The sequence below is a fragment of the Podarcis liolepis genome (genome assembly GCF_965112155.1).
Source record: "Podarcis liolepis genome assembly, chromosome: 1".
NCBI lineage: Eukaryota > Metazoa > Chordata > Lepidosauria > Squamata > Lacertidae > Podarcis > Podarcis liolepis.
The window spans coordinates 42,049,450-42,603,887 of NC_139554.1; the positions used below are offsets into that span (position 1 = coordinate 42,049,450).

General features: G+C 44.4%; 10 protein-coding genes and 2 long non-coding RNA genes across 36 annotated transcripts; 7 read left to right on the forward strand and 5 right to left on the reverse strand.

Annotated features, from left to right (window-relative positions):
* Positions 1-47,882: 47,882 nt before the first annotated feature.
* BMF (Bcl2 modifying factor) lies at positions 47,883-142,358 on the reverse strand. 5 transcript variants are annotated; one of them, XM_083509967.1, is made up of 6 exons: positions 141,994-142,358; positions 135,586-135,823; positions 123,455-123,571; positions 90,078-90,398; positions 86,532-86,695; positions 72,327-73,933 (listed from the first exon to the last, which is right to left on the reverse strand). In XM_083509967.1, exons 4-6 carry the CDS (start codon positions 90,391-90,393, stop codon positions 73,832-73,834), a joined length of 582 nt encoding a protein of 193 aa, XP_083366093.1. In that variant the 5' UTR covers positions 90,394-90,398; positions 123,455-123,571; positions 135,586-135,823; positions 141,994-142,358; the 3' UTR covers positions 72,327-73,831. The 5 variants fall into 5 exon arrangements, with proteins under 5 accessions (XP_083366089.1, XP_083366093.1, XP_083366092.1 ...); XM_083509963.1 differs by lacking the exons at positions 72,327-73,933; positions 123,455-123,571; positions 135,586-135,823; positions 141,994-142,358 and adding exons at positions 47,883-48,204; positions 52,317-52,475; positions 99,655-99,916; XM_083509966.1 differs by lacking the exons at positions 123,455-123,571; positions 135,586-135,823; positions 141,994-142,358 and adding an exon at positions 99,655-99,927.
* Positions 142,359-142,457: 99 nt separating this feature from the next.
* On the forward strand, positions 142,458-169,706 carry BUB1B (BUB1 mitotic checkpoint serine/threonine kinase B). Its single transcript, XM_083513495.1, has 23 exons — positions 142,458-142,612; positions 143,275-143,479; positions 145,960-146,019; positions 146,221-146,365; positions 148,400-148,596; positions 148,714-148,889; positions 149,295-149,491; positions 150,576-150,670; positions 152,402-152,628; positions 153,353-153,447; positions 153,549-153,712; positions 153,890-153,939; positions 155,263-155,344; positions 155,771-155,873; positions 157,438-157,724; positions 158,809-158,975; positions 159,712-159,855; positions 161,338-161,450; positions 162,719-162,880; positions 164,157-164,290; positions 165,114-165,285; positions 166,121-166,227; positions 169,158-169,706. The coding sequence occupies exons 2-23, from the start codon at positions 143,340-143,342 to the stop codon at positions 169,315-169,317; spliced, it is 3,177 nt and encodes a 1,058-aa protein (XP_083369621.1). The 5' UTR covers positions 142,458-142,612; positions 143,275-143,339; the 3' UTR covers positions 169,318-169,706.
* Positions 169,707-184,573: 14,867 nt separating this feature from the next.
* LOC310710328 lies at positions 184,574-205,890 on the reverse strand. Of its 2 annotated transcripts, XR_014527936.1 has the most exons (4): positions 205,436-205,890; positions 205,273-205,348; positions 193,484-193,630; positions 184,574-185,918 (listed from the first exon to the last, which is right to left on the reverse strand). It is a non-coding gene; the product is annotated as an uncharacterized lncRNA (long non-coding RNA). The 2 variants fall into 2 exon arrangements; XR_014527937.1 differs by lacking the exon at positions 184,574-185,918 and having other exon boundaries at positions 193,147-193,630.
* On the forward strand, positions 186,182-234,748 carry LOC310708806 (serine/threonine-protein kinase PAK 6-like). Of its 13 annotated transcripts, none has more exons than XM_083507644.1 (10): positions 186,182-186,923; positions 201,089-201,150; positions 212,531-212,739; positions 216,480-217,112; positions 225,047-225,532; positions 226,769-226,902; positions 229,241-229,367; positions 231,038-231,163; positions 231,997-232,131; positions 232,946-234,748. In XM_083507644.1, exons 3-10 carry the CDS (start codon positions 212,536-212,538, stop codon positions 233,111-233,113), a joined length of 2,013 nt encoding a protein of 670 aa, XP_083363770.1. In that variant the 5' UTR covers positions 186,182-186,923; positions 201,089-201,150; positions 212,531-212,535; the 3' UTR covers positions 233,114-234,748. The 13 variants fall into 13 exon arrangements, with proteins under 13 accessions (XP_083363770.1, XP_083363769.1, XP_083363766.1 ...); XM_083507640.1 differs by lacking the exon at positions 186,182-186,923 and adding an exon at positions 199,811-200,211; XM_083507650.1 differs by lacking the exon at positions 186,182-186,923 and adding an exon at positions 200,311-200,516.
* A 1,533-nt stretch (positions 234,749-236,281) lies between these two features.
* Positions 236,282-241,120, reverse strand: ANKRD63 (ankyrin repeat domain 63). The gene has a single exon (XM_083510015.1). The coding sequence runs from the start codon at positions 239,821-239,823 to the stop codon at positions 239,005-239,007; it is 819 nt and encodes a 272-aa protein (XP_083366141.1). The 5' UTR covers positions 239,824-241,120; the 3' UTR covers positions 236,282-239,004.
* A 4,659-nt stretch (positions 241,121-245,779) lies between these two features.
* On the reverse strand, positions 245,780-307,027 carry PLCB2 (phospholipase C beta 2). Of its 5 annotated transcripts, XR_014526934.1 has the most exons (33): positions 306,433-307,009; positions 301,747-301,824; positions 289,598-289,666; positions 286,364-286,504; positions 285,524-285,603; positions 284,644-284,697; positions 283,048-283,123; positions 282,013-282,113; positions 280,924-281,090; positions 280,104-280,250; positions 276,208-276,365; positions 271,288-271,370; positions 270,838-270,922; positions 270,497-270,668; positions 269,707-269,801; positions 269,108-269,204; positions 267,251-267,335; positions 266,329-266,453; positions 263,414-263,568; positions 262,632-262,796; positions 260,875-260,974; positions 259,540-259,644; positions 257,654-257,739; positions 255,878-255,980; positions 255,585-255,656; positions 253,637-253,850; positions 251,921-252,098; positions 250,583-250,659; positions 250,023-250,118; positions 248,592-248,649; positions 247,744-247,830; positions 246,145-246,598; positions 245,780-246,007 (listed from the first exon to the last, which is right to left on the reverse strand). XR_014526934.1 is itself a non-coding variant. In XM_083506330.1 (32 exons), the coding sequence occupies exons 1-32, from the start codon at positions 306,514-306,516 to the stop codon at positions 246,338-246,340; spliced, it is 3,654 nt and encodes a 1,217-aa protein (XP_083362456.1). In that variant the 5' UTR covers positions 306,517-307,027; the 3' UTR covers positions 245,780-246,337. The 5 variants fall into 5 exon arrangements, 4 of the variants coding, with proteins under 4 accessions (XP_083362456.1, XP_083362458.1, XP_083362457.1 ...); XM_083506330.1 differs by having other exon boundaries at positions 245,780-246,598; positions 306,433-307,027; XM_083506332.1 differs by lacking the exons at positions 301,747-301,824; positions 306,433-307,009 and adding an exon at positions 290,197-290,299 and having other exon boundaries at positions 245,780-246,598.
* A 21,806-nt stretch (positions 307,028-328,833) lies between these two features.
* INAFM2 (InaF motif containing 2) lies at positions 328,834-332,585 on the forward strand. The gene has a single exon (XM_083499703.1). The coding sequence runs from the start codon at positions 329,484-329,486 to the stop codon at positions 329,823-329,825; it is 342 nt and encodes a 113-aa protein (XP_083355829.1). The 5' UTR covers positions 328,834-329,483; the 3' UTR covers positions 329,826-332,585.
* A 12,597-nt stretch (positions 332,586-345,182) lies between these two features.
* CCDC9B (coiled-coil domain containing 9B) lies at positions 345,183-412,824 on the reverse strand. 2 transcript variants are annotated; one of them, XM_083507999.1, is made up of 13 exons: positions 412,663-412,824; positions 406,240-406,353; positions 404,505-404,609; positions 403,684-403,848; positions 401,006-401,158; positions 384,644-384,718; positions 377,932-378,116; positions 376,661-376,716; positions 364,995-365,048; positions 363,576-363,681; positions 357,668-357,725; positions 354,885-355,643; positions 345,183-349,894 (listed from the first exon to the last, which is right to left on the reverse strand). In XM_083507999.1, the coding sequence occupies exons 1-12, from the start codon at positions 412,681-412,683 to the stop codon at positions 354,918-354,920; spliced, it is 1,818 nt and encodes a 605-aa protein (XP_083364125.1). In that variant the 5' UTR covers positions 412,684-412,824; the 3' UTR covers positions 345,183-349,894; positions 354,885-354,917. The 2 variants fall into 2 exon arrangements, with proteins under 2 accessions (XP_083364125.1, XP_083364124.1); XM_083507998.1 differs by having other exon boundaries at positions 412,645-412,824.
* A 22,667-nt stretch (positions 412,825-435,491) lies between these two features.
* Positions 435,492-467,128, forward strand: DISP2 (dispatched RND transporter family member 2). Of its 3 annotated transcripts, XM_083506150.1 has the most exons (8): positions 435,502-435,787; positions 447,427-447,879; positions 454,118-454,147; positions 457,412-457,535; positions 458,714-458,826; positions 460,870-460,988; positions 461,898-461,995; positions 462,491-467,128. In XM_083506150.1, the coding sequence occupies exons 1-8, from the start codon at positions 435,690-435,692 to the stop codon at positions 465,899-465,901; spliced, it is 4,446 nt and encodes a 1,481-aa protein (XP_083362276.1). In that variant the 5' UTR covers positions 435,502-435,689; the 3' UTR covers positions 465,902-467,128. The 3 variants fall into 3 exon arrangements, with proteins under 3 accessions (XP_083362275.1, XP_083362276.1, XP_083362277.1); XM_083506149.1 differs by lacking the exon at positions 454,118-454,147 and having other exon boundaries at positions 435,492-435,787; XM_083506151.1 differs by lacking the exons at positions 435,502-435,787; positions 447,427-447,879 and adding an exon at positions 451,468-451,793 and having other exon boundaries at positions 453,467-454,147.
* Positions 467,129-468,897: 1,769 nt separating this feature from the next.
* On the forward strand, positions 468,898-478,120 carry KNSTRN (kinetochore localized astrin (SPAG5) binding protein). Its single transcript, XM_083510150.1, has 9 exons — positions 468,898-469,195; positions 471,156-471,234; positions 471,767-471,884; positions 473,283-473,342; positions 474,439-474,538; positions 475,120-475,234; positions 476,188-476,249; positions 477,276-477,350; positions 477,780-478,120. The coding sequence occupies exons 2-9, from the start codon at positions 471,165-471,167 to the stop codon at positions 477,909-477,911; spliced, it is 732 nt and encodes a 243-aa protein (XP_083366276.1). The 5' UTR covers positions 468,898-469,195; positions 471,156-471,164; the 3' UTR covers positions 477,912-478,120.
* Positions 478,121-479,510: 1,390 nt separating this feature from the next.
* Positions 479,511-500,516, forward strand: IVD (isovaleryl-CoA dehydrogenase). The gene is made up of 12 exons (XM_083509282.1): positions 479,511-479,681; positions 482,787-482,876; positions 486,106-486,157; positions 486,738-486,907; positions 489,216-489,309; positions 490,464-490,600; positions 491,288-491,384; positions 493,982-494,075; positions 495,178-495,259; positions 496,667-496,771; positions 497,386-497,458; positions 497,788-500,516. Exons 1-12 carry the CDS (start codon positions 479,538-479,540, stop codon positions 497,919-497,921), a joined length of 1,272 nt encoding a protein of 423 aa, XP_083365408.1. The 5' UTR covers positions 479,511-479,537; the 3' UTR covers positions 497,922-500,516.
* Positions 500,517-523,143: 22,627 nt separating this feature from the next.
* On the forward strand, positions 523,144-524,059 carry LOC310710872. The gene is made up of 3 exons (XR_014528289.1): positions 523,144-523,334; positions 523,445-523,532; positions 523,650-524,059. It is a non-coding gene; the product is annotated as an uncharacterized lncRNA (long non-coding RNA).
* Positions 524,060-554,438: the final 30,379 nt, after the last annotated feature.

Sequence of the window (554,438 nt, forward strand, 5' to 3'; positions counted from 1 at the left end):
GTTGCAAAATGTAGCAATGTAGTTTACTGTTGTTATATTAAGACTGTTACCCATGGTACACCATGCTTCAAGACAAAATTTCATTTATTTGTAATTAGAAATAAATATTTCACAATATATAATTACATATTGTTTTTGCGATTAATCACTATGCTTTAATTATGTTCAATTTGTAACAATGAAAATACAGCCTGCATATTAGATATTTACATTACGATTCATAACATTAGCAAAATTACAGTTATGAAGTAGCAACAAAAATAATTTTATGGTTGGGGGTCATCACAACATGAGGAACTGTATTAAAGGGTCGCGGCATTAGGAAGGTTGAGAACCACTGCCTTACCAGCTACTGCTGAGCATATATCTTCAAATATTTACAAAACAGGCACCCAAAAATGTCCGCAGGCTCTTCTTCATCACCTGACCCACAGAGAGAGTGAATCACTTTTACTTAACAGAATTAGGTAACCTACAATTAAGTCATTGGAATCTAAAGAAGTGGAACAAAAGGCTGTAAATGTCATTTCATTTTTTTAAAAAAGAAGCAGCAGCTTAAAGAACCCCAACATCATCACAAACAGCCCTGCTGGCTCTTGGCTCCCTTTCAGAAAGCATTATTGTGTTTTATGGAACACCCATCAGAAACTGAGACGGTGTTGCATCATTATGGAATGAGAACATTCAGCTGGGAGGGTGCAGAGAAAATCAAATGTTCCTGGTGCTCTCCGAACTGATTAGGGATCAGGTTAAAGTGACATGAGAAGGGAAGGAGAAGGCCAGGCTGAGGGCAGCGTGACTCACATGCAAGGTTGCTGGCTTTAACTCCATGGCCTTGCCCAGGAATGCACAAGAACACTTTCTAAGCTCTGTAAACATGAATACGTTCATGTAAACATGAACATTGCAACCTGCTCACTTCTGTTTGCTTACTTTAACTTTCTGTGCAATAAGACAGGAAGTTAATGCATATTTGGGCCCTGTCCTGAACCAGAGTTTCATCTTGAATTTCAATGGCTGCCTACCACTGCGGACCCCCTGATTGGTTGCTGTCTGCAGGCATTTTAGGCTTGAGCCCAACAGGAGGCGCCATCAATTATCCCTATTTGCCCTGTTCATCATGGCTCCCTGTGATCCAGATCTCCATATGGTGCCTCCTTGATATCGTACCTACATTTCAAAAACAATGAAAGCGTCCTGTAGCACTTTAAAAGACTTGCAAATTCAGTATGCTACAGACCTGTCGTCTACAGGCCACTTCATCCAATGCATCTGGCTCAGTCTTCTCAAAAACATTTGTTCTTTTCGTTCTTGATTACAGTTGCCTCTGAATGGCCGCTGTTTTGTGGAAGGGATTTAAGCCAGGCCAGAACTTTAGATTTGCACAAGTAAAGTGGATTTGTGCAGGCTGTTGCCCTAGTTGCTATTAATTCTATTAATTTACCCACCCTAGAAATCAAGGTTTGGTGGTTTGCAATTTCTTGGATCCTCCTGACATTTTTTTTTCTTAATGATTACTAACCTCTTCACTCTTCTCCAGCTCTTGTGAACTTCACCTGTGTTGCCTGAGGTCTCAAAGGTGCCTCTTAAATGATCTCCGTTCACCATGCCGCCACAAATTGAATCATAGATATTGTTTCCCTGTATATTTGATGGGTGCTTCCCCTGTTGGAAATGCCTTACTGTTTTGTTATTAGTGTCAAATGTACGGAACAGCTGGTTGTAATTTTGAAATGATCTGGAGGAAAGAAGGCGCCAAACACTTTCATGCTCTCCCCCCCCCCGCCCCATCAGTTATTAACCTGCTTTTCATGTTGCCTAATGGGCCTGCACATTCCTTTAACTTCTTGTGGCTCGCAGCATATTTATAGGAGAATACAAAGTCTGGCCGGAAGAGCCATTGTGGCTGAGGCAGTCAAAGAACCTGCCCTAAGGCAGGACATCACTGCTCCCTCCCAGCAGCTCCTTGCACACAAGGGAGGATCTGACTCACTCGCACAGCAAAAACTTCCACATTCACTTCAGTGAGATCACATGCAAATCCTCACTGGACACATGGCGCATACCCTCAGACATTTCTCCCATGAAAATAGGGACATTTCTCATTTCCTGCCAGACTGGTCCTCCTCAACCCCCCATCTGCCCCTCGCAAAGCAGAAGAAGGGCAAATGCCAGCACAACTACACCAATGGGACACAGCACACACTCTCTCCAGTGCCCTGAGAAAACCCCTTAATCTAGATTGGATTGGATTGGATTAGATTGGATTGGATTGGATTGTAAAGTCATACCTTGGTTGCCGAACACCTTGCAACTTGAACGTTTTGGCTCCCGAACGCCGCAAACCCAGAAGCGCGAATGGTTTCTTTGGAACCCGAACATCCGACGCAGCTTCTGACTGAGTGCAGGAAGCTCCTGCAGCCAATCAGAAGCCACGCCTTGGTTTTCAAACGTTTTCAGAACAGATTCCATTGAGAACCAAGGTACAGCTGTATTGTATTCTTTGGTACGTTTACAAAAAGAAAAGCACACACAAATAAATTTTAGAAAGGGGCAAGATTAGACATGGACGCACAAAGCATTTGTAAAAGAAAAGAAATCAAGACTTGTACTCTGCTCCCCCTTTCTTCCCACCCAGGGCAGCCCTGCCCAATGCCTGCCCCTCAGAGCCACATGGGCTGCTCTCCAGCAGCCGCTATGAGCTGCCCAAGGGAGGAGGCTGACAGCAGTGGCCATTGAGAGGCAACGGGATGCTCTCACACTCAGAACAAGTGCCGGCTCCTCCTCCTCCTCCCTGAGCTTGGCGGCAGCAGCACTGGAGAGGAAAATAGGGAGATTCTGGGATCAAATCAGAAGCCAGAGTGGCTTTCATAATTCTGGGGCTATCCTTGGAAAATCAGGACATTTGGAGGGTCTTCCTCTTCTTCTGCGATCTCTCGTAGCCGAGTAAGATTGTCTTCAAGAAGCACAGTTTTAACAATGAGTCCGTAAGTGACTGTGGAGGCCAATTCTGGATCCACACGTCCTTCCACAGTGGGGGCATTGGTTTCCGGACGGGAGTTGATGACAGTGTGGATTTGCCAAGTGTGCCTTCCTCCTAGCATGTTTCTCCCTTGTGTCCTGAGTTCAAGTGTCTTCAAATCCCATTACACCTTTGGTAAAGGCTGTTCTCCAATTGGAGCACTCGCAGGCAAGTGTTTCCCAATTGTTGGTGTTTATACTGCATTATTTTAGATTTGCCTTGTGACAGTCTTTAAACCTCTTTTGTTGACCACCAGCATTACGTTTTCCATTTTTAAGTTCAGAGTAGAGGAGTTGCTTTGGAAGACAATAATCAGGCATCTGGACAACATGGCCAGTCCAACAAAGTTGATGTTGAAGAATCATTGCTTCAACACTGGTGATCTTTGCTTCTTCCAGTACACTGGTATTAGTTCACCTGTCTTCCCAAGTGATGTGTAAAATTTGGAGGGCATGCTGGTGCTGCCCCCACAGTGGAGTAAATAGGAAGCCCAGCCTTGCCTGAAAGCTCCAGGTGTCAGCAAGGCAATCTCACAGAGCGCCATCATTTTGGAACACTTGACTTCTTGAACAGGCTATATGAATGCATGGGAGGAAAGCTATAGCTCAGCGGTAGAACAACTGCTTTGCATATAGAAGGTGCCAGCAGTCAATCCCTGGCAACTCCAGACAGGTTTAGAAAAGACTCCTGAGCTAGATGGACCAATGGTTTTTGACTCAGTTTAAGAAAGCTTCCTATGTCCCTAATTGAAATTAGCTTTTTTAAAAAGAAAACTTTGCTGTCCAATGCCAGAACTGGAGCATTTGTCCAGGCCCATTTATACTCCCCTACCTTTGAGTATTGTAAATGAGTCAAGTATATATTTAATGTTTACTTTACAATGCAGCTGCTTATTACTGCAGGGGGGTGGGGACCGTATCCTTTGGGAGATCTGCTTGGTCTCTTTCCCACTGCTTCTATTGTCATATTGGAAGTAGCACCCAGGCACCTTTGGGTAAAAGTATTTGGCCTCTGTTTTTCTTTATCTGAAGAGACAGCAAAAACAGCTTCCATTATTATTATTATTATTACTACTATTACTATTATTACTATTATTAAGCTTGTCAGAATAGATATTTTCATACAAACTCAGGCAGCCAACATTTAAGTATAGCTGAGTGCCTTATTATCAGGATTGTAAAGTTATCTTTTTGGCAGAGAAGTCCTGGCAGCGCAGAGCCTCTTAAATCTGAAGGAGATTAGCAGATCTAATGCCTGGCCTCTGCCTAAGTGACAAATGATTCCTGCAGCACAGTCTGTGGCTGGAAGCTGCCTGGGACAAGACCCCAACCCCTTACAAAGGTCAAGTGGTTTTCCATTTTCAGTGCACAATTTCATGCTTTCCAAATATTGGCCAGCTGAAGGGACGGGATATTTAGCAGAAATTTAAATCAACTCGCTGTGATGAAAGATGTCAGGACTGACCTTGGCCTCTGAAGCAGACAGATTTGGAAACACTGTGGATAAAGTTTCTGCTTCCTGGAAGGTGGGAAGCTTATGGAACCCCACGAGGGAAGACCCGTTGCCTGTAGGATTGTGTCTGTGGAATCGCATTTGTGGTTGAAAGGACAGCGAAAGCGAACCTTCCCCAAATTCCTCCTGCTTTTGCTGCTGCTGTGGGAATGTCACCCAGGAACATCATCTATGAACATTTCCCCCTGCTAGACTTCAATAATCTATTCCTGGCTCCTAAATCTCTCCACCTCTTATGGTGCAAATTTTGTATTGAATTTGCCAGAGCTCACCATCGCCATCTAGTGTCACATTTGCATAATGCACTTTACAACACACACACAACGTTTTATTTGCAGCTGTATAGCTGACTCCTTGCAACAAATGTCTGTAGATGAAAAAGAAAATATTTTCAGTTCTTCCTTTCACTTTGGCATCCTACCTTTTTGTGCTGCTGCTTTGAAGAAATGACCGCTATTGGGTTTCTATGGCATTGCTGTGGAATACTTGACACAGAGAGGTCCTCTGCCATTGCAGGAAACATGCCTTGTGTTGCTGCTATTGAAAGAGGAGGCATAACTGAGTATTGGGACTTTGGGAGATTTTAAGTCAAATAATGCAGTTGTACTCCTATGTTGGGCTCCCTGTTTCTTAACCTGTTTTCTAGCTTTGGGATGCTTCCTGCTCCCCCCCCCCGCCCCTTTTAATATTTGATTTCCTCCTTCTTTCATTTCTGACTGTCTCTCACTTCTTTTCCATTTCTGTTTTCATGCAACCCTTCATGACTCGTCCAGCCCAAGTTGTGCAACTGATCAAGTGAAGTGGGTGATGGAATAGCATAGGAAGAGCGTCAGGAGAAAATATATTGGGGACACGTAAGAGGCAAAGTGCATTGGCGGGAGGAAAAGCTTTGCCCCCACGTTAGAATTCTGAAAGGGAAATAACTGTAGCACAACAATTTTACTGTATTCTTTTATTGCTGCTTTATTTGAGGTCACATCCATGCCATACGTTTAAAACTCGCTTAGGCCATTTAAGCAGTTATGGCTCTCACCCCCCCAAAAAAAATCCTGGGCATTCTAGTTTGTTAAGGGTTCCGGGAATTGTAGTTCTGTGAGGGGGTCTCGTAACGACTCCTAGCAGCCTTAACAAACTACGGTCCCCAAGATTCTTTGGGAGAAGCCGTAACTGTTAAAAGTGGCACAATAATGCTTAAATGTATGGTATATATTCCAGTTTATGCTTCAGCAATAATAATAACTGCTTGTTGGGGAAGGGTGCCGCTCGCCTTCTTCCTGTCTTCTGGTGCTCATTATGGAACAGGATGGAATCAGCGGCATAAATGAAATATATATTCTATTCGTATTCTCTTAATGTCACAATGGAACTCGGCACGCAGTGTTGTAATGGGATGTGATGGAAAAATGGGAATATAAATCCCCTGACTTATTTGTGTGTGCAGCGGAACAACAAATATATTGAATGCGGCAGTCAGAATGATGGCCAGCTATTTCCCCCTGCCCCTAAATTTGCCCATAGCAATTAACACGCCTGAAAAACTAAGCACCACTGAATGGATTGGGAATGGGAGAAACACTTCCTCAGTGTTTCCTAACTCTCTGCTGATCACCGAATAGGAAATAAGGCTTGCATTTCACAACAGTTCAGACTACAGTTGATCTTACTGAAGAGACTCAGACCTTGGCTGATTCGTTTTCTGTAAAAATAAACAGTTGTGGGAAAGTGAGGCACGCAAGGTGCTGAAAAAGGAGTGGGAGTCTCTTCAAGGGGATTGTACATTTGGGGGGCACGTATGAGTCACGTAGAACAATAATATTTTCCCTCCTTGCTTATCACTTATCTTCAAGCTAGAGCTTTCCTGTTAAGTCTCCATATAGGAATTCAGAACTGACAACCACCAGGGCCTGATTTCAGAGTCAGCCTGGCCCCACACGTCCCTTTCGCAAAGGTTAGGCGTCTGGCAGTAGGCAGGGGGTGGCAGGCCAAGTCGACCTGGTTGGTTTTTTGAGGAGGTGTCGCATGTGTTATGTCATGCATGTGCAATGCCCTGCCCCCAACGGTGTTATGTACTGAAGTTCTCACCCTGGGCCAGCAGGGGGATACGGTAGATAGTTCAGGTCCACATATGCAAATAAGGGATCAAAAGTGACGTTCAGTGATTGGATAGTTACAGAAAATGGTTACTGTTGCGTTCTAGTGGAGCTCTATATAAGCAGGCTGGCTGAACCCTTCAGTTCAGTTCTGTTCTGGCCTGTGAATAAACAAGAGCTGTTTGAAGAATCGCTGTGCCGTCTGATATGTTCACCCACAACTTAACAAACTCGGCACCGCTGGCTAGTAGGAACTCTTGTGCTGGCTTCTTCTAGCATGCTGGGTCAAAGTGGACATCACACAAATGTTTATATGCATCTCTTAAAACTTGTTTACCCAGGCCCAAACCTCTTTAAATAGATGCTTAAAAGTGTGTTTGTGTGTGTGTGTATCTGTGGCGTGTCTGCCCTTCATTTGTATGGAGCTAAATCAGTCTTTTAGCCAAGCAGTCAGAGTGTGTAGATCTGCCATTATTAGCTATAACAATTTCCTTTGGAGTCAAAGCTATGCCAGCCCAACATGCAGAGCAATAATGGTGTGCCACTCCACTCCACCCTAGTAATGAAGCTGGGATATGATCTACAGCAGGGTGGTCCAGCTTTTCATACCAAGTGTACTTTGACACAGAACCCATGGGCAACACACGGCCTTGTCATGCAAGGTGGCAAGAGGAGCCAAGTCAACATTTGATGCCCCTCTTAGCCCTCCCACCTCCTTCCCAAAGCCCAGTGGCTCACTTACCCAGCTTTGGGAAGGCAGCATGAGGGCTGGGGCTGTCAAATGTTGCAGAGGGCTGCCTCAAAAAGGCCGTGAGGGCCACATGCAAGGCAGCCCTTTCCCCCACTCCTGCCTTTAGTAGGGCTCCTGTGACTTTAACAGCTCTGTGCCAAGCAAACATATTTGCAGGCAATGCTCTTCCTGCCAGGAGAAGCTTGCTGATGCTGTGAAAGTGTCACTTGCTAAATTTCTGCTTGTTGTTCAGCTGCTGAAAGCAAAGAAGCCCTGCCAGAACAAAAGTTGGCAGCCCTACGTTCAAGAGCACATCTCCTCTGCTAGTCAAGCCCACTCACCTTTTCAATAAAGCTTTTGATTAAGTGTTTCAAATTTACTGGAAGCATTTGAAACTTTTTTGCTGGATATGTTTTGATTATTGTTTTAACTTCTGCTTTTTATTTCTTATGGTAAAGTTTTTAATGTGTGGTTATTATCTATCTTGAAGTATTTTTGAGAAAAGGCAGGATATTTTTTAAATATATGGTTATTATCTATCTTGAGGTATTTTTGAGAAAAGGCAGGATATTTTTAAAAAATAAATAAATAAAACGAAACTTCATGCCGAAAGCATCTCTTCTAGTTCTTTTCAGAGGTTTATACCACTTCAAAATTGGTTATAGGTTTGCCACGGGTGAGAGTTGGTTCTGTGATTTCATGTTGTCTAGATCAGTGTTTCCCAACCTTTTTTGGGCAAAGGCACACTTGTTTCATGAAAAAAATCTCGAGGCACACCACCATTACAGCCCCGTGACGTCAGCGCGCAGCGTCACGCCGGGAGGGACATGAATTGCTAGCAAATTACATAATCACCTCCTTGAGGGCTGGCTCATCTTCTCCGAAGGCAGAACCCCATTAATTAACAGCACAGACTCACACCATAGCCAAGACGAGGGGGGAAAACCTCAGTCATGCACAGTCATGCACATGTGGGGGCTAAATGAGGACGAAGACCGGGCAGAGAGCAGGGTTCAAATCACCCCACCTGGCCAGGACAATCCCTGGGTGCTCCCTTGGGCCACTCGCCTGACCCACCTCGCAGGGCTGTTGTTGCGAGGATAACACGGGGAGAACCACGCGCGCCCCCGGGAGCTCCTTGGAGGAGAAAGCGGGCGATGAATGCAATGCACGAAATATATGAGAGGCGACCAGGTTTTGCAGGTGAGGGGCCCCCGCCAGCCTCCGCTTCCAACACCCGGTGCAACGACGCCGAAGTTTCCCCCCGGGCTCGGCTCGGGGAGCAGCGCTGCTCCCCCCCGGCTCCCCTTCACCCTCCCGGCTCTCTCTGCCGCCCACTGGGGACCCCCCTCACCTGCCAAGTCCGGAGCGCTGGTGGAAGTTGCATGCATGCATGCAGGGCGCCGCGTTGCCATTGCATTGCACTGCACTCCATGCAACGCCTGCACGCATGCATTGCCTTGCACGCCCGCCAAGGGGTCTCCCCGCGGTCCGATGCGTCCCCTCCAGCGCGGATGCAGCATTGCAAAAATAAAACCCCCCCGATGCAGCCCTACCTGGGGGGCAGCCTCCACCTCCGCCACTCCGCCTCCGCGGGGATCCCCGGGCTCCATCCTGCCGCCCGATCTCCGCGGGGGCGCAGGCAGGCTGCGCGGGGTCTGCGCGGAAGAGCCCCTGCCCGCCCGGCCGCCGCCGCTGCGCTCATTCCATGGCCGGGAGAAGAGCGCTTCAAACAAAACGCCCGGCCCGCCAGGCCACGCTGGGAAACGTAGTTTGCGCACCCCGCGCGGGCGCGGAGCCCAAGGGCGAGGGGACTACGGATCCCGGTAGCCCCCGCGCCGGGGACGGAGGGGGAGAGGCCGGGTGCAGGGATGGAGGGACGGGTGGGCGAGCGAGTGAGTGAGTGGCAGCCGCCAAGCCTTGGCCGAGAGCCAGGAAGGGCCTCCCCGGAGGAGGAGGAGGAGGGAGGCGCAGAGCGGGAGGGAGGGAGGGAACCCCAGGGGTCATCTAGTGACGGTGCCCCAATCGAAAATTTGACTTTAAAAAAAAAAATCTTTCGAATTTTTTAATTTTTCCCGCGGCACACCAGGCAACATCTCGCGGCACACTAGTGTGCCGCGGAACAGTGGTTGGGAAACACTGGTCTAGATGATCCGTCTCTTCACGTCTCCTTGTTTTCACACATGTGGGTTGCTTCACACATGCATGTTTATAATGCCAACATCAGGTGACAACTTCCATGTTTGAATGGGACAGAAGATTGGAAGGAAGGGAATGCTAGGATAAAGGAAAGGTGGAATCCCAAAGGTGCAGAAAAAGAGGGCCTATTGGCCTAGCATGCTTCAAAGCTTTCCTCACCATTGGGGTGTGTAATGTTCTGTCATTGGTGCTATGTAAGAAGGAACAAACACACACTCTGAGGTTGCTGAATAACACATTTGGTATGTCTTATACCATAATTTCCCAAACTTGGGTCTCCAGCTCTTTTTTTAGACTACAAATCCCATCATCCCTAGCTAGCAGAGCCAGTTGTCAGGGATGATGGTAACTATAGTCCCCAAAGAGCTGGATAGCTCTGTTATCACTAGCGCCAGTAGTGACACTTACTGTAACTGCACTTACTTTACAACTACACTAGTGGCCAAAATTGTGGAAACCTTTTGGAAAAAGTGTATTTCTGAGGTTTGATGACTCATAACCCTACTTTTTTGGAGTAATACCATAAAATTATATGTCAATGGAAAGATAAATTAATGAAGAATGTGATGCAACAAAGTTTGTTCAATTATCTATATTCTATCAAAAGTTATAGCCAAATAACCAGAAAAAGGAAGCACAACTTGCTTAGGCTGATATACTGTAGCTTTCCTTCATTTGAATGTGGCCAATGAGCATGAGTGTTTAGAGAGCCAATCAGGTGTTATGAGCCCTCAAACCTCAGAAATACACTTTCTCCAAAAGGTTTCCACCATTTTGGCCACGAGTGTACCAGATCCCATATGTTACAACAGGCTCTCCTTTGTAACAGGGTTCTAAGCAAAGACTGGAGACCTACATATTGGGGATGCTGTGGATCTCCTGCACTGAAATGAGGCTGGGCTAGAGGACCTGTGAAATCCCTTCCAACTCTATGATGCCTCAGGGGCAGTTGCTTGCACAGCACAATGTCTTCAACCATGCCATCTTGCCAAAAGGCAATGATGGGTATAATGCCCACACTGAAAGGACTGTCGGTGAGGTAACTCAAAAGTTCTTTTTGTGGCACAGACTCCATTGAGAAGCATTGCCATCTGTGGAACACACAGAATGTTTGCATTTCCTCACAAGCAATGCTTTTGGGTACAGGCAGTCCACACTGTCAACTGCCATATATCAAATATACAGTGAGGGGCAGCCTTATAGCAACATAACAAGCTGCCTTATACTGAGTCAGACCACTGGGCCATCAACCCGGGGTGGGGAGCCATTTTGGCCAAAGGGGACGGATAATAATAATAATAATAATCTGTCCCCACTACTCCATTACAAGTTTGTCAGGTGGATGGGACCTTTGGCAGTTGGGTTGTCCCATCAAAGTCCCCTGCACAGCAGTTGCCAAGTGTCCAACAGCTTATTGGATGCTGGGTGCCTGGGAACTGCAGCACAATGGGCTTTGTGGGCCCTATGCCCAACAAAGTGCCAAGCGTTGGGCTGGCAAAGCTGCTTTCTACAGGGATTGGCTGTGTGATCACACAAGTTCCCCACAGGTCTGCAACTGATCCAGCTGCTTTTATACCTGCCCCACACCTGACATCAGAAATGAGTGGGTGGGGTTTGGCCCCGTAGACCAAATTGGGACCTGTGGCGGGCCAAGTTTGACTGGCAGGGGATCTCCCATCCCTACCTGGAGAGTGAACCTGAGATCTTCTGCATGCAAAGCAGATGCTCTACCACTGAGAAATGAACTTTCTCTGTAACTGAGCTATGGCTCTTCCACGTGTATCCCACCCCCTTGCCCAGTGTCCATACCTGTCCTATCCATATATGAAGCGGGAGCTAGGAGCACACAGGTGACAGGGCATTCTTCAGCCTTGGGTCCCCAGATGGCGTTGGACTACAACACCTGTAATCTCTGAACGTTTTCTAAGCGGGCTGGGAATGATGGGTGTTGTAGTCCAACAACATCTGGGGACCCAAGATGGAAGTGTACTAATCTAGCTCTGGACTGGCAGTGGCTCTTTGCCGTTTTAGATGGGGGCCTACACAGTCCTACCCGGAGATTTTTGAGAGTTGACCCTGTGACCTTTTGCATGGAAAGAGTCTGCTTTGCCACTGAGCTCCCCTTTCTCATGTGATCAGTGCCTTAGTCATGACCTACTTATACGTAAAGGGAAAGAACCTCTGGACAGCTAAGTCCAGTCAAAAGTGACTATGGGGGTGCAATGCTCATCTCGCTTTTCAGGTCGAGGGAGTTGGCATTTGTCCACAGACAGCTTTCCGGGTCATGTGGCCAACATGACTAAACCGCATCTGGTGCAACAGAACACCGTGACTGAAGCCAGAATGCACAGAAACACCGTTTACCTTCCTACCACAACAGTACCTATTTGTCCACTTGCACTGGTATGCTTTTAACTGCTAGGTTGGCAGAAGCTGGGACAGAGCAACGGGAGCTCACCCCGTCACACAGATTCGAACTGCCGACCTTCTGATCGGCAAGGCCAAGAGGCTCAGTGGTTTAGACCACAGCGCCACCTGCATCCCTTTTACCTTTACCTTACTTATATAACTAGTTAACAAGAGGTGCAAAGAGATGCCTCCGGAAGGAAAACTGCCTCGTGAACTGATGGTGCATGACCAGTCATCTCTCAGCGCCGAACTGAAGAGTCTTTGGCGCTTCGGTCAATGTGGTACACACATTTACAGCTATGCTTGAGGTGCAAGCCCTGATTTATGGGAGGCGAGCTCAGTGTATAAATCCTTTTATGAAGTGCCGTTTGGAGGGCTGCGCAGAATCCTTGCTGCTTGTGTCTGTTCTTTGTATCTCGCAATCTGCACTTGTCTCTCACGGGTGGGGGCGAAGAGCACTGTCAGAGATTGTGTGAATCACGGAACAAGCTGGAGCTGGATTTAGTTTTGCTTTATGGTGATTTACTCCTGCCAAGACAAGTGTGCTGGCAGAACATCGCTGCTCGGAGGAGGAGGAGTAGACAGGACAGAGAGGGACTAATAGAACATAGCTCATTACTGTGTATCCCACTGAACTTAATTGATGGCCTGTGAAGTTTAAGAGGGGTGCATGTCCATCTACAGAGGTTTATGTGTGCATGCCACAGGCAAACCGTTCTGGACTGCCTGGCGGTGCAGAACTTCAGGGCAGTTTGCATTTCTGGGAGATAACTGCGGTGATGGATGTGCCAGTGTATCTCAGGTTGTTAACTGTGTGTGTGTGTGTTTGAGTTTCTTACCAATTTTGATTAACGGATGCCAAGCTGCCTGCAGACCTGCTCACCCAGCCCAACGTACTAAAATAGCTCAAGAAAGCTGTTAAAATAGCTCCAGAAATACAAATCTCTTGATTTGTGTTTTGAAATAATAATACTTAGCATTTAGTCCATACAACAGCCCTGTAAAGTTGGCTAGTGTCATTTTCTCTCTGGGGGCTCAGGCTGAAGGAGTAGTGACTTATCTAAGGCAAACTAGTGAGTTGATGGGTTTGGTAAAGTTTGTACAGAGGATTCACAGGCAGCTTGAACTTGCAGGTGGACCTACACGCTACCTTGGCAGGTGCATGTTCCAAAATCCATGTTTCCTCAGGTAACATGGGGGCAAGATTTTTAGGGAGAAATGGAGGGGGCAGAAGGTGGTATTTAAACAATTCCGTGCCCACTGATTCGCCCTGCCGATTTATTCTCCCCCTTCCCCAAAGCCACTTTCCCCCTAGCTAGGATGACTGGTTTGCTAAAAGTGGCTTGGTGGCATTTGCAGGAGATAATTGGCAGACTGGGGCAGGGGGCAGGGGGGCCAAGACCAGGAATATCTCCTGCCTGCTGATTCTTCCTGAAAGCGCACTTCCTCCCCCCTCATTAGCTTTGCAAGACAACCTGGGGTTGGACTCATTTTTGCTTCAAAACATGTGGTCCTCACCCTTGGCTATTCAAGCCCTCCACAGCCTAACTCAACAACAGGCAAAATGTTGAGTTCTGGCACAGCAGAAGTGTTTCAAGCTAGTCACAAAATTAAGGTATCTGGGAGGTCATGTAACTCAATTACCAATTTCCATTATCCTCTCCTTTAAGGGAGCAAGAGGGATGCGGGTGGTGCTGTGGGTTAAACCACTGAGCCTAGGACTTGCCAATCAGAATGTCGGCGCTTCGAATCCCCGCGCCGGGGTGAGCTCCCGTTGCTCGGTCCCTGCTCCTGCCAACCTAGCAGTTCGAAAGCACGTCAAAGTGCAAGTAGATAAATAGGTACCACTCCAGCGGGAAGGTAAACGGTGTTTCCGTGCACTGCTCTGGTTCGCCAGAAGCAGCTTAGTCATACTGGCCACATGACCCGGAAGCTGTACACCGGCTCCCTTGGCCAATAAAGCGAGATGAGCGCGCAACCCCAGAGTCGGCCACGACTGGACCTAATGGTCAGGGGTCCCTTTACCTTTACCTCCCTTAAGGGAGCAAGGAGGGTGCTGTAATGGGAAATTGGCCCTCTACTTTGCAGCTACTTTTCAACGCAAAGGCCACATCGGCTTCAATGCAACCTTCTGGGGGGGGGGGAGCACATGCATTTAGTGGGCAGGGCCAAAGTGAGCAGGGCATTGAATGTATATTTACCCTTGTGTGCTCACCTAGTTTCTACATACACTTACACCTCCCTCTCCATCTTCCGACCAGGCAAACATGCATTGCTAGAGGTCTAAGACACATTCCAGCCAGGCAAAAACACTCAAGGAGGATGCAGAGCAGGGCCAATGAGAGATGTGGCTTGTGAGGGTGCAAGGCCCGAGGAGAGTCCTGAGGGCCAGATAGGAAGACTTGGAGGACAGCCTCTGGCACCAGGGGCCTGAGGTTCTCCATCTCTGCTCTATTTCGTTATTTCATGATAGGTTTATAACACAACACTTCTTCCCAGAGCTATTACATGCAATTCTGAAGAGTGTTTCCCATCGAAAGATATTCCCTTCCCCTCCCAAGGTTTTGTTCCATGTGGCCTCCTGGAGAAATGAACAATCCAGGAGCCTTGTTTAAACACCCCATTTACTAGGGGTTATAAAACCCAGACTGTACAACAAAACAAAAGACATTAACATGTGAGCATATCTGAACAATAATAGGAATAAGGCCATTTCAGAGACAAGATGTGCTTTCCAAGGTTCCAATAAAGACACGAAGAAAATAATTATACCAACAACTTAAAACAACGGTAAAACGATTTAGGAGGGGGAAAATCAGATTAAGCAGAGATTGGGTTTGGCTGAGAAGCCAGTCAGGTGTTCTCCCAATTGGCTGTCCTGGGAGAAAACCCACAGACACCATCCCACTGAAAATTAGTTCCTTTGTACAATATCCTCTTTAAAGTCTTGAACTGAAGAATGAGCTCATGAGCTACGACCTTGTAGAATTTCCCCGCGGTCCTACTATTTGTACATTTATTTAGCAAAAGCAGTTGTGGAGCTGGCACCAAATCTATGGGGAGGATGTGGGTTAGGCAGCGCTTGATAAGATCAGTTTAACTTTTGTGCTTCCAGTACTTCTGGGCCTGTGGAAATTTACTGAAACCAAGCTACAAGAACAAAGCTACACATCGTTTATAACATGTGTATAGATTGTAACCAGTGGCAACCACACTATCACAGTTTCTGCAATCCTTGGATGCCAGTAAGTATATCTTGAGCCTTCCTTGATCATGGTCAACTTACACATATTTTCAATAAAACTGCACATCCTGTAGTATCTTCAGTGCTAATGATAGTATACCTGGGGTGCAATTTAGTGTTGTGCTATGGAAAATGTCAGCTTGCCAGACAGAACAATTCCCCTCTTCTTCCCCCCACAGGCTCCTCTGGGGGTTCTCCCAACCTTCCCAGAGCCAATTCTGTGGGCATGGTGGGTCTGCAGGAGGAAGAGAGGGTGGAAAGAGGCACTGAGCAAGTCGAAGTCCTTGCACAGGGTTTCCACTGATGGGGTTCGCTAGGTGAACCCTGCCCATAGGGCAGTATTCAGGGCTACTCTGATTCAGAGCAGACCCACTGAAGTTAGTGGACATGATTAGATCCATTAATCTCAATGGGTCTACTCTGAGTAGGGCTTAGTTGAATATCACCCATAGTTATGGCACTATGCTTGACTAGATCCCCAAGGATGTGCTCTGTGAGGAGCTGGCTTCAGGCACCAGGTCTCTTAGCAGACCAACTCTGTGTTATATTGATGTCTGCAAATGAGACATGAAGGCTAGCAACATCAAACCCACCGTGTGGGAATCTCTTACAGACAACTGCAGTGCCTGGAGTTAGTCCAGTTGTGTATCTGCAGCCATGACCAGAGAAGGAATGACCCCTGGGAGAACCACAGTGAGAAGACACGCCATGGTACACCTGCATCAGCACAACCGGATGCCTTCATCTGCCCCAGCTGCAACAAAACATGTCTCTCCCCTATCGGTCTCTACAGCCACTGCAGACTCTGTAACTCTCCAAAGGTTTGACTTCACCCCCAAAGGTGTACAACTCCATTGTTTTCCAAGACAGAGGGTGCCAACAATGCTTGGGTGGAAGAGGGGTGAAAAAATAAGGTCAACTATGCAAGGAGGGGAGGGAATTTCTGAACCCAGTTGATCAGAATAAGAAAAAAACAAACAATAGAAGTCTTCATGAGCTTTTCCAGCTCTGATTAGAACCCAGTGAGATTCTTTGGTGGCTCCAGGGGATTCTCTTAAAATTGCTTCATCGTTATCACCACGATCTGCAAATTAAAGCAGTATTTCACAAGCGACTTGAAGCAGGTCATGGAACCACAGCAAACTCTTTGCGAGGGAGGCAGGTCTTCCCTAATCTGGTGGGAGTTCAGTTTTGTGGTTAATGGAAGCAGCAATTACTAAATCAAAAGGCATAATGGGACTTGCCTTCAGACAGCAGCACTAGGCTTTAGATTTCCTACAGGCACTGGGTGAGCACGTGCCTTCAGGCATGTCATGGCTTCAGCTCCCCCCCCCTCCCACTTTTCTATTAGTGAGGGTTTGTCCCCTACCTCCACCTCCCTCCCAAATGAGCTGTGGTGGAGCTGAGAAGCTGTGGGTACTCACTGCTGATTAAATTCTGCTGACTGAGGAAGATGTCAAGCTCTACCCAAAGCAGAGAGCCGCCAAGGAAAAGCTGCTTTTCTTTGCTTTTGACAGCTGGAGCCATGAATTTAAGTAGAGGTCTCACCTTCAGGCAAGTCAACAGCTGGGCAAAGAGTGCAGCCCCTCTTAAGGAGCGAGCGCAGTAAAGTTTTCAGGAGTTTAGTGTTACAAAAAGGTGAAAGAGCAGACAGAACAGGAGAGCACACAGCTGAGAGTCCAAGGTGCAACTTGGGCTGCCTTTCTTTTTTTTTAATAAATGGCTTTATTTGATATAAACAATCTTATTTCGTCTTCTTTCATTGTTTTCAAGATGAACAAATAACAAAGAAGAAACTAAAAGAACAAAACAAATTCCTGCTGACGCTATGTTGGGTTATTCTCTGACAGAAGTATTCCCTGGCTAGATCAGGGCAAGAGACCATTAAGTCTTGCGCTCTGTCTCCCATGGCAGCTGGCCAGGTGCCTCTGGAAACTCTTAAGGCCTCACCTCAGGGCCAGACCAAGAGAATTTGCTGCCTGAGGCAGAGCAGCACATTCCACCCTTCCCAAAGTGAGGTGCGTAGTACCCAAGATTGGTCAAATTCTATTTCCCTTTTCCTGTCAGTAAAAACAATGACAAATTAAGTCACTAACAATTTGTTGCCATTTCCTGACACTCGAAATCAAATGCCTGAGGCAGCCACTTCACCTTGTCTAATGGTAGGGCTGGCATGCCAAAGTTGGTGTTTGTCCCCAGCACCTGATATTCAGGGGCATACCCTCCAACACTGATGAAAATCAGGACGTCCTACTCAATAATAATAATAATAAATATTAAATAATAATAATAATAATAATAATAATAATAATAATAATAATAATATCCCACCTATCTGACTGGGCTACCCCAGCCATTCTGGGCGGCTTCCAACATACATAAAAGCATAATAAAAGATTAAACATTAAAAAACACTTCTCTATAGAGGGCTGCCTTCAGATGTCTTCTAAAGGTTGTATAGTTACGTATCTCCTTGGCTCAGGGGCCGCATAACTCCATACCCTCCGACATTTCTCTGATTAAAATAGGGCTGTCCTACCATACCCTCCAACATTTCTCCAATGAAAATAGGGACATTCTAAGGAAAAGCCGGGATCAAATCAGAAATCGGGACAGCGTCTGTAAATCTGGGGCTGTCCCTGGAAAATAGGGACACTTGGGGGATATGATGCTGGTGTCAGCAGCTGAAGCCCTCAAAAATATGGGGACATCAAGAAAGTTACTTCAGGGTGCAAGATCAGAAGCTGGAAAAGACAAAGGAGTTCTGGCAGCATTCTCGGAAAATCAGGGGGGGGGGCTTGAACATTTGTATTGGGATGTCTGCCCCCAATTCCTGGACAAATATTTTCTAGATCAGTCACCCTGAGTGTCCATTGTCTAATCTAGTTCAAAATGTGCCTAGATTGAACCCATTAGACTGAGTCAACCAAGACATTGTGCATGGCAATGCTATCATGTCTCATGATGATGCAAATGAAACTGATGTGAATATTGCATAACTAATTTTTTTTGGGGGGGGGAGCAACCAGCTGGTAAGGACCTGCCCAGACAACCCTTTTGGAAAGGGAGGCTCATTTATTTTGATATCAGGCAAAGATATTTTAAAATGGCATCTGAACTGATTTCATACTCCTCCTGTGATGTTCTTACACCTCTTCTGCTTCTGCTGTTTGGGGTTTGTTTTTTTAAAAAAGAAGACGTTTGATCTGAGGTGTTTGTTTAAAGGTTGTTTCATGGTTTTAATTGTTTGTGCTTTTCTAAGAGTTCCCAGCCAATATGGTCGGATGTTTTTGTGATCTTCATCACCCTGCAAAGACTTAAAGCCAGTCCCAGCATAGTCATGGAATGGCTGTGGGAATAATACCCAAGAAGGCATACATTTTCGTCGGCTTGTATGTATCCTCCACACAACTTGCCAAGCCTGTGAGCCAAAACCAGAATCCTGGATAGTTTCAGTTAACAGAATAGTTTGTCAGCAAAGTCTAAACACAACCAATTTTCATTGAAAGTGCTTTCATCTATTATTTACCCACACATCATTTTGTGGTGGCAAGTAATGACTTCAGAGTTTGTCAAATGTTGGGATTGCAAACTTTTTCCCCTGGTGTGCTCCTGTGCCATTAGAGTTGCCTAACAGACAGAGCATTTAGCAGGTGAAACTTTTAGCACCGTTTTGCCTAGTTACCAAGAAAAACTTCAACTGCTAAATTTCTGCCTCTCATACACTCCCTTAAACAAGCTTCTAATTCCGGCAAGATATTGCAATACAGTATATAAACACCTCTAAAGATCAATGAGGTTAGTATACAGCTGTCAAACCTCTGAGAAAGCCTCTCAGTAAGAACCAGCAAATGGTCTATCCAGACATTGAGATGGTTCTCTTTCTGATTTTAGTAGCTAGGGCTCTCTTCCTCCATCACTTTTTGTGGTGTTCTCTTGGTGGATAGAAAGAAATGGAGCAAAGGACAATGAAGGAAGAGATACAGAGATAGAACTACCCACTACTCCGTAACTCATTGGCACTCCTTCCTTCCTTCCTTCCTTCCTTCCTTCCTTCCTTCCTTCCTTCCTTCCTTCCTTCCTTTCTTTCTCAACTAGCCTCTCTTGTCCACAGCAGAGGCAGATTTAGGGGAGGGCAGTTGCAGGGGAAACCACAAGCATGATGCAGAATGGAAGGCAAGAGGCAAGGGGGCACATAATTTTGGCATCGCACAGGATGCCACCGAAATTTGAGACCCCATCATTGTCCATAGTTTCATTCATCAGCGAGGAGAGAAAAGGCATGCAGAAAATAGTTCATCCAAAATCCAGTGCAGACTGATCCTTAGGTCAAATGGGGACCTGCCCCACCAACCCAGTTCATTCTAAGCCAGGCCCCACCTGCTTGCCTTCTTACTTACAACCTATCAGGGGTGGTTCTGCCTGTCATTGGCTCTGGCTCCACGTACTGACGGTCTACCTGCCTTTCGCCCTACCAGACCCAATCTCTCTGTGCCAATTTTTTGTGTGATAAGCCTGTGTGCTCCATAGATGTGAAGCTCCTACTGCTAGCTATCTCCAAGATTATTACTTGTGAGGGGGTCAGCTTGTGCATTGTCCAGGCTCTCTGTCTGTCTGGAGGCTTTTGATAAAGGGCCTTTGAGAATGCAGTAGTTGGCCATCCCTGCTATAGACAACAGTCTCCCGTACGTTCAAACTACAATAGTGCATTGCAGTGCAGCCCCTCAACCTTGTTGTGATTGTTCTGCTCTTATACTGGAGTGTCGTGTCTGTGTTCCGTTTAACAGGAAATAGTTAATATTCTTCCCCACAAGGCCTGGGCGCACCTGCAGATCTGTGGTGTGTGGTTTCTCCTGCCAGCTGCATCTGTGATTCTGCAGCAGAGATGGAGGCAGTAAAACTGTAAATGGAGAGTTTGCGGCATGACACTGCAGCGCGAAGACCGCCTAGGGGCCTATTGCTGTGGTAACAAAACCACTGTCATCAGAGAGAAGAGGTTTTGTGGGTTAAGCAGTTTCAATAAAGTGCACTTCTCAGCTCTTATCAAAATATTGTCCACATTTACAGCATTCCCATCTAAAAAGCCGATTGTGTTTTCCCCTTCAGCCCCATTGCAGAGCCTCTCGGCCCAAAAGGCGGCCCCACAATATTTTGCTAAGATGATTCACCTTCTTAGTCATTTGTCTTTGTTCAGGACTCAGCTGTTGGGCTAACCCTTTGACCTTGAGGTCTACCATCCATTATCCCTTTACACTAACTATATTGTCTTCAGAACCAAATGCCTATGTCCCTGTACAGCAGCAGCAAATGTGTTTGGCACTTGAAAGCTGCTGGACATTTCTGTGCACACCCTGGGTGTCAGTTATAACTTGTAATCATTGTACACTGCAGCTCGGCCTTTGAGTGTATCTCAGGGTTGTTTGCACAGATATTTTAGGGTTAACATGCCCTTTGCTTGCTTTAGGCTGAAATCCTAGACACTTTTACAAAGGAGTAAGCTCCAGGACTTATTTCTAATGGCAGAGGAGCGTGTCATCAGGCTGCAATCTGTACACATTTACCTGGAGTAACTCTCATTGAATACAGTAGAGCTTACCTCTGTGTAAACATGAAAAAGATTGTGCTGTTAATCTCTGATTTCTTTTATAAATGCTTTTAAGGAATTAATCAGAAGATATAGCACGTAAGTGCCGCTAACTGAGAGTAATGTGTAGTTAAATCACAGGGCCTGAATGCAATAATTCTGCAAACAAAAAGAGATAGCATATTGCTGGCATATCATAGCCCCTCATTTATTTGGCCTTGAAATGACTCATAACTGGAGTGTACAGGGCTTCTATTTGCATACATCTGTGTAATGGAGATGCTGCTTGTACTGGTGGGTTATGCTGAGCTCCTTGTTTGACTCAGTGGGAGTTCAGAGCCTTTGTGGGCATCTAACATAGTATAACCAAGTATACCAAGTACAAAGTGTACAAAGTATAGTACCAAGTATAGTATAATCAAGTATAGGTGCTTCTTAAGGAGACACAGTGAATTCATTGGTGGTAGTGTTCAGTTTTTTTTTGGGGGGGGGATATCCCAATTTCTTTAACCATGGAACCCAAGGCAGTGTGTAGGTGGTTCCCATGCAAGCACTGAACACACCCAGAACTTCAGCAGGGTGGTAGACTCATATGTCATCAGACTGTTCTTGAATAAAACACATTTTGGGGATTATGGCATGACTAACCTTCCATGTTTTCACCAATCTGAATCAAAGAACTGAGTTTCGGTATAAATATTTGTTATTAACAGAGGCATCTTGTTGGCATCCATCTTGGGAGACAATGAAAGAGTGAGCCTTCAGGGGGCAGTCAAGCTGTTGGAGAGTTACAGTGCCTGCTGTGGCTGTAGAGACCAATACAGGAGAGGCATGTTTAGTGTAGCCCAGGAAGATGAAAGCATCTGGTTTTGGTGCTATAGGTGCGCTTCTTTGTGTTCCTCACAGCGGTCATTTCTCCTCTGATCACTGCTAAGGATACCCAAGGGACTCCCACATGGCGGGGTTAATGTTGCCAGCCTTCATTTCACGTTTACAGACATCTTTGTTACACAGAGTTGGTCTGCCAACTGGCCTAGTTTGAAGCCAGCTCCCTGTAAATCACATCCTTGGGGATCTTCCATTCTGTGTATGTGACCAAGGCAGCATAGACGTTGCTGAGACAGAAGTGCAAACAATTCATATATTTATGGGTTTTCTCTCTCTGGTAGGGTTGCCACACATCCAGAATTTCCCGGACATGGCTGGGATTCGGCCATCTGAAACAATGTCCAGGTGACAATAGCTGAAAGCTCAATTTTGCCACAAGTTCTTTTCACTTTTTGAAATATGGCGACTCTGCTCTATAGCAACTTACAGTATTGGGGCAGAATTCAACATAGTTCTATAGCATGGGTAGGCAAACTAAGGCCCAGGGGCTGGATCCGGCAAAATCGCCTTCTAAATCTAGCCCACAGACAGCCCAGGAATCAGTATGTTTTTACATGAGTAGAATGCGTACTTTTATTTAAAATGCATCTCTGGGTTATTTATGGGGCCTGCCTGGTGTTTTTTACATGAGTAGAATGTGTGCTTTTATTTAAAATGCATCTCTGGGTTATTTGTGGGGCATAGGAATTCATTCTTTTCCCCCCTGCAAAATATAGTCTGGCCCTGCACAAGGTCTGAGGGACAGTGGACCGGCCTGCTGCTGAAAAAGTTTGCTGACCCCTGTTCTGGGGGTTTCCCTAGCCCCCCCCCGAGCCATGGGGGGGGGCAAGGGGGGAAGCCCTGTAGTGCTAGCAGAAGTCCTTGCAAGGGCTTCTATTAGCAGGGCTTGTCAGTTGAATCCGGACCCAGGAATAAAAACAGTAAGACAGAAATAAAATTGTCAACAAGGCAATATTGCATAATATAAAAGAATATGTACATTAAACTGGATCTCAATTACGTAATTCAGGAGCCTTCTACTTTTATTAGAGATGATGTCAAATTTCATGGGTCCTTTTGGTTGGAGTCAAATTGGTGGTTTCACTCCCCCATCAATCATTTCAGCAATCTAGACAGGGCAGCATATTAACACTGATTCTTTCTTGCAAATACCAAAGGGAGAGATTGTAGCTTTCCTATCTGTTAGTGGCTTTGCTATGCTGGCACCATTTATTTTAGCTAATCATGATGAGACCAACCACAACAAAGGCAATGGGGAAAAACATTTGTTTTGGACCATTCTCTCCCCTTCCCCTCTCATTTATTTTGGGCCAAATTAATCCCGAGAAACTCGATCTGTGTCCAGAGCCATGATCTGCCCTAGACACCAGCCTGGTTACTAGCGGCCTCCACTTTATGGCCCCTCATAATTGGGAAGGGTGAAAGGTCAAGTTGTGGAGCCATTGTACCAGCCTTACAATTCCTTTAAAACTTGTATGAAAGACAAAGCTCCTTAGAGACCCTGATGGAACACTGCCCCAGGCAAGGAGGGAGGGAAGGAGGGAGGGAGAAAGAGAGAGAGAGAAGTCTGCCCTGGCCTAGGAGATAAAAGCCACATCAAAAGAAGCAGTGGTCAGCTGTCCATCTGGAGTTGCAGCTTGTTTTGAGAAGCATGAGGGGAAAACTCTCACAGGACAGTCTCTAAGAATTTTGCATGTGAAGTTTTTTTGTGTCTTGTTTTGTTTTTTTAAGCCACAAGAAGGAGGGGAGAAAGCTCCGCTGCAAACAGAAGGAGTTGCTGTTTGGCTAGATTCCCAGACTGAATCACTTAAATCATGTTTAGTGCCTCCAATGTGAGTCGTCGCCTGTTTATATCAGTCACCGCGAGAGACCCAACGTGGATGCATTTCCCAAATCAACATCTGAATGCAAGTATGGATCAAAAACTAACATCATAAACTATCAAAAGCCTTTAATACTGGGAAACTTCTTGAACCTTGTGGCTGGGTCCTTTTAAAAGGATGTTTCCTGACTTTACAAAAAGAAACCTACAAAACAAACAAGGCCTGAGCACAAACAGCTTGCTGAGCTTGTAATACCTGTTTAATTATAGCAATTATTCTGGTTCACAATACAGTAATAATAAGGGTTGGAATCTAGAGATCCTTGCATGCACACACATAGATCCTTCAGGGCTTTTGAAATATTTCACCACAGACTGCAGTCCCTCATACCATACTGGTTGCCTCTGGAGAATTCCCCAACTTGGACTATTGTGGGAACAGAACTGGTGAATATGCAGAAAACAAAATGTGGCCTTTTTATATGGAATAGTTTTCATGAAGGCAGCCTTCTAAAGACATCAAACATATTTAAAATTATATTAAGCCCTGCAAGGTCACCTTTAGCAGGAATAATATTTCTTTATTTTTTATTATTAGATCTTAGTCCCTTGGTTAGCACTGGATGAAAGCTTTGCTCTATGTTACGAACTGGTAAAGTTCATAACAGTAAAGTTCTTTAACTGTCTTCAAGGGCAGCCCAAGGGGAAATTTATTATAGTAATCAGGTTGAGAAGACACTGGGATATGCAAGCCAGGCAGGATTGTTGTTTTCCAGAAAGGGATGCAGGCAGAATATCAGGGCACATGATAAAAGCAGTCATGTTGCTGAAGCTGAGCAGGTCTGGATTTGGTCCGCGCTTTGATGAGAGTTTGCCTGAGAATCCCATGAATGCTAACCTCAAGTTCCGTGATGAAAGAAAGGCAGGACCTTGGTGTACGCAGGGGCAGCCATTATGGTGCCCTTCAGATGTTGCTGGACTCCCAACCCCACCAGCATGGCCAATAGACAGGGATTAGAAGTGATGTAATTCAGTAGCATCTGGAGGGTACCATCCTGGCTACCCCTATATTAAAGGATAATATCAGCTGAAAGAAGGTACATGTCAAACCACAATAGGTCACCTGGAGAAGGAAAAGCACAGGTCCAGGAGATTTTGCCTTTCCAACCTGTTATTCAGCTCTAAATCAGAATAAGCATCATTCCACAGAAAACCCACTTGACTTTGATCTGGTCCAGAGGTAAAAAGTGTGTTCACCCCTGGGGAAAGTGGTGGATCAAGCGGATGAGCCCTAAGTCAACCCTAAGTCATAAAGAGACTGATTCATTGCTCACTCGGCCATTTTAGCCAAAACTGTTGGATTTGAAACTGGTCCGTTATTTCCAAAATCACCAAGTTGAGAGTAGGCTTCTTCAGTAAAGGTGTAAATACTGCCCCTCTCAGAACAGATTTATTGCAATGTCCTTCTTGCAGAGAAGCACTGACCACAACCAAGATAGAAATCAAAATAATTTGTCTTGCAAGAGAACACTATAATCGAAAATTTTTGGAGTTGCTTTGCTAGAGGTAAAAGGTAAAGCTAAAAGGGACTCCTGACCGTTAGATCCAGTCGTGGCCGACTCTGGGGTTGCGGTGCTCATCTCGCTTTAGTGGCCGAGGGAGCTGGCGTACAGCTTCCGGGTCATGTGGTCAGCATGACTAAGCCGCCTCTGGCAAACCAGAGTAGCGCACAGAAACGCCGTTTACCTTCCCGCCAGAGCAGTACCTATTTATCTACTTGCACTTTGACGTGCTTTTGAACTGCTAGGTTGGCAGGAGCAGGAACTGAGCAACAGGAGCTCACCCCGTCGCGGGGAGTCGAACCACCAACCTTCCGATCGGCAAGCTCTAGGCTCTGTGGTTTAACCCACAGCGCCACCCGTGTCCCTTAGTTTGCTAGAGGTACTGATCCTGATTTTGGAGGCTGAACTTGCTTGGGGACTAGTAGCGCCTGGCTGGCTTTATTTCGTATGTGTGCATCCACCTTCTGCTTATTATGTTCATAACGGCTAACAACATAAATAGCTACCGTACTTGCCTCTTACCTGCTCTGCCTGCCTGTTTTAAAATACTGTTTCTGTGGGTAGAGTTATCAGTATGGGCTGCCCTGAGGCAATACTTGGCCAGAGCCTTGAACTTGACAAAAGAGAGTTAATAGCCCAGCAATGTGTTTCCATGGGAACTAATTATAAGGCCATTTTCCTTAAGACTTCTGAAATGCCTGAAAGCATATTAGACATCCCCACTTTATGGATGATGTAATCTAGGTGTCTGTGTACCAGGAGAACAATAGACTGCAGTGTTTGAAACCAAGAAAGAGAAAAGTCTGGTACAAACTGTGTGTGATGCTAAATGTACCCCCAGCAACTATCTCAGTTTCCCCCAAAATTTAATAGCAGGCAGAGGCGCCGAGTTCCACCTGACATATGGGGAGGGGCTCATTGTGTGCGTGTGTGACAGCACATGCGTCAGGAGGAGGCCATGAGGTTGCACGAGGCTCACTGCTGCCATGCCCACCGCCACCATGGGGAGGCCTGGCAAGCCCCAGCCCCACATACTGAATGCCTGGAAGTCTGACCACAGAAGTGGAGTGAGTGTCACAATACAGTCATACCTTGGAACCCAAATGCCTTGGTACTCGGATGTTTTGGCTCTCGAACGCCGCAAACCCAGCAATACTTCAAGGCCTTCATCAGATGGTAGAACAGCTTCCTCCAGAGTCTTATTCCTGCAGATCATCCCTCACCCTGCCTGCCATCCTTTCTTGTTTTGCATCGGCCGGCCTTGTAATGAAGGGGTTACTGTCTCGATGCAGTGTAATAGTCAGTGAGGGCTGACTTGGCTGGAACAGACGTCAACTTCCACAGTAAATCTGGCAGGAGCTGGTAATTATGGAAAAAGCAGCCAGGGGTCATGCCCAGCCAAAGCTTGGGAGTAACAGAGCAGAAAATCAAAACAGGGGGGGAAGGGAAGTTACGCTCATCATCGCCTTCGGCCTTCCCTGCTCTCCTCTGAACTATCAGGGGCCTGTCATCGGTTTGTTATGCTTAGAAGCAGCCCCTGGAAGATGAGGTAATAATCATGTTAAACATTAACTGCCTTAGCACTCGCTGCACTGTAAACTCACCTTCATCTCTGCAGTTTGACCATGGAAAAGCTCTCTGCGGTGGCAGACGGAGTGTTTGTTCCTCTGGTTTTGTTCCGAGACCTGCTGTACCTTTGCACAGCCAATATGTTGCCCCTCAGGGTCTCATTCTGCAAATGATTAGCATTAGCACTCACTAACCAAACAATAAAATGGCAGTGAATCAGCAAGCAGGCCTGCAGAAATCTGGAGTAACTGTCCACCGTTTGATTGTGTACTTTCTGTTTGATGGGTAAATATGTTCAGCATATAAATGTAACGTGTGTTTGGGGAGGGAGGGTGAACTCCAACTGCACTTGATCCACATAACCCTTTCCCCCCTTCCTCACAGGGTAAACTGATCATCACCAAACATAGGAAGCTGCTTTATACCAAGTCAGACCATTGAATCATAGAATTGTAGAGTTGGAAGGGACACCAAGCTTCATCTAGTACAACTCCCTGCAATGCAGGAATTGGTCCATCTAGCTTAATATTGTCTCCGTTGACCATCAGTGGCTCTCCAGGGTCAGTCCTACCTGGAGACGCCAGGGATTGAACCTGCAACCTTATGTGTGAAGAGCCTGTGCTCTTCCACTGAGCCATGGCCCTTCCCAACAGGCTGTGGTTGAGGCACATAAACAGTCACAATGTATAGGCTGAGGCAGCAGTAATGATCTAACTGGTATCCTTTATTGCAGATATTAATATTGGGCAGCATGAAGCAATTGGATGCATAAAAACGGAATCCATTTGGAATATAAATTGTCCAGACCCAATTTCAAGCTTTTTTGCAGGAATCTGGTTGGCCACTGTGAGAACAGGATGGTGGACTAGATACAGCAGGCTTACAGTATTTGATGTATATTATAAGCTAATGGAGATTTTGTGATCCAGCAGGCTGTTCTTATATTCTCATGTTCACATGCATAAGAACTCCTTGCGACGACATTCTCATTCAGAGATGCACCACAGTCTCCTCTGAGCTGGAGACAAGCACAGGAGCCTTTTCGGCCGCCCAGCAGAGTCCCGTTTCAGGCTGAGTGGCCATGGATAAAGCTGACGGGGGAAAGGGAGAAAGAGTGTTTACTCATTAAACCTTTAACAAGCTGCCCACCCTCTGCCTTGTCTAGTGCACTATAGGTTGTTTAATGAAGCAGATATACACTAAAACAGAAACTCCCTTATTAAAAAGCTCAGGGCCATGAACTAACTCAAAGGAAAGGGCTCAGCAGTGGGAAGGTCAAAGGCCACCCATAGGTTATGCCGAATGCTTTTGTCCAAGATTTGCAAGCTGCAATGCCGTTTGCTGGCTCAGTTTACTTTGTACAAAATGTTGGTTTTGCAGATAAAGTGTCACACACCTTGAGTTTCCATTGGCACATTCATGAGTGCAGTTGCTTTTCACGGCCTCTTCGAAGGGTAATTGGGCTTGTTGAATGTTCTCAGAGCCCCGTGCCAATGAAAGGGGGGCCCCTCCATATTGTGTATTCATTTTCCATATGTAGTTTTGTTCAATCAAAACATTGTTTGGAAGGCTTCCTAGATAAATGTCCAAACACATCCATTAAGTGCTTATTCTAGTCAATTGGTTGCGGGGGAGGCTATGCCTCTTCCACTGGATCAGAGCCAACTTTTAGCCTACATTTGCATCATAGATTGTCTACAGGTTGTAGCTTGTCAGATACTGAAATCACACATAGAATCACAGAGCTGGAAGGGACTCTGAGGATCATCTAGTCCAATCCCCTGCAATGCAGGAATATGCAGCTGTCCCATACGGGGCTTGAACTTGCAACCTTGGTATTATCAGCACCACGATCTGATCCAACTGAGCTATCCAGGCATACATTTTTTTTAAAGTGTTTATGACCACTTGGGGCATTCCCCTTCTTCAGTCCACACAAACTAAGGCAGAGCAAGACTCCACGTGATGCTTTCGCATTGAAATGTCACACACACCCTCTAGCTAGGGTAGGAGAAGACATCTCTCTGCTGCCCTATCCTAGGTGGTGGCCCACATTGCTTTTGACTAGAGGAAAACACTATCCCATCATGTCATGGATGCTTTAGGTGAGATTCCTGCAGTGCAGGGAATTGGGATTCGATGGCCCTTGGGGTCCCTTTCAACTCTACAATTCGATGATTCTTTGATCATTCTGTGGTTGGTGCTATGCTGCTAGTGTGATAATTTGTCATAGAGATGTTGTTCTCAAGGCCGGCCCAATATTGTTTGCCATATTTGCCCTGCCCTGATTTTCAGATGTTGCTACTTGCTAGGTTTAGATCAGAATAGATGAGACTAGAATGTGTGTGTGTGTGTGTATTAGGCAAGCCTTAAAAAGGATTGTTTAGTTTTGGATAGAGAAAGGCAGCTGCTATAGATATAAGATTTGCAGCCTGCCACAGTTCAAATATAAGAGAGAAATCCAGAAAAGGAAAAGTAGATTGTTCTGATAATAGGAAACAGACCTTCCTCAATAGATCATCAGGTCTGATTACAGCAAATCTGGCCCTGATCTAATGAAATATCACTGTGACAGCTGTTTACAGTTTTCACAGTATAGCCACCAATATCTGGACATGCCAAGGTACATGAAATTGCCTATGGCCATGGGACACCTGGGACATGGTGTATGTTGTGTGTTTGAGTATGTGTGTTGATTGTGTGCATAAAGCATGCCAGATACATAGTGGCATGAGTCGTAAAGTAGGCTGGATAAGTAAAAGGATTTCATTATGGAAACTTTGCATAAATAAATCTGTATGTGAATTGAGCGGTGGCTGTGGTCTCATCTCAGCTTGGAATTAATTACTTCAAAAATGTGGGGAAATGGTTATAGTTGCATCTATCATTCATATTAATTTCCCGGCCAATTAGGGATCAGCAGCAACAGCAGCCCAGCTATATGATAACAGTGTTCCTTTGAGGATGGCAGTGATGGAAGCATGTTCTTGAGCACCTCAGCAGTATGTTAACTGGTTTCATGAATCAGATCACAGGATTCCTGAAACAAAAGAACATTCTCCATACAGCCCCTAAGTGTGGCAATCTTGAAAAGAAAAATCCAGTAAGAAGTTTGTTGCTAGTTTCATAAGTTTTGATGTTTCATATTCACTATTGCCTCTTCATTTCTAGTTTTTCCTTGGCAGAGAAAAACACTCATACAGTATTTATTCTCTCTCTCTCTCTCTCTCTCTCTCTCTCTCTGTGTGTGTGTGTGTGTGAGAGAGAGAGAGAGAGAGAGAGAGTTATATGAGAAATCCCTACTCCCAGAGTAGTTATTTCTTAAAGATTATGCTAGAAGAAAGGACTCTGTTTCTACAGCTTGCTCTTTTTGAATTCACAAAGAAATCTGTCCCCTTGATTTTTAACAGAATTTGCTCCCAAATTCTGCTCTGCTGCAGGGTGCCACTGCCAATTATTCTTAACAATACATGAAGAGCAGTGGCTGGGTGTGGGGCCCCCAGGACTCCTGTCCTAGACTGATAGCACCACTGATGAAGAGCCCTAGTGGATCGGTCCAAAGTGCCATCCCACTTCCAATGGTGGTCAGAAAGATGTTTCTGGGAAGTTCACAACCAGGGCAAGGAATCATTAGCCACCTCCCTCCCAACCCAATCCCCCACATCTCCATCCACTCCAGTATTCAGAGGCGTTTAGGGACATAACTAATAGTGCATGGTCCAGTTTAGCATTCACTTAGCCTGAAAGACCACCTGACCCTGTGAAGACCTGTAAGATCACTTAGATCATCTGGGGGAAATTTACTCATGGCACTGCAACCAAAAAAAATCACAGATTGGTGACCCAAAAACGGGAGTTCTTTGCCATTGCCCCTGACCCTTGGAATGCCATTCTCTCTGCAATACTTTTTTTTTTTTTAATGGCTCGTACGGGGAACAAACCCACCCCTGCCATACTTGAAGCAAAATCTGTCAGTTTCAGGTGTCCAGTAAAGACATTATCTTTTTGCTCAGGCTTTCCCTGGTCCCCCAAAATCAGACCCTGTTCTTACTCAATTCCTGTTTTTATGTTGTGTTTTGTATGCTGCATGGAGATTTTAAAATATCAAGCAGCTTAGAAATGCTTTTAAATCAATCAATCAATCAATCATGGCTAATAGCTGTTGATAGATGTATCTGCCCCAACCACTTGCCCTGAAGTTGTTAAATCCCCTCTTTAGAAGCTAAGCCAGTGATCACGAGTCAAATTTAAGAGTCACTTGTGTGCTGCATGAAAAGAAAAACATTATTTTATATTTCCTGAATCGAATGGCAATCAATTTGAGTTGTGTAACTCAAATTGGGTCTACTAGACCCCCCCAAAAAATTAAGCAATGTGGACTAAAGTTCCTTCTGGAGCCCCTCCGGGATTAGAGGCCCTGAAATATAAGATTCATTAGTTTCATAGTAGATCTGCCCCTCTCCAGGATGGCTTAATATGTTACATTTTCCCTTATATAACTATACCCAAAATTCTGTGTACTGTCATTTGTTGGGAAGCATCAGCGCACATAAGTGCCAGAGTAAACAGCTGTGTGGTTTTCACGCATGGTGACTGATGTATACAGGCGTGCGTGTCTCCCAACCACCCACATCCATGTGGGTAAATTCAAAGCTTATTCGGTGCACATGACTTCCACCAAAAAATCCTGGGATCTGTATTTTGGTAAGAGTGCTGATAATTACAGTGTAGCTCTATGAGGCAGAAGCTACAGTTCCCAAGATTCTTTGAGAGAAGTCATGCGCTTTAAATAGGTGTTAAATAAACTATGGTGTGGATTTGCCCCCCCCCCTGTATCTGCAGCCTGCAGTTTGGCCTATAAAGGCTTCCCAGCGGCATCAACTAACAGTTTTAGCTTATTTAGGGTTGCCATATTTCAAAAAGTGAAAATCCGGACACAAAAGTTGTTCGACTTTTTATTTTTATTTTTTGGCCAAAGCTTGGGCTGCATTTGCCAGATGCTCCTCTTGTGCTGTAAGCCTTAATGAGCACCACAGTGCCATAGAACAGACTGGGCGTCCCTTATTTCAGATACCCCAAATGACCCTTTTGTGAACTTCTAATCTGGCAAATCTAGATGTCAGTAGTATGGGGCGGGGATCTTGTTATTATGTGGGAAAGACCAATTTAAAGCTATAAATACCTCGTCTCCAGCCACAGAGTTATCATGATTCATCATTTTTTCCCCTTTTGTAAATAATTTACAATACGATAGAAGAGAGATTTTTGTTTTGTTTTGTTTTGTGGGATGAAATTGAAGCTAGTTGTTGCAACATGAGGGCAACTGTTAGGTAAATTCTGATGAAACAGGTCAGCTTAATCCCACCACTGAGGAAAAACAGTCTTCCATTAAGAAGAAAGAGAGGGAGAGGGAGGACGTGGGGTTGAGTCACTGTTTAATAAACTGAACATTACTCACTGGGGCTCAGATAATAAAAATAATGCCTAATACGTTTATACTGAGACTAGAGGAAGAGCCACAGAATCGTGTTTCTCCTGAGAAACTCTTTGCCACAGAGGAGCCATAAAAATGAACATTAACAAAAGACTCTAGATGAGTTGTTTATGTAACCTTCCTAACCTTCCCTTCTACTCCCGCACCAGCACCTAAGGCCTGCTAATATGCCGATTACCAATCATGGGACAGATTCCCAGGGTTGCTGATTTTACATGCCCAGTTTAGCCAGTCCTTTCCTTGTATTTGTATTACTGGTCTTGAAGAACAGATGACAGAAACCATATCATTGCATTCCTGAAATGCCCTGTCTCCAAAAGGTCCACAGTTCAATTCCTGTCTGAAATCCTGGAGCAGTCAGGGGCAACAATACTGATCAACAGTCTGACTTGGTTCTCACTACAGCCAACCAAAGACAACTAGCCACACCCTAGGCCACCCCAACCACTCTCACCACCAAGGAAATATTACAAGTGAATAGTAAAAGAACCCACACAAGTGATGCTGACACAAAACCCCACATATACACTAAGCACAAGAACAGAAGCATAACCACCCCACCCCGCTCACCATTTCCATCCTAACCTAATACTGCATGCAACACTAATGTCTCACAACTGATCTGTAGAAAACACAACTTGAAAAAAGAGACAATGCACGTATTTTTGTAAACTAAGAAATCTTTAATAATATTTAATCTTTAATTTTTTTAACAGTCTAACTTGGTATAGGGCAACTTGCTAGGTTCCCATGAAAAGACCACCGCTCTTCCAATGTTACTATTGCATTCTGCACCTTTCCTTCAAGGATACCAAAGTGGCCGAATAAATAAAATTGACTTCCGCACTTGGCATTTACTCCAGAATGGTTGTGCTTTTGTTCACTTGCTTTTTATGAGGCAACTATATGATGGGGTCATTCAATCATTCCCCGCCCCGCTCTGTGGTTCTCCTGTCTTTTCTTATGGCTGTTCCAGATGACCTGTTAATTCATCATCCTGATTTGCTTGCACAAAACTTGCCCTGGACTTAGGTCCTCTCTTCGTTGAGCATTTGTTCTGATCTGTTTACAGGGTGGTTACGGTATATGACAATGACCGTTCACCCTGGTTGGCTTGCAGGGTCTTTGCACACCTTCCTATTCATCATTCATTCAACCCATACTTTTCACTGCATTTCCCCATCACAGTACTTTCCCAATCATAAAAAGTCACCACACAATTTATTTGGTGCATTTTCATTATATTACGCTTCCCAGTGGTATCATTTTATCAGGGTCATGGTGTGCTGGCGTGAAATCACGTGCAATTGAAACACCCCATTTCACCCCCATCCGCCTTTTAGTGCCATCTTTTATGATGTTTCCAGGCCATTTCCGGTTTTGGCGCCATGTGCACGATTATGCACATGTTGGTAACGCCTAAAATGGGGATTGCTTGGGTATTCAGTTGCAGTTCCATGTAGCTTACAGAGAGCAATGGGATAGCATTAACAGCCAACAGCCTGGAAGCACCAAAAGCCACCAGGAACCCTCTTGGGTACAGATAAGAAGCAGCTTCCCACCCTTTCCAGCAGAAATACAGTCCAAAGATTTGTTCCAGAAAACGTTACAGACTCCAGAGCAAACTCAAGCCTCAAAGCTCTTGATTTCTTTAGCAGCTGGGAATGTTACACCAGAGCTGCTGCAGTCCGCACTGTGGGAACTGATGCTGCTAAATGGTCCAAAAAGCATCCCCCCCCGCCCTTCGTGCTAAAGCATGGCTCCTTCCAACATGTGGTTACATTTTCATAAATAGATTTTCTGCTATATCATCATATGTAGCATTTGCTACCTGGCACTGGAATCAGATTTAATTCAGGTGGCTTTCTTCCAAAAAGGAAAGAAATTCTGTCCCTTTAAGAGCTTTGAAGCAGAGCAGCATCAGCCAAGGTGGGGATTTCCTGCCACTGCCACACTGTGATGGGAGAAGCTGCGCCTGTGGAACCTCCACCTGGCTTGGTGCCCTTAAAAGGCCAGTCGTCTTTGGAATATGCACAGCTCTGACTTTGTGTGCCAGGTCAATGGGCATTTCCAGTGTTCTTATCAATAGATATGTAGTGTGATTTGTGATGCAAAACTGTCTGGCAGAGTCTGAAAATACATTTCCCCCCTTTAAGACCACACACCCAATACTCCTTATCTTTTTATCTGGCAAGCTTGAATGGCCCTCAGTGGACATTTTCATCACCCTTCTCTAGTTATTATGCTCTTTCTGGTACTCACATGAATAAGTCATTTAGTAATAATCTGTTCTCTTGACTCCTTGACCTTTGACCTGTTGCAGCCAAAAGTGGCCAATGATGAATGAAAGCCAGTATTTGCTTCAGGCATTTTCACAAGTGACCCTAAATTGTGTGTTTGAAACACATGGGTTTGGGTTCTTTTTTCGTGTGGGAGCATGTATATGCACTGCTAACGTGGGGAGAGGAAGAAGAATTCAGAAGGGTAACTGAACGCAGTATAGTTTCACATTTGCAATAAGAGTTTAACACAAAGCCCTTACGTGTGAAAATGCCCTTAGTCTTTCTCCTTCCCTTCTACAACCCGCACCTTGTAGCCATTGAAATGTTGCTCTTGGCAGGAACTAGGCCATGAGGGAGGTTACATTCATTGTTTTCTGAAATGTTTTTCTTAATGTCTCGGGAGTGGGGGTGGGGGGAGAGTGTGAGAAGTCAGGCTGAAAGGTCATTTGACCCCTTTGTTTGTTTTGGAATGCCAGATCCAAACGCCTCAGAAACGGCACATTTCCATATATCCCACTTTAGATTTTCTCTGCCGTGTTGAGCAGCACATAGCCCAGCAGAATATCAAAAGAAGACATAAGGAAAAAAGCTGAAGGCATCTATGTTGAAAATAATAAAAGCATTTGTATGCCTAACTCACAAATGAGTGGAGAATTCAATGCTACAAACCTAAGTGTTGATACTTGGAAGTATATCCTGAAACATCAAAGAAAAGTGTGGGTGCATAGAGGGTATGTTGTAGGCACCCTGTAACATAAAACAGCCCATTCTTCTTCAGATGGTTAGATTCCAGGGAAGAATTAAAACTGGTAGCAGGCACATTGCAGTGTATGGTACAGTGGCAGCTAGGCAGAAGTGTCTGGCATGGTGAGGCAGAGTAGTTTACCTGACCTCCCAGCAGGTGTGTCTCTGCTGCTTACTGGAAGGGGCAAGGTCAGTGCAGTGCAAGTGCTCCAGCCAAGCCACATTGACACGCTTGCATTTCCTTGCCCTCCTCATCACCTCATCCCCCCTGCCCATGAGCAGCAGTGGCTCACCTGCTGGGAGGTCAGGTAAGCGCCTTCATGCCATCAAGCGATCTGCTGGTGTAGCAAGGCCATATTGCCCCACACACTATGCAGGAGAGAGACCCCTGTGGAGATCTTCGCCTATATGACAGGAAAGGTTGATGGAAGAGAAGAAAAGAAAAGAGAGAAGATTAAGGGAAATCACGAGGAGGGTTAAAGTGGGGGAAAATAAAAGTAACAGTCTGGGGGTAGGGAATGGGAAACCGATGAGGAGTGTGGATTGTTTAATTAGAGAAAAGCTGAGCAAATGATGACTAGATTCAGAAATCTAAAGTGGGATATATGGAAATGTGTTTGGGTTCACAGATGTCCTGCATTTAAGGATTGGTTCAATGCCATGAATATCTTGGAAGTGGTGAAATCTCATGGAATCAGAGGGGTTTATAATATTTCCCTTCACTGATCTGATAGTAGAACCAAAGCTGGAAAATAACCTGTTTCTCCTTTTAAAATATCTACTTTGGACAAACAATATATTGGGTGTTACAGACAACATATAAGACTTGGGCTGCAGTCCTCCATATATTATGATACTACAACTTCCTCCAGCCAGCATGGCCAGTGGTCAGCAATGGTGGGAACTGTGGCCCAGCAACATCTGGAGGGTTCATAGTCATACTCAGAGTAGACTCCTTGAAATGAATGAACATGACTAACTGAGATTCATGACTTTCAGTGGTTCTGCTCTGAGTAGAACTTATCATGCAAACCTTATGTTGATTGTTTGACCAGAACTGATATTGATATTGCTATTAAAGGGTACAAAAACATAACCACAAAAAATGTTTAGGATTAGCACACCCCTATGCATCTATGCGGGGTGCGGGTGGCGCTGTGGGTTATACCACAGAGCCTAGGGCTTGCCGATCAGAAGGTTGGCGGTTCAAATCCCCATGACGGGGTGGGCTCCCGTTGCTCGGTCCCTGCTCCTGACAACCTAGCAGTTCAAAAGCATGTCAAAGTGCAAGTAGATAAATAGGTACCGCTCCAGTGGGAAGGTAAACGCCGTTTCTGTGCGCTGCTCTGGTTCGCCAGAAGCGGCTTAGTCATGCTGGCCACATGACCCGGAAACTGTACGCCGGCTCCCTCGGCCAATAAAGCGAGATGAGCGCTGCAACCCCAGTCGTCCACGACTGGACCTAATAGTCAGAGGTCCCTTTATGCACTATGCTTAGAAGGAAGTTTCACTGAGCTCAACAGGTCTTATTCATTGGTTATGTGTGTATAGGACAGCAGCCATTGTCATGTAGCTGAATGTGTGATGTTGTCTTCGGTTGTGGATTTTACTCTAGTTAGGTGCTAGACATTTTGGTGGAAAGGCAGGAGATACAACAGTGACAAAGACAAATGACTTCATGATAAAGATGCAGCTGGAAGGACGTGGAAAAGAGCCGCAGGGCAACAGTTTCTGTCTTGCTCAGGTAATGTATGGCTTGCCTCTTTATCATGCTACTAATTTGGGCCTATCCATACTTTAAAAAATAAAAACAAGAGTTCAGAGAGGCTTCTTAGAATTGCAGGTAGGCAGAGTGCTGTTACGCTCATGCTCAGCTTTCAGGCTTTCCACAGGCAGAGGCCTACCTAGAGCAGTGGGGGAGCTTCATGCTCCAGCACTGGGGGGCAGAGAGCAGGTGAGGGCGGGGCTGGCGCGCAGCCCACAGGGGCATGGCGCACGTCCTGCGGGGCAGCCATGATGGCACCCCCCGCATTCCTCTTCCTCCACCAGTGACATAGAGGTTGGCAAAACCGGCCACTGCTAGGGGTGAAGGCAAAGGGATGGCGCAAAAATCACCTATCAGACTCGGGAGCGTACAGTGGAACCTCGGGTTGTGAACGTGATCTGTGCGGGAGGCACGTTCGCAACCCGCAGCTTTTGCAGCCCACAGTGTTGCGTCTGTGCACATGCGTGATGCGATTTGGCGCCTCTGAGCATGCGCAAAGAGCGATTTAGCGCTTCTGTGCATGTGCAAGCGCCAAAACCTGGAAGTAACCTGTTCTGGTACTTCCGGGTTTGGCGCGCCCATAACCCGAAAACGCGCAACCTGCAGCGTCCGCAACCCAAGGTATGACTGTATGATGTTTACGTGTGGGGTTCCATGCCTCTGCTGTCACAGCAAGATCAAACACAGGAGGAACTTCCTGTCCTCCTTATGCTGTGGCACAAGGGTGTATGAATCTTTTTGCCCTTCCTCCTCGCCTTTCCCTCACGTAAAATGTAGTAATTTCTAATGCGGCTATTGCGGTAAAGTGGTTTCTTTTGGGGGGGGGGTGTGCACAGATACAACTCCTTGCCAAAGGAGCGAGAGATCCTATGTATGCCTCTGCCCACAGGCATCTGATTGGCCACTGTGGGAACAGATTACTCGCCTAGATGGGCCATTGGTCTGATCCAGAAAGCTCTTCTCGTGTTTTTATGTTGAATTCACTCAGAAGAAGGTACTGTATTTTTTGCTCTATAAGACTCACTTTTTCCCTCCTAAAAAGTAAGGGGAAATGTGTGTGCGTCTTATGGAGCGAATGCAGGCTGCGCAGCTTTCCCAGAAGCCAGAACAGCAAGAGGGATTGCTGCTTTCGCTGCGCAGCGATCCCTCTTGTTGTTCTTGCTTCTGAGATTTAGAATATTTTTTTCCTTGTTTTCCTCCTCCAAAAACTAGGTGCGTCTTATGGTCTGGTGCGTCTTATAGGGTGAAAAATACGGTACTCCTACTTCCTTTCGTTATTGATTTTTCATGCAATTTTGTTTAGAAACAAGCATCTATTTTGTACTGCTACCGGCATTTTATGGGGAATATACTGGGGAAATAATTTGGCCACAAACAGGTTCCTAAATTAAGTTGCATTTTCAAATACGTGTGCCAGTTTCCTTTCTCCTCTCTCTCTGTGCTATGCATGTGTTCTGTTATGGCTCCTAATCTAGCCTCACTTTCTCCATATTTACGACTCCTCTTTGAAAGGGCCATGCCTTCTGGTGATCATTTTTCAGCGGTGGCAGGCAGGAAGTGCTCCTTTTTAAGGAGTCAGTGGACCACTGCAAATCAACAGAGTATCTTTCCTTTCCCAAGAGTTTAGGCCAGGTGCCGAGATTCCAACAATTCATGTCCCAGCCAGGGCCCAACAGAGGGAAAGGCTGTTCCCCATGTAACCTTTCATTATAAATACGGAACTTCATCACTTTTGTTTCACCGCAAAAAAAAAGAAGAATCTAATGTTCCTCCAGCACAGCTGAGGGGTTATAGATTCTTTCTCTCCCAATATTCAACAGATAAAAATAGAATATTTTACAAGCTCGTGGAATACAATCCACAGCCATGAAAACCAACGGATCTTTTGCCATGGATCTCAATTAGATGCAGATGATGGCCTCACACCTGCCAACTTTCCCACTTGGGCTAGATGACTATCAATTTTTATGACAATATCTTTATCCTCACACTTTGTATTTTAATCTTCTAGACTCACCACCTGTCTTTTTGCTAGGAGGCCTTTCCAGCTCTCTAACTGCTCTTGTTTTTAAACAGCACATTTATTTAATATTTTTTATCCCGCTTTTCAAGGAAAATCGCCTCACGAAACAGCAAATATGAATGTACAAACTAAATAACATGTACAGAATACCACAGTGTTTCCTTACATGTGGTGGCTATGCTGCTGAGACTGAAAAATTGGTGGGCAGTGTTAGGGAATAGGAGGACGGACTGTTTATTTTTACTTATACACTTATTTTTCCTCCAAGGGGTTCAGTGCAGCATACATGGCTCTCTTTCCCCTCACAACAACCCTGTGAGGTACGTCCAGAGGCTTAAGGATGGTGGCTGCCCCAAGGTCTCCTGGTGAGCTTCATGGCTCGATAGGGATTTGAAACTTGGTCACCAAAGGCCCTAGTTCAATACTCCAACCATTATACCACACTGGCTCTATTTATATTAAGCTCTTAAGGACCATAACCATTAGGCCAGGGACAGTAGTGCAGAGGGCAGTGCACTGGAAATTTTCAAATGGAAGAAACATAAGCCCCTGCTTTTATATTCTTTTGATGAGTTGGCACGTATTGTAGCAAAGTTAACAGAATGGATGAATTTCTCCATGGTGTTCTGCCACTGTTTGCTCCTCTAAATATTGTGGATCTGTTCATTTCCATTGCCTTGCCCACCTGGTGTCCTGCAGATGTTTCAAACTACAAATTCGGTCAGGTTGGCAAAAGATGTGTTGCACTCTTGCAGCCCAGAGGGCCCTGCACACCTGATTTCCCTTTCTCCAAGTGAAAAGCTTCTCCAGCAATGTCCCCAAATTCCTTCTTTGCATGCGGCTCCCTCCAGAGTTTAAAGAAGCATGGGGCTTAACATGGCAAGAGACAAAGGAGGTCAGGGTTCTATTTTGCTTGAATTCCTTCAAGATCTGTTTTATTAACTGCTTTGTTATTATTGTGCCTTATCTTGGTGTAAGTAGTTTAAACTTTCTCATGCAAGATTCTCATTCCCACCATAGGAAAAAAGGACTACGTCCAGGGTCAGACAAGCAGCATGCCTCCGAATGCCAGTCGCTGGGAAGCACACAAGAGAGGAGAGTGTTGTTGCACTCTGGTCCTGCCGTTGAATATAACATAACAAACAACACAAGCAAAACGAAGACCAGTATACTAGATAGCACTAGTTACAGATAGGTAGCCGTGTTGGTCTGCCATAGTCAAAATAAAAAAATTCCTTCCAGTAGCACCTTAAAGACCAACTAAGTTAGTTCTTGGTATGAGCTTTCGTGTGCATGCACACTTCTTCAGATACAGATACAGTGTTTCAGTGTATCTGAAGAAGTGTGCATGCACACGAAAGCTCATACCAAGAACTAACTTAGTTGGTCTTTAAGGTGCTACTGGAAGGAATTTTTTTATTTTGACTAGATAGCACTGTAATTATCATTGCACAATATACATGATCTAGTGCAACAAAAACAAAATGTGTACACTTGTAAATTCTCTAATATATTTTAAAACAAATGAACACACCTCTGTCAATCTTTGAAAGTCTGTAGAAGTATAATAAGTCTATGGTTGAAACAAAGTAATAGATGCTATCCTGTGGGCTAAGCGGTAAAACTTTTTAGGAGTTCATGGTGCCGAAGTAGTACGTGAATAACAACGTAGGACAGTGATCCCGGATAATCTGACTGTTTCGCTGGAATCTTCTTCAGCACAACTACAAAAGAATTCAAATATGCAACAATGACCTGTGTACATGGAAGCTATATAAACTTCACATATTACAACCCTATACTACAACTACAATAAGAAGGACAAAGGTACATACCCCATAGATTAGAAAAATGCACAAGGAGCAGTGGTCATGAGGATTTGTAACCACTGCTACCAGCTGCATGAAACCTGAAGCATAAGTAACCATTCCCAGGTGGCGCTCATTACAGGGAGACTGTTGTTCTGTATTGAATATAACATAGGCATCTGGTTAGACACTGTGGAGGTGGACTGGATGGGCCATTGGTTAAACCACAATCTTCAGTGTGGTTTAAAAACACCGGTGACTGTGTAGGTTTGGAAAGATGCTGCTCAAACTCCCTCACGAAGGCAGTTGCATGTCCCGATGGCTGCTTGTCTGCTGCAAATCATCCTTGAAAGAAGGCTTTTTGCCATGGAGAAATGGCAAGTTGCATGCTTAACCCTTTCCCAGTGTGGGCAAGATTCAGCTAAATTGTTGCTTGTGCAACAAGACTCCCCTGCCCTCTGCCAGAGAGGGTGTTTTTGGTGTGCGTGTTTTTTGCAGGGGAACCCAGAACAAGTTCGTGAGGACAGTGGGGAAGGAAAAGTCTGTTGCACAAGTGGACCTTGTTTCCTTCCTGCACACCTCACTGAGCGCTACACTAAATTCCACACCCTGCTTGTGTGTGCCATGCACTCCCTCAACTAGGGTTGTTGAGCTTATTTTGGGGGAAACAAATGGGAAAATCTGGGTGTATGGCAACCCTATCTAAACTAGCCCACTGCCCTCAGGTGCATGGAAAGATGTTGCCCCGTTGCCAGCCCTGAAGTGAGTTTCAACCGCCATCCCAGCCAGCGTCTGTACATGGAATGGGGAATGCTGTCTTGTCCTTGGCCAGCCCTGGAGGGTGCACTGAAAATTACACTTAAAAAATAAATAAAGGTAATGTCCACATTGTTTGTTTAATATTGATTCTCCCTGGGAAACTCGGGAGTGCCAGAGTTAACATACCTGCACTTGAAACCAAACTGCATCACCTGAGAACTGCAAAGCGTACCTTGGCAAGCCTTTCCAAGGTTACTTAGTAAACCAGAGATAAATTGCTGGTGTAAGCACCCTGTGGTGTTTGGAAGAACAGATCCCTTTCCTTTTGAAAAAAGAAAATCACTGCTTGTTACAGGCTGTACTGTTGCACGTTACGAAGGTAATGTGTGCGTGCGGCTGTGAGCTTCAGAAACAGAATTTTGACCCTCTCTTCAGGCACAATGGCCAACACCCTGGCAGCTCACTGAGCGCTCCGACTCTGTTACCTAATCTCCAGCTGTGGGCCCTGTTTCGTGCCAAGTCTCCTTTGGCTCTGTCTAGTAATAATAGTTTCTGGAGTCCGGCCAGGGACTCCTGCCAGTTCCAGTCACACTCTGCTAATGCAAGAGGCAGAGTTTATTAATTCACCGCCAAGGCCCATTGTCTGGGACACTGCCTGGCTGTTTATTTACTCCAATATGGGCCGCATTTATGCAGAAACAGCAAGCGAGGGGACACTGTGTTGAAGACCGTGGACCCTTTTTCTGGAAGAGACGTGGGACCTTCTGCAGAGCTATAGAAAACATTCAGAAAAGAGGTCCGCTTTGCAAGAGCCTGTTTTTAGTGAACCATAGGGGGAAAGAGTAATAATCTTCCATCATATCCTCATCCCAAAGTGCCTTTGTTTTCTTTCAAAAGCAACACACACACACACACAAATAATAATGATCAGCATCAGTAGAAAGCAGAGATGCTAGAGTGTCTGAGAATAAAAGAAGGAAAAGCTGAAGACCAGGGTTGTTCGGGAAATCTTTAACTGGCTCCAGAAATATCAGGTCACATTAACATCAAGTGCCATGATACCACTTTAAACAGGCATGGCTTTCCCCAAAGAATTCTGGGACCTGTAGTTTGTTAAGGGTTCTGGGAATTGTTAAGAGACCCCTATTCCTCTCTTAAAGCTACAATTTCCAGTGTTGCCTATGAAGAGGGATTAATTGTTAAAGCACTCTGAAAACTGTAGCTCCACGCTGTACTCAATGCTTTTTTCTGGGGGTACCCAAGGGTACACAGTACAGTACTGACACTCCCCCCAACCCAATGTGAAAAGTGTGGCATTTACTGTAAGAACTTCAAATGCCACACCTGTTCAACAGAGTGCATTCTAGTGTTCTGGTAATTTAATCAGATTTAAAAATAAATAAATAAATTCACCCTTAATTGACTTACATTATTCATGTAAACAAACTGTCATGGGGTGGGGGGTGGGATGCGGTTTGCAGAACCTGTGTCAACTCTGTTTGCCGTTGTTTGGGTCAGTTTGAGTCTGATTCTTTTCTTGCTATTGTAACCTAGTTTTGTGTTTAATTTCCTGTGTTCGTAATTCCAGACACAGACCTCTAGTATTGCGTGTGAGCTGGTTGGTCTTTTGTTTTTTTGGAAATGAGCTTTCTGTGGCTCGAAGCTACGAGGATTTAAAAATAGCTCTTATCACTAGGCTCTTCCTGCTCACAAAGAGACTGCGAGGAAGAGCCGCAGGATATGCACCTTGCACAATAAGGAGCAGGAAGTGGGTTGTGATGGCGGCAGGAGGTCCAGGTAGCTCAAAGTATCTTTCCTTATCTCTGTCCCTTCCTGAGAGCATGGCTAGCCGTATGGGTATTAAGGGTGCCACCAGACTGCACGCGGCAGCAGATAGACTGGGAAATGAAATTGCAGAAACTGGAGCACACACAACTCCATTGTAAATGCAGGAGGCTCTTCTAGAAAGCGTAACTGAAGTTGCACTAACAGAACAGGAGTTGGGAAGACACACTATGCAGTGGGGACATGGCAAGCGGGTGGGGAGCTCACCAGTAGAAAGGGTGGCTGTGTCTCTTACTTTACAGAGGACAGTCCTCTATTTGCAGGGTTGTCTGGTCAAAGTCCAGTTGCATCTACTACGACATTGAAAAGGATCCTGTCTTAAGAACATAAGAAGAGTTCTGCTGGAACAGACCAAAGATCTAGCCAGTCCAGCATGTGAGTGAACCCCATTGAATTCACTGGGACTTTCTTTTAATTAGACATGTACAGAATTGTGCAGTTAGTGTGATTGCTGACCAGAAAAAAATCTTTCTGAAATATGATGGATATTTAATGTCACCTGCCACTTTCTACTTTCCAAGAGATACTGTATTGTTCTGAAACTTTTATTTGGTGTTTTAGCATTTCGTTTCATCAGCACATCTTGACATTTCTTTGCTCACGCCCTTTTCAGAGCCTTTGACAAACTATGTCAAAACAAAAAGTGCACGTTCCTTCCTATAAATATTATGGGGCATTGCAAGCATTCTGACCAAATGCAGTGAAAGAATTGAGTGCACCAGAGAAGGCTGGTGGAATGAACAGTTGATATGGGACTTCTTAGACTAAGCTCAGGCCAAGCATCTCGCTGGGTTCCTTTAAACGACCAGAAGAGGTGTGAAATGTCTTCTGCTTTCTTGTTTGGTGTGCAGAAGCCAGTAGTTAACTGGAAGTAAAACCTGGATTTTGTTGGTGTCCTTCTGGTGCAAAGATTGGAAACATGCCTTGCCCTTGTGTCCCTTCAATGCAAAAAGAATTGAAGTATCTTAGAGTCATATGGCTATGTGGTATAAAAGATGGTGCTCTGAGGATAAAGATTCCATTCTGAAAGGGGGATATGGACAGTCGCAACCCCCTGTTTACATGCTCAGAGACGTTGATCACTTCCAGATGACCTGTTTATTGAGCATGCATCCTGTTTGCAGGGAGATTAGACAACACCAGCTATTTCTCTAACATTAATCCTGATTTGCTTGCAGGGAAGTTAGATGGCATTGCATTGAGGAAACGTTATCTCACATTTTCCAGTACATTTTGTCATCACTTTCCTTATTGCAAAGAGTCGTCTTCTTTTTTTAGGAGGAGGGAGGGTATTCTGTCCCATTTTAGCAGCCCCAAAAACAGTAACCAGGATGTAGACAGATGAAATCTGGATTCTCAGTGGTTGGAAAGAACAAGAGTAAGGAGAGGCTTATCCTTCACCCATAGTTAGAACCTAGGGCCATCAGAACACAAGAACCTTCTGCATCAGACCAGTGATCTATCCTGTTCTCACAGTGGCCACCCAGATGCCTTAAGCAGGCCCCAAGCACAAGAGCGCTCTCCTCTTCTGTGATTTCCAGCAACTGGGGTTCAGAACCATTACTGCCTCTTACTGGAGGCAGAACATATCGATCATCAATAGGAGCCTTATCCTCCATGAATTTATAGGATCCTCTTCTAAAGACATCCAAGTTGGTGGTGATCACTGCCTCCTGTGGGAACAAGCGCCATAATTCAACTAGGCACTGCATGAAGTAGTGTCTCTGAGAGTATGGGTGTTATTCAGGCCTGTGGAGAAAAGTAAAGATAGCAATCTTTTTGGAAATACTACTGCAAGGAAGGTAGTCACCCACCCTGACAGTGGGTAACTCAGCCCTCACTGGCAGGAATCCCTTTGCACGGCACAAGCCTTCTTTCCGCTCAAACGCCAGTCATAATAATGGTGGCTGTTTTGCTCATACTTAACATTTTGGAGTGCCTCTTATCTTCACTGCCTTTCATAAGGGAGAACGAGAATGTTGGATTGGGAGAATGGAAAGATTCAATAACAAGCTTTCCATTCTCCAAATCCAACTTTCTAGTCCTTGAAGGATTGCAAACTTCACTGATGTGACTGGGAATTGTAGCAGGATTCCCTCCTCGATCTTTTAAACTGGCACAGACTCTCTTGCTATTTAACATAGGTAAATGCTGGCTCGGACAGAATAAATTATAATATCTGGGGTTGATTTCAGGGAAGCTCTTCTGTCTTCCTGTGGTTGACAGATCAAACCTTTAGAAATGAAAAATAGTCAGCAGCTGTAGATTTACCAAAGAAACTGGAAGAAATACAACCTAATGACACAATATATTAATCATGTTTGGGACTTTTAAAAATTAATGCAGAGTGTGTGTGTGTGTGTGTGTGTGAGAGAGAGAGAGAGAGAGAGAGAGAGAGAGAGAGAGAGAGAGAGAGTTAGAGTTTTGGGAGTTGTCTTCAGGAGCACAACATTCAGCAGTATTGGTAGGGTTTGCCCTACGTTCCTAGTATTGGTAAAAATAAATTATTTCTCTGGTGTTAATTACAACACAGGGGAATGACTCTTATCAATAATATGGACGAGGACAACTGCTATTGCCCATGCCTCATATTTAATTTTTTTCAACCCATGATGTGATCACTAATCACATCATTAACATGTAGCTAGGTCCATAGAGGACTTGTTTCCCTCCACTGGAATATTTTGATGTCCGTTTCCAGACTATATATATTTTTAAAAGCCTGTTTGGCCAGACAAAATCTAGTGCAGCATCCTTAACCGACCCAGTGGCTAGCTCCATGCCTTGATAGGGAGCCCACCTGGGGGACATGAGCACAACAGCCCTCTCCCCCTATTTCCCCCCCAGTGACTGGCATTTGTGTTTCAAATGCTGGGGGTGGTATAGGGCAGGGGCAAAACTAGACTTTATTTCACTCGGGTCAAAGACCCAGTTTGGCACTCCTCCCCATGTGCATTTGTACACACACACACACAGAGAGAGAGAGAGAGAGAGAGAGAGAGAGAGAGAGAGAGTCCAGGAGCCTCAATGGCACCCCTCTGGAGCCAGTAAAAAACCTGGCTAGCCCCACCTCCCACCCCACCGTAGCTATGGCTTTGGTATATGGCCATCATGAGCCATAGTCACTGACAGCCTTATCCCCCATTAATGCAAGCCCCCTTTTCAACAGTGTAAATAATTGGTCAGGCATTTGCTTGAGCACACAGCGTTTAAAAATAGGGGCAGGCCCTGCCTCCACCATGTGCATTGTCTCCTCCTGGTCAGCCCATGACCTTCCAGTGCTGAGGGCGGAAGGTCTGCTAAGGGCTTTTTCTCCTATTTGCTTGCATGTGAGTAGATCCCTCAGCTTGATCGGAGTGGGGGGGGCAGGCTGACAGAATATGCTCCCCAATAACCCAGACGTTTCGTGTGCCTTTTGTGCTCAACACCTGAAGCTCAGACCAAGGAATGTGGTGATGGACATGCTCAGGGGCACTGGAATTGTCCCAGCTAGCTCCGTGATCATTCTGCTTGCCCTTTTCTGCTGTAGCAGGCAGTCTCTTAGGATATTGACAATGATCTTATCCTAAAGAAGGAAATTGGGCTGTACCAAATTCCCTGCTAACAAGTGCAGGTGAATCCAAGAAGCATAACCACCTTGCTCTAAAGGCAGTCCTGTTCTTGAGCTCCAGCTGACTGGGGAAAGGGGGGTACAATGGCAGGAGGGGATATTATCCAGCCATTCCTCTGGGTCATACATTGATCTGATCAAAAAGGTTGCTCGTTTCTTTTGTTAGGCAGATTATTCTTAAGAACCCAGAATGACTGGTTGATGGGAGCTAATGGCTACTTGTGAAACTTTCTGCATATGAATGAGAAACCCATCAGAGCTTGAGGTAAGGTATTGTGTTTGTGTGTGTTTGTGTGTAGTGCAGTTTGCAAGAAGCAGAAAGAGAGGGAGAGCAGGTGGATGAAGGGGTACAGTTCCAGCATGTGATTTATGCTCTGCTTGTATATTTTTTTAGAAAGCAAATGTTGCCTAAATGGCTTAAGCATTCTATCTAGTCTTCTCCCATCCAACTCAACCTGTTAGCTCCAAGAACTCACTGCTAGAGAGAATAGCGAGTGTGTATCCATCAACACAATTCCAATTTTAATGAAGGAAAAGCATGACCTGCAGGTAAAAAAAATTCTACAGAAAGTTAGATAATATTGCCCATTAGAAAATTGATTTTTTAATATATATATCCATATGACAAGCATTTCCATATTAATGCAGCATATTGTTTGATTTTTAACACAATATGGGATATCTTAAAATTTCACCAAAAAGAAGGTCTTATGCTCTTGTCTTTTCTCCAGCTAATATCTGGTCCTGCTTTCTGTTTTTCCTTTCATTCAAGCAGTGGTTCCCAAATTTAAAGCACGGCATTTCAGGACCCTGCCAGATTGTCTAAGTTTTCTTAAATTCTCATTTCCTCTGGGCACTTGCTTCTTGCTTATAGTTACACTAACCGGCGGGGGGGGGGGAGGGGGGAGGGAGGGAGAAGATTTCCAGATTGAAATTTCCACTCTGTAATCTTCATTTTTAATATTGTTTTATTCTCATGTTTCTGCGAGCTGCACATGTACCTGCTTGGGCTTGAAAATGTCAATTCACTTCAAAGCCTGATCCGTATTGGTCTCGTCTTCTGAAAATTTCCCTCGCTGTGCAGAGGCTTACATTTCTCTTTGTTGGTTTTTGCTGTTTATTTTGGTATTACGTGTTCCATGGGCTTCCTAGGGCGCACCTCCTGCTCCGAAACTCCTCCATCTGTTGTTTGCAACATTCTCTTTCTCCACAGAGTTCCTTCACTTCCCGTAGTGGGGTTTGCCTGTTGTCAAGAATGGGATGAATCCAGACTGTTAGTTGCACTTAGTTCCCATAGACATCAGCGAGGTCAACTTCCTGAGAAATGTGTCCAATTGAGTAGCAGTTACAACAAACACTAGTTTTCTTCTTCTAATAATAAATTTTTATTTATACCCCGCCCTTCCCGGTTCAGGAAACCGGGCTCAGGCCGGCTAACAACAGATTTAAAACACTTAATTGATACTACAAAAATACAGCATAAAATACGGTATAAAGCATAAATAAAATAAAATAAAATAAAAAATCAATTTATGGGGAAAATCCATCCAATAAACATTTGATGATCACCTGGCCTAGCTGGCTAAATTAGTCCCACTTGGGCCAGCAAGGAGACCAGGGGAGAACCAGCTGTGGGATCCCAGAGCAGGCAATCTTCACAAAAAGGGGAGGGGGAGGGAAGGAAGGGGAACAAAAGATCAGGCCAGGTTCAAATTGAAAGCCAGGCAGAATAGGTCTGTCTTACAGGCCCTGTGGAAGGTAGTTAAATCCTTCAGGGCCCTGGTCTCATGGGACAGAGCATTCCACCAGGTCGGAGCCATCACTGAGAAGGCCCTGGTCCTGGTGGAGGATAATCTAACTTCCTTAGGGGCCAGGACCTCTAAGCTATGATTATTCATGGACCTTAAGGTCCTCTGCGGGGCAAATGGTTCCCCATTTTTAAATACAATATACTCCCACAGAGACTCCTTACACCGTGTTTAAAACCAAAATCGCATTTGGGTAGAAACTGTTTCTCAGGCGGCTAGTCCTAGTCTTTATAACCCTGTACTTTCTTCCAGTACTCCTGTACCTTCTTCTTCTAGGGACGCGGGTGGCGCTGTGGGTAAAACCTCAGTGCCTAGGACTTGCTGATCGAATCCCCGCAGCAGGGTGAGCTCCCATCGTTCGGTCCCAGCTCCTGCCCACCTAGCAGTTTGAAAGCACCCCTAAGTGCAAGTAGATAAATAGGTACCACTTTATAGCGGGAAGGTAAACAGCGTTTCCGTGTGCGGCACTGGTGCTGGCTCACCAGTGCAGCTTTGTCACGTTGGCCACATGACCTGGAAGTGTCTTCGGACGGCACCGGCTCCCGGCCTCTTAAGTGAGATGAGCGCACAACCCTAGAGTCGGTCACGACTGGCCCGTACCTTTACCTTTACCTTTACCTTCTTCCAGAAGGCAGAAGCTGAAAGAGATCATTTCTGGGGTGTGCACTATCTTGTGCTATCTCTGCAGCTTTCTTATGGCACCTGGAAGCATAGATTTGATCCAAGGTAGGAAGAGTGCACCCAATTATTCTCTCCACAGTCTTTACAACCCTGGACAGCATTGTTTTTCCCCTGACCGTGCAGCTCCCAAACCACACACACAGACCATAAGTTAATACACTCTTCACAGTACAATTGTAAAATGCCATCAACAGGTCCTTTGAGAGATTGTTTTTCCGGACGATTCTCAGAAAATATAACCTCTGCTGTGCTCTCTTCCTCAGGTCTTTGCTGTTTTCTCCCCAGGTTAGGTCATCTCTCAACTCCATTCCCAGAAAACGAAACACCGAGACCTGTTCCACGCACTTCCCCTCAATAATAAGTGGCTGAATATTCAATTTACATTTCCTAAAGTCCACAATAATCTCTTTTGTTTTCTTTAAGTTAAGGAGTACGGTAAGTTGTTTTTCCTGCACCACTCCACAAACTGCTCAACTTCCTTCCTATAGGCCGCCTCCCCCTCTCCAGCCGTGATTAAACCAACCACCGTTGTATCATCTGCAAACTTAATGATCTTATTACTGGGGTATTTGGGAGCACAGTCAGCTGTATAGAGCATATATAAAAGCAGGCTCAACACGCATCCCTGCGGCGTCCCTGTATTCATGATGAGATCCGCAGAGACATGGGAACCCATCCTGACCTGTTGGGAACGGTTTGATAGAAAATCTAATATCCACCTGCACAAACACAGTGGAAGTCCCAGGTCTAATAGTTTGGGCACCAATCTATGTGGAAGAATAGTATTAAATGCAGAACTAAAGTCTACAAATAACAGTCTCGCATAGTTCCCTTGTTACAGATAGGTAGCCGTGTTGGTCTGCCATAGTCAAAATAAAAAAGTTCCTTCCAGTAGCACCTTAAAGACCAACTAAGTTAGTTCTTGGTATGAGCTTTCGTGTGCATGCACACTTCTTCAGATACACTGAAACAGAAGTTGCCAGATCCTTCTATATAGTGAGAAGGTGGGGAGGGGTATTACTCAGAAGGGTGGTGGGAATGGGTGATTGGCAGTTAGCTGAGATGAGCCTGTTGATGACTCTTAATGACTGCAATAGGTCTTGCAGGAAAAGGCAAGGGGTGAGAAGGTGAAAAATGGCTTAGTCATGTATAATGAGATAAGAATCCAATGTCTTTGTTCAGACCAGGTCTCTCCATGGTTTTAAGTTTGGTAATGAGGTGCAATTCAGCAGCTTCTCTTTCCAGTCTATTTCTGAAATTCCTTTGTAGTAAAACAGCTACTTTGAGATCTTGTATAGAATGTCCTGGGAGATTGAAGTGTTCTCCTACTGGTTTCTCTGTTTTGTGATTCTTGATGTCAGATTTATGTCCGTTTATTCTTTGGCGTAAGGTTTGGCCTGTTTGTCCAATATAGAGAGCTGAAGGACACTGTTGGCATTTGATGGCATACACAATGTTAGACGATGAGCAATTAAATAGTCCCGAGATGGTATGTGTGATGTTGTTGGGGCCAGTAATGGTGTTGTCCGGGTGTATGTGGCAGCAAAGTTGGCATCTGGGTTTATTGCAGGCTCTGGTGCCAGTGTCCGTGTTAAGTCGGGTTGTAGTATTATTGTGGGTTAGGAGTTGTTTAAGATTGGGTGGCTGTCTGTAGGCAATGAAAGGTCTTCCTCCCAGAGCTTGAGAAAGAGAACTGTCATTGTCTAGGAGAGGTTGTAGATCTCTGATGATGCGTTGTACTGTTTTAACTTGGGTTCCCTTGCTTCTCCAAATGAGGCAGAACAGCCTGTAAAGCCATTGTCACAGCATCCTCCGTGGATCTCTTTGCCTTGTATGCAAATTGGTAAGGGTCAAGTCCCACTGGCAGACAAGACATGATGCGGTTCCTCACCAGTTTTTTGAAACATTTCATTATAATGAGTGTTAACGCCACAGGGCAAAAATTATTCAGACTGTCTATCTTTGATTTTTTTGGCAGGGGTATAATGGTAGCAGATTTCAGACAGGGTGGAACGATGGCTTGGGCCAGAGAGTGGTTAAAAATCTTCATAAAGATTCCTGCCAGTCCCTTTGCCAGACCACCAGTGTCCACTGTCTTGCTGGTATTGTTTCCCTCAACTCTCTGAAGCCTCAAACTCCCCTCCCATTATTGCCATTGCCCTAATTCTTGCTATCAGATTCAAGATTCTGCAGGACCTCAAGTCTAGCAAGCAGAACAGATGCATCCAGTATTTGGCTGTATTGTGCTCATTCTGAAAAAGAATCAAACCCCACTCCCAAATCATCCTGAATAGAGAGTTGATTTTCTTTTCCTCCCACATGCAGTTCTATCCCAGCTTCATAGTGCACTTGAAAAAGCTGATCCCAAGAGAACCTATGAGAGTCCATTGAGAAGGGGAGTCTTCACAGGCTGTTGACAGGAGTGAAAGGCTTCTTGGTAACAACGCTGAAGAGGAGCCCTCTTAATCTCCTCGCTCTTAATAGAGATAGACAGTTTCCATGAGGCTCAAGGTTTTTGAGGGGGAGAAGAAGAGGCTTCTTATGCAGTTCATGGGAGCTTGGCCTCAGTAAGGTTTCCTCATACTCTCCGGACAGAGTCTTGGCAGATTTTCAGGGAATGGAAAACACACGGAAGGTTCAGCGAAAGCAGAACATAGGAAAATGGATTGCGGTGCAGCGAGTACATTAAAATAAAGCAATAGTAATAAATTTTGCAATGTTTGCTTCTTCCTGTTATGGGCCCACAATTTCAGCATGTTACTTGCCACCATTCCATGCCTGCTTGGCAACCCTATGGATATATATATTGGGTGATGTAAGGCTGCAAGCCTAAACACACTTCCTGTCAGTTGCATCCCACCCTTACCTGAGTGTATGTCCCCTCTCTCTGAGGATCCAGAGCTTTTCCAAACCTCACCACCCCTTTTTTCTTACCAACAGCTGAACAAGTGCTGAGGATATGGGGAGGAAAACGGACCTTAATCTTCACAGACAGCAGTGGAAAATGCAGATCCTTCATGCAAATCTGAAACGCATCCAAAATAAACATATATGATCTGGAATAATTATGGCTGTACATCTCAAAGTTTATATGTGAACCAGTGCCAAAAGCTGATCCTTTACAACTGTGAAATACATACCCTGATGAACCGATAAGTGAGGTGTAAGGGCATCTGCTGGTACACTAGGCAAGAAGACTCCAGCAGAAATAAAGGGGCTATAAGCACAAAGGTCTCCATGCCTGACGAATATTCACATTTACTGTGGCACTATTTGGCTGTGGTTGTACCAAAACCTCTCTTCTATTGTAGCTGCAACATTCTTTTTCTTGTTCTCACTCCAACTGCATATTCAGGATTATATATACCCTGTGCTGAAATAATGTAAACTTCTGAGTCAAGGAAAGCTTCTCTAATATTAATTTTTCCAAACTGAAATGCACTTATTTGGTGGGTGGGCTCATATTGTTTTTTTCATAGTATAAGGAATAAAGTTATTTACCACAAGAAAATGCAATTCTGATTTCACTAGCCATTTGATCATAAGTATCTGGTGGACAAGTGTCTCTGCTACTGCTATCTTCCAAGGCTTCCTGTATCAACAACTGATGGAGAACTCTTCTAGGATCAGCGTTATAATTTGCAGTTATTGGTGTCTGCAGTAAGGGACTGGAAATGGGTTTTCTGTTGTCTTTGAAAAGTAAAAAAGTATAATGAGGTTATTTTGCGACTGAACTGCTTGCCATCAATAGTTCTGTATTGTAAACATTCTTAATTTTTGTAAAAACAAAAACAAAACAAAAAAACCCACAACACGACAGAGGGTGATTCCAGATGGGCGTTTTTGTCAGACTAGTTCTTCTTGTGTATACAAGATTTTTGGAGTGCCTGTGCATCATCGTTATCCAAATGCCAGATCACCCCCCCCCCCTTATATAATCTGAATTTACCCTTTCTGGGCAAAAATGGTTAAGTTAAAAAAAGTGTTGCCAAACAACAGCACTTTTCCACACTAGGGGTTGTAGCTCATATTAGTCATGTCCGTTCATGAGTTACTAAGAGTTACTAACTTGGGTCCATCAATTTCAATGGCTTACTGTGTGTTAAACCTAATTGGATACAAACCTAGGTGTTTAGAATGGAATTGCCACACATAGTCTACATATTAATTTTTTACAGGGCATCAGTACACCACCCTCATCCAATCATTCCAGTCTTGTATTTTCCCTGTGATCCTTCTGTCCCCCCCCTGTCAAACCACAGAAAAGCTGACATTTCTCAGAAGAAAAAAAGACTAATAGTCTTCACAGACTGCATATTCCTTTAGCGCTGATCTTCTGTCTTTTTAAAGGGGAGGGGTTTCAAAGCGGACTGTAATGTACCAGGCAAGCACAGCACAACGTCAGTGGGAACCAAGCAGAATGTCAGCAGACTGATTTTCTCCTACTCTCTTAACATTAAAACTTGGGGACACCCAATGAAGCTGAATGTTGGAAGATTCTGGAGAGAGAAAAGAAAGTACCGTATTTTCCGCTCTATAACACGCACCCGACCATAACACGCACGTAGTTTTTAGAGGAGGAAAATCCGTAGGCATGCCACCCGTAGGCATTTCCTCCATAACACGCACACTTTCTAGGAGGGAAAAAGTGAGTGTTATGGTGCAAAAAATACGGTACTTCTCCACACAGGGAATAAACTGTGGAATTTGCTCCTACAGGATAGGGTTGCCATACGTCCGGAATTTCCCAGACACAACCAGGATTCGGTTATCAGAAACAGTGACCAGGCAGCAATCACCATAATGTCTGGGAAAATCCAGACGAATGTAGTTTTTTTGTGTAGATTTTGGCAAATTTCCTTAAAAATTTTTTTTTGCAAAACAACTTTTGTGTCTGGATTTTCACTTTTTGAAATATGGCAACCCTACTACAAGATGCCTTTGAAAGAGGCTTGGATGCCTTTGAAAGAGGATTACAAAAATTCAAGGAGGACAAGGCTGTCAATGGCTACTAGCCCAGATGTCTATGTCCAAGCTCCACTGTTTGAGACAGTGTGCTTCTGAATACCAGTTGCTGGAAACTGCAAGAGAGGAGAGTGTGCTGTTGCACCCAGGTTCTACTCGCAGGCTTCCTATAGGCATCTGATTGACCCTTGTGAGAACAAAATGTTGGAGAAGATGGGCCACTGGTCTGATTCAGTAGGCTCTTTTAATATTTTTGTGCCAAAAGGGCACGGGGAAAGAGCTTGTGGGATGCAACGTTCCATAAGCAACACATTTTCTTGAACATTGTGAGTTTAATCAAAGTCCTACAAGAGCAATTCTGAGAGGACAAAGCGGGTGGTTCATCTACTGTTGTCTCTGGGATTGTGAAACAGCGAAGAGAAACTAGATTTCTGCAAAGGAAGGGGAAACTGATGCATAAAATACACAGTTTAAATTAATAATCAAGCTACATAAATGCATGTGCCCCTCCATGATCTCTGGTAGGCGTACAGGAAAATGCTGAACCTGCAATATAGCTGCTTAATCAGTACCTGGCAAGGTGAAGAAGGGCTGCGCGGTGCCAGGGAATTAAACGGCTGCCAGCACAGGAAACAAGGCCCTTGAAATCAAGCCCACATCTCAGAACTTGTGTTATGATTAGCAAAGGACGCTTCATGTATTACACATGCAGCGTCACAGGCACTACCAAAACACGGGATTCACGTACAGATGTTTGGGCGAGAGCCTGCTTAATACATGTTACATGGCCTCCTCCCATTCAGGTTCTTCCTCACTTTACATGTTTTGCTATCAATTTGGGATTCTTTTGCCTGAAACTCACTAGTACATGTACCCTCTCACTTGGCAAAATATAATAATAATATTCATGTCAATAATGCTCATGGGGCTAATTCTGTTAGACACTTTTCCTTTGTCAGCTCACCAGACAAAGAAAAACCTTAAGCCTGCCTGTGCGCAGTGTACCAAAATAAGCTGGGGAAGCTTTTTATCACCCAGAGGTGAGTATGATTGCCTGCTAATTGAGAGCCAGTGTGGTGTAGTGGTTAAGAGCAGTAGTCTCCTAATCTGGGGAACCGGGTTCGCGTCTCCGCTCCTCCACATGCAGCTGCTGGGTGACCTTGGGCCAGTCACACTTCTTTGAAGTCTCTCAGCCCCACTCACCTCACAGAGTGTTTGTTGTGGGGGAGGAAGGGAAAGGAGAATGTTAGCCGCTTTGAGACTCCTTAAAGGGAGTGAAAGGCGGGATATCAAGTCCAAACTCCTCTTCTTCTTCTTCTAATGCAGACAGAGCACACTGTAGCAAAAGGCACAGCTAGATGTGCTGGAAGAAAGGTTGACAACTGAGCTGATGGTTGCTGCCACTCTGTGCATGCATCCTCACATGGACCTGCACCTTGCAGTCCAGTTTCCTCAGTGACACCACGAGTCCCCAGCATATTGGAGAATTCCATCCAGCCATTCATGTTTCAGAAGGCCTCATTCTCTGAACTCAGAGAACTAGTATCCAGTGATATTTTTCTAGAAAAAGGTGCCGGAACTCACCATGAAGGCCTCCCTCATTCTCTTAGAGTGGCAGTGTTGCCCATCTGACAGATGCCAGAACTGAGTTCTGGTGAGTTCTGGCTGAAAAAAGCCCTGTGTGTATCGCAAGCCAGCTTCTCCTGAGTAAGCACAGTAAAACATAGGAGACCTAAAGTGTACAGTGGAGCCTCGGTTGTCAAACGTAATCTGTTCTGGAAGACCATTTGACTTCCAAAACATTTGACACCTGAGGCGCAATGGGCATTTGGAGAATTCAATTGAAAAAACTGAGAAATGTGCTTTGGCCTTACTAGAAAAATTAACCAATATACTGAAACTGACATAGGGACAAATACAGTGGTGCCTCGCAAGACGAAAAGAATCCGTTCTGTGATTCTCTTCATCTAGCGGTTTTTTCGTCTTGCGAAGCAAGCCCATTGACGGATTAGCGGATTAGCGCTATTAGCGGCTTTTAGCGGCTTATCTGCTGATCGGATCAGCTGATAAGCGGCTTAGCGGCTTAGAAAAAGGGGGGGGAACCCCGCAGGAACTCGCAAGGCATTGTCTTGCGAAGCAAGCCCATAGGAAATTTGTTTTGCGAAGCACCTCCAAAACGGAAAACCCTTTCGTCTAGCGGGTTTTCCGTCTTGCGAGGCATTCGTCTTGCGGGGCACCACTGTAGAAGAAGACGCCTTCACCCCGGTATGGCTCCCCTTTATCACATACACAGCCCAAGAAAACAACGACAAGAATCCACCAACAGCATACGAATCAATGTGGCTAACCTGATCCAAAACACCCACCCACTCCACTCACACATGAAAACAAAGTTCACCACAGCCGATCACAAACAAACAACCACACCCTAGGCCATGGGTAGGGAAACTAAGGCCCGGGGGCTGGATCTGGCCCAATCACCTTCTAAATCTGGCCCGCGGACGGTCTGGGAATCAGTGTGTTTTTACATGAGTAGAATGTGTCCTTTTATTTAAAATGCATCTCTGGGTTATTTGTGGGGCATAGGAATACATTCATTTCCCCCAAAAAAATATAATCCGGCCCCGCACAAGGTCTGAGGGACAGTGGACCAGCCCCTTGCTGAAAAAGTTTGCTGACCCCTGCCCTAGGCCAACTCCAACCTCTCTCACCACCAAAGGAACACAAGCGAATAGCAAAGACAACCTGCACAAGCGACGCTGACACAAAATTCCACACATACATTAAGTAAAATAGAAACATCGCTACCCAACCCCAACCCCACTCACCATTCCCCCCTCCACCTCTTTCCCCCTTTTCTTCCTAATGTAACATTAATGTCTCAACAAATGAAACTGATCTGTAGAAAATGTAACTTGAAAGGGACATTGCACATACGTTTGTAAACCAAGAAATCTTTAATAAAAATACATTGAAAAAGAAATGCACCTTGGAAACCATTCAACTTCCAAGGCGTGTTTGAAAACGGAAACAATTACTTCCAGGTTTTCAGCTTTTGAAAACTGAAACGTTCAGCTTCCGAGATGCTCCAAAACCAAGGTTCCACTCTATTTCTGTAGGAACATATGGACAGATTTGATCCTGCTTGATTGTTCTGGAGCACAAGATGAAGCATTGTTTGGTTTCATTCCAGATCTCTGCTCCTGTTCATTTGTGAACCAAGAAATTATTTATTTCATGCTGTCATAATTCATATCACTAAATGTCATATTATTACAAATAGCACAGGTATGAGAAACCGTCCGGTGAGAAATTCGCTGCTTATGTGTTTGGGTGGCGGCGGCAGTGTGGCTAGGGATAAAGGTAGAGATTTAACTAGCACACTATTATTACCTCAATGACATGTTGCAGAATACACCTGCAGACACCCCCACCAGCCTGGAGGGGCCCTTTCACTATCAAAAAATCGTAAAATGCAAAAATAGGAAGAGCAATTTAACAGGGGCAGACGCAAAAGAAATAAAAATAGATACAATTGGAGTGTGTGACTCTTGAGTCAATGGTTCCTTCTTGTTTCTCACACAATTTCCCCCACACCAACCTTTAAAAGCCATTAAGCTGTGCAGAAATAAAATTGGTTGCCTGTGTACTGAAACACTCAAGAAAAGAGAGGAAAGGAAACCCCCCTCTTTTTTGTGTTTCTTGGTGGGTGCGGTCTTCAGTTTCTACTTGACCTATTTACTGAAAGCCAATTATATCTGCTCGATGTGGGTTTGTTGTGTTCTCTCTCTCTCTCTCTCTCTCTCTCACACACACACACACAAACAAACACACACACACAGGGTTTGAGTGTCAGCTGCAAATGAGGTCTCTCCAGCAACAGAAGGATGGGATTCTTTTGGATTCTCTTAAGGTTAGAGTGAAAGCATGTGACAGCGAGGGGCAGCAGACACAGAAGCTTTTGTATACCTCAAGAATCCCGAGGCAAAATTGGGCGAGGCAGAAAATACAGACAGATCTCTGTTGGTAGACAAGGGGGCGATAAGATTGAAAAATTGAAGATAAAATCAGAATTTTACAGTCCCTTCACAAGGGAAACCTACATTAGCCTTGGCTATATTTTAATGAAGAAGATATTTAAATTAAAACACAGAAGGCCCATTCTCCCGTCCATTTTGTAGGCAGTAATTTGTCAAGGAGAGAGGTCACTGGAGGGAAAGCTGAAAAATCATGTTGCATGTTTCCCTTGCTGCTTCATTCCAAGTGGATAAAAAATTCAGGGAAGAATGCCTGGCAGCTTTCAAAGGACATATTGGTTTCTGGATAGCCATGGCTACAACGACCACCTGCAAATCATTTGAGCCGTGTGGGTGCCCAAACAGTAACAGTAGGATTGCCTCCAGTGTGATTCATTCCCTCCATCATTTGGTACTTCAAGAACAATCCTATGTTGGGCTCCCAATGCTCACCCGTCCCAGCCAGCATAGCCAGTTGTCAGGGATGATGGGAGTTGGGAGTCCAACAGCATTTGAAGGACCACAGTTTCCTCACTGTTATGTACTGAGTTGAATAGGATCCAAACTGAAGCAGTCTGATTGGTCCTAGAACAATAGGATCCAAATTGCAGCAGTCTGATTGGTCCTAGAACAATAGGATTCAGAATGCAGCAGTCTGATTGGTCCTAGAACAATGCAGCAGTATGATTGGTTGGCAGGAACCACCCAATCATGCTCCAGATATAAGTGAATCCACAACCTGATTGGCTTACAGTAGAATTCCAGAATTAGCCAATCATGTGCAGCCCATTGTGTAAATAATGTATATAAAGCAGATACTTTGAGGGGACATTCATTCATTCCTCCTCACCACTATGAGCTGAATAAAGAGCATGAAATCACTTTGCGACTCGGAGTATATTTCACTGGCGACGAGGATGGGATCCCGCTGAGCTGACTGCCACACGCAGCACCGCAGCACCGCCACCTCACCTTTCCTATACATGCATTGAACTGCATCAAGTTACCATACTCTTTTGTAACAAACACCAACAGATGGATTCAACTAAGTAGGTGCACTAGCAGGAGCAATGGGACTTTCTAGGGGCCCACCACTCAGCTCAGGGGGGCAGGGAATCCCCAGCAGAGTGCATGGGGGGAGGAGAGAGGCGACAGTTGTGTCACACGTGCTGGAAAAGCATGTTGTGGCTTTCCTCCCTAGGCATCTAGTGGGTTCTTAGTGTGGCTTGAATTTATGTCAGATACAGTCTGCTCTGGAAACTGGTGTGCATCACATATACAGTGGTACCTTGCTTCGCGAACTTAATCCGTTCCAGGAGTCCGCTCAACTCCTGAAACCGTTCAAAAACCAAGGTGTGGCTTCTGATTGGCCACAGGAGTTTCCTGCACTCAAGTGGAAGCCACGTAAGACGTTCGGGTTCCGAAAAACATTCGCAAACTGGAACACTTAATTCTGGGTTTGTGGCGTCCAGGAGCTGATTTGTTTGACAACTACGTAAGCTGTTTGAGAACCAAGGTACCACTGTATTACTAAAACTTAGGGTAAACATTTATTATTATTTTTTACACAGGGTGGTGAGTACTATTTTTACATAACACAAAGTCCTACTAGCTTCATGTCCTAGATAAAATAAAAGCACAAGATTGAAGCAGCCCTATAAAGCAGCAACAGTTCTGCCATCACAGGAGGCAAGTGGCCGTTTTTCTAACCTAAATTATAGCAGAAGGGAGAACAGCAACCGACAGTTTGACTGCACTGAATTTTGACATGCATTCAGGTTTATATTTCGTTAGTATGTGGAGAGGGGGACTGGAGCAACCTCTGCTTGAATTTATCCTCTGTTGATTTAAAGAGATCCTTTCAAAATAAAAGACTGCATCATTGACATTTTGCCCAGCGATAGCACTGGAGAGCATTAGGAGAGTCCAGGTTTTGCTTATCTGATCATCTCAGGTTCTACGGAGTAATACTTCTCTTTTCAAACCACTTTTCAGTATTCATACGAGCACAACCTGCGATAGCATCTTTATTCTTACAATTGAGTAAAGATGGGCTTGGCCCTTTCATGGCAGAATTGTTTATTATTACAATGCTTGCTCAATGTGCCAGAGTCCTGTTCTGTCTCCAGGGGAAGGACTTGTCATCAATTTTCATTGTATTTTTCTATACCAACACCTGCACACTCAGCTCTTTAAAAACAAAAAAACGCTTCATCAACTACAACCCATGCTAAGATTTTTATTTTTTTTTAATTTACAGGAGAGTTTGAAAACAATTCAGATTGAATTTCTTGCTGTCTGAATCAATTCCACCTCTTTCTCCTCCTGCAAGCAGGATTACAGTCAGAGCTTTCATTAAGAGCTGAGACAAGGCAGGGGGTTCTGAGCTGAAGCAACCCCTCTCAGAAAATTCAATGAGAGATTTCCCCTCCTTCCATAATTTATTTATTTTTAATGAGTCAGAAGCCAGCTAAAATTAAGCCCCATTCAATCACACTGATTTGAATGTGAGAAATTTAAGCACATGCCTAACCCTCTCATGGAAACAGATGGCACTTCAAATGGTGCTTCCGTTTACCTGGATTGTGCCCTGCTCTCTTTTAGAGTGTTGGCTGCAATTTGTGCATAAGAAATCAAGCTGCTATGGGGTCGATTCATGTTGCCATTGTGGCACGGGATCCGGATTTCATGTGGATTTGTTCCTGGTGCACTGATAACGACACTTACAAAAGTCACATGAGATGAGTGGATCATGCGCTTCCTTCCAGCATCAGGACTGCAGTACAGTTTTGCCTTGGATCCTGAACACCTTGAGAGTCAAACGTTTTGGCTCCCAAACACCACAAACCTGGAAGTGAGTGTTCCCGTTTGTGAATATTCTTTGGAACGTGAACATCCAACACGGCTTCCAATTGGCTGCAGGAACTTCCTGCAGCCAATTGGAAGCCTCGCCTTGGTTCCTGAACGTTTTGGAAGTCGAATGTACTTCTGGAATGGATTCCGTTTGACTTCCGAGGTACCACTGTAGTTTCTGAAAGGCCAAATGAAATAACCCATCAACTCCTTTAAAAGTAATGACACTTTTATCTATTCTAGTTGTATAGTTGAACCAGGAGAGATTGTTTGTGTATTTGAAGTATGGGATGCTGCTGAAACCTACTTGTATTTGCAATTTCCATCAGAGCCAGAAGCAGTACTTCTGTTGTTGAACAAATAAGTGGATACAGTTATGGGCTGGTTGGGTCCAGGAAGTAGTAGTCACTTCTGTGAGGGAGTAGTCCTAGCCTCTTTAACAGGGACAGTGATTAGACTGCTCCTGAAGAAACCTAACATAAGAACAGCCCTGCTGGATCAGGTCCATTTGGTCCACCATCCTGTTCTCACAGTGGCCAACCAGCGGTCCATGAGAAGCCCGCAAACTGGCTTCTGATTGTCTTGTCCTCCATGAATTTGTCCAGTCCTCTTTTGAAGGCATCATAGCCTCTTGTGGGAGCAAACTCCAAAGTTTATGCACAGTGTTCTCTCTCCCGAATCTTCCAACATTCAGCTTCATTGGAAGTCCACAAGTTCTAGTGCAGGAGAGGATAACACTCTTCTCTGTCCTCTTTCTCCATGCCGTATTCATAAGTTTACACACTTGCATCATGCTGCCTCTCACTCACCTTTTCTCTAAAGTAAACCCTCTCCCCCAAGATGCTATAACTTTACCTCATGGGGATATTCTGCATTCCCTTGATCATTTTGGTTGCCCTTTTCTGAAACTTCACCAGCTTTACAATACCTTTTCTGAGTTGAGGTCACCAGAACTATTTGGTGTATTCCAAATGCGGTCACACCATAGATTTATATAATGGCATTATAATATCTGCAGTTTTATTTTCAATTTGTTTCCTAATTATCCCTAGCATGAAATTTGTCTTTTCCACAGTTGCTACTGTCCTGATCTGGTCACTCACTGGCAGTTTGGACCCCATGGAAAATATATGTGAAATAAACGTGGCCACCTCACTAACTCTAGATAAGTCTATGAACAAGTTAAAAAGCACAGGTCCCCGAAAGCAGTCCTTGGGAGGGGGGACTCCACCTTCTAAACTCTTCCATTCATTCCTTCTCTCTGCTTCCTGCCACTTAACCAGTTCCTAATCCACAAAAGGACCTCTCCTCTTACTCCTTGACTGTAAGCTTGCTCAGGAATCTTTGGAGGCATACCTTGTTAAAAACGTTTTAAAAGTCCAAGAACACTATGCCAACTGGATTGCCTCTACTTTACTGTATATGTGTGTTACTTCTAGTAAGTTAGGGAGACAGAACTTACCCTTGCAGAAGCCATGCTGCTGCTACTGTTGCTTCAGCAAGCCTTGTTCTTCTATAGGCTTGGTTATTTGGTTTAACAATACTATCCACCAGCCTTCCCAAACAGACTTTACACTAACCGGCTTGTAATTTCCAGACCACCAACCTACCAACCCAGATCACTTAATTGGTGTTACGTTGGCTATCTTTTCCAGATCTTAGGGACAAGTTACCTATTTTTGTTAGCATATTAACAATTTCGCATTTGAGTTCCTTGACAATTCTTGAGTGGATGCCATCTAGTCCCAACAATTTCTTCACATTTATTTCGTCTATTAGGCCTTGAACTTCTTGCAAATGTTCAGGAACAAGGACCCACCCTATTTATTAATTATTATTACTATTATTATAAAGAGAGATACAAAGAATTCAGTCAGCTTCTCTTCTCCTTGTCCTCCTTCAGCACACCTTACAGCCTACAGCCACACCACCCTGAATGCACCCGATCCCGTCCGATCTCGGAAGTTAAGCAGGGTCAGGCCTGGTTAGTACTTGGATGGGAGAAACCTTTCACTCCCTTGTTATCCAAGGGTCCAAAGCCTCCCAAAATGGTCTCCTGCTACTAATGTATTTAAAATATTTTGTTGATGGCGGTCTTTATGTTTTTAACAATGTGCTCCTCAAATTCTCTTTTAGCATCCCTTATTGTCAGCTTGCGTATTTATTTATTTATTTTGGCCAGAGTTCACGTTCCTTTTACTCCCTCCTCATTTGGACAAGACTTACCTCTAAGAGCTTCTTTGATTCTGCACGTCAAACACACTGGCATCTTCTTGGTCCTGGTGGTAACCTAAACTGGACTTAGAAGATGTAAACAACTGTAGGCCAGTCGCTAACATTCCCTTTCCTGGGCAAGGGGCTTGAGCTGGATGTCAGGTACTTGCGAACCCCATGCAAGGGATTTTGACCGGCATAATGATCTCATATGATTGACAGGCTATCCACCTGTCACAGATTTGGTCCGTGAGGCTAATACAGATAAGAATCTGGTCCATGGAGCCGAAAAAGGTGCCCCACCCATGTCTTAACACAAATATTTGACCTCAGAGTTCATTTTGGCTAATCTCTCAAGTTGATTACTGCAGGACGCTCTCTATTGAGCTGCATTTCCAAAACATTCAGAAGCCTGTAGTGCTGAATGCCCAATTGAAAGTGCCAGTGATGACCTTCAACGCCCTTCAAAGACTTGCAGGCAGAACTATGTAACCTAAGGGGCACTTCCTCCCATATGCACCCCTCCATGTCCCCTCCAATCCATAGGAAAGGTGCTGCTTGCATCTCCCATCTTTTACCGAGGTGAAAACTAGAAGAACTCAAGAGCAGCTATTATTAACACACAGAACGAGAGGGTTTGATTTAAACATTTTATTAAAAACTGTACCAGTTATGGGGAAAAAATCCAAGACGAATTTCAAATATATTTAAAAGCACCAAAACAGAGAAAAGCCAGAGCTAAATATATTGCAAAGGTACCAAAAAGTAAAAGGGGGGGGCAGGATCTCCTCTAAAGTTGCCACAGGTCAAGGCAGAAGAGTCCTGAAGGCACACAACCAGGATAGACAAAATGCTACATTCTCGCTGGGTCTCTGACTATGGAAAAGGAGGTTTGTGTGCTTCAGGACTAGGTTTGCCAAGGATCTGGCTGGAGAGCCATCTTGCAAGCTGGGAGGATCGGAGGGGAGACAGCATGAGTGAATTATATGCTAAAACTAATTTTAATTTTAGAAAGGTTACCTGCTTTCCCAGTGCAATTGGCTATTGTCAAGTTAACTTCTTTCTATAAAAAGTACAAGAGTCCAGTGCGGGAGCAACACACACTTCTCTTTCTATACCACTCCTGAAAGAATCGTGGCGCATATCTAAATCCCTTTTTAAAAAAATCTGCAATTGGGAAGGGAGAGGATTGCAAAAGAAAAAAGAAAAAGGCACGATAACCAAATTTAAACTTCACCTGGAGGTTAAACCATTATAGTAACAGGATTTTCTAAAACCCCGAAAGAAGGCTGATGCTTCAGTTAGGAACCCAACTTTTCAAAACATTTGACTTATATTTGGTCTTCTTCACATCACTTGACCAGACTATCTGTCTGAAGAGGGTAGAGAAATAGTATAGCCTTCTTTAATGGATATTACATCAATGTGATGAATATGGTGTCAAGGAGTTGGAAAGGGGAGGCACAGTGGCCATGTAGCCTTCTTTACAAGGGACAGTCCTTCATTCTTTATTTGTTCTTCATCCCTGTATGACAAACTAGACCTGCCTATTTTTTCTTTGGCCAAGACGTTCTGGACAGCTTGGCTTTAAGTGGCTCTTGTGAAGGTGAACAAGATCGTAAGAGTAAGAATAAAAAGCACCTTGCACTTTGAAAAGTGATCTAAAGGATGTTATGTAACAGTTGCCTTCCGGGTTGTGTATGCCTATATCTGACTCCTTGAAGCTCTTCAGAAGAAAAAACCATACAGAAGAAATCATTAGGGGTTTTTTATAGAAAAAGCATTGTACACGCAATAATTTTCATAACACCATTTTAAACCGTCTAAACAATTCAATCCCCTTAGCACCCTTAAGTTGCCTCCCCCATCCCATACCCCGCTTTACTCAAAGGCTTCAAATAGACAAAAGCCCTTCTCATAAACACAGGAAATGGCTTCCATAATCTCCAGTGTCCCCTCCTGAGACACAGGCCCCACCCAGAGATAGTTAGTTGTACTTGAGACCCATCGAAATCAATGGGAAAAGTTAGGCCTGAGTTACTGATGTTCACTTGCTTTCAGCAGAGCTTCATTTAAGCACAACCAACCTTCACTCAGATTTTAATTTGGAAGATGCCAAGTTCCAAAATTAATTTCAAAGGGAAAGTGTTTCTTATACAAGTGTGTGTTTGTGTCTGTGCAGGCAGAGGGGAGGGTTGCCAATATTTGAACTGGTCTCTGTAGCTGCGCCTTTCAACAGCGGCTTGGTTGGAATGAAATAACTGGGTACAGCTTTTTACAACATGGAAATGAACATCAACCCCCCTTCTAAGCCCAGCAAGTCAAGCTGCTGATAGAGGTCCAGGGCAGCAAGGCACTTGAAACAGGAGCAACCGTATCTCAAGCAGAGGGATAGAAGAGACTACATTTTATTTATACACATAAACAATTATATTCCAGAACATTTCGTGTTTGGGATATTTCCCAAAAGAGGCTTTAATTTGCAAATGGGTTGTTGAGATATTGCAAGTGGCTTGTTGGCAACGGGGTTTTGTTTTCATTTATTGGATTTTTCTCCAGAGAGAGGGCAGGGGAGACAAGCTGGCATTTACATGCTGACAACATAGTGTGGCTGCTGCATAAAACTTGCATGCATGAGGAGCACCAAATCCACAATAAACACTCATCTGGAGACACCCTTGGCCTGTTTTCTCCCGATACTTACAGCTAAGAACTAGAACTTTGTACCAGTTCTGAGCCCATGTACAAATGAAACGGAATGATCCCAAGCACTCTTTCCGTCAGAGGTGGGGAAACTGTGACCTACTAGATGTTGCAGGATTACAACTCCCACAATCCCTGCCCACTGCACATGCTGTCTGATGGACACTGCAGTCTAGCAATATCCAGAGGGCCACAGGTTCCCAGTCTGTGCTTTATATGCTGAAAGAGTTCTTGGACAGCTCACTAAGAAATTCTTTTTGATGCATTTCCCCCCTGCTAGCTAAAGAATCAGAAGCAATCTTTTATTATTTTTAATGGCCGTATTAAGTAGTTTTGGATTATAATCACTGGAATGACAACCAGGGTTGCCAACTGATGGGGTGGGGAGCATTCATACTTTAACATTTCAGAGCAGCTAGATGTTGCAGAAACCAGCAAATATACCTTTTTATGACATGGGCTGTCGGCAGCTAAATCCTGCAAATCAAGCAGCTTTTAGTTGCACACCAACAAGCTGAGAAGCTGGCATCCCTATCAACCCCCCCCCCCCGCCCAAGCTATGAAATAGATGAGCTGTAGCTAAGGCACGTGAGCCCTCAACTGCGAAGGATGTCTCAAAAGGAGAGCGGCTCGCAAACGTCGCATGAGACATTTGAGAACATATCTAGGTTTTCAAAGGTAAATTTCTGAGGATTTGCTGAAGTGCTCTGAAGGAGCTGCAGAGATACTGCCGTGACATGGGGCACAATCCCCTACCGACTTACTAAGTAAGTCCTACAAAGCTCAGTAGGATTTACTCAGTCAGGTGTGCAACGGGACCGCCCCTTCAGCTCACTTCGGATTTTAGCAGCTACTTTGAGAACACACTTTCATCTGCAACTAATACAAAGGAATTCAGATGCAACAAGCTTGCCAATAAAGGAAAGCCCTCCATCCCATTCGAATAAATTGCTGGCGGAATCTGCCAGCAATTGGTATCTTCCACCAGAACAATCCTCAGCCCTGCTTTTCGTATTTCTAGCTCCACTACTGAGTTTATCACCCACAGTGGAAGCAGCCACTGTCAGCAGGGTGGAGGCACGGAGCTGACCTCCCATTCCCAGTGGTGCAGTGGGCACATTGCCAGTGCACTGGCGTGAGTGTCGGATTGGCGTTTGCACAGTGCTGACCTTGTTGCTGCATATTGCCCCCCGTTCCGTTCTGGTAAACTGCAGCGACATTCTTAACGGGAGGTCAGGTAAACTCTAACCACTGCTAATATGCAGAACTCAAATCATTTAAAAATATGACGTAATAGGAGAATGAGCAAGAATGCCTGCTTTCAGAACACAAAACTGGGCGGGTTAGGAGATAATAAAACAACACCCAGGATGGCTATCCCCACATGTCATCATTAACATACTTGCTCTGCAAAGGGTATTAAAATCCATGCCAGAAGAAGAAGAAGAAGAAGAAGAAGAAGAAGAAGAAGAAGAGGAGTTTGGATTTGATATCCCGCCTTTCACTCCCCTTCAGGAGTCTCAAAGCGGCTAACATTCTCCTTTCCCTTCCTCCCCCACAACAAACACTCTGTGAGGTGAGTGGGGCTGAGAGACTTCACAGAAGTGTGACTGGCCCAAGGTCACCCAGCAGCTGCATGTGGAGGAGCGGAGACGCGAACCTGGTTTCCCAGATTATGTGACTACCGCTCTTAACCACTACACCACACTGGCCAGAAAAAGCGGTGTGTTTGGATCGCCAGGTTACCACCCAGAAACCTACGGTACCCAATACCTTTAAATCACCTGATGCACCCGGTGATAAGGCAGCAGCCCAATCCCAAGGCATTTTTTAACTCCAGGCCTGCACAGCTGCTCCTTGCTCACCAGCACTTGCTGGTCAAGCTGGCTGCCCCATTTCCCCAAATGGGCTGGCCCTGCAGTGATTTCTTCCTTCCACCCCAATCCCTGCTCCCTGGACGTTGGGTGTGTGATGCAGGTGCGTGGTGGAAGAGTAGCTGGCAGCACACAGAGGCACGTTCAGGTGGGCAAAGTCTCTACAGATGCATTTGGATTTTTTAAAAAGGGGCATAGGGAGGCACGTGGTCACAGGAACAATCCCTCGTATTTCCAGGTAGGGCTGGGAAACCTCAGAGAACCAATCAGTGTAGACAAAGCTAAGCTGAAAGGGCCAATGGGCTGTGTCAGCAGAAGACACTTTCCCATGTTCCAGAATGCAATTTGGCAATCTGTGACTACAATGTGGAGTAGCAAATATATATACTGGTTTCATTTGTGGTGCTTATAGCATTTTCTCCATTGAGTATACACTTACTCTGCTTATGGCTAGTGGGCAATTTTTATTAAGCCCCGCCATAAGTCTTTGTTCAGTGGCATTGATACTTCCAACTTTATGCTCAAGGTTCTCCCAACCATTGTGCATGCCAAATTCCATGAAGCACATTCGACCTGTTTTGCCAGGTTCAGAATGTGCGATTAATGCCATCCCCGGCCCACTTCCACAGGGCAGCATTGTCCAAGTGGGCTTGAAGCCAGCTATTGCTGTGAATCGGGGGCTATGTATGTGCTTATTTGTGCAAAGTACTTATTAATGTGAATCAATACCGGCTCGCAGTTCCTTTTGAACAGCATCTTGGTGCTTTATCTAACTCAGGCTTTATCGCCATGCCAAAACAGCCCTTATTCATACTCCACATGGAGCAAAACAAGACCAGTAGCCAATCTGAGGAAAAAGCAAAGCTACAGGCATGGCCTCCTATGCAGGCACTGGATTACCCTTCCTGCTCCCTTATTCTAGCAGCTGATATGGACAAAGCTCGCGAGCGGCAGAGAGGCTGGAAGAGCAGGAAAGCCTTGCTTCAGGGCCAGCATGCAAAACGAGAGAGTTCCATCCTTCAGGAACACAGACAAGAACTTGCTGCCAACAGGCTGCTTAGGTTGGCAGGGGAAGACAGGCAGGCCTGGTACAATGGGAAAAATTAAAAGGCCATGGAACACAGAGAAACCTCAGAAACAGACATAAAAACGGTAGCGGTGCATCTGTAGCCACAGAAGTTGTGCAGCAGAGCACTGCTAGCACCGAGACCATCAGCACTTTGTGAAAAGCCGGTCTTCCCAAGGGCTGCTCTTTTTATCTGAAGACCATTTCCCCTCCTCTCTCCCCACCTTGCCCTAATTCTTGGCAGCTGGAAACTACCTTAGGCAGTGCAGTTTGTTATGATTTCTGTCTCAGTTTCCAAGAATTGCAGCAAAAGCACTATTACTGGCTTTAAAACATCCAAGGAAAGTTTAAAAAGGACTGACAAAGAAAGAACAGAAAATGAGAAAGAGATAGAAAAGGAAAAGATGCCCAGAATTATTATTATTATTTAAATCCTCTTTTCTGAGGATGCTTCCAGATGGGGACTTAATTTGCAAGTAGGCCCTGGAGATACCACAAATGGGTAGTCAACAATAGGGTTCTTTCTCCTTACTGGATTCCCCCCCCCCCGAAATGGTAAATCCGGATTATATTTTGGCAGCTGGGGGCAGGGGGCAGTGAGGGAATATGAGCTGGTGTTTCGTTGCCAATGACATTGTGTGGATGCTGCCTACAAAGTTGGATGAATGACAGTACCAAATCCACAATAAACCCCTGCCTGGAAGCACTTTTAGTCAAGGACAAATATGCTGATGAAGGGTGTGCAGAATGCAACTTAAAATAGTAATAATAATAATTCACCTTAAAACTTGTGCTTGAAAAAGTGGGCACATGTATGAAATAAATCAATGGCTTTATGGAAACATGCATAAAGATACTTTAAAAGGTACAAATTTCACTATCTTCCAAACAGTCCAATGGTGATAGCTACCACTCCAAAACTCTGACATTCGCAAATGTCTAACTATAATGTCTAACACTCAGTGCTACCACCACATTCATCGCAAACAACTGCACCAGTTCTGTTCTGTCACATGTTATGGCAGTGGGGCAGGGCTGGCTTGGGAACCAGTGGATCCTAGGCCATCTTAGCCCTGTTCCCTCTCCTGGGGGTTTCCTGGGGGCTGCCACCAGCAGGCATATCACCTGCAGAAGAGAAGCTCTGTGCTAGAGAGCGATGCTGGCAACACTCTGCAAGTGGAGGCCCCATGCCCAGTCTGCCTCTTCCTCCCAGCCCAGGGCAATGGAGGTTGGAAATGCAGCCTTACAGCCTGAAATATTGACTTGAGAGAAAACAGAGGGGTCCTCAAATGCACAACAGAGTACAAACATATGCCCTCCTGCATTTCACAGATAGCAATAGTACTCTTTGCACTGAAGACCACTGGGAAAATCCTTCTCCAGTGCTGTACAAATGCAGGGGCAGTGTGAGCAATGAATGGTTATACATTTACACACTTGAACACTCACTCCTCCCAAAGATTACACTTCTAGACACTTAGAGAAGACAGCTGACTCCCGGAGAGGGCAACCCCAGCATGTCACAATAACAAAATGTTAATACGGCATCACAAGGCGGTTAAAATATGTACACTATCCAGAAACAGAGACCAGAAAAAACAGACCAGCTAAAGTATACAAACGAAACACGATGGAGCTGCAGAACTCATAGGGAATACCCATAACAAGCCAAGTCTTTCTAGCCTGTGCAGTTGAGTTTAATATTTTAAAAGAGCCTAAGGACAGTGGAGGCAGCAAATGTGGAACTCCTCATTTTCTATTACCATCTCTTAAGTAGCAGCTTTTACTGTTCTCCAGGAAATGAGAAGCTGAAATTCCTTGTAGGCTCCCCAGATCGTCGCTCAGGAATGACGTTTGCGTCCTTCTATATTCAAGATAGGATGGAGCCCCTGTCTGCTTTCATCCTACAAAGCAGCCCAAGCTGCAGGCCTTGTTTCTCGGTCACACTTTTTAATATGTATGTATTGATTATTATAATTGTTCAGTGTTAACCAACAGCCAATACTGACAATAATAATAGTAATTAACACATGAAGGGTTCTATCCAATGAAGTCATCCTTTGAATAGGAGTTCCTGTCCCTCTCCACCTCCTATGGTTGGGCGTTCCAGGTAGTTAGAGGAACCCCAGAACAAATTTGGGGGAGAGAGCATGAGGAGAAGAGGAGCTGTTGAGCATGTGGAAGCCCTCGCACTATCAGGACAATTTGTTGGATGCAATCAAATATTATTTATTACTCAACGATAATAATTCTATATCAATATTAACTAAAGATGCCCATCCTTTGTTCTACATAATCCGTTGTTCCATATTGCTCAAATACTGTGTATTATTCAGATTCAAAGCCAATAAGAACTCTCATGACATTTATTTTTTGCTAGCCAATATTCACTCATGGCAACCTCCAATACTGCTGGCAAATGGGGATATATCAAATGGACTTTAGGCATTAGCTCTGTAACACATGGGAAAGGAATTAGTTTTATTGATCAGGAAAAGCTGCGAAAGGGGTTGCCAAAAATGAAACTAGACGAGTCCTTAAAAAAGAAGATATAATCCAGCGACACCATCACTAACTCCATAGGCCATTATAGGTTGCGCAATCTCATTCAGCAACTGATTTTGCCCAGGAGTTACTCTGAGAAGCATAACTCCCTGAGTATGCATATATTTATATGGCCGAAAGCCCAAACTTGACCTCCCAAAGGAGTCTGCCAACAAAGTCTCATCGTCACAACCACACCTCCTAAATGATCCATTTTCACATCGTGATGAACTATTAGAGACTCTCCAGGGTCTGGAATGGGTCCAGGGAGACCACTTTCCAACAGGCTGAAGACAGTCCTTTGAGCAGTAAACTACCACGTCATCCTGGAAAACGTTGAGAAATAATCTAACAAGAAATAGTTGCACTGATTTGTGCAAATGTTGCAAGGTCAGCTTCATGAGAGCATGAGGCAGCAAAGGCAGAGGGGAATATGAAGTAGAATTAAGGCCTGCAAGAGGCGGGGGAGGGGGGAGAGGAAACTGTCTCTCCCCATGCCCTGCTTTCTCCCCCAAAGGAAAAGTTGAAAAATTAGAAATTTGGGATGACAGCGAATCAAAAACCCTTGTGAAATAAATTTTCTTTCACAACAAGTGATCTGCTTTTAAAAGCAGCCTTTAAAAATCATACTGACACAGTCAATTAATTCAGTTTTTATTTTCTTAGATCTGATATATTAGAAGTAAGTAGAGTTAGCAAGGATATAATGGCTATTAATCTGGGCTGGATCACCAAATGAGGAACACTCTTAGATGTTAGCAAAGAGACCTCTAAATGTTGCAGAATGCAGAACATCTTCGGCGATTTGGTGCAGGAGTTCTGCCAAATATCTGATATGTTGTTTCTGCAGTATTGTGGAAAGGTGGTTTTTTTTTTTTTTGGTTTTTTTTTTTGGAAAGGAGACCCTCTGACTTTTTACTTGCATAAGATTGAAAATGTCACAAGTCCCAAACTTGCCCTGGAGTACCAAACTAGTTTCATAGCTGTGTATCAAGGTCCTATCTAAGTCCTGGTAATATCCCCCACCCCAAGTTCACTGTGATGTTTCTGGTTTCTGTAGTCCATCAATAATATATTTGTTAAAATGGGTAGGATTCAACTAAGTAGGTGCGCTAGTGGGAGCTAGTGGAGGGAGGGGGAAGTCCCACTGCACCCCCAGGACCCTCTCAAACTGGCTCTGGAGGGGGGGATGCCAGGAGAACTCCAGAACAGTTTGCGCAGCGACGAGAAGGAATATCATTCCATTGGGCAAGCTGAAATTGCTTGTGCTGATGGAACGACTGGAAGATTGTGACGGCGAACTTCTCCCATCATTTTTACTCCTATTTTTCCCAACTCACAAAAATAAAGATAGGTATCTTAGAGGCAGTAGCTTGCAGCTCCACCTCTAACACTGGATATATTTGAATAAGATTAAGGCAATGATGCTTAAAATTTTCATAAATATACGATACAGCACAATTTTATCTGCTGGGTTAAACACAATACACTTTTGTGTTCTCAAAGTAGTGCAGTTAGTACTTTAAATGAGAAGGTGTTGCTTATTGTTCAATTCCCCCCCCCCAAATAAAAGATGGGAGGGGGACCCAGCTTCATGGCTTCGTGAATTCCAGAGAAGGTATATTTCCAGTCAAGCTTTGCTCCTTTTTTTAAACCAGTGTATTCCAGCATTAAAATGTAAGGATTCAATATTCCCCAGCTGTACACGTATGCCATTTCATAGTTATTCCTGAACAGATTTTTTTTTTTTACAAAAACGGTTTCCCGAAACAAGTGTGCCTCATTTGTAAAATACCCCAATTCGTTGTGACTCATCGTCCCTAAATTCTAACCGGCAAGCAATGTTGCAAAATGCTGCATGCGTCCATCACTGGCTAAAACCAAAGCTTTCCTATACCAGCCCCTTCCTTGCTTCTTGAGTGAAAGCCACACACATTTGATTGGAGGATTGTTCTTCAACAGTGTTGGACCAAAGCTTCCGACCTCAGAGGGCAGGAAGCCGCGGAGAGAGAAAGCAAGTCCTTTGTACAAGTGTCCTCAGTTTCACAGGAGCGTCACATCTGTCTAGTGGCATACACATGACTGCCCTGGCTTTGTTCAGTGCTCCCAGAAGACTGGATGGGACCCGGAAGAAGCAGGGTAGCTCTCACCTCCGACCCGCGTGGTGTCTGTTGGCCTCCATGTTCAACGCCACGTTATGGAGGAAAAGGAGGATCTGCCACCAGACCTGGTTTCGGTTCTGCTGGTGCTGTAAAAAGGGGAAAGGGTCTAAACAACGATTACTCATATTAAACTCGCCGCCCTAGTTTCCAGTGAAAACTCCAGTTATGCTTTCAAGGGCAGGCCCAAAATGTGAAAGAGGGAGAAGAAGAAAGAGAGAAAGAGAGAGAGAGAGAGGTGTAGATCCTCCAGGAATCACTGTAGCTCCAACATTGTAAAAAAGAAAAGAGCAGACCCTTTATGTATTGTGCACAAAAGGATTAAGGTTTTTTCTTCTTCTCCTCCTTTCTGCAGGATTCTGCAGAGTTTAGCCAAGTGCTGTTTTTAATCAGATTGGCTTCTGAGCCACTCAAAGCCCCAGCTGCAAGAACAAACAACTTCTTTCCCCTCCTTTTTTTTTAAAAAAAAGGAGGGTGCCCCCCTCCCCACCCCCAAAACATAGGAGAAAGAGAAGGGGGGAAAGAGGGTAGGGAGAGAGGGAGAAGTGTAGCTGGTGATCCATCTGTAAGTGATTTGACACCGTGAAGGTCAAAGGGTTAATCTTCAATTTAAACCACACTGCTGAGACAGCAAAACTGATTTTATCCAGTACAAGAAAACACACTCCTATGCGCGCTCTCTCCCCACCCCCCCATGCTTTGCTTCCCAGCATCTCCAAGATAATACTGCCCCTTTTTATAGCTCCTTTTGACAGTAAGCCATAAATAATCAGTCTTGGAGCCCTTTCCTACTGACTGGAGCCAATTAAACCTTAAGCAAGAACACACTTGAAAACAAAAACAGGGGGGGAAACCTAGGGGTTATTTCAGGTCCCATTATCAAGCAGCAAATGTAGAAAATTGGTTTGGGGTGGTGGTGGGGAGGGAGAACCTGAAACCTTATGCTGCTAGCTTTGGACAAGAGCACCCAGCCACTCATCCCCTGTCAAATGGCGTAATCAGGCTTTGTAAATTAGGCACCATTGGATGCCAGATCCCAGTTTCAAAAATCGGAGACGTGTGCAGACACAGGGTTGGATCGAGAGATCCAGTGAGTAGAGTTGTGCTCACAGCATGCTGCTGCTGAAGGAAGGGGGAGGAGATTTATTGGAGTTCCCCCTTCCTTTGCAGCCCCCCAAAATCTGCTCCGGAGTGTCAGAAGGCCATTCAGAACAGAATGGGAAGCAGTGCAGGAAACAGCAGGGGCAATTGCTGGATTGTACCTCCTTCTGAGGGTGGAAGGAGCTCTTCCATTTGTGGAAGACCGACTCTGGATTCAAGCCATTGTCATTGTTCTACACAGCTGCACGTTTATGACGTGTGCTGCCTCCCTTATATCCCATAAGGCTGTGATGTAGATTGAAGGGGAAGCCCCCTTAAAACAAAGGACCCCTGGCAACTCCAGGACTGTTTCTCTTTCTGGTTCCCTTCAGTTATCAGCATGAAGTCTGCTTATTCTCATTCATAATGCCTCGTTTGTTAACAATGGCCTTTTATTTCCTTCCAAAGCGGCAGAGAATGGAAGCCTGGTTTAAGCTGACCAGGGTTGACCCAAGACATTAAGAAAGCCCAAGCAGCTGTGCCACATGACCGAAAAAGCTCACATCTCAGCTGTGCAGGCTGAGAGCAGCACTCCAGTATCTTCTGTGACACTGAAAGGGTTCTGAAAACATACCAGTTGGTTCCCTTGCAGCATCACCAACTCCCCCAATTGACTGCTTGGGTAAATTCAGGAGTCAGGGCTGCTCTAATGATGGATATAACTCTGAACTCCCAATAATTACCTTTTTGGAGAATATATACATATATATTCACTCTACAACAGGGGTCAGCAACCTAAGGCCCATGGGACGGAAGCAGCCCACAGAGATAGTTTGACATGCCCACGAGCTGCCCCTGAACCGAACCTCCCGCTCGCGCACTGCGCTAAACCGGCGCAGTACGGCATGGGGTCTTGCTTCCATGGTGCCGAAAATTGCATCTGCGCACGAGCAGACACCAAAAATCGAGGGGAAAAGCGCAATCCGGCCCACGAAGGGATCTCTGTGGAACCGATCTGGCCCAGGCAAGATAAACCTGGCTGCCCCGTTCTGTGCAAGACCCAGGAAGTGACAACCTTTTTACCCAGTTAAGAAGAGTGGGATTATGTGTGCAGAACAGCAGTTCTGGGGAGAGGCAGAGAGTTTAAAAGAAGGCAAGAAACACCTTGAGGTGTAGGATATCCCTCTGTCAGGGGATGAGCTGTGAGGTAGTATACTGGATGCACAACAGGAGTGCAATACTGCTTGTTTCTCCATTTATGTTCTCCTTGTGGGAGCATTGCTGCAGTTACAGAAAGCACTGGGAAACTGAGGCCCAGGGACCCAATGTGGCCCTCCATGCCTCTCTTCCTGGCCCTCAAGATTCTCCCCAGACCACACCCCTCTCCAGCCTTGCTCCATGCCCTCCTTGGTGAAAATGTGTCCTGGCACTGTGATCATGCCTGTTGCTTGCCTAGATGGCGAGATGCATTTGTAGAAACCTCAGTGTTCTGTTGATATAGCTAAGAGTCTGATGCACTTTTGCCCCTGCCCACCCCGCTCCCAAATTGCGCCCCTGAAAGGTTGCCCACAGAAAATGTGGCCCTGGGGCTGAAGGTTCCCACTCCTGTCCTACGGAAACTTCTCACTGCTGAGGAAATGGGCAGCATAGAACAGTACAGTGGTGCCTCGCAAGACGAAAAGAATTCATTCCGCGAGTCTTTTCGTCTTGCGATGTTTTTCGTCTTGCGAAGCACAGTCCGTCGCAACTGCACCTCTTCAAGCGGCTTTTAAAAAAAAGCGCAAGACGTTTTCGTCTTGCAAAGCAAGCCCATAGGGAAATTCGTCTAGCGAAGCAACGCAAAAACGGAAAACTCTTTCGTCTAGCGAGTTTTTCGTTTAGCGAGTTTTTCGTCTAGCGAGTTTTTCGCCTTGCGGGGCACCACTGTATGCATAAAATAAAAAGAACCTGCTTCCAGAACTTAAAAGTGCTTAAGTGTCACAGGTCCAGCTTCTCCCATGACCACTGCAGACACCTCACCCCACCTCTCTCTCTCAAAAAAAAGTGCCCTTCAACCTTGTCCTGCATGATATAAATTATATTCCTTTGTGGGATACGGTCAATCCAGCAGCTGTTGTAAATACCAAGGAATCTATTATATGTTATTCCAGCCAGTGTCGAATTCAAAAAACTTCCTAAGACATTTACAGGTGTGCAAGTGTGTGTTTTGAGGATAATGAGAAAGAATTCAGAAGAAAGGAATAATGTTGGATGAAATACTCACAGAGTGTAATCTACAAGTAATTTTTCAAAATATCTGAGATCTTATTTCCATCACAGTGTTGCTAATTGGGACATCTGGTGCAATGAAATAGATTTTTTTCAAGCAGCTGAGCACTTTACACAAGAGAGCAAACTTTTATTAATGGTGTGGATGTAAAAAAAAAAATTCATTTTGGCCCAATCTTTAAAAAAGACCAAGGTGTGGCCACTTCCAAACCTTCAGCCAAGCTTTTATCGGACTAGACGGAGTCAGCATTAACTCTGAAGTTGCCATTCCAGCAACATAAAATGGAACGCTGAAGACTGGAGCAGAAAATCAAGGGGACTCCAACACCCAAAACACAAACCGATGAGTATGATCTGCAAAACAAAGTATGCAGCGCACAGAAGCCAGAAGCTGAGTCACTTGAAAAGTTGTTTTGCCTGCCAGGGGCCTGGAGGCAAACTGTGCTGCCACAGGACAGATTACACATTAGGTAAAACAAGGAAATCACTCAAGTTCCCCAAGGCAACAGAGGTCAGGAACATGTTGGAGAAGGAAGTTGGCGGGCAGCGGGCAGAGTGAGGGGAAGCAGAAGTAGTCACAGAACAACAAGCACAAGCGTAGACACCTCTCTTCTTACTATCAAAAAGAAGGTAGTGAACTAGGAAGAAAACTGTCCAGCTGTGCTAATGGTTCTCCAATATTTAATTTTCAACCCAAACTCAGAAGGGAAGATGAGAGAGATCCTTCAGGTACCATGCGCCTGTCACATAAAATGCAAGCTTATGAAAAGGGTGTGTGTGGAAATGCATCAAACACACAATAGTCTTCCCATTAGACTTGAAACAAAAAAACCACCAAACTATTTTAAGAAGGATGCCACTGAGCATTTCAGAACAGTGCAGTATATTTCAGGAAAAAGTGACTTGGTAAGCAAGGGGAGGGGTAAAAGTTATGTCCTGGCCACATAAGCAATAAGAAGGGCCAACACAGACTCTGTAGGGGGAAAGACACTGCCCAAGGATTTTGCAGTCTGTGTGTGTGTGTGTGTGTGTGTGTGTGTGTGTGTGTGTGCGTGCGTGCAGTGGCAGACCTCTCAAATGTCAGAGGCACCCTGTCCAATGCCAAAATTTGGCATCCCCACCTCTTGCCTTTCATTCTACATCATAGCTGCTGCAGCCCTCCTTCTCCCGAGGACCGAACTGGTCGTGCTCCCCTAAATCCACCTCTGATGTGTGACCCAATCTATTTGCTGTAAGATTGTATAAGTGGACTATTCCTCAGTATGCGTACAATTAAAAATGACCATTCTCTTCCATCTCTGTCTTTCAGGACTGAGGCTGCAGGAAGTGGTAGCAAGAGCCAGTTGACTTCCAAGCCAGAGAAGATAACCGCAGGCCACCATTTTCCCAGGCCCACAAGACGTGGCCCTTCTTGTCTTGCTTAACTCTGATGGTTTGTTTAGTTTCTTGCTCCGTATGCAACAAAAAGGAAGGAAGGGTGCTCTATACCCAACACAGGCTCTCAACTCTGTTGGTTTTGGAATTGGCAATCCCCGAGACTCTGTTCAAGGGTTTTGAAAAAAGGGTTCCAAGTCAAGCAATACAAGCATACAAGCATCACAAACTGTTGTTGTAACAATTTATTGCCTGCCCTTCACCTGAAGATCCCAGGGCCAGTTATAACAATTAAAACACAGCCTTAATATTAAATGACATAAAGGCAATTATACTCATGCTTATCCTAAAAAAATAAATAAAAAAGCAATCAGAGCAAAAAAAGAGGGAAATGTGGCTTCATTTCATTGGCCCAAGGTATGCTTTCAGATGACAAAGCAAAAAGCTTTAAGAAAATGGTTGTGATTTTTTATGTGTATAGGCCACCAGATGGCTTCCCCATTGATCCTACGCATTAAGAATCAACAGCAGAGTTTGCCCAACTGAAACATATACTAGGAGGGAATTAAAGTGCAGCTCAACATCCTCTGGCAACTTCCTCTGCCTTCCTCAAGCCATCTCTCCTCTCAACCTACAGCACAATTGCACAAGTATGGTCCTGTGCATGTATGGTCATAGGATACGTGCTCCAGACTACAATTCATTTTCCAACTGCCTTAAAAAAAGGTCTTTCCTTCTTCAGCTCATCCTCTCCCTCATCTGTGCTTCTAGAATGGATGTCAGATGCTGGCCCTTGGTAGTTCCAATGTCTTCACTAAAAGAAGATCCACACTTTATACTCCACTACTGTACAGGCATGAATAATCTGTCTCAGTGATGGAGGCCAAGTATGAAGGATAAATGTGCATTCAGAATGCTCACACCAGGAAGAAGCACCTGCACTTCCTTGCTATGTACCTTTCCAAAGCATTTGGGGATGTCCTCTTTACACATATTCTCAGCAGCTAATACTGGTCAACTACTACTACGGTGTTTTCGTGAGTTGCTCTGGTTTGCCAGAAGTGGCTTAGTCATGCTGTACGCCGGCTCCCTCAGCCAGTAAAGTGAGATGAGCGCCGCAACCCCAGAGTTGTCCGCAACTGGACCTAACGGTCAGGGGTCCCTTTACCTTTACTGCTGCATAAAGGGACGCGGGTGGCTCTTTGGTCTAAACCACAGAGCCTAGGGCTTGCCAATCGGAAGGTCAGCGGTTTGGATCCCCATGGCGGGGTGAGCTCCCGTTGCTCGGTCCCTGCTCCTCCCAACCTAGCAGTTCGAAAGCAGGTCAAAGTGCAAGTAGATAAATAGGTACCGCTCTGGCAGGAAGGTAAATGGTGTTTCTGTGCGCTGCTCTGGTTCGCCAGAAGCGGCTTAGTCATGCTGGCCACATGACCCGGAAGCTGTACGCCAGCTCCCTTGGCCAGTAAAATGAGATGAGCGTCGCAACCCAGAGTTGTCTGCGACTGGACCCTTTACCTTTACCTTACTGCTGCATAAAGAGTGAAAAATGGCAGTTTTCCAAAGTAGCTATCTGAAGGCAGCAAGGCCCCTGGTTGGAGACCAGATAGTCCTAGGAGTGCAAACTTCCTTCAGTTCTACTAACTTGCAGTGATGCTTCCTGCAACAATCCAGTTCTGAGAATCGATTCCTAACTTGCTCTTAAAATTTAGTATAAGCAAGTCAATGGAAGCAGGTTGCCAGAAAAATTCTCGGTAGTGGCACCCTCCCTGTGGAACACCCTCCCACCAGATGTCAAAGAGAACAACAACTACCAGACTTTTAGAAGACATCTGAAGGCAGCCCTGTTTAGGGAAGCTTTTAATGTTTGATATATTACAGTATTTTAATATTTCTTGGAAGACGCCCAGAGTGGCTGGGGAGGCCCAGCCAGATGGGTGGGGTATAAATAAAATAATAATAATAATAATAATAATAATAATAATAATAATAATAATAATAATTAGCACACGGCTTTATTTTGCAACACACACACAAAATCCTTCTTCTCCTAAGAAGCCAATGGACAAGGATCCTTTCACTTAAGCCATCTTTTAGCTGATGCCCCAAGGAGAATGAGGAAGAGGGAGTGGCCTGTGTTTACACTACACAGAACTGGAGGTAGAAGTGGAACTTTCAGATCTGCCAGAGGAAGCGACTCAGAAAATCTTGAGACAGAGCTACACTCCTTCTCTGTTGGAGACACACAAAGGCCAGCAGTCAGGTGCAGCACCAAAGTCTCAGCTAATTCAGCCTCTTGTCAGCAGTTGTGATGACTCAGAGGCTAAATATAGAGAGCGATTTAAACAGTGCTGGCCGCAGTGCAAATACTACAGTACCCAGCTTCTCCATCTCTCACGCACAGCCATACACATGAATACGCCCTGGACGTTTTTTCTTCTTCCTATGTCTAACTTCAAAAAACAAACACCCCCCTCCAAAAAAAGCCCCACAAGCAGCCTAAAGAGGTACATTTCTTGGCTCTGGTGTCTTTTCGTTGTCATCGCCTGGGGCTCCATTGCCTCATACTAATCAGGGTTAATAAAAGCAACATTGGAAAAAAAGGGGGGAGATTGTGTGCAATGCAGAGTTTCGTTCTGCATGAAACTGCAGCAAAGGGTAAAGGAAATGATCCCCTTTGGGGGGGAGCCCTTGGTAATCAAAGCTCCGCCAGATGATCCCATTGAGAGCCACTGACAAGAGCACCTTTGAAAGGCTGTGACAGGTTTGCCTCCCCTGATGTGTCTTCTGCAGAAGCAGGGAGGAATTTAGCAGTTTGTGTTTCTCCCCTTCTTGCCTCACTGCCATAAACTTTTATTGGTCAATATATACAGCTCTCAATTACAACTCATTTTCAACATAAATGTCCCCGAAGCCCCGAAGCATTATCTCAGCAAGATCTGGAGGCCAGAGCAGGGGGACTGGAGTCAGGTCTCCTGGATTTTATTGACAGTTATGCAGCCCTCAGTGCCGCGAGAATAAATTGCCTCCCATTTCTTATAGACTCCCTGTCTATTACAGGAGACTCTAGCCAAAATACAGTCAAGTGAAAACTGATTGCTTTTGTTGCTGTTCTAAAAGGCTGCACACTGTTGAGTTAACATTGGCAAGAGGTCTTACCCATTGCTATAATCCCATGCATCCTTATTTGGGACTGATAGAGCAATCTAATATCAAGGTGTGTAAATTTAGGATAGGGAGATCTTGGGCTGTCTTTGCTGAACCAGAGCTACACAAGCATATTTCCCTCATCGCAGCTCGGCCAGCAACATGCCGGCATGCGTCCCTTAACATGGCTGTTCTGGCTTAGCCTGTGTATCTTGAATCAACTTAAGTCCGAATAGGGAGGGTTGCAGAAGTGGGGCAGGACAAGGATAGACCTGCACCTATTCGAAATCTCTTTGAGCCTAATCACATGACCTGGCAACCCGGTGGAACATATGCAAGCAAAGAGGGTTGTTGTGTAAGTCAAACTCTATTTTAAAGGCCAGATCAGCCAGCAGTAGCCTTGCTGCTGAATGGAGCTTGGAATAATGGTAACTTAAAGGTAAAGGGACCCCTGACCATTACATCAAGTCGTGGCCGACTCTGGGGTTGTGGCGCTCATCTCGCTTCACTGGCCGAGGGAGCCGGCGTACAGCTTCCGGGTCATGTGGCCAGCATGACTAAGCCGCTTCTGGCGAACCAGAGCAGCACACGGAAACGCCGTTTACCTTCCTGCCGGAGCGGCACCTATTTATCTACTTGCACTTGACGTGCTTTCGAACTGCTAGGTTGGCAGGAGCAGGGACCGAGCAACGGGAGCTCACCCTGTTGCGGGGATTCGAACCGCCGACCTTCTGATCTTCAAGTCCTAGGCTCTGTGGTTTAACCCACAGCGCCACGCCTGTCCCAATGGTAACTTAACACCAACTTAATTTAATCCGTCATAAATTGCACCAGCTTCCTATACTTAGGATTGCGCCATGAGCCTCAGTGAACTCGGCAGGTCTTACTTGTGAGCAAACACTATAGGTCCATGTTTTGCACACAAAGGATCCAACACCTGTTCATTAGACGGGTTGGCATCCCACAATCAAGTCTGAGGCCCTGCAAATAAAGAACCTCAAAATGGTTCATTTTTTTTAATGTTTAAAAAAGATGGATGTAATGGGTATGAGTTACTCATGCGTAAACTGTTGCCTTTCTCGGTTAATTTGCCTTGTTAAACCTTTCTGACTGCACAGCCCCTTCTCATCGTGGCTGCCTCAGTCACTGGCAGAATCCGTCAAACCCCAATGAAACTACTCCCATGGAGAATATGCACATGGAATTATGTACATTTTAAATGCTGGAAGCCTGGTTTTGGATAGTCTTCTACCTCAAAGAGCAGCTCCATAGCTTGTCGTCTTTGATAAATTTACAGAGAATCTTGGTCTCCAATATTGACAAGGAAAAGGTCTCTGCTTTAGGTGTTCATCTTTTACTGTTTTTAGGCCTATTTTCAGTTGTTTTTAAAAGCTGTTTTAGCTGTTTTGTGGTATATTTGCAAATCTCCTTGAGACCTATCTATGGTGGCTGCTATAACATCAGGCCAGGTCTATGAGCATGTAGGGGAATATCCTGTGGATAGAAGGCTGCCTTGTCTCACTCCTAGATTGCTCTACTTTCAGATGCTGCCACTGGTGGGACGCCACCAGAAGTACATCTACTCTAGTTCAGCTTTCAGTTGGCACCCTGGAGGCTCCCCCAGCGGTTTACGTGCTGTCCTGTCAGCGAAGCAGAACAGAAGCTGCTTGCCACAGCCTTTGGCCAACTTTTGGGTTGCTCCAAAAGTGCCATTTGGAGCCATTGAACCAGACGGAGGCAACTGCACGGGCAAGACAAAGTCTCCCTGGCCTCCGACGTCCTTCCCAACCGAAAGAAAAGCGACTGGACAGCGCTCCGTTATCTTTGCCAAAAACGAGAGGAGAAAGTTGGCAAAGAGCGAGGCGGGAAGGAAAAGACGGTATTAGCATAAGCGTAGCGATAAATAAAACCTTCAATGGTCTCAAACATCGCTCCGTACAAACACAAAAAGCCTCCCTGCCAGTAGAGTGCCAGTTATCAGTCCAAAGACTGAGCGGTGAAGACCCGGCGCTTAAGTTCTTCCCCACCTGTGTCCAGGGCTTCTCTCTCTCTTTAAAAACAAAACAAATGTTCAGCTAGGACTCTCCCTCTCCTTTACAACACTCTATTATTTCAGCTGAAAGGGAAAGAGCCCCTCCTCTCTTGGCTGCATGAGGTCGTAGTAAAGAGGGATGCTTTTGTTTACTAACTCTTCCACATGCTTGGCTGACACGCGATTCTCCGGCCTCCACAGAAAGTCTCTCTCTCACCCTCCTTTTGCTCTGCAGTCAGTTCCTCAGGGACCCGGGTGCCACGGCAACACACACACTCCTTGCCCGAAGATGAAGAAAAGGGAGGGGACCGGCCAATTTTCTTTTTTTGGTTACAGGTTTTATTTTCCCCCCCCTCCTCCTGGGGCATTCTTGGACACATTTCCCAGACAAAGACATCGGATAGCTACACTCCCCAGATGGAAAGGGTCGAGTTACAACCAGTTCTGTGGCTTCCCTTCAGGACTCTTTTGACAGAGGAAGGAGGGGAAAAAGGCACCCAGTTAACCTTTACTACTCTGGGCAAAGTTAGCTACGCCACAGATGAGTTCCAGGACGGATATTGAAGAAATACTATCTAAGGGCAGGAGTGAGGGATGGGGGAGATAATGATGTCCATAGTGGTGGTAGGGGAGATTTTTTTATTTTAAAAAATCCCTCCCCATGTGAACGTTCCACGTGCACACAAAGCAACAAAATAGGATGTCACCAGACAGTATGAACAGTTGGTTTTAAATGTTCCAGTTAACCTTTTTTCACATCTGCTTTCTTAGATCAAATAACTTTGGAGACTGCACTCTTTTGCCTTGAACACACCCACCCACCCACCCACACACCTGCCAAAGAAAAGCCCTAGCTCAAGTGCAACCATACCCCAACCAACAATGTAGAAAGAAGTCCTGGGAAGGAAGGGAATAAATAAGATGGTAGCACAAGACTCTGAGATAAACAATGGGCAGCTGGAATGTGAACGTCTGGCCCCATGTGGGACATGAGCCCAAAAAAAGTGCATGCAGATCCTTCTCCCTGGGTTGATACCAAATCTGCATAGACAGCTGTCCCAGAATGCCTAAAGGAAACATCTATGGATGCAGAATGTCAGACTCTCGCCTTCCACAGCCACTGCCCACATCCATTCCACACATGACCCAAACCCACAAGAACTTCCTGAATCTTTGCTCCCACTTCCATCCAGTTGGAAACAGCCACAGCAAGACAATGCGCCTCAATTTACATCCCTTAAAACGGCTCAGATGAACATCTTATCTTACAAAGAGACATCCACATTATTAAAAAGTGCAGGTTTCCTATTTAGAAAGCTTGGTATGTTCGGTTACAGAACTCTCTGGCCCCAGACCAAGGCTTTGGCCCTGTGACACAACTTGCACTCATCCTTGGAAGAGAAGCAGAACCCACAGCAATGATAAGCTCTGGCATGCAAGTCTTCACAGCTGAAGTGGAAATCTGCCCAGGCCCAGATAGCATCATTCTAGGTATGTTAAAACAAACTGGTTTTAACGGTCTTGGCTCTCCCCCAAAGAATTCTGGGAATTTTTATTTTTGTTTCAGCACTGAGATTTCTGTTTAAGAATGTTCCACATGGGCTGAGGAGAGACCAGACACAGCAACAGTGTGGGTAGTTTACACAGAAGTAATTGGGGGTCTGGGGGAGATGTAGAGCAGAGGGGCCACCCTATGCCCAGAGGTGACCTTAGCTCCTCTCAGACTGCAAAGAAGAGAGATCTGAAGTTCAAGACCTTAACTTTCTTCCTTTGGTTTGAAATATTTAAAAAATCAGAAAAGCCCAAGGTGAAACTTCTGACACCTTGTGGTTATACAGGTGCCTTTCCTTGCAAAGAAATTAAAACACAAAGCAATACTTCTAAATAGTGGGTTGGAGCCAGGATCCTTTAATGTGGCTATCAATACTGTACACTGCAGTCCAGCCCAAGGGCACATTTACACCAAGCATTTAAAGCACTACAATACCACTTTAAACAGTCATGGCTTCCTCCCAAAGAATTCTGGGGGCTGTAGTTTGTTAAGGGTGCTGAGAGTTGTTAGGGATACCCATTCGCATCTTGGCTTGTAGATCCTGCAGTGAGCAGGGGATAGGACTAAATCATTTCCAGCTCTACGATTCTACAAGGGGAATTTGAATGAGCAGAAGACTTTGGGATAGTTGAAGTGAAAAAGCTAGAGGAGCAGGAGAAGGGGGAGAATGCATGTGGGAAACCAAAGGTATGCACGTATGGAGGCATATATCTGGGGTGGGGGCTAAACTTGCTCTCTGGCATGAGCCAACCCACTGTTTATTGAGAAGAGCAGATAGACCCTTTCCTCAACCATTTTGCTGACTTCTCACTCGGTCCTACAGGATTTGGTGAGGGCCATTAAGCCTGCTCCTAACTTCATAACTCCTCATGAGGCCTATTCGTTGGTCGTGCTGCAAGAGAAATTGGCTTTATGTAAAGAAATAATATTGTTCTGCAGTCTGATGCTTTGTGTGAAGGAGGGCAGAAAAATCCCCGAGAAATAAAGCAGAATGATTATTTTTAAAAAGACTATTGAACAAAGAGGAAATGTGGTTCAAAAAACAATTTCCCAAATGTATATTATTAAAACAGTAATGTGTGTGTTTGTGTGTGTGTGTGTGTGTATAGGCTATCTAACGGAAAAAGAAGAGAGAACACATTTGGCCAAACCAAATAAAGCATCCTCGACAGTGAATAAAGTCCCCCCCTCACTCCACCACCAACACTCCACTTTCCTTGCCCAAAAGACAACCTACCCTCTGTAGGTGCAGCCTGTGAAACTGGTCCGCAATGCACTGTAACTTCCGTGCAATCTGAACTTCAGTTCGCAGTTCCTGTGGGCTTTCCCGAGGTTCCTCCCGGAGGTGTGGACTCAATGAGAAACCAATGGGGTTGACATGTAAACGGAACCCGGCGTTCCCTGCCAAACATCAGAGAAGAGTCAGGCGCTTATAGCCTCTCACGTATGTGAACAATCCTTCTGCCATGAACAGCACACCAGAAGAGAATACAGCAAAATCAAGAAAATAAAATGTCTCATTTGAATTAAGCAAAGCACTTATAGCTAAACTTCAACCACCTTTTAGAAAGCTAAGGGATCCATGACTGGCAATACCTGCTCAGGACTCTCCACATTGGGCAACTGGGTCTATAAGACTCCATTTTAAATTCCCACAATGCTCTAGGATGACACTACACTGGGACCTCTGGGTTTTTGTAGGAAACTGAAATGACACTCACAGCCACCCTAGAGTACTGCTGCTTCTGCTGGGTAAACCTAAGGATGCTCACAGGTAAAAGAGGAAGCCCTCCATGGGGCAGTTTCCCCAGTGGCTCCTCTGAGGGAAGTGCAGAGGTTGGCAGTGCAAAAATGGGCCACTCTGTTTGTGGAATGCTCCCACCAGGGAAACACACGTGGGACTATCACTGTCAGCTTTTCAACACCAGAAGGCTTTCCTGGTTCTCCAAGCTTTTGGTTATTAATTGGTGTCATGCTTCAGCACAATTTCTGGCCTGTTTGTGGTGTTCATCTTATCATAGGGTGGGGTGGGATTTATCCTTCTTATAGTATTGTTGGATGAACGTTTGGTATTTTTCCAATGAATTTGTTCACAAACCTTTGTGTGTTTTATGGACTTGGACGTGTCACATTATAGGTCACTTTTAGTCTCTAAGCCAACGATAGGAAATCAGTGGACCTCCAGATTTTGCTTGATTTTCGAGCTCTCATCACACCCAACCACTGGTCTCACTGGCAGAGGTTGATGGGTGTTGGAAGCCTAGCAAACATCTGGAGGACCACGGATTCCCTGCTTTATGCAACAGCAGTTCATAGAACTTCATGAGAAGTATCACGGGGCCAGCTGGGCACCTTTTTGGAGCAGATAAAAAGATTCAAACGTCCCCTTAAACTGGGGATGGGGAACTTATGGCCCTCCAAGTGCCCTTGGACTCCAATTCCCATCAGCCCCAGCCCCATTGGTCAAGGGTTATTGGTGTTGTAATCCAACAACATCAGGAGGGCTAAAGGTTCACCACCTCTGATTTAAATCCACAGAGGTACGTGCAAACACTGTAAATGCTACATTATTTTTCTGTAAAAAAACAACCCCAAACAGAATCATGGACCCTGAATTGCCCCAGTTATGTGATTGATTTGATTTCAAATAGGCCCAACATCTGGGGGTTGTTGGATGCTGTGGGCCTCCCTCTCTGCCAGGCACAGGCAAACTCAGCCCTACAGATGTTTTAGGACTACAACTCCCATCATCCCTGGCAACTGGTCCTGTTAGCTAGGGATGATGGGAGTTGTAGTCCCAAAATATCTGGAGGGCCGAGTTTGCCTATGCCTGGTCTCTGCCATCAGATTTGGAAGGTCTGCATGTCTGAGAATGCTGTGGATCTTGTTTCTTAGACTCCCTTCCATAGTTCTAAAGTACGTCAGCCCTGGAGCTGGCACAGTTAATTCTCTACCAAGTGGGAAAGGAAAAACTGTATCCCACTGCCCCCTCACCCACCAGTAGATTTTTGTATTTGGTGCCAGATCCACCTCTGAGTTGTCCTTCCCATTAGGATTGCCATGTTAAATGATGGCATCTGCATATGGATAGAACAATGGTGCTCATGAAAAATGTATTCTCTGTTTTTAGTTGGTACCTGAATGTGTCCCAGCAGGCAATCTCTTTGCAGAGGCATTCCCTCCTTCATGAGGCAGAAGAGTATTTACTCCAAGTCCCCACACTTCCTAAGCACTGCTGCTTTAAAAATAATTAACACCTTTTCAAAAGATCTCCTGCCCAGTTCACCAGGTTCCCCTTTCCAACAAAAATTTTTCAATCAATTAGACTGCAGTCCTGTACATACTTACTTGGGAGTAATTTAATGGGACTTCCTTCTGAGCTCCGTGTGAGAGGAGAGGGGATCGCAAATAAGGAGTGAGGCAGAAATTTGTTTCACTATGAAGAAGCTTTTAAATTGCAAAATTGCATGAGCTTGCATAGGCGAAAAGCTCTTCAGATGCTAAATTGAAACCAGGGAAAGCCAGGTAATTTAGTCTGTTAAAAGCTGATCAAAAGAAAACATTGTATGCAGTTCTTAAAGGGATAGCAACTCAGTAAGACCACAACTTTGGGGCGGAGCGGGGAGTACATTTCATGGATCTTGCTTAAAATTGTGTATAGTCAAAACACATTGGGTTCAATGGTGGGTGGGTTTGCCAAAGTCTTTTTTCCCAGATGCCCATCCCCTTCTTAATTTTTTTAAAAAAACTTGCCAAGTGCATGAAGCTGAATGGGCACAAGTTAAATGTGTATAAGGTGCAGGCTTAGTGCTAATATTGTGCAAAGAAACCACAATCTCTATGAAGGTCCAGGCTAATTCTCTCACATTTCTGAATGAATCCTGGTTTTACTATCTCATGCACCATTTATCCCCATGATTTGATGTTCCTAAGAACAGTAACTCTGAGATCTACAGCACTGTGTCTAGGAAAACTAACATGGTAAGCCACTGATATCTTACTGTTCTTGCTCTTTATATCTGACATTATAGGTCCGTGTGCCTAATATAAAGTGCTGATGGGTGGATATTTGATGCATGAACTTAATTGCATCCTATTGGTAGACATACAGGTATAAGTGCCATATATGTGATGGACAGTACCACTGAACCAACACATTTTTTTATGTTGACAAGAAAGCATTCAGGTATGCTGCAAGGTTTTGTTCCTTGTTGTGGAGTTGGTGAGATGTAGTGGATTATATGGGACAGGCCTCTCCCACCTTGAAATATCCACACTTCAATTTGATACTGTAAGCCAGGGTTTCCTGGACTTGGGTCTCAGGCTGTTTTTGGAATACAATTCCCATTATCCCTGACCACTACTCCTGCTAGCTAGAGATGATGGGAATCGTAGTCCAACAACAGATGGAGACCCAAATTTAGGAAACCCTGCTCTAAGCAGTTTGTTGCCCTTAGAAGAAATATAAAGGAGCTATTTTGACAATAGTCTAAGTTCCATGAGGAACGGAACTTGCTTCTTTAAAACAACATATATATTTTGAGGTTTTCAGAACTCAGATGAATTGTGGTAATGAACTGTGTTTTTCCCAAATCCAATTTCATGCATCATGGTGCAGTACTGACCATACAGATTTTAAGATCCTCCAACTTCAGTCCTTTGTCCCACACAAAGAGAGAACTATATTTCTTTAGAAGAATAAGAAGTAACATAAGAATGCCATGAATACTAACACATGACAATTCATTGAGTGCAAAAGTATATAAACACCCATCATTCTTACCATAGAAGAGTCTCTGGGGCTCTTCAGTGACTCCACAAGGTAACATGACATCCTGGCTAGAAGAGGATGGGTTGAGGGTTTGAGTTGCCTTATCTTGCTGCTTGGCATGCCTGGTGCCTGGGCCGCAACAGTGTGTAAGTGGGAAAAGCTGGAATCTCCCCAGAAGGCAGTTGTAAGATTTACTCTGTGTGAAAATGCCAGGAAATGTCATCTCATTGGGTTGACTGGCAAGTCCACAGTCTTCAGAGTGGAAGACATCATCCTCCAGCCCATCTAGATTGGAGAAATCCTCCTCCAGGTAGTCAGGGGAATCCATTTCACCTGCAATTTTTTTTTAAAAAAAAAGAAAATAGATAAAACGCTACTCAATATCCTAGATAGGATGCATGGTTTTCTTTGCACCTTCTTCACAAAACAGCCTATGAATTAGGCTTGAGATAAGAGATAAATGATGGAGGCCAACTGGACAATCTTCCCTCCTTTGCACCCAAAGGTTCAGACTTTTTATGAACTAAGTAGCCACAAGGAGAAAGTCCAAGAAAAGCCTTCCATGATTAATGTTTTAGAATCCAAATACCATGCTAGCTCATCACAACCACATATACATGCATAAAGGCCTTCTATACCCAGTGCTTAGATTTCAAAGTCCTCAATAAGTCCAGAGAATTCTACAATCACACAAAAATGTTTCAAGGTATTAGTTGGGACTGATGGATGTACCTGAAGAATAGAATTGGGACACCAGGTGCTGGAACCTAATCACAACTAGCAGGATCTACAAAATGCTGGGATTTCGTTGCAATACACTGCTGAAACTCTTGAGGATCAAGTAGGACTGGATGGTGACTGTTTGGTAACCAAGCCAAGAAATCCAAAGCGTGCCCCACGCTGATAAAATATTCCAAGCCGAGATCAAAATGGATCTAGATAACCCTTATAATCCTATAAACTCCTGGAGCAGATTGGTCACTGGCAACTCAAACCACCTTAGCCAAAAAGACAAGACAGAAGATGAACTTTTTATTGCCAGTGTAAGGGGATCAGATCGATAGAAGTTCTCAACAAGAGGCTTATAACTGCTTCTTGGTGGGAGACAGCATTACTTCCTTCTTGAGTAACAAGTTGGGAATTGCTGGTGACTGCTCATAACTGCAGCCTCTCCTCCAGGTTTAATGGCATAGCAAGTCCAAGAAAAGGCCACATTTCAACCACAGTGTTGTATCCTTCATGAATTGCTATAAACTATCAAACACTGAACCCCAGAGAAAAACCCCATTGAACCCCCACAGAAAACTTGTAACATACAGACATCACAAAACTACATAGCAGAGGTCCTCAGTCTTCCATATCAGCAAGCAATCCCGTAGAACATGATGAATTGTTTTCTCCATCCTACAAACCTCACAACATCCAGAGTACAAGCCACCCCAGAGAGCACAATGCCCCATGAAAATTCTTGAGCCAACTAACTTGTGTGTCATTGTAAAAATACAAGAATCCTCCAATACTGGAGAAAAGGAGAATAACCTCCAACCTATACAACCCACCTTCCACTGCTTGTGCTGTTCACCTGTGTCCATTTATGTCCAAGAGCAATGTCCCTCTATCCCAAAGCCTTCCTAGCCATCTGATCAGCCACCTGATTTCCAAAAACACCCACACAAGATGGAACGCAACGAAGTGAAGGATGTTGGGTGCTGTTGCCAGTCTGAATGATGTAGTCAACAGGGGAAAAGACAGGATGAATGAGGGCCTTGGGGAGGAAGAGACTTGTTGGGATGTTACCCAACAGAATTGGCCTTTCAATAATCGGGGAAGAAGTAAGACCAAGCCCCCCTCTCAAAACTTCTGATGAATTCCCAAATCCAAATATCTCTCCCTTCTCTGTTAAAACTGAACTGCTCAAAAGAAGAAGTTTTTTTTTAATATCTAGAGGGCTGGCACCCAAAACAAGAAAGGTGGAAATCTGCCCAAAAACCTGCTCCGACCATAATGCCTTAAAAATGGAATTGAGACTTATCCCAACCGGATCCTTTAGATGGAGGATGAATGACACCTTGCTAAGAGATCAAGAGATCGTCAAGAAGGCCCAAAAAACTTTAAAGGACTATTTTGAAATAAATTTGAACACTACGGTCGAGAAGAGAACAGTCTGGGACGCAAGTAAAGCTGTAATGAGAGGGTTTCTGATACAACAGAACACAATAAAAAGAAAATTTTGGAATGGAAAAAAGGAAAAAATCTTAGAGAAAATAAGTGAAGGAGAGAAAAAGCTGAGGACCAAACCAAAATCAAAAGAGGTATTAAGAGAAATCAAATTCCACCAAGCACAATATTCGAAATTGATTAATCAAGAAATTGAATGGAAAATTAAACAATTGAAACAGAGATCGTTTGAATCAGCAAATAAATGTGGAAAATTGTTAGCTTGGCAGTTGAAAAAAAGACAAAAGTTAAATACAGTTACAAATTTAGAGATTCAAGGAAAAATAGTGCAGAAACCAGAAGAAATAAGGAAGTGCTTCCACAGATACTTTAAAGATCTTTATGCACAGGGGCCTCAACAAGAATTGGAAATAGACCAATTTTTGAGAACAAATGGTCTAACTAAAATAAGCCAAGACCAAAGAGTAATTCTCAACAGTAAAATAACCCAACAGGAAATTGAAGGTGCCATTCGAAATATGCAACTCGGCAAATCTCCAGGCCCGGACGGGCTCACCTCCAAATATTATAAGACTTTGAAGGACTTTTTGATACAACCATTATTGGAGGTTTGCAACCAGATTATGGAGGGGAAGAGGGCACCGGAAACGTGGAAAGAAGCATTCATCACATTGATTCCAAAGTCGGAGATGGAAAAGACCCAGCTTAAGAACTATCGTCCCATCTCACTCCTGAATGTGGATTACAAAATATTTGCAGACATTTTAGCAAATAGATTTAAAAAAGTATTAAATGAAGTAATTCATAAGGACCAAGCAGGTTTTCTCCCTGGCAGACATATGTCGGACAATACCAGGAACATTATTGACATATTGGAGCTTTTGAGAATTAGGAACACAAGGGCCGCTTTAATTTTTATTGATGCGGAGAAAGCATTTGACAACATTTCTTGGAGGTTTATGAAGAAAAACCTGAAAGGGATGGGAGTGGGAAGGGGGTTTGAAAATGGAGTAGAAGCAATCTATTCAGAACAAAAAGCCAAACTGATAGTGAATAATGTGGTGTCGGAGGAACTCAAAATTGAAAAAGGGACACGACAGGGGTGCCCCCTATCTCCTCTGTTATTTATTTCTGTCCTGGAGGTATTGCTGAATATGATCAGAGAGGACCGGTTGGTGCAGGGTATAGTGGTCGGAGCGAAACAATACAAATTGAAAGCTTTCGCAGATGACCTAGTCTTGACATTACAGGAGCCAGAATCTAGCACAAAAAAAGTTCTTGAACTTATCTCGGAGTTTGGTCGGGTGGCGGGATTCAAGCTTAATAAACAAAAAACCAAGGTTTTGGTTAAAAATCTGACACCTACAGAGACAGAGGGGTACCAGAAAGAAACAGAGTTAAGTGTGGTGAAAAAAGTGAAGTACCTGGGGGTATTTTTGTCCACCAAAAATTTAAATTTATTTAAAGATAATTATGAAAAATGCTGGTTGGAAATCAAAAAGGATTTGGATATATGGGCAAGATTGAAACTTACCTTGTCAGGCCGAATCGCAGCTATAAAGATGTGTGTTTTGCCAAAAATGTTATTTTTATTTCAAACCCTACAGGTCGTGGACAGAATGGAATGTTTTGGAAAGTGGCAGAAGGATATATCTAAGTTTGTCTGGCAGGGCAAAAAGCCCCGAATAAAATTTAAAATACTAACTGACTCAAAAGAAAGAGGGGGGTTTGCCCTGCCGGATTTAAGGTTGTACTATGAAGCTGCAGCCTTCTGCTGGTTGAAGGATTGGTTCTTGTTGGAAAACACTGATGTCCTAGACCTGGAAGGGTTTGACAATGTTTATGGTTGGCATGCATACTTGTGGTATGACAAGGCAAAGGTTCATAAATTGTTCAAAAACCATATTGTCAGAAAATCAATATTTGCTGTATGGATGAAGTACAAGGATTTACTAGAAAGTAAAACCCCGAGGTGGTTATCACCAGTGGAAGCCAAAGTTTCTAAAAAAAGGCCCAATATGGAGGCCTACTGGCCAAAATATTGGGAATTAATTGAAAGAGTTGGAGACAACTGGAAGCTCCAAAGCCAAGACAAATTAAAAAATAAGGTGCGAGACTGGCTACATTATGCTCAAATGCAAGAGGTTTTCAAAATGGATAAAAAAGTTGGTTTCCAGGTGGAGAAATCGAAACTAGAGACGGAGTTATTAGAACCCAAAACTAAGGTACTTTCGAGAATGTATAACTTGCTGCTTAAATGGAATACACAGGATGAGACAGTTAAATCGGCTATGATAAAATGGGCACAGGATGTAGGACATAACATTATGTCTGAGGACTGGGAAAGGTTATGGAACACCGGTATGAAATTCACGGCATGTAGTGCCTTGAAAGAGAACATTATGAAAATGGTATACCGGTGGTACATGACCCCAGTCAAGTTGGCTAAAATATACCACCTGTCTGATAATAAGTGTTGGAAATGTAAGGAGCAAGAAGGGACATTCTTTCACCTCTGGTGGACCTGCCCGAAAGTAAAGGCCTTCTGGGAAATGATATACAATGAGTTGAAAAAGGTATTTAAATATACCTTTCTCAAGAAACCAGAGGCCTTTCTGCTGGGCATGGTGGACCGGAAGGTGCTAAAGAAGGACAGAACTCTGTTTATGTATGCGACAACAGCAGCAAGGATTCTTATCGCAAAGTACTGGAAGACACCAGATTTACCCACACTGGAGGACTGGCAGACACAGTTGTTGGACTACATGGAGTTGGCAGAAATGACTGGCAGAATTCGAGATCTGACCGAAGAAACAATAGAGGAGGACTGGAAAAAATTCAAGGACTATTTGCAAAAATATTATAAGTTGTTTGAATGTTAAGATTGTGCATGATTAGGAAACGTCACGCTTCCGCAACCTATTTAAGCAAAGGATAAAATAAGCCTAGATAAAAAAGAAAAGGAAACAAATTTGAAACAATATATTATGTTTATTGTGAAGGTACCAAAAGTAAACTACAAACTTTCGAAATTGGTAACATAATAAAGTTAAAGATACAATAAGTTATGAAACAAGGTAACAAATTGCTGATCAGGTTAGAACAATGAATGCAATGTTGGGAAGATGTGGGGAGGTCCAAAAGAAAGTAAATTTATGAAACATGATGTGTAACATATTTAATTTTCTTTTTTTATTTTTTTTTATTTTTCTTTATATATAAAAAAAAATGTTTCTTGCATGTTGCTATGTAAACTAATTTGTGAACCTATGAAAAGGAACGCAATAAAAAATTTAAAAAAAAAAAAAAAAAAGAAGAAGTTTTTGGTGACCACCTCTGAAGAAAAGCTGTGGCGAAAAAGAAAAAGCTTCAGTTCCTTTTAGCAGTTCCATAAAATGCTTGAACATATAAAACCAGAGATGTCCAGGGGCATGTCCTTGGGTCTGAGATTACAAGAGCAGGCAATGTAGGGTTTTTAAAGCTCCTTACAACCAGCAATTAAGTCCCTTGTTATTCCTTTTAAAACTAGCATAATCTAAACGCGTGCACACACACACACACACACACACACACACACACACACACAAATAAATGCCTCCAGACCCTGAACAAGGAAGTGAAATTCAATCTTTGGGTCATTTGTTTTGCGGTGGTTTGTGCAATATAACCTACAAGACTTTTATCAAGAGCCTTGGCACAGAGGAGTGTTGCATGCTTCTCCTTGGGAAGAAGTCTTACAGAAATCAGAAGACTTCCAACTGAACCTGCATAGGATTCAGCGGCAAATACAGTCCAATTCCAGATAAGTTTCACTCTGCTGTGAAGTTGTCTTATGTCTAAATGACTCAACCTATGTGATATATCCTCACTAAACAGAATACTGCTTCTGAATACCAGTTCCTGGAAACCACAGGATGGGAGACTGCTGTTGAGCTCAGCTCCTGCTTGTGAAAACAGGAAGCTGGACCGGTTAAGATGCTGGCCTGGTCTTCTAATGTTCATATGATTTGGTTTTCATGTCAGCTACGGCCCCCTATTCAGATCCATGCAACAGGCATAGAGTTGTAGTTTAACTAGCAGTAAGAAGAACTTTAAGACAGATCAGTAGGCAGCAACATAAACAACATTGTTTCTGAATTCACTGAAAGAGAAGTAATGTAAATCCAGAGCCTAAGCATAGGTTGTCAGTACTGGAGATCATTTGACAATCCCTGTTCCAAGGTCTCTGGGGAAAGAAAAAGGGAGAGACACCCCGAACTTCTGCTTTAAAATTGCAATTGGGAGAAGCTTCCGATTGAACTCAGCGGAGCTTACTTCAGAGTCAAGATGTGCAAGTTGATACTAGATGGCTTCAGTCATAAACACCCATACCTGGAAATAAGTCCATTGCCACTGAGGTTAATGTGACTTCTATATAGGAATTCATAACACTGGGCTGTTAAGCTCAAAGTTCCAGAACATGCACACACCATATCTAAAGTACAAGAGGAAAGATGAAGATTACAGATTACAAGTAAAAGGAATAGGAGTAAACATTTCCTGAAACAGTAAGAGTAATATCTTGTTGGTCCAGGCTGAGGGGCGGGGGGAGAGTATCACATGCTCTGCTTTTCCTTCTACTGTAGTTGCATTGGAAGCTTGCAATACACATTGCAGAAGAGAATCTTCTCAGCTTTTCCTTCCACTTCTTGGGAGGTGCCTTCGGTTACATGAATTCAGACAACCTTCCAAGTGAAAAGTCAGCAAGGGGCAAATGGAAAAGGACAAGTCTTGAAACTGCAAATGGAAGGACAAGTGGCTGTAAAAGTAAAAAAAAGAGGAGAACAGATCTGGCCATGTTTTGAACAATGGGGCCTGGGGGCAGGAAGGATATTGCTGGCCCTTGCTATCACTCGCGGTACTTCAGATCGGCCCTGCACCCGAGCTCATGACTGAAGCATGGTTATCTAGTAGGGTAGGCCCCAAATCCCCATAAATGTCTCGAGACACCGGCTGCCACTGTAGTCAGGGCCTTATACTATATATTTCACTATAAAAAATGTGCTTGCAGAGATCTATAAAAGTGGTGGAGAACCCGAGGCCCTCCAGAGCTTGTTGCACTACAGCTCCCTTCATCCCTGATGACTGGCCATGCTGGTGGGGGCTGATGGGAATTGCAGCCCAGCACCACCCACCTATGGACAGCTGTGGGCAGCATTATTGCACTGCAGGGGTTGGGCTAGATGACCTGTGGGGGCCCTTCCAACTCTACAATTCTGTGATCCTATGAAAACTTCTGGAGAGGCACAGGTTCCCTAGCACTTGTCGAAACATTCAGTAAGATTCTATGCACAGCAGATCTCAAAGCCAAAGTGTTCCCTTACAATGCAATCTGATGCACGGTTACCAAGAAGCAAGTTCAGCTGTGTTCCGTGGGGCTCAGTCCAAGAGAAGAGACCATAGGGCTGCCTGTGGGGGGGGGTTTTGTGCAGTGACCGGGACACTGGGCTTCGCTGAGCATGAAGCTTGGGAGAAACTCTGCACTCTCCTTCGGGCTATCCACCTCACCAGACTGGGAGGCGGACAAGAGAGTCTCCGATCCTTGGACGTAGGATAGGATGCAAAGAAATAAGCTTGGAGAAGGAACAGGTTTTTAAAGGGAGGAAAATATTTACAGTGGTTATTTAAGGATAAGGAATACAGAGCACAGGCATGGCCTACCTTAGAAATCACTTAGGAGGGCAAGTTGAGGGCACTTGATGCTGTTATATTTATAACATTATAGAAAATTCCAGCCTGGTCAGCAGCTGGGAGCCCCACATAAGCTGCTCTACATTTCCTGAAAGAGCTGTCAAAGCATAATAAATAATAATCACATCCCTTTGAAAGAAGGAAGTCAGTTCAACAAGCAACTTCTAAAAAAAAAAAATCATGTAAAATTAGAATAGTGCTGCAGTTCTCCCAGCTTGGAAACACCTGTTGGGAACTATACAATGCATACATTCTTCCATCTCCCTCCAGCAGTCCCTCACAAAAAAGAAGCCTCGAACAAAACATTGCAGCCACTTGCCTGCTCTCAAGAGCGAAGCAAAGAGGAAGGCTATAGGACACACATGCACTGCCAGTTAACCAAAACAAAGCAAGCTGGACTTCACAATTCCCTTTTTAACTCTTCCCTGCACCTTCTGTTCCTCAGAGATTTAAGACTGAAATGCATCAATTCAATTCAGGATGAGGCCAAAAGACATCTTTACCACACACACACACACACACACACACACACACGAAAGAATCTCCAAAGTTATTAAGACCATTTGACAAACGCAGTACTTTGCAGAGCACATCTGGTATATAAAGTCATTTGATCCTTTAGTTAAGTATTTGTCTCGCAGCACATTAGTGGCCAAACCACCTAAAGGAAATGACTCCTTTTTTATTAGTAACACAAAGCAAATAAGCAGTTTTTAAAAAATCACTCCTTTTGGCACCTGCCTGATCTGTTGCTTTATGTAAAGAGTTCAAGATCTGTTTACTACGGATGTCTCTCAAGGGAAGGGGCTCAAGTATTTCTATTTCGAGATAGTGAAAGATGAATTGAACTATATTATTTACAGCATGCCAAGAAGGCACAGTGAAGGAAGCGATTAGGAACCACTGAGATGGTTGAACTGTTGGTATCCGACTAGTTCACTTAATCTGTCTGAGATAGGAGTTGTCCCAGAAGAAAAGTGGCAGTCCTAACAGCTAGCTGACAGGTACAAATCCAACACATTTAAGTTTTCCCTTTGAGCTTCTGACTGCAGAGTAGTTGTTTTAGAGGCACAGAAGCCTTGCCAGAAAAAAAGTGGCAGCCTTCATCAGAAACTCAGTGATCACTGATACTTTTCATTCTGCTCATCTGTTCAGAGGAATGATGTTATCCCCTGGAAAGTTAGGTGAAAAAGTGGAAGGGGTAAGGCTGCATGAACTCATGAGATCCCAGTTTTCTGGTGCATGTAAAGAAAAGGTGAAGCACATATACATTTGACAACAAACGTTTTTCTTAACTGTAGACGCTGAAATTGTAAAAGTAAGATACCCCCCCCCTACTTATCAGCTCACAGTGCATTGAGATCGCAGAACATTAAGATCCGTATACCTCTAACGAAGCCCTTCAGAGAATTCATTCATTCATTTAATCTTACAGCCCACCTAATCGTGAAGGCTGAAGCCGAGTAACAGTAGGTACTTGGGAAATGCAACAATCCCGTTAAAAGTTGAAATGAAGATCTGATCCAAGGCGACCCATGAGAGCGATGCTTAGTCAGGAGTTAACTCGCCCTTCCCGTCTGTAGGCAACGCCTGTCAAATAATATTGCACACCCACAAACATCTATATATCAATGTCTATATACACGCGCGCGACTAATACTAGCACACACACACAACTGACCTGCTGCCCTACTTGCGACTCCGCCTGGGCGGGACTGTAGTTGGGGCTTCGCGGCCAGCGAGCGTCTCCTTTAGGCAAGAGGCTCGGGAGCCGCTGCAAGGCGGGATCAGCGAACCCTGAGAAGCGGAACCCTCGCCTGATCTGATCTGTTCTGCTGCTGCTGCAACAGCAGCAGCGCCAGCGAGCGCGGCCAGCGGAAAGAGCGGGAGCCGGAAAGTCCCCGGGCTGCAACCTCAGGCGCCGCCGCCGCCAGCCGCACACGGCATTGTTTCCAAAATACACTTGCTTCCTGGCATTACCCAAACAGCTGATGGGAGCCCCGCCCCCGCCGTGACGCGCCCGACGGAGCCGGCCAATGGGGATCCCCGGAGGCGTCCCGGGCTCCCGCGAGCGGCGCTGGGGGCGACACAACGTGGCTGCTTCGCCCAGTGGCGCTCGGCATCTCCACTCACAGCGAGGCGGGACGGGAGAGCGGAGCGGCTTCCAAGCGAACGCCAGCTGCCCCGGGGCTCTCCCCTCTTCGTTCCTGGAAGGCCCCCTTCACACGACCGGACTTTCCCCCCTGGAGATGAGTGAATTGATGTTGTGGGAAACCTGCGCTCCCGGCCCACCCCTGTGCATAGAAGTTGCTTGGACTCTCATTCACGAGGCCCCATCATCTCACTTAGAAGGCAAAGTTTGTTCCCGAGTCCGCGATCTGGGACTCGGGCATACTGCTGCTGAACAGGGAATGTTCCATTTAGTTGTTACACATCACGTGGCTATGTAGATCAGTCCTCCCTAGATTGGGCTCATATTTTTTATGAGCCAAGAGGGCACAATTCCCAGCGGAGATCCTTTGGAGACTCCATTGCTTACTTCCCTCCATTGTAAAACCTCTGTCCGTTCTTGTCTTTGCTTCCTGTTTTGAAACTGCTGGTAGCTCCACGAGTGGACTTGGCATGTCCTATGACTCTTGGCACCTCACTCCTGTAACTATACATGTATTCCCCAAGACAAATAAAAAGCAAGGGAAGTCATCCTGGTCCATAATGTGGGACAGGAGACAGAATCTTGCTTTCTATTTTCAATGCAAGTGAGAATTTCTTTATTATTCTCTATATTTTCCATAGATTTTGATGTTTGGGGTTTTAAAAGTTTTTACGGCCTGTTTTGATTTAATCTTGTTGGTCTGCTGCGCTGTGTTTTATACTGTATATTGTTTTCTTGAAAGATGTTCATTGTTTTAACAATTTTTATATATGCCGCCTTCAGAAATTGAGTTACGGAGCAGCATAGTAATGCTGCTAATTATGAATAACAAGTCAATTAGCTCTTGTTTCCCTTTCCATCTGTGTGTGTCGCTTAAGGGTTGGAGAAAGCTCCAGATAACTGCTGGGTTTTATAAATTCATAAATGGGGATCAGCCATCATTTGCTTCTTTGTCCCGGCAGTCCTTAGGTGCAACTTGAAACCTGCACAGCACCTAGCAGACATCATTAGGCTCTATTATATCTCACACATGCCGTCTTGGACTAAATGCAGACGTTGTGGCTTCAACATACAGTCAGCTCCCCACCCCCATCTGCTTAATATTCAGGCCGATGAAGAATTCTGGAGAACTCAAAAGCTTGCTCACTAACTTTGTGACACCTTGGTTGCTTGTAACAAAGGTACAGTCCATGACCTGACTGGAAGTATACGTTTATTATTATTATTATTATTATTATTATTATTATTATTTATTATTTATACCCCACCCATCTGGCTGAGTTTCCCCAGCCACTCTGGACGGCTTCTAATCAAGTATTAAAAACAATACAGCGTTAAATATTAAAAACTTCCCTGAACAGGCCTGCCTTCAGATGTCTTTTAAAGATAGGATAGCTACTTATTTCCTTCACATCTGAAGGGAGGGTGTTCCACAGGGCGGGCGCCACTACCGAGAAGGCCCTCTGTCTGGTTCCCTGTAACCTTACTTCTTGCAATGAGGGAACCGCCAGAAGGCCCTCAGCGCTGGATCTCAGTGTCCGGGCTGAACGATGGGGGTGGAGACGCTCCTTCAGGTATACTGGACCGAGGCCGTTTAGGGCTTTAAAGGTCAGCACCAACACTTTGAATTGTGCTCGGAAACGTACTGTATATGTAACTGCACTCATTCCTTGCATTATTGCTACCCTTTTCCTAAGTCTCCCTTCTCCACATTTCGTCTCCCCATTGTCAACATTAGCTGGTGAGCTCCATAGGATATCCAACTTTGCTCATGAAACGCTGTGAAGCACAATGCCCATTGATGTAACACCATAATAGCAGTGTTTATTCAGGAGTAAATCTGACGGGGCTCAGCAAAGAGCTAGTCTTAACTAAGCATCCTTAAGAGGCTTTGGTCAAGGTCTCTGTCCACTTCAATGGGACTTACACCCTTGTAAATGTGATGGGATTTCAGCCAAAGCATATAATCGTCTGCAAGACTACACTTTTCTAAGGCTGGAAACAGATTACAGCTTTTCCATAGAGCTGGAGGTGGTTTGAGAGAGAGACAGGATTACTGCTTGAGATATGCACACTCCTTATCATGTTTGCTTCTGTAAAACAAGCTGTTCAGGTTTCCTGTATCTGTCTTGCCTGCTGATGAGCAGCTGCTGAGATGCATCAGTCCCTGGAAAGTTTGGGCGGGGGGGGGGGGGCTGCTCTGCACTGTGCACAGCAACACTTCATCCCCTTCCTACTGTTAACCCTTTAACTCGAGAAGATTGGGGAAGCAAGGGATACAAAGAGCACCTACCACTGCTCCTGATCATTCGCCTTCTTCTCCCTTTGGGATTCTCTACCTGCTTGCTCACCCTGCCTCTGTGCGAAGTCAGGAGTGGGCTCAGAAGGAAGTAAAGGTAAAGGGACCCTTGACCATTAGGTCCAGTCGTGGCCGACTCTGGGGTTGCGCGCTCATCTCGCTTTATTGGCCGAGGGAGCCGGCGTACAGCTTCTGGGTCATGTGGCCAGCATGACCAAGCCGCTTTTGGCAAACCAGAGCAGCGCACGGAAACGCCATTTACCACCGGAGCAGTACCTATTTATCTACTTGCACTTTGACGTGCTTTCGAACTGCTAGGTTGGCAGGAGCTGGGACCGAACAACGGGAACTCACCCTGTCAGGGGCGCCGACTTATAAAAAATATTGGGGGGGCCCATACCGGGGTCCTGCCGCTGGTTCGCTCGGGTAGCCGGGAGAACGCAGTTCGAGGTGGCGGTGTTGGGGAGAGACCCTCGCTCAGGGCGCCACTAGACTTGGCGGCCGGCGGCCTATCTGGGGGGTTTTGGAGCGTATTTCGGCGGAGCGATTGGGGAGGAGGGGGCTTGTTGCCGGATTCTTCAGCTGAGCCGGAGATCCGCTGCTGGGGGTCCCTGGGCCGAGTTGTGAGCACGGCCTGCTGAAGGGAGATCCAGCCGATTGCGCGACGGGGACGGCCGGGGCTCTCCGGCTAGGGCGCGCGGCTGGCTGGCTGGCGAGGGAGCAGGTGGGGAGGAGGCGGGGGTCCTCACTCTCTTAGGAAACGCACCCGCGCGCCCGATTGCCACGAAGTCCGAAGGGTGCGTGTGTGGAATTAAAAAGCAAAAACGAGATACGGGCAGGGCAGGCAAAGAGTTTTCTGCAAGAGGATGGAGGGCAGGTTGAAGAGAAAATCACTCAGGATGAGACAGTCAAATCAGCCATGATAAAATGGGCTCAGGATATTGGGTATAACATCATGTTTGAGGACTGGGAAAGGTTATGGACCACCGGAATGAAATTCACGGCATGTAATGCCTTGAAGGAAAATATTATGAAAATGATTTATAGGTGGTACATGACCCCAGTCAAGCTTGCAAAAATATATCACCTGTCTGATAATAAATGTTGGAAATGTAAGGAGGCTGAAGGGACATTCTTTCACCTCTGGTGGACTTGTCCAAAAGTGAAGGCCTTCTGGGAAATGATCTATAATGAGTTAAAAAAGGTATTTAAGTATACCTTTCCCAAGAAACCAGAGGCCTTCCTCTTGGGCATTGTTGGCCAGAAAGTGTTAAAGAAGGATAGAACTTTCTTTATGTATGCAACTACAGCAGCAAGAATACTTATCGCAAAATATTGGAAGACACAAGATTTGCCCACACTGGAAGAGTGGCAGACGCAATTGATGGACTACATGGAACTGGCTGAAATGACTGGCAGAATCCGAGATTTGGGAGAAGAAACAACGGAAGAGGACTGGAAAAAATTTAAGGACTATTTACAAAAACAATATAAGTTGTATGAATGTTAAAAATTTACACGATTCAGAAACTATAGCTTCAGCAATTAGATTTGGGAAACAGGAAATTATATTTTAAGTAAGAAAAGGTCAAAATCTAAGGTAATACTATGTTTAATTTAAGATATAAGTAACTGATGAAAAGTATGTTAAATTTAGAGGTATAGTATTTGAAAAGTACAAAATAAGGTACGAAACAAGGTAATAATTTGCTGATATCTTTATTATAAAGAATGCAGGGTAAGGGAGATGCGAGGAAGTCCAGTTAGTTATATAAAAAATGTGTTGAATGGTTGGTTTTCTTTTCTTCTTTTTCTTTTTTTCTTTTTCTTGTTCTTTTACTTTTTTCTTCAGTGTATGTTTCTAACTTTGTATTTGAAAACTTAATAAAATATTTATAAAAAAAGAAGAAGAGAAAATCCTTTCGCTTTTCTGGGGCTCAGGGAAGTCTCAGAGCCGGAGGTTGGGGAAGGGACCCCCTTTGCTCTGCCCTCTTCTCCCGTCTTAGATTTGCATGGGGGTCCCCGCCCGAGCTTGCCTGGCCACCGGGCCACACAAGGGCCGCGCTCTACGCGGCGCACCTTGCTAGCCGCGCAGCTGTCCTCCGCGGCTGCGGAGCGGCCCTGCGCCGGTGCCCAGCCCCTCTGGGCGCCCGCTGCGCTGCCAATGACAAGCGGGCGACGTCGCGGGCGGGGAAGGCGTCGCTTTCTTTCCCGATCCTGCATCCTCCCAGTCTTCCAGCCCTTTTTTGGGTTGGAAGCTCGTCTCGTTCGCCCTTCTCCTTTCTTCACCCTGCGCGCAATTTTCCTCCCTCGTCTCCCTCCCCATTTCTCCTTCCTTCCTGACTGACTGACTGACTGACTGACGGGCTTGGGCTTGGGCTCGGGCTCGGGCTCCGGGTCGGGCTCAGGCTCGGGCAGCCACAGCGTCGGCGGTGTTGGCGATCGGCGGCGCGGGGGGATGGCCCTCCCGGGGGAGCCGGCGCTGCTCAATGGGGTTGCCAAGGAGACAGGCCGGCCTCCCCCGGCCCGGCGCCCCCCGCCGCGCCGGTGCCCGTTATTGAGCTGGTGCGCGCCGGGCGCCCTATAAAAGCCGCGGACACGCCCACCGCCGCCCGAGATTATTGGGGGGGCTGAGCCCCCCCAAACGAATTTTTGAGGGGGCTCGGGCCCCCTCAAGCCCCATGGAGCCGGCGCCTATGCACCCTGTCGCGGGGATTCGAACCGCCGACCTTCTGATCAGCACGTCCTAGGCTCTGTGGTTTAACCCACAGCGCCACCTGCGTCCTTTCAGAAGGAAGTACCCCAGAACAAATGCAATGGCAAGCCTCTGCTTGCTCACCCTTTCTTTCCCTCTGCGTAGTAATGTAGCGAGGACATTTGCCTAGGGTGCCAATCCTCCATGCAGCAAGGGCAGAAGTTAAGTGAGCAGAAGGAACAGCTTAAGTGTTTTTGTTTTGTTTTGCGAAGGCAGCACCACAGAGTCCAACTGTCTCTGCCATTCTGCCCTAAGAGTGTCTTCTTGCTCTGTCACCTCTACCCCAGCTGCTTGCCTTCTCTTAAAGGTTGGGTAGGGCCAGCTCAAGACATTTTGGCACCTGAGGCAAGTCACAAAATGGCAAGGGGAATGATCTACATCCGGAACAAGAGGGAATAAAGATTGACAGTGGGAATGGGATGGGAGGAGACCAGTACAGTGGTACCCCTGGTTGCGAACGGGATCCATTCCGGAGGCCCGTTCGCAACATGAAAAGAGCACAACCCACAGCGGCGCATCTGCTCATGTGCGGGTTGCGACTCGCTGCTTCTGCGCATGACATCATTTTGCGCTTCTGCGCGAGCGGCGAAATCCAGAAGTAACCCTTTCCGATACTTCTGGATCGCCGCGGGATGTAACCTAAAAGAACATAACATGAAACGGACGTAACATGAGGTATGACTGTAGTGCCTCTTATTCACCGAGGGCACTGAGGAGGCAGCATGGGTCAGATCTTCTGCCCCTGTGTATCCTGCCACCTGAGGCAGTCACCTCACCTTGCCTCATGGGCAGGTCAGCCCTGGGTAGGTCAGGTTGCGATAACTAGAGGGGGCACCCAACAGTATGTTTCCCAAGGTCCCCTGTAACTTGCCCCTTTGAATATTGTCGTCTGTCTCCAGCAGCCTGCATAGTTTGTTGAGACTTTCAAGCTATAACCTCAAATATGGAAATCATTGAAGTGATTTCCACCAATGGAAATGAGTAAATAGGCATAGAATTGTGCCGCCACACAGACTTTTAAAAGGATGAAGAGGCGAGACTTTGTTTGCAGATGCTGTTCTGTGGTTAAAAACTTCAACAATTCTAGCCTTGAGAATCCAAGTCATCAATACCCAGAGGAGAAATTCAACTCATATCCCAGTATAATGGTTCCTTTTTATGAAAAATGGTATGAGGTACAAACATACAGCATTTTTAGGGTTCCTGATTTGACAGGCAAGGCCATCTTCTCCCAGTCATGCCCTCCTGTCACTCACCTGACATCACATGATACCAGGTGTGGGGCAGGTAAAGCCACAGCTGCAAACGAACCATCAGGAGCCTTAAGGGTGTGCTCTCAATTGTTCCTTTGCAAATGTGGTTTGCATTTAAATTCGGTACCAAAGGCAAGCTGCACAGCTAGGGCCAGATCCACTCAGCGGCTCCTGATATTAGCCCCCCAGTAGATCCAATGTCTGCTGGATGCAACACGACTTGTTTTCAGTGCCAAATTTAAACAGCGCCAAAGGCAAGCCTTTGCTCCCAATTTTTCTTTGCAAACCTGGGTTGCATTCTGTGCTGTTTAAATCTGGCACTGGATGCAAGCTGTGCTGCTTTTGGCCTAGGTTGGATCCACAAGGAAGCTTCACTCAGAGTAGATCCAACTTGGCAGCTTGGCTTAATAATAATAATAATAATAAATTTTTATTTATATCCCGCCCTCCCCAGCCAAAGCCGGGCTCAGGGCGGCTAACAACAAACAAATAAACAATCAAATAATAACACATTCTAAAAATATTTCATTATAAAATTAGTTAAAATCAAATTAATGGCAACCGATTAAACAAAATTCTGTGCAGGTTGCCAGAGGAGGGAGTCAGGCTGCGCCCTGACCAAAAGCCTGGCGGAACAACTCTGTCTTGCAGGCCCTGCGGAAAGATGTCAGGTCCCGCAGGGCCCTAGTCTCTTGTGACAGAGCATTCCACCAGTTTGGAGCCGCAGCCGAGAAGGCCCTGGCTCTAGTTGAGGCCAGCCTAACCTCTCTGAGGCCTGGGACCTTGAGGATGTTATTATTTGCGGACCGTAGGTTTCTCTGTGGGGCATACCAGGAGAGGCGGTCCCGTAGGTACGAGGGTCCTAGGCCGTATAGGGCTTTAAAGGTTAAAACCAGCACCTTAAACCTGATCCTGTACTCCACCGGGAGCCAGTGCAGCTGGTATAATACCGGATGAATGTGCTCTCGCAGCGAAGACCCCATAAGGAGTCTCGCCGCGGCATTCTGCACCCGCTGGAGTTTCTGGGTCAGTCTCAAGGGCAGCCCCACGTAGAGTGAGTTACAATAATCCAGTCTGGAGGTGACCGTCGCATGGATCACAGTGGCTAGGTCAGGACGAGAGAGATAAGGGGCCAACTGCTTAGCTTGGCGGAGATGAAAAAATGCCGCCTTTGTTATAGCTGTAATCTGCGACTCCATAGAGAGGGAGGTATCGAAGATTACACCCAAACTCTTAACGGACGGTGCTGGCACTAATTGCACCCCCGCAAGAGATGGGAGTTGCCCCCTCGATCCCATATCGTCCCGCCCCAGCCAGAGGACCTCTGTCTTCGAAGGATTTAACTTCAACCGGCTCCCACGTAACCATCCAGCCACCGCTTCCAGACATCTGGTCAGCGTGTCTGGGGCCGAGTCAGGATGGCCATCCATCAACAGATAGAGTTGGGTGTCATCAGCATACTGATGGCAACCCAGCCCAAAACTCCGGACAAGCTGGGCGAGGGGGCGCATAAAGATGTTAAAAAGCATCGGGGAGAGAATTGCACCCTGAGGCACTCCACACACCAAGGAGTGGCGTGATGACAATTCCCCCCCAAGCGCCACCCTCTGTCCCCGACCAGAGAGAAACGAGCGCAGCCATTGAAGGACTGTGCCCTGGATCCCCACGTCGGCAAGGCGGTGGTCCAGGAGTTCGTGATCGACCATGTCAAAGGCTGCTGACAGATCTAGAAGAATCAGCAGCCCTGACCCGCCTCGATCCAGCTGCCTGCGGAGATCATCTGTTAGGGCGACCAGAGCCGTCTCGGTCCCATGACCAGCGCGGAAGCCGGACTGGAATGGGTCTAGAGCAGATGTTTCATCCAGAAACCTACCAAGCTGTTCAGCAACTGCTCTCTCAATCACCTTACCCAGGAATGGAAGATTCGAGACCGGGCGGTAATTGGATAGATCTGAGGGATCTAATGATGTTTTCTTTAAGAGCGGACGCACCACCGCCTCCTTCAGTTCCCCTGGGAATATCCCGGTGCCAAGGGACAGGCTTGTATTTGGTGCTAATTTAAACTGGGCTAAATGCAAGCCACAGTTTGCAAGCTTTGCAAACCATGCTGCTTTCGGACTGTGTCAGATTCACATGGGAGCTCCCAGTCAGGAGCTCCCAGTGGATCCGACCTGGTAGAGTGGCTGGCATTCAGCATCCCATTTAAACAGTGGTGCGTGCAAGCCACGCTTTTAAAGGAACAACCGGGAGCAATTTTATGACTCTATTTCATTTTTAAAACATACAGCCCACCTTTTTAAAATGCAGCTTACAACAGCAAGACAAAGCTTACATACGCATCAATGGATAGAAAATAAGAAGCATGGAGCAGCGATTACAAAAGGGAACAGGATTGAGTCGTGACTTAAATAGCAATAATCACAGAACATTAATCATAAAAGGGACAGCATTAATATAACATAACATGCTAAAAAGTACTACTCAGCAAAACACCGCCTTGGCAAAATATCTAAAGGACTATAGTACACCAGGGCCTAACAGATCTCACTTGAAAAGGCACTCCACAAAGTGGGTGCAACCACTGAGAAGGCCCTGCTTCTGGTAATTTTAGAACCAACTCCAAAACTGGGAAGGGAAAGGAGGTGTACAGAGCCTTCAGAGAATGGAATAAAAATAATGGTACGCTAGTGTAGTACTGGTAAGCCAAAGAGATAACCTTGCTGACACTTAGAATTTGGTAACAATGTGGGAAGGCAGCCTCACTCGTGTTTGCCAGTCGGCATTGCTGAGAATAGGCTAAGATATTGTTACAGTGGTACCTTCATTCTCAAATGCCTTGGTACTCAAACAACTTGGAACCCAAACACTGCAAACCCGGAAGTAAGTGTTCCGGGTTGTGAACTTTTTTTGGAAGCTGAACATCCTCCGTTTTGAGTGTTACGCTTCTGATTTGAGTGTCGCACTTCTGTTTTGAGTGTTACACTGTGGTCTGTCTGTTTTTGCTATTTATTTTGAGTTTTTTGTTTTTGAGGCTTTTTTGGTTTGTTTTTGTGACTGTGTGGAACCCAGTTCAGCTACTGATTGATTGATTGTGTGACTGCAGTACATTGATTATTGCTTTCATTTCATAGATCAATGGTCTTGTTAGATAGTAAAAGTCATGTTAAATTGCTGTTTTAGGGGTTGTTTTTAAAAGTCTGGAACGGATTGATCCATTTTGCATTACTTTCTATGGGAAAGCGCGCCTTGGTTTTGGAACGCTTTGGCTTTGGAACAGACTTCCAGAACGGATTAAATTTGAGAACCAAGGTAACACTGTACTGATGTCTGACATGCTGTAAAAAAGAGCTAGATATATCACACTCCTGCATCAGAGTGTAATATAACAGTGGAGTGCCCCTCTTCTAAGGTATAAAGTCACAAAGGCACATTTTAAACAAAAGTCACTGTGTGAGTGGGAGTGGCGGGGCGGGGGACAGTTGCTGTTATCCTTGTGTGGCATTGCAAGCAATTCTGGGCTACAGCTCTCAGGTTAATAACTGCTTCATGGGCACTCTGAGAATATTGCTGTTGCGCGTGACCATTTATGTTGCAGTGTGTAAAACAGTTGTTGTGATACTCATGCTATTACTTTCCACAAAGCAAGAATCCCGTCTCCCTGGGAGAAGAATTGCATTTTCCCCAAAGGCAAAATGTAATGCAGCCATAGTGAGGGAAAATGTGATAGCCATGTGGCTGATATCCCTACAATCTAGAGAGCAGATGTCTGGACTGCGTGCGACAGAGCAGTAGTGGCTGCACATTTACTACAGAAAAACTAAAACTATAGTTGGGAAATGCCCTCTGAAATACACTATTTTTCTCTGAAACTACCAGTAGAGGGCAACATCACCAACACAAAACAAATGTACAATGGCTGGGAAAATGCACTATATGCGCTTGAGCATTTAAATAAGATAGTTTTAGACACACAAAGTTCATTTACAGTACAATTATATTAGCTTATGAGGCAGATTAGAGATCCTGCCTCTCGAAATCAGGACTGATGTGCAAAGGATGTTGTTTGTGCTTCCAGGATCACCACCGCATTTCCAGCTAATTGAGCCAGCATTTAAAATCCATTCTAGTTCCCCTTTTTATAATGTGTTTTAATGGCATTGGCCACAAAAGCAGAATTTCTGCTTCGTAAGCATATTTTCAGTTTGGATTGCTGCCTAAAACCACTGTTCCATTTCTAAAGAAACAGGCGGTTCTTCAGTCCTGTGATGATATTATTTTGCAGGTGATTTCAGGTAGCTTTGCCATTAAAGCAATTCCATTTTCTGAAGAATCCCAAGGTGCATGAAGTGGGTGGGCATGGCTGACACCCTCATTTCATCTTAATGAGAGAAACAGTCATCCTTAAATCAGAGTACCTGGATCTCCACTAGCCTTGTACACATAATAAAAGTTTTTGCGTTCAAGGTCTAGGCCAAGGATGGTAGAAAGCCTCTTGGCAAAAAAGAGCAATGGGCAGCAGTGTGTGGGCAGGTAGAGGCCACACACCAAGGCAAAACCAGGCAGCAGGTAGAACCAGGGACAGCATCCACACAGACATAGACCCTTCCTTCCCCCACTCATGCATATGCACCAGTGGCATAGCATGGGGGGTGCAGGGGGGGCCAGCCACACCTGGCGCAACATCTGGATGGGGCGCGCTCGCACTCGCAGCTCTCTGCCCCTACCTGGCTCACTCTCTCTCTCTCATTGCAGTGCTGGCTGTGCGAATCCGATCCGAGCCGCCGGGTCACCGCCCACTGTGGAGGGGTGGGGTGCCAGGCGTGCGGTGCGGAGAGAGACCGAGGGACTATCTGGGGGAGGGACAGTGCAGCGGCCGCCCAGCACAGCACTGAGCGCGGGAGAGAACCACACCAGACCAGACCAGGCAGCAGAAAGAAGAAGCTGGCAGCGGCGGCAGGTTAGGGGTTAGGGTGTTCAAATTACTTGCCTTGCCCCGGGTGCTGACAACCCACACTAAGCTGCTGATATGCACCCAGACACAGGCATACAACCTCCCCAATCTCTCACAAACGCCTCCCTTCCCCAGAGGCATCAGGACTGCAGGTTCCAACCTATTCTAGTTCCCAGCAATCCCAATGCAGCTAAAATTGTTGTTCCTATGCAGCTAGCTATCGGCAGTCTGGGGCCAGAGATCGTGGCTGCGTCAGGAGTGCTGGAGTGTGGAGTGGGGCAAGTTAAAATCTACGGTACTTTCCCCGGCACTGATCCTCTGCTGGTTAGCTGCAAAGGAGCAGAGCAGTCTTTTTCCTGCCACACAGCTGATGGATGATCAGAGGGGCAAGGGGGGGGGGCAAGGGACTGGAAGACTGCCTAGGAAGCTGCTTGTTCTCCTGGCTCCCACTTGCAGGCACATTCCTTGGACTCTCGGCTCGATTATTACCCAACCAAAAATCACTACAGGGCCTAAACTTAGATCAGGTTACAGGTGGCGCGGCTCAGTGGTTCAAAGCAGAACCCTAAGATGCATGGCTAGGCACGATGTGAGATGTTGTCCCAACACCTGACATGCCCCCTTTGCCCTCCTTTGGAAGAGCAGAGCAAGCAAAATCATCTGTGTGCTCTGCATCCCAAACAACAGGACTGGGCAATCAGGGCATCTTTGGAGGCAGAGGGTGGGGTCTACCCAACTAGTTCATTATCTGACCCAGGTGCCTACCCAGTTGCTGGGAAGATTACACTAGCAGGAGGCAGGGTGGGCACTGCTTAAGATGTCTCTCCTGCCTCTGCTGGGATGTCTGGAACTGCTGGGGCAGGGACATCATCTGCTAGATTACTCGGCTGCTCCCTGGCATCCAGCTCAACACTTTCCAATCCTGCCAATAAGTCTCCACTGGGCTTGTGATGCATGTGATCTGTGAGCCACAAACTGCCCAAGTGTAGTCTAGCTCACCCCTGTGCAAAAAGGCTACTGCTACCACAATGTCTAGGGCTGCAGGGACGCAGGTTCAAACCCTCACTCAGCTGTGGAGCTCACTGGGTGACTAGGGGCTGTTCTCCTGCCCTTAGACTAACCATGGGGAGCATGGGATATGCAATGGCCACAGATGAGAGATGGGGGAGGCAATCTAGGTGTAAGGTGGTTTGCCAAATCATTTTGTTGGGTTTTTGGAAGCTATCATTACTGGCCTGACTATTGTTGACGGTGCTTTTGCATGCTCTTATTTCAATATCTATGCAGAACATTGCCCTGATTTTTCTTAAGTTACATTTTCCCATAAATTGTTGCTGAAATGTCAGTATGATGAAAAGAATTCCAAAATCCATGGTAGGGCTATGCTGTTAGTGGGCCAACAAAATGTTTTCTTATGGGCCAACATGACTATCTTTGTTAGTTGATGCTGATAGGACCATTTAATCACACAAATCTAAATTTCCTGGGAGACCCTTAAATCCCTCTCACACAAAACACTGACAGTTTGGAGGGGATCATAATTGCCGAGGTGATTTGAAAGGAGTTTGCGTGCTGCCGGATTCCAAGAATGGAAAATGCACAGAATTGAGAAACTGTCTTTGATACGGAAATAACTAGTTACATTGTTGCTCTTGAGACAAAAGCAAGTCCTGAACTCAGTAGGAGAGGAAACATTTTAGTGCAGCTACATACTTAATATGGATATTAGTTTCAGGTCTGCTTTACTTACCATATATGAAAGACCATCTGCTGAAGAAAACCAGGTCACAGCGACATCGTAGTCAGGAAGTTCCCCTTTTCAGTTTGCTGCTCTTATGCACTATGAAGTACTTCTGGGATAGAGGCATGTCCAGACTTGCCATGCACCCTCTGATGCTCTGAACTACACTGGAAGCCTTAAATGCTATGTGCTCTCAAGGCTGCAAACCTAGAATCCCTTTGCTAGTGAGCAGGGCTTTTTTTCAGTTGGAACTCGCCAGAATTCAGTTCCAGCACCTCTGAAGTGGAAGCCATTGCCATCCCAAGAGAACAAGGGAGGTGTTCATGGTGAGTCCTAGCACAGTTGGACTTACTTCTGATTCAACATGCACCAAACCAAGCTCACTATACAGTTTTGCTACTTTCAGTAATTTTTGTTCAGAATTACAGCTTGGGGAGCCTGAATCATAATGTTTGGGCAAGGGCCCAAAAGGTGAAATAATTATTTATGTTTTCATGATGAATTCTACCTCTCTGCATAATAAAAGTTGCAGTGGTGGTTTTCCTGCAATGTTAGTAAAGAAATAGAATCAATAAAAAAAACCTTTCAGTTGAACATGGTGTATTAAGGACTTTGAATGTTCACTCAAGCTCCAAAAAAGCAGGAAATTGCAGCTGTTAACGGACCCTTAAGAGACACATTATTTAGGCCATACTGATATGGAATGATATAACTGGTCCCAGCTCCAGCACTTCCTTAGAGCTGGGAGGCTGTCAGTGGCAGGGTGGTGGGTCTAAGTCTAAGGGCTAATCCATACCTCTACGAAACCCAGTTTACTGCTGAATCAGAGCAAACATCAATCAAGTTTTATCCGGATTGATGTTTGCTCTGATTTAGCAGTAAAGAGCAGGTTTTCCAGGGGACAGTGGCAGGGCAAAGGCAAAACAGCTCAGGCACAGGACAAGTGGAATTGTGGGCATAGTCCCAGATTTGTCTATTCACTGGAATAGGCATGTGTAACCTTTGCAGCTGAATCAACTATTCCACAAGTACTGAACTGAAAACTAGTATCATCAACATTAGAGTAGGAAACACGTTTCTTCCCTGTTGTTGTGTATTCTGGCTCCAATACTGATCCCATTAAAAATGTTTGAACAACAGGAGCTGATTCTGACAGTTGTGCACTGCAAGGCAAGAATATCCTTAATCACTTGTGAACTGGAAAGAAACGAATGCTGAATATTGTTTTGTAAGGGGCAAAAGAAAAACACCAGCCCATGCTGTAAATCTCAGCGAAGGTATGAAAGTGAAGACTCACATCTGACAATTCTACCTTTCTTAAAGGCAAGCTTTCAGGCACAATAATCAAAATTGTATCACCTTTTTAAGGTGGTATTTTTTCCCCAGTAGCCAGTGGCGTAGAATGGATTGTCAGCACCCGGGGCAAGGCAAGTAATTTGCGCCCCCTAACCCGTGGATTTGCGCCCCCTAACCCTAACCCCCAGATGTTGCGCCCGGTGCGGCCGGCACCCCCTGCACCCCCCACGCTACGCCACTGCCAGTAGCCAGGCTCTACACAAAATCCAGCTGCAGATCTACACCAGGAATTTCAAATGATTTCAAGCATGTATTCTAAACAAGGAACTCTGGGGTTATTTATTAAGTGGCTAGAGACTAAGAACAGAGAATCACAAAGCTACACTTCCCAGAGTTATGGCAATGTGGAACCAGTTTAAAACTATGGGTTTTAGGACAACACCTAAAAATGGAAGTTGTCCTGCTCTTCTAGAAGCATACTCATCACCCTGATGTCAAATATTCTTTCTCTTTTCTAGAACTTATTTCTAGTGAGATCTTTCAGGGTGAGCTAGAAGCAGAAGCTGACTGTGTTGTCTAGCAGCTGGCTCTGACATATTTATCCCACCCGCACTATCTCCCTTAAGTTTTGCCTTTTTTAAAGAGAAAGAAAGGTGGGGGTTTTCTAAGAGACATCATACAATCTTTTAATTGCATAAACAAATTTAATTAATTAATTTATAATCCAAGGCTGGGGAACCTGTGGCCCTGCAGCAGATGTTGGACTCCAACTCACGTCAGCTCCAGCCAGCGTGACCAATGGCCAGGAAAGATGGAAGATGCAACCCAACAGCACCTAGGCAGCCACAGGTTCCCACTCCTGATATAAATGATAACATGCCAATTAATGGAATCTTTTGAGAGTGTTTTCACCCACCCACTCTCCCACTGACTTTGAATTTTATGAAAAATTGCTGGTCTGACACTAGCTTGTTTAGATTTGTCCTTTTCCATTCCTAATTGTTGTGATCCTAATGAATTGAAAAGAATGCATGACTAACAAGAATGGAATGCAAATTACAACATAATGGATATGCAGCAAAACAAAATTGCATTTGAGCTTGCTAGTCAGATATCACTGGGCTTAAAGCCTTGGAATATTCTCCACTTTTGACAGCCTTGGTTCCAGTTCTGAAAGCAGTGCCATCATAGCAGATGCTCTGGAAGCTCTTGGCTGGGCCTGCAACTGATTTCAGACTTCTGCTACAACAGCCAGTCATTTTCAAATCAAACTATTGTTTGTTTGGGCTTTTGAGGCTCCCAGAGGCTTTTGAAGTCTGAGCAGTGCATTACTAGACTAAAGGAAACAATGGAGCACATTAAAATGTGTGTTTATGTGCTTTTATGCCGATGTGCCTAATATGAGGGGGGAAATTAATGATCCGTAGGAACAAAAGAGGTTAGTAAGGGGGCAAAGATTTCTCGGGAGACTCCTTTGTGAAAAGCCCTATCAAGCAACACCAAAAAATGAAGAAACAAAAGAGAACAGATGTTGCACACAAAAGACCTTCTTAAATAGGGTTGGCTCAAGACATTTTACTGCCTGAGGCAAAGATGGCATCTCTCCCCATTTCGGACACAGAAGCTGATCAGAGTGGCAACTAAATCTTACTTGAACACTGCTGAAGGAACAGCTATATGCCCCTGAGGGCAGCAGGCTGGCTTAGGGGTTTTGTGGCACCCACAGCTCTGCCCATTCCTGCCCCTCAGCACCAGCCACCTGATATATGCACATAAGAAGGGAGAGCAGGGGTCTTGAAGTTGCCCATCAACAGTTAGTACCTGGATAGAAGACTGAACAGGGACACAGGTCAGTCTTCTCCACAGTGATGAGATGTATTGTTTCTAGGTTTACACACACACACATTAGTGTATGCATATTTTGTTCAAATTTATGTCTTGTTTTTGTGATGTATTCCTTTTTATTTTTGCAACGCATGTGTCCAGCCATATAGAGTGGCCTCGCAGGTGCTAATTAAATCTGCTGTTTCTGATGCTTGCCTAGAACTGCACAAACAGGGAGAGGGCAAGGGATATATCTTGGCAGCTCATAACGCAATACAATGGAACCTCGGGTTACATATGCTTCAGGTTACATACGCTTCAGGTTACAGACGCCACTAACCCAGAAATAGTACCTCAGGTTAAGAACTTTGCTTCAGGATGAGAACAGAAATCGTGCTCTGGCGGCGCAGCGGCAGCAGGAGGCCCCATTAGCTAAAGTGGTGCTTCAGGTTAAGAACAGTTTCAGGTTAAGAACAGACCTCTGGGACAAATTAAGTACGTAACCAGAGGTACCACTGTAATTTCTGCTGCTAAGCATGCAGTTAGACAAAACTTAAATAGCAATTCTGTAAACATCAGCACTTCATAATAAGTTCAAGTAATATAATAATAATAATAATTTATTATTTGTACCCCGCCCATCTGGCTGGGTTTCCGCAGCCACTCTGGGCGGCTTCCACAGAAACCAAAAAACACTAAAATATCATACATTAAAAACTTCCCTGAATAGGGCCGCCTTAAGATGTCTTCTGAATGTCAGGTAGTTGTCCATCACCTTGACATCCGATGGGAGGGCATTCCACAGGGCGGGCGCCACCACCGAAAAGGCCCTCTGCCTGGTTCCTTGTAGCTTCGCTTCTCGCAATGAGGGAACCGCCAGAAGGCCCTCGGCGCTGGACCTCAGTGTCCGGGCAGAATGATGGGGGTGGAGACGCTCCTTCAGGTATACTGGGCCGAAGCCGTTTAGGGCTTTAAAGGTCAACACCAGCACTTTGAATTGTGCTCGGAAACGTACTGGGAGCCAATGTAGGTCTTTCAAGACCGGTGTTATGTGGTCTCGGCGGCCGCCCCCAGTCACCAGTCTAGCTGCCGCATTCTGGATTAGCTGTAGTTTCCGAGTCACCTTCAAAGGTAGCCCCACGTAGAGCGCATTGCAGTAGTCCAAGCGGGAGATAACTAGAGCATGCACCACTCTGGCCAGACAGTCCGCGGGCAGGTAGGGTCTCAGCCTGCGTACCAGGTGGAGTTGGTAGACAGCTGCCCTGGATACAGAATTGACCTGTGCCTCCATGGACAGCTGTGAGTCCAAAATGACTCCCAGGCTACACACCTGGTCCTTCAGGGGCACAGTTACCCTATTCAGGACCAGGGAGTCCTCCACACCAGCCTGCCCCCTGTCCCCCAAAAACAGTACTTCTGTCTTGTCAGGATTCAACTTCAATCCATTAGCCGCCATCCATCCTCCAACCGCCTCCAGGCACTCACACAGGACCTTCACCGCCTTCACTGGTTCTGATTTGAAAGAAAGGTAGAGTAATGAAGAACTAAGTGCAAATTCTAAGAGAAGGACACTGCCAGACATAAGCAACGTTGCTCATGAAATACTTTTACCTAGGCTAGCAAGCGTGTCCTACATTTCTCTGAGTGGAACAGTACAGCACATTCATCTGGGTCTGAAGGGGGGATGAACGGCCAGTCCAAAACTTAAGAGATGAAGAAGTGCAGGAAGCGGAGCGAAAGAAATAACTCAGCCTTGAGTCTTCTGCTTAGTCACCTGTACATCGTCTCATAGCCAGTGGACATTTAGCCCAGCAGTGTATGCCGCAAAGACAGGGTTATTAAGAGTTTCCTCAGACTCCCTCTCATTTACAGAGCCAAGGTGATGAAGCTGCTTCATCAAGCCTTGGACTCCACTGGCATGGGGTGAAGACACATGATGCACCCACTTTGCTGAAGCTAAAGGTAGGGCTAGGTGTTCTTGGTGCCAGGAGGAGAGTCCAGGTGGGAATTCAACCTTTCAACCTGTACTACCTTAAATCCATCAAGGAAGAAAGGTGGCATCTAACTTATATAATACAGGGACATGGGCATAGCCAGGATTTATTGGGGGGGGGGAGAACCTCAGTTAGTTAAGTACAGTGGTACCTCAGGTTAAGAACTTAATTTGATCTGGAGGTCCGTTCTTAACCTGAGGTACTATTTCTGGGTTAGCGGAGTCTGTAGCCTGAAGGGTCTGTAACCTGAGGTACCACTGTGTTTTTATTGATTTACCTGATTTAGGGGGGGTAGTTGCCTCCCTGCCCCCATGTACAGGGATCACTAACCTTTTTAAGCCTGATTGGGCACATTTGGATTTTTTTTGAGCAGGTGCTGTGGACACCACCCTCTGGCACTTCACTCCCACCTCCCTGAATCGGGCCACTCACCAGAACATCCCTTCCCCTGCTGAAAGTGCACGCATGGGCACATGTGCCACTTTTTCAAGCAATCTGGTAGTTTGATCCAGTAGAATTAATCTGAGGGTAGAAAATCGCAGGGAGCTAAAAGAGGAAATGGAAAAGAGTGCCATTCTCCAACTTCCTTCTTCAGCTCTATGTAATGGGGAGGGGGGGGGAGTCACCACCTTTACCTCCTCATGATCAAGGGGACTCAGTTTTTGTGGGCATAAGGGGAATACCTGAAGGGTATTGTTACATCCACAGGCACCAAGTTGGCGACCCCAGGTATAATAAGTAAGCAGAATGTAAAGAATAGGTTGTGGTCGCTGATTTTGGTGAGACTGCGCAAAGGAAAAGATTCGAAGCCTGCACCTTAAGATGAGAAGTAAAAGTTGCATGTCTGACAGCCTAATGCAGTAATAGAGGTCTGGAAGGATATTTTGCCTTGCAATGATTTACAGAGAGATATGGCAGGATTTCATGAAAGGATGGACTCGGAGGAATTCCTTGAGGAAATTAGTCATTGTTAAGCATTGGCTCTGAGTAAATAGACCCAAACCAAGACCGAGACAGTGTGTCTGACAGAGAAAACAGGGAACTGAAGCAAGTTGTGCAGCGGTGGTTTTGCTCAAGGTCGATAACGAAGCTGCCACAATAGCAGAGGGGAGACAAAAGGAAACAATCAGCTGAGAAGTTTTCCTGCACGCGCAAGGCCCATTCAGGATGAATGGAAACAGCACAAGCATAGCGCTCTTGCGCGGTTGCTTTTCATTGCGCTGGAGCTTCCACAATGAACAAATGCAGCCCTGTTTGTTGGCACCTTGCTAGCGGTAACTGATCCTAGAAGCCAGAATTGTCCACACACACACACACTCAGAATACTGTATTGGAGAAAGAATATCCAAGTCTGATCCACTTCCAATGGTAATAATATCAAAACCAGGCAAACACATTAGTTCAGAACTGGCTGCGGGGGGGGGAGGGGGAGAGCTGTGTGTGTTTGTTTGTGGGTTGCTGAAGTTGATTGTAGCAGTAGGATGGAGGAAGGGGTTGATTAATTGCTTTATCATCCCTAAGGGGAAAATAAGGCAGTTGCTGCCTGTGGTATAAACCCTTAAATGGGCATAGTGACTGTTTCATCTGTGTGACAACATTGCTGTTCTTATTATGATCTATTAATAAATAATCACAAATCATCTTACAATACACAGCTTGCCTTTTTACCATTTTCAAACTTGAATTTATCCAAGCAGGAGCATGTGGATTGCTGTGAATCTTATTATTATTTTTCAGCCCCTCCATCTGAAATACCACGTTTGATCTTACATTGGATGTAGTACAAGTGGCGACCATTGTAGGTAGGCGCGTCCAGTTGATGCGCAATCGCTGGCACCATGTGAGTCATTTTGGAACCAGAAGACAACAAAATGAGGGTGGGGGCTGTGAACAGAACCCCCATGCAAAATGGCTGTTGCCTGGTGTTATGTACTGAAGTTCTCACCCTGGGCCAGCCGGGGGATACTGTAGATAGTTATGCAAATGAAGGATCAAAAGTGACATTCAGTGATTGGATAGTTTGTATGCAAATGAAGGATCAAAAGTGACATTCAGTGATTGGATAGTTTTAGAAAGTTGCTACAGTTACGTTGTCCTGGAGCTCTATATAAGCAGGCTGACTGAGCTCTTCAGTTCAGTTCTATTCTGGCCTCTGAATAAACAAGAGCTGTTTGAAAAATTGCTGTGTCGTCTGATATGTTCACCCACAACTTAACACCTGTATTGCTGGCCTAAGATCAATTGGTGAAAGACCTACAGTAATAACTGGTTCACAACTCAAGGCACCTGAGTTATTTGCATGGTTTAAGGCTGACATGGAGTAGGGGAACAGGGCCTTTGTCCCTTTAACAGCTGGGTGGCAAGTAGAAATTAAACAGGGAAATCGTTTTCAGGTGTGGAAATACAACCAAGGGGAAGTTTCAACTGTTGGCATCATATCTGTCAGACATACTATTTCCTTGGGCCTGCCACCCCCACCTACAAAAGAGGGTACACATTTGCAAGAGTAGGCAAATTTCTATCCTCTTTTTGAGTGCCACAGAGGGCCCATATTTGGTCCAATTCTGGACACAGAAAATCCTGTTGGCAGCCCCGGTTCTACTGTGTGCAAGCCGTTCTTCTGCCAGCACAAAGTAACCATTGGATAAGATCCAGAAAAGTGTGCATATTGTTTAAACAGCATTTCCTCTGTGGCCCTGTTCCTTACAAGCTCATCTGTTCTCACAGAATTACGGAACTGGTAGTAATCTTCGAGGTCATCGAGTCCAGACTTCCATTCCATGCAGGGTCTACAATGGAACGATGTTGTGGGATGGGACTACAGCATCCCTGATACATGGCTACCCAGTCTCTGCTTAAAGATCTCCAGCAAGTTTTAGATTTCTGCCTCCTGATTTTCTGTCCTTTGCTTTCCTGATTTTGCAGGCCAGATTTCTTGATCGTTGGTAATGTTTTATGCTTTTGGAAACAGATTTTGCAATCTGGATCAAATTTGGGCTTTTTTCACATGGTTAAGAATTGGCTTCTTGTGTTTCTCGTGGCAGCAGTTAAAATGTTATACCTGCACTGGCCAGAGAATGCAATTTCTTTTTCGTTTTCTCTCCCAAGTTCACAGGATTGGTAGATGCTTTTGCAGTCTTCTGTATGAACCAAGCCCTAGGGCTCCTGCACACGCCCACTTGTCCCGCTGCTTTCCCCCAGGGAAAACCCACTCTTTACTGCTTAACTGAAGCAATTGGACCCATGCTTTCTACTCACAAGACAAGGGGAAGTGTGGACGAGCCCTTACTCAGTACAGTGGTACCTTGGTTCTCAAACACCTTGGTACTCAAACGACTTGGAACCCAAACACTGCAAACCCGGAAGTATTCTGGTTTGTGAACTTTTTTCGGAAGCCGAACGTGCTCTGTTTTGAGTGCCACACCTCCGTTTTGAGTGTTACGCTGAGGTATGTCTGTTTTTGCTATTTATTTTGAGTTTTTTGTTTTTTTGTTTTGTTTTTGTGACTGTGTGGAACCCAGTTCAGCTACAGATTGATTGATTGACTGATTGTGTGCTTTCATTTTATGGATCATTGGTCTCATTAGATAGTAAAATTCATGTTAAATTGCTGTTTTAGGGGTTGCTTTTAAAAGTCTGGAATGGATTGATCCATTTTGCATTACTTTCTATTGGAAAGCACACCTTGGTTTTGGAATAGACTTCCAGAACAGATTAAGTTTGAGAACCAAGGTACCACTGTATAGTGGTGACTAAGGATGACAAATAAGCATTCAAATATCAGAAATAGAAGGAATCAATCTAAGATTATAACCCGGCAATCAGTTAGGCTACAGTATTTTGGTTTAAGGCCATTACAACACAATTGTAAAGCATATTTACTCCATTACATTGAATGTGATTTATACCCTAATAAATGTATGTAGGTTTGGCACCAGTGGGAGAATTCCTCCCAAAGCAGATATTATCATCAGAGGAGGGATTTTACTCAGGAACATAGAACGGAAGGAAAGAGCTAAATTCTCCCTCCATGCATGCTCTGAAACAATTAATTCTCAGCCCCACGCCAAGTTGATGCAATTTGCATTTTTAAAAACCTTCAGGTTAAATTGAAAGACATAGTTAGCAACACATTTAGCAATGCATGGAAACGAGTGAAGGAGAGGGTCTGTTTTGACCTAAGTGTATTGCATATTTATTTTTTAAACCCCCTTAAGTTTTAATGTAGGATTACAATAAATTTGTAAAATGCTCTCACCATTTTCCCATTCAAAAGTGTTAAGCATATACAAATGCCTGCTTTTTTGACTGTCTGTTGTGCACTAATGTTTCCCCTTTCCTAAAATTATTGTAAATTAATATCATTTCATCTCGTTATGCTTTACTCAAGGTGCTAACATAAATTAAAGACCTAATCTTTGTAGCAGTGAAGTGTGGCTACGGAAAAGTTCCTCTGTTTTCACTGGGCATCCACAGCACCCTTTTCTGCAAGGTGTTCCACCCTAATCCTAAATGTAAAAACCAAAAGGAAGCTGAAAACAAATATGAAAATCTATGTCCTTGACAAAGTATATACACTTTACTGGGGACTGGGAGTAAGTCTCAGTGAACTCTAAGGGACTTACCTCTGATCAGACATACATGGGGTGACTTTGTTAGCTAGTGTGTGGTTTTTTTGAAGCCACTACTAATGGCCTTTGATTTAGCTTTCACTCCCATAAATACTAAAAGCTTCTTTGGCCGAAGGGTGCTTCCAAGCAGTCATTTTGGGAAGAGATTCAGTCACAATCTGGCAGATTTAAGCACTGCAAATAAAGAAGATTTGGAGGTCTTGTGAAACAAACCTGCTTTCTCCAAAGATCTATCGCCAATGCAGAAATTGACAGGGAAATGGATTGAACAGTGTCGGTTAACACTTGCTGGGCCCATGGTTTTATCATCTCCCCACAAACAAATCAGGCTGAATGCTCTTTAAACAAGTCATCTGGAAGTGACTCTAGAAATAATAGGAGGAAGCTTATTTTCCAGACAATGGCACCAAGCAGTTTTCTGAAATTATAGTTTGTGCTATGGAGTAGGCAGTAATACTCAGTGGGACTTACTTCTGAGTAAGCATGCATAGAATTGGCTGGCACAGCTGCTGGGATGCATCCTTTACACTGTGCGTGAAAATGGAGATATACCATGTGTAAAAGAAACGAATGAGAACAACTCACCCTTTTCCTTTGTCCTGCCTGTTCTTAGGGTTGTTAGTCACAGATCCCCGTGTCAGGAAGACTCCTCTGTCCGTTCGCTCCTTTTCCTTCTCTGCTCCTTTTAAGCATTTGTTGTTTCTACAAAATTGGTTGCAAGGCAGAAACAGATTTTCATTTTTAATAACAACTGAGCTTCAGGTTCCCAAGGGAAGAAATGTCCTCCATTGGATACAAGGAGGTCTTGTGTCACCCAAATTCTTTATTTATTAAAGAGACAGAACAGATCCTCTTACTACCCCCTCTCCATCCCACCCCTTGTAAAGACACCTCTCTAAATCAGATAAGATGTTTACAGGGCCTTCATCTCCTCCACCCATCCCCAAGATCTTAGAAGATGCCCTTGTGAAGAACAAGATATTTTGCCCTCATTTTGTTGCATCCCCTTAGCTTGCCTTGATAGTGCTAAGAGAGGTAGCTTGCTAGCAATCCATCAGTTAAGCATAGCAGAATGTTCCCCCGAATAGTTTGTACTTTTTGCATACAGATGGAATTCTTCCCTCCTCTTTTTTGATCCAGTAGACCTGTACTCCAAAAACGGCTATGAGTGTTAAACAGCAAAAATCCACAGCTATTTGCTTTTCTGATGCCTCTTCCGCAGATGCTAAAGTTTTGGCAAGAGTAGTGGCACCTTCTGATGGGCAGTGCACATCATAGCACACACATATGTTTTTGCCTTTCCATTTAAAACAATTATACATGCACACTATTGAAATAAATATATATTGTGCTTTATCAGTAGTGCACTTTCACACCAGCTAAATGAATTACAGTGGTGCCCCGCAAGACGAATGCCTCGCAAGACGAAAAACTCGCTAGACGAAAGGCTTTTGCGGTTTTTGAGCTGCTTCGCAAGACGAATTTCCCTATGGGCTTGCTTCGCAAGACGAAAATGTCTTGCAAGTTTGTTTCCTTTTTCTTAACACCGTTAATACAGTTGCGACTTGACTTTGAGGAGCAACTCATAGAACGCGGTGTGGTAGCCTTTTTTTGAGGTTTTTGGTGATTTTTGAAGCTTTTCCAAAACTTTTCCGACACCGTGCTTCGCAAGACGAAAAATTCGCTAGATGAAAAATCTCGCGGAACGAATTAATTTCGTCTTGCGAGGCACCACTGTATTAGACTGCACTTTAATGGTGCTCAGCATGCACAGTCCATCACTAACTAAAACAAACAGCAGGCCTGCCAGACCAGGCATGGATCACTGTCTGCATTGGCTCAGGGTTGGAACCCATGCCCAGTGCAGGCTTACAAGCGAGATTTGTTTTTTAGCTGCCCCTACAGATTACTGTATGTCAGGCCACTGCACTGATGCCAATGATCTGTGCTCTGGAGGAAGGAAGGAATGGGTAGGCTGCTTCAGTGATGTGAATAACAGCTTCTTGTGTCTATCCTGGGGGTCGTTCCTATGTCTACAGTTTTGGATTATGGAAATGGTCAGCAGCACATTTCATCATCAGGTTGCAGCTGTTTCAGATACTAATCTGGTGACTATCATGCATCCTAACTTTCTAGACAGTTATACACTTGTCCGTATATGTGCTAGGATTTTCCTACAGCATTTGCACATTTATGCATGCATGTCAGTATAATCTCTACGCCAGGCATAGGCAAACTCGGCCCTCCAGATGTTTTGGGACTACAACTCCCATCATCCCTCACCACTACTCCTGTTAGCTAGGGGTGATGGAGTTGTAGTCCCAAAACATCTGGAGGGCCGAGTTTGCCTATGCCTGCTCTACGCTGTGTGCTTCTGTGTATTGTAAATAAAAGTATTCATGAATGTACTGGGGTGGGGAATGGGGTGATCTTGGCTCTCATCTATTATGCTTGGCCTTCTTGGAACACCATTAAATTTGCATGGTGTTTTCCTCAAATGTCTCCTTACTCTTTTGTTCAGCTCAGGCCACTGCTGACCAAAGTAACTCCAAGGCTAGACAGAGGGATGGGTTGTAGTTGGGTTCCACCAGTCTTGCTGTATCTAAGGAGCTGTCAGTCAAAGACCAGTTTCAGGCTGTAACCTGCTACTGCCAAGAGGGGCCAGCACCAGGGATTCATTCTAACCTGAGGCGATACCTTAAAGCAAAGTATGAATTAAAACACCATCAATATGCACACAAAGTCAGTGATACGACTGAAAAAATGCATCATTAAAGTATTATTAGGGCTCATCTTCCTTTTACGTTTTTCAACTTGCTTTTTATGCACTAATAGTTCATTGAATTTTTAATGTTAGAAATGTTTGCCTCTCACTGGATAGTGACAGAACAAATAAATCCCTCTTGATCCGGTAAGGCTGAAATCTTAGGCACTTTATTAAGGAGCAAAGTCCCATTGAACGTAGAGGAATTTAAGCTCAGTAGCCCTCAATGGTTTTTGACATAATGAAGCAATGGGTTTTGTTTGTCCAGCTTCCTGACATAATTGGTATTCAGAGATAATAGGCTTGCAATGATTCTCTTCAGTTTTGTCTGAGAATCTAAAGGAAGTAATTCTGAGTTCTTGTTTTGGATACATCTGGAATATAGCGTAAGGCAGCATTCACATCAGTTTTCCCAACGTTTCCTTAATTTAATTTCCACATTATTAACCGCTCTATTCTGCCTTGGTGAGACCACACCTGGAATACTTTATCTGGTCTGGACACCACAGTTTAAGGAGGATGTTGACAATCTGGAATGTGTGCAGAAGAGGGCAACCAAGATGATCAAGGGTCTGGAAACCAAGCCTTATGAGGAGTGGTTGAGGGAGCTGGGTATGTTTAGCCTGGGAAAGAGGAGACGGAGAGGAGATATGAAAGCCATTTTCAAATATCTCAAGGGCTGTCACATGGAAGGGGGAATAAGCTTGTTTTGTCCTGCGCAGGAGGGTAGGACTTGAACCAATGGCTTTAAGTTGCAAGAAAGAAGATTCCAACTAAACTTCAGGAAAATCTTTCTGAAAATAAGAGCTGTTTGACAGCAGAATGGTTTCCCTTGGGAGGTTATGGACTCTCCTTCCTTGAAGGTTTTAAATCAGAGGTTGGATGGCCATCTGCCATGGATGCTTTAAGCTGAGATTTCTGCAGACTAGGTTGGACTAGATGACGCTTGTGGTCCCTTCCAATTCTATGATTCTATGATTGTATTTTTGAGCTTTCATATTACATAAAAGCCACTTCCAGAAATATAGTGTAATATAGCACAGGTTTACTGCTCATTTCCATGTTATTCAAAAATGGAATTTTGTTTAAAGCAAATAACATTTGCAAATAACATGGAAATGAGTGCTAAATCTGCAATATATTCCACTATATTTTTGGAAGTGGCTTTTACTTCACGTGAAAGCTCAAATATAAAGTGAAAATTAACAGCTAGGGAAACGTGGGGGGAAATGGAATAAACTGATGTGTAAATGCAGCCTTTGTGTAAATATGTTAAGGATTGCAGCCTCAATTTGTTAACTAACTCCAGCCCACAATCTTTGCTGCCCCAATTTTTAGCTGTAGCCATCTTTGAGCAAGTGGAGGAGGGGAAGGACATAAAAACTTAGGAAAGACATATTTGATCTGTATCTCTAGACAATATTGTTTTTCAGACAGTTTATGGAATGTATCTCAGACTGATTTATTCTTTTAAAAAAGAGGTAGAAACTAAAGCTGAGGGATAAATACTGATGACTCTTCTCTATGTTTGAGCGTGGGGCATGTCTTATTTAAAAAGAGAAGCAAGAAAGAAAAGTGAGATAGAGACTATCTGAGCGAAAGATACTGAAGTACAATCCCGGTGTGAATAATTGAAGTGGAATCTGGAATGCACACCACATTATCAGGGACTTCTTGAGACTGCATCTGATCGGAAGAGCTGACTGTTACCTGAGAGGTAATGGAGAAGTTGTTGGCCTCAAGCTTTGTAGTCTCAGCCTGTTGTGGAACAGTGACACCAGGGATTGAGCAGCAGGCGGAGGGAGGAAATCCTTCAGGGGGCACCTTAACTCACTGCACAAAGTGCGTCGGATTTGAAAACCAGGCACCAGTCCAAAGTCTAAACACAGCCTCACAAAGCAATTGTTCAGCGATGCCAGGGGCAGCCAAGAGCTGGCCTCTGAGGAAAGAGTGCCAGGATTTCGACGGCAGAGATGCCAGAGGAGATGACAGACTCAAGTAATCACTTCTCACTCACTTTTGCTACTGAACACCCTTCCAGCAGAAGCTGCTGAGAGGCTGTTTGCACACCTCCTGCCTGCTTTTTGAAAGATAATGTTCTTATAACTGAACCTACACAATACGTTCTCGACCACAGAACCGTCACATATCTCTTAGGTCCAGTTTGCATGTGGGCCTAACACACAGTTTTCACATACGCTGAAGTATGGGAGTGAACTTTGAGCTCACAACGAATAGAACCGGCAGTATGAACTGAGGCCTGTACACACAACTGACAGCAAATGAGCTCTGTTCATACAATTCATCCAGCCTTTCTTATTTATTTTGCAGTGGACAGCAAACTGCAGTCAATTCACGCAGGTATCTATCTGCACAGGAAGGTCCCAGTTCATATTAAAGGGGTTTTTTTGTACATATATGGAGGACATAGAGGTCCAAACACTTCCAAAGCTTTTATTTTTAGTACATGAAAGATGGTGCTTATGGACACATGCAGATGATTACTCACTAACTCTTCAAAAAGAAAGAGCAAGGCACTTGAAGCTGCCTTAAGTTATACTGAGGTAGTTCATGGGCACACCTAGCTCAGTGCTGTAAACTCTGACTGATAAATGCTTGCCAATGATTTATGCATTTATTTATTAAATATATAAACCCCCCGTTATCCAAGGATCAAAAGGCAGTTTACAATACTAAAACAAATCAAATATCTTTAATACGGTCAGTGACCAGAAAGCAATTTATAAAATATGACATTAAAAGTAGTATTGTACTACAAGTAACAGTAAACCTATGGTCAATTCACAGAATTGGTGCTTATATTTATGGCCAGATTTCGACTTTTAAGTTTTTAAAAATTCTATTCAGGAGTCGCTACTGTTTAATACTAAAACATAAAAAATAATATTTGGCAATTACTCGTAGATGGTCTACCATAAACATGGTTTTAAAAGTGAGTCCATGATTGTGGAGGCCAATTCTGGATCCACGCATCCTTCCACAGTAGGGACATACCGTAGGTTTCTGGACGGGAGTTGATCATGGTGAGGATCTGCCAGACGTGCCTTCCTCTTAGCTCGTTTCTCCCTTTCGTCCTAACTTTGAGCTTCTTCAAAGTCCATGATGCCTTTGGTAGAGGCCAGTATTTCCCAATTATCAGTGCTTATACTTTAAACCCCTTTTGTTGTCCACTGGTATTTCGCTTTCCATTCTTAAGTTGGGAATAGAGTAGTTGCTTTGGAAGATGATAATCATGACCAGTCCAACAAAGTTGAGTGGGAAGTTTTAATCTACGTAGCTTTTTAAAAACAGAATTGCCTTTAAGATATTTTCTTTTAAAATTCTGGTTTTAATGTATTATGTGTTTGTTTAAAATATTCTAAGTCGCTGTGGCAAAAAAGCAACCAATAAATTTAATGAACGAATGACGTGGAAGTGCTTTCACAAAACAAATCCTCACAGATACATTCTGAAGGTGTGTGGTTGTGCAGTGGCGTGTAAGCTTCAATGTCTGAGACTGAATGCAAGGGAAAGTATGCATGTTTATGTTCTCATAAATGGTTAATGTTTGGTTTCCTTGGAGGACAACTAAGGAAGGAAAAATAAATGTACTTCTGTGACAATGTAGATCCATTTACTTTCCCAAGATGTTTAAAGACGATGAGCGTGAATAGTGGGCAGTCACCAGATCTTACGAGACAGGGATCAGTGTAGCTAGAAATGTCAATCAAAAGATGATAGCTGATATTTCAGCATCTGTACTACACTGTTGTGTAAGGAGTAGATGGTTTATTCAGTGGCTTCTCAATGACAAATGTCAGTTGTAAACCTTTCTACGGTGCATATCATAGTCGTATCTGAGCTCTATCTCAGCTGTCTGGAAGTCAGTAACAGAAAACGGCCATTTGATCCTGGCATTTTTAAAACTCTAATCTCATCTATCTATCACATGCTCTGCTGAGTGGTACCTGACCACCTTAACAGAAATTACACAAAGTCAGCAACCTTCCTGGAAGAAGCATTGTGTGTTAAAGTATTATTTACCCCAGTAAATAATGTCACCCTAATTATAATTAGAATAGCGTCTGCTGCATTGAAAGAAATTGAGACCCAGGTGGATATCTTTTGGTCATCCATATGCAACCCTAGTCACGCAGAATCTAGTGCACAATGTAACAAGGGTGTGTTTATCGGATCTATAGTGTGCCCATACCACTAGTAATATGTAACTGTGAAAACATACTGGTGTGGTTATAACTGATAGTATTCAGTTGCTGAGGCAGCAGGTGTTAATTACATTGATGATATGCCGGCAATGTAAATAACTCCCTGCTGCTCACAGATATGCATCTCAACTTCATGTTGAATAGAGATCAATTGAGGTGGGGGGTGGGGTGGTTTCCTCCCAGCCTCTAATGAATACTGAATGCTAGCCAAAATAGCCAATATGCTCCTTTTATATTAGTTTATTTTATTTTAAAAATTATAAACCACCCACCTTCAAAAAGACTGCTATGGCATACAAAAAATAAAATAAAATAAAAACAAAGTACAAAGTTAAAGGGGGGTGGGAACCCCACATTAAATCTATTTGTAAAACCAGCAGGAACAATATCCAGTTATGCTGCCCTGGAAAAGCCTGGTTGAATAAAAAAAGTATTTAGTAGATGCCTAAAAATGAATTGTTGGCACCATCCTAATTTCCAGGGTAGCTGTTCCAGAGTATTCATTCTGTGCACAGAACATGTAGAAAGGAAATCTCCAGTGAAGGAGGAGTTAACATTAGCCCCACTGCTTAGGGGGTCTGTGTCTCAAACTGTGGTTGTCTATAATGGACCATCTCCATGTTCAACATGGAAAATAAAATTTTTATGCTACTGGGGTTTTATTATTGTAGCCATCTTGAAGCTATGATAAAGCAAGATATAAATCAATGAACAAAGAACATTACCACTTCCTTCATTGAGGAACTCCAGGCTTCCATGGAATACAGTTTGAACAAAAAATATATACAGTGGTACCTTGGGTTAAGTACTTAATTTGTTCCAGAGGTCTGCTCTTAACCTGAAGCTGTGCTTAACCTGAAGCACCACTTTAGCTAATGGGGCCTCCTGCTGCTGCCACACCACCAGAGCACGATTTCTGTTCTCATCCTGAAGCAAAGTTCTTAACCTGAAGCACTATTTCTGGGTTAGCAGAGTCTGTAACCTGAAGCGTATGTAACCTGAAGCGTATGTAACCTGAGGTACCACTGTATACGGTGCAGAGATAACTGTATGTGGCTGCTCCCTAGTCCTTCCTTTGAAAACACAGCAAGTCAGAGCATTTTCCAGATGTTGAGGTCATTTCCCTAGCATTTGGTGATTAAAGTTTAGGACAGACTGGTTTACAAATGTAATCCTATACTTCAGGTGTAGCCAAAGTGATGTCTTCCATATGCTGTTGGACTATAACTCCCATCAGCCCAAGCCAGCATGGCCAGCGATCAAGGATGATGGGAGTTGTAGTCCAACATCTGGAGGGAAGCACACTGGCTATCCCTGCTATACAGGTATACTCAAATGTAACTCCCAATGCATTCAGTAGGGCTTACTAGCAGGTAAATAAGTACAACCAAATCCTAACTATGTTTATTTGGGATTTAGAGTGCAATCCTTAAGTGTTTATCCTTGCAGATTTCATTGAAGCTGGCAGGGCAATCCTATTCATGAGTAGTCAGAAATAAGTCCCACTGAGTTCAATTGGACTTACTCCAAGGTAAGCAGGGTTGGGGCCTTAAATTCAGATAAGTATGTTGAAGATTGCAGTGCTGCAAAGAAAGAAAGGGAACCAGGCAGAGGGCCTTCTTGGTAGTAGTGTCTGCCCTGCCATAAGATGCCAAGGAGATAAACAGCTATATGACATTCAGAAGACACCTGAAGGCAGTCCTGTACAGTGGTGCCTCACAAGACGAAATTAATTCGTTCCACGAGTTTTTTCGTCTAGCGAATTTTTCGTCTTGCGAAGCACGAAATCCCATAGGAATGCATTGAAATTCAATTAATGCGTTCCTATGGTCAAAAAAAGTCCAAACAAAGCCAAATTTGGTACAACAAGAGTTTATTAAGTGCTCTTTAAAGTCACACATACTGTAAAGAGCATTTCAAAAATTGAAGGAACAATAAATTAAGTTTCTGAACATGACAGAAAAGCATTTAAAAATCAACAAAGTGTACAGTACATTTTCTAAGACTCTGGGGGACAACTCGAAGAAGGTTCCTCTTCCACTCTTTGCTTCTTGCTGAAGAACCCCCTCCTCAACTGTTCCCCCAGCCACCCACCACACAGAAATTCAAATCCTGATTTTTTTTAAAAAAACAGCAGAGTGGCCCAATGGTCACAGAAAATCATAAAAATGCAGGGGGGAAAAACCACACGAGCTTCCAGATTCTTGCAACCCCCTCCTCAACTGTTCCCCCAGCCACCCACCACACAGAAATTCAAATCCAGATTTTTTTTAAAAAAAACAGCAGAGTGGTCCAATGGTCACAGAAAATCATAAAAATGCAGGGGGGGGGGGAAAACAAGCTTCCAGATTCTTGCAAACCCCTCCCCAACACCAAGTCCTTGAATTCCAAACACCCCAACCCAAAATCCAACCCCCCCCCAAAAGTTTTAAAAGTTTAACTTACCAAATGGCTGCAAAAGAAGTTTTGGAAAAGCTTCAAAAATCACCAAAGTCTTCAAAAACCTCAAAAAAGGCTACCACACCGCGTTCTATGAGTTGCTCCTCGAAGTCAAGTCGCAACTATATTAACGGTGTTAAGAAAAAGGAAACAAACTTGCAAGACGTTTTCGTTTTTCGTCTTGTGAAGCAAGCCCATAGGGAAATTCGTCTTGCGAAGCAGCTCAAAAAACGCAAAACCCTTTAGCGAGTTTTTCGTCTTGCGAGGCATTCGTCTTGCGGGGCACCACTGTATAAGGAAGTTTTTAATGTTTGATGTTTTACTGCGTTTTTATATTCTGTAGGAAACAACCCAGAGTAGCTAGGGCAACCCAGTCAGATGGGTGGGGAATGATAATAATAATACAGTGGCTATAACTTTCAATGAAGAAATAAATACTTAAAAATACCTTAACAACTCATGCAACCCTCTGAAAGATATAGAGGCCCTCATATACAACGGGAACAGGATGCTCTGCACTACCATCTTTGAGCAGGCTTGTTAAAATATTCCCATTCCTGAATAAGAACATGATATTTGAATCCTAGCTGCTTGAAGCATTTTTCTCCCTTGTAGCACCCATTTCCTCTGCCTCCGGTGCAGGGATCCACATCCAGAAGCCTGTTGCCATTGATAGATCACCCTTGCTGGCATGGAGTGGAAGTCTTAGTCTTGATGGCCAATGCCAGACTAGTGAACAACCACTTGCTTGATCATCTGATTTGTACTTGTGAGTTAGAATTGCCTTCAAGCGATCAGGGAATATTATTAACATCGTCCTGTGCTTGGATGTGGGTTCTTTGGGTATGCTAAGCTTTCTCTATGAACAGACACTCTGTTCTTATGCCTTTTGACACCTTGTCCTTATACAGTGGTGCCTCGCAAGACAAAAAGAATCCGTTCCGCGAGTCTCTTCGTCTTGCGGTTTTTTTGTCTTGCGAAGCAAGCCCATTAGCGGTTTAGCGGCTTAGCGCTATTAGCGGCTTAGCGGATCAGCTGATAAGCGGCTTAGCGGATCAGCTGTTATGCGGCTTAGCGGATCAGCTGATAAGCGGCTTAGCGGATCAGCTGTTAAGCGGCTTAGGATCAGCTGATAAGCGGCTTAGCGGCTTGGGAAAAAGGGGGGGGAGGAAAAAAACCCCGCAGGAACTCACAAGACATATTCGTCTTGCGAAGCAAGCCCATAGGAAATTCGTTTTGCGAAGCACCTCCAAAACGGAAAACCCTTTCGTCTAGCGGGTTTTCCGTCTTGCGAGGCATTCGTCTTGCGGGGCACCACTGTATTGATTTCTGCAATTTCTGAACTCGCCTGTAGGTTAGTTTCAACCTGTCTGCCTCCAATGCCAAATGAAGAATAAACATTTTTAGAACTCGCATGCCCATTTTGTGGGAGAACGCCTGCCACTTTTGGATCTTGATGATATAGGCTTGAGTTAATATACCAGCGTACGGCCAGCTAAGAGGCCTGGAGCCAACACTACATTATCTCAAGTCACACTAAGCTAACAGTGCCTGCAATTAACAGGGGATCATGTGCCTAAGTCATATAAATAAATGAAAGGGACAGAGTCATCCTTCAGAGGCTTGTCACCTTTTAGGCACTCATGCATACCTTAAACACACCAGGCCAACACAACAGCCTGAGAACAAAATGAGCAATTAATTAAACAAATGCACAGTAACAGAGTAACTATCTGAAGAGTGGGAAAGCTTCCCAGAGCTGTATTGCCTAACTAGGGCCACGGTTCAAAAGAGAAAATAGGGATAGATAATAGCGACTCCCAGGGAATTTAGGAAAAGCCAGTGTGAATGTGTGCCCATCATAAACAAGGTGAATTCTATTTATTTGGATTCTATTTATGTTTGTTTCTGTGGGTGGTACCGGGTAAGGTGTGTGTGCATGCATACAGGTTGTTATCATCATACTTCATTATTTCTGCAACATGTAATGTGCAGGTTGTTACAATTTTATGATATCACAAGCACCATTCTGTAACAATATTAGCTCCTAATTGCGGCTTTTGGTGATGATGTACTGCTTATGATAAGCTCTGTGGCTTGTATTATGTGGATAGTCAATTGGATGAGATGTTAAGCACTTAATGAAACAGGCAGTTAATACAACAAGCCCTCTAATCTGTGAATTTTATGTCATTGTTGCTGCTTTGAGTTGCAGCCATGTGAAATCCAAACTGGGCTCAATGATTTCAGATAAGGCATAAGAATGTTGCAAACCCAATGATGCTTGGTACTCTTTTAAAATTTCCAGTTCCTGTACAGTACTTTCTAATTAAAGGTTTGAGGTGAGGCTGTTCCTAGTTATCATTACCAAACTGCAGAATATTTGTTACAAGTGAAAACAATGAAATAATGAAAACCCTGGTCATTTTGAATGGCTTCCTAAAGAACAACTATCAGCTCTACACCATTCCCTTGTAATACATCCTTCACTGACAATTTCTTGTTAGCAGCTTAAGGAAAAGACTTACAACACCTTAATCCAGACTTTGCCAACTTGGAGACCTCCTGATGTTTTGGACTACAATGCCTATTAGCCTCTACCTGCTGAAGTACTTTTTGAATTTCAGCAGTATTCCACAATTAGTAAACGTAAAGGTACCCCTGCCCGTACAGGCCAGTTGTGTCCGACTCTAGGGTTGTGTGCCCATCCCACTTAAGAGGCCGGGGGTCAGCGCTGTCCGTAGACACTTCCGAGTAACGTGGCCAGCGTGACGAAGCTGCTCTGGCGAGCCAGCACCAGCGCAGCACACGGAAACGCCATTTACCTTCCCGTTATAAAGCGGTACCTATTTATCTACTTGCACTTAAGAGTGCTTTCGAACTACTAGGTGGGCAGGAGCTGGGACCGAAAGATGGGAGCTCACCCCGCCGCGGGGATTCGAACCGCCGACCATGCGATCGGCAAGCCCTAGGCGCCACCCGCGTCCCACATTCCACAATTACTTCAGCGTTAAAGGGTAGAAGAGAAAATAAACTTTAAAAACCTGGAAAAACAACAACACAGTGATAAAAATAGTAGTGAGCAGAAAAAACAGAATGGCAATTTTCCCTTTTAAAACAACAATGCAGTTTCTAAAATTTATGCAACCATCCTATTTTATTTAAACACTATTGTACAAATATTTTAATAATAAGAAATGTATCAGTAATAACATTAAAAGATTAACTAAAATATGCAGCTGATATGGTGCTGACTAGAAAGGTAACAGTGAAGGTGATAGACTCACTTGCCCAGTATGTCACTACACACATCTTGAAAAAGCAAAAAAAACAATAAAAAGGGTCATCCACACCTATGAAGGTTGTGCTACTGCCATTCTTTTAAAAGAAAATAAGATTTTTAACAGTCTGTAAAAGATGGAAGCAGCGGGACGGGGGCGAGGAACACAGGAATGCAGCAACTGGATGATGTCGTGTAGATGTCTTGTATCATGGAAACACAGATTTGTAGAGTTGGAGGGGATCCTGAGGATGAAGAAGAAGAGAAGAGTTTGGACTTGATATCCCGCCTTTCACTCCCCTTCAGGGGCGCCGACTTATAAAAAATATTGGGGGGGCCCATACCGGGGTCCTGCCGCTGGTTCGCTCGGGTAGCCGGGAGAACGCAGTTCGAGGTGGCGGTGTTGGGGAGAGACCCTCGCTCAGGGCGCCACTAGACTTGGCGGCCGGCGGCCTATCTGAGGGGTTTTGGAGCGTATTTCGGCGGAGCGATTGGGGAGGAGGGGGCTTGTTGCCGGATTCTTCAGCTGAGCCGGAGATCCGCTGCTGGGGGTCCCTGGGCCGAGTTGTGAGCACGGCCTGCTGAAGGGAGATCCAGCCGATTGCGCGACGGGGACGGCCGGGGCTCTCCAGCTAGGGCGCGCGGCTGGCTGGCTGGCGAGGGAGCAGGTGGGGAGGAGGCGGGGGTCCTCGCTCTCTTAGGAAACGCACCCGCGCGCCCGATTGCCACAAAGTCCGAAGGGTGCGTGTGTGGAATTAAAAAGCAAAAACGAGATACGGGCAGGGCAGGCAAAGAGTTTTCTGCAAGAGGATGGAGGGCAGGTTGAAGAGAAAATCACTCAGGATGAGACAGTCAAATCAGCCATGATAAAATGGGCTCAGGATATTGGGTATAACATCATGTTTGAGGACTGGGAAAGGTTATGGACCACCGGAATGAAATTCACGGCATGTAATGCCTTGAAGGAAAATATTATGAAAATGATTTATAGGTGGTACATGACCCCAGTCAAGCTTGCAAAAATATATCACCTGTCTGATAATAAATGTTGGAAATGTAAGGAGGCTGAAGGGACATTCTTTCACCTCTGGTGGACTTGTCCAAAAGTGAAGGCCTTCTGGGAAATGATCTATAATGAGTTAAAAAAGGTATTTAAGTATACCTTTCCCAAGAAACCAGAGGCCTTCCTCTTGGGCATTGTTGGCCAGAAAGTGTTAAAGAAGGATAGAACTTTCTTTATGTATGCAACTACAGCAGCAAGAATACTTATCGCAAAATATTGGAAGACACAAGATTTGCCCACACTGGAAGAGTGGCAGACGCAATTGATGGCCTACATGGAACTGGCTGAAATGACTGGCAGAATCCGAGATTTGGGAGAAGAAACAACGGAAGAGGACTGGAAAAAATTTAAGGACTATTTACAAAAACAATATAAGTTGTATGAATGTTAAAAATTTACACGATTCGGAAACTATAGCTTCAGCAATTAGATTTGGGAAACAGGAAATTATATTTTAAGTAAGAAAAGGTCAAAATCTAAGGTAATACTATGTTTAATTTAAGATATAAGTAACTGATGAAAAGTATATTAAATTTAGAGGTATAGTATTTGAAAAGTACAAAATAAGGTACGAAACAAGGTAATAATTTGCTGATATCTTTATTATAAAGAATGCAGGGTAAGGGAGATGCGAGGAAGTCCAGTTAGTTATATAAAAAATGTGTTGAATGGTTGGTTTTCTTTTCTTCTTTTTCTTTTTTTCTTTTTCTTGTTCTTTTACTTTTTTCTTCAGTGTATGTTTCTAACTTTGTATTTGAAAACTTAATAAAATATTTATAAAAAAAGAAGAGAAAATCCTTTCGCTTTTCTGGGGCGCAGGGAAGTCTCAGAGCCGGAGGTTGGGGAAGGGACCCCCTTTGCTCTGCCCTCTTCTCCCGTCTTAGATTTGCATGGGGGTCCCCGCCCGAGCTTGCCTGGCCACCGGGCCACACAAGGGCCGTGCTCTACGCGGCGCACCTTGCTAGCCGCGCAGCTGTCCTCCGCGGCTGCGGAGCGGCCCTGCGCCGGTGCCCAGCCCCTCTGGGCGCCCGCTGCGCTGCCAATGACAAGCGGGCGACGTCGCGGGCGGGGAAGGCGTCGCTTTCTTTCCCGATCCTTCATCCTCCCAGTCTTCCAGCCCTTTTTTGGGTTGGAAGCTCGTCTCGTTCGCCCTTCTCCTTTCTTCACCCTGCGCGCAATTTTCCTCCCTCGTCTCCCTCCCCATTTCTCCTTCCTTCCTTCCTTCCTTCCTTCCTTCCTGACGGGCTCGGGCTTCGGGTAGGGCTCGGGCTCAGGCTCGGGCTCGGGCAGCCACAGCGTCGGCGGTGTTGGCGATCGGCGGCGCGGGGGGATGGCCCTCCCGGGGGAGCCGGCGCTGCTCAATGGGGTTGCCAAGGAGACAGGCCGGCCGCCCCCCTCCCCCGGCCCGGCGCCCCCCGCCGCGCCGGTGCCCGTTATGGAGCTGGTGCGCGCCGGGCGCCCTATAAAAGCCGCGGACGCGCCCACCGCCGCCCGAGATTATTGGGGGGGCTGAGCCCCCCCAAACGAATTTTTGAGGGGGCTCGGGCCCCCTCAAGCCCCATGGAGTCGGCGCCTATGCTCCCCTTAAGGAGTCTCAAACTGATTAACAATCTCCTTTCCCTTCCTCCCCCACAACAAACACACTGTGAGGTGAGTGGGGCTGAGAGACTTCATAGAAGTGTGACTAGCCCAAGGTCACCCAGCAGCTGCATGTGGAGGAGCGGGGAAGCGAACCCGGTTCACCAGATTATGAGTCCACCGCTCTTAACCACTATACCACTACACCATGCTGGATCATCTAGTCCAAATCTCTGTGATGCAGGAATCCCTGGGTGGGCTCAAACCACCAATCTTTTTGTTAACAGCTAGACAAACTGACCCACTGCAGTGAATGAATGAAGTGTGACTATTCGACAATACGTGCCTCGTGTAGAAACACAACACCACTTAGTTCAAGATGATAATGAGGTTCAAGGGAGCCATGCCAGGCTTTCAGGAGGATGTGCAAGACAGTTCATCTGATGGGGCTGAGGCACAGCACTAGCCTCCCAGCAGCAGTGTTGCTGCTGTTTATCAGGCGGAGGAGGAGGCAGTGTGGTTGAGGCTGAGCAAGTACTAGCCTACCTGCATGACCTCAACTTCACCACTACTTCAACCTTACCCTCCCAGTAAACAGCAGTAATACTGCTGTTGGGACACTGCTGCTGCTGCTTCTGCACCCCACTGGATGAGCCACTCCAGTGTGGCTATTGCACAACCAGCTGCAGAGCTGCTTCAGGGCAGAATGATGATGAGATTGGGGGCTATGTAAACTCGCCGGCAGAGCCAATCTGGCACTACTGCCAATGTGCCCACATTGACAGCCAATCTGGTGCTATTGCTGGTGTGCCTGCACAACTCTGTTCTTACTGCTGTCATAACCCCACCTCCACAGCATCCAGGTAAGCTGCAGCAATGCCAGTTTTGGGATGGCAGCTCTGCAGCGCCGTACCATCAGTTCCTGGCTTACTGCGTGTCCTTTAGCAGTCATTCTCACTTAACCTAGCCCACCTTGCAAGATAAAATGTGTGGGGGGGGGGGAGAACCTTGTTTGAATTCCTTGGAGGCAGGGTGGGATATAAATGAAATTCATAAATACAATTAAAACAAAAAACAAAAATAAGTACATGTGCAATGTAACGTGGAATGTGGGGCAATTGTTCCCTGCCTAAATAGTGCCTCTGATATGTTTCTACACACTGCTTTTACTTTTGATCAAGAGTGCAGGACAAGTTTATTAGGTCAAACAATTTGCTTCAAGTCACGATACATAGTACCAATGGTTGTGGATAGTGAATTGAGGAAGTCTTTCTCCTATTTGAAGTAAGTTTTGAAGACATCTAGCCTAGTAGAATAAATACGCAGGTTTTAATTTCAAAAATATGAATCCTGTATCTGATTTCATCTTCCTCTGCTAGAAGGGATACCAACCCGCACTAGTGTAACGCCATTTCACATGGTGTCAGGTGAAGAGGTATCTGTTGCTTTATGAAACTCACCAAGTGCTCCTGGGTTAATAATTATTTCCTACCAATAGCCATATGGACAGGCCCCTTATTCTGGACTGGCCCTGTTTATATTCACAAGAGTTATTCCATAGGGTGAACATTGTACAGTTCTGAACGCTTGTCTTAGAAAAGAGGAAATGTTTGCAGCTGGATTGTGACAAGAAATGTTTAGTTGGTGTGTGTGTGTGTGTGTGTATCCTATCCTAATAGCAGCACCTAGCGGCCAGAAATGCAAAGAAACAAACTACAGTGAAAATGTCTTGCTCCACATACTATACTTTCAAAGCACATTTGAAGTACATTCCTTGCTCAAACTGCCCAGAATTCGTTAAGAGGAAAATGTGCTTCCAATGATATAGATAGATAGATAGATAGAAAGAAAGGCTAGGCATCATCATTCAAGGGGAGATATATCATGAGATTGACTTCCTGCTTCCAATATACTGCAACCTCGGGTTGCAAACGTGATCCGTGCAGGAGGCACGTTCGCAACCTGCAGTGTTCGCAACCTGCAGCGCTGTGACTGCGCATGCGAGGGTCGCGATTCGGCGTTTCTGTGTATGCGCAAAGCATGATTTAGCATTTCTGCGCGTGCGCTGAAACCCAGAAGTAACCTGTTCCGGTACTTCCAGGTTCAGCGCGGTGCACAACCCGAAATCACATAACCTGAAGAGTCTGTAACCCGAGGTACCACTGTAATCAGCTCTTACTTCTGTATGCTCCCCTCCTCTGCACCACCCAATGTGATTATCTTCCCAAATGACATTCCTTAAGAAAAGGTTTAAAGGGTCAGGTAGTTAGTTACAGGCTGGAAAAGTTAATGGGAAATGCTCAACAACTTTGCTCCCACTTTTTTGAAATATGGCAACCCTAATCATAGCTGGCAGTCCAGTATATTTGTATTTTAACAACTGATATGGTCAAAACACCTTAACCCAGAGGTTAGCAAGGTTTACCTTGCCTGGGCCAGTTCACTCCAGCAGAGAGTCCTCCGTGGGCCAGATTGTGCGCGCACGTGAATGAGCGCACCTGAGATTTCCAGCGTCTGCATCTGCGCAAAGGCGATTTCTGGTGTCTGCGCAGACGCAATTTCTGGTGCCGCGGAAGCGGGTCACCACGCTGCATTGCACTGGTTTAAGCGCAGTGCGCGGGGACTCGCCGAGCAGGTGGCTTGGTTCGGGGGTGGCTCAGGGGTCGGTTAAAGGACCCCCGTGGGCCGTTTGTGGCCCACGGGCCTTAGGTTGCCTACTCCTGCCTTAACCCATGCCTCTGTTTCCTATATTATTTCCCTTTTTATTTATTTTTTTGCATGTTGCTTAAATTGTATTGTTCAAAAACAGTAACAAAAACCTTTTAAAATAAAACAAAACAAAGAACTAAAGTTACAGCTGAGCCAAGCAAAGGTTGCATTCTTCCCCACCCCATCAATTGCAGTATTCACTGCAATTTACTCCCAATATATACTGCTAAAACGTGACTCCTTTTCTTCGGGATTGAATTAGACCATATGCGTGAGCAGTAGGAAATGAAGTGTGGAGCCAGGAAATCGTTCTGCTGCACCCAGAAATGCTTTTGTCATTCGAAATTCTGCCCAAAGAACTACTCTTCTGTTTGGCACAGCTCCCTAGCTCCTGCCTTAGCTTAATTCACTGAAAGAATCACATATTGCAGGTGTGTGGGGCGAGGGGAGTGGTCCTTTGATCCTTCAGGCGTTGCTGAAGGCCACTCCCATCAGTCCCAGCAAGGATAGCCAATGGCAAAGGCCAGGGATGATGCGAGTTGAGCAACACCTGGAAAGCCACTGTCTCTCCCCACCCGACATATTTCACCCCTGGCAACACTAGGAGCAAAAAGCAAGATCGCATGTGTGCATACATATGTGCAAATCTGGCGCTCCAGTGTCCCCATGCATGAACACGAGGCACAGTGCCAGATTTCTGTATAAGCTAAACAAGCTGTAGCTTAGGACCCCACTCTCTTGGGGGCCCCCAAAAAATTTAAAAGGAAAAAACACCTGGATGTACATTTCCAAAATATAAGATAAGAAACAAATAAAATAAAACCTATGTACAGCAACAGTATTTTGTGTTGTATAGGCTCCTATGATGTAAGTAATGGGCCCGCCTGCTAGCATGCTCCCTAAAATATGCTCATTTCTATATATAGGGTGCCTACATTCTCTATGTGCACATGGCTTTAGATACCTATTAGGTCCATAAATTACCATATAGCATATATTCAACACAAAAATGGTGACAATTTGATGTTGACAAGGACAGCTGGACATATAAAGGGCCCCATTAACTTCAGTAGCTTAGGGCCTCATCAAACCCAAATCCGGCCCTGACGAGGCATGTTCTTGACTTGCGTGTTCGCCCGCCCCTGCCCGCTGCAACACACTATTTCCCCTTCTCTTCCTCTGTACTGTACTTTAAGATGGTAAGATCCTCGGGGCAGGGACCTGCTCTTTTGTACTCCGTAAAGCACCACGCACGCTGCTCGGTCACCGCCCCCGACCCTGCGCCTGCTTACTCGGAAGCCCCACTGTGCATATTCCGGGCGTGCTGCTGAGAGCGAAAGTCCTGCAGAAGGCTGCACTGCGAAGCGAGCTCCGTTTCGCCCGCTCTTCTCGCTTTCAAGCGACACCCAGAGGGAACTACCGTTCCCATCATGCACCGGCGGACCCGTCATGCTTTGCATTCCCTACCATCCAATGGCAGGCGGCAGTATTCGGAGGCAGCCAATAAGGCGGAGCGGGGTCTCGTGAGGGGTGTGCGTGTGTGCGGCGGTTAATATTTGAACGTGGACGGAGGAGAGACTTGCTGAGGAACCTCGAGAGTTCGGAGCTGGAGCCCGGAGAAGCAGCTTCCCTCGGAAGGCGCCTCCCCGCCCCCCCCCGGGCCCAGGCCGTGCGAGAGGCTGAGGTGAGCGGTTGTCGCTTTGCTTTTCCTTTAGCTGAGCCGGTTCTTCTGCGGGGCAGGGAAGCCGAAGGGTGGCGAGTCTCTGCTTTCTCCCTGTTCGTTTTTTTTTGGCGTGGAGAGCCAGTTCTTAAGCGCGCTTAAGCCGGTGGACAAATACGGCGCTAGGGAGGGGCGAGGCTCTTGCTAACCCGTTTGCTCCCGCGAAGGGAATGGCAAGAGCATAAGAACCTACACGCTTCTTTCTCCTCCCACGTTTTTGTTTGCTTGCAGTTGTGACACGCAAGTAGACAGTGGAGAGTTGTGTGTGAGAAAGAGTGAGCTAGATGCAGGTAGCAGGCGGAAGCCTGCCCGATTACTGCTGGAATCCAAGGCTGTGGCTATGGGAGAAGCAATATCCTCTGGGGTGTTAATGCTGTGAACCCCTCCATCGTAAGCTCAGGTTGTATATACGTGTGTAAATAAGCCATATATCCTAAAGACTGTCTCTGCTGTCCCCCATTCTGAGGAAACATGAACCCAGGGCAAGCACCTGGAACCCCTGGAATCTTGCACCACTCAGATTGGGGTGGCCTGCAACCGTATACTGTCAGGTTGCTAGGAAATATACCAACAAGCCATCATTCTACACAAATATCCTCATTGTTTTCATTTCTCTTTATCACTAGGGTTTGTAATCCTGGAGTCGTGCGCCTAGGCGCTGTTGCCTTGTGTGCATAAAATACAGTCTACCATGTCTTCCGATGGGAGCGAGTGGGAGCTGAGCAAGGAGAATGTGCAACCTCTTAGGCAAGGACGAGTGATGGCTACCCTACAGGAAGCTCTGGCTCAGCTGGATGTTTCCAGCCATACAGCCATCCAGCAGCAAAAGCGGTAAGCATAGTATGGTTTGTCTTTCTATCCATTAAGACAGAGGTTTTCAACCTTCTTGAGTCCACTGCTCCCTTGACCAACTACATTCTTTCTGTGACACCCCTGTGGGGCTCAGGAGCCCAGTTATGTCAGCAGTTCCCTCAGCCTCCCACCCTCTCCTCTCCCTTCTCCTTGGGAGTCTTCTGGGCTGCTGACCCTGGTCTCTGAGCTGCCCCCCCCGCCCCAAAGAGAAATGCCGCCTCACGCCACCCCACAGGGGCCTGCGAAGAGGATGTTCTCAGCCTTAGTGGCTCAACGGAGACTGGCCAAAGGAGAATGTGAGGCCAGCACCTTACATCGATTGGCAGCAGCGGGTACTACTGGGCCTGCATGGCAGAAAGGCTCTCCTTCAGCACCGGGCACTCAGCTCCTAGACCAGTGTTTCCCAACCACTGTTCTGTGGCACACTAGTGTGCCGCGAGATGTTGCCTGGTGTGCCGTGGGAAAAATTAAAAAAATCGAAAGATAGCTTCATATCCGGAGAGGCGGCCTTCAGGCGAGTTTTAATTTTAATTTTCCTTCTCCCACTTAATGCCCCACGCTCGCCCGAGCAGCTTGCAGTCCTCGGTAACCACGGCAACCCGAGGGAGGGGAGGGAACAGGGAAGTCGAGGGCGGCGGTGAGCCGCGATGACGTCAGTGGGCCGCGCCGTCTCGCCCTGGCACGGTGTGAGAGCCCCGGCTAGTGGCGCGAGCTTCGGAATAAGTGGGATCCGCGTGCGCGAGACCGAGATCGCGGGTAAGGAGCTCAGCCCTGGGCAGGAGGAAGCGGGGCCGCGCGTGCGGGCCACATCCCCACAGAGAGCGAGCCTCCCCCGGCCCACCACTCCGGGCAGGTCCACTCGCATGAGGGGGCGGCGATGGCGACGGCCGGCAGCTTGCCTGCAATGCCATCCCTCGAGCAGGCGAGGAGCCCGGAGGCTACCAGATGCGAGTCCTCTTTCCCACCCTGCTCGGGAGTCCAGAGCACTTGGTCGCATTCAGGATCTAGAGTGGGGAAGCGGGGCTTGTGTCTGGGCTGGACACATTGGGCTGCCTGTGCCGCTCGACCTGCGGGGAGAAATCAGGGTGGGAGTCACGACTGTGAGGCAGGGCTGCCAAGTGTGGCAGAAGAGGACACGGCCGTCGCACCTGTCCTTAGGTAGGAGCTTCTTCCGTGTCGACCTGCTGCCCTAAAGTCTTGGCTTTTTTCTTGGCTTTTTGGCGGTTGGCACAGAAGGCAAGGGGGAGGGGAAAAAATTGAAACTTACATTTTCGTGCGTCCCTCCCGGCGTGACGCTGCGCGCTGACGTCACGGGGCTGTAATGGTGGTGTGCCTCGAGATTTTTTTCATGAAACAAGTGTGCCTTTGCCCAAAAAAGGTTGGGAAACACTGTCCTAGACAGGCATTGCGCAATTAAGCACAAGAAAGTCCAGTGCAGCGCCTGCCTGCCTGGCCTCCCATTTATCTGTCCATTCCCAACAGCAAAGGCTGGCGGACTGGCTGGCTGGGCTTCCTCACGCACTTGCTTGCTTACTCAGAGGCTACCTCAGCACCTGGCAACCAACACCCCCTGGCCAGCCCCAGAAGCACCATTCACCTGAGGTGCTTGTAGCCAGGGCTTCTGCAACAAACAGCCATGCAAGCCTTTGGGAGGCAGAGACATGAAAGTGTATCAGAGGAGCGAGGGAAGGAAAGAGGAATGGAGGCCAGTGTTGCCCACGGCACCCCTAACCATCATTCAAGGCACCCCAGGGTGCCACACCTTTTGGAAACCACTGCCTTAAGGTCTTTGTTTTTAAGTGGCCTTAGATTCAAATAGAAATCAAACATGGCCACCTCTCTGCCTTTGCAGCCTGCAGCTTTTCTTCCAGCTTTGGGCTTACATGATTCCTAACTCTGGCATTTTTTCTTTCTAACAGTTAAAGGAGGCCCACCCATTTGCCCTCTGGCACAGTCACTCCCTTTGTTCTCTTAAGGATCCATAGGGCCATTACCAGGCTGACCTGGCTATTCCAGCAATTGAATCTGCACTGGATCCAGGAACCTCATATTTACATAGGCTACTATAAGCCAGCTATAAGAAGCTATCTTGTATTCATTCAGACCATTGGTCAATCTAGTTCAGTATTGTCTCCTTCAACTTTCAGTGACTTTTGATCTGAATTTTCCTAGCCCTGCTACCTGAGATCCAAATGGCACAAGTTAGTCAAGTAAAACATTGTCTGTTCTCCTCAAAATAGTATTTCAAACAAGCTAGTCACTATTATAAACCTGGAATCTTTACTACCTTTGAAAAAGAATTTTCCAAAATGTGGTATCTTGATAATCAAATACTTTGTATATAGTGAGGAAAAGTAGACTTAATTGAGGAAAAACCTCTGATGCTAATTTTTAAATTATGCTAAGAAATGGTAAATATATATTTCTAGCTACTTAAGTATTGATTACTTTAATTCCAGGGAATTTGAATCTGAAATTCGCTTTTATAACGGAGATGATCCACTGGATGTCTGGGACAGGTAAGCTTTTGTGAAGGGGGGGCATTATTGGTTTGTTGTGGGGGGGGTTATTTGTTCTTGTTTTTATTTATTTTGTATTTATATCCTGAGGTCTTCAGATGATCGATGGATAAAATAATAATAATAATAAAATGAGAACATGGGCAATTCTCAAATAGAGGTGTCATTTCCTTGTGCTCATAATTGTTCTGATATCTCTAGGTATATTAAATGGACAGAACAAACCTTTCCTCAAGGTGGTAAAGAGAGCAACCTTTCTGCTGTTTTGGAGAGAGCTGTTAAAGCACTGAATGAGCAGCAGAGATATTACCAAGACCCCCGCTATCTCAGTCTCTGGCTTAAATTTGTGAGTGATAGATATATTATTTGAATTTTCTCATGTGTATTCTGTTCCAGCTTGCTGAGCTCTAAGCCTTGTCAGACTGCAGTAGGTTACTTTATGCACTGAACATCAGTAAGTTTCATTGACTTTCTTATTCCATCACAGAAGTTATTGTACTTCATGAGTTTTCTTGAGGCAGTTCACTCCACATGAACTGTCTCCATTTATGGGAGGATGTGTGCATTCATTTGCACTGGCTAATTCTTGCCCATGATGAAATCACACACGCGCCACAGCAAAAAAGTTAGATTTCATGGGTGGGGAAGGAGGAGAATCTAACCTTTACCTAGTTGATCCTCTCCTCTGAATCATCCAACCGTATCATGTTTGGACTTAGTTTTCCAAAAGAGTTTAATACTAATAGGACATGTCTCTTGTACTGCATCTATTACAATATCAAAACCGTACGTCTCAAAACTGATGACAATGCCATGAGACAGGCTAGGTGCTAAGCAACTATTTGCATATCACTTTCACAAAATATGGCAAGTGCAAAAATACTGTTTTACATATGCTGCAGTATTCTTCAAGAGGTAATGTAACCCTTAACAATAAATACAGAAATACTTGGAACAGCACTTAGTGTGGATTCAAACGCTTTTATCCCGAGTCCCAGATTGGGAAGAAGGCAGGAAAATATATTATTATTATATTTGTAATACAGTGGTGCCCCGCAAGACGAATGCCTCGCAAGACGAAAAACCCGCTAGACGAAAGGGTTTTCCGTTTTTCGATGCGCTTCGCAAGACGAATTTCCCTATGGGCTTGCTTCGCAAGACGAAAACGTCTTGCAAGTCTTGCGATTTTTTTCGCTCCCCCCCCTTTTTCTAAGCCGCTAATAGCCTTTTAGCCGCTAAGCCCTTAATAGCCGCTAAACCGCTAATAGCGCTAAGCCGCTAATAGGGTTGCTTCGCAAGACGAAAAGACTCTAGACCGCTAGACGAAGAGACTCGCGGAACGGATTAATTTCGTCTTGCGAGGCACCACTGTATTTATAATTTATAACAACATAACATGTAATAATAAACTGAGAAGGAGCCCTGATTAAGCAGGTGGTTTATATATATTATACATTTGTTGTTGATTGTTAATCACCTTTGAAATATGTCTCAAGACAATGCACACAATATAATACAAATGGCTTAAGAACAGTACAAAAAATAACAGCAGATGAATTAGAAAATAAGGAGATGCCCATGGTAGGGACTTCTTGAATCAACTGGGGAAGCTTGTCAGAATAAAAATGCCTTCAATTGTTTCTTGAAAGTGTAGTAGATAGTGATCACCTGCCATATCTCAATAGGAATGCTGCTCCACAGAACAGGGGCAACAGGGGCAGATACACTGAAAGCCCTGCTCCTAATTACTGTGAAGCAGGCTTCTGATCTCTTTGGGACCTTTAGGAGAAACTCTCACACTATATAAGGGATATGGTGATCTCTTAAAAATCTGTAGGTGCCAAGTAGATTCTTAAGAAGCATTCTTCCTCTCTCTCCATCCAGGAAGGGATGCTTGCTATGTCATGTGTGAGTTATCTAAAAACTAAGCATGTTTTTTGCTTTAGAAACATTGTTTTAACCATATGTAAACATAACCGTATTAATTTCTACTTGATTACAATAAAACCTCTAAGCAGCTTACAAAAAATAAAAATAAGCCAAAAAAAGAAAAGACTAAGGGCTAATGATTTGAATTTAAAATTGCTTCTCATGTTTTGATGAGGGCCAGTTTGAATGTTGAACACAGGTCAGACTGAGCACTGTTTAGTATCCTGGTGATCATTCTTATCACAGAATGAGAGTGAACAGCTTAAAGAACACTTCATTCTCCCATAGTCCAATGTCTCTGAGATCCCAAGGACTAGAAGTGTGCTTTGTTTTGTTCCATATTGCTGCAGAGCATTGCAAGTTGATGAAGTCTAGAATTGCTCTGAAAAAGAACATTTGTACCTCCCCCTTTTGATACAACAAAGCCTTACTTTTCTATTGCATTTTGCAGGGTAGCTGTTGTAGTGAACCGCTGGACCTATATAGCTATATGTACAGCCAAGGGATAGGCAAATCCCTGGCACAACTCTACATCACTTGGGCCGAGGAACTTGAGGCAAGAGGGAATTACCAGAAAGCTGACTTGATATTCCAGGATGGGTTGCAGTTCAAAGCTGAGCCTTTAGATAAACTAGAGTCCCATCACAGGTAACCTATCACAAGAGAGACTGGGCCTGTGGGAATACGGAAAGCAACCCCCCCCCCCAAAAAAAACCCCTAGTAATGTCGTTGACACTGCAAAGAACTTGCTACTTCTGTGTCTAGGCAGTTCCAGGCCCGTGTGTCTCGACAGGCCTTGCAAGATCTAGAAGATGCTGATGGGGAAGAGGAGTTGGGTGCTCTTGCTTCTGAACCCCAAAGAGCTACACTGGCAGAACTGAAGGGAAGAGGAAAGAAAATGGTGAAAGCGCCAATCAGCCGTGTAGGAAATGCTTTGAAGCGTAAGTGGAGCTTGGCTATGTTAGAAACAATTTTTTTAAAAATAAGATATTTATTAAGATTTTCAAAATATTACAAACTAAAGAAGAAGAAGAAGAAAATACAAAATAAAAATGGTTAAAAACAACTCAATCTTTCCATTACTTATTTTTCATTAGCTTGCTTCCCGGACCTCCTCACGCCTCCCTTTTTTGTATTCCAGTTCGGTTTGTTGGTTCAGCAAATCCTTACCCTCTTTGTTTATCCTAGTCTTTACTCTTAAAATATTGTAACGTTAAATTTTTTCCTATTAATAATCCATTTTTCATATTCCCTTATAGTATTACAGCTGAAAACCTATTTTAGAAACAATTAGTCTCACATGTGAACAATGAACACTTACCTTTAACCTCAGTGTCATCTTCTAGTTCCAAGCCAAGAACAGAGACTCCATAATTCATCTCAGCAAGCATCACATCGCCCAGGCTTTGCCATATTTGATGAGAACAGAGCTGTAGCTCCTAGAGCTGAGGTTCCTGCACTTGTACCACAGCCATGGGTTGTACCACCAGCAGTAAAGGCTAAGGAGAATGAACTGCAGGCAGGACCTTGGAACACAGGCAGGGTAAGGAAAAAGGGTGAATCTTCCCACTACAGTTGGAACATAATGGGTGCCTATGTAGGAATATCTTTCAAAAGTAAATGCTTATTTTGAGTGTGGGGAATTCACCTTCGCTTTCTTAATGTTAATCTTGGGCTCAGTCTAAAACTAAAGCTCTTCTCTCTCTGACTATTTCAGACCATTCAAAGTTTTTGGTCTGAGTATTTCCTGTCGTAATGTCCTGGTAGTTAAATCTATCTTGCAGTCCATTTTCATGCATCGCTGGTTAGCATGCATAAACCAGGTAGCATCTGATGTTTTAACCTTGGGTGTGGGATACCTCCTGGGCTTCTGGAGAATCTGCAGCTCCTGGTTATTCACTCTCTAGGCCTTAGATGGAATATATAAACACTTTCCAAAATGCTTTGCCATTCATCCTTGGACGAGAAATGTGTTCTGTGCATTGTTTTGCATAAGAAGAAATGTGGGGAAAAGAAATTTGTTCTGTAGGAGGCAAAACCCAAGGTATACTTTGCGGCTTGGATCAGAAGATTGAAGTCACGGCTTTAACTTCAAAGTAGTGGGTTTTACACAGGGACAGTAAAGGCTCTTGACTTGTATTTAGCTTTGATTTATCTTGCTATAATGAACCAATGAAGAAGAAATTTCAGTCTCTAGTGATGTTGCTTCCCAGGTTTTATATTTAGGTACTCTTGAGGAATGCTCGCAGGGCTGATATGGTGCACTTTTTTTTGTAAAGGGCTATCTGATGGAAGCTCCTGCCAACCTAGCAGTTCGAAAGCACATCAAAGTGCAAGTAGATAAATAGGTACCACTCCGGCGGGAAGGTAAACAGCGTTTCTGTGCGCTGCTCTGGTTCACCAGAAGCAGCTTAGTCATGCTGGCCACATGACCCGGAAGCTGTCTGTGGACAAACGCCGGTTCCCTCGGCCGGTAAAGCGAGATGAGCGCCACAACCCCTGAATCGTTCATGACTGGACTTAACGGTCAGGGTTCCCTTTATCTGATGGAAGTATCTAAAAGGCCACTATGACAGACTGGTGTGGTCATATGTGAACATACTGATACTGGTTTTCTTTCCCTTTAGCGTCCTCGGAACAATTTGGATTCTGCTACTGTCTCCCCTGCTGTAGTCCCCAGCTTTACTCCATATGTTGAAGAGTCTGCACAACAACAAACAATGTAGGTTTTATGCCTTTGTATAATAAAAACAAACTCAGTATTAACTAATGTTCAATCTTATGGGTTAGGAAAGGCCAGGACAAAAGTATGTCTTTACAAGATGTCAAAAGCAACTGATGATGCTTCATGCATGGTAAAGGGATGCAAGACAAATAGCAGGGAAATGCTTGAACCTGGGTAACACACCCACTCAGTGATATTCTGTAGAGTGCAGTGCTACGATTAAATGATCGTATGGGGAAATAAATGAGTTTATAGGTTTATAAAGGCACAGGCAGTATCACAGGTAATCTGACCCCAAGTTGTTGAGGGGTCTCTTGTGATAGTAACAAGACTTTGAACATGGCCCAGTAGGCAGTTGACTTCCAGTGCAATTCCTTCTGGTATAATCTCAACTTGACCACAGCATTCTGCATCAGCTACAGCTACAGCTCCTGGATCAGTTACCCAACTGTGATGTTATCAATGCTTGAATCACAATGGCAAGTTGTTGTCAGTGTTTGTAAAAAGCAAAAAAAAAAGAAGGAAAGGGTTCTGACCTCCCTTTGTCCTCGGACCCTTGTCGGCACAAAAGAGTCCACGAGAATATCCTTGCAGAGTTTTATTCTTAAAAGTCTTTGTGCAAAACACGACTGAATAACTATACACACCAGCACTAACAACCAACCAACCAAAACACCAGCCTCAGCAACAAACTAACGTTTCTCACTTATATATACAACTTGGTGCAGACCGCTGAGTCATGCTGACCCAGCTTTATTCGCATTAAAGAAACAGCGGCCATTTTAGCCGTGACAGTTATCCCTGTCCAGAAAAGGACATGGTTGATGTAGCAACTTATATTGATTGATGTTCCTTTCCCTAAAAGTTACGTTGGCTTTCATTGACAAGGATAGTTCTAGAACACCACTACCACCCCGCAAACACCCCCCTGTTATTTCTGAGGGAGTGCCTGGAACTGGGAACCACTTGCCCACAGAGTCTTCCTCTTAAGAGAATTCTGTTTCAACTTGCTGGTCTGCATCTTGCTCATCACTGCATCCAGGACCAGTTCAAAACAGTCACACCCTCTCCTGATTCAAATGTTGCAGAGAAAGAGCTGGATGTCATCAGTTTATACTCCTAATGAGTGTTCCTAGCTGCTTCAAATAGGTATTAAATTGCATTGGGGACATAATAGCACCCTGTAGCATCCCACATAACAACTGCAAGGGCATGGGTGCATAATCCCCATTAACTGAAGTAGAACACTGAAACGCAAACAAAGTGCCACCAACCCTCTGCTCACAGGGACAGTTCAGGAGGATACTGTGACCAACAGTATCAGTAGCTGCTGAGAGATCAAGCAAGAGCAAGTGTTGCACTTGTCCTGTCCCTCTCACAAAGAAGGGCATTTATCAGGATGACCAAGACAGATTTCGCCCTTAAATTGCTCCTGAACACATAGTAAAATTTTAGTTTATAATTTGATTCGTACGAAGTTGAGTATGTTGCTATACCATATCACCATTTCCTCCTTTTGGTTTCAAACATTTGCTTGTTGAACATGACAGTAACTTCCCAGGGATATTTGTGTTAACATAGTTGGCAGTTTTAAATACCAAAATTACAACCCCGTTTACTTGTTCCATTGCATAATCCCATACCCATTAGATAGAGGGCTCGTCCTAATAGTTTGCACTTAAGTACCTGGTCCGATCCTCACTCTTGCTTCATACTTGCCCTCCTTAGGACTCCTTGTAAAATAGAGTCCAGCATAAACTGTGTACTAAGCACTTGGAAGCCTGGGAAGGAGGAGGATCCCCTACATCGTGTGCAAAGCCATCAACAGGATGGCCAGGAGAAGAAAGAAAAGCCAATGTATTGTAAAGAGAAAGTGTATGCTGGAGTGGAGGAGTTTTCCTTGGAGGAGATCAGAGCTGAAATCTACCGACAGAAAGCAAAAAAGAGAAGAGACGGTATCTATTAGAAATGGGCAAATACAGGAAAATCTTCCAGTGTTGCTTAATGTTAGTCAGAAAATGTATAGATTTCCAGAGCCTGTGCTAGTTTCTTAGAAAGAAATTGGTTGAAAAGCACTTTTGGATCATGTTACAAGTCAAGGAAATGCTTTCATCATCAAATACTCTATTTCTTCAAAGAATTCTCGTCCTGTAGATTATTTTTCTAAGCTGGGCAGAGTGTACTGTAGTGTCCTGTCTTGTCTGCTAGTAAGCTCTTCTGTGTAAGTCTATGCCTTGGGGCAATCCTCTTTCTAAACAAAAAAACAGAGATGGAAGCTGAGTTAGTCAAGGAAGAACAAAGTATGTTCCCCCTTTCTCTTTACTCTAGAATACTCAATGTGTAAATGCCTTACGGTATTTATTTGTTCAGCAACCTGGTTTGTATAGGATCATTGCAGGCTTCAGTTCAGTTTCCCTCTCCTCTGAGAAATGTATTTCAACTTAGTCAACAACAGAGTTCCACTGCATGTTGCAGGTGGTAGGAAATAAACTTGACATGGGACTAGCGTCCATTTTCTTTTCTTTTGGTGGGAGCCTTGTGCTTCAGATGTGCAGTCCCTTTCCCACCCCAAGTCTACAACAGGGCAACCTGGGAAAAGGGTTGGGACTATACGTGGTCTTTCTAGCTGTGCTTCTATTGTGGAGAATATGTGGTGATTTATTACCTTCTTTCATACAGAGGAACTACAGGCCTTAGCACAGAAAAAAGCTGAGTTACAAAGGAAGATTGAGGAGTTGGAGAAGATGGGGAGAGAGCAGCAAGGAAATGATAAGGTAATATCCCACCTTAATTTCTGGTAGGCTATTTGTTTGCAGTGGCCTTTCTAGAGCATATGGGACGTAATTTGGAGTATGGTTTGTGAGCAGATTGTTCTCTTCAACTATTTCAGCAAGTAGTGGAGCAGGAGCCTGCAGGTGTGCCTTCTGACAAGGCAGAGGCTGAGATTCTGAAGCATCCTTTAAAGGAAAGACAGCTCTCTCTGGCGGATGATGAAGCATTTGTTGAAGAATGCCCTTCAGATGTTTTTTCATTGAAAAGGTAAAGTGGGAGTTGGCTCTGGAGGAAAGAAAATTCTGTTTTTAAATTGTCAGATATTTAAATGATATGCCAGTTCAAAATATGTTTCAGAGTGGTGTGGGGTGGCTTACCATATTGTCTATATTGTGATCTGAACGGTGCCCTGTATTTTTTTTTAATCCAATGCTTTCTTTATAGCAATCTTGATCTGGTTGGAAATGTTCCACACGAGAAATCAAGTTCTAGTGGTAAGTTTTGTTCATAGGCTCCTGCTTGAAGGAAGTCTCTTGACTTTCCTCCTATGTGTTCAATAAAACCACTTAGAGGTTTTAGTTACAATTAAGCAGTATGCACACTCTGTTAAATGACTGAGGCTAATTTTAATCATTTGAGGAGCAGCAGGAGGGGGCAATGGGCAGTGTGTGTCTGCCTACTTGTTTTTGAGGTTTTTCTTTACCCTGATGGAATAGAATCTGAGACTGCCTCTAATCTTTCTTTCTCATTTCCCCCTACTTCTCAGTCCCCCCCTGTCACTTGATCCCTATGTCTACTTATGCTTAATCTCTTTTGGGTGACCAATATTTGACTAATTACTGATACTTAATAATTGTTGAAGCCTTGCTTGCTCTTTGACTCTGGGCCTACCGCTTTGGGGTGCGACTCTGGAAGGCTTCCCATAAGGCCCTGGACTCACAGAAGTCAGCAACCCATCTTTTCTTTCCAGTATTGTTCCTTCCTGCTTTACTTTGCTTTGATTCATCCTCACCCTCACAAAAACAAAGCAGCAAGCAAAAATGAAAACTTGAAAGTTGCTGGTCACAGTAGAATAGCTTGTTTTCCTCAGATGAAAATGAGTGCAAATACATGAAATGATAAAATTGGTTCCTCATTTGACAAGAGGGAGTCTCCCTTAGCTCAAATGCATTTTGTAGATTAACTGTAGGAGCTAGCATGTTTATCTAAATTATTTAACAGAAGTGTAGAATTTACAGTTTTAAAAACAAAACCCATTTTGTTTCTTTTAAAATCTATTCCTAGCAACTGTGAGATCCGTAAAAGTGTAAGCATGTGACGTATGTTAGGCCAAGAGAACATCTAGTCTGAGTTCATCATGTTACTCTGTCTAAGTCTTGCAACCTTTTCATCAATCAGGACAGTAGATTCTATGTGTGTTCATTTTCCCCTAACTACCTTTCCTTATTCTCCCCCTTTTAGTTGCTAGACTTGCCATTTTCCTTTTGTGCGTCAGTGTCATAGGAAGAACTTCTTCCTGCACAGAAAGCTCTAAACCTTTTACAACAAACAGAATTTAAAATGGCTGAAACAGTTGCATTCCTTCACACACGTGTTGCTTTGAGAACTTCTTTAGTGGATACCATGTGCCTCCTGCTAAAGGTTTTCATCCTCACTGTTATAGTGAAACTTGCTGGTGAGCTAGATGGTCAGCTGATGTGAAGATGGGCTACTGGAACTGGCTGATTGCACTGCACCTTTGCAATGTGTTCAGTAAAAAGTATATTCTCAAATAACTCCAAACAGCTTTTAAAGTCTATTGGCTCTCCTCTCCACAGATTTTGAGATTCCTTCTGCAGTGAATCCTTTGACATTTTCTATATTTGTTGAGGAATCTGCATCAGAAAATGCGAGTACCAGGTAACTGTGTGTAACTAATTTCTCAGCAGGAGACAGAGTGATCTCAATTTGTGTTAAAAGCATTCTATGTTGGGATCAATTTCATGATCAAGAAAATTCATTGATCTTTCTTTATGCTTTAATAATAATAATATTTTATTTATACCTCACCCTCCCTGGCCAGAGCGAGGCTCAGGGCGGCTAGCACCAATGAAATTACAATAAAACCTAAGGGGGGGGGGACAAACAAATAAACAAAAACCAGTTTATTAAAATACGGGTTATACCACCTATAAGTTTTTTTAAAATCTACGTGTAGAGCTGTATTTGTACAGTATGTTTGTAATCCTGTAACCCAGAAGAAAATGAATGCAAGTGGTGAAATTCTTGAATGGAATGAATTGACTTTCGAAGTCAACCTGTTCATATATTTGTTTTTTCCTTTAGTCTTTCTACTGGCCCTCCAGTGGTACGTTCCAGACGAGTTCTTGCTGTTCGCAAACCTTCAGAAAGTATAACTGCCAAGGAAAATATATCCCCTGAAAAATTTGTAAGTTTTTCATAGCTTAGAGTCATTGAGATCTATGTAGAATATCCTGTTACTTCTTAAATGAAGGCATACACATGAACACTTGTGGCATCTTGTCACTAAGGACCACTTCACACATTGACCAAAGTCTACATATGTATGCACTGCTTACCTTTAAATATATGCCACCCATCATGTGTGAAGGATCTGTTGTGTTAAATCAGTTTCACACCAGTGTAGACTTGCAGGGGGTGGGGTGGGACAACTCTGAGCTGGGTCAGAACACTAAACCAATTTTGTCTGGCCTCCAGCAACCCTATGAGAGTATAAGTGTGAGAGATAAATTTCAACGGCCTCGGTCCTGTATACCTGAAGGAGCATCTCCACCCCCATCGTTTAGCCCGGACACTGAGATCTAGCACCGAGGGCCTTCTGGCGGTTCCCTCATTGCGAGAACTGAGGCTACAGGGAACCAGACAGAGGGCCTTCTCGGTAGTGGCGCCCGCCCTGTGGAATGCCCTCCCTTCAGATGTCAAAGAGATAAATAATTACCTGACATTCAGAAGACATCTTAAGGCAGCCCTGTTCAGGGAAGTTTTTAATATGTAACGCCGTACTGTTTTTAACACTGATTGGGAGCCGCCCAGAGTGGCTGGGGAAACTCAGCCAGATGGGCGGGGTATAAATAATAAATTATTATTATTATTCAACAGTTTTAAAGATAATTCTGTTTCCACACTTTAATAATAATGTTCTGATTTCAGTAGCCTAGGCATTCCCAAGGTAAAGCTCTTATTTCTTGAAGCTGCTGCTGTTGACTTTGTGAAGGGGCTGGTTTGTCTAGTGCAGGGGTCAGCAAACCTTTTCAGCAGGAGGCCGGTCCACTGTTCCTCAAACCTTATGGGGGGGCCAGACTATATTTTTTTGAGGGGGGGAATGAACAAATTCCTATGCCCCACAAATTAAATAAAAGCACACAATCTACTCATGTAAAAACACACTGATTCCTGGACCGTCCGCGGGCCGGATTTAGAAGGCCATTGGGCCAAATCTGGCTTCCGGGTCTTAGTTTGCCTACCCACAGTCTAGCGTAATTCCTTCTGGCTTTCAGGACTAGTATCTGAGAAGAGCATGTCCCCTGAGAAATCCAAAATTGATACTCCCTGACTTAAGACATATGGGTGACCTAATTCAGACTCCATCCTAAGGATGTTTGTTTTAAGAATGTTCAAATGTTTAGCTGTTTGTGTGTTGCCTATAAAACCCTTGTTCTGATGCCCCTTGTGGCAGACTTTCGTAACTGGTGATTCAGCTAGAATAACCATGTTAAGTTGAGGTCTGCCCTATTGCATAGCTGCTATAAATTTGGGTCCCTTCTGGATGCTGGACTTGAATTAATTTCCCTGGTTTCATGTTTCATTTAGAAGGTGGTCTCTTACCTGGGTAATGAGCAAAGTGGTGCAGAAGTAAATTCTTACCATAGATGTACCTGCATGCTGTTCAGCAGGTAGTTGTTGTTTTTTGGACAAAATTTCTGAAAACAAAAAATACCTTTTGGTGGTGGCTATTATGTGTTTCTCTCTAGGCTGAACTCAATGGAATCGAACCGTTGAATGAAGATGCAATTCTCACAAGCTCGTATAAAAACAAAACCCTTTGCCCTAATCCTGAAGACACCTGTGACTTTGTTAGAGCTGCCCACCTGGCATCAACCCCTTTCCATGGGACAACAGAACAGAGAAATCAGCTTGATGACAAGCTTGAAGACAAACCAAAGGAAGAACATCCAGAATCTAAGCCTATATCTCTGAGCCAGCAGACAATTCTTAATGAAAATCAATATGCTGAGGCCCTCTCTACGAAGAAGCTGAGGTACCCGAAGAGGATTCAGCGGGCTTCATATGGTTTTATCGAGGGTGGGACACATGTCTGCCTTGCCATCATATACTAGGAACTGCATGATTCAGTGTTCCATGGTGGCTCAAATTTTTCAGTGGCCCTCTTTGCCTACTGGCAACCATGCAAGCTGCAGCATGGAGTCATTCTTCCTATATACTAAGATATTGCTTACTATTTCGCTCTCATTACACATCTATATTTTTTTTGCCTGTAATGCCTTTTTCTCTCTCTGATTCTTTTCCAAAAACAACTTCATTTTCTGTGTGTCCTGTGAGAATTTTGAAAGCTTTAACGGATTCATGATACTGAAAACTCAATCTGCTTTGATGCTATTTCACCTCCAGGTTTGTATCAAAAATGTGGTAAGGAGCATGGGTGATGAGAGCACAATCTTGAGGCCCACTCCCAAAATAATCCTGTGCAGAATCCTGGGGTGAAATAGCTTCTGAACAGGTTTCAAGTTGGACAATTTGGTATGAATATTGAAGCACCTGTTAATATTTTCTTTAAAAATTGAACTAGTTCATTTCTATTTATGCTTTATATCAGGGGTGACCAACTCCCGAGGTACTGCGGTCTACTTTAAGAATTAAAATCTGACAGTGATCTACCCCTGTTTTTGGGGGGTTCCGGTAAAAGTTGTTGACTTTTTTAATGCCCATTTAGTTGGGGTTCTGTTTGGGGGGGGGAGACTTTTAAGGGGGAACGGGATTAGTTGCTTACCAAAACAGCACTGTTGAAAGCGTTTTGCCTCGCAGCAAAAACTCCATATTTCGTTACAGATATCAGGAGAAAATCCAGGCAGGGGAGAGGGGCCCGGGGCCAGGTGCTCTTAGGCAAAAGCAAAGGAAAATGAGTCCGCGATCGATTGCAACCTCCTGGGGATCGACCAGTCAATCCCGATCGACCTGTTGGACATCTCTGCTTTATATTATGCTTTTGAAACTTCTTTTCATTAAAGGGATAGGATCTTAAACTGTTGCATTATGAATTGTCAAGGGAGTATGAATAAATCTGTCAGATGCAAATCTTAATATCTTTCCCCAATTATGTATAGCCCAATTATGGAGGCAAGTCAGGAAGATACCATTTCTTCAGCATCTTCAGTGTCTACATGTTCCCCTACACATATATCCACCATTAAATTTCAACAAATCCCAGAGAAGCTGGAGTTGGGTCATACCTCAACTGATGAACTTGTCAGTGATGTTGAAAATGGCTCTAGTGAGTATGCTGCTGATGACTTGCTTTCTTCCTCCAGGTTCTTTATAAATGACCATAGGGAGTGGGTGGTGCTGTGGTCTAAGCCACTGAGCCTCTTGGGGTTGTCGATCGGAAGGTCGGCAGTTCAAATCCACCCAGCGGGGTGAGCTCCCGTTGCTCTGTCCCAGCTTTCTGCCATCCTAGCAGTTCAAAAGCATACCAGTGCAAGTAGATAAATAGGTACCATTGTGGTAGGAAGGTAAATGGTGTTTCCGTGCTATCTGGCTTCCATCACGGTGTTCTGTTGCGGCAGAAGTGGTTTAGTCATGCTGGCCACATGACCTGGAAAGCTGTCTGTGGACAAATGCCGGCTCCCTTGGCTTGAAAATTGAGATGAGCAGCGCACCCATAGTCACCTTTGGCTGGACTTAACCGTCAGGGGTCCTTTACTTTTTTTACCTTTACCTTTATAAATGACCGATGGCACAATAAGTATTTTTATCAAATGACAGTGAAAAATCAGCTAAAGCTAGTAGTGTAAGCAGAGGTTAAAAGAGAAGTGATCTTAAGTGTTAAGGCAGAAAAAGCAGAACTGATTCTAGAACAAAAATGTTTAAATTGCTTGAATGATTGAATTTTGAGAATGTATTAGGAAATAAAAGAAATATTAATATCTTCAATGGGGAGAGATGCCCATGCAGTCCTTATCAGTAGTTGTAACTTGTAACTGATAGTTTTGCTTGTTTGCCTGTTTTAGGTTACTCTCCTGACAGGCTGTGGAATGCCGAGCAGCGCAAACAACTGTTGCAACCCCTTCCAGACTTGTTGACAAAGTCTCCTGACTTTAAATTGGAGGCTCAGCCTATGCCTTGGATGGAGCTAGGAAAAGAAATTTGTATTGGTAAAGATAATTAGATTTTTTGTTATGCTAGAATTCTTCTGAGCAGCCTAAAACCTGTAGCCTAGTTTGCACATGCTGTTTCTGATTTCTTTTTATTTGAAATATAAAAAATGTGCACACACAAGCTCTCAAACCAGTATGCTTTATTTTCCCACCTAGTTCACCTTGCTTGGTCTCATAATGCTGCTGTGTGGAAGAATAGTTGTCAGTAAACTTTGTAGTATTATGAATACTTTATTTTTCGCTCCATAAGACACACTTAGTTTTTAGAGGAGGAAAGGGGGAAAGCCCCATTTTTGGGGGGATCGGCTCACAGTTGTGCAGCTTCTTTTGCAAAGGGGAAAATCCCCTATTTTTGAGGATCAGCTCAAAGTTGTTGAGCTTACTTTGCAAAGGGAAAAAAATCCTGTTTTTATGGGGTTCAACTCACAGTTCTGTAGCTTCTTTAGGAAAGAAAAGGGAGCCGTTTCTACAGTTTCCAGACAGATAATCTAATCAGCCAGTCACATGTCGCTGGGGAAACAAACAGCCTCCATCTGCAGAACATTCAACAATGGAGGCCTGGGCAAGGGGGCAGGGCCAGAAAGGGAGCCAGCGATTGACCACACATTTGCTCCATAAGACATTTTTCCTGACCTTTTAGGAGGAAAAAAGTGTGTCTTATGGAGTGAAAAATATGGTATTTCTTAAGCCTAGCTTGTGGTATCTTGAATGGATTACTTATTTGCTTGAACTAGTATTTTGTTATGTAACACTAGCAGCCTTGTACTTGGCATTGCTCAGAAATTCTAAGAAATACCAAAACTAGTACAGTTTTAAAAGGTGAAGCCTCCAGCTTGACGCAAAATTGTCTAATTGTATCCAAGCAGACAAAAGCCTACACTTTGAGCTTAGGAACCAAAATGCAAAGTTTGGTTACAATATCTTAAGAGGTATCCAAAGGCATAGAGAACCCTTGGGCCATTTTCCAAAATACATAGTAGATAAGCAAAGCAAGCTGTAGCTGTCCGAATTAATTAAAAAATATGTGACAGCACCTGTCAATTCTGGGCAGGAATTTGATGTCATGGTAAGACAATTTATGTCAGGGAAAGCATTTTGGCTTGCCAGATGTAACGCCCCCCCCATCTCCACATGCAGTTCTGTAGGTTCCTTCCCCTCCCCAAAGCCTTTTTTTTGGGTGGGGGGGGGGAGCCACATTGTGCAAGTGGAAGTCCTTGCACAGTGCTTCTGCTGGTGGGACTCATTAGTTGACTCCTGCCCATTGTGAGGCAGTGATTGAAAAACATGTTATTTGCAAATTTGTAGAAAGGGGTGGATGATCTTATCCATGATTCACACTTCAGGTTTGAAAACATTAAAGGCAACAGAAGTCAGCTTTCTTAAATTTTTATTATCTATATTGTAGAATGTTCTCTCCAGAGATTGTTTTCAGCATGTGGTGGTCATGATTACTTCAGTCTTAAAATGCTGTTTCAACAGGGGGTGTAAAATACTCTATCACTCAGGAGCATCTGATCAGTGAAGGTGACAAGCTGTTTTCTGCTGTAGCAACCAGCTGTGCAGATGAAGACTCAAATACAGTTTTAATAAAGGTATATAAGTGTTCTCCTTATAGTTCACCCAACACAGTATCTTCACTACTCCTTTATCAAACCCCTTCATATTTTTGCTTGACTTGCGTTGGGGCCCTCTTATTTCTGTTCTGAAGAGCTAGATACCACATATTTCAATTTGTTGAAATCTCCAAGGTAGCTCCCAAATTAGGAACAAAAATACACAATAAAATGTTGCTGTGTTGATATTATAAAGTATCTTAAATTTACAACAGCATAAAAGCAGAAAGGCACCATAAAACCAACTTTGAAATGTAAGGGCATAGCCTATCCAAAGAGCAGCAGTTATAAAAAATCATAAGTTCAGTTCAGCTAATAGCATGTGAGAATAAAACTGTATTAACCTGGTGTCCATAACTGAGACTTCATACCAGTTGAAGTTTTCTTGGGAAGGGACTTCAACAACGCAGGTTTTATAGTAGAGAAGGTCTTATCCTTGATCACCTATGGTTAATGTGTTTGGTTCCTTTTCTTTTTTTTCTTGACTTCTTGGGGTTTTATAATGTTTAAATGATATACTATTTCTGCCATGTGCTGTTTTTACTAGTATTATCTTATATTTAATATTCTGAATGGGCTCTATCATGCTGTTGAAGGCTTGCTTGTTCCAGACATTATTGGTAGTGGGGTGTGTGGAAAACAGCTTTTAGCAGTTCAATTTAAATAAGCAGTATAACATAACTTTACTTTTCATTCAGCTGGGTGAGAGTCTTGATGAAGATTGCAAGTTTTAATGAGGAGTCCTCATGTTTTGATTTCTCTTTTTGTTTACCGTATTCTTGCATCTTCATGAAGGGGAACATTCTAATTCAGAACAAAATAAAAAAAATCCTTCCAGTAGCACCTTAGAGACCAACTAAGTTTGTTATTGGTATGAGCTTTTGTGTCCAAGCACACTTCTTCAGGTCCTTTATAACTTCCCTGTAAGATGTTTAGGTTGGGACGGGCCACTTTGCATTCACATCTCTTCCAAACTGCTTTGGTGGAGCTGTGCTGTGTTATCCAATATAAGTTGTATTGGCAGTAATTCTAGAGCACATTGTAAGCATGGATGTCGTTGGGTGAGATGACAGTATAAAAATGGGCTTCCTAGTTATGCTGTGAGGCCTGTCATGTCAGCTCAGGATTATAATATGCTGCATAGAGGCTGCCATCCAGCACAGAAGTCATCTGGATTCCGTGTGAACAATCATTTAGGTCAACTGTGCAGTTTCAACTATAGGTATTTTTATTTTCCTTCTGTTTAGGTGTATTCAGAACCTCTGCCATGGGACTTCTATATCACGCTGCAACTCCAAGAGCGTCTAGGCACTGAGTTTGATCAGAGCTTTAATGCAAACTGCTCTTGTTTCTTATTCCACAATGGCTGTGTGACTCTGCACAAGGGGATAAATGATTTTACTGTCCAGGTCAGTGTGGATAACCCTAGTATGATGGGCAGAGTTGAGGTGCATATTGAAAATGAGTCTGAAAATGTTGGTTCCACTTATCCTTCTCCATGTGGCCATGTGAGCATAGACACAACCGAGTGAAGAAACGTTTACTATGAACTAGGCAGTGCATAGACAGAGCTAGAAGCCATCTTCTCTAGTTTTCCCCACCAAGTGATTATAGGAGTCCCCCATATCCCTACCATAACTAAGCTGGAGGAACTGCAGTAACAGCATACATTAGTCTTCTGTTTATCCCTGCCTCCAATTCCTTCCCCGTCTCCTGTCACCTCCCATTTGCCTTTGTTTAAAGTGTAAGTCTGCTGTGGTTGGGCAGAAAGTCACCTCATTATTTGCATCGAGTATGAAGTGCAACTTGAATGGTGCCACATAAATAAATCCCTGAGTTTACAGTTTGCATCTTCAAGCAATACAGTGCAGGAAAAAGCCAAGCAGGACTTGCATGTGAGAATCAATCCTAAGGTGCAGGTGATATATGCATCTTCTTGGCCTTGTTTTCTGGCACTCTGAGATTTTCCATGCTTGTTATCTAGAGCAGGGGTCAGCAACCTTTTTCAGCCGTGGGCCGGTCCACCGTCCGTCAGACCATGTGGTGGGCTGGACTATATATTTTTTTGGGGGGGGGGGAATGAACAAATTCCTATGCCCCACAAATAACACAGAGATGCATTTTAAATAAAAGGACACATTCTACTCATGTAAAAACATGCTGATTCCCGGACTGTCCGTGGGCTGGATTGAGAAGGCAATTGGGCCGCATCCTGCCCAAGGGCCTTAGGTTGCCTACCCCTGATCTAGAGTATGACCGTAACCCCAATTGTACCAAAGCACATTGCTACAGTGTTGAGTGGTGCCCGAGTCATATAGTTAATAATGCAGATCCCTCTGCCCCCACCTAGTAGAATGCTGATGCTTATGCATGAACTCAAACGCTTCCAGTATAACTTGTGCTAAATGGTTTAAAGTACATGTTTCTGTTTAAATGATCCATCCAGAGTCTTGGTCATATAAATGCGGAAAAGTACAAGCGACTTGTTTTATCAGTGTGATCACTTGGTTGAGTAAGGGGAAGCCAATTCTGAGTCCTTATAATACACATTATGCTTGCTATTTTCTACGTTTTGACAAAATCACCCTCTTCAAGCCCAATAGGTTCCCACCTAGGATCAAATGTACCTGCTTGGACCATGATGGCATAGTACTGTAATAGATTATGTTGCTCTTTCCTTCTCAGGATATGATTCATACCCTGCCCCAAGAAGCAGTAATGTGGATTGTCAACAATCTTCTAGAAGTGGTGGAGAAATTACACAGAGTGGAGATAGTCCATGGAAATTTGCATCCAAGGACACTATTCTTGGGAGACAGGTTGGCTGCTCCTTTCCAGTGACCCCATACCCCACGCCTTGGGCTTTGTGCTTTCTAAAGTTAATCCTGAATTGATACAAGTCATTTGGATCAGGGTGGGAGGAGAAGGTGTTCAGATGGCTGGAATTTTAAATGTCGGATGTTTGTTTTTTACTAGTGCTGTGAGTTAATAGAATATGCAGAGTATTTATTAATATTATTATTAATATACTGTATCATTACAGTATCATAATTTAGAAAGTTGTTGCTAGTAAATTAAAGCTTTGTTGATTCTATTTTTGTCCTACCTTTCTTTGAGGCTTCTAAGCTGCTTGTTGACCTGGCTGAATCTTTCAGTAGCCTTTGATGGTCTTGATCATAAATATGTAGCTATACTATGCGCTTACTTCTACAAGTACCCTGGGGATGTTGGCTTTCAAATGTAGGAATTGTAGCAGAAATGGTCCTATACTGGTTGATGCCAACAGAGGGTGAGATTCTGATTATTCTACAGTCTGTAATGATGTGTTCTTATAGGGAAAAAGCTAATGTTGGTTAAGTGTACTTGCACTAATGCAATGGGACTTCTTCCTTCAACTCCTTCTCCCAAACCTCTGGAGAAGATTTTGCGGGGCAAATAAGGGGACAGAAGGAGAAGGAGCAGAAACGTTTTTTTCATCCATAGTAATTCTATACTGAGAACTATAATAGAATAATTTGCTGTTAGTGTAAACTCTTTTTAGTACCAGTTCTTAATACAAACACTAGAGGGAGTTAGCAGCATAGTGAAGTGGCAAGTGCAATGGCGCATTCAACAAACTTGTGTCCACACATCTTTCCTCAGAATTTGCAATCCGAATGCTGTTGCAGAGACCACCAGCGCTCTGAAAATAGTGGATTTCTCCCACAGCTTAGACCTTCAGCTGCAGCCAGCAGTGAATTCACTAAAAAGTTTTCCAATAGCTCAGACCCAGAACGGGAAACAGATTCTTGATGAAAAATCACTTCCTCACCAGGTGAATGCATGTAGCTGTAGAAAAATATTACTGATAGCCCTTGGCCATTATGAAAAATCAGATGTGCTGACCTTTTATGTAGATGGCATGTAGTCTGGATTTGTGGAGCTGTTCACACAAACCATGCAAGACTTTCTGATATGGGAACACCCCTTTCATCTCAGTCTTCATTTCTTCTATTGGCTGAAAGAAGGTGGCAGCCTACTTCTCCTGTTGTTTTATTCCCATGTGCATCTAATTGCCACTATTTGCTTTTTTATATTTAATTTGAAAGAATAGTTTTCTAAAAAAAAATTCTTGCATCACTTACTGGAAGACCCCATGATGACATATCATAGAAGCTGATAATGGTATTTCTGGAGTAGTTTTCTAATAATAATAATAATAATAATAATAATAATAATAATAATAATAATTTATTATTTATACCCCGCCCATCTGGCTGGGTTTCCCCAGCCACTCTGTGCGGCTTCCAAAAGAATATTAAAATACTGTGATACATCAAACATTAAAAGCTTCCCTAAACAGGGCTGCCTTCAGATGTCTTCTAAAAGTCTGGTAGTTGTTGTTCTCTTTGACATCTGGTGGGAGGGCGTTCCACAGGGAGGGCGCCACTACCGAGAAGGCCCTCTGCCTGGTTCCCTGTAACTTGGCTTCTCGCAGTGAGGGAACTGCCAGAAGGCCCTTGGTGCTGGACCTCAGTGTCCGGGTAGAACGATGGGGGTGGAAACGCTCCTTCAGGTATATTGTTTTACTGTGCAACTTAAATGATGTTGGGCGTTAAAACTGCAGGTGAGGACAATACCAAGTCTGACTAATGATGTTGTGATTTTAGGTGGACTTGCTTGGCATTGCAGACACAATACATCTAATATTGTTTGGGGAGCCCATGAAAGTTTATCAGGAGAAAGGCCACTGGAAAACTATGAGAGACTTATCTCAGTAAGTATTAGACTATTAGTTCTCTCTCCTATATTAGACTATTAGTTCTATCTACTCTATTGACTGGTTCTGATTCATAGTTGTAGAAGTGATAACGTCTGCCAGCTAATGGTATGTGCATGTTTGAGTTAGGACTACATGTATTGATCAGTTGATGAACAGAGCAAATTGCAGGCTCCATCTGCACTGTATAGTTAAAGTAATATCATACCACTTTAAACAGCAATGGCTTCCCCAAAGAACACTGGGAAGTGTGCTTAAGGGTGCTGAGAGTTGTTAGGAGATCCCTATTCCCCAACTATTTATATTGTAAAGTGGTGAGGGATGCAACTGAATTTCAAGCCAGTTTAATGTTTGATTTTCTGGAGCAAATTTATAACCACACCATTCTGGGTCAGGAAAGGCCAACATCTTTAGCTTGGAAGCCAAGGTGTCAGGGGCCAGACATCATCAGCTGTGATACCATTGCTTCTCTGTTTCCCAATGCCCTATACCCAGGGATGAGGAACCTGTGGCCCTCCAGATGATATATTCTGACTCCTTTAGCCTCAGCCAATATGGCCAATGGTCAGGGATGATGTGATGGAGATCTTAGGTGAGATACCCCCGAGGTGGAAGTTGTCCCCAGTTCTAGTCACCACAAAGAGATAGCTTAAGGTCCAAAACTGTTAACCAGTACAGAAGATCAAGCTTCAGTTCGTAGGCTTTGCAGATACATCTATATGCAAGTAGGAAATATTTATTTGCTCCAGCAATTCAAGACATAACACAGACTCCGACTCATAGACAGCACTCACTGGCTCGCCTTACTTATAAAGATGGCACTGGGCCATTGCCATAGTAAACTGACTTGGCTGACCTTGCACCTGCTGACTTATCTCAGACATGGAATGATATTTGTTTTAGATCTATAGTACACCAATCTTTTCTCTGAAGGAGGAATGTTAACATTTTAGACTGGGCTGGCTGACTCTGATGGGAATTGCAGTGCAGAACATCCATAGGGCATCCGAATGGTGAAGGCTGCCCAAGAGAGTGGTCTGCTGTGCAATGTTTACCAATCAACTTATCCTCTTTATTATATTTTGCTGTTTATTATATTTTGCTGTTACTCTTTATTATACTTTGCTGTTAATCCCCTACATAAGTAGAATCAAGGGGGTATATAGATGGTTGTGTGATGCAAATTGCCGCCTTTCCTTTTTGCTGTCAACTGGCAATCCTGGCAATTCCTGTTTAAGTCTGTTCCAATGCAGAAGAAAATCTGTTGCACTTTATGTGTTCTAAAGAGTTGGAACAAAGCTGCCTTTTTATAGCCATCTGCTTTTATAGATGGGCTTAATATAGATAGTTTTACATCAGCAGCCGTTCTTCATGGAGCTGGCTCATGGTGTGGGTGTGATGGGTTTGCAAGGAGCAGTATATTCGGCGCTTTCTTACATTGATTGGAAGGTTCAGAATATTGTAGAAAAAGAGATGCCTTTGCCAAAAGTGTTTGTGTATGTATGCAGGAACTCCTTGTTCCTGTTCTTAAATTGAATCTTAAATTACGTAGATAGAAGATTTACAGATAGGCAAAACTGACTAAGGTGTTTCAGTTAACACTTAACACTCTGTCTAGGCAAGCCTGGTTCTCTAAAATACAGATACTAAACACATTTGCACTACATGGGGTTTGCAGCTGCTGGTGTTGTTACGCTTTTTGTTTCAACTTGTTTCATTCCTGGTTCTTGGATGAGATTTTTCTTGAGAGCTGGTAGGAGGAATGCTTTAGGTCAGGGGTGAGGAAGCTGTAACCTTCCAGATGCTGTTGGACATCAACCGCAGCCAGGATGACCAATGATCAGGGATGATGAGGGTTGTAGCCCAACACTCCTGGAGCACTCATAGGTTTCCCATTCCTACTTGAAGTGTCACAGAACTCTCCCATGCAGAATTTGATTCCTTGTGCAAAGGTTTATGCTGAATGTTACCATGTCCTCAAAGATTTCCAGTGCTGCTGTTTAAGCAGAAAGCTGTAGGCTGACAAAATTGAGTGATCAAATATCAACTAATATTTGCCAAATTGCATTCCGTGCAAAAGAGTTTAGATTGTTGAATTAAGCACAACTATATTTTCCATTTTAAAGGGGGATGGTCAATACTTGGCATATACTATCTATGAAATTAGAAAGGAGATCTCTGCATGCCTGTAGCATTAAAGCAAGAACTAACTTTCTAAAGAGCTGTGTATATATATATAGACTATTGCTTTTGAAACGTGGCCGAATATTAGCAACCAGACTTAAAGTTCAAATTCTATGATACAATGTGCATATCTTATAAGCAAGTCTGAATTCTGTTGCACTACTCTGAGTACATATCTTGAATTAATGAAGCATGTGAATGCAAATGTGGTGTTGCCTTTTTTAGCCAGCGAAAATTATTACAGTATGGTTCTTGTACAACCAGTACACTTTTTTTAAAAAAGTTGGTTAACAGGTAAAAGGTGCATTGCAAGAGGCAAGAGCTGCAGTGAATATATACCTCCTTGGAGTTATTTGTCTTCAACTGGGCCTGCCCTTTGGGTAAACAAACTGAATGAAGCAATATGGCATAATGAAGCAAACAGTAAAGAGTGCGCAAGTTTTTCAGTTTGTAGCTCTGTATTAGTTACTGGCAACTAGCTGGTTTTTAGTCCTAGGTGATCTGCAGTAAATTTCAAATCTTGCCACATCCAGTCAGTGCACAGTTTACAGTATTACTGTAAATTATATTCTAAAATTTGTGTTAAAAGTTGTAGGCTAGAAACTTAATAATTTTATCTACTCTTAACTATGGACTCAAAATACCCTTTTCAGTGAAAATTGAGAGATTGACATATAAGCAAGAATCGTCAAGCATCCATGTGTGTGACATTCTGAATGAAAATTGCTTTCCTTTGGTTTTAGGTCTGCTGGCAGTGACTTGTGGAGTAAATTCTTTGAAAGAATTCTAAACGCAAAAGGCGAGTCTACAGTGCCTCTGCTGAGAGAGCTAAGACAAGAACTGACTGCCGCATTTCACAGTTCTTCCTCAGTGATCCCTCGGCAAAGCTGGAACCTCTTCTGACTTAGAGGAAATACCCTTCTAAGACCACCCAGTTTTTCTACGCCCCTCCTTGCTTCACCCTCCCCCACCCCAAGCACAAGTGAGAGTTCTTGCTTGATCTTCTTTTACTTTAAGCTGTATAAACAGTTGAAATACTGCTTGCATTTATTTCTTCATGTAAAAGAGCATTTGTAAAAGATGCCTTACTTACATGTACAGTTCGTCTATTCTTTGGAGGTACCTCTCTGTGCCACATTAAAAGCTTCCTTGTGTACAGCTGCTAAAATGTCTGTTAAATATCATTTCATGGCAGCTTGAATTCTTTATCCTTGCATTCTTATAAATACGTGGCCTGTTCTGTCCACTCCTTGTAAACACGTTTCAATAAAACTACGTTGTGCTCACCTGTATTCAGCCACTTGGATTTCAGAATTTGTCACCTGGTTGCTGAGCTTTTATTTTTTGGGGGGTGACTTACAATGGGATGAAATGTTATGCTGCTGGTGGCTCTTGCAACAATTTGCTTTGCCAGTTTATTTTGAGTAGGCAAAGCAACTAAAAGTGTGTTTGAGCTGTAACAAAATTCAAGAACTGAAATATCAGTACTTAAGTTAAAACTATATATAATAATTGTTTACATAATTAATGGTGAGGTTGGGTTTTTATTTAAGTAAATAGCAACTGGGGGGGTGTAACCTCTGCTCCTGTAGTTACTGTTTACAGTGGGAAGAAAACCCATATTGGTGCTAAATGGGAACTCTCCCCTAAAGCAAATAGCACTGGGGGTGGGCTGGGCTACAGCAGGAGCAGTGGGCTCCCTATGACTGCTATTCTGCATAGGTAAAAATGATTTTCAGTCTGCAGAGAGCATTAATTCCAGTCCCCATTATATATGCTTTTGCTTCAGTGGCCTGATTAACACAACACTAAGTCAATGGTCTTGTATTTTTATGTTGTGAACTGCCCAAGAGCTACAGCTGAAGGACAGTATACAAATTTAATAAATTACATTCCACAGACAACAAGTTAACCAGCCCAGGACCTCCACACACTGCCCAGGCTTGCACTCAAAGGAAGATCACATCAGTGCTGCTAACACAGTGGTTTGACTTCACCACTAGAAACGCAATTCATTGCATCTTGAGACAGACATATGCTGATGCCAGCTACAATTAACTTTAAAAATTGGTTTCTTTGTTTGCTTTTTTCACTCTTTCCTCACTGTCCTTCCCCCCCTTATGCATTATATCTTTTAGTTTACAAGCCTGTAAGCAAGGACTGTCTTCTTTTAATTGCTGCGACTGAGAGTTGTTTTTCAAGTAACATTTTTGGAAAATCTAGTAAAAATAACAGAAATCTCAATATAAGAGTAAAGGAAGTAGAATACATAATGTAAAATAGCAAGAAAGGAGATCCAGTACATATCAAATAAGGACAGAAGGTGATGCCAGGATTTTCACAGTATCGCCTTGTCCATGCATACAAGGCGACAGGTGTAATTTGTCCATTTGTAATTTGCTGTAATTGTTCTGCACTGACATAGGAAACAAAATTCCATCAAGGTATTTGGAAGGTGTCCAGTTTTGCTATTACATTTATAGCTCTAATATGCCAAGTTCTTTTCTAGAAATGCGGTGTTCCAAGCGTTACGTAACCAAGAAGAAACATGAAGATTGGACAGCATTTTCCATTTTTGTGCATCTACCAAATAAAAGGTCAACAAGTCCTTAGATTTAATGCCATCATTTGTATCCTCAAATAAAGGAATACTACTCATGGAGGAAACTGAAAAGGTTCCTTAAGAATATCTGATATTCCTTTAAACACTTTAGTCTAAAAAGAGCTTGCTACTGGACACTTTCCTGGGTGTCTCTGGCTGTAGAGCTTTTTACATATTTATTATAAGCAAATAAAGGAAGAAATTACATACCACTTAGCAATCCACAATCAATTTATACCCATTAGGTGACTAATTAAGTGAAATAAGGTTAGAAACAAAGGTTGCCAGCTTTTTCCCTAACTAGACTCCTGTGCCCTTAATGGGCTGGCAAACTTTTGTGGGCTGCTGCTTTACTGCTTATAACAGCCAGTTCATTGGGTAACATGAGCAGGTGCTCATGTTGGTTCCCATGCCCTATAATCACCCCAGCCACTGCACATTGTGCGGTCATTAAAGGCACAGGAGGAGAAGGCCAAGCAGGTCAAATGGCAAGACTAGCCTTAAAAGTTGCAGGAGAAAGGAAATTCAGCAACTAACTAGCTTATTATTAAACAACTATCTGACTTTAATAAGACATCTGAAGGCACCCCTGTTTAGGGAAGTTTTTAAGGATTGATGGTTTTATTATGTTTTTTAGATACATTGTAAGCCACCCAGAGTAGCTGGGGAAACTCAGCCAGATGGGCAGGGTTTTAAATAATAAAATTATTATTAAACACAGGCGCCCTCTAAGGCTGCAATTAACTGGAAGGATGCCTCATTGAATTCAATAGGACTAACTTCTGAGTAGATATGGCTAAGAGTGTGCTGTAAGACTCTCCTCACCCCACCGTGAATATTCTCATGCACCTTCATATGTTGTTTAAACAAATCCAGCTGCTGTTCACCTCACAGAGGGATATTCTCTGTGTACCCCTTAAACTATTAATTTTATTTGTCTGTGGTTTCTTCTTGTCTCCTTTCACTCGGTGGACTGTCTTGGTTTACCTAAATTGTAGAAATTTCAAGGCTGACACCTGATCTGTCTGAATAACACTGGCCACAAAAATGCTTTAAAAATAAAAATTACAGCCATGTTACACAAGTTGTGGCTAACAGCACATGCTAGACATCTCCCTAGCTCAACTCCATCAGCTTGTTCAGAATAAGTCATTTCTTATCTGTTCTACCCAAAATTCAGCATGAATGATCCTCATACTTAGCTCGGCTATAGAGCAAAGTACAGTAGTACTTCTGGTTACAAACTTAATTCATTCCAGAGGTCTGTTCTTAAGCTGAAACCATTCCTATCCTGAGGCATGCTTTTGCTAATGGGGCCTCCCGCTGCGCATGCGCCTCTGGTGCAGGATTTCCGTTTGCATCTTGGGGCAAAGTTCGCAACCAGAAGCAGCTGCTTCCAGGCTAGCAAAGCTTGTAACCAGAAGCATTCGTAACCAGAAGCGTTCGTAACCAGAGATACCACTGTATCACATAAGTCCACTGAACCATTTTCTAACTATAAGCCATAAAACTGATTTCCACTGTGAACCCATTTTCTCATTATAATGGCAGAATGCAACTCAGCTGACTCTTCCTTAACAGGGAGCCATCTGATGGTAGAGCTTTGAAAAGAGAAGAGAAGAGAAGAGAAGAGAAGAGAAGAGAAGAGAAGAGAAGAGAAGAGAAGAGAAGAGAAGAGAAAGAAGCAGTTGAACATTCAGTCTCCCACATGCAGTATGGTTTGGTCCAGCAAATGCAGCTTGCTGGACTTTTATTTATCTGCCTACTTTGAGACTTCTGTTTAACTCAAAACTAAAGTGATTTACGGAAAAAAGCAACAGTAAACATAAAACCAGTAAAAGAGGTATCACTGCAGCAAAATGTCACTACACCCCCAAAGGAAGTCACACCTGGCAGCAATGACTGGGAAACACCTGGGCAAAGAACGCTTTCTAATAGATGCCAGAAACAAACAGTCATTGGCACCTGCTGTATTGCAGAGCGGAGTGTGTTACATAAGGTGCAGATAAGGTCTGTCTCTGTGTTGGTATCACCTGTGACAAACTCTTGCATGTATGGAGGTGTATCTTCAGTTTTGCTGGAATCATGAGCTACAGTTGAGGTCCCGGAGGCCAGCCTGCTCTGTTGCTTTTGCTCTGTCTGGGTTCCTAGGCCCTCCACACCCCTGTGTGAGTTCACCCAGTGAAATGACAGCAACCACAACTAGCTTTCCTTTTGTGTTCATACTGTAGGCAACACCCACAAGATTATAACAGTACATACTTTGATGTGAAAGGAATGAATTGGTGAATAAACGCTCAGATTAAAAGATGATAAAAGTAACAACTGAAGGTGGGAAACCTTAAGAACCTGTCTGAGTGTGATCTGTAAGATTATTGTTACAGATAGGTAGCCGTGTTGGTCTGCCATAGTCAAAATAAAAAAATGCCTTCCAGTAGCACCTTAAAGACCAACTGTGTATCTGAAGAAGTGTGCATGCACACAAAAGCTCATACCAAGAACTAACTTAGTTGGTCTTTAAGGTGCTACTGGAAGGCATTTTTTTATTTTGACTGTAAGATTATGATTCTCAGTATAGTGAAATGATCTATATCTGATCCAGTGGTGTAGGAAGAGGGGTGTGGTGGGTGTGGGTTGCCCCGGGTGTTATCACTGAGGGGGGGACACAAAATGGCAAAATTATGTGTTTTTAAAATAAATAAATAAAAATTGGGCTCACGACACTTTTTTTTAAAAAAAATAACTCCCGCACCCACCGCACCTCCCTTCACCACTGGCATCTAGGTGAGGTGGGGGACACTGGGTGCCACACCACAGGGTCTACAGCATACCTGAGCCATGTGTCTCTCCTGAGGGGGAGGTGGTGGGCAGACTGCCTGCAAGCTCGGCACTGCTTTTTCAAGCAGCACGGGGCTTGTGTCTGCCCACCGCCTCAGCTGCCCTACAGCTGAGGGGGCGGCTGTGGAGAGGCTCCATGCAGCGCGCCCTGCCTTGGCTTGCCATGCCCCCCCCATGGGCAGCACGACCCGCCCCCAGCTGCCGGACACGTGAGCCACACCGGGCACCCAAGCAGCTAGGTATGCCTCTGATCTGATCTATAAAAGACTGTAAAGTAACACCTCTATGCAGACTACATCAATATCAGACTAGCATTTGTTAATAGTACTGAAGGGTGTAGGTTTTTTCTTTTTGTTATTAGACAGTTGTGAGATTAAGAAAAGCAATGTCAGGCTCAGACTAGACATGGTTTTAATTGCCTGATCAGCAGTTGGCTGCTTGCTTTTTCTGTACGATTTCTTATTATTAATTAAATTTGTATACCACCAAAGAGCCTAGGGCAGTTCACGGCATAAAAATACAAGATACATAATAGAAGACAAGTACAAGGACAAAACAATAACCCCCCTCAACGTATTTAAAAGGATACAGAATGTTAATCAGCTGAAGGCAACCACAAGAGGGAGATGTACCTGTTGGGGGAGGGCGAGAAGGGTTTTTAACCCTTTGTCCCTCCTGACAGTCTTGAGCTGCTAGTGGCTGCTCTTTGTCCCAAGAGGAAACCTGCTATTGATGCTAAACAAAGACCAGTTATTCATTCTGTTTGCAAACCATGGTTTAGCCCTAGCAGGAGCATGCTGGCCCCCTAGGTGAAGATCGCAGCTACTTCGCTCCTTCCCTGACTTTTTAGTTCAGTGCAGTGTGTCAGGTAAACCAAGTTTGGCTTAGTGTGTCGTCCAGACCTGGGATCACGATGAAGGTCTCTCATTAACCATGATCTGTGACCAAGGTTTGTTTACAGATTGCGATCAAGGAGATTACTCATGTTCCTGGACTGGGATAAATACACTAAGCCAAACTTTAGTTGAGCTGCCACACCACCCTAACCTATAAATCCCAGGGAGGAGCAAACATGCTGCAGTCTCTTCCTTAGGAAGCATTCCAAGCAGTCTTGGGTGGCTGGCTTCAACAGCCCTGCTACTTCCCCGTTAGGCCAGAAGCATTGTGCAAAATTAAAAGGGTGGCTACATCCAGCTGCCTTGCGCTTGTGGAATGTTGGGCCAGGGGGGAAAAAAGTCAAGATGAGGCCAAGTAAGGCATCAACAATGGGCCCTGCCAGAATATTGAGGCCCTAGCAGCTGCCCAAAGATGCCATACACTGCTCATTTGCATATTATGCAAATCATGGGAAATAACCCCTTCCCGACCCACTGCGTGGTTTGCATGATGTCAGGGACTGGCTAGATGATGAGGAGTGGTGGGAGGCTCCAGCTGGAGAACACATTAGGGAAGCCTCAGAGGAGGAAGGATCAGAGCCAAGGCAGTGGTGGTGGGACATTGAAGACAGGTCAGAGGATGAAGCAGGCAGGAGCAGAATGCTTGGATGCTGATCAAGCAACAGGATTCAGAGAGAGAAAGGAACCAGAGGCAGAAAGCAGGGCAGACGCAGGACAGGCAGCTGAGGAGGAAGAGGGGGCAGAGGCTGCAGCAACTTCACAGCAGCCTGCTGTTCCTAATGTATTAAACTCCTCTCCTCCCTTGACTCCTGGGGCACAGAGAGCCTTGCATGTAGCAGAACAAAGAGCACAGGGAGCTCCTCCCCAATGGAGTTTAAGGCTGCCTGGAAAACATCCGGCTGAGGAAGAGGAGGAATAGAGGGAAGTGGGAGGCATAGATTGTCAGTTATGGAAACTGCTGTAGCTTTCCCTGTTTGTATTCTGTTTCCTTGAATAAAGAATTAACTTTATTAATGCTCATCTCTGAGACTCTGGGCTGACCTGCAGCTGAACCAGTCCTTACACCTAATGAGCAAACATGCAAATTAGGCTGATCAGATTTTGGGAATTAGATTCCTTACTACAGAAGGTAGCTAAAGAAAACAGGTTTATTAATGGGCCTGCAGGCTTTCCAAGTTCTGCCTATCCATCAAAGGTGTTAGTGTGACAGCCTGAGGTGTCACTTCAGTAAGAGGTGCTCTTCTGACTGGTGGTTCATGAACAAAATTCTGAATGTGGAATGGTGTGTGTGTGTGTGTGTGTGTGTGTGTGTGACTGCTACAACACAAACAACAAAATGGTATCCTTACCTGCATCTCTTGCATAGTACTGCAGCCAGTCTTGCACAAAAGCTTTGTGTTTGGCTCACTCAGCTGACACACATAATGGGTCTCTCTCTTACACACAATGCTGCCAATCTCAGTTTGCCGGTAAGCATAACTAGGGTACCTACATTTCCAAACATTGGCTTGTCACAGTCACCCTGGAGAAGAGAAATACTGGCTAGGCACCCGGAGGAAGCTATTCAGCTGTATACAGTGTCAATTCATGGAACTGTAGCAAGACAGCCATATGACATAATTGCTGGACTGTAATCCTTAGCTGCAGTCCTATGGCATGTACATAAGTCTGGGGCGGGGAACCTGTAGTTCTCCAGATGTGATTGGACTCTTGTTCCCATCATGCCCTGACAGCATGGCCAATGGTCAGGAACAATGGTAGTTAGGGTCCAACAACATCTGGAGGGCCAGAAGCCCTGCCCCCAATAATAAGTACTACTGATTCAAACACAGTGTTCAGATATACAACTGCCAAAGGCTTGTAACTTTTTCACTAACAATATTAATTTTAATAAATATCATTTAACTTTTGTCAACTTGTTAATTTATACAGGTTACAGACTCCGCTAACCCAGAAATAGTACCTCGGGTTAAGAACTTTGCTTCAGGATGAGAACAGAAATCGCGCGTCGGCAGCGGGAGGCCCCATTAGCTAAAGTGGTACCTCAGGTTAAGAACCGTTTCAGGTTAAGAACGGACCTTCAGAATAAATTAAGTTCTTAACCTGAGGTACCACTGTATCTGCACAACTTTCCTCAAAGGAAGATTGGCCCATTTGAGACTGTGTGGCTCCCATGCAGCAACTATTGGCTCTTTTTTTAAGTGGAGATGAGTCATACATTTTAGAGTAAACAAGTCCTGGATTATACTGCCTGGAAGCAGACATTTCACCACTATCTGTTTATAGTTATTTTACAGTTTAAGTAGCCTTAAACATTAATAAGCATAATTAAAACAATTAAATTTATGCTCACCAGTATGTGTGGAAATTCTCAAAATTCTTTATTAATGGCCGAACTCTCACAAATTATAAATCTTTTCTTAAAAAAAACAGCTCCCGACAAGGTTTCTCTGTCCTTGCTTGTGTAAAAAAGCCTGACATTTCTATATCTGTCTCTAGTCTTGTATCTGATTTCCCTAATAATAAATATTCCAGAATAGCCTTTGGCGAAATTCTCATGTTTGATGTGCAGTGCTGCATGCTGCCGTGGTGGGGAAATTCCCCAATGGTGCCTGCACGGACTAACGCTTTCAGTAGGTTCAGCGCTGTTGTTTTTTCAGCCAGTTACCTAACCTAGGTTGTTCATTATTGAAAGTTAGGCTATCATTTAGCCCTAGGCAGTGAGTACTGAGGAGAGTGGAACAGTGCAGGGTACAGAACACAGTCTCACAGCAGGCTGCACTGACAACAGTGGCTAGAAAATGCTGCTCTGTGGAAGGACTCCTGCCTATCCGCCTTCCCTCTCGCCCTTGAGCATCCTTTGCCAAGTGCTGAATGCCTTGTGCCAAGATTGGACTGGAGGAGGCTGGCCACTTCTGCATCACCAAAAAAAAAAAAAAAAAAGGAAAAGAGGAAGTGTGTCACATCCCTGCAAAGGACAAAAGAGCTGTGTTAATTTATAGGTGCCTATGCAAAAGGCACAATTTATAATTTATAAGTTATAAGTTAATTTATAGGTGCCTATGCATAAGGGACGCAGGTGGCGCTGTGGGTTAAACCACAGAGCCTAGGACTTGCCGATCAGAAGGTCGGTGGTTCGAATCCCCGCGACGGGATGAGCTCCCGTTGCTCAGTCCCTGCTCCTGCCAACCTAGCAGTTCGAAAGCACGTCAAAAGTGCAAGTAGATAAATAGGTACCGCTCTGGCGGGAAGCGTTTCCATGCGCTGCTCTGGTTCGCCAGAAGTGGCTTAGTCATGCTGGCCACATGACCCGGAAGCTGTATGCTGGCTGCCTTGGCCAATAAAGCGAGATGAGCGCCGCAACCCCAGAGTCGGTCACGATTGGACCTAATGGTCAGGGGTCCCTTTATCTTTACCTACACAAACTTATAAATAAATAGAGTAACTGAACCAGATGTATATTGTGCACCTCACCTTTGTGGGCATCATGTGACCGGTCTACCTCCTCAGTCTGATGTCTAGGTGCTGACTATTAGTAGGCCATTTCAAAGGCCCTGCTCTCATTTCACCTTTCAGTTCAGCTTCTAAAACTTTCTTAAAATGAATTATTTCTTAATTCCCCAAGCACTTGGGGAGCATCTGGGGTGTCGGGAAGATTTTCCCTTATTACCCAGTGAGAGTCTCTGTGGTGCAGTAGATTGTTGGTAAAGGTTAGGTCAAGTCGCGGACGACTCTGAGGTTGTGGCGCTCATCTCGCTTTACTGGCTGAGGAAGCTGGCGTACAGCTTCTAGGTCATGTGGCCAGAATGACTAAGCCGCTTCTGGCGAACCAGAGCAGTGCATGGAAACGCTGTTTACCTTCCCCTATTTACCTACTTGCATTTTGACGTGCTTTCAAACTGCAGGACCTCAAAGACCAGGATTCAAATCCTCACTCGGCCATGAAGCTCACTGGGCGACCTTGGGCCAGTCGCTGCCTAACCTACCTCACAGGGTTCTTGTGGGGATTAAATGAGGGAGAGAACCACCTACGCCACCTTGAGCTCTTTGGAGAAAAAGGTGGGATATAAATGCAAAACAAACAAACAGATAAACTGGAGTCACCCTTGGGCCTCTCAGAAGCAGGAAGAGTTAAATCAGAAGTGAGGAAAATACTCTGAATGCCTAAGGTATGTACATTAGTGCTGTCACTTTCATGGCTCTGTGGATTTTCTTTTTGTAGGCTTGTAAATGCTATGAGACGGGACCTGAAGCAATAAATCAGGTTCATGAACTAAATGGATCCGTCCTGTAGCAGGTGGAGTCACTGAGGTGAGATTCAGAAGGTCAGAGAGGAAGTCATCTTTTTCTGCTTGGGCAGTTGCAGGCTGAAGAATATTTCTGGGTGCTTATCACTTTGAATATGTTAAATTGAAATTATGCATATAGATGGTTAATCAGCAAGGGGACTGGGGAACTAATTTATCTACATCTGGTATTATTTGCTATCATTCCATTGTGAGTGCAGGGCAAATTATCAGTTTGGCTTTTTCTGTGGTTGTGCTGTGGCACTAAAACTGCAAGTGTATGAGTGACCTATCACCTTGGTGGGTTATAAGAAAGTTCATACTGGCTGAAATACAAAGTCCACAAGCAAGAATTGTCTACATTTTCTCTTTGGACTCAGCATTACATTTTTCACACATTAAACTAATTTTCTATGCACTTACCTGTTTGTGGGCAAGTGCTCTATTGTTCTGTATATGCGCCCACAAGGAAAGCGCATGGGTGCACTGCCGCAGTGTAATCTCATCCTAAGAAGAGCCTGACACATCAGGCCAGCGGCCCATCTAGTCCACCATCTTGTTCTCACAGTATCCAACCAGATGCCTGTGAAAAACCCACAAGGAGGATGTGAGCCAAGGGCACTCTCCCCTCCTGTGGTTTCTAGCAACTGGTGTTCAGAAACATTGGCGCCTCCAGAGAGCCAGTGTGGTGTAGTGGTTAAGAGCGGTAGACTCGTAATCTGGTGAACCGGGTTCGCTTCCCCACTCCTCCACATGCAGCTGCTGGGTGACCTTGGGCTAGTCACACTTCTTGAAGTCTCTCAGCCCCACTCACCTCACAGAGTGTTTTTGTTGTGGGGGAGGAAGGAAAAGGAGATTGTTAATCGCTTTGAGACTCCTTAGGGTAGTGATAAAGCGGGATATCAAATCCAAACTCTTCTTTTATTTCTTCTTCCAGCTGTGGAGGCACAGCATAGCAAAGTTCTAAATCTTTGTTAGGATAGTCCCCTTCAAACTCCTAACTCTTACCAACTAGCTAGCACCAGAATATTCCCTGATGCAGAAGGCATGTGAATCTTTGGAGGTTTTTGGAGTTGGGAGGAAAGATATTTCAGACCCCCTCCCTATCTTCCTGCAAGGATAGGGGGCTGTGTTGAGGTAAGAGAATGGTGTCTAGGGACAGGGTCTTTTTGGACATGTCCGCCCCATCTTAAATTATCTCCCCAGGTTAGGTTGCCTAGCATTAAGTCTTAAAAGTCTTTACGGCATCAGGCAAAGACCTTTTCATTTGTCCAAACTTATGGAATTTGCTTTTAATGTGATTTTGTTACTTCACTGTTTCAGTTTTATTGCATTGCCTTTGCTGCTTTTGTATTTGATTTCATTTGTTTTCTTGTCGAGTCCCCCCGGAGTTCTTAAGAACTGAAGGCCAGGTTATGAAATTTGCTAAATAAATGCAAGTACAGCAAGGACTAGGCTATATGAGGATAGCTTAAAACAGATTAACATTGGACACCCAGCAAAATGTCACAAGCCATTTTTCAAGTACATCTTGTGCAATAAGCCGTAACGTGTTTCTAATATATTTACAGAGGATTTTCCTGTGAAATAGGCAGATAACGTTTGAACAATGTTTTCAGTCATTGAAAGCAAGTGTCAGCAAAACACCTTAAACCAGGAAGATTATGAAAGTGAGTGATTTGTTCCTGTTCTTGCAGCTAATATCTCTGGCCATAACTGGCGTGGTGGATTTTAAAGAGGCATGACAATAGAAGGTACACCTTCTCCGAGAGTTGAAAATCAAGATTTAAGATGCTTATACAGAGTTCTGCCAACAGTTCACACAGCCTTTTTAACATTTTGGGGTCTCTTGTTTATAACTTCCGGGGAGGTGCCTCCGGTAATGGCGGAATTCCTCTGATCGGGAGGAATTTGCTCCGTGGGAATCTGGGTCTGGCCGCCACGGCGAAGGCGGAGACTCGCAAAAAATCACAGGCGGGAGAAGCCTGTGAACGTGGGATTCGGCGGGCACCTTTTGCGCCTCCCCTACTCGCGGGGAAACCCGGTTTCGGGGGTCCGGAGCGACGTGGGGTGAGCGGCGCGGTGCTTCGAATCGTCTGCTTCTTCCACGGAGCGAAGCCGCATAGCTGTTGCCGGAGAGCGCTGACCTTTTCCTGTGGACAATTTGACTTTAAAGTAATTACCCGTCAGTAGAGCTGAAGCGGAAGAATTGGATTTTTAAACGTTTAATTTGGCATAGTAATGGGGAGGTTCAAATACAGGAAGTCCGCCTTCCCCTTTTGTAAATAGACTGAGGCAATGAGGCTGCAAGCTGGAGTCTTGGAAAGCCTTTTGTAAAAGACTAAATTTCCATCGGCAAAGAACATTAAACCCCCCCTTGGAGGCAGGAGAAGGGGGGGGAGTTGCGGACTGAGTATGCCTGTGGGAGAGAGTGAAGAGAGCTAAAATACCGCTGCTCTGACCCTGGAAACGGGCTGCTAGCAGGACTGACATCTTGTGGAATGTTCATTGACAGCGTTTAGAACGTTCATTGACAGCTAGCTAAATAAGAGAAATACATTGTTTCTACTGTCTCCGGCTGCTTTTAAAAAGGAGTAGAAGTAACTGAAAATTGAAACTAACTTTGGAGTGTTTGAATTGTGTTCAAAAAAGGACATTATTGACTACTATAAATAGAAACTGTTTTCCCCTAGTGGAAGCCTTTGAAACTGGTTGCTTTACAAGAGCTGGGCTAGGGGAATTTCCAGCTGCAAGATAAAAAACTGTGAGACTCTGGGACTGACCTTGAATATTTTAAGTGCTATGGCAAATGGAAAGGGAAAAACAGACCAGTCAACTGCTGACAAAACATTAAGGTCTGGGAGGGCTTGGCAACAACCCAGGAGAGATTCAACATCAGGCCCCCCTGCTTCTTCTACTGCTGCCTTTGCTCCAGTACACTCAAAACCAAGAGGAATGTCGACAGAAGAGGCCTTAGTGGCCTTAGTTTATGATGATCAGACCAGACCTTTTGCGGTCGGTTCTCCTTTTTGGATTTTTCCTGGTCCTCTTATATATTGCTATCCTTTCCTTTAAGAATAGATGTCTTGATCTGTGGATAAAAAGGTAAAGGGTAAAGGGACCCCTGATCATTAGGTCCAGTTGTGGCCGACTCTGGGGTTGTGGCGCTCATCTCGCTTTATTGGCCGAGGGAGCCGGTGTACAGCTTCTGGGTCATGTGGCCAGCATGACTAAGCCGCTTCTGGAAAACCAGAGCAGCGCACGGAAACGCTGTTTACCTTCCCGCCGGAGCGGTACCTATTTATCTACTTGCACTTCGTGCTTTTGAACTGCTAGGTTGGCAGGAGCAGGGACCGAGCAATGGGAGCTCACCCCATTGCGGAGATTCGAATTGCCAACCTTCTGATCGGCAAGTCCTAGGCTCTGTGGTTTAACCCACAGCGCCACCCGTGTCCCTTTGATCTGTGGATAAGTTTGGCCAAATTTTGATCTTGAAAGGTGATCATTGCTCGTACCGAGTAACCATCATAATGTAAGTACTCTATAGAAACAATATTGTTTGGCTTTACTACTCCTGGCAACATATCATTCAGGATGTTCAGGAAATGCATTATGCGATCTATCCATGAGAGGAAGCCCTTTATTGTAAACAGTAATCAGCAACTAGGAGAAGCTCTTGTTTGTCTCAGTCGGAATTTTTCCTGGCCACTTCACCTGGAGTTGAATTGTATAGTCAGGCATGTATTGTCTGACATGTTCCATTGCCCATCCCTTTCCTTATCAAAACCCCCTGAAGTTTTAGGGAAGTGCCTTGGTTGTACTTGTTGTTTAGTCGTGTCCGACTCTTCGTGACCCCATGGACCAGAGCACGCCAGGCACTCCTGTCTTCCACTGCCTCCCGCAGTTTGGTCAAACTCATGCTGGTAGCTTCAAGAACACTATCCATCCATCTCGTCCTCTGTCGTCCCCTTCTCCCTGTGCCCTCCATCTTTCCCAACATCAGGGTCTTTTCCAGGAGTCTTCTCTTCTTATGGGGTGGCCAAAGTATTGGAGCCTCAGCTTCACAATCTGTCCTTCCAGTGAGCACTCAGGGCTGATTTCCTTCAGAATGGATAGGTTTGATCTTGGTAGTACAGGACCTCCAAATCAGCTTTAACCGGGCAACATAAATTTGCCCAAATGTGATTGAATCCCATCTGAAAACAGCAACGGTCTTGAAGCACCCAAGGTCTCTGGACTTCACCTTGAGAATACCACTCCCAAGGAGCACAGATTTAACTGGTGGCAAATAAATAAGTAATTCTGAATGCTCTGCTGGTGTCTGTATGCCAAGTTACCACCTGACCTCTATTTAGGGATTCGCTGGAAATCACCTCTGAGCGGAAGAGCTAAAAAGCCAGCTGTATGCAATGAATTATGCCTGAAACCTGACAGCGTTTCAGGGACTTGGAGCATTTCTTGACAGGTTAGCAAAGTTCATTTCTGAGACATGGCTGTCAAGAACCTCTGCCTGCCCGTTCCCCCCTGACACCCGCACTGAAAGAGGTGCAGGGATTCAGGGCGGGGAGGGGGGGGGAATGGAGAAGTAGGCTCTTTTATAAATAGCTCTGTTCCTGTTGTATGTGTAAATTCTGTGCTTTTCCTGCGAATGACATCATCCTCTTCCCCATGGCAACTTCCTACGAGGTCAAAATTACCAGGCAACATTTAGGAAATGCAATGCTCTCAAGCGAACGAGTTGATTCATGATTTAATTGAGAAATAAAACTGTGGGGGCTTGGGGTGTGGGAGGAGCCCTGGCAAAATGGGCTGCTGTCAGCTCTGGAAAGGTTGCTTCTATTATTGCAGCTTTTTAAAATTCATCTTTCTCCGATCTCTCAAACCCTCTTCGTTTCTCCCCCCACTCTTTTTAATAACTAACCTTGTCAAAACGAAGAAGTGGGTGGGCATTGGCAGGGCACCTGCGCTGACTCTGGTGAGCTGGAGAGAAGATGTACAGGTGACTAAGCAGAAGACTCAAGGATGAGTCACTCAGGAGTTTTTTCTTTCGCTCCACTTCCTGCACTTCTTCATCTCTTAAGTTTTGGACCGGCCGTTCATCCCCCCTTCAGACCTGGATGAGTGTGCTGTACTGTTCTACTCAGAGAAATGTAGGACATGCTTGCTAGCCCAGGTAAAAGTATTTCATGAGCAACGTTGCTTATGTCTGGCAGTGTCCTTCTCTTAGAATTTGCACTTAGTTCTTCATTACTTGAACTTATTATGAAGTGCTGATGTTTACAGAATTGTTATCTAAGTTTTGTCTAACTGCATGCTTAGCAGCAGACATTACAGTGGTACCTATGGTTACGTACTTAATTCGTCCCAGAGGTCTGTTCTTAACCTGAAACTGTTCTTAACCTGAAGCACCACTTTAGCTAATGGGGCTTCCTGCTGCTGCCGCGCCACCACTGCGTGATTTCTGTTCTCATCCTGAAGCAAAGTTCTTAACCCGAGGTACTATTTCTGGGTTAGCGGAGTCTGTAACCTGAAGCGTATGTAACCTGAAGTGCATGTAACCCAAGGTACCACTGTACAATGTGCATAGGGCCTTATTTATAGTTTCTTACTGCTCATGAGAATATGTACTTGCGGGAACACAGGTGAGGATATCAAATGGAAAACCCAGTTTTCCCTTCTGAATTTCTTCCAGAAAAGTACAAGGTGTCTGACAGATTGCTAAACTGTCTTTGTTGTAAATATACCTGGGGAGGAGGCCAGAAAAAGAGGAAATACTTCTTTGGCAGTTCTATTGGTTTTAACTTGAATGGGAGAGGAAATTATTCTGATGCAAGGCTTTTATTTTATTTTTTAGTTTCCTGTTTTACCTGGGGCCTTGCTGAGAACTTGGATCTTGTCAGAAGGCAATACTATGACAGAAATAGTCTTAACTGAAATGTATCGCAGCATCAGCTGTGACTGTGTGAGATGTGGCTGGGCTTCTCAGACTCCAAATAAGAAGTGCTATCTTTTGAAACTCTTCTTTCTCCTTTAGATTTGTTATCTGAATTTGAATTAGCTGTGTAAACACTATACATTTAAAGCACAATAGAAGCACATCCCCCAAAAACAATTTTGCTAAGAGTTGCTGAGGATTGTAACTCTGTGAAGGGTGAAGTACAGTACCCGGAATTCCTTGAGGGAAAGAATGTGCTTCAAATATACCTTAAAGGTACACAGCCTCAGAGGTGCAGACTCCTCCTCGAGGTCATCTGCCAATCTAAGAATTGCAGGGCAGGCTTTGCCATGAAACAAGTTGAAGGAGTTGCTTCAGGCAGGAGATTCCAAAGAGGGGTGTGATTTTTTTCCTGTCTCTAATCTCAGAATCTGCGTATACCAGTCAAAGGAGCAGGGGAGGATTGCCACCAGACACTTTCCTTCAGATATGGAAATGCTGAAGACAGCCTTGCTGAGGAGAACTGGTGTGAAAGAGCTACGTGACAGTTGACTGTTATCATCATCACCCTATTTATTTAGTGACAATACAGATGTGACACGGGTCCCTGCCCAGGAGGATTTTGTCCCTTGCTAGATGGAAAAGTGCACAGGAGCATTTCGGTGTGATAAGCCTTCCTCTTATCTTGGGTCACAAGCCACACGGGTTGTTTGCTCATGGCAGCAATCCCTTTGCAATGTTGTTGACGTTTGAAATTTGTTTGGCAGATGACCCTCTTGTTTCCAGTTTTGGAGACCTGGAGGAATTGTACTTATTGTTTCAACTCAGGGTGGTCTGCAAACTACCAACTTTGCCCTGTCGAGATTCAGTTGTAAAAGTAGTAGTGGCTGCACAACACGAACTGTCCCTTTCGTCTTATTTCCAGAATACATGTTCAGGGTGAGAGGCTGGGAGGAGAAAGCAAAGATCCCAGGTGAGAAATGGGAGGGATTACTACCTTCTGTGGGTGGTAAGGGTTAAGAACTACCTTTAAGAGAGGACTCTGTATTCTAGTTGAACTTTCTGAAGCTTAAGAATTTTGCTTCAGCATGAGAACAGAAATCGTGCTCCAGCGGCACGGCGGCAGCGGGAGGCCCCATTAGCTAAAGTGATGCTTCAGGTTACGAACAGTTTCAGGTTAAGAACGGACCTCCGGAACGAATTAAGTACGTAACCAGAGGTACCACTGTATCTTATTGTTTCAAGAAAAGCTTTAATAAAAATCTTAACCTGGAATACAAGTTCTCTTTCAGGATCTAATCCAATCTTCTCTCTGCTGAGATTACAGGATTGGCTCAAAACTGGAACTGGGAGCGTGGACTTGCCTTCATTGGAGGTTTTTAAACAGAGGTTGGGTGTCAATCTGTCAGGGATTCTTCAGTTGTGATCCTGCACAGCGGAGGCTTGGACTAGATGACCCTTTGGGTCCCTTCCAACTCTACAATTCTCTGATTTGCCGCAATATCATGCCTAAGTAAGATTTTAAAAAATTGCTTGTGAGGTGTGTTGGGTATGAGCCGGTCATCGTAGCAAAAACCGAAGTATAACTCTGGCCTGATTCTTTCCAAAGCGTATAAGGAAGAGGCTTCCTTGTGAGTCCCGCTTTTTCAACACCTGCCTGGGCAAGGGGAGAGGGGGCGTTTGGCATTTTCATATCTGCTCCTTCACAGCAGCTGGCAAGCTGGCACAAGGAGAGTGTCGGTGAGGAAGCAGCTGCGAGGAGGATGTATTTCTGTGCATGTGTAATGCGCAACCAGAATCTTTCTGAAGCTCAAGAGATGGAATTGTGGGGAATTTTTGCCTGAAGCGAGGGATGTTTCCCTCCTCCTGAGACAAGCAGCAGCCTGCAGTCAGAGATGGGCAGGAACTAAGCTGAAGAGCAGAAGCACACAGGGCAGGAGCCGATCTTCAAGGTAAGACCCCAGTTCCACTTCTAGTAAAGAAGGGTCCGGGTGAAGCTCCCCTTCATGTAACAAGAGTATTTATGTAGAAGTGTGGGGGGGGGGGGTTGGTGGTGGTGGGGGGTGTGCCTGGGAAAAGTGGAAGCTGTCATGTTCCAGACCTGTCTGCGCTATGAGCTGCCGCTCCCTTCTCAGACTTAACAATTTAAATCAGCCAATGGGAGCCATCTTTTCAAACCTAAAACCACCAACAAGTGGAGGGAAGACTTTTAACCCTAGAAAGGCTGCCTTTAGCTTTAGCCAAACCACAGCAGACAGGATCTGGTTGGTTTACATCCCTTATCCAAAGGGTCAGGGACTTTATTGAAGAATACTAAAAGCAGATAAGAATGGCTGAGCCTGAAATTCTGTAAGCTGAACACACCCCCATAGGAGATCGAGGTGTTTGTGGGTGTTGGGGGAGGGAGTGGAGCTCTGCTTTTCTTTCTTTCTTTTTTAAAAAATCTAATAATTTTAAGATGCTAATGGGTTCCTTTTATGTACTTAAGATGTGGGGTTAAGATGATTGTCCTTGAGAACTGGATAGCTCCTGTTCTTTTGCAGTTTGATCCCATATAATAGGAACAAGAGATTAAGAACCTCCAACAGCGCCAAACCAGTAGCCTAAACAAGCAGCTCTCTCTAGATTATTCAAGGTTACTGACAGCCATTATTTTGAGTTTAAGGGGTATAAACAATGTTGGTTTTTAATAATGGATTTTTTGAATGCTCTGCATATACTTGTCTGAGCAGAGGGGAGGGGAGGTGTTTTTTCTTTCTAAAAAGAAATTAATCAGAACATCTTCAAATGATTTTTTTAAGAGAGTAAAATACTGGGAATGGTTTCCAGAGCAATAGCCATGGTAGATGGTTGCAGCGAAGATAACAACGAACCCTGTGGCACCTTAAAGGCTAACAAATGTTATTAGTGTAAGCTTTTGTGGACAAACTCTAGTCCATGAAGGCTTATGCTGTAATAACATTTGTTAATCTTTGGGATGCCACAAGACTCTTGATTTTTTTTAAAGAACTGAGAATATGTTCTAGATTAATTCTTATTTCTGTATCGTTCTTCCATTAAACTTCTATTTCTGCTAATATATTCACTGGCTGTTAGAACAGACATGCTCACTGGTCTGGGCAGAACAGATTATAGATATGTTCCATGCTGTTTCCCTCCCTCACTTTCATTTGCTTGATCCCTGCACATACTTTTGAGACGCCGGTGCTTAGAAATGTTTTCCATTTCTCTCTCTGACTAGTCTGTAAACTGTGTGTGCTCTCGTAAGTGAAATCTACTTAGATGTAGGGAAACTGGTCTGCTCAGTGCAGGTGCAGAGACACACAGTGGAAGTGTCCCGAATAATTTATATCCTGCCAGAGAGAGATCCTTCACCCATCAATTTAGGTTCTGTTCTCCGTGAATCTTTGGCTATGGTGACAGGCCACTGTACATACTTGGTGGGCACAATACTTACCTCTCTGTTTTGGGATTGGGATTGCCCTGCTTTGTAGGTTCATATGCAAGATCTGAAAAGTCTGACAGTTTTAGTATTGCGAAGCCTTCCTCAATCTGGGGCCTTTCTATTGTGCATTCATGAGGATGTAGGGTCAGGTCATGCACCTTTTTCCCTGCAAAGGTTTCAGGATGGACTGTGTGGTGTAGTGGTTAAGAGAGGTGGACTTGTAATCTGGGGAACCGGGTTCGTGTCTCCGCTCCTCCACATGCAGCTGCTGGGTGACCTTGGTTGTCTTTGGTTTTTATTTTATTTTATTGATTGAATTTATATACCGCCCAGTGCCGGATTTACGTATAAGCTAAAAAATTTAAAGAAAAAACAACAACCTGGATGTACATTTCCAAAATATAAGTTAAAAAAAATAAAATAAATAAAAGCTACATACAGCAACAGTGGCAATTGGCTTTAGATACCTATTAGGTCCATAAATTACCATATAGAATATGTTCAAGATAAAAAACAGTGACAATTTGTTGTTGACAAAGGACAGCTGGACATATAAAGGGCCCCATTACCTTCTGGAGCTTAGGGCCTCATCAGACCTAAATCTGGCCCTGATACCCCCTGTACCTGCTGGCCTCAGGCCAGTTCACAGAAAAGATCACAATATATAAAATCAAAATAAGTAACCCAATAACACCCTCTCCCCCAAAAGCCACATTTTAAAAGGGCATAGGATGTCATTCAGGTCAACCAAAGGCCTGGTTAAAAAGGAACATTTTTGCCTGGCGCCTAAAGGTGTATAATGAAGGTGCCAGGTGAACTTCCCTGGGGAGAGCATTCCACAGACAGGGAGCCACTGCAGAGAAGGCCCGTTCTCATGTTGCCACCCTCTGGACCTCTTGAGGAGGGGGCACATGAAGGAGGGCTTCAGAATATGATATCAGGGTCCGGGTAGGTTCATATGGAAAGAGGCAGTCCTTGAGGTATTGTGGTCCTGATCCGTAAGTATTTTGTATTGTGATTTTATGTTGTGAACTGCCCTGTGATCTATGGGTATAGGGCAGTAAACAAATTTAAGAAAGGAAAGGGAAAGGGAAAGGAAAGGAAGATGTGGGGAACCTCTGGGCCTTCAGATGCTGTTGGATTCCAGTTCCCAACAGCTTGAACAGTGTGGTCAATGGTCAGAGTGATGGGACTTCAGAGTGTGAACAGCGCAATGGAGAACAGGGCTGTGTAGAAGAGGGAATGTTGAAAGCTGGAGCTTTTCATACATGGAAGAAAAATTAGCATCTGTTGAAATTTCTATTTTGGTTATAAACATTTGAGGTAGAGGAGCCCTCTGCGTCCTTCTTTGCAACTTGGCTGCCTCACTAAAAAGGTCACAATTCTTTATTCTAGCCATTTCCATGCTTTCTCCTTTGGTTCACTTTGTGGACCTAGATTTCTGCTATCTAGGGAGAGCGGGATAATTAAGAGGAACAGCGTTAATGTTCCTTTGGGATGCAACAGCTTGACAGGCCAGAACCACGTGCTCTTAATTAATATTGATTGCTGCTCTCTGCTAAAGATACTGGTGAAATCTAGGGAATTAGAGAGCAGGTTATTAAAGGCCATTTGTATCTGTGAGTAATTGTTAGCAACACCTCTTGAACCAGCCACGAATAAGACCTCTCAAGGGGATGTGTGAGAGACGGTTGCATAGATGTCGCAAACAGCGTGAGAGGTGGATAGGGGGTGTGTGTGGATTACTTGGTGGAAGAATCAGAGAGTGAACTCTCATGGCGCTAAGTTCAAATACAGTTCAAAGTGGAAGTGGCTGAATTTTGCGAAGACATTTCAGCTGGTCTCTGCTGATCTCCTTTCATTTTCTACTGAACCATTCAGTTTGTAGGCAGGGCTGTCACTGATGCTGCAGTGCTGTCATTATCAAACTGAAGAATCAGGATAATAACCAGGTGTCCAGGTAGATATTAAAATAATTCCAAAGGTCTTTCTAGGACAATCTGCTGATTCCCAGTGTTGTGTTCTATCTCGGTTGGATTGGAAAGCCTGAGAATGGAGATGGGTTTAGGGCATGCTCCCTAACTCTGACTCTCTTGCTAGGATAGCACTAATTTTAATGCAGTAACGAAGAAATGGTGGTCCTTCTGATGTTGCTGAGCTACATCCTGCAACATTCCTTTTTTTTTTTTATAAAATTTTTATTGGTTTTACAAAGTTTTTTAAGAAAAACAAACAAACACTTAAAAAAACAAACAAACAAACAAACATACACGTATAGTTTCAAGCATATTTTCATAAACCTCTTTTCTTTGACTTCCCCATACCCCCCCTCTCTGCATCCCTATGTCCATAATTCTACAAACAACTCCCAAATATTACTTTCCAATCTCTGTCATCTTAGTCCTTTTTTGTATTCTAACCTTATGTCCCTGTACCCCTTTGTTTCTGAAAACCACAACATTTTAACATTCATTAAGTTTATAGTAGTCCTTAAGATAACTTTTAAATTTTCTCCATTCTTCTTCCACCGTCTCTTTTCGTTGGTCACGGATTCTGCCTGTCATCTCGGCCAATGTCATATAGTCCATCACTTTCATCTGCCATTCTTCCAGAGTGGGTAAATCTTGTGTCTTCCAATACTTTGCGATGAGTATTCTTGCTGCTGTTGTAGCATACATGAAAAAAGTTCTATCCTTCTTTGTCACCAATTGGCCGACAATGCCCAAGAGGAAAGCCTCTGGTTTTTTAGGAAAGGTACATTTAAGTACCTTTTTCATTTCATTATAGATCGTTTCCCAGAAGGCCTTAATCTTCGGGCATGTCCACCAAAGGTGGTAGAAGGTACCTTCAGTCTCTTTACACTTCCAACATTTGTTATCGGGCAAATGATAAATTTTTGCCAGCTTGACTGGGGTCATGTACCACCTATAAACCATTTTCATAATGTTTTCCTTTAAGGCATTACATGCCGTAAACTTAATGCCGGTGTTCCATAACCATTCCCAGTCAGCTGACATAATGTTGTGTCCAACATCCTGTGCCCACTTAATCATAGCCGATTTAACTGTTTCATCCTGTGTATTCCATTTCAGCAACAAGTTATACATTCTAGATAAATTCTTAGTATTGGGTTCTAACAGTTCGGTTTCTAATTTTGATTTTTCCACCTGGAAACCAATTTTCCTGTCCTGTTTGAAAAATTCCACTATTTGACGATATTGAAACCAATTTTGTACTTTATGTTTCAATTTCTCATGACTTTGTAGTTTGAACTTATCTCCATCCTGTTCTAAAATTTCCCAATACTTCGGCCATCCGACCTCCATATTGAGTTTCTTCACTGCTTTAGCCTCCACTGGTGACACCCATCTAGGGGTTTTATTTTCCAATAGATCTTTATATCTTATCCAAACATTAAACAATGCTTTTCTGACAATGTGATTTTTAAAGGCACTGTTAACTTTGTCATACCAAAGATATGCATGCCAACCAAAAGCATTATTGAAACCTTCCAGATCCAAAATGTCCGTGTTCTCGAGGAGCATCCATTCTTTCAGCCAGCAAAAAGCTGCTGCCTCATAGTACAATTTTAAGTCCGGCAGGGCAAAACCCCCTCTTTCTTTAGCATCTGTCAATACTTTAAATTTAATTCTGGGCTTTTTGCCCTGCCAGACAAATTTCGAGATATCCTTCTGCCACCTCTTAAAACATTCCATCTTATCAAGAATCTGCAAGGTCTGAAACAGAAATAACATTCTAGGCAATACATTCATTTTGATCACTGCGATTCGGCCTAACATTGACAATTTCAAATTTGACCATATTTCTAGATCTTTTTTAATTTCTGACCAGCATTTTTCATAGTTGTCCTTATACAAATTCACATTTTTAGATGTTAAGTAAACCCCTAGGTATTTCACCTTCTTGACCACTGTCAAACCTGTCTCCTCTTGAAATTTCTCCTTTTCCATATCTGTTAAGTTTTTCCCTAAAACTTTAGTTTTTTGTTTATTCAACTTAAATCCAGCTACCTGGCCAAACTGTTGTATTATTTCTAAAACCTTTTTCGTACTAGTGTTTGGCTCTTGCAAAGTCAATACTATATCATCTGCAAACGCTCTTAACTTATAATGTTTAGCTCCGACCTGCACACCTTTAACCTGCTGGTCATTTCTTATCATGTTCAGCAGCACCTCCAGAACTGAAATAAAAAGTAATGGGGAAATTGGGCACCCCTGTCATGTTCCTTTTTCTATCTTAAGTTCCTCAGTCACAACATTGTTTACAATAAGTTTAGCTTTTTGTTCAGAATATATTGCAGCCATACCATTCTCAAAACCCTGGCCTATCCCCATCCCATGAAGATTCTTCCTCATAAAACTCCAAGAAATATTATCAATATTATCCAAGAAATATTATCATCCTGCAACATTCCTCCTGGCTCTTGGCAATGCTGGCTGGGGCTGATGTGAATTGGAGAGGTCCAACAACATTTGGAGGGTTCCCTGTCTCTATTTTAAACAATATTCAGTCATGCAGTAAGACCAAGTAGGATTTCTTGTTGAAGTTGCTCCCTGAGAATAGTGCCAATCTCCTCCCTCTGCCACTAAATGCTACACTTAAATGTAGCAGTCTTGATTTTGATATTATTATTATTATTATTATTATTATTATTATTATTATTATTATTATTATTATTATTATTATACTGCCCTTCATTTGAAGACCACAGGGCAGTTTACAACATAAAAATACAAAAGGAAACACAAAATACATAACATAATTTTAAAAACCACCAATAAAACCCCACAATTATATGTTTGGTTCATTATACAGCTTTTTATCCCTTGGTCTATTTCAGTATAATCAAAACCACCAAGAGAGGATGTTAATACTGTACTTCCTCCCCTGTTCCTCTGCCAGCCTCTTTGCTTACATTCCCCTTGTAGTAATGAGCAGGATTCTAGGTTGCTGTTGTTGTTTACACATGGCAGATGTGAGAGGAAAGTAGGTGGGGCAGAATAATCTCCGTAGTCTACCTGGAGGACATGCTCTGGGATGTCTCACCTGTAGCCTTCCAGATGCTGTTGGACTCTTAACTTCCATCATTCCTCACCACTGGCTATGTTGGCTGGAGCTGATGGGCACTGGAGTCCAGAGTATTTAGAGGTTCACAGGTCCGCCACCCCTGGTTTAAAATGCCAGGGATAATCTCTGTGGATGAAGATTTGGCAACCTTACATCAAAGCAGGCAGCTTCTAAGGATGTAGATCTAGAACAAAGCATCCTAAAAGAAAGTCTTGCTTTGCTGAGAAGCAGTTCAGACATTAGGTAAATTGGGAAAGTGGGTGTCTTGTAGTTTTGCGGCAATTTGTGGAGAGATCATGATTTCTCCCTTGGTGAGATCTGTGAGCTCTGGAGCTCTGCTTTGTTGCTTTTCTTATATCTAAACTTGCTATTAAGAAGGTGGTTGTTTTTCAGCACAGAATGCCAATAGCATGGCACAACTGATGGCAGCAGGCTTGGTTTAGCTGCCTGTTTCCTTCCTTGTGCCACCCAAGTGCCCACCGACTGTTAATAAACTTGATGGCGTTTGCTAAGGGGCAGCCAACAACCAGAGGATTCCATTGATTTCATGGGACTAAGAAGGTACAGAGCTTGAAACTGTCCCTTTAGCATAGTTTGGAAGATTACTTGCAGATTCCTAGTTCCACTTCTTATATCTGCTAGAAGCTAGTAGTTGTACCACCTGCCCGCTCCCTGCACATCTCACATTTACATACCCTCCAAAATTTCTCTGATGAAAATAGGGACATTAATAATAATAATAATATAATAATAATAATGATAATATTTAATAATAATGATAATATTTTAATAATGATAATATTTTTACTATTTATACCCTGCCCATCTGACTAGTTAGCCCCAGCCACGTTAATCAACATTTGATGAGCGCCGGAACCGCAGAGTCAGTCATGACTGGACCTAATGGTCAGGGGTCCCTTTACCTTTTTAATTTCCATTTAAGTATCAGTTTTTGAATTGACATGAAGGGATGATAAAATTGTCCGCAGTGAATCGTTCTTCCAGATGTCAACCAGTGCTGGAAATGCATGTCCCAAGTCTTAAGCTTTGTTTGGGACCCTGGGAGACTCTGTTCATTAAGACTGGCTTTTGAAGCCTGAGAGTCTGAACCAACATGTTGGGGAGAGAAGAGCTCGCGTTTTCTGAGATTTTAAATTTGTGGCTTAATTGCAATTTTAATGGGATAGTTTTATGTTTGTTTTTTAATTCCATTTTATTTTTACTCACCCCGAGCCTTTGGGAATTAGTGATCTATATTATCAACTAAATATTTTGAGCAATTTTATTCCTCGAGGCTGCTATGGTGATTTTATTAAGGTTGAATTAGAGGCAGAGGCCTCTGTGTTTTTATAAGTTAATAATGGCAGCTTGATTACTGTAGGCTCAGTAAGATTCCCCCAGAGATTCTGCCTCATTAAGTAGCATCTGTGTTGTCTTATTGACAGTCTTCTAGTATTCATTATGTCCCATGAATGCTTTAAAAGAGACAGGTTCTTGCTTTGATTGCTCTCTTTTCAATTCAGAAAGTACAAATTCCATGTAATTTTATCTGTGCCCCACACTAAATTACAGCCTATAGTGTTATGAATTAAGGTTGCTATTCAGCAATAGTCATACTTAGGGCAGGCTTAAGTGCATTGATTTCAGTAGGTCTGCTCTAAATATGGCTTAGGTACATAGTACCTTAACAGATTCAATATTACTGCAATCTCTATTCACAGGCTTCCTTAACAATTCTAGACACATAGGGGAGAAAGCTCAAATGGGGAAATATGCCCTTTTGTAGCAGATGTAATATTCTAAGGCAAAACGAAGTAAGTTCTTCACCCATGATGTGCACACAGTTTTCTAAGTTTTTATTTCCAGAGAGTGGTAGGGGACATTTTATCCCATGTTGATGGCCTTTCAGCTGATTCCCTGGTGGCCTGCTGGAATGCGGAGTTAACCAGGGCTATTGACTGTCTGGCTCCGAAGTGCCCTCTTTGATTGCATGGAGCCTGGACAGTCCCGTGGTTTTCCCCAGAGCTGAGGGCAATAAAACAATTGCTGAGACGGCTAGAGCGCAGGTGGAGGAAAGCTCATTCTGAATCGGACCGGAACCAGGTGAGAGCTCAACATCGAGCCTACCAAGAGGTGACAGCGATGGTGAAGAGGACCTCCTTTGCCGCCTCTATTGCATCTGCGGAAAGCAGCAGCAGGAGACTCTTTCAGATTGTTCGCAATTTAACGGAACCACCTGCACCACCGGGGTCTGGTAAGGACCCCAAGATCTCCTGCAATGATTTTACAAGATGGGCAGGGTATAAATAATAAATTATTATTACTATATTATTATTATTATTATTAATGGCATTTTTGGTCCTATTTTCCTTAAAATAAATCTTAGACAGGGGAAGAACACCAAAGCACAAATACATCATCATCATCATGCAGTCTTAAAACAAACAAAAACAATAAATATAAATCAAGTCACAATCCAGTTCAGTGAAGGTGAAATCGCTTCCCAATAAATCATCCAAATGCCTGAGTAAATAGAAATGTCTTCAAAAGAAGCATAAAACCTATTACGGTCAGCAGCGGCTGCATCTGTGAGGGTTGGCATTGCATAACTGGGATACCCTATGGAGAATGCCCTCACACAAATAGCACACTGGTGCAGTTAAAAGGTTGTTGCCACCTGATCTTAATGTATATAGGCTCCTATATCTGGAGCAGGCAAGCTAGTAAGTATCAAGGTATTAAGCTGCGTAGGACTTTATATGTCAATACAAGCACTTTGAACTTTATAACTTGTAATGAGACATCACCACGTGAAATACTAGATCAGGGAGCTCTTTTCTATGCCAAGGATGCATGTTCGCTCTCAAACCTGCTTCACCATTCCTGAATAAGTTGCCTGCATTTTAAAGTTCAACACACATCCCAATTCATGGGATTTTGTATGAAATTAAATGCTGAAACCCACTCCTAAACATGTTGCTTGGAAATTTAGAGCACTGAGATCAATAGGACTTGCTTTCACATCGTGTGCTGTGAAGATTAGGGTAGTCTAAAATGCACCCAGATATGTTCTGCAGGCACCCCTGACATTGTTGACTTTCAAAGTGAAATCTCAAGCCAATAATAACTGGAAGGAGATTGTTGATACCGGATTCAGTGGGAAATGGGATTACACAAATTGGAACGCTTCTGCGATGGGAGTTGCTGTCTGCTTATTCAACAACCTGCATGGCTTATTTATTTTAGCAACATGTTGAAAGAGAGTATAGAATTGGCCTTTGACCAAACTTGGACAATATTATCTACAGAAAACATTGCTCAAATGTTTGGATAGTTACTACTGTAAATCATGGGATAGCTTCTGTTTCAATGCCTTGCCAAAAACAGGACACTAAATGCTTTATGTGCAGTCATTTTCTTGCAAGGTTTTCTAGTGTGGTTAGGTCCTTAAGCAATTTTGTCTTAAGTATTTTGCTCTTCTGTATGTTGTCACATTCCTTCAGTGACAATCCTGAACGCTAACATCTCTCACTGGCACCCACGTAAATGAAAGTCAGGTTTCCCCATGTCCGAGATGTGGAATGAGGATGCCTTTTGCTACCCCCCCCAACCCCACAGCCAAGCTTTTAGAGTGATGACAGAACACGTAGCCATTATTTTGATAGTGATCTCTGTGACTATTGCAGTACAGACAATAGATAATAATATGGAAGGCTGCTCTGTAAAGACAATAATACCAAAGATGGCACAGCCATTCTCTCTACTGTAAATTGACTTCTTGCGGCAATTTTGTGCTTACGTGTGCTCCTGGAAGCCTAATTTTTGAGGGTTACTTTAACTTACAGTGGCCTAACAAATCCAGGCCAGCTGGTTGAGTCCTTTCCATGGCCCAGTTTTATGTGCATAACTACTGCAAAGTACCAATTAAAAATTATACTTGCAGAACTGAATTAGTATTGGAAATCTGTATTTATAATAAATGCATAAATAAAATGCAGTGCAACTTGAGCCTCATCTAGATAACCTGTTTATTTAAGCATTCATCATGATTGGCTTGCAGAAAGCTTACATGGAGGTTAGATTAACACTGGTCTTTTTAAAGCATCAATATCACCAGTATCATCAGCATCTTCCCAGCTCCATATGGCTCATGCTTCATGTTAGTGTACTAAGGGCCTGAATATTTGTGCACTGAATAGTTTGTACAGAGGCAGATGGGCTCAAGTGACTTTCCCAAGGACACTGGGTAAAGAGCAGCGTCTGGAAAGAAGCCAAGTTGTCCTGTACTTTCCTAAAAACGAGGCCGAAAAGCATGACTCTCTATTTTCTTAAAAAGCTGGATGGAGTTAACTGAGCAGAGTGAATGTGCTGTTCTTGTGAGACCTTAGATCAATAGACAAGATACTATGTGTACCTTGAGGCGTTCTATCTGAGGTCTTTGGACCTAAGTGCTTTTGTGTGCTGTGTCCATTGTTTGCATTAGATCCTTGCAAATAAACCAAGCCTCTCTTATTTGCCGATGGCTTTGGATGACGTGAACTCTGAACTTTTATCTCACTTCAGGCACATTTCCAGTATCTTCCGTGTACTTGGCTTGCTGGGGCTGGGGGGCTGGGTGCATTTCTAGGAGCCTACAGACTCTCAGCGCATTTAAACCAGATCATGTGTTGTGTGGATTTGCAAGGCATTAATTATTATTCCTCCTCCTAATATATATTTATATCAACAAGCAAGACTGCTTCTGCTAGGCAATAGCTAGGAAATTCAGGGCTGGTCTCGAAATTTGCAAGCTGGGTGACATGGTAAAGAAATGTCAAGATTCATTAGGGATAGCGAAGGCTCGAAGGCCCTGAGGCTCTGGGGATTGGGAGAGAGAAGAGCTAATGATCTCAGCAAAGTTTTAGTAGGTCAGTCAGCTAAGAAGGTCTGTGCACAGCAGTGCAGGGATTTTGGATCCTGAACTTACCTGCCATGCAGCGGGCGAGGGGTGGGGAAAGAGTCTCTCTTTAGACGGCAATGTGAATGGCTTCAAAGTACAATAAGCCAGCCCTGTGGCCCTAGGGACCCCTCCTGCTTATTCTGCTGTGTAGCGGGTTCCCAGACATCTGCCCCCCCCAGCTCTCCCCAATGGCACCACTAGGTGTGCAACCACATCGGAGGACCCACTCACAAATCTAAGACACTCCAAGTGTTGCTTTTTTCCAGGGACAGTCCTGGATTTACAGAAACCTTCCTGGTTTCTGATTTGATCCCAGAATGTCCCACTTTTCCTTAGGACATCCCTATTTTCGTCAGAGAAATGTTGGAGGCATTATCCAACCCCAGGGCCATTTGAAGGCAGTCCTGTATAGGGAAGGTTTTTTTTAAAAAATGCTTAATGTTTTATTATGTTTTTATATATGTTGGAAGCCGCCCAGGGTGGTTGGGGCAACCTAGTCAGATGGGCAGGGTATAAATAGTAATTATTATTACAGTGGTAACTCAGGTTACAGATGCTTCAGGTTACAGACTCCACTAACCCAAATATAGTCCCTCGGGTTAAGAACTTTGCTTCAGTATGAGAACAGAAATCGCGCGGCGGCGGCAGGAAGCCCCATTAGCTGAAGTGGTGCTTCAGGTTAAGAACAGTTTCAGGTTAAGAACAGATCTCCAGAACAAATTAAGTTCTTAATCCGAGTTACCACTGTATTATTATTATTATTATTATTATTATTATTATTATTATTATTACAGTGGTACCTTGGGTTACATACGTTTCAGGTGACATATGTTTCAGGTTACAGACTCCGCTAACCCAGAAATAGTACCTCAGGTTAAGAACTTTGCTTCAGGAAGAGAACAGAAATCGTGCTCTGGTGGCATGGCGGCAGCAGGAGGCCTCATTAGCTAAAGTGGTGCTTCAGGTTAAGAACAGTTTCAGGTTAAGAACGGACCTCCGGAAGGAATTAAGTACTTAACCCGAGGTACCACTGTATTATTATTATTATTATTATTATTATTATTATTATTATTATTATTATTATTATTGAATAGGCTGTCCCTATTTTCATCAGAGTAATGTTGGAGGGTATGAAATCTCAGCACCTTAGCCGGGGATTCTCAACCTGTCACTTTGGCTGCAAACCCTGATGTGGACACTGGAGTGGAAAACTCATGCCCTGCAAATCCCAATGTCAGCATTATCCGGTTCGTTAAAATTCAAATCCGTGCCTTTGCAACGCGCTCCTGTGTGCTTGCAGGGCCACGCCCCGAAGTCAAACTCCTCGCTAGGTGAACGGGAGCCCTGCACAAACACGCCACGCAGGCCTCCGCCCCCTTTTCCTCCACCGTTCTGCTCCCCTTCTGTCATTCTCTCCTAAGTTTTCTTTTGGAGCGTCAGCAAGGAACTCTGCATGAACTTGAGTTCCTACTTTGCTCTCAGGTGGCAGCGGCAGCCCTGGAGTAAAGGAGCCTTCCTCCTCTTGGGGAGCAGCAGACCAGGTTTGCTTATTTATGAGACTGACTTCTGATTGCTGCTCTCACATCCTATTTGCTGGCTGCTTACGGAGGACTGGATTTGTCAGTTTCAACTAACATCTTCGCTTTCCAGTTGCTTTGCTGCTGAGGATTAACTCTTCGTACGCAGAGCTGCGTTTTAAAAAAAGAGATAAAAGAAAAAACAACAGAGTGCCAAGGAGGAATATGCTGAGCGTTGATGTGCTTGTACGGTGAGGGCGGGGAGCAGTTTGCACGGCTTCTGCAGCTTCTCCCCCTTCAGGGATTATTCTTGGGTGGGTGGGGGGAAGAAAACTGAAAGCTGAACTCCTTTGGGAAGGCCTTTACTCCATCTTCACTCCTGTAACCCGGCAACAACCATCCACCAATCAGCTTTGCTCAATGGCAGAAGTAGAGTTTGCTAGCAGTCTTTTATTCCTTCTCCCTTGGAACAGTCCTCACCAGCATCATTCCTGATGCACCCTGATCTCCTTTCGCACCCTGTCATTTCCAAGACCTGTGGGAGGTGGACCTGCAAGTATATCTGTTAACGCCGTTTACGGGGGTGGGGTGGGGATGTGGTGTCTGTCTGGTGGGTGGGGTAGGATTGGGGGTGGGGGCCGACTCTGTAAACTGTCAGAATACGTGGAAGGAAAATTGCATGGGTGAAACTGACAAGGAGAGGGGAAGGGGTTAAAAGATGCCCCAACTGATGCTTCTGAAATCAGTCAGCATGCAAGAAACGTGTCTGCCTGCTGCCTCTATGTATGCAAGACATAATCATCTGTCTTCCGAGGACCTTCTGCCTGGGGGGGGGGGGAAACCCCCACACCCACCTATTTCAAATTTACTAAGAAAGCCCCTGCCTATATGCCTGGCATACACTTGCCGTATCTCCTGGAATCGTGCGCAATCCAGATTTAATTTTAAACTATCAAGGAAAATTGACAAAACGTGGTTGAAACTCTTTTGTATGATTGTAGAGGAGATGCCAACCCACATCTCCCGTGATCCACCACATGTTGTGGTGTCTGTGTGTATATAATTACTTGTCCCACATGAGAATTGTTTGGTAACATTTGCTGACTGCTGTGTATTCTTCTTTGCCAGGGTATTAAGGATTTAGCCTGATTTGAGGCCGAACAGAGAAGAGACAGCGGACTGTTCACCTGGTGAGTGAAAACTTCTAAATGTCATGGAGCTGGGAGAGTTGAGCAGGATAAGGAGACAGGCGTTTAAAATGTAGGACCTATTTTGTGTGTGCTGTGTACCTCTCGCTGCCATACACATAAGATAAGGTCTGATGCAAAGGGTCAGAGAGGTGCAATTGTTGTGTATGTGTTTTGGGGGGAAAGGTCGTCCATAGGAGTTGGCCCAAGACATTTTGCTGAATACCAATTGCTGGAATTCACATGTAGGCAGAGCACTGTTACGCTCATGCCCGGTTTGCAGGTCTCACACAGGCATGTGAGAACAGGATGCTGGCCTAGATGGGCCATTGGCCTGATCCAGCAGCTTCTCCTTATGTTCTTATGATAGCATCCTCCATTGCACATTGCAGGCTAGCATGAGTGGTGAGATCTTTCCTTCAGCACCTTGCTGCCGCTCTCCACCTCCTAATGGAAAGGCCAGCGCTGTGTAAAGCTGGCAAAACAAAAGCTCCACTGTTCTGCAAACACATCAACAGCTTCACCCATCCTGGACCTCGGAGGGCAGTTGAACTACCAAGAGGGCTGATCTTAACACCTAAGAGGGTCTGTTGGGAAGGAAGCAGTCTTTCAGATATTTGGGGCCTAAGTCATTTAGGGCTTCATACATCGATGTGAACACTTTGAATTGGGCCCGGAAATGAACTGCTGACCAGCGCAGCTGTGTTAACACAGGGGTTATACACATTCAAAATGGAACCCCCAACCAGTAATCTGGCTGCTGCATTTTGGACCAGCTGAAGTTTCTGAGCTGTCTTCCAGGGCAGCCCCGTGTATAGCACATTGCAATAATCCAGTCTGGAAGCTATCCAAGCATGGAGTACAGTGGCCAAGTCATCTCTATTCAAAAGGAGGCCATAGTTGGCAAACCAGGTATAGCTGGAGATAGGCACTCCAAGCCCACCAGAGTCTCCTGTGACAATGTTGGACCCAGGGGTAAACCCCACCCCCAAGCATTTAGTGAGAGGCATGTACATAATGGCCTCCGTTAAAAGATATTGTGTTTCAGGTGATTTGCGATGACATGAAAGCTCGCTCTGTGTGTACTGTTTCATTGATGATAGCCGTTTCAGCCATGGAAATTATCACTTGCAGTGATGAAATTTTATGTGCAAATGCTGAATTGGTACATTGTATGTGCAGGAGATTGGCAATCATTAGCAATGGCTGGTTGTAAAATATAGTGTAAGACATATTGGCAAACAGTTTGCTGGATTACAACATCTGTACCAGTTCAAGGCTTCTCTGCATTCTGCTTCTGTGTGTCGCCCATTCTAACTACACGCAACATGTGTAATTTGTTCTGCCAATATTTAAGAGCAGCCATGGGCCTCTCCAAAACTGATAGGAGCAGTTATACTTGCCATCAGCCCTGTGGAACTGAGGGAAACTGTGGGGCTAAAGCTTTGGGGGGAAGAGCCATGGCTCAGGGGTACAGCACATGGTCTTGTATGCAAAAAGTCACAGGTTCAAACCCAGGAATGTCCCCTGCCTAGGGGTCTTAGTTGACCACAGGTTTAGCATGATTAACAGTGTGATGCAGCAAAAAGAAAGCTAATGCTATTTTAGGCTGCATAAACATAAGTATTGTGTCCAGATCAATGGAAGTAGTAGTACCACTCTATTCTGCCTTGGTCAGACCACACCTGGAGTACCGAGTCCAGTTCTGGGCATCACAATTTAAGAAGGATGTCAGAAGAGGGCGTTAGGGATGTCTAGCCTGGAGAACAGGAGACTGAGAGGTGATATGATAGCCATCTTCAAAATCTGAAGGGCTGTCACATGGAAGATGGAGCAAGCTTGCTTTCTACTGTTCTAGAGGGTAGGACCTGAACCAATGGATTCAAAGAAAGCCACTGTACTCCATGACTAAACTTTAGCAAGAACTTTCTGATGGTAAAAACTGCTGGACAGTTGGACTGCTAGACTCCTTCACTGGAAGCTTTAGCAGTGATTTCTGCATTTCAAGGAGCAGAAGTGGCTGAACCAATGGGTTCCATTCCAACTCTGCCATTCTATGGTTCCTCCACCACCACTTTTCCAAAGCAAACAGTTATTCCTGAAAGTTCCAACTCGGCTCTATTCCAAGGCAAACTAAGGTGAGCTTGGGAGAGGTTGCCCATCCCTAGATCACAGCAAGGCCACATTCAGAGAGGCCACTTTCAGAATATTCCAATCATTTCATTTGTCCACACCCTAAGATTTTGTCTACAGAAACACACAGGCTCACTAAATGGAATTTGCCATTCATATTATTAAGAGCCAATATACCCCCTAGCCATCAGATACCATTCATTTAAAAATGAGAAAAGAACAAAACAACAACAATGCAGTTTAGGCTTTCGTTTATATTTTCTTTTTTTACCCTTTCAGCCCTCTTGGTATAATTTTTCACAAGACACTGCACTCTTGCAGTTTCTTTCTCATCTGTCCCCAAATACATCCAGCAATATAGCAAATAGTTTTTCTTTCTCACTCACTCTCTGTCTCCCTCTTAAGCTTGTTTCTAATGGAATGGTAATCTGTGTCCACAAAAGGATTTAGAGCATTCCATCATCAGTTTGCAGTGCCATTGGCATCTTTAAAATGCCAGGAGCAGAGCGTCGTTATTGGGGAGAAAGCCATAAAATGCAACATACGAACAAAAAGTGACTGTACATTGTGACGGAGGTGGCTGAAAGAATTTCCCCCCCAGTAAGTAGGCAAAAAAAATGTACAACATCCTGGCTCTTCAACGGAGTAAGGCAGAGATGGGGTACCTGCAGTCCTGCGGATCATAATATCCAGCCAGCATTGCCATTGGTCGGGGCGATAGGAACTGTAGTTCAGGAACATCTCCGGAGGGCCACAAAGTCCCCCAGCTCTGGACTAAGGAATTCAGTCATCCCAGCTGCCTCCACATATATTGTAGGAACCTCCCTTCGAATGCCAAACCATGGCTTCTATCTTCCCTGCCTCCCCACCTCCCAATCTTAGATTGCAAGGTAAAATCTGATTTACATTATTACACCCCTTTGGGAAAGGGCCCATCATTTTTGCTTGTCTGCCAGGTGCTACAAACATCTGTGTTTAGGTATAAATAATAATACCGAATGGTTTCTGTGTGCAAGGCTGGGTATAGTGTAATATACAGTGGTACCTCGGGTTAAGAACTTAATTCGTTCTGGAGGTCTGTTCTGTTCTGTTCTTAACGTGAAACTGTTCTTAACCTGAGGTACCACTTTAGCTAATGAGGCCTCCCACTGCTGCCGCCGCACAATTTCGGTTCTCATCCTAAAGCAAAGTTCTTAACCCAAGGTACTATTTCTTGGTTAGCGGAGTCTGTAACCTGAAGCATCTGTAACCTGAGGTACCAATGTATTTGGTATACAAATACAGGTGTACAGGAGAATTTCCTGCTTTCTCTTTAGCAGCTCTGGCCTCCATAGTAATACAATAACATTCATCAGCCTTCTAATGAGATGTTGGTCTTAATAGCTGGAAATCTGGAGCATCACTATAGCTATGAGGATCAAGGGAAATATCTGAAATCATTCCTGCTGAATAATTAGCAACCAGAGGAAAGTAATCTCTCCAGTAATGAGTAGATGGGACCTTTTTTCATTTGGCACAAGTCTTAAGTTTTCTTCTGTCCCCCCTCAATATATACCCCACTAAGGAACAAAAGTACACATGACTTAAATTTGACTTTGCATCTAACATGTGAGGTTCTGTTGTTGTTTTTTAAAAAGCAAACTGTATTCATTGGGGAGAGCTGGAAATTAATGAGATCAAGGCTGGCACAGAGAGGAAATGTAACCCTTTCTTCCTCTGCAGCAGTCGAGGAAAATCCCACGTATGATGCTTGTATTTGCTTTGAGGGCAAACACTCCATTGGTGGCAGTGTGGGATTTCCTCCCAACACAAATACTAGTTTGAGAGGATAGTTCATCCTCCAGGAACACAAAAGGGGAAGAAGGGTTAAATTCCCTCTCCACAGCTGCTGGAATCTTATTAGTTATCAGCTCCCCTCTCTAGGCTGATGCAATTTGGATGCTGACCTGCCCCACCCCACACTGGCGGGGTGGGAGGTGCATTTAACCTCACCTCATATCTAGCTTGTTCCTAATTCTTCACACCTGCTGCCTTCAGATTGGTGTTATTACTATGCTTGTTCTTCGGCCTGTAACAAAGAAATTAGAACAAATAATTAAAAGTATTGTCAAAAGAAGAAATGATAAATAGCAACAACAACAACAACAACAGTTACCTCCAGTGCCTTTTTGTTATAGTAGTAAAAGAAAGAAAGAAAGAAATGCCAGTACTCATATCTTGGTCAAAAATTCTGTGGGTGCCAGCACAAAATGGCTGCCATGGGCAGTTGTAGGGCAGGAGGTGAAAGCAAAGAGGTCACAAAAAAGCCACTGGTTACTGCACCTATGGCTTTAGAGATCAACATAAGCAAAGAAAGGGGGAGATCCCTGCTCCATAGAACTTACAAACAAAATTTCAGTAGCAGGAAAGACAACAGGAGGAGGGGAGGGATAAAAAAAGAGAGAGGAAAAGTTAATAAGGGGGGGGGGGAGAGAAACTAGGATTCTGATGCACGTTGAGTCTGTGCAAGCATTTCAGTTTGCCAGATGGAACAATCCGCCCCTCTCTTCTGGCATCCAGCTCTGGGGTTTTCCTGACACCCCCCCAGCTAATTTTTTTTCGGGGGTGCGGGGTGACAGAGAAATCCCCCTTACGAAAGCAGAATCCCTAATGAAGCTGATGGGCTCCATTAGGTGAACCCCGTTCAGGGGCGTTATCTGATGACCGCCCTGCTCAGAGTAGACCCATTGAAATGAACGAAGCTGTTAGTCACGCCCATTCTTTTCCACGGGTCTGCTCTCACACAGCTCACAAATGCACCGTGCGGCCAGGGGGCTATAGCAAACGTGACGCTAGATCCCCGCTATTAACATGCACAGCGAGCCCGCGCCAAGAGCGAGTAGTTCGGCATCTCTTCTGGCAGGGTGGCCATTTCCCGGGCCACACACTCCCAGCCCCCGACCCTTTCCTTCTCCCTCTCCCCACTCCCCTCTCCCTGACGGTGCCTGACCCCCTTTTTTCCTCCCCTCTTGCCTCGCCCCTCCTTCCCAGCTGGTCCCTCCTCCCTCTTGCTCTGAATCTGGCGGCTGTGCTTTTCCTCGCAGTCACTGGGAGATGTGACAGCCTTTGGGATTGTATTATCTATGAAAAAGCTATATCCGGAGTTGAAAAAATCTTGACGTGGCTCCCGGGCAGCAGGGATGGATCGTGGAGAGAATCTCAGTTTCGAGCGCCTTTTCCTTTATGGCAGGGACTGATTCTTTCCGCTGGTGGCTGTTCTCTCAGTACAGATGTGAGCACTAAACGGAGTGGGGGGGATAGGTGGGGGGCAGCAGAGACTAAAGACTAGCATGTTACTGAAATGTCAGTGTCTTGGAAGTACAGGCTGTATGTCAAAAAGGGACCTTCTCTAATTGCTTAAGCCTCAGGTATGCATTTTACATTTACTTACCAGGTCCAAATCCAGTTGTGAATTAAAATTGCTCTTGTGTGTTCTTTTTCTACCAGCTCAAAAAGTGTTTGATTTAGGCTTTTCGTATAATTTTTTTTAATATTAAATGGGTGGTGGAGGGGAGAAATGCAAATACGCTCCAGGAGTGCTGGAAGCAGAACTGTAATGCACGAGAACAGTGTGGCTTCAGCAAAATGTAAGCAGGTTATTAAAACTGAAACAGGAGGATATTTCTCTCTCTCTTTAAAATCAGTTTTTGTGCATGGTGGGTCTCTCCCCCTCCCAGCAACCTTGCTAGTCTGACCTTTTAAACCATGTCCACCTGTCTGGTATGAGGCTGTGGTCTAAGATAGCTGGTGGAAATAAAACACAAATGCTGCTAGGAAACCCGAGGTGTTATGAATGCAAAATTGGATGCAGTTTTCAACATCCTCACTACTTGTGAGCAAATATGTGTCTGCTATTGAAGGTGCCCATGTGTCTCTCTGAGCCAGGTAACTGTTGCATCTGCAGGTGTAACTGCCTTCCTTGGGTGTTTTTTGGGGGGAAATTGTGGTTGGATTCTGGCAGTCTTTGTGGGTGTGGGCTTGAGAGCTGGTCAAGAGTTCCAGACCACAACTGCAGTGTAAAAGTGTTTAGTCCATAACTCAAGAAGACTTTGAGTCATAGAAGAACGCTGTTGCTAATAGCTGCTCACCACAGCCATGGTTCCTTCGTTCATTTCTTTTCAGAGCATCTGAAATTACTGAAGCATTGTTTTGGGGGTGTGGGGAAGGAAGAAATAAATGGTCCAGGGTCCAAAGAACCTTACAATTAGTTGGAGCCGAAGGGAACCTGGAGGAATATTAGCATGTTGGTCACTGGTTGATCTTTTGTTTTGAGAATGAAGGAAGTTTCAAATGCATGTTTTGAATGAGGCATGGCAGCAAGTTGGGGGGAAAGTTATAGAAATTCACTAGGCTAGTGCAGGTAGATGAGCCAAATGTAAGACAAGAACATCAGAAGAGTCTTGCTGGATCAGACCAGTGGCCCATCTGGGCCAGCATTCTGCTCTCACAGTGGAGCTGCTGCCAACCCGTGTTGAAAATACTGAGCTAAATGGGCCAATGGTCTGGGCTCAGTATAAGGCAACTTCCTGTGTTCTGGCCATAGTGACCATTAGATTCTAGCAATGGTCGCTATTGCTGGAATCCAGAGCCATTGAGATTGCAATGTTATACCCACTTACCTGGGAGTAAGGCTCTTTTGACTCATTGGACTTCTGAGTAAATATGCATAGGGGTAGTACTGTTAGTCTCATGTCTGTGGGCTGCCTTGAATGTGTCACGCAAGAGACATTTGCAAGCTGTTGGGAAATCATAACGTGGCAAAAAGGCTGACTGTGACTTGACTAGATGTCACACAATTTCCCACGCTAAGGTGGCATTAGTGTGGTTCATTTCACCTTCTGTGCACAGGCCCTTGGTATGGGAGTGGCTCCGAGGGAATAACCAGTGAGGAGAAAAAGGAAGAGCAAAGTTTAAAGTAGCAAGATCACAAAATTACTGAGTCTGTTAATTATGTTGTTTGCTGTTGTTCTTATTTTGTGCTGAGGTGGGGCTTTCTGTTGGATGTTGAAGGGCACATTTGATTGGCTTGCCACTCTGCTTTCGATGCCCAAGGTAATAGGAGGTGGTGGTGTTTTTTTTTCTTTTTTACAATTATGGCTATATTGAAAATAGCTTGGGGGACCACAGCTGACTGGACTTTGGGGACAATGGTGTAGATGACAATGTTTTAGATGACAATCTCATTACTTCCTACATCAGACTCTTTGTCAAGATAATGATAGGTATTACTCATACTCTCTTGACAGGTGAGACACTTGTTTAATATCAAGGGCACAACTTCCTGAACTCTTCTTATGACTCCTGGCTAACTCACTTTCATTTAGTAGCTCATTTGTATTGATGGAAGCTTCATGGTGCCTTGGCATCTTTCTGTTGCTACCAGCAACATTGCTAGGCATATATCATCTTTAGACATAGGAGTGGGCACTCATTTTTTTGTTTAGAGGGTCAACACTTCAATCTTTCCCGCCCACAATGAACCAATTGCCAGCTTTAGTCCAATAGAAGCTGTTGACAGTACTGTAGTCAAAATTACTCTTTTGGAACAATCTCTACCTCATAGATTGCCTCACTAACTGGGAGTATATCTGAGGGAACTACGGTGATCTTTTTAAGAACATTGACACCCCCCACTTATTGAGTTTTATTCCTATCTTCCTTTTGTTTCTTACTAATTGGCATAGGAGCCAACTCCTAGGGGCCGAGGTCCTTTTGGCCCCCGCAATAAAATATTTGAGCCCTCTCCCCGGCAGTTGATGGACATTGCGATTCAAATGGTGTGCATGTGATCAGTTATGTGGGGCGAGGCTTACCTGCCCCCTTCCCAATATTTTATTCAAGATGACACCCCTGCTGATGGGAGTCATAAGTAAGCAGTGAGCATATCCAAAATGCATATTGCTATTTATACCAAAACCCGTCCTCTGTTTGTTGTCATGAAGCAGCAAATTCAGGCAGTTATTTGAAAGGAGAAGTGTTAACAGAAGAAGGAGTGACAGCAGGTGTGTTTGTGTGTGATGGAATGGCGAGTGGAGTCAGAGTGAGTGACAAATACTCTCCGCCTCTCGAGAAGGGCAGTTAGGAGACAGTTGGGCAGAGAGAGAGAGAGAGAGAGAGAAGCTGTTGAGTGGGAACAGAAAAAGAGAGAGAGGACTGCTTCAAAGGCTGGTAGTCAGAATAGCTTTTCCAGGGGGGAGTCAGCGTGTTAGGCTAAACAGAACCATTGTTCCTTGTTTTGTACTTGTTCTTCTGGGTGTTATTTTCTATAAATAAATATGTTTAATTGCTTTCCATTTCTGAATGTCTTTTGGTTTGGGGGAATATAGGGTAGCATATCTCACCCCATGCAATGGCTTTGGCTTATATAGTGAATTGTATAAAAGAATAATCTTCCTGTGGTGTATCTGAAGAAGTGTGCATCCACACAAAAGCTCATACCAACTTAGTTGGTCTCTAAGGTGCTACTGGAAGGAATTTTTTTATTTTGTTGCGGTGTAGCAGTTAGAGTACTGGACCCGGGAGACCAGAGTTAAAATCCTGACTCGTGCATGAAGCCCATAGGATAACTTTGGGTCTGTCACTATCTCTCGGCCTAACCTGCCTCAGAGGGTGATCGTGCGGATAAAATAGAGAGAAAGAGAAGTATTTATGTCACTGAGCTCCTGGGAGAAAAAGTGAGGTATGAATGTAATCATGAATAAAAGTAGAGCTTTATAGGTGGAGGCAGATGTGTATTGGGGGGGGGGGGGACTTAAGGGGAAGTCTAGACTTGGTGGACAGGTAGGAGCCAGGGCCTTTTAGGGAACGTCTGGGACATCACACCATTTTTGTTTGTATTTTGCAGAGAGCTAAAGAATAGACAGGAATCTCTGGGGAACTTTGGAGAAGTGGAAGCATGAGTGACCTATAGCAGAAAGGAAGAAGCCAAAAGTGTTATGAACTGCCCTCTGCTTGACCATTCCAACTGGTCATTAGAAGAATTAATAACTAAAAATTGGTACCTACGTTTGCTTATATCCTCCTCCCTCCATCTTCCTTTTATGTTGTATCTTTTAGATTGCAAACCTGAGGACAGAGACTGTCTTATTACTGATCTTTGTAAATTGTTGTTATTTTATTTTATTGACTTATATACCGCCTTATACCCGGAGGTCTCAAGGCAGTTAACTACTCTGGGAGCCGTTTTTCAACAGAAGAACAGCGCATATGTTCTTGTGTGTATATCTATGTGTGTATATCTATGTGTACAGTATGTGTGCAGTATGGTACCACAATGTACTGCTTTACAGGGGGACAATGTAAAGTAGGATAACCCAGTAGTGCTAGCACTGTGTCTGGACACTCTGAAATCTAGATGATTGCAAACCTGTGCAGGTGTGTGTCATTGTGTAGGTTTGATATACATTGGACAGGTACATAGCTGAGCTAGAATTTATCAGCCAGTTTGCTGATCAGAGTGGCCAGCTCATCTCACACACTGTTTGCTAGTTCAGCAGTTTTCCCAGTGGCGTAGCGTGGGGGGTGCAGGGGGGGCCGGCCGCACCGGGCACAACATCTGGGGGTTAGGGTTAGGGGCGCAAATCCACGGGTTAGGGGGCGCAAATTACTTGCCTTGCCCCGGGTGCTGACAACCCACGCTACGCCACTGAGGTTTCCTTTTAAGGTAATCTGGCAAAGGCCCGGTTTGCATGTGACTGAGTGGTTATATGGTTTGGCTAAGTGTAAATGTGTGGATTTCTAGAGAGATTGTGGCTCCTGTGCTTCTCCTCCTGTAAACCACCATGGTACAGCTTGTGGACTACCTTGGTTACACCTGGCAGAAGCAGATTTAGGGTAGCATGGTTGGTTCGGTCACACTGGGAGAATGGAGCATGGGAGGCAGGTGTGTGTATCTGAATGTTGGTGTCACACAGGGTGCTGCTGAAATTTTAGAACCCACGGTCTGCCACTGCAACTGGGGCAAGAGAAAGCCAGAAACCCAGGTTTGGATGTCACACTAAGCCAAACCATGGCTTACCTTGGGCAGCATGGCAGCTGCAGATCTGGGGGAGGAACTCAGCTGCTGTGATCTCCTCTGCAGGAACCTGTGTGTTCACACTAAACCATGGTTTAGTGCAAGATGGAGCTGTTCTGCCAGGTCTTTGGCCAGGGTTCAGTCTGTCTCTCTCTCTCCTTTCATAAGAACTTGCATGAAAGTGGCCTCCCAGTTTTTCTCACAGGTGCAGATAAGTTCAGCACAAACAGTTGGGCTTGGTGAGCATTTAATGTTCCCAGCCCTAATCTTCGGGTTGCCATCTGATTGGGTTTTATTCTGATCCTAATCTGATTTTAGGATGTATCTTAATTGATTGCCTGATTTTATGTTAATGTGTTATACATTTGATGTTAGCCACTCTGAGCCTGGTTTTGGCCGGGGAGGATGGGGTATAAACAACAACAACAACAACAACAACAACAACAACAACAATAATAATTAGTGTTATGTGAAAATCAGGTTACCTTTAATCATCACCCCCTTTGTCTTTACCATTTAGATGCTTGTGTTTTGGGTTCCCAACTGTCTTCAGAGAAGGAATGGCTGCTCTACATCTTTCATGAGCAACATTTGAATCTTGTCCATTTTTAAACCTGTTCATTAATTAAATCTAGGCTCTTTTGTGGGCACTGTGATGCAGTTTGCAGACAAAATGAACTTCCCTCTGAAGTCAGCATGTCACAGTAGTGCAGTATTATAACCATCCAGCTATTACGGACTGCGCTGACCCCAGAAAATAGGGCAGGATGGCAAAGAATACATTCAGAATATGTGGTACATATTTTTGCTTGGAGCTATGGTATTAGCTGTGACGACTGTGATGAACAATATGGAATGCGATCACGTTAGTAAGCGTGACACTGAAGTGTGATGCATAATGCAAATATTGCCAGAAAAGTCTGTGGCTGCTACAGTAGACATTATTCCTACTGAATTCATGCTCTGCCTCTGACCCAAATTCAGAGCAAAAATATCCCAACTGTGGTAGTGAGCAGGCTCAGGAGAGCTCCTTGTGAAGCTGAAGAGCTGTGCAGGCAACTGAAATCTGAAAAGAGAGAAAGCTGTGCATGGGGAATGTGGGTCTCCAGCTGAGCCTTACAGTTGGAACGTGCGACTAGCTTCTTGTATTGTGGTCCAAAAATAAATAAATCAGCTTATTTTATCTTTCTCATCCAGGCACGATGTTCCGCAAGAAAAAGAAGAAACGCCCCGAGATCTCTGCTCCACAGAACTTTGAGCACCGTGTGCACACCTCGTTTGATCCAAAAGAGGGGAAATTTATTGGCCTGCCTCTGCAATGGCAGAATATCTTGGACACTCTGAGGCGGCCCAAACCCGTCGTAGACCCTTCAAGGATCACCCGGGTGCAGCTTCAGCCTATGAAGGTGAGGATGGAATATCTGAACTCTCCCCAATCATCTGGAATCTGAATTAAATATTCCCTCCTTTACATTTCAGCTTGTCAGATACGGAGGGGATGCAGCAACTCCCTTATAAAGAATGGTTGCAAGGTGTGGGATTTTATAGTTCAGAGATAAGGCAAATAAGAGGTGACATGATAGAAGTTTATAAAATTATGCATGGCATGGAGTAAGTGGCTAGAGAAGTTCTTCCTTTTTCTCTTATACTCAATTCATGGACACCTAATGAAGCTGAGTGTCAGAAGATTCAGGACAGATAAAAGAAAGTAATTTTTCATGCAATGCATAGTTGAACTATAGAACTGGCTCCCACAAGAGGAGGTGATGGCCACCAACTTGGATGGCTTTTTAAAAGAATTAGACCAATTCATGGAGGAGAGGGCTGCCAGTGACTCCTATGCATGATGGCTTTGCTCTGCCATCACAGCTGGAGGCAGCAAGAAGAAGAAGAAGAGGAGGAGTTTGGATTTGATATCCCGCCTTTCACTCCCTTTAAGGAGTCTCAAAGTGGCTAACATTCTCCTTTCCCTTCCTCCCCCACAACAAACACTCTATGAGGTGAGTGGGGCTGAGAGACTTCAAAGAAGTGTGACTGGCCCAAGGTCACCCAGCAGCTGCATGTGGTGGAGTGGAGACGCGAACCCGATTCCCCAGATTACGAGACTACCGCTCTTAACCACTACATCATACTGGCAATGCTTCTGAATGCCAGTTGCTAGACACTACAGTAGGGGAGAGGGCTCTTGCTGGTCAGATCCTGCTTGCTGGTTTCCCACAGGCAACTGTTCAGCTACTGTGAGAATGGGAAGCTGGACTCAATGGTCTATTTAGTGACTGTCCCTTTTCTGTGGAACACTCTTCTTGTTGAGGCACCCACTATCCACACATTCTGGAAACAATTGAAGACATCTTTGCTGCAACAGGCTTTCCCAGCTGGATGTTTGCCATGGGTGTCTATTTTATATGGTTTTAGATGTTGGCTTTTTAAAACAGGTTTTTTGTGTGATTAATACATTAGCAACAACTTTCAATGGTATAGGAGCCCTTTTCTCTTTCCCGTCTGGGCATTCTTAATCTCACTTCAGAATTGATGTTGTCCTTTATTTTTCTTTAACTGCCTAGATATAATCTCATTCCATCTTGGGAAAGCATGTGTGAAGCAAACTGTCTCGAAGCCCGTTCTGTTGCAGTAATCCAGAAATTATGAATATGGGAGATTGTTTGAGAGAGACTGAAGAGGCCAAGCAACCCCTGTTAAGTGGGCTCCTTGACCTGAGTGTTTGTTTCAGCCATTTCCTCCCCACCCCCCGCAACTCTTTTTTTATTAAATTATCACCACATACAGAGCAAGAAGCCCAACCCATCTGCCAGGGCCCGTCTCCTGAGCCAGCTGGGTGGCTGACAGAGCAAGTCAGACTGTTGACAAAAAGCAAAAGAGCACATATGCGTGCCTGCACAAGTAGATGGATGCATTTCCATGGCAGAAGTGGAGAGAAGGAACATCCTAGTCCTAGTGCAGATCCCCATGTTCCTGATATTTGTTCGAGCTTTTCTCTGCCTATTTTAGAATCGCTACCACCGGCCAGACTAGGTAAAGAGAGAGGAAAGAGATAGTTATGGTTGGGTCATAGGATTGGCTTAAACCCGGATGGATGGATCAGGCCTTCCTGACCGATTATGGAGTAGCACATATGCATATGTGAATGCTCTCTGGTAGTCCTCTACCATATTTATATCTATTACAGTGAACTGCATGCTTACATGAGTAAGGGAGTCAGTAGTCAGGAGAAGCTACTGTTTTGACTGCTGCAGTTAATTCAGCCTGTGTTTTATGAAGGCGCTGCAGAGATGTTAGCAAAGGGAAGAAATTCTCTTCTCACTCCAGGGGAAGTTTCCCCCCCCATACGGATTGGGAATGGTGCCAAGAGAAGGCATGGGTATTGTATCGGGCCTCCCTGTGGTGAAATAGATGGTGTTAGTTAATAGATTCTTAAGCTTCTTACTTCCTAAGTAAATGAGTTGGCTAAGCTGCAAGGTAGATAAGGTGTGGGAGGGGCAGGTGTCTGGGATGGAGAGACGTGTGTGCTATACAGTGGTACCTTGGGTTACATACGCTTCAGGTTACATACGTTTCAGGTTACAGACTCCGCTAACCCAGAAATATTACCTCGGGTTAAGAACTTTGCTTCAGGATGAGAACAGAAATCATGCTCCGGCAGCGCGGCGGCAGCAGGAGGCCCCATTAGCTAAAGTGGTGCTTCAGGTTAAGAACAGTTTCAGGTTAAGAACGAACCTCCGGAACGAATTAAGTACTTAACCCGAGGTACCACTGTATTATGTTCCAGAATCAACATTATTTGCACATGGTCACAATATGATTTGTCTCAGAATGGAGCCAGTTTCTTACTGTGGGCGAGTTGGTCGGTGAGAACATAAAGCTATCATTATTATAGATTTAGTATTGCAGATGATTTCCCCCACAGCATTTTGATACATCACTCAGTAAGGGGTAGCAGACAGCTAGAACAAGACTGTGGCTTGTATCCAAATAGCTGGTTCATCATGTGTGCATTTACTGTGGCTTAACTCCAAACTCTTCCCTTCTCATATTGTCTGCACAGACTGAAACAAGCCCAGCTCCCTCAGCCCTATGATTGCTTGAATTGAGCCTCAGATATTACCCCTATTCCATTGTTGTCAAAAATGTGAGTTAGTGGCCAGAGTGGGGAGGGCTGCATTCACCTCGCGCCTATTCCAAAATCTCCTAAAGGCTCTCTGCACTGCTAGAGATATGTCTTTAATGCACGAGCAAGACTTTGGTTGGAGCTGCTGCAGGGTGCGATGGTAGGAGCTGAATGGGTGCATCTCCTCCCCCCTTCCATTAATGCAACTATTGTTGTGTGTTTGTCAATGACTGAACATGGCTCCAGTTTTTAAAACAAATAGCAATTAAAAACAAATAGCAGGAGGCACAAATGTACTGTCTATCTGAGGTGTGGCTTTGCATGAGGTATATTTCTCAGCACCTTGCCATGTTAAGTCTGTTTGTAGGTAGCGCCAAGCCCTTTTCCAATTCAAGTTCAGCATCACACAGTAGATGACCATCTCGATGGGGGCCCTGGAAGACCTGCTCCCAGTCTTGCAGGCGCTTTCCACCTGCGTGGGAGGGCAGGGCCCTGACGGACTCCAGCTACAAAAACTAGGGTGCTGAACAGAGACTTGGGCTGGGGTGTTGTTTGGGTTTTTTGTTGTGGGGGGGAGTTGTTGCTCTCGAATTTTTATATCTTTATTTTAGATCTTGTGATTTATGTGGCAATTGTTCAGTTTGCTTGTGTATTTTAAATGTTTTATTTATTTATGACTACTTTTGTCATGTTGTAGTTATGTATATTTCTATCTTGTAAAGTGCCTTGAGCATGGTTTGAACTGTGGAAAAGTGGCATACAAATAAAATTTTGTATGTAATCTTTATTAAATTTGTATACCACCCTTCATCTGTAGATCTCAAGGCACTTCACAGCATATGTACTGTATGTATGCATGTAAAGCAGAATGTGCTTCACCCCATAAATCTCTAATTCCAGTGAGAGGTAGGTTCAAGTTACACACTCAAATTGCCTGAGAATCTTCTGAATGAATCTTCTGAGAATGCCTGAACAGGTGACCACAGAACGTTAACTTAGCTTTTGTTTGTTTTGTGGTAGACGGTTGTGAGAGCCAGTACATTTGAAGTGGAAGGATATATCTCTGGGATACTCAATGACATCCAGAAGCTTTCCCTCATCAGTTCAAATACCCTGAGGGGGAAAAGTCCCACGAGCAGGAGAAGAGCCCAGTCGCTGGGGCTTCTGGGAGAAGATGGACCCACTGACATGTACCTACAGTGTGCGGAACCAGACTGGGCAGACAAATATGGAAACTACCTCAACTGCAATGGTGGGAGCAAGTCCTCGAGACGGCAGACTTTATGGCCAGATTATAAACCTGCATTGGACGGACAGGCTCACTCCAATGGCCTTGTGATGAAAGCGCAGTCTCTTGGCCCTTCAGAATTCCAGGGCGCAAACAGCCGCTTTATCCCACTCTCCTCAGGTTTTCAGCGCCAGCAATACATCCCGGTTCCTGAGGCAAACAGTGAAGATGCTGGAAGGGCATGGAGCTCCGAAGAGCACTATGCTCAGCCTAGCCAGGGGAGCCAAGCTAATTCGAGGCCGCCCGGGGAAGGCAGTCCTGACTCCAAATCGAGAGACAACAGCTTGAAGAGGAGGCTTTTGAGAAGCGTGTTCCCCTCGTCCAGCACCTCAAACAAGATCGGAAACAGCCAAACACAGATAAAGGTATGTTTATTTTGTACCAGAGAGGTTGGTGCCTTTCAAGTACAGTTCTGAAGGTCAATATGGCTTCTAATAGTTTAAAGTTAATGTCAGGCCAGGGCTTATGCTTGCATTATGGAGCAGCTATTGGCCTAAATTTGCACTGATGTTACACCAATGACACAATCCACAGAGCATGCGCAATATATGCTGGTATATTCTTTGGCAAACTGTATTTCCTCTTGTTGCCCACACTACAGCTGTCAAGGGAGCCAAGACAAACAAGCAAATCTATGTCTGCAATCATCATAATCTGCTTGTCAATGTCATTGTCCTTGGCAGTAGTGTAGTGGCGAATTCATGGTGGTCACACCCATGCGCCGTTCTAAGATCATACAGCTTTCTTGGATTAAACAATAATCTTATAATTATATCATAGCCATAATTAAGGATGCATTGCCCCAATCAGTGCAGATCTCCATGTTTTGCCTTTTAGCCAGATCTACTATTTTCTGTGCACATACGTGGGCAAATGATTTGGAGCTCCAACATCCTCTTTGGGAGGGACTTAAGTTGTGTTTTCTGTGAAGTTCTATTGTATGGAGCAGAACTTGCACACCATTCTTTTGAAGCTGGAGCACTGTATGCTTTCAGTGTTCCTAGATGCTTAGCTTTGGAGCATGAAGTGACTACAAAGCTCCCCTTTCATGCTCATTGGGTGGCTGTAGGACTCTGGAGACAGGGACCCTGCTGCAGAATAGTATCAGGTCTTGGACAATCCATTACTCTGGATCACTATGCAACTAGTCCTTGGACCCTCTACTTTTCTTCAAAACGTATGTTTCTAGGCCTCATGACGATACGGAAGTGCAATGAAATTTGATCTTTGTGTACTAAAGACCCAGATGTTCCTGAATCTGAGACTACCTATTATTCTTCTCATGGGGAGAAAATCATAATTGGGGCTGAATTTTGAGTGAGAAAATACCTGTTGGAAATATGGTGAATGCAGCTGCCCTGCCCTCGAATGGCCATTCATTCACTTAAGCTCTCAAGGTTGCATTTGTTTAAGAAAATAAAATGGTAGATCAGTGGTTCTTAAGCAGTGGGCTGGGACCCACCAGTGGGCTTGTGTCATTGTCTGCCTCCTTCCTGGCCTGCTCTGCCCCAAGCAACCCAGTCATATTTTTAATTATAATATTTATTTATTTATTTATTTATTTATTTATTTAGCTAGCAAACAAGCTGGGAATACAAAGGAAAGGAACAAGAGAGGAAAGTTGTTACAGGAGGAAGAAGTGAATGTAGAAGGACTGGAGGGAGGGATGAAAAAAAACCTGACAGCAGTGGCGTAGCGTGGGGGGTGCAGGGGGGGCCGGCTGCACCGGGCGCAACATCTGGGGGTTAGGGTTAGGGGGCGCAAATCCACGGGTTAGGGGGCGCAAATCCACGGGTTAGGGGGCGCAAATTACTTGCCTTGCCCCGGGTGCTGACAACCCACGCTACGCCACTGCCTGACAGGCTGGGGTGCATGTGCTGAAAGTAAGGCACAAGTTGAGTGTGAAAGGAGAATGGGATAAGAAACTACAAGAGATGGGTAAAAATACTTAGAGAGGCAAGTAGGAGTGGGAAGGGGAAAATATAAAAGAAAAAGCCTTCTCCATGTAGAGACACTGGATCAGCAAATTCTGTCTAAATTGAAGAGGCTGAGTCACAATACCTACAGAGCCAACATCTGTCGTAGCTTGAGGAAAGTTGAGCTATGGAACTCCTCGCAGCAAGGAAAATGCTGTGGTAAAGAATTTATCAAAATTGAGTTGATATCCATGGAAATTTATGCTAGTCATTGATAGGTGGATATGTCAAATGCTGTCTCCATCTGCCACTTTCTGATGGGCTTTGCCCCTGCACTGTCATTTTGTGGCTGGTGGGCCTCAGTCATTTTCCACGGTCTCACCTGAAGGTAGAAAGCTTGAGAACCCCTGTGCTGGGGGCAGGATTCCTGTGACTGCATGAACCTCTCCTTTGGCCCCACACAGATCCTTGGCCTTCCTGATGTCTCCCACCTCACACAAACACTGTGCCAATGCCTTTTTTTACTTTTACCAAAACGGCTTTTATGAAATTAAATGCCTTAGTTACAATTCTAGTTCCATCTCTTCTCCGCATTAAATCAACCTGAGTATAGCTCATGATTTACAGGATTTCTTCAGTAATCACTTTCAGTTTACGGATGCCAGAACAAAATCCAAAACAGAGTTCCCTGTGTTGTTGCACATCAGCTGCTAGTCGGGGAGGCTGAGCAGCCTAAACAAAGTCCCTTCACCTCTAGCCTCTTTGGGGCTTCCTCTGCCCTCTCTGATGTCTTTTTCGAACTCCATGAGCGTCTCCTCACTAGCCACAAGGACTCTTCAGTCTTGCACCGCTTCCTGATATGATTCTATTTATTTCATTATTTTCCGGTACTTCACATATACACAGTTGTGCGTGAGTAGAACTTGTGTATATGGGGTGTGTGTGAAATGTCTGTAATTTTAAAAATGGCACTCCTGGCTTTCCCTTCCTCAATCTGATTCTGAATGGTGCTTTCAGACATCCAGGATTAAAAACCAATTCAGCCTTTAATGCTGTGAATTCTTTGGAAGCTGGTTGTGCACGACTCCTGCAGTGTCAGCTGGTTGCTGCTATTGACTAACCACGTTTGTTCTGGGCCAGCCAAGAGGAGGAAGCTCAGCTGAAAGTGTGTTGAGTTCTGGCTGACTCAGAACATATTCATAAATGCAAGGGGATGACACACACTGTGGTTGCTCAGCGAGAGCAGATTGCAAGTAGTGAGCGAGTCAGGCTGCGGCCCATGTTAACTTGACCTAGATTGCAGCATCACCACTCTTTCCCCTAAAGGGTGTTTGCAGAGCACCTTGAGGCCTCTGCTGGTTTCTCATTCTGTGTCTTTCCTTTCAGTGAAAGGGTAAAAAGCAAAATGGTATGGATCACACAAGTAGGAATTGGTGACTCTGTCAGTTTCAGTTTCTCTCAGTTTCTCATTTTTGCACTTTCAGCTTTCCACAGCAGTTTGTGTGTTACTTTAAAGTCCTTATGAAAATTAATCATCAGTTAATTTTTGCTGATAGTCAAACCTCGGTTGTCAAATGTAATCCATTCCAGAAGACCGTTCGACTTCCAAAACGTTCGACAACCAAGGCGCGGCTTCCGATTGGTTGCAAGAGCTTTTTGCACTCAAGTGGAAGCTGTGTTGGACATTCAGATTCCGAAAAATGTTTAAAAAAACTGGAGTGTTTACTTCCGGGTTTTCAGCGTTCAGGAGCTGAAACTTTAGAAAATGGAGCCGTTCGAGAACCGAGGTTTGACTGTACAGTGGTACCTTGGGTTACATATGCTTCAGGTTACATATGCTTCAGGTTACAGACTCTGCTAACCCAGAAATAGTGCTTCAGGTTAAGAACTTTGCTTCAGGATAAGAACAGAAATCGTGCTCCAGCGGTGCGGTGGCAGCAGGAGGCCCCATTAGCTAAAGTGGTGCTTCAGGTTAAGAACAGTTTCAGGATAAGTACGGACCTCCGGAATGAATTAAGTACTTAACCTGAGGTACCACTGTATAGACATATTTGTATGTAATTTTGCCTGATATGCATGTTTCTGCAAAGCAGTTTTACCTAATATAACTCATTTTTATATAGGATTATATTATTTTTACTAATATGTAGATTTATATGCCCCCGGTATGTATATTTTTGTTCACATGACATGCCTGGAGAACTGCATTGCAAAATTTGGAGAAGCATAGATTTTGAAAGGTATTTCAGTTCGCATATTGTTTCAGAACGTAAGAATTAGGTGGATTCATCTTTCAGTGTGAACTGAATCTATTTTCTCCTCCATCCCTAGACAGTAAGGAGGTCAAGTCACTGAGGGAGGGGGAACCACAGAAGTGTCTTGCCTGAGGACCCTCCAGATTGTGGAACCAACACTTGTTAGAGTGATAGCAGAAGGGACAGGTCATTTCAGTGGTGGGCTGTATTCTGTGGAACTCCCTTCCAAGCAATGCATGGTTGGCCCCTTCAAACGTGGCATTCAGAAATGCTTAAAAAAACCTTTCTCTTTCGAGCACCTTTTAACTGATATACTTTTATTGGACCCACCCAGCTATACAATTCTGTGATTCTATGATGCTAGCAAAGTGTTTCTACTGCCTGGATTATATTTCAAAGTATGTCTGCTTACTTTTTGTATTTTATTTTTTAAATTAGAAAGTTTATACAGTGGTACCTTGGGTTAAGAACTGAATTCGTTCCGGAGGTCCGTTGTTAACCTGAAACTGTTCTTAACCTGAAGCACCACTTTAGCTAATGGGGCCTCCTGCTGCTGCCGCGCCACTGGAGCACGATTTCTGTTCTCATCCTGAAGCAAAGTTCTTAACCTGAGGTACTATTTCTGGGTTAGCAGAGTCTGTAACCTGAAGCGTATGTAACCTGAAGCGTATGTAACCCGAGGTACCACTGTAATATGATAATGAGTATTTATGTTTATACTGCTGCTCACTGCCTTCAGAGAACTTTGTGCATCCTATAAACATTTAAAATAAACAGAACAAATTTCTGTTTTTCTAGGCACATGGCTACTTGTGCGTGTGTGTTTTTAGAAAGCTTGACATGGAGAATGGATATTTGGTCTAATCATTAGGAAGGAAGGCCTCTGTGAGCAATGGCACCTCTTTTTTGGGGTGCTCTAGGTTACATAAAACACGCCTGTAAAACAAAGCTGGAGGTTTGAAAACACCTTTCCTCCAGGAACGTGTCTCAGCTGGAATGGAAGGGTGGTGCAGGTAGAAGACGGGGAAGTAATTTTCAACAGGCAGTTACTTGTAACTGTGTGTGTGTGTGTGTGTGTGTGTGTGTGTGTGTCCCCAACCCACAATGTGTTACTAAGCAAAATAAATTTGCATTTCCCTGTGTGTGTGTACCCACAGAGGTCAATAGGTTAAAAAATAAAAGCTTATCTTAGATAGTTCACTATGTACAGTCAAGGTGAAGTATAGGTGCTGGGAAAACAGGAAAACTTCCTCTCCTCTCTATTATATTATGTATTAGTTTGTCAAAGCCACACCTCCTTAAGGTTAAGGCCACTGACTTTCAGCTACTTAATAAGGACAGCATTTGAACCTAGAAAAAGAAGCCTGCGACTCAGTCTGGGCCCACAGTGGATGTACTTCTTTAATCCCCCACAGACACTGCTTTCTCCAGCCCAGCTAACCAAAGGGCTGCTTTCCGATGCCTCTGTGTCTTGGCTGCCACTTTACCTGTCCATATTCTGAGAGGTTTCAACTGATTCAAATCTCTTCCCTCACCAAGCCATGAAACCCATATTTTCTCAGCTGGGCCTACCTCACACGGTGGTTGTGATTATAAAACGAAGTATCAAATCAAATATCTTTAATACGGTCAGTGACCAGGAAGCAATTTATAAAATATGACATTAAGAGTAGTATTGTGCTACAAGTAGCAGTAAAAATATGGCCAATTCTCAGAATTGGTGCTTATATTTATGACCAGGTTTTGAGTTTTAAGTTTTTAAAATTCAATTCAGGAGTCGCTACTGTTTATTATCGTTCTTTCGGTGTTTACAGTTTGAACTCCTTTGTAGACATCATTGCTTGTCTTATTCTTGTTGCAATGTAACAGTACTTTGCCACGGACCTGTTAATTTCGGGCTCTTTGTCAGCTAAGAGGTGTCTGATATAGGTGTCGTCTGTACTACGAGGTATTTCCCTCAGAATCGGTTCGATCAGCTCTTTTCTTGAGTCTCAATATAATGGGCAGTATAAGATGACATGCCCAATGGTTTCGATTTCATTGCTGTTACAGGGATCTTTGTTCGATCGGTATTTTATTGTATCATCCCTCTAGAAGAGCTGAAGGGAGAGCGTTAAAGCGGGCCCTGGAAAATGCCCATCGGTGTTTAGCGTTGTCTAGAACTTTGAGATAGTTCGCTAGATGGGGCCTTTGGGAATTGTATAGAAGTTTATAAGTTATCGGAAGTTGGTTAAAGTCATTTTGGGTTTCTATAAAACGAAGTAATCCCCCATCTACACCACCCTGAACTACTTGTAGAAGAAGTGGGATGGGCTAGAAATGTAAATGATAGCAACAACAATCATCTCATGCGGCTCTCTATTAATTTAGGTGTTTCAAGCCAAGCTGTAGCAAACTGCTGATCTTCTAGAACTCTTTTCCTCTTAGGTTGGGCTTATGTTGTGTTCTCTCATAAAGTAAGGCTGGTTCTCTTCAGTAGTGTCCTGGGGGATTCTTGTATTCTTCAGGAAAGAAATCGAACTTCTTTTGAAATAACCCAAAACCAATGCAATAAAAGCATTAATGCTGTACTACTGCAAGTCGCTGTGCCAGTGACAGGAGGATCACTTATATTTATTGAAACTCTCTGGGCATTTTTCCCAAGAGAACGCTGGTATTATGGCCAATGTTCCAATTTGGGTAATTACATTTTCTTTTATTTGACTCTCTCACTGCATCTTCACTTGAGTTCTTAACAGAGCACTTTTCATCCATCAATCTTAGATCCGTTTACAAAGTGGCCAAAAGTATTTATTCACTTTTTATGGATGGGGGGTGGGGATAGATACTCTGGCTAGCATTGGCTCTTGCAGATCTCAGGCAAAGAGAGGTCTATCACTTAATTTTTAAGAGTATGCTTAGAGTTCTTTTTTTTGTTTGGTTGCTGCCTTGAAGAACAGATAATGTTGGTTGCTTTTTGGGGGGAAGAGCTAATGACTGATTGATTTCTTGTCATACAGATACTAGAAGTGTGAAATGTTTTGTTGCATGGAACCAAATTGTTTAAGTTTCTAGTGTGCGTGTTTTGAAAAGTCAACTAGCTTTAACAAATAAAACTGAGCAACTATGTTTTTTTTTAATGCATTGTGAGTGTTCTTGCATATAACACAGAAAACTTGTTTTCAAGGGGTGGGGGCATGTTCTTAGTCTTCTCTGGGTGTCTACAACAAGCATTTCCCCTCGTTGTACTTCTGCCATCACCAAACCAGTTTTTCAAGAGGTTTGCAGCACGTTAGAAGGTGCCTCGGAAAACACAAATCTCCCCTTTCCAAGCATAACCAGCACTTTGCTGATAGAGATGTGTACATTTGGTGTGGTGTGTCACTGTAAATCAGTGACCTCATTCACATGTCATGGTAAACCATACTTAACCGTTTCCTGTGAATACACCTGTCTGAGCCTTTTCACTCATCCCTGCTAGCGTGGAAAGGAAACAAACTGCTGACTTAGTGTTACATCTAAACAAGAGATTGCAATTTGTATCACACCAAAGAAATCACAACCAGTAAGCTAAGAACCATTTGGGCTTGTTTGTCGCTATTACAAACTTCATGTAGTTCATCCTGAAACACCCCTGGGTATAGTTTTTAATTATTCAAATTGTAGAGGAACAGGAGAATCTGGCTCCCCTGTGGACATCACACAAGGCCACAGATCTCCCCTGGTCTTGCGGTGCATGCCAGCCACAGCGGGAAGGGAGAGACAAGCAAAGTGCTGTGACTGGGCCTGAGGCATTGGGCATGGGGGCTTGCTTGTGATCAGCCCCACCTTGCCCTCAGAACACACCACTTGTGGCTTTTTGCTGGCTATGAACCATGGGGCTCCTGCCAGCGATACTCCTGCTTGCCTGCCCATTCAGCAGGTGGGATGAAGAGCTTTGCATCACTCCACAGGTAGGGGCCAGTGGAACCCGGCAGGGCTGGACCAGGGGCCCCTTCCATGTCCTCCATCCCAGGGCAAAGCAGGTTCAGATTGCACCCTTAAGCAATTAACGATTCAACAGAAATTCATTTGAGAAATGGACTGAGATTTTGTAAAACTGACTTGATAGCCCTCCTAATAATGCTATTTTCTCCTGCTCTCCTCCAGCCCAGTCCTTTCTTCCGACCGCCACAGCACTGGGGTTCACCGCACAGCCCTGCTGCCAAATCCCAGTCCCTTCCCTCGGACCAGCCAGCGCCAGAGTACGCTCGGATTTCAGAAGCTGGGACCCCTCAGAAATCCCTGACTGCAGAGACTGCAGTGGCCCTGCCTCCAGGCCGGCCGTCGCCTGCGGGGTCCCCCCGGAACAGACACACCCAAACCAGCTCCAGCAACCTCCACCTTCCCTTGGACTCGAAAGCCCAGCCATCCAGTGAGGATCCGGTTGTCGTAACTCACAAGCAGTTCAAAGCTGCTTTGAGGATGGTGGTGGACCAAGGCGACCCCAGGACGATGCTGGAAAACTATGTTAAGATTGGGGAGGGGTCTACAGGTATCGTCTGCATTGCACGCGAGAAGCATTCTGGACGGCAGGTGGCAGTGAAGATGATGGACTTGCGGAAGCAGCAGCGACGAGAGCTCCTTTTCAATGAGGTGACTAGATGAGGGAAGAGATGAATGGGGTGGCAAGAAATACTGAATGGGGTGGATCCAGATTTAAGTTAGCTGAGCTTTAGTCCACTGAAATCAAAGGGATTTGAGTTAGACATGACTAAATTGCCCTATTGATTTCAATGGGACTAAAACATGCCTAACTGGAACCAGTCCTGTATTTCTAAAGGCAGTCGACAAAGAGAATATCGGCCAGATTACAAAAGCGGGTGATAGTAGTTAACATAGAGTAGGGAGATGAATGAAGACAGTGAATACTCCAGGCAGGCTATTGATCTGCGACGTTTGGGATGTACCGTATTTTTCGCCCCATAGGACGCACTTTTTCCCCTCCAAAAATGAAGGGGAAATGTGCGTGCGTCCTATGGGGCGAATGCAGGCTTTCGCTGAAGCCTGGAGAGCGAAAGGAGTCGGTGCGCACTGACCCCTCTCGCTCTCCACGCTTCAGGAAGCTATCCGCAAGCCTTGCGCGCCCGGGGGGAGGTCCCGCCGGGCGCGCAAGGCTTGGGGCGGCAGCCTGCAGCACGAAGCACGGGGCGCCCTCCAGAGGACGCCCCGTGCTTCGGTGTCCGCAAGCCTTGCGCGCCCAGCGGGACCTCCCCCCGGGCGCGAAAGGCTTGCGGACATCTGCAGCTCAGGCTTCCCCCGCCCCAGCCCCGTGGCTGGGGGGGGGGATAAATTTTTTTTATTCATTCCCCCCCCAAAAAAACAACGAGGTGCGTCCTATGGGCCAGTGCGCCTTATAGGGCGAAAAATACGGTAAATGTTTGGAACTTACAGTGGTGCCTCGCAAGACGAAATTAATCCGTTCCGCGAGTCTCGTCTTGCGGTTTTTTCGTCTTGCGAAGCACGGCTATTAGCGGCTTAGCGGCTATTAACGGCTTAGCAGCTTTAAGAAAAAGGAAACAAACTCGCAAGAACTCGCAAGACGTTTCGTCTTGCGAAGCAAGCCCATAGGGAAATTCGTCTTGCGGAACGACTCAAAAAACGCAAAACCCTTTCATCTAGCGAGTTTTTCATCTTGCGAGGCATTCGTCTTGCGGGGCACCACTGTATTTTTGATGTTGTGAGACTGCATCGTTTGGTATCCAGTTTGCTTTGTGCAAACTCTATCTGATGGAAAGTCCCATTGTGCACACAGAAATCCTTGCACTGATAGTTACTTTGCACTGCGCTGGATGCAAGCCTCAGTTCCATGTCTATCCGCATTTTTCTCAGGTGGTGATAATGAGAGACTACCAACATGACAATGTGGTGGAGATGTACAAAAGCTATCTGGTTGGTGATGAGCTCTGGGTGCTGATGGAATTTCTCCAGGGAGGAGCCCTCACGGATATTCTGTCCCAAATCAGGTAGGTTAAAGCAACACATTTCTTCCCTCCTTTCCTGCCTAAAATATCATAGAATCATAGAACTAGAGAATCGGAAGAATCCCCGAGGGTCATCTAGTTCAGCCCCCTGCAATGCAGGAATCTCAACGAAAGCATCCATGACAGGTGGCCATCCAATCTCTGCTGAACAACCTCCTGAGGGAGACTGTTCCACTGTCGAACGGCTCTTACCAACAGAAAGTCCTTCCTGATGTTTAGTTGGAAACTCCCTTCTTGTTACCTGAAGTCATTAGTTTGGGTTCACCACCCTACCCTCTGGAGCAGGATAAAACACGCTTGTTCCCTCTTCCATGTGACAGCCCTTTAGATATTTGAATATGGCTATCCTATCTCCTCTCAGTCTCCTCTTAAAGGTAAGGGTAAAGGGACCCCTGACCATTAGGTCCAGTCGTGACCGACTCTGGGGTTGCGGCACTCATCTCGCTTTATTGGCCAAGGGAGCTGGCGTACAGCTTCCGGGTCATGTGGCCAGCATGACTGAGCTGCTTCTGGCAAACCAGAGCAGTGCACGGAAATGCCGTTTACCTTCCCGCCGGAGCGGTATCTATTTATCTACTTGCACTTTGACGTCCTTTCGAACTGCTAGGTTGGTAGGAGCAGGGACCGAGCAACGGGAGCTCACCCAGTCACGGGGATTCAAACTGCCAGCCTTCTGATTGGGAAGTCCTAGGCTCCGTGGTTTAACCCACAGCGCCACCCGCGTCCCAGTCTCCTCTTAGCCAGGCTAAACATACCCAATCTTGGGCCAGTAACTGTCTGTCAGCCTGATCAATCTCAATGGGTTGTTGTAAGAATAGAATGACGAAGAACCATGTAAATTGGCTTGAGATACTTGAGGAAAGGCAGGATACAGATGTAATAAATAAATGATAGCTTCTGTCAGCATAAGACAAATTCATGGACCATGGGGCTATCAACAACTACTGGCCCTGGTATCTGTGTCTTATCTCCATTGTCAGAGGCAGCATATCCCTCTGAACGCCAGTTTCAGGAGAGCACAAATAAGGTGTGTGCTGTTGCTTCTCATAGGTGTCTGATTGGCCACTGTGAGAATAAATAAGAACGCAGTCCAATAAACACAAGGTCCCATCAGCCACACCCAGCTAGCAGCCACTGGGGATGAATAGGCCTAGCGAGATCAGTAATGTAAATAAATACACAAAGAGGGACAATTACTTTCTGTCGCAAGCTGCCCACTCCCAGGATTTGTTGAGCTCAAGTTCTACAGTGTTAGATGTGCTAATAAATTCTACATTGGCAGTTTCCCACTGGTGCGATGTATAAAGGTGATATTGTGTGATTCCAGCATGCTGCCCCAACCTGGTTTGCTTGCGCAAAACTTACATGGGGGTTAGACTATGTCTTGCCTTTATTGAGCATTTGTTCCCGTTTGTTCGAGGGGAGGTTATACGACAATGAGCATTCATCCTGATTTCCTTGTGGGGTGTTTACAGTACACAGTCTGTCTGTCATTAATCATCTGTTTATCCCACACTTTTCAGTGCATTTCTCTACTTTCCTACCCCTCCTCCCAAAAAAATCTATTTCTTTGTTACAGTGCATTTGTTGTGCTAGGGCCACAGAGCACTTTAATTCACTTTAATTATGGATCGCTCTGTTGGTTAGAGCGTGGTGCTGATAATGCCAAGGTTGCAGGTTTGATCCCTGTATGGAACAGCTGCATATTCCTGCATATTAGGGGGTTGCACTAGATCAGGGGTAGGCAACCTTAAGGCCCGGGGGCCGGATTTGGCCCAATCACCTTCTCAATCCGGCCTGCAGACGGTCCGGGAATCAGCCTGTTTTTACATGAGTAGAACATGTGCTTTTATTTAAAATGCACCTCTGGGTTATTTGTGGGGCATAGGAATTCGTTCATATTTTTTTTCAATATACAGTCTGGCCACCCACATGGTCTGAGGGACAGTGGACTGGCCCACAACTGAAAAAGGTTGCTGACCCCTGGACTAGATGATCCTCAGGGTCCCTTCCAACTCTTCAATTCTATGATCCTATGAATCCTTCCCACAAAATTCTGGAATTCTGCAAGCGTCTTTTGTATATGAAACTTCCACATAGCTATTCCAGTCACTGCAGGCCCCGTACTTCATAGATTTGTCTAATCCTTTTCTAAATCAATGGTTGTGGCTACCACCATTCCATTACAAGCTCCGATACTCTGGACGGAGCAGGAAGTTCACTTAAATCTCATGCCATCAGACATAATTGGATATTTAATTGCTTCTGCTCTATGAAAGAAAATGACTTCCGATTTTTTTATTTTTGCTTCTTGTTTCAGGCTGAATGAAGAGCAAATTGCTACAGTGTGTGAGTCAGTCCTGCAGGCACTGGCTTACCTGCATTCCGAAGGTGTGATTCACAGAGACATTAAGAGTGACTCCATTCTCCTGACCCTTGATGGAAGGGTAAGAATTCCTTCGCAGTTTGAGCTCTTCTTTCTCTTCCCTGACAACGCTTTACAAAACTCACTCTCCAGCTCCCCTGTGCCATAGCAAGTTTTGTGCACTGAAAGTCACAAATTCATTCTGTAGTTTAAGATAGATTTCAGGCCTACGGTGGACAACCAATCCACATGTATTAGCAATTGCAAATGGCTTTAAAAAGTAAATTGCAAGCACCTTTGGGGGGCATCCAAATCAAGAACCCAGTGTATGTGGTGGGATTAGGAGGCTTTAACTCTTCGCCTCCCTGTGTTCCCAGTCCAGACTGAGCCTTCTGTACCTGCATGGCGTGGGGCGCACACCTCCCATTGGAGCAAGTGGGGGCTCCCCCCATGCCAAGAAAATAGCAGGCAGCAGAGGGCCCAGTCTAGATTTGAACCCCAGCAGGAGGGGTCAGGCCAAAGGTTGAAGCCCCATTCCCTCTGCGGCAGGGTCCCAATTGGATCAGGCCTCTCATGCCCACACTTGACCTGTAGCAATTGCCTGGGGGTCTTTTTAATCTCATAGATGATGTCTTGTCTACTATGGTCCTCAGGCAGCAGTTTGGGCAAGACTTTTGCCCAGGGGCAGCCAATGTGATGAAGCTCCAGACATCTTGGGCTACAACTCCCATGATCCCTGGCAGCCCTGTTTAGGGAAGTTTTTAATGTTTGAAGTTTTATTCTGTTTTTAATGTTCTGTTGAAAGTTGCCCAGGGTGGCTGGGGAAACCCAGCTAGATGGGTGGGGTAGAAATAAATAATAATAATAATAATAATAATAATAATAATAATAATAATAATAATAATAATAATTACCATGCTGCTTGGAGATGATGGGGTTTTTAGTCCACAACATCTAGAGGGCACCAAGTTGGCTACCCTTGGATATTCTCCTGCTGTTCAGCATAGACAGCACTAGGCTAGCCAAGGGTTTGTCAAACCTTGGTTCCCAAATGGCTCCGTTTCAGTTCCCGAACGCTTAAAACCCAGAAGTAAATGCTCCGGTTTTCAAACGTTTTTTGGAAGTCGAACGTCTGACACGACTTCCACTTGAGTACAATAAGCTCTTGCAACCAATCAGAAGCCGTGCCTCGGTTGTCAAACATTTCGGAAGCTGAACAGGCTTCCGGAATGGATTACGTTTGACAACCGAGGTTTGACTGTAGTTTCATATGTTCACTTTTTGCCCCCTTTATACCTCCTACTCCTGCAACCCAGGCATAGGAACCAACTCCTAGGACAGGCATCCCCAACCTGTGGCCCTCCAGATGTTTTGGACTACAATTCCCATCATCCCTGACCATTGGTCCTGCTAGCTAGGGATCATGGGAGTTGTAGGCCAAAACATCTGGAGGGCCACAGGTTGGGGATGCCTGTCCTAGGGACTGAGGTCCTTTTGGCCCTCCCAATAAAATATTTTAGGGGGTTGCCCCCCCCCGAGTTGATGGGCATTGCTATTCAAATGGTGTGCATGTGCTGTGCCTTGTGATTATGTGGGGTGTGGCTTACCTGTCCCCACCCCACCCCAACATTCAAGTTGGCATCCCTGGACCCAGGCTGCCTCCAGGTTTTCCTACAACCTGCTTTATTTGCCCCTTTGCCCCATTTTATTTTCCTGGTAACTTTAGGGTAACGTTTTGCTTCTTTGGGATAGGTGAAACTCTCCGACTTTGGCTTCTGTGCTCAAATCAGTAAGGACGTCCCCAAAAGGAAGTCCTTAGTGGGGACACCGTACTGGATGGCTCCGGAAGTTATTTCAAGGTCTCCATACACCACAGAGGTAACTATCATTCCTGGACTGCAAAAAAAGGCAGCAAATGAGCAGGACATATCCATTTAAACCTGGTTTACGATGCTTTCTGAAACCAATTCCTTGACATACATAGGTGTATCTGACCTAGCATGCCTCAGTGTTTCCTGCTCTCTGCTACGTTACTTGTGAAGTGTGTGGCCCACCACGATGGGAACCGTGCTTGATGGTAGGATGCAGGAATCTGGATTGTGTTGCTTTTGCGTTAATTCCAGCAGCACTTACATCTCCACCCCAGTGAAAGGTTAGCATGAATATAAAACTGCTCTCAGTTTTGAAAGTCTAAAAGTAGCAATGTCAAGCCCACAAATCCAGAATAAAACATGGAAATAGACAACTTTCCTATTTAACAAAATATGATTATATATTATTATTGTTTAGCAGAACTTGGAAGTTTTGGGTGGGTGTGTATTTGTGTGTAAAAGCAAAGAGGAAAGGTAATGACAGTCCTAAGAGGAACATTGTGAAGCAATGCTTTAGTGCTATAATTTGGAGGTTGGATGAGTCCTTTAAGATATCATAGGGGGGGGGGACCAGCTGTTTTTGGACTCCAACTCCCATCAGCTCCAGCCAGTGCCAGTCTACCCAATAGTCAAGTATGATGGGTGTTGGAGTCCAACAACATCTGGGCAGCCACAGTTTTCCCACCCCTGATTCAGCCTTTCAGGTTCTTTGCTGATATAAGGCCCCCCAGTCCCTCTTTGCTAGTCTGCTTCACAGGTAAGAAGTTCTGTATACGCCAGAGGACCATGGGGTATCTTTCTACAGGCCATCTGTACTGATGCAATATTTTGCTTCTGCAGGTAGACATCTGGTCTTTGGGAATCATGGTGATCGAGATGGTGGATGGAGAACCCCCTTATTTCAGCGATTCTCCAGTCCAAGCAATGAAGAGGCTCCGTGACAGCCCTCCTCCCAAAATAAAGAATACTCATAAGGTCAGTCAGTTTGTAAGAAATGTCACAGCCAGGTACTTCATAGCATCTAGCTGTACACGGAAAGGCATGAAAAAAACCAGTATAGGTGGTTGCTTATGATAATCTCACATACGTCTTATGTAGCAGATCTGCACAGTGAAACAAAGGCACATGTTATTAGCACGCAAGGTAATATTTGCCCTATTTTCCCCCTGTGTGGAAGTTCTTTCCATGTTGAAGGATCTTGTGATATTTGAAACTGCCGTGGAGAACATTTAAGGGCAGCTCCTGATCCCTGAAAATTGGGCCATAGAACCCAAGTACAATTGGGCTGTTGCTTTATGATAGTTGCAGCCTTTGTGTCTATGTATCCCACCTTCTATACTGACAACTTGAGATTTGTTCAGACTCAGAATCAAGAAGTTAGTATTGATTTCAGCTGTTGGTTCTATAGGCTGCTGCTGACATCTAGTGGCTAATACAAGAAATGCCTCTCACAATAAAAGGTTTGTGTACACCGTCGCATCTTAAATCAAACGCTGGACCTGACCAAGGCTGCTAGTAAAATGATTCCTGAGCCCATTGGTTCCACTTTTTGCTTAGATCATGTTATCAATCACATTTTAGTCAAGTAGCAATGGAGCAAAGAGTTCTCCACAATCACCTGAAACAACACAGGGGAGGACTTTCTCCACACAAGCATCATTTGCAGAGTCTGTATATTTAAATATGTCCTTAAGTACTACTACTGGTTGTTATTTATTAAATGTGTATACTGCCCTTCATCCACCCTCCTGCCCTGAAAGGGCTTATCTGAATTGTTCTGTTTTCACAGACGTCTCCAGTTTTAAGAGACTTCTTGGAACGGATGTTAACACGAGACCCGTTAGAGCGAGCAACAGCCCAGGAACTCCTTGATCACCCCTTTTTGCTTCAGACGGGACTTCCAGAGTGCCTGGTGCCCCTTATTCAGCGGTATAGGAAACGGACCTCCACCTGCTGACCCCAAACTTAAGAAGCACCTAGTATATCATAGCATTTGAATGCAGTCTTTCTCTCGGAGTTACCAGATCAAGGGCAGCCTGGCCCTGCAAACACGGCTTGGAACTTGTCAGCGTCCTTTCCGAGAATGCGAGAGGGAATTTTCACCATCTTGAGCTGCTTTTCAATGTTTACCTTTTTCTCTTTTTCATTGCTGAAGACAATCAAAAGCTGGACTCCTACAAGTCTTAATATATATATATTGTGAAGCTTCTGGGATAGTTCCTATTTCAGGAGTATGTTTGGTGTTTGTAAGAAGATTCTCTCCACTTGATTTGTACATACCTGCAAACCTCCAGAGACTTCATCTACTGACGGCACTGGAACAACATTCCTCTCGCAGGATGGTATTTGTTCTTTAAAACACATTTGAAGGTAGATGTCCTTACTTTAACCTGAAAACAGGCTTCTCCAACTTGGTGTCCTTTAGATGATTTGGATTGTGATACTTGGGGCTGATGAGAGATGGAGTCCAAATCATCTGGATGGCATAAGCTTGGCAATGGGCTTCCCTAAACCAATAATCTCATCTCATGTATGGGCTACTTGATCCTGTTACAAAAGACTCTTCTATCTTGTTTCCTTTCAAATCATTTCCCCAGCACTTTCTTTCTTTCTACAGTCGGGACTAATATGGGGCCTATGGCTTTTCAAACCTTAAGAATGGTCTGTCATTTCACAATCTTACACCAGCTGGCAAGCAGCGCTTCATGGCAGACATTTCTCCAGAGATGCTGGAACCTGATGCCTGAAACTCCATGGCATGTAAACGTAGTGCCTTCTCCAGCGAAGACTGGAAGTAGAAGGCAGCACAAGGGTTGTCCCGATAAGAACTTCAGTTTGCTTATATCAAGGCCCCTCTAAGTACACTGGACTTGACCAAGCGGCCTTGAGGCAGCTGCTGGGTGGTGTTTTTCACCAGCTCCGAATTCTGTAGCAAGGTCAATAAAACGTTGAAGCTCTCCCATTCCACTGAACAATGTTTGTTTTGCCAGTGAGAAAGTTAAGACTCTACCTACCTCCTATGTTGTTGAGAATAGGGGAAATGCATGGAACAGAGTTTAAATGTGTGCTCATGGTTCTATAATCTCCTGGATGTAGGTGGACCACTTCTAATATTCTTATCTAAGGTTGATGCAGAAATTTTATATGGTTAAGTCTTATCTGTGTAATGTCCAGATCAGTTGGCACCGATTAGTTTAGGTTGTATTATGTGTGTTACTGTGTGGAGCATAGTTGTAACATAACTGGAATTCAGTTTTGTGATACATTTGGGCAGGAGTTATGGAAAGTGGGGAGGGCTAGGTTGGAGGGGGTCAGATGTCACTTCTACTGCCTCAGAATCTGCCCTTACACAATCCACCAAATGGTAAACATATGAAAACGTGTAAAAACAGCAACAACAAAAAACTTGAAATATTGTGGGGAGAGCTTGTTGTAAAATATGTCTGTATGTTCCAGGAATCCTGTGCAAAAAACTCCCAGGTTTCTTTCTTCCTTCTTTTTAACTTAATTATCTGAAACAAATATTTCTCCTTTCCGTGAGTTGTTTGCATTTGTTGTTTTAAATTAAAACACAATTTTGATTATTCATAAACCCATTGCAATGTTGAAATGTTTTTGAAAAACGCGTTTATCCTTATTCCAAAGTGCTCCACAGAGTTCCTAACTCAAAAACTTGCCACAGAAAAGTTTCAGGCCTATAAACTTGACAGACAAGTCAGTGGCCCAAATGAGTTCCATGTAGTTTCAGGCAAAAATGGCCAACAAGGCAGTGAGGGGTGTGTGAAGTCCATTTGGCCAATAGTGCTTTATTATGGAAGTGGATGGCAGCAATGAGGCACAGGTGCAGCCCTGCCATTTGAAAGGACAGGGATCTTCAAAAAAGGGCCCCCTGGAGCGAGGTATGATCCTATTGTTTTACTCTGGAGGCAAGGGAATATAGGTTCTGCAGATGCCTCAGTCCATTATAGATCCTGAAGATCTATTTGTTTGTTTTTAATTGGAACAATACATAGAAGCAGCACTACTTTAAAAAGAGCATGCAGCTTTTTTTACGGAAAATCCCCACCCCACCTGCCAGCAGTTAACAACCACAAAATACAAGTTTCTGTAACTCAATGTTCTCTTATTCTTCTGAAGATGTGTCAGATGCCAAGAAGCTTCTCTGGCTGCACAAACACAGAAAAAACACAGAGCACAACCTAGCAAAAGCATTTCATGACAAACACCATGTAAATCAGTGGAACTCCTTTGTTTTCAGTGGCCTTCGTCACAAAACTACCTTACTAGAATGTGCCTATAAATCATTTGTACAGAAACATAAAAGTTTGAATTTAAACTACAAAATCCAACCCAAGTAGCAGACAATGGGCACCATCTTCTGAAAATAAAAAAGGCTTGTGACTAGGGGTGGGGGAGACATTCAATTCACCTAGCTTTTAGAGCCAAATTTGCACTTTCTGAAACGGTATGAAGACCAGAACACAGCCATCCTTTGAAATTTGCGCCTATCCAAATTTTGCAATACAGTTCTCCAATTAAACAATCTGTACATAAAAATGAGTGTGCTGAAAAATAACATAAATGCGTCTTAGGAGAAATTGCTTGTAGAAATGTGCACCTTAGTCAAAAGTGCAGACCAAAATATGTTTATTAGGAGAAATTTGCATGAAAATGCTGAAGAAAAAAATCACAAATCGTTGCAGAAATGTGGATAACCTGAATTTAAGATTGGAAAAGTATGGAACAGAGAGAAGTGAAATGGAAAGATCCTTCCTCCATACTTGTGACTGATGAAAACAGAAAGTAATCCCAAAAGAATATGCAGGTTACTCTGCTACTGAATTCCTAAAAGGGAGGGGGTGTCATTTCTGAGGACACATAATCTGATTGTATTATTGATTTTATTTATTAAATTTATATATTTCCCTTTATCTGAAGATCTCAGGGCAGCTCACAAGATAAATATACAGGATAAAAGCACAAAATAAATAGTTATAACCAAAACAAAACAATAACCCCCTCTTCCTACAACACATTTAAAGGCTGTGGAATATTAATCCGCCGAAGTAGACAGGGGGAAATGTTTACCCAGCAATGGATTCCTTAGAAAGAAAGAGCCATACAATTAGCAAGAAACTAGTTTTATTGCATTCTGTAGAAGGTCAGCTTGATAAGCTACATAACCCTTTACCAGAACAAACCAACATTTGAAAGAAGAAAATTCTGAGTCCATCCTGCTGTAAACACAATGTGCTTTTAAAAAAGAGAAACAAAAGGAACAAGTCACGGTTTTCATAGACACTGGAAGTTCAACACTGAATGCATACAAGTGAGAGCATCTGCCAGTAAATGAAACCAGTATGTTAGACAGTGGGTATGGAACTGACATTGTGTTATTGCTACACACTGCATTTTGCAGTCAGTGTCCCTTTTAATGGCCTGGATCAAAGCTTTACAATGTGTGTCTGAATTGTGCAGTCGATGCTACTAAAATGCAACTCCTAGAATCCTGGCTCTAAGAAATTCATAGACGGGGATCAGCTGCAGACTCATCAGATGGACACCAATGCAGCTTCAACTCTATTTCTGAAGTGGAAAACCGTATTACTACAATTTACAAAGGAAAGGAAAATGAAAGAAAATGATCACGCACTATTATCTAAACTTGCTAATAATTTTCCAAGTTAGTATGTGCTTTTCAAGTGCACTGCCCTCCTATCTTCAAAAACTTAACCACCCCATGTGTTTTTTTAAAGTTTTGACAATAAAAAATCAATCCCAGTTTAAATCTGACATCTCAAAAAACAAACAAACAAAACCAGGTAGCAAGTGATGTAGCAGACAGACCCCTCCCTGAGAGTCCAGGAGAGCTGCTGCCAGGCAGTAAGGCTGCAGTGCTAAACCATGTCTAACCAGAAATGAGTACTGTTGAATTCAGTGGGCCTGAGAAATCCAGGAATGGATTCCCCAATGTAATTCTCTTTTGTTAAAAGCTGTCCAAAGAAACAGAATTTGGATTGGGGTTGTTATACCAGGGAAGGTGGGTTAACCCTCCACAACAACAGCAGCAAATAAATATCTAAATACATTAACAACCACCTAATAAATAATATACTCTTAACTAACAAAAAATTAAATATGTAAATAAAGCAATAAGACCAACAACGTGTTCCAATAACTCATCCAGTTGAAACTGGGATGCAGGTGGCGATGTGGTCTAAATCACTGAGCCTCTTTGGGCTTGCCGATTAGAAGGTTGGAGGTTCAAATCCCCGCAATGGAGTGAGCTCCTGTTGCTCTGTCTCTGCTTCTGCCAACCTCGCAGTTCAAAAGCACGCCAGTGCAAGTGGACAAATAGGTCTGCAGCAGGAAGGTAAACGGCATTTCCATGTGCTCTGACTTCCCTCCCGGTGTCCCGGTAAGCCAGAAGCGGTTTAGTCATGCTGGCCGCATGACCCGGAAAGCTGTCTGTGGACAAACACTGGCTCCCTTGGCCTGAAAGTGAGATTAGCGCCGCAACCCCATAGTCGCAGTTGACTGGACTTAACTGCCCAGGGGTCCTTTACCTTCCCTTTACTTAGTCACAGAAGGGGGCTGGGGAGACAGGAACAACATGAGCCCTTATCATTTCCCCCCTCTGTGGCTAAATAACAGCTGATCTGATCACACAACTCCCACTTCACACCTTGTTTGTCCTTCCCTGTTACTTTCAGAGTTCATGCAATGTCACTAAATAAATGAAACTTGAACAAAAAAATGCTGCAAAAAGTGAAAGGCCACAAACATCCCAACACACCCCACTGAAATCATTTCAGGCAAATGCGGCATCTAGTTACAAATAAATTTCTATCTTATTAAGGCTTGTTTGCTGGATTCAAAGACAATGTACAGGAGTGCAATTCCATTTAGATAAAGAAATCCACACAGATATAAGTGGACAAGAAAACACCTCCTAAGAATCAGACATGGTGCAAAATCTTCAGAAGCCCTTACAGAAACTGCCATGAAAATGTAGCAATCTGGACATCATATAGACACTCTTGTTCTTTACCAAAATGACCACTGATCCATTTCACCCATTACAGAAAGAAGCATACTCAGAAAATGCAAAATTTTTATTTTGCTGTGGTGCCCTGAACTGACCTTTCAAGCACTTTTAGCCAGGTTCACCGTTAGTTTTACTTGACTGTTCTCTGTATACTGTACAGCGATAGGTTACCAATATTTTTTTTTCATAGCTGTAAGATATTAGGGTTTGACAAAATGGTACTTTGCCATCCATGGATGAGGCTCCTGAGATTTTCCACCTGCACATTTTGCCCCAAAACGGTACATAAATTCTTGAGAGGGGCAAAGATAGCTCTGGCAACAACACGCCAGTCGGGCAACGGAAACTGATGAATGTGTAGGTGACAATGACATTTTGTGCTTTTAGGTTGATTTTAAAGGAAGTACACTTCGACCCTCTTGCTGAAATCGACGAGACCCTTACGCCCAATCATTCTAGAACATTCTTGACAAGAGAAAGAAGTAAATAACAATTCATCGCACCTTATTACAGTGCACATTGCTACTTGTTTCAACTAAATAAAATCTAACACCTGCGCTTCCCGGGTGCTGTTCAAATCGGGAGAGCCTCGGGATGTGCGGAGGCGCTCCGAATCCGCCCGCGGGCAACGATGCAATGGTCCAAATGGTCACTGACGAAGCGGCCGGCACGTCGGAACACGACGACGAAGGCTGGATCCGCGGGCAGAAGCAACGCCTGCGAGGCGAAGCGGGAGCTGGCCGCGCCGAGGGGACGCGCAGCAGGAGACGCGAGCAGCGCGCGCTTCCCGCCCTCGCCGCCTAGTAGCCGAGCAGGCTCTGGCAGTCGGGCGCCGTGGCCCTGCGGATCAGCGGGCGGCCTCGCAGCGAGGCGCCCCCTTTCCCCGCCTCGGAGCCGGATTGCGCTGCGGCGGCGTCTGGGCCCCGCTCCTCCTCCTCCTCCTCGTCGTCGTCCTGCTCCCGCCTGTGGGCGCCGCCGTCCCCGTGAGGCGACCGAGGGGCCGTCGGGCCGTCGCCGGGGGACGCCGTCGCCGGCTCGGGCAGCTCGAGGATCAAGGCTCCGGAGGCCCGCAGCGCCCGCACGCAGCGCCCGTGGCCCTCGCTGGCGGCCAGCTGCAGCGCGGTGCGGCCAGCGCGGTCGGCGCGCTCGAGGCAGAGGCCGAGGCGTCGGAAGGAGCGCAGCAGCCACTCGACGACGGGCGCGCGGCCCTGCCAGGCGGCGTACATGAGCGGGTTCCAGCCTCGCGAGTCGGCCGCGTCCGGGTCGGCGCCGTACTGGACCAGCAGCTTGGTGACGTCCAGGTAGCCCCGCTCGCAGGCCAGGCTCAGCGCGCTCCGCCCGGCGTCGTCGCGCAGGTCGACGGCGGCGCGGCGCTCCAGCAGCAGCCGGGCGAAGGCCACTCGCCACGCGGGGTCCTTGAGCGCCACGGCGTGCATGAGCGGCGTGCGCCCGCGGTCGGCTCGGCAGTCCACGATGGTGCCGTCCACGGCGTCCAGCACGAAGCGCGCCAGGTGCAGGCGGCCCGCGCTCATGGCCTCCAGGAAGGTGCGCGTCGACGCCCCCGGGCCCAGGTCCCGCGGCCGCAGCATGGCTTGCTGCTCGTACCCCGCGCGGCTCATGGCCCGACGGCGACTCGAGGCGCCGGCTCCCCGGAGCCGCTTTATAACCTCGCCTCAAGTCGCCATGGCGATCGCCGCCTTGGAGTGTCAGGAGAGAGAGAGCCACCGAGGCACCTCCGCTCTCCCGTTTGCGCGCTGGGGTGGCGGGCGGCGGGGCTGGGTCGTCGAGGGTTCCCGGAGCCCCTCCAGCTCCTCCCCGCCCACCTCGAATAAGGCAGGGCAAGGTCGTGCGCTAGATGCGCTGCCCTTGTTATTAGTGTGCTTTCAATGGTGTGACGTGTGACTGGTTCAAGGTGGCAGGTCCACATCTCAGTTGGTCAGGATTGGCTGAGTGTAGCAACAGTCTAAAAACCGAAGAACACTAGAACGGTATTTGTCCTATAGATATGCGGGAAATTACGGTATTTTTTCTTGAAACAAGACACGCATGGTGTTCTCCGAGTTGTGAAATCCTCCAGGGAGGGAGGAAGACGTGAAAATAAAATAAAATTATTTTAGTTGGAAGGTGACCAAAGGGTAATCAAGTCCAGCCCCCTGGAAGATGACTTGGGGGGGATCCTTATGCCTGAACGTTTTCAGGGCTCAAGGCCATATCATTGATAGTGTGTGGTTCCATGGACAGAATCTATCTGCACATCATTTGGTAGTTCTTAACATGGGTGAAGAAGGTCTGAACTGTGCCTTTTGACCAGTGTTTTGTTAAGGTGATGTGAAGACGTTCTGGGTGGCTGTAAAGTTACAGCCGTCAACTGTGCATGTGTGAATTCACCCTTTGTTCCTGCATGAGCTTGTCAGAGGATTAGATGTGTGTCTATGCAGTACATTCAGTCCCTGTAGCCCACGCACCTCCTGCAGGTCTTTTGCTCTCGACTTTCCTGCAGGGCAGATGGTTAGTAACAATACTGGGATCAGTGCAAGAAGGGGTTTATCCACAATCCAAAGTGGTCCTCAATTGCACTTTCTGCCTTGTACTCACTTCCTCCTGCCGGGGCTCCTGGATGCCTGCAGCAAATGCACCATCCTAGGTGAAATTTTCATATCCTTTCATATGACCTCAAAGTCAGTGGTTCACAGGGGAGGCTGTGCACACCTTCTGCTGTGTGTTGTGAAATGCAGCAAGCATAGAGGAACCAGCACAGAGGTGCATTCATTTCATCTCTATGCTGCCCTCCCAAAAATTCTGCTTTTGCAGCATTCAGGTTTTGCAGCCTGATTATTTCTATTTATGAATGGCTTCCTATGAAATTAATTGAAGCAATTTAACATGTAAACAATTTCATATATAAAAAGAATTAAGGCATAACACTTCTCTGAAGTCTCTCAGCCCCACTCACCTCACAGAGTGTTTGTTGTGGGGGAGGAAGGGAAAGGAGATTGTTAGCCGCTTTGAGACTCCTTAGGGTAGTGATAAAGCGGGATATCAAATCCAAACTCTTCTTCTTCTTCTTCTTCTTCTTCTACAAGAGATTAAGTGAAAAACCACTCTCTTGGCCCACCCATTCTGGCAGGTGAAGAGGAGCCCAGTTCTGATGTGTTGTAGCCAGCTTTGCACTGTTGTGAGGCAGATCCATGAGCATCTGGAGTTACTGGAATACAACTCCCATCAGCCCTAGCCAGCATGGCCATGTTAGAATTCCTGCTCCGTGATTGCAGTCATGGGATTGTTGTCTTTCACATGACGGTGTATGTTTTGACTCCACAGAGTGGGAAGTGATGGAGACAGGATGTTTGTGTTACTGTGTTCCATGAAGTGGGACTATTTCCTTTGTTCATTCCTTTTGCTGACTGATGCTAGAGAGAGGGAGCCATGTTGCAGTGCTCTGTGTGTGTTTATATGTAAATAAAGTAGATTAACCAAAGTGCTGAGTTGCTGAGGTCTGTTACGCAAACTGCGAGCACTCTGCAGATCCCTAAGTGTGCCGGTGTCTGTTGGCATTGGTCGCTGTGATGTTCGGGCTGAAGAAATCTTTTGAAGATCCCGAATGAAAGACCAGGAGGGAGAGAACATGCCAGTTGGGCATGTGTCTCTGCCAGGGTGCTACTCAAGTGTAGGACAAGCTCCTGACAGGCCAATGGTCAGGGATGACAGGAGTTGTAGTCCACCAGCATTGAAGGGTACCACATTGGCTACCCCTGCCTTAGGTTAAGGCAGAAATTCAGGCTGTTTTGCAAGTAGTAGTGTAGTTTTATTTTTGTGATGAATTCAGCATAAATTGAATCTATCTGTCAATTATCTGGCTTGCAGAAAGTGCACAAAAATCACAACATGTCAGGAAGCAAGATGTCATGGGTGTTGGGGAGCATGGCTGGGCAACACCAGCTGCTGGCATGAGTTTGCAGCTTGAGTCAGGCAGTGCATAGAGGACCCACCTCTGAACATCAGAGCCCCGTGCTCTTACTGCCAGCCAAGTTGCCAATGGCAAACTTACCCATGAGGTCTAGAAACTGTTTTTTAATTTTAAAGGAGAACTGAGGTTTTCCCTTGTTCTCTGTCCCCTGCTAGATTCAGCAGGAACCTCCACATGCATGGTAGTCTACCTACTCAGTGGGAGCCCCTGTATGTCAGGTGCTGCATTTTCCTCTTTAATCATTGTTTCTAAGGGCCAAGCAACATCATCCCACCAGCAAACAGCTGTTGTGCCGCTGCTGCCAGACAGCTTTTCCCTGTGTCAAGAACCAGCTCCAGCAGCCGGATGCTCATGACAGGTGTGCAGTGCCTGTTGGTGAATTCTTAGCTCTGCGCCCACCAGCTTTCAGCACATGACTGCAGTCAGATGCAAAGGGGCGCTTGTGGTAGGATGCTAAAAGCCAGAGGTCACCACTAGCGTCAGATGCAGGACCTTTTAGGGTGAATTGGTGGAGCCCACATGCTGAGCAGCACCTGGCAGGGTCCTGTGACTTGGACCAACATACCAGGGATGAAAACATTTTAAAAATAGTGTTCTAGCCATTCTTATTAAGGCTATGCTTTGGAGACTTTCAGGCTTCAGTTCTATACACTGGGAGTAAACCACACTGAACTGAGCAGGCATGTAAAGGATTGTACTGTGAGTGTCTGGAGCATGAGAACAGTGTCAGCATCACTTCAATTCTGGTGGGTCAGCATTCAACATTGGCTAGGTATCAGGTGCCTATAAGCCACTTGGGACCAAGTGAGGCTGCCCGGGCACCAAGGATGGCGCCTGATGTTTCCACCATCTGAAGATGCATGCCTGGGGATCCTTGTATATTGTTTTCACACACTAGTAACACATCCTGTAGAATTCTATCCATTATATTTTATCCGCACAATCGGAACAAATTTCACGAACCTAAAGGTTGTATTGAAAAATACAACTTTTGATCTGACTGGCCCCCAAATGACATTCCGTTTTGGCGACTGTAACCCTGGTTTAAGGAGCCATTTGGTGCCTAGCTTATATATATATGAGTTTCTAACGCTGCAGTGGGTATTTTTCTGGGCATTTGCTTTTGGCGTTTTGGTTGCCTGACTCTCTGCACTGCTTGAAAGTCTCCTCGCAGCAATAGCTTCTGCTTAAGGCTTCTGCTTCTGGCTCCTTACTGGTGTTTGTAAAGCTCTTGGAGAAAGTGTCATGGAAATAATTACAAGGAAGTTAATAAGCCAGCAATCAGGTGAGGTGCCTTCTGCTCCTTTCCAGCCTGCTACAAAACAATCTATAGCAACCTTTCTGTCTAGGAAGGTGGGGGGAGAAAAGAGGATAAATTGCTGTTTGCATATTTCTCCTGCCTATAGAGTTGGCCTATTAGGGAACAATCTTGTGGTCACTGGGAGGATGGAAGAGGAGGACAGTAGGGTGCTGTGGGTCCCTCACTTAGCCAGCCACCACTGGGACCCTTCCTGCTGCAGCAGCAGAAAGCTGTGCTTGTGGTGGAGCCCAGAGCAAAGCATGTTGGGGGAGGTTGTTGATCTGAAGAACAGCCACTCCCCACCCCCGGCAAAAAAAACCATTGACCAGCCTTGAAGCTGGTATAATTAAGAATGAACTAGTTGTCATCCACCCTGGCCCCTATGGGGCAGCAGGGCTATGGATGCAGTGGTTGCTGCACCATGAATCCTCTCCAATCCAGGCAGGTGAGAGTGCTCTGTGCATTTGCAAATTAGGATAAAATATGAATACACTGAGCATATGCACTTGCACACACAAAATATTGGGTGTCTTAGAATCATAGGACCCACGAGGGTAATCTAGTCCAACCCCCTGCAGTACATTCAAGTAAGATTTACTCAATGGTAGATCCCCTGAAATGAATGAATAAGTGTAGTCGTTAGAGAATCAGACCCTAGGACCTGAGAGACCAGGGTTCAAACCTTCACTTAGCTTTGAAGGCCACTGAGTGACCTGGGGCCAGTCGCTGCCTCTCAGCCTAACCTATCTCACAGGGTTGTTGTGGAGATTAATTTGGAGGGGGGGGATCATGTACGCCCCCTTGAGCTTCTTGAAGAATATAAATGGGGTCAATCAGTAAGTCAGGTCAATTAATTTCAATGGATCTACTCCAAATAAAATGCCACCCATAGTGTCTTGTGGTTAGCTCTTGCATTTAAATTAATCTGGGCTAAATATTATTCCAGTAGCAGCACTCATTCAGCTGTTTACAATGCAGAGATTGTTGACAAGTGCTTTGATATTGATCGGAACTTGGTCATAAAGTGGGGTGCTCTTTTAAGAATGCAATGCCATTGATGAGCCCAGCAGCGAAGCAGAACCCAAAGCCACTCCCTGAAGTTGTGATTATTATTCTTCCAGTTGCAATTGTTATTGTAGGTCCCTTTGGGTAAAACTGGTCTCCCTCTGGTGACATGCATGCGGTCCAAGCATCCCTAGATTAATTAACATGGTATTTAATTTCATAGCACTGTAATGCCCTATGGAGGTACAGATTATTTGTCAAGTGAAAACAGTGCACTGTTTTCTGGAAGCTGTTAACAGCCCTTTGAACAACAGATTTTAGGAATTACACAGGACGTGGTGCCAACAAAGGAAAGGGATTGGCTAGCGAGCTAATATGAATGTATCTCATTTGTTGGACAAAAAATAAACCACTAGAAATTGCTGACCAACTGCTTGGTGCAGTGTGAAGGAAAGACAAGGCAGTAATGCAAAGCTCTTAGGTGTTCAGTAGTCGTGATGTTCTTCAAATAGTATAGCTAGCTTCAAATATCTGAAGGGCGGAAACTTTCTAAAATGTGTGAACCAAAATGCAGTCATCTGTCAAAATTTACACTTATCTGAATTTTGCAGTGCAGTTTTTACTAAGTAATGTGCATAAAAATACATATCCTGGGGTAAAGTGTGCATAAAAAGTGATTTAGTGATTACAGTGATACTTCAGCTTAAGTACTTAATTCGTTCCGGAGGTCCGTACTTAACCTGAAACTGTTCTTAACCTGAAGCACCACTTTAGCTAATGGGGCCTCCTGCTGCTGCTGCTGCTGCCGCGCCGCTGGAGCACGATTTCTGTTCTCATCATGGAAGAAAAGTTCTTAACCTGAGGTAATATTTCTGGGTTAGCAGAGTCTGTAACCTGAAGCGTATGTAACCTGAAGCGTATGTAACCCGAGGTACCACTGTATAGCAATTGATCTGTGAGTGCTCTGGTAGCTAGAATTATTTCAGGCCTCGTTTTTGACCATACTATTACCTGCAAAGAAGACACTTTTTTCATTAAACCAGTCATAAACCCTTGGACTTTGATGTAGGTAGGGTAGGCAACCGTGCCCTGAAAGAGGAAAAACCTCACCTCTACGAGAGAGCCATTGCCTTCATGCCCTGCCAGGAAAACCCGTTGAACTGCTGTGGGATATGGGATGCTAAATTAACTGGACATTTATTCTGATCCTTCAGGGCTCTTTTTGTATTCTGACTACAGGTTTTGGTTTTTTTAAAAAAAGTTTATATTAAGTAGTGGGTGGACATAGCAGACGACACAGAGATTTCTCCAAGTAGTTCTTTATAAGTAAGCTGGAACTGAACTGAACAGCAAACAGCTCAGCCGGCCTGCTTTTATAGGCTGTCAGCATTGTAACAACAACAGCCCAGGGTTTCCCACCTAAATTAACTTATGTGGACCTGAGTGAAAACTATATACACAATACCCCCTGGTGGCCAGGGTGAGAACTTCAATACATAACAGTTTATTTTTATCCTGTATTGTCACTACGCTGGCCACGTGACCCGGAAGTGTCTCCGTACAGCGCTGGCTACTGGCCTCTTAAGTGAGATGGGCGCACAACCCTAGAGTCGGACACGACTGGCCTGTACGGGCAGGGGTACCTTTACCTTTACCTATTGTCACTACAGATCCTGAAAGATAGAAACTCCAGTGTAGACGCAAACTAATCTGGGTTACCAGATCACAGTAATCAAAGATTCAATGAGCTGATGGAAGTGCGACAAGAGACAGCCCATTAAGTTCTATGGAACTGTAACATCTGGAACAAAATGAGTCATTAAAAAAACCTATGCCTTAAGAACAGGGTCAGGTGAGAGACTCACAGCCTGCTCACCAGTATTTCGCTAGATTCCTCATCCTCTGCCGTATTCTCAGCCATCTGAGTTTCACATCTTTCAGCAACAGGTATCAGGTTGTTTTCTTGTAGCTGTTGTTTCAGCCCCTGGCCTCCTTCACTGGCAGCATATAGGTCCTCTTTCTTTGCTGCATCAGCTTTCACACAGTTCTTCACTAAAACTTGCACTTCTGTGCCGAGAGCTTTCACTTTGCCTTCGTACTCTGCGAATGCCTCCTGCTGCAGCTGTACGGAGAGAGAGATCAGTACATGAGACACACATGTTGCTCAAATGCTCAGAAGAAGCCCAGTAACTGCTTGTTTGTGGGATTTTACATGGTTCTGCTGGGTGAAAAGCCTTTGTTTTACAAAGCCTCGGTTGTTAAGCGCCAAACTAGGCATGGCCACTTTTGTGATAGGGAGCTAATAGGATCATTTTTTATGAAAAGTAGCTGACCATATTTGAATTGGGAGGGATTACTTTGTACACTCCCCCCCACCTTATGCCAGTTCTCTCGTGCAAGGCACCTCAGAAGCCAATAGCTTTGGAGAAGGGGGTAGGAACCGGGATTTTGGAATTACGTGGGCTCACTTTACCCTACACAAGAGGTCAGCATCCGTTTTGAACCAGTGAGCACATATGGAATACTGGGAAAGTATTGTGGGTGACCGTTACAAAATGGCTGCTGTTATTGTGGTGTGGACAAGCACAAAATGGCTGCCATGGGGTTGTGGTATAACGTCCGCCACTAGTGAACTCACAAAGAAGCTCTGCACAGGAGAGTGGGTATCGAATCTTGGCATCCACTGAAATGCAAGGATGTTGGATGGGGTAGGTTCAAAGTAGGAGAGGCTTAACCACTGCAAACAGGAGCTGGGCAGGGACAACAAACAGTCCTTTGTGCATTTTGCTGAGCTATTTTCTGAGACCTTCAGCAGGTACCACAGCAAGTACGATCAAGCACACTGGTGTATGTGAGTGCTGTGCTGTTGACCCCTGACCAACACCACATTCCCAGTCCAAATGGTCCCCTTGGTACTCCCAAGTCTGGGTAATTTGTTTGCTGTTTCCTTTCTGTGTGATTATGTGCACTAGTCAGTGCCCAGCTGGCTTCGGAGTGAGGTTTGCACCACTTGCCTTCTAGTCTTTGTCTGACTTGCTTCATTGCCTGAAGCTCCCCAGAATGCCAGGCAGCCACTTGGGTGCCACAAAGCTGGAGAGGATGCTCAGGAGCGATAGTGACAACCACCCATTTCATCTCAACCATTCCATAGCAAAACTAGGCCTTCAAAAGAATTGTTGGCTTTCTCTGCTGGACACTTCTTAGAGCCGGGGGTTGGAGTAAATCTCTGGGGTCTATTCTAGACCTTTGATTCTCCCACCCTCTTACCTGGTTTTCCTTTTCCTTGATTGCTTCTAGGCAGGCCGCCTGCTTTTTCTCCAGTACTTCTTGGTCCCTAGCCTGTTTTTCATTCATCTTGAAGCAGGGAAAGAAAGTATTTAAAAGCCATCATCTTCAAACCAACAGTATAAAAGTGAAATAAAAAAAAAAAATAGTCCAGTAGCACCTTAGAGACCAACTAAGTTTGTTCTAGGTATAAGCTTTTGTGTGCATGCACACTTCTTCAGATAGTATAAAAGCGGCAAATGTTATTGCTAGGTACTTGGGGCATAGGCTCATGGCACAAGTCTGCATAACGGTATAGACTGCCTCTGGGCAAATTAAGTTAGTGAGTGGGGGGGATTTCACACTAGCTCTGCATTTTGCAGTGTGCCCAGTAAAAAGTGATTCAGCGGCAAGAATTCTGGGACCCAGCAAAGAAGACGACGATGACTTAGAGCACAGGCCCCTGGGCCGCCCCCTAGAAACACCCTGATGAATCCCCGTGGTCCTTCAGCAGTTCACACTCAGGATTTCTTAGCAGCTAAGGCATAGCTATTTATTTTTTTAAAAATGTTTAAATATTAAATGCCACTTTTCTGGGCAAATGGCTATCCAAAGCAGCTTGCAACCAAGGACTATAAAATAAAAAAGAACTAGTTAATACTGTCATTGTGTGAAGGCACAGCAGGAGATTTCAGAGTTCCAGTGGGATGGTAAAGGTGCAGGTCCTCCAATAAATGGTTCGGGCCTAAGCTAAGCTGAGTGAAATGATCCTGAGAGTGTACTTTTGTGTTGTACAATTAGACTAAGATTTGCCAGAGGCCTTATCCAGCTAGTTTTTGTGACAGCCTTACCTGTTTGACCATCTGTACCACTTCCTGAATGTGTGCGTTGTTGATTTCTCTCTTCAGTCTGTAGGGAAAAAACCACCCTATCAACACACTTTGATAATGATAACTTTCAGCAGGGAAACGCTTCAGTTAGTCATGACTGAGAGGTTTATCACAGATGCCCAGTTAAGAATTAAAATGACAGGGTGTTAAAGGTACATGATTTGCCAGCAAAAGGCATTGTGTTGTAAAGAACTGTACTAAAGTGATAGATTTATAGGATTTCCCTGTAGTGATGATGATAGCAATGTGTGTCAGTTAAGGAAACCTGCACAAATGAATTGGGTTGTAGTAACCTGAGAATGTGCTGGGCAGTACTTACGAGTGTCTGACAAGGACCAGGGAGGGTTAGGTTCAAATTCTCCCACAGCCTTGAAACTAACTTGGGACCTTAGGCCAATCACTGTCTTTCAGGATTGCTGAGAGGGTATGTGAAGTATGTGTGATAAGCACAGAGCAACTGAGGATGAGCAAGTCTGTGTGGGAGAGTATGTGGGTCATACTCATGGCTGATATGTGGCCCCTAGAGGGTTGCTCAAGGATGAATGTGGCCCTTGGGTCTAAAAAGGTTAGCCATCATTGGTTTAGCAGGATACCAGAATTATCACACTGTTTTTAAGTTTTAGGCTCTTTGCAAGTAAAAAATTGTTTCTAGCTAGGCATGGAAGAGAAATTCTGTTTTGTTTTAACTACCTCATTCACACTTCTTGAACCAATATGCAAACTGAAATATGACCATCCTTCAAAATGTGCACTTTCCCAAATTTTGCAATAGCAGTTCTCTATCCAAACCATATACAAAAATATTAGGGGAAAAAGGTGCATTAAAATGCACATATTAGTGAAAATAATATTAAAATGCATTACATTACTGGGATTTGCTTTCAAAAAGGCATGCATGAGTCAAAATGTGTTTATTAGGATAAATTTGCACTAAAATACTGGTGAATTTTCAAGAGGATTAAAAAAAATAAATTGCAATTTGCTGCAGAAATGTGGAGAACTACAATTAAGACTGGAAAAAGGAAAACTAGGGGTAGGCAACCTAAGGCCCGGGGGCCGGATGCAGCCCAATCACCTTCTCAATCTGGCCTGCGGACGGTCCAGGAATCAGCATGTTTTTACATGAATAGAATGTGTCCTTTTATTTAAAATGCATCTCTGGGTTATTTGTGGGGCACAGGAATTTGTTCACCCTCCCCCCAAATATAGCCTGGCCCACCACATGGTCTGAGGGATGGTGGATGGGCCCATGGCTGAAAAAGGTTGCTGACCCATGACTTAGAGGGTCAAAATTGACAGATTTGTCCATCTCTGTTTCTAGCTAATGCCCAGCCCTGTGAAAGAGTTCAGCAGATACAGACTCCAAAGAGGCCAATCAGTCTGCCACAGTACCTTTCCTGGGCGCTCTTGTCGGTTGTGTTCTTAGCCATGGTCTGAATTTTTTCCAATCTTTTCACCTCTAGTTTCTTTTTCATTTCTTTAGTGTCACTGTAGAGGAAGATATCACCTAGAGTTGATCGATTTCAGCAATAACACATTTTTATCTCTGTAAATTGCTGTCTTCTTGTCTACCTAATGTCTTCAATCATTTCAGTCATAGAGCACAAGTTAGTAAAGGAAGCACCACATAATGCTCTTTGTTTACAGGCCTGAAAATGTTCCTTGCCGGAGGTAAATGATCCCAGTGGAATGAGAGAAAATGCATAGGTATTGTGTGCAGGTTACATCATGCAAATCCCTTCTGACCACCCCTTCTATTTCTTGCCCAGCCAAACGACAGGTGAACTAGACTAGCACCAACCAGGACTGCATGCACTGAGCCGTTTCAAAATAACGGCACCCTTCCTATCAGCTGCAATCCAGTCTGAACAGGGAAAACACAAGCAAAAATTAAGCCATGCAAAATTAGTAGATGAAAACGCTGAAAAAACTTACATTATTTTGTTACCTACCTTTCCCAGGATTCCTTTAGTGCCTTTAGCTCAGATGCTTGCTTTTCTCTTGCAAGCTCAATTATTTTAGAAATTTGCTGTCCAAAGATTAAAACACAGGGTAGAATGTCAGAATTTAATTTTACTCTTTTTCTTTTCTTTCTAAAACTGCAAGTTGCTCCTCCATTTGTGGGAGGGCCTTTTATCCAGTGGAAGCTCTTGCTGGAGGAAGGGAGAAAGAGGCAATTTTTGCAAGTTCCTACTTCTGTTTGCAGCCCATTGTGCCACCTTTTTCATTGTCCTGGAAGAGCCCTGGACAAGCTGGAAGAGACCTTAAGGGTGCTGCAGGGAGAAGGAGGAATCGGCAAAATTGTAGCCTTCCCTTCCTGCAGCAGGAACAGCCCATGAGCAGAGTTCCTACGATAAATCTGGCTCCAACCTGTATTCAGCCATAAAATAGGGACCCCCCCATGAGGTCTATAACAGCTAGTTTGGGGTATATTTGACACAGTCTGTGACACATAGACTTGAACATCAGACAACCATAGCAGTGAGGATGAGATGCTGCTGCTCTCATATATTAAAATCTACAGAACAAGCAAGTGGAAAACATGGTTTTCCCTCACCCTTACCTGCCATTCCTGCACTGAACGTTTTCTTGTGAACAGATTTATTTGTCTGACACTACTCAGTTGCAACAAAATGATCTGAGTTGTGTTCAGACAGTAGCACTTGGGATCACTGACTTCATGCCTTGAGATCCTCAAAGATCTTCCTCTGAGTGCCCCTAACCAAATGATGTGCACTAGGTCCTTTTCAGTGGTGGCATTGCCACTATGGGATGCCCTCCTCAAAAAAGGCGCACATGGGGCATATTTTGGTGCCATTTCAGTGTGAGGTAAAGATCTTTTTATTTTCCCAGGCATTTTAATCTGTCTTTAATCTGTGCTTACTCTATGTGACTTATGTTTTTATGCTGTATTATATTTATATTGCTGCTTTTATTGCGATTAGATTTTAAATGGTTTCATCTTCTGTTGTGGGCTGCGCTGAGAACTCTGTTGTAGGATGACCTGTAACTACAGTGGTACCTCGGGTTAAGAACTTAATTCGTTCTGGAGGTCCGTTCTTAACCTGAAACTATTCTTAACGTGAGGTACCACTTTAGCTAATGGGGCCTCCCACTGCCGCCACGCCGCCAGAGCACAATTTCTGTTCTCATCCCAAAGCAAAGTTCTTAACCCGGTACTATTTCTGGGTTAGCGGAGTCTGTAACCTGAAGTGTCTGTAACCTGAGGTACCACTGTACTGCAAGCCAAATGTTAAGTAAGGAAAGGGCAATAAACCTCCTATCTGTACCTCTGTGGCGTGGAGCTCTTTCTTCTTCCGAATTGCATCATACTGCTCTTCTCCTAGCTGCATTAGCTCTTTCTCCAGCTTCTCCTTCAGCTCCAAGACTCTGTTGTCAGGAGGACTCTCTGCCATCTCACCGGAGTTCCTTCCTGAGCTGCTGTCATCCACAGTCCACTTCCTGCAACTTCAGACGAAGAGGAACAATTCTCACAATTTGGCTAATATTGTGACCAATTCACTGCTGTACCACCAAGGAGCCATTTTTCATGAGATCTCTGCATGGCATCATATTGCCAGTATGTTCTATAACAGCTGTATATTATGGGCCTTAATTCTGCCATGTGAGAAAGAAGAGAGGCAGGCAGAGAAACCATTAGGCCTTTGCCAGTCAGACTGTCCACTTTCACTTGCTTAGCAGGGGGTTGGACTCGATGGCCCTTGTGGTCTCTTCCAACTCTATGATTCTATGATTCTAGGACCAATGAACATCACCTGCCCCATGAATAGGAAGATGAAAGGCTGGGAGAGGAGAGGGAATTGTTTGTGCTTTATTTTTATGAGCATGAGACTCTTAATCTCAGGGTCATGGGTTTGAGCCCCCACAATGGGGTAGAAGATTCCTGCATCGCAGGGGATTGGACTAGATCAGGCATAGGCAAACTCCAGCCCTACAGATGTTTGGGACTACAATTCCCATCATCCCTGACCACTGGTCCTGTTAGCTAGGGATGATGGGAATTGTAGTCCAAACATCTGGAGGGCCGGAGTTTGCCTATGCCTGGACTAGATGATCCTTGCAGCCACTTCCAACTCTGCAGTGATTATGGAATTGTAGAATTGATAAGAATTCCATAATCATAGGATTGTAGAGTTGGAATAGTCCCTGACGATCTTCTAGTGCAACCCCCAGCAGTGCAAGAATAGTCTATGCTTCTCTGTGATGGTGAGTGGGTGGGACAGTAGCGGAACTGTAAACTGCCATGGGTGCCGTCACAAAAAGGCAGTATATAAATCCTATAAATAAATAATATAAATAACTTGCTCTTTAAGCAGTGGAGCCATCATTAATCCTTGAATTTGCTTCCTTTATACCCTGCAGCTGTCATATTTAGAAAGTGGCTACATAGCAAAACTGTGGTACTGTATTGTAATTCTCTGTTTATGTAACAGCTGTTTATTGCAGCTGTTGTGTAAGAAATGCCCTTTTATTTGTTTCCCTTTGTGAAGAGGCACTTCCTTAAAATACTTTGGGATCTCTGAGCTTTGTGATTAAATAATTACATGAGACACATCCGTGATTGGATTTTCTTCAGTGCTTTGAATTGCGCCTTTGCTTCCTTCCTTGTCATTGTGGCATTCCCCTTCTGTTTCGTTGTGTATTTGTGTGGCAGGTATCTATACCACTGAGAATAGTAGTACACTGTTCCTGCCACCTGCCAGGGGCTTCTCCTCACACTCTTTTCTAGCACTGAGATTAACACAGTATCAACACACAAATCAGTAACACACACCTAAATCTCTCTCTCTAATGCACATACCTAAATCTCTCTCCTCTGGAAAAGCCTAAAGTCCTATAATGTCTCAGTAGTCGAACAAATTCCTTTTATGCCAAGATACATACATTATGAAAGAAATGTATTAAATAAAGTTACAGTTAACAGCAAGTCTTCTGATGGCCAATAAGGATCCCACAGCCTTTTCTGCTCGTGATCCAATTTCTACCTTTTCTTTTTCTGGGTTTTAGGTGGGCATGGCATTTTCTTTTTGCCAGCTTGCATGCCCAGCTCCATGAAAAGGGCGGCATATTTCTGCAACAGCTCTTCCTTGCGCTTGACTGTCTTCCGTTCCACCTCCTTCAGGTCTTTCTCTTGCTTCTTCAACAGTTTCCCAAAATTCTTCATCTGCTGCAGCTCCTCAAAGCTCGCCGTTTGCAGCTCTGAAACACAGCATGAAAAAGAGATGCATCTGCTTAAACGAGATGCTAAATTGCCACTCATTTTCACTGTCCACTTGAAGGACCTTTCTTTGCTATATTCCAGGCACGTCCAACTCCGAAGAGACCACGATCTACCCCCAGTATAAAAAAACTGGCAGTGATCTACCCATTGTCATTGGAGGGAGGAGGAGCATGCGTGGGGTGGGTGGATTGGGGTGAGTTGTTGAGCCCAGAGTTGTTGAGATTTTTAAGGGTAGGATTGCCCAGAGTTCTTCAGCTTTTATTTTTTAACTTTCGGTAAACTTTTATTTAATCCCATGATTGATAAGGGTCCCGTGCTCTACCAGGATCAGCCAGGGATCTACTGGTAGATGCGATCTACTGGTTGGACATGCCAGCGTATACCCCATCTCCTCTCAAGGTGATCCTACGATTGCACATATATCACAGCATCTCAGCACACAAACCACAATATTTTATCCCTCGGAAAAAGTAACACTTATCTCCACGAAAGATGTGGATGTACTCTGCAAATGTCAGAGGCCCTTGTTGGGTATTGTTTGTGACACTGGAGTCCACATTGTCTTACAATGTCTTACAGGGCTTACCTGGCCCCCTTTCCACTGAGTCTGTCATGCCCTCTCGAAAGCCATTCCTAAGACACAGGACCCTCCAGATATGCAAGGCAGAGTAGAGGGTTAATGATTCCCCCCTCTTGCATAGATTGCAACCCACAACATTTTTTGAAATTTTTAAAATGTGTGTCTCTGTGTGAAGTTCAATTTATTTATTTTTTGGAAAGTGTAAATATTGCGGTAGAATCTTATGGACACTGTAAGCTCTCCTATTTTCTGTCTTCAGTGCAGGAGCACTCATTTAACCACAACTTTTTAAAAAGTGGCTGGCCATAACAAAGTCACTACCTACCTTTGCAGCATTGTTCCATAATTTTATGAACCTTTTGCTTAGCCTTAGAAACCTTCTGTTTATTCTTATATTTTAGATGCCCTCCAGCACACATCTAACTACTTAAAATGTGTGTGCGTGTGTGTTCTTCCATCCCTTAAAAGTATGCAGATAAAAAAGTGATGGACAATTCTATTGTTTTATTTTTGTAAACCACTTTGAGGTATTTTACAATTAAACGGTGTATACATTTTATGAAATAATAAAGTATGAATCTGTAGTTCTAACTACTTTTATGCAACAATAAACCTGCAGTTTTATTATTTTCATTAAAAACAACTGTATAAGATTACATGATTCCTGTGAAGAAAACTGGTTGGATTGTTAAAGTGTGTCAGTTAAATCATTCCAACACCTTATTTTTAAGGTCCAGGTAATCCCAGAAAATAAAAATATGCTGTTGGGATGTGCTTTGCAGGATTCTGTGGCTATGTCCAGAAGCTGCTATCAGTTCTGTGCAGGATATGAAAAGAATATGGTGAAAGGTGAATCAGGGCCTGTGATTGACCTACCTCACATTTTGTAATGAGTTGACTTCCAGCACAGTTACAGTAGCACAAGGCTAGCAAACATGTTGCCTTCTAGGTGCTGCAGGACTGCAACTCCCATCATACCTTGCTATCGGCTATGCTGGCTAGGGCTGATGGAAGTTGGAGTCCCAACAGCATATGGAGGTTGCCATATTGGCTGTCCCTGCAAAATCAGGGCAGAAATTCAAGTAATTTGAACTTGAATGTTGCCATTCAACAGGAACAGGATTAGAAATACCTGTAGGTTCTTTTGTAGTTTCTTTTGTGGTCTCTTCTTTTCCTGTCGAGGTTCCTTTTCCATTCAGGGTTCCTGAGGGGCAAAAACACAAGACGGATGAGTGAGCTTATTCTGTCTCGTGAAAGATAACAGCCACTGAAATTGATCACAACCAGCATGTTAAGTGAGTCCCAATGAAATGAGAAATGTCGACCCTGCTTCTTGTCTCCTGGATCAAGATCATTTCTTTTCAGAATCTGAACAGCGTATATTTAAGCTGCCGTGCTCAGCCCCAACCATATCCATAGCATTACCTCCAGGCCCGTTTGAAGGAGGAGTACTAAAGGTCCCTGTGGCATTATGTATCCCGTTGGTATTGAGTTGAACAGATGAAAGACTTTTTTGCAAGTCAGGCCCCTAAAACAAAAATTAATTGTGCATCAGTTAAAGCAAAACGGATCACTAGAAACAACTGGACACTTTCCCCTCAGTTTTGCTTTGTGGCATTGTGTATTTTGCCACGCTGAAACTATAGGAGGCATAAGAGAGAGCCATAAGGTACATCTTTAATCTTCTTGCAAACTTGCATCACTGTGGACTTTGGGTTTTAGCCTGGTTGGTGGTGGCACCCTCTTGTCCCTGCTGGAAGCTGAGGAGACACTGGCTTGTGTCTATGTGGCTGAACAGGCAAGCAGAACAGGAGATTCAGGAACAAGCAATAAATACACTAGAACTGAGGAGGGGGTTGCATTGCAGCTTGTGGCAGGGAAAGGTGATGCTTGTGGTTACTAGTACAGTAGTGCACTAATGTGCCAGGCACAGGAGCCTTCTATGGAAGTGTGTGTTACTGCAGTATTTAATCCATTAACTTGGTCAATCAGTCAAATCCATCCATTGATTTAAAATCTTAACTGCCTGCAGTGGCATAAATAATTTCAAACACAATGCTAAGAATGCCTTCCCATCTCTAACTCTTTCAAAGAATCCTGGAGATACAATTAATGCGGTATGTAATGCTTGAAGCAACTGCTTTTGATGTGAAAAATAGTCCCCAGATACATCCTATTTGAATTTTTAAAAAAGATCTAGTGGGTGTAGGTTTTCCTATCCCAATGAATGAAGGCTATTTTTTAAAATTGCCTGTAGCTAGCTTCTCCTTAGAGAAAACTAGCATTAGGGGCTGCCTCTCCTTTTATGGAAAATGGATATTCTAATTCAATATGGAAATGCATACATTTAAAGATGCACAGTATAGGACAGGGGTCTGCAACCCGCGGCTCCGGAGCTGCATGTGGCTCTTTTACATCTTTGCTGCGGCTCCGGGGCGGATACTAGCGAGGGGAGGAGGCGCATTGTGCGCCCCAACACTCCTCACTGTGGCGGGCGCTGTACTGGCTGTGACGTCGCATGGGGGCGGTGCGTGTGTTAGTCACGCACCGTCCCGATGTCACCTTCCCGCCCGCTGTCAGATCGCGGCTCCGGAGATATATTTGTTTTAAATGTCGCAATGGTTTTGCGGCTCCCAGTTGTTGTTTTTTCCTCAGAAACGGGTCCAAGTGGCTCTTTTTGTCTTAAAGGTTGCAGACCTCTGGTATAGGATGCTGTGATGTCATTGTACACATGCAGGAAACTAATAAAAATGTAAGTCCAAGTGTGTTCACTCATTCCTTTCAGTTAGTGTCCCCCTTGTAAAATTAATTGCATGTGGTTCAAGCCAACTCTGCAATACCCAAAATGGGTAGAATTCTGGACCATCATTTTAAGATTATTCTTGGGAACTGAACTTTATTCAGGATCCAAATTCTGCTGCCAGCTTCTGCCTGTAGGCCCCTCCTAGGGCGAAAAAGTCCTTTTAAGAACTGGTTCCCCTCCCACATTCCTGCTCTTGATTCCCCTAAGCAAATAAAACCCAGATGGAACCTCCACGTCTTCTCTGCTTACCATTTCAGGCATTTTTGATATGCCCCATTTGCAGTAACTTCAGCTTTTATTGCATGAATTCTGCTGTTAGTCACCTTGAACTGTGCAAGTGAAAGTGGAATGCAATTATTCTGAGTAGGTAAATAAATAAAAGTATCTGTGGAACTCACCTCAGGAGTATCCTCTTGGCTCTTCTCTGATTTTTTGTCATGTGCGTTAAAAAACTTTATTGGGTTGGAGAGCGCCATGGTGAGATCTAGGAAAATAATCCAGGATTTTCAACAATATCATATCATCCCTCTCCTACTTACTCCTTACTGCTATGTTTCTAGGAGTATGTTAGAGATCATATATCCTGAGTTTTGAGTCTCTCAATTCTCCAGATTCATGCATAATAGTACAGGTTCATTAAGGGAACAACCCTACTGCAAGTTCTGTCAGGATGAGCAGGCTAGGATTCAGCATATATCTGGATAAGCCAGGGGTTTTCATCACAGTTGGGCTACACTGGCTTAACTCTCTCATCCTCAGCTCAGCATCCCCTACATCCCAGCTGGCTATGCTGAGCCCAGTGGAACTTAAACTGGTGTAAAGAGGCGTTTGGATTTGCTATCCCACTTTATCACTACCCTAAGGAGTCTAAGGGACTAAGGGACACAGGTGACGCTGTGGGTTAAACCACAGAGCCTAGGACTTGCCGATCAGAAGGTCGGCGGTTCGAATCCCTGTGACGGGGTGAGCTCCCGTTGCTCGGTCCCTGCTCCTGCCAACCTAGCAGTTCGAAAGCACGTCAAAGTGCAAGTAGATACATAGGTACCGCTCCGGCAGGAAGGTAAACGATGTTTCCGTGTGCTGCTCTGGTTCGCCAGAAGCGGCTTAGTCATGCTGGCCACATGACCCGGAAGCTGTACACTGGCTCCCTCGGCCAATAAAGCAAAACGAACGCCGCAACCCCAGAGTCAGTCACGACTGGACCTAATGGTCAGGGGTCCCTTTACCTTTAAGGAGTCTCAAAGCAGCTAACAATCTCCTTTCCCTTCCTCCCCCACAACAAACACTCTGTGAGGTGAGTGAGGCTGAGAGACTTCAGAGAAGTGTGACTAGCCCAAGGTCACCCAGCAACTGCATGGAATTCCCAGCAGGGAATCGAACCCGATTCACCAGATTACGAACCCACCGCTCTAACCACTACACCACACTGGCTCACCCCCTGAAAAGGGGGTGTATCTCTTTAAGCAATGGTGTTCTTGGGACACATGCCTCATGGGTAGGAGATGGCTACTCACATGAGCCAAACTTCAGGACACATTTCCACTTCACCCCTCCCAGACATTTATGAAAATCACTGGATTTATGAATACCTCAGCCAGCCCTTAAGAAACAACTATTACAAATAATGACCACCTGACCATCATGCCTCAAGTTGTCAAAGGTCCTACAGAGTTGGCAAGTCACATTCTGGATCTGGTGCTTGTAATGGGTTGGTGAAAGCGTGCCAATAGTGGAGGGTTTGTTGTGATCCAGTTGTCATGGTCAGACCATTTTCTAGTAAGGTCTACACTGCTAACTCGTTTTTCTTCATGGTGGTGGTTTAACCTTTGAAATTCTTCACGGCACAGAATACAGATACTGTAAGGATCACCTTCCATATTAACCTGCCCAAATATTAAGAACTTTTACTGAGCCCCCTCCCAGAGTGTCACCACCATCGCAGATCAAGAAGGCAGATCTGTGGCACCCCCAATATGGAACTCCTTCCCAGGTATCTGCTGGATTATCTTTTCGGTGAAATGTCATAGGAAGACATTGTTATTTCTTCAGGCATTTGAATGATGCACATTTTTAATATTATAAGTGATGCAATTTAAACTCTGCTAATATCTGCAGGTTTCATTCTGCTGTTTTAATTAATACGTCATTTGCTATTTTGTATCGATTTTAACTGAGCCATTGTACATTTTATCATTGTAGTTTTTCTTTTCATTGTAAACTGCTCTGGGGTAGATATTATGAAGATGCCACTACATCCCTCTTTCAGGTTTTTGGAATACGGTACCTGCCCACGAATCCGGAACATAGTCTTTCATCTCCACATACACAAAGAGAGAAGGCATTGTAAGTGGCATGTTGCTCTCACTACGAAGGCAAACATGGTGATAGCCTAAAACAGAAAGCACATATCCCAATAGAAACAGGTGGCAAACAGAATGCTACTGAGGGACTGTTTTGGAAAATGCTGGAGGCAATCAGAAATCAGCTTCGGATGATGCAAGGTGCAGCAAGTCACCTGCAATGGCAGGTTCTGCGTACCAGTAAGCAGGGCTGGCCCAAGGCATTTTGGCACCCGAGGTGAACCACAAAATGGTGCCCCCACCAGGGGAGAAGGGGTGAGTGAAGATCCACATCAGAAACAAGGGGCAATAGTGATCTACATCAGGAACTAAGCGTGTGGGGAGACCAGTAGCACCTCCAATTTGCTGTGGAGGTGGCATGGTGGGGGGTAGGCACTGAGGAGATGATGGATCCAACCTCCAGGGTGCACACTGCAACCATTGCTGCCACAGTGCTTTCCTTGGAGTCTGGCTCTTCTGCCCCTCTGGATCCTGCTGCCTGAGGTTGTTGCCTCACCTTATCTCATGGATGGGCCGGCCCTGCCAGTAAGGATAGTGGGCATGGGAGCTGACTCATGGAGCACAGGCCCTCGGGAAGTTATCCTGTATAAGTCCTATTGAAATGGCCAGGAGTTATGAATCACAAATAATAGAATTGTAGAGTTGGAAGCGACCACAAGGATCACCTGGTTCAATCTCCTGCAATGCAGGAATCTTTTGCCCAACATGAAGCTCAAACCCATGACCCTGATATTAAGAGTCTCATGCTCAACCAACTGAGCTATAGTTGTGGAAGCTCTGCTCATTTCAATTAATTGTGGCAATGTCTCAGTCTGGTGAGGAAAACAATAATTTCCATATACAAACCATGACACATTCTCACTATGAATATTTATGGCTCTGGAAATGATAGGGTAGAAGTTAGTGAAAGGACTCTAGAAAAGCACAGGCAAAATGACCAAGCAGCTTTTATATACAAATAGACTAAATTGCTAGATTTTTCAGTTAACAGAGGATGCAGCTATGATTGAGTTATATAGAAAGGGAAGAAGCAGAGGGCATTTGGTAAAATTAATAAGCATCAAGTTTAATACCAGCAGAGATTACACACAGAGAGATATGAAACAAATACAAAGCTCACTGCCACTAGCAGTTTCTACATATATCTTATAACACATGAAGGGCATATGGATTCATGCAGAAAAATTACCAGTCAACCAAATGATCTAGTGAAGAAAGTAAGTCCATTTTCAGAAATCTCAAAAATAGTCCATTCTCACCTGAACGCACAGCAGTGATGGGAATGACACGTTGCCCTATGAACTTGCCTCCTTCCTCCCAAACCACAATTCTGAGAGAAGCTAGCTCTGGCATCAAAATCTGTCAAGAAAGAATCAAATGATGCTTATCTTCAATTGACTTAAAATATTTTAGAAAATGGAGTTCTCAAGAATCATGAACTCCTGGATTGTCCAAGTATTTTCTTTTATACTTCCAGTTCATTTGTTTTTGCTAGCTCTGTTCCCTATAATAACGGACTATATGTTTTCTTTAACCTACTAGTGTCCTGTAGGTTATAGCTGGCTGAGAAAACATAGCGCTTGTGCAATTGCACAACACTGATTTGTATGCAGCATTGTATCAACCTAATTGATTCTAAGTAAATGCCAGGGCATAAAAAACAGCTTAGTGTTCCCTATTTTGTTTTGATTTTTTAGCACACAATTCCCCCCCCCCCCATAACCAGAGGTAGTGTTTGTGATAAGGAATATGTGTTTTGGGAAAGAAGGAAGGAATATATGAGATACAGTTCATAATGTTGAAACAGGAGTATGGCTGATTTAAACATGATAACCCTAAATAAACAGCTCACAGTGGGCTAAGTTTATGTCCTGAACAACAGACAACTAAATTTCCTCACCATCCACTATAAAAACTTCATTCCTTTGCACAGGAAGATGTTATCTTAGGAGGTGATCTAAACTGAAACATTAGGGAATCTCACTACAAAATGTACATGTCAGGCAGCATCTCTCCTCCAATGATCGCAGGGAACTTAAAACTATTGCACCTCCTTGAGAGGTGGGGACTGCGAGATACACAGAGTGAATTTGACTTGACAGATGTGAGCTTTTCATTTCATACCAATTTAAAACAAATACCTGAATCAATTTTGTTACGGCTTCCAGCTCACTACTCACTATGGTAACATCCACAAATATTGGCTCTATAAAAATTACAGATCACACGACTGGCTCAACTTCTTTTACATTGTGGTTAGAAATGAGTCATTCCTGGTCTCTTAAACCAGCTTTGCTTGCTAACCAGGACATTAGAGAATGAATTGAGACAGCTCTTAAGAATTACTTTGATGAGAATAAGCAGGAGGGGACTTCTATTATGGGAGGTTCAGGGGAATTTGTATAAAAGGGTTGTTTTTTTAATAGAAAAAAGAAACTTCTCTGAGATAAAAAAACTAAGAACTAGAAATGTCCTTACTATTACAGGTATACAAGAGGACCGGGTTAACTAAAACATACAAATCAACGCTGTCAAATTTATACATGAGGGGGAAATAAAATTAAGATGCCTTCTAGTTCAACAAAGTAAGTCCATAGTCCATTTGATTTGCAAGTTCCACTTTAAAAGCACAGAACAAAATATTTTGTGGGTTCATAAAATAAGAACAGTGGACTTGGATCTGGAATATTTTAATTTTAAAAAGCTTGTTCAGACAAGAGCTCAGTGGGTAATTTTTGGATAAGCCTCAGTCTCTCAGTTCTCTATCTGTGAAATGGAAATGTCAATTATTTGCCTCACAAGGTTGCTAGGAAGAAGGAAATCAGTATTGTAAAAAACGCTGTGCATGAAAGTTGTCAAAGAAAATGTAAAATATAAGCAAGTGACTCCTAGATCACTCAACCCCACACACCCTATTTACACTGTAGTTTGAAAGTTGACCTCAGTCCATGGAAGTCTAGAACTGTCAAAGAAGCTTGTTCTTAGAAGAGACACCTGTTGCATGAGGCACTGTTACCTTTTCAAAGACAAAAGCATCCTCTTTCCATACAGGGTTGATTGAGTTGGCATTTGGTGACATCTTGGTTCTGTATCTGCGTTTTGGATCACCTGGCAGTCCATATAACTCCACTTCTACATATGACCTCACACTACGTTCTGAGAGGAACTGACCAGAAAGTATCTACGAATACATGGAAACAAGATCAATGTAGCATTTACTTAAACCCAGTTTACATCATCCATCGTTATATCATTAGAGACTGTCACTATATTGCAGATGGAATTCAATTACATACTGGCAAAATTCATGTTGCACAATTAAAGTGAAATTGCCACTCTGGTGCAACAATCCCCCTTCATCTCACAACTTGAACTTTTTGCAGGAAGGAAAGTGATGGGAAAACACTGAAAAGCTGTCAAATGTGAGATAATGACTGCTCAGTACAATGTTGTATAACCTCCATGCAAACTTTGTGAAAACAAATCAGGATGATTACACAATAATTAGTTCATTGGGGAAAGTCCTTAGTTTGTGGTTCTTCTCTACTTTAACCCTTCAGATGCATTTTCTTGCTTTAGTGCTACTTGTGTCATCTTTCTATTGCTCATTCTCCATTTTCATTTGACTCACTACATTTAAACACGGAAGGAAACTAGCCTTTTTCAAAATACCACTTTGCAGGTTACTGCAGGTGCATTTTTCCACAAAGAGCCTTGCTGGGTGATAAATGGGCCTTCAGACTATACCCCTGTTTAAAGGGCTCTAAATCCAGAAGCAACCTAGCGCTTGTTACTTACTGTTATTGAGAGTGTGCTCGCCACCACCACATCAATGCGATCCACAGAGAAAGGGTCAAATTGCTTATCTGGGCGACGCATGAAGTCATGCTTGAGAATATAGCCGCTCTGCCCATTGAATTCAAAGAGAGCCAGGTTCTGCTGCATGGGAATATCTGTTAAGGGAGCAGGCCAACAGGAATAAACAAAGGCAGGAGTGTCTGTTAGTATGTATGTACTGTATGAATGAAAAGCAGATGAAATTGTGCTTCAGCAGCATATTCATTTCAAAGTCCTCAGTGTGCTTTACATAAAGGGGATTAGCCATCTCGTTACCTGTTGGCTTACTCAAGTTTCAACTATAGGGCCACGTTCCAGCACAGATTCTGAAAGTGCCCATTTGTTTTTAACTGCTCTGGCACCTTTATATGAGTGCACTTCTACACACATCTACTCAGGAGTAAACCCCATGGCATTCTAATCGGTTTATTGCAGAGTTAACTCCACGCAGCATCCTACTTCATGAGATGTATAGATATAATAATTATGTTCCAACACTGATGTCACCTATGTGTAGAAATATATATATATAGGCACCATCATGTATGAAAGCTGCACATCTGTTTCATTCCATGTACACATGCTGGGAAGCTGCGAATTGACCATACACATGTGGTGAAAGAAGCACATCTGTACTTGTCACATGTGATGATATAAAACTTTCTCCTAAATGGAAATGATACTGATGTAGGAAAACATTCAGGAGTAAAGTGCCGGTGGATGTTTGCACACAGGCACTGAGATACATAGGACAATAAATCAAACTAATAAGGAAGAACGGAAGATAATGAGGAAATTGCATCTTCCTGCCACTTCTATTGGGTATCCAATATCTTCTGTTGGGTATCCAGTTTTAAAATGAATGAACACCTCAGTCCACTTTCTCATTACATTCCTTGTCCCATTCCTCTTACAATTCCATCGACACCTTCATTCTCTTGTGTACTTTTTTTGATTCATCCTGCCTCCCTTTCTCCCAAATTTATTACACTGCCTCCCTGCAAGTTCCCATCTGTTCACTTTATCCTTTCCTTTCCCTCCCACTCTCCTCATCACACAACTCTGCTCTTCTATGCATGAGTGTAAGGAAGAAAGGAAAATTACTGAAGAGATGGAACAGAAGTCATACTGGCCATTGTGTTCCAAGGGAGACTGAACCCCTTCCCTTCCTCACAGTGAAATGAGAGTAGATCAAACTATGCAAGGCTGCACCTATGAGGGAGGTCACAGATGTTGCACTACATTACACATCCACTGCAGGTCAGGCATCCCTTATGTGCTCTGACTTGCTATATTAGCACTGCAGCAAGCATCTGCTAATGTCATCTGCACCAGCAACATATGGAAACTGCTGTAGGCAAGATGAAGTGCTGCACTCGTACTGTCAATATACGCAATATATACTCCATTTCCCCCATTACAAGAAGAGGAGGAGGAGGAGTTTGGATTTCACTCCCCTTCAGGAGTCTCAAAGTGGCTAACAATCTCCTTTCCCTTCCTCCCCCACAACAAACACTCTGTGAGGTGAGTGGGGCTGAGAGACTTCAGAGAAGTGTGACTGGCCCAAGGTCGCCCAGCAGCTGCATGTGGAGGAGCGGAGACGCAAACCCGGTTCCCCAGATTACGTGACTACCGCTCTTAACCACTACACCACACTGGCTCTGAATAGAATCTGTGAATTCTACTTCAGTTGTACCTGGCCATTCAATATCCAAAGAGGTTAGTGCCCTCCTGCCTGAATTACATTATGAGCTCCACTTACTGTTCTATGTATGCTGATTTAGCTTCCTGCCTTTAAGGTGCTCACCCTGAAGTCATGCCTTTCTGCCTTTCCATCAGGAAGTATTGATATTGCCACTGTTTTCCAATGTCCCTCCCTGCCTGCTTCCTATATATTCCCAGTCTTAAGAAGTTCTGAGCCCTATATAGTCATTTCTATCAGGGACAAAAATCACCCTGTGGCAATTTGTCCTTATCAATCTCAGATTTTGGGTAATAGGAATACTTGTGGCCTCTTTCTTGTTTAACTTTTAGTAGGGCGGGCTGTGTTCTGTGTTAGACCTGCCTTTTTATATATATTGTGGGGTTGTTTTTTAGCTTTTAGTTTTGTTCTGGTTTTTTTATCTTTGGCTTTAATGTTTGTATCATTTTGTAAGTCACTGTGGGTCACTTTTATATCTATATCTCTGTATGTAAAAAATGCCTGTTGAAACTTCATTTCTGGGTTGCCATATTCTATCAGATGGACTGGCCCTTGAGGCAAAAAGGAAACAGATTCATTTGTGTTACAGGCAGTCCTTTGACCCCACCTGCTTCCTTTGAAAGGACACCTGGATTATATCCAAAGGTAGCTTTAATTTAGCAAAAAGCCCCTCCATGAGCAAGTTGGGGGCACCTAATTTTCACCAGTCTTTCCCCCCAATACTACAGCCTCACCCCATTCTGTTCCAGAGGGTCTCCCAACTCTCAGGAGCAGCGTTTTGGGAAGGAAGCAGGGCTTCGGCAGGTTGGAGGGGATGGCAAAAATCAGGTGTGCCAAACTGCACAGCTGGCAGCCCTTTCTTTTGTGGCTATCTGTCTTCAGCACATGTGGAGACTTTGCATTGGAAAGCTCTCTAATTAAATGCGGCAAGCTTTGATGTTGACCCCTTGCATTTTGGGGTGATATTGGGAAATATCCAATATGGGGGGGACGGACACCCAGTAATAATAATTAACATAAATGAAGGAACACAAATGAAGAAAAGAAAAGAGAAAAGGCAAAGAAAGAATTATACATAGCAGGGTAGTGAAGGTGGTGGTGGTGAAATTAAAAGAGTCAGAAAATTATTGATCGCCTATGAACAGGAAGGGGATGTAGGAGGTGCACCACTTACCAGTTGTCTGGAAGTTTAATGCCACCATTTGACAGCCAACATTCCAGAACATCTGAGGCATGTAGTTAGAAGAATCCATCCGGGTACCCTTGGGATAAATTCGGCTCATCTGCCTCTTGTTGTAGCTGAATTTTCCTAATAGGAGTCCCATCTCCGAAGTTTATTGCAGTATATATGCCCTTGGCAGTTTTGCTCTTACAGGGTTCCCAGTATGAGCTTTTCATGGAGCTGTCCAGGGTGCTGCCTATATTCTGACTCTTCCCTTGCTTCACCAGTCTGGAGTTTTTATTTACCTTGACTTGCCTGGCTCTCGTTTGGTGGATCATGAAACCTTGCTGTGAACCCTGCACTCCCCCCCCCCACCTCACATTGCTGTGGCCAGCACTTGGAAGAGAACACTACACAGCTAAAGTGTTTTTAAAGGTTTACTAAAGTTTAATATCACAGTGCTGCAAAGTTAACAACAACTTCTGTGCGAATCCTATAGAAATCAATAGGTACACCTTATATATAATAGTTCTAAGGAATACCCATTTGGGGAACTGGCCTTGAGTCATGGAAGGTAGCAGTAGATTTTATCCACTGAAGTTTTCCTGTTCATGCAAGGACTTCCACTTGTGTGAACAGAGCGTCCCCTTTTCCTCCCCAGTGCATTCTCAGATCTGTTCTGGGGTTTCCCTAAATCCTGCAGAGCAAATTGTGTGTGTGTGTGTGTATGTGTAGGACCACACAGGGAGAGGAGATAGATATGTTCAGTTTCATAGTAAGCCCTTGTGCAAACAGGACAACTTCGTTGGATACAACCTCTTGTTTCCAGACAGTAATATTATGATTGGCTGCATGTGACATGACCTAGAACAAACTTTTAAATATGTGAATAGGTGCACTTGCAGGTGCACCAAAGAAAAAAGAAAAAGGATACTCTACAAACTGGATGGGCGATTTGGTCAGCAGGTCATAAGCCTTCATCTCAGTGAAGGAGGAAACGACATAACTCCGGTTCTTCTCTGGAAGAACAAGCAAGATAAACATAAATCACGCCCAATGCTCCAGACCCTCCTATTCTACCATTTTTTCTTCACTATCAGCCCCTTGCTATCCACAAATAAAGACACTGTCTATGCATGAACCTCTGACACAGAGTATTAAGAAATATTGTTTGATTTGATTTTGATGGAGGTTGATTTGAGGACCTTTCTCTGCATGATAGTTTCCCAAAGGAATTGCTTAAGCAGCATTGAAGCCCTCAGACAGTATCACCTGAGCAAGTGTTTTGGTTGTGAGAGTAACCAATAATGAACTGCTAATGAAATCTGTGGGTAAACAGCACTTCTTGCAAGAAGGACTATTGACACATTTTTGAAACCTAGAGGGATGGTCCCATAACTTCACTGCAAAGTGTTCCACGGTGTCCCTTCTACACCTGTCCATGACATTTATTTATTTTTACTTTCTCTTTTTCTTCTTCGTGCATTTAACCTGTCCACCTATCTGCCCTAGTTCAGGAGGCCTTGCCACATGTGTGGCTTCTGCAATAGCGTGACAGTAGTTCTCTGCTTATGTTAAGGTGAGATCACCTCCATTGCTTTGCTATGATTGAAGATGGGAATGGGTACTCTAGATTCAGGAAAGGGGCAGAAGGCTTAGAAGTAATTGGTATAAAGGATCTGGAGCTGCTGGTCCTTTTTTGGAATAGAATCAGCTATTGTTGCCTAATATTTTTAGAAGAAGCAGCTTGTTTTATAGTAAGTGCATAATCTTTATTAGTCCTTTGTTCCATTTCCAGACTTCTTTTCCAGGAGTTTTATGTAGCATAGAACAGTCCGAAATTTTATTTAGTTAAAATATGAGGATTCAGAAGCCCCCAGATTTTTGTCTGACACTAAATCAGCTGGGAATCAAAACTTGGAGGGGGGGAAGCTCTGCATTTCATCAGGCTTCCCATCAATTCCATAAATCCTTTCAAGGACACTCAATAGTTCACCCAAGTTCATGAATCTTTTGATATGCTTTGGCAGATGTAATGAAAACATGGCTCATGATATATGGTTTCAAGTATGCAATCTTCTCCCTTTCAGTTCTCAATTACATTGGGGCAGATACCAGAGTAATTCCAGGTACAGGGAAAATTTTCTGGTTTTACACAGCCATACTGAAGAAAAGCATCTGATTCAGGGGCTGCAAGCCAGGAACACTTATCTACAGGTCAGCGTAGCTTTGGGATGTAGGGTCACCTCCTTCTGCAACTCTAGCCTCCTAATAACCTCTATAAAAGGGAAGAAGGAATAATCTGTTAGGAGGCTGGTTAGTAGCTTTGGTTAGTGCTGCATGACTGTGCTCCAAACCTGATGCATTTTCTACTGCACCTTGACTTGCTCTGCCCTAAATCCATGCCTGTTCTGGATTTCACCTGGTCTATTTGCCCTTCCCCCTCTAGATACACCACTTTTGTCCAGTCTTAAGAAAACTGCATTTTCTTAAAATAAAACCCCTAACAACTAGTTGGTTTTGTTCTAAGGAAATACAGTTTTGTGAAGTAGGTAATTTGGAGCACAGAATCAGCAAGAGGGAGGTATTTAACACCTTTCTTGGGCTGCCACCTTCTCTGCTCCACACCACCTTAGGAAGACTTCCAGGATTCCAAAAGCATGTAATGTGTTGTTCAACCTTTACAGTGGAGCCTATAGATGACATCTAAATGCATACAGATACAGTATCTTGCTCTAAATACCTGAAAACATGACATTCAATAGGACAGAGGCAATAAATCTTTGCTTACGTGCTGAGTTTTCAAAGCATTCGAATTTGATGGGCTGGATGTAATTAACCAGGCTGGACATTTCTTCATATGCTGTCACTTCTAGACCTGCAGTACCCTAAGCAAAATTAGGACAGTTAGAGGAAAAGGCATATCATACAAACAGACAGACAAAATGATAAAGCCCAGTGGCAGACAGAGCCCTAAACAGAATCAGAAAGTAGTGGGTAGAACTCAGAAGAACAGTCAATGAGAACCACATATCTTTTTCCTTTAGTATAGTTGGCTTTGATCCAGCTGGAGAAGCACAGATATGTAGAAGCAAGCTATCTCCTTTGTGCGTCTCTAGTCGGATGAGGACCGGAGTGCACAAATGGGTGGGGGGGTGTGCAGCTGCTCCCCTGCCTCAGCAGTATTGCCAGGACAGGGACTTCCTAATTGGCCCATAGAGAACAGGGGGTGGGGAATGTGTAGACTTCCAGGCAGCACGATGTCTTGGACCAGTCCTGGACAGGTGGAAAGCTCAATTCTACCAAACAGCAGGAAAGTAGGAAGAATTTTTAAAAAACAAAAAAAAGTTACTTTTCAAGAGTTCTTTAAACTAAGAGCAATAATTGTACCTCATCAGATTGCATCTTTTTAATCTCCTCTTCATCCAGGTTTCCCATGTCTTCCTCTACTTCAGACACTTCTTCAGTCACCTCACCTGACTTTACTGATAAATCAAAACAGAAATTAGTTCATTTGTGATGACTGCAACCAGGAGTACCAACTTGGCCCTGTGACCGTGGGTGCCCAGGGCCATGTGTGCGATGCAGCGTGCATGGCCCTGGCACTGAAATTTGTAGGTGTCTAGCCCCTTTATGGGGAATTTTATGGGTGCTCAGGCACCCAGTGCCCCATGGAGTTACCACCGATGACTGCAACCAAGATCTGCCAACTATTTGTCTAAAATCTTCTTTAGGATCTGAAATTTCTTCAGACTGCAATTTCCATCCTTCCCAATCCATCTACCAAATCTGGAGGTCTACAGGCTCACCTTTAAGTGAGAACTGAATCAGATTTCCTCTTCCTCATACCTACTTTGGAAACGCTTTTGAAGTCACTGATAAAGCCACTCATTCTTATAAGTGAAATTCTGTCCTAAAATGGCAGTGTTGCCCTCTGTTTCCACATCAAATAACTGTGCTTATGTCAGAGCCTTAAAAACTGATTCCAGGCTTATCTGAATTCCCACCCCCCTCCCCAAGTAAGGCCCATCCCTTGTCATAATGTACCCTGTATATGATGAAGTGGACTCTAGTCCATGAAAGCTTATGCAGTAATAACATTTGTTAGCCTGTAAGGTGTCACAAGGCTGTTGCTCTTGCTGCTAAAGATTAACAGGGCTATCCCTATGGAATATACTACCTATGCTATCCTTGTCTACTGGTGTGGGCTGATCAGTCACAATATCCTCCAGACTTCTTGCTTTCTTCAGAGTCTCTTGGTTCTCCCCAGGTATGAACTGATTCTTCTTGTTCTTAATCAAGATTTTCCCCATGAGATCCTGTGGGCTTGGCAGTGGGACTCCTGGTTTTAACTGCCCAGAAGATAAGAAAAAGGTTAGCATTCATCCAAAGTTTAGGTTTTTGCATCACTCCTCTAGTGAAGACGTAGCACAAACTGCCAGGGCAACTTCAGACCAAGCTAACACCTGCTTGCACAATAACTTCATCCCATGTAGCAATTTGACATCCCTATTCACTTACTGGAAATTTTTCAAGTGGTTCTGTCAGCAGCATGTCCCCAAATATTGTTCTACAGTACTCAGCCATCTTAGCCTGCTGCTTCGGCCTGTAAGAAAATATAGGCATAAAACACACATATGTCAAGCCTGAAGACTGGCCTCATCCCTGCTCCATACCCCCAAATCCCCACCTGTCTCTTAGCATATGCATGGTTTGCCCAAGCTTACTGTCCCATGCAAATTAAAATGTTGCCACTCTCTGCCATGCTTGTGCCATTGTATCCTAATAACTTATAAGAAGTAAGTTTGATTGAGTTGAAAGGGGCTGACTCCCAGGTAAGTGGGTTCTAATTGTGCAGCAATTATTATTTTTACCTTGTTCTGACTAGACACATTTCTTACCCACCTCTCTACCCTTTGTCCAGAGTGCAATCTCAGCTTTTTCTCTAATCAGTAGATACTTAATACTCACGAGTCCACATGGTTCTCAAAGGACAGGATCACTGGATAAGGGGAGGTTTTGAAAGCGCTTTCTGCAATAGCTTCAATTGCATCCTGTAATAAGGCATGAGGCAAATGAGAAAGAGAAAGAGAAAGAGAGATATTGGTACTTTGCAAACCAAGGAACTCCTTGTTCTTGGTAGTTATCCAGCTTTCAGAATGGCATCAGTCATTCCTGTATGAACCTTATGATATATCCAAAGCTTTTTAAAGGGCCTCCCATTTCTATAACTGTATACAGTGAACAGAGGTGCTGGAACTCACCATGAACACCTCCCTCCATGGTCCATATGTAGATATCATAGCAAATTCATAGAGGGGACAGAGGGATTATGCATTCATTGGATATCTGCATAGGGCCTCTGCATATACAACAGCATTCCCATAGAGCTCCCTCTACACCACTGGAACCCTTGAAAACACGTGGCTTGTGATCTCAGAAAGAGAGCCTTTTGTGTGTATTGCTACATGCATGTGCAATTGTATGCATCCTGCTGAACACATGATGGTCAGGAGCAGAGCCAGCATCCCACTGAGAGTTTGCCACACGTGTTCATTGTGATATCATATGTGGCTTCTGACTTACAGTGTCAATGTAACTCTGGATCATTTTCCAGGTTTGTTAACGGATATTAACCTAGAGTTCCTCAGTTCAGAAGTAAGAGGGAATTCTGGTTTAATACATGCCAGAATTGTCACACTGAACTAAGTATGCAACAGGAGAAGGAGGAGCAAGTGAGCGAGGAGCACTCAGACCCAGCACTTGTTCTTGGCTTCTGCTTTATGAAGCCTCAAACTATTATCTGTTGAGGCCTATAGGGAAAGATTGCATTTATTCATTTTATCATCTTAGGCTGTAGATTGTATAGTGGTACCTTTGGTTATGAACTTAATTCTTAACCTGAAACTGTTCTTAACCTGAAGTACCAATTTAGCTAATGGGGCCTCCTGCTGCTGCCGCGCGATTTCTGTCCTCATCCTGAGGTAAAGTTCTTAACCCGAGGTACTACGTCCGAGTTAGTGGAGTCTGTAACCCGCAGTGTTTGTACCACTGTAATTTGTAAGTCCCTTGGGGACAGAGGCCATATCTGTGTTCTGTACAGTGCAAAACCCACTGTTGGTACTAAAAATTGTTGACATTGAAATACTTTTGCTGTCATCTGTCGAGTTTAAATTCAACCCGATTTGAATGTCTGTCTTAGAGAGCAGTGATTTGTTTTTATAGAGCATAGTAAAGTTTTAAATTACACTAGACGGCAGTTCATTACTTACATTTCCCTTATATTTGGATGATGAGACTATTTCAATTTTTATTCATTCTTTTAAGTCCAGGTGCAGCACCATTCTTGTCACATTTCAGTTTGATGGTTCTATCCCTCATGACCTCCTGGTACTAAGGGGCAAACCACACGTTACACTGCAGCTGCATGCAGTAAAGCCATAAGGGCCTGCAGCAAAGTGCCCTCAGAAGTGAGAGCTGGCTCTGGAGAAGTGATGGACAGAAACTATCCATACCTTCCTCATTTAAAGAAAATGCAACACCTGAGGGCACTTGCAAAGGAGACAGGGCCTTTCAGGTCTTCATTATATGGAGCTGCAGAGTAACATGTAGTTTGTTTGTAGTTTATGTCTATCACCTCTCTCTCTCTCTCTCTCTCTCTCTCTCTCTCTCTCTCTCTCTCTCACACACACACACACACACACACACACATCTATCTATCTATCTATCTATCTATCTATCTATCTATCTATCAACAACTTTTCTGTCCAGATTTTCACTTTTTGAAATATGGCAACCCTAATCTATCTACTGAAAGGAGGTCACACATTGACCAAGTCCTAATCTTTTTTTCTCACATAATTTCTTGATGACAGAGGTGGGGGGGGGAGTACAACCCTGCTCATTCTCTTTGGTCTTCTGTTATTTTAAATCATGAACAGCCCCCCCCCCAAACCCCACCACCCCTCAAACTTATCTGGCTTCTTGTTCTCCTGTTGCATTACTCCTGTGACATTATGCAACTATTATTTTACCGTGTACAGTGGTACCTCGGGTTACATATGCTTCAGGTTACATACGCTTCAGGTTGCAGACTCCACTAACCCAGAAATATTACCTCGGGTTAAGAACTTTGCTTCAGGGTAAGAACAGAAATCGTGCTCTGGCAGCACAGCGGCAGCAGAAGGCCCCATTAGCTAAAGTGGTGCTTCAGGTTAAGAACAGTTTCAGGTTAAGAACGGACCTCCAGAACAAATTAAGTACGTAACCAGAGGTACCACTGTATTTAATTCTGGAGTGGATTGGAGAAAATCAGTAGGCCAAGGTTAAGCACCTCCTCTTCTTGCCCATCAGTTTTATCCTTCAGATTCTTTCCTAGCTCTTGCATTAGCATTAGAAAAGTCAGGAGGGAACACCATGTTCTCCTGTAGCCAATCACAGCTGCATAATGAGCCATGCACACCTGTAAGCATATATTTGTTGAGCTTGCACTTTAAACTTTTTAAATACATGGACTTCAAATCCCTTGGATATGAAACACTTCTCAGAGAGCAACAGTTTGGGAAATGCACGAACGGAAGGCACGATAAGATTTCCAAACAAATCCCACAGACACTTTCTCAGCTTTTTGTATTTATTTTGTAATCATACTTTTGTGAAACCTCTGTGCATTTGTCATTAACTTTTCTTTATTCCCCTCCCGACACTAGTAATTGGTAGCTTACAGTAACATTGCTTTTATCTCTAATTATCTGCCTTCTTTCTGCTCCGTTATGTGACATCGTGCAATTGTATACTGTGCTATTTTATGACTTCTTTGTGGAAGCTGAGCCTTGATATGCAGCCTTAGTACTAAGGTTCAACATGGCCTGGGACTTGATATTACCTCTTGCTAAGCAACTGTTCCTGATTGAACAAGCAGCAGAGAACTAGGAGGAGGCTCTGTACTTAATCTGCATTTCAAAGGAATGTGCTGCAGGTTGAAAGCATGAGAGTGTCACCTCCCCCACCTACAACTATTTTGGAGAGGAAGGCAGCCATAGGAAGAGGGGAGGAAACATACATTACTTAAGCTATAATGAAAGGTGCATGCTGTGTTAATGGCCTGTAATTCCTTTGCAAGGTTCATTGTTGTGGTGCAGAGCAATCCTTCCATGTAATTATAGCTCCAGTAAAGCACAATAGCACTCTGTTTGTTTTGCAGGTTGGGTGGTGCAGTGTAAAGGGGACCGTGATGTCATAAGATCTGGAATGTGAAATTATGAACACCAAAACCACAAGCATAATAGAGAAGCTAATCATTAAAGTAGGAGAAGGGAAAATGGCCTTTCATCTTTGCTCATTCCCTGCTGATGCAATTACTGTTGGAGGTACTAGTCCACTATAATCTATGCCTGCCGGAACAGATATGCTTTGCACACTTTTGCATCCAGAAAAAAAGGCTTTTCAAGGTCTTCAAAAAGCTCAGGAGAGAAAAAATGCAGGTAGACATCAGGACTCTGGGTCACATAGCAGACATTGAGCAGATAGTTGGGTCACTAATGATGTATATCTTCTAATTACTAAACTTGCATATGTAAGACCAGGCATAGGCAAACTCAGCCCTCCAGATGTTTTGGGACTACAGTTCCCATCATCCCTGACCACTGGTCCTGTTAGCTAGGGATGATGGGAGTTGTAGTCCCAAAACATCTGGAGGGCCAAGTTTGCCTATGCCTGCATAAGACCCAGGTTTTCAGTTTGCTATATTCGTGTATCTTTGGTGTTAAATGAAAACTATTCCGCTTTGTAAGGCATGCCCCATTTTACCAGCAAAAAAAAAAAAAAAGAAGTAAATTCATAACTGTAAGCCACAAAGAAAATAATTTTATTTGATGTCAGATGGCATAGATGAGTAGAAGCTGACTACGCCAGAAGGAATAGCTCTTACACCGATAAATGAAAATGGGGGCTGGGTGTGTGTGAACAAACCAATAAAGCAATCTGAAAATATGGACGCTTTACATTGCAAAGAGCCCTAATGTCTGGCCAAGGTTGTTTTCTGCGTCTCAGCACATTCTTTGTACTCAGTCTAGGCCTTAGTATAGAGCAGGGGTAGGCAACCTAAGGCCCGTGGGCCTGATGCGGCGGCCCAATCGCCTTCTTAATCTGGCCCGTTGACGGTCCGGGAATCAGTGTATTTTTACATGAGTAGAATGTGCCCTTTTATTTAAAATGCATCTCTGGGTTATTTGTGGGGCATAGGAATACTCATCAGAGTCCCTGTTCTGGGTTCTCCCACTGCCTGAGGTAGATACACTGAGTGGCTGGCAGGTAGAGGCTTCTCAGTGGTGGTGGACTGATTTTTTTAATGTCCTTGCCAGGTACACTCACCCAGGGGCGTATGAAGGGGGGGCGGAGGGGGAGCTGCCCCAGGCACCACTCTGGGGGGTGACAAGATGGCCTGTTGCCCCCCCCCCAGCTGCAGAGGGCGTGTGTGCAGTTAGTATGGGCGCTGCTTGCGTGGCATCCATACAGGCTGCCGTTCTCGTGCGCTGTCCGTATGGGCGTCGGTATGGGCTGCCTCTCACACAGCGACCGTATGGGCTGCTGCGCATGCACACTCTGTACGGACGTCGTGCGTGTGCCGCCAGGTCCCACTCCGGGTGTTGGAGAGGGTTTCTCTGCCACTACACTCACCTGGAATCAACTCTGATGCCATTTTGGCACCAGGCAAAGAATATTTATTTTCACAGATTTTATCCGCTTTATCTGACTAGGTTTGTTATGTTTTTCTGTTTCTTCTATGAATGTTGATGTTTTCAGCATTTTTTAAAATTTGCGTTTTGAAATTTTGTGGAATCTCTAAAAACAAAAGTAAAAAACCCCAAAACCATCTAAAGATATCTGTACCTTGAACAATATTTCTGTTGTCATGGTGAATCCATGGGTGATAATAGGCTCCTCATCTGGAGGACGCCCCTTCCAGCAATCAAGTTCCACACAGCGGCAGCCAGCCAATAGGGTCTGCCGATACATTTCGGGAGAGGAGATTCCAGAAAATTGTCCAGCTGCCAAAAAAAAAGGAGGGGAGGAGGAGGAAAAATAAGACTGTCATCGTCTATGCCAGTGTTTCCCAACCACTGTTCCGCGGCACACTAGTGTGCCGCGAGATGTTGCCTGGTGTGCCGCGGGAAAAATTAAAAAATTCGAAAGATTTTTTTTTTTAAGTCAAATTTTGGGGCGCCGTCACTAGATGACCCCTGAGGTTCCCTCCCTCCCTCCCGCTCTGCGCCTCCCTCCTCCTCCTCCTCCGGGGAGGCCCTTCCTGGCTCTCGGCCAAGGCTTGGCGGCTGCCACTCACTCACTCGCTCGTCCACCCGTCCCTCCATCCCTGCACCTGGCCTCTCCCCCTCCGTCCCCGGCGCGGGGGCTGCCGGGATCCGGGGTGTGCGAACTACGTTTCCCAGCGTGGCCTGGCGGGCCGGGCATTTTGTTTGAAGCGCTCTTCTCCCGGCCATGGAATGAGCGCGGCGGCGGCGGCCGGGCGGGCAGGGGCTCTTCCGCGCAGAGCCCGCGCAGCCTGCCTGTGCCCCCGCAGAGATCGGGCGGCAGGATGGAGCCCAGGGATCCCCACGGAGGCGGAGTGACGGAGGCTGCCCCCCAGGTAGGGCTGCGTCGGGGGGTTTTTATTTTTGCAATGCTGCATCGGCGCCGGAGGGGACGCATCGGACCGCGGGGAGACCCCTTGGCGGGCGTGCAAGGCAATGCATGCGTTCAGGCGTTGCATGGAGTGCAGTGCAATGCAATGGCAACGCGGCGCCCTGCATGCATGCATGCAACTTCCACCTGCGCTCCGGACTTGGCAGGTGAGGGGGGTCCCCAGTGGGCGGCAGAGAGAGCCGGGAGGCCGAAGGGGAGCCGGGGGGGAGCAGCGCTGCTCCCCGAGCCGAGCCCGGGGGGAAACTTCGGCGTCGTTGCGCCGGGTGTTGGAAGCGGAGGCTGGCGGGGGCCCCTCACCTGCAAAACCTGGTCGCCTCTCATATATTTCGTGCATTGCATTCATCGCCCGCTTTCTCCTCCAAGGAGCTCCCGGGGGCGCGCGTGGTTCTCTCCGTGTTATCCTCGCAACAACAGCCCTGCGAGGTGGGTCAGGCGAGTGGCCCAAGGGAGCACCCAGGGATTGTCCTGGCCAGGTGGGGTGATTTGAACCCTGCTCTCTGCCCGGTCTTTGTCCTCATTTAGCCCCCACATGTGCATGACTGTGCATGACTGAGGTTTTCCCCCCTCGTCTTGGCTATGGTGTGAGTCTGTGCTGTTAATTAATGGGGTTCTGCCTTCGGAGAAGATGAGCCAGCCCTCAAGGAGGTGATTATGTAATTTGCTAGCAATTCATGTCCCTCCCGGCGTGACGCTGCGCGCTGACGTCACGGGGCTGTAATGGTGGTGTGCCTCGAGATTTTTTTCATGAAACAAGTGTGCCTTTGCCCAAAAAAGGTTGGGAAACACTGGTCTATGCAGCCATATCTTTTGAATGAAGAGAAGGGAAACTCACGGTGGTTAAGAAGGTGAAATATCTAGGGGTTTACTTGACATCTAAAAATTTGAATTTGTATAAGGATAATTATGAAAAATGTTGGTCAGAAATTAAAAAAGATCTAGAAATATGGTCAAAGTTGAAATTATCAATGTTAGGCCGAATTGCAGTAATTAAGATGAATGTATTGCCTAGAATGTTATTTTTGTTTCAAACCCTGCAGATTCTTGACAAGATGGAATGTTTTAAGAGGTGGCAGAAAGATATTTCGAAATTTGTCTGGCAGGGCAAAAAGCCCAGAATTAAATTTAAAATATTGACAGATGCTAAAGAAAGAGGGGGATTTGCCCTGCCGGACTTAAAATTGTACTATGAAGCAGCAGCGTTTTGCTGGCTGAAAGAGTGGATGCTCCTCGAGAACACAGACATTTTGGATTTGGAAGGTTTCAATAATGCATTTGGTTGGCACGCATATTTATGGTATGATAAAATTAAGCTGCATAGGGCCTTTAAAAACCATATTGTTAGAAAGGCATTGTTTAATGTTTGGATAAGATATAAAGATCTGTTGGAAAACAAAACCCCTAGATGGGTGTCTCCTGTGGAGGCTAAGGCAGTGAAGAAACTCAATATGGAGGTCGGATGGCCGAAGTATTGGGAAATCTTGGAACAAGAGGGAGATAAACTGAAATTACAAAGTCATGAGAAAATGAAACATAAAGTACAAAATTGGTTTCAATATCATCAAATAATGGAGTTTTTCAAACAGGATAGGAAAATTGGCTTTCAGGTGGAAAAATCAAAATTAGAGACTGAATTGTTAGAACCCAATACTAAGAATTTATCAAGAATGTATAACTTGCTGCTGAAATGGAATACACAAGATGAAACAGTTAAATCGGCTATGATTAAGTGGGCACAGGACATTGGTCATAACATTATGTCTGCTGACTGGGAGTGGTTGTGGAACACCGGTATTAAATTCACGGCATGTAATGCCTTAAAGGAAAACATTATGAAAATGACTTACAGGTGGTACATGACCCCAGTCAAGCTAGCAAAGATCTACCATTTGCCTGATAACAAGTGTTGGAAATGTAAAGAGACTGAAGGTACCTTTTACCACCTTTGGTGGACATGCCCGAAGATTAAGGCTTTCTGGGAAATGATATATAATGAAATGAAAAAGGTACTTAAATGTACTTTCCTTAAAAAACCAGAGGCCTTTCTCTTGGGCATTGTCGGCCAATTGGTGTCAAAGAAGGACAGAACTTTCTTTATGTATGCTACAATAGCAGCAAGAATACTCATGGCAAAGTATTGGAAGACACAAGATCTACCCACTCTGGAAGAATGGCAGATGAAAGTGATGGACTATATGGCATTGGCCGAGATGACAGGCAGAATCCGTGATCAGGGAAAAGAGACGGCGGAAGAAGAATGGAGAAAATTTAAAAGTTATCTTAAGGACTACTATAAACTTGATGAATGCTAGAATGTCGAGGTTTTCAGGGGAAAAAAAGGGATACAGTGATATAAGATTAGATTATAGAAAAGATTAAGATGACAGAGGTTGGAAAGGAATATTTAGAAGTTGCTAAAAAATTGTGGACATTGGGATGCAGGAAGGGGGGGTATGGGGGAGTCCTGGAAAAGAGGTTTATGAAAAAATGTTATGAAACTATACGTGTTTGTATGTCTTTTTAGTTGTTTGTTTGTCTTTAAAAAATTGTAAAACCAATAAAAAATTTATAAAAAAAAAGAGAAGGGAAACTCATTTCTGCTACACAAAAGTTTAAAACTTTTATTTCTTTTTTAAAAATGACTTGTGACTTCTCCATTTCCAAAAATTCAGAAAACTTTAATTCACCTATGACATAATTGAAATTATAAATATTGCTTACACACACACACACACACACACACACACACTGCTATATAATTGTGGGTTGTATTGAAAATTGTTATGTTTTTAAAACCCTTTTAAAAGAAAGAATTGTTATATAACTTATTTCAGAATAGGTAGACAGAAGTAGACATGGTGTGACAGGTCCATTCACAAATTTAAAAATTATTTAAAAATTGTAATATTTTTTGGTTTCTACAAATTCCCAGGCATTGCCAGGCATTCCCTGCTAGTGATAAATAAGTCATGGCCTGATGAACAGTTTTCATAATGAAAGTAATCTACAAAGCTAAGTCAAGGGTCAGTAGCTACCCTCTTGGAATACAACAGCTAGTAGAAATTGACATATCCCTCATGGTTGCATACCTGTTAGGTAGGTGTTGTGGGACGAGTTGATGAAGTAGTGAGAGAGTGGCTGGCTCATATCTTGGTGCAGCAAGAGTTTATCCTGTGATACTATACTGTTTTCAGGACCACACAGGAACCAAACCATTCCTTCTGGAGACAGCTGCCCTGCAAGATAATTTTTAAAATGTTACTATTGCTGGTAACAAAATACAAGGGTCTTGAGGAACTGAGTTTGCATATTCCTGCCCATCTAAGCAATGAGTGATTAATTTCAGTGGGGCCACTCTGAGTATTATTTAGTCAGATACACCCAATGATTTTAAGCTGCCCTAGGCCCAGGCTACTGAAAGATTTCCATGTATTAAACAGATTCCTCCTCTCCCCCCAATGACTTTGCACCACCCACGACTCCTCATCCTCTGCTACCACCTCCTGCCACCATCGCCAATAAAAAGGAGGCCAAAATAGAGGTCAGTGGTGAGTGGGATGAGGTGAGGCGGAGGTGGCGCCAGAGGAGGAGGCAGGGAAAGAGCTCCTCAAGGACCCAGATCTGCTGTCCCTCCCAGCTGTCCTGAGCCTGCTGCCCTGAAGCAACTGCCTCACTGAGCCTTGTGGGCAGGCCATCCCTGGCTGCCTTAAAAGTGGACCTCTATGACCATCTCTATCTGGTCTTCATTTGCAATGTTTTATTTTGATCTTTTGTAACGTTACATTTGATGTTTTAAGAATGGTTGTAATCCATTTAGGTCCGTCCCCCCCCACCAGAATTGTAGTGATATAGAAATAATAACAACAATATTATGATACATACTTCTGCTGATGGAAAAAATAAACTCACCTCTTTGAATATTCATCCCACTGGGCTCATACTTGTCTATGAGACCCTGTACCTGTTGTGGCTTGGCAGGGGGGAAAAGCATGTCGTTGAGGTGAGAATCTCGCTGTTTCTTGTTAATGAATTTTGTCAAGTGGTCTTTGGTCATGTACGGCTTGGCTTTCGAATGGCTAAGCAGAGATAATGGGAAAAGGACAAAGAGAGAGTGGTGTCTTTAGATGTTCTGGAAAATCCCTCTTACCAGCGAGACAACTTTTCCTACACTCATTTGTGGTTTTGACATGACTAGTTCCTTCTTACCCTTGCCCTGTCCGATACTTTACATTTGGTATCAGCAGTACTACAAGATGTGGGGGGACTGGGGATTTATCATGCTAAAATAGTCATCCAGTATCATGAAGTGGGTGCTGGAAAAACATGCACTGCAATGCTGGTGTAAGTAGAAGTTATGGGGATAACTAGGCATTATAGTTATGATGGGACGCGGGTGGCGCTGTGGGTAAAACCTCAGTGCCTAGGACTTGCCGATCGTATGGTCGGCGGTTCGAATCCCCACGGCGGGGTGAGCTCCCGTCTTTCGGTCCCAGCTCCTGCCCACCTAGCAGTTCGAAAGCACCCCTAAGTGCAAGTAGATAAATAGGTACCGCTTTATAGCGGGAAGGTAAACGGCGTTCCGTGTGCTGTGCTGTGCTGGTGCAGGCTCGCCAGAGCAGCTTCGTCACGCTGGCCACGTGACCCGGAAGTGTCTGCGGACAGTGCTGGCTCCCGGCCTCTTGAGCAAGATGAGCGCACAACCCTAGAGTCGGACACGACTGGCCCGTACGGGCAGGGGTACCTTTACCTTTACAGCATGCTCACATTTAGTCTGACCGTAAGCACACTTAATTCTGTACTGGATAGTAACCAATGTTAACAAAATGGTGGGAGGAATGGGGATAATCTTGCTACCCTTCACCACTTTTTCATTTAAAAAGTAACAGTGCTGTCAATCTAGCAGTCTGCAAAATTCCAGCTGGTTCTCACAGCCTCCCTTTGCCTGTGCAGTATCCCTTCTCTCCCACACCTGCTGGCTCCTACATAATGGAGGCTTACTGGGAGGTAAATATCTCGTCGATCTCTGGGCGCGGACACAGATTCATCAGGAACGTTTTGTACACAGCTTCAGGGAAGTCCTCTGGATTGATGCCGTCATTCTGGAAGCAGAACAGCAATTCTTGATGACTGTTATCGACCCTTTTGTGGACTTCATTTCCAAAATGAAGGGGCCCAAAGCCTACCCTGGAAGTTGGGCCCTCTGTCCTGGATGCCCTTCCCTGCCCAGGCCCAGATATGTGTGCTTTAAATGTATTTCTACCTCCACCATCACTTGGTTTCAGTGTATCTATGTGGGGTTTTGTTGTTGTTCATTTGATTGTTTGTGATTCTTTTTGGTTTGTCTTGGCAAGATAAAGCAACTAACAAATTTAATAAATAATAATAAAAGTTGTAATATCATTCAGTAGTGAAGAATAAATACACTGTACTCCGCTTTACATGCATTCATACACATTCTTGTTTTCATTTTGTGTGTGTGTGTGTGTGTACTCTAGGACTGAGACCTCTCACTGAACACAAATACCTTCTGAGGTTGAGTTACGAGATTCCAAGGCTGAGACAAACCAAGAGGGATCTATTGATCTATTCTCTCTTCACAGTTCCTGCGATCCAAATAATCATCAGACACACACACCCTCCACACACACAGCTAGTTAAATACAAAGATACATTTAACACTATGTGCATTTTAGCTCTAAATAGGCAGTGTTGTACTGTGGTACACTGTATAGTGTACAGTAATGCAGTTTTCTCTGGAAAACTGACTTTTTTACAGTTATTTTACTGCTGTGTTAGCAATGGGCATCTATACTTCATAGAATTAAACTGGTTTAACTGCCATTCGGTTTCCTCAAGGAAGCTGGGAACTACAGCATTGTGAGGGGAGTTAGGAACCTGTAACAGAACTTTCCAACCTACAGTTCCCAAAAGTCTTTGGAAGAAGACATAAGCTGGTATAAAATGAATATAAATTTGTTGGGCAGACATGTCTGTTGACTATGAGCCCTAGGCTATGGAGAATATACTTCTTACCTTGCCCTTCGGAAGATGGCAAGCACTTAATGCTGCTTCTACCCTTTTTCTGTCTGCAGGAAATGCTTGAAAAATACTGAAAGAGATAGAAAAGGGTGAGTGAGAGCAAAAGTTATTGGGGAAGAGCTATTTGGCAAAACTTCCAGTGGGAAAGGCAGTCCGTAGAGAGAAAATGGCAAATTGCCCAACATGGAGGCCATTAGTTGTCTCCATGAACTAATCCAGCATAGGCTCCAACCATAGCAATAGAACTATAAGCAATAGTTATCTGATATTTCCTTCCCCTTTTCTTTTAGGAGTAAATGTGACTGAGAAAAGACAAGCAGTTCACGTTACCCTTTTTTAAAAATTTTCTGGCAGAGTAGAGTAGATGACTTGCCTCACTAAGAGACAAAGTGTCACACCCCTCAGCAGTTCTTTGTTTCTGGCAATCTGGCATCTGGCAATTAAAGTGTTTTTGAGGACTCCATAAATTCAGGAGCCTACTCTTCTTTTCTATGTTTGCTTTTTCTTGCCAATCTGATGCTGAATGGTGCCAAGTTATGTTCCTTTGCAGATAAATGAAATGGCAACCTGTCTTCTGCTATCCTTATTATTGTTGTTGTTAGATGATGATGACTTAATATTTTTAAATTGTTATTATTATAATTTTTCCACAAGTGAGGAAACCAGGGAGAGTGAGTCTTCCTAGGATTGGAAGCCAGGGGGGATGAAGTTGTTCAAGGCTTGGGCGGTTTCAAATTTTCATTCAGCTATGAAATTCAGTGGGTGACCTTAAGCTAGTCACATTCTCTCAGCCTAATGTGCACCAGACAATACATTTAAAGCACGCAACTTCCCCCAAAGAATCCTGGGAACTATAGTTTTTTAAAAGGGTGCTGTAGCTCTGTTAGAGATAAACTACAGTTCCTGGTATTCTTTAGGGAAGCCATGAGCTTTAAATGTGCTTTAAAAGTATGGTATGGATGTGACCTCACAGGCTTGCTGTGAGGATATACCGTATTTTTCGCTCTATAAGACGCACCAGACCACAAGACGCACCTAGTTTTTGGAAGAGGAAAACAAGAAAAAAAATATTCTGAATCTCAGAAGCCAGAACAGCAAGAGGGATCGCTGCGCAGTGAAAGCAGCAATCCCTCTTGCTGTTCTGGCTTCTGAGATAGCTGCGCAGCCTGCATTCACTCCATAAGACGCACACACATTTCCCCTTACTTTTTAGGAGGGAAAAAGTGAGTCTTATAGAGCAAAAAATACGGTACTTAGGGTTGGGGAAACTGTTATGCCCCCTTAAGGTCATTGGAGGAAAGGCAGAGTAAAAATGCAATAAAGAGATAAACAATTAAGTTGAGGCAAACCTGGTTTCACAACATATAGTGAGTGCTGTAGAACAGCTTGATTTGTCCTGGGATTTGAAACCTGGTAAATTTTACCTCAGCCCTCTGAACTGTATATCAGACTGGACCTCTCTAAGCATTCCCTCCCAAAAGAACCCCTGGGCAGCCATTTGTCCAAGAAGATCCCTCGATAGTGCAGTCATTCAAGTTTGTCACACACCATCATTAGTCAAAAGAAGCACAATGCACATGCCATACTCACTTCCTAACAGGAATTTTCCCCTCACTATTCAGTTGCAGTTTCAGCTTCACCAGTCTGTGGAAACATTCAAAATAGACAATCCTTGGCTAAGAGAAAAAAATGAAACAAGGGAAGTATGGTAGCCATAACAATAGGGAAAAGTAAGATAACCATAAGAAAAGCCTGAGGTGAATTATTGTTAGATTTAAAGCTGAAATTTGATTCCACGTTGATTGGAAAAGTTATTAAATTCCACTCGTCGCATTTGCAATCACAGGGAATCGTGAAGTGAATTGAAACTGAGATTTGGGCACCTTGTTTACTGACATCCCAAGCGAAACTCAAAGGCAACAATATTTCATATTGAGATGATTAATACAAGTCAGTGGAACTTGCCAGAGAATTAGCATCATGGTGCTAAAAAGAATCTTCTGTTGATATCATACTTAAGCTTTCTGGATTGAATTGTTTATAGTACATTCCTCTCATCTCAGCACATGACTAGTTTCATGTCATCAAAATACAAAAGAAGTGTAACACGCTTGATACACGCTTGCAGTGTATCATCACCTGATCAGGTCCTAGCTAGCCACGTCCTGCTTTGGGACACTATATGACATAAGGGACTGAAACAGGACATTCAACTCTCTCTCTCCCAGTTTTCCTTTTTCCAGCTGACATCCAGTATTCCATAGCTCTGTCCTCACTGGGCTGGCTTTTGGGGAAGAGGCACTGACACCTTACTTTTAAACTGTTGTTCTGTACTTTGCAAACTTGAGAGTTTCCATAAGCACCCCAAGGTTTATCCCGCGCTTTCTGTTGGCACTCAACACTGTAGCATGCTATTTGAAGGAATAGCAGAAAACACTTGGTAGTATGAAGTTATTTGATAACTACTTACATTCTCTCCAGGAAGGAATAGCGGGAAGCATTATATACAAAGGGGTTCCTAGAAATGGCCATGATATCATCTGCCCAAGCCTGAAAAAACAAGATGTGCGTACACATGGAAAGACTGGAAAATGAACTGTGCAACACCCTCACTTCCAGTGCTGCTGAGCAAGCGTGTTATGGCCAAGTTCCACATGGAACTTGTTCATTCTCTGCCCTTGTTATCCTTTCTAAAGTGATGCCCTCCAGCTAGACAGCCATTGAAATAAATGATATTTAGTTTCTGGTATATAAGCTTTAAATCAGGATTTTAGTGGAACAAATTATTCTTTTCCCTGTTTAAAGAGTACATCTTACGGGTACCTGTCTATAATAAATAAAGAGCATCAAGGTAAAAAACCCACAAAAGTTTGTTTGTTTGTTTGTTTGTTTGTTTGTTTATTAACTTATATTCTGTCTTTCCTCCAAAGAGCTGAAGGTAAATAAGCAGACATCATTTTCTCAATTTCTGTTTTCTCAAGTTGAAAACAGGTGTGTCTTGCAAAGCATCCAGTAAACTTCATGGCCAGGCAGGGATTAAAACATTAATCTCTCATAGCCAAACCCAGCACTTCAAATATTTTACTGGCTTTCTCAGTGACTCAGCATGGATGCTCCATTTATCTTTTTGTTTGTGCAAACTTCCAGGATAATTGAGGAGCAGGGCAGCATAAACTGCTCTTTTTGTGAATAACATGTGCTCACGCTTTGAAAAATAAGTCACTAGCGGACAGTTTGCCCATCTTCCCATCACTCCTTTCAGAACTCTTCACGATGCCCCAGCCCAACCCCTTTTATAGTTTTTCAGTACCTTTCCAACATTTTCTTTATAGGAAACAAAATTGTGAAAAGTGAGATCCACCAAATCAGGACCAGAAACCACAGTCAATGTCTTGAGAAAGAAATTGTTGTCTGGGAAGTCCAGGTTGAAAACGTCTCGGAGCTTCTGGCTCTGCAAAGGATAAACAAACATGAAAATTTCAAGTAGGAATGCAGAGGGGAGGACAAGTTGCCTGCCTGAAACAACAAGAACTGGGTCAACCTTTTGCTTGAAATTCAAAGCGGAATGATTCAGCTTGAAGATCAGAAAACATTAACCAATATAGCATTTTTTAAAAATTATAATTCCCTTTACTCATTGAATAGTGTAGTACTTTATTCATTTACTGTTTATAGAAGGGATGGGGAACCTGTGGCCTGCCAGATGTTGTTGGATTACAACTCTTATCTTCTCAGTGCTGGCTGACACAGATGTGATTTAGGAGCATCTGGAGTCACTAGTTCCCCATCCCTACTTTACAGAAAAGTTTAAGATGTTCCACCCCAGCTTATTGAACTTCTTGCAGAAATACTATAACAGGGTCAGATGCTACAATAAGCTCAGAGCTGTCAGAAAATAATGGCAGCTTTGCATCGAGATTGTCTCCTCCACTGTTTCTGGCCATGCCCACGATCAATGGCGGTTGTTCTCCGCAGCCCTCCAGGGGCTGCAGGGCAATTCAGGCAGGGGGAAGAGAGGAAATGAGGCATCAATCCTCTTGATGCTCTTCAGTGGGGATTTCACTGCATCCCACAGTGTGGCACAATCCCGTGTCTGCCAACTTGAAAGGCAGAACAGGAGCGATCTGGGAGTGTGCCACTGCCATGGACGAGCCTCCATTACCAGCATGATTTGTGGAAGGTTCCTATTCAATTTGGATAATTGGCATTCATCAAGAGGCGCTAAGCCTCATATGCTAAGAGGCTGCAATCAATCAGCTGCCGAAATAACCAGGACTGGTTTTCTGAAGGTATTTGAATGTTTCCTGAAGCTTGAGAATCCTTACAACAGCCTCAAAGGAAAGAGGGAGGACAAGGAGCTTTGTGCTTTCTCATGGTTTTCTAATGGTCTTTCTATTTCTTGTCCTCCCCTATGATGAAGAGACATGTATAGTTGCTACTTTGTTTGATGCTTCAGAAACGGGGAGGGGCAGTGGCGGAGGAAGCCTCTCCATCACCTGGGGCGTGGTGCTGAGAGGTAGCGCACGTGCGGCAGCCTGTATGGACTGCTGATCGAGTGCCATGTGTACGGGCTGCCGCGTGTATGGACCCGTACACCTGGCCACTCTACAGCTGGGGGGGAGGCAGCAGACCATATTGACACCCCCCCAGGGTGGCACCCAGGGCACACTGCTCCCTGCCCCCCCTTTGTATGCTCCAGGGGAGGGGGGGCTTTTCAATTATGCTTTACAAGGAATTTAATAATTTTTTGCTATGCCCCCCCTTGACTGAGACAGAATGGATTTTATTCATCACCACTGCCAGACCAGGGTGTTGTTGGAGAAATCCAAAAATGATTCTTAGGAAAGTGTGTGCTGTGTATTGTGTGCCGAGAAAGAACTCCAGAGGAGAATTTAATGGCAGATGTCTGGAAAGTTCACTCTGTGAGGTATTTATGGCTGTGGTTCACATGTCAGCCTGATAACAGTGGAACTGAATGGAATGTGACCTTGTACCACTCAGATAAACACTGCAAAGAATTGAACAACGAGAGAAAGAACTGAACTCTTTTAACACTCCAAGTCTGGAACAAAAATGTACATGAAGGGCTACAAGTGAAATGGATTATATATTTACAAGAGGAAAATGAGATTCTGATTGTAAGGTGAAAAAGAGGACAGCTGGAAGAATGGTTTAATGGCAAGTGAAGGATGTCAACTGAAGACTAAATAAGAACTGAGCAGCTATGGGGGAATATATTGGGCATATGATTGGAACAAGAGTGGGAAACCTGGTTTTAAGAAATTGTATTAAATTAAGTAATTTGGTTTGATTTTTAATAATTTGGAAAATCAATAAAAATAATATTTTTTAAAAAAGAGAGATTGTCTCCTCCATAAGTTATACTGAAACTTACAGTACCATACTTGTCAGGAAATGTGCATGTTTCACACGTTTGGTTCTTGATGCCAGATCACAGGTAAGTTTCACCACACATTATGGAAAGGAAGGGAACAAACTTCTCATGGGGCTAATATTTTTGCAGCAATCCTGTGTTTTTCACCATGTATAATTCTGTCCTAAAAATAAGGACTATGAGATGTTGTCTTGTTAATGTGGGACTTTGCTGATTTTGACAAAAACACCCCATGCACACTGGATATTGCTTGCACCAACTTTAGCTTTCATGGGAATGTTTTCTCTCTCTTTTAAATGTGGGCCTACGCATGCCCATTTATTCACCAGACTTAAACTCTTCCCCCATTTTATTTTACCTATTTTGTAACCTCTTTTTTTATAAGATATTTATTAAGATTTTTGAAGTATTACAAAATAAAAATAAAAAAGTAAGAAAATACAAAATAAAAATAGTTAAAAACAACTCATTCTTTCCATTACTTATTTTTCATTAGCTTATTTCCTGGACCTCCTCACGCCTCCCTTTTTTGTATTCCAGTTCAGTTTGTTGGTTCAGCAAATCCTTACCCTCTTTGTTTATCCTAGTCTTTAATCTTAAGCTATTGTAACATTAAATTTTTACCTATTAATAATCCATTTTTCATATTCCTTTATAGTATTACAGCTGAAAACCCCTTAATTTCTATCCAACATCATTCTAACATTCATTAATTTTACAATATTTCTGTAAATAGTCTTTAAATTTCTTCCAATCTTCTTCCACCGATTCTTCTCCCTGGTCTCGGATTCTGCCAGTCATTTCCGCCAGTTCCATGTAGTCCATCACCTTCATCTGCCATTCTTCCAGAGTGGGTAGATCTTGTGTCTTCCCCTATTTTGTAACCTCTTACATAAGCACTGTTTAGCAGTTTTTCCTGAATATTTCCAGATTTTGCACCCACTGTCCACTCCCAAATTTAGCAGTGCAAAAAAAAGATACATTTCATACAGTCCAGTGTTACAAAACACACAATTTGCTACCACAAATGAAAAGAACAGCTCAGTCAATATGAGAGGAAGAAGTCAATTAACAAGTTACAATGGCATCTCCCAATGAGTATTGCATAGATAACAGTTACTAATCCTATACACTATGCCACAAACTCACCTTGGGAATCTTTGCAAATTTCCCTATTCTAGTATCTCGAATGCTTGTAATTTCCAAAAATTCCATTTCCTGCAAAATATCAAAAAATAACATTCAAGTCTCGAGCAACTGTAAAGGAAAGCACTTGCATTCACAAACCCATTACTCAGCAGCCTAATCACATCTTCTAATGTATAAAACAGCATGCATTAAACATTACCCATTTTTCAACAGATTCCATTAGGGGCAGGCCCAGAGAATGTTACCACTACTAAGCAGTAATTGGTAATGTCCAAATCATAACAGCTAGCTCAGTATCACTTTGATGTTTGGAATCTGTGTTATATAAAATGCAAGGTATCTTCTCAGAAAATTAGAATTCTTCTTAGCTTTAACTACTACAGAGACTCTCACGTGAGTATTCTGTGGAAATATTGGGGACGTTCTGAAACGTTTGTGTATTATACTCAAATGGCAACTGGATCTTTCACTAGCTGTCTTCTTTTGAGTATCACATACTAATGTTTGCCCTTTGAATTGGGCCTAGAAACAAACTGCCAAGCCATACAGGTGCTTTAAAACATGAGAGATCTAAACGGAACCCGAGTCAGTAATCTGACCACTGCATTTTCCACCCTCCATTGCATTTTCCATGCAGTGTTATGAGCCACTGGGTTAGTTTAGCTGAAAGGAGCTTGCTGGGAGAATTTGCCTCTGCAGAGGTCTTTAGCCCGCTGAGGACGCATTCTGATGACATCATTGGTTCACGCTACGCTGCATATACGGTGATCAGGGCAACCCACACAATACGGTAGCTTTGCACATCTCCTTCTCCTTCTTGTACTTGCACTTTCTAACCTTCAAAGTCTGCTGGCTCTCAGCGGCATTAGCACCCATCAGCATGGGCACGACTCCCTCCCCTGGTTACTGCTTAGCAACAGCAGTCAAATGATGGAAGCTTTAATGTAACACACCACTGATCTGCATCAATGCAGATCTTTTTTGTTTGGTTTTTACTTTCATAATGGGGTATAACAGCAGGGAGCTCAAGAAGCCTAAATCTCCCTTGTTTGTATTTTCAAATGCTGACAAGCAAATTTCCAAGAACATCTCAATTCTCATTTGCTGATTCAGGCCAAATGGCATATTACATGCCTCAGCTCTGATTATTATTATTTAACTTCAAAGCCGCTTCAATTTGTGAGCAGAGAAGGAGTGGGTGGGTGTAACCCTTTCCCTGCTGGCCATTTCCACACTCCAGATTGCTCACTTCATTCATTCTGGAAGAAAAACTTAGAAGGGGGAAGCAGCAGGAGGTGTGTCATTGGGAGAGAAAAAATAACGGGGAGGAGAAAGTTAATCACCCCACTGCCCAGTAACTTAACCACTCAAAATCTGGCATCTCACAGGATGCAAGATCCCATGGAATCTGATGGCAAACAAGTGTAAATGTTAGATTTTTGTGTACCCTTTCTGGCAACACCTTAAAATGGATAGGAATAGAATTCATATCCCCAAAAGAACTACATGGATAAACCATTCTGATGGAACTTTTTGTACACTGCTATACATTTGTACAAAAAGTCTCACACACACCCCCTTGTACAAAAACTGGCTTTGGAACTGGACTGTTTGTTAGCTTGCCCAACAGCATTTGAGCTCACCTTTGTTTACAAGCTCTTTTTGCAAGTGGGAAACCAGCCTGCCACTGGCCTCTCCCAGTGTGGAATTAAACAAACCACCATCCTACTCCCATATTTGTTTATTTTGCTTAGTATTCTAATCATAAGACTACTGAATTTTCCAGGCAAATGAGACACCTGAGTTATCACTACCCTCAGACAAGCCCATCTCTTCCGTTGACAAATTAGTGAGCTATCTGCCAGCAACTACATGCAGCAGAGTGCAAGAGGCCCCACTTCACTCTCTAGAAAACTCATCCCTAACTCAAAGGGTCCCTATACTGCAGGAAACTAGTACCTGGCAGAGCCGTAAGCAGCAACCAGGTGTCAGGAGGTCAGAGCTTTGTGTGCAACATGTGGCCTGCCCTGTACCCCTAAGCTAGCCAGCTCCCTTCAGGTGTGGTGGAGAACACTGGCCAGATTGACATCACACATTCAAAGTGCTATGATACCACTCATGGCTCCCCCCCAAAGAATTCTGGGTGTTGTAATTTGTTAAGTATATGACTATAGTTTGTTAAGCATGTTAAGGGTGGGACTTGACATGATTACAAGGTAAATGTCTCAATTCAGTGTGACATGTTATTCTAGACAAACGTTTGAAGGCATAACTATCAGTGATTATTGGTCATGATAAGTGAATGGAGTTTCCAGGTCCAAATTCAATTATATCTCTGAATATCACTTGCTTGGGAGCAACAGCTATTGTATTCATGCCTTGCTTGTGGTCTCCCTAGAAACATCTGGTTGGCCACTGTGGAAACGAGGGTGCTGGGCTAGATGTGTGTGTTGTTTGATCTACCTGGGATTTTCTTATTGTCAGCAAAGTCACTTAAATTCAGTGGTACCTCAGGTTACATATGCTTCAGGTTACATACTCCGCTAACCCAGAAATAGTGCTTCAGGTTAAGAACTTTGCTTCAGGTTGAGAACAGAAATCGTGCTCCGGTGGCGCGGCGGCAGCAGGAGGCCCCATTAGCTAAAGTGGTGCTTCAGGTTAAGAACAGTTTCAGGTTAAGTACGGACCTCCAGAACGAATTAAGTACTTAACCCGAGGTACCACTGTAATGCAGACAGATTTCAGAGAGAAATGTCCTGATAACACATTGCAGAGCAAAATTGAGTGAAAGCAGTGTATAGTTTGAGGAGAAAGAAACAGAGAAGCTTTGCCTTTCTTAGTTAAGGCCTTGTACATAGCTCTCTCAGGGCTACATAGCCAATCAGGGCATGAGGTGACTCAGCAAACATCATGTCACTTTGCCTTGTTGCCAAACAAAACCTCCGCCACCCTATCTGGTTAGCAGACCTATTGATAGCAGAGTTAGCCCCTACGTTACAAACTGAATGATCCCTGCTGTTGGACTTCTACCACTTCTAGTCTTCCAAGAGGAAGTGAAACCTGACAAATTGTCAACCTCCTGACATAGTTACTGTGCATAGTTACTGCTATTGTCTTATTCTCAAGCTTCAGTTACTCCTGTGATTAAGAGAAGGAAGCAGCCCCAAACCACAGTATCATACTTAACTAGAAAGCAGAACTAAACGATCAGAGGCTCTCAGTCCTCACTGGCCTGCTCTATCTCACTGCTTTTTCAGTTTTCATGGAGGAGAAGGAAACAAATGGCCTTCCTTTTTATGTGGATTATTGCTCCACTTACCAAACATCCTTACACCTGGCTGGTTCATGCATATCACTTGGAGCCACAGTTAAGCCTAACTGGTTTGGGAATAAATGTGGAGTGCGCTGGTGTATGGAGCTAGAATTACAGCTGATTGTTCCTCTTCATGCTGCTTCTGTGCTCACAGGATCTAAGCCATGGTTTCGGCTAGTATTGTGTCCAAAGAGAAGTAGTACCACACTATTCTACCTCGCTCAGACTACAACTGGAGTACTGTGTCCAGTTCTGGGTGCCACAGTTTAAGGATATTGACAAGCTGGGATCGGTGCACAGAAGGGTGACCAAGATGATCAAGGGTCTGGAAACCAAGCCTTATGAGGAGCGGTTGAGGGAGTTTGGAATGGATGAGACTGAGAGGAGATATGAAAGCCATCTTCAAATATCTAAAGGGGTGTCACATGGAAGATGGAGCAAGCTTGTTTTCTCCTGCTCTAGAGGGTAGTTCTTCAGGCTACAGGACCAGTGGCTTCAAGTTACAAGAAAGGAGATTCTGCCTAAACATTCAGAAGAACTTTCTGACAGTAAGAGCTATTTGACAGTAGAATGGTCTCTCTTAGAAGGTGGATGTTTTGAAGCATAGGGTGAATGGTCATGTGTGATCTAGTTGAGATTTCTGCATTGAAGGGGATTGGACTAGACACTCAAGATCCTTTCCAACTCAACAATTCTATGATCCATTTGGTATCCACATACCAAAAACCCAGAAACCCATGGCACGTTTTCAAGCTCCCCATAGGCATTTGGTTGGCAACTGTGAGAACAGCACACTAGATGCCATGAGACATTGGCCTAACCCAGCAGGCCCTTGTTATGTTCTTATGTTCCTTCTTTTCTCTGTTTTGCCAAATCTGCAGGACAAATCTACCCCAGTCTCAAATCTTCAAGGCATCTCTCCATGTAAGGCAACCTACTGCTTCTATAAGTCCCAACTTTTACACAAGCAATGAACAACAAGTACATGCTTTGGCCATGTGACAGTGGGAAGTGGCTCTTTGGAAGAGCTAAATTGGATGTGTCAAAGAGAAACTGAGACTAAGAGGATGCCTAAAGAACACGTAGCACCTCCAGCCGTGACAGAGATACTGGAGAAGAGGATGCACAAGTACTTTGTGTTTTCTACCCCCTGCATGTTCAATTCCATGCAAATCAGGAGCAAAAGATTCAGAGCATCAGAAAGGTTAAGTGAAAAATTAATGTCTGTGATGTCCCTTCCAAGTGAGGAAGTGTGGCTAAATGAAAGAGCACATGGTTTGTACTCAGAAAGTCCCAAGTTCCATCCTTGGCACCTCCAGTTAGAAAAGATCAGGTAACAGCTGATAGGAAAGTTTTCAGCCAGTCAGGGTAGACAAAGCTTCTAGCTGACTTGGCATGTCAGCTTCCTATGAGGCTTAGAGGCACATCATAGGTGATGTATAAGGTTGAGAGAAAAAGTGAGTTTGGAGGTTGCCTGCAGTAGAAAGAAGTGGTCAACAGGCATGGGGTATTCAATGTAACAATAGTTACATTTCTATTCTGCCCTTCCACCCAAGAGAGTCCAGGACAGCTAACACCAACGTGGTGAAACAACACACCATTACAAATAAACATATTTAAAATATTCATGCATTTAATATAGGCTTTTTAAAAAATGACCTTTGTCTAATATTTTAGAACACTACTGCATGAGAAAAGAATGTTCTCACACAATTAAGAATAAAATCATCATCATCACTTCCCACGAAGCATCTCCATACATAAAATAGTTAGCTTTCTAGTTTCCGCTCTCCATTGACTCACTGCTTTTCTCCAGAATTCCCCAGATGCACATGCTGGTCAGTCAGCAAATATAATTAATGCCCTTCTAGCTTGGGAGGGGCCAGAGCTCAGCAGCAGAACACCCTCCTTACATGCAGAAGTTGGGTGCCTGGTATCTCCAGGTAAAAGGATGTCAAAGAGCAGAACTGGGTCACGGACCTCCGTCATAAGTTCAAAACTTTGCATGATGCAAAGATAGGTGTAATGCTATGGCTGATTTTTCTGAAGCCTCCAAGAAGAGCCCATCTGGAGTTAGAATAAAGGGCATCATTCCCATTTTTCTTCTGCCACCAAGCTGTCCCCCCCCCAACCATAGGTGCAAACATTTGCTTAGAACCCCACTTGAATGGACCTGGAGTTGAAAACCACAGCTGCGTAGGAAGCAGCTGCCTCACAAAGAGTCAGATTGTTGGTCCATCTACCCCAGGGTCACCTACACTGACTTTCAGTGACTCTCTAGGGTTCCAGACAGGGGTCTCTCCCTGTCTTATCTCAAGATTCCAGGGATTGAACTTGAGACCTTCTCCATGCAAAGCAGATGCTTTACTACTGAGATAGAGCCAGCAGAGAAAAAAGTAAGCGCACCTTCACCCTCTCCCCACTTCTTGCTTCATCACTCACAATGGGTTCCTCTCAAAGCTGCTTTCCTTCAGAAAAAGGTGAGGCACAAGGGCTGTGTGCTTTCATGGAACTTTGAAGTGTCAGGCATAGCCCTATTGGCTTTAGCCCAAACATAGCAGAGTTTTCCTGCACAGCGAGGAAGCTAGTTGCGGCAGTAATGACTAGTCAGCTAGACTCAGAATAACTATTTACAGGATTTATTAAAAGGAAAAAATAAAAACCAGCAGAGTTTCTGCATACAAATAAAAGCAAAATAAATCCTCTCTTTCTCTCTCTCAAAACCATACACAGCACTTCTAACTCCTAACACACCTCAAACCAAACTGAGCTAGCAATCCTAGATAACAGAGTTGAGTGCTGGTCGTTAACCAATCAGAGTGAGTAGTTTCTAGGTCAAGCAGACCTGGGCTTTCTGCCAAGAGTAAATTGACACCAGCTTGAGTTAATTGTGCTAAGCTAGAATCTGCAAGTTTCCCACGAGAACCAATTAACAGAAACTGAACACCCCCTCACAGATTCTGCTGAACAATTAACACCAAATACACCTATGTAGGAGATTATTTTTCCAGCAAACCTAAACCCTTGCACATTCGCTTGTTCTTTATCTTTGCCAATGGTTTAGTTAACACATCTGCTACATTTTCTTCACTTGACACATAAGTACAGGTGATTACATTGTCTTGTACACAGCAACGTACATTTTGGTATTTTACAGAGATATGTTTGGAACGCGATTTGAAACCCTCTGTTTTACTTAAGGTTATACAAGCTTGATTATCAATGTAAACTTGTACTGGTTCTCCACAATTTACATTTAAATCTGCTAGCAAATGCTTGAAATAAATCACCTCGTTGCACAATTCACTCAATGCAGCGTACTCTGATTCCGTTGATGACACACTTACAACGTCTTGCTTGCGTGACCGCCAGCTGATTAAAGCTCCACCGACCCTTATGACTAGTCCTGTGACAGATTTTCTATCTGGCAAATTTCCCCAATCACTATCACAGTAGCAACTCAACATTTCATCCTCGGAAGAATTTAATTGTAACATATAGCCAATTGTCTGTTTGAGATATCTCAGAACTTGTTTTACCCCTTTCCAGGCATTTAGTGTGGGTTTTGAGACCAATCTACTTAATATGCCTACTGCGTAGCTAATATCAGGTCTGGACCACTGTGCTAGATACAATAAACTTCCAATTACAGAGTGATATACATCAGGGTGTTCAAATTCAGGACTCTCATCTATATGAAGTGTTTTTATGAAACCTGGATCCATAGGCACCGCTGCCCCTTTGCAATCCTGCATCCTGTATGTAGTCAGTAGTTGTTTAACTTTGTTCTGCTGACTAATTAGGCAGCTGCCATCTTGGGCCCAGCACACTTCCAACCCTAGATATGTCCTAACCGGGCCTAAGTCTTTCACTTTGAACTTACTGGACAATTGCTTGGCAAATCTTTTAGTTTGTTTGTCTGTTTTGCAAGCATACAATACATCATCTACATAAATCAGACAAAACTCTTGATCACTGCCTGTACCACGTACATAAACACAATTGTCAGCTGTACTCTGCTTGAAACCAAATGACACTAAGGCATCATGGAAACATTTGTTCCAAGATCTTGCAGCCTGTTTGAGACCATATAGAGCTTTGTTTAATTTTAACACTCTATTGGAACCTGTCTCATAACCAGGCGGTTCGGCTAGATACAGGTCTTCTGATATTGATGCATGTAAATATGCAGTCTGGATATCAAAATGGTTTAACAGGAGTTTTCTCTTTGCTCCAAGTGTTAAAATCAGCCTTACACTGTCCCCCTTAGCAGTAGGGGAAAAAGTTTCGTCATAATCTTTTCCAGGCCTCTGAGAATATCCTTGAGCCACTAAACGAGCTTTGTATTTGTACTCTCCTGTCACCAGAGGTTTAAGTTTGTACACCCACCTGCAGCCTACAATCTTTGCCCCCTCAGGCGCTGCTACTGGTGTAAAAACCTTGTGCTCATTCAGAGAGGACATCTCTTCCTCCATTGCCTGTTTCCAGCGCTCTGCCTCCTCTTTTGGTAACTTTAACACCTCCTGAAAACTCTTGGGCTCTGCAATTACACTAAACACATTTGCAGTATCTGGAGAAAAACGCACCGGAGGCACTCCTTTGTTTTGTCTTTTAGATCTTCTGGGAGAAAATTTTTCTTCTGACCCACTTTCCTCCTCAGAACTACGACCTCTCTTTTGTTGCTTAGCAACTGGTCTTTGGCTAACTCCACTTTCTTGAGAGCTCTTATCTGAACTTTCCTCCCCCTCAGACTCTGACTCTCTGTGTCTACCTTCAGAGTCATGAAGCTCCTGGGAAGGTTCAAACCAAACCTCAGTATTGGCATGTAGTCTCTCCCAGCCACTATGTTCACAAAAACTGGCATTCCTGGAGATCACAATGCCATTTGTCCCTTCAGCAAAGCGGAAACCTTTTCCCAGCTCCTGGTAACCCACAAACACTAACTGTTTGGTCTTAGGATCTCCCTTCTTTCTCATTTGCTTCGGAATTAATACCCAGGCTTTTGATCCAAACACATGCAAATGGTCAATTTTAGGTTTTTTCTGAAACAATTTAAAGTACGGGGTTGTACCTATTGTTTGATGAAAGAGCCTATTTTGGAGATAACACGCGGTGAGCATGCTCTCCCCCCAATAAGACATGGGCAAATCAGCATCATCAAGCATGGCAAACATCATATCTTGTAAAGATCTGTTTTTCCGCTCTGCAACGCCATTCTCCTCTGGGGGAAAAACGTTCGTTTTTCTATGCCCAATGCCACGCTTTTGTAACCAATCTTTAAAGGCATTTGACATAAATTCGCCACCTCTGTCCGTCTGAATCCTTCTGAGTTTAATGGACAGAAATCTTTCCACAGATGCCACCCAGCCTTTAAACTTAGTGAACACGTCACCCTTATTTTTCATGGGAAAAACCCAGGAGTAACGCGTGGCGTCATCCACAATTGTTAGTGAAAAGCGCGCTCCACCCCTGCTTACAGCAAATGGACCAATTACGTCCATGTGAACCAGCTGTAGCGGTGACTCACTAACTCTGTCACTTCTGGGGTAAGAGACTCTGTGGGTTTTAACCTTTTTACAAACATTACAATCAAGGTACTTGTTACAACTCTTTAAATTACCCCCATCAGCCAATTCAGACATTTTTAGTACACTTTTCCAGCAAGCATGCCCCATTTTCCTATGCAATAAGTGCACACAGTTGTCATGTATAGCTTTGTTATTCACTGCAGGCTGAGATTTACTGACTACTGCTGCAACTTGAGATCCTGCTTTAAGCCAAAACAAGCCTCCCTCTGACTTAGCAGTGCCTAAAATCTCACCAGCCTTCTTAATAATGCAACTGTCTCCTTCAAAATACACTTTAAACCCAGCTTTTAGCAAACAATCTACAGACATCAGATTGCTCCTTAATGACGGCACACAAAGTACATTTTGCAGGCATTCACGCAGACAAGGAACATAAACTGCACCCCCCGAAATCACTTCGGAAGTACTTCCGTCTGCTAGAGCCACCTGGCTGCGCTGTGCTGAGTTCTTGGAAACAAACAATTCATCTGAATTCACGATATGGCGAGACGCTCCCGAATCGACCACCCAGACCGCTTGTTTCTCATCAGCAATCTTGACCTCGCCGGTCACCAGCTGAGCCGACTGTTTTTGTTTGAAGAATTTCTTTTTACGCTGCTGCTGCTGCTGATCTTGTCTCTGCTCCTGCACCGGCAACTGAGACTTGACCAACTCCGGACATTGTCGTTTTAGATGCGCTGAAGACCCACATCGGAAACAACGCCTAACAGCAAACGCTGACTCCTCACCGGTACGCTGCTTTTGCTTCACCTCTGGCACGGCATGAGAACTCCTTCCAAACCGCCCACCTGTAGAAGCCTCTGCAGCCAACAACCTTTCTTGCCTCTTCTGCCATTTTTCAATCAAACGCCCAGTAACGTAACTGACTGATAAATCATGCTCCTGTATGCCTTCTAGAGACAAAACTAAATTATCCCAGCTTTCCGGGAGAGAACTCAAAATAATAGCCACCTTCTCCTGCTGGTCTAACGCACAGTCTCTTTCCTGTAGCGCAACAAACTTTAACTGTAAACTGTGTAGGTGTTCCTGCATTGTAACCCCAGGCTGTAACATTGCCTTGTACAATGCCTTGCGAATGAACAGCTTGGAAACCGCTGTCTCACGCACATGGAGTTCTTTAAGTGCTTGCCACACACCTCTAGCTGTCTTGATTCCCCTCACATACGGCAACTGGGAATCTTCCAGCCCCAAGACAATTGTGGCCCTTGCTCTTTGGTCTTTATCGAGGTCTTCATCATCAGGCTTCGTAGGAAACTTACTCACCACTTGCCAGAGACGATCCCTCTGCAGCACTGCCTGCATGCGTTCCGACCACAGCAAGTAATTGGAGTCATTCAGACGCTCAAAAGCCATCTGACCTGGTTGTGAGGCCATCTTGAGAGCGATGTCCCTGGAACCCGGAACCAGCTACTCACGACCACCGAGAGAGAAAACAGGAACCACAGCACCCAGCACTCACACGCTGCAGCTGTTGTCCTTGTGTCCGCTGCGTCACCAGCTCACCACGGTCAGGAACCAGCCAGAGAACAACAACTTCTGGAACTACTGGAACCAACGCCGTTGATGCTGACACCGCCGCAACTCAGGCTGGCAGCACAATGCCCATAACCTCATGGAACTTTGAAGTGTCAGGCATAGCCCTATTGGCTTTAGCCCAAACATAGCAGAGTTTTCCTGCACAGCGAGGAAGCTAGTTGCGGCAGTAATGACTAGTCAGCTAGACTCAGAATAACTATTTACAGGATTTATTAAAAGGAAAAAATAAAAACCAGCAGAGTTTCTGCATACAAATAAAAGCAAAATAAATCCTCTCTTTCTCTCTCTCAAAACCATACACAGCACTTCTAACTCCTAACACACCTCAAACCAAACTGAGCTAGCAATCCTAGATAACAGAGTTGAGTGCTGGTCGTTAACCAATCAGAGTGAGTAGTTTCTAGGTCAAGCAGACCTGGGCTTTCTGCCAAGAGTAAATTGACACCAGCTTGAGTTAATTGTGCTAAGCTAGAATCTGCAAGTTTCCCACGAGAACCAATTAACAGAAACTGAACATGCTTCACACATTTGCATTTAAGACATAGTTTGCCCCCTAAATCAGAGAAGATGTCTGGGACTGGGTTAGATAGTTTGACGGAATGGTCTGATTTAGGAGATGGGAGCTTCATAGATGGGACCTATGTGCTTTGCCCTTCAAAGACTCAAACCCAAAGAGAACTAATGGTTCCTCATCATCCTGGGGGGGTGGGGAGAGTAGTGACAAGCAGGGTTCAGCCCTGGGCCTGTTGTTGTTCAACAGCTTTATAAACTACATGGATAAAGGATTTCAGGGGACACTCATCAAATTTTCAGATGACATCAAACTAAGAGGGTAGCTAATGCTTCATAAGACACAAGTTGGGATCCAAGATTACCTTTACAGATTGGAGAACCAGGCCCAAACTAACAAAATGAATTTTAATAGCGACAAATGAAAGGTTCTACACTTAGGCAGGAATAACCACCTGCACCAATGTAAGATGGGGGACACCTGGTTTGCCGGTAGTACATGTGAAAAAGGATCTAGGAAGACCACAAGCTTAACATGAGTTAACAGTGTGAAGCAGCCGGGGGGGGGGGGAGCTAATGGTATTCTAGGCTGCATCAACAGAAATATAGTGTCGAGGTCAAGGGAAGTAATAGTACCGCTCTATTCTGCCTTGGTCAGACCACACCTGGAGTACTACGTCCAATTCTGGGCACCACAATTTAAGAAGGATGCTGACTAGTTGGAATGTATGCAGAGGAGGGCAAGCAAGATGATCAAGGGTCTGGAAACTAAGTCTTATGAGGAATAGTTGAGGGAGCTGGGTATATTTAACATGGATAAGAGGAGACTGACAGGAGATATGGGGACCATCTTCAAATATCTAAAGGGCTAAAGGAACAAGCTTGTTTTCTATGGCTCCAGAGGACCCAAATCAATGGATTCAAGTTACAAGAAAGGAGATTTGAACTAACTTAAGGAAGAAATTTCTGATAGTAAGAGCTGTTTGACAGTGGAACAGTCTCCCTCGGAAGATAGTGGACTCTTCTTCCTTAGAGATTTCTAAGCTGAGGTTGGATGGTCATGTGTCATGAATGCTTCAGTTGAGATTCCTGCATTGAAGGGGGTTGGACTAGATGATGACACTCTATAATTCTATGATTCTATGACTCTGGTATCTTTTGACATCAACATCTCCAATTAAAGACTGAGGATCAGGACTTACCTTACTCTGCAAAGTCCAATAGAGATAAAAGCCCTTTGGGTCTACTCGCAGAATCACAGGAGAGGCACTTGCTGTATCCTGACAAAACCAGAAAAATATGTTTGTTTGTTATTTGTATTTATTAGTCACCTTTTTGCACTCGAGTGCATCAAAACAAGTTATACAGTAAAAGAAAACAACGAAGGCAGTACAGTAAATAGCTCAGAAACTGTCATTTATGTGTTCTAATATTTCTGTGAGAGAGAGGAAATGTCACTTCAGCTGCATGAGGTGGGCTGGATGACATATATTTAGGGTAGGGGATGCCAACATTTTACCTGTTGGCAGGGCCTTGCAGAGCCAGGCAGAGGTCTGGCCCAGGTAGATAATGTGCCCCCCCCGCGCCTCCGCATTTGCCCCAGTGCATCCCCTGCGATTGTGAATATGCTGACAGAGGCCCCCTTTGGAATCGGAGGCCCGGGCCAAGTGGCCCATATGGCTCCCCCTCTGTCTGGGCCTGCCTGTTGGACTGCAACTCCCATCAGCCCCAGACAGTGTGGTCAATGGCAAGCGATGATGGAAGTTGGAGTCCATCAACATCCGGATGACTCCATGTTAGTTGCTATTATTATGGTTATGATTATGATTGATTTAAGGTTTTCCCCTATGCTATCATTTAAGTTGACTTCTATCCACATATATTTAGGAATTGCTGTATGGTAAATAGAGGAATGTATCCCACATTAAATCAGTACAAACTTTTCTACAGCTGAGTGGAATTCTTGTGCTGCCCTTATTCCTGCTCATTCTGCTGCCCCACTTTCTTCATTAGTGGGATTTTCAGAGAGGAGAGAGAGAGACTGGGGGGGGGGAGAGAGAGAGAGAGATTGGGGGAGAGGGTTTTAAAGCATGGGACAGAACTTCAGAAAAAGTTTGTTCTGGATTCCAAAATTGAAGTGGCTATTTTTTTTAAGGTGTTTATTAGTTGCTAATTTCACTACGTAATAATGACTTCCACTTTCTTCTCCAGATCTGATGTGAATGAGCTGCTACCTTGGCTACAATTCCCTTTTATTCATCTCCAGAGCACCTGGAGGAGAAAGTGGAAGTCAAAATGTCACACTTGTCTGAAAGAAGAGATCCTGAAGTCTTAATCCAATTTGTGGGACTTTTAGTGGGGTAGATTTGCTGCAGCTTCTGTTTTCTGTGGTTTTACTGCTTTGTTTTTGCAGTTTTATTGTATTCGTTTAAACTAACTTCTCAGTCAGCATTTGGTTGTCTTTGACAGCAAACACCTTGATTTGGAAATGGGGAAGGAGTGGAACTTAATATGATAGAGGTGACGGCTGTGCCCTCCTTGTTTTGTGTGATCAGCCTTGTTCTGCATCATACAAGACTCTGAGCTGGTTTTAGTTCTTAAAATATCTATGACACTCAGATGTACTGAGCTGCACTGCACCACACAGAATGAAGACCATGATGAAGCCTGCTCTTAAGAGCTTTCTGTTTCACCATTAAAGCCATAGTTACATGGTCTATCTCCAAGTGACATACAGTATCTCCACTTACAGAAAACTTGTGGCTGCTGAGTCAGTTGACAGTAACAACCGACACAGCTGTTACCTGAGGGGGCAGCCAGGTGATAGATTCCTCCATGACTGATTCAGCACTTTAGCATCCCAGCTGGAAAGGCTGCTGAAGGAAAAGCTATCAAATAGTGCAAGCATTGTGTGCTACACTCCTGCCTCTGGATTTTGCCACCCACAGTGGCTTGGGATATTACACTGTTAATAAGAAACTTCTGCTTGAGAATTCAAGAGCAATGATAATATAAAAGGTAAAGGGACCCCTGACAGTTAAGTCCAGTCGCGAATGACTCTGGGGTTGCTGCGCTCATCTCGTTTTACAGGCCGAGGGAGCCGGCGTTTGTCTGCTTCCGCAGTTTTTGCGGGTCATATGACCAGCATGACTAAGCCGCTTCTGGAAAAGCCAGAGCAGCGCACAGAAATGCCATTTACCTTCCCGCTAGAGCAGTACCTATTTATCTACTTGCACTGCACACTTTCGAACTGCTAGGTTGGCAGGAGCTGGGACTGAACAAGAGGAGCTCACCCTGTCGCGGGGCCTCAAACAGCCAACCTTCCGATTGGCAAGTCCAAGCGGCACAGTGGTTTAAACCACAGTGCCACCCGCATCCCCAATGATAATATAAAGGTCCTCAATAACTTTTTTAAAAAACCCCTCTATAATTAGTTAACGTCATCCAAAGGTATCTCCTTAATTAACATAGTAAAGGTAAAGGTAAAGGTACCCCTGCCCGTCAGGGCCAGTCATGACCGACTCTAGGGTTGCGCGCTCATCTCTCTCAAGAGGCCAGGAGCCGGCACTGTCCGAAGACACTTCCAGGTCACGTGGCCAGCGTGACGAAGCTGCATCTGGCGAGCCAGCACCAGCGCCGCACACGGAAACGCCGTTTACCTTCCCGCTAGAAAGTGGTCCCTATTTATCTACTTGCACTTAGGGGTGCTTTCGAACTGCTAGGTGGGCAGGAGCTGGGACCGAACGAAGGGAGCTCACCCCGCCGCGGGGATTCGAACCACCGACCTTTCGATCAGCAGGTCCTAGGCTCTGTGGTTTAACCCACAGCGCCACCCGCGTCCCAATTAACATACGTGAACCCATATAATCTACACCAGTTTTAAAAAACAAACAAACAAACACCAAAACAAAACAGGAAGGAGTGCATTTGGACATCAAAGCACAATGGTGAAACATTTTTCTGGTTTGACCTGAATTCCAAAACAGGGAATGAATATTGTCACCAATGAGGGCCAATATTCAATACAGCTGAAGCCCTAAAAGCAGGGGCAGGGAAGCATTTTCAGCACAAGGGCCACATTTCCTACTTTGCTTCCTCCAGAGGGCCACGTGATAATGGTGGGTTGGACCAGAGGCAAAAGGGAGTGGAGCGATGGATGTAAACTTTGCCTCTGTATATTTCTACACGTTCTCACACGCCTCTCTGTATCTTCGATCCAGATAAGCAAGAGGCATTGTTAGAGTTTAAGGACACATTCCAGCCAGGCCAAAAACACTGGGATGCGCAGTAGGTCCAGTGAAGTTTGTGGGGCTAGCTGGTGAGAGACCTAAGGGCCAAAAACAGATGGCTGCAGGGCCATATTTGGCCCCTGGACCGGAGGTTCACCAACCCTGCTCTAAAGGAAACACAGGCTAATGATGCAATCACCCCAGTGCCAAACTGGAGGCCTCCAAAAGGACAGAAGATGAGCCTGTTGGAAGAAGCCAGTGGTCCGTCTAGTCCAGCATCCTGTTCTTACAGTGGCCGACCAGATACCTGTTGGAAGCATGTAAGCTGGATGTGAGCACAAGATAACTCTCCCCACCAGTGATTCCAGCAACTGGTATTCAGTGGTACCTCAGGTTAAGTACTTAATTCGTTCCGGAGGTCCGTTCTTAACCTGAAACAGTTCTTAACCTGAAGCACCACTTTAGCTAATGGGGCCTCCTGCTGCCGCCGCGCCGCTGGAGCACGATTTCTGTTCTCATCCTGAAGCAAAGTTCTTAACCTGAAGCACTATTTCTGGGTTAGCAGAGTCTGTAACCTGAAGCGTATGTAACCTGAGGTACCACTGTACTGCCTTTGATAGTGGAAACCCGTTGATGGCCTTCTCCTCCATGAATTTATCTAACCCTCTGTTAAAGACCTTTCATAGTTTGGGGACATCACCAAAGCATGCTAGGCTTACTACACATAAAGTGGCACAATAACATCCCCACATCATGTCGCTTTCTGCACAAAGGTTATGAGATGCTGCAGAGTACATGGACCTGCGGAAGAACCACACTGGCCTCTGTATTTGCCAATATTCTTCATTTGAAACATGCAGTTGTTTCCTATTCACTCAAAGACTGATATTAATCATAGATCAACACGGTGAATTTGTCATTTGTGCCAGATAACGCAGCGTATATGAAGACTGTGGCTGACTTACTTTTGAAAGATCTCACAGATAATTGGATGAACTTGCAGAACCGCGGCCTCTTTAATGTGATTCTTCCCAGGGCAGATTCACGTTTATCACTTGTTATTTACAGAACTGTCAAAACTTACATTTGTTTTGACTGGCTGGTGATCAGCTCTTTTGTATGAACATGGCCTGTTGCTCTTTGTTCAATGCTGTTATATTTATAGTTATTTATTTGATATATGCTTTACTTTGGGTATTCAACAGGTTAAGCTTGAAGAATGAAGAAGATGATAGATATTAAATGAAGAAGATGATAGATAAATAAATAAATATAGATAGATAGATAGATAGACAGATAGATGATAGATAGATAGATAGATAGATAGATAGATGATAGATACTATTCCTCCATACTTCATAGCAGTGCCTTCCATAGGATGGCTGGAATATAATAATAATAATATCTCATATGCACAATAAAAATGAAGGAGTGGGCCCACCACAACTTTATAATTACTTTGCATAGTTTTCCTCTTTTTTACTCATCACTCATTGCTTCCCCCTAAATCTTACCACATGCAAACATTCATTTATTGCCCTCAACCTCAGAAGGAGAGATTTACTCACTCACATAGTTGGGTAGTTATGTCTAGAACCCTTCCACTTCCTGCTTCCCAAGAGCCCCAAACCAGGGTGAATTAAAACCCACGGTACTCACATCATCCCACTTGATAAAGCGTTCACCTCTGGACATGTATTCCTTCACCTCAGGGGGAGTCAAAATAGGGGTAAGCACTGACATCTTGGCATTCAGATCCTGACTCGTAGGACTCTTGTTCTCAGCTGCCTCCTTCCTGTCTCTCTAGATCTCCTCACATAACGCTCTCTGTTGCTCCAGGAGCCAGAGATGCTTTATAGGCCAGAGGAAACACCAGGACGGCTCCACAAACTGAAAGCAGAGACGCTGATCTGCATGGCAAATTATCAGCTTTCCAGAAGAAACAGGTGAGCTCTGGGAAGCCAACAGCCCAGAGAATGTGGGGTGGGCAGGCGGAGTCGATTAGCAGGCTGCTCCTTGCAGAAACCCACAAGCAAGGGCTTCCTGTTATGAACTTCCTCATAAATGCTTCTGCTTCCCTCCTCTCAACTTTACAGTTGATTCATAAAGTATTTCAAAAGGGCTTGAAGGATTTCAGAGTTCCTTTTCAAAGCTGTTGTTTTGATAACATTTCCTCCCTAAAAAGCTAAGGGAGTGGTATTATCTGCACAACACAAACATACACACAGCTACGCCTGGAAACTTAGGGGTGGGTGTGGACTTGTTGATACCAAAATATCTCACTAGCAGTGAGAACTATTTGGGGTAAAACAAAGTCTTTTCACAAATGATACTAAAGAATTGTAGCTAAAACTATGTTTCAGAGTATGGGAGGCCCACATGGACAAGAATGTACAACCGAATTTTTAAAAAATGGCTCTCTATTCTGCTTTCAATATTATATGGGCAGGGTCACCGCTAGACATTTCACTGCCTGTGGCACAGCAGGAAATGGTGCCCCCTCCCCAACCCAAAGTCAAGGTGCGTAGTATCTAAGGTCAACCAAGTTATGTTAGCATCTGAGGTAGAATATCCCACAAACACCTCTCCTCCATGGTAGCAAAACACAGTTATAATAAATTAGGCAGCAAACCATTTGCTGTCTTTCCATGGTACCCAAAATCTGCTGCCCGAGGCAGCTGTCTTGCTCTGCCTAATGGTTGGGTTGGCCCTGTTTATGAACAATATCTAACAGACAGAATAAGCATAACCCTGGTGCCCTGGAAGTAACTCCCATTGAACTTAATGAGATTTGCTTCTGAGCAGATAGATATACCTTTGCATTATGAATCCCTGTATTGCTCATTGTAGCAAGGGTCCAGACATAGAATTATTATTATTATTATTATTATTTCTCAAAGGTACTGCTTCTTTTATAGTGTAGGGGCAATGCTAATCTTCTCTGTATTCAAAACAGAATTAAAAAAATTCCTTCCAGCAGCACCTTAGAGACCGACTGAAACAGTGTATCTGAAAAAGTGTGCATGCACACGGAAGGTCATACCAATAACAAACTTAGTTGGTCTCTAAGGTACTACTGGAAGGATTTTTTTTATTTTGTTTCGACTACGGCAGACCAGCACGACTACCTACCTGTAACTTCTTTGTATTGTTCCAGTTTTAGCATATGTGCTTCTTTTATTGTGATACTGCATTTTCCCAGCTATCAAATGGCCACATTTTGCAGTGTGAACTGTGTGTGCTTTAAGGCAACCTATTTCTATTATGCATTCATCCTGATTTAGTTGCAGAGATTAGACTAAAGCCAGCTATTTAACAAGCGTCAACCTGATTTGTTTGTAGGGAGGTTAGATGATGTTGCATCAAAGCAAGAGTTATCCCACACTTTCCAGTGAATTTTCCCATCACTTCCTGATCACAGAAAAGTTGCACAAGACCTTCAAATCCATATTAATTGTGTGACCTGGTACTTACATGGTAATTGCAAAATGTAATTTGAAAAGGAATTCATGACAGTTTGTTACCCTTTAAAATCATCTACCATCTGAGGCACGCTGCCTCATCTGGCCTAATGTCTAAGCCATCCTGAATGTAGCCTGGAACATTTCCAGTGCAACGCCACTACCGAACTTCAGGAGGAGGGGGGGTTGCGGGCTCACGACCCCGCCCACACTCACTTCCGCGAGGCTGGCGCCAGCCTCGCGGGAAGCAGGGATTCCCCTTAGTTTACATCCCCCTGCAGTGCCAGTGCAATGTTTAATACACTGGCAGAACACATTGTGGTGAGAGAGGAGCAAACTGCATTGAAAGGAAGCATGTAAAACATTTTGCCTTTTTGACTACGGCAAACAGGAGGTTTGCTCAAACCACCAACTTGCTATCTAAGTGATTTCCATATACAAACTGAGATTTCATAAAAATCCTCCCTTATGCAAAAGTGTTATTTTACCCATTGTGAGTGTGAGAAAATGAGGGTGAAACTGCCACACATCATTCAATCACTTTTTATGAAACCTAGTATCATAATCCCCCCCCCCACACACAAATATATCAGAACGGTTTACAACAATTATACACAAAACTAAACAATATAAATATCTTAAAATCAGAGATCAGCTGTTATGCTTTAGCTGTATAGTATAGTGAAAATCGGGCTGTACGTATCTGGAGGAAAGACAGTTTTCAGAGTCTATGGCACAGCTCTGAATATTGCTGATTCATTTATTTGTGGGAAATCATTGCAACATTAACAATATAGGGAGGTTTCTCTTTTTTTTTTTAAGTAAATTTTTATTCAGAATTTGTAAAAGAAAAAAAAAGGACAAACAAATACAAAAATAAACATTTTAACATAAATTATTCATCCTATTTTCATGCTATACAAAAAGTAAGCGTACAATCATACAAAAAAATAATATAAACATTAGGCTCTACTTAGCCTTTGACTTCCCTTCACCCTTTTGGTAAGTATCAAATAAATCCCGGGTTGCGTAATTAGTTTATTAAAGTTTATAATTATTAGCTGATAAAGTTTTTCTAATACCGCCAGTTCCTCCTATATATCCGTTCCAATATATTTCCAAAATTTACTCCAATTTTTTTGAAATTTCTGGTCGTCTTGGTCTCGTATTCTGCCTGTTAATCTATCTAGCTCGGCATAGTTAATCATTTTGACCTGCCAGTCACTTACGTTAGGTATAATTTCTGTTTTCCAGTTTTGTGCCAGCATAATTCTTGCGGCTGTGGTGGCATAGAGAAATATTTTTTTATCTTCATTTTTTATTTCCTTACCCATAATTCCCAGCAAAAAGGCCTCAGGTCTTTTGGGGAAAGTATATTTAAAAACTTTTTTAAGTTCATTATAAATTGCTTCCCAAAAAACCTTCACCTTGTTGCATTGCCACCACATATGGTAGAGGTCTCCCTCCACTTCACCACATTTCCAGCATGTCTTATTTTCTGATCTATAGATTTTAGCCAATTTTGCCGGCGTAAGATACCATCTATAGAGCATTTTCCAAACATTTTCTCTCAAACTCGTACAGGCCGTAAATTTAATATCTCTATTCCACAATTTCAACCACTTTTCAAACTCGATGTTATAGCCGAAGTCAATTGCCCATTTAATCATTGCCTCTTTGACTTCCTCGTCTTTTGTATGCCATTCCAGTAATATGTCATATAATTTAGACAATGTTTTGTTTTTACCTTCTATTATTTCTATATTGAATTTTGATTTCTTGTCCTCAAAGCCCATTTTTCTTTTATCTTGCTTTAACATATCATTCACCTGATGATATTGTAGCCAACCGGTGAATTGGTCCTTTATTTCCTCATACGGTTTAAGTTTAAGCCCTTGTTCTGATTTTCTTACCAAATCTTCGTAAGTGGCTGTCTTCCCTTCCATGTTTTTTTTTTTTATTGTTAAGACCTCTACCGGTGAGATCCACCATGGTGTTTTTCTTTCAAGAAGGTTTTTATTTCTTTCCCAGACCTGATATATTGGTCCCCTGAAAATATGATTTAAGAAAGCCCTATGGACTTTCACCTTCTCATACCAGAGATATGCGTGCCACCCGTACCAATTATTGAAACCTTCTAAATCCAATAGGTCTCTGTTCTCCAGTTTTATCCAATCTTTTAGCCAAAGTAGGCACGCTGCTTCATAATATAGGCTCAAATCTGGGAGAGCAAAACCTCCTCTTTCCTTTTTATCAGTTAATATTTTCATTTTAATCCTTGGTCTTTTCCCCTGCCAGATGAATTTCATCAGGGTTCTCTGCCATTCTTTACATTGTTTTAAACCTTTAATAACTGGAAGAGTTTGAAATAAAAACAACATCCTCGGCAAAACATTCATTTTAACCACTGCTATCCTCCCTAAAAAGGAAAATTTCATCCTCCCCCATATTTCCAGATCTTTCTTTATTTTTTTCCATGTAACTTCATAATTATCTTTATATAGGTTTATGTTTTTTGCCGTGATCCACACTCCCAAATATTTCACTTTTTTCACCACCATGATTTCCACTTTTTGTTCTAGATCTTTCGTTTCTTCCTTAGTTAGATTTTTAACCAGCATTTTAGTTTTATTCTTATTTACCTTAAAACCTGCCACCTCTCCAAATTCCTCAATTTTTTGTAATGCTTCTTTTACACTATCTTGTGGATCTTCCAAAGTCAGAACAATATCGTCGGCGAAGGCTTTGATTTTGAATTCCTTCTTTCCTACTCTAATTCCTTTCACTTCTGTTGCCTCCCTCAGTCTCTTATTAAGTACTTCCAAAATTATAATAAATAATAAGGGGGACAGGGGGCAACCTTGTCTGGTCCCTTTATAAATGTTAAAATATTCTGTTGTATTATTATTTATCACCAGCTTTGCTTTCTGTTCTTTGTATATTGCTTCTATGCCTCTTCTAAATTTTTCACCAATTCCCATCCTCTCCAAAACCTTCTTTAGGAAGTTCCAGGAAACATTGTCAAATGCCTTTTCGGCGTCTATGAAAACCAGTGCAGCTTTTCTGTCTATTTTCATGTCCAAGTATTCAATAATGTAAATCAAATTCCTTACATTATCCCGTAATTGTCTCCCTGGGAGAAATCCTGTTTGGTCACCATGAATTTTATTAATCAATACCGTCTTTAATCTTTCCGCCATTATGTCTGCAAATAGCTTATAATCATTATTTAATAATGAGATTGGCCTATAGTTCTTTACTTCCATAGTGTCCACCTCTTTTTTAGGAATCAGTATAACATAGGCTTCCTTCCAGGTATTAGGTATCTTTCCTTCTCTCAATATATTGTTCATAACCTCTCCCAGCACTGGTGATATTTGGTTAATTAATATTTTGTAATATTTGGCCGGAAGGCCATCCGGTCCCGGCGCCTTCCCAGCTTTCATCTTTTTGATAGCCTTTTTTATCTCTTCCTGTGTTATTATCTCATCTAGTGCTGCTCTTTCATCTTCTACAATTTGTTCCAGATGGTGTTTTTGCAAAAATTGATCTATTTCTTGTTCTGTTTCCTCTCCTCTTTTATACAAATCCTTATAATATCTTTGGAATATTCTTTTTATTTCTTTTGGTTCTTCCATAATCATATCTCCTTCTTTTTTACTGATCGTACTCAACTTCTTCCTTTCTCTCAACTGCCACGCTAGATATTTCCCTATCTTATTTGCGGACTCAAAGTTCTTTTGATTCATCCTTTTAATTTTCCACTCTATCTCTTGGTTAATTATTGTAGCAAATTTAGCTTGTAATATTTTTAAGTTCTGTTTTAAACTCTCTTCACTAGGGTTAACAGTTAATTTTCTTTCATTTTCCATAATCTGTGTTAAAATCTGCTCTTTCTTTTTTTCCTTTTCTTTTCTTAATTGGCTATTTTTCTGAATCAAAAAACCCCTCATGACCGCTTTTCCTGCGTCCCACACCGTCTCTATGGAAGTTTCTCCATTTAAGTTCCACCTAAAGTATTCTTCAATTGTTTCTATAGCCTTATTTACTATCTTTTGATCATTAAATAAATATTCATTCATTCTCCATCTGGCTGTTTTAACCTCTCTACCTTTTAACTCCATGGAAACCGCACTATGGTCAGATAGGGAGGTTTCTCTGTCCATTCTCTGGCTATAATCAGAAGCAAAAGACCAATCACCATCTGGAACACTTTATAACACTTGGCTCCTAAAGGCCAGTTCACACAGAAATGTTCCTCTGGAGTCACTGTAAACCTTTCCCCCATCTGCAGTTCCTCTCTCTTTTTCAGGGCTGGTCCAAGACATTTCGTTGCCTGAGGTGAAAGACAAGATGGTGTTTCCTCTCAATTCTACATACAGAAGCTGACAGACAGGTACTTGAATGTTACTTCAACATGGGTGAGGGGGGAAAGCAAGCCAGATTAGGAGAGGTGCAGCAGCACAAATAAGCTCTTGTGGCTGCTTTTATTAGCTGTAAAAAATGCGCTACTGATCTTGAAACTCAGAAGGAAAGTTGGGCTTGCAACCTACCCTGACCTACATACATTGCTTAGTTCCCCACCTGTGTTCAGGTGATGGGAATCCAGACCTACTTCCTCTTGTATAACTGAACTCTTAGGTTTCCCTTCTGCTGTGAGATAATTACAGTCTTAACCAATAGGAAGAGAAAGAAGAATTTGTGGAACCACATAGAAAGGTTTGGATATGTTGAAATCCATGGGCATTGCACATTCCAAAATGCAGGAGTTGATCTGCCACATCTTGCCTATAATTAGTTTCCCCCCAGGAAGATTTCCGTTCAAAAGTCTTGCATTAGATGTGGTCCCTCTGAGGAGGGCTGCCAGGTTGCAGCGAGCCTTAACCTTAAATTCACCTGGAAAAGATTGTGGCATCCTAACATCGAAAGGATTTATTGTGGAATAAACTGACATGGATTCAGGACTCCTCCAGACAACCTGTTTATTGAGCATTCCTCTTGATTTGCTTCCACAAAGCTTATGCAGAGGTTAAACTATATTTTGCTTTTGTTCAGCATTTATTCTGATTTGTTTACTGGGTAGATGCACAACAATGAGCATTTATCCTGCATTCATTTTTGTGGGGTGTTTATTTGCCTTCCCGTTAATTGTTCATTCATTCCATACTTTCCCCATCAGTATTAACCATGAAAAGTCTGCTTCTTTTTAAAAGTGGATTTGTTGCACTAGGGCAACAGAACACTTTAATTGCTCAAACCTAAATTTATGGTATGTTCTTGAATCCCTCCTGCAAAATAGCGACAGTCTGGAGACATCCAGATGCATGAAGTGCTAAATTAATATAAGAATATAAGAAAATAAGAAGAACCCTGCTGGGTCAGGTCAAAGGCCCATTTAGTCCAGCATTCTGCTCTCACAGTGGCCAGCCAGATGCCTGTGGGACATCCACAATCAGGATGTTAGTGTAACAGCATGCTCCATATTCTTGGTTCTCAACAACAGGTATTCATAAGCCTACATCCTCTGAAAGTGGAGGTAGTCCCAGGGCCGGCCCACCCATGAGGCAAAGTGAGGTCACCACCTCAGGTAGCTGGCTTCACAGGGCTGATAGAGATAGAGAGATATTTATTTCCGTCTTGTTCCTGATATAGATATTCACTCACTCCTTCTTCCTTAGCAGGGAGGGGGCACTATTTTTACCTCAGGTGCCAAAATGTCTTGTGGCTAATAGTCATTGATAACCGTCTCTCCACACATTTGTCTAATGCCTTTTTAAAACCATCCAAATTGGTGGCCGTCGCTACTGCTAGAGGGAGTGAATTCTGTGGTTTAGTTATACACTGTGAAAAGAAGGACACACGCTGGCGCACACACACAAACATATATAATTTTTATTAAATGTTCTGTTTTACAACTTAGAATATTCATTGAAACAACCTTGAAATATCAATGACTTTCCTTCTTCTCTTTCCATGGCTCATTTTGCAAAACATAAATCCCTGCATATTTTACATAAACTAAAACATTCAGTATACCATTATTACATCCATCAAAACTTATTTGCACTGTTGGATTTATTTTAATGCTGCCAATATTTTCAGGTGTACACAATCCTCCCCATATATTCAGTAAACATTTTCCAATCTTCTTCAAACCTATGTTCTTCTTGTTCTCTTAATCTATATGTTAAGTCTGCAAGCTGCACATATTCCATCAGTTTAAGTTGCCGTTCTTCTTTAGTTGGGACTTCACGCGTTTTCCATTTTGGGGGGCTAACAAAACACAGGCCGCAGTAGTGGCATACATAAATAACCTTTGCTGACACCTAGGAATTTCTGTCTGAGTGATTCCCAACAAAAATGACTTTCTTTTGTCTGTCCCAACTCATTTCAACATTCAGCTTTGTTGGATGTCCCCAAGTTCTAGTATTGTGAAATAATTGTCAACAGTGAGTTCTAAAGGTGACTCTTTCATTTTCTGTAAGGGTCTAATATAGCTCCCCTGCTAGAATTATCACCCGTAAAGAAGGAGATGTGGTTCTACCCTCTCTCCTACTTGATGCTTGGGCTCCAGGTGTGGGAAGATAGCAAAGGGAAGGGGCAGAGAGGAACAATGGCTGCTAAGGCATTCCCTGCCTTAGAGGTGCATTTAATGATGACACTTGTTCTGTATGTCACAAACTCATTTTGGCCTCTCCCCTAAGTTCTACCATTATACCAGCAACGCTCCCTTTTAATTCTCTCTTTCAATGTACAGTGGTACCTTGGGTTACATACGCTTCAGGTTACAGACTCTAACCCAGAAATATTACGCCGGGTTAAGAACTTTGCTTCAGGATGAGAAAAGAAATCGTGCTCCAGCTGTGCAGCAGCAGCAGGAGGCCCCATTAGCTAAAGTGGTACCTCAGGTTAAGAACAGTTTCAGGTTAAGAACAGACCTCCAGAACGAATTAAGTTCTTAACCCACTGTATGTAGTTAGTTATGTAGTTAGCGTTGTTTTTGACTGTAAGTGTTGCAATGAAGTACAGTGGTACCTCAAGTTACATACGCTTCAGGTTACATATGCTTCAGGTTACAGACTCCGCTAACCCAGAAATATTACCTCAGGTTAAGAACTTTGCTTCAAGATGAGAACAGAAATCGTGCAGCAGCAGCACAGCAGCAGCAGGAGGCCCCATTAGCTGAAGTGGTGCTTCAGGTTAAGAACAGTTTCAGGTTAAGAACAGACCTCCAGAACGAATTAAGTTTTTAACTCGAGGTACCACTGTATTCTGAGGATACCTGGCTAAATACCAAATAAAACCTTCCCTTTTACGTTTTTTGGATTTTCAACAGTTGCATGAAATATTGGCATCTAGTGGCTGACCTGTGAAATTACATACACTGCCATGTCAGCATATAACAGACTCTCCTAAGGTCCCAGGGGTACAAGAAGTCCACATCTCTGTTCTGCAAGGCAGCCAACTCCTAGGGGCTGAGGTCACTTCGCTCCCCCCATTAAATATTTGAGGAGGTTCCGCCCCCAAAAAATAATTGATGGGCATTGCCATTCAAATGGTGTGTGTGCACTGCATCTTCTGATCAATGATGTGCCCCCCTCCCCAATATTTTATTCAAGTTGGCACCCCTGCTGCACTGTGCATACGCAGCCCAGAATTAATGCTGGGTTAGCATGACCTGACATTTCCTTCTCATTGCTGACCTGAGAAATTCTAAGAAAGTGTATTTGCAGTGTATGGTCTTATGCCAGACGATCTCAGGATAAGCCAATGAGATGCTAAGCCAAAACAGCCCTACACATTTCCTAAACACTGCACTTTCATTAATATAACCTCAAGCTCTCTCTGCAATAGGCATTAAAATGCAAGACATTCATAGATGTGACTGGAAACAGAGACCTCAGTTGTGCAGAACTGCATTGCTTTGTGCTCTACTCAACTTCTCTGTCTTCTGTTGTAAAAACTATACTATTATTATTATTTCAATTTATATACCGCACTTTATCAATAGATCCCAGGGTGGTGGACAACATTAAAAACACATTACAGAACACCAATAATAAAAACATAATAAAAAGCATACTGACAGACAGCCTAATAATAAAATAGTCATCATAACAGCAGTTCCCCCACACTTTCACTGTTTTTAATATTATTACTATTACTTTTTCACCCTGACTGGACTCAAGGCTGTTTACAGATAAAAATGAAAACCACTAAAACACAGAGAAAACAATAATTGAAAAACTATTAAACATTGACAGAATTAAAACTATATACATATATGAAATATATTTAAATGACACCAATTGAAAAACTATTAAACATTGACAGAATTAAAACTATATACATATATGAAATATATTTAAATGACACCAATTGAAAAACTATTAAACATTGACAGAATTAAAACTATATACATATATGAAATATATTTAAATGACACCAATAATTACATTTTTATAAATAAATAAAAAGCACGGCACCAGCTCTTTCATTAAATGCCACTTGGAACAAGAAAGTACACACCTGCCGGAGAAAAGACAAAAAGCTAAATCATGTGTCATAGACTCAGAGCATTTAGGTGATTTTTGACTCTGCAGTCTCTAGTTTTATGAGGGGGGCTCTCTTTAGATGGTAGAGTGGATTGCTTCGCTCACTTCAAAATGTGATAACCCTTGCCACATTTGGGAACTATCCTGCTTAGTTCTGCTGCGTGAAACACTGGACATCTGCTCCAAAGCCCTGCCCTGATGTTGCCTCTACTTCAGATGCTTGCAAAAGTTGTTCCTCGTCTCTCCTAGACATAAAATGGCTCTCTGAAATAACCTCTAATTATCTAGATGTCTTTACCTCACTCAATTTTTCTGATGGGCTGCTCATGTTTCTTCCCATCTGGTAGCACTTGGTGGTATAACTGTAAGAAGGCCGATGTACTCCCTTAAAAGCTCTTATCACACTGTTTTTCAAATGGGTGTGAATCTTTCTGGTGCAAAGAACATCCATTTGCAGCTCCCTGCTGCTGGAGCTGCAGCTTCTTGCCACTATAAGAAAAAAACTCTTGCTATAACAATCATTGAAAACAAAATTAAATTATCCCATTTAAGAGAATGGATGAAATTGGAGAATTCACATATTTTAGATTTAGAAGGTTATCATAATACGCTTATTTATGGTATGAAAAGGTGAAAGTAAATAAAGGATTTACAAATCATATAACTAGGAAAAATCTGTAGAGTATGGGATAAATACAAAAATCATTTTTATAAAAGAATGGAAATGGTTTATTGAATATTTACAAACAAACTGAAAACAGATAAGAACACTGGCAGGATTATTGTAATAACCTGCAGTTTTATAAGAGTATACATTTAAAACAGATGAATAAATAATTAAGCTAATAATGAATAAATGATTGTTAAGTTAATTTGGAATATGCAGTAAATATAAAAAATAAATTTAAGGTACTGCAAAAAGGGGGAGGAAGTCAAATTTTGAAATGTTAAAATGATTGTAAAATTATTGAAATGTATAAAATTGAAAATCATAAAAAAGATATATCAGGTTCTAAAGGAACTAGATAAACCATTAGGCTAAGCCTGGCCAAACTTGATAAAGTGCAGTAGTGTAACTTTCAGGAATTTTTATATCTTTCTTCCCAAGCTGGGCTTTGTTAAAATCTCTTCATTTCAGAAAAAGGTGGCAATTTCCATATCACAATGTGACCATGCTCTCAGGTGGTGGAACGTTTAATATCAGTAGCTTGGCTGTTTTGAAGAGGGGGGTGCAGAAAATACTTTTTTATGTATACACCAGCCACCTAGATGCTATTAGCCCAGAGATGGAAAGAAAATAAAGTCCCTACCAGAGAAGAACAGCAAATTAAATTCTTGAACTATGCCGAAATGGCAAAGCTGACTGGAAAGCTCAGGAATCAAGAAGACCAGAACTTTAACAAAGAATGGGGGAAATTTATAATTTATCTTGGAGACCACTGGAAAAATGAACTGAAGACTAGAAAACTGAGAAACTGGAATTGGCAGACCTGTCCATTCCTGCCTCGATCAAACACCACTGAACGTAGTGAGATGGACTTCTGAGTAAATTTGCACAGGATTGCACTGCAAAAGAGACTCAGGCTTCAGCAGCTACAGCTCCCTCATTTCTGGCATTATTGGTGCATTATTGGTAAACACGCCACCTCAGAATTGTAACCAACAAGACTATTCAGCAGTGTAAACACTTTACGAAGTTTTCCCATGTTTGGCTCTGCATGGACGTAATTGCCACAGCATGTTTTTCATCTTGCTATTTTTCTCAGGGAAAATTTAGCCTTGAAAAGAGGTTAGTTTCATATTAGGTAACATCGCTGAGCAGAACAAACAGTGTAAAAAAAAAAAAAAGCAGTTATGCGGCAATTCTTGCTGAAAAGAATAACACCTCAGCAAAACAACATCTTGGTTGCATAAACCATAATCGCTTCCGTTGGGTTCCCTTGGGGACTGCTTTACAAAGTACCGTATTCAGACACCGGATGATGAGTCACTTCTGTGTATGATAATATATGCAAATAGAGAGTCAGATTGACAAGTACGCCCAATCACCTCCCTGCTCCATCTATGAGGAGCCGGTGAGCAGGTTTAGGAGCACCATGACACACGGTTCCATGTGGATGCAGTGGCGTAGCGTGGGTTGTCAGCACCCGGGGCAAGGCAAGTAATTTGCGCCCCCTAACCCGTGGATTTGCACCCCCTAACCCGTGGATTTGCACCCCCTAACCCTAACCCCCAGATGTTGCGCCCGGTGCGGCCGGGCCCCCCTGCATCCCCACGCTACACCACTGTGTGGATGTGCACCTCATTCAGACAATGCCTTTGCCAAACACATCAAGCTTGTGAGTGGCGACTGGATGTCTTGTGTCTTTGCAGCATGGATCACTACATCCAGCTTACGCTCAGTGGAACAGGAGGTGGAACAATTCCCTTTTCTTAACATTTTGTGCTAATCCCAGTTCAGATACTATCAAATATTAGGGGGGAAAGGTAAAGGTAAAGGATCCCTGACAGTTAAGTCCAGTCGCAAACGACTCTGGGGTGTGGGGCTCATCTTGCTTTACTGGCTGAGGGAGCCGCCGTTTGTACACAGACAGTTCTTCTGGGTCATGTGGCATGACTAAGCCGCTTCTGGCGAAACCAGAGCAGCACACGGAAACGCCGTTTATCTTCCTGCCACAGCAGTGCCTATTTATCTACTTACACTTGCGTGCTTTTGAACTGCTAGGTTGGCAGGAGCTGGGACCAAGCACCAGGAGCTCACCCTGTTGTGGGGATTTGAACCGCCGACCTTCCGACCGGCAAGCCCAAGGCTCAGTGGTTTAGAGCACAGTGCCACCTGCATCCCTATTAGGAACCATGGTTCAAATATTATGAGCTCTAGCATGAGACCCACTCGTCTCAGGTAGTGGGCAGCAGAACAAGCACCACCACTTGCCCACCCCCCTGCAAAGCTGCCAGAACAAGCTGCTTCCCTTGCCAGCTGCTGTTATGCCGCTTGAGCTGCCATTGCCAGCAGCTTCTTGGAAAAGCTTCAAGAGACTTACGGAGGCTTCTTTGCAAAACCTTCCGTAAAGTAGCAGCTACTGGTGCTAGGAGGTGCAGCAGCAAGAGGTTCTGCCTTGACACAGGGCAAAATAGGTTGGGCCAACCCTGCAGACCTACCTCCTTCTGATTTACCATCTCCTTTATTCTCCAGTTGGGACGTGGTGGCGCTGTGGTCTAAACCACTGAGCCTCTTGGGTTTGCCGATCGGAAGGTTTACTCAGATGTCTGCCCTCATAGACTGCATACGATTGAAGCCTGAAAAGTGTAAAACTATTCTGTGTGCAGTCACCTGCTTTTCCAGTACAAGCACTTTGCAGAGACAGGGAGATGTCCCTTTTTGCACATTTTGGCATTTGTGAAGTGCACAACTGCTAAAAGTTTTGAAAGCCCAAGGGATTCCAAAAAGCTCTTTCGTTGTCAGACTGGGCAGTGCTCATGCTTTTCCTACCAAGAGGCTACTTCATGCCTTTACTTTGGGGGAAATCTCCTCTGGAAAAATCTCTTTTGGCTTAGGACCAGGACCCCTAAAGACAGCCGTGTCCCTTTCCACCCCCCCCCCAACCCAGCTAGATCTACTGGAGAGGCTCTTCTTTCAAGCTACACCACATTGCCATATCCCGTTGTTTTCCTGTGTATGAGGTAAGGAAGAAAGAATGCTCCCATCGGCTCACTGACCATACAAGATAACAAGAGTGTTTTGTAGGGTACAGAGGCACCATACATTTAAAGCACTATGATACCACTTTAACACTCATGGGTTTCCCCTAAAGAATCTTGGGAACTGCAGTTTGTTACGGGTGCTGAGAGAGAGAGTCCCTATTCCGCTTTCAGAGCTGCAATTCTCAGAGTTCCCTGGAAAGAGGGGTTGATTGGTGGGTTGATAAATGGTTGGTTGATAAACTACCGTGGTACCTCGGGTTACATATGCTTCAGGTTACAGACTCCACTAACCCAGAAATAGTACCTCGGGTTAAGAACTTTGCTTCAGGATGAGAACAGAAGTCACGCAGTGGTGGTGCGGCAGCAGCGGGAGGCCCCATTAGCTAAAGTGGTGCTTCAGGTTAAGAACAGTTTCAGGTTAACAACAGACCTCTGGGACAAATTAAGTACTTAACCCGAGGTACCACTGTACTCTGAAAACTGTAGCCTTGTGAGAAGAATAGGGGTATCTTAGCAACTCTCAGTGCCCTTAACAAACTACAGTTGTCCAGATTCTTGCATGCAGGGGGAGCCATGATTATAATAACCATGGCTATTATAAAATGGTATGATAGTGCTTTAAATATACAGGGAAGGTGTAGCCAGAGACTGTACTTTTTCCTGTGAGACACTGGGGGGGGGGGCTGCACTGTGTGAGAAAATATTTCCTTCAAGAAGCAATTATAAGCTAAAGTATAATGGGGTGTAGGAATCAGAGGGCAAAATGCCATTTTATTTTATTTTTGCAGGAAGAAATAAAACCAGAGAAGGAAGAGGATGAACATATTAAAAGAAAAATCCGTAGCAATAGGGCAACCCCCGCCCCTCGCCTCAAAATTAAGCAATGAAGGGTTGGTCCCAGTTCTGCAGTTGGAAAGAGGCTGAACTTGAAGGAACATGATGGGGTGAAAATTAGAAGGCACACAGCGTGACTTTAAGTCCGTGCGTAGTACAAGAATGAAGTGATTCTCTGTAAAGGCAGCGTATTTATAGCCAGTAAAAATGAGTGATCGCTGCTCAAGAGACTGTAATTACCCTTTGGAAGGCACACCACTGCCAGGGGCCAGCAATATGAATCCTGCGGCTGAGCCTCTATGAGCACAGAATAATTTCTACAGCAGTCTGGTCTGCATCCCTTTGCTGCATTTCAAGCTAGGTTAATGAGGGTAAAGGAACCCCTCAGGGGGTTCAAACTGCCAGCTTCTTTCGGTGCCAAAGACCCACAGTTGTTGAGCATTGCATGACTCCAGAGCTCCATTCTAATAATGTGAAGACAGTTGGGTTCACAGTTCAGGACATCTTATTTATTTTTTAAAAGTGAGAGAAGTGTGTTGCTATCTTCTAGGTGATCTTTGTGTTAAGAATTGTCCAGGAATATCAGCGCCAGGGATTTACCTCAGCTTTGCCTTCACAAACTCCTAATCGTTAGACTCTAACAGATGTGGGGGGTTCTTATTTAAAACCAAAACACACCCCTCTTATTTCTTCCATTTATGTCCTCTTTTTCCTCCCGAGAACTCATCATGTCACTTGTGCTATTGTGTGTGTGACGTCATGTCGTCACGGCGCATGCACTGTGCACAAACTGCCTGCGGCCTTGCCTCTGCTGGCTCTCTGACTGGGCTAGGGCCTCTGCGTCTGCTGGGCCGTAGATATGCTTCAGCATCTACAGTGGAAATTTTCTGGGAGCGGAGACACCCAGACTCCCCCCTGCCCCCCAGATTTGGCACCAGTGACTTATGCAATGCACAAATCCCTTTCAAGAAATCCTATGTATTTTCTTCTTTCTATGAATCTCAGCAACAAAATTCTTGGATTTGTTTGAAGTTGTACTGTCAGTTCTTCCCACACGGTGTTTTGTAGTCTTCAACACAAATATGATTTTTTGGCTTTTGCTAGATTGACAATGATCCACACTGCCTGGGCAGAGACAGGAAGTTTCTGCCGGGGAGATGCTGTGTCTTGTTTGAGCAGGGATCTGTAAACTCTTGTACCATAGTAACCCAAGCTCAGTGCCATTGCTGTTTGCACCTGCGATCAATACCAAACCAAAGTCCAGGTTAGCAGCCTTTTCTATATCTTCCGTTCCATTTTCTCAATCGTAAAATATAGATTTATTCTTTTTATGTTTTGCCTGCATATGCATGTCTTTGAATACTCTATTAGGTGGTTGAATTTCAGTCGTCGTCTGCACTATGCACTATCTCCATCCTTACAGTGTAAACTCAGTACCATAAGTACAGCTTTCAACAGGACTTGGGGGTCAAATGCAGCTACCCAGGTCTCTATGCCTGACTCTCAGAACTCTTCCCAGGCTGCCTGGAATGTGTCATGGAACTCTGGTAGTATCTTTTGCTTGTGTGGCTGTAGGAAAGAGTGGGATATTTGAGTGTGTAGAAGCTAGTCTGCTCTACAATGGGGGCATTTAAATTTGTGGCCTCATCCACCACTGGCATGTGGTTCTTGTAAGGTTGCCCAGAAGGGAATGTGGCCTTTGGACTAAACAAATATTTTCCAGCCCCTGGCTTACAGCAACAGATTAAGAATGGATCAAATCTTCGATCCAACATAGGAAACTTAGTACATAAGCAAAACAATAATCCCAAGACACCAGATAAAAACATCTTAAAAATAAGGAACCACACTGCTATAACTCATCTAGCCAGCAGATCAAAAGCCTGCCAGAATAAAATCAATAAGACAGTGGAAGGTTAGAAGGGAAGGGCTAGACTGACCTTCCAAGGTGGGGAGAGCCATAATTTAGACACAGAAACGGCCCTTTTCCAAATCCCAGCAAATCACAACTCCCATCACTGCTGGGATGCAGAGAAGAGACTCCTGTGCAGATCACAAAAAACAGGCAGACATATATGAGAGAAGACATCACTCATTGATGTCCTTGATCTAAAGTACGGCCAACACCCCAAACTGTACCCAGAAACAGAATGGATGCTGGCATAGCTGTGTCAAGGGAAGGACTTAGGAGCTAGGAACTCAGACCCAGAAGCAGAAAACAAAACCAGGAGCAGAAGCATACAACACACCAGGACTCAGGTAGAACTTGATGCTCGAGAAAATCACCTCTGAGACAAGAAGCTCCCTGTGCAGGAGACAATAGACAACCTGGAAGGATCTTTACACAGTTACTGGAAGGTCAGTATAGGGCTGTGGCGAACAGTTCCCGACAGATGACAGAGCAGTTGTTTTAAATTAGATCTCATTTGCTGCCACTTGGAGAGCACACTGCAGTAATCCAAAGTGAATGTAAGCCATGCCCCATTTTGACCTTTTGATAGGCCTCTTTCCCTTGTACTGCATCTTGCACAAAATCCATTGGTCTTGATGGCGCCCTAGGGCTGGTGCGCTCTCTCCTTCTCTCGTTTTTGCTGCAACAGACTGACCTGGCCAGGACAGGAGCTTGAGATATGCTGAGTTAGTGATGCCAGGCCTTGAAGAATTAAGCACAAGCCCTGCTCCTTGCAACTTTTCATGGAGGGTACTGGCAGTCTGAAGCACAATCAGGGCCACCTTCTGGGCCCAGCCCTCAATGTCAAGCCACCAGAGGTCTAACTGTGCCCCTGAAGTCTGTGTACTGAGTGCAGATGTCTTGAGAGATTGCCTTACCCCATATATGCCCACTTGACTGCTTTGATCTGCAGAACTGGCGCTGTTACAGGTGCCACATGATACTGCAGCACCCACATTTTGGAACTCTCTGCCTTTTGACATCGGACAGATTCAATTTACCTATTCCCAGCCTCTTGTCTGTAACCCACGTCCCCTGGACCTGTGTAGAAGGTTAATTGTGCTCATCATCACCCACATGGTACCTTAGAGCTGCTGTTGGATAAACAAAGCTATTTTCAAAGCACATCTCCTTATCCAACTGAGTATATCACAAAGAGGCATCAATATAAGCACACATCCATTGATTTGCTGACAGCAAAGAGAAAAGCCAAAGCCCAACTGCCAGGGCAGCCAGACATCTTCTTAAGTCATTGATCCAGCTCTCCACCCTACAAGTTCTAAGGAAAACATCCTAGAGCTAAATCTCTGATTTCTCTCTCTTTTTCTTTACCTTTCCTTTTTATATATATAAAAAAAGAACTAGAGGCTGATTCTCAGACACCTTTTCTGTGTAATAATAATAATAATAATATCTTTATTGTCATTGCCCCCTCTCGGGGACAGCGAAATTACTTGGCTGCTCCATCCACCCAGGTAGGGCACTCCACACAAAATCAAATCAACTATAAAAACACTAATTAAAACAATACAGTATAAAACAGCAAGGAAGATTAGATGACTTTCAAAGTCCAGGCTTCCCATTCAGGGCCGAGATCGCTCTGGGGAAGAAGCTGTTCTTAAGACGGCTTGTTCTTGTCTTCATCGTCCTGTATCTCCGTCCCGACGGCAGGAGCTCGAAGAGACAGTGACCAGGATGCGATGGATCTTTTACTATGTCCCGTGCCTTCCTATGGCACCTTGTGGCATAAATCTGCTCTAAGGTGGAGAGTGGGCAGCCAACAATGCTCTCTGCTGCCTTAACAACTCTGCACAACCCCAACCTGTCCCGGGTAGTACAGCTTGCGTACCACACACATGTGTCACAGTTGCAGGGGTTCCAACAAACTCAGAGGGTGCTGCAGAAGCAGTTGAAACAAGAAAGTTACTGGCAGCTCTCAACGAGGAAGAGGGATCTGTCACTTTCAACCCTTTCAGCAGGGAAATTTTGGGTCCCAAATTGCCTGGAGAAAGAAATGGAGAACACCCAGAACACAGGAGATCGGAGAGGAGTTGGGTGAATAAGTAAATAAATTAAATTAAATTAAAAACCGCTGACAGTGACACAATAGAGGGGGTCCTCTGAGGGCCAGGAAAAACCTTAGGGGGCTTGTAAGGCCCACAGGCCACATTAAGCACCCCTAATGTATTGTATCACGAAAATACTATCACCATACCGAGTCTCTCACTGCTGACAGCCATGCTCAAAGCCCAGCATCCTCATATATGCCTGATCCACTTTATTTCTTTAGGTTTCCCAGCAGCTGCTGAGCAACAGCAGAGCCTTTTAATGAGCGGTGCAATTTGGAAACCAATAATTTCATATCCTGCTGGAGCTCCGATCAGCTGTTACTATATTGCAGAATAGCTGCATCTGTGATTGTGCTGCTCGTTCTCTTCCATTCAATAGCATTGCCCACTTAAGACAGATTTGCTGGGCTCCTGGGAACCGGAAGACCAATTCCCATTTAATAAGGATTTCCTTCACCAATAGCCAGGCAGAACACAAAGATGGGGAGTGTGTGTGTGTGTGTGTGTGTGTGAGAGAGAGAGAGAGAGAGAGAGAGATGATTTATAGGACAAGAAGGAAAACATTGGAGGCTGAACATATGTAGGATAGTTATTCAAATAACAAGAATTTTAATAGTGGGGAAATCCCCCCTGCCCATTATTATTACACTAATTTTTCATCCTACTTTCCTTAACATAAGGTTACCAGACATCGCCCTTCCCCAGGGACAGTCCCCAGATTTACAAATCAGTCCCCATACAAAATCCATTGAACTTGGAAGTGTGTCCCCGGATTCATTGAAAAAAAATCTGGTAACCTTACCTTAACATGAATGTGTGTTTAGGCATGTGTGCGCGTGCATTCACTTCCCCTTATGCATTTGTTTCTGTGTGGATTTTAATGTGGAGGGGAAATAGCATCTTGACAGCAAGAACTGTTCTGTTTTAGTCAGCCAGCAATCCAAGTCTATAATGGCAAATTAGCCTCCCACAATTATGAAGTTGTGTGAAGCTGCAAAGCTACATCTTCAGGACAGAGTGACAATAACTAATTAAGGTGGCATACAGATTAGTCATTATGGATGGTATTCAATTAATGGGCCTAACTTAGTCATGTTCACTCATTTCAGTGGAACTATTCTGTGTAAAAATTAGTTTAATACCAGCATATGGCTGCCCCCCTGTGCGCAGTTACCTGGGAGTAAACCTCAGTGAGCTTAATGCAGTTTACATCTGAGCAGACATGCATTGGCTTGGGTGACATAAAGATCTCCCATTGAGATATGGGACTGAAGTGACTGAAAATATAAGGCTGTTCTTAAGAATGAGAGGTGCTAAGCAGCTGTAACGGAAGATGCTCAAAAGGCCTTTTTCCAAAACATGCTTTGCTAGAACAGGGGTTGCCAAAGTTGTGCCCAGGGGCACACATAGGCTTCCTCTGGTGCCCACAGGGTCTTCTTCTCCCACTGAAATTAGACTTGAAATGTGTATTCTGTTGTTGCCTATAGAACAGGTTGGTGTGTAGTTGGTTGCTCTGGGTGTGTGATGCCCACAAGATTTGCAAATGGGCCCAGAAAGGTTGGTCATTCCTGTATAAACAGAGGGTCACTTTGAGAAATGGCATGAACTGGAAGCCCAGGGTCCCACTTCACCTGTAAAAGGGAACTCGTAGCCATTCACATGACAACAAGGGCCTCTCCTTAAATATGCTGCCCCCTTGCATTTGAGCTGACAACTGGGAAGTCAGAGGGCTTGATTAGAATTTAGGGCCACTAGTTACTGACATGTGATAGAGGGACCGTTTATGTAAACAAAGGTCCCTGAACTTTACTTCAGCCATTTGCTTATACATGTTCAAAAGCCAAATCAGTGGTTTGAAGTAATAAGAATATGGAATTTCCCATTACAAGATCAGCTCTTGACTTGTCCTTCTTTCAGTTAAAGGTGTGTGCTGTTGTACTCAACAGCAAGCTCCCCTGTTACCTTTGATGGGTAGAGTTCACTGCTCCAGAGAAAGCCAAACACGCAGCAGCCTATCACAGACTCAAGCAGGCCAGCAAGCAAGAGGACGTAGATGAAACCCACCTGAATTAATGTATAGCTATTTGCCTGTCATATTAAAAAAAGAGGAAATACAGAGGCATTTCTTTCCTAAGAGGTTATACCTTCAGATAGAACAAATGAGATTCATGTCACAGAACTGTTTGGTTTTTTAAAAAAGCATTTAAAACAGTTTGAAATGTTATACTGTAATTGAACTTCTGGAAATCCATTTAGGACTTCTGAGTGATTGAGGAGTATCTTTCATGAACACTGCATTTCAAAGATGTTTCAGCTGTCCTTTTTCTATCTAGACATGTCATCAATTTATTGGATGTTAGCATTTGTGCAACATTTCAAACTTTTGTCACATAGTTATACTTTAAGACTTTGAATTTAGCAGCAGCCAGCAGATCAGAGATCAAATGGTCCTAATAAGACAAGTGGTATATTGCCATTCATTTATCCACCTCATTTAGTATTTTGATCCAATATACCTAAAGGGCAGTTCTATCTCATATGTATAAAATCAGCAGAGGGATTATTGCATCCCAATCCTTTGTTCTCAACATGTCATATTGGCACATCACTGCATTAAGAGTCAAATGGCAGTAACAGAGCATCTTAAGGTGACTTCATTCTAACACTCCGGTTTTTAAAATCTCTGTTTTGAAAGTTTGGAACCAGTGAGCACTTTTCTAGCTTCTTCCCCCTCAATTCCTTGCTCCCATGAAACAAAAATACAAAATGTTGGATCACACACACCAAAGTCATTAGTGGGTCCTAGAATCTCTATTAGACACACCAGCATCTTGGGCAGGGCAGATTAGATTTCTAGAGGCGTTTTTCAAACGGTCAAACGCACCTAATATTTGCAATGTCCAGACTCCAGGTGCTCACCTATTGGTCCAACCCCCCCCCCCCCCATGGTTGATAGATTGAAAAAGCTGTTTTCTTGGCTTCTTTTGCAGTGTTTGAAATGGGAGCTATGAGACTCACAAATGTCCACAGTGAGATGAACGGGCCCCCAAACTAGTTCAGGAGTTCTTCCCGGACAAAATCCGGGAGTCCCCATGTTGACATTACAGCACAGGCCGGTGGGGGGGAGAGTGCAGCTCGCTGACCGTTTGTTCTTCCATACCTGTCACTTCGGGATCACGCGGACGGGCGCCTCGATATTTGACCATTCCCCCACGCCCGCACCCTAATATCAGCTAGAGGAGGGAAAACTAGTGTCTGAAGCGGACCCCTCTCTCGAATGGCTTAGGACTTTTGAGCAACGCGGAGCAATGCAGGGATATTCGGAAGGAAGTCCCATTTCATTCAGTGCGACTCCCCCCACCAGCCTCAATAGCCAAGAATTGCAAATTTGCTTTGCGTGTACCTTTCGCTTCCTGTCTCCCTCGCCCCCGCTCCCCCCCCCCCCAGCGCGACCCTACCGCATGTACTCGGAAGTAGTGACTCCATTAAATGAGACTGACTCCCAGGGAAATGGGAGTGGGGATCGCAGCCCCCCGAGTCGCTCCCCCTCCCAATATGTGATTCGCCGGGGCTGTTCCCCCTCCCCGGACAGAAGGCGGGTCGGCGGTCCGTGGCCTGCTGCCAGTGCAGAGCCGCGGCTGGCCGGTGGTCCTCCCGCTCTTGCATTGCCTTTTTAAGGCGCCACAGCATCCGCTCCCACCTCCGTCGGCGCTCGTGCCCCTTTAATACCCGCTGCCTGCACAGCCCGGCCGCTGAGCGCCGCCGAGACGCCGCGGATTCAGCTGCTGCTGCTGTTGCGAAAGAGAGAGCGAGGCGCGCGCCCCGACAGCAGCATCCTCGCCGCGGGCCGAGGCCGAGCAACGCTGCCTTTCCGCCGACGGGCTTCCCACCCACGGCCGCCTCCCTGCAGTCGGGCGCGTCGCAAGCTCGCAGCCGAGGCCGTCGATCGCTGTCCGCCGCCTGCCTGCGAGGCCCACCCGCTGCTGCACCAGCAGCAGCAGCGCCTGGTTCTCCCGGCGCCCCGGGGCATGTCGTGATGTGATCGGCGGCGGCGCGTCCCTCGGGGCCCATCCCGCTCGGGAGCCTCAGCAAGACGGAGAGGGCGGTGGAGCAGCGGGCCAAAGGCCGCGCCCCCATGAAGGAGAAGGAGGCGGGGGCGGGCGGGGAGCGGGGCAAGCCGGCCACTTACACCGGGGACAAGAAGGCGCGCATGGCGGCCAAGACCAACAAGAAGTGGGTGCGCCTGGCCACCGTGCTGGCCTACGTCCTCTCCGTCTCGCTGGCCGCCATCGTGCTGGCCGTCTACTACAGCCTCATCTGGCAGCCCGTGCGCGGCGGGCCGCACACCCCGCCCCAGCCGCCCGGGACGGCCCCCGGCCCCGACCCCGGCCCGCTCGCGCCCGGCACCGGAGAGACCACGAGGCCGCTGACCACCGCCGTGCCGCCCACGACGACGCCCGACACCTCGGCGCGCTAGGGACTCGATCCGGCCCAGGAGGCCGGAGGCACAACCTTTCTCCCCGCCAACCCCATCCCTCGACCGACCCCACCGTGCTGCACCGACTCCGGCGGAGACAGCGACTGCGGAGTACAAGGGAAGCCATCCGACCGGGAGCCCCGACGGCCGCTGGAGCAAGCAGGGAGCCTGGACCGCCCCGTCGCCCCGGACTCGAGCGCGCGCTCTCGGCTGTGGACTCGGAAAGGCCGGGAGATGAAGGACGCTTCTCCTCCTGTCTTGGCCCTTGGCTTCCCCGCCTCGCTCTCTGGGACTCGAGCAGGGAAAACTGTACCGGTTTTTAGTTTTTACAAATACGCTTTATTAATCCCTAAATAAGTGGGGGGGAACCACGTGGAATGGAGCTCAGGTATGTCAGCCTATCTGAAATGTACCCCGAGGCATTTCCTTTGTACCCCTGTGCATATACCTCTTTGTATACAGATCCCCTTAGTTAATGCATAGAGAGGACCTATATAATCTATATTCTGTACACACGCAGAGAGAGAAGGAGCAGGTGCTGAATGGTGTTTAAAGGGCTATTGGGGAAAGGAAAGCTTCCTTTGCAAGTCACAGCTAATCTGGGGTGGAAAAGGATGCCCAGTTCCTTAAAGCCCTGGCTATAGCACTGTTTGACCCTGTGCTTTATTACTGCTTGCTCAGCACCTCTTTTGTTAAACCATTCTTTTCCAAGTTGTAAGCAAAGAAGAGACGTTCCGGTTAATATTTTGCTGTAAACATGCCCAAAAGGAATTCATTCCTGAGGTTACTGTTGTCATATTTCTCTGGCTCATGGCGATGCTGCTTTTGAGAGTTAACCTTTGGTGTATTTGTTCCTGACCTTTTCCCAGGCCAGTTACATCAGATTTGAGTTTCATTTAACTTTCCTTCTGTTTCAGCTGTCATTGCTGCCAGTTCTAAATTCTTTGACATAAACCCCCACTGATATCGCTGCTGGCCTGCCTGCTGACCTTCCCAATTTGGGTTGACTCTACCCTGCCCACTGCAAATGGTGAAACCCCCCTCCCCTTCCCAGCAGTGAATGAGAGCAAGTGGAAACAGCTACCCTTTGGTCACTGTTTTTGTCTGGAAATCCCCAAACCATCCTTCTGCCACTTCTGTTCTCCTTGCTTGGTTGCAACTGCTGCTGGGGCTTCCAGAAATAAAACAGTTGCATTTTAATTGCATTTTAATGCCATAGGACCATTCCTATAAGTGCAGACTTTACAATGGTATGAGCGATTCCGGTAGTCTGAGCGTTGGAACAGTGAAGCAGCTAACACAACCACCCTCGTATAGAAATATATACCTGGAAATGGCCACGGTTAGTTTCCCCAGAACCTGACTTGAATCTAGTCTCTTCTCTTGAACCTATGTCAGAGGCCTAATCTTTTATATTTTTAAACTTGTCTGTTAGGGATTTGAAATACATTAGTGTATGAGCTGACAACATTCACGATTTTGCTGAAGAATCTAATGAGAGCAGAACACGGTTTCAAACCCACTGTAGCGCTTAGACATAGCTGATATTCAGGTTTTTTAAAACATGCATTTTCCCTCCGTAGCTCATAGCGTTTAGTTCTATAGTTGATCGTTTCCATCACTTCGTACAGTACCCTTTTCCCACAGGCGCATAAATCTTTTTGTCAGGAAAAAGCATCTGCACAAAGAATCTTGTAGTCTCTTAAAACTTTACGCCAGAATATATTAGTCAGAGGTTCCACAAGCCTCTTGTTGATTTTTTTTTTCCTGGAAAAGATAAATATGGCTTCCTCTCTGGAACATGTGCATTACAATGTGTCACACATGTGTGTTGTCTGCTGTGGGATGGCAGTTGCTGTGTATATCAGCTACCTGATCTGTGTTCCTGCAGTGACAAGGGGATTGATTTCTCCATCGGAAATTGTAACCCCAAGCCCACTGTGCAGCAGGAGAGGGGAGCTTGGAAGCCTGCAATGCAAATCCTATTCATGCCTGCTCAGAAGTAAGCCCCACTGCTTTCACAGTGGGAATTAGTCCCCAGGTAACACTGTATGTGTGAGCAGCCTGAACTGGCCTTGAGCACTGGTAGCAGCATGCCGGCCCAGGAAACCACTGGACCAGGGTGTTGTGTAGCTGCTCCCTGACTTGCTCACTGCTTGACTTTCTCGCTTTGAACTAAGCAAGCTTGCAAGCTGCCCCCTTCCGATCAGCTGGATCCAGTGGCTGAAATAGCAAACTAAAAACAAAAAAGAGCAGCGTGTTTTTTAAAAAAGCTGAAGCTGTAATAGTGATCTGACCTCTGATGGATGTGTTGTTTTGGGGAGGCCACAGGCCTTTGAAGGAAAATACAAGGTTCCTACCACCCCCCTTTATTGATTCAAATAAATAGCAAAAATTTGTGCCCTTAGAGGGATTTCCAGTATATTTTTTGATATGTTGTACAGTTAATACTGCTAGTCAGACATTTTGAACACGCAAGGACAAATGTGTGATATTTCTGAGTGATTTACTCTGGGGAAGAAATGAAATGAAATGAAATGTTGGCAAAATTACTTGATATTGGGCTGCCAAGCCACTAACCTTCTGTACGGTTGTCACTGAACGTCAGGCTTGAATAGGTTTAAATTCAAAGTTGTGAACATGCTCTATGTCAATATCTAATTCAGCCATGTAAGCTATGTCTGTATTCAGAAGTTCTGTATATTTTTAAAAAAATATTTTTAAGGTGAAAAAAAATACACTGAGAGATTTCTGCCTAAACTCAAATGTTTTTGACTTGTTTTTTATTTAAAAAACCACATTCCTTAAGAGAGTATTACCCTCCCCTATTTACAGATGCAGGAAATGGCGGGTAGCCTGTCAGCCTTACCCATCAAGAAAAAAATTGCTTCAGCTATAGATTCTAGATCCTCTTTTAACCAGCTGTTTGGTTTGTATGTTACTCCAGACAGGAGGCTGGGGAAATCTTAATATGTGATTTGGAGATGGCTGTATGCAGCAGAGGTCAGCTGGAGGAGCGCTTTGGTCAAATGGCAGAAAAAAGAACTTTGTGGGCACAGGAACTCCAGTTAGCTTTAATTCGGATTAAAGCAAGCCTGGCTTCCTGTGGATTGAGGGCACCCTGTTTGGGACAAGCTTTGCATGTCTTTGATTGTTGAGGGCGCAACTGTAGAAAGTTGAACTGTTTCGTGTGTTATAAAAAATTCCTACATGGATGGCATTCAAAGAAAATGTACAGTTAGCTTGTCGATTGTTTTGTTTGATACCTGTTTGCTTAGTGGGCCCAATAGTAGCTTCCCAGTGGGCAGGTGCAGAGTGTGGGAAAATGTGTGTCTGATCCCACATACATGACTTTTTACATGTCTGCTGCACACTACTGACTATTCAGAAGGTGATGTGTGGAAGGGGCCCATTGCGGTGGCGATGGTTTTGTGTTGCGGGTAGGATTAGACTATTGTGCAGTTTGGACCTCCGTGTTGGCAGGAACAGACTTGGTGAGAAACGCTGCTTTCGCGATACGTTGATCTGGGATTCATCTCTGCTGACTCTCATCAAAGGGGAATGAGTGGGAGAGGAAGGAAGGAAGAAGACTTATCGGGTGCCAGGACAGTTCAGTATATTTGGAAGCTGGGTTTATGGGAAATGTGCATTCCCAAGATCCCATGGCACTTAAGAAGTCATTCAGTTTAAAAAAAATTTTTTTTAGAAAAGACTCAATAGGAAGTTGCCGTGGCTGGGACTGCTCTGTGATTGGGGATTCCTCAGAGGCTGCGGGATGTTTGTGGGAAGGCGGACAGGGACTTATGAGCAAACATGTTTTCTTTTTGCAAACAGCTAATGGCTTTCTTAAGTCTGCTGGGTAAAGCAGATGGAAGGGGAAGAGAAGTAAACTCAATTAAATGAGCACTGCTTAATGTTCTCTTGCCACTTCATCAGAGAGAACTTAGAATTCCTGTGGTTGGGCATCTTTTCATATACGTTCAGATTAAGGCCCTTTCTTGAAAAACTGCCTGCCATTTAAGGGCAGCTTCATCTGAAAGTCCTGGAGACTGACTGTTAACGTGTCAGCAAATTCACTCTTCAAACAGGAGTTGAAAGCTACTTTTGTTTCTGACATTCCAGCGACCAAGTATGCACGACACAGCCACTCGCGTGCAGAAAACACATTGTCTACCCATCACTGCTTGATGATGCAAGTATGAGTGCCATAAAGCCGGTCCGTTTATTTGTAAAACAGTTGAGGTTGGCATGGATCATACTGTCATAGAGAAAGTGTAAGCAATGCCATGCTAGGGAGGCAGGAATAGTTTGAGATCATTGCAACAACCATCTTAAGGGCTGTCCCATGGAAGATGAAGCAAGCCTTTTTTTTCTCCTGCTCTGGAGGGTGGGACTCCAACCAATGGCTTCAAGTTGCAAGAAAGGAGATGCCAGAAAAACTTTCTGTTTGGCAGATCCTTGAAAGGTGGTGGACTCTCCTTCCTTGGAGGTTTGTAAGCAGAGGTAGGGTGGCCATTTGCCATGTATGATCTAGTGGAGATTCCTGCATTGCAGGGGGTTGGACTGGATGACCCTTAGAGACCCTTCCAACTCTACGATTCTATGATTCCTTTCCCCCAAGCTTTTTATTTTGCTGGGATGCTTCTGGCAGGCAACACTGACAGCACCCCTTGGACTCATGTGCCAACTTGCCACCTGTTGCATAGGACTGGGCAATGGTGAAGTGGTAGAGCATTTGCCTTGCATGCAGAAGGTTCCAGGTTCTATTCCTGGCATCTTCAGGTAGGTCTGGGAGTGTTCCCTGTCTGAAATCCTGGAGAACTGCTGCCAATCAGTGTATAGGCGATGCTGAGCTAGATGGACCAATGGTCTTGTTCCTGAGCTGCTGATTGCGGCAGGTGAGTTGTCAATAGTTCAGTACCTAGAGGGTTGGACCATATTCCCTGGCTGCATCCCAAGTCAACTGACCAAGGTCCTGGTAGGGTGTTTGTTCTCAAAACCAGGAACACCGCAAACATTATGGGGGACAGGCAGGTTCTGTCTTTATGCTGACCAGAGGAAGCTAGCTGCACGCACTGCACAGCCCATAACAATCCTATTTTGGTTCACAAAATTATAGCCACATGGGTATGATTTTAGGGTAGTTATTAACTATGACACATTGCAAATTCCTTCTTTGTGAGCTTGGCTGCTTTTCTCCCCAAAATATAGCTAAAGAACATAGGGTTGAGATATGTCATGGGAGACTTTCAAGATAATTGCCGTGAATTTCATGGCTGTGTCAGATGATGAAACTGGTTAAATCCTTTGTTGATTCTTTGTAAACATTCCTTGTGAACAGGCCTGTCTTGCTGTCTAGACCTTTTTTGTCTGCCTGGGTTGGTCCTTGGGATGCGGCAGCCCCACCTCAAAGAGTGCAGACGTGCAGAAATTAAGATTTTGATTTTTTTAAAATAAAAAATCCTGATTTCTTTTTTAAAGAAATGGTTATTCATTGTTGTTAGGAACCAAGCTGTTTTAATGAGCCCAGGGCATGTCAGAACAATTAATGCTTATTAATTTTTTAACACATCCAGGATTTGCTGACTTTGTTGGAGATTAGCTAACTGTTAGGGGTGCGGGTGGCGCTGTGGTCTAAACCACAGCCTCTTGGACAGCGGTCAGCAACCTTTTTCAGCTGTGGGCCAGTCTACTATCCCTCAGACCAGGTGGTAGGCCGGACTATATTTTGAAGGGGGGGGGAAATGAACGAATTCCTATGCCCCACACATAATCCAGAGATGCATTTTAAATAAAAGCACACATTCTACTCATGTAAAAAACACCAGGCAGGCCCCACAAATAACAAGAGATGCATTTTAAATAAAAGGACACATTCTACTCATGTAAAAACACGCTGCTTCCCGGACCGTCCACAGGCCTGATTGAGAAGGCGATTGGGCTGCATCTGGCCCACAGGCCTTAGGTTGCCTACCCCTGCTCTTGGACTTGCTGATCAGAAGGTCGGCGGTTTGAATCCCTGCGACGGGATGAGCTCCCGTTGCTCAGTCCCAGCTCCTGCCAGCCTAGCAGTTTGAAAGCACCCCAAAAAGTGCAAGTAGATAAATAGGTAATGCTCCAGTGGGAAGGTAAACGGCTTTTCCGTGTGCTGCTCTGGTTTCACCAGAAGCGGCTTAGTCATGCTGGCCACACGACCCGGAAAACTGCGGACAAATGCCGGCTCCCTCGGCCTGTAAAGCGAGATGAGCGCCACAACCCCAGAGTCGTTTGCAACTGGACTTAACTGTCGGGGTCCTTTGCCTAGCTAACTGTTTCAACTATTACAGCTGCATGGACAATTTAATGGCTCGTGAATCTGTGTGCCACTATTTGATGGCCAGATGATGGGCAGAATGCATGGCTCACAGCTCAGGGATGGGAAACCTGTGGCCCTTCAGATGCCCCCCCCAACTCCCCCCAGCTCTATTTTGCTCCTTAAGCCAGCATAACATGGACAATGGTCAGGAATGATGGGCATTGTCCTGCAACGCCTGGAGGGCCACCAGTTCTCCACCCCTGGCCAAACTGTGTGTCAGCCTTTCCTTGTGTAATACATATATGAGTTCCGTTTATATAATGATGCCGTCAGATCTCTTCCACTTGTAATATAGAAACAGGGTTGTAGTGGGGAATGTTTTTGATATTTGGATTGTCTGTACCATAAGAGGCTGCATTTTCTCTCTCCCACCCCCCCACCCCATTTTTTTTTTTTTGAGCAGCCTCTAAAGGGTATTGTAACATTAATGAAAACGTTCACAAAATGTCAAGGTGTCATTGTGCAACAGTCCTGGTGGCATTCCTCCTACATAAAAATATATTGATGGAATAAGCACTGGGTTGTTAATTTCTAATACAGTAACACTGTTTTTAAAAGATCTAAAGGTTTCACAGTATGATGTAGAAGCACATGCAGGAGACTTGATGCTGCTTATTGCTAATAATTATGCCACAAGCTGCAATACAGTGGTACCTCGGGTTAAGTACTTAATTCGTTCCGGAGGTCCGTACTTAACCTGAAACTGTTCTTAACCTGAAGCACCACTTTAGCTAATGGGGCCTCCTGCTGCCGCTGCGCCACCGGAGCACAATTTCTGTTCTCATCCTGAAGCAAAGTTCTTAACCTGAAGCACTATTTCTGGGTTAGCGGAGTCTGTAACCTGAAGCGTATGTAACCTGAAGCATATGTAACCCGAGGTACCACCGTAAATGCCACAAAACTTTTGCACCTACGTTCTGCACTCCAATGTGATAGCCACAGATGTGCTCTCTGGGGAGAGAGCAGTATTTTTTTTTAGGTGAAAAGATGTGGCAGCTTGTGGGCTTGGCGAATGGGAGATTCCAGGAGCAGAAGCACAGCCTTAAAAGGGTCTTGTGGCACATTAATGACACATTAATCACCACATAAACTTTGGTGGAGCAGAGCCCACTTCATTAGATGCATGAAGTGTTGCCGACTCCGGCACAGCAAAACTTCTACCACAATCAATTCGCTGCCCTTTAAGGTGCTGCAACATGTACTGTTTTCGCCCCAACAGTGCCTGCCCGCTGGAAACTGTCGCTGCTGAAAGCCTTAAAAGTTGATGGTCAGATTGTGTACGACAAATGAGAAACAAGAGTATCTGCGGCAGACAAGAGTGATGACTAAAGAGGCAAGATGGAAGTTTGCTCGAAAACTGTCTGCCGACTTGAAATGCTTGATAGGCTCATAAGCAAGCAACATTTCCTGGTTCGTAGAACTGTGAGAGCTACCCCTTTAAGGCAGGGGTGGGGTACCAAATGTGCCCCCCCCCATGCTTGGCCCTTAGAACCCTACACAGTTCATGCCCTCTCACTAGTCCTGCTCCCTGCACCTCCGCCACCTACTTTTCTTTCCTGGCTGACGTTGGTCCTTGAACTTTCAGTTGCCTAGATGGAGAGATGTTAATGTGAGTGGTGTAGAAACTTCAGCTTTGTGTGTGGCTAGAATGTCGCCTATTGGGTGTTGAGAAGTGTTGCATCAGTTTCTCCACCCACTTATCGCTTCTAGCCCTGCCCACCCCTGGCATGCAACCCCAGAAGACTGCCCACAAAAGAGTGCCACCCTCTGGTTGAAAAAGGGCCCCTGCTTCCTCCATCAAGGGATAATAATTGGTTGGCTGAGCTGAATCCTGACTCTGACCAAGTGTCAGTCAGTTCATTCTCTGCATCAAAACTGGGTTCCATTGAGAGGCGTTGCAAGGTGGGTGCGGTGGGTGCGGTTCTCCCCAGGTGCCACCTCCGAGGGGGGTGACAAAATGCTGTGCGGCAGTCAATGGCTGTGAGAGACACTGTTGCTTTGGCACGCGCAGGCTTCCCATTGTCTGTCCGCCAGCTCTCCCTCAGCTGTTTGGCGGCCAGCAGGTTCCTTGTTGCAAGGCACACAATCTCCCCTCAAAAAGCTCAGCAACTTTGCCCCCCCCCTGAAAGAAAGTCAAACCATTGTTGCAAGTTAAAAAAAAAAATCAATGGGGGGGCTGAAACAAGAAATTTTCCACACCAGGTACCACCTGAACTTGCTCCACTACTGGTTCCCTTACAGATCTCATCTGACTAGTGGTATTCCATGTACAGTGGTACCTCGGGTTAAGAACTTAATTCGTTCCGGAGGTCCGTTCTTAACCTGAAACTGTTCTTAACCTGAAGCACCACTGTAACTCTGATTTGCAAAAGCACTGCAGTTGTGGATGGAAGCAAATGCCTTACTAACAGCATCCTTAGCGGTTCAATAATGGGATGCCTGCAGCAGGCATGAACTCCACTGTGTTATATTATACTGAGCATTGCATTTCCCTTGGGCCTCGTTGAAGGTTGGGCTGCTCAGCCTCTCTGGGCACCAGTCTCAAGCCTGATACGTTAAGGTATATTGCCTTTGATTTAATGGGCGAAGCATCACTTGATGAACTGCTTCTTCCTCTGGGATATGCTGATCTTACAGTTGTCCGTTTGCAGCAAAGGTTGGACTGTGTAAAATAAGACGGGGTCTTAGCCCAAGATGAGCGTATTAGTGAAGCCTGACTGTTCTAGTTGTTCTAAGCTTTAAGAAGCTTGTGAAGGGGCTCTTGGGCTTGGCTTGCAGAGCATGGTGGCGCTGCAGAGGGTCATTGCTACAGATGATCTGTGTCACTGCATGTTGAGCTGTTTGTGTACTTAACCATATGGATGTTGCGATTTTCTCTATAGCATCACAAAGGTTCAAAGGAGGGGGTGAAAGTGGCATGGAGAGAAATCAATCTGCTTAGTGTAAGCCTCTGTAGATGAGTGGTTTCCCACATGGTGGCAGTCACCACATGAAGCATTTGAAAGCAGCCTCCAAATGGTAGCCGTAACATATGAAACAGCTCTTAGATATCAAAGAATCGTAGAATTGTGGAGCTGGAAGAGACCACAGGGGTCATCTAGTCCAGCCCCCTGCAATGCAGGAATCTTTTTGCCCGTGAGGCTCGAACCCATGACCCCGAAATTAAGAGTCACAGCTAGTTACTATCCGTTGCTAAAACATTTGGGGAGGTAATTTTTGGCATGATAAATCAAACTGAAAGGTGCTTTTAAAGGTTTTAAGGTCTAGCGTGAACAAGTCTGGTTGTATTTCCCCCCCCCCCTCTGTCTTTGTTTTGTGTTCTGTTTTTAAAACAGCGACAGTCAAGGAGTTATCTATAAAAATAATAATAATTTATTATTTATACCCTGCCCATCTGGCTGGGTTTCCCCAGCCACTCAACCAAATATCTAGTGCTGCTGTAGTAGATAAAACAATTGTAAGAGCTGAGGTGCAGCAGACATCTGGGGTTCACTGAATTTTCTGGATCTCAGTTTTGTGTTACACAGGTGGTGTGTCACGTTGTAGCAAAATGTTGCAGTGTGCCTTGTTCCTGTTGAAGATCATAGAGCTGGAAGGGACCACAGGAGTCATCTAGTCCAACCCCCTGCGATGCAGGAATCTTTTGCCCAACATGGGGCTCAAACCCACGACCTTGAGATTCAGAGTCTCATGATTGAGCTTTCTGAGGATCTATGCATCTATGCCCTTTTCGAGAACATGCCTTTCCACCACCTAGACTTTGACTCAAATCTTGCAGAAACGCTTCTGTGTTTAGATATTTTGGGCAAAATTACCGCAGACATGTATGTATTTATTTGTGCGGAGTCACGTTTGAACTAGCATTCCAGCAGATGTTTCATGTCCAATCACCTCTCAAATTATTTAGGGGTACCTTTGATCATCATCATTATTTAGCAACTTCCCTTCAGACCCTGCCATTATGAAGCAACCGTATGACAATATTAACATCCCTTTAATGGTACCCAGAGTTCTGATGGATGTCCTTCATGGGTCCACACATGACAAATACAGATGCTCTCCATCAATTGTGTGCAGGGTATAAGAAACTCAGAAATTGTGGCCCGATCCTTTCCTGGTTGCTGCTTCCCGTATTTGTTCTTTTGCTTTATGCGTACACACATTAGGTTTGATGGGGCATGCGTGCATTTGGGTACTCCGTTATGTGTACCAGTACAAAAGGTAAATGGAGAATCAGCCCTGAATATCGAGTGCCTCTGGGACCAGGATGGAGTAGCTGACAGTGTGATTTGCTGCCAAACATCTCCTTTTCTTGAAGGCTACATGACAAATGGTGTACGATGATGAGGCCTTACAGAAGCTTTGTGCCAGGTAGCCAGATTTAAATAGCCTCCCCATGTTTTATTTAAGCTTCGTATTCTGTAATTTAAATTCCCTTAATTAAAAGTCTTTATAGCTTCCTTCAGGCTTGCAAGCCAATTACAGTCAGTTGGGTCCAGGGACGAATCAGTATGGAAAATAATTTTAAGATCTCCTTTCCAATGAAACACTTGCAATGGAATAGCAGTTGTAAAATATAACAGCGGTTAATGCAGCATAAGACATAGCAAGGACTGAAAACAGGAAGTATTTGATTTTGCTGGGGCCCTTCGTATGTAAGATGGACTGAATAGTAGGTCCATCAGCAGTGGACTTCTCCTCCAGTGCCCGTCGACTGTTTTTAATTTAATTGATCCAATATCCATCATCTTCCTCTTTGGATGAGCTCCTAATACCACATTTACTTTTTAGCTTATCAGAACTGGAATCCAGACTTCTTTGTTTAATGCTTGTACTCAACCTTGTTCTAATGAAGCAATGATGGAGTCCTCTAAGCATATACAAAGTATTTTTCACCAGTGGTTTACTGTAGCGAGTTCTGACATATCAAGGGTTCTCCGGTGGGGTTTGCAGACCAGCGGCTCAAATTCAAAGTGTCTCTTAAGATGAAATACTGCCAACAAATACTGGAGCTTTTTTTACATTTTTTACATTTCTTTTATTATACTTATATACTTACATCTCCCTCTTCCTTCAAGGATTTTGGAGAGAGTTACATGAAGCTTCTAGTAGGACCATCCAGACACTGTCCAGGGTGAAACCTGCTTAACTTTAACAATAGAAACAGCATGGTCTTCTGCTGGTCATTTCATGGAGGATTTCAGAACTTTATTATTGTGATTTTCTAACTTCTGAAATGTTGGTCTTTTTGTTGGAAGATGCTGTTTGATAATTAAAGCATACCTTAAAATATATATATGTGAAAATGAACTTTCTGGACCACAGAGAGATTTTGAAATTGAATCTTTCAAGCACCCCCAGTTGCAAATTTCTACAGGACTTGACTCCAATGGCTCGTTCAAGCCCATACTGTGAACTCTTTGTGTTCCCATCATAGCATGTTCACAGAATGGAGTGGCTGGAATTGTGAACGAACAGCAGCACTCCACACTGCAACACCTTGTTGCAGGTTTTACGTGTAAATATTTTGAAGCAGTTATTTGGGAATAATAATAATAATAATAATAATAATAATAATAATAATATAAATTATACCCCTCCCATCTGGCTGGGTTTCCCCAGCCACTCTGGGCGGCTTCCAACAAGAGATTAAAAATACATTAAAACATCAGTCATTAAAAAATTCCCTAAACAGGGCTGCCCTCAGATGTCTTCTAAACACCAGATAGTTGTTTATTTCTTTGACATCTGATGGGAGGGCATTCCACAGGGCAGGCGCTACTACCGAGAAGGCCCTCTGGCTGGTTCCCTGTAACCTCACTTCTCGCAATGAGGGAACCACCAGAAGGCCCTCAGCGCTGGATCTCAGTGAATGATGGGGGTGGAGATGCTCCTTCAGGTATACTGGGCCATGGCCGTTTAGGACTTTAAAGGTCAGCACCAACACTTTGAATTGTGCTCGGAAATCTACTGGGAAGGAGCTGGATGCCATAGGAAAGGAAAACCCACCATTTATCATAGAATTGTAGAGTTGGAAGAGATCCCAAGAATCATGTAGTCCATCCTCCAGGAATCTCAGCTATATCATACATGACAGATCACCATCCAACCTCTGCTGAAAAACATCTTTAAGAAAGGAGAGTCCACATCTTCCCAACAGAGTCTGTTCCACTGTTCAAATAGCTCTTGCCACCAGAAAGTTCTCCTGATATATAATCTCCTTTCCTGTAACTTGAATCATGCTGGCAGAAGTTGCATTTTTCCATGTCAAAAGGTCCCACGGTCAACCCCTGGCATCTCAAGGTATTGCTGGGATTGTCCTCTATCTGAAACTCTGGAGAGCTGCTGCCAGACAGTGTACTGAGTTGGTTGCACCAATGGTCTTCTTCCTTGGTATAAATCAGTTTCCTGTGTTCCTTCCCATGATCCTGCACCAGTTGGATTTCTGCTTTTCATCTCTGAAGGCATAGAATAGCCTTCCCCAGTATGGAGTTCTCCAGATGTTTGGGACTACAACCCTAATGAGACCCATCCAGTACAGCTGTAATATTCACCGGTACCGTATTATGACAATCAGAGACCCAAGGCCACAGCCCTGTTAGATTCTTCAATAATAAACCAAGTGCAGGATATTCTTGGCTGTTCTGCAACATTGCCATGAACCACCTGAACAGAGCTCGCAGACCATATTTTGAGAATATTTGCACCAAATGCACTTTGCACTATCCTGCAATGGTGTATTCTAGGGCAAGATCAACAGAGGAAAGCGAGGAACTTGTCTGGCATTGCTGATCTTGTTGAGGAACGCCTGGTAAGCGCTAAAGGAACCTTGGGGTTCTTTTGCTTTAGCCACATCAAAGTTGAGTGACCCAGAACTGTTATCTTTCTGGAATTTCCAATCCACCCACTTGCAGTCTGGATTCAGTGGAATGCTTTTTTATTTTATTTTATGTTAAAAAAGGTTGTTGTTTATCTACAAATCTGTTCTTACAGGGACTCAAGAATTCTCCAGCCTGCAATATTGATTTCTCTCACAAGGTAAGTATTGACCTACTGTAATGATTTGTTGGGAGCTGATTGTAAATCTCACCATTTCTGAGCAGCCCACGCCAGTAAGGTAGGTTTCCTGGCTGGTACTGTGTTTGCTGCATCCAGGGCACTCCCTGCAGCGTCCCCCTCCTTGCGGAAAGCTTCAAAGAGTGAGGAACAAGAACCTCTGGCTGCCAGCCAATATTGTGAGAGGAAACAGCTACCTCTTGGAGAGAACGACTTTGAGTGGGTGCCTGGGTGGAACCAATTTTCATTGCTCCATTTGAGTTCCAGTTATCTCCAAGGCAGCTTTGCCGTCTCCACAGAAGAGTTCTGGTCAGGATTATCCGTTTGTAGCACAATAAGCATGCAGTTGCACGTGTTTGTTTTTTTGTGTAGGTTACTTTTCCTTCAAAACAGCAACTCTGAAAGATGAAGCCAATGTGTTGCTTTATCCATCTTTGAGGGTGCATGTGTGAGGGTGAGAAATCTGTGCCATAGCCAAGTCAGTGCAAGATGTATGCCCTCTGCCTGAAGCACCCAGGAGCACCCACAGAATCAGAGCTGGAGGTGGACTTTTGTGATCCATCTTTCTACTCTGTGCCAGAAATCCAGAGCGTGAGCATCCCTAACAGATGGCTGTCCAGCCTCTGCCTGAAGATCTCCAGCGTGGAAAGGAACTGGCTGTTATCGTCAATTGATTGCTCCTGGTTCTCACCCAAAGCCTACCCTATTGTCACCTAAGCCCATTAAATCTGTTTCTGCCCTCTGGGGAAGAAGAGATAGAGTCTTTGTCCTCTTCTATATGACAGCCTTTCAGGTATTTGAATGATTCTGCCATGTCCTCCCTGCATCTTGTCCTCTCCTGGCTGAAGATACCCAGGTCCTTCAACCTGTCCTCCTAGGTCTTGTTCTCCACACCATTGAGTCTGACCTACCTGCTGCAATTTGTCCAGCCCCACTCGTCTGGACCATCATGCTTGTTACACTCACCCACAAGCAGACACAGGAATCTGATAAAGGATCCTGGGAAATGTCAAGGGGGAGGGGGGTTCCCAATGATTACATGTCAATAACCAGAAGGTTGGCAAGGAAGAGGAAGGTGTCAGGTGGAGTGGGACATCCAGACCACTGAAGACCTGCACTGGCTAGATGTGAGGTGGCCAGAGTGTGCCAGTCTAGCTAACTCTGCTTTCGACCACCTCCAAGTATTCTAGATATTCGCATACAGGTTATGCAGCTATGCAGGCGCTTTTACCATACAATGTTACAAGGGAAGAGCTTTAGCTCAGTGGCAAAGCATCTGCTTTGTATGCGCAAGGTCCCAGGTTCCCTCATTACGAGGATAATGTGAATTGGCTCTGAGACTCCTGAGGAGGGAGCCGCTCATTTTGTTTTGCTGAAAAGATGTTCTGGGTGGTGTTCTGTACAGCCACAACTATTTCTGGGAATGGAGAACACAGCTCCGTAAACATCAAGGAGTCAATCTTTGTTTTGAAAACTGTTGTTTACCTGCATTTTAGCGGAATATTTTATTTGTTCCTAACAATGTAGTTGGGGACGCGGGTGGTGCTGTGGGTTAAACCACAGAGCCTAGGGCTTACCGATCAGAAGGTCAGCCGTTCGAATCCCCGTGACGGGGTGAGCTCCCGTTGCTCGGTCCCTGCTCCTGCCAACCTAGCAGTTCAAAAGCACGTCAAAGTGCAAGTAGATAAATAGGTACCGCTCCAGCGGGAAGGTAAACAGCGTTTCTGTGTGCTGCTCTGGTTCGCCAGAAGCGGCTTAGTCATGCTGGCCACATGATCCAGAAGCTGTATGCCGGCTCCCTCGGCCAATAAAGCGAGATGAGGGCCGCAACCCCAGACTCAACCACGACTGGACCTAATGGTCAGGGGTCCCTTTACCTTTACCTAACAATGTAGTAGTTGCTAATCTCTCAAAACTCTCCCTAAGCATTTTTTAAGCCACGGAACTTTTCTTTACCTCAAACATTTATTTAACAAAAATAATCACGGTATTTCTTAATCATTTCACTCACCTCTCAAACATCACATTTAAATTCTGGAAAACAAGAATCAGTATCAAGGTTTTTTATATTTAAAAAGTGTCAATAAGCAGAGTTAATGCAGACCCTTCCATCGGTACTATTAACAGCGCAGTCTTAGACGGTGGACACATTTCCATTTACTCCAGTGCGCTCCCACCGATGGTGTTTGGAGCAGAGTACACATGCTGTTAGCCACAATCCATAGGTATCCTGTAGTTTATTGAGAAATACTGTTGTCTAATATCTGTTCCTTCAAACCAGCTTCCATCCAACTTGAAAATGTAAACTGAGGTGTGTCCGTTTGAGGTGGCTGTTGCACGTGTGCAGATGACAGCTTCAACGAAGAGACGTTCAGGGGGGTTGCGGGTGCAAGGCAACAAACAGGTATTGCACATTGAGTGAAGACATCCCTGCCCCCTCTCTGCTGTATACAGCAATGTAAAAACATGACTTGGGTGAGTGGGTAGAAATGGCCTTGCTGTGTTAAGCCACTAATGTGTACGTAGCCTTTAACTGATTTAATATCAATTCTCTCTTCAAAGGAAATGCTAGTTTTAAAATGGTAGGGCTGGCGGCAGGGGCAGAGAGAAAGGATCTCTAAGACAATTCTCAGGGAAAGCCTCAATAGACTGTTATAAAACTGTGCAGGTATGCATAAAGATTCTATACTTGGGAAGGACCAGTGTTTTTGATAAGGCACCATCCCATAGTGCTTTTTCATACATTTCATTGTTTTCACCTGCCCATATGTGTCTTACTGTTTTGCTGGATTTTACTTGATTTTGGTCTTCTGGGACAAAAGGCTGACTAACAGTTCCTCTTCCATAAGTGAACTTAAGTGGAACTTAATGGAGCTTATTATTAGGCTTGAGAATCTCTCTCTCTCTCTCTCTCTCTCTCTCTCTCTCTCTCTCTCTCTCTCTCTCTTTTTTTTTTTTACCAACAAGGCAACCTAGCAATTCAAGTTTTCCATACTTCACTATTAAGATGACTCACAATTATGCTGGAAGAACAACAGGTGGAAATCATGCTCAAAATTATGTTAAGTGATATATAAACAAATTCATTTTCTAACAACCAATACATACAAAAAGCATTTATGTGTGTTGCAGTCCCACTGAAAATCAGTGAGGATTGTGCTTATTTTCCTTTCAGTCATACCATGTGCCCTACATGGTGAAAAGTGGGATAATTATTTTTTTTTAAAAAAAGTTTCATAATCTGGTAATTTGTCTATATATATATTCACAAATAAATCAATGCTGAGTGTTATGAGACATAGGAATCAAATCTATTCAGGTTAAGAACTTCCAAACCTAAAAATCATTTATCATTACTCATTCGATCTGTTTGTTTCCAAAGGAGGCCAGTGTTGGCTCTCACAAATTCAAACTATTATTTTTACTGAAGCACATGCTAATTGCACAACACTCTCTGCTTTCTTGCTAACAGGCTGCCTTTGGGGCTGCAAACCCCTCCTGAACAGATTGTGAATTCTCCAGAATAGAAGCCATCTGAGTGCTTTCCATTTGAGTAAGTGGGAAAACCGAAACACATTTGCTAGTTGAATAATACCAAATGCAATGTTTTTCATTATTCTTGCCAAACGTAAAGCACAATTACTATTAGGGCTAGTAAGAGTTTGTTGCTGAGAAGCCAAGCAAATATCTCTGCATGCATACTCCAGATATGCTGCTTTGCTTCACTGAAAATACTGGGTCACTGGATAGCTATGGACATCCAGACATCTCTTGCAAAAAAAATGCAGAGCCCTTCTTTTGCACCCTCTCTCCCCAGTCACATAGTGGTCATAAATAACAATAGGTCTGCTGAAGGTAAGGATGTTCTAGCAGGTACGTCTTTTCTGAATGCTGGCATCACGGGGAGAACAATTCTAATGTGACAGATTTATGGTGCCGATACCTCTTTAACCCAGCAAAAATTAGAGAAAGCTTGTGTCTATCATGCTCCCTTGAAAGATGGAATTTCAACTGGGTGTAAGTTGTGTGTAATTCTGCACACTTGAACATTACCTTTTAGAATCGATCTAGTGAAAGAGAATTAATATTGTGTTTTACTCCTTACCAGTGCATCAGGGATACACTGTTGTGTAAGTCCCATATGACTGCTGTGCCCACAACATGGCGTTCTCTTCTGACCTATCAGACGCAAACAGCATCCACACACACCCTGAATAACACTTAATCTATTAATTTACTTTATATAATAATGGCATCTTTCATATTAAATTGTCACAAATTAAATTCCTTCTCCTTTCAAAGCCATCTAATTTGATTGCCGTTGCCACATCTGCTAGTAGTAGATTCCTTAGGTTAACTTTGTGCTGTACTTCCTTTTGTCTCTTCTGAATCTCCCATCATTTTGCCTTAGGGGATGCGTCTGAGTTCTAGTGTTATGAAAGTGGGAGGAAAAACTTACACCCACTTTCTGAACACAATGCATATTTTTATAAAACTATCCTATCCTACCCTGCCCTGCCTTACTTTCCTTTTTACTAAATTTAAAAGCCCCGGTTCAATGGAGGGGTTTCAGCACTAATATAATTTTAGTTGCCCTTTTCCAGCTCTGCAATATCCTCTTTGAGATGTGGGGCCAGAACTATGCAGAGTATTCCAAGCGGGCCCCATCATAAAATAGTTTGACATTGCAATACTGGCAGTTTTATTTTCAACCCCTTCCCTAATTGTCCCCAGCATGGATGTCACCTTTTCACAGCTGCTGTGAACTGGGTCAACATCTTCATTGCACAATCCACCATAACTTACATCCTTCCCCCCTCGTTAGTTTCCTTTTCCTTGGGCCCTGCCAAAACCTATGTAAAGTTAGGAATTCCCCCCCCCCCCCATCAGTATGCATCACTTTACACTTATGTATGTTGAACCAGATTTGCCATTTTAATGCACATTTACCCAGGTCAGACAAATTCTTCTGGAGCTCCTCGCAATCCCTTTTTGTTTTTACTGCCTTGAACAAAAATTGGTGTTGTCAGCAAACTTGGTCATTTCCCTGCTCACCCCTTACTCCAGATCACTTATGAGCAAGTTAAAAATTGATCTGGAGTCAGGTCCCGTTGTTTTCCTGGGAGAGGAGTGCTGAGCACATTCTTCGACATTATAATTGGAATCAATGAGCTGCAACGGTGTGTAACTTCAGCTGGATTGTGCCCATTGCATTTTTAGGGAGCCAGTCCATAATGCAGACATTTGCTGCTGGTGCTTGTAGTCGCCTCTGCCGGCCATTTCTCACACGTAGCTAGATTGTTTCACAAAACCCTGGTGCTCAAGTGCAATTGGCTCCTATCATATCCTAGAAGTGAGGAGACAATGCTTTGCAAACTTTGTTCTGCTTTATGGAATTATGCTGCAATACCATTTCCCAGGTACAGGGAATCCTGCAGGCCAGCAACTGAAATGACACGCAACTGGCATGGTCATCTCGGTGCTGTCTGGTCCACCTAATACTTATGTTTGCAATCCCCCAAACCTTTGAGTGCTTTCACAGGAGGTGCCAAAATTACTTTTTGGATTCCGTTCATCTCTGCTGTAACATCACAGTCATTTACAACATAACCACATACAAGAAACAAACAAACAAACGTATGTTTTTGCACATCTGGTTTCTCTTCCACCATGTTTTGATTTGGGAGTGAAGCCAAAATCAAGGAGTTCAGTCTGGATGTTTTGCTATTGGGAATGATAACGAATGTGAAGCCAAAATCAAGTTCAGTCTGGATGTTTTGCTATTGGGAATGATAACGATTTGCCTGTTTCCTTCATACACACATGACCATCAACTTTCCCTCTAGCCTCAAAGGGAGAGGCCAAGAGAACAGGCAGCAGCGAGAAGGAGCTGCCTCCTCTTAGAGCCAAAATACTTAGGAAGGGATTACTGTTTCCTGTATTAAATGAGGAAGTTAATGATAGTCACAGGTTCAAAACCAGGAAGGTTAAAGAGAGAAAGCATTCTAGAGAAACCTCAATGAACTTGTGGCCATCAGTTGTGTGGAACCTGTGACACCACTGGTCCCTTCTCATCATTCTGCCACACATGTGCAAAGCCACAACGCAGTCTTCCTGGCTGCTGGATCTACTATCTCCTCAGCCACCTCTATTGTTAAGAAAATGGTTTCTTCGTCATTGTCTCTAACTGGCCGAACATCCATAAAACTCAAGCCCAGCCAGAGGCTCTGTAAAGTTTGCCACTTGGTTTTGGAAGCAACAAAAGAGTAGATCCGTTGGCCAGTGTTGAGAAGAAAAAATAAGGGGAATTATCTTCAAAGCAAACCCAACTTATAAATATCATTAGTTATTCAGTAAAATAAAGTGCATACAGTAGACAACTCATGGCCCATCACATGCCCACAATATAAAGGGTAGGGGGGGAGTTAGGTACAAAATACAAGTGCCATGATTTCCTTTCCTTTCTCCTCAGGAGGCTGCTTGTAAGTAGGCCTTTTCTGTCCTTCGGCACTGAGTAGACAATTTCAGGGCACAAGTGGTTTCTAGACAGGTAAACGTCACCTGCAGGGGGAGGTGCCACTGGGAGCTGAAGGTCAGTGTCAGAGGGGGAGATTGTGCTCATCTTCTTTTGCAACCAGATTTGCTTTAGCAAGTTGTCCTGGAAAACAAACAAAAGCAACATCAGACGGGCCAGGAACTGCTGTGTGGCAAATTAAAGCTGCAGCAGGCCTCTCCTGTGAGCTACTCGCCCAGCTGAGAGTCTGTCCAGCACAAGTTGCTGATCACTGAGAGGTTCAGATGCCGTGAGGATGAGCACGCTGTAAACACCCCCTAATGGACAACTTGAACCTTTCTCATCTCCTCTCCCCACCCCCCACCCCCAAAAGTCAATTACTTGGCACAGGCTTAGTCAGTCATCAAGGAGCTGGTTTTATGTACTTGCTGTGATCCTATCTATAGAAGCTTAGTACCTGTGGAGGCTAGCCTATTAGGGTAAATGGGGCACAGCCCCACCAACGCCAGCCAGCCCCACTCACCTGCTTTCTTGCTTACAGCCAGTTCAGTAGGCTGTTTAGAGAAGTTTTTAATGTTTGATGTTTTATTGTGTTTTTAATGTTCTGTTGGGAGCTGCTCAGAGTGGCTGGGGTATATAATAATAATAATAATAATAATAATAATAATAATAATAACAACAACAACAACAACAACAACAACAACAACAACAATAATAATCTTCCTCCTCCACTTGGACACACTTTATCCCTTGCATCATAAGGACATTTCAAAAGGTTCTTTGTTAAGTGGTTTCCTCTGGGCTTCAGGGAAGTATAGTAAATACAAAGCTCATCTCCTTGTTTATTTTTTCCTGAAGCTGGCTGAAGGGAGAAGTCCCTGGCAGCAGGGCTCAGGATCTCCCCAAGCAATTGGACTGACTAGGGTGTGGCAGCCTATTATAATTCTTTCGAGGCAACTCCTACACAAAATGAGTGTTGGCAGGTAAGGAAAAGCTCCCCCCCCCCTGAAATCTGCCATGACCCCCCCCCCCAGTAAATACTTCTGGGAAGGCTGCAGTCCTATACCTTGCAGTACAGTCCATTCTGCTGTAAACACTGCAGATTATACTACAAATGGCTTAGCATTAAGAGGTATTAAAAAATGGGCCATGTAGCTGTCATTTCTATTCCATGATCTTTCTGTGCAAATTCTAAGAACCTCTTTTTTAAAACAAAAAACCAAAAAAAACCCCAGTTTCTAGCTATTCTATTATACCCACATCCTTTCAGATATAAGGGAGGAACGGAGCGGGGTGGAAGTTAACATTTCTATTGCCTAAGTTCCTGTGCTTTTAATCAGAAGAGGAATTCCGTGTACTGCTCAATAATGCCAACTCCTTCAGCATTGTCTTGCATTCTAAGACTGACCTCCGCAGCTCGCAAGACTTTGGCTGTACTGCTCTTGTTTACGTCAGGGGAGAACGCTGACGTCAGCACCCCACTGTGCTTTGGAAGTTTACCCCAGCTGTATTTTCTCTGGAGAGTCTGAAATTAATTGGTTTGATATAACTGAATGAAAAGCTTTTGTAGTTTGTTTCCTTTGTTGATTTCCCTGGCCCTCTTACTTTAAAATGGGGGCGGGGGGGGGAGTTTTGCAGGGGATTCTGGGCTTATGCTTTGGGTTATTGTCATTTTGAAGCAGAGGATGAGAGCAGCTATGGGACGATCACCACTAACTGACTGCTGATTCAGGACTTTAAATTGTGCTCTTATATCAAATATCCTTTTCTGCGTATACTGTAATGTTTTACTGTTGCTATGGCCATTGGCTAATGTGAATAAAGTTTTATCTATCTATGAGGATGATCAAGTTTTAAGATGCCAATTCATGTGAAGAAAGGCTAGAGGTACTGGCTGCACTTAGCCTCCAGCAGGATTTTCAAACTGACTCCGTTGGCCATGGAAGGTTGTCTGTCTGTCTGATGGGGAGAGGGCTTCCCACAGACACCTGGTTGGCCACTGAGGGAACAGGATGCTGGACTTAGATGGGCTATTGGCCTGATCCATGGGAAGGAAAACCATGGCAAAATGGGAAATGGAATGGAGTGGCTGGAATTGTGAACAGCAGCACTCCACACTGCAACATTCTTGTTGCAGATTTTACATGTAAATCTTTTGAAGCAATTATTGGGGGAGGAGCCGGACACCACAGGAAAGGAAAACCCACCATTTATCTACAGTAACCTGTTTATATCATAAAATTGGAAAGGGATTCCGAGAATCATCTTGTTGAACCTGCCCACCATGGGGTTTGAACCAGTGACCTCGAGATAAAGAGTCTCATGCTTTACCGACTGGGCTATCCCTTGCAAGGAGAGGATCCCTGTGCCTCAGCCCTTCCCTCCTTCTGTGCATATGCCTGAGAGTGAAAGACGAGCACTTCTCAATTTGTCTGCTGAGGGCAAGTGAGAAATGAAGTTTGTAGATGTGTGTACATCCAGGATATTTCTTATCGCTAAGTAAGAGGTTCTTTTGCCCCTTCTTGATCATGATGAGAATCTATATATTATTCTGCTGAATTTTAAGAACAAACATGACTTTCGAAAACATTCTCATTAGGGTTCTGGTGCCAACGGGGGCAGAGTGAAATGAACATTCTTGCAAGGTGGAATCTGCCTGGGGGGTGGTGGATTGCATCTTCCTCAAGGGAATAAGATGTGGGATAGATGAGTTTCAGAGCCTTTGCCAGCCCTACCTGAAGATGCCAGAGATTCATCCTAAGGCCTTCTTCTGATGAGTTATGTCCCTTCCACAAACGTCAGCCAGTGAGTGTCATGGCTGAGTGGGAGTTTGAGCTCAACGAGTAAGGATCTGCGGAATCCTAGTCTGACACTCGCAGTACCCCACACTGACCCTTCAGATTTCCTGAGTTCAGTGTGATTGCTCTGGCAGTGGTGGACACTGGCTCTCTCACCATGGGCATAGCCAAGGGGAGGGCAGGGAGGCACCTCCCCCCCCCCTAATCAAGTAAAACAATAGAAATACTTAACTGACCAATCACCTCTGTTCTGCCCCACCCCCCAACAAAAATCCTGGCCATGCCCATGGAGGCAGCTACCAGGGACAGATTCTAGCAAGCAGTTGAGGGATGGGTTGGTAGAAGATGAGGGCAAAAAAAGGCTCTTCCCTGCCTCTGTTTTGTCTGCTTCACCCATTACGTATTATCCGGAGTGTCTGTTAGTCTTTGCATATTATTTTATACAATGGCATGTATAAATGGTGATAAGGGTTGGAGGTAATGTTCTTTAGGCCTGGGGAAAATGCTTGGGCAGTTTTTGGAGGCAATCTTTATTCTGAATAAAAAAGCAGCATTTCCTTGTTCTCTGACAGAAATTGCATCAATGGATAAGATACCGGCTGCAAAGCATTAAAGTCACATGTTCCTGAGTTGTTCCCTTGGAGAAATGGGTCACAGCTAACAGCTCTATGTGTGAAATCTGTCACCGACATAAGGGCTCCACTGATGGATGGCAATATGAAGAAAGATGGTCTTACAACTTGACATGAAATGTGTGGGATGAGCAGGAACTTCAACATTCCACCAAGTCTTTTTTTTTTTAACCTAAGGCAATTTCAGATCATCAAGATAGACAAGTCTTGTTAATAAGTAATAGTGATTGATGGTGATGATGATAAAAAAGAAACTGCATGTTACAAGCAAAGGGGTTTGCTATAGTTTCTCACGTATGGTTCCTCTTAGCACCATTTCTTGCATCTGCAGATCAGAAGACCAGGACTAATATAAAATAAAATAAAATATAAAACACAAAAAGAATACTGCAAAGCTGTGTGTGTGTGTGTGTGTGTGTGTGTGTGTGTGTGTGTTAACAATTTGCACCGACATTGTTTTAACATGGGTTGTAAGTACACTAAACTGCTTTAACATTTCAAAAGCATGATTATTCGGCTCTTCGGAGGTTTACCTACGTTTGAAATATCATATGATCCATTTCAAAATCTGAGACTTCCTGTGTTATTTACTTAGATGCTGAATAGTCTTGTAGTGGGTGTAAATATTTGAACTTTTTTTTTAAAAAAAAATAAACATCTTTAAAATTAAATGGTAAATTCAATTTATTTATTTAGTTTTTGAAAAGGAAATCAAATTCTAACTTGACATTTGGCTCACTGGGACAGCCATGGGCAGCTTGCCATTTCCATGTTGCCTAAGGCCCCTGCTCTAACACTAGAGTAATCTCACAGCATTGGTTTGTGCATGGGGTTCTACTGCACTTTGGTTGCCCCATTCATTTCACTGGAGGGAGATTATTGTGTGTAAAAGAGTGCATGAAAAATCTTAGTTTAGCCATTTTACTCAACGTTTCTCAGCTTTGCTCTGTGGATATTGGTGGTTTTCTGGGAAGGAAACAGCTTGGAACAAGGTTGGGAATGGCAGCTGAATATGTTTGTTTGAAACCTAAAAGTCTGGAAAGTATAACCTGGAAGAAAAGACCTACCATACTGCATGCACTGCTGGAGAAGAGCATTCTGCTTCTCCAGGGGTTTTCCTTTTTACCCCCAACTAGATAATCTGAACAAATGAATGAATGGTCTTGATGATCTTTACTAGGATCACAGCAGGGTTGCCCAAGATTAAGACATGCAGCTTTGAAGAAGAGAGCTGCATTCTCATTACAGCTTGTAATCATTTGGAAGCTGGTTGTTGCTTACTATCTTCTGCTGTGAACCGTTTAGCAGCGTAATAACAGATTCATCCATGTAATGTTAGGATCTGTGCCTAGTAAGTGGGAATTGACCAACCTATAGAAAATGCAGCTTCCAAGAGTCATCACAATAATGCCTAGCTCTTCAACATAAAGTGGCCGGTCAAGTATGAGCTGTGCTCCTAAGGGACAAGGACTGAATCCACAAGGGGGTTCTCCTGTTTAAACCTCAGTGCAATGAATGAAAACAGTCCTACAAGTGCAAGAGCCAAGTATGATTCATTTCAGTAGGGGATGGGCAGGAGAACTTCTTGGATGGTGATGTCCCATCTTTTTAGGTGTAACTGAGCTACCAGGCTTGAGCTCTTGGGACAGAGCAGGCTAGAAATCTACATAAAACGCCAAGTGGAGGGGCTAGCATGGCACTCACCTTTGGCCTCTACGGAGCCCTGTGGGTTCGGTCTTAATCCTGTGCTTTGTTACTGCACGACTGGGGTTGGTCTTCTTCCTTGTTCCTCATTTGTGCCCCTTCCTGTGCATATTCATTCGTCGGGTCTGGAATTTCTTTACATGGAGGCCTGGACTCCTCCGTTCGAACAAGGCAGGCTGCAGTGTCACTTTCTTTCACAGGTATTATCTCCTTCTGGAGGCCACCAACTTGGTTCTCTTCTCCTTGTCCTACTGTGATCAGCCCTTGGCCTTCACCACCTCCTCCTTCCTTGTTCAACAGCTCACTACTGTTTCCTGCCTGCTCCCCACAAGGGTTCCGTTCACAATACACACTTTTGTCTAAGCCACCTTCATAGACTATGGAATTGATTTCTTGAAGGTCGCACCCAGAAGTCTGCACCACATTCCCAGGCACTCCCTGAGAAGAGCTGCTGTTCATATAGTTGCCCTTGGGAGACAAATCAGTCCCAGTTACTGACTTACTGAGTTTGAGATCTGCCCCGGTCTCATCCGCTCTGATTGCGGGAGACATGCCCTGGGTTAGGTACCTCTTGGCTTTTTCATTTGCACCCTGCTCTTCACCTGCAGATTGGTTCCATTCATCTCTTTGGGCTTGAGGCAAGGGAGCACTGTGTTCCGGGGGCTTTATATTATTCTCTAGGCCTGCTGGGAAGTTATGCTCCTTGACTGCTTCACTAGCCAGAGCTTGCTTTTTCAGTTGCTCGTTGCTCAAGGATCTCTAGAATGACAGAAGACAAAACTTTGCTTAGTTACGTATTACACAATTGACTTAAAGAAAGAACAGATTACCCTTACAAAGCTGTTGGTATCAGTAGCTGGCTGCCAGAGGTGACTAAAGTCTCCCTTTCACTAGTGAGAAAACTAAAGCACAGCTACTGAGACTTGTGGGTATAGAAGAAGAAGAGAAGAGTTTGGATTTGATATCCTGCTTTATCACTACCCTAAGGAGTCTAGGGCAGTATACAACTTCTCCTTCTCCTTCTCCTTCTCCTTCTCCTTCTCCTTCTCCTTCTCCTTCTCCTTCTCCTTCTCCTCCTCCTCCTCCTCCTCCTCCTCCTCCTCCTCCTCCTTCTCCTTCTGTGAGCTTACAACATAATCCTAACCATTCCTACTCAGAACTATACCCTGTTGAATTCAAAGGCAACATGGGGTTATAGAATTGCAGCCTTAGTTGTGATTTGGACCCGGTCCTAGCTCAGCACTCTAACTACTACACCACACTTGACGCAGGAAATGATTTGTCTGGCTCACATAATTCCTGTTTATAAGCAGTGCTGGGGCATGCAAACAACTGAGGCACAAATGGCCCTTTAAAAAAACCACCTAGCAACCAGAGTGGGAAAATGTACAGTACTTTAAAATATGCACAGTTCTTCATCGCAATGAAACAATTTATCATTTACACAAACATCTCCATATTAGGCCAAACCCTTCAAAATCAATTTGGCATATTTTGAAATACAGTGGTGCCCCGCAAGACGAATGCCTCGCAAGACGAAAAACTCGCTAGACGAAAGGGTTTTGCGTTTTTTGAGCTGCTTCGCAAGATGAATTTCCCTATGGGCTTGCTTCGCAAGACAAAAACGTCTTGCAAGTTTGTTTCCTTCTTCTTAACACCGTTAATAAGTTGCGACTTGACTTCGAGGAGCAACTCATAGAACACGGTGTGGTAGCCTTTTTTGAGGTTTTTGGTGATTTTTGAAGCTTTTCCAAAACTTTTCCGACACCGTGCTTCGCAAGACGAAAAATTCGCTAGACAAAAAAACTCGCGGAACGAATTAATTTCGTCTTGCGAGGCACCACTGTACACTGCATAGGATTTGGCCTATTAATGATTTATTATTGGAGAGACAGAATATATTATATACACAATATAACTGTTGTGACCTGGGACTGGGCAACGTTGAAGAAATTCCCAGGCCACTCTGGTAACACAGGGATCTTCCCTCATACTCATAAGCATTGGTTAAAGGATTAGCTTTTCTCACCTTCCCAGTGCAAGCTTCTGTGTGCCAAAGTAGAATGAAGCTGAAAAGTAGTATGAAGCTGAAAATCTTGGAGCAGTGACAGCAGAGTTCATAGGTACAACATAGCTACAACCCAATCCTTGAGGAGGATACAGGATTATTTCTTTCCCATCATGGGAGGGAAAGCAACTAGATGTGTTTCTGTGTGTGTATCTACATAAAAGCAGTGTGAGGGGAAAGAGTTAAGCATCTTCTTTCTCTCCTCCACCGCCTTACTCCAATCAGATCTGCAACCCCCTGTTAGATGCATTTCAATTCAAGAAACATAAACCTCCAGGAGCCTGGTCAGGCATTAGTGAGAATCTCATCCAGCTTGGCCCCCAGTTAATGGAAGACACTACCCTACTTTGATGAGTTAAGAACCAAGGGCTGTAGTTCTTCTGAATTAATGTAAAGCACAAGGCTTGGTGTTATTTTGTTTGGTAAGGCACTTCTGCTCAGTGGACCAAACCTGGCTTGCCAGGGTTGCCAACATCTCTCAGGAGGCTGTTTCCCCCAAAGCATGCCCACCTGAGGTGGCAAAGCTTGCTGATGAAACCAAATTGTCCAGGGTTGTTAAAACAAAAATGGTTTGCAAAGAGCTCCAAAAGGACAGGTGGGTGGTCCTACCCACCCATCACAGTTGGCCTGTAAGGATAGATGCTGATAAGGATCTGGCCCACAGAACCAGAAAAGGTTCCCCACTCCTGATCTAAGCAACACTCTATAGACTCACCTGCTTATCAGGTTCATCCTTTACAAAGGGCATTTCTTCACCTTCCTTGGCATCCCATCTGTAAAACATCACACACAAAATGAGGGTTGTCAAATGTTGATAGGACTCCCTTTTGGATAATAGCTGTTTTGCCTAATCTGGGAGCTCCGTCTCCTTGCAGAGCAGAGGGTGTTGAACACAACCCTAGAAAAGATTCCAAGTTTTCCACCAGTAACAACCAGTCATTAAGAAGAAAAGGTGAAGCATGTAACCACTGACTATCTACTATGATATCAGAGGATGAGGAGTATGAGTTGGGATTAAGTCTGTGTTCCTTGTTATTGTTTCTTTAAGCAGTTCTCAAAAACCAGGGAGTGAGAGCACAGGAGGTCTGCTCTTGCTCATGCTTGCCTCCGTTTTTGGAAACTGCCTATAAACCATGTTAGCTCTTGCGGCAATCCTTCTTATAAAGATGCTCAGATTGTCCAGATTCATCACAACATTTGCACTCGCAGCATCTAAAGAGCATATTCATCTTAATTCCAAAGGTTCATCAGAGGCCATTAATCTTTCACAAGCTGATTGTTAAAACTGTAATATAATAAAAACCATAAAATCAAATTTCTATTCCCAGACATTTGTCATTAGACTAACAGCATGTACCAGTGATTTATGAAGCTGTCTGCCACAGTTTGCGAACTAACACCAAGAGAAGGAATGTATTCCAGAGTATCTTCTACTTCACACACATAAAGCAAGTAACAGGTGAGTTGTTGCCTCTTTTCCTGACACAGACTCTATTAAAGTTTCTATTAAAATACTGTAGTACAAAATTTAGCAAAGCAATGTATACAGTATATTTACAGGGAGGTTATATTCTTCAGTATACAAGGGAAAATACAACTAATTGGAGTACATTTCCCAGGAAAGCAGAAATCCAAATGGTACAGTTTTTCCCAGTGTGCAGATGGAGTGATAGAGGAAAGTTCACCATCTTAGTTCATACTGACAAATTCAGGTTGCACAACTAAAGCTGAATTGCCTCTCCCTCCCCACTCAAATCGGACTTTGCAATAAGGAAAGTGACAGTAAAATGCAGTAGGAAATGTGGAATACCACTTGCTTGACACAATATTGCATCACCTCCCTGAGAACGCTCACTAAATGGCCCTCTTTGAACCTTCCCAGAAATGTTGTGCAACCAAATTGGGATGAATGCTCAATGGACAGGAGGTTTGGAAGGAATCTCCATTTATGTGTCAGACTTTGTCACTGTCAAGCCAATTTCTCTTCACAGGGAGATCACCTCATTCTTAGCTGGGGGTGCATGCAAGAATTATGTTGCATGCCACCCCAATCTCTGAGCGGTGCAAGTTTCCATGGGTTCCAGGTGCTTACCCAGGGTTCAGTTTTCTTGGAATGAGACGCAGTGGAGACTGTGGTGTCTTTAGGATATGTGGTTTATTTACACATATATACAACCTGAGCCTATGATAGAGGGGCTCACAGCATTAACATCCCAAGAGGGTCTTGCTTCTCCCATAGCCACAGCCTTTGATTCCACCAGAAAAAGGCATTGCTCTGAATCTCTGGCTTCCCAGCCTGTTGCTTCCAGCTTCTAGCTCACATCATGCCACTATCCACTCTGGCTTTTGTCTTTCTAACTACCAGCAAGTTTGTGCCATTTGGCATCTGGCACAGAGTCACTCCCTTTGTTTCCTTAATGACCCATTACCTCACCAGGAAACTAGCCTGGCTATTCCAGAAATTTGAATCTTTGCTCAGATTTTAACACTTGCTGGATCCAGGAATTAGAAGGGCGTACAGCCCCTCCCCCCCCCATTCATAACTGTTATTTCCCCTTCAGATATTTCCTAGCCATTGTGAACAGCAGCAGTTTAGAACTATTAGCCAATCTCCCAAACTATAGGGGGGAGTTGTTACTTGGCAACTTGGCTAGGACTGTTGTCAATCTCTAGCACTACTCCTGGATTCATTAAACCCCTTCTGTTTAAACCCCAATCTTACAGTACTGTATTAACACAGAACGAGGGCGTTGCTAATGCCCTTTAGAAAAAGAGATTAATGAACATGAAGCTGAGATTTTTCCTGTTCATTTGTTCCACTGGCAGCTGTTCTTTTGTACCTGTTTTCAGGTCACATGTGCATTACGATTTTTATATGAGTTCTAGCACCGTTGGTACCCACTCCGTGCTACGGACTTCAGTCATTAGTGTTTACATCACCATGCTGCCACTTCAGGTGTGTCAGCAGGTAGGTGGGTGGTTATAAAAAAATTAAATACACCTCATCAGCAGAGGTTGGTGGTGGAAGCAGCGGCACTGTTGGATACTGAGCAGCGCTGTTGCCACTACTCTGAACTCCTATGGGGAATTGCTATTCATACCACTCTAGGAGGTGGGCGGGAAACTGCCTTTCTGAAATAAATGCAATTTCACCACTGCTGGACAACACCTGTTGTTGGTATAGCACTGTAAGATGGGGCACTCGCAATCTTCTGCTGGAGGGTGAGCTCCACCTTGGTGTGCTTGGAGAAGCTGGGTTTGCAAATGACCTGATTCTGGTGCTGAAATTACACTCTCTGGGCTGGGAATTGTGTCTCCAGCAAGGGACTGTCCTAGGAACTGGATCCCAATGACTTCATTACACTTTCATGGGAGGGGGACAGTAGTATTTTATGGATGTGGCTATAACCTTGTATATATCTTATGGTAGCACTGAAGGTGGTTGCTCAGTGGGCATTGTGATTAGAGTTACCATTCTTCTCTTGCTCCTCACTGTTTACTTTATTACCAGACTCAATGGTCACTTCTTGCCTTCCAGCCTCAGCTTCTGCCCTGATGATTACAAGTGGGGAAGAACTGCTTTCCAAGTACTGCTACGGTGTTATCTAGTTCAGGGGTAGGCAACCTAAGGCCCAGGGGCCAGATGCAGCCCAATCGTCTTCTCAGTCCGGCCCGTGGCTGGTCCAGGAATCAGTGTGTTTTTCATGAGTAGAATGTGTCCTTTTATTTAAAAAGCATCTCTGGGTTATTTGTGGGGCATAGGAATTGTTTCATTCCCCCCCCCAAAAAAAAATATCGTCTGGCCCACCACATGGTCTGAGAGATGGTGGACCGGCCCACAGCTCCAAAAGGTTGCTGGCCCCTGATCTAGTTTATCAGGTTTCAGGGTAGGGGAGCGCAAGTCAAAGCTGATAAAAGAATAAGCCATTCATTACCCCTGATTTAACAAACCGTATCTATATTTTTTGGTTTGCCTGTGCTGTAGTGGTTGGTCTTACAGGTTTGCTTTGTTTTTCCACTCCAGTGGAGCTTTAAAATGCAAATGTAGCTGTATTTTCACCCTTTTCCTAAAGCATTTTTATGCTGCGAGAAACAAAAATGGCATAATTGCACCTAATTACAGACAGAAGCAATGCTACTTATTGGAAGAAGCAAGAGATTTAAGTTTGCTGTATGGGCAAGGGCTAAGTCTCAGGAACAATCTCATTTATAAAGGCAAGTCCAAACACACCAATTTAATTTGAAAGCTCTAACTCAAACACCAGCAAGGAATAAAAAAACAAGTGTGATTTGTGATACACACATAAAGTTGAGTAAGCAGACTATATTTAATGGGCCATAAAAGCCCAACAACAACATCTTTCTCCTGGAATAAGTTTCCTTTCTCATGCATAACAACTGCTTGCTTAATATGAGCGGCATATTCCCACTGTGGCCGTGGAAATACTGTGCTTCTTTGCAGTTGTGTTACTGTCCATATGTGGACAATTCTGAGATGAAAAACCATAGGAGACAAATGGCAATGTGCCAAGGGCACTTTTAAGAGCAATTCTGATATTCTGGACTAGATTTTAATGGAATTTAGGATAGGAGGAATCTAATCATACTTGCATGGAATTTCTGTTCATTTGCGGATTCTGTTATAGTCTCATTTTAAAAGGCACAATTTGTGCATATATATATACTGTCGTCTCCCCCCCCCCAGTGTAATTGCCCTGATAATGCCACACCATCTTTGATGTACATCTATAGACCAAATAAACAGAAACTGCTTCTATCAATAGTGTGATCTAATAGCTAGAAAATTCCAAAAAGAGTAAGTCAAATTCTAGCTTCTTGTCTTGGCACTAAGGATATGTTTGTGGGGTGGGGCAAGGGGGCGGGAGGGGAGGCTTTCTTTAATCACAGGTGCAGGAGGATTTTCACTAAGATCACAGTAGAAGAGTTTGGATTTGATATCCTGCTTTATCACTACCCGAAGGAGTCTCAAAGCGGCTAACATTCTCCTTTCCCTTCCTCCCCCACAACAAACACTCTGTGGGGCTGAGAGACTTTAGAGAAGTGTGACTATCCCAAAATCACCCAGCAGCTGCATGTGGAGGAGTGGAGACATGAACCCGGTTCACCAGATTACAAGTCCACCACTCTTAACCACTACACTACACTGGCTCTCCAGTACTGTAGTGTACTGGAGAAATAAAGTTTAACACTTTCCTACCCAGCCACAATCCTGACGAAAATTATGCAGCTAGGGGGGAAAAACCTCCTATTGGCACTATTCTAGCCCCCACCGGGGCAGACTAACAAAGAATTACTCATGCAATTGAACTCATTTTCAGTATAGTCTGGAAAAAGAAAACATGATTTGTTGCAACTATCTTCCTGGAGTCATTGCCTTTGGGTATTCATGTGCATTTTCCTTAGTGATGCAATCTATTCTTGAAACAGTTTATTCATGATACTGCCCCCCACCCCCCGAAAGGGACTGTAATTGGTAAGTTTTAAAGGGGGGAAGTCCTTGTCCACTGAAAGTCAAATTTTTGAATGGATGGCAAGAGCTTTGAGATCAGCAACCAATCAAACAGTACATGAGCTGGAGATGGTGGCAGTGGGTATGAAGATGGGCTGTGCATTATGACACTAGGAACACTGTTCTGCAAATACCGTATTTTTTGCTCTATAAGACTCACTTTTTCCCTCCTAAAAAGTACGGGGAAATGTGTGTGCATCCCATGGAGCGAATGCAGGCTGCGCAGCTATCCCAGAAGCCAGAACAGCAAGAGGGATTGCTGCTTTCACTGTACAGTGTTCCCTCTTGTTGTTCTGGCTTCTGAGATTCAGAATATTTTTTTTCTTGTTTTCCTTCTCCAAAAACTAGGTGTGTCTTGTGGTCTGGTGCGTCTTATAGAGTGAAAAATACGGTAGTTCGTTTCAGTTTATTTGTGAAATGTGCAACATAGTTGGATGAGATTTGATTCCAAGAGTAAACCTCACTGAATTCAACAGCACTTACTTCAGAATACACATGGTTAGGATGGCACTGTAATAAGTAACGAAGTCTTCACTTTTCTTAAGAATTGGGAGTAGTAGTCTCCATTAGCATTTTGTGTTACTGACGTCTCCCTTTCAACAAACCACTGAAATGGAGCAAATGGCAATTTGTGGAAAACCTCAATTGCCATTTCTTGCACCTCTGCTTTATAGAGCGAGTTTTTGTGGGGAACAGTCTAGGGTGGGGAAAAAGAACACTTGGATACGGAGCTTTGAAGCGTGGGCCTGAGCTTGGAAAGGATGGGGCAAAAGGTAAGGGTGGACAAGGCTGTCATATGACTTGGTTTTCCCAGACATTACCGGGATTTCAAAGGTGGAATTGACATGGGGGGATTTCTGAAAGGTGGTGCTTTGTCCTGGATCTTAGGCAAGTCAATAGAAAAATTGGGTTTTCCTTAAAGAAGCTGAACAACTTGGGGGTTTCTGTGAAAAAGCTCAACAAATTTCAGGATGTCCTGGTTTTTACTTTTTGAAATATGGCAACCCGAAGTGGCCTGAGTGGAGATGCTCATTTTGGCTGAGCAGGTCTCCCACCAGAGGCAGTGAAGTCCCATTGAAAGTTGCTCCCTTACCTTCTGGCTCTGCCTGTTAGTCTGTCCTTCCCTCTGGCTTTACTGCTCACTACTGGCAATGTTCTGGCCGCAGACTCACTGGTGCTTCTTCTGTGCTGACCTACACCTAAAAGAAAAACACCATGAGCCAAGGCTAGCCAGTCCAGCACCAGGCCACAATACGTCACAGTTCTGACCTCCATGGCTAAAGAAGGGTCCAGCAGCCATGAGGACTGAAAGTGGAAGTGCTACAGAATCCTTGGATGGTATCCAATGAAACAGTTACATTGCACAGCTAAAGCATTTTGCTCTAGTGTAACCTCCCCACCTTTTTCTCTCCCTGTGCACCTCTGTTCCAGGGGTTCCCCCTACTCTCTGGAGCAGATTGAGGGGGGAGCATGGGATGAGGAGAAGGTCGAGAAGTTAGGTTGTTCAGCTGAACGTCATTGCACTGACCTGTTTAGTTGGATGTCACCCATGCAGTTAGCCAGGGACGAGGGGATTGCACTGGGAAAGATAAAAGTGTCCACTTTTATGGGGTTCCAGGATTTTGGTCTGAAGGCGTGTGCCACTCAGCAAGCTTGCTGAAGTTAAGCTGGTCTGGATCTGGTCAGTGTATAGGTGGGAGATTGCCTGGCTCTTCATAGCAGGGAGAGGGGGAGGCAGGCTGGCTAGAAATATCTAAGCAAACTTCCAAAATCAAACAGTGGGGGTGTTTTTTGTGAGCCTTCCTGTCCTGATTCAGTTATTTCCTTGCTTGCTTCTTTGGTTATCCAAATACCACTCTTCCCCCACCCCTTGTGCCATCTCTGTATGCTATTCAGCCACGAAGTCCATGGAACTTCCTGGTGCAGTCCTCTTCTTCAACTATTCCCAGAATGCTCCCTGGTTGCAAAGCTTTGGTTCACATGTCTGGAAACTAGAACCCCTGCAATGTGCCCACTCTGATTGTCCTATATGGAATCATTCCCAGCCTGCCTCTAGCATACAGCATTTCTGCTCTGCTTCTCGTCTGCTTTGTCCTTGGCTGTTAGCCAGCAGTGTGCCCTCTTTGCAAGGAAAGAGACAGTATAGGGTCGATGAATCTTGCTTTGGGGGGAGGGGGATTTCAGTTCTCCTTTACTTCAGTCTCCCAAATATTCCCATCGAGCTGTGATGTCACAGAAAGGTGCAAGAAATAGCAGCAGCAGTATAGCAATGGAAGGAAGCACAAACCCACAGAAATATTCGCAATTAGCATCTGAAGGTCAGGGAAAGTTGTATGATATCCAGGGCCTCGACAATTGCAACATTAACTCTGGGCCTTGAGTGATGGCAAGATGGTCTTGGGGGCAAAAACTTCCTATCTAGGAAATGTTTTTGTGATACTTCTGACATGGAAAAGAAAGCCAGCATTTACATTATGGCTGAACTGAACTCAGCCCTGTTCCTGAGACTTACTTTTTCCTTCAGAAGGCAAGGATCGGTGCTGGGACTTCTTCGCATTTCTTCCTCCTTGAAAGGACAAAGCATGTAACAGAGCAGGATCATGTAACAACAAATTCCATCCCCCAGCAGCAAGAGCAGCAGCAGAGCACAGAACAGATTGCCTAATTTGACGTAAAAACAGTTTGCACATCTAGGAAAGGGAAGATCAGGTGATTCATCAGCTAATATAAAAATCTGTACATTGGTGAAAAGGGAACCGAGAAAGCAGCTAGTATAGTGAGCTTTTTTTTAGAAATCTATGTGCCGGTTGAAATCTTCAACATTTATTGGAAAGTTGCTTCCAAATATATTTTGTTTTGTGAATCGGAACATGGATTTTGATTTCTATCTGCCTTGCTTAGAGGCATTGTCTTCAGTCTCTTTTCTAACCCCCACCCCAAGATAGAAACTTTCCAATTTTCACAGTGGTCAGAGTCTTATTACAAAGGCAGACAGTGGATTTTGACCTAGTCAATATAGGCAATTAGAGTGTCCCTTCTGGTGAATGCAGAGTTCGGGGATGGAGTTCTGGGGAACATCTCAAGAGAATACCATGAAGCACACATGAGAGCCCTAAGAAGCAAGCTGTGCTCTGACTTTTCCTTTATGGTACAGAACAAAAATTATTGTTTTATTTGCACTTTAATGCTGGTGAGGCATCAGGCATAAGCCTGCATTTTATTAATGTTTGATCAGGACTTGTATATTAGAGAGAGCCTAAAAGATTTTCAAATGTTTCAATGCCAGGCAGAGAAAACCTTGGCCATTCTCCTAAGACAAGGGGCCCCCTTTTTGATTGATAGCAGAAAACAATTCTCAAAGTCATAAAAGCTGAAATTACAGACTAAAAGCAGGACATTGACCCTACATGTTACAGAAGATAACAAAGGCAGAGATAAATATAATTAGGAATGGGCAAATAGTAAAATGATACCATGGGCCTCTCTTAAAACCTTGAGCTGTATTTTCTAAGGCCAGAGGTAAATGGGAGAAAAAAACATCTAGCTGGGAAGTCTTTTTAAAGCATCTAGCTGGGAAGTCTTTTTAAAGCTGTTTCTTCCTTAAACAGATAATGGGAAAAGCAGCTTGCTAAAGGGGGGGGATGTGAACTGAAGAGCCTTCTTTTGAAACTGTTTTAAACTGAGTCCTTTTCTTTCTTTCTCCCTCTACTTTAAAAAGGCCTTATTCCTTTTAAGAGGCTATCTGTGTTGTGTATTAAATATGTTGGCTTAAATGTAATTATGCAAAGGATTTAACAAATGCTAGAAGAGTTGTATTTATCTTGAAATTAAGTCAGCCACCAGTCCAGCCTCTTGCCAGACAAGAAGACGCCATCAAATGCTGTCCTGATATATTAGCTGCCAGACATTTGTTTAGAAACCTTCAAATGAAGGATATCTTTCAATGTTGATGTGAAACTCAAGATCCTTGACATATGTTTAAGATAAAAATTTAAGATTAACCATTTGTTTTAGAAGGCAATAGGGCAGGGAGGGCAAGAGGTGAGCTGGTAATTAAGATTCCTTGTTGAGACACATGTAAGATATATTACTACTTATTTGTCATTTATAGATGTAACAATATATAGCTGTTTGTGTTCCTTATAAGGACAGAAGGATATGGGTGTATCTTTTTGTGATTGGTTATAGCAATCAGCCAATAGGAAATCCAACCAGGCTGATTGGACAGAGGCAGCCCAAGGAGGAGCAAAGGGGGCTGGATTAAGGGAATATAAGTGCTGGCCATAATGGCAGGAGGCCAGGCCAGAGCTTGGTAACCATATACCACTGTGCCTCTCATTTATTTGTCTGACAAATAAATAATTATTTTAAATTCTCTATTGCTGCGTTGAATATTTCATTCCAGCTAAGCGTTAACCACAAGCAGGGTGCTACATTTTATGGTGCCCTGTGACTCGGATAAGTGGTCTGCTGGAACGCAGCCCCTTCGCTCTACTGAGCAGGGTACAAGAGAGAGGATCTCTAAACTGCTTACCCAAGCGCGCACTGGTAAATTTTTCCAGGGGGAACGCAGAAGTCTCGTCTGTCTGATACCCTGCTCACTGGCGGCGACGGACCGGGGGGAAACGGAACCAACCAGGGGTAAGTGCACAAAGGGATTTTTGGCCCTCCAATTAATTGGGAGGAAGAGAAGTCTTGATCAAACTTCTGCGTCTCAGTAAGTGGGAACTGAGTACGCTAGGTGGTTGGGTATATCAGATGGTGGTCTGGTGGGGGAAAAGGGGAAGTTGGGAGGTAGTGTGTGGTGAAGTATCCAGCGCATTGTATGTGTGAGAAAGTACAGAGCAATCTGTAGCTGACCTGAGTGTGGAGTGGGTAGTACTTCGGTTCCCAGTGAGGCGACTCCATCTGGGCAAGAAACCCCACGAAGCGTGTGTGTGAGTGACTGAGTGGATACTTCACAGGGCCATACAATGGGAGTTGGGGGTTCAAAAGGGGAAAATACACCTCTTGAATGTATGTTAAATAATTTTAAGAAAGCCTTCTCAGGGGCGTATGGAGTCAAAATGACGCCAGAGCGCCTGAGAACGTTATGTGAATTAGAGTGGCCAAAGCAAAATACTGGATGGCCATCTCAGGGAACTTTTGATATAAATTTAGTAAGCAAACTTTGGTCTAACATCGCCAAAGAAATTGGAGGGTGCCCAGAACAATTTTCATATATAGATTCCTGGCTGAGCACATTAAATAAAAATCCTCCATGGATAAGGGAATGCAAAGTCCAACGATGCAAATTATTGGCTGTAAAAGCCGAAGCCAGGAAAGGAATCTTGCCAAATAAACTCAAACCCATTTTTGAGGGACCAGAGGAAGAGCTGCTTCCACCTCCACCCTATGCTCCACATCGAAGGGAGCCTAATCCAAACACTCCACCAGTTGTAACCCCAAGGCAAGAAAGTGGAATGAATAATGGGGCTGGAGTCACAGAACTTGATTCCTTGATAGATTATGATAAATATCTTCAGGAGGCATTGGAGGCCTATAATAAAGCCCAAGCAGAAGTGGTTATTCCATCTGTGAGTCCCAGTAGAACTCCATCTGCAGTCTCTTTTAGTGAAACAACTGATTGCCTACCCCAAACTCCTGTACATCCAAGTCCTAGAGAATTATTACAGAAGTTACAGGGAGACCTTAATCGGTCAGCAAGCAATACAGCCAGGCGTATAAAGCTGCTAAAAGAACGCCTTGGGACAAATACCATCCCCTATGATTTGAGGCCCCTAGAGCAAAGCGAAGAGAAAGATCACGTAGTAGCCCCTCTCAGAAGAGTATTTGATGCACTTGAGGAGCCTGTGCTGGTTAACGGGCTACCTGGACCAAGGCCACCTCGAACTTCGACCCTGCAATATATTCCATTCACGACTACAGATCTGATGAATTGGAAAACACACACCCCATCTTTCGCAGAAAAACCTCAGGCTATGATGGACTTGGTGACTTCAATAATAAATACTCATAGTCCTACTTGGACAGATTGCCGCCAGCTCCTGAATACTCTGTTCACCACTGAGGAAAGGAGAGACATAATTGAAAAGGCACAGATATATTTGCGTGAGCAGGCCAGAGTGGGAAATATTTTTAATATTGACCGTCATCTCCAAGACAACTTTCCCTTGGAAGATCCTAATTGGGATCCAAACAATGTAATTCACCTGGCCAGACTTACCACCTACCGCCAGACGCTTGTGCAAGGTATCCGCAGGGCATGCCAGAAGCCCACTAATATGTCTAAAGTCTCAGAAGTAGAACAGAAACCAAATGAGAGTCCAGGAGACTTTTTAGAGAGGCTGCAAGAAGCCTATCGTATATGGACTCCTTTTGACCCTGAAGCCCCTGAAAACAGCAGAATGATTACTGCTACATTTGTGGCCCAGTGCGCTTCTGACATTCGTAAGAAAATTCAGAAATCAGAAGGATGGGAAGGGATGCTGATGAGCCAAATTATGGCCATTGCACGCCGAGTTTATCGGAATAGGGATGAGGCTGAGAAACAAGAGAAGAAGAAGTGGCAGAAGGAAAAGATGGTAATGCTAGCCACAGCAGTAAAGCAAGACTACCGCCCCTTAAATGGAGGAAGAGGGCGGGGAAGGAATCCACCACTGGGAAGGAATCAATGTGCAAATTGCAAGAAGGAGGGTCATTGGAAGCGGGAGTGTCCTGAACCCCTGAGGTTGGAAGAAGTACGCCCAGGCCCAGGCCCAGGCCCAGGCCCAGGCCCAGGCTCCGGCCCAAGAAACCAGGGACGGGGACGGGGAATGATTCGAGATGGAAGATATCAGAGACCTGGGCAAGGACGGAGTAGGGACAATGTCATTGGACTGGCAGAGGAGGATTTTACCCAAGACTAGGAAAGACCGGACTCCATAAAGTTAGGCTTCCAGGAGCCCACGGTCACGATCCAATTAGGAAGCCATTAAATAGACTTTATGATTGATACTGGGGCTGAATACTCAGTACTCCCAGAACTATTGCAGAAAAAGGCATCCAAAAGTGTAGTCATTAAAAGTGCCACTGGTCAGTCAGCTAAGAGGTCTTTCCTCCAACCTTTGGAATGCCAGATTGGGGGACATCGTTTAACCCATCAGTTTTTGTATATACCTGAGTGTCCAATACCTCTCTTAGGTAGAGATATGCTGTCCAAATTGCAGGCCCAAATCACCTTCACTCCTCGAGGTCCAGAAATGAAACTGCCATCAAAGGCAGCAGGAATAATTTCCCTCTCAGTACCTAAGGAACAATCATGGCGCCTAATGTCAGCCCTGCAAGTCCAACCTACATTGGATACAGAGTTAAACAAGCTCCTCCGAACTCTACAGGTGCCACCAGGAGTATGGGCCGAAAATAGCCCACCAGGAATGGCCAAGAATATAGCTCCAATTGTAGTAACCTTAAAACCTATGGCTACCCCTGTATCTGTAAAGCAATATCCTTTACCCCGGCGAGCAGCAGAGGGCATCCAGAAACATTTGGACCGCCTATTAAAATATGGTCTGCTTAAGCCCTGCCAATCAGAATGGAACACACCCCTTTTGCCTGTTCGAAAACCTGGGACAGATGAATACAGGCCAGTGCAGGACTTGAGGCTCGTAAACCAGGCTATCGAGACCTTGCACCCAAATGTACCAAACCCATACACCCTGCTGAGTTTGATCCCACCAGAAGCAACATTTTTTACTGTATTGGACTTGAAAGATGCATTCTTCTGTTGCCGGCTGGCACCACAGAGCCAACCTATATTTGCCTTCCAGTGGGAAGACCCTTTAACAGGAACAAAAGGCCAGCTAACTTGGACGAGATTGCCCCAGGGATTCAAAAATTCCCCAACTTTATTTGGCACTGCCTTGGCGAAGGATCTAACAAGTTACCCCTCAATACCTGGAGAAAAGGTGGTTCTGCAATATGTAGATGACCTTATACTAGCAGCAAAGGATTTTGATACCTGTAAAGAAGGTACAGAGGAACTGCTCCACTTGCTCTGGCAAGCTGGCTACCGAGTTTCCCAGAAAAAGGCACAGTTATGTTTAGAAAAGGTCAAATATTTGGGCTTTGACATCTCACACCAACAACGAGCATTGAGGCCAGAGAGGAAAGAAGCTATTTGCCTTATCAAGGAACCTACCACAAGGAAACAACTTAGAGGATTCCTGGGAACAGCAGGGTTTTGTAGACTATGGATACCTGATTTCAGCAGTCTGGCCAAACCCTTACATGAAAGCACTCGAGGTGCAGAAAAGGACCCATTTGTATGGGGACCTGAGCAGCAACAAGCCTTTTTAGTTATCAAACAACGACTTATGGAGGCCCCAGCCCTTGGACTGCCTAATTCGGAAAAACCCTTTCAGCTGTATGTACATGAACAGAATGGGATTGCAGCGGCAGTCCTGACCCAGAGATTAGGAAGTTGGAACCGTCCAGTAGCTTATTTGTCAAAACAATTGGACTCAGTAGCAAAAGGATGGCCTCCATGCCTAAGGGCAGTAGCGGCCACTGCAAGCCTTGTCAAAGAAGCTGATAAATTTACCTTCGGCCAGACGATGTATGTGAATGTACCTCATGCTGTTCTGACACTCATGGAATATAAGGGTAGTTATTGGCTAACGAACCCAAGGATGGCTAGGTACCAAGGCCTATTGTGTGAAAATCCCAGGATTCATCTACGAGTAGTGAATATGCTCAATCCAGCGACTTTGCTGCCCCTACCAGAGGTAGATGATGAAGAATCACATGATTGTCTCCAAATAATGGATGAAGTTTATTCCAGTAGACCCGATCTGAAAGATGAACCATTGAAAAATCCAGATGTTGTATATTATACTGATGGTAGCAGTTACCTGCATGAAGGTGCCAGACGAGCAGGATATGCTGTGGTCACCAATGAGGAAGTTGTGGAAGCTGAAGCTTTGCCTGCTGGCACCTCAGCACAAAAAGCTGAACTTATAGGTTTAACTAGAGCTCTGCAATTGGCAGCCGGATGTAAGGCAAACATCTATACTGATTCTAAATATGCCTTCTTAACCCTGCATGCACATGGTGCTCTATGGAAAGAAAGAGGTCTAATAGGAGCCCACGGGAAGGCCTTGAAATATGGACCTGAAGTAGAAATCCTGTTAGAAGCAGTATGGGCTCCAGAACAGATTGCTGTAATGCACTGCAAAGGTCATGGACGAGGAAGGGATCCAATAACCAGAGGAAATCATGCTGCTGACAAAGCAGCCCGAGAGGCAGCCCAAAAGCCTGTGGGAGGATTTATAGCAGCCCTCATACCAGAGGTAGCTCCAGAAGAAGTTAAACCTCACTATACCCCAGAAGAGAGGAAGTGGGCTGAACAGGAAGGAGCAGTTGTGAAGGACGGTTGGATGATCCTGCCAGACAATAGGATTTATGTACCTCATCATCTAGCAGGCACAATTGTAAGAAATTATCATGAATCTACTCACCTTGGCGGTACTGCAACCAGAGAAAGTCTCAGTCGGAAGTTGTATATTATTAACCTATCACAATTAGCAACTTGCATTTCACAGAAATGTGTTCTTTGTGCTAAAAACAATCCCAGGCAGGGACCGGTACAACCTCCTGGAATCCAACATGTGGGATATGTCCCCATGGAAAGCCTAATTGTGGACTTCACAGAGCTGGTCCCTTCTAAGGGATTCAAGTATCTCCTTGTGTTTGTAGATACTCTTACCGGATGGGTTGAAGCTTTTCCCACCCGAACTGAAAAGGCACGAGAGGTAACTAAGAGACTCCTCACTGAATTGATCCCGAGGTTTGGATTACCTAGATGCATTGGAAGTGACAATGGGCCAGCGTTCATTGATCAAGTAGTACAAGAAGTATGTCGAGTCCTACAAGTGAAATGGAGACTGCATGCAGCCTATAGGCCTCAGAGTTCAGGGAAAACTGAAAGAATGAATCGGACTCTGAAAACCCAATTGGCAAAATTAACCCAGGAAACGGGATTGGGATGGGTAGATGTGTTACCCATAACACTGTTTCGTGTTCGGTGTGCACCCACAAAAAGACTTAAGTTGTCACCTTTTGAGCTCCTGTATGGGAGACCGCCCTCCTTTGTTCAGGATATTCCAGCTGATCTTAAACAAATAGGAGACCATGTGACACAGGGACAAGTGCAATCTCTCTCCCGTGTTTTTGTTTCTCTTAACAGGTGGGTCCTCGAGCGCACGCCGTGCAGCATTGCCGAGCCGATTCATCAGTTCCAGGCTGGCGATAGCGTATGGGTGAAAGAGTGGAAACGTGATCCACTTGCACCTAAGTGGCGTGGACCTTACACCGTCTTGCTCTCTACTCCAACAGCGGTGAAGGTAGCTGAGGTGACCCCCTGGATTCATCACTCCCGTTTGAAGAAGTCCGAAGGCAGTTGGACGTGCAAAGGTGACCCCTCTAATCCTCTTAAACTGACTCTCTCCAAAAACCCCTGTATCTAGCCCTACCGGGAACGGGCTAGGTCACGGGCAACATTAGACGACCGGCCTGCTGCAGCCACAACCTGGAAGCTGGCTGACCTGCGCACGCCTGAAGCTTGAGGAGCATCTGAACCAGCGATTGTGAAAGGAAAGATTCTCTTATACAATTAATTGACTGCCCACCCCCTTGTGGAACAATTATCAGAGATATTACTCATTGGGGATCCTCGGGATATATGTTTTGGTCTTGGTGGTTCCCCATTTCTGTCACTGGGGGAATTATATTGGGACTAATATTTATTTGCTATCACTATAAGGTAATCTTTTGTGGAAGGAATGCATATGCTAGACATCAACATGATTCTATTATTAATCCTGATCCCTTGGGAAGGGGAAGGGTCCTTGAATCTGGCCAAATTGACTAAATATGGATTCCACCATGACCACAATATGTGGGTAGGTTTAGCTGAAATGGTAGCCAATGTTGCAAATAGGACCAATTGCCTTGTTTGCTCTCTTGGGCCAGATGATTCAGAGGGAGGTATGCCCTTATTACCGATACCATTAGATGCCATTGGTATGGTAAGCGAAATACCACACCAAACAGAAGTACAGAATTTCCCCGGATGGAACTCAACTAAACCATTACGAGTTATACCTGTACAAGGGGAATTCTGTGTACATAAATCATCAGATGCAGCTGATTCTACCATGATAGGCTCTTCTCATTGTCACTATACTTGGGATAATATTAAGAATACCTGGGCACACGATACTACCTATCGAACTCGGGATGCCTTGCCCTGTGCACCTCCTTTTATTCATGCATGGAAAGTGGTATGGAACATAACTGTGACAGAAAAAGGCAATCTAACATACTGCACTGTGAACTCTCTACCTCTTTTGCTATTTCGCCTTCTGTACTCCACGTACCAAAGACCTCAGACACGATGGTTGTGGTGGATATGTGGAGAATGGGCATACAAGAAACTCCCCTCCAAATGGAGTGGGACTTGTTTCCTGGGATGGGTATTACCACCAATGTGGATTATGCCTACTAATTTGCCCAAGCGTACACGAAGAAACGCTGATATTTCTCATATAGCAGGAGGAAGTACCCAAAGTTGGAGCGGTACTGATGATTGGCCACCAGAGCGCATTATAGCCTATTATGATCCTGCCTCCTGGAATCCTGGTGAGCTCATACAAGGGGCACGGGATCCTATTTATAATCTAAACAGAATAATTCGATTGCAAGCAGTAGTGGAACTTGTAACCAATGCAACGGCCCGGAGTTTGAGACTTATTGCACAACAATTGGATGAAAGTAGAGCCGCCATTTTGCAGCTGAAAATGGGAATGGATTATGTACTTGCCAAGCAGGGAGGCCTATGTGGAGTCTTGAACTTGACAGGGAATGCCTGTTGCTTTAACATTTCAGATAATGGTGAGGCAATCCGTGTGTTGGCCACAAAAATGGAGAATATAGCACATGTCCCAGTACAAACATGGGAAGGATGGGATATGGGATGGCTCACCAATTGGTTACCTAATGTCACAGGACTCAAAGGGATACTATTGTCTTGCTTGTTTTTCTTGACAGTAGTGGTAATGGTTTTATGTATGATGCCATGTATCATTTCATGTTTTAGAAGTACAATTAGCAAGATGGTTTCAAATGAAACTCTACCTCATATCATGGCCCTATACAGAGCTTTACCTCAGGAATATGATGAAGGTCAAGCTATCAAGGACACTTGGGACGAAGGTCCTTGAGCTTGAAAGGGGGGAATGAGGCATCAGGCATAAGCCTGCATTTTATTAATGTTTGATCAGGACTTGTATATTAGAGAGAGCCTAAAAGATTTTCAAATGTTTCAATGCCAGGCAGAGAAAACCTTGGCCATTCTCCTAAGACAAGGGGCCCCCTTTTTGATTGATAGCAGAAAACAATTCTCAAAGTCATAAAAGCTGAAATTACAGACTAAAAGCAGGACATTGACCCTACATGTTACAGAAGATAACAAAGGCAGAGATAAATATAATTAGGAATGGGCAAATAGTAAAATGATACCATGGGCCTCTCTTAAAACCTTGAGCTGTATTTTCTAAGGCCAGAGGTAAATGGGAGAAAAAAACATCTAGCTGGGAAGTCTTTTTAAAGCATCTAGCTGGGAAGTCTTTTTAAAGCTGTTTCTTCCTTAAACAGATAATGGGAAAAGCAGCTTGCTAAAGGGGGGGGATGTGAACTGAAGAGCCTTCTTTTGAAACTGTTTTAAACTGAGTCCTTTTCTTTCTTTCTCCCTCTACTTTAAAAAGGCCTTATTCCTTTTAAGAGGCTATCTGTGTTGTGTATTAAATATGTTGGCTTAAATGTAATTATGCAAAGGATTTAACAAATGCTAGAAGAGTTGTATTTATCTTGAAATTAAGTCAGCCACCAGTCCAGCCTCTTGCCAGACAAGAAGACGCCATCAAATGCTGTCCTGATATATTAGCTGCCAGACATTTGTTTAGAAACCTTCAAATGAAGGATATCTTTCAATGTTGATGTGAAACTCAAGATCCTTGACATATGTTTAAGATAAAAATTTAAGATTAACCATTTGTTTTAGAAGGCAATAGGGCAGGGAGGGCAAGAGGTGAGCTGGTAATTAAGATTCCTTGTTGAGACACATGTAAGATATATTACTACTTATTTGTCATTTATAGATGTAACAATATATAGCTGTTTGTGTTCCTTATAAGGACAGAAGGATATGGGTGTATCTTTTTGTGATTGGTTATAGCAATCAGCCAATAGGAAATCCAACCAGGCTGATTGGACAGAGGCAGCCCAAGGAGGAGCAAAGGGGGCTGGATTAAGGGAATATAAGTGCTGGCCATAATGGCAGGAGGCCAGGCCAGAGCTTGGTAACCATATACCACTGTGCCTCTCATTTATTTGTCTGACAAATAAATAATTATTTTAAATTCTCTATTGCTGCGTTGAATATTTCATTCCAGCTAAGCGTTAACCACAAGCAGGGTGCTACACTGGAACTGTCTCATATCCCCAGCTGGTACAGAAATAAAGAACTCACATGAGTAAAGAAAGAACGCAGTGCAAGAATCTTTGAGAGTTGCCCATGATTCCCCAACCCCCGTTCCAAAACACTGGACACACTGCTTAACATTGCTATTCCCACACACATGCTTTTTCCCCCACCTAGAGAGCCACACAGAATCAGGATTGGCTTAGCAACTGCTCTTGAAAGTTTGCACACCAGGTTTAGGGGTGTCTTCCACCATCCACTTCAACGACATAAAACTACTACTGTGGGTCACACCTCAAAATGAAGACATGAAAAACTGGGATGGGAGTGACAAGGGCCCAGCATCTTCTGACAAAGGCATGACTTTAAAAAGGTATGAAAGAAGTAGCCTTGAGACTTGGAGCCACATTAGGAGAGGCCTGGATATCTGAGACAAAGCAAACAAGATATCCAAGAGTTGCATTTTTTTGAACCTGACATCAACTTATTTATTCACTTATTGAATGTCTATTCTGTGCTTCCTCGTGAAAGAGTCTGGGGAGCGGAGGCAAACAGTTCCACAATTTAAGCACAAAAAGGAAAAGGAAAGCAATTCTAGAACAGTTAAAAGCAGTCAGAAAAGCAGTTGCCAGTAAATACATGTCCAGCCCTTTGCTCACCTTTCTTGTTGTGGACACAATCCAAAGCTGGCTCTCCATCTTTAGTATCATCAAACCTGCAAATGAAAGAAGAATAGTTCATGTATGAAGCTGGGGCAGAGAAGAATCTTCCCAAAAGGCTGCTCATGTTAAATTTAACACATTAACAAATGACTGTGTGAACCTACCCCTTGTTATGAAACAGTCCTTGCTTTTGCCCGCCCTGAAAACTGCTGCCAAACAGTTTTGCCAAGTGGCTAGCTGCAAATTCTGTGTTTTTAGGTCAGTTTTAAAATACAAAATAACCAGTATCTCCCTTCGGAATCCCTCTGGACTGTATGGAGGGCATTCACTAATAAATTAGACTGGCTTTTAGTTAAACAAATATAAATTGTGATGTCCTCCTTTACAAGGGGCCGTTTTCTTATCAACATGAGTTGCCTTCTTCTTCTTAACTTGCACATGCCCTGATGTTCATAGAATTATAGAATTTTAGCACTGAAAGGGACCCCAATGGTCATCTAGTCCAACCCTGGCAATGCAGGAATCCCAACTAACGTGTCCATGATATATAGCCATCCAACCTCTGGTTAAAAACCTCCAAGGAAGGAGAGTCCATCTTTTAATGGATCCTCTGTGGGTAGTTTACTCTGAGCCATCTATTTAGGCAGAGACATTGATATACTACCCTCTTTCTCTAGCAATCACAAGCCCCATAAAGCCCACAAAGCCCCAAGAGTAGCATGAAGCATATTACTTCTCATCAGCTTTCTAGCTCCCACCAGGATATTTTTCCTATCACTGACCTCTTTGCAGGCTACAATCTGCCTTGGCAAGCCTGGTACCCTCTAGATGTTTTGGACTGCAATTCCCACCAGCCCCATCAAGTGCAAGCACAGGGAGGCTGATGGGGGTTGTAGTCTAAAACAGTTCTGTGTTGTTGTTTTTGAAGATAGATGTCGGAACTCACCATGAACACTTCCCTTGTTCTCTTTGAATGGCAATGGCACCCACCTGAGAGGTGCCAGAATTGAGCTCCTGTGAGTTATGGCTGAAAAAGCCCTGGTCCAAAACATTTGGAGGGCACTGGGTTGGTAAAAGATGACCTACAGCAGGCATGGCCAAACTTGGCCCTCCAGCTGTTTTGGGACTACAACTCCTATCATCCCTAGCTAACAGGACCAGTGGTCAGGGATGGTGGGAATTGTAGTCCCAAAACAGCTGGAGGGCCAAGTTTGGCCATGCCTGGCCTACAAGCATGCAGAGTGTGTGTTGACTGGGAGACAACTTACATGTGCTCTGATTTTTCTGTGTCCCAAGCCCGCCGCCATTCCCCCCTTGCGTTCTTGTGGCGTGCCAGTCGCTCCAGGTCAATCTGTTCCCGTTCCTTCTTCCACCGCATGTATTCCGACCGCTCTCTCCCGGTCAGGGTAGAGCCCTTATCCCCTGGGCTCTTCTGGGGAGATTTTCCTCTCTCCTAATTGAAACAAAACAATATGTGATTAATGTGGAAGGACTTCCTGGGCGTCCAGAGTTCAAGCTGATGATCACCACAGCAATTATGAATCTCTTAGGCTGTTTCAATCTGCTGGTCCTTTGGGTGACCATCTCACCTTCTTGCGTTATGGCCAATCCAATTCGTATATGAGTGGCTGCTTGAAGGGCTTCTCAATGACAGCTCAGCTCCTTCAGCACTTGAATGCAGCTATCCTGACTTCAGAAAGGGGAAGTAATGCAAAGGAGGAAGTAGGTGTCTCTAGGCTTGCACAAGTTTCACTTCACCATCATGCTTGCCAATCAGGAAGCTACCGTATTTTTTGCTCTATAAGACGCACTTTTTCCCTCCTAAAAAGTAAGGGGAAATGTGTGTGCGTCTTATGGAGTGAATGCAGGCTGTGCAGCGATCCCTCTTGCTGTTCTGGTGTCTGGGATTCAGATTTTTTTTCCTCTTGTTTTCCTCCTCCAAAAACTAGGTGCGTCTTATGGTCTGGTGCGTCTTATGGAGCGAAAAATACGGTGCGGTGCTATTTGGGCCTAGTTTGATCAGCTCTCAAAAGTGGTGTCGCAAGCAAAGTGTTTTATTGTGGGCATATTCCGCAGCATGTTCTTGACATAATAAGAATTCCTTAGTGGTGGATTTATTCTGCTTTATTAGTTGCTCTGGGCTGCTTTCCTATTGCCACCACATTATTGCTGCCCAGAGGGGCTCAGGTGCAACAAAAAGAAGGACAATAAAAAACAACAACCCAGAACATTTGTGATGTGAAAAGTTATGGGATTTCAGGCTACAGGATATACACCAATTAGAAACGAAGCAGTCTGGCCACCCTGAAATGTTTGCAGGTGCAACTAGCATTGAAAGCTGGATTGCAATGGCCACTTCCAATAGCACCATAATCATGAACGCAGAATGAAAACGATGTCTGGAGGGGCTTTTATAAAGATCGTTGGGGGTTTTTGTGCTGCTTGAGTCTGTGAAGCTGTCTTTTTTGGAAGTCCTACTCCAGGCACCCTCACCTTCAGAAATAAGGTAGGTGCTGACAGGGAAGAAAGTCATCTCTGTAGTGGTGTCCAATTTACAGAAGCCCCCCCCCCCCATGGAATCATAAGGTGCTAAGTCATCATTGGCTTTTAGGGACTAAATGAAGGCAGTTTTTTTACACCTACGTATTGAATGGCTGAGCTGCTATTCTCTTGCGGTTCCATTTCTCAGCTCCTGCTCCAGTTTGGGAAGCTATTTTTATCTGCTGCTATTTTTGCTGTTTTGCTTACATATCCCACTCTGTGCTGTTTTAATTGGATTTTATTGCAAACTGAGCCTATTGGTTATTAATATTTTAAGCCATCTCAAAGGTAAAGGTAAATGACCTCTGGATTAAGTCCAATCACCTATTTATCTCCTTGCACTGGTGTGCTCTCGAACTGCTAGGTTGGCAGAAGCTGGGACAGAGCAATGGGAGCTCACTCCATTGCGCAGATTCGAACTGCTGACCTTCCAATCAGCAAGCCCCAAAGGCTCAGGGGTTTAGACCACAGCACCACCTGTGTCCTGCCACCTCAAAGAATGTATAGTCAAAAGGCAGTATAATTATGCTTTAAAAAACAAGTAAAAAATACTACTTAGCTTATTTATTTATTTATTTATTTATTTATTTATTTAAAGTATTTATATACCACAATTCATGGAGATATTACAGTGGTTTACAAAACTAAAAACAAATAAACAAACCCTAAAACAATCAAATAACTAAAATGCAACAAAGTAAAAAAACAGCACAGCGGATCATTATAATAGGAAGAATAAAACACAAATGTCCAACCAAAAATAAAAACAATGTTTTGGCCTGTCCTCTTTCCTCTTTATATTGTTATGAGTTTGGGGGTGCCAGAATCCTTTAATCCCTTAAATCAGCAAGTGTTAAAATATAGAACAGGCTAGCTTCCTCATGAGGTAATTACCTGGGAAATGGGCCATTAAGAGAACAAAGGAAAAGGGGCTCTGTGCCAGACAGAAAATGGGTGGGGCCCCTCCTTCAGCTCTTTGATAGTTCGAAAGACAAAGCCTGAGTCAACCCCTCCATCATAGGCTCAGGTTGTATATTATGTGTAATTAAGCCATATAACCTAAAGACACCACAGTCTCTGCTGTGCCTCATTCCAAAGGAAACACAAACCCTGGTTAAGTACCTGGAACCCCTGTAAACTTGTATCATTTGGCGATTGTGGCTAGGAATATATTGTTGCATGTCACCCCAATCAAAATCCCCTGCTTGAGTAATCTGAGAGTCTTGGGTAGCTTAAATGCTCTGTATTTCCTATATCCTCCTGAGCTGCAGAAAGTCAAAGGATGCTCTGCAGTGGAGGCATCTAGGTGCCAATGTTTGGGGACCCTAAGGAAAAAAGGAACTATCTCCTCTGTGTGGGCTTCCAAACGACCCATGCACACATTTGTGTTGATGCTCTTCCAAGAAGCACTCCAGGATTCAACACCTGACAAAATGCTTTGTCAGAACAGATAATTCTGCAGAGGCACCTAATACTGATCAACGAACACTTGACACCGCACACTCCTGAGGTGGCAAATGCAAATGGCTAACTGCTCATTTGGCACACACAGTTACACAAATGGCTCGCACAGCTCATTGTTCGCAAGATTTGTTAAAACAGATGCTCACTACCTGAGCTGGAGCAGCAAATGGTGCCCTCCTCAAATCAAGGGGCCTGGCAGTGGCGTAGCGTGGGTTGTCAGCACCCGGGGCAAGGCAAGTAATTTGTGCCCCTTAACCTGTGGATTTGCGCCCCCTAACCCTAACCCCCAGATGTTGCGCCCGGTGCGGCCGGCCCCCCCTGCACCCCCCACGCTACGCCACTGGGGCCTGGTACCCAAGGCTGAACTGCTTCTTTTGGACCTTGAGGCAAACCCCACCACCACCTCTCTCTCCTTCTCTCTTGCAGGAAAAATACAATAATGTAAAATAAGTAACAAACAGCTGGCTGCCTTTTCATGACCCAAATCAGCTGCCTGAGACAGCCACCTCTACCTAAAGAAAAGGACACTCCTATGGTTAGACAGGCCACTATTTATCTCATACCGCAGATGGGATGGTGAGGTTGAGAGCAAGTGGCCCAACTCTGGCCGCCTAGTGAGATGACTGCTGAGACTGGGCGTTCCTAGTTAACACCTCATGAACTAGCCACTATGCCACACTATAGAGCAGCCTTCGTCAACCTGGTGCCCTCCAGATACAGTGGTACCTTGGGTTAAGAACCTAATTCGTTCTGGAGGTCTGTTCTTAACCTGAAACTGTTCTTAACCTGAGGTGCCACTTTAGCTAATGGGGCCTCCTGCCGCAGCCGTGCCACCACCACACAATTTCTGTTCTCATCCTGAAGCAAAGTTCTTAACCCAAGGTACTATTTCTAGATTAGCAGAGTCTGTAACCTGAAGCATCTGTAACCTGAGGTACCACTGTATTTTGCACTACAATTACCATCAGCCCCAGCCAGCATTGCCAAGATGAAGGGGATTTTGGTCCAAAATATCTGGCGTGCACTATGTTGGGGGAAAGTGCTATAGTGCTGCACTATGTATAAATGTTTGTACCTGTATAGTTGGTCCCAGAAGGACAGGGAGCTCAGAGCATGCTGCATAATGAGCCTCCAGTATACAAGTCAGAACAATGTACTTTGAGCAGGAAATTTGTTTGCTTGCGCTGCCTGAGGCCTCACGATTTATTGTTCCATTCGGCGTTGTAGCAGCTGAATGCTGGTCTTGCTTGAATGCTTAAGACCTTAACGAAAAGTGGCTGCTCAGAACAAGAAGGAATGAATTTGAAAGAAAGCCATCAACACAGCAAGAGTTTAGTGTAGCCCACCAGATGCGGGAGCCAACCAGCAGCTCTCAGAACTGAAGGGAGGCCCCAGAGCATATTGCTGAATATACACATCCTGTGACGTTCATTGTCTGCGGATAAATCAATATTCCATATTTCTCCCCTTCAAAGACGGCCACACGCACGCACACACCCTGAACAAGAATTAACACCCTTGGCATTTCATTGCAGATCAAAATAGAACTGAGGAAAATTAGAGGCTGAGGAACCTGTTGCCAAGGAGACACACCTATGTGGGTGGGCAAAGGAGAGAAAGAGCAGCAACACTTTACTTCTCCACCAAAGGGAATTTAGGGGCCTGACAAGCCCATCCCACATGTGGGTGGAGAAGCAAGAAGTTAGGATCTCTACTGTGAGCAATAGAAAAGCACCCCAGAGGCTCAGGACACCCTCCAGCCACTTCCGTTTCTGGCCTCCCCAAAATTGCTTCCCATAACCATACCTGCGCCTCACCTGCCAGACTCAGGAGTTTGATGCTTGGGAAGAGGAAATGAGAAATAAGAGATATATTTCTATATCAGAGACCCTGTTGGATCACTAGAATAGCAGGTGAATGAAATCTATGATTCGGGGGGGGGGGGGTTGTATCCAGGACATCTAGGAGATTACTGTGTAGGGGAATTGGAATGAATATTCCAAACCTGGCAAATCGATCAGCAAGAATCCCAGCTGGTGTCCACTGTTTGTTGACTTATGAGCTCAAGTGAGAGACTCTGGATTTAGCCAGAATATGCTTATTTTTAATAGCTCAAAAAAGAGTGATAGATCCCCAAATATCGACACCCCCTCAGTCTAAACAAGGGGTGGAACTGCCATCAGAAGGGGTGGTGAACTGCTTTGTAGAATATAGCCAACTCGAACTGAAAGTGTGTCTTGAAGTGGGTGGGGGAGGCAGCTCATGTTTACAGATTTGCCTGCTGAATCACGTATCTTCTGGGCAAGATGAGATGTAAGGAGCACCCCAGCTTTTCCAAGGATGACTGCACTTTGTATTAAGGAAGTGAGCAGCAGATATTCACTGTTGGGAGCCAGCTCAGGGCAAGGGCAGGGAGCTGTTTACCATGCTGACCAGGGCCTCAGCTCAGCTTGGCCACAGCTGCGCTTCTTGGGCCATAAGGGAGTGACACAGATCAGATCAGCTCACCGTGCTCCCTGGGCTGCAGCTGGAGCTCAGGCTAATGAATCACTTCACCGGGAAAGGGAGGCTTATTCAATTTGTGCTCCGTTAATTACGAGCATTCGTCGGCTCAAGGGAGCCAAGGCTTCCTTCTGGGTCTGCGCTGAACAGTGAGCAAGGCCAAATCTATTGCAAAAAAAGAGTCAGCCCCTTGCAATCTGAGAGTGACGTGTTTTTTGTTGTTAACGCCGGCAGTTAGCAGCCTCTGGATCAACACCCCTCCTTCCCAAAGAGCTTACTACAGCTGCAAGAATGAATCGCGTGTGACAGGTCTTAGTCATACGGCTTGATGGAGCAGTGAAAGAATTTGCACGGTGGTGCAAGGATGGTGGAGGAACAGAACAGGCGTTGCATGCCCAGCCTGAGCATTTTCCTGCCACAAACCTTTTCAACCTCAAGCAAAGCACCATGGCTTCGTTTTGCACTCCAAGTAAGGCAGGTCCCTCCCGCACCTTGACTGCAGTCCTTGTCAAATTAAAGCACTGGACTTAGCAAGCAAGTTTCCCCTCCTATTCTTTTGCTGTTTGAAAATGTAATATTCAGGTGAGGATGGCTAAAGCCGTGCTGTGCTTCTGGCACCCTCTGGTGGCCTGTGTGCTGAACAGCACTGTGATGGCATTCCACAAAATGGCATTACTTAGCATTGCACCATACTGGAAACGGATTGCCTGGACCAAACCATTGATTAACGGTGCATCAGGTGCTTGCTTTTATCCCCTTTAGCGTCTGAAGAAGTGTGCATGCACACAAAAGCTCATACCAATAACAAACTTAGTTGGTCTCTAAGGTGCTACTGGACGGAATTTTTTTATTTTGTTTCGACTACAGCAGACCAGCACGGCTACCTACCTGTAACTGACACATCTCTGTTTACAATGAGGTCACGTGTCTTGTGCCCACAAGTCACCTCAGGGTGAGATAAACATAGTGGCAAGCAAAATTGCCTTATTCGCTGATGGGGAAGAATTCTTTCTAAAGACCTTAAGCAGAATTTCCTCACTGCTGTCACTGACCATGCAGTACTGGTGGTAATACTGCAGCCAACGCATGAGCACTAGGATGCTCTCCATGGCAAATCAGGGCACAAAGCCAGCTGGCTCATTTAAGTAGTTCAGCTGTGCGTGTTGCAGCTAGCCACTGTCAGGGCCGGCCCAAGACATTTTGGCACCTGAGGCAAACCTCAAAATGTTTTTTAAAAAGCAAACCATCAATAAAGGCAAGTCCACCGCCTCCCAAGGTAGCCTGTTCCACTGTCAAACCGCTCTTACTGTCAGAAAGTCCTTCCTTAGGTTTAGTCAGAATCTTCTTGTGCAGTCAGAATTGACTTGTGAATTGGAATTTTCTGTTGTCAAATGCAGCCACTGATGGTTAGTGAATTAAGCCAGTCAGCCCTGCTCCCTGTTCACGGAAATTGTCATTAAAGACTGCTCTCACCTTTCTGACAAGCACATTCTCTGAATGTTTTTCACCCTCTGACCACCTCCTCTCCACCGTTCTCTTTTCATCCACCTGCAAGGACACAAAAGGGAATGTTTATTCAGGAGCAAAGAAGCATCAGCACAAGCTAAGAAGATCAGATTCCCCTGCCATGATTTTTTCTTTATTTTTATTTCATTTTTTTAAGAACAGACAATACAGAAGAAACCAAGGATTGTCAGGTTCAGACAATGGAACAGAGGAAAAGGTTGGGAAACAAGATGTGGAAGAAGGACAACAGCAAAATCCTTACCAAATCCTTTCTATTCCACACTGCTGCCAGAAAGGAAAAGCAGATCCGTAGTTAAAAGCCTTGTCTTTACCATCAATATGAGCACTTCCAACCAAAATTAGCACACACAAATAGCATTTGGACATTTCTCTAGTTAGTTAGTTAGTTAGTTAGTTAGTTAGTCCTTGGTTTTCTATAGCACTTTTGATCTGAAAAGTCCTTTACAAATTCTGGGCATGATTCAGCTAGAGTTAAACACTCTGAAGCCACCTGGTTGTCCATGGGAATGATTTAAGCAAAATCTTCATTCTCAGTGGGACTGCAAGGTGCTTAACTTTTGCTAGATCATCCTCAGTTATCATTCAGGCCCTCATCACAATATTGTGGTGCATGTTATTGTTCTCATTTTATAGAGAGAAAATATCACATTGGTTGTGGGTTGGCCCCAAAGATACCCTTTTGCATGCAGAAAGCACCTTCCACTCACAGAAGGGCTGCTTGATGCATTGTGATAAATCAACATAAACAAGAAAAGAAGTGCTTCCGCTTGTACAGGAGTTTGCAAAAACTCTTGACAAAGGACCTCTCCAGACTGCTGTTATATTGCAGGTGTATTCTGAAACATGTTCTTGACCCAGTAATAGTGCATTGGTGGTAAATTTATTTTGCTTTATTAACCGTTCTTTGATTCTTCTCCAATGCTTCTACATTATTACTGTCTAGAGGGAGTCTAACACAACAAAAGCAGGACAATAAAAAAACTCCAGAGCATTTGTGGCATGAAAAGTTACAGGATTTTAGCAGCACCTTACGTGCTGTTTAGAAGCAGTATGACTACCTCAAAACTTATTCAGGGAAAATAGTATTTGCAAAGGAATCTCCCATGACCACCCCAGTCATGAGCACAAATGAATATGCAGTAATTAGGACATTCTGTTTTCCTTTAACATCAGTGATCTGGTGGCCAGCTGGGGAAGACTGCAGGCCGGCCTGCAGATTGGCCAATGGTAGACAAGCCTGGGTCTGGGGATTCTTCAGGGGGAGGGTCAAACCAGCCAATGGGCATCGCTTGGGCCTGCCCCATAGGGAATAAATTGTGGCCAGGCCAGCATTCCTCCACAATCTTTTCATAGGATCTCCCATATCAGTTGTGATTATTCAGGGCTGGGCAGGAATTTTTCCACCTGGCCAATTGGCACTGGCCGGTTGGTTTTCACCTACCTCATAGTAATTGTCACAACTTTGTGAGGTTAGGCACTGGGTAAGCCTTAGTCTGGTCTGGAGGTGATGTTGTAGCCTCTGCCTACCCCTCCTTGGTTAATGGTATTCTGTTAAGGGGATCCATGAAGAGTTGCTTGTGCCTGATGCCCAGATGGGGGCTAGGGCCATAGAACTCCTCCATAGGGGAGCCCCCTGGGGTACCCCTATTTGATGTAGGTCATAGGGCCTCCCTCATGTTGTGATTTACCCTTAGGTACACTCACAGCAGATGGGCTGGATTTAAAGAAATGGCTTCACCCAATGCCAAACCTTTCACATCTGTAACCAATAAAGTTGTGGCCTATTTGAATTCAAAATCTACCGGTATATGCTGCTGTCTTGTATGGTTGCTCATGACATAGGGAGCAACTTCGTTGTGGGGCCTTGGCAGGCAGCTGGAGGACATCTGGAGTAGAAGCATCAGAATTGCCACAGAGACAGAAAGATGAAACTCTGGCAAGTGACTATTGTTCAGTGGCAGAACACATCCTATCATTTTGAAGGCCCCACAACAGGTGATGAGAAAGCCCTCTCTGTTTGAGAGCTGGAGAATCACTACTAGTCAGAATTGACAGTACTAGGCTAAATAGCTAAACTGACCCTGATATACGGCAGCTTGCTATATTCCTAGCTGCAGTTGGCTGAAGCAGAGGTACAGCTGTAGCTTCATTGGGAGCTTGTGTGAGGTTAGCACTTGTGTTGTCTGCTTGCTAGCAATATCTCTGCTTGCTTATTTGTAAACAAAGAGATATTACCAAGGCACCACGAATCTCTGGTACATTCTCAGCCAAAGGAAATGACTCAGATATGCTATTCCTGGGACTTACCACCACTCAGGGAAAGTGAGGAGTGTATAACAATGCTTAGAATCTATCGTGCTACCCTCACTCCACTTCCCAGAGCAATGAGAAGTTCCAGGAAGGCAATGCATGATCAGATTTAGTTTCTCTTGGAAAGCAGCCACTGGAGACTTATTGGAGTTTTGTAATATTTACATTATTAATCAGAGAACAGCAGTTTATCTGAACTATTATGAGGAGGAACCCGCAATACGTATCTCTCTGCTGGCAGCCAGTCTCAAAGCCCAGCATCATGTACACATAATCCACTTGATTTATCCACGTTCCCCAGTAGCCACTGAGCAACAATAAAGGCTTTTAGCAAGTGGCACCATTTGGAAATCAGTAACTTCATGTTCCACTAGGGCTGGAGTTCACGTAAGCAGATATTATCTTGCTATGTAGTCCAAAAGGCACCCCACATCCCAGTACGCAAGAGGGAAGGAGACTTGGAGGAATCTTGAAGCTTACAGAAGTGCAAAAATATTTTGGGGGTGGAAATCCATAAAGTGGGAGGCCCTCATAACAGTCCATTGAGAATCTTGGCTGACTGTTGGGGGGGGCAGAAAACTGGGGGTGGGGGTGAAATGGGGTAGCTGAAATGCTGAACAGAGGCTTCCGTACTGCAAGATTTTCACGATCAGCCTCATCTATTGACACTTTCTCACAAAATTGTGCCCCAAGTGGCTCACAACGTATCAAGTGAATAATTACGGTAAATATAACACACACACACACACACACACACACACACACACGAGAGAAATAACACCATCACTAAATAAATACCAAAAAAAATCTGTACAAGTTTGTTTGAAACAATATGAACAAACCAACCTAATCTGACAGCTTGAAACTAAACCAGGGAGAGAGAATAATGCCCAACACAGAAATAAAAAGTAGTATGCAAAACTTCCACATGCTCCAGATGCATCTCTCTCTCATAGTTTGGATCCAAGACTCAACTTCAAACATCCAGGGAACCCACCACCCCAGCTCTCTCCTGGGGTAGTGAAGAGGGGCCTTCAGGCCACCATTATCAGGACTCTGCCAACAACTCTATACAGAGGTCAAAAACTTTCATTCCACATTCTCCCACCAGTCGACACGCATTCATGCAGGCTGGGGGTTGTAAACAAATTTCTGGGGGTTTGTACCACCCTTGCCCTTGTGGCAATTTCTGACATGGTGATTTTTACAGTCCTTTCTCCAGTGCTTTTTATTCTGGGGGGAGTGCAGGGGTATGCATACCCCTAAACATTTTGTGAATCTTTGTACTTCTGTCCATTTACTGTTGTTGTTTTTCCTGACTTGAACTATAAAATGGTGATTTTCTTGAGTCAAAATGAAAGTACCCCTAAACATTTTTTTTAGAAAAAAAGCATTGCCTTTCTCCAAATCAAAGATATGGGTAACAGGGAGAAACATACATTTCAAAGAGCAAGTTTTATAAAGAAAATAAATAATTTCAGCTTAGAAATGATACTATGTTCTAAAAGAAACCAGTCATCAAATCTCTTTCTTAACATATACTTAGTCTTGCAAGTGAGGAACAGAATTTTTGGATTTTGGGGGGGGTTAGGTCCCAATCGCTAATAATTTAAATAAGCATCAATTATAGGCACACTAACAGTCTGTTTGAACAGCTCCAGGCACTTTATAAATGTTTGTGCTGTTCAGTTGTCACAACTGAGCAACAGGCAGATTATCCAAAATGAAGACTATCCTGATGTCTGGGACGGACTGTTTCCATGAAAATTCAGCTCTCCTTATTTCCACTCACCTGCATGGGAGAAAGACTGGCACGAGCATGAATCCTGCTCTCTCTCCTGACAGCCGGCTTCCTACCAACAGCCAGACATGCTTTGCGTACAGCACACAGGGCTGCTTTGTCTCCTGTCTAGCTGATGCAGCTGCCTACCAATTCATGCAGAATCCTGTCAACTTCTAGGTCTTCTGCTGCCAAAAAGCTCTCACTATTTATTACTTTGGTTGGTCTGAGTTTTGTAACCATACATGGCAGCTGCAGGAACAATTGCCTGACTTTTGCAACAGCTGTGCAGGGTGGAAACTGGCAGCCCCATTAGGAGTGATAGAATCAGACAATCATAGAAGTGTAGAGTTGGAAGGGGTTCCTGAGGGTCATCTAGTCCAACCCACTGCAATGCAGGAATCTCAACTAAAGTATCTATCACACATGGCCATCCAACCTCTGCTGAACAACCTCCAAGGAAGAAGAGTCCACCACTTTCTGAAGGAGTGAAAAGCAAAAGCGCACTCAAAGATCTCCAAACTGTAACCCTGCCACCCCTGCCTGAATCCTACCTTCTTCTTTTTTAAACATAACTTTTTATTGGGCTTTATAAACAAGGATCATAAATGATACAAATTAATAGACCAAGTCTTCACATGTCATTTGTATATCACAAAAAACAGAATAATATATCTGCAGTAATGTCTGCAACATATGGTTCATTATTAGTGGTCAATGTATATGTTCTTGGTTTGTGAATTGGTTTAAAAAATAACAATAACAAAGGCGAAACAGGATAGAACAGAGTTAACAGATAACATTGAATATTGCATAGCCAAACGCCTAATCGGGGGCCCTTGAATCCTTCCTTCCTTTTAACACACTTCTAGACATCACAAAATTGACTCAGACTGGCTGTGCAGATAGACACGCCAATCAAGAGGAGCTGACACTAAGTATATCATCATGAACACAGGAGAGCAAGTATAAACTCCATTTAAAAGTATTGTAATTGGAGTGTTTTCAGCAGAAATTTAATGCTGTAAACAGATCTTTGAGATATCAGGAAAGGGACATTGCCAACAGTTTTGAATTTTTCCCAGAAAGGGAAAATCCAAAGAAAATGTGGGGGTGGGAGATATGGGCTTGCATTTTGATAAGAGCAACATTGTGCAGATGCTACAACCTGACCCCACCCCCAAAAAAACCTGCATGCATGAGAAGCATTTATCCCACAATTCATCCCATTTGGAAGCATCCTGAGTGATAGAAAGTGACTGGTTGGGTTTAACACACACATAACTATAGGGCAACAGTTGTAGGGAAAAAGAGGATAAAGCCAGTTTGTCTTCCCCATCCTGGTTTATTTATTTTATTTAAATGGGGTTTTGTACATTTTGTTCATGTTCAGGGAGGCCCATGACAGAAATCTGCATAAACTTTGCATATGCTAATTTATGGATGCAGATGCAAATATAGCCCAACTTTCAGAGGCAAAGCAGCCCTATATAAGCAAAGAGTTGTGTGTGTTTGTGTATGTATGTGTGTTTTAAAGGTTTTCAGAAATAGAAGTCCCCTCTTCATCTTAGAATTCCCCCCACCAGTGGGGCTCTGGACCAGTTTGGGGAACATAGTAAGCTGTCTTCTACTGAGTCAGACCATTGCTCCATCTAGCTCAGTATTGTCCACTGCAGCCTTTATCAGCCTTGGGTCCCCAGATGTTGTTGGACTACAACTCCCATCCTCCTTGACTACCTGCTAGCTAGGGATGGTGGGAGTTGTAGTCCCACAACATTTGGGTACACAAGATTGAGAAAACGCTGGCTTATTGATTTGTCTCTAGCTTTTCAGATGGAGATCTCTCCCAGTCCTGCCTGAAGATGCAGGGTTTGAACTTAACACCATCTATGTGCAAAGCAAATGCCCTACCACTAAGCTACAGCCACTTCCCAGGGGATTTGAAGGGAAGAATTTACCGTATTTTTCGCCCTATAGGACGCACTTTTTCCCCTCCAAAAATGAAGGGGAAATCTGGGTGCGTCCTATGGGGCGGATGCAGGCTTTTGCTGAAGCTTGGAGAGCGCACCGACCCCTCTTGCTCTCCAGGCTTCAGGAAGACATCCGCAGCGTGGGGAACCTTGCAGGAGTTCCCCGCAAGGCTCCCCACGCTGCGGATAGCAGCCTGCTGCCCAGCGCGAGGGGCGCCCTGAAGCAGAGCGCCCCCCGCGCCAGGCAGACATCCGCAGCGTGGGGAGCCTTGCAGGAGTTCCCCGCAGGGCTCCCCACGCTGCGGATAGCAGCCTGCCGGCCCGCAAGGGGGGGTGCCCTGATGCAGAGCGCCCCTCGTGCGGGGCAGACATCGGCCAGCCCCACAAGCTCGGGGGACAGCAGGGAGGCGCAGCGCCGCCATCCCACTGTTCCTCGACCTGGTTCTGTTTCTCTGACCTGCTTTTGGGGGGGAAATAAAGGGAAATTTTTTTCCTTTATTTCCCCCCAAAAAAACTAGGTGCGTCCTATGGGACGGAGTGTCCTATGGGACGAAAAATACGGTACATCCAGTTTGTCTAAGTTTCCCTGTGAGGGTCCACCCCTGCAATCCTGTTATTTCAGTAAATGCAAGATGGAGATAGTTCCTCCTTCAATTTCTCTGTAGTGGTAAAGACAAATGAGCAAAGCTGGTTGGTTACCCTATTCCAGCTATCATGTAATATCCTCCCAAACATGACAGACAGCTGTCTGGCATGATTTAATTCTGGGTATGTTCACAGAAGAGATGAATGACTGTTGAGTGGATAGCAAAGCTTGTCCCATGGAGAAATACAGCACCACGCTTCCTGCCCTGTGCTTAGTGAAATAGTATTGGGCTGATTCAAGGCTCCAGACATAAAAGTATTCCTGAGCTGATTTTGCAGCATCTGAAAGTGGCGGCTTTTGAAAGCTACATGAGAGTACGGAGTCAGTAGTTCTCCTGAGCTTTAAACATGAAGAGAAGAGTAAAATACAAAAAAGACAATTCCCTGGAGCAGTCAGTTCAAAGAAACAGAGGATGCTGAGAAGGCAAGTCTGAGCTTGAATGAACAACCTTTATTCCTGCTAATTGCTTGGGGCCTTTTTTGAGTTGAACATCAAACTCTCACAGAGACAGGCACAGTAATAACAAGGCAGAAACCCCATTTCAGTGTCGCAGCTAACATTCCTTTTTTCTGTCCATGTCTCAAGAGAGCACATTTCATCAAAGATAGTTTACGTTACATGCTTGTCCATTTTATTGCAGAATTTGTCTATTTTTACAGTAGAAATACATGAAAACACCCATGAAGTGCAATAGAATTTGCAACAAAATATGCACACAAATGCTGTGATTTAAGGGGAGGAATTGTTCCCCATCTCTATCCAGCACTGAAGGTTGCCAACTTTTTATCTGTTTCTCCTCCTGTGCCTTTAACAGCAGAGTGGTAACGTAGCAGGAAGAAGAGAGTAGGAATAAATGAATAGTTCTTCAAATGAAGAAGTGCAGAAAGTGAAGGATTGGGACCTGTGTTTTTAACTTGTTCATAAACAATATCAAGTTAGGGGTGAGCAGTGAGGTGGCCAGGTTTGCTGATTACACTAAATTATTCAGGGTCATTAAAACAAAAAGAGATAGTGAAGAGTTCTCCTACCTCCGGTTGTGGGACTGGAAGTGAAGAGAAAGAAGATGCTGACAAAGCCAGTCACTTGTTTACATTCAGGATGGGGAACAGGATTCAGTAGGCTGCTACCATGGGCAATAAAGCCAAGGTGAACCCCCCCCCCTTTAAGTGCTGAATCTCCATAGACATGGGCTTCACTCAAATACCAACAACTTCAGGTTCTGCAATTGTAGCTGACTGGGAGTTCTTGTGCAACAAACCTGCTTCCCCAAAAGAGTACATTTTTGGTGAAAGGGAAAATGATAGGAAAACGCAGCTGAAGGGTAGGATAACCCTTACCTTGAGGGAACATCATCTAACCACCCTGCAAACGTATCAGAATGAATGGTCATTAAGTTTCATTATTATTATTTTCACTTATGAGTCGCTTCCCACAAGGCAATCATTTTTGTTATATAGGTTAGATGGTTGTTATGTCATAATGTTCTCTCACACTTCCCCATGCATTTCCCCATACAGTGGTGCCCCGCAAGACGAATGCCTTGCAAGATGAAAAACTCGCTAGACGAAAGGGTTTTTCGGTTTTGCGTTGCTTCGCTAGACGAATTTCCCTATGGGCTTGCTTCGCAAGACGAAAACATCTTGCGCTTTTTTCTTAAAGCTGCTTGAAGAGGCGCAGTTGCGACGGACCGTGCTTCGCAAGACGAAAAACATCGCAAGACGAAAAGACTCGCGGAACGAATTATTTTCATCTTGCGAGGCACCACTGTAACTTCCCTTATCACAAAAAAGTCTGATCTTTTGGGGAAGCAGGTATGTTGCTCAAGGCCTCTTGTTTATTATTACACAACTTGAATTTGCCAGTATGTGATTGACTCCCACTCCAAAATAGTGACAGTCTAAAAGCACCTCTACTTCTTTATTGTCTCTACACTAGACAATAATTTTTGCCACCCTTTCCTGGAGATGCCAGAGACTGAGCCAGAGATATTCTGCATGCAAAGCATATGCTCTGTCACTGAGCTATATCCCTTCCCCTACTACTGAGCTAGTAAAAAGTAAAGTTTGCTTAATTATCTCTTTGTCCTCCCCCCTTGATTTTTTTTTCCAAAAATGAAAACTTTGAAAATATCAGATGGCTCAGAAGGACTCGCCTCCATTTACTCCATTTGTCATCTGACCCCAATTTCATTTCATTCCTACAATCATGTGGCACTTACCTCTTTAGACAGGAAGCGTATTAACTCATGATATATTATCTCTCTATACACTGTTAATAAAAAAGCAATTCAAACAGTCCACAAACCATAGGCGTCCAATTTAAAGATGATTTGCTGCATACTAATTAACCATTATGCTTCACTGGATCTGGATACACCACTCTGAAGCTTAAATGCACTGTTGCATAAAACAGCAGCCTGTTAAATGCAGCTATTACCAAAATGAAAGAGGGGGCAGAGTACAGAGAGGTCTCTGAGGAAACCCGATACTAAAAGACCCACAGAGAGAGAGAGAGAGATTACTCAACTCTCTGCTGACAACTGGGATATTGGTGCCAGGGAAAATCTTGGGCACTGGGCAGGAGGGCAGGCTATGATAGTAATAAGGTTTCTCCCTCTTAGACCATGGGGATTTGCTTTACTGTCATCTATGGGAGAGGAAAATGAGATTGCAATTCCATTTAGTCTCCACTGAAGCAGAAAGAGGCTGATATCAAATACCAGGAGCCTTTTGCAGTGCACTGCTTTGAAGAGGGTACAGCTGGGAAACGCAAGGATATATTTTAAAGGAAATAGCACTACATACACTTGCTTTTAGTGAGCCAGAATCCTCCTCAGCCATCAGTAAATGCCCTTGGACAAGCCTAAGCAACCACCAAGTGTTGTTGTGAAGATGAACTGGTATCTTAAGAGTATCACAAGAAGCCTCCACACATACTGTGTGAATTAGCCCAAACCCTAGCCTAGGCCAGGGGATAAGAAGCTATATCCTTCAGGCCAGTCTTCTGGATGACACATGTCACTGGCAGGCCGGGCCAGAGGGAAGAGAGGGTAGGCTCATTTCTGCATACCCAGCCCATCTAGGCAAACAATAAGGAAGCATTATCAGAGTTCAAGGGCACATTCCAGCCAGGCCAGAAACACTCAAGGAGAATGCAAAGCAGAGCCAGTGATGGATGTTGCTGAATGGGAGGTGGGTATCGCCTGGGGAGAATCCCAAGTGCAGACAGAGAGGCTTGGAGGGCTGCATTTGGCTCCCAGGCCTGAGGTTCCCCACCCCTGTGCTAGACCTTCCTTTGATGCCCTTCCAAAGTATGGCAGGTAGGCAACAAGGTCAGGACCTTTTCTGTGGTGGTATTAAGATGTCAGGGCGCTCTGTCTAAGGTGAAGCTCCACACTGCTTGCTTGCTTTACGCTCAGCAGCCAAGACTCCAACCCCTACCAGGCAGTTTAAGGCACCGGCTGTTTAAAAGGATTCTGATTTTTTAATCAATTTTTACTTTGAAGGATTAATGTGATTTTGAATATGTTGTTTTGATTTTGGTATATTTGCTATAGTTAATAAAACAAACCAACTTTGATTTTTCGATTTTTTTACAGAATGGCTGGACAGAATTTATCTTTAAAAAACTCTGAATTCCACCACTTCTCAATATTTATGTGGTGCCACTTATCTCACGTCCATCATATTGCTCCTAAAAACATACAATTTCCTGGCAATGTTTAGCTCTGTCCCTTAGTCCTTGCACTCAACTCAAGCTATATGTAACTCCATGTGCTTACATTCATCCGCTCTTACTCTGGTCCTGCTCTTTATCATCTGTCTGGATTTTCAAAAATTGGACGGGCAGAGCTCTTTTTTTGATGGTGCCCTTTTAGAAGACTGAATGTGCAAATACTGGTTTCAGTTCTACTCCTTTAGCTCCCTCTCGGGGTTATAGCATGGCATAGCACATCAAAGGAACAGTAAGCCTTGGGGCCCTTCCAGGCAATCAGTTTGTCACATAAGAATTGCTTGGTTTGCAATTCATTCATTGTGAGGATCCAGGCATACAATGTGGTGTTGTTGGGGAAATGGACTTTCCTCCATAGCCAGATACTTTGACTATGGGTCAGATCAACATAATGGAAAACATTGTTTCTTGCTGTGTGAACAAGTTTTCCTGAGCTCCAGGTCACAAACTCTCCCATTCTCCCAGCTTTCTGGCATGCAAAACAGGAGCCGATGAGAAGCATACATTTCCACTTTTAAACAAGCTACAGTGCCCTGTAACATTTGAACACCAGGGACTGTGGTTTGTTTAATTAAATTTGAGTAGGTGTGATAGTGAACATTGTCTCACTGACATCCAATGAACATGCACATTGTGGCAATTTCTACTCCTGGTTTCTGTTCCCGACAGAATTCTCCAAAATCCCTAGCTACAGGTTAGCCACCTCTGCCATACTCTCGCTAGCTTTGCATTGTCCACACTGACTGGCAGCAGCTGTCCGAGATTTCAGCTTGAGGTATCTCCCAATACTACCTGAAGATCCCAGAGATTCAGCATGGTACCTTCTGCACACAAAGCAGAAGCTCTCTCACTGAGCTGCAGCCCTTTTTCTCACTGGGGGCATTCATATTTCAAACTCTCCCATCACTAAGGCAGATGGAAAAGTTCCATTTGGGAAATGTTCTCAGCACTTGGGGGAAAGTGCTGTGCAAATATTCAGTGAATGGAAAGGGTTGCCCTACTTAGCCAACTGCAGTTTACATCCTAGTAACATCATGCTACATTGCGCATGAACAAATTCCCCACATGTCTGTATATTTACAATGTAAACCTGGCCCATCAGAGGCATGCAGGGACGGCTTCTGTAAATCCCTGGAAAATAGGGGCACTTGGAGGGTCTGACATTGTATTTCCCAAGAGCCCACCGCACTGCAAGATACAGTTTCCACACAAATCACCTTTAGGCTATTCAGTAGCGGAGCACATTTCACAAAAAGCTCCCCCTCTTCCCCCCATTCCCAATGACTTTTGTGCCTCCTCCCCTCTTCATTCTTTGCCATCTCTGTGTTTATCTAACATGCCTCGACCGTATGGCGAAGTCTGTAAAGCCCTGAGTCACTCACAGCCTTACACAAAAAGGCATTTACTGCCAAATGTACTGTTTAAAAGCTCTTTAAACTCCAGGCCCAAATCTGCGTGTACTTCACGCTGGGAGGCGTCGCAGGGCCTGGGCCTGAGGACAATGGCGCACTGTTTCTGGGGAAAGTGCAGACCATGAGAGAGAGAGGCTTGAGCTGGCTGCGCCGGCCGCCTCTCCCAGCGTGATTTACACTCTCTGTTTCAATGTGTCCATGTGCTCCCTGCAGGGCCGTCATCCATCTTGTCTGAGAAAACAGCTTTGGCCATCTGGGGCTGTAAAACTCTCACATGCCCCCCGCTCACCATGTCAACAGGCTTTTCTTTTCTCTCCTCGCAGGCAGCGGGGCAGAGTGTAGGCCCGGCAGCTGAGTTACAGCCTGAAGACTGAATAGGACGCACAGCTTGTGCTGTTCTTGGGCTAATCCTCTTCTCCGTCAGCAGAATGTCACTCGGAAACCATCAGTTTGAGGCAGCTGGAGCTCAGCTCCAAAGTCTACTTTTAAAAACACGCTTCAGAAGATGCCAAAAGGAAGTGGGCCCTCAGACAGTGGTTGGACCGTGTCATTCTGAGGGCAACAGTCTTGCCTCTTGGCTAGAATCAGTGGCATTCTGAAAAACTGGATTCTGCACCTTTTAATCCTATGTCACTTTCCCCCGTACTTAGTTGCTCAATTTCTAACCAGAGATGCTATTATTATTATTATTATTATTAGTCCTATTCCTGTGCCTAACAGCAGCCTGATAAGAAATAATTGTTGTTGATGGTGTAGAGGTAGCAACATTTAAAAAAATAGATGTGTTTTGTTTATAAATATCAGGATTTTGTCCTCAAGACCTTAAGATATTCTCACTTAAAGGTGAAAAGTTACAAAGAATTCCAATAGTAACAGGGCTGTATTTGTGTCAAGAGATGTATTCCCTCAGGAGTAATTGTTTGGGGGCCACATACCAAGGATTGGGAGGGCCAAAGTCTTCTTTCTCTGCCCAACATCCCATTTGACATTTAGAAGACATCTGAAGGCAGCCCTGTTCAGGGAAGTTTTTAATGTGTGACATTTTAATGTATTTTTCATCTTTGTTGGAAGCCGCCCAGAGTGGCTGGGAAAACCCAGCCAGATGGGCGGGGTACAAATAATAAATTATTATTATTATTATTATTATTATTATTATTATTATTATTATTATTATTATTATTATTATCTTTCATAGTGCATGAGGACAGAAGCCCTTCCACAGCTGCCATTCCGATGAACTGTGCCCCTTCCCCACAGTGTGACAATTTTTTTAGAATTAAAAATAAACCTCTCATTGGCAAAAACGAGAAGTGTTTTTCCTCTAAGCCCAACTGACATGCGAGTGAGGGCAGGAGGAGAGGCTAGTCCTGGCTGGAGATGCAAGGAACTGAACATTTTCCTATAAAATGTTTTGCTTTTATGCCTGAGGCCTAGATCAGTGTTTCCCAACCTTTTTTGGGCAAAGGCACACTTGTTTCATGAAAAAAATCTCGAGGCACACCACCATGCCAGATGGGGAAAGGTCACTTTTTACTTATGTAAAAAAAAATAAAAAAATAGTAACAGCATAGAAGGTAATGGTTATCTCTTTGATGTCTGATGGGAGGGCATTCCACAGGGCGGGCGCCACTACCGAGAAGGCCCTCTGCCTGGTTCCCTGTAACCTCACTTTTCACAGTGAGGGAATTGCCAGAAGGCCCTTGGCACTGGATCTCAGTGTCTGGGCTGAACGATGGTGGCGGAGACGCTACTTCAGGTATACTGGACCGAAACTGCTTAGGGCTTTAAAGGTCAGCACCAACACTTTGAATTGTGCTCGGAAAGGTACTGGGAGCCAATGTAGGTCTTTCAAGACTGTCGTTACGTGGTCTCGGCGGCAGGTAGCAGCGCTCACAGCTTACGGACTGCACCGTGTAACAGGTGTCTGGCCCAGCAGCCTAAGGCGGACAAGCCACTGAAACAGGCATTCAGAATCCATTCATTTCATAAAACCTGCAGGGCTCAATCTCTGTGTTTGTGTATGTGTGTGTTTCTGTTTTGCCCAAGGGTCTGGGGGTGGGAGAGAGCTCTTTAGCATGATGCTTTTAAAACAATTAAATTATCAACAAACAAACCTGATGATACGAATAGCAACGTCAGGTGCTACGGGGGGGGGGGAGAAGGGGGCCTACTCGGAAGTAAATACTGCGTCCAGGCGCAATTAGCGCTGATTTAAGGTGCACCAAGACTGCCTAAAAACCTCACCAAAGATATGCAACAAAGCGCTTCGTTGCAGAGGGGAGAGTTTGTGCACCGTGGAGGCTGGAGGGCTTCTATTCTACATGCGGGGGTTGGGGGGGCGAGGAAAATGTGCTCCGTGGGGGGGCGGGGAAGGCAAGAAAAGGAGCTGAGCTCTAACTATAGGCTCCCACGCTTGAGCAGTCCCGACTCGGTGGGGCGGACCACCCTCTCTCCTGGAGGAGGAGGAGGAAGAGGAGGAGGAGATTCCCATCCACGGCGTGGCCTCCCGCGCTCCTGAACGGGAAATCTCTGCAGCCCAAGACTCTCCGCGAGGCAGCTCCTCCCTTCCTGCCTTGAGCCGCCGCCAGCCGCGCCCCCCTCCCCAGTTATCTGCTGCCTGCCAAGCCCCGCCCCTCTTCATTGTCCTCCCCTTCTGTTTATTCCCCTTCCTCCATCCCTCGCTTTTTTCCCTCTCTTTCCTTTTTTAAAAAAAAATATTTTCTCTTCCCCTTCTTTTTCTCCACCCTTTCTTTTTTCTCTTTCTCTCCCCCCCCCTCCCCGCCCTCCTGGGTTAAAGGATTTGAGCAATGGGTCTGGAGGTGGAGCTCGTCGGGGGATTAGCCCGACTCGCCCGCCTCCCTCCCACGGCACACTAGGCAACGTCCGGCGGCACACTAGTGTGCCGCGGAACACCGGTTGGGAAACACTGGCCTAGATGATCACATGATTTGACAGATTTATCTTAAGTCAATTGATATTGCAGTGGGCCCAGCCAACATTTCCACTTTCCAGTGTTGTAGAATGAATTATGAGAGTTGTATTGAGTTTCGATGGGTGTCGGGGACAGAACAGGTTCACACATCCTTACTCAGCCATGAAGCTCACTGGTTAGGCTTGGGCAAGTCATTATCTCTCCTCTTGACTCACATGCCGTGGTTGTTCTGAGGGTAACTCTGTGTACCACACCATGAGTTCTTCAGAGGAAGGGTGCAATACAAAAATGGTCAGTAAAAGGTATAAAGGTAAAGGACCCCTAGACAGTTAAGTCCAGTCAAAGGCAACTATGGGGTGCAATGCTCATCTCGGTTTTCAGGCCAAGGGCGCCAGTTTTCAATTTCATTGTTCTGTATGGGACAATGACAATAAAGATATCATTATCATCGTATTGTATCGTTTGTCCACAGACAGCTTTCTGGGTCATGTGGCCAGCATGACTAAACCGCTACTGGCGCAATGGAACACCATCACAGAAGCCAGAGTGCATGGAAACTCCATTTACCTTCCCGCCACAGTAGTACCTATTTATCTACTTGTACTGGTGTGCTTTTGAACTGCTAGGTTTGCAGGAGCTGGGACAGAGCAACAGGAGCTCACCCCATCGTGCGGATTCGAACTGCTGACCTTCCAATCAGCAAGCCCAAGAAGCTCAGTGGTTTAGATCTCAGCATCACTCACTGTCATCAGTACAAATAAACTTTAGGATATGATTCCTCTTGGTTTACCTAAGGAGGGCACGGACAGTGCCATGACGACATCCTAGGGAAGGGCAAAGATGGGACTGTTTCCCAGAACCATTTCAAGGGACTCACCTGCTTCACTGGCTATTGAAATGTGCACTTGGTATAAGACTCAGAGTCAGAGCAGACAGAGTGGTTTGGGAGCTGTAGCTGCAGCACTGAAGGTGCGGTACAATGAATATCAGAAACTGGCACCTAAAGCACTTGCTTGAGTCCTGCTAGTGCAGTTACTGCATGCTATCTCAAGATGTCACAGCTGAGGAAGCATCACTGAACAACTAACAAAGCATGGGCGGTCCAGGATGAATACACCACGAATGCACTATTATTGCATCAATGACATGCTGCAGATGACACTTGCAAAAAAACATCAGTTTGGATGGGCCTTAGGAAACTGAAGGACTGAGGGAGCGTTTGCATACTATAGCCTTTCCATCACCCCTTCTCTTTTCAGTCTGCTGCAGTAAGCAAGATTTCCATGTTCGCCCCACAAGACATCAGAGAGGTAGCTGCGTAAGTGGATTGTTGCAGCACTGGAGCAGAAAGCAAGTTTCCAAATAATTTTCAGTTTCCCCAAAGCTGTTAAAGCAGCAGCAGCAGCAGCACCTCTGCATCAGGAGCTAGCAGCCTTGGCAACATGTACTAACACTGGGGCTGGGGGACGGGACTGAGTCCAAGCAGAGAACTGGAACCAAAGGGAGCCATTTGGGAAAATACTCACCCTGCCTTTGTTGTCCATTGTAATAGCAATCTGCATCCTTCTTCCCCTGCGGAAAGCAACCAGCTGATCAATCTCTTCTTCACTGATGTCTGGGGCCTCCCCTGGGCTCACAAGACACTCTGATCCCCGTTTTTCACTCACAACCCGCTTTCCCTAGAAAAGGCAGAATCAGAATATGCTGTTTCTTGCCCTGTACAGTATGTATAGAAAGGTGCATATTTAGAGTAAGTATGCCTATTTGGTGCTAAAAAAACAAGTATAATAAATAGCAAATTCCATTCATTGGTAGCTACCAGTTGTAATCAATCTAATTCCGAAAAGAAATATTTCAGCCAGAAATTCAATACAATGAACCTTTTTGGATAATGTATAAGATGTGTTAGCATTGTAATTTTGTTGCACTAATCAAGACTGAAGTAACAAGCGTTCTCTTAATTTTTTGTCAGCATTTAGGAGGGCTGTGTAAAGATCAGCTAACTCCCTTCGGGGTTGATGAATTTTCTTAGCTTCCGAGCCAAAAAATTCTCATCATGGGAATTGTTTTCCTGGATGAAAACCAAGACGACTAAGCAAAATATAGCAGAGATGATATAACTTTTATTCCATGTAATTGAAAATATCACTATGTTTTGAGGGTAGCACACAGATTACTTAGATGATAATAATAATAATAATAATAATAATAATAATAATAATAATAATAATAATAATAATAATAATTTATTAATTGTAACCCGCCCATCTGGCTGGGTTTCCCCAGCCACTCTGGGTGGCTTCCATAGAAACCAAAAAACACTAAAATGTCATACATTTAAAACTTCCCTGAACAGGCCTGCCTTAAGATGTCTTCTGAATGTCAGGTAGTTGTTTATCGTTTTGACATCTGATGGGAGGGCGTTCCACAGGGCGGACGCCACTACCAAAAAGGCCCTCTGCCTGGTTCCCTGTAGCTTTGCTTCTCGCAATGGGAACCGCCAGAAGGCCCTCGGCGCTGGACCTCAGCGTCCGGGCAGAACGATGGGGTGGAGACGCTCCTTCAGGTAGAACGCATAGACTCAGAGTAACAGAGTCAACTAATGACGTCAAAGACTTCTGCTAGCACAATAGGGCTTTCTGCCCCCTCCTCCCTCATGCACCCCAAAATTGGCTTGAGAGGAGTTGGGGGAACCGCCAGAACAGTATGCCAGGGCAGGAAAGGAGAATCATTCCACCCGGCCCACTTCGCAGTAATTTATGAAAGTGAATGAGAGAAATGACTGAAACACATTTTCATACCAAAATATACCACATGCAACATTAATAACAGGATTCGAACTGCAAGAAAAAAATCTGACTAAACACGAAGGGTGGAATCCAATGTAGTGCTAAGGCTTTTTTTTAGAATTTATGCTTGTGCAACAGAATGTTTTCCCCATTTCCTCTCCCATACACCCCTTTAATCTGTTCTAGGAGTTTCCCCAAAGTTCTGGAACAGATTTCAGGTGGATAGTGGAAAGGGGCGGGGGGAGTCCTGTTGTATGAGCAGAAATTCTTACACTGATGGGACTTGTTAGTAAAATACTGCCCCAAACCCTCATTGCTTCGGACATCTTCAACCTGTATTAGCACTCATGGAAATATTCTTTTTAGAAATGCCTAAGAACAGAAAAGACTTGTATTTCAAGCTTTCATACTGCTGGGCAGGGCTATTTTTCTAGAAAAAGAGGTGCTGGAACTGACCATGAATACCTCCCTCATTCTCTTATAATGGCGATGGAGCCCACCTTAGAGGTGCCAGAACTGAGTTCTGGTGAGTTCTGGCTGGGGGGAAAAAGACCTGCTCCTGGGGCTTCAAAGCACCAACCCCTTCTATGTCCTCTTCCTGTCTTTGAGGTCTTGATTCTGACAGCATGTAGTTGAATCCAAACATGTTGCTCAAGTCAAGGATCTGCCATTGCCTTCTTTAATGTTATTGTAAGAGATTCATATTACGCTCTGCTTGTATGTCAACACAGCCTAATGTGATGTGTTGTTTTGACTGCCACTGCGAACGAAACAGATGTCGTCACCGAGCTGTCCCCAAAGATGTCTAGAGAGCTTTTTGAAGTGGTGGAAATGAATTTACAATCCTATCAGGCAGTAAAAGACTGAAGGGTCACTTACAATCTGAGAGCAAGCTGCTGTTTTCGACTGCTGGAGATTTACTATTTGTGACAACGATTCCCAATTGACTAAAGCCTATATGTTGTATAGGAGGAACATTCTCACAAAGCTTACCACCCAAATGCTGACTTACTCAGCAAGCAATAATATGGACTTCATTAAAAGTTTGATTAGTCCTGAATAAGTATCCTCTGTGGATTGTAAATACATTTGCTCGCAGATGAAGCTCATTGGGTGGCCTTGCTGGACTGGAATGTTGGGGAACCAGATTCAAAACCTGCCCTACCATGACTCTTATTGGGTGGCCTTGTGGATCATGCTGGGTTGGGATATAAGTGAACCCAATTCTAAACCTGCTTGCACATGAAGTTTATTGGATTTTTGGGGCTAACTAACAACGTGGGACCCACCTTTTTGCTGAATGTATGTTGCTTTGTTTAAACTAGAATGCTTTTACTTGTACTTCATCATTGCAACCTGAATTTGCTGGCATCTCTAGAGATTCAGCACTTTTAAAAAACGGGCTGGGGACTCACCTTGGCTTTATTGTCCATGGTAACAGCCAACTGAACCCTCTTCCCCATCCTGAATGTAAACAAGTGATCAGATTCCTCGTCATCTTCCTCCTCCTCACTTCCAATCCCAAAGCTGGAGGCAGGAGGGCCGCTGCTTCCCCATTTCTCACTCACAACTCTTTTCTCCTGCCAATAGGACAAACACTTAGTTAGAAAATGGTCGGGTTGTTGCCATATTAACCTCCTCCCTTTCTCTTTTGCCTTAACAGCTGGGGAGAAGAAGCTGTGAAAATGTCAGGAGGGCTCTATGACCTCACACTTTTTGCCAGTGATACAAATACTGAGAAATTCTTTCCAAAGAAATAGCTGGTCCTTTTGTTCAATTTGCCAGGCAACCTATAAATCTGGCGAGGGGGGAAAGCATCTCTTCACTTATGAATCTGACATTTGGCTGAAATGTCAAAGGTTTAGGAAAACAGTAGAGTCATCATGGTGTGGATCTTTATTCATGAGAAATAGATGATGCAATAGTGTGTGATGGACTCACTCCAGTCTTTCATAGTCAATTCCCTTCTCTTAATTTTTTTAAACCATAGTTCACTGAGGTGTTTAAATTTACTCCTCATTGGAGAGCCACCCCCAAACACATGTTCTTGCACATATTACTGTTATATTTAGGAACCTGTAAATCATTTAGAGAGCTTGATAGAGCCTGAAGCCTGATGGTCTCTATATTTATTACATATTGATTTCATAATCCCTCACAGCTAAGACCTCTCTAACCTTGCAAGAATGGAAAGTATAAAAATCCTTCCTTAGCAGGAAGGGGAGATAATGCTTACATTATGGGCTTTGGTGATGGTGATGGTGAGGCCGTCTGGCCTGGCTTTCCTCGACGTGACAGCCATTCCCTCCTGCTCTGCTCGCTTCCTGTCCTCTTCTATTTCCTGCAAAAATGACAGCCAGCTCCTCTATCAGATCAGCTTACAGCAAGCTAGAAACAAAGCAATCTCAAACAAAGGGAGAAACAGAGGGAAGCTATGAGAAACTGTACGTTCATCAGCACACATTTGCCGCTGCCACTATATTTGACAATAGCAACATCCAGGTGATGACTATATTTACCAAGGCTTTACTGAGACATGGGATTTCTTCTTCTTCAGAGAGTTGAAGATAGTTTTAAAGACCACCTCTCTCCATATGAACCTACCTGGACCCCCAAGATCATCCTCTGAGGCCTTTCTTTATGTGCCTCCTCCATGAGAGATCTGGAGGGGGGGGCAACATAGGAACGGGCCTTTTCTGCAGTGGATCCTTGTTTGTGGAATACTCTCCTCAGTGAGGTTCAGCTGGCGCCTTCATTAGTCGCCAGGAGAAAACATTCCTTTTAAACCAGACCTTTGGCTGATTGACATCTAATGCCCTTTCAAAATGTGTTGTGGAAGGAGGAGATTATTGTGTTGTCTTTGTTTTTGTTTTTATTATGTATTTTGTGTTTCTCATATTGTAATTTAATGATTTTATGTTGTGAACCGCCCTGAGATCTATGGGAATAATAATAATAATAATAATAATAATAATAATAATAATAATAATAATTTGATATGGTATGTAGACACTACTTTCACCTCTGGTAAACAGGTTTCATGGGTTTTATATACTGGCATCATTTGATTAACCAAGGGGCCTCAAAAGAAAGAAGTGAACACCATGGGAAGCACTGCAACTCTAAAATAGCCTCCACTCTAGCAAAGACTATTGCCTGTCTCCAGTCTGATTTTCAGTCTCTTAAATCCTGCATGCCCAAACACAGTCTCAATACATTGATTCAGGGTAGACTGCTATTGCACACTTCCTGAATGAAATATAGAGCTGGTATCAGCATACTGATGACAACACACTCTAAAGCTCAGGTTAATCTGACCCAGAAATGTCAATGGATGGTAAACTATGCAGTATTCTGACTCCTATGGGGCACCTTAATGGCCCTTCCACACTTGGTTTGTCCCGCAAATTCTAGTCACGGGTCCAAGAGGGGTTTTCTTTGTCCTGCCCCCACTTTTCCCAGGAAAACCTAATGTTTACTGCTATTCAGAACAAGTATCAATCCACAGAAAACCCAATTGACATTCAGCAGTGAACAGCTGGTTTTCTCTGGTAAAGTGGAGGAACAAAAAAAAGTATAGGTCTCATGACTAGCAATCATGAGACAAAGTATGAATAGGCCTCCAGTCTATGTAACTGAGGAGGCATCTTGCAGCAGTGCCCAAGCAGAAGTTATCTGGCCATAGGCTTTCCCCCCCATTCCCCTACATGATTGCTGTTCCTTAGGTTCCTTGGTTTAGGCTCCTTAAAATTCTGGCAGCCTGATCTGTTATGCAGAATAATCATTTTGAAATTCCAGTCCTGGTGGGAGTAAATGCTGATTTCTATGTCACCTACTTCAAGTTACTTCAGCCACATCGAGTTACTGGTGTCAGCTGAACAAAGAATGCAACAAACTGAATTTTTCAAAAGAGTTATCAGCATATAGGGCTTCAAGGAGGCCCCGAATCTGAGCTAAGAAGTCAAACATACATGATATCTTCGCATAAGGGCTTCGTTCTTTTTCCGCAAAGCTATGATTTTCTTATCCAGTTCGACATCTTTTTGTTCTTTTTTCCGCAACACTGCATCATCCACAGTGGCATCCTAATGAAACAAAAGAGCTTTAGGGGATTTCCACATATGGTCAGTAAAACAGATAACAGATACACATATGGTTAATAGTACATATTTTACTTTTTTACATTTATATTCCACTATTCTTCCATCATGGGACCCATTTGGTCTTAGTTTCAGCAAGGTGGTAGCCTTGTTATTTATTGAAATTCATATCTAGCTATTCCTCCCAAAGAAGGAATTTTGGCCATACCATGGGATCTCTTTGTCTCCTCTCTTTCAACCAACAAAGGTCTCCATCACCCACAGCAATCGAACATTTAGTACTATGTTTTAAAGTCACAGAAGATGGGTACCCAGTGTCCTATTTTGAATAAACATAGCCAGATAGTATTTTAACTTAAAATTGTAATGAAAAAATAAAATTGTAATGAAAAAATAAAATTGTAATGAAAAAATATAAATTTGGATAAGTATGTGGCCTACTATATGCAATCATATATTTATACTGTAATATTGACACTGACAAACGTGTGTGTGTGTTCTGCTAAGATCTGTAGGCCAAAGCAAAGATTTCATGCAAGATATAAGGCATGCTACAATAAGGGTAGTTTACTGAAGCATTAACAAGATCAAAATCCAAATATATCCACCAGAAAGAGCAGCACTTCTAAATGAAGGGAGGATCAACAGCAGAGCCAGCTGCAAGTTTGAGGAAATCCTGAGTAAATACTTCTAGTGGCCCCCTCCTCCATCAGTCAACCACTTCCTCTGTTGGTGAGCCCTGGCACTGTTGGGGTGGGCAGGTAGGCAAAAGCAACACTGCACAGCATTGGATGGCTGACTCCAGCTGCCACTAAAATTTGCCACAATGCCCTGGGACAATAACATGCAAGGTTACTGATGCTGGCTCTGATCAAAAGCATCTAAGCATCTTGGTGGCCATTCCTGGAAAGAAGATGACAAACTCAATGGGCCCTTAGTATGATCCAGCAAACCTCTTCTTAAGAAGAAATACTGGGTTTTTAAGGCAAAATTTGATTTCCTTGCAGAAGGAATCAGTGAAATATGGACAAAAGAAGCATCTGTATTAAGCAGGTGGTGTGGCTTTTCAAGCACTATTTTTCTCTGCAAAATGGGTTGAGGGTTAGAGCAGTAATAGCTGGTATCTGTGAGTTTGTGTATATTTTGGCACTCAATCGAAAACATTTCCCCTCCCCAAATATTTTCCAGCCCCCCAAAAAGTCCATGGTAAAACAAAATTTCCTAAGTTACAAATTCAATTTAGGTGTTAAATATCAAGTCTGAAGTTAGTGTTCACATTTTGACAGGGCTATCTGACCCTAGGTATCCTCCTGTGAATATCAAGTTTTGTAATCCGGCCTGGCAGATTCTGAGCCAGATATATTGAGTGCAAATTTCTTCTGTTCTGCTCCTTCCCATCTCTCTTCAGGGGCTGAGCCAGCCTTCATTTTAGGGTGTAACACACAGGGATGGGTAAATATGCCAACACTGGTGTCTCTCAGTTTCTCATTTTTCCATCCTGAAGGCCAGTTCTCCATGTTTCCACATCAGTTTGCATTTTTGTTTCAAAGTTCTCATGAAAATTCACCAGCATATTTGTGTTAAGTTCTCTTATTATTCACAGTTTTGTATGCAATTTTGAAAAGCAATCTCTGTTAATACAATGCATATTATGTTATCTCCCTTGATATATGCATTTTTGTACACATTATGTGGCTGAAGAACTGCATTGCAAAAATTGGAGAAGTGTGAATTCTGACGGATGGTTGCGATTCAGTCGGCATATTGTATGAATTAGGTACATTTGCCTTTAAATGTGAACTGAGCCTAATTTCTCCTCTATCCACCATCCCTAGTAACTCAACCTTTTTGAACCTGGTCCTTTCCGGATACTTTGGACTACAATTCCCATCACCTCAGCCAGCAGGGTCAACTCTCATCATTTAAAGCATAAGGACCATCTCCTGCTCCTTTTAGGAACTATGCAGTAGCAATTAAGGCATGCTGCACCTATGGAACTAGAATTTTGCATAAACAGATGGTAGCACTTGTAATACCCTATAATTTTAGGAGCTGCTAAAACGTCAGCTTATTGTCTAGCCATGAGATCCCTCAATACCTACATTCAATTTGTTTTTAATGCACTAAGGGTTTCATGGTGATGACTACCTAACTCCGCCAACAACTGTGATGTCACGGGCTGTTCATAAAGCCAACTGATTTCGGGAAATGAGTGATGAATAAATGAACCGGGGTCAAACATGGAGCCTAAAGGCAAGTCTAGCTACATCTTTCGGCCAGGAGGGGATGGCGGGAGGGACAAGACTGCTGAGCAGGCACAAAGGATGCCATGGCAAGCCCTGGTAGATGAAGAAAATAAGAGAGAGTCAGCAGTGGGTTCAGCTGAAGAAAGGAGCTGTAGTTTGGCAACCATGAGAAGTCTGTAGTGTAGCCTCCTCCAACCTGGTGTGCTCCGTATTTTGCACCACAATTCCTATCAGATCCAGCAATTAAGGGCAAATGTCAGGGATGTCCACAGCTCTAGTTCAAAGCATCTAGGGCAGTGGTGCCCAAATTGTGGTCTATGTATCACCAGTGGTCCCCAGGCTTCATTCAGGTGGTCTACTGGATGAAGTGAATTTATGGTTGAAAATAGAAGATGGCACAACCATCACATTGAATATTCATAATGATTTTTATTGTATTTTTGCTTCTTTTTTGGCTTATATTTTATTTTATTGTATCACGATTTGAATTCTATGGAATTACAATTGCTGCAACAGGTAGGAAAAGCATTGTGTGGTCTTCCAAGACCCTCAACCATTTTCAAATGATCTGTGGAGGGGGGAAAGTTTGGGAACCACTGATTCAGAGAGCAGAAGTTTGGAAAAGGCATCTTTAGGGTAAGCAAACTTTGGGATAAGGGCCAAATTTCACATGTCAATCCCTTATTTAATTACAGGCCTAGCTTCTAATAATACAGCAACAGACTTTTATAATGAAACTGGATGAATGGATGCTGACTCAGTTTAAGCCTAAGATGCAAATTTTCCTTATGAGAAATATCCCCACCCCACCCCACCCCGAGGTGAGGAAAATAGTGGGTTCTTTTATCATCATCAAATGTCTTGGCGAAGAGAGTGGGTGGGTAGCTTTGGAAATTCAGTCGAGAGAGGCAGGGATGTTACACTTTTGCAAAACTGTTTAAATTAGATTTGGATCCAACCTGGCCAGAATTTTTGGGGTTCCTAATGACTGGTATGTCACCTTTGTGTGGGAAAGTAAGTTCCATACATAATCAGGGGGGAAGCTAGGGGCTATGGAGGCAGAATGGAATCAGACAGGGCTGCCATTTTGGCACCTGAGGCGGACTCCAAAATGGCAACCAGGGAAGAAGTGGGGAGGTCTATATCAGGATTAAGGGGGGGGGAGATCAACATCAGGATCTGCTGCCCTGGTGGGTCCTGCCGCCTGAGGCAGTCACCTCACGTTGCCTCATGGGTGGGCCAGCCCTGGAATCAGTGCAATGTGGATTCTGAAATACACTCCTTTAATTGTGTGTGTTACAAAAATGTGCAGTGACCAAGCCACATTCCATAGAATCCTTTGCTAAACTGGGCAGAGGTTGGTTATTCAAGTCATTTAATAAAGCTATATAATAGCAACATATGCTAGGAATGTAATAAGTTGAGTCAAACCATTATCTCCAGTGCAGGAGGGGGGCTTTTTCAGCCCAAGGGTCTTATTCCCTCATGGGCAATCTTCCAAGAGCCACATTGGGATAAAAACCAGGTAGACATAATACAGCATGTATAATAATAATAATAAATGAGGACCATATCTCGTACTCCCCACCCCCGACAAGAATTCTGGGAGCTGTAGTTTGTAAAGAGTGCTGAGATTTGTTAGGAGACCCCTATTTCCCTTCACAGAATTACAATTCTCCGAGTTGTTTGTGAAGAGGGATTGGTTGTTAAACCACTCTGAGAACTCCATCTCTGTGAAGGGAAAAAGGGGTCTCTTAACAACTCTCAACACCTTTAACAAACTACAGTTGCCAGGATTCTTTGAGGGAAGCAATGATTGTTTGAAGTGGTATGATACTGCTTTAAATGTACGGTGCGGGCAGGGCCAATGTTTTGCCCTTGCAATACACCTTTTAGTGAAAATATTAAGATACAACAATGCTCAAACTGGCAAAGAATGCAGGGCATCAAAGTCCAGTTTTTGAAGAGTCAGGTTATGCAGCTATTAGTAAAAAAATTAAAAGATACACTGTTATGAAGCTACAAAGTAGGTCTGGATGACTGCCTGAGAATCTCATATATGTCACCTTAGTTTATCTACATGATTTGAAAAACTTTTCAAATGGGAAGAGTGGCTGGGGAAACCCAGCCAAATGGGCGGGCTATAAATAAATTATTATTATTATTATTATTAGTAGTAGTAGTAGTAGTAGTAGTAGTAGTATTTCTCTGATTGGTATAAGATTTCCCACCAGCCCCACTTTCATTTCCAGGATTCAGCTATACAGCTGCAAATAAAATGTTTTTAAGTGTGTTGTAAAGTGCATTATACAAATGAGACACTAGATGGCGATAGTGAGCTATGGCAAATTCAATATATTTTTCAAAACGTTTATTTAAAAAAAGCATTTTCACAACTTTTTTTATATGTGTCTAGATTCCACTCCAATGGGGATAACATTCATGGTGAAATGTGGCTGGGACAACATAATGCTTTGATTTTTGTGTGTGTATATACGTTAACAAAACTTAAGTTTTATACCACTGTCTTGGTCGCCAGAACACCCGGAATAGTGAATAGTAGTCAAATAAAACAAGCAAGAAAGTCTTAAGCAGAGGGAGCCAAAGTGGTGCCATCTGTATGTTGTAGGACCACAACTCCTATCATCACTGTTGGAGTGCAGGGTGAGGGTTTGCTGCAACATTTTGTTGCAGGCCACACTCACTGTTCTTTTTCGAATATCTCCAAGATTTGGGGCTGAAGAAGAGATTCCTTTCCTTGCGCACACACACACACACACACAGAGAGAGAGAGAGAGAGAGAGAGAGAGAGAGCGCAGTAGCACAGCAGCAACAAAAGCCTAGCTGAATGACCCCAAAACTGCAAAGCAGCACTTTGAGGCCTGACTGATGGCTGGCACACAGACTGATTCACTGGTGAAAATGGACCAACACGTTGCAGCGTGGTCAGCGATTTTCTTCCTGGCTGTTTGCTGCTGAGTTGCAGCCAGTCAGTAACGAGAGGGTATATTTCCGCTGCCAAGCTACTGGAAAGAATGTCGACTCCGCTGCCACTTTGGGATGGAAAGGGACGCCCCTTATGCCCTCTCTCCAGCATAAAAGCTCTTCTGGGGAGTGAGGTACCCGTATGCTACAGTGACTAGTTCGGGGGGAGTTATAAATGGCTTTAGCAGAAGAAACGTGCAGTGGCTGTGAATCAGAAGGCGTTCCTGCTCGCTTGGAAAACAGAGAGCCCAATGAGAGAGGAGAAGGGGAGGGAGAATCAGATATGCATGGATATCTTTCTCTATCAAAATGAAACAGAAAAGGAGGGGCTAAGTAAAGCAAGGGAGGGTAGGATAGTGAAGCTTCATGGAGGGTGGTGGCAGCGAGGGGGGGCGTGTTGGCATTGTATCCAACATTTCAAGTTCACCCACTCGCTGCCAGTTCTTGGTGGATGGGATTTTCTCGCAGATCTTGGCTCTGGCTACAGGATTCCACCCCCCACCTGCCGCTTTCAAAGTCAGCTATTTATGATATGAAAGACTCAGAAAAGAAGCAGCGCTCAGGAGATAAAGAAAGCCTGGGGGATGGGGGAAGAGAGGGCCTCTCAACCCAGCATTTTGTCATCTTAGCCAATGCACTAGTGCTCTCGTAAACATGCCCGGCCTTTGTGCTGCTCGAGGCAGCACCAAGCTCCCGGTCTTTGGGATGGGAAGTGTCCATCATTACCCAACATTCTGTGTTGTTGTTGTTGTTTTAAATTCTCCTTCCCCTCCTTTGTGGCGGCAGGGAGGTGGAGGGAGGGAAGCTGATCTCCTCCTGAAGGATGTTCACATCCTAACCTGGTCACATACTAACCTGCTGTACAAAAAAAAAAAAAGCACCTTTCTGCCCTCCCACATCTCTCAGATACACATCTGCTGGCCGAAAGCGAAGCACCCCAAAATGACAACACAATGCAAAAGGGGAAAGGCAAGAAGAAGAAGAAGAAGTCATTTCTTGGCTTTGCTGAATGCAAGGCTGACTCCCCCACATCCCTCCCACTTACAACAAAGGCAGCACTCACAGATCGGTGCATTTTGGACATCAGAGGTGAAGCTTGGCGGATTCCACAGCAGAGCTAAAAGAGGAGAGCCATCAGACGGCCTTTCTCAGTACTGGCTGCACAGCATACAAGATCATGTTTTGATTACAAAAGCCCTGTCTGGGCTCCCAGCCAAAAGCACTGGCTGCCTAATATACGAAAGCAGAGGCAAGCAATCAGAGCGCTGGTCTGTCCTCCTCTCCACTCTTCGCTCGCCTTGCAGGGGGAACGTACCTCTTGCTACTCCCTGTGACTTCCGAGCACTCCTTGGTGCCACAACCCAACCCCAAAAGTACACATCTTGAGGGACACAGAAAGGGCAAATTTGCATCTCAACAGCTGGACTTCATGTGCAGCTGTTTGTGGGGTTTGTTCATATATAGCAGTGTGGGCAAAGGTTTTATAACTATAGAATCATACTGGGCCAATCAACATAGCTGTCAACTTTCAGATTTGAAAATAAGGGATCAGCAGCCTCACCAGTCCTGGGGACAGTCTATGGGATATCTAACCATCTGGGATAGCTGTGGGAAGCAGTGGGAAACAGCCCTGGAATATGGGAATTTCCTGCAAAAAAAGGGAAGGTTGACAGCTATGCCACTCAATCCTCCCCATCCTATATTTAAAGCAGTGGTTCTTCTGTGGTCAAGGAATCACTGCTGGTTCCAGGGACATATTCCTATTTGATCATAAATAAATAAAATGGGAAGATGCTGGAAAGACAAAGACCTTTGTTGTTTCTACCACATAGCGGAAGAGGCATCCTGCTTCTCAGTTTTTCTTAAACTACTCTGAAAAGCAGCTTGCCTCTTCTGCAGTGCAAGCAGCTTCACTGGAAAGAAACTTCGCAGAAACTCCAGGTGTGTGCACAATTCTCCCCTGTGCATGAGTTCATTGGGTCCTGGCCACATTGCCTGCAGACAAATGCAGATATTGAGGGTTAATGCAGAATTCTCCCATGTACCCTTCCATATGATAGCATTAGGGTAAGAAAAAAATAGGCAATCTGCAAAGCTATTCCTAAGATCTAATTAAATGATTACAACCATTTATTTTGTCCTTTTCTGAAGGGATTGGGGGTTAAAAAAGAAAATTGTTCCCCGCAGATGAGGTTGCAACTGCATCAGCAATCGCCTTCTTGAACTTTGTTGCCCAAACTAAACACATGACACCAGACGATCTTACCAGCTCCAGACAGAGTGAAGCTACTCCTCCTCAGCTTTTGCAAATAAAATATATCCTGAGGAGCAGACATCAACAACTGGTAGATATGTCACCTGTAAAAGGTAAAGGTACCCCTGATCATCAGGTCCAGTCGTGACCGACTCTGGGGTTGCGCGCTCATCTCGCTCTATAGGCCGGGAGCTGGCGCTTGTCTGGAGACAGCTTCTGGGTCACGTGGCCAGCGTGACTAAGCCGCTGCTGGCGAACCAGAGCAGCACACGGAAACGCCGTATACCTTCCCGCCGGGGAGCGGTCCCTATTTATCTACTTGCACTTTGCAGTGCTTTCAAACTGCTAGGTTGACAGCAGCTGGGACCGAACAACGGGAGCTCACCCCGTCACGGGGATTCGAACCGCCGACCTTCCGATCGGCAAATCCTAGGCTCCGTGGTTTAACCCACAGTGCCACCCTTTTATGTCACCTGTATTCCCTGCCAATTATTTTCTACCACATGCTTGTAAATCTATGGATTGTTTTGTTCTAAGGTCTTCTAAGATCTGCTAGACTCAGGCAAACAGGTCTGCAGTTCCTTCTTCCATTGGCTTATGCATTGGTTTCTGCCATTTCTTCTTGATTTTTCATATGTGTGTTTGTGTGACAATCATCAGGCTCTGCTGACTTGAATTCATGCAGATTGACCCAAATTGTCTTTGACATGCTCGTTTGTTACCCTAGATGGGACCTGCCTCCTTTGATACGGTCACCGCCACTAAATGCCTCATTACAGCTTTCCTTCTTTGTCAAAGCAGACGCTGCGTAGTTCAGTTTTTCTGAAAAGAAAACCATCTGTCAAGGTCTTCCCTTCAAAGTTGGAACAGTGGACGCAGTGTATCATTTCTCTCCTTATCCAGTTGTAAAACTCATGCTTGTTCCACTTATTTTAGGACTTATTTTCCCCTTCACATTCATTCTGCATCAGGGCTGGCCCAAGACATTTCGGCTCCTCAGGTGAACCACAAAATGGTGCCCCCCTCCAGTCAGGGAAGAAGGGTGAGTGAAGGTCTAGATAGGGAACAAGGGGGAGGAATCAAATCAACCTTACCCAATGGTTGAAGTGGGAATCAAAGGTGGCCAGGCAGATGGGGGAGGCCCAACTCTGAATTGCACTAGGTGGGTGCCCAGCGCAGGAGACCCCGAAGGAGGAGACTCTGAGAGGGGGGGAGCAGTAGTGTCTCCTATTTGCCAAGAGGCAGAGGCAGATCCAGCTTCTAAGGAGCGTGCCACAGCCATGACTGCCACTGCAGCAGCAGCAGGAATAGGTAATACAGCCTTGGAGACCAGATCTACTGCCCCTATGGATCCTTCCACCTGAGGCAGTTGCCTCGCCTTGTCTCATGATAGGGACAGCCCTGTTCTCCATCAATAAGCCAAGGATCAAACTGGAAGCTGGCTGGCAAACTATAATTTGAGACACAGCTCTGTAGATTATTGAACATTGCTATGACAGAATACTAGCTGTACCTGCAAAAGTTTTGGGGCTGTCATATTGCTTCATTTGCATTCAGTGCCTTTCCTGTAGCATCCTCCTAAAATCCTAGACCTGCTCATACCCCAAACTGTATATTTTTTGTAGCGGAGGGGGCAATTGTTTCATTTTAGTTGTGCTATTTCCCCTCCAGATGTCAATAACATTGGGGAAGCACAACAGCTAATTAATAAAGCAGAATAAATCCACCACAAAGGCACCACTATTGTGTCAAGAACATGTTGCAGAATACTCCTGCAATAAAACTCCAAAAAAAAGTACACTTATTTTGGTTTCTTCTCAGTTTTTCTTTTGATATTCAGTCCATTAAAAAGATCCTGTTACAGGCACATTAGCTGTTTCTTTCCTTTAAAAAAAATATTTGTATAATAGTTTTTTTAAAAAAACACCCACATATAACCAACCCATGCACCGTGACAAATCTATGATGGGAACAGACATTTTGGTTTTCAGCTCCTGTTATTGAGAGCAAGCTTCAGAAGCGCTGTGCTAATGATGGGAAATTCTTACAACTTCTCCACTTGTATATTGGCAGAAGCAGGTGCATGGATTCAGCTAGTTGGTTCTCCAGTCCAGTAAGGACTATATTCTGGGCTTGTGTTACAGGCAGTTCAGTGTGTGCATTTGGAAGAATACGCCTCTTCCCCTTTTGCGCCGAGATTCGAAAGAATAGTTCAGTTTGTTGTCCCCAAATATATCTCCACATCTGAGACAATTTTTTTTTTAATACTCTTTCACTATCCCCCACCACTCCTCTTTCACTGACCAGGTCGCAAGAGACAGCTCTCACGTTTGTGATGGCGATGTTTCACCATTCGTATTTCACATTAGTTTCATATTTGCCCAAATTCATTTTTTTTAACTTTTGAGCTTTCATTCTAGGAATACAGGTGCTGGACAGCAATCTCCAAAATGCAGCACACAAAGAGCGCACTTCTAGCCTTGCACACACACAGATATGGTACACTCTGTTTGCACCAATATCATTGGCAGGCTGTGGTGCTGTTCCTAAGAGAAACTCCACCATCTACCTCCCCACCCACCTCCTTCAGTTCCATTTCATGGCTTCCTCTGACATTTTGTAACTGATTTTTTTGTTGTTATTTCCATTAGATGGTTTTATTAGTTATTTGTAGGTAGTATCACTCACTAGAACTCATTGCATTTTATTTACTTTTGTTTTTGAATCTTTGTGCTTCCTTGGAGGCAACTCCAAAGCCAGGAGGTCACTGACCAATTGTCTGATTTTAAAATGTATTTCTTTTATAGTGAAATAGTGGTTTGGGAGCTGCCAAAAAACAAAACAAAACAAAAACCCTCCTCTCTACTCTGCTTTCTCATCCACAGAAGAAAAATGCAGGACCCCCTGTGGGAATGCACTCAAGGGAGCCAAATTCAGTTCTGAAAATATGTTGTGATAAACATAGCAAGGGTCCTATACTGAATCAGGCCATTTGTCCTCATGCATGTTTGGAGAACTACAGTATGAGCACAAGCTGCTGATTATCCACAAAGACCTCTAGCTAGGCCTGAGTGTGTTAGCATAACTTTTGACAATGTTTTTGTGGGGTGTGAAACACAGAGCTGTCAAATACAACATTCCTAGAGTGGACATAAAAAGGGGGTGTCTGGACCAGCCCAGTCGGAACTTCCTGTTTCCTCCTGGGCTGGGACAAACTTCCTCTACATGTGACCAGAGGTGGGTGTGACCTCACCTGTGCAGGTAACAAAATAGCACAGGGGAGGCAGCCATCCCTCTCTCTCTCTGACTCCATTCCTTGAAGAAGCAACATCTCCTTAGCCTGAGATGCTCTCTTGACTTCCAGCCAAGAGAGGACAAAGGAACTATCTCCTTTCTTGCGTGTATATATTTTGTAACCTAAGTCTGCCTTCTGGGATCCTGATGTGAACAGGATGTGAGTAAACTCTTTTATACAAGACTGTGTTGTGTCTATTCTTTTTTAGGAGGGAAGAAAAGGGGAATTACAAGGAAACTTATTTTAGAGGCTTATGCAAGCCTGGCAAACCTATCCGCTGTGTAAGTTTTAAAAGGGGAATGTTACTCTGCTAAATTGTAGAACTTGTTAACACAGGTTGGGAAGGATATAATTAAACAATATGTCCGCCCCTGCCTCCCTGAACATTCCCACAGTTTTCATTAGACGGAGACTGAAATCTGATGCACACTTTTCTGAGAGTAATCTCCATTGAATCCAGTAGCACTCCTGAACAAATATGCAGAGGCAGCACATGAAATTTGGGGAGGCAGGGGTGCCATCTTGCCCTCAGGATTATGGGTGCCGGCCACTGCAGCGCAGATGTGCAATGTCCGCATTGCAGTGGCCAGCAGTGGCTCCTCCTCCTCCTCCTCTTTGCAGCCAGCAAGGCACCCTTTTCCACAGGGAGGGGCTCGGACTCAGAGACAAAGAGATTCTGCCTCCACGTCCAAGCCTCCCTCCCCGCCAAGGGTGCCTTGCTGCCTGGCTGCGGAGGGTGGAGCTGAACTGCTTCTCTCTCCGAGGCAGCTCCGTTGCCACCTGCAGGCTTTTTTCATTGACTTTGTGGGTGCCCAGACACCCATGCCCCCCTGGAGCTGGCTCCTATGTAGAGAGGTTTCCCCACAGAAAATGCTACTGAAATGAAAGCTAGCGATACTGTACAATCACAAGGGACCAGACTAGTTTGGGTGGATACAGCAAGCAGGGATATAAATCATCACCACGGCCAACCAACCCAACACTTTGCATTGTTGCCCTTTGCTTCAAGCGGGAAAGGGGAACTAAAGAGAAGGGCTGAGGTCCAAAGACTGGTTGAGTCATGGAAAGAACCAGATCTGCTCTTTGACAGTTTTGTTGCTCCAGCACCAGACACAGGGCTTATCCACACTTAACTTTTGCCCCACTCTTTCCAGGCACAGGTCCGAAGCTCTGAGTCTGAGCCTGAACGTTGGGGGGTTTTTTGTCCCGAAGCTTTCCCTCTTTAGCACTCAACATGAGCAAATGTCAATTTGGGGGGTTTTGTGGATTGCTGTTTGCTCCAATTGAGCTTTAAAGAGTGGGTTTTCACAGGGAAAGCTCTGGAGTGAAAGAAAGAAAGAAAGAAAGAAAGAAAGAAAGAAAGAAAGAAAGAAAGAAAGAAAGAAAGAAAGAGAGAGGAAGGAAGGAAGGAAGGAAGGAAGGCACTTGGATAGAGTGAAGGAAAGGTAAGTATGGATAAGCCCATACTCCTTTTTACACACAGTGGTGGCTTGTCTTTTCATCAGTTGTTGGAAATGCTGCAGGGAAAAGGGGGGAGGGGAGCTCTGGCTGCATTCAGAGTTCTTGCCTAAGCCAACACGCATGTTGTCTTCAACTGCAGCCAAGGCCAAATAGGTTTGGGAACCAATGCTTTAGTTCATCTTCCCTTAGGGTACAAAATCATGGTTGCAAAAACATGGAAACATAGATTTAGATTTGCATAGATTAGATTTGGTGTATTAAAAAGTCCTATGATTAAACAATTATACCTATTTGATAACTGATTGATTAGTAATAGTTTTAATAATTGGTTTGATTTGGGGGGCAAATAATGCTGGTAAGGACTTATGATCCTGACGTAGGTGGTACATCAGGAGTGATCAACCTTTCTGGGGCGTGTGGACACATTTGCAAACTGGAGACGCTGTTGTGGGCACCACACACATAGTGCAACCAAGTACACATGGCAATCTGTTATACAGTGGTGCCTCGCAAGACGAAAATAATTTGTTCCACGAGTCTTTTCATCTTGCAATGTTTTTCGTCTTGCGAAGCACGGTCCGTCGCAACTGCGCCTCTTCAAGCGGCTTTAAAAAAAAAGCGCAAGACATTTTCATCTTGCGAAGCAAGCCCATAGGGAAATTCGTCTAGCGAAGCAACGCAAAACCGAAAAACCCTTTCGTCTAGCGAGATTTTCGCCTTGCGAGGCATTCGTCTTGCGGGGCACCACTGTATTGTTATATTGGCTACAACTAAATTTGTCTCTGAAGACTAAATTCAGGGCAAAGGGCTCTGCAGGTGTCAGGGATGCCTCTACAGGTGTCCCTGTTGAGAATGACTTGTTTCAGAAACTTCAATTCACACAAAACGTCAGAACTCCAGCCTATATTGTCCTTCACCAGTCTATGTGGCTGATTGGGATTGTTATGACCTGTGTGGCCTGTGAAATTTGCACCCTGTGTAGGGAAGTCACAATATTTGAAAGCAGCCAGCCCCTTGCTTACATTCCTGTACCATGAAATCACATCCCACAGCCACCAGAGGGAACCAAAGCAGTAGGAAATTTAAAACTGAATCATCAAAAATCACATTTCCCACCTCCCACATACTCAAGATTCTGGCATAACATTATCTCTTCATACCTCTGAATTCTCTCAGGTCCAGTGACTGCATGTCTGCAGAATCTGCCCTTTCTGACTTGATTTAACTGCATGTCAGAATGGCTTTTCAGACAGTCAGTTTCTGCAGGATGTTATTGGAGATATCTGGGGTGGGTTAAGGGACAGCAGAGTCCTAAGATGGGCTGTCTTCCAGGCCCTGGCACAGCACAGAGACAGTGGGAAGGCAGTTACCCATCCTCAGCATCAAATTCTCATCACAAACTGCATTGGTTGCATTTTATTATTGGACCCAGTATGATCATGATTAATACTCTGCTCCTGTATGGAGAGCCTTCATATTAATGGATGCAGGGAGGAGATGGAGAGTCTGGTACAGTATGTCAGAGGCTTATAGCTCGGCTGTAGAGCATATGCTTTGTGTGCAGAAGCTCCCAGGTTCAATCCATGGCATCTGCAGAAAAATGTCTGAGAATAAGACAGACCTCTGCCTGATACCCTGAAGAGATACCCTGCCTGCCACAGTTGACAGTACTAGCCTAATAGCAGGGGTGGGCAAATATTACAGTTTTGGTTTCTCTTAGTTTCTCATTTTTCCAGTCTTCAGTTCTCTACATTTCCATGTAAGCTTGGGTTCTGGGTTTTTTGTTTTGTTGTTGTTTCGAAGGCCTCATGAAAATTTATTAGCATTTTTGTGCAAATTTCTCATAGTATATATCTTTTTATACACAACTTAGCCTAATATATTGTAGACATTTTGGCAATGCTATTTTGCTATTATGCATTTTTTCATATTATTTTCATTATTACATGCCCTTTTATCCATGCTTTAACCTAGTATATGCATCCTTTTTTTACATATTACTTGACTGGAGATCTGCATTGCAAAATTCAGAGAAGTTCAAATTTCAAAGGACGGCTGTGTTTTGGTTCACGCATTGTTTTAGAAAGTTCAGGTTTGGTAGGTTCACATTTAAATGTGAACAGAATCAAATTGCTCCTCCATCCCTACCCAATAGTCTGACCTGGTGTAAGATAGCTTTCTATGTCCAAATATAGGAGTTATCTGAAACCATGTGATACAGCATTGGTATCATAATGATCCTTCCAGATCTCAGTGTGCAAGGTTACTAACATCTGGTGGGAGGGATGCTATAACGTTCAGATTAATGCTACTCTTTGACAAGGCATTGTCACAAGTCTATCAGAATTTCTCATAGGTGCACAAAGTGCACAATTCTGAGGAAAGATAGGACTTGTCTGATATTTTCTCTGTCTCATCTCCACTCATCCTATAAATAGTTCCTGCATGAATAAAGCCTTTGAATGCCAAAAACTTTAGGGATTACTTCAATCTTAGTCACCCAAGCTACACAATTTGTCCCAAGCCTTATGCTCTCCTAGGGATGGCCCTGACTTCAGGTGGCAGATGCTGGGAAGTGGGAGGGGGACAAGAAGTTAGACGCTACAGCTGTTTGTGCCATGCATAGCCTGTCCTAAGCTAGGCTGTTGTGCTGTAATCAGTGTTGGAATAATATCCCACTGCCTATCCAATCAACTTCTGTTTGGTCAATACAGAAGATAGGGCTGGCGTGCACCATTTCATAAAGTCTTGGTGGGGCACTAATGCTCCACTGACCTCTGGTTAGTTGTGTTGCTGCTGCTTACAAAGAGGTAGGGGGTAGAGGTGAGGAGGCATAGGCAAGATTGGTGTAGTGTAAATACACAGGCGGTTCCAATTCAGCACTCCTGCTGGTGTATTTGCACCATGCCGACTTTGCAGCTGCTTTGCCCCTAACCTTCTGCCCCCTGGGAACCCCAACCAGAGGTAAGGGAAGTGGCAGCCCCCCCCATCAGCTACCACTTCAAGCAGCAACATATTTAGAGTGGGCCCTGCCATAAACTCACCTTCAGAGGCCTTCGGAAGAAATAATCCCAACATAAACAACTGCCAAAAGCACACCTGGAAAAAAAAGCTGGATTCAGCATCAGAACTTCCAACAGATCCATGCACTGGTGAATCTGTTGTTTAGTACGCAATAGGGGGTGTTCTTGGCACAGAAACTGAATTCGCCACTATAGAGTCATTTCTCTTGCATTACCCTCTGGATATTCCATTTCATAATTTTTGCAGTTCATTCTCCAGAATCCATGCGGCTCGGGGACATTTTGCAAATTTGCCTTTGTGCTGCAGAGCACAATAAAGGGAGAGTTCATAGTAAATCATTCCACTGAAGACTTCACAGCAGACTAAAATGGTTCCAGATGAATGTGTAGACACTGCATAGGTTTTAACGGAAATAGATTGGTTTTGCATATGCATGCAAAGCACCTTGCAGAGATCAAGCTGTCCTGGACATAGTGCATTTGCCCAGCATAGATAAAGCCACACAATTTATTCCTGCTTCCAGACCTGAGCCTATTGCATTTCATGACATCAGAGTACATCTGCAAGGAAGATTTTTATCGAAATCAGATCCAATGGAGAGAGAGAAAAATCTAATTTTATGGGCTAGCTTCAGAATCCTGAAAAAGTACATTCTTGCATTCTCAGGTCCTGCTTGTGAACTTTCTGTGGGGATCTGGCTGGTCACTATGAGAACAGGATGATGGACTAGGTGAGCCATCAGGGATCTACTTAGATTCTTATGTTTCATTCTCCAGACTTGAAGAGTGTTCATCTGTATTCTGACCAAGCATTTTTTCAGGACTCTGCTGGCCAAAATCTGTATTCTGCAGCACAAGGAGTAGGGTGGTAGCAGAGCTATGGCTGGTAAGCAGCGGCGTAGCGTGGGTTGTCAGCACCCGGGGCAAGGCAAGTAATTTGCGCCCCCTAACCCCTAACCTGCCGCCGCTGCCAGCTTCTTCTTGCTGCTGCCTGGTCTGGTCTGGTGTGGTTCTCTCCCGCGCTCAGCACTGCGCTGGGCGGCCGCTGCACTGTCCCTCCCCCAGATAGTCCCTCGCTCTCTCTCCGCACCACACGCCTGGCTCCCACCCCCTCCACAGGGGGCGGCGACCCAGCGGCTCGGATCGGATTCGCACAGCCAGCACTGCAGTGAGAGAGAGTGAGTGAGCCAGGTAGGGGCAGAGAGCTGCGAGTGCGAGCGCGCGCCCCCCCCAGATGTTGCGCCCAGTGCGGCCGGCCCCCCCTGCACCCCCCATGCTACGCCACTGCTGGTAAGCAAACAGGTAGAGAATGGCACTAGTGGAGGGACAGAGAAAGGACACAGAGGATGAGAACAGAGAGCAGAAAGCAGACCTTTCCCAGCAGGGGACCCTTCTAACCATGGAAAGATGCTATTACAAGAATTCTCTGTGTGGTGGTCATTCCAAACTCTCCAAGGTCCATTTGGTAGTTCATAGACCAGAAAATCCCAATGGAGCAGAAAAGATTATTTATGTATGCGACCACATACATTCGCAGATGTTATTGGCCCAGAGATGGGCAGAAGATAAAAGTCCCGGCCAGAGAAGAATGGCAGATTAAGTTGATGGACTATGCTGAAATGACTGGAGGAATCAGAAATCAGGAAGACCAACATTTTAATAAGGAATGGGGGGAATTTATAATTTATCTTAAAAACCATTGTAAACAGTTAAAATCAGTGGTAGGACTGGAATAACACTTGTAGTTTAATGGTGAATTTTGGATATAACGGAGATGTAAAATGTTTGGATTATTATAAAAGATGCATGAAATGACTAACAATAAGTCCCACAAAAGGGAGCAGGGAAGTCCAAGAGATTCTCTGGAATCTTGTTGTGATGTTGTACATTGGATATGTACTTGAAAAACTTTAATTCGAAAAGCCAATTTAAAAAGGGGGGGTCAGTTTTTTCCCCCTTTTAAAACAACAACTGTAAACCATGTGCTCTGTTTCAGCTTCGCTGCATAGCCTAGGGCAGGCATAGGCAAACTCGGCCCTCCAGCTGTTTTGGGACTACAACTCCCATGATCCCTAGCTAACAAGACCAGTGGTCAGGGATTATGGGAGTTGTAGTCCCAAAACAGCTGGAGGGCCGAGTTTGCCTATGCCTGGCCTAGGGATTGCCATTGTGGCACCCCTGGGCACAATGTTGCCCTCATAGTCTTTCCCTGGTTCCACAAAACATCTGAGTCTCCTCTCCCATACTCACTATCCCCTAGTCATGGAATGGTTGCCTTTTTTCTCCTTGAAAAGTACAGTTGAAGGAGGAAGCTGGAGCAGTTACACTCTTTCCAACTTCCTCTGTCAACTCTATGTACTTTTCAAGACTCAGATTGATTCTACCGGAAGTGGCTAGAGGGAATGGCACTCACAGGCCTTGCTCAAAAATCCAAATGTGCCCATGGACCTCAAAAGGTTGCTGACCCGTGGGTATGGTCCGTTCCATGACTGCCCCACACTTTCCTCCCAGCTTTGCCTCTTCCTCAGCACCGCATGATCAGACCTACATATCCACCCTGAAAATAAAATCCAAAATGCAAGATCGGGGGTGAGCAATAAAGCTTGCCTTAGAGGGGAAATGTGGGGGTTGGTGTAAATTACCTCTGCTTGGCAGGAAGTGATGGCAGGGAGCTTCCGAAGCTGCTCAGGAACCGAAAAGGGCAACAGAAATGACCACAGGTAGAGAACGAGGGAGAAGCCTGTGGTCTATTGTCTACCGACAATCAGCAAGTGGCCAACCGCCAGGGCTTTGGCAGGTGAATCATGAGAGAGGAATGAGTAACAGGCCACAGACGTAGAGCTTGCCAGGAGAGAGTGAGTAATGTGACATTTATTAGATTGCACAGCCTTGGCATCCGTCAAAGTCAGAGAGCCGGAGAGTGACATAACTACAGGCACAGAAGGCTGAGGGGAAGGGCTGTCCATATGCATCAGCCTGTTCCTTGCACCTTTGGCAGCGGCTGCTTTTTTGGAAGGCTGCCTAGAGCGGCAGCTGAGTGGAGACTTGTTGACAGTGATGGATGCAAAGCAAGCAGGCAGGCTGTTCCTGGAGAAGGCAGGGCACTCTGCTGGCTGTGGCGACAGAGCAAGATGCTCCATACCTGGAGTGGCCGGGGCTCGTGGCAGAATCAGCAGAGGCAGGCCAAAGAGGAGAAGCCGCTCACTTCTCTCCTGTTGCAAGAAAGAGCAGAACGTTATGTAATGAGTTGAATAGGATCCAAAATGCAGCAGTCTGATTGGTCCTAGAACAATAGGATCCAGAATGCAGCAGTCTGATTGGTCCTAGAATAATAGGATCCAGAATGCAGCAGTCTGGTTGGTCCACAGGAGCCACCCAATCCAGCTCAAGGTGGAAGTGAATCCGCAACCTGATTGGCCTACAGAAGAATCACGGAATTAGCCAATCACGTGGGGCCCATTGTGTAAATAATGTATATAAGCAGACATTCTGGGGGAACTTCCGTTCCTCCTCACCACTATGGGCCGAATAAAGAGCATGAAACCCACTCTCGACTCCGAGTATATTTAACGGAAATTGCTGAGTTAGACGTTCCCTCTGTCTCTTCTGGAGACAGGCACCAAGGGGGAATGCAGCAGAAATACAGCAGGGTGCAGAAAAGGTGAAACCACAACCTTCCCAGCATATTCCATGCAAGTTTCTTCCTTGAGCTTAAAAACAGAAAGCAAATACAGTGGTACCTCGGGTTACAGATGCTTCAGGTTACAGACGCTTCAGGTTACAGACTCCACTAACCCGGAAATAGTACCTCAGGTTAAGAACTTTGCTTCAGGATGAGAACAGAAATCGTGTGGCAGCGGCGCAGTGGCAACAGGAGGCCCCATTAGCTAAAGTGGTACCTCAGGTTAAGAACAGTTTCAGGTTAAGAACGGACCTCCGGAACGAATTAAGTTCTTAACCCAAGGTACCACTGTAACAGAAAAAGAAGATTAAAATAATAATAATAATCTATGGAAATGACTGTGCATGTGGAAGGACCCAGGACCAGCCCAAGCCATTTTGCCTCCTTGCACACTATTGCCGATCTGGAGCTTCCAGAACAGAACAGACAAAAATTCAGACAAACGTTTGCTTAAAAAAATTATTTACCACATTCCTAGGCTGCTCAATCACAAAATGTTCTCGGGACAGTTTTTGATAAATGAAAAACAAAAATGCTGTGCTCTAAGAACTTAATGCAGGGGTGGCATTAACATTTGGCCCTGCAGATGTTCCTGGACTACAACTCCCATGATCCCTGATCACAGGCCATGCTGGCTGGGGCTGATGGGAGCTGGAGACAACGACTGGAGAGTCCCAGGAGACCCATCTCTGACTGAATGGAACTATGATATTGATTGGTGATGTATTCATTGATGATGGATAGCAAATAGGACCGTGGATTTCATTAATGTACCAGAAATATTAATCTGGCTCCATATCTGCTGTCCTTTAGGCATTTTCATATGCAAAAATATTGGCCTAACAGCCAATTTTGAGGTGAGTAAAATGGCTCAGAAACAGTCCAGTGGTGGAAGGCACAGGAGAGGCCCAGTCTCATGGCTGCGTCATTAATAGAGGCAATAGCCAGTTTTCTGGGTTGAGGTCTGGCTGCAAGGTCTCAAAACTGTTCCCAGCAAGATCTGAGCCAGAGATGCCTCAGGTTCCACTGCACCCTCATGGCCATGAATAAATAAATGCATTTAAACCAGCAGTTCATTACACGTTGCGTGTTATACACGGAAAACGCTGTCCCTGGGGCTGGCAGAGAGTGCCAGGATCTTGACTCGCTCTGCTCCTGCATTAATCTTTACAGATAAGCAATTAGGCACTTCCATTTAATCAATACAAATGGGCCTTTAAACAAGGCTCTGCCATTCAGATTGTTTGATGTGGGCTGCAATTTGCCAGCTCTCTTCTGCTTGAACGCCCAGCCCAAAGAAACCTGATAAAAGACTCTCATGCAATCAGTTGGGTGGGTGGGTGGGTGTATTTGTCTGTTTCTATGTTGATAAAAAGTCATTTATATTCTGCCTTCCTCAACCTATGCCCTCTGAAAAATGTGGCACAGCACTCCATGCTTGGTTTTAAGCAGGGCAGATTAATCACGTTGGACTAGTTGTGCATTCATGAAGTATAGCAAATTGCAGTATTCAAGTGTATTAATAAGTGACTAGCAGTCAAGAGACTCTTCCTAAAACTGGAAATGGAGCTTCCTGTTCTTACTAACGACAAACCAAAACCTTCATAAGACCTAAAGGCCATGCAAATGGGAACCAGAATAAGCTTCACTCTGCACTTTGCCCCACATGCCTGTACCATTGAGGAATGAGCGCACAATAACAGAGTTAAGTTTCAGTTTGGGGAAAACTTTGCTTCAAGTCCCAGCTCAGCTACTGAACCTCAAGAAAAGAGCCTCTTCCACATTATTGTGTGGCTTTCTTTGTATATTGCACAGGCAGTGTATTTGCTGCTGAAAACTGCTCCATAGCCTATGTAAGCAGCTGACCATATGGACTGGACCTATCAAGGGGAAAGGAAAGTCCATGTGCCAGCAATTGTAGCATGGGGATTCAGGAGACGCCAGAAACTAGTCCTTGTTCTGACCTGGAACGTTTCTGGCTTTAATAATAATGATGATGATGATTATAATAATGAATATTATTTATTTATTTATTTATTTATTTATTTATACCCCGCCCATCTAGCTGGGTTGCCCCAGTCACTCTGGGCGGCTTCCAACACACCTAATAATAAAAATAAAACAGCAAATATTAATAGTAACAAAGAACCTATATAAAAAGTCACAATAACTTTAAAATAAACAACTTATATCAAATAAAGCAATATTGAATAATCCATTAGACTCCAATCGTAAAGAGTAAAATTAAACATCAGCAAATAATAATTAAACAGTTTACTCTTATCAGTTACAATAAAGAATTGCTAATCTATAATCAATAAAAAAATAACAGCAAATCACTAAACGTACAAAACCATGTAAAAGGATCAAACTGAGAAACAAGGACACACAACAGAAAGTGTCTCTCATTTAATGAAGAGTCCTTGCTGCCACCCCGCCTGGCCACAAATGTCTTATTTACAAATGTGAAGGTTGTGGTTTGTAGGGCAGGGTTTGTGTAAGGATGAGATAGAGAAAGAAGCAGTCAGCATGGTCCAGTCATGGTTTGTGAGACTTTAGCTTTTCTGTCAGGGAGAAAGTGGGTTCTAGAAATGCTCATTTTCTCTGCACAGAAACTTTGGATGAGGGAAGGGAATATTCAGAACTACAGTTCTTCCCCTGTAGGCTAAAATGACCCCACCTCCCCCCAAAAGCTGCGCTGCATAGTTTAGTCTGTGTTTGTTTCACTTTTGTAACACATAGTGAAATGAATTTGGGATGGCTTCACTGCATGCCCATTTTACAACTCAAAGCACATTACACCATCAGTATCCCCTCTACAGAGATACAATAGATCACATGGCAGCTTCACTGTGTGTTGGAACTCTGCCTATGCCTCATTTGCCAGGCAGTATTCCTCCTCCCAAACTATATATAATGTGCAAGCCATATTCTTATAAATGACATTATTGTAAGTATTCGTTTGTTAAAGGGGGGCACCTTGGTTGACATGGTCCAAAGATCTCCCTCCCCCCCCCTTGAGATACTTTGAAGCTCTCAGACACTAGAGGCCCTAGGCACCTGAATAATATGCCTATTGACAAATTCAGCTGACTGCTTTGCTTCTTTGCTTCCATGCTGGTGAGGGCTGATGGGAGCTGTAGTCCAAACTACTGAATGGCATGTGGTGTAGTGGTTAAGAGCGGTAGACTCGTAATCTGGTGAACCGGGTTCGCGTCTCCGCTCCTCCACATGCAGCTGCTGGGTGACCTTGGGCCAGTCACACTTCTTTGAAGTCTCTCAGCCCCACTCACCTCACAGAGTGTTTGTTGTGGGGGAGGAAGGGAAAGGAGAATGTTAGCCGCTTCGAGACACCTTCGGGGAGTGATAAAGCGGGATATCAAATCCAAACTCTTCTTCTTCTTAGGTTGATGAAAGCTAGAATAGACTATATAAGTGACACAAACTTAGTTGCCCATTGTACTTAATGGGCTAGAGCCAGGTGTAGTTGTGCTTAGAGTAGACACATATCAAAATCCATGGGCCTGAAATCAAGTTCCATTGATTTCAGTAGGTCTACTCTAATCATGATGACTAAGTTCGGGTGTAACCTAATAAGTTTCCCTTCCACACTGCTTTCTGCTTCTACCACTTTTTCCCAACACTGCAATATTATGCTCCTGCACCTGGTGATCACATGTTTTTCAAACATAAACTATGGGTATGGTTGAGTTATTCAGCAATGTGCAATTGCATAGAAGTGTAAGCAAAAGTCTCATCTCAGAGGTTGCCTTTTGCTGCTGCTTTGGATAAGTGACATTTCTGTGAGTATAAATAATTGCTGAGTATAAGGATAACAGGGATTGTATACAGCTGTACTTACATTGCATACATTTAAACCCCACCCCAAAAAAACAGACATTAAAGAACTTATCTGTAAATTACAAAATAGCTCTGTACTTGGCAGAGAGAATTCCATACTATTTGAGAAACTGTGCAAAACACAAAAAGATATAACCAAAGGGTCCTGTGTCTAAATTAGCTTTGCATCTCTTCTGACAGCTTAATCCTATTGTGTGATGCACATTTCCATTGTGGACATACTGGCTGGATAGGTATTGACTGTTCCATAAATAAAGCCGCGTTTAGTTTATTTAATTTACTGAGTAATTTTACAAATTTATCTCCCTCGCAAATTTAGCTACCTTCAATACCAGTTACTAGGCACCACAACGAGCAAACTCAATGACTTCTGTTTAACTAAGGGATAGGCTGCAATGGTCCTGTTAGGAGGCACCCCTAAAAATAGCCAGCTTCTGCCACGATAGCCTGCGTTTCAGAAGGAAGTTTCAGTTTTCACCTGGAGAGACCTCCAGAGGGACTCTATTTTGGAAACCCAGGATTATGTGTTCCAAGCAAGCTGAGTTGACAGAGCATCTGGTAAATTTATTGTCTCCTTCCATTGCCATCCCTCCTTTATCATTTGCAAATTTAGTAGTAAACAAAAGAACATCAGACTGTTTCTAAAAGTATTGTTATGAGTTTGCGGTGGGGGAGGCAGGCTGTATGCTGAGACCCTTCCAATCCCTACATCCAGCAACTGTTAAAATCTAATCAAGGATTCGAATTCCTGGAATAGCCAGACTAGCTTCCTGGCGAGGTAATGGGTCACTAAGGAAACAAAGGGAGTGACTCTGCGCCAGACTGAAAATGGCACAAATCTGCTAGCATTTAGAAAGGTAAAAGCCAGAGTGGAGAATGGCATGATGTCAGCAAAAGCTGGAAGCTGGAAACAACAGGCTGGAAAGCCAGAGAGTCAGAGCAATGCCTGTTTTCTGTTTGAATCTGAGGCTGTGGTTATGGGGCAAGCAAGGCCCTGTTCGGTTGTTGATGCTGTGAAACCCCCCCCCCCCCCAATCATAGACTCAGGTTGTATAGATGTGCAAATAAAGCATATATCATAAAGACACCACAGTCTCCGCTGCCCCTCATTCTCAGAAGACCGAATCATGGGTAAGCAACTGAAATCCATGGAATCTCACACTGCTTGGAGATTGGAGTGGCGTGAAACAGTATTTTCAAGATATGGTGCAGGACTCAATTAGCCTATCCTGAAAACAGGAACCCTATGCAAGGTCTCATGCTAGTGGAAGGGGGCTTCCCCCGCCAAAAAAACCAATCACTCTGGAGAATCAGAGGAACCCCCAGAAAAGCCTGTGTGGGGAGGAGAAAATAGATTCACGTATATTTGGGACTCTTTGGGAAAGAGCCTAAGGCTACTGAACCTTTTGATTAGTAATTGGGGGAGGGGGAGAGGGGAAGGAGTGACATGTAGGGTCAGTGTTAATAAGAATAAGAATAAGAATTTATTATTTATACCCCACCCCTCTGGCTTGCTTTCCCCAGCCATTCTGGGCAGCTTCCAACAGAAAATAAAATAATAATAATAGCAATAAAAGATCAAACATTTAAAACTTCCCTAAAGAGGGCTGCCTTCAGATGTCTTCTAAAAGTCAGATAGTTGTTTATTTCCTTGACATCTGATGGGAGGGCGTTCCACAGGGCTGGTGCCACTACTGAGAAAGCCCTCTGCTAAAGCAACCATTCCTTCTACACAAGCATTTTCACTTGCCAGACAAAACAATCTCCCATTTACTGGGTTGGTGATTGGTGGGGCCGTGCCCCATTTGCCCTAATGGACAAGCCTCCAATGCTTATTTGCCTTGCTTAAGGCAGAAAGCAACCTTTTGCACCCTAACCTGATCATAAGCCCCGTGGAACACAGTGAGTTACTTCTGGGTAAATGTGCAATGGATTGTGCTGCATGACTGGATACCCATGTCCTGTCCCCTATTTGAGCTTTCTTCTTCTTTGATATCTTAATCCTAAAAGATAATGCTCCGTTGCAAACTATAGTGATGTCATTGTCCCATCCCTAGTTGCACTGGGAAATGGGAATTAACTTTGTCTTGCTCATTCCAGCTCCCTTAATAGCTCTGTTTTGCTGAATTATTCAGCAGTTTAAGCAGCAAAGAATGTATTAGGTTGTGCTACTGAGACAAATTAAATCCTATCGTGGAAAGTCCTGAGCTTGAGCCAAATGGGATGTGTGCTGAGATTCAAAAACTGGACTCAACAGCAGCATCCTGGTCCTTGATGTATCAAGCTGGATTAGGCTGTGATGCTCTTATAGGGAATATGCTTCCCTGAGCCAGCCCTAATGGATTGAAAGGAGAAGAGCTTGCTGAGCAGTGCTAGTATGAGAGAGAGCATTATTGTAAGTAGTAAAGCAAACTGGCCTAGAAATATGCCAAATGCACTGTGCTTTTTCTGTATATACCTGGTTGTTTGCTTATCCCAGTGAATCCAGAGTCAAGGCAGTGCGCAAGGGGGGGGGGGACATAGTGCTCATCAAATTTGCTGATGACACCAAACTGGGAAGGGTAGCTAATGCTGCTGAAGACAGAATCAGAATTCAAAATGACCTTAACAGATTGGAGAACTGGGCGCAAGTGAACAAAATGAATTTCAAGAGGGACAAACGTAAGGTTCTGCACTTAGGCAGGAAGAACCAGATGCACAAATATGGGATGGGGAAACACCTGGCTTACCAGCAGTACATGTGAAAAAATCTAGGAGTCTTGGTGGACCACAAGCTTAACATGAGTCAATGGTGTGATGCAGCAGCAAAAAAAGCTAACACTATTCTAGGCTGCATCAACAGAAGTATAGTGTCCAGCTCAAGAGAAGTAATAGTACCATTCTATTCTGCCTTAGGGATGCGGGTGGCGCTGTGGGTTAAACCACAGAGCCTAGGACTTGCCGATCAGAAGGTCGGCGGTTTGAATCCCCGTGACGGGGTGAGCTCCCGTTGCTCGGTCCCTGCTCCTGCCAATCTAGCAGTTCAAAAACACGTCAAAGTGCAAGTAGATCAATAGGTGCTGCTCCGGCGGGAAGGTAAACGGCGTATCCATGCGCTGCTCTGGTTCGCCAGAAGCGGCTTAGTCATGCTGGCCACATGACCTGGAAGCTGTATGCCGGCTCCCTCGGCCAGTAAAGCGAGATGAGCGCCGCAACCCCAGAGTCAGTCACGACTGGACATAATGGTCAGGGGTTCCTTTACCTTTACCCGAGTCTAGGCGGAGGGGTTCAAAGCAATTTATTCCAGGAGAGTCTCTTGCTTTTCCAACTGGCACAGCAGGCTTGGGTTTAAGAACAGATAAATCTGCCATGGAATCTGTCTCTTTGTTGCAATCTGTCGCAATCAGCCCCCATGGTGCTTCCCCGCCCCCTTCCTCTTTCTTGTTGCTGCTAACAGACTGAAAAGGATTTTTCCCCAGCCTACATCATCCAAACTAAAATCCTAAACCTTTTTTGTCTCTGCCACTAACACACAGCTGGAGAAGGGGCTCCACCTCTCTTGCTGTTGGGAACTGAATGACTTGATGGCTCATCTTGTGTTAGGTTAATGACTCAGCCATCATAAGATGATTACCTCATTAGGAAGCTGGCCTGTATTATTTTCATATTGAATCTCTGCTGGATCTTGGAGTTCACTTATTGTTGTTTAATTCCCCAAACCTTGATTCAGTTCTAGGTAAAGGTACCCCTGACTCTTAGGTCCAGACACTGACGACTCTGGGGTTGCGGCGCTCATCTCGCTTTATTGGCCGAGGGAGCCGGCGTATAGCTTCCGGGTCATGTGGCCAGCATGACTAAGCCGCTTCTGGCAAACCAGAGCAGCGCACGGAAACGCCGTTTACCTTCCCGCCGGAGTGGTACCTATTTATCTACTTGCACTTGACATGCTTTCGAACTGCTAGGTGAGCAGGAGCTGGGACCAAACAATGGAAGCTCATTCCATCGTGGGGGTTCGAACCAGCAACCTTCTGATCAGCAAGCCCTAGGCTCTGTGGTTTAGACCACAGTGCCACCTGCATCCCTATTCTAGCAGCTACTAAATCTAGAAATCATGGATGCCTTGCACCCACAAACTTGGGCACCCAAAACTTGAGCATTATGCTTGTGGCTGCCACTGGATTGATAAAATGTGTGAAGGAGAATGCCTTGCATTCCTCCACCTTGTAGCATGGGTTTATTTGGAACCAGTGTAACTCCATTCTCTGTAAGCCTTCATCTTGATTATTGAAGGCCTAGAACATCCTTCTCAAACCTGATGCCTTCCAGATTTTTGGACTTCAACCCCCATCAGTTGCAACCAACATGGCCGTGGAATTTCTTGCATCCCTTCCCTATCCTGAGAGCTCAGCAAATCAATATGATCCATTTGATTTGCATTTATTAAAATAAACCAGGCACCATAAATTTAAACTCCACCCATATACCACCCTATGGGAGGAGTGCAGAGCCCAGACCATGCAAAAGGTCCAGTTCCCGCCATCTCCAGTGAAAGGATCTCAAGCAGCACAGTGTGAAAATGCCTCTTCCTGAGACCAGATGAGAGTTGTGGTCCAAAGAATCTGGAAGGTACCAGATTGGAAGAGACTGGCCTAGGAGATGTTGCAGATATAAACCTGGGGATTTCCACCCATTGCTTTGGCTACAGCACCGTCCCTCCTTTCTGCTGGAGTGTTAAAGAGCTGCACTGCACCAGTCAAGAACTCCGAATAAGGAAGTGACAAAGTCCAGCATCATCCTTTGGAATAAAGCCCTCCTGCTAGACTGCAGCCTCCATAAAACTGCTAAGTGAAAAATGTAGTGACATGTTTACAAAAGCCTGTCAAGTCAATTCATCTATACATTTCAGTTGCTTTCTTAATTCTTGCTAACTTTTTTTAAGCATCAGAAGGCTGCGGGAGAAGAAGAACTGGTAAGCAGAGCTTTTTAACTTCAAATAAATCCTGTACTATCTTTTTGTCAAGCAGTTCATTTCTTTTTGCTGGGACACATAAACAATCTTGGATCTGTCAGCTGCCATCGCTGTAGTGTTAATCATCAAGCCTGCTGCTTAAATGAATCAGACAACTTCTGTTGCCTGAATTCAGGAGGAGGGACTGCTTCCTCGCTCAGCATCTTTCACACTGTTGGTTGAGACTGCCATTATTACAGAGTCAATTCTGTTTCCCTCATTTCCTGTTCTTGGGACTCTTCTAGGCTTCTAAATCTCATTATCCCAGGCTAAGAGAAGGTCTCTCCAAACTAGTATCACAGAACAGCTTATATGGTCTTTATGCTGTCTTAAGACAGCTATGGCATTAAAAGAGGAAGGGCTTATTCTAAACAGAAGGTGGATTACTGAGTTTCCACCACTCTTAATGATTCCTATTATTTATTTATTGTCCTCGCTTTTCAACGAGGGTGACACAAAGAAGATGTCATTATACTGAAAAGGTCAATGTCAATGCCAATGATACAAGAGTCAGTGTCAGAAGTTAGCCCAAAGCTACTATAATCACAGACAATTCTGCCATTCATTCCTGAAAGGATATACCGTAAATTGTGCTATGCATTGTGAGGAAACTGCTTACTATTGTGTAAGCTAAATTTAACTCCCTTTAATGTAAAATCACTGTTTTATGGCCAGACCTCAGCTTGGATTGTATTATGTTTTGTTTATCTTCATTACCTGATTTTTATTGCAGCTTCCAACATGCAAAAAACAAAACAAACCCATCCAACTTAAATTAAAAACATTCAAACAATAATCATCACTGAATGCACAACACCTGAAATTGGTTTTCTTTTAAAGTCAATTTCCCCTTAAACCTTCCTTGTCACAGCATTCACACGGAATCGAGTGTTAAGCCTGTGAAGGGACAGGTCTTTTTAACCAAGATGGAAACTTATTTATTTTGAACACACAACTTTTTAATCATAGGTAAGAACCCCGACCCCTTCCCCAAAACCAGGAATTAATGTTTAAAGGAGAAATTAAGAAGCGACTGGCATGCTGAGCTCAGGTAATGTTTACTGCTCCTGCTCCTTTATCGGAACATCTGGTCAAGAAGTTTGGCATTCAAATGCAAGTTTCTTTTATTTTCTGGATGGATTTGAGGTCTACTAAGTTCCAGAATTTGTGGAAATAAATCCAGACTGGAAAAGCACCGATACTTCGAAGGCACCGAGGACCATAGGTCCATTATCACCCTCGTGGATATGCTCTCGGTCATAACGAGGTCGATCAGCCCAACTGGGCAGCAGCCCCAGCTCCCGCTCCAAAGCGTGTCTCCCCTCCCCTCTCCCTTCGCTGCTATTGGACCACGTGTCCGGCTCGGCCCGGTCCCCTCCCCAGCCGATTCTCCTAGGATTAGCGCACGCGCTTTCTCGGCCGAGGGAGCAGCCGCTTTCAGCACCGAGGAGCTGCGGACAGCGCCTTCCGCCCTCCCCACCAAGGCGGCGCTTTTGCGGTCAGGAGGCCACGGCGCCGACGAGGACCATGGAGGGCGCGGCGGGCTCCCAGTCGCTAGACGGGGAGGCGGCTGCCGGCCAGAGAGCAGAGTCGAGGCGCCCGGAGACAGCGGGATGCACCTCCAGGTAAGGCGAGCCTCCAAGGGGATGCCCATCGGCCGAGGAAACGCCGCGTGCCCATCTCCTCCTCCTTCCCTGACCCTTCGGGGGTGTCCTTGAGGTGCACCGCTCCTTTATCCGCCGCCACCGCGCGCTCCGTCCCCTGCACCTCCCGCTCCTTTCCTAGACAATGGAGCCGATCTCCCCTGGGCGGTGGGAGGTGGGAGAAGGGCGGCGGAGTGGAGGGGGGGTTAGGGAGAGAGGGACTTTCTGCTTTTCCAGCACCACACCACCCCACCCGGTTGCATCGCCGCCGCAGGCCACATCGCCTCTGATCCTCGAAAAGTTGGCCTTGCAGAGCGAGGGGTGGAGGAAGGCGCGCGGCAGTGTCCCCGAGGTCCAAGCCTATTGTTCTGGGATTCGCCGCGGGAAGGCGTTGCTCTGCGACGGCTTGGCGGTTCCCTCGAATCTCCCTCGCAATGCTCCGGGAAACGAGACCCACCCGAACCAGGCGCCTTCACTGGGCCAGGGGGCTGACGCGCCTGCCTGAGCGGGCGAAGGATCCCCGTCGGCGCATCTGTCGCCACGCTGCGGGGCGTCTTTTGATCCTCGATTGAAGGGACGCGCGTCGCCCTCGATCCGCGAAGAGGAGCTGTCCTTTGTGTCCAGCAGAGGATTCCTCCGCCCGGCAGCCCGGGATCGAGGGAAAGCGACGACAACGAGGAGCCCTCTGCTGGGGCGCCACGAACAAAAGGAGCGACAGGGCAATATTTCGCCCAGCTTCCCTCGCTCCGCAGTTTCCAAGAAGGCGGAGCCAAGGCTGGGCTGGGCTGCCTTCGATCTCTCGCCCTCTCTAAAATACACTGTGGCTTTGATAGCTGCTGATCCGAGGGTGCCGGATATGTAACAACGGCAAATGTTGTGATCTAGAAATATATCTGCCGCGTAAGGGGGGGGGGGGAGAGAGTCTTTGAAATTGCAGCCAACTCCTAGGGCCAAACGCCCGCCCCAAAGTTGATGGGCGATGCCATTCAAATAGTGTGTGCGTATGTGTGCACCGTGTCTTGTGATCGATTATGCGGGGCGGGACTTGCCTGGGGTCCCCCAATATTTTATTCAAGTTGCCGCCACCCCCGCAGGGTGCAAGGGAATGAAACCAGGAGCTATCAGAAAAAGAGGTCCTAACTATAGCCTTAGAGGAAGAAATCAGTGGGGTGCTGGGACGTGGGTTTAGGAAACATTGCTTTAAGGAAGCTCTCTTTAAGGAGAGCTTCGTCTTGGATTCCCTTCACGGGCCATGGAGGTAGGTGTGTGTTTATAATCAACACGGATAGGTTTTAAATCGAAGGGAGGGATGCAAACGCTGATCAATTCTTTCATGGACTGAAACAGACTGAATTGCAGGTTAACTTCGCCCCACCCCAACAATCAAAGGTCTGAAGGCAGGTAGGGCCTGATCAGCCTGCTCCCTCCCTTATTTAGGAACATAGGAAGATGTGTAAAGCAGATGTTCTACACCCAGCTTTCCACAATGGATTTAATGAAATGAAAGCATGCAGAGGAATTAACTGGCTTGCAACCCAAACTGGCCTTCCAAGTGGAGCAATGATGGCTTTCCTTCTAACAGTATGAACCATAGGCAGCTGATGCCACCCATGCCCATTAGAGCATTTGAGCTGAGCTCAGTGTGATCTCAAAATTCAGGAAGGAGGGATCACGTGATGACTCTTAGTCATTAAAATTCTATTTCTCCAACTGAAAATTCTCTAATGGGGATGGGTCACAGCTAGGTAGAGCATCTGCTTTGCTTGCAGAAGGTCCCAGGTTAAATTCTTGACATTGCTAGGCTGGGCTGTGGGGGAAACTCCTACCCAGACTCCTGAATTATTTCCTGCCAGTCATATTGAGCTAGATGGCCTGGCTCATTACAAGGCAGCTGCCTGTGCCCCTGTGTTGTAAACCAGATACAGAAATGGCATGCTGGATGGGCCAGATGACTTTTGGTTTGGCCCAGCAGGGTCCTTCTTGTGTTCAGTAGCCATATATGTGAATCTTCTACAACAATAATAGTCCTTGAACTTTGTTGGTTTTCAATGCATTCCCACATTGGTTGAAAAAGACATACCGTACTTTTCCGTGTATCAGACTAGGTTTTTTTATACTAAAAATAATGTTTAAAAAGGGGGTGTAGTCTTATACACAGGGGCAATCTCCCCCATTTTCTTATTTTTGAGTCCCCCAAAATAGGGGGCGTCTTATGCATGGAAAAATACAGTAATTAAAGGTGGCTTTTGCTTTAACAAAGGGACGCGGGTGGCGCTGTGGGTAAAACCGCAGTGCCTAGGACTTGCTGATCGTATGGTTGGCAGTTCGAATCCCCGCGGCAGGGTGAGCTCCCGTCGTTCGGTCCCAGCTCCTGCCCACCTAGCAGTTCGAAAGCACCCCTAAGTGCAAGTAGATAAATAGGTACCGCTTTATAGCGGGAAGGTAACGGCGTTTCCGTGTGCTGTGCTGGTGCTGGCTCGCCAGCTGCAGCTTCGTCACGCTGGCCACGTGACCCGGAAGTGTCCTCAGATGGTGCCGGCTCACGGCCTCTTGAGCGAGATGAGCACGCAACCCTAGAGTCGGACACGACTGGCCTGTACGGGCAGGGGTACCTTTACCTTTACCATTGCTTTAACAAAGCCTAGCCGCTCTTCTTGGTCAAACCACAGTGAAGAGAAACACCTGTTCTTTCAGGAAGCCCATAAAAGCACCTGCATTGTAGTTTTGCAACACACAAGTGTATTTAAGGTTAATGGATGGATGGCTTGTTTGAAAAGCAGTGCAATTAGTTGAGAGCTCCAGTGAGAGAATGTTATAGCCTAATGGAATTTGCATATACACTGTGTTGTCAGCAAAACATGCTAAAGGCGTTTTATGTTTCTTAGACTGGTACTTCAACTATAGCTGGCTGGGAACAGGAAGGATTCCCAAACTATGTTCCATAACATCTCAAAAACTATTTTCCTCTCTTGGAGCATTAGAGATCATACACCTAGTTGAGTAGATAGGTTTAAGCTGTTGACAGGTGGGCAGAAGATGGAACAGGCTCCACTGGTAAGATCTCTTGGTGATTTGCATCAGGTCAGCAATGATTTCTAACTCCCAATTGCAATAACAAAGCGGTTTTTAAGTGGTTTACAATGAAGGTTTGAACACCAATTGATTCAAAGCAACAAACCTACAATAATTGAAGAAGGATAAGCGTAAGAGACAACAAAACAAAAGTAAAAGTTCATTAGCACATTACATTACACCAAAGCAACACAACCATTTAATAAGAAGGTTTGGAGAATAGGACAGTTGTTGTTTTTCACCTGGTGCCTAAGGTTATGAGAATAGGTGTCAGTCAGATACCACAACTTGGGCACCACCACTGAGAAGGCTCTATCCATGGTTGTCTCCCACTTTAACTGAGACAGCAGGGACAGTCATATGGGAGCAGGCAATCCTGATCCCAAGCTGTATAGGGATTTATAGGTCAAAATCAACACAATAGGCCTGGAAAGAAATGGGAAGCCAGTGATTTTCTAACATTGGGGAATATGCATAGGCGCCGACTCCATGGGGCTTGAGGGGGCCCGAGCCTCCTCAAAAATTCGTTTGGGGGGGCTCCACCCCCCCAATAATCTCCGGCGCCCCTCCAGCAGAGCACCATCGCCGCCCCTCCCCCAGCCCAAAATGCACAGGGAGGGTCGGGCTGCATGCCTCCTGCCCTCCCTCCCGAGCAAAAGCTCCACCCAATTTCCTTTGGAGCTGATTAATAGGCGCAGCACGCTCTCCCCTATTCGCTCATGAGGAGGCGGTGCCACTTTATTTGCATATTCATGAGCTTATTTATTATTCATGAGCTTTCCCGGCCCCCCCCCCCATATTTTTTATAAGTCCGCGTCCCTGGGAATATGTCCTCGTTGGCATGTTCTAGTTGCTCATGGACCACTTCATTCTGAACCAACTGCTGTCGCACTTTAACCATAGGCTCTAGAATTTTGCTTTCCTCATATCTCATTGCCTGTTTGAGTAATTTTCTAGTCAAATAAGATTGTGCCCATGGCCTTTTTTCTAGCTACTTCCCTCAAACTGGGTTCTATATTCTATTGCTGTCTTTATATATAACTTTGTAGCCTAGTAAAGAGTTCTGTGGAACACACACACTTGCTTCATTCTCACTCTATACAAAAAGGTTCAATAAAACGCATTGCCTCCGAACTACGCATTTATGGCTGGCAAGTATAGAACCCTAAATCTCGACATGTCCAAAGCTATGTCATTGTGAACTCATTCCAAAATGATGTCATTATTGGCTCAGCCTCCAGCACACTCCTCAAATTTTCTGCTTGCTGATTTACAGCTACAGACTTGTTTGTGGAATGCTCAGCAAAAAAAAATTCAGAGGTTTTCAGACACTCACCTTTCCTCAGTGACTTAATTGGGTCCTGCCTGATCTCACTATCATTTGCATACTGACAGGTCTCTGTGTGAGATGAAAAAGGTCCCTCACAAAGAGGCATTATTGACAAGAGATGTGGGAGGATAAAAATACATGTGCCATAGTTTAGCATTGTACCATAACTATCTTATACTATGTCTTTAGCTGTTTTACTATTTCGTACATTGGAAGCATCTGTTTATATAGAAAATGAGAATGATCAGCTTTATTGTGGGTGGCAGATGCATTTTAAAGATGCATGACTTCCTTCTTATGTCTCTTCCAGAACAGATGCAGCCTTGATTTCTTTAACAAAACTATAGCCACCGTATCTTGAGTGTCTGAATGGGAAGAAATCACATTTTCTCAATCCATGTTCTACCCTTCCTGTTTTAGGCATTGTACTCTCTTGACTCCAGAAGTCTATCATTCTGTTCTAACCCTTTATTAAAATCCCATTACAAGATTCCATTAAGAAAGCTTTTACTGTGAATTCCAGGTGTGTGTTTTTTAAAAAATGTGATGCCTATTTAGAAACTTTGCAAACAATGCAAAATCATTGATCAGCAGAGAGAGTGTTGTTTGTTTGTTTGTTTAGAGGAACTAATTGCTAACCTTAATATTTGATTTAGAGTCTCACTGCAGAGGGAAGCCAGTTTGGAAGGAAAAGGAAAAACTAGACAGAAAAGTTTGCCAGCTTTTAGTGTTGTCTTACAATATAGCCACAGGATCCCTTTGTATTACTGGCTGGTGTGATTCTAGCCTGCCCCTCCCTCTTTCTGGTTATAATAGCAGCTTTGTGAGCTGCAAGCAAATGCTAATCGAGGGTTCAGGAATGATCCAGAGGTTTCACCTTTTTGAGCTTCTACAATCAAAAATGCTGGAGATGCAGCTCTTTACTGTGGCCTGGGATATATACATTTAGGACACACCCTATTATTGTGGCTGTGATTTAAAATGCTGTGAACTGCCTTGAGATTTTATGACGAAGGGCGGTATATAAATCTAATAAAGAAAGCAAACTGTGTAATATTGTATGGGGCCTTGTGGTGAAGGCTGGGTAAAAAATTGAAATTAATCATGAGTATAATTGAAATCATAATACCTGGGTAAGATAGGCAGATACCAGATGAGGAACGGTGGGGTGTTTTGTCAGACTTTTGATTTTAAACTGCTTTCAAGAGTTTTTTCAACAGTCCAGCGGTGCATACATTTAATGAAACAAACAAATGTTCATGTGAAACAAACAAACAAATGTAATCACTGGAACCCCTAAAACTGAACAATTTACTATTGCGGTGCCAGTCTCTAGTTTACCATTTCTTGGTCATGTGACTGAGCAGTCCATGGTGGTACAGAACTAGAAACCTCTGGATGACAGCTAACTTGGTTCTTATTAGGCCACCTTTAAGCCTAGTTTGGGTGGATGAACTGGACTGGTTGATTAGCAGGAGGAGTGAGAACCTGTTCATTCTCCTGAACCTTTCTGATGTTTTTGCTATCTTTAGTTATTGAGGCCTCCTGGGCCATCTGGCATGGGTGAGGACACCTCCTCCTCCTCCTCCTCCTCCTTCTTCGGTGATCACTCATAGCTGAGTAAGATTGTCTTCCATGAACACAGTCTTAGCAGTGAGTCCGTAAGTGACTGTGGAGGCCAATTCAGGATCCACACATCCTTCCACAGTGGGAACATAGGTTTCCGGATGGGAGTTGATCATGGTGTGGATTTGCCAAGCGTGCCTTCCTCTTAGCACGTTTCTCCCTTGCGTCCTGAGTTCGAGTGTCTTCAAAGCCCATGACACCTTTGGTAAAGGCTGTTCTCCAATTGGAGCACTCACAGGCCAGTGTTTCCCAGTTGTCAGTGTTTATACTACATTTTTTTTAGATTTGCCTTGAGAGAGTCTTTAAACCTCTTTTGTTGACCACCAGCATTGCGCTTTTCATTTTTAAATTCAGAATAGAGTAGTTGCTTTGGAAGACGATAATCGGGCATCCACACAACATGACCAGTCCAACAAAGTTGATGTTGAAGAATCATTGCTTCAGCACTGGTGATCTTTGCTTCTTCCAGTACACTGGCATTAGTTCGCCTGCCTTCCCAAGTGACATGTACTTACCTTTTTATGAGACCCCATTGAGAGAATCTCTCGAGGAGTTGGGGATGCAGGGGAAGCTGTGTGGCACACACTTTGTCCCCCAGCCTTGCTGCTGCCACCCCCACCACAAGCACAGGAGGCAGCCATCTCACTCTGCCTAATGGTTGGCATTAACCAATGTGGTTCTGCTCCATATTAATGGTGAGAAATCCAACTTATCTGGAAATGAGTGGACAGTTGTAACCCCCAAGTCCAAGAACCCCCTAGCCACCATGATATATGCCATCCTACTTACCTTTGAAGAGTGTTTAACAACTTCACTTAATTCAAAAGTGTCACTCTGTGGGAATGAGATAAGGAGAGTGTGCAAGGTTGGTTATTGAGGGGAAATGCAGTTTGTTTTCCAGTTTGTTTATGGCACTGTTTAAGTGTTGGCCCTAACCTATAAAAACCAAAAAGTCTCAACAGGCTGCATACCTTAGGGAGACGTTCTTCTGGGTGAGTGCCCTCCACACGCACGCACACACTGGTACACAAAGATCCTTTAAAAAAGTTTTTCTGAAGTAAGGAAGTTGATGGGAAAGGAGGACGATATCAGCAAAGGTGCATACTTTATGGAATGTTCATCCCAGTCATGCCTAATATATTGTCATGATCAGCTGCTTTGATATTCTTTACTTTGGAAGAATGGGAGGCTCATGATGTCACAGGTGGCAGCCAATCAGTGCTTTGCACAGTCGGCCACTGGTTTGCCTTGAGCTCGATCCTGGGGAGAAGAACAAACAACAAGCGAATGCTTCCACATCAGCCCCACTACTCCGAATATTGTATGTTTGATTGCATCCCTTTTCTTCTCCTCTTTCCAATTAGCACTGCTGGATTCTGGTCAAGATCAGGTATCTTCTCTACATTGGCTTATGAAAGTGATAGGAGAGACAAATAAGGGGTGGCAGTCAAGCAGCTGTGATACACAATTAGCGCTGTTGGTTCCCACCTTTTCTTCCTTGCTGTCTGCTTTGCTGAATATCTCTTTTGTTTCTTTCTTGGTTGCATCCAGCTGGTCTAGACAAAAACAGAGCTGTCAGACCATAACTTTGAAGCTGCAGGCTTTTACTGTTCCATGGATGGGAGAACATTTCTGCTCCCACTGTAGCCTCAACAGTTCTGAATATACATCCGTGCTATGACCGGGAATCTCACTGCCCATCCAGATCTCTCCTTTTGTTGCTTTGTCCTTGGAACCCCATCAGTGAATTGATGGATGACCATAAATTTGACAGTATCGCAGTGTAATGAAGATACCAATTTCTCTTGATTAAATATGCCTGGCATCTAATATTTTCCTTAGAAAATCGTCTTGATGTGCCACCCAAATGAAGTGATAATGTAGCACCCTGCTTGTGGTTAACGCTTAGCTGGAATGAAATATTCAACGCAGCAATAGAGAATTTAAAATAATTATTTATTTGTCAGACAAATAAATGAGAGGCACAGTGGTATATGGTTACCAAGCTCTGGCCTGGCCTCCTGCCATTATGGCCAGCACTTATATTCCCTTAATCCAGCCCCCTTTGCTCCTCCTGTGGCTGCCTCTGTCCAATCAGCCTGGTTGAATTTCCTATTGGCTGATTGCTAGAACCAATCACAAAAAGATACACCCATATCCTCCTGTCCTTATATGGAACACAAAGAGCTATATATTGTTACATCTATAAATGACAAATAAGTAGTAATATATCTTACATGTGTCTCAACAAGGAATCTTAATTACCAGCTCACCTCTTGCCCTCCTTGCCCTATTGCCTTCTAAAACAAATGGTTAATCTTAAATTTTTATCTTAAACATATGTCAAGGATCTTGAGTTTCACATCAACATTGAAAGATCTCCTTCATTTGAAGGTTTCCAAACAAATGTCTGACAGCTATATATCAGAACTGCTTGGATGGCGTCTTCCTGTCTGGCAAGGGGGCTAGGCTGGTGGCTGACTTAATTACAACTCTTACAACTATATGAAATAAGAATCTAGCATTTGTTAAATCCTTTGCATAATTACATTTAAGACAATATATTTTTAATACATAACATAGGTAGCCTTTTAAAAGGAATAAGGCCTTTATAAAGTAGAAAAGGAACTCAGTAAAAAGGAACACAGTAAAAAGGAACACAGTAAAAAACCGCTTTAAAAGAAGCCTCTTCAGTTTACACCCCCCCCTCTTCAGCCAGCTGCTTTCCCCATTATCTCTTCCCAACATTTATTGCCCTCTAACTCTCTCAGTTTAAGAAAGAAACAGCTTTAAAAGACTTCCCAAAATTTCTGCCAGCTAGATGCTTCTCCATTTGGCCTTTAACCTTGGAAAGAAGATCTGGCTCATTTTACTGGGAGGCACATTGGCATTATTTTACTATTTACTCATTCCTAATTATATTTATCTCTGCCTTTGTTATCTTCTGTAACATGTAGGGTCAGTGTCCTCGTTCTTAGCCTGTAATTCCAGCTTTTACGACTTTGAGAATTGTTTTCTCCTTGTCTAGGAGGAAACATTGCCAGTGTTAAACAGCTAGTTTTCTTGCCTGGCATGAAACATTTGAAAATCTTTAAGCTCTCTCTTTAATATACAAGCCCTGATCAAACATTAATAAAATGCAGGCTTATGCCTGATGCCTCAATAACTTGGATCACTGTTAACAAATAGTGCTGGCCTTCCTGTTCATCATTGAAGGTCATAGCAAAAAATGTTTATGAGTCTGCGAATTTCCTTAGCACACAGTTAAGAAAACTGGCTTGTCATTTTCAATCAGGCAGGTGTGGGAGTACTGTAAGTAAATGTGGACTTTTCACTTACTCTATAATGTTCTTATTCTTAAATGTTTACACTCGCATGTGGACTCTTAAAAGAATTGATACTCTGACATTTGAAAGCATTCGGGCTGAAAGTTTATGAGTTTGGGCTACTTTTTACATACCACAATAACTTAGCATTGCTGTGCCACCGTGGGAACTAGAAACTTGCATTAAGGAAACAAAAATAGGTCCTGAAAATCACAAAAAAATGCTTCAAGGCTTATATGCAGATTTCCAGACAAAAAGCTCACATTTTCTCAAAATGTGATCTGAAAGTGGAGCAACCTTGCCCCAATGCTGAATGCCCCAACGCCCCACTCTTGATTATCACATGTTGAGTACAGACATCAGCGGGGGGGGGGGCTGCACCCAAGCAGCTGCAGGTGTATAGGTGACCCATGCAAGCGGGACTCTGCATGATCAGGAGGGGTTGTGCTCCCTCTCCTGCCCCGCACACGGAATGAAATGCAGGAATTTTTTTGTCTGAAAATAACTAGCGGGTATTGTTGGTTTAAGGGGATGTGGGTGGTGCTGTGGTCTAAACAACAGAGCCTAGGACTTGCCGATCAGAAGGTTGGCAGTTCAAATCCCCACGACGGGGTGAGCTCCCGTTGTTCGGTCCTAACTCCTGCCCACCTAGCAGTTCGAAAGCACGTCAAAGTGCAAGTAGATAAATAGGTACCACTCCGGCGGGAAGGTAAACAGCATTTCCGCGCATTGTTCTGGTTGCCAGAAGTGGCTTAGTCCTGCTGGCCACATGACCCAGAAGCTGTACGCCAGCTTCCTCAGCCAGTAAAGCAAGTTGAGCGCCGCAACCCCAGAGTAAGCCACGACTGGACCTAATGGTCAGGAGTAACTTTACCTTTACTTTTATTGTTGGTTTAAACTACCAGTCAAGTTTTAAAGAGGGAGACGTTCTGTTATGCAGCATTGCTGCCCCAGCTCTTGCCAAGTTCAGAGAGAGGGGAGGCATCCCAGTGGCAGCAAATGTGGGGGTGGCATGGAGTGGGGGCACCATTCCTCAGGTGGTAAAGCAGGATAGGCCACCCCTGACAAGCAGGCTTCCTTAAGGTTCACCCGCCCCTTATGAAAATGCCCAAGCTTTATAATCAGCCTGGGAAGCCCTGTTCTTTGGCCCATTGCTGTCAAAGCATCTTCAATGTATTTTATGAAAATCTAACAATAATTTAGAAAATCTAACACTAAGTACATAGTAAAAATGAACGCACATCCATGTGTACACTTTCTCTCAATTATTCTAAAGTGCAATAAAGGGCTTTAAAAAGTGCCTACAAATTCATTAATCTACAAGGTGCCTATTCCTATCAGTGCGTTATACGGTAGTTCTCACTTTCATATTCATTGTAATGGATTGTAGTGATGAATATCCAAGCTCTATCTATTCTCCATCTCATCTGTAGATAATAGTGGGCATAAAACTTCCTATTTTCTTTGTACCATCTCTTAACTAAATATTGTTATGAGGGGTTTTGGGGGCGACGGGGGGGGGAGAAAGTAGGTTGTACAGTATGTGTAATCCTTCTAACTCCTGGATCCAGCAAGTGTTAACATATAAGCCAGGCTAGCTTCCTGTGTTGAGGTGATCACCTGGGTGATGGGCCATTAAGAGAAACAAAGGAAAGGGGCTCTGTGTGAGATGGCAAACAGGTGGGACTCCTTTATGGGTGGGGCAAATAATTAGATGGATGAAGCAGAGTTTAGAGTTGAGTTATGGTGATGTGGGCCAGAAGCGAAGCAGCAAACAGAGATGGGGGGTCATGTTTGATTTCTGTTTGAATCCAAGGTTTGTGGCTATGGAAGAAACAAGACTCTTTGGGGCTGTTAATGCTTTGAACCCCTCCATTGTAGGCTCAGGTTGTATATTATGTATAATTAATCCATATATCCTAAAGACACCACGGTCTCTACTGTGCCTAATTCCAAAAGAAAACACAGACCTTGGGTCAGCGTCCGGGAGCTCCAGGGATCTCGCACTGCTCAGCGATTGGGGTGGCATGCCACAATATCGCCGGCGGAAAACCTTCTGATACAGGCAGTCGTTTGAGGGATAATCTTTTTGCTGTGTTATAAGGCTTTTATGCTGCTTCTGTTCTTCTGTTGCCATTTCAGTGTTTTATTGGTTACTGTTCACGTAAGGAACTTCCTCTCTGTGATTGCTGAGACAATGAATGCCTCTTGGCATACATTTTACATGGGAAAGCAATAAAGAAAAGCAAACCCCTTTCTTCTCGCAGGGAAAAAGTAAAGCCAGAGCTTTGTCAAAGTTGTCTTAATGTGCCGGAGATCAGAAAGACGGAGCCGAGCTCCAGCGGAGGCTCCTGGGAACAGAGATGCCCCGTCCATCACTGCCCCATTGATGCTTCTCCCAGCTCAGCGAGATACCACCAGGCCTCTTCCAGACATATGCATGCCCCAATCTCCACTCGATCCAACGGGCAGGTGCCCTCTGGCTCCCAGGACTCCTTCCAGCCTCACCTGTATTACCACTGCAACCAGCAAGAAGGCAGAAGCAGCTATGCCTTGCCTCCCCTGCCAGGCCATGGGGAGAGGGCCACCTTGTGCTCCCATCACTCCAGTGGGGATTCGTCGTCAACTCCCCAGCACGAGGCTGCAGACATGAGATGGAAACAGTGGCCCCACGACCAGCAGCAGTTACGGCCAGTGCAACACCATGTCGTCACGGTCAGGTGAGGACAGATGACGGTAACAGGTTACACTGCCTCCTTCATCAAGGGATAAGGAGATGGAGAGTCTTGGCTTGCTCTGTGGAGTGCCATGTGCCTCTGAAATCCTCTTTATGCATTTTGTTTTTCAGTGGGCACTTTAGGCCATCGCTTAGCAGTGGGGCATGTGCTTTGCATGCAACCCCCGCCCATATCTTCAGCTCACAAAAGGACTAGGTAGCAGGTGAAGGCAGTGGCATAGCATGGGGGGTGCAGGGGGGGCCGGCCGCACCGGGCGCAACATCTGGGGGGGGCGCTCGCACTCGCACCTCTCTGCCCCTACCTGGCTCACTCACTCTCTCTCACTGTGCGAATCAGATCCGAGCCGCTGGGTCGCCACCCACTGTGGAGGGGGTGGGAGCCAGGCGTGCGGTGCGGAGAGAGAGAGCGAGGGACTATCTGGGGGAGGGACAGTGCAGTGGCCGCCCAGCGCAGCGCTGAGCGCAGGAGAGAACCACACCAGACCAGACCAGGCAGCAGCAAGAAGAAGCTGGCAGCGGCGGCAGGTTAGGGGTTAGGGGACGCAAATTACTTGCCTTGCCCCGGGTTAGGGGGCGCAAATTACTTGCCTTGCCCCAGGTGCTGACAACCCACGCTACGCAGCTGGGTGAAGGAAAGCCCCAGAAAGTTTCTGCCAGTCAGAACAGACAATGCTAGCCTAGATGGACAAATGCAAAACAGCTTCCTTTATTTCTATGTGTACTTAGAAAAGCGAATGCAACAAACATGCTTCAGTTTTACAGGTACACTCATTAGGTAACCAGGATGGGTTATGGCTCCCTAGTTGGGTGCAGAGTCAGTGGCAAACCCGAGCACAGTTTTAGGGAGGGGGTGAATTGGGTTTGTGGGCTTGCCTTACTCCCATGTTTTTAAAACACTTCCCCCTTTGCTCATTTATCAGAGGCACCTAGTAACATAAAGGCAATAGTCACTTAATTTTGATGCTAATACTCCTTTACAAGCTGAAACTTAACGATCCTCATTCTGGCTCCAGGCCAGTCTAAGGGCTGTTTGCTGCCTTACTTTTAAGATCTGAATACACTCTTGGGAGTTCAACCTCCCTCTAAATCGCCATGAAAATGTCGTGCTTCTATTATATGCAGCTCTATCTCTTGTGAGCTGTTTCTGCGGTTTTGCCCGTTGTGTGTTTGTTCCTCAAGAAAACAAACAGACAAGCCATTGTGTTTTAGTTTAACAATTCATTTTTTTCATAACGTTGCCGAGGCAGAAACAACTCCAGAAAGTTTGCCCTGGTTTTTCAGACATGGTGCGAAATGTGAGTCTTAGGGAAGGCATGTGTGCTGATTTGCACAGGGAAGCTCTCAGCTGGAAGGACTCCCCTCTCTGAAGGGCTGCCCAGTCCTAGTCCAACTTAAAAGAAGGAAGAGCAGCAAGGATCAGCACCTGAACTGAGGACTAAGTCACCTGAGGTCACCTGGTGGCAGCCTTCCTCACAATAGTGGGGCGTGTTACATTTCTATATAAATTATAGTAATTATGCCTGAATTTGAATCTCTACATATAAAGTAGCACAGGTAGATCCATACCCTCTCTTATAATTCTGTAGTGATGCATATTGCATTTCTTCCTTTTTGGCTAATGTGCAAGTGGCCAGTGGCGTAGCGTGGGTTGTCAGCACCCGGGGCAAGGCAAGTAATTTGCGCCCCCTAACCCGTGGTTTTGCGCCCCCTAACCCGTGGATTTGCGCCCCCTAACGCTAACCCCCAGATGTTGCGCCTGGTGCGGCCGGCCCCCCTGCACCAACCACGCTACACCACTGCAAGTGGCCACTCTAGAGCCTAATACACTTTCCCCCACCCAGTCCTCAAACAGCAGCATTCTGCTTTTAAAGTTCATTGAATGGATTTTGCTATTCCTTTGTGTGTGTGCGTGTGCACACGCACATGTGTTCTTTAACAAAATTCTGAAGCAAATTCTTCTAATTCAAATTTACTTGCCCAATTTCTAATGAATGAGCCTCCCGATTTGAATCTTGTTTTCACTATTCTCAAGTTTTGGATACTATTGGATTTGGTTTTGGTTGTTGTTCTCAATCTGTACAATATCATCTCTGGAAAAGTAATATTTATTTATTTATTTATTTATTTATTTACTCCCTCCCCTTGGTGCTACCAAGAATACTTAGCATTCTCGCCTTAAAATTCATCCTCAAGGAAAGTTAGGATCTGAGATGACAATCCAGTGCCTTGCAGCTTCTTTTGCTTTTCCTCCCACATGCTCTGTTCTGCACGTGTTCTTTGCCATTAACTTTTGCTTCCCATAGGTCCTTCTCCTAGACGTAGAGTGGCATTTGTGCAAGAGCTCTGTTCCTAGTGCATTGCTCCGCAGAGGGCATGGACTGATTTGTGCTCTGCACTTTAAGATCAAAAGCAAGATCATTTAAATTAAGTTGCATTTGAATTCTAAACGGCTGAACAAATTCCTTTCTGCTCTAGCTTAATGGCTGTAGTCTGGCTTTGCAAATTCTTTGCCCTTCCTGATCATGCCTCTCTCTCCCACCATTGTGAGAGGTCCCCTTGGCAGTACAAGCTCACTCACCTGTACAACAACCTTGTTGTACTTCACCTGATCTATATGGGTTGGACTTGGGTACCATCACCGAGGTTGTGCCAGTGTCAGCGGAGGCATGACGCTGAACTTACAGGAGAACTTGATGGCAAATGCGTGAATGATGGGCCCTTCCCTGCATCTTTATAAGTACAGCTGGAGGGGTGTGTACAACCTCTTTGTTTATTTATTTTATTACATTTATACCCCACCTTTCTTCCACGGAGCTCAAGGCAGCAAACAAAATTCCCCCCTTCCTTGTTTAAATCCCACAACAGCCCTGTGAGGTCGGTGACAGGCCTAAGGTCACCCAGTGAGCTTCATGGCCAAGCAGGGATTTGAACCCTGGTCTCTCCCAGACATTCTAACAACAACAACAACAACAACAACAACAACAACAACAACAACAACAACAACAACAACAACAATTTATTTGTACCCTGTCCATCCGGCTGGGTTTCCCCAGCCACTCTGGGCGGCTTCCAACAAAGATTAAAAATACATTAAAATGTCACACACTGAAAACTTCCCTAAACAGGGATGTCTTCAGATGTCTTCTAAATGTCAGGTAGTTGTTTATTTCCTTGACATCTGGTGGGAGGGCGTTCCACAGGGCGGGCTCCACTACTAAGAAGGCCCTCTGCCTGGTTCCCTGTAGCTTTGCTTCTTGCAGTGAGGGAACCGCCAGAAGGCCCTCAGCGCTGGACCTCTGTCCGGGCAGAACGATGGGGTGGAGACACTCCTTCAGGTATACTGGGCTGTGGCCATTTAGGGCTTTAAAGGTCAGCACCAACACTTTGAATTGTGCTCGGAAACGTACTGGGAGCCAGTGTAGGTCTTTCAGGACCGGTGTTATGTGGTCTAGGTGGCCGCTCCCAGTCACCAGTCTAGCTGCCACATTCTGGATTAGTTGTAGTTTCTGGGTCACCTTTAAAGGTAGCCCCACGTAGAGTGCATTGCAGTAGTCCAAGTGGGAGATAACTAGAGCATGCACCACTCTGGCAAGACAGTCCTCAGGCAGGTAGGGTCTCAGCCTGCGTACCAGATGGAGCTGGTACTCACACAGGACCCTCATTGCCTTCACTGGTTCCGATTCAAAAGAGAGGTAGAACTGGGTATCACCCGCATATTGATGGACACCCAGCCCAAACCCCCTGATGATCTCTCCCAGTGGCTTCATGTAGATGTTAAAAAGCATGGGGGAGAGGACGGAACCCTGAGGCACCCCACAAGTGAGAGCCCAGGGGTCTGAACACTCATCCACCACCCCCCTTTCTGGACACGGCCTAGGAGGAAGGAGCGGAACCACTGTATAATAATAATAATAATAATAATAATAATAATAATAATAATAATTCATTATTTATACCCCGCCCATCTGGCTGAGTTTCCCCAGCCACTCTGGGCGGCTCCCAATCAGTGTTAAAAACAGTACAGCATTACATATTAAAAACTTCCCTGAACAGGGCTGGCCTAAGATGTCTTCTGAATGTCAGGTAATTATTTATCTCTTTGACATCTGATGGGAGGCTGTTCCACAGGGCGGGCGCCACTACCGAGAAGGCCCTCTGTCTGGTTCCCTGTAGCCTCACTTCTCGCAATGACGGAACCGCCAGAAGGCCCTCGGCACTGGATCTCAGTGTCCGGGCTGAATGATGGGGGTGGAGACACTCCTTCAGGTATACAGGACCGAGGCCGTTTAGGGCTTTAAATGTCAGCACCAACACTTTGAATCGTGCTCGGAAACGTACTGGGAGCCAATGCAGATCTCTCAGAACCGGTGTTATGTGGTCCTGGCGGCTACTCCCAGTCACCAGTCTAGCTGCCGCATTCTGGATTAATTGCAGTTTCCGGGTCACCTTCAAAGGTAGCCCCACGTAGAGCGCGTTGCAGTAGTCCAAGCAGGAGATAACTAGAGCATGCACCACTCTGGCGAGACAGTTCGCGGGCAGGTAGGGTCTTAGCCTGCGTACCAGGTGGAGCTGGTAGACAGCTGCCCTGGACACAGAGTTAACCTGCGCCCCCATGGACAGCTGTGAGTCCAAAATGACTCCCAGGCTGCGTACCTGGTCCTTCAGGGGCACAGTTACCCCATTCAAGACCAGGGAATCCCCCACACCAACCCGCTCCCTGTCCCCCAAAAACAGTACTTCTGTCTTGTCAGGATTCAACCTCAATCTGTTAGCTGCCATCCATCCTCCAACTGCCTCCACGCACTCACACAGGACCTTCACCGCCTTCACTGGTTCTGATTTAAAGGAGAGGTAGAGCTGGGTGTCATCTGCATACTGATGAACACCCAGTCCAAACCCCCTGATGATCTCTCCCAGCGGCTTCATATAGATATTAAAAAGCATGGGGGAGAGGACAGAACCCTGAGGCACCCCACAAGTGAGAGCCCACTCATCCCCCCCCCATCACTTTCTGGACACGGCCCAGGAGGAAGGAGCGGAACCACTGTATGACAGTGCCCCCAGCTCCCAACCCCTCTAGACTGTCCAGAAGGATGTTATGGTCGATGGTGTCAAAGGCCGCTGAGAGATCCAGCAGAACTAGGAAACAGCTCTCACCTTTGTCCCTAGCTCGCCGGAGATCATCAACCAGCGCGACCAAGGCAGTTTCAGTCCCATGGTGAGGCCTGAATCCCGATTGGCAGGGATCCAAATGGTCCGTTTCCTCCAGGCGTGCTTGGAGTTGTTCAGCAACCACCCGCTCAATCACCTTGCCCAAGAATGGCAGATTTGAGACTGGGAGATAGTTGGCCAAATTGGCCGGGTCTAAAGATGTTTTTTTAAGAAGCGGTTTAATGACCACCTCTTTCAGCGGGTCTGGGAAGGCTCCCTCACAGAGGGAAGCATTCACCACCCCGCAGAGCCCATCGCCCAGCCCTTCCCGGCTCGCTTTTATCAGCCAGGATGGGCAAGGATCAAGGAGACAGGTGGTCGGTTTCACTTGTCCAAGCAGCCTGTCCACATCCTTGGAGGTATAACAGTGCCCCCAGCTCCCAGCTCCTCTAGATGGACCAGAATAATGTTATGATCGATTGTATCAAAAGCTGCTGAGAGATCCAGCAGAACTAGGAAACAGCTTTCACCTTAGGCTGCTGGAGATCATCAACCAGTGCGACCAAGGCAGTTACACCACAAAGGCTCTCACTCCTAGATTCTGCCATTGTGCCTTTTGAAACTTATAACCTATCTTCCGAGTGGATGCAGGGATTGTGCACTGAATTCGTCAAGGAAACTTTCAGGGATTCCCCAGCTGAGAGCCCAAGTCTTTCACCAAGGGACACAAATTCCCACCATCCCTTGCTGTCACCTGTGCTTGTTGAGCCTGGTGGAGGTTGCTGTCCGGAGCTGCCTGGAGAGCCATACGTTCCCTCCCACTTTTTTAGATGCTTCAGCCTGGTTGCTGGTTGAATGAACCAAGTCAGCAGAGGACCCCCATAAGCCAAGTCCATCATCACCTAAACTGCCAACCCCCCCAACCATGCTATTTAGGGTTCATTGCCTCGTACTGCATCCCAGACTTCTGACTTTGTCCTTTGCCTGCCTGGAAGGGTTAACACTCTCATGAACGGAGACTTCTGCCTGGGTTGAAATTAATAAGCCAATGAATATCTTTCTCCCTACAGACATGACAAAGTGTTCAGGATGCCAAAGAGGTAGGTTACAATCAATCTCTCTACCCTATCATCATGTCTCCTCCTCCTCCTCACACCCTGCTATTAGGAACGAGGCAATGTATTATTCCTGGTGACATCCCAGGCAGGCAAAGAGCTGCAGCTACATTAGTAGGTTCACAGCTCCTCATTAAGAGCTTCCCATCTGTTTTGAGTCCCCCGCTCCCCCCAACCCAACCCGCTTTGCAAGAGATGTACTCCGCAGCTTTAAGGAAAAGCTAGCCTTCCAGAGAGCTTTCCCCATATCACACTCGAACCAGGTATTGCCGTGTTGTTCTGCATGTATGGCCTTCCTTTGCACGTTGCACTGTTTTGCACGTTCGACATTTAGCATGCCGCGTTATGCTCAACATAACATGTGAAGTGTCAACATTTTCTTTCCCCCACAAGTGTTTCACACGAACGTACATCAGGTAGTTGGAGACAGTAGTGGCTCCCTGTGGTGTTTCTACCGTGTAAATATGGTGTGTGTGTAAGATATGTATTACTTTCTATGTTGTGAAGCAGGCGTTTGCTAACTTCTTAATTTGTGCCTATATCTACTGAAGTGGATTTAGTGCCCTAAAGCTAACACTAGTAGCTAAAGGCATTGAGATACAGAAGCTAGGGACCGTCCTTCCAAAAAAGAAAACGAAAAGTGCTTTCATTCAGCTGAGCCTGCTGGGTTGAGCATCTTGACTCACTGCATGATATCGGTCTCATCTCTTCATTTCTGCATGCTACAGCCTCTTCATCTTCCAAGTGATGACACTGTTTATTTGCCTCAGCTAGAGATCTGCTACCAAGCTGCTCCTCTGACAGATGCAGCATAACACAAATAAAATGTTAATAGGGAAATTCAGGGGAAGGTAGAGGGACTGGAAGGAGGGCCAACATTTCTCTGGTAAGAATTTTTGGATCGGTTTTTGAAATATTCCCTTTTGGGTGCTTCACCGCCAACCTATTGGAAAATGTTAGCCCGGACCAGAGAATATTCAGTGAAAAGCCACCCCAAATGTCTCTGGCCATGAATGAAAATGGGGACTGGCTGGCGCAGCTGTAGATCTAGTTTAATAACCGTCTAATACCATTTTCATCATAGGGAGGGAAGCAGCAGGCTTGGCACCTGCCCTTTTCAGTCTTACCTTCTCAGCTCGTTGCTTCTTTCATCTACTAATCTAGCTCCGTTCAGTATTACCTGAGCCAAAGGCTGTGTACAAACCATCCATTGAAAGCACATGACTTGCCCCCAAAGAATCTGGAGCACTGTAGATCATTAAGGGTGCTGGGAATTGTAGCTTTGTGAGGGGTAAACTACGGTTGCTGGGATTCTTTGATGGCAACTACATACTTCAAATCAGGAGTTGTCAACCTGCTCCCTACCGCCCACTAGTGGGTGTTTCAGGATTCTAGGTGGGCAGTAGGGGGTTCTACAGCACAAGCTGAATCTTCCTTCCATTGAGCACTGGTGGGCGGTAAGGAAATTTTACCATCAAGAAAGATGCATTAGTGGGCGGTAGGTATAAAAAGGTTGACTACGCCTGCTTTAAATGGATGGTGTGTATGGAGCCAAAATTTATCAGAAGAGAATTTTGAGAAACATTTGAGAACATTCTTTTTGACCACCCCAGAACTATAAAATGAGGAGGTTCTAATTCTGATTGGAGCAGCAGTGCTGGGGAAGGGAGTGTCTAATGTTTCCCTCCTGTGTCATTTCCCCCAAAGAGAAATCACTCCCAAGTTGTTACACTAGTCCTGCTGGTGAATAATAGGCAGGTACTTACTTATATTAGGGACGCGGGTGGCACTGTGGGTTAAACCACTTAGCCTAGGACTTGACGATCAGAAGGTCGGTGGTTCAAATCCCCATGATGGGGTGAGCTCCCGTTGCTAGGTCCCTGCTCCTGCCAACCTAGCAGTTTGAAAGCACATCAAAGTGCAAGTAGATAAATAGGTACCGCTCCGGCAGGAAGGTAAATGGTGTTTCCGTGCGCTGCTGTGGTTCGCCAGAAGTGGCTTAGTCATGCTGACCACATGACCCAGAAGCTGTACACCAGCTCCCTCAGCCAATAAAGTGAGATGAGCGCCGCAACCTCAGAGTTGGCCACGACTGGACCTAATGGTCAGGGGTCCCTTTACCTTTACCTACTTACTTATATTATGCATCTCTTTCCTTCTAGCAAGATGACTAAATGCAGTGTGTGTGTGTGTGTGTGTGTGTGTGTGTGTGTGTAAGAGAGAGAGAGATTTCAGTCCAGAAACAGCACAGCATCTCCCCTTCTCTAGCTCCACTGCTCCAGTCAAAATTGCAGGCTTCACCCCTTCCAAATGGCTGCTTTAAAGAGGAAGCTGAGAGATGGTGACTTGTTTTATCTCTGACTGCAGTGAGAGAGACTGTCTTAGGGTATGTTCACATTAGTAGCTTGAAACACGCAAGGCCACCCCCTTCCCCCTGCGTTTCAAGACCCATTTTTGCATCAGAGAGGGCGTAGGGATGTCTAATATGTATGGCCTTTTTGGTCTGAAGGTTAAATGCTGAGACTTCAAGGCAACCTCTAGTTTGGCTGGGCCTCTCTCAAATAACATGATAAGGTTTCCCTCTCAGCTCCCCCTTATTCCACCCCAAGAGGAATGGAATAATTTGGTCGTACCTGGTGCTAAAAACTGAGCTCCATTACTATATACACCTCCTCTCCATCTTTGTAAATGGAGAGCGGACATGACAAACAAGGTACCCCCGAGGAGCAAAGGACGCAGGCCCCCAGCCGCAGGACTGCTCCACAGAGCCCCCCAAGCATGCATGCTAATGTCATTTCCCTAACCATTCTGGGATGGGGAAGGCACTTTTTAGCCACTTATTTATTTGGGGGGGTCAAAAGAAGAGCCTAATTTCAGGACAGAGTGAGGCAGGTAGGTGGCTTGTTCTCCAGCTATGAAGACTTGGGGGAATAGTTACAGGTACAGCCTAGTATGTCACCATGCGCCTAGGTAATCTGAACCAATAACTTGTGAACCCAGAGCATGAGCCAGTGACCTGCTCCCACCAGCACCCACCCTGAAACCTGGTGCCAGATTACACCAGTAGCCAGTGTGGGTTTTAACTGGCAAGGTTAAAAGAAAAATGTCCCTCCCCCCTTTAGCCACCTAAGAGACACACACACACACACACACAGAGAGAGAGAGAGAGAGAGAGAGAGAGAGAGAAATGAATGAAACAGAAAATGAAATGAAATGGCAGCTTCTTGTTTTCCTTTCACTCCTTTCCAGTTTGTCCCAAGTGATTGCTGAGTGGCCGGTCGCTGTCTTAGTGCTCTGTTCGGTGACCGTGTTGGTCTGTACGATGGTGAGCGTATTAGTGGGAAATTTGCCTGATTTTTCTGAGCCCTTGATGGTAAGTTTCTTTTGCAGATGATCTGCCTCAGGGACATACAGTATCCTTCCATGTAAAGGTTGGTTACCCTCTTTCCATGCTTTAGAGTTGCCCTGGCAAATACTTGTAGGTGCCTAATAAGATTTCTTCTCCCACAGACTTCCAATAAAATATGTACAGAGTGTCAGTTTGCATTTCTTAGTACAGAAAGTACTGATCTTTCCTATTCTAATTGGTTCAAGAAGGTTCAGGAAGCTTCTCTGTGTGAAAGAAACAAGCAGAAGGTTCATGGTGTTTGGGTTATTCCTTCAGAGAAGCTGAGTACAGCTGGTTTAAACTGGTTCTGTTATCTCTTCTGTCAAGATCATGCTGACTATAATAATAGGCCAGAAGGAGCCTGGGTTTCACTTTCTCTATCTTTCTTCCTTCTGTTGTGGTGTTCTGTACATAGTGTTAAGGTTTAGACTTATTATAAGTTATTGTAAGTTTCAGTTAAGTCTGCTGCAACTGGACTTCTTATGGACAGTGCCAATCCTGAACGTATTGGATTTGTGACCATTATGCTCATTTGCCTTCAGTAGCAGTGAAGCTCTGCTGGATGAAATATTAATTGCCTCTGGTCTATTTTTTGGGAATCCTGCAATGTGTTTTAAGTTTTTACTCTGCTAACTATACATTGGAGTTCTGCTCTGGATCAATGTTGAGTAAAATTTCCACTACAAAGGGAACATTATAAGTGCTGTCGTCTTTTTAAACCACTCTTGTAGATTTTCAGAAGTCATTAAATAACCTGACCTTAATAAAGTCCTTATTTAAATTATGGCATTTTCTGGTGTGGGGTGGCTAAATCCAAACTTTACATATTAGGCAAAATCCTCGTAGCAAAAGTCCTATTGACATGGATGGGAGCTGCACAAGAGATTTGCATTGAATTGAAATGAACTGGAATTTGTTCAATCCCATTAAATTAATGGGCGATCTTACCTATCAAAACACTTCATTAAAATGGGTCCAGACTTGGTTTGCTCAGGAGTAATTCTGGTTATCCAGTCTTGAAATCTTAAACTTGTACATGTTTCAGAAAAAAGGACTCATCTGAACATACACATTAGATTAGTGCTGTAGCCAATGGTGTGTTGTAAATAGAAATGCCCTTGTATAACATCTTGAAATATGTACATTTGTATATTTATAAATAGGGATTTGAGCCACGAGACACCGACATAGGCAGAAAGCTCACCGTCTGGAAGAATATGAAAAGCCACACAGGCTATAAGAAGATTCTCTCTCTTTCCCCTCACACTGACAACAGGTACATGTTTTGAGGGCAGGGATATGGATTACAGATCTTCGACTACAGCAGGGATGTCCAACTTCCAAGAGACTGCGATCTACTCCCACTATAAAAACACTGGCAGTGATCTACCCGTTGGATTAACCAAAGTGGTTGAGCTTTTTGGGAGGAGACTTCACCAAAAGCTCAACACGATCAACCTGGAACGCCCCGCAACTGGTAGATCGCGATCAACCCATTGAACATCCCTGCTCTAGAAAGAACAATGCCCATTTCTTATTATGTTATATATTGTGGAACCATCAATATACGTGGTGCCTAACAGCATAAAATAGGAACTGAAAAAAGACTAGTCTATATTTCCACACTGGAGGAGGCAACAATGTGTGGGGCAGGAAGCACATGGATAACAAACAAGAGGCACAGAGGCTTGTCTCCTAAGATGTTAATTATTATGGTTTCCTACCATATTTCTGTTTCCTACCATATTTCTATGGACCATGAGTCAGATATTCAGGCAATGTGTTTCCATGGAAACTAATCATTAGCCAGTCTTCCTTAGGTCTTCTGAATGGTACAAAAGCTGGCCTCCCATCCCCCAAGGATGATGATGATGATGATGATGCTAACCACCACCACCACCGCCACTTTATTATTTATATCCCGCCCATCTGGCTGGGTTTCCCCAGCCACTCTGGGCAGCTTACAGCATATATAAAACATAGGTGTGATCAATGTGTCTGGAGGGCTGGCCTAAGGCATCTTATTTATAGAGGAAAGAGCAAGACAATATAGCCAGGAGTTTTTTTGGGGGGGAGTTATTGAGCTTTTGGAGGGGAGGTCACAGGTAAAAATCTCCTCAATAAAAAGACATCATGGGGGACAGGCTTCTGTTGGGGGTGCAGAAACTCAGTGAATTATTTTTAATGCTTTTCAATAATTTTTGAGGATTTAAATTTTTTGAGGATTTCACATGGGCTATGCCCAGTGCTCCCCCCCCCCATAAAAATATGTTTAGGGGTACTCTCATTTTGACCCCAGAAAAAAGCACTGGCTATGCCCATGTTACCCACCCCACTTCCTGCACTTCATCACTGGCAATGGGGCACTGCCCTTCACCCCTGAGACAAACAGGCGAGTTTAAGGGGTGCAGGATGGGCCGTGCCACACACCTCTCTTCTCACCCTCACCCTCTCTCTGATGTGGGGCAGTGGATTTAGCTGCCCCTTGGAGTGCTTAAAGCAGGGGTAGGCAACCTAAGGCCCCGGGGCCGGATGCGGCCCAATCGCCTTCTCAATCCGGCCCGCGGACAGTTCGGGAATCAGTGCGTTTTTACATGAGAAGAATGTGTCCTTTTATTTAAAATGCATCTCTGGGTTATTTGTGGGGCCTGCCTGGTGTTTTTACACGAGTAGAATGTGTCCTTTTATTTAAAATGCACCTTTGGGTTATTTGTGGGGCATGGGAAATCATTCATCCCCCCCCCCCCGAAAAAATATAGTCCAGCCCACCACATGGTCTGAGGGATGGTGGATCGGCCTATGGCTGGAAAAGGTTGTTGACCCCTGGCTTCAAGTATCCCACCGCCTACGGCCAGCCTTTATATTTGTAAATAAATGCAAACAAGACACACCATGGGCTGCTTCCAAATGAAACAGTGTCAGCACTCGGTAAGTGCTGCATCCCAGGAATTTCCGCTGCTTGAAGAAGTTGGGTGAGCATAGGGATAGGTGAACTTAAGGAGCATCACAGAAGTCTCCCTCATCCTCTCCTCCTTCCTGCATTCATCTACAACCTCTCTGTGCGCCCCAAAGAAGAAACCCTCTCTGTGGGGTGAGGTGACAGGTCGCTAGGAAGCAGGAGGGGGCAGGAACTTACTTAAGTTACACTGCTGTTTACATTCCCTCCAAACATCCTGTAGGATCCAAGCTTGGCAGAGGATAAGGGCAAGAGAGCAGGGAGAAGGAGAAGCTTTTCTTACAGCTCTGTATTGTAAAAGCCATGCAGATGAGTTGCAGAACCATGCTCAGTTCAGGACAATGTTGTTTCTTTTTTTGCTAGTTACGGGGACATAGGCATGAACCGAGGGCAGAGATCCATACAAGGCGAACGAGAAGCAAGAATAAGGAGGATGGTGGAGCCAGACTATGAAAAGGATGGCTTCTTTTGTGGACCCCCAGGTAAGCTTTGTTTGAGATTGCCCTCCAGAACTGACCAAGGCAAGAAAGTAAGGACGTTTTCTGTGATCCCCCTTGAGACCTCAGAGTATAGGGCGGTATATAAATTCAATAAACGACAACAACAATAAATAATTTTTCTTATGGAAGGTTTTGAAGCTGCCTCATTCCATATACTCATTTAAGAGCCTTCAGCTTGCATGATACACCTTCAGTGCAGATCTGTAACTAATAAGAGGTGTAATTTCCTATTTTACAAGCAGGGAAGCAAAGTGAGAGCTTTTATTTCTTTAGCAAATTTATATACTGCTTAAGTAAGACAAAAATAGCAAAACAACCCCCCCCCCTTCCCACAGACACATTTAAAAGGCTGCAGAATATTAATCAGCTTAGAGTTGGCCAATATTGTGTGGTGTATGTGTCCGCGCGCATTAGTATTAGTGAAAGGACTCAGAGATGCTTCTTATCCCCCAGCCTCAAAAACCCACAAGTGCAACATTGGTAATCCAAGGACATGGGTATAAACTGGAATGATTTGCTGCTTTGAGGGTTTTAAAATAAAATAAAATAAAGCAGTGTATATGTTTTATGAAATAAAATAATTAATAAATTAAATAAATGACCAGACACAGAATGCCAATTAAAACCAAGCTAACAGGAAAAGAAAATCAATAAGATTAGATAGTTGTGGCCTAGCCCAAGTTTAAGTGAGTTAAGGTAACCAATGGTTTAAGCAAACAGGGTAAGTCTTGTTGTATGGTTACCTCTTTGGAAAGCAGAGTTATACAAGGACAGTGAAAGCAGCCTACAGCATCATTCCCCCCCCCCAACCCACATGTCTAGAGTTTGTTCCAAGTAGTTTGTCAGGTATCTTTGCTGTTACATAACTGTACCTACTATTTTGGCCCTTAGGGAAAAGTTATTCTCAGCTGGTATTTATGTCCACAACTGCTGGAAGCTTATGGAACTTGAAAGCAATACAATCCATGTGTCAAATGGAGCAGGACAAGGTTGGTATTGCTGTAAGGAATATGCACACACTTATACTCCTGGGTTGTTTTAACTTCAGGTTAACGCTTCTGAATCAGTGTGAAATCCTTACTTCCAGATATAGTTTTTCTCTCTCTCTCTCTCATACACACAGAGAGGCACATAGGAGGTGCCTTAGTCAGACCACTGGTCCAGCTCACTCAGTATTGTCTCCATAGGCTAGCAGAGGCTCTCCAGAGTTTCAGATAAGAGATATTCCAGCCCTGCCTGGAGATCTTGGGGACTGAACCTGAGACTTTCTGCTCTGCCACGGAGCTACAAGCCTCCCCACAAATTCTGTAGAACGCTACATCCTGAAACACAACACTATGCTTTAAGACGATTGAAATAGGGGGCGTGTGTGAACAAAATCTTTAAAAGTCCCCATCCTCAGAACAAGACATTTGTCAAAAGGATAAAACAGAAATGGAAGTGGGGCAGACCTAATTCATTCTTTTTCCCTTTGGCTTTTCCAGATCCGTTCTCATGCAGAGTTTGGGAATCTCTGCCAGCGTACTGAAGCCAACGAATGCTGTCCAAGTTGGTCTCTTGGAAACTTTATCGCAGCCCTGTACAACCGGTCTTCTTGTTTAGAGGTTACCGAAGCCGATGTTTCCCACACCCTCGTGCTCCTTCGTTCGTGTGCCCCCGACTATCACAAAGGTGTCCTTGTCCCTCCTTGCATCGGTCCCAAGACTGAAAGAGACAAGCACGCCCAGTGCTCCAAAATCCCCGAGAAATGCACTCGCTTCCGTGCTGTTTACCAGCTTCTTCATTTCCTTGTTGACCGAGATTTTCTCAGTCCACAGACAGTGGGATACCAAGTGCCAACCCTGAAATACAGCCTGCTGTTCTTGCCTATGATGAAAGGAGCATCCATGATGGGCATCTACCTGAACAACCTTGAGTCGTGGGACTTGTTTGATAATTACACGTCCATTACTGGGATGGATCTGGGCCTTAAGCAGACATTATTCCAGCACTACCTATTACTGGATACCGTGTATGCAGTCTTGGCGATACTGGCCATATTTCTAAGCATATTTTTTTATTTGCGCTCGGTCTTTATTACTTTTATCACCTTAATTATTGTCTTTGGTACCTTGATGATTTCCTATTTCTTGTACAAGGTGGCCTTTAGATTCTCCTACTTCCCTTTTGTAAACCTAACAGCGGTAGTCATTCTCAGCAGTCTTTGTGCCAACCACACCTTTGTCTTTTTCGACCTCTGGAACCTGAGCAAGAGCCAGAACCCATCCGCCGGGCTACTGCAGTGGGTAAGACTAACCATGCACCACTTTGGGTATCTCATGCTAGCATCTTGCCTGACGACTGGTGCTGCTTTCTACGCCAGCTACATGAGTTACATAACCGCCATTCGATGCTTTGCCATCTACATGGGCACCTCTGTCCTGGTGAACTTGGTCTTCATGCTGACCTGGCTTCCTTCCACCGTTGTGCTGTATGAACGTTACCTAGCAAGGAACTGTGTCTATAAACCAGAGGGCTATTGGAATAACAGCGGGCACAAGAGTGTCATTCTCTCTCTCCACCACATCCTCAGGCGTATCCAGAAAACCTGGCATGAAACTGCCAAGTTATTATTTGAGAAAGTTCTTCCTTGTGGGGTGATAAAGTTCCGCTATATATGGATCTGCTGGTTTACCGCCTTGGCTATAGGGGGTGCCTACATTTCCTGTCTGAACCCTAGGCTCAAACTGCCTTCTCTAGAGATGTCATCTGTGCAGGTTTTCAGGCTAAGCCACCCCTTTGAGAGGTATGATGCCGAATATTGTAACGAGTTTATGTTCGAAAGGCTGGAGCGAGGAGAAGACCTGCACATGCCCGTCACTATTATATGGGGTGTACTCCCAGTGGACAATGGGGATCACTTTAACCCCAAGAGCAATGGCACTCTGGTGATGGACCCAGCATTTACCATTGAAAATTCTGAAGCTCAGCTATGGCTGCTGGACTTTTGCCAAAAAGTTAAAAACCAGACTTTTTACTACTCTGAACTGGAACAAAAACCCACCGTTTGCTTCATGGAAGAATTTCACCGGTGGATGGATAGCCGTCAGTGCTCTAAGAGAGATCACAGCTTCAATCTCTGCTGTAATCACTTCTCCTTCCCATACAGCAGAGAAGTCTTCCTTCATTGCATCAAGATGATGATCATGGAACAAAACAGAGACGAGGCTGAGACTCGGGACCTAGGCCTCAGATTTGATGAAAGGGGCAACCTGGTTGCTTTGGTGCTACAGTTTCAAACCATTTACCACTACAGCTTCAACTATAGCAAGGCCAAGCATTTCTATGATGAAATTGGCCTCTGGATAAGAGAAGAGATGAAGGCAGCCCCCATGGGGCTTCAGAACGGCTGGTTCACCAGCAAGCTGGAGCTCTACAATCTCCAGCACAGCGTGGACACAGAGAGTATGGTAGTGCTGGGCTTATCAATAGCCATCTCATTTGTGGTTCTTTTGCTCACAACTTGGAACGTCCTTCTTAGCTTGTTCTCCGCCGCAGCAATTACAGGCACCGTTCTGGTAACTGTCGGCCTGTTGGTCCTCCTAGAGTGGCAGCTCAACGCGGTGGAGTCTCTCTTCATTTCGGCAGCAGTGGGTCTCTCCGTTGACTTCACGGTCAATTACTGCATATCCTACCACTTGTGTCCGCATCCTGATCGCCTGAGCCGCGTAGCCTTCTCCCTGAAGCAGATGAGCTGTGCCACTGTCATGGGGACTTCGGCTTTATTTTCGGCAGGTGTCATCATGCTCCCTGCCACCGTGCTGGCCTACAGGAAGCTGGGCATTTTTGTGATGATGATCAAGTGTGTCAGTTGTGGCTTTGCGAGCTTCTTCTTCCAGTCTCTGTGCTGCTTCTTTGGCCCGGAGAAGAATTGTGGACAAATAATTTGGCCTTGCACTCGTGCTCTAAAAAACTATTCAGACGACCCGAGCTCTTCCAACAGAACGTTTACCTGTGGGGGAAATGAGAAGCAGAGTAGGTTACAAAAAGATCAGGAATCCAACAGTGCAAATGAACAGTACGAGCTCCAGCCCTTGGCCAGGAAGCTTAGTGACAGCTTTGACAACAGCACCTCCACAAGCAAGTTGTCCAATCGCCCATCTGTCTTATCTGAAGACATTCAGCTCCAAGATAGCAAGTGCTCTGGAATGGAAGTTCATCCTTCCTCTGAAAAGGACAGACAGAAGCTGGAACAGAGTGCAGGGCGTCATGTAGCCCTTTGCCAATGCCCAGCCCTGCAAACATCTTCTCCTTACAAACCTGGAAGCAGCTCAGGAAATGAAGCAGAAAGTCATAGGGACAGGCCTTGCAGAGACTGCAGATGTAAAAAATATGGCCATAAAGCTTGGGACCATCTTCAGTCAGCCAGCACAGCCGATGAAAAACTGCTGAATAAATCTCACTCCTCAAGCAACACCGATCAACAAAAATCAGATTATACCTCAGAAAATAGTAATGTACCAGAAACTGAAATGTATGAACTCCACAGATGCCTTTATTCTACTGGCAGCTCTTTCAGTGCTCAGAATGTCTCCAGTGAGACATCCCTGAGTGACTTTGAACCAAGCGTAAAACTCATGGAATCCGCCAGTTATTGCCCAGGTCATTTAGATGTAGCTGGTTCTTGCTGTCCAACTCAAAGAGGTCACCTGAATGGAAAAAGAGACACCCTGAGGCTGGACCTGAGGGAGACTGTCTTTGACACATCGGCTTCAGCATCCCAGCAAAACAGTGGTTTGAGGAAAACTCAAAGGTTAGGAGTAGGGGGCGAGGATCCAGTTGTCTTGCCAAACAGCAAACCAGATATGCCTGATGTTTGGATCAAGCGGTCTGGCGCCCAAAACTCTGGATACTGAAATGAACATCTCAGAGGAAATAATTGCTATTTCAGGGGCAAGGATAATTAATTTCCATTTTGAGTAGTGAGTATAAAACTTTTCCAAAAACGAGAACAAGTTGCATTTTTACAAAGCCAGCAAACCTGGTGCGGATTAGAGGCAGATGTTATTGCAGTGTCAGCTGTTCAACTGCCTGCTCCATAGACAGTGCCATATTCTCTATTATACTGCAGGATTATTAAGCAAGAGTTCTTTGTCATTCTCTCCAGTGCAATTCGTTTTGGAGTAAACGGAGAGGCATGATGATGAGTGGAATAAGTGTGAAGTAAATGGCTCAAAGGATATCTTAAAGACAAAGGGAAACCCCTTTTCTAAAACATCATTGCTACTAACCGACTGAATATTGATGGTGTGACACAAAAGGTGTCTTTTAGCTCAGTCATCCCTCTTTTCACCATCAGTCAAACAAATCTCCTTAGGGAAATTGTACTCAGAGAGCTGAAAGTAATATTATCTGGTGTACTTTCTTTCAAAGACTAACCAGTAGCCCTTCAAAAATAATGGTGGTTGCTCTCCCCTCCAATTTTTCCCTACAATGTAATTTACAAGTGGAACCTGCAGGAAATTGTATTGCAGCGTGGAACATTTCTGTTCTGGGGTCCAGCCAGCCAGCCATGCCTTTCCCTAGATATGCTGTTCCATTACCCCCTCCAGTTTTCCACCTCCCTGCCAGTCAGGATTCTGTGGCCACTGAGCATGCTCAGTCCTCATTGGGTTCCTATTTTTGCCCCCTTAAGTCTGCCCCTCCTACTTATTTTGTGCCCTTCTGCAAACCTTAGTCCCCCTGCTGATAACTTCCTCTTGTGCGTGGATGGTGAAGTTTTGGCTGCAGAAGAGCTGGCACGCAGAGAACAAGTTTGTTATTAACATATAAGATCCCTAAACCAGAAATTCAGCATATGTTTCTCTTTCCCACTGACAGTGTGCTTAAAATTCATCAGACATTTTTCTTGTAATTCTTCATTTTCTGATATGGGTAATTTGTGTTTCACCTTAGCGGCTAGTATTTCATTCAAAGCTGTACAGAGATGTCCAAGTTTGCATATTTATGGAATCCTGCAATTTACTTTCTCTCTCTCCATTGGCCATGTCACGCCCTGCCCTGGCCCTCTCAACCATCACAATCTTTTTACATTTACTTGTCAAAGTGATATCCCAGCGTAAAAAATAAACATGTTTCCTAAACTGGGCTCAAAATCTTAATTTTTGTTTGCACAGCTAACTGTGTGATTATATTATTCATACATGGACAGAGTTCCACCCACCACCCATACCAAGATCCAGGGCTCTCTGTACTTTCACACACACACACCATTCCTTCCATCACTATTTAAGTACCACTGTGCTCTTCCATGTGGGTTCACATGTGTTTTCTTAGCAGGCCAGTTCTATCCTATAAAGCAAACAGAAGTGTGCAGTAGCTGAACAGATGTACTGAAAATGTAAAGAAACCTCTTGCCAAACATTTTTTCTTACTGAATTAAATTAGAAAAGGGGCAAGGCTGTAAGTTTTCCTTGACACCAGCCTTCCACAAGCTGGTGCTCCACATGCTTTGAACTCCAACTCCCATCAACCCCAGACAGCATGATCAACAGTCAGGGATTAATGAGAGTTGCACAGTGGTACCTCGGGTTAAGAACTTAATTCGTTCTGGAGGTCCGTTCTTCACCTGAAACTGTTCTTAACCTGAGGTACCACTTTAGCTAATGGGGCCCCGAGCTGCCGCCACACAATTTCTGTTCTCACCCTGAAGCAAAGTTCTTAACCCGAGGTACTATTTCTGGGTTAGCGGAGTCTGTAACCCGAGGTACCACTGTAGTTCAAAACATCTGGAGTACACCAGAGAGGGGATGTCGGCTTCACACAATCCAATGTCGCCACATTATTGCTCTCTGGCTGTTTGAAGGGGTAAAGGTAAAGGTACCCCTGACGGTTAGGTCCACTTGCACAAAAGCAGGACAAACCCCCACAGAACATCTGTGGCATGAAACGTTACAGGATTTCACCGGAAGCTGTTGGACATGCACTGCCTGGACGTATATGAGTCTCAGGCTAGAGTGCAACAAGCCAAACCAAGGCAGGAAATAATGAGGTTGTTGACTTTATTTTTTTTTTTCGGCTAAAAAAAAAAGCAGCTGCAGGACAGGAATATACACCAAACATTTAACCCCCAGGCCCACCAAAGAATCCCGGAAGCTATACTTTGTTAAGGGTGCGGAGAACTATAGCTCTGTGAGGGGTAGATCCCTGGATTCTTGTGGGAGGTGTTTGTGCTTTAAATTTATGGCGTATACACGATCATTGTCTAACTACCGGGAAGATGCGAATGGAGTGGAGAGTAGCCGGCATTGCTAAGTGTCAGTCATTACTACAGGCTGGCTTGTTCTGTCCACTTGCCATCCTGGCTCAGGCACACGCGTATTGTCACCTTTGCAAAGCAGGACACGTGTCAGCAGGGCTGCATTCCCCTATCCTTAAAGCCCAGTGACGGAAGAAGCGACACTTGGCGGCACATCTGCTTTCTCAGCAGCGCTGAAGGTACAGAACCCCCGACGCCGGGTGTGTCCTAGAAATAAATATATAGGCTAGTCCACCCAAGTCTGCAACCCGAGGGTCACTTCCTTCGGAGCAAGCCCCATGGAAATCTGTCCGATATAAGCCTCACTACGGATCGCTCCAAAGCAGAGCAACAGCAACCAAAACATCCCCTAAAAACGATAACACGCCCCGTCGTGCAGAACCCTCATTAAGCCTCTCCTCATCCGCTTCCCACAGTAGCGCAGGGCAAGATCCTCCTTCAGCGCCGGAGTCGGAGGGGTCGAAGATGCTTCACTTTTCATCCTGCGCAGGCGCCGCTTCGCCGTGTTTGGGTGGTGGGGAGAAAGCAGCGGAGAAGCCGAGTAATTCGGCGCCTGCGCATCGGGCTCCTTCCTCGGGTCGCTCGAACTCTCGCGTGGTATCGCGGTGACTGGAGTCGGTTCCCGTTCAAACGCTGGCGGGAGTTGGACGGCGCCGGTCCAGATAAAGCGCAGGAGGAGGCGGGGAGTCCGCTCCGTTGTGTCTCGAGGGCCTTGTCCAGTTAGCCGAAGGGAACTATTGTGCTGCGGCCTTTGGCCGCTAATACGCGGTGCGCTCTGTACATGCCCAGGAGAAATACTTAACCTCATTGACGCTTGTTATCCACTGAGCCGAGGGAAGTTCCCGGGGTGCTGCTCTTCCTTGGGGGCTTGGAGGCCTCCGGAGACTTAACGGTATGTGTGCGTTGTATTTGCAAATACGTGACCGGAGGTGCAGCAGTAAACGACGCCACCACGCAATAATAATTATAATTAATTATAAATATTATTATTATTTATTTATACCCTGGCCATCTGGCTGGGTTTCCCCAGCCACTCTGGGCGGCTTCCAACAAAACACTAAAATACAATAACCTATTAAACATTAAAGCTTCCCTAAACAGGTCTGTCTTCAGATGTCTTCTAAAAGTTTGGTAGTTATTTTTCTCTTTGACATCTGGTGGGAGGGCGTTCCACAGGGCGGGTGCCACTACCGAGAAGGCCCTCTGCCTGGTTCCCTGTAACTTGGCTTCTCGCAGCAAGGGAACCACCAGAAGGCCCTCAGCGCTGGACCTCCAGCAAAGGCCATGGCTCCCTCTTGACCCTCGGTGAGACCAGCTCTGTCCCCCACAGGGCTTTTCCCCACCCCAACCTTTGCATTGAGATGGTAGGCTGCTGTTTTGTCTCTTCTCCAGGCAAGGTGTAACCAGCTCCTTCAACCTTTCCTCATAGGACCTGGTCTCCAGGCTCCTCAACATCTTTTGTCTCCCCCTCTAGACACCTTCCGGTTTGTTGACGGCCTCCTTAAACTGCCCACAGCTGCAATACTGGTCAGTATCTTCCTTGTAAGCTGCAGTTTGCCTGTGATGTGTGCAGAGCTATTCCCTTGTGGGGAAGTGGGCAAGACATATGACATGGGTAGGCAAACTAAGGCCCCCGGGGCTGGATCTGGCCCAATCGCCTTCTAAATCCGGCCCGTGGACGGTCCTGGAATCAGTGTGTTTTTTTACACGAGTAGAATGTGTCCTTTTATTTAAAATGCATCTCTGGGTTATTTGTGGGGCATAGGAATTGTGGGGCAAAATACAGTCCAGCCCCCCACAAGGTCTGAGAGACAGTGGAAAGGCTGAAAAAGTTTGCTGACCCCTGACATATGTTCTGGCCTCATCCATGTTTCCAACCTTTGGAAAGTTCACGCCTGCTGTGTCTCTGCTTCACCGCCTTGGATAACACAGCTCTTTTATAACAGCAGCAACAACAATAATAAAAATAATAATATTTTTATTAAAGATTTCTTAGTTTACAAAAATCCGTGCGTTGTCTATTTTTTCAAGTTGTGTTCTCTACAGATCACTTTTATTTGTTGTGAGACATTAGTGTTTCATACAGGTTAGGAAGGAAAGGGAGGGAATGGTGAGTGGGGTGGGGTCAGGTGGTTATGCTTCTATTGTACTTAGTGTATGTGTGGGGTTTTGTGTCAGCATCATTTGTATAGGTTCTCTTACTATTTGCTTGTTCTTTTTCCTTGGTGGTGAGAGAGGTTGGGGGGCCTAGGGTGTGGTTGGTTGTCTTTGGTTGTCTGTAGTGAGATTCGTTTTTGTGTGTGAGTATGTGTGTATTTTTGGATCAGGTTATCCAGATTGATTTGTATGCTGTCGGCTGATTGATAACGCAGCTCTTGAAGATGAAGAAATAAAAAATAAATAAAATGATTAAAATCAGTCAGTCATGATAAAACTCATAAAAGAGGTGCTGTGGATCAAACTTGTTGGGAAATGATGTCTTTAAATTCTAGGCTATCAGTGAAAACCTAGTGATGGGGTCAATGTGTTTTGTGCATCTTGAAATGGGGCTGGCATTTCCAAGTTTGAGAGATGAGCCAGCAGATCCAAAACAGATGACATATTGTATGGGCATGCCCTTTTTTCAGATCAGCCCTCTGTGTAGTTGAGAATCTGCAAGGAGCATGATCGAAAAAGGGAGGTAACTTGCTGCTGGGTTCTTTATTCTTCACCCACTGCTGGATGTTGTAGTGCTGTGTTTCCTCTGGTTTGTTTCATTCCTTGTGCCTGAGGTGGTCCCTGCACTTCATGCATCCTATAGGTTGCAGCAGTTTGTCTAACAAACATGCAATGCTTCTTTCCTGTTCTTACAGGCTTTCAGTATGGAGAATGAGAAATCCAGGATTCCTATCTACAGCGTCCAACAGCCCAAAGTGATCAGTATGCCAACAGGTGTGTTAGGCTCTTGAGAGAACTACTGTATTGTTACTATATAGCTGTGTTTTCACCCCTATGTTGCTCATCTTCAAGTGCTCATCCTAACAGCTGTGGCAGCCAGGATGAATCTCCCAGGCTAGGGGATGGCTGGAGAGCCTGTGGCCCTCCAGATGTTGCAACACTCCAGCTCCCATTGGCAATAGTCAGTGGTGATGGGAGCTGGAGTCCAGCAATTTTTAGAGGCCCACAGGTTCCCTGTCCTGCCTAGAATTTTCTAATAAGCTGCTTGCCCTGACTTGAGCTCTGCCGTGTGATCAAACCTTAAGTTGGCACCATGTGCCCAGACCTTCATTGAACCTGCATTGAAATGTCATCTAGGTAAAACAAGGGCCAAACTATTTACCTTTCTAAATGCCTGGTGTGGGTTTTTAGGGAGAGAAAAAGTGGGTCTTCAAATGCTGTTTAAATGTGGAGACTGAGGGAGGTGCTGTCAATCGTGTGAGTTATTGAGTTTCCTTTTGTTTTTAAATGGATTCCTTATTTGCAGATCCACATTCAAAAAAGCAATGTTTTGTCAAACCTGACCTGGGCCCCTTGAAAGCTCCTGATTTCACTTTTGGTGAAAATGTTCCTGTGCGTACTGCCCTCAAAGACACAAATCAAAGGTAAATATAAGTGCATACTACCATTGAGATTTTCTATGGAAGCTCTACTGAATGTGCCCTAGACAGCTGGGTTGCGCTTGACTGGGATATGAAGAAATAGACAGCTTTCTTCAAGGCCGTGCCTAGTTTTGGGAACTCCTTACCCATTTAGGCCTCTCTTCTACCAGCTGATCTGTTGAAATTATTGCCCCTACTCTATTTTATTATTGTTAGTCCTGCCTTCCCACCCCTGCTTTTTTATAAAAACATGTTTAGATGTGCAGACTGCTTTGAGCCCTTCTTTTAATGGAAAGGTGTTGTAAAATAACTTTTAAAAAGCAAACAAAGCTTGTAATCATTGGTATTTAACAACAAACATGACTGCTTGACATTTCTCAGCAAATGTGCTGCTTTATCCTAGAATCAATAGAACTAACAGCACTAACAGGGAGCTTGGAGGTCACGTTGTCCATCCCTTGCTTGACGCAAGCTGCAAGTACAGCATTGCTATGCAGCCTCTGCCAACCAGCTTCTGGTTTAATGTCCCAGTGGTGTCCAAACTTTTTTCAAAGAGGACCAGATTTGATGAAGTGAAGGGCCGTGGGGGCCAACCAAAGGGCCGCCCAAGGTCGTTGAGCTTTTTTAAGGATTTTACCCCAGGAAATAAACTGCAACAGGGGCCGGGTTAAACCAACCAGCGGGCCGGATTAGGCCCCCGAAACGGACTTTGGACATGTCTGCCCTAAGTGAATGTGAGCCCACTACCTGATGTAGTCTCACCCAGCCTGTACTATTCTAAGTTCTTATACAGCTCAGGACCAGGTTACTTGAGAGACTGCCTTATCCCTTATGCATCTAGTAGATTGTTGCAGTTTCCAAGTTTCTCCTGCAAGTTCCAAAGATCTCTGAAGCCTGCTCTATAGTAACTCAAAGCAAGACTTTTAGTGTGGCTGCCCCTGTTCTGTGAAACAGCATTTCTGTCAATAGCATTTCTATCTGCACTTTCTGGAAACAGTTGAAGGTTATGTTCGAACATACTTTACCAGCTGCATAATGGATCTGTACCCTGAATTCCCACTTGTTGGGATGGTTAGCCTTGTTTTAAATGTATTTGCCTTTTTGTGTTCTTAATTGTTTTAAATTATTTTATGTGTAAAAACGCCTGGAGGTGGTGGTTTGGAAGGTTTAATTATCAATTATTAAATTAATAACAATATAATTAATTAATAGGTTTCTCATAATGTTTAGCCAAAAGCTGCTCCCTTGCAATTTCTACACTTGATGAAATGTACCAAATGGTGTGAAGGAATTTTGGGTTTAAATACTGTAATGGCAAATGTTCAGAGGATCAAGCTGTTAGTTGGTTTGGCTTTGTAATATTAATAAAAGCTACAAATATCATTATTTAACTCTGTTAAGGTTCATGAAGAAGGCAACACAGCCACCTCCTAAGAAAGCAGCAACGTCAAATGCTCGAACGTGAGTGCCCCAAAACAAAGCTGTTTCTTACGCATTTTCTTTCTCTGCTTCACAACGTGACTATATATGTATATAGTTTTTTTATTCTGTTTAATTTTTTTGAATGATTTCCACCATTTTTAGTGGTCGTTACTATTATCTGTAAGCTGCCTTGAGTCCCATCAGGGAAAAGGGCGGCCTATATAATAAATGTTGTTGTTGATTCCATATAGGAGTGGATTTAGATCAAATTAACATTTCTTAAATGATGACCTCATTTAAGAAAATGCAGAATATCATATAAACATCATGATGTATTTCTATGTTTATTTTGCATTATGTGATTTTTCTTTAAAGTCACCATGCAGCTTCAGTGTGCAGCTATGTACAGTCATACCTTGGTTTTTGGACAGCTTAGTTCTCAAATGTTTTGGCTCCCAAACGCTGCAAACCCGGAAGTGACTGTTCCAGTTTGCAAACTATTTTTGGAAGTCAAACGTCTGATGGGGCTTCTGTGGCTTCTAATTGGCTACAAGAGCTTCCGGACATTTTGGAAGTCGAACGGACTTCTGGAACAGATTCCATTCGACTTCAAGGTACGACTGTATATACTTCTGAATCCACGGTGAACACTGAAATGTCCAAGAGTAGTAAATAGCAAAGCTGTGAATGCTGTTTTCATAAGCTGGTCAGAATGTGCTTCTTGATTAGAATATTCCTCACATAGGGCCCTAAACTAGGAACTGCAGGTTTGCTGGATCTTCATTTTTCATACATTTAAAGGTGAAAAAGATTTCGGAGCCCAGTCCTTGCATGCAAAAATGCATCCCCTATTACCCCCAAGCTGTCTTCATTTCAGCTGTGTAACTTAGGGCACGGATGCTGGGCGGGAGTCATTTTGTTGCTGCTATTGATAAATAGTTGGGAGTCAGAAATCCTTAACTGGGTAATCTACCCAAAGATCTGGTACACTTGGATCTACTTTCTCCCCTCTGCCCATGTCTTAAATGACAACTCATGTATATTTACCTCTTTCTATCTATGGTGTTCTGGGTGAGCTTTGTCTGAATGTTAAATGCAGACAAACTGCTCATTCACGATGCTTTTGATCCTATAGCCCTATGAGCAGATTCAGACGGGAGGCTGAGCTCCGGAACAAGAACAAGCAGTTGGAGTCTGCTAAATGGGAAGTGAGCTCAAAGCTGATGGAAGCAGAGGTAGGAAACAAACTTGATTCTGGTAAATTCATGGAGAATAAGGCCATTGATGGCTACCAGCCATGGTGGCTGTATGCTACCTCCCAAGATCAGAGGCATGTTGCCTCTGAATACTAGTAACTGGAGAAGAACAGTGGGAGAGGGCTGATGCACTTGTGTCATCTTTGTGGGCTTCCTATAGGAATCTGGATGAGCACTGTGGGAAGCGGGATGCTGTACTAGGCAGCCCTTTTGGTCTGATCCAGCAGACCAAATCCTGGACAAGTTGCTAAGGTATCTTGTCCTGGCATTGGCTCACGGGACTGTACTTGCCCAATGGGCCACACTGTGTGTGTGAGGTTGTTTAAAAAATATGTTACCAGATTTAAACAGGTTTTGAAAAGGCCATCCAAGAAATTGGCTTGTAGAAATATTGTTAATGCCTGCTCATGCCAGCGGTCTATGCGGGGTGGAGGGCAGGCTTGCTTCCCTCTAGTGTGCAGTTTTTCATCCCTCCTGCGCCAGGCAAGCAAATCTTAAATGCTTGAAGGCCTAATAAAAACTGGTGCTCTGCTGTTTGGTTTAGTTATCTCTACTTGCAGAAAGATCTGAAGAATACGAAGGAGCAGTGTGATAGTCTGGAAAAAGAAAACCAGAAGCTGAAGAAATTTCAGGAGAGCTGCATGTTGATCTTGGCAGCTAGGAATTGTGATCCAGGTATAAAATACAGATGCTTCTCTGCTCTCTCCCCTGTACATATACATCTGCAGTATACCATGACTTTCTCCCAAATGTCTTAATGGAATTTAAATTCCTTGGATAAAGTTCCCTGTGATTTCTTTTTCTTTTCTTTCTTTCTCTCTCTCTCTCTCTCTTTCTTTCTTTCTTTCTTTCTTTCTTTCTTAGTTTCTTCCTACACTGGATGCAAGGAGGTTGCAGGGCCTTTGGGGACCTCCTGTGATTAGGGCACATACACAGGAACACCTGTACACTTCTAGGTGCTTCTTTTTGGTTATCCCACTGAGTGTATGGGAGTGCTGGAAGCAGGGTCAGGGGGATGTGCTGATATTGGGACCCCAGTGCCCCACATTTGCCTTCATGTATTCTTGGAGGAATGTGCAAAAAGGACTATGAGCTGGGTTTCAGTGCAGGTTAAAAATCGGAGTGAATGTATGAAACTGTTTTAAGGTTAATTTGGACCATTGGTCAATCTAGCACAAGCTTATCTACTGATGGGCAGCCACACTCCAAGGCCTAGAGCAAAAATCTTTCCCAGTAGTGCGGCTTTAAGTGGAGATGGCAGGGGTTGAATCTTCTGCATGGAATGCATGTGTTTCACTGCTGAACTTATGGTCCCCCCACATGCAATCACACTCTGATCTGCAGAATCTTTTAAATTCTTAATTTTGTGTTTTAGATGGGGGAGGGGATTGTTGGTTTGTGTGGGGCGGTGTTCTTGTTTTTATTATGTATCTTGTTTTTATCTTTATTTTTATGTCGTGAACTGCCCTGAGATCTATGAATGAATGGCAGTGTATAAATTTAATAATAAATTTTGGGTTGCTTATTAAGGATAGTCCCAGAACTATGGGATTGGAGGCCATGCTTCTGGTAAATTAATGGCATATGTATGGTTCTGACTTGTAAATGTTTCTTTTCATTCCAATTAGGTACAGGTGACAAAATTTTGGAAGAGGATGAGGAGAACAAGAAGACACAAGCTGAAATAATGGTGAGAGAATGAACCCGTTTCCTCTTCCCTAGGAAACTGCTTGCCTGACTCTTCCCCTCCACCTGCAAAGTTTCTTCTATGTCAGTGTTTCCCAACCGGTGTTCCGCGGCACACTAGTGTGCCGTGAGAGGTTGGCTGGTGTGCCGTGGGAGGGAGGCGGGCGAGTCGGGCGGTGAGAGGCGGCGGCGAGGATCCGCGTCGAGCCGGGGGCGGCTCCGCGGTGGTGGTGCCGAGGTTTCTCTCTCCATTCTCCCCTCACACACACACACAGGATCAGCTGACAGGACCCAGCCAATGGGGCGGCGGCGGGGCAGCGCGTGCAAAAGGGAGGAGCGCGAAACAGCGGACAAGGAGGAGGCCGGCATGTCCGGGCAGCAGCAGCAACAACAGCAGCAGCAACTCCCGGCGACGGCTCCTCAAGCCCCGGGCAACCCTACTCCCTCACCGGCCTCGGCCGCCCTCCTGCTCCACCCGCCGCCGCCTCCCCCGCCGCCGCCGGCCACCTCGGCCCCGCCGCCGCCCCCTCCTCCGCCCGCTATCGCCGCCACCACCACAACAGCCACCGCCGCCTCAGCTGCCGCCGTCCCTCAGTCCCTCACTTTGCTGCCTCCTCCCCCCCCCACCCCCAAAGCTTGGAGGTTCCCTGGCAAGGGGGAGGGAAAAAAATTGAAAACTTTCACTTTCGTGCGTCCCTCCCGGCGTGACGCTGCGCGCTGACGTCACGGGGCTGTAATGGTGGTGTGCCGCGAGATTTTTTTCAGCAAACAAGTGTGCCTTTGCCCAAAAAAGGTTGGGAAACACTGTTCTATGTATTTTGCTGAGTTCCAGCTGTCATGGGTCCTAAATAACTACGGAGATACCTTCTGAATATCCCCAAGACAGGATTTGACAGAACTGCTGTCCCTGATGCATGGCAGTCAATGTGATGACCTCTACATGTTGCTAGGCGACTGTCGTCATCCGTGACCATTGGACATGCTGGCTGGACCCCACTTTGTCAACCCCTTCTTGTGCCTTTTCTTTCAGGACTTGATGGAGAAGCTGACTACTGACCTTGAACTATTCACCCAGATGGCAAAAGAGCAAAAAGAGAATCTTCAGGTAAAATACGAATTGTCTTCCTTCTCCATTACTGACAACATACAGAACATTTAAGCCTGACCACCACCACTGCTAGGTCTCTAGACACAAAGCCAACACCACACAAATTCCTTTCTTCTAAATGTTTTTTCTTGTCTGCTCACCTGATGCAAACCACACCTCCATATATGTATGCAAACTTCTTACTTCTGTTTGGCAAGAGGGGAAAGGCCTGAACGGACAGCAACTTCACACTGCAAGCAAGCCACTTTGCAGAGTGATCTTGTACCTGCTAACTGAAAACAAGTCGTGTAAACCTTGAAGGCTAGCAAATTTATTATGGCATAAGCTTCATGGACTTCAGTACTTAATGTTGGTGCTGCCTTTCTGAAAACTGAAAATACAAGTTGTGTGTAGAATACATTAACTATTAATTTTCTTTCCTCGTAGAAGACACACGACAAATGGAAGCAGGTGGAGGAGGAACAGGCCCATTTCTTAGAGCAGGAGCAGTGTTTTCATAGAGAAATGGAAGATTTGTTTGCCATTTTGGATCAGGCAGAGGAACTCAATTCATCATAACAAGAACTGAGCCATGTAATCTTGTGCTGATCTGCTTCCTTATTGGACTCCAATATATAGAGCAGGGGTATCCCTTGGAACTTTATAGTTTTAATAAGGTTTGTCTTTGAAACCCTCTGGGTTTTTTTTCCTTTTCTCTGTTTTGTTTTTTGTAAATAATTTTTGGGGGGTAATTAATTGATTAAAATAAAATCAATTTAGAATGAGAATCATACGTAGGATTTCTTTTTTTCTAATACAATGAAATAAAAGAATCAATATAAATGGAATTTTAAAATACAGCATCTAGTACAACTTATTACAATTGCTACATCAAGTATAGAAAGCATTATGGTCTGTCAAAGCCAACAGCAGTTTTCAAGTAGTTCTTGGGGAAATTTGGGAATCAGTGCAGTGGTTCCCCCCTTTTCGGGGGGGGGTATTTCTGATCAAATTAAAAACAGGATTTATTCTGTATCTGTTCTATAAATCCACTCCTTTCTGCTTGGAAAATAGGAAAGTATTCCTGTATATTTCAGGACTGTCTACAACACTAGTATTACTGTACAGTTGTACCTTGGAAGTCGAACGGAATCTGTTCGGGAAGTCCATTCAACTTCCAAAACGTTCGGAAACCAAAGCGCAGCTTCTGATTGGCTGCAGCAAGAACATTTGGGTTCCAAATAACGTTCACAAACTGGAACACTCACTTCCAGGTTTGTGACGTTCAGGAGCCAAAACGACAGCATACCAAGGCACAACTGTACTTGGTTTCACTTTAGTATCAGGGCAGGACAATGAAAGACAATAGTAATGGAACTGCAGACTTGTTAGGCCTTGTTTCCTTAAAAACTGAATTTACACAACTGCACCTGTTTATTCACATCCTGATGCTTGACTTTTAAAAGGGGGGGGGTCCTTATTTCAAACCAATGAAATACTCAAGTTTAGCTTCTCATAAGCTATCAAGTACAGTGAGTGTATTAAGGTGCAAACTTGCTATTGGCTAAGTAATTAAAAATATTAAAGAGTTGGGTGGCAAAGCCTAGAGGAAAGGTAAGGTAAGGTTTGTTGTGCAAAAAATTGCCATGTACACGACCACCCCACCAAGCTACAGGACATGAAATAAAAACCATACCAGATGAGTTCTGCTTTTTGTGGGGAAGACGACAATTAATAAATAGCATGATCATACCCCCCTTGCTTGCCATTTTTCTAAATTAGAAAGCCTGAAATGCTATAACATTTCCTTGCAGGGGGTTATTCCAGTCTCCTTGGTAATTTTGGTTGCCCTTTCCTGCTTGTATAAAATCGTTTCATGAGGCAGAGCTTCATCTTTTATTTTCGATCGTCTTCCCAACGATCCCCACCATGGATTTTGCCTTTCTTTTCCACCGCAGCCGCACACCGGAAAAAGTACTTTTGAGATTTCACATCAAAAGGGTTGTGGGGCAGCGCGGGAGCGAAGGCGCCGCCCGCCGCGGGGCCACCCGAAGCCTTGGCTTTCCTCGCAGCGATTGGCTCTTGTTTCTCCCTCCCACCTCTCTCATTGGGCAACCAGTCCCCACCCGCTAGCGCTGGTTGGTAGAGAAGGCCTCGGGGCGGAGCCAGGATCCACGGGCCTGGCGAGTCGCACAAGGAACCGAGATGGCGGCGGCGGCGGCACTGAGGCGAGGGGTGGCTGGCTGGGCCCGGCGCCGCTTCTTGGGAGGACTGTGGCAGGCGCGGCGAGGCTGCGCCGGAGCTCCGCTGGATGATACGGTTAATGGGCTGAGCGAGGAGCAGCAGCAGGTACAGCGGCGGAGCCCTTGCTGGGCTGAAGGTCGCTCGCCCGGAGCCTTTCTCTCCGCGACGCCCCCTCTGCGCCTGCTCCGTCCAGACCCCGCGCAGGAGTCGCGCTTCAGAGCCGCGCTCCTGTTGGCCTCGAAGGGTCCCGCCCCGTCAGGTGCTGGCGCAGGGCCTTCTCCTGCGAAAGGCCAGTTCTCAATAACAGGGCTTTGCTCTGGACCATGTGGAGCAGTGGTCGGAAAGACGCGAGCGCCTCTGAGCGCCTGCAGAGTGCCCACTTCACCCCTCTCCTCGCCATTGGGTTATCGTGTCCTCAAATTTCTAAGACGGTGGAGGACGACTTCCGAGTTTGAAAGGGCAACTTGTAGGCAGCCCTGATCCCATCTTCTTCCCAGCGCAGCAACTAACTTTCTACTATTTTACAGGGCTGCCCTTTATAAGTTCCACTGCTGCAAGTCGGCCTGGACGTCTTTTATTCTAAATGAAAGGGTCCCTGTGTGAGATCTCATGTTGATGTGGACACAGATTTGCACCCTTAGCACAGCAGTTAATTCGGAGTAGCTGCCCTTTCTCATTTACAGTCACCATTGCAGATTAATGTTCCGCTCCTAAGTGATAAGATCACTCTTTTAATGGCCAGACGAAGTGTAGTGAATTGGTTTTCTTTCTCTTACAAAAATGCAGCTGTGGAGGCTGTGATCGAGCTTTTCTCCTCTTCTGGGTTTCCTATTAAAACAATTGCTTCCCACACACCCTTTCTCTCCTGCCCCCCCAAACTTTGGTTAAGGGGGTGACAGCTAACAACCAACAGCAATAACAAAGCCACCAGATAGGAAGGAGTCAACACCCCCCCACACACCTTGTGACAGTCCTCTGCGTTAGATTGCAGATTCATTTGTACATGAAATACCTTTGGGTGGCAGTCACATGTAGTTTAGTTCAAAAGTTAGGGGGTATATGTTTGTTCAGCTCTATCTGGAGAAACCTCTTAAAGCTACTAGATTCCAAAATGGCTCAGGTAACTAGATTTTCTTCTAGGATGGTGTAAGCCAGATAGCTCTCCCAAGTTTTTTCAAAATAAAAAAAATCCTTCCAGTAGCACCTTAAAGACCAACTAAGTTGCTACTGGAAGGAATTTAAGGTGCTACTGGAAGGAATTTTTTTATTTTGACTATGGCAGACCAACACGGCTACCTATCTGTAACAAGTTTTTTCAGTCAGGGAATAAGATAACAGTGCTTACCAGCATTCTATCAGTAATTTTCCATATAAAGGGGGATATTTCCACTATCCCTATCCTTTCTAAAGCACCAAAGAATAAATAAAAGTGCCTCTAAGGGTGCGTGTCAGTTTCCACCAGTTCATTTTCTTCCTTTATGTCTCCTTGAAAGAGTGTGCTGCTAGCCTTGGAAAAGGTGTTTTCTAAATCTTAGTCAGCGACTGGTAGCTGCTTACGGTCCTCGTGACACAATGGCACAAAGTCAAGGGAGGGAGTGTCTAAATTTCAGTTAGGCTCTTGCAGCACTGCTCTCTTCAGATGCAATTCTAAGTATGATTTCTTGGCAACTTAAATTGTACTGGAACCAGTAGGATTTCCAAGTAAATGCATTGTCTGAGTTATTTCTATCCTGCCTTTCATGGCAAGCTCCCACAAGGCAGTTTGCAATGACTTTTAAAACCAGTACAATAAATAATATAGATCGAAAGCAGCATCTGATACAAATACATAAGGACTCGGCAATGAAATGAATAAAAGGTTTGTGAGGGGGAACATTTAGGGTCTGTTTTGAAGGCCTGCAGAAGTGAGCCAGACTTGAGTTCGTGGGGGAGGGAATTCCACAGATGTGTTTTAGGATCAGGTGGGTTGTCTCTTATCTTCTGGGATTACTGCTCAGTTGTAGAACGTACGTTTTATGTGAGTGCAGAGTGCCATCTGTGATTTGGGTTGCCTGTGCTGGAATTACCTCTGCTGGAAACCCTGGAGGGCCACTACCAGTTCAGAGAGGCAGGTTTGGAGAAGATACATAGCTGATGTGATTTAGTATATACTAGCTCCACTGTAATCCTTATAGTATACGGTGTGTGTAGCAGTGATGTAGCGAAACCTTTTATAGCTTATCAAGCAGTGATTTGGCTGTAAACCTCTCATGCTGCGTCCATCCATTTTAGTGCAGTTTGTTTCTCCTGTAAAAAGTGGGGCTAATGATACTTGATCATACAGGTTTTTAAGTGAGTTTTTTAAAAAGGAAGTCTTGATTATCCCCAAATGATAGTTTCTTATTATGTACTTACTAAAGCACCTCTTCCAATAGTAGCATTACAGAGCAAGTCCCAACTCCCACATCAGTTAAGAAGAGGCTGAAATGTTCCTCTGTTAGCGGGCACTATTATATTTGCAGAAGGCTCTATGAATGTAAATCTCCCCTCAGTGGAAGACCTCAAAACAGAGTGTTTCAGGGCCAGTGACAGCCAAGGCCTTCTGCTTCTGAGGCTTCTCTATATTCCTGAGAGACCCCAGGATCCCATCCATCAGTTTGGCTCAGTCAGCAGTCTTGGGCCATGTATTGCATGCAGCATTCTTTAGAATGGCTCTGTGGGTTTTGATTTGGTTTTGCTGGCTTTGGGACTTTGAAATGTCACATTGCTTGCTTAGTCGAACATCACTTTTTTCGGTGTTGGCATGCTTCATAGATAGGCCCAAGGGTAGTTGGGAATTAGTGTGAACTTTCTTCTACCCATCCACACTCCCAAGTTCTTTTGGTATATTTTACCATAAAATATTTTAACCAGAGCCAACAAACGTCTTCATGTTACTAGGTAGGGGATAACTGTTTAAAAACCAGATTAAACCTATTTTGAAATATCAAGGGATATACATTGTAGACCAGACAGAAAATGCTTTGTCAGTAACTTCACAGGTTTCAGCTGCCACCATAGTTAGCGCTAAATAGTTTTATTGACAGTAAGTGGGAATTTAATAGAATATTCTATTCCGGGCTTCAGATCTCTAAAGAAAAACAGATAGGGAACCTTTTTGATAGCATTCAAAGGAAGGAATTTGGCAATTGTGATTTATAATGTGCACTTTTACATTTTCATTTCTAACAGCTTCGGCAAACTATGTTCAAATTCTGTCAGGAGCACTTGGCTCCAAAGGCCCAAGAAATTGATCAGCAGAATGAATTTGAAGGCATGAGGGTAAGTGCTTCAGTACTGTGAACCTACTTATTATATAACATGACTTCGGGAGATGCATGAATATAATTTAAAGGATGCAAATATGAAGGGTTTGAGAAAGTTACAAAATGCCTACCCATTAGAAAGAATAAACAACTAAATCCATGAGGGAAAAGGACATGTATGCCATTCAGCAAGAATGAATAAAATATACATGTTTGGTATTGTTTCTGTCTTATTTTTCAAAGTTTTCCATCTCCTTTACCTGAAAGAGTGTGTAGCCTCTCCTGAACATATAAATCTTTTCATGGAACCTTCTTCAGGTTGTAAAGAGTTAACTGTTCCAGACGCTGGGTTTCTAGAATATGGGATTTAACAGATTCCCTCTTGCGTTAATTGTTAATGAGCTAGAGATATTTTTATGGGACTTCCTGCTTCTCACTGTTTTTATAAGCCCTGTAGTACTTGGAAAGTTCATGTGTACTAGAAATTTTATACCTGCTGTGTTTCACAGAGAATTACTTTAAAATGTTTGCAATAGCCTTTTATGGAATCAATTTTTGAGTGCTGTGGGACCTTGCAATTGAATTATATGGTGTCCTTCACCAGGATAGCTTGGAAAGGTAACCAGTTCTCAGAAGTACAGAAAGTAAACAAAATGACTACAGTTATTGGCAATTGTACTATTTCTAGAAGGTCAATCATGCAAAATAACCATTACCAGTAAGTTACTTTGTAAATAAGCCCACAAAGCCCAGGAGGGGAATTGTAATGGCCCGTTGGAGTCTGGAAAATGGCTCTGCCCACTTTCTGGCAGCCCACTTGCCTTCTAGGCTGGGCACAGAGAAGGGACAGGTGTCCTTTCTATCCTCTAACATAATTATGTAACTTCTCCTAGAGAAAGAAACTTGAAAAGCATAGATTAAAAGGTGACACTCCAGAAATCAAGGCTATCCGTCCTGACAATGTTCCAGGCCCAGAGAGCAGCTGTGCTGCAGTAAGGCGTTCGTCTAGAAAACCACTTGAGGACTACTGGAGTGTCAACGTATATAAGGCAGGGGAAGTCAGTTCCCCTTCTCCATGTGCCTCCATCTTCCCAGGGCAGCTGGGACATTTATGAGACATAAATTCCTTCTTTGCCTTGTATATACAAGCAAAAGCCGTCCAATGAGTCCCTCCAAAGGGAAGGGCAGTAACTCAGCGGTAGAGCACATGTTTTCATGCAGGAGCTCTTGGTTTCAATCCCTGGTGCCTCCCGCTAAGCTTCAGCTGCTAAAACATCCAAGGTATCAGGCTCAGGGCAAAGCTTTACCTGTGATCTTGTATAGCTGCTGCCAGTCAGAGTAGACATTATTTGGCTGGATGGACCAACAGCAGCTTTGTGCGAAGTTCAGTTGGGCATATCCCACACTACCAAAAGACCTGTCCTTCGCTGTTTCAGATTCTGGCTGGACAGGCAGAACTAGGGGGAAATCATTGTGAGTTGTGCAGGAGGAAGAAACTCTTCCTGGATTCGAGCTGATGTGACAAGAGGAGTGTCAAATACTGAGAGATCCCAGAAGCTGTTCTAAAAACAAAGTGTTCTGGTTTCTGAGCTGATTTCCTGATTATAAGTGGCTGGCTCCTAATTTGAAATGGTTTGGCTTAATAGTGCTATGGTTCCCTGTCACCCTACCAGTGAGAAAAACCTGCTGGTGATTGGCAACCTGTCACATTTTTCAGTGTGTCAGGAATGTCTTGGGAAGATGAAGCATCACTGCAGAAGAGATAGGGGCTCAGCGGACAGTATGTCAGTTCTAGGAGATGAAGACTGCTATTTAATTGGTTTTTCCCACATCAGAATAGTGACTCATAAGCAAAGGTTGATCTAAATGGTGATGTGCATGTAGAGCTACGCTAAGTTGGGGGGAACAGTGCTGGTTTTATTGGACTGTAGGGACATCTGCTTGGAGCGAGATGAACTAAAAAGAGTGTTTATCATTTTTTTTGAACTCTTGCTCCTATACAAAATTACTATGCTTCTCCAAACCTGAGCCACCTCTTCAGCCAACAATTGCACCAAATCCTTCGTTCTAGCAGCCACAACTCTGCAGTTCAATGCTGTACAAGTAAGGATGTGTGGATTGATTCAACACTGACATTAAAAGAAGATTATAATAGGGCAACACAAGATTCCTTTCTAAAACCAGTTAGCTAACCAGGGAAGGAAGCAGGAGGAGAAACCTGTTTTGGTCCAAAGTTCGCAGATGTTTTGGTTTCTACAGTTACACCATCTCTGGTTATCTGTGTTGTACAGTAAGCCCACAACTTATGTCCATTTAACTTGGTGTACATTCAGCTTTATGCATATGGGAGGGAATTTTAAAGCGGGCAGGGTTTCTGGGAAAACGTTGTTGGCAATCCCAGCTGCCCTGTTTAGGGAAGTTTATAGTGTTTGATTTTTTATCATGTTTTTCCTATTCTGTTGGGAGTCGCCCAGAGTGGCTGGGGAAACCCAGCCAGATGGGCGAGGAATAAATAATAAAACTATTATTACTATTGAACCCAATGGGTTTTGACTATATGAAATTTTGGCTTTAGGTGTAATCCATGGAACATAACTCCCACATAGGTTGTGAGCTTACTGTATAATCCAGTCCCTTCATTTCTCCTCCTGTGTCTTGTGTGCCCCATCCCACAGAGACTTTTATAGCAGATATGTGACACATGTTTTGACTACCTGGGATCACCTTGTGGAAAATAATGTGTATAGACTCCTTTGATCTTGGTGAGCTAATGATTGTCTGCAAAATGATGGCAGAGTGCTTGTTTTGAGCTTGCACCAGAAATGCTATCAGGTTGGGTTGCAGAAGAGCCACATGTCTGGAGCCATGTACATTGATGGTGCTATATAAATGCTTATAATGTTCATCACATTCGTGTAATGCAAGTTCATGTGTTAACTTATTTAGGATTATAGAGTGCATCATTCTGATGGCTCTAGCTGGGCAGCAGCATGGAAGAAGTTGTTTAATTTTTTTAGTATTTCTTAATTTTTATGGAACAAATCTTTAGTGGATGTGAAGTATTCAAGGTGGCTGTGACCTGCTGTTTCACAACAGGTTCCATGACAACCATTATTTTGCCCAGCTTTTTGCTTCTGTGGGAAAATTAAAATGATAAATTCAGGGAGATGATGAAAAAAAAAACCTGGTTCCTGGTCTTGTGAAAGGTCAGGGTCTCTCTAACAGCTTTGCTCCGCTCTTTGTAGGCATTCTGGAGGAAGCTGGGTGATCTAGGTGTTCTAGGAATAACTGCTCCAGGTGAGTGTGTAGCTAGCCCTGCCTTCCTCATTCTGACGAAATATGGTATATTTAAGTAGGAAATGCTGCAGTTAGTAATGTCTGTGAATGAATAATTGGAGAGCAAGGGCTTGAGGGAAAAACAGACCTGATTAGCTCAACGGCAATTTGTCAAAGGCCAAGGCTGCTGAGGTCTAAAAGGATACCTTATGAATGACATGTCTTCTATATGGATATTGCCTTTGTTTGGAAATAATGTGTACTTTTGTTACATGTGACAAACATACGTGCCTATGATGGAGCATGCACACACGGGGAGCCCTAGTTGGTGGATGTTGCGTGCGCCCCTAGGAGTTAGTCATATGAAATATCTCCCACCATTTCCTAAAGTTGTAACTGTGTAATTCATTCATTACTGCCTGCTCTCTTTGTTGTTTGCTTCCCTCTGACTTCACTACTGCCCCACCTCCTGACGGTATGTGCATATATGCCTGCCAGTTTGGGCAGAAGGAGGCCTATGGCGTTCTGTATCTTAACTGTGTCACAAGGCTCTTCGACTGTGGTCTAGGTAAGTCTATAATTTTTTTCTTCTCCTTACCAGCTGAATATGGTGGCTCTGCAATGGGATACCTGGACCACGTGTTGGTGATGGAAGAGATTTCTCGGGCTTCCGCAGCTGTTGGGCTGAGCTACGGCGCCCACTCTAACCTTTGCATCAATCAGATGGTGAGGAACGGCAACGAAGCACAGAAAGAGAAGTACTTGCCCAAGGTATGTGGAATCGTGGAGTCTGATGTATCCAGGGAACCAGAAGCATGCTGGGTAACAACTTCAATTACAGAACATGTTTCTTAGTGCAAAGAAAAATAATGCTCCAGAATTGGACACTTTGCCCCCATCGTTTTATTTAAAATTTAATTTTATATTTCCAAGCATTTATTTATTATTAAATTTCTAGTTTGCCGTTCCTCCCAAAGGCACCTGGGGTGGCAGATATAAAAAAAAAGATTAAATAATATAGTTAAATTTAAGAAAACATATAAAAAACCCATCTAAAACATTATTAATGAAAAGTCATTTTTTTAAAAAACCTGAACTCAATATCTTTTTTTAAAAAAATCTTCTGTTTTGTTGCTACAAGTAAAAGCCACAGATCTTTGAGAGAAAAGACTATTGGTTTGAAATCCAAATGTGCAATGAAAGCTTAAGTACATTTACTCCAGAGCAAGTTCCACTGAGTTACATCGGACATATTTAGAATTGCATTTTGTTGAACCAGACTGGCATCCACCTCCCACCTTCGGCTTGGAAGGTGCAAGCTGGAAAAGTCTGCATTCTTGGCTTTGGTATCCCTCTGCCTTTTTCAGAATTTAGTTTAGAATAGTTAACACACACTATTAAGTAGAGGCAGGAATGGCATCTGGATTTCCATAAGGTTGATTAACACATGCAAGTTGATCACTTGGTGGATGATCTGTCACAGAGCAAACGTGAATGTTTCATATTCATAAACTTGTCAAACATCATGCTTTTCAGTGGAGTCGCTTCACATACCCAGCTCTGAGTCATCACTATTCGAAACTGCCTTATGTGTTTCATCAGGAGCAGGGGAAGCTGTTGTCATATCTGTCATATAGCACCAGACGCACTTTGGCCCCCTGTAGTGAGTCCTAATTTGTTTCTAAAAATTCAAAACTTGAGACTGGTCCGACATGCTCTGTACACAAGGGTATTTACCAGCTTGTCCTTTGCTGCCATGGATGGTCTGTGGCTAGTTTTGGGAAGAAGAGGAAGCACTCGAAAGTCATGGAATGCTTCTGCTGACAGAAAACAGGTTGAAGGAGGCCCTGACAGCATCATCCTCTGTTATGCCCTTAAGAAGAAACCAAAACTTCAAGGCTACCTCAATCTCTCCGTACTGTTTGGCACACAAGAACACTCCCTGCCCCCCATGATCAATTTCCAGTGCAATAGTAAAAGCACTAAAAACAGCACAGCACTATTAAAAGCCCTTTCCTTAAGAGCAGTCAGTTCCCAAAGGCCTGCTGGAATAAACAGTCTTCACCTGCCAGAGGATGTGTATAAGAAGACTGTGATGACTAGGAAATGTAGGGTTTTCCAACTGTTGTTCTTTTATAGTCTACAGGGGCCACATGAAACAGGGTTTTTATTTAGTTGGGGGTGAATTACGATGGAACCCGATTTTGCCCTTTTTGATTTTATAAATACATTTCTTTTTCTTAATCTACTACCGTCACCCAAATGAATGAACAGTTTCCACTTCTATATCTAATAAACAACCTTTGCCCATCTGAGCGTAGGATGAAACTTGTGCAGTTTGAATCTCAGTAACACTTGTACTCAGCATCCCATTATATATTTGAAATCATAAATCATTATTAGTAGAGGGGTGTTGCGGTTGGCCATTCATAGCAAAGTGATTGGCTATGAAATCTATTTCACGTGTAAACCAAAGAAGTTTGAAAGGGAATAGACTGTGTGTGGGGAGAGGTGGACAGGAGGAAATTGATGGGGGGGGGAGGCAGCAGCTGTTGTGCCAGAGGGTGGCGTAAGGGAGCCCAAAAGGAGGGTCACCACCTGCTATTCCATTGCAAGGGTCAAAGACTTTAGTTTATTGCCTACCATTCTGGCATCTCATCCCATTCCCCTGATTTATTCCAAACACTGGAGATTCTTGTTCTTTGTGAATTGCCCTTTTTCCATGTGTCTTCAAACCATCTATCCCGTCCAATCATCCATTTTCAAAGGACAGCACAGGATAGGGAATTAAGAGGGACATCTATATCCCCTAGCACAGTTTGCTTGGCACTCTCTCTTACTTAAGGAATCCAACTAAAACTAGGTTTTTGTTTGCCACGTCCTCGTGAAACTGCAATTTTTGTGCCAGTTCTTAAATAGTAGACCTCATTGGAGAATTCTGCCAAAGGTAGTGTCCCCACCATAGCATGAAAAAACTTTCAGGTTTATTGTGATCTGTTTTTTTTTTAAGGCAAGAGTGGGAACGACTGCAGGAAAACAATTCATTTTGTATCTTTCTTGTCACCTCTCGTCCCTTCAGTTGATCAGCGGGGAGCATATTGGAGCACTAGCAATGAGTGAATCCAATGCTGGTTCTGACGTTGTCTCTATGAAGCTGAGGGCAGACAGAAAAGGTAAATGCCACCGATTTGGAATTTGTCACCTGCAGTGGCCTTTGGAGATTGCTGTTTAAGAATTTCTGATCCTCTATGCATTTTGTTTTGCCCATTCATTGCCAACACAAGTCTGTGTGTGTCTTTGCATCCTCCCAAACATAATAGCCAGTGTGGTCTAATGGCTGGAGTGTCTGACGACCTCGGAGACCAAGGTTCAAAACCCCGCATGGCCATGACGCTCACTGGGTGACCTTGGGCCAGTGGCTCCCTAACCTGTGTCACAGGGTTGTGTGGGGATTAAGTGAGGAGAGGAAGAACCGTGTCCACCACCTTATGCTCCCTGGAGAAAAAGATGGGATATAAAATGTGATAAATAAATAAATAGCAGGAAATGGAAAGGTGCAAGATGGGCATGAGCAGGCCAGAGGTTCCACACCCCAATTTCAGCTTCATTGGGATTGCTAAAAGGCAGGAGTGAAGAAGACAAATTTCTGGTTTCCAGAGGTCCCATGGCCTTAAAATAGAGATTAAGTGGTATTAGGTACAAGAGCTGGGGACGAAACTGTGTATGTAGAAGCCGGGTTGAGAGACAAAAACTCCAAAGTTAAGGGAGTGTGTGATGTAAATTACACTATTCAAGATACACTGGCCTGTAGGCCAGGCATCCTGTTGTGAATATTTTGAGAATCAATATATATTTTAGCATGTATTTATTTACGAAAATTTATTATATAGTGCTTGATACTAGTAAAACCCCTAAGTAATTTACAAGAAATATTTAAAATTATCAATAAAAAACAGTTAAAAGCAATTTGAAACATTTAGAAATAATTAAAAATTGATATTCAAAAAGCATCAAATTGCATCAGCATCTGCAAGTCTGGACAGCCTTGCCTAAACAAAAATGTTTTAAGCAGGGGGGCAATTCTAGCCCTACTTTTCAAGAGAGCTGGCTGGTTATAGAAGAAGCCAGCTATAAAACTGAGCTGTGTAGCGCCTGTATTATTTTTTTGCAGTAGAAGATGCAGCTCTGCAAGTTTTTCTTCTTCTTGATATGCCAGACCTAGGAATGGAGGAAATCAGATTTCCAGAAATCGAGAAGAATTACTTGTGGAATGTCAAGCTGTCATGTGGGTCTTAACAGAATTTTCTGCTTGTTTCATCCTTTCTAGGAGATTATTTTGTTTTGAACGGGAACAAATTTTGGATTACCAATGGTCCAGATGCTGATGTCCTAATTGTTTATGCTAAAACAGATCCAAGTGCTGTTCCAGCTTCTCAAGGGATAACAGCATTCATTGTGGAGAAGGTAGGTTTATGGGACAGTGATGCTCCCTCTTTTTATCCCCAAGGAAGATACTTTCCAGGTGGTGTCTGGTCACTCTGGTGTGAGATTTCTTGATGGGGGGGGGTCACACTTTCGTTCCTACCCCTTGACTTGCACATCAGAATGAATTCAAAATTCTTCCCTGCTGAATGAATCTACAATGGTTGCTGAAGTAAGCTGTAGGCAGGTGATAGTACTTGTTGTTCAGAAGTTTGCCGTGCTGCTCTGTGGCACATGGAACAGAGCCAGGGAATCTGTTCTGATGTCCCCTGAAAGTTCTGGACAAATGCCACATTTGGGTCCCTGTGAGGAGAGGATTCTCCTGGGCCAGCTCTACAGGTGGTAAAGTTGGACATCTGGCCCGAGACCAGAACCAGCAAAGGACCTGCCATCCAGTGCTCCACTTTGAGAAGAAGACATGGGGGTTCAGGTCTGCCTGGAAACAACAGAGTTCACTCTGATTGGGGTGTTCTTCCCCTAATATCTGAAGTTCTTGACTTGATGATGAAGGATATAAACTTGGGATTATCTGTAGGCACTTTCATGTTTCAAATATTTTAATCCTCTCCCTGCTTATCCTCTGAATTGTCATGCAGTGTGCCATCATTCGAATGACCTCTTTATAAAAAAATTGATTTTTCCAGTAGTTTTTCCTCCCCTTTTCTTCAGGGTACACCTGGTTTCAGCACCGCACAAAAGCTTGATAAACTGGGAATGAGAGGGTCAAATACCTGTGAATTGGTCTTTGAGGACTGCAAGATTCCTGGTGAGTGATACTGAAGTGGCACTGCCTCCCTCAACCCATGGCAACTCTTTCCTTACTTATATTTTTCTAGTCACTGCAATGTTCAAATATGTGTACAATGAAAAGTTAGAAAAAATAAAACCCAGCATGAAAAGCATATGTTATTAAATAGTTCAAGCAAGTAATATATAAAAGCATCATCAAATCTACTTGGCTCATCATTAGTTTTGTTTTGCAATATTAATCTTATCAAGCTTGTCTAGAAATGAAGGTCTTAATGGTCGCTTGAAGGGGGCAAGCTTGTGGACCTGCTGTACACTTCTGGAAAGTGGACCAAGACTGAAGGTGATATTACTGCAAGGCCATCAGTTGAAAGAATAGCCAGGATAGGCTACCACATTTACATTCGCTGTGGCTGATTTCTGTCCTGTGGGAAAAGCCAAGATTTCTTCCTTGGTTCCCTTTGTGTGGTGGCAAGTTCTTCTCCAACCACCCTCAATTTGCAGATGTTACTGAGAAGCTCCAGGACTGAGAGCCAGTGTGGTGTAGTGGTTAAGAGCGGTAGTCTCGTAATCTGGGGAACCGGGTTCGTGTCTCCGCTCCTCCACATGCAGCTGCTGGGTGACCTTGGGCCAGTCACACTTCTCTGAAGTCTCTCAGCCCCACTCACCTCACAGAGTGTTTGTTGTGGGGGAGGAAGGGAAAGGAGAATGTTAGCTGCTTTGAGACTCCTTAAAGGGAGTGAAAGGCGGGATATCAAATCCAAATCCAAACTGATTGCTTGCCCCCTCTTTCCCAAGGACACACTTCTCAGAAACACCAATTAAATGGCTGCTGGGCTGCCATTTTTCCTTACAGTCTGCTTCCGATCCTTCCAGTGTGCTCTCGTGGCCACAGGCTCCCTCTCCTCAGCGGAAGAGATTAGTAGCAGTACCAAAGAACGCGTGTTCTTTTTGAGACTCCCTCTGATCTCCCAGGACCACTTCAATCGTTGCTCAGTGTCGAGCCTGCTTCAGTAGATTCCTGCATCTCCAGCGCAACATTTCCCTTAGATCAGAGTGTGCTTTTGAGTGTTTGCCACCCGCTCTGCTGTATTAGCGTGCGGGTTTGTCATTGGCACTCCACCAAGTGTTGCGCAGGTTCCTTTGATGGTGAGTGCTGCCCCACGGAGTCCCACTCTTAGGTTCACACAGCAATGGTCAGGAGCGGATTTGGAAAGCTCATCTTGTATTTTGCCCGAGGCATAATTGTTGAAGGTACGTTCAGGGAATTCAGATGCAGCTCTTTCCTTTTTTTGTTTTTTGTATTTCACAAGGAGTTACTTCATGCAGTTTCTCTGTTCAGCAGCATTACTCATGCTATTTGCCAACTGTTTTGTTGTTGTTGTTGTTGTTTTAAAATTTTAATTCTGTGCTCCCACCCATGAGCCCCATGCTTCCTTCCTCGGTCCCTGCAGATTGGGAGGAGAAATCCAAATTCATCAATTAAGATCGGTATGTGGTATGGAGTAACACCACTGATTCAGGCACCATTTGGAGTGCAGAAATTGATACAGTACTGGCCTCATGTTCATGGGATGCCAGCACATGCAGGAAACAACACTGGCTTAGTGTTATGTCTGAACCAGCGATCCTGTTTTGCTCCCTACAAACCATGATCTCAAGCTAAGGTTTGTACTTGGCTCACTGATCATGAGTTGTTGGAGCAAAACGAATCACAGTTTGGATATAATGCCAATTCTGGAATCATGATTTCCTTCTTGTGAAGGAGGAGCAAACTGATGAAGTGTCCAGCGCTTTTATGGTAAACCATTAACTATGGCTCCCCATAATGTGTGAACAGGGTGAAAAAGTTGGCTTAAGTCAACTGAATGCATATGTATGCCAAATTTTGTAATACATATACATTGGTGCCTTGCAAGACGAAATTAATCCGTTCCGCGAGTCTCTTCGTCTAGCGGTTTTTTCGTCTTGCGAAGCAACCCTATTAGCGCTATTAGCGGTTTAGCGGCTATTAAAGGCTTAGCGGCTTAGCGGCTAAAAGGCTATTAGCGGCTTAGCGGCTTAGAAAAAGGGGGGGGGAATCGCAAGACTCGCAAGACTTTTTTGTTTTGCAAAGCAAGCCCATAGGGAAATTCGTCTTGCGAAGCGCATCGAAAAACGGAAAACCCTTTCGTCTAGCGGGTTTTTCGTCTTGCGAGGCATTCGTCTTGCGGGGCACCACTGTATATGTTAGTCTAGAACTCATGAGTCTCCTGTCTGTAGCAGGCACTTGGAATCATGCTGCGTTCAGCACTGATCATCTACAGATTAAAACAAGTTCCCATTGAAGCTAATTCATGCATAATTTGATCTGTCCCTTAGTAACGATGCCAAGACGTAGGCCATAAGCACACTTTGCTGTTTTGTGCAAGGTACATGAGCAACTGAGATCGTGTTGCTGCTTTCTATTTTTTTATGTTGCTTGAAAATAAAAAGTGATGTTTGAGTGTAAGGTGTAACCGTGTTTGTGCTAATACGTATACCTGTGCATACTCCCATGTGAGCACACATACAAGGAACACACTATCTAGGATTGTGTAGGTTTGCCAGGAATCAGCTTTCCCTTTCTCCTCACAGCTGCAAATGTCTTGGGGCAACTGAGTAAAGGAGTCTATGTGTTGATGAGTGGCTTGGATCTGGAGAGGCTTGTGTTGTCTGGCGGACCCCTGGGGTAAATATGTATTTATTTTATTACTCGAGTGACATAGCTTGTTGTGCTTCATTGGTTCTATTAATACATGGAATCACCACCACTTTAATGGCTGGAGGGGGAATGCTCCTCTTTTTGTGAACTAGTGACCTCACACAACTGCTGTGCTACAGTACACCTTGAAAACAGCTGTGGTAATTGTGCAAATCCCATCAGCTATGTGGATAGTCTCCTGTGTAGACACGGCAGATATTTTGCTCTCTAGTGAGAGGGCCTGCCCTTCTCCCTGAATGTAGAGATGCCATGGGATTCTCCCTGACGTGAAACTCTTGCCTTTGGGAATCCTTGAAAAGCAGCGAGGCCTTGGCTAGGTCTTAAGGCCAGCCAGAGTTTGTGGACCCTGGGTTAATACTATTGCCAACTACAGAGTAGAATGCCCTGTGGCATATTTTTGCCCCTTTTATTTTCAATATTCAACCTGATGGAGACTTTTGATTAAAACTGAAAGCTTCCCCCCTTCTTTGTGGCTTCTTGGTGTGTTCTAATAACAGTAGGATTACAGGCCTTGGATCACAGAGGACTCTGTCCTTTTGGCCATTACTACCTACTACATGGACCAGCGGCAGCTTTTGAGGATCTCAAGCAGAGAGGCCTTCCCCATCACCTGCTACCTGGTCTCCATGGTGACCCTATTAACTGGGGTTGCCAGTGATCTAATATAAGATTTTCTGAATAGATTAGTGCCACCACTAAACTGGTCCCTAACCTACTATGCCTTCTGCATTTATTTAATTATTTTTAGTGGACAAACAGAGCTACATGCATTTGTTAAAATTTACAGGTTTCTCTATGGCAGGAGTTGTTATCCTGTCCTATCCAACCATCCATCTATCCAGCTAAACATACCCATGTGGGTATTGCAACATCTCATTTGTGACTTTTTTCAGTTTATCTGTAGGCTACTTTTTATTGCTATTCCTGCTTTTGCAGCTCCTTTAGTTTTTTGGTTTTATGGATTGTATTTTGATGATGATGTTTTGATGTTTTTGTTGACTCTCTATAAGCCATCTTTTCAAAGGCAGGATGGAAATCTTTAAAATCTGCATGCCTCTTTCCCTTGCAGGATCATGCAGGCTGTCCTGGACCATGCACTCCCATATTTACATGTGAGGGAAGCTTTTGGACAGAAAATTGGACATTTTCAGGTGAGAGCCGTAAGAGGGTTGCCAGTGAACTTTTAGAGCCTGCTTCCTTTTACAGTTGGATAAAGCTGGTTTTGGATCCATCTCTCTTCCTCAGATAAATATTTCCACCTAAAGCTGTGATGCTGTTTCCTAACAAGCAGTTCTGAAGCTAACCATTTCCCCCAAGTTCCTTTTTAGTTGCTGGCTGATTTTAAAGTAACACTGAAATGTCTCCTATTGCTAGAACCTCATGATAATGGGCATTCAGAAATTTAGGACTTAGGAAAAATCCAGGGTTTGGTTTCAATTTGCTGATTATGGCAGCTGATGTTAGCTTTGAATAATCAGGTAATTATTTCAACTTTAGTTGGATTTGGAATTGCAGTGTGCACTACTGGATGCTTGTCTTTTTAGTGGTCAACCAAACTCTCTTTTTTAAATATATAGGCAAGTATGTTTAAGTCTGGGTTTTTTAAAAATAGGATCCAGGTTGCTGCTGTCCAAATGCTAAATGTATGCAGCAAGCCCGCAATTTATGTGCATTTAACTTGTGCACATTCAGCTTTATGCATGTGGCAAAATAAAAAAATAGATAAATAAAGGGGAGGAGGAAATGACTGGCAATCCCACTTGCCATTGAACCTAATGTGTTTTGACCACAGTGGTACCTCTGGTTACAAACCTAATTCGTTCCAGCGGTCCGTTTTTAACCTGAGATACTGCTTTAGTTAATGGGGTCTCCCACTGCCGCCGCGCAATTTCTGTTCTCATCCTGAGATAAAGTTCTTAACCCAAGGTACTAGTTCCAGGTTAGCGGAGTCTGTAACCCGAAGTGTTTGTTACCTGAGGTGTTTGTAACCCGAGGTACAGTGGTGCCTCGCAAGACGAAAAGAATCTGTTCTGTGATTCTCTTCGTCTAGCGGTTTTTTTGTCTTGCGAAGCAAGCCCATTGACGGATTAGAGGATTAGCGCTTTTAGCGGCTTTTAGCGGCTTATCAGCTTATCGGATCAGGTGATAAGCGGCTTAGCGGCTTAGAAAAAAGGGGGGGAGGAAAAAAAACCACAGGAACTCGCAAGACATTTTCGTCTTGCGAAGCAAGCCCATAGGAGATTTGTTTTGCAAAGCACCTCCAAAACGGAAAACCCTTTCGTCTAGCGAGTTTTCCGTCTTGCGAGGCATTCGTCTTGCGGGGCACCACTGTACCACTTTATACATAACTTTGACTTTCGGCACTATTCCCGGAACATAACCCCTATGTAAGTTGCGGGCTTCCTGTAACTTTTAACTTAATGATTTTTATTGATTTCTTTTATGTGTATATACTTGTTGCCATCTTAATTGTTTTTATACTAAGGATAGCAGCAAGGGGTGATAAAAATTGTGAAAATAAATCCAAATATCTCTCTCTCTCCTTATGCTCTGATTAGCTCATGCAGGGTAAAATGGCTGATATGTACACACGGCTGATGGCTTGTCGACAGTATGTGTACAATGTCGCAAAGGCCTGTGATCGAGGACACTGCAATGCAAAGGTGAGCTCATGGGTGCTTGCAACATTTCTTTTTGACCCTTCTGTATTTTGTGTAAGCAGGAGGGGTGAAGAATCAATAGTGTAAGAGACTTAAGTCCACAGCAGAAAATATATGATGTTTTGAATACACTCTTAAAGGAGAAGAATACTTCCTTGCCCACCTGGCAATGGCTTTCCTTTTGCGTATAGATGCAGCATGAGAAATTGATGTGGTACTAGAATATTGTGCCACTTGCTTTTGCCACTAATATCATAGCTTTCATGTGCTCATGATGACAACCTAATAGGATGGACAACGGAAGTGCTGTCTCTTATCTTAAATTCCATGTGTACCTAAACTCAGTGTAGCATGAAGCCATGAATGTTATGGTTTCTGTTGCAATTCGCAGGTGGGTGGGGGTAATCAGAGCTTAAGGGATGCATAACAGTGCCCTCATCTTGGAAGAAAAGGTGGGTACTTGTTGGTAACCATGGTGCGAATTCGAAATCTGGTTTAGCTAGAAAGACGGCTGGTTTAGACAATTCTGCCAGTCGCTTGTGGGGGGTTGGGGCCAGAAGAGCTGAACATCTATCTTGGAAGCTCTTGATTGAAAATGATCTTATCTGCCCCACCAGGACTGTGCAGGAGTGATTCTCTACTCTGCAGAATGTGCTACACAGGTCGCTCTGGATGGAATTCAGTGTCTGGGTAAGATCACAGATGTGCATGTGGTTGTCCCACCAAAAGGCAGTCTGACCTAGCAGGCAGTTGCGCAATTTCATGCCATCTTCTTGTTACCCTGGTTTAATCATGGAATTGGGAGCAATTATTACTAATATTAATAACTTTATTATTTGTACCCCACCCGACTGGGTTGCCCCAGCCGCTCTGGGCTAACAAGTGATTTCCATTTCAGTGATTTCCATTTTGGCCAAATTCAGCATTCATCATCCCACAAGCTGCTGCCCCCAAGACCCAGTCTGCATCCAAGAGCTCTGTCTCTTGTTAGACTTTAAGGCTGCCTTCTTGTGTTGCAGGTGGAAACGGCTACATCAATGACTACCCCATGGGTCGCTTTCTGCGCGATGCCAAACTGTATGAAATAGGCGCAGGAACCAGTGAGGTGCGGAGAATCATCATAGGCCGGTCGTTTAACGCTGCCTTTAAGTAGCACTGTCGTTCGAGGAGAATCACACTTCAAACCGAGAGGCCTTTTATTTCTAAGACTGTAAAGCGCACAAGCATTTTTCCGCTCCCGCTACCAGAATGACCACCTCCACTTATCTCTCGACCTTCTGTTCTCAATGCAAACCCAACTAGATTCCCTAAGAACATGCGATTGCATTACAATTACAGTGGAATACAGTAGGAAGCTCAAGTGGAATATGTGGGTATCTGCCAACATGGCTTGCTTAGAAAGGGAGAAAATTTGTACACTTTTAAAAAGATTATCAGTTTTGTGAACTATTGAAGTAGATTTTTCTGTCTCCAGAACGCGGTGTTTTTAGTGAATGGGATTAGCAGCATGGTGTTCTGTTGCATCACACCTCCAGAATGCTAGCTTACTTTATGGGGTTCTTTTGCATTTCATGGGATCAGCCACCCAAGCAGCATTAAGGCTGCTGCTGAAACATTGGTAACATGGGAGGCATGCATTTTTTGTTTGTTCCTATCCTCTCTTGCTGCTTACTGAGGTATATTAATACCCTGCGAAGCCTTCATTCATTTGATGGACTGCCACCTCATGCTTGATTCATGCGGTGATGTCACCATCTATCATTCTGGAAGCAGTTAAAATGTCAAAACACTACAATGTGCCGGCCGAGAGTGAATTGGGGAGGAGGCGGAGGAGGCAACTTGACTGGGGAATGTTAGGTGCTTTTGCAAAGCTTCCCCTTGGTGAACATGGCTGCAGGTACACTTTGCTCTGCCTACTAGAGGAAACAAAAGCTCAGCTGATGGATAAGACGGGGTGGGATCTAGTGGTGCTTTACACACCATCATATGGGGACTGAAGGGTTTTTGTTTTGTTTTTTTACTGGATAGTAAACAGCGCGACACAATTTCCAAAGATCTTAAAGTCCAGGCAAAAACAGAAGTTGGCTAGGATTTAAAATGGTTGTTGGTGGCTGGATTATTGTCTTCCATTGATTTCTCTCTCTGGGCAGTACCTTACCATGAATGTTTAGAATGATCCTGTACTGTCCACATAAAGGATGGAAAGGGAGGCAGTATAATGAAAACCAGCAGCTTCCAGCACTTGGGCTCTATTCATCTTAGACTAGTTCATGAAGGGATTGGCATGGCTTGAACGTAACGGAGAACCAGTATGCTAGAACACACAAGGTTTATGTTGTTAAGCTGGTCTTAATAATTCAGTCTTCCTCATATAATGCATTAAATTTTCTAACGAGAGGGGATCCTTTCACTGCAAGCAGATGCCCTTGCATAAGTCAGACTTCCTTTTATTTTCCAGTTTTATATACCACTTTTCACCCAAGTGATTTTGAAGTGGGTCCCATAGGTTCTTATGTGCCAAAAACAGCGACCAGGACCAGGCACTGTGGGCCATGTCTGTGAGACAGAAAACATCAACCCCACAAACATCTAAAGCTCAAATAAATTGTGGAAACCCTTCAGATCTGATGGGGTCATGGGGAATCTGGATTAGTAATTGGTAACCCGGTCAACTTTTTTCAGACCCAGGACACATCTTTAAATCCCATATGCACAACGTATGATTGACTTAAAAGCTTTTACTATTTATGTACAACTTTCCCATTTCTTCTTAATAAACTTTTTTTAAAAGGAGGTGGTGACAGCACTTGATGGTTGAACTGGACCTTGAAGGTGGAAATCATGACAATCTCCTTGACCATTCAGAATGAGATGCTCTTTTGGGAATAGCCCTGGAGCATAGCATATTTGGTCTTCAGTGTTATTTAAGTCTCACAGAGTCTCTGAGGACACCAGCTTTCATTTTAAAAGATAAGTAGTGGGATGGGCAAAAGTTGGCAGCATTGCACACAGTCAAACAAATTGCCCATCTCTCAGCATACATGCTCCATAAAAATTCATAGAATCTTTGCAACTTTCAATCACATTAGATTCTGCAGCCTTCTGCCTCGTTTTCAGAAAGTATCTGTTAAAGGGCAGTTATTGGAAGAGAGACACAGAAACAGGAAGTGTTTCTAAAGTGCAGGGGAACGTTGCTTTTTACCCATTTTGAAATCTGAATTGAAGCAGGATTGTTTATACATCATCAAATGGGGTAGCAGGTCACAGCTTTATCACCCAACTTTGTCCAAAGCTCCATTGAAGTGAATGTAAGAGTTGAATAATACAAAGGAACGGACTCGGGAGGTTGTAGACTCTCCTTCACTGGATGTTTTTAAGCAGAGGGTGGATGGCCATCTGTCATGGATGCTTTCGTTGAGATTCCTGTATTGCAGGTGGTTGGACTAGATGACCCTTGGGGTCCTTTCCAAGTCTACAGTTCTGCGATCCTTAACACTCTGACTTCTAAATTTGTTGCCTGGCCCTTGGGCGAGCTTCTTCACAGAAGTGTTAAGATGGAATCCGTAATTCTTCTGGGAGATTGCTAATAAAACTCTGGATGTATCCATAAGTCAATGTGATTGAATGTATTGAGTGGTTTATTCAAAGGGTTCTTTCCAATGTAATGTGAAACATGGAGAAATTGCTGACTAACGGATGGCTTTGCTGAATGCATTAATGTTGATTAAACTATTGCAGTACAAACGAATATATGCCCCCTATTCATGTATCAGCTATTAGCATGCTCTAGTATGCCCAGCAGGAGGCAGGTAGAAACTTCATGTGCTTCTTAGCATTAAATCACCACAACTGTGAAGCAAACCTCTCCCAACCAGTACATCCTGTATGGGTGAAACTGGTGTGTATGTTGGGGAGGGGTTCACTTTTTTAGCTGCAGTACTCCTTCCTTCACAACACATTGGGCAGATACAGGGACCTTTGACCACAGGGGAGTCATAACCAGCAGCAGGCATTATATAAGGCCAAACTACCCAAACATGTCTTTCCACTGTTGCATTATGTAGATTAGTGGCCATTTTGCTAATCCTATTGTTGCCAGATGCACTGCTTTTCACAAGATGCACCTTCATAATTACTGTGTTGGGAGGATGGGGCCACAGGGAGTTGACAAGAGAATGCCAACCTTATTTAATGTTTTTAGATTTATGGCTGGACTGGTGCAAGAACCTGCCGTTAGGCCTTGGGCCTGGATTCGAACGCTTGCTGCAGCAGGGAGGGGTAATTTGCAAAATTCTCTCTCTGTAAAAAGGGATTACCTTTCTCATAACTGGGGGCCTAGTTTGTAATCTAAATTACCAGGATCTTTAACTTAATTGTGTAGGAGCCAGATGTACCACCAGCTTTAATTGTGAATTTTTTGCCCTGTTACACTTTGCAGGCAGCCCTGAGGCCCCATAGGCTGGCAGCACTTCCAAGCAGTTTCTGATGATTCTCATTATTGCAAGTACAGTGGTACCTCGGGTTATAGACGCTTCAGGTTACGCAATTTCGGGTTGCGCACTGCTCCGAACCCAGAAGTACCGGAACGGGTTACTTCTGGGTTTCTGTGTTCACGCATGTGCAGAAACACTAAGTCACACTTTGTGCATGCGCAATGCGGCACTGCGGGTTGTGAATGTGCCTCCTGCACGGATCACATTCCCAACCCGAGTTTCCACTGTACAGCATGAGACTCTTAATATCAGGGTCTGGGGTTCGAGTCCCACGTTGGGCAAAAGATTCCTGCCTTGCAGGGGGTTGGACTAGAAGACCCTCGTGGTCCCTTCCAACACTACAATTCTATATGACTGAGAATTTTTCACCAACTTACCAGCAGATTGGTGGTCACCGTTTCCCCCTGAGGCTTGCTCCATGCAACTTGTATTAAACCGAATGTGTGTGTACTATGCAGGCAGTGGCAGCCCAAGCCCATTGAGACAGGTAGGGCAGAAGGTAAAGAGGACAACAGTAGATGGAGCCAGATGCAGTGGCTGGCAGAGCCAACTAATTCAGCTGGACAGCTGAGGGGCAGGTAATAGCTCTCCTTTCCCTACTCCCTGCCCTTGTTGCAGGATCACGCTTGCTCTCGGGGGCATCAGTGTGCCTCCTGCACCCTGCGGCTCACTGACAATGGCCGGCGCTACCCCTTTCTGAGGAATTGCTGTGCTGAAAGATTAGGAAGAGGGCTTCACTTCAGCATAAAGGAGCTAACAGCTGTGAAGAGAAGACAAAAACATCCTTGAGCGAAGCAGACAATATTGTGCGGGGTGGAAAGAGGAGTGGGGATTACCGTTAGCAGAGCTGCGATCTCTCTTTCTTGCACCTGCTGCTTGCTGAAAGGCTAATGCTGGGGCCCAGTTGTCAGCCGCAATGAAAAAGCCTCTAGTCCAAGAAAAAGGCAGGCAGGCAGGCCATCCACACAGGCAGGGCCAAGAGCAGAGGGGAGGGAGAGGAAATGCAACATGTGGAGGCAAGAGGCTGGCGGGCGAGGTGCCCGATTGCCTCAAATCTCCATCCGCACTTAAGCACCAGGTAGGCGGAACATTGCTGCAATGGGATAGGTGTAGCAAGAGGCAGGCGGTGGAGATTGGCAGATTGCACTCAGATTTGCAGGCGAGGTGCTGCTTAACCCAAACTTAATGGTAGAAAAATAAAGCTTCAGTGGCTAAGGGACTCTGGGTACCTACAAATGGGTTTATATTGTGGGATCGGCGCTTCTCCTGTAGGCATGGGTTTTTCTATATTTGCACGACTTCGCCGTGGCATCAAAATGACAGCCTGCATTTTCCCCATTTAATCCCTTTCCAGGAAAAATCCCGTAAATTAAACTCCATTTGCGTTCTCTCGACAGGTCGTTTTCAATATTAAGTCCCCAACTGGAAGCATGAATCAGGATGTTTCTAGTTCAGATCCTTCCTCAGGCATAAACTTGCTAGCAAAAGTACAGGTAATCATGTGGGTCCATTGACAGGCAGGAATTAAAATGCCACACAGTACGGGAAACACCTCCAATGGAGCCGAATCAAATGTCACAGAGTAGGGAGTCCGTCTCTCTCTGCCTCACCTTGTCTGCCAAAATGGAGTAATACAGAAGTACTGCATCATTCCATATTGCCTTATGGCTAGGATGTTTTAAGGATTACAAGAAAATGCAAGGGAAGGTGTTTGAACGGAAGTGCTATACAAATGTGAAGATGACAATTTAGTAATTCCATTTCATCGTTCAGGTGTGATGCCAAAGTTGTTGACTGTAAGATGAATGAGGTTATTTCTGTTAGTCCCATGGCTGTGTATCATTGCAAAGAACTAGGTTCTGAAAGTCAGGCCTCAAAAGTATTGCTGCTTTTATTATGAGTTGTATTGAAATGATTGTTATGAAGTCCTTGTTCATTATGTTGTAAGGTTCCCCGTGGTCATTTTTGTGAATGGTGGTATATAAATATCCTAGTAAATGTTTTTTAAATGACATTTTCAAAAATGCACATTGTACTCCTAGAATCAATTAATGCAGCAGCCACAATCAGAGTGGACAACTTTATGTTAAAAATGAAGGATCTTTCTGATGCAATCCAGTTGCTGAGAATGTTCATTGTTATGTACATCTCATCTACATATTTATATTCTCTGCTTGAGGTGGCTTATAGAACACCTGAAAAGAAGCTCATTTTGATGTATTTCATAATAGTTTATACACTAAAGCTATCCATGAAAATCCCAATTTCAAGGTTCACTGCTAATAAAACTACATTTCCTTTCACTGTTAATAAATTTAGGACAAGCAGATTGTCTGTTTCTGCAAATTCCCACTTGGTTTCCATTAATCCTCTTTAGGGGGGGAATTATTAATATCTACAGTAGGACAATGCATTTTCTGCAGCACCATGAAAAACATGTACAAGGAACCAAGATTAATTGGGTTAGTGTGTTTGTCAACTCATAATTTCATTTACAAACATAAGCATGCACTTGCTCCTCCCCCCACCCCTCCTGAAATTATGGCTATGTACACAACACCAATTTAAAATCCAGCCAGGTTGTTCTGTTTCTCAATTCAGATCAAAGCTGGTTTGGGTAGATATGAATAAAGATGCCGTATTTCATAAGAAACAAGGTAGATAAAAGTATATGGATTGTACCTTAAGATAATGTGTGCACCACTTCCTAAGCGAGCAGTATGAGCACACTGGACCCAGATCAAACGAGACTATGTGCACAGCCTATATTGCTATATAATTGTGTATCCTCTGTGAAGATCAGTGGGCGTTTAAAGTAGCTTATAAAAGGTAATCTATGATCATTAGTGAGTTGTTGACCTGGGATTATTGCAGTACAAAGTGATACCGGTAATTTTAAATAGCATTCTCTCATCAACATTAAAGAATTTGGAATTAGCAAGTGAGATCTGCAATAAAGTGTTGCAGAGTACAGTATCTTCACCTCCTTGCAAAATTGCTCTTGTCCAGGATGACAGGACAGAATAATCCTCTCCTGCAAAATATTCCATCTCACCTTCTCAATTTTCAATTTCCCCCAACACTTTAATGTTATGTGGCTACTAAACACGTTTATTCTTCAGTGGACTGGTTTTTTTACTCTCTTAGAAGGGTTTGGTAAAGACTTTTTGTACTTCTGCAAATATTGGAGTTCCCTGAGCTGCTGCCCCCTGCTTGTTTCTTGGTGGTCCCATTTTGGCTATACATCCCTCACTACCCAATCAGTTGGCTTTCATACCGGTGGTCCATAACCTTTCCCAGTCTTCAAACATAATGCTGTACCCAATGTCTTGAGCCCATTTTATCATGGCTGATTTAACTGTCTCATCCTGAGTGTTCCATTTAAGCAGCAAGTTATACATTCTCAATAATACCTTGGTCTTTGGTTCTAACAGCTCTGTCTCAAGTTTCGATTTTTCCACCTGGAATCCTGTTTTTTTATCCAACTTGAAAACCTCATTAATTTGGGCATAATGAAACCAATCTTGCACCTTATCCTTTAATTTTTCATAGCTCTGCAACCTCCAATTATCTCCAATATTTTCTATTATTTCCCAATATTTCGGCCAACCGGACTCCATATTGGGTTTTTTCCGAGCCTTGGCCTCCACTGGTGATAACCACCTCGGGGTCTTGCTTTCAAGTACATCTGCAGAACCTTTTTGAGGCAGGGCTTGAACACACACTCCATTCCTATTTTGATGGGGTGTTTTTTGTTGGGGGTTTTTTTTTTTTTTAAAAAAAACCACCTTAGGAGAATAGTATATGAATGGCAGTGCCAGCCACCAACCTAGATGGCTTTAAAAGAGGATTAGGCAAATTCATTGGAGGAGAGGGCTATTGATGGCTGCTAGCCATGATGGCAATGCTCTGCCTCCACCGTTGGAGACAGCAATGCTTCTGAACACCAGTTGCTGGAAATTACAGGAGGGGGAAGTGCTCTTGTGTCTGAGTCCTGCTTGGCAACCTGAGATTCATCAAAGCAATTACTTTCAAAAAGGCTCCAAGCTAGTGCACCCAGCACTCCCAGTTCAACCTACACACACATTGCTGGGGGAAGCAGGCGTAGCTTCCAGCTGTCCAAGATAAGGCAGCTTGCTCATTGCCCCGGCTGACCCCACAAAAGCTTCATAAAACCCAGAAACTCAGACCAACACACCCTGTGCGTCTCAGACAGCCCCCTTATAAGTTACTGAGAGTGTAAAGGCAGATCACACTCCTGACTCTCTCCCAGATCTCAGAAGAGCACCTGCCCTCTTACAATAATAAATAATAATAATAAATTTTATTTATATCCCGCCCTCCCCAGCCGAAGCCGGGCTCAGGGCGGCTAACAACAATAAAACAGTACAAAAGTACAGCACAAACAACACTCTAAAATCATTCATTATAAAATTAATTCAAATCAAGGCACTGGCAACCATTGGGCCAGAGCTCCACGAAGATTGCCGAGGGAGGGAGTCAGGCTGTGCCCTGGCCAAAAGCCTGGTGGAACAGCTCTGTCTTGCAGGCCCTGCGGAAAGATGTCAAGTCCCGCAGGGCCCTAGTCTCTTGTGACAGAGTGTTCCACCAGATCGGAGCCCCAGCCGAAAAAGCCCTGGTTCTAGTTGAGGCCAGCCTAACTTCTCTGTGGCCTGGGACCTTCAAGATGTTTTTATTTGAAGACCGTAAGTTTCTCTGTGGGGCATACCAGGAGAGGCGGTCCCGTAGGTACAACTATGATTCTAACCTTTCAGTAGCATGAATTCTAAGCACCTAGGTACGTGAGGATTCTAAAACCCCGAGGTTGGCAATTACACACAATTCACTGGTCAAATTAGGGAACTTTATTTAAAGAAAGAGGGGAAGCAGGCAGGTCGAAACAGAACACCAAATACAGTGGTACCTTGGAAGTCTGTTCCAGAAGTCCGTTTGACTTCCAAAACGTTCAGAAACCAATCAGTGGCTTCTGATTGGTTGCAGGAAGCTCCTGCAGCCAATCAGAAGTCACGGAAGCCCCATTGGACGTTCGGCTTCCAAAAATAGTTCTCAAACCAGAACAGTCACTTCCGGGTTTGCGACATTCAGGAGCCAAAACATTCGGGAATTAAGCTGTTCAAAAACCAAGGTACAACTGTAAATAAGAGGACTGAACTGATCCTAGCTTAGCCACTACAATATGGTTCTAACTGACTAACAAGTAGGCAGCAAGGAAGTTCCACTTCCCCAAAAGTCCAGTCTGGATTCCTGATGGTGGGATGGAACAATTTTGCAAGGGCAGCTCAGCTTTTCAAAGTCTCCTCTGCTGGAGAAGTGGCCCCTGGCTCTTACTGACCAATGAGATCCAGAGCCATTTGGCCACACTGGTCCCCTTTCCCAGACAAGCATATTGAGTACCCCTTTGTGACTGACTGGCTTAGAGAAATGGTGGGGCAGATCAGGGCCTTTCTTCACACATCTATTGCATGTATGAGCATCTGAGTTCTTATGTAGGAGATTTTCTCTTGGACAAACAAGAAGTTACTCTTAAAATCCCACACACAGCTGAGTCGACATCCTGATTATAGTTTGTTGCCAGCAGTTGACAAACATGGTATGCCCATAAGGTTCACGAGAGCCTGATGAAGGTTTGGCTTTTTGCAAGAAAGTTGTCTGGCCAGCTAAGCCAGTAATAGTTTTGTGTTTGGCAGCCTACAAAGCTGGTTCACATAACTTCTCAATACTTTCCAAAAACCTTTAGACGCAAAATTGCATTTTCCTGTTGCAGTGAAATGTTCTGTGATCCTCAGCAAACAGCAACATGGGTACAAAGAAGGTTCCCAGATGATGTTGGACTACAACTCCCATCATCCCCAACCAGTGGTTATGCTTGCTGTGGCTAATGGGAATGGTTGTTGTTGTTTAGTCGTTTAGTTGTGTCCGCCTCTTCGTGACCCCATGGACCAGAGCATGCCAGGTACTCCTGTCTTCCACTGCCTCCCGCAGTTTGGTCAAACTCATGCTGGTAGCTTCGAGAACACTGTCCAACCATCTCATCCTCTGTCGTCCCCTTCTCCTTGTGCCCTCCATCTTTCCCTACATCAGGGTATTTTCCAGGGAGTCTTCCCTTCTCATGAGGTGGCCAAAGTATTGGAGCCTCAGCTTCAGGCTCTGTCCTTCCAGTGAGCACTCAGGGCTGATTTCCTTAAGAATGGATAGGTTTGATCTTCTTGCAGTTCATGGATCACTGTCTTGCCGTGGCGAAGGGGCTTGAATAACTCAGAGAAGCTATGAGCTATGCCGTGCAGGGCCACCCAAGATGGACAGGTCATAGTGGAGAGTTTTGACCAAACATGATCCACCTGGAGCAGGAACCAGCAAACCACTCCAGTATCCCTGCCAAGAAAACTCCATGGACAAAGACAACAGGCATGGGAATGGTAGTCCTCAAAATGTTCTGGTTACCCTGGCTTTACTGCTGGAAACATCTGTTAACTGCAGCAAACAATATTGCTTCATAAAGTGAGAAGCAGCCCAATGCCCCACCCTCTCCAATATCCCCTTGCATGACATGCGTGAACTACACAGTGGTTCAAAGAGACAGGCGCTTGCAGCTGAACATGAGGTCTGCCAGGGATCAGGGATCAGCACAGCTGGGACCCTGCTGGGACCCACAGCTCAGGAGCCCCACTGCTGATCCCCAGTGTTTCTGGGCCCTGCTTGCTCTCATGTTGTTGCATGTTTGCCTGCCCTCCACATATGATAGGAGCAAAGAGGAACAATAGCAGTCGTCTCCGCTTGCCTCCCTCTCTCCTTCAGGGCAGTGTCGCACTAGGAATCTGGAGGGAGGCCAAGCGGAGATGACAGTGGCAAGGAGAAGGGCCTAATAAAAGTGTAATGACCAAGGGGCCCAAAAAATTTGGAGCCAACACTTTTGGCAGTAGATGCTTGTGATGCTGGGATTGTGTCAATGATTTGACATGCAGGATGGGGCTGCCTAGGTCAGAAATTGTGTCTGTTTCTGACTAATAGAGGGATTTCCCAGTCAGCTGAACCACAGCTATGTATTTCAGATTTTTGTGTCTTGATAACATTGAACCAAAGCGAGCAGTCACATTAAAAGCTGCTTTCCCACATGAAATGTGCCTCTAATTGTGTTAGCCAAAGGTCTGTCAGCCGAAGCACATTTGTTGAACTGGATGCAATGCTCTTGGCCTGTGGGAAACCTGCAAGCGGGACCTGAGGGCAGCAGCACTCTGTCCCCCTGCGGGTTCCTGTAACTGAGATTCAGAGGCGCACAACCTCCAGCAGTGGTCCATCTGGCACAGTGCAGACTCCACGGACTGGCAGCAGCTCTGCAGGGTTTGGGACTGAAATCTTTCCCCTGGCCTGCTTGGCCTTGTTGCAGATTGAGCCTCAGACCTTCCGCAAATAAACCATGGGTCTTGCTGCTCAGAGAGAGCCCTTGTCAGAAACATGTTAGGCACCCTAGGAAAAAGGGTCATACATAGTTCTGTGACAGAGCACCTGCCTGGCATGCAGAAGGCGCCGGGTTCAATCCCAGACGCTTCCAGGGAGGGCTGAGAGAGGCTCCTTGGAGAACCACTGCCGGTCAGTGCCGACAACACGGAGCTAGATGGGCCGGTGGCTTGACTCCTGTTCGCCTAGGAAACTGAGCGGGAGAGGCGCGACTCACACAGAGCTGCCGCCGCCGCCGCTTCTTTGGGTCCCGCCGATTCTCATTCCTCGCAGACTTCGGGAATGACTGACGCGGATGATAGACGTCGTCTGAACAGGCGGGCGGCCCTCATGTGGCGAGGGGCTGGGCTGACAACAAGAACGAACTCCGCCGTCTTAGAATGGCGAGCTGCAGGGATAGGGAAGGCAAGAAGCCCGCCTGAGCGGCCCGAGAAGCGCGGCGCCTGGAGAAAGGGACGGGGGGTGGGGTGGGGGAGGTCTCCGCCTTCTCCTCAGCGGAGCAGCGGGAGCTCATTTTCCGGGCTTTTGCTCCCGGCCGGCGGCTCCTGCGCCCGCAGCTGGGAAGTGAATGGCGTGGGCCTGGAAGCTGCCGGAGCGCGCAGCTGGCAACCAGCCGAGCCCCGTCGGAAGCCGCTCCCCTCCAGGCGAGCAGCGTGCCTCCTGCTGGGCGGCCGCCGCGGGGCGCCTTGGAGGAAGGCAGCCCTCCCGCGCGCTCGTTCCCGCCGCTCGCTGTAATCTACCTGACACAGCGGGAGCAGGAGGGGGAGAAGCCGGGAGAACACCAAGGAGGCAAGCAGGGCCGGGCGGGGGCTGCCTGCCGCACACTCGCCGGCTGGGGAAGTGGTGGGGGGCGCGGGCGGAATTGCTCGCGCGCTCTGTGGAGGCGGCCCCCTCGAAGGAGGCGCGGTGGGCGCCGCTTCCGCAGCTGGGGGGGGCGCAGGAGCAGCGCCCCTTGCGCGCCAGCAGGCAGCAGCAGAGGGTCAGCCTGGGAGCAGCGCGCGCCGCGACCTCGGCTAGGGCGAGGCTGGACTCCGAAGCGCCGCACGGGCGCGTGGCGGAGCACGCGGGGGAGGGGAGGGGAGGCCGCTTGCCGGAACAACGCCCCTAGTGGTGAAGGGCGCTTAGTGGTCAGGAGGCGGCTTCGCTCCCGCTCCCGCTCCCACGTTCCTTGTGCAATAGTTCTCTGTACGCGCAGGCAAACCTATTTCGTTAGATGAAAGTAGTTACGCAAGGGGACCGTCGCGCGATGGCACCGGGTGTAAGGCGTTAGGCAACCTCGATCGCTGCGGTGTTTTAACGAGCTGGTTGAATGGACTAACGAGCTGGTTAATCAAGAAGCTGATAATAATAATAATAGTAATAATAAAAGAAATTGTAAGTACTTATAAAAAAACGGCACCATCTCAAGAAGGGCAATGCCCGCTTCTCTCTCTCGCCGAAGGGAGTGCCTCTAAGATTATGGCTACTGCTGCACATAATCTAACGGAAAAAGAAGCATTTGCTGGCTTTGGAAATAGCGCTTTTGTTCATTTGATTTTCTGCAGATTTAATGAATAGGCTGGTAAGCAACTGAAATTCATATGATTGGTAGCTATTCACATCTCTTTGGTCAGCTGTAAGTTATCAAGATTCGCAGTGCCACACGATGTCTTCTGTATGTTACAGTCCACCACACACAGCTTTTAAAGAGTATTTTTGGGCTTCCTGCACATTTTAAAATGACCTGGTTTGGTTTGCACTGATAAGAGTTACTGGAAACATAAGTCCCCTGTGCTCAATGGGCTTACTCTCTCAAGTTGGTGTGCACAGCATTATAGCCTAAAGAACATGGTTGGCATCCCTCTGCCTTGAGAGACAATGGAGTGCACTTCTGGGGGCAAAGACAAACCTCTGTGTTAGCACCAAAGGGAGTTCTCCAGGGTGCAAGCCTGGGCAGTGTGTATGGAGGTCCTGGGCTGCCCAGAGGACAATGCCACACTCTCTGCCTTGCTGATGTGGTCCAAAGGAAAGCAGAGCAATTGGTTTGGCACTTGCTTGGCTTCAGGAGTTGTTGGAAGGAGGCATAAAGGATGACATCCACCTGTCTTAGGGACTCCACTTTAGATTTGTGTAGGATTTACTCCTTAGCTTTGTCTTATCCCGATGATATCCCACTTTGCAGGAGAGGTTTGGGATCAGAGTTTTCCTTCTGGATGGGCTGCCTTCCCAGGTTGACAAGCCGCATCTGCCCCTCACTTCCCTCTACATTGCAGCATGTGCAGAAACCGCCTTCTTGACCGTTGGACCCACTATTTGTCTCATCTGCTCAATCTGCTGGAGCCGGTCTTTGCATGCAGGGGAAGTCCCTAACTCACTGAGGGCTTCAGACCCATCACCTTCCCTCACCTGGTTTAGCCAGCCAATCAAGGTCCTTTCCAGGGTGTGTCTGCTGTCACATGCTGACAGTTTCTAGGAGCCACAGGTGAGAGCTGAGCACAGGATGGGAACCAAAGGTGGACAAACTACACCAGGAGGAGCACAGTGTGTACCCCAGCAGAGGTACTACGCCTCCCCTAACACACCATACACCCCCTAAAGAACATAACCTGTTCTGTTTAGTAATATATATATAGAGAGAGAGAGAGGTAAAGGGACCCCTGACAGTTAAGTCCAGTTGTGAACGACTCTGGGGTTGCAGCGCTCATCTCGCTTTACAGGCTGAGGGAGCCGGAGTTTGTCCGCTCCACAGACAGTTTTTCCGGATCACGTGGCCAGCATGACTAAGCCGCTTCTGGCACAACAGAACACCGACACCAGAGCAGCACACAAAACACCGTTTAACTTCCTGCCGGAGCAGTACTTATTAATCTACTTGCATTTTTGGGCATGCTTTTGAACTGCTAGATTGGCAGGAGCTGGGACCGAGTAACGGGAGCTCACTCCGTCGCGGGGATTCAAACCGCCAACCTTTTGCTCAGCAAGCCCACGGTTTAGACTACAGCACCACTCTTTTGCATCAATGCTGTCTCTTGACATATTTGTGTATTAAGCCCAGTTTCTGTCTTTAAAAAATTAAAATGGTGTTATAACATGGCAGGCCTTTAAAAAGAATGTTGTGTGTCTAAATTAGCCACACACCCTGTAATATAAAGAAGTATACACACACCACACACCATTTCAAAATGGAACAGGGATTTTGAGTGGGTTTGCACTGTAAGGGCATCTCTACCTTCTCATGTGCGTGATAGCATTTGGCCCAGACATTGGTAAGTGCTGATATGACCCTTCCCTCCCATTGCTGAGGCCCAGAACATGCCCTGTCCCGTTTCCTACAAATCCCATTGCGCAACAGAAATGAAGCTCTAAACCACAAGGCCCTTCCTGGGTGGTTAAGGTCATCTAGCCTGGAGCCTCCATAAAACTGCCTGAGGCCTGCAACAATTCCTCAGAAACTCTCTTGCCTGTCATGTCTCATTGCTCATTCAGCAGAGCTTCTGCTCTGAGGCTGCACCTGCCAAGAGTTGTGGCGGTGCAGCTAATGGGAGCCTCTGTGCCACTGGGCACCTACCTGCTTCCCCACAGGCATTGCCTCTAACGTGGAACTGTGTGACAGAAGCCCAGCTGGTAGTATGGAAAGGCCGTTTCCTCCTCGACCCACCCTACCCACTTGACTTGTTGCCGCTTACAGGGCAGCTAATAGAATGAAATCCCAATTTGAGTGTCTCTGGGCTATTTCACTGACTTATTTTCTCCTGCGGCAAAAGCGCCTCGCAGGCTGCCGCTGTCCATTTCTGCTGCTTAATCTTTAATGAAGACGTTCTGCGTCTTCTGTCTGTCGGCTCCTCCTCTGTCTCTGTTTCCCTGATGCAAAAATATTCTAATGAATGAGCTGGCCAGCCCTCTTTTCCTGGCAACAAAGAAAGTGTCGTGTCATCTTCTGTGTTCAAGGCTGCAGAGCGACTAAATGTTTTCCTCTTAAGCAAGGCCACTTCCCTTCTGCAGTCATGTGCTCACCCTTCCAGCTACAACCATCTCAGAGAATTGTGGTGAGTTCACGGGTGAGGTCTCTTTAAAGTTGTATCGGCGCATTGATTTTCCTATTGGCTGCCTGCTTAGTGAATAACTTATTGTATGGTTTTCGAATGCAGACCCCAGGAGGAAGTTTGGATGTGGCAGAGGTGGGAAGTACAGTGGTACCTCGGGTTACAGACGCTTCAGGTTACAGACTCCACTAACCCAGAAATAGTACCCCAGGTTCAGGATGAGAACAGAAATTGCACGGCAACGGTGTAGCAGCAGCGGGAGGCCCCATTAGCTAAAGTAGTACCTCAGGTTAAGAACAGTTTCAGCTTAAGGACGGACCTCCAGAACGAATTAAGCTCTTAACCTGAGGTACCACTGTATTGGGGTGCAGAAGCAAGAGAAGAAAAGGAAGGAGGGGGAACAAGAATGTGTGGGAGCAGAAAGGCTAGCAGTGGGAAGCAATAGGTGTGGGCCCCTTGCTTACTGAGCTCCTTTACTAGAAGAAGAAGAGTTTGGATTTGATATCCCGCTTTATCACTACCCGAAGGAGTCTCAAAGCGGCTAACATTCTCCTTTCCCTTCCTCCCCCACAACAAACACTCTGTGAGGTGAGTGGGGCTGAGATCCCTGCTCTTTTTCTATACCACAGAATTGTAGAATTATAGAGTTGGAAGGTACCCAAAGGATCATCTAGTCCAACTACCTGCACTGCATGAATCTCAACCAAAACATGCATGATCAAAGGTTCGGAAACCTGGCTCAAAGGGAGAGGGAGCCAGGTCAGGCTCCGTCCGCAGGGCTCCCTCTGCTTTCACCAGCCGGAAGAGGCAGGCAAGCTGCCTCTTTCTCCCAGAATAAAGAGGCAGCCCACTTGCCCCAAGATGGAGTGAGCCCCCAACCTTGTGTGAGCCAGAGGCAGAGTGGGGGCTCTTTTAAACTTCTCTGTTCAGGGGCGGGCAGTCCCTAAACAGAGAAGCTTAAATGAGCTGCCTGCTTGCACGGGCAACCAAGGGAGGAGCAAGCTACATTGGCCCTGGCCAATGTACCGGTAGATTGTTCTGCCCTCCGTGGTATTAGGGTCCAAGCAGGATGGCAGTTTCACCCGGCGGTATATTGTGGGTGACACTGCCACTGCTCCTGAGTCCCTCTCTCGCCAGCTCATGGCTGCTGCTTGTTTCTCCCTCGTGTGCTAGGGGCAGAGGGATTCAGGAGCGGCGGCGGTTTCACCCACAATATACCGCTGAGTGAAGCAGCCATCGTGGTCTGGCCCTCCTACCTGTATCAGTACATCGTCCAGGCCTAGCTGAAGCCTAATGGGAATGGTTAGAAGTTCCCCAAAACTTTGGACAATGTGGTAGGTAAGCACCACCTCAGATGTTTAGAATATCTAAATGTGAAATGAAGAGAGCAGATTTTGTCCACTGTTGGTGAAACTGTCCTAAGGTAAAAAGCACTATATGGAATTGCATCCAATATTTTGAAGTTCCAGCAACTCCCAGTTTACGCGGGGGCTACGTTCCAAGGCACTACACGTGTATATTTGAGACACCATTGAAAAAGCCTGCAAACCACCCACCCTTTCCTCCCCTTTTTGTGGCATTTTTGTGATGTTTTCGGGTCACTTCAGGGTTCAGCATGATGCAGGCCTGTTCCGTTATATATACTGTACCAGGCGTACCTAAAGTGATCACTGCCAATATTTGGAACAGTTAGATGCATATGTATACTACTTTATCTTAAGGACATGGTTCCTGAGGACAGAGAGAAACTATTATACCATGTGATTCTAGAAGCAAGAATTTTGCATGAAAAATATTGGGAAGAGAAAGAATTCCCACATCTGAGGGAATGGTTTATAAGACTTTGGGAGCTGGCAGCTTTGACTGCTTTCCCCTCTCAGGCTGCATTCTGGCCCAGGCCTGAGGTTCCCCACCCCCTGGGCTAGATGAACAGTCTGACTCAGTATAATCAAGCAGCTTCATATTATTTGTGGAACAGCCACAGGGTGAATATTGTAACAGTGACGGGAGAGAAGCATCTGCAAAGGCAGAGTGGCTGCACAGAAAAAGGGGCCCTAAGTCCTTCACAGCAGCTCCCTGGCCTCCATCTCCTGCAATAGCTCCATAAGGAAGTTCCTGCAGCCAATCGGAAGTTGCAGAAGCCCCATCGTGTGCTTGGCTTCCAAAGAACGTTCGCAAACCATAACACTCACTTCTGGGTATGCTGCGTTCGGGAGCCAAATATCAGAGTACCAAGGCGTTTGGGATCCAAGGTACGACTGTACTGCATCTCCAACATCAGGAAAAATGGACATGTTAAACTGGTGCAGAAGGTCTTAATGGCACAGGGCTTATGACTGATCCCCCCCCCCACAACTCACCCCACAAACAGGGAGCATCCCTTTAAGCCAGTGGTAGCCAACCTAATGCCCTCCAGATCTTTTGGACTACAACTCTTTTGAGCCTTGGCCAATGAGAGCTTTCATCCCAATGCAAACAACTGACATTTGCCAGGAGTCAGCTTCACCTGCTGAACAGCAGCCTGAAGTGCAGGGAGGTGGGATGACTCCACCTGCAGCTGATCAACCTTCAAGGGCAGGGGAGAAGGCCCTGAAGAGAGCCAGCTGGCTCTGGCCTTCTGAAACACAGCTCTCAGCAGGAGTCAGATGCTGGAAACAATGCCTGTAGTTCCTGGTGCTACCTTGCTGCTTCCTGCTCTCCATCTGGACCCTTGGCTCTGGGATCATCTGGATTCCCTGACCTCTGGACCGTCTGTATGTGGATTCTGTTCTCATGCAAGTGTTCCTCAAACACGCCTAGCCGCTCCTTGCTTGGCAACGGGACTCAGATGGGGCTACGACAACAAAAGCCATGGGAGAGCCAAATCCAGAACAGGGACTTGGCTGGGGCAATGGGCTAAGTCACCTCTACCCTTTGCCATGGTTCTGCTAGAGATCCATCAACACTCCTCACAGCAGCTATTAGATATTTCTTTTTGCTGGGGTGGGGGATGCAGAAAATGTAACAATGCAATAATTAATTGCATGGTTGTCATGTCAGATTTGACCCTAAATGGCTCAAACTTCTAAGTAATGTAGATCCTTTTTGGAAATACTGCCCTTGGCTTATTTCCTTTCCCAAGGCTGTGAGCACTTTGCTCTCTTTCCCCTTTTATTGTGACTCCACTACACTCCCCCCCCCCCCCGCATCTCCTGCTACTGTTTTGTTTCTTTCTATATACAAACAGAGCTCTGTGGTTTTCAGCATGAGGTAAATGTTTGCCTAGGCTCAAGATCTGTGCTGAGATGGGCTGGAACGATCATTTTGGCTAGGCCCACCCCTTTTAGCCTCTGTGGTTTTCGGGACAGGGTGTTTGTTTGTGTGGCGCTGGTGGTATGATGAACTATATTTCTACCCCACTATGTTACTTGTTCTTGTTGCTTCAGAGAGGACTCAAAGTAGCTGCTTTTGCAAGCATAAACATCCGCTTTTGACCATTTATAAGCTGTAAGAGGGAAAGAGAAGAACACATGGTTCCAAGAATGTGGAGTGTGAGGAGAAGCCTCTTTCAATATGAAGCAAGGGTATGCAAAAGCCTGCAAGGAAAATGAAGCGGATTAAGTTCACTGTTCCTGAAATTTAAGGATAGGGCAGGGAGAAAGTAGAACAGAAGATTAGGCTTAATCATAGCTGTCAACTTTTCCCTTTTTTTGCGAGGAATCCTACTTGGAATAAGGGAATTTCCCTTTAAAAAGGGGGAAAGTTGACAGCTATGGGCTTAATGCTCTCCAAATTTAATAATAAAAGGTGGAAGGAGAATGTTGGTACAGAGCTGTTTACCACCCCTGGGAACATTTTCAATCTTTTTTAAATTTAAATTTATTTTTTTAAAGCATTCACAAAATAGCAGGGGCTTTTGTGAGGGGCAGCACTTTCACTCAGCACTCTCCAGTAAATGCTCCCTGAAAATTCATTCCGCACAATAGTCACAATTGTAATAGACTTGCTAGCTTATGGGGAGGAGGGATACACCCATGTTTTCTCGCTGACAAAATATTGCAGCTTGAAAGCGAAGGAAACAGAACTGTTCCATAACAGAAGAGAACCTAGAATTGGTGTCAGTGACTGTAGGCCCTTGGGCTAAATCCAATCTCTTCAGGTTTTCTGCAGTTCACAGTTACCAGCTTAAAGGCAAAAAGTATGAAGGATGTGTTGTCATTTGTGGCAAAAGCCACTTTAAGATTTAGGGTAGAGGTGTGGAACCTGTGGCTCTCCAGATATCGTTGAACTAGAACGCCTATCATCCCTGACTATTGGTTATGCTGGTGGCTGTTGATGGGAGTTCTAGTCCAACAACATAATGAGAAGCCATGGGTCCACCAGTCCTGATTTATGGAATGAGGCACTGGCCTGCCACCCTTGATACTGGTGCAGAGATGGGCAGTGACTGAGCATTGCCATTGATTTCACTGCAGGGACAATGATACCATCTCTTTGGTCCATGTTCTGCAGGTCAAATAAATAAGCCAAGCAGAGGAAAAGGTAGGTGACAATGACATGCATGATTAAAGGTAACCTCACACTTTTATTTTGGAAACCTATCCAAAACACTCTTATGGCTAACCAAAACAGTTAGCAAGGTCTTGAACTCATGATAACCGCTCAAATGGGTAGATATGAGAGGGGAAAGTGGCTCGGTATTGAAGTCATAATGTCTACAATGGTCAAAAGTTCATTTTTGCAGCATAGCCTTAAAAGGGATGTGGTATCATGAGGAACGCCAGCACTTCAGAATTTGCCACTAGTAAGGTAGCGGTATTAAATTAGAGCATGCTTAGGAAGACATGCAAGTTGAAAGATGAAAATGTTACTTCCTCTGAGCCATAAAGCACAGTCGGCTCTCTATCGAAATATATGAATGCATCATCACAACATTGGAGAAGCTCTCACAGAGCACTTTCCCCAGCAGTCTGGTAGGTAAGGAGGTTAACCTACCACAAGGAGGACAGATGGATCACACATTCCTTTCCCTGAAGTATGTTCACCCTGCCAATAGTAGATTAGGTATGCTACAAAATGAGTGTGAAGGCGCCAGTCCACTAATGACTATAATTAATTGGGGTTAATTCATTCACCTTCATTAATCAATTACCATTATGAGCTAGACAATTACATGACTAAAATAACACTCTGATAATTTGGGACCTTGGGATGAAGGGTGGGTAAATAATAATAATAATAATAATAATAATAATAATAATAATAGAAGATTGGGACTGGCTCTCAAATTGAAGTTAATAGTTAAGGTTTAAAATACATATACACAAACACACATTTGGTCTGGTCTTTCGGTTTCAATCCCTTCGCTGTGTTTGCCTCTTAAGATGTCGGGTCAGGGAAGTTCTGCTGAAATCTAAGAAATGTCAGGTCAGGGATGTCAGTCCATGCTTTGAACAGGATCGAGCATCTTATCAGCGTTTAACAAATCAATTAATTACAGTTTGTTCTGTACTCAGGAGACTTGAAAGTTCTCTGCAATTTGTATTATTTTCCACCAGGCATAAATCTACCAGCTGGATGCTGAGATTCCTGCATATTAAAGACTCAGGCTACAGTGATGAGGGCATGTTGCTCTGCAAAATGTAAATTGCTGACTTTGAAAATCCTTGCCTAACTGTAGAGACAGGAGGGTTGACTAAATGCAAAGATAATTGCTTTCTGTTAAAATAGGAGAATAGCACAACTCTTCCAGTTCCTCTCTCTACACCCACCTATTTTTCCACAGTAACAGTGTTTGAAATGCACTATTGCTGCAAGCATTGTTTCCATGTGTGAATGGGATACTGAAATTAAAAGTAGTAATTTTCAAGCCAAATATTTTTATCTGATATAACTGCTCCCCATAACAAGTATATCCCAGCATAGTTAACAGTCAATAATTAGTTCTTGGAAGCATGAAAAAGCATGCAGATTCCCTTTAATCAACACAGTACTTGCCAGTACTGTGCCGGTGAGGCAGCTGCCTTGGGTGGCAGAATCCCATGGGGTGGTGCCCATGGATGCCCAACCTGTCCCTACCACAGTTGGCAGAGTCACACAGTGGCTGCTTCCCGTGAGATCTCAGTGAGATCTTGTGAGAGTTCCACGATATCTCACTGGAAGCCATCACAGTCACATGACCCTGGTAAGAGAGACTTCAGCGGGGAGGTGGTGGAGGGCAACCAGGGGTGGGACATTCCCATTTCTCCTCAGGTGGCGAAATAGGGTGGGTCACCCCTGCTACTTGCAGACTGTGCCTTCTAGTAGCAGAAGAACCTCAGAGATTTGAAGTGATCAGACAATGCCTTGTTGTCTCACCTACTCAGTTTTCTGCTTCTTCCTCTTTGCTTGCCCAAGTTAGAGCCATGCCACCCTCACAGCTAGAGCACTGAAGCTTGGCTTTCAGCACATCCTTGTCCCATCTCTGTGCACTTGATTTTCTGCCCCCCTGCTCTCTTTAGGGTTGCAGGCAGCTAACCAGAGAATAGCAGACCTGGTTTACTCCTACTCCTTTGTAGATATTGGCCTGACAAACCTAGACAGAATCTTAAAAAGCAGAGACATCACCGTGCCAACAAAAGCACGTATAGTTAAAGCTATGATTTTCCCAGTAGTGATGTATGGAAGTGAGAGCTGGACCATAAAGAAGGCTGATCGCCGAAGAATTGATGCTTTTGAATTATGGTGCTGGAGGAGACTCTTGAGAGTCCCATGGACTGCAAGAAGATCAAACCTATCCATTCTGAAGGAAATCAGCCCTGAGTGCTCACTGGAAGGACAGATCATGAAGCTGAGGCTCCAATACTTTGGCCACCTCATGAGAAGAGAAGACGGTGATGATCTTTGTTTTGGTGTGTGAGGGGGGTGGGGGGTGTTTTGGCTCAGGTTAGCCATATTGATTTGTATGCTGTTGGTGGATTATTGTCATTGTCTTGTTGTGCTATGTAAAGGGGTGTCTTCTTCTGTTTGCCCCCGTGTCAGTTTCAGTTTATTGGTTAATTTTTCTATTAGGGCTGTTTCCCATATGATTTGGTACCATTGGTCCATGCTTACTCCTGACAGGTCTCTCCAGTGTCTGGTTATGGTGTTTCTGGCTGCTAAACAACCACACCCTAGGCCAACCCCAACCTCTCTCACCACCAAAGGAACACAAGTGAACAGCAGAGAACCTGCACGAGTAACGCTGACACCAAACCCAACATACATTAAGCAAAATAGAAACATCGCCACCCGACCCCCCATCTCTCCCCCCTTTTCTTCCTAATGTCTCTACAAATGAAACTGATTTGTAAAAATGTTACATGGAAAAATACGAGAGACATTACACATACTTCTGTAAATCAAGAAAATTTTTAATGAAGAAGAAGAAGAGGAAGAGGAGGAGGAGAAGACTCCCTGGAAAAGACCCTGATGTTGGGAAAGACTGAGGGCACAAGGAGAAGGGGACGACAGAGGACGAAATGGTTGGATAGTGTTCTCGAAGCTACCAGCATGAGTTTGACCAAACTGCGGGAGGCAGTGGAAGACAGGAGTGCCTGGCATGCTCTGGTCCATGGGGTCACGAAGAGTCGGACACGACTAAACTACAAAAAGCTTCTCACAGTAGACGAATAAGCATTATAACTGCTGATATCATCCGATCAATCTGCTGTTGAAGGCACAGGAGCAGAAGCTGGTACAAAAAGAGAAGCAGCTGGTAATCCTAGCCAGTGCTGGTGCCAGGCTATTTTGCACTCTAGGCAAGGCCCCAGGTTTGCAAAGGCTGCTATAGCACAAAGCTCTGAGTTTGAAATGTAGATATTCTATGCTGGATGTTTGCAAATCTGGATCTTATCCTCCTGTCAAGCACTCTACTTGCGGCTTGGCTGGCAATAACAGCACACAAAGTAGTAACAGGGGACTTAGGTGAGGGAAGGGGGGAAAGAGATGCCCCCCCTCGCTCCAGCTGCCAAATTATGATGAAAGAAAATATTACCAGTTACTCCCCCGTTTCTCAGTCCTCAAAAGCAAGCAGAAGAAAATGCAAGGTTGTAAGTCAGCACTCAGCATTAAAATTCAAATGTTTTACACAAAGTTAATATTTTGTCCTTTTCACCCCCTAGCAGCGCCCTTTGTGTAATTCATTACATACTATTAACACTACTCCTTGTTTTAAAGTGTAATTTGCCACAAGCCACAGGCCCTGGGTGATAAAGAACACAGTGCAGATTTGTAAACAGCCCCAAACGTGATCATCTCCAGGACAGCTTTCCCCAAGCTGGTGCCCTCCAGGTGTGCTGAACTGTAGCTCCTACATTGGCTGGGGCTGATGGAAACTGTAGTCCAAAACATCAGGAGAGCATTGGGTTAGAGAAGTCTGTCTAAGAGCAGAACGATGACAACATCATCATAAGAACTGCTTTCCTGAATCGGATCTATCTAATCCAGCCCTCTCCCTCCAACAACAGCCAGAGAGATGCCCTTGGGTGTGATTCACACAGGAGGCAATAAATTTGTTTTTATCACAGTGGGAAGTAAGCAGCAATAATTACAATTCTATTATTTGCCTCCCACTTTTGTTATGCAAAGCCAGAGAGACACCGACATATTACACAATGGGATTAATTTTCTGTATGTCTATCAGATACAGATATCAGATGTGGTGTAGTGGCTAGAGACGTGGGAAACATGGGTTTGAATCCCACCTCAGCCATGCATTCCACAGGTTCACACTGGACTGGTAATCACCACTCATTTTTACCTACGTCATAAGAGGGTTGTAAGAATAAATGGAGGTTGCTCCATGTATAGCTGCTCTTGAGTTGCTTGGAGGAAGACTGGACTACTAACATGATGATGATAATGATGCTGCTGGCATCACACAGAGCCCTCCCTACCAGTTAAATTTCTATGGCCTGTCTTTGCCTATCAGAATTCAGCTCTGTGGTCTTAGCCCCTTCTCATGCTAACTAGGAAGAATACGCATTGCTAGGGTGGGCTGCTAAATCTCCCACACTACTTTGGTGGAGAGTGGATTGGGGCATGCTGCTTATTAGGAGTAAAGCAACAGTAAAGCTTGCAGTAAGTTATCGGAATCCGTGGGGATGGAATAGACAGAAAAGCAACCTATTCATCCCTTACTGATTCCTTCTCTTTTAGTAAGGTTACCTGTTTGTAAAGTAGATCACCAACTCTCAGGCTTTACTTCCTTCTTGCTTCTTTTCCAAGTTAGTCTGAGTATGAGCTAACATGTCAGTGTTAACTTCACATCTATTTGCAATGACTTTGTTTGCCTTGAGTAATAAATCTTTTAAGTTTTATCTATCCTTTCAATCAGAGTCTTTCTGCACATTGCTGCAATATATCCATCAAACTCCAACGCTACAAATGGCTGCCAGATCACTGCAGTGACACAAGTTTTGGGTTTCTCCATTGTCTTCTACGTTATGCCATCGCTTACACCATTCTAATGAGAGGAAGCCACAATGGGAGCTAAATGGGAAATCAGGCTGCAAACAAAATGAACTGTCAGCATTAACTTCTCATACTCTTAAGATTAAACCCTAGCATTAAATCCAGGACTAACCCCTGATGAACATGTTAAGGGCCTTGGTCTGCAATCCTATATATTCAGATAAAAGTCTTGCTCGTTTCAATGGGTTTTACTGCCAGATAAGTGGACATGGGATTTTAGCCTAAATGAATGAATAAAGGGCTGTAGCTCAGCAACAAAGCACTGGCTCTGCAGGCAGAAATTCAGTCCTTAGCATCTCCAGGTAGGACAGGGGTGAGACCTTTCCCTGGGGCCCTGGAGAATCACAGCCAGTCAGTATATAATACTGGGCTATAAGATGGACCTGTTGTCTGACAAAAGGTGCTTCCAGATGGGGTTCAAATACTGCCAATGAACTGTTGAGACATCAAATAGGTTGTTGACAACAGGTTTATTTTAAAAGACTTTTTGCTGGATTAAATGAGAAGACAATGTGAGCTAGCATTTTTCAGAACGCCGTGTAGATGCAGTGAAAAACTTCCATGATGAGCATTGTCCCCACAATAAACACCTGCCTGGAAACACCCTGACACACACTGTAAGGCAGTCTCCCTATGTTCATAGCTCAGTTTTGACTAGCTTGTGGTTTAATACATAGAGGCAAGATGCAACACAATTAAGCAAATGCTCTTTGGATACAGTACATTGGCACAAATAACAGCCATTCTGTCATTGCTGAGCTTTATTCCCTTCCCTGTTGCATCAGATGTTCTTTCTGAATATTTACTTCCTCCTGGGTAACCCAGCTTCTCTTTGTGGCAGCACCTGTAGTGAAGTCATAATTCTCTTTTTGCAACATCACAGTCTGTTGCCATGGGAATGCATGTAATGTAATGTTATAAATTCAGCAGTAGAGCTTCATTCTTGGGAGCGGGTAGGAGCAGAAACTCTGGAGCAGGAAGACCCCTTATTTAAAAATAACAGGCTTTGATAGATAGCCAGAGAAGTCACACAGGCAATGACTGAGCTCCTCTCTAATTAGGATCTACGTAAGAATTGTTCTGAATGTGGAGATGCCTTTTATAGTAAGTGCTGATTATGCAGGAGGGCGGGAATGCCTGTTGGGGAGGTTATAGACTCGCACTTCAGACTGGAGTCTATTACAATTTTTTAATGGCATGCTTTCCATTTCCAGCTTTTGTTTCCAGTTCTCTAATTGCACATTAATATTAATCGCTGCTCTCTGAACATTCAAGGGGAAATAAGGAAATTCACTAACTAAGGTAAATCCACTCCAAAATGCCCAGTCACTTCATTGTTATTAATCATGTATACAGCACAAGAATTCTACAGAGTGCTTTAGAATCCTTATCTCATTCATTCTAACTCTGATATGACAGGAGTGCTCCACTGTGCATTTCTCATGAGAGATTAAAAAGAACGAAGAAATTCTCGGAGGCTGACAAGGAAACTCTCTGCTCAGTCATTCACAAGTGGAGGCACTGCGGAAAAAGAAAGCACACATGGGATCCAGGAGCAAAGGCAGATTTTTGGCTATATGAAAGCATCTTTCCTGATCACAATTCAGCCCTTTAACACGAATAGGTGTGTTTTAAAAGAGGTCTGAAGACAAAGTCATTTTATGTATTTTACAGTGGAATCCACTGTATGTCAACTGAGAAGTAAATTGCACTCAGCTGAATTATTCTTACTCATTGTGTATAGGATGGTCAGCCAGATATGGCTATTTCAGTTCTGGTGTTTTACTGTAATAGGAAATCAAAACAGTAAAGACAGCATTTCTTTCTGATTTGTTTGTTTTATGTTGCCTCGCACTTCAATAACTCAAAAAAGCACCTACAATGAAGTTTGGGTGATATGCAAAATTTAATTAAAATTACTCAATCAGACAATTAACTGGTTAAAAGGAAGGTGATTAATTAACTTAGGGAAAAGATCATAAAATGTACAATCAGACATAGGAGAACATAAACACAAAATAGAATACCAAGTTGTGCTTGGTTCAAAAACATTTTTGTTTTTGAAAGTGGTGTCACCGAAAACCAGACACGTGGTTGAGATCCCTGTAGCCATGAGAATGCTTAAATACCATGGAGTTCTGCTGGAGAACAAAGTATCAAACCAGTTATTGCATTTCTCTGGGGTCGGCAGTACTGGGTTTTGTGTTTCCCACACTATTTAGCAGACTCACATAGGGAGGCATTTAAAAGTTATTGCAGCTCTGTAAGAGCCCTGGACATGTGGCAGTAGCCAAAGAGATGAACATATGAAGCAGCCTTTGGATAAAACGCTGACTTCAGAAAATTCCAGAAATCCAAGTTAAATCCTTTTTACAGTTTGTAGTTAGCAATTCAGTAGCAGGCAGGTGTTGTTTCTCTCGGATTCACTTTATACACTGCAATGTTCCTAGACAGAGTACACATCTGCTTAGAAATCACCATGTTTCATGCCAGCAAATTGGCTCTACAGATGAGAGATGTCATAAACATGTAGTATAGTACTTTCCTTCTATATATCACCATGTAGAATGTTACAATGTGTGAAAGGGCCTAAAGTCAAAAGAAAACCAGTCCTCTCTCATAAAGCATCTGAAGTTCTTTCCAACATACATATTGCTGTTGCCAAAGAAAACCCAAACTTTTCCCTATACTGTGAACTAGAAGCCTTGGACCCAGCTTTGCTTGGGAATTCTAAGAAACAACAATTTAAAAAATCGGCAGTTTTGAAATTGGTGGTTTAAATGGTGCAGTTTTTAAAGGTTCAGTCTTGATTCAAAATGGCATCCAATTGTATCCAAGCATAGATGAAAACCTGCTTCTTGATCTCAGGAACTAGCATGAAAAAAATGGCCGTAATATCTTTAGAGGTATCCAAATGCATGGTGAACAAACAACTTTCTAAAATATACAGTAGAAGCTTAGTGTGACACCACAAATCCATTAAATTAGAATGAATCAAAAGCATTTCTCTTACCTTTTCAGATTGGATAAAGATGTAATTTAACATATGATCGTCATTGAGCAGTTAAAAAGTCATCCGTATAAGTGAACAGAACCAAGTATTGCTTCTTACAACTTCCTGGTTAAAAGGTTAGCTTAGAAAAGATAGAAGAGATATGCTTGAAGCATGCTAGGCTGCTGTTTGAAGTGGAAAGGGGCTAGATATGGGTCAATACAAATTCAAGCTGAATACTGATAAAACATGTTGCTACTTGCTCCAATTTCTTGGGCCCCAGAGGTGGGGAGATTGTCTCCTTCCGGGCCAGATCAAAGAAGAGGTTCATTGCATAAGGGTATTCCTGGATCCAGCATTGTTACTGGAGGCTCAAGGTGGTCTTGGTGGCTAGGAGTGCCTGCTTCCAGTTCCAGTCGCTTTTGGGCAGAGATTACTTGGTGGTTGTGCTCCAAACTCATGTAATTTACAGATTGGATTATTGGAATGTGCTGTACATGGGCTTTCCTTGAAGATGTGGGATAACCAGTCTGCTATAACCAACATGCGTAAGTCTAATTAATGCACAAAGGGGTTAAGACCATAGAGTAAGCTGTCCTGCCATGCCTAGCTATTTAGCCTACTGTTCCTTCCTAGTCTACCAGAGAAGCTCAACATGTGAGCATGGCTCTCACAAGCCTTTCTTGAGTTCCTGTACTAATAGTTTAGGAACTTTCACCACTCTAACTAAACCAAATTTTACTGCCTGTGCAACCTCTGCTGAATGTTATATGGAAAATCACACGAACCAGATATCTGAAGTTTGTAAGTAAACCATTTTTAACTTACCAAATGTGTGGTGTGTTTTTTTATGCTAAGGGAAGAGGGAAGTGTTGGAGCTCACAAGAGTATATTTTAAAGGTCTAGCAGCCTATATTTCCATGCTTTACTTTACTGAGTATTTTGTGATCTTAAATCTCTGCTGGGGTTCTCTCACCAGAGTACTTGCCCCAAACTTCAATCTTGGCACCCAGGGAATTTTCCTTCAAATACAGTATCTATATTCTTTCCCTGGCCATCAACAGAAGATGGCTTAGAAACTTAACTGTTCAAAGATGCAGAAGCCAAATTACTAGATGGGGTTCCATTTAGATCCCACAATAACTCCTGTTTTAAAACAGCTGCACGGCTTGCCAGTTCACTTCCAGTTCACTTCTTGGCTACAACCATGGCTCCCATTGCAGATCACACTAAAACTGTGGGGAAAGAGTCTGGTTTGTAGAGACCACACATGAGTAGTGTGAAATGCCGTCTGAACGCCTTGACCTCCATCCTAAATGTACAGCATCGCCGCCAGTAGAAGCACGCTCTGCACATGCTCAAGGGGCAGCCGTCCACTTCACGTGCTCTGCAGCTGACCCCTTGCACTTGAAACAGGGTTACTCAAGAGAAAGAGAGAGCAAGCCCTGCTTCTGTCTTCGAGTTAACCTTAAGAGCCTGAAACCCGCCAAGCTCACACTTTGCTCCTGCGCCGTGATGCCTGCTCCCTCGCCCCTCAAAACTGCAGCCCTACGTTTTCCTTTCACCTCGACGCCCCTTTCCTGCCCCAGGATCCTGGGTGGGTTCAAAGCAGAGGGTCGGCCTGCAGGAAGGTGCAGCAGCGGCAGAGAAACTTAGACTTTTCATACACCAGGAAAATAATAATAATTTATAATAATTTATTACTTCTACCCTGCCCACCTGGGCGGCTCCCAACAGAATATTAAAAACACGATCAAACATTAAAAACTTCCCTAAACAGGGTTGACTTCAAATTCCTGACATGTCCTGGTTGGGGGCGAACTGCCCTGAGACTCCCCCCCCAAGTTTTTAAATTTAATAAATAACATTTTTAAATCGGTGCTTGGGGGTTTTTTTTGCTGAATTGGCCGAATGTCATGAAAACCCGGTTAAGTGGCAGCAACGTGATGGAAAAAGCGCCAAAAATGACGTTTCCCCAAGCTCAACCATTTTGGTAGTTTCCTTTTTATAAAAGTGTTGGGGCCGTCCTAAAAAAACAGCTGAAGAACTTTGCTGGTACTTTTGGAAACGCCGCCACCTCTTCTCGGGCCTGGGCTGAGGCTCCTGCGCTCTAGGCCACGAGGCGGAGACTTTCCGAGGGCGCTGCCGGTCTCCGGCCAGCCAGGAAAAGAGCTGCTACCGAAGCGGGGGCAACGCCTGCCTGGGAGAAGCAGCCGCCGCCGCCGCCGCCGCGAGTGGGTGGTCGCGCGGCTGCCGTTTGCACAACCACCGGGCCGGCTTGAATGGCTGACTGGGAAAGGGAAGACGCGGGCAGCGGCATCTGCCCCCGACTCCCGCCCCGCTCCTCAAGCCTGCAATGGGCTCGGCAGGGCCGTTTCCTTCGCTCCGCCGCGAGAAGCTCGCTCGCTCGCTCTCCGGCTGGCGCAGACCAGAGCCGCCTTTGCTCGGCTATCCCTAAATCTTTGCAACTCTCCGGCGCTTGGAGGGCCGGCAACGCGCGGCGGCTCCCGACGAGTCTTTATCTGTTTGCAGCTTGCCGAGCGTTTTGGCTGAGAGCCTCCGAGCCGCTTCCTGGGCGAAGTTTCTCGATTGTTCTCGAAGCTCTTTCCTTAGTTAGCTGAGGCTGACGCTCCGAAAGAGAAAGTGCCGGCGGTGGAGGTGGCTTGGGGAAGCCACATCCTCCCAGCTTGAATCGTCTTGCTCCTGGGTTTCGGACCTGGGATCGCTGGCTGTTTAGATTTAAGTTACTGACTGATGGAGAAAAGCACTCTGCATATGCCTAGAGACATGTATTGCTTCACGAGGTTCTGAGAGAATCCCAGCGTCCCCTTGCATTGCCAGGGTAGCTTACAATAAAAATGTATAATATAGCATAAAAGCGGAGGCATCAAAACAACATAAAAATGGGAATGCAATAAAAGCAGGCTCCCCAATGAAACAGAGCAACCAAAGCTGGGAAAAGGAGAAAGGGTGTTGCTCAGCAGCGGAACGAAATCTGAGTGGTGCCAATTGAGCATTTGGGAAAACATTTCAAAGCTGTGGCACCAACGCTAAAAAGGCCCTGTTCCCCATAAACAGCCACTGCACCTCAGGTGGGGTGGATGAAGATTTTGAAGTATTGGAATGGCCAAAAGCTGCCATGCTGTGGTGGTATTTGGGGATTGTTCATTATATGTATTTAGAAACCGGAAAATAAAGTTAAGAAGGGACAGGACCGGGACCAGCACTTCGTATTGGGCCTTGAAACAGACTGGAAGTCAGTGTCTGGCACTAGCCTTTGCTGAAGGCAAGGTGGGCTAGATAAGAGATTTCTGTAGAAGGCAGACTGCTTCCAAAGTAGCCCCTTAGGACTTCTGTTCACTTTTGTATGAAGAATGGCCTTTCTCACTGTGGAAACTCTTCTTGCAGCTTTCGCCCAGGAGGACAGACTAGCTGTCTCTTCGGGGGGGGGGGGGAGAAACGTGTAGCAATATGTTTATTCCCAGGAGCACACAGCTTCAAAACATGAGAGTGAAAGGCTTTGTCTTACATACCTCCATGGAGCCAGCTTTTGCTGCTTTTATATGATTAGAGGAGGTGTGCTATGTATTATTTAAAAGCATCCTATATGAATATAGTTGATTGTGGCAGGTTTACCTTAACTACTCCGTTGCTTTCCCCCCCCCCCCTTGGTTTTATTTTGCAAATTTGCTCCTTTGATCTACATCTGTCAGACAAGATCTCTTTGCTGGCACTGTGGATGAAAACTGAAATGAGATTGATGAAGGGGAAGCAAGCTGAGCAATGTGTCTTTCAGCAAGTAAGACTAAAAACATTGATGAGCAGGTGTATTCAGTTAACTCACTAAATGGGAATTTTAAACGGTGGGCTTGTAGCTGAATTTTAATGGTGAATTGTCCCTTGGGGAAACATAGGGCTCTATTATTTAAAAATAATAATAATTAAAAAGCAATATCTTGAGTTGTGATAAGACAGTTGTAGAAAGCCAGTGCTGTCTTGAGAGCAATGATGGGCTACTAACAATAAACTATCCCTACTAGGCCACTGTGTCAGCAGAATGTTTTGAGTAGGGCTACCATTTTTACTTGCTAAAATTATTGTCCTTTGAATGGCGTAAAGGGAGAAAATCAGCTGAAAGTTTTTTATCACTACACCTCCACTCTGGGAAAAGTTGTACCTGATGAATTTCTGCCTGTTCAGTTGTTTGAGGCAACATAACCCTGCTCAAAAATGGCAATCTTGATTTTAAACTGTTAGCAAGCATATTTCAACATCTCCATCTGAATTATTGTAAGGTACTCGGTATCTGGTATATAGTATATATAAAGTCTTTCAGTAATTCCGATAGATAGTGAAAAGTTCTCCTGGTTGCTGCTAGTTCTATTTTGAAACACCCACAGTTATGTGCTAGTATTGATGTCCTTTGCTGTCTCAAATAATTGCCAGCCATTTTAATCTCTATGTTCAGATACTGGATAAACATTGAGAATGCTGGATTTGGGTGAAACAAATATGTGTTCTCTTTTGATTTTATACTATATATATTTTCTAAAGAAGAAATCATTATTAGCTGAGAGAGAGACTTCATTAAATGTTCTCAAAGTAATACACACTTTGAAGTTTTGGATTCATCCATCCATTAGTCATATAATGACAACCAAACAGATAATTTACATGTTGATTATAAGCACATTTGCTTAAGATTCCAATGGAACTAACTCCCAAATGTTAGGCTCACTGTTTTTAAACCTTCAAGTTGGCATGTGTTTACAAAAGAAATTAATGAGGCCCTATGTTTCATCAGTTTTGAGGTTGAACACAATAAAGGTTGTATATTGTATGTTCTCTGTCAAATTGCAATGTAGACTTCAAATATATTTGGGGACATGATTTTCTATAGCCATATTCAAACAGAGAGATAAGTCATTAATCATGCATTTGTGAAAAGACTCACCCTTGAATTTTATTCAGTGTTAAAAAGAATTAACTATTTCATTAGAAAAATGCTTACAGGACTCAGACAACTATTAGGATCTTTTCCCTCTTTGGCAACCATCCATTGCCTTTCATACACTGTGGTTATCACCCGATGCTGACAGGTTATTAGAAACCCTTCCCTGCTGGTCACCCATTAACTGGTGTGGGAAATAGTTTAAATTGGATAGTGTAGATAGGAGAAAACAAGTAGCAAAGCCATTTCTAATTCCTTTTTTTTTTTTTTATAAAATTTTTATTGGTTTTACAAAGTTTTTAAGAAAAACAGACAAACACTAAAAATGACAAACATACACGTATAGTTTCAAACATATTTTCATAAACCTCTTTTCTTGGACTTCCCCATACCCCCCCTCTCTGCATCCCAATGTCCAAAATTCAACTAGCAACTTCCAATTGTAATTTTCCAGTCTTTATCATCTTAGTCCTCTTTTATAGTCTAACCTTGTATCCCTGTACCCTTTTGCTTCTGGAAGCCACAACATTTTAGCATTCATTAAGTTTATGGTAGACCTTAAGATACCTTTTAAATTTTTTCCACTCTTCTTCCACCGTCTCTTTTCGTTGGTCACGGATTCTGCCTGTCATCTCGGCCAGTGTCATATAGTCCATCACTTTCATCTGCCATTCTTCCACAGTGGGTAAATCTTGTGTCTTCCAATACTTTGCGATGAGTATTCTTGCTGCTGTTGTAGCATACATGAAAAAAGCTCTATCTTTCTTTGTCACCAGTTGGCCGACAATGCCCAAGAGAAAGGCCTCTGGTTTTTTAGGGAAGGTACATTTAAGTACCTTTTTCATTTCATTATAGATCGTTTCCCAGAAGGCCTTAATCTTCGGGCATGTCCACCAAAGGTGATAAAAGGTACCTTCAGTCTCTTTACACTTCCAACATTTATTATTGGGCAAATGATAGATTTTTGCCAGCTTGACTGGGGTCATGTACCACCTGTATACCATTTTCATAATGTTTTCCTTTAAGGCATTACATGCCGTAAATTTAATACCGGTGTTCCATAACCATTCCCAGTCAGCTGACATAATGTTATGTCCAACATCCTGAGCCCACTTAATCATAGCCGATTTAACTGTTTCATCCTGTGTGTTCCATTTCAACAGCAAGTTGTACATTCTAGATAAATTCTTAGTATTGGGTTCTAACAGTTCGGTTTCTAATTTTGATTTTTCCACCTGGAAACCGATTTTCCTATCCTGTTTAAAAAATTCCATTATTTGACGATATTGGAACCAATTTTCTACTTTATGCTTCAATTTCTCCTGACTTTGTAGTTTGAACTTATCTCCATCCTGTTCTAAAATTTCCCAATACTTCGGCCATCCGACCTCCATATTGAGTTTCTTCACTGCTTTAGCCTCCACTGGTGAGACCCATCTAGGGGTTTTGTTTTCCAATAGATCTTTATATCTTACCCAAACATTAAACAATGCTTTTCTGACAATGTGATTTTTAAAGGCACTGTTAGCTTTATCATACCAAAGATATGCATGCCAACCAAAAGCGTTATTGAAACCTTCCAGATCCAAGATGTCCGTGTTCTCGAGGAGCATCCATTCTCTGAGCCAGCAAAAAGCTGCTGCCTCATAGTACAGTTTCAGGTCCGGCAGGGCAAATCCCCCTCTTTCTTTAGCATCTGTCAATATTTTAAATTTAATTCGGGGCTTTTTGCCCTGCCAGACAAATTTCGAAATGTCTTTGTGCCACCTCTTAAAACATTCCATCTTATCAATAATCTGCAAGGTCTGAAACAAAAATAACATTCTAGGCAATACATTCATTTTGATTACTGCAATTCGGCCTAACATTGACAGTTTCAAATTTGACCATATTTCTAAATCTTTTTTGATTTCTAACCAACATTTTTCATAATTGTCCTTGTACAAATTCTGATTCTTAGATGTTAAATAAACCCCTAGGTAAAGCCATTTCTAATTCCAGTCAACCATCAGCGGTTGGCTATTTTTCAAAAATAACAATTCTACTTCTCTTCATTTGTCAGTGAATTGCATCTGTATGGTTGCACAGTATATGATGTAGTTAAGGATCTGAAATAAACAGGTATGCCGTATCTATAGTGTATCTCCCAATTCCCCCTCCAACTCACTGTAGGATACATCATATCTTATGCATAGGATGTGTAACACTGGATTGACTATTGACAGGGCATGATGGAGGAGATCCAGTCTGCCTCAAGCTGTGTACTTGGCCCAGAAGAGAGTGGTTTTGCCATATGCCTTTTAAGGGGATGGAGGGGGGGTTGGCATAGAGCAGAATTTACCTTTCTTCCCATGGGTAGGATGCTGCGATAGCACAAGATTTGCAGTTATGCCGATAAATTGTGCTTGAGCCTTGAAAATGAAAATGCTGTAGTCTAAACAGTTTGTCATGGCATAAGCTTTCATGGAGTAGAGATCATTTCATGGAGTAGAGATCATTTCATGGAGTAGAGATCATTTCATCGTAGCCCACAAAAACCTTTAAAGGACATCCTAAGAAGCTACTGGATCAGGCTAGTAGCCTAGTATACCTGAAGGAGTGTCTCCACCCCCATCATTCTGCCTGGACACTGAGGTCCAGCGCCGAGGGCCTTCTGGCAGTTCCCTCACTGCGAGAAGCAAAGTTGCAGGGAACCAGGCAGAGGGCCTTCTTTGGTAGTGGCACCCGCCCTGTGGAACGCCCTCCCATCAGATGTCAAGAAAATAAACAACTACCTAACATTTAGAAAACATCTGAAGGCAGCCCTATTCAGGGAAGTTTTTAATGTGTGACATTTTGATGTGTTTTTAATCTTTGTTGGAGGCCACCCAGAGTGGCTGGGGAAACCCAGACAGATGGGTAGGATACAAATAATACATTATTATTATATCTAGTCCAGCTTCCTGATCTCACAGTGGCCAAGCAGATACCTATAGGAAGCCTGCAAGCAGAACCTGAGCCCTCTTCCATCCTGCAGTTTCCAGCAGCTGGTACTCAGAATCACATGGTCTCTGGCCAAGGAGGCAGAGCACAGCCTTCATCATGGCTGGTAGCCAAAGTTATTAAAGTTGGTGGCCATCACTGCTTCCTATAAGAGCGAATTCTGTAGTTAACCATTCCTGCTGTCTTGAATCTTCCAACATTCAGCTCCCATGAGTTCTAGTATTATGAGAGAGGGAGAAAAAACTTCACGCATAATTTTATAAACTTGACACGCATAATTTTATAAACTTCTATAATGTGGAGTAAAATAAGCTACTCTAAGCTGCTGTGAATTCTCACAAGAATCAGAATAGCAGCAAATGCAGACAGCTGGGATGTTTGGAGGGATTAATTCAAGGGACATCAGTTCCTGAGGGAAGAGATTTGGGAGACAGAGTGCAAGACCAGGAAAGGAGCCCAAAGAGTGGGTTTTTAATATATATATATATATATATTTAAGATGTGAATTGCAATGGGTAAATGTGTGTTGTCATACAGAACACAATAATATTTTATTGCAGGTCCTTCCTATCTAGAGACTAAACTAACAGCACAATCTTATGCATTCCTACTCAGAAGAAGTAAGCCTCATCAAATTCAGTGGGGCTTACTGCCAGGTAAGTGGATATAGGATTGTAACCTAAGTAAATGTGGCTGAAATAATTGCATATTCTTCCTTTGTTCATCCTCCAACTTCATATCCTTCCCCTTGCTTGGTTGTGTCTGTCTAGATTCTAAGCCCCCTGAGGGTAGAGTCCTCTCATTCCTTATAAAGCTCTGCAGTGCTATATTGTCCGTATTACAATTAATAGAATATCTGATATCTCAATAAAGAGTGTGGTGCACAGTATGAAGCAAGCACTTAAATTAATACAGATCATGGTAGCCCACACCCTGCTCTTAATGAATAATAATAATAATAATTTTATTATTTATACCCCGCCCATCTGACTAGGTTGCCATTACCAAGTTGCAGAAACACTATTGCTCCAGAACTAGATTTGCATTATGCTTCTGGGCATAACTCAAGTTGTTGTTTTCTATCTATACCTTACAGTTCAGTTCAGTTCAGTTCAACACACTGAAGAAAAGACTGCTTTCTCCCTGTTTTGATCTTAAGATTGTCTGAAGAATTCCTACTATCCATCCTAGTTAAACAGCAAGAGGTGTTCTGGTGTTCTTGGCGGTTGTTCCATAATTTCTTTCCCCCTGCATTTTTTCAAAAAGTATTGCAATATGTTTTCAAAAGCCAAATTTTAATAGATTAGGTGAGAATTCTTAATATTTGTGGGTGTATTTAGAAAAAAAATACTACTTGATTATAAGGATACTTTTAGATCTCATTGGTAATCATTTTTCCTGATTTCAGGCATTAAAAAGGTAACTTACTTCCTGCGTGCACACACACACAAACATTATAGTTATTTAAAATCAGCATAATATGACTTATCTATCTATAATCTCAATGCATATGTTAATTGAGATTATATATTACAGAGATTATATGACCAAGAAATGGAGCCAAGGGTGGGTCTCCATAGGTACAGCAAGTTTATGTTTCAATAGTGTCTGTTAAATTCCATGGGGCAGAGTAAACGGCCTACAATCTGCTGTACTGCTGGCCAAAGGAGCATATTATGGATCTCTCTAGTCCCCAATCTCTTAAAATAGATCACCAGGAGCAAGAAGCAGTTTTAACACATCACAGGTATAGGTAAAGGATCCCTGGACAGTTAAGTCCAGTCAAAGGCGACTCTGGGGTTGCGGCGCTTGTCTCGCTTTCAGGCTAAGGGAGCCAGCATTTGTCCACAGACAGCTTTCCAGGTCATGTGGCCAGCATGACTAAACCACTTCTGGTGCAATGGGACACTGGAACGGAAGCCAGAGTGTACGGAAATGCCATTTACCTTACTGCCGCAGCAGTACCTATTTATCTGCTTGTAAAAAAGGTAAAGGATCCTGACCATTAGGTCCAGTCGTGACCGACTCTGGGGTTGTGGCGCTCATCTCGCTTTATTGGCCGAGGGAGCCGGCGTACAGCTTCCAGGTCACGTGGCCAGCATGACTAAGCTGCTTCTGGCGAACCAGAGCAGCACACGGAAATGCCGTTTACCTTCCTGCTGGAGCATTACCTATTTATCTACTTGCACTTTTGACGTGCTTTCAAACTGCTAGGTTGGCAGGAGCTGGGACCGAGTAATGGGAGCTCACCCCGTCGCGGGGATTCGAACCACTGACCTTCTGATCGGCAAGTCCTAGGCTCTGTGGTTTAACCTACAGCAACACCCGCGTCCCTATCTGCTTGTACTTGTGTGCTTTCGAACTGCTAGGAGCTGGGATGCAGCAACGGGAGCTTACCCCATCGCGCGGATTCAAACCACCGATTGGCAAGCCCAAGAAGCTCAGTGGTTTAGACCACAGCGCCACCCGCATCTCTATAACACATCACACTAAGTATCTTGGAGTACACTTTTTTGCTTTCTCTCGTATAAGTGGATGACCCACTGTTAAGGTGAAAGGGACCATAGCCCAGTGGTTGATCATAAGGCATTTCTTGGTAGAGGTCCCAGGTTCTGTCTCTGGCACCTCCAGACAGGGCTGAGCAAGATTTCTGTTTGAAACCCCAGAGAGCAGCTGCCAGTCAGTGGAGACAATACTGAGTTGCTTCCTCATGTTCCTCCTATTCTCTCTGATGGAGGAAAAGCGAAGTGCTGCAGAGAGAAATAGCATACCCCCCCCCGCAAGGCCTTCTTTCCATTATGCTGGTAGGCATATAATAAAGACCGAATTGTGAAATCAATTGGAAAACTTGCCAATTTTAGTGGCACAGGAGCCGAGAAAGTGTAGGTTTTACATGCAGTCAGCACAGCACAGCACAGCACCATTTCAGAGGATCTCCCACAGTGTTTCGCTACAGAGGGCAGCAATTTCCAAGACAGTCCAATTCTGCGTGTGCGCCGTGGGGCCCTTTGAAGAAGAAGCTGTTAATCAGAATGCTGGCTGTGCCCTTAACTGGAGGGTTCCTTATAACATGCAGTTTTGCGGTGCTGACTTTGCAGGACCCTCCGTGACCTAAGTGAGCCTGGCTTGCAAAATGATAGCACTGCAGTCTGATTAATTTTTTTCTGCACATGTAATTTTTACAAAATTTAAATAATAACTATAGTGGCAGAAAGGAATAGGAGACAAATGTTCTAGGAAGGTCTTAACTGCTGCATAGATTCATCTTGTATCTGACAGGTTTATCTCAGAAACATTAAAACATCAGGGGTGGGAATCAGGTTTGGCACCATGTCAACAATATCCCCAATTGCCTCAGTTGTGATCAGAAAAGGTAAAGGAGCTGCAAAGGTGAGGTAGGAGTGAAAGTACCTGCATCCCACTCTTGGCACGAGTTATCTCAGTGTTGCAGGGGTTGGGCAGGTTTTGACTCTTATGTTCTTTGCAGTTGATATTCTATATACCGTGATTGGTGGGAGCCATTCATTTCTGTGGGACTGTGAAAGAACAAGACCTGTGAGAATTTGTCAATTTACTGAGTGTCAGGATGCAGTGGTTGAAAGTGCTGTTTATAGAAGGGGGGGGGGGGGGGGAGAGAATAGTAAAAGACACTGGTCTCAGAGAGACCAAATGTGATGTGTTTTTCCATAAGGCCATTCTTTAACAGGATAGAAAAAGGTTAAGTGGACAAGATTTGCTGGTTTACTCTTGAAGCAGACTCCAGAGAGGGATTATGAGTGGTGAATCTAAGCTTAGGAGGAAGTTCCCAACTATAGCAGCAGCAGCAGCCGAATCTGCTTAGGGATTGTTTCGAAATTTCACTTAAAGATTTTCAGTAAGTTAGGAGAGGCTTATGCCAGGGTTGCCTGGATATCAGATGGCCATCTTCAGAAGAGTTGGTTAAACTTGCTGATTCATTAGTCCCTTCCATTCCTAATATTTGACCTGAGGCTGTAGGCCTTGACAGAGGCTGCCTGAGATTTGTGCTACACCACCCTTGAGATAAGAACAAGCTGCTCGTTGCCAGCTTTCAAATCATTGATCGAAACAGCTGGTGAACCATGCTTCTTGCCCCTCAGGATTGTCTAACTGTTGAGATGGATATAGTTAAAGCATTAAGTGTGCCATACTTCTCTGGCTCATGTTCCAGTGCCATGTTGCATGTCCTGCTTATTTTAAACTAAATAATGTGTGTGTGTGTGTGTGTGTGTGTGTGTGTGTGTGTGTGTGTGTGGAGGTAATTTTCTCTCTCTTTCTCTTTTGAATCTTTCCTCATATCACTCTCACTAGCACTGAAGCACATACCTCCTGCAACTAAATAAAAGGTAATCATCTCCCGTGGCACACAAGCAAGATTATGCACCAACAGCTAGCCTATCCTCAACCATTGTGCCTGGCATTAGTTAAGTTCCAAGGAAAAAGAGCATTTCTGCCACAGAGCAGAGGCTTCCTCATCCTCCTTCCACTCCCAAGACTCCCATGTTTTGAATACTGGCCTTGCAGTGCTTTGTCCACTGTACCTACAATGGCTGCAATAAAAGAAAATTGTTGTGATAAAGCTCAGGGATAATAGTTTTCTAATGAAGAAAAGGGTCTAGGGCACATTCTTTTTATTAATCTAAGCAGAGATACCCATTTCTATACGCTTAATGTAAGCAATTTGCTCATTTATTTGTGACCACAGCATTGATCCTGTTTGGTTAATGAATAAATAAGCTTTTGTGTGTGTGTCGTCTTCTCCTGTTACCTGACAATCAAAGCAAGAGTTTATGAAGAAGGTGCTTGTCTAGCTTCACACATCAAATGCATATCTGTGTGGGCAACCAAACCACACATTTTGCATTGCTCTATGACTCCCCCCCACCCCAGGCGCCCTCCATTGTCCTTCGTGACAGACGGATACCAACATTGGGTTGGTTATGTATCAGGTGCACAGTCCAGTGAAGGCAAGTATTGGCACAGTGTCACTTCTGAATTGTCCTGTGCTACGTTGCTCTTCCGAGTACACTGTATTGCAGGAAGATTTATCCCATGACATTGCTGTTGCAGCTGTGGGTGCAGATACGACGGAAAGGATCCGGTTTGTTCATCCCACGTCTCTGAAGGAGTGACCCCACCCCCCAAAAGCCATGTGTAACGGATGATTGAAAGCTCTGAAAATCAAGTGGCGAGGAGCAACTTGCTGCAAACCTTGGTTTTCATTTGCGACAGCCGTGGTGAATTAATGCAGGGAAAGGGGCCAGTAAGCATTTTCTTTGTGTACGTATGGAAGCTCTTTTATAAGAATTGCAGGTGTCAGAAGCTGCGACTTGTTTCTATAGTGTGCAGAGGCATCTTAAAGAGCCAGTCGTCTTCATCTATGCCTTTAGCTTTAAAGCTTTTAGAGCCAAAGGCAACCTGTAGTGCTTAAGAGCCTCATTAGATGTGAAGTGTTTAAAGCGGCTTAGCTGGAATGGTAATAAGAGAGCCCACTCTGAAAAGGAGTACTGTATTTAAAAAGCAGTTAAGGGGGAGGGTGTGACTCAGGCATTGTATTGGATTGTATCTCCCTGAATCCAGTTTTTTTTTATTTACAATTTATCCTTTGGCTGTTGCTAGCAGTGCAGATTCAGCCTAAGCTTTTGAGCTTGCCCTTTTCTTTCCTACGATGATGCTCGTGCATCTTTATTAATATCGGTTGCTTGCAAGGTTGGCAGATCCCCCTCTTTAAATGGCAAGCCCGTAGTTAAATATATTCATTCAGATTTATTTCCTGCTTTTCCCCAAGGGCCTACTGAATATTGCTGTGTTGCACACATTAAGGAGAATCATTCCCTGCCTCCAATATTCTCAGGCTGTGAGCCTGTGCCCATTTACCTAGGAGTAAACTGCCCTGTTACTTATTCCAGTGCTCCCTGTCAAAGAGCCAAAGGAGACGTGATGCAGTGGGCAGTTCATGGTCACATCTCTAGATTTTTCTTTAAGGCAGTCATGGTGGGCTCTCATTTTAGTCCAAGTAGTGGAAGGGAATTAACCTAGGGTTACCTGACGTCCCCGGTTCCCTGGGACAATCCCCGGACAAATTCCGTCCCCGGAATGTCCCCAGATTTGCAAATCTGTCCCTGGGAAATGTGGCAGTCTCAGCAGCCCAGAGCCAGCCTGGTAGCACAGTTGGCTCTGACTGGCTTCAGGAGCTGCTCGCTGCTGTGGCACCCGCCATTTTGCCTCGCCGGAAGTCCCCATATGATGTGTCTTGTGCCCATAGGATCTGTCTTGTGCGATCTCCTGCCCCCTTCCCCCTTTGTTTTGACTGATCGGGGGAGGCTTGGGAGTTGCGAGCAGGCGGCCGTTGCCCAGTTTTTAAAAAACTGTGCATTTATGTTTCACAGGGTGCGAAAGAAGGGCATTGCGCCTTTATACAATATGCATGTGTGCTTGGGCCCAGGGTCTTTTGCCTCACCATCCCCGCTACTGACTCCCTGTTGCTACTCAGCTTCAAAAAAAAAAAGTGTCCCTGGATTCATTGGGGGGGGGGACTGGTAACCAAAAATTAACCCTTTCTCCATGCTGTTTTTCGAATGTAGTTAACACACACAAACACAGTTGCTATTTGCCACAACAGGGGTAGAGCCCAATGAAGGCAAGAAAACGTACCTGGATTTTATTTGTATGCCTGAAGCCAAGACAAGTGTTGAAGTGTTCATTGGTGTTGAATTTCACCAGTGAAGTAGCCATGGTTCCTCCTGCCTACTCCCTTATTAAAAACTTCTCATATTTAAATGCCATTTTAGGGTGTGTTTTTTGGAGGGGAGGGACAGCTACTATTAACAGGGACATAACAGGAAAAAATATGCTGAGCACTTAAGAAGGGCCTACTGAATCAGGCCAAAGGCCCATCTAGTCCACCATCTTGTTCTCACAGTAGCCAACCGGTTGCCTGTAGAGAAAGCTCTCAACCAGGATCTCAGCACAAAAGCACTCTCCCCCTTGTGATTTATCTATCCTTCTGGGTGGTAGACTGTCAGACATGATCTGTACCTCCATGTGGCTGTGTGCTTGGGGACACTTGGGGTTTTTTAAAGCCTCATCAATAAAGGTAAAGCTACATTACTTTTAAAAATGATTAGGAATAATTATATTATTATTATTATTATTATTATTATTATTATTATTATTATTATTCCGCCCATCTGACTGGGTTGCCCCAGCCACTCTGGGCAGCTTCCAACAATTTAATAAACCACAGTAAAACATCAAACATTAAAAACTTCCCTATACAGAGCTGAGGTATTACTCAGCAGGTGTGCGTCTGTACAGCCTGACTGCTCACTGCAGTCCACCTTCTTCTGTCACTTGTTTTTACAAAAAAAAAAAAAAAGCTATAAAAGCAGCACACAAATATTCCTTTAACTTAAGACCCTGGGAGTAACATCATTCCAGTTGATAACTACAGTACAATAAATGCAAGAATGCATTTAGCCTTCAGCAATTACTTTGCTTCTCTGGGAAGAAAGATGCAGAAACTGTTTCTTAAGCGCCGTCAGGCTATTAATAACTACTGTGCTGCTGACACAACTTGGGTGGGTCAGACCAATTGTCCTGACACAGCTATTTGGTGCATTTTTATGGTCATTGCTCTTGCTCAGGGTGTGTGTGTACGCTAAAAAATTCCCACTGGGCATACTGAAGCCCATATAGGTACCTAATGTGGCTCTTTGAATCCTAGTCAGAGTGTTGGTCTCTAGATAAACCTTGGGGGTTTGATTCAGCAAGTAGTCCTTACGTTCATAAGATGCTTGTGTCCTTTTAGAGCAGGCATGGCCAAACTTGGCCCTCCAGATGTTTTGGGACTACAACTCCCATCATCCCTAGCTAACAGGACCAGTGGTCAGGGATGATGGGAATTGTAGTCTGGAGGGCCAGGTTTGACCATGCCTGTTTTAGAGGGGCCAACTGGTTCATTGTTTTGTTTTGAGCAGGTGTTGCATAGCAGTTTGACTAAGAATGAGACCTTTTGTCTTACTCAAGACATTCTTGGTGGTACGACTCATACCACTGGGTCAAGGTTTTTACTGGGTGGGGCACCTTTATCAGTATGAGAACTATATTACCTCATCGACAACCTTCTGGGTCCACTGCCTGTGGCCAAGGCCTGATACACAAGTAGGCAGAGTGGTGGCTGTGGGAAGTCAGGGGCGGACAGGAGGTGGAACTGTCCTCAAGTATTCCAAGGTATTGCCGCCCCAGATGTTGGCTAAGACGGCTTCCACTCTCTCCTGTCGAACGGGGTAGTGCTTAAAGTATGGTTACCAGATGTCCCTGTTTCCTGGGGACAGTCCCCGGATTTACAAATCTGTCCCCGGATAAAATCCGTCCCCGGAATGTCCCCGGATTTCATTTACTGTCCCCAGATTTATATTTTAAGTGTTGTAGATTTATTAGTAGGGAATGAATGTTGTGTGATTGTGAATGTTGTGTGATTGGTTCAAGGGCACAAGACACATCGTATGGGGACTTCCGGTGAGGCAAAATGGCGGGCGCCATGGCAGCGAGCAGCTCCTGGAGCCAGCTGAGTAACTGCGCTACCAGGCTGGCTCCGGGCTGCTGAGACTGCTGCTGCTGCTGCTGCTGAGGGGGAACCAGGGATGCCTGGCACATCAACTGGGGGAACCGCTGACCCCCCCACAACCCAAGTCAAGCCAGGAGCGAGAGCAGCCAGCCACCCAGCCAATTGCCCACAGAAGAGAATATATTACTTCTTTTTTAAAAAAAAAAAACTTGTTTTAATCATTTTTTCCCTCTTTTTTTTAAAAAAAGTGTCCCCGGATTCTTTGGAAAAATTCTGGTAACCTTAACTTAAAGCATATTAGGGCCCTGTGGCAGTCTAGGAGCACAGCTGGGAAGATAGAAAGAAATGGCTAAAAAGCAGTTTGGGGAGACAGAGCGTTGGCCAAGGAGATCCCCGACAACTGGCATTCAGAGGCATACTGTGCTTCCAATCCCTGCCTGCCTCCACTGCGTTATGGATCAAGTCCTATAATCTCATGTTGTTTAGCTATGAGAATCCTAATTTCAAAAAAAACAGCTGGTGGCTGCTAGTTTGTGGTATTGCCCATCCATCTATTAGCTAAAGCCAATGCCTCAGGGATGCAGATCACACAGAGCTGATTTATCAAAGCTGTTTATAAACCTTTGAAAATCTCGATGCGTTTCACCTTAAGGCTATGCCAGAAACGATAATTGGTAATAAATGTAGCATCTCACTGACACTCAAGCAAATAAAGCGGCAAGATCTATCATATTAAATGCAAATACAGATCCACCCACCCTTCTAATTTTTCCTGTCAAAACTTTTCCATGTCAAAGGCCTCTGTGGGAAATGCAAACTGCATGCTTTTAACTGTTGGTCAATTCCCCCTCCCTCTCCACATAGTGAGATGTGGAGAAAAAAGTTGATAAGCAGAATGTGGGGACAGGTAATGAAACACACACTAAACAGGATTACTGCAATAGTGCTACCTCTGAAGACAGGCTGGATACTTCAATTGGTGCATAATACAGCTGTTAGGATGCTAAAGGGGATGTGGGGAAAGCAGAAGGTCTGAGCATGTAACTTTTGCACCAGTTGCACAAATTTCCAGTTCCTTTCCAGCATGCTGGTGTTAATACAGGTCCAGATTAGTTTAAGGATTGCCTGCTCCCATATGACCCTGCCTATAATTTAAGATCTGCATCTGAGATCCTGCTTATGTGCCTGCTGGTAAAATCATTTAGACTGGGAAGCACATGGCACAGGGCCTTCTTAGTGGTGGCCCTGCAGTTGTGAAACTCTCTTCCAGTTAACATACATTTAGCCCTTTCAGCTCTGGCATTCAAGAAGATATTGTCATCTTTCCTTAAAAGAATATTTGTGATCTAATGCAGCATCTCCTGTGCATTTGTTTGGATCCACTCAGTGCTTCAGAGAAGTTCTGTTGTTGTATTTGTATGTTGCTTTCTGAGGGCTTGGCCCTGAAAAGTGACTAATACATAACTGGAGTAAAATGATGATTGCCTGCTAGAGGGTGTGGAGTTTAAGATGAAGATTGCAGGGGAAGGGGTGGAGATGTTGTGAATTATGAACTAGGTATTGCAATTAATATTCTGTGTCCTATTTTTAATGAATTGTCTTTGGGGTAATCTTAATTTATCACTCCTTCTCTTGATCATGTCACTGGTTTGGGTGGAATCTTTGCCTGCATGTGTGGTTGCATGGAGGAGAGTATACAAATAACGAAGTTATTGGTGCTGCAAACTGAGTGGGAAGAAACAGAGGCCTCACTTGTATTGTAATGCTAAGCCAAACTATGGAGCACAGTAAGAAAACTGTGGCTGTTCTGTTCCTCCCACACTCCACATTTATTGCCACATTTGAACCCAGATCCATGGTTTGTCTCCAGAAACAAGCCACGAGTGGTAAGCCAAGGGCAAATGTTGGTTATAGCTCATAAGAACAAAATGAAATATAAACTTTTGTACCTCTTGCACAGATCACCTTTGCTTGATGACTGGGAGGAAAATCCTAATTTTTCACGCTCTGGAGCTGTTGCTAATAGCCTCGGTCCAGTATACCTGAAGGAGCGTCTCCATCCCCATCGTTCTGCCCAGACACTGAGGTCCAGCGCCGAGGGCCTTCTGGTGGTACCCTCGCTGCGAGAAGCCAAGTTACAGGGAACCAGGCAGAGGGCCTTCTCGGTAGTGGCACCCGCCCTGTGGAATGACCTCCCACCAGATGTCAAAGAGAAAAATAACTACCAAACTTTTAGAAGACATCTGAAGGCAGCCCTGTTTAGGGAAGCTTTTAATGTTTAATATTCTGTTGGAAGCCGCCCAGAGTGGCTGGGGAAACCCAGCCAGATGGGCAGGGTATTAATAATAATAATAATAATAATAATAATAATAATAATAATAATAATAATTGCTATTTGGGGCACTGTATTGTGTTGGAAACCGTATTGCAGCCTAGGGGTAGCCCTGATGAGCTGGGGCCAGTGCCTTGACCCATGATTGCCTACCCCTGGCTCCACTAGGTTCTCAGGAGTGACTCTACGTTCATTTGCGAGATGTTGGGGAGTATGATTAGGAAAATAACAGCCCTGCTGGATGAGACCAGTGGCCCATCTAGTTCAACATGCCGTTCTCACGGTAGGCAACCGGACGTCTGAGCTCAGCAGGAGTTTCCCCTCCTGTGGTTTTCCATAAACTGGGATCTGGAAGCATCCTGCGTCTTACAGTGGAGGCAGAACATATCTTTCAGGGTTATTAGTCATGGAGAGCCATATCCTCCATTAATTTGCCTATTCCTCTCTCAAAGCCATCTAAATTGGTGGTCATCACTGCTTCTTGTGGAAGCGAATATCATAGTTTAACTGTGTGCTGTGGGGTAAAGTACTTTCTTTTGTCTATCCTGAAAGTGTCCAACAATCAGTTTCATTGGATGCCCAAAATGTCTGGTATTATGAGACAGGGAGAAAAACTTCTCTTTATCTCCTTTCTTCTTACTTGTCCCCTATTTTTCTTCTTCTTCTTCATGGTAAGGCTGGTTCTTCATTTAAGACGTGAGCATTGTGGTTGTGGATTGGGGGGAGGGAATTTCAAGGAGAAATGGATAATCAGGGTGTAGATCTAGTAATGTATGCATGTGTGTGATTTGAACAGTATAGGAAGGGCAGCCTTTTCCATTATCCCACTTGCTCCCTAGAAAGCAACACATCACACAGCTGCCAATGGCCATCGCCAACTGAGAAGCCTGGATTACTCATTCCCAGGAGTCCACTAAAGATGTCTGAATGAGGGGGTTGAGCAGGATTCTTAAATCCAGGCTAAATTGCACTGAGGGCACATACTCAAGATTGCCTAAAAACAATCTAATGGCCTTCTTACAGACGATGAGCTGCCCTTTTGTGCAAATAACCAGGGCGACTGAAAGGTGGGTTTCCTTGTTCTTTCTTTGGAAGTTTACATTTGGAAGAGTAATTCTAATTTCTTTTAATGATTGCGAATCATCACCCGGGAGATGGGGGCTAATCCAGATTAATCTTTGGTGATAGTGCTCTCTTCACAAGAAAGACCCACATGAAAAGATGGGCTCTTTATAGACATTCCACTGTTTGTGAAGTCCTTGATCATAAAGCAAAATGTTGGATGGGAAGTGTGAATTCCATGTTGTACTAGAGCAGTGACGGCCAAACTTGGCCCTCTAGCTGTTTTGGGACTACAACTCCCATCATCCTTGATCACTGGTCCTGTTAGCTAGGGATGGTGGGAGTTGTAGTCCCAAAACAGCTGGAGGGCCAAGTTTGGCCATCACTGTACTAGAGAATTGCTGTGTGCTGCCCCTCTCCACCCTCCTGCAAGTCATTGGGACTGAATGCAAAGAAGAACAAACTTCTTATGCATTTAAATATTTGCATAGAGCAAGAAACTTGAGCAAGCTTCTGATTTCTCACCACTCCATGAACATCTGAAGCTGCCTTACACTGAGTCTAACCGTTGATTCACCCAGCTCAGTATTGTTGACCCTGACTTGCAGCAGTACTTAAGGATTTCAAGCAGAAATCTTTCCAATTTTCCCTTTCTAGAGACACTAGGGATTGAACATGGGACCTTTTGTATGCAAAGCATGCACTGTACCACTAAGCTATGACCTTTCCCCAAGCTGTACTTGCTGAAAACCCTTCTTCCGCATAGTTTAATACTTTTCCATTTGAGTGTTAAAGTCAGAGAGGCACCATGTAATCCAAAATAACATCGCCACTTCAAGGGTTACTTTGTCATTCTTAAACCATGGCATTCAGTTCACATTGAAAAATTTGAAATTAATTGCTTCTGTTGCATATTTATCCATATCCCATATATCACTCATTCCCTTTGATAATCAAAAGTTTGTCAGTAATTCTTCCTCACTGGCTTCCAAACCTTAAGAAGTGGCATACCAATGGTGCTTTCAGATTGCATTTAATCTAGGATTGCCAACTGACCAGGGGACCACCCTACCCTGCTCTTGTGCCTTGAACAGCAGTCTAATCAGCAAAGAAAACCAGTCGAAACTTTCCACAGCGTGGAGACAAATATGATCAGCTGCTAATTTCTGCACATCAAAATCCTATTAAGGCTTTAATAATTATGATTTTTCCTTAGTAATACCTTATTTCCTCCTTGGATTAATGTGCAATATTTTGGAAGATTATAATAAATGATAAAAGGTTAAAGAGGTACAGTTGCAGAGGCTTCCTGAAAAATAAGCAACTCTAATTTAATCAAAGACCTATGATCCTGTTGGTATCTTTTAAAAAAGACAGGCAATCAAATCAGAGGGTTCGCCTTGGCTAACTGGATATCAAGACACACAAATATTTCTTATTCTCTCAACATTTCCCCTTTTTTTTAGAAGCTCTCAGAGTCTGCCGTGGAAAAGCTTTTCTGTGTCAAAAAGAAGCCACCTGAGCCTTGCCAGGAAGCTCAGCTGGCAACATCCACTCTCCTACTTAGCCCATTAGCTGGCAGATCAAAGGAGAGGGAAGGATTAGCTTGTGTGGATATGAAATGTGTTTTAGAGTCTCACAAGAGAGAGAACTCAAGGAAGTTAATATCTTTTTAAATATCTATAAAACACACACAGAGAAACATTAAATCAGGATTTTGCACCATCGACCAATGCAGCAGTTGAGTAAGGTGGAATACCCTACGCTGATTGGGTGAAATAGTTCATGCATGCTTTCTCCTTACCCAGTGGGTTCCAGCCAGAAGTACAGAGAGCAGGTGCCTCCATAGGGAGTCTGCCAAGACAACTGCACTCAGAGGGAGAGTGGAGCTCAAGATGTAGTAGCTGGTAATTGAGTGCAATGGGGTTCTTGCAATAAATCTACCTCTGCACTCCATTAATACGTCTGGTGCTTCACCTCTCCGGGGAGGCCAGCGTCCTGTTTTATTCACTTCGCATATTTCCCTAATTGGAATGCCATAATTGGTTGTTTCTGTGCTTGGGGCAAGCTCCTAGTTCTGTGCCCACCCAGCAGAAATTAGCACCAGGGACTACTGAAGGCTGGCTGTGGACTGTCAAAGATACTGCAGCAAAAAAACTGGAACCTTCTCTCTCCTCTGATAGATACGGAGCGAGTAAGTAAATAAATCATTTGCTGCCTGCCGCTGTCCAGGGTCACATATTCGCCTTCCTTCCTTCTAGCAGGATCAATGGTTGAATGAGTCTCACCGTGTTCGGCTAGAGGCACAAACAGGAATACCGAGAGGCTGAATCTGTCCCATTCTGCCTTGACTCCTACCTTCGCTAAGTCTCCCTGGCTCCTCATCTGCCATTCTGGAAACACGGTTCATTCTTTTGTACTGAAAACGACACGTTACATAATGTCACATTCGTTTGGTAACTGACTCATATATTACAACACCTTTTTGCCCATTCTGTGTCCTTATCTAAATTCCATCTGGGACAGGTAGTTTTATTGCCCCATCCTAGTCATGCTACTGGGAGGGACGCGGGTGGCGCTGTGGGTGCCTCAGTGCCTAGGGCTTGCCGATCGTATGGTCGGCGGTTCGAATCCCCGCGGCGGGGTGAGCTCCCGTCTTTCGGTCCCAGCTCCTGCCCACCTAGCAGTTTGAAAGCACCCTTAAGTGCAAGTAGATAAATAGGTACCACTTTATAGCGGGAAGGTAAACGGCGTTTTCGTGTGCGGCGCTGGTGCTGGCTCGCCAGAGCAGCTTCGTCATGCTGGCCACGTGACCCGGAAGTGTCTCCGGACAGCGCTGGCCCCTGGCCTCTTAAGTGAGATGGGCGCAGAACCCTAGAGTCGGACACGACTGGACCGTACGGGCAGGGGTACCTTTACCTTTTACTAGTCATGCTACTATTTGATGACTGCACCAGCATTATCTACCTGCAGCTAGCTAGCACTTACTCTTCTTTCTTCTTGCGGAGAAACACAATTTAAATGAAGAATTACCAGATTCTCCTTCTCTGGCTATTATTATTATTATTATTATTATTATTATTATTATTATTATTATCATCATTATTATTATTTGGGTGCATGGTGGCAAATTCAACAGCCTCGCTTACAGAATGCCACTAGGTGAATTATCTGCTCTAACCTCAGCTCCTTAGACAAGAGGAAGAGGCATTTGCCTGGCAATGAAATAATAATAATAATAATAATAATAATAATAATAATAATAATATGCCACTCATCTGTCTGGGTTGCCCCAGCCACTCTGGGCAGCTTCCAACAAAATATTAAAACACAAAAAACCTCCCTACAGATGTCTTCTAAAAGTGAGGTGTTCATTTCCCTGATATCTGAAGGCAAAGGCATTCCACAGGGTGGGAACCCCTACTGAGAAGGCCCTCTGCCTGGTTCCCTGTAGCTTCACTTCTCGCAATGAGGGAACCGCCAGAAGGCCCTCAGAGCTGGATCTCAGTATCTGGGCTGAACAATGGGGGTGGAGATGCTCCTTCAGGTATACAGGGCCGAGGCCGTTTAGGGCTGTAAAGGTAAGCACTCACACTTTGAATTGCGCTCGGAAATGTACCGGGGGCCAGTGCAGACAAGGTTGATGTCTGGCAAGCCTCTCTGAGGAGGGTGTTTCATAGCCAGGGTGCCACCGTATCCCAATACCGGTTGCTTGAAACCACAGGAAGGGAGAGGGCTCCTGTGTTCAGGTTTCTCACAGGCATCTGATTGGCTACTGTGAAAACAGGATGCTGGACTAGATTAGTCATTGCCTGATCCAGCAGGCTCTTCTTAGGTTCTTAATTCGAGCTTCATGGGACTTTGCAGCCATATAACACAAGTTTCAGGGATTGCATTAAAAAAAAGCATTCAGCCTCTTTGCTATCATGGATTGCAGGATTTGCTGTAACCCACGCTGCTTGTGGTTTCTCCACCCTATTGCAGAGGTAGTTAGTGAGGCACTTTAGCAGGCCTTCATCACCGGTGCTGTTTGTGATTGTCGGTAGACAAGGTCCCTTTACCCCAGTGACCTCTTTCAGATGGAAAGAGCAGGCACATTTGTTTTCCTTCTCCAGGTGTTTTGCGTAGCAAGTGAAAGGTGTGTCCTTTTTACATGGGAAGGATTTAGAAATGTCAAATAGGAAACCTTGCTAAAAAAAACATTTGTGGCTGCTGGAGTAATAATAATCCCAGATAATTTGATCTTTCATTTTTGCCAATGTTGGGGTGGTGGTTGTTATTTGAACCAATTGGATATTGCAGAGATGTGAGAAAAGGACCATGTAATCCATGAAAAATCCTTGCTAAAAAGTCGCTTGCAACTTTCTTATTGAAGCTGCATGTGTCTGCTTGGAAACAGGAAATATTGATGGGGGGTGAGATTCCTTCTACTCTGAGTGCCCTTGCCAAGTGAGGTACAGCAGGTGACTACCTTTTCAGTGATGGCAACCTGGCTATGGAATAACCTCCTCAGAGAGGCTTTCCTGACATCTACCTTGATATCATTTCAGTGCCGCGCAAATGATGTTTTGTTTTGTTTTTGTTCAGCTGGTGAAGGCTTTGACTTTGTTTTTTATTATGCGACTTAGCTCCCTTGTTTGAGACCTCTGAAGCTGTTTGCTGCTACCTTCAGATTGCAGTACCAGTTGTAGGAGTGCTGATGAATATATATGTTTCTACTTTATGGTGGCAGAACAGACTTTACTCCTTTCCAATTCAAGGAGCCTGTCCGTTCCGTTCACACATAAAAACAAGAGTAGAATAGCTTGTAATGGGGCTGACAGGTAGACAAGGTACATTTCCAGGCGACCCTTTGAAACCTTGATATTAGTGGGGTGTTGTTGTTTTTAAATCTCATTTATTTCTTTTTGGCAAGGAACCTCTCAAAGGGCCTCAAGGAATCCCTGTAAGTGGGAGAGAGGGAAGGGTGCAGTTTTTCAACCTTCATAGGGATCGATGCCACCTAAATTGTCTGCTAGCTTGCCTAAAAAAACACACATACACTTGTTTGAAAAGCAGCTGAAAAGCTCTAGCATTCCATTTGATTCATGAAACATCAGATGTACAGTGAGTAAATCCTGGTCTTATTGCCACACCTTTTCCCTTTTCTCTTTCTGTATTAAAAGTAACTAAGCTTGCAGTCTATTCACACATATGGTATTGGGCGTAAACCCCATTGAACAGCCTAGTGGGCCATTCTTTCAACTAAATATGTCTAGGGTCAGACTGCACAAATGACCAACATAAAGGTGTATCAACAAATGTGATTAGCAGTCAATTTAAGCTAGTTGTTCTATATACACTAGCTTTTCCTGTCCCTAAATTTCAATGTAACTATTTAGTAGGAGAGAATACTTTCTACAAGTACCGTATTTTTTGCACCATAACACTCACTTTTTTCCTCCTAGAAAGTAAGGGGAAATGTCTGTGCGTGTTATGGAGGGAATGCCTACGGGTGGCATGCCTACGGATTTTCCTCCTCTAAAAACTACGTGCGTGTTATGGTCAGGTGCGTGTTATAGAGCAAAAAAATACAGTACCTGTATTCCACAGTGCACCTATTGCCAAAGAGAGGAATTTTTGTAGATCAGGTATTGGGGAGTCTTTAGCCCTCCAGATATTACTGAACTACAACTCCCATAATCCCTGGCTTTTGGCTGTGCTTGCTGGGGCTGATGGGAGTTGTAGTTCAGCAGCATCCCCACGCCTGCTGTAGATGTTTCAGTTGCAGATGCCTTCATCAGTGCAACTTTTATACAGATGGCTTATCCATCAGAAGTGTTTCAGGAAAATAAGAAGTTCCCACCAGGAAGTAAGTTGAGGATACCTACGTTGGTGGCAAAAGTAAACTGTTTATGCTTTATGTAGGCTGAGCAAAGTACACCTCTCCCCCCTCCCCCCGATTTCAGTTCCCTTTTTCCATTGTATAGAAACTTGGTGAGGTGTTCTAAGGTGAAAGCTGTTCAGGATATCCCTAATGGTAAGACTGTTCTTTCCACCTTGTCTTTTGGCACACTGTAAGCAAAAACAAGATCTAAGCTGTACTTGATCAGGAGAGATGATGTTACAAGCGTCACGCTGTTCTCCAGCACTGAGCCATGCTATTGATCAAGGTGGAAGCTGGAGGGCAGAGTTCACCCATGAACTCATCAGCACCACTTCCTGCTGTATTGCACAATTCATATTATCTAGTGGTCCCCTAAGTATGGTCCAGAATTGAACATATACTCTTTTTTCTGGAGATTAAAGTGAATACCTGAAAGCTTATTCTATTCTTACTCACTCTCTACTGGGGACACCCTGGACTATGTTACTAGATGTTTATACGTAGGGATGTATGTTTTGAGAATAGCAAAAGTTGATCTCAGATTGACTGATTTTGTTTTCAGGCTCTTGAGTACAAATGGACAGTTTCTTTTTCAGCAAGTAAAGAAATGTCATTCTTATATGAACAAATCTTAATGGGAAGGTTTAGCTGAACATGTATTCTTCCATGCTGAGAAAGGTCAGGTTAAGAGTAAAGTTCACAAGTCTTCCTATAGCTGTCACAGACACCAATAACCACTCATGGATTACAAATATACTTCAAAAATATATTCCAAAGTCTCTAGTATTCAGTATATGAAGCTCTGGGCTGGCTGCTTAACCACCAGCTAGTCTATAGTTGTATCTCCTGTTCAAAACATTCATTCTGCCCCTCTGGACATTCCCACTGATGATCTCAGACAACTTCCAAGTTCTTATTAGTGTTTTGGGAATTGGGGATCTTTTTTGCACATTCAATGATCCTGCTGCAGCTCTCTAGTGGGACGATGCCCCTTTGGATGGCCTTCAGGAAATTGTTTGAGGCAGTCCATACAGTCCGACGCTATTGCCCATCCGGAAATGAGTGGTGAAAAGAATCTTCTGCTGTCTATGGTGCAAGAAAAACAAGACCTCGTGGAGGAGTTGTGGATTAGTATGGTAGAACATTTTCAGGGCCCACCATATTTTCTGATTTTTTAAAAAAGACACTAGTACTGATTTTTATATTGTGTTTTTATATTGTTGTAACCCATTCTGGGAACTTAGGGTGAAGGGTATGTAGGAAATCCAATAAATAATAATATTAAATAATAAGAATCCATGAAAATAATGGAAGTATGCTAGCATTTATTTGTGAATGAATGAATGGATTTATATACCGCCTTCTTGGGGGAAACAAACAAAAACACAACACAACAAGTGATGTACAGCATCATAAAAAGCCTTTGAAAGCATTACAGTACTGAGCAAGCATGAAAATAATTAGAAAATAAAATGACTTTATTTTCAGTAAAACGTGTAAGCCCCGGAGCACACTACATTTTATTATGTGACTGGAGGACCAGAGAGCTATTTCATTTCAATGAGCTGATGCCCTTCTTACCCACTTGAGGATAGGAATATATGAATCTGCCTTACACAGAGCCAAACCATTGGTCCATGTAGCTCAGCATCACTTAAGCTGAGTGGCAGTGGCTCTCGAGGGTTTCAGGGAAGAGTCTTTTCCAGCCCTACCTGGTGATACCGGGAGTTATACTTAGGACATTCTGCCTTCAAAGCAGATGCTCTACCATTGAGCTCTTCCCATAAGGTTATTTGCTAGGCCCCAGTTCTGTATTCCTACATAACCAGCCTGAATAATAAATGGAATTTTATATTCCCCTGCGCCCTCATTTTTAGGGAGGCTCTTATGCCAAAGAGAAACTCTCTTTCAAGAAAAACAGCACTCTCTTTGGTCAAAATGGAGTTTCCATACAGCGCTTTAATGGGTGTGAACGCAGGCCATGTTTAGGAGCCCCAAAGCTTAATTTGAGGTGCATATAGAATTCAGTTCCTTATTCAGACTGCTCATGCAGATGTGCTTTGAACTTTTTAATAAGGAGCTGGAAATTAGTAACCAAGTCCAGCCTCCTCTATCCTGCTGACATCCAAGTTCGTGGGGTTACCAACAGGGCTGGACTTAGTGCCCACAAATGGATCTTCTCAATTATGGATCTTCTCAATTTTGCACCCCGTTGGCTAAGTGCCCTCTGGGGGCAGGGGAAACCACCCACACCACCCTAAATCCAACATGGGTTGCCTAGTTAGATTGAGAAGGTGGTGTGCCACTAAGGGCACTATCACACAGAAAGCTTGTCTTGTGCTATTTGTGTGTGCATATGAATCTGGTTCACGGAATCAAAAAATGGCCATTCCTTCTAGTCAATTCAGAGCATTTCAATTTAGTGTTTTTATTTTCAGTCAGTAAATATATTCAACGTCCATTAAAACTGGAGCAAATGTTTTATCATGTCCCTGGAAACGCTTTCTAAAAACTACCTGGTTCACACATAACCCTAAACCAAACACTAAGCTTTGGTGGGAATATAGGAGTGTGTGGCCTCCAGATCATGGCTCCATCTCTGGTCCTGCTGCTGCAAGCTAAGCCATAGTTTGGTTCGGCTTAGTGTGTCATCCGAACCCGACCTTGTGGTTTGGCTTGTTCCAGTCAAGTTACAAGCTGTAACCAAGGTTTGCAGCTTGTGTTTGCTTTTTTAGGAGAGGGCACTAAGTGGCCACACTCTCCAGGAATGTGGAACAACATAGGCCAAAGGTTGACTTAGCATGATGTGCAAAACAACCAACCACGCCTCCAGTTCAGCTAAGCTCTTAGGCTCTGCCCAAATCATAGGTTTCTGCTTTGTTCTCTGGCTTATTCTGAACTGGAAGTGTGGCAACCGGTACCCTAAAGGAAAAGGTACAGCATTGTCTGCTACTTTAAGCAACACTTGGCTACACCTGGGCAGCGCCATCTCTGCTAGCCCAGTTGATGTGGGATAGCATCCTTGGAATCTCTAGCTGTTGTGAACAACCAACCCCACAGCGATACAGAAATTGCTTCATCGTGTCGCTGTTCAGAGTTCTTGTATCTTAAAACAGTTGAACAGATAGCAATTTCACAAAGCTATTTTGGGAGGCAGGGGGAGTTGAGGGAAGCGGGGGGATGATGCATCTGTAAGTATTTTGAAGCAGAAGATGCCCCCGTTTAAAGAAATCATTCTTAAAGAATCCAGCAGTGACAGCTGCTTCATTTTAAGATGAGTCAGAGAAATGTGTTGTAATTCAGACACTTTTCCAAGAAATGTAGACATTTTCCCAATAAACAAAACAGAAATTATACAAAAACCAGGATTGCTGCTGCTCTAGACATATGAAATGAAATTTCTCACTTTTCATATGTGGACCTCACTTTGAATGCA

Excerpts from the sequence above, each read along its gene's own strand:
- DISP2 (XM_083506150.1), top strand. The coding sequence starts at position 435,690 with ATGGAGGGCGCGGCGGGCTCCCAGTCGCTAGACGGGGAGGCGGCTGCC. Across the intron at positions 447,880-454,117 it reads CACCATGTCGTCACGGTCAG|ACATGACAAAGTGTTCAGGA; the intron begins GTGAGGACAGAT and ends TTCTCCCTACAG. Across the intron at positions 458,827-460,869 it reads TCCCCTCACACTGACAACAG|TTACGGGGACATAGGCATGA; the intron begins GTACATGTTTTG and ends TTTTTTTGCTAG.
- KNSTRN (XM_083510150.1), top strand. The coding sequence starts at position 471,165 with ATGGAGAATGAGAAATCCAGGATTCCTATCTACAGCGTCCAACAGCCC. Across the intron at positions 471,235-471,766 it reads AGTGATCAGTATGCCAACAG|ATCCACATTCAAAAAAGCAA; the intron begins GTGTGTTAGGCT and ends CCTTATTTGCAG. Across the intron at positions 473,343-474,438 it reads GCAACGTCAAATGCTCGAAC|CCCTATGAGCAGATTCAGAC; the intron begins GTGAGTGCCCCA and ends TTGATCCTATAG.
- ANKRD63 (XM_083510015.1), bottom strand. The coding sequence starts at position 239,823 with ATGAGCCGCGCGGGGTACGAGCAGCAAGCCATGCTGCGGCCGCGGGAC.
- BUB1B (XM_083513495.1), top strand. The coding sequence starts at position 143,340 with ATGTCTTCCGATGGGAGCGAGTGGGAGCTGAGCAAGGAGAATGTGCAA. Across the intron at positions 153,713-153,889 it reads GATGTTTTTTCATTGAAAAG|CAATCTTGATCTGGTTGGAA; the intron begins GTAAAGTGGGAG and ends CTTTCTTTATAG. Across the intron at positions 155,874-157,437 it reads ATATATCCCCTGAAAAATTT|GCTGAACTCAATGGAATCGA; the intron begins GTAAGTTTTTCA and ends GTTTCTCTCTAG.
- LOC310708806 (XM_083507639.1), top strand. The coding sequence starts at position 206,503 with ATGGCAGGGACTGATTCTTTCCGCTGGTGGCTGTTCTCTCAGTACAGA. Across the intron at positions 217,113-225,046 it reads ACAGCCAAACACAGATAAAG|CCCAGTCCTTTCTTCCGACC; the intron begins GTATGTTTATTT and ends GCTCTCCTCCAG. Across the intron at positions 226,903-229,240 it reads GATATTCTGTCCCAAATCAG|GCTGAATGAAGAGCAAATTG; the intron begins GTAGGTTAAAGC and ends TTCTTGTTTCAG.
- INAFM2 (XM_083499703.1), top strand. The coding sequence starts at position 329,484 with ATGAAGGAGAAGGAGGCGGGGGCGGGCGGGGAGCGGGGCAAGCCGGCC.
- BMF (XM_083509963.1), bottom strand. The coding sequence starts at position 90,393 with ATGGATTCCCCTGACTACCTGGAGGAGGATTTCTCCAATCTAGATGGG. Across the intron at positions 86,696-90,077 it reads GCCCCAGAGACTCTTCTATG|GGAACGCCGGGTTCCGTTTA; the intron begins GTAAGAATGATG and ends GATGTTTGGCAG. Across the intron at positions 48,205-52,316 it reads GAGAGGGGACATACACTCAG|GCAAACCCCACTACGGGAAG; the intron begins GTAAGGGTGGGA and ends TCTTGACAACAG.
- IVD (XM_083509282.1), top strand. The coding sequence starts at position 479,538 with ATGGCGGCGGCGGCGGCACTGAGGCGAGGGGTGGCTGGCTGGGCCCGG. Across the intron at positions 490,601-491,287 it reads CAGCATTCATTGTGGAGAAG|GGTACACCTGGTTTCAGCAC; the intron begins GTAGGTTTATGG and ends CCTTTTCTTCAG. Across the intron at positions 495,260-496,666 it reads AGAAAATTGGACATTTTCAG|CTCATGCAGGGTAAAATGGC; the intron begins GTGAGAGCCGTA and ends TGCTCTGATTAG.
- CCDC9B (XM_083507998.1), bottom strand. The coding sequence starts at position 412,683 with ATGTCCAAAATGCACCGATCTGTGAGTGCTGCCTTTGTT. Across the intron at positions 401,159-403,683 it reads CCATGGACAATAAAGCCAAG|GGAAAGCGGGTTGTGAGTGA; the intron begins GTGAGTCCCCAG and ends TGCCTTTTCTAG. Across the intron at positions 355,644-357,667 it reads AGGATGAACCTGATAAGCAG|AGATCCTTGAGCAACGAGCA; the intron begins GTGAGTCTATAG and ends CTGTCATTCTAG.
- PLCB2 (XM_083506330.1), bottom strand. The coding sequence starts at position 306,516 with ATGTCAGTGCTTACCCCTATTTTGACTCCCCCTGAGGTGAAGGAATAC. Across the intron at positions 250,119-250,582 it reads CTAAAGGAATCCTGGGAAAG|TGACACTAAAGAAATGAAAA; the intron begins GTAGGTAACAAA and ends CTTCCTCTACAG. Across the intron at positions 247,831-248,591 it reads TGGTACAGATGGTCAAACAG|ATGAATGAAAAACAGGCTAG; the intron begins GTAAGGCTGTCA and ends CCCTGCTTCAAG.